The 474,660-nt window shown below is 50.3% G+C and overlaps 23 protein-coding genes and 1 long non-coding RNA gene across 58 annotated transcripts; 13 read left to right on the forward strand and 11 right to left on the reverse strand.

Annotated features, from left to right (window-relative positions):
* Positions 1-2,969: 2,969 nt before the first annotated feature.
* GC (GC vitamin D binding protein) lies at positions 2,970-7,541 on the reverse strand. Its single transcript, XM_038135563.1, has 12 exons — positions 7,399-7,541; positions 6,258-6,327; positions 5,686-5,818; positions 5,387-5,598; positions 5,077-5,209; positions 4,870-4,964; positions 4,480-4,609; positions 4,179-4,381; positions 3,771-3,903; positions 3,585-3,682; positions 3,284-3,416; positions 2,970-3,195 (listed from the first exon to the last, which is right to left on the reverse strand). Exons 1-12 carry the CDS (start codon positions 7,505-7,507, stop codon positions 3,142-3,144), a joined length of 1,503 nt encoding a protein of 500 aa, XP_037991491.1. The 5' UTR covers positions 7,508-7,541; the 3' UTR covers positions 2,970-3,141.
* On the forward strand, positions 5,721-8,659 carry LOC119700434. Its single transcript, XR_005256764.1, has 6 exons — positions 5,721-5,851; positions 6,214-6,353; positions 6,452-6,583; positions 6,953-7,107; positions 7,367-7,530; positions 7,652-8,659. It is a non-coding gene; the product is annotated as an uncharacterized LOC119700434 (long non-coding RNA).
* Positions 8,660-12,279: 3,620 nt separating this feature from the next.
* On the forward strand, positions 12,280-14,296 carry DCTN6 (dynactin subunit 6). Its single transcript, XM_038135455.1, has 7 exons — positions 12,280-12,373; positions 12,513-12,577; positions 12,655-12,760; positions 13,317-13,405; positions 13,610-13,657; positions 13,747-13,889; positions 13,968-14,296. The coding sequence occupies exons 1-7, from the start codon at positions 12,351-12,353 to the stop codon at positions 14,064-14,066; spliced, it is 573 nt and encodes a 190-aa protein (XP_037991383.1). The 5' UTR covers positions 12,280-12,350; the 3' UTR covers positions 14,067-14,296.
* On the reverse strand, positions 14,072-18,746 carry LOC119700376. 2 transcript variants are annotated; one of them, XM_038135454.1, is made up of 3 exons: positions 16,696-18,746; positions 14,909-15,048; positions 14,072-14,720 (listed from the first exon to the last, which is right to left on the reverse strand). In XM_038135454.1, the coding sequence occupies exons 1-3, from the start codon at positions 16,773-16,775 to the stop codon at positions 14,338-14,340; spliced, it is 603 nt and encodes a 200-aa protein (XP_037991382.1). In that variant the 5' UTR covers positions 16,776-18,746; the 3' UTR covers positions 14,072-14,337. The 2 variants fall into 2 exon arrangements, 1 of the variants encoding a protein (XP_037991382.1); XR_005256752.1 differs by lacking the exon at positions 16,696-18,746 and adding an exon at positions 15,126-15,975 and having other exon boundaries at positions 14,072-15,048.
* On the forward strand, positions 16,123-29,484 carry RBPMS (RNA binding protein, mRNA processing factor). 2 transcript variants are annotated; one of them, XR_005256751.1, is made up of 9 exons: positions 16,128-16,303; positions 22,063-22,140; positions 22,340-22,378; positions 22,487-22,549; positions 23,278-23,428; positions 23,993-24,123; positions 25,790-25,859; positions 27,164-27,269; positions 27,871-29,484. XR_005256751.1 is itself a non-coding variant. In XM_038135451.1 (8 exons), exons 1-7 carry the CDS (start codon positions 16,241-16,243, stop codon positions 25,850-25,852), a joined length of 588 nt encoding a protein of 195 aa, XP_037991379.1. In that variant the 5' UTR covers positions 16,123-16,240; the 3' UTR covers positions 25,853-25,859; positions 26,230-27,153. The 2 variants fall into 2 exon arrangements, 1 of the variants encoding a protein (XP_037991379.1); XM_038135451.1 differs by lacking the exons at positions 27,164-27,269; positions 27,871-29,484 and adding an exon at positions 26,230-27,153 and having other exon boundaries at positions 16,123-16,303.
* Positions 29,485-36,255: 6,771 nt separating this feature from the next.
* Positions 36,256-57,406, reverse strand: GTF2E2 (general transcription factor IIE subunit 2). Of its 2 annotated transcripts, none has more exons than XM_038135452.1 (8): positions 57,348-57,406; positions 56,604-56,770; positions 46,682-46,773; positions 46,182-46,289; positions 45,432-45,614; positions 44,890-44,983; positions 37,764-37,879; positions 36,256-37,115 (listed from the first exon to the last, which is right to left on the reverse strand). In XM_038135452.1, the coding sequence occupies exons 2-8, from the start codon at positions 56,764-56,766 to the stop codon at positions 36,996-36,998; spliced, it is 876 nt and encodes a 291-aa protein (XP_037991380.1). In that variant the 5' UTR covers positions 56,767-56,770; positions 57,348-57,406; the 3' UTR covers positions 36,256-36,995. The 2 variants fall into 2 exon arrangements, with proteins under 2 accessions (XP_037991380.1, XP_037991381.1); XM_038135453.1 differs by lacking the exon at positions 57,348-57,406 and adding an exon at positions 57,077-57,331.
* Positions 46,786-54,588, forward strand: SMIM18 (small integral membrane protein 18). 3 transcript variants are annotated; one of them, XR_005256753.1, is made up of 3 exons: positions 46,789-48,502; positions 51,951-52,727; positions 53,765-54,588. XR_005256753.1 is itself a non-coding variant. In XM_038135457.1 (2 exons), the coding sequence occupies exon 2, from the start codon at positions 51,996-51,998 to the stop codon at positions 52,290-52,292; it is 297 nt and encodes a 98-aa protein (XP_037991385.1). In that variant the 5' UTR covers positions 46,786-48,506; positions 51,951-51,995; the 3' UTR covers positions 52,293-54,588. The 3 variants fall into 3 exon arrangements, 2 of the variants coding, with proteins under 2 accessions (XP_037991385.1, XP_037991384.1); XM_038135457.1 differs by having other exon boundaries at positions 46,786-48,506; positions 51,951-54,588; XM_038135456.1 differs by having other exon boundaries at positions 51,951-54,588.
* Positions 57,407-57,585: 179 nt separating the features above from the next.
* Positions 57,586-86,123, reverse strand: WRN (WRN RecQ like helicase). Of its 6 annotated transcripts, XM_038134483.1 has the most exons (36): positions 85,952-86,123; positions 85,568-85,718; positions 85,043-85,158; positions 83,980-84,125; positions 80,558-80,706; positions 78,604-78,753; positions 76,973-77,045; positions 75,927-76,035; positions 75,270-75,669; positions 74,982-75,062; positions 74,504-74,642; positions 73,683-73,758; positions 73,187-73,254; positions 72,916-73,024; positions 71,329-71,397; positions 70,745-70,827; positions 70,163-70,269; positions 69,274-69,461; positions 68,992-69,169; positions 68,293-68,474; positions 67,459-67,560; positions 67,004-67,096; positions 65,569-65,710; positions 64,682-64,855; positions 64,507-64,601; positions 64,162-64,237; positions 63,934-64,007; positions 63,086-63,164; positions 62,702-62,814; positions 62,412-62,526; positions 61,715-61,840; positions 60,742-60,904; positions 60,059-60,273; positions 58,881-58,950; positions 58,509-58,657; positions 57,586-57,803 (listed from the first exon to the last, which is right to left on the reverse strand). In XM_038134483.1, the coding sequence occupies exons 2-36, from the start codon at positions 85,655-85,657 to the stop codon at positions 57,681-57,683; spliced, it is 4,422 nt and encodes a 1,473-aa protein (XP_037990411.1). In that variant the 5' UTR covers positions 85,658-85,718; positions 85,952-86,123; the 3' UTR covers positions 57,586-57,680. The 6 variants fall into 6 exon arrangements, with proteins under 6 accessions (XP_037990411.1, XP_037990407.1, XP_037990408.1 ...); XM_038134481.1 differs by lacking the exon at positions 57,586-57,803 and having other exon boundaries at positions 58,590-58,716; positions 58,778-58,950; positions 85,952-86,122; XM_038134479.1 differs by lacking the exon at positions 58,881-58,950 and having other exon boundaries at positions 57,586-58,649; positions 68,992-69,166; positions 85,952-86,122.
* A 301-nt stretch (positions 86,124-86,424) lies between these two features.
* On the forward strand, positions 86,425-104,382 carry PURG (purine rich element binding protein G). Of its 2 annotated transcripts, XM_038134489.1 has the most exons (3): positions 86,425-86,473; positions 87,390-88,239; positions 98,752-104,382. In XM_038134489.1, exons 2-3 carry the CDS (start codon positions 87,403-87,405, stop codon positions 98,848-98,850), a joined length of 936 nt encoding a protein of 311 aa, XP_037990417.1. In that variant the 5' UTR covers positions 86,425-86,473; positions 87,390-87,402; the 3' UTR covers positions 98,851-104,382. The 2 variants fall into 2 exon arrangements, with proteins under 2 accessions (XP_037990417.1, XP_037990416.1); XM_038134488.1 differs by lacking the exon at positions 98,752-104,382 and having other exon boundaries at positions 87,390-98,725.
* A 7,242-nt stretch (positions 104,383-111,624) lies between these two features.
* On the forward strand, positions 111,625-120,057 carry PPP2CB (protein phosphatase 2 catalytic subunit beta). The gene is made up of 7 exons (XM_038134490.1): positions 111,625-111,876; positions 116,177-116,386; positions 116,599-116,772; positions 116,985-117,074; positions 117,704-117,865; positions 118,677-118,795; positions 119,297-120,057. The coding sequence occupies exons 1-7, from the start codon at positions 111,775-111,777 to the stop codon at positions 119,367-119,369; spliced, it is 930 nt and encodes a 309-aa protein (XP_037990418.1). The 5' UTR covers positions 111,625-111,774; the 3' UTR covers positions 119,370-120,057.
* Positions 120,058-120,112: 55 nt separating this feature from the next.
* GSR (glutathione-disulfide reductase) lies at positions 120,113-124,572 on the forward strand. 2 transcript variants are annotated; one of them, XM_038134484.1, is made up of 13 exons: positions 120,113-120,276; positions 121,037-121,063; positions 121,300-121,388; positions 121,807-121,876; positions 122,013-122,160; positions 122,254-122,308; positions 122,386-122,485; positions 122,930-123,016; positions 123,203-123,364; positions 123,531-123,642; positions 123,718-123,849; positions 124,020-124,153; positions 124,264-124,572. In XM_038134484.1, exons 1-13 carry the CDS (start codon positions 120,148-120,150, stop codon positions 124,411-124,413), a joined length of 1,395 nt encoding a protein of 464 aa, XP_037990412.1. In that variant the 5' UTR covers positions 120,113-120,147; the 3' UTR covers positions 124,414-124,572. The 2 variants fall into 2 exon arrangements, with proteins under 2 accessions (XP_037990412.1, XP_037990413.1); XM_038134485.1 differs by lacking the exon at positions 120,113-120,276 and adding an exon at positions 120,331-120,626.
* A 3,967-nt stretch (positions 124,573-128,539) lies between these two features.
* Positions 128,540-135,869, forward strand: NPFFR2 (neuropeptide FF receptor 2). Of its 3 annotated transcripts, none has more exons than XM_038134493.1 (7): positions 128,540-130,171; positions 130,264-130,328; positions 130,937-131,391; positions 131,850-131,936; positions 133,426-133,772; positions 134,011-134,110; positions 134,321-135,868. In XM_038134493.1, exons 5-7 carry the CDS (start codon positions 133,451-133,453, stop codon positions 135,114-135,116), a joined length of 1,218 nt encoding a protein of 405 aa, XP_037990421.1. In that variant the 5' UTR covers positions 128,540-130,171; positions 130,264-130,328; positions 130,937-131,391; positions 131,850-131,936; positions 133,426-133,450; the 3' UTR covers positions 135,117-135,868. The 3 variants fall into 3 exon arrangements, with proteins under 3 accessions (XP_037990421.1, XP_037990420.1, XP_037990419.1); XM_038134492.1 differs by having other exon boundaries at positions 130,937-131,130; XM_038134491.1 differs by lacking the exons at positions 128,540-130,171; positions 130,264-130,328; positions 130,937-131,391; positions 131,850-131,936 and adding an exon at positions 132,246-132,514 and having other exon boundaries at positions 134,321-135,869.
* An 11,512-nt stretch (positions 135,870-147,381) lies between these two features.
* On the reverse strand, positions 147,382-299,978 carry SLC4A4 (solute carrier family 4 member 4). 10 transcript variants are annotated; one of them, XM_038136531.1, is made up of 28 exons: positions 299,869-299,978; positions 289,379-289,505; positions 246,445-246,518; positions 233,949-234,128; positions 201,644-201,779; positions 197,897-198,057; positions 195,315-195,494; positions 190,792-190,887; positions 188,574-188,650; positions 182,919-183,076; positions 178,336-178,423; positions 176,942-177,096; positions 176,531-176,644; positions 174,983-175,157; positions 173,106-173,239; positions 169,719-169,990; positions 167,501-167,571; positions 166,986-167,174; positions 165,477-165,590; positions 164,959-165,120; positions 163,014-163,192; positions 162,219-162,291; positions 158,741-158,809; positions 157,333-157,506; positions 155,324-155,485; positions 152,815-152,911; positions 150,909-150,988; positions 147,382-150,206 (listed from the first exon to the last, which is right to left on the reverse strand). In XM_038136531.1, exons 2-27 carry the CDS (start codon positions 289,387-289,389, stop codon positions 150,945-150,947), a joined length of 3,345 nt encoding a protein of 1,114 aa, XP_037992459.1. In that variant the 5' UTR covers positions 289,390-289,505; positions 299,869-299,978; the 3' UTR covers positions 147,382-150,206; positions 150,909-150,944. The 10 variants fall into 10 exon arrangements, with proteins under 10 accessions (XP_037992459.1, XP_037992460.1, XP_037992458.1 ...); XM_038136532.1 differs by lacking the exon at positions 299,869-299,978 and adding an exon at positions 295,556-295,704; XM_038136530.1 differs by lacking the exon at positions 299,869-299,978 and adding an exon at positions 293,772-294,097.
* Positions 299,979-300,792: 814 nt separating this feature from the next.
* DCK (deoxycytidine kinase) lies at positions 300,793-307,538 on the reverse strand. Its single transcript, XM_038136536.1, has 7 exons — positions 307,445-307,538; positions 306,524-306,642; positions 305,827-306,020; positions 305,030-305,177; positions 304,256-304,371; positions 303,686-303,785; positions 300,793-302,048 (listed from the first exon to the last, which is right to left on the reverse strand). Exons 1-7 carry the CDS (start codon positions 307,512-307,514, stop codon positions 302,022-302,024), a joined length of 774 nt encoding a protein of 257 aa, XP_037992464.1. The 5' UTR covers positions 307,515-307,538; the 3' UTR covers positions 300,793-302,021.
* Positions 307,539-308,656: 1,118 nt separating this feature from the next.
* Positions 308,657-332,336, reverse strand: MOB1B (MOB kinase activator 1B). The gene is made up of 6 exons (XM_038135809.1): positions 332,189-332,336; positions 317,821-317,987; positions 315,299-315,392; positions 314,140-314,273; positions 312,952-313,115; positions 308,657-312,661 (listed from the first exon to the last, which is right to left on the reverse strand). Exons 1-6 carry the CDS (start codon positions 332,200-332,202, stop codon positions 312,584-312,586), a joined length of 651 nt encoding a protein of 216 aa, XP_037991737.1. The 5' UTR covers positions 332,203-332,336; the 3' UTR covers positions 308,657-312,583.
* Positions 332,337-336,366: 4,030 nt separating this feature from the next.
* Positions 336,367-342,974, forward strand: GRSF1 (G-rich RNA sequence binding factor 1). The gene is made up of 10 exons (XM_038135337.1): positions 336,367-336,783; positions 336,880-337,024; positions 337,650-337,805; positions 338,083-338,223; positions 338,796-338,925; positions 340,621-340,781; positions 340,914-341,041; positions 341,583-341,718; positions 341,913-341,996; positions 342,735-342,974. The coding sequence occupies exons 1-9, from the start codon at positions 336,382-336,384 to the stop codon at positions 341,969-341,971; spliced, it is 1,458 nt and encodes a 485-aa protein (XP_037991265.1). The 5' UTR covers positions 336,367-336,381; the 3' UTR covers positions 341,972-341,996; positions 342,735-342,974.
* Positions 342,975-343,071: 97 nt separating this feature from the next.
* Positions 343,072-373,948, reverse strand: RUFY3 (RUN and FYVE domain containing 3). 10 transcript variants are annotated; one of them, XM_038135327.1, is made up of 19 exons: positions 373,639-373,948; positions 360,923-360,976; positions 357,359-357,532; positions 356,519-356,636; positions 355,007-355,108; positions 354,778-354,901; positions 354,519-354,580; positions 354,369-354,434; positions 354,198-354,267; positions 353,129-353,221; positions 352,656-352,736; positions 352,091-352,258; positions 351,283-351,380; positions 348,592-348,711; positions 347,378-347,480; positions 346,612-346,688; positions 345,571-345,598; positions 345,246-345,320; positions 343,072-344,934 (listed from the first exon to the last, which is right to left on the reverse strand). In XM_038135327.1, exons 1-19 carry the CDS (start codon positions 373,928-373,930, stop codon positions 344,791-344,793), a joined length of 2,049 nt encoding a protein of 682 aa, XP_037991255.1. In that variant the 5' UTR covers positions 373,931-373,948; the 3' UTR covers positions 343,072-344,790. The 10 variants fall into 10 exon arrangements, 8 of the variants coding, with proteins under 8 accessions (XP_037991255.1, XP_037991257.1, XP_037991256.1 ...); XM_038135329.1 differs by lacking the exon at positions 373,639-373,948 and adding an exon at positions 367,924-373,507; XM_038135328.1 differs by lacking the exon at positions 360,923-360,976.
* Positions 373,949-377,396: 3,448 nt separating this feature from the next.
* Positions 377,397-379,115, reverse strand: UTP3 (UTP3 small subunit processome component). Its single transcript, XM_038135336.1, has one exon. It carries the CDS (start codon positions 379,050-379,052, stop codon positions 377,460-377,462), a length of 1,593 nt encoding a protein of 530 aa, XP_037991264.1. The 5' UTR covers positions 379,053-379,115; the 3' UTR covers positions 377,397-377,459.
* Positions 379,116-382,902: 3,787 nt separating this feature from the next.
* JCHAIN (joining chain of multimeric IgA and IgM) lies at positions 382,903-388,751 on the forward strand. The gene is made up of 4 exons (XM_038136542.1): positions 382,903-383,060; positions 385,961-386,096; positions 387,345-387,425; positions 387,628-388,751. The coding sequence occupies exons 1-4, from the start codon at positions 382,997-382,999 to the stop codon at positions 387,827-387,829; spliced, it is 483 nt and encodes a 160-aa protein (XP_037992470.1). The 5' UTR covers positions 382,903-382,996; the 3' UTR covers positions 387,830-388,751.
* A 4,124-nt stretch (positions 388,752-392,875) lies between these two features.
* SDAD1 (SDA1 domain containing 1) lies at positions 392,876-405,304 on the forward strand. The gene is made up of 22 exons (XM_038135142.1): positions 392,876-393,078; positions 393,172-393,276; positions 393,451-393,549; positions 393,659-393,769; positions 394,286-394,357; positions 394,848-394,948; positions 395,219-395,276; positions 396,146-396,220; positions 396,588-396,689; positions 396,917-396,986; positions 397,386-397,489; positions 398,174-398,231; positions 398,760-398,818; positions 399,140-399,216; positions 399,521-399,618; positions 400,028-400,104; positions 400,461-400,593; positions 401,505-401,602; positions 402,067-402,263; positions 402,761-402,845; positions 403,235-403,396; positions 404,942-405,304. The coding sequence occupies exons 1-22, from the start codon at positions 392,989-392,991 to the stop codon at positions 404,990-404,992; spliced, it is 2,082 nt and encodes a 693-aa protein (XP_037991070.1). The 5' UTR covers positions 392,876-392,988; the 3' UTR covers positions 404,993-405,304.
* An 831-nt stretch (positions 405,305-406,135) lies between these two features.
* NAAA (N-acylethanolamine acid amidase) lies at positions 406,136-415,065 on the forward strand. The gene is made up of 11 exons (XM_038135148.1): positions 406,136-406,373; positions 406,460-406,624; positions 408,136-408,262; positions 408,996-409,086; positions 410,844-410,920; positions 411,388-411,560; positions 411,882-411,944; positions 412,498-412,564; positions 413,032-413,060; positions 413,931-414,012; positions 414,757-415,065. The coding sequence occupies exons 1-10, from the start codon at positions 406,204-406,206 to the stop codon at positions 414,004-414,006; spliced, it is 1,038 nt and encodes a 345-aa protein (XP_037991076.1). The 5' UTR covers positions 406,136-406,203; the 3' UTR covers positions 414,007-414,012; positions 414,757-415,065.
* Positions 415,066-416,732: 1,667 nt separating this feature from the next.
* On the forward strand, positions 416,733-434,861 carry PPEF2 (protein phosphatase with EF-hand domain 2). The gene is made up of 17 exons (XM_038135141.1): positions 416,733-417,402; positions 420,873-421,060; positions 424,075-424,202; positions 424,751-424,808; positions 425,274-425,449; positions 426,475-426,589; positions 427,403-427,449; positions 427,849-428,015; positions 428,099-428,135; positions 428,221-428,370; positions 429,020-429,355; positions 430,092-430,277; positions 430,900-431,042; positions 431,568-431,674; positions 432,323-432,486; positions 433,041-433,128; positions 433,361-434,861. Exons 2-17 carry the CDS (start codon positions 421,000-421,002, stop codon positions 433,540-433,542), a joined length of 2,145 nt encoding a protein of 714 aa, XP_037991069.1. The 5' UTR covers positions 416,733-417,402; positions 420,873-420,999; the 3' UTR covers positions 433,543-434,861.
* Positions 434,862-435,002: 141 nt separating this feature from the next.
* NUP54 (nucleoporin 54) lies at positions 435,003-448,488 on the reverse strand. 2 transcript variants are annotated; one of them, XM_038135143.1, is made up of 13 exons: positions 446,917-448,488; positions 445,209-445,370; positions 443,149-443,232; positions 442,893-443,039; positions 442,094-442,323; positions 439,769-439,956; positions 439,121-439,317; positions 438,303-438,357; positions 437,649-437,742; positions 437,071-437,178; positions 436,580-436,699; positions 436,152-436,262; positions 435,003-435,822 (listed from the first exon to the last, which is right to left on the reverse strand). In XM_038135143.1, exons 1-13 carry the CDS (start codon positions 447,272-447,274, stop codon positions 435,694-435,696), a joined length of 1,983 nt encoding a protein of 660 aa, XP_037991071.1. In that variant the 5' UTR covers positions 447,275-448,488; the 3' UTR covers positions 435,003-435,693. The 2 variants fall into 2 exon arrangements, with proteins under 2 accessions (XP_037991071.1, XP_037991072.1); XM_038135144.1 differs by lacking the exon at positions 445,209-445,370 and having other exon boundaries at positions 435,211-435,822.
* A 150-nt stretch (positions 448,489-448,638) lies between these two features.
* On the reverse strand, positions 448,639-465,399 carry SCARB2 (scavenger receptor class B member 2). Of its 2 annotated transcripts, XM_038135147.1 has the most exons (13): positions 465,208-465,399; positions 460,406-460,563; positions 456,647-456,794; positions 455,364-455,552; positions 454,668-454,759; positions 454,304-454,423; positions 453,348-453,526; positions 453,073-453,191; positions 452,358-452,431; positions 451,549-451,600; positions 450,809-450,967; positions 450,578-450,648; positions 448,639-449,509 (listed from the first exon to the last, which is right to left on the reverse strand). In XM_038135147.1, exons 1-12 carry the CDS (start codon positions 465,322-465,324, stop codon positions 450,619-450,621), a joined length of 1,437 nt encoding a protein of 478 aa, XP_037991075.1. In that variant the 5' UTR covers positions 465,325-465,399; the 3' UTR covers positions 448,639-449,509; positions 450,578-450,618. The 2 variants fall into 2 exon arrangements, with proteins under 2 accessions (XP_037991075.1, XP_037991073.1); XM_038135145.1 differs by lacking the exon at positions 450,578-450,648.
* Positions 465,400-474,660: the final 9,261 nt, after the last annotated feature.

Raw genomic sequence — 474,660 nt, forward strand, 5'->3', positions numbered from 1 at the left:
GAGAACCGGGGCAGAACTGGGCGAACCGGGCCCGTTGGCTGCCGTCGCCCCGCGCTGCGGGCTCCGGTGCCCGGAGCTGCGGTCGGGACGCTGCCCGGGCAGGCGCAGGGGATGGTTTCTTTCCCTCCCCTCGGTGCGGGACTCGCCGGGGTCCCCGTGTCCCTGGCAGGGGGTTTCGGCGCTGCCCCTCTGCGGGGGGGACAGCATCAGCATCCCGGGATGTGGCCGCGTGTCCCTGGGGTCATCCACGCCGTCCCGCAGCTCCCAATTCCCCGCACGGGACCGGCTCCCGCTCCAAGCGGGGCGTGGTGACCGGCCCCGGGGGCTCTGCAGCCCGCGTCCCCCCGGGACTGGGAGCGGCTGGGCTGGGGTGTCCCGGGAGAGCCGGTGACCCTCCCGCCCCCGGGCTCGGTTCTCCCGGCGCGGCAGCGGCGGGGTTCCTCTGCCCGAGCAGGACGGAGCCTCCGGCCTCGGCCGCCGGCAGGATGCGCTGCAGCTGGTGAGTGCGGGAGCAGCTGCTGGCCAAACTGGATGGCGCTGAGCTCCAGCCCTTTGCTCCTGCCCGGGCTCATCCCAGGAGGATGCTCAGGAGCCGGGGCTGGAGCTGGCAGCAGCAGGGTCTTGGGGGCGGCTCTGGGGCTGTGTACAGCCCTGCCGTGACTGGAAACCTTCTTTTTCAGCTCCGACCGCAGTGCCACGGTGAGAGCAGAGGCCACCCCAGGGATCTGCGCTGCTTCCTGCAGCCCCGTCGGTGATTCCAGCTGGACACAGGGGGCAATGGCCACCCCGGTGGTGCCCGTCCCTCGGGAGGTGTTGGTGCCCAAGCGGTGCCACGCGGCTGTGGAGGGCTCACCCCCGCGCCCAGGCAAGGAGCACGGCCCTGAGGTGCCAAGGGACATTTTTTTGGGCATCTACTCCAGCACGGTCCAGGGTGGGGAGGTGGATTCTCGATTCCCCGCAGCTGCTGGAAGCCCTGGTGTGAGCTGAGTGGCACCAGCAGCACCTGTGAGCCGATCCCCCCCTCTATAAATGGCTGTTGATCCCCAGGATTTGCTAGGCCTGCCCGGGGGGGAGCGAAGCCGAGAGGAAAAATGCTGGCTGCTGCTTTGGGAGCGTGCTGCACGCAGTCTGGGAGACAAATAAAGTGAGAAGGAGGTATGAGCCTTTTTGCTGGCTGTTTTTTGGCTGGTTGGAGTTGATGGCTGGGATGCTGCAGGGCCAAAAGGGCTGGGGAAAGCAGGCTCTGGGAAGTCAGCAGCCCTGCAGGTCTCAGAGGTGGATAAAAGGAACGCTTTCAGGGTTTTTATGACGCTCCACGGAGCACTGGCCGGGTGAACGCTGGAGCTCTTCTATTCAGTGCTTCAGGTAATCCTCACTGGGCTCTCCCCATGGCAGCCCCACCTTCCCTGCCCGTAAGGAAGTGATGCTTCCCCAGATGCCCCCCTGGAGTTCCTGCACTCCCGTGGAATTCCTGCCTTAACCCGAAGAGTTCCTGGGGAGCAGACAGACTGGACGGGAGGTGTTGTGCCGAGCACCAAGGCTGGGGATTTAAAAAACAAAAAGCCACACAGCCAAGGCAGGAACTTTGCTGCTTCCTTTACGTTTTTGGGAATGGGTCAGAGAGGCGCTGGGATGAAGAGGCAGGAGGTGAATCCACCTTGTGCGTGTCTCGGGGCTGAGGGCAGGAGGAATGGGAGCTGGAAAATAAAATTACTATTAAAAAAACCCAAATAAAAATCCCAGCTACAACAGAGAGTGGGAAAGCCAACTGCTTTACACCCAGCCTGGCAAGGACTGGATGGAATCCCTGGGGAGGTGATGCTGGCAGGCATCAGGCAGGAGCAGCCTGAACTTCCCAGGGAAATGTGGTGGTTGTGGTAGGAGGATTATGAATTGTGGTGTTTTGAACAGCAGTTGAGGATTTTTGGGTGGCTTTTCCCCCCCCCCCGTAAGCAGTGATGCTGTCACCTGGCAGAGATGTCCTTGGCTGGCTTGATGGCATTTCTCCAGTTTTCCTCGGAATCCCAGGAGGTCACTGGGGTTGTGCATCCCGGATGTGAAGGATGCAAACCTGAGCACAGGAATGAGCTGTGGGTCACTCACCCCAAGAGTGAAACCCAAGTTATTAATTTGAAAGAATCGGAAATAATTGGAATGATTGGAATAATGTTTTGGAAAATAAATGCCAAAGGCGGGCTGTGACATGAGGGTGGTGGGTGGATCCAGTGCCTTGGCATCAGCAGGTCCAGTCCCGGGTCAGTGGGATCCTTGGGGAAAACAATAAAAACTAAAACCAGACTAAAACCAGTTTCTCCTTTCTGTGCAGTTCTGCACCCCACAATAAGAGGAACTCCGGCAGGAGATGGACAGGGATGGTGCCAGCCCAACCCGTCTTGTTTGTCACACTCCAGGGAAACTCAGCAGCGATCCAGGGACTGCCAGTGCTCCCCAGAAAAGGGACAAGCTGCCTGGAACAGGGAGTTCTTCTCGGGTTTGGCTCTGTTTTATCGCTCTGGTTCATCTCTGCACACCCAGGTGTCCCCATGTGCTTCCCTCGCTGTGTTTGCTGTACACCAAGCCCCCTCATCTGAGCTCGGGGGGTTTCCCTGTTGTTTCCTGGGCTGGCTTTGCCATCTTCCTGCATCCCAACCCGAGGCTTCTTCACCTGCAGCACCCCCAAAGTGCTGGGGAGGGCTCACCTGGGCAGGTGGGGAGCTGGGGGTGCCCAGGGTGCCCCTCTCGGGTTGCTGTTGCTTCCAGGCAGCTGAACACCCCAACACCCACAGACTGCTGTCTTTGGGGGCATTTGATGAGCTCCTGATCCTGAGTTTCCCTGGTTTTGCTCAGTTTTTTTAGAGCTTTATCTCCCAGGATCAGGGCTGGGACCCCTTCCTGCCTGCGGAGGTGACGCTGCGCCCCTCTGCCACCCTCCCCAGTGGCCCCGGTGTGCAAAGCCTTTCCAGCAGCACTGCAGGGCGCTTTGCTCGTCTTTATTTCGGCTGCAGGAACACAAGGGTGGCCGTGGGCTCGGTGACAGCTCCCATCTGCCGGGCTGCTCCTCCAGCCCAGCTCTCCGATGTTCCCTTCCCATGTCCCCCGCGGTCCCGCTCCGTCCGTGTGCACCTGCCGAAGCGATCCTTGCTATCCCAGCAGGCAGGAATCCTTCTCGCACAATTCCCCCAGCTCCGAGCTCACCTGGGGAAGGAGGGAAGAGCCGAGGGGCAGCCCCGGAGCGGGTCGGGCCCCGCGGCAGGGCAGGGGGCTGGAGGGGCCGCGGCGGTACCTTGGAGGCGCAGAGGAGCGGCGGAGAGTCCGGCAGGCAGCAGGAGGAGGCGAAGGATGCTCGCTGCTCCAGGAGCTGCTCCAGCTGCGCCGGGCTGGGCTCGGGCTCGGCCTGTGCCAGGCTCTCCCGAAGCCTGCGGCGTGGGGAGCGCGGTTACGGCGGGAAGAGCACGGATCTTGGGGATTGGGGGGATGCGCGCGCGGCTGCATCCCACTCGGGCATCCTCAGCACGACGGAGGAATTCTGATGGCATCCGGCCATCCAGGTGGGTTTTTTTTGGGGGGGGTTGGGAAAGGCTTACCTCTTCTTGAACTCGAGGAAAGGCAGCTTGTTGTACTGCCCGCAGAGCTGGTCGGCCTTTTCCAGGAAGGGGAACAGCTCTGCTGCTATCCGCTGGCGCTGCGGGCAGAGGGGGAGAGTTACCAGGCTGGCATTTGGGGGGCCCTGGGATGAGGGGGAGCAGGATGAGCCCCCAGAGCCCCCACACCTTGGTGTCCCAGCAGGCGGAGGGGTCCTTGGAGGAGCAGCATTCCCCCCGGATTTTCCCGGAGGAGTCGTAGAGCTTGGCGAGGACGGCCTCAGGGAGGCTGGGGTGCCTCCGGGCCAGCTCAAACAGGAACCTGGAGCGGGACACGAGAGCTCAGGTGAGTCTTCATCATAGGTGCTGCCCAGAATGGGATGGGGCCCGCTTTGGGCATCTTGGTGCAGCCCCTGGGGCTGCGTGGTGGCACGAATTTCCCTGAGGGAATCAGGGATGTTCCTCTGGTTATCCCCATAATAACCTAAGCACGGAACAGGGTCAGGAACTGGTTGGACTCGATGATTTTAGGGTTTTTTTTCCAGCTTAAATGGTTCTATTCCATGACTGCCTCTGGCTGCCGTGGGTGCCACTCACCTGCTGGCATGCAGAGCCCCCTCCTTGGCACACAGCTCCTTGTTGGTCGGCTCCGGTGGCTCTGGCAGCTTGGCAGCCGGCGCTGGGGGCATGGCCAGGATGCAGAAATGGTTCTCCATCAGGTTTTTGCCCTCGCAGCAGCCGGCGAAGCGCCCGTCGCGGGCCGACAGCGCCGCGCACACTTTGGCCGTGTGCTCCAAGAGCTGCAGGGAGGGAGCGGGGCATGTGCAGGAGCCCTCGGCTCCCTGAGCTCCTGCTGGCACCCGGGAGCTGCTCCGGGCCGGGCTCCGGCCCTCCCTACCTTCTTCTGCATGCAGTCCTCGGCCATGGAGTCACAGCACTGGGAAGAGACCTCGGCGGCGTCCTCGGCCAGGGGGAGAAGGTCCTCGAAGGGAGCAGTGGGAATCTTCTGAGCCAGCGAGGCCAGGGAGCTGGGGAGCACGGAGGGGGGTGTGGGGCAGGAGCTTGGATCCCCTTCCCAGGAAACAGAGCCAGGGTGAGGGAAGGAGGGGATGGGGAGGGCAGGGCTCGCTCTGCGCCTGTGCTGCGCACGGGGCAACTGTGGGGATTCACAGCAGAATTCAAGCTGGTGTTCCTGGATGCTGCCTGCCAACAGGATCTGCAGCAGGAGAGAGGAGCCCTGCCCCAGCCCAGCCCTGTTCTGGGATGGAGAGGCCATTTCCCCCCGTACCTGAAGCTGAATTTGTCCTTGCCGTAGGCCGAGAAGCGGGAGCAGATCCGGTTTGACGTCAGGGTGAGTAGGGAGAGGGTTTTCCTCTCCAGTTTCTGCCACAAAAAGGGAATGGAAATGGAAACAGAAATGGAAATCAGCACAGTGCTTTCCTGGCTCCCTGGGGAGCGAGGATGGGGGCGAGCCCAGAGCTCCCAAGGGTCTCACCTCCTTCAGGAAGCAGGCAGTGGGTGCAGGGGAGATGCAGCAGGTGGAGACCATGGAGAGGAAGGTGGTGGTGGAGGCCAGGAGCACGGGCAGGGGAGCCTGGCTGTAGCTGCTGGCGTACTCGTAGAGAAACCTGCGGCAGAGATGGGATAAGGAGACCCAGCGCCTCGGGATCGGGAGCATAAGCGGGATTTGGGGGCGTTGAGGGGCTCCAGGGATGGGAGCCCTCTCTGGGCACCACCTCAGGCTGTCAGCCCACGGCGCCGGCCGCTGCCAGCGCCCAGCGGCTGCTGTGCCCAGGCTGGCTCACCTGTCGGCGAATTCCCGCGGGTCCAGGCGGAAGGCGTGGCACAGCTCCTTGTCGGAGGGCTGCAGGTAGCGGGGCAGGGGCTGGGGCGGGTGCCGCAGGGCGGCCAGGCACAGCTTCCTCTCCAGCCCCTCGTGGGAGCAGCACTCGGCCGTGCCGGGGTGCGCCGGGAAGGGAGAGCCCGCGCCGCAGGATTTCTCCGACAGCGCCGTGGACTGCGGGAGGGACAGGAGGTTACGGCCGCCCCATCCCTTCCCACCGCCCGTTTCTGGGGTCTGATCGGTGTTTGTGGTCAGGCTCACCCCGGCATCGTAGCAGGAGGGGTCAGCCCCGTGGGCGCAGCACGTCTCGGCCAGGGAGACCATTTCCCGGACGAGGTGGGCGATCTCCTCGAAGGTGCCGTTGGAATATTTCCGGCTGTTGGCAATGATGGTCCTGGGAGCAGGGAGCGAGGACAGCGAGAGCCAGGTGAGCCTTGATCTTCAACCAGAAATCACTTCAAAGGACTGTTCTGCCCAAATGGGTTTAACAGTGCTGGCTGGGGTGCAGGGAGAAATTACAGCATATTCCTTGGAAAACAGCCAGGAGAGAGCTGGAACAGCTTCCAGGCCGGGGGCTGCCACTTACAGGGGACTGTGTGTCAGCTCTGTGAGAATTCTTAATTACTTAGGTACTTAATTGGTTCTGAGGAATTCAACAATGAATCCAACTTTTCTCCTGCTAAAAGCAATCCGAGCCCAGGGGTTGAATGGCATCTCCCCTTTCTGAGGAATTGAATCCATCTGCCCTTTCCCAAGATTTTTATTTACTGCTGTCTGTTCTTGGCTCAGGTGTCAAGCCTCCTGGGAGGGCACCAGCGGCACGAGGTACCTACAGGGTTCTGAAGTTCTCCTTTCCCAGGATCTTGTACTCCTGGCAGACCTTCTCCCGGACATAAGCTTTCCCTGAAAGTGCGGGAGAAGGAGGAACTGTGAGTGGAGAAAAGGAACACTCTGCTACCACGGAACGCGCTGCTTTATTCACTTGGGGTTTGCTCATTTGTTTCACTCCATTACTTCTTTTTCCCAGCTGGATTTGGTGGTCCCCAGGGAGATGTTGGCACAGCCGGTCTGGGAGAAGCATCCCTGGTTATCCAGGCTGCTGCTGCAGCCAGGGAAAGGGGCAGGGAGAAAACCCTCTCTGGAGCCGGGAGAGCTACAGGTAAATCACTTTGGGAGTATGGAATATGTGGGGTTGGATTTTCTGGCAGGGCCTGGAAACCATCTGGGGCCAGCTCCACGGAGCAGCCAGGAGTGAAAACATTCCCAGCAGTGCTGCCATCCCTGGAAAAACGCGATCGATTCCTGTTACAGCCTCTGTGGGGCCAGACTTTGGCACCAGCAGGGTAAACACCGATCCCGGTGTTTCCTGGGATTACAGCGTGGGGCAGGGTCACCTCTCCAAAACCCAGGGCTCTGGGCCATGACCCTGAGGGTCACATCCCTCTGGCGGGAACAGAGGAGTAGGGTGAAGGCAGGGGGGTGCCAGAAAAGGGGAAGCCATGGAAAAAGCGGGCCTCTTTCCCAGCAGGAACGTCGGCTCCCGGTCCCAACTTGTGGCATTTCTGTTCACTTGTACAAAGCCATGCAGGAGAGGCAAGTTTTAGGTGGTTTTTGGCAGCTGGGGGATTCCCTGTGGAGCTGAGAAGGCAGCCAAGGGTGGCAGAGCATCGTCTCCACCAAGGGGTGCGTTTTGCACAGGAATGGTGCTTGCCAGGGGGTCAGGAAATCCCGTTTTCCTTCAGAAAGGGAAGGAGCCGATCCCTGCGGCTCTGTCCTCTCCCCATCCCACCTCCTCCCAAAGTGGCATCCTGGATCCCAACCCATCCTCCCAGCCCTTCCCTTTCCTCTCCGCTCCTGCCCAGCGGTTTGGCTGCAGGCTGGGAGAGGGGAGGCTCCGAAACCCGCTGGAGCTGAGCCCCCAGCCCCGTGCCCCTCATCCCAGGGCCGGCACAGCCCCGGGATCACCTCCCTCACCTCGGTGCAGCGCCTGGGCAGCGGCCAGCAGCGGCAGCAGGGCCAGAGCCGCCCTCATGGTGCAGCTGGCTCTCCTCCTCGCGCCGGGAAGCGGCGCCGGGAATGCCATCCCGGGGTTTTTATGGAGGCAGGGTGAGCAGCTTGGGAGAATGATTAATCCCAGAGGGCAAGCATCCTTGGCCTGCCCCCTGGGGGCCTGGGTGCCAGCGCCTCCGCGATCCAGCCGGTTTAAATCATTAACTTGGGAAAACAGGGATGGGTGGCCGTGGAACGTCGGGATCTGTGAGGGATGCTGGGAGCAACACGAAGGACAAGGGGAGAAAAAGCACTCAGTGCACCCCCTGAGTGGAACGCTCTGTGCGCCCGGGTCAGGATCTGATCCTGAGGAAGGAGACACACGGTTCTTTGGGATGTCAGCACACCAAAGGCGCTGGTGCTGCTGGGAAATGCCGGATGTTACCCTTGGAAGCTCAGCTCCAGGCTGCGCCTCAGGTTTCATTCCTGCCACTGCTGGGCTGGGGGCTCTGCTCTGCAGCCCCATCCCAGATTTCTGCTGGGAGTGCTGTAGAGCTCTGTGGGGTCTCCCTACAGTGCAGCTTTCCCTTCGTCCCTAGAAAAAGGACAATTCAGCATCTGATCATCCTCTAGGGTCCTAAGACAAGCCGAGGAAGAGGAGAAGATCCAGCTGAAGTGATCCTCACTGGTCCTGCCTGGGCAATTGATGAGGGGGAAGCAAAGAAGGAGGGATGGAGATCCAGCTGCTGCAGTGGGACCCCTGGCCCCCAAATCCACCCAGTGTTCCAGGGCATGCTGCGCTCCCCATGAGACCAAATGTTCCCACTCCGACCACACCCTGTGGGATGAAGACAGAGCTGGTTTTTACGGAAGATCCCAGCTTTTTCTCCCAGGGGTCTGCACTGACAGTGAGCTGCAGCTGCGGACCAGATGCTGCCGATGCAGGAGATAACCATGTCCTGTTCCTTTGGGGGTTCATGTCTGAAAGCTGAAAATAAATAATTCGGGACTCATGGAACGGCCTCCTCTCCTGGATGAACTCTTCCTGTCAGGCTTTCCTGTCACGGCCGGGGGAGGTGGGGGGCACACGGTGCCGGTCGGAGCCCCCGCGCCGGGCCCGCTCCTGCCCGCGGCTCCGCGTCTGCCCCGGGGAAGCGCCGCCGCTGCCCCAGCCCGGCCCCCGCCGCCGGGGCAGGAGCGGCGGCGTCACACTCGGCCCCACCGCCCGGCCCGGAGCGGCACCTCCCGCCCGAGCCCGATGCCCGATGCCAGTCCCGGCGAGCCCGATGCCCGATGCCAGTCCCGGCGCCGCCTCGATCCTCCCGATGGGGGGGAAAAGCGGCACAGGCGTGAGGGACGGGGCCACGGAGCGCGCGCGCGGGGCGCTGCGGCGGGGCCGCGACCGGGGCCGGGGCGGGGAGCGGAGCGCCGCCGGGGGCTGCCGGGGGGCCCGGGCGCGGCCCCTCTGCCCCGTCGGGCGGATCGAGGCGGCGCCGGGACCGGGCCCGGCCCCGGGATGGCCGCGGGGGGGCGCTGCCGGGGGGCCGGGACCCCGCAGGCGCCCTCTGGCGGACACGGAGCGCGCTGCGAGCGCGGCGCCCCCGCGCGGCCACGGGACAGCGGGGCGGGGGAGCCAAGGAGGGGCGGGGCCACAGGGGCGGGGCCGGCACTGGTGTGAGAGGTGGGACCACAGTGCGCGTGCGCAGCTCGGGACAGCAGGGCGCGTGCGCGGCGCGGGGCGGTCACAGGTGCGCGGGGCTCCAGGGCGCCTGCGCGGGGCGGGGCCGAGGGCATTTAAACTCCGGAAGCTGCCGCAGGAGCCATTGTGCCCCCAGCGCCGGGAGGTGCCGGACGGGGCTGCTGCGGGCTCCCCAGGCGGGGCCCAGGTGAGGTTCTCTCTATCCCTCTTTTCTCCTTCTGCTCCTACCTCTTACCCCTCTGCTTCCTAGATCCCCATTCCCTCCTCTCCCTGCCCCTCTATGCACTTCCACCCCCGACTCCTTTCCTTTCTCCTTTCCTTTCGTCTTGCCTTTATTTTCCTTTTTTCTTTCCTTTTTCCTTTCCTTTCCTTCACATTTTCCTGTCCGCTCCTCTCCTCTGCTTTCTTCTCCTTTCACTTCATTTCCACTTTCCTTTCTCCTTTCTTCTTTCTCCTCTCCTCTCCTCTCCTCTCCTCTCCTCTCCTCTCCTCTCCTCTCCTCTCCTCTCCTCTCTCCCTTCCCTTTCCCTTTCCCTCTCCCTTCCCCTGTCCTGTCCCCTTTCCTTCTCCCCTATCTCTCTCCTCCCCCTATCTTTGTCTCCCGTGTCCCCCCCTCTCTCTCTCTGCCCCCTCGCTGTGTCCCCGCAGCCGCGGGGTTCGGGGCGCCGCACAATAAAGCCCCGAGGGCCGGAGCCGGCGCCCCTTGGTTCAGAAGGGCCGGGGCCCGCTCTGCGGGTGCCCCCTTGCAGATGCCAACACCGCCCCACACTGCCGGGCTGCCGGCTGTCCCTGCATCACACCGGGGCCAGGGCGGGCCCTCCTCAGGAGGGGTCCCGGGCCGGGCGGGTTAGCGAGGGCGGGGGTTCCCGGGGGGTTGAGGATGGGCCCCCTCATTAGGAGGGGGTCCTGGGGGGGGGGGGGTTAGGATGGGAGGGAGGGAGGGAGGGCCCCCTCCGGAGGAGGGGGTCCTGGGGAGGGGGTTGGGGCGGGCCCCCTCCGGAGGAGGGGGTCCGGGGTGGGAGGGGCTGGGGGGGTTCGGCCCCCCCCCCTTGGTCCCTCCCACCTCGGGCCCTCTTCTCCGGACGGGGTCAGCCCCGGCCTCCTCCTCGGGACCCCCTCCTCCGGACAGGGGCCCCCCTGGGGTAGGGAGGGGTGGGTGGGAGGGGTAGCAGGAGGGGTCACGTCACTCTGAACCGTAATTACACGTTTGTGTCACACAGCAGCAGCCTCCCTCCCTCCTAACCCCCACCCACCCACCCCTCCCTCCCCCCCGGGGCCCCCTCCGGAGGAGGAGGTCCCGAGGAGGGGGCCGGGACAGGCCCCGTTCGGAGGAGAGGGTCCGAGGTGGGAGGGGCTGGGGGGGTCGGCCCCCTTTAGCCCCTCCCACCCCGGACCCCTCCTCCGGAGGGGCCCGCCCCCCGCCCCTCCCCAGGACCCCCTCCTCCGGAGAGGGCCCTCCCTAACCCACCCCCCACCCCCCGGACCCCCTCCTAGCGAGGGGGCCCTTCCTGAACCCCCTGCCCCGGACCCCCTCCTAGCGAGGGGGCCCGTGCGGGACCCCCCGCCCTCGCTAACCCGCCCGGCCCGGGACCCCTCCTGAGGAGGGCCCGCCCTGGCCCCGGTGTGATGCAGGGACAGCCGGCAGCCCGGCAGTGTGGGGCGGTGTTGGCATCTGCAAGGGGGCACCCGCAGAGCGGGCCCCGACCCTTTTGAACCAAGGGGCGCCGGCTCCGGCCCTCGGGGCTTTATTGTGCGGCGCCCCGAACCCCGCGGCTGCGGGGACAGGGACAGACAAGAGAGAGAGAGGGGGGGACACGGGACACAGAGGTAGGGGGAGAAGGGAGACAGGGGGATAAGGGAGAGAGGGGAAATAAGGGGCGACAAGGGGCACAGGGAGGGTACGAGGGAGCACAGGGGAGCAGGAGGGGAGGGTAAGTGGCAGCAGGGTCGGGATGGGCAGGGTGGGTGGAGGGAGAACGAGAAGGAAGAGCAGAGACAGGAGTCAGGGTTTGTAGGGGAGCAGTCGGGTACAGGGGGAGGGAGGTGAAGGAGGATTAGAGGGGGGTCGGGGTGGAAAACAGCGAAAGGAGGGGGAAGGACAGGAGAAAGGAAAGAGGAGAGGAGAGGAGAGGAGAGGAGAGGAGAGGAGAGGAGAGGAGAGGAGAAAGAAGAAAGGAGAAAGGAAAGTGGAAATGAAGTGAAAGGAGAAGAAAGCAGAGGAGAGGAGCGGACAGGAAAATGTAAAGGAAAGGAAAGGAAAAAGGAAAGAAAAAAGGAAAATAAAGGCAAGACGAAAGGAAAGGAGAAAGGAAAGGAGTCGGGGGTGGAAGTGCATAGAGGGGCAGGGAGAGGAGGGAATGGGGATCTAGGAAGCAGAGGGGTAAGAGGTAGGAGCAGAAGGAGAAAAGAGGGATAGAGAGAACCTCACCTGGGCCCCGCTTCGGGAGCCCGCAGCAGCCCCGTCCGGCACCTCCCGGCGCTGGGGGCACAATGGCGCCTGAGGCGGCTTCCGGGGTTTAAATGCCCTCGGCCCCGCCCCGCGCAGGCGCCCTGGAGCCCCGCGCACCTGTGCCAGCCGCCCTGCGCGCCCCGCGCACGCGCTCTGTGTGCCCACCCCTCACACCTGTGCCGGCCCCGCCCCCCTCCGCGCGCCCTGGCCCCGCCCCTTTCAGCCTCGCTCCGCCCCCGGGGTCACCCCCCCCCCCCCCCCCCCGTCACCACTCTGGGGTCCGCCCTGAGCCCCGAAACGCAGGATTTGGGCTCTGTGATCCAAGCCTGGATGAGCCTCCACTCGCACTCCCCAGACAGGGCTGGAGTCTGTGGCACTGCCCCGAGACTGCCCGGGTGGGGCTGGCTCCGAGCGCCAACAAAGCGGGACTTGGAACCCCCCCCCAACAAAAAACATGGAACTTGTCTCCATTTCTGAGGAGAAAAAAAATAAAAATAATTTTTAAAAAGCCTGATTTATTTATTTCAGTATCCTAAAGAGGGCCAAAAGAGCCTGGTGCCCCCAAACACAGGACTCGCTGTTTGTTTCTCAAGCACGAACACGCAGGCCGCTCTCTGAACCCCCAAACACGGCACTCGCTTTGTATTTCCCGGTGCCCGGCTCACCGGGGGCGGCCGGGGCCGGCCCCGCCCCTCCCGGGATCCCGGGGCACCGGGGGCAGCGAGCGGGGCCGGGACCGCCCGCGCAGCCCCGGAGCTCCGCCCCGCGCAGGCGCCGCCGGCCGCGGCCATGGCGGAGAAGGCGCAGAAGAGGTGAGTCCCGCTCCCCGCTCCATCCCTCCCGCTTCCCCCCGATCCCTGCCACGGGCACCCCGGGACGCGGCCTGCCCTCCCCGCGTCCCGGCGCGGTGCGTGGGCTGCCCCGCCGTGACCGGCCCGTGGCTCCCCGCAGCGTGAAGATCGCGCCGGGCGCCGTGGTGTGCGTGGAGAGCGAGATCCGCGGCGACGTGACCATCGGTAAGCGCCCCGGCCCCCGCCCCGGCCCCCCCCCGGCCCCGGTGCGGCCGCGGGGTGACGCCGGGCTGTCCCCGCAGGGCCCCGGACCGTGATCCACCCCAAGGCCCGCATCATCGCCGAGGCGGGGCCTATCGTCATCGGAGAGGGGAACCTGATCGAGGAGCAGGCGCTCATCATCAACGGGTCCGTGCGGCGCCGTGGGGTAGCTTAAAAACCCTGGGGAAGTGGGGTTTATTAAAAAAAAATCACCGGAGTTCGTGCTTTTGTGTATACGTGTGGCACTATGGCTTGGGGGGAAAAGCCATGGAATCACATGGCCTGTCCAGCCTGGCCTTGGACACTTCCAGGGTTGGGACAGCCAATATTGCCTTGGGCATCTTATTCTGATATCTCACCCCCATCACAGTAAAGATTTTCTCAGATATACCTAACCTTATTTTCCCCTCTTTACATCTGTGCCCATTACTCCTTGTTCTGTCACTCCAGATCCTGACAGAGAGCCCCTCTCCAGCTTCCTTGTAGGCTCCTTTCAGGTACTGGATGGTTGCTAAGTCCCCGTCTGAATCCTTCTCAAGCTGACAGAACATAATAATCCTAATCCTAAGCAGTCTCAGAATGCTGAAGTCCAGCTCAGTTGGGTGGGATACCTGTGATATCTGGGATATCTGTCACGAAGCTGACTGACAGAAGCACTGTCACTGTGATCTCAGACGTGGAAATCTGTTCTTCCCTCTTGCAGGTACCCAGAAAATATAACCCCAGAGAGCGAAGATGTGGAGCCCAAGCCCATGGTCATTGGCACCAACAATGTTTTTGAGGTTGGATGCTGTATCCTCGCTGTGCAGTGACAAACCACCCGGCGCATTGTGCTTCAGGATCTCTCCAGGGCGGGGGGAGGCATCTCTGGGGCTGTGTCAGGGTTCAGATAGCCCAGGGCTGCTTGGTGCTGGTTTGAAAATGGCATCAGTGTTTTTCACCTGATGGAAAAAAAAGCAAAGCGTTTTATAGTTTTTTCTTAACACAGACCTGTAGATTCCCAAGCGATGAAGGTGGGAGACAACAACGTCATCGAATCCAAAGGTAATTCTGGCCTTGGTGCCTTTCGCCCTGCTGTAAACGCTGTTGGGGACAGCCCTCACAGGGACTCCTCCCTCTGCTCTCCCTGGCAGCGTTTGTTGGCAGGAACGTGATCCTGACGAGCGGCTGCATCATCGGGGCCTGCTGCAACGTGAACACCTACGAGGTGATCCCCGAGAACACCGTCATCTACGGGGCCGACTGCCTGCGGCGCGTGCAGACCGAGCGGCCCCAGGTGCGTGCGTGCGTGTGCGTGGGGCACAGGGACACGCGCCACCTCCTGCTCCCTCACCTCCCCTGCCTCCCTTTCCAGCCCCAGACGCTGCAGCTGGATTTCCTGATGAAGATCCTGCCCAACTACCACCACCTGAAGAAGACCACGAAGGCCGCGTCCACCCCTGTCAAGAGCTGAGCGCCCACCTCATGCTTCCAGTGCTTGGTCCTGGGAAGCGCTACACACTCCGTGAGGAGTCCGGTCTCCACGTCCTTCCTTCCATCACACCATTCCTTCCTTGTTTGTGTCATTTATTTATCTTCCGCCGGGAATCTCGGACCTGCTTCGAGTCTGTTGCCTCTCACTCGTTAGCTCTATTGTTCGTGCTCCGTTTCGGGAATAAAATATCTCCTGCTCCGCTGCCCGAGGGAACCGCAGCCCTTTGAGTGTGCGGGGTGCGGTGCTCGGGTCACACGAGCGCTGTCGCGGCGGGGACAGCCCCGGTGCCACCCGTCCCGTCGCGCCGGCAGAGGGCGGTGTGACCCCGCGCTCCTCGGGGGTCCCGGCCCCGCATCCCGGATCCAGGCGGGCGCCGGGCTGGGAAAGGCTCCACGGACCCGGTGCCACACTCCGCCCCTTCCCCCGAAGGCTGCTCCTGCTCGGGTTCTCTCCCGGAGGAGCCAGAGCGGAGCTGAGCCTTGTCCACTCGTTCTACTGGAGCCTCGGGACTCGCCACGCTTCCCAGCCGTCCCGCCAGGGTCCCCGGCGGTACACAACTTCCCCTTCCATCGCTGTATGACACAGTCCAGCGTTGTGTCCCAGCACAGATGGAGATGGATGCAGCAAAAATTCCTGTAGGAAAGAGGGAGAGAGGGGAGAGGATCAGCAACTACCACGGAGGAGCCCAAATTTTGGTGGGACATGGGGCTTTGGGTTGGGACCAGAGGCTTCAAGGCAAGGAAGCGGTGCAATATCTGTTGGAGCAAATCTGTTGGTTTTCTCCCCGAGTGCAGCTTCATGGCTACAAAAAAAATGCGAACCTCTCCTTTTTCCAGTTTGCGATTCCAACCTGGGTTCCAGCGCTGCTGGGGAGCTGCAGCTCTTCCCCAAAGCTGAGTCCAAATAAGGGTTGTGAGCATTGTCCCACCCGCTGTCCAGCCAGAGCTTTTTGCACAGATGCCTGTGGAGGGGGAAAACAAAGGGAGTTTAACACATCTCTAAATGCTAATTCTCCTTCTCCCCTTGCTGAAAATCTACCTCAAAGGCCCGGGGCTCCAGCAGATTCGGGTGACTACATCAGTCCCTGTGCTCTGGATTCCCTCCGGGGTCAGCTGCCCTTGTAGCCAGACACTTCCCGCTGCCCCAAATCCATCTGGCGCAGCTCATCTCCACCTCCCTCCCGGCCCGAGAGCTTCTGCCCCGTGAATCGCTGCTGCGAGGAGATTGGAAACCTGCGGGTGTCCCGGGCAGCGTGTCCCCGGTGTCACCTCCCGCCCCGAGCAGGCAGCACCTGGGCTGGACACAGCCGCTGGTCCCCGCCCCGAGGGTCTCTGTCACGCTGCTGCGGGGGTAGCACAGCCCTGCGGGAGCACTGCCTCCTCCGCGGGGCTGTGCAGGGCTGCAAACACCCGACACCGAGCTCTAGAATGAAGTGTACACGATGCCAGGCCCAGCGCAGGCTCAGCAAAAGCCCAGCCCAGCCACGAAGCCTAAATGCAGCTCCCTGCGGGGCCGGGCAGGGAGGGGTTGAGCACCCAGGTGGGGCTGGTTGAGGTGATGAGCCCCCGCTGGCCCTTCCAACGCCCCCAGCCCTGCATTGTGTGTCGCCAGCACTGTCCCCTCCTCTGCCCCACAGCCCTGACGCATTCGTGTCCCTGGGACTGTGCTCCGTGTCCCCAGCCCGGTGTCCTGTATCCTTAACGTTGCATCCCGTGTCCCCAGGACTGTGTCCCCTCTGCCCAGCCCTGTCCTTTACCCTCAGCCCGTGTCCCATGTCCCTGAGACTGCGTCCATCTCCCCGTTCTTGTGCCCCGTGTCGCCAGCCTTGTATCTGGTACCCCCAACCCCATGTCCTAGAGTGTCTTCTACGCCTCCGATATCGTCCCGTATTCCCAACTCCGTGTCCCGTAGCCCCGGCGCCGCGTCCCACGTCCCCAGCCCTGCGTCCCGCGTTCCCATCGCCCACCTCCCGTATCCCCACGCTCCTCCCGCGGCCCCGCTCCGTCCCCGCCGCTCCGCCGCGCCCCCGCCCCGTCCCTCCCCGGCCGCGCCGCCCCGCCCCGGCCCCCCCGCCGCCGCCGGGACCAGCCCCCAGCGCCGCCCGCCCGGACGCGGCTGCCGCCGGCGGGACGAGGAGCCTGGCCGGTCGCACCATGAGCAGCGTCCCCGCCGACAGGGAGGGCGGCCCCGCCGACACCAGCCTGCCCGAGGAGGAGGTACCGGGGGGACACACGCACGAACCGGGGATTTGGGGCGAAGGGGGGTCCGGCTTCCCCCTCCCCACCCGCGGTCCCCGGGGTGCCCACGCAGCCCCGCGGGATGGGGGGGTCCGCGCCGCGGGGCTCCCGGTGCCCGGGGCTGCTGCGGGGGGGACAGGGACGAGCGGAGGGAGCGCATCCCCGCTTCCCGGGACGCTCCCATTCTCCGCCCGCATCCCCCTGGGGCTCGCCGCAAACGCCCCTCCGCCTCGCCGCAGGGAACCTGCGGGCGTGGGGAGCCCCGGGGGGCGTGGGGGGATAAACCAGGCTGCCCCCGGTCCCGCTGCCGCTGCCTGGTGCTGCCGGTAACCGCGAGTAGCGTGCATGCATCTCTTTCCCACGGGTCTCACCCCAAAAATGTCGGAAACGCTCCCATCCCCACGGGAGACCGACCCCACACCCCGCCACGGTGAGAGCTGGTTTTCTTCATTCCAGCCGCAAAGTTCCTGGTTTTGCCCGTGACCTTGAGATGGGAATTTGGACTTTGTGAGGGTGAGAGCGGGAAGATTCCGATCTGCGATCGCCTCCTCCTCCCTTACCCTCCACCGGCTGGGCTGCTCCAGCAGCTCCCTGCTGGGCTCCCTGCTTGGTGGCCAGCGCTGGGAACAATCACCTCAGTTCCGCCGCCCGCTGCCGCCTGCCTTCATTTGCTTATTCCAGAGGCGGCTCTGGCTTCAAACTTCCCAAAGTTTCCTTAAAAACGGGGAGTTTTTCCCCCTGGGGGTGGCCTTGCGGGGTGTGTGGGAGATGATGCTGCGGCTCTGTTGGGCACGGCAGTGGGTGACACCCACGGAGGCCTGTTGCCTTTTCCAAAAGCACGAGGAAAAGGCCTGTGCCGTGCCGGCAAAGGGCAGCCCTCGCTCGGCTCCATGCGGAGGGCGCTGCTGATCCTTGGGGACCCCCTGACGCGGTGATGCCGGACATGGGGAACACCCGGAGGGGACGGCCGGCAGGTGCCAGGGCCACACGAGGTGGGCGATGCCCGCTCCTGCCGGCAAAGCCGCGCTGCTCCGGTGCCAGGCAGGTATTTTCCCTGCAGGACTTGTTCCAGCCCAGGCTGGAGGAGCCGGTGCTGTTTGCTCAAGCGCAGGGAAAGGGGTTGCCCAGCTACTGTGCCTCGCCTCCCCCCTCGCAGGGCTTGCCTTCCCGTCTCCTGTTCCCTCCGAAGAGAAGGAGAGGCAGCCCCCGTCCCGGCGAGGTCACTCAGGGTGCTGCCAGGTGGGAAAAGCCCCCCCCTCACGCCGCCTGCTCCCGGCACCCGGTGGCTTCCCCGCCGCTCTCGCCTGTCCCCCCGGGCAGGACCCCCCCGTGCAGGGGAGCTGCGGGCCAGGGGCTTCCCCACGGAGGAGCCGGAACAATTTGGGAAGGCGGTCACGTCACTTGGGCCGGCGAGAACGGCATGTAAAAGGCTCGGCGGAGGCCTTATTTGGTAGCGGAGTGGCTGAGGAGAGCCCGGCTCGTGGCCCTCGTCCCCATCCCATGCCAGATCACTCATCCCGGGAGAACAGTGCCATGGGGAGGGGACCCCAGGGATGCTTCCTAGGGGGGATATGCCCAGCGAGTGGATAAAATCTGCCCCCGTGGCCCCTGTGCTGCATCCCCCCGTTCTCCTGCTTCCTTTCCTCCTTGACGCGCGGGGTCCGGAGGGTTTGGGAACAAGCTCCAGGCGGGACAGGGACGAGTGTGACCCGCGCCTGATCCCGCCGCTCCACCGCTCTGTTGCAATCCCCCATCTGCTCCCTTGGCTGCTCGCTGCCTTTTCCTCTGCCGCTTCCTCGTTCCAGCCCCGGCAGCTCCGGACTCGCTATTCCCCAAGGGCTGTTCCTCTCCTCCCGTCCTTCACCGGACGTGAGAGAGCCGCGATGTTCCAGCAGAGCGGCTGCGGGTGGCGAGGCCGGAGATCTGCGCCGGTCCTCCCGCGTCCCCCCGGCATCCCTCGGCCTCAGCCTTGTTTATGTCGGGGACTTTTGCGGGCTGAAGGCATGCGTACACACAGCCCGGGAATCTAAACCCAGCCGAGGAAGACGCTCCATTAGCCAAGAAGACTATTTATGCCAGGACTAATCCCGGCGGGGCGGGAATGCACCCCGCTTTGCCGGGAAAGGGAGGGGAAGCCCTGCTCGCCCGGCTGCACGGCTCGGTGGCAGCCCCGTGCCGTCGCCCTCCCGCTGCCGCCGGGATCCGGTGCCTCTCCGGCGGCGGGCAGTCAAGCGGATAATCGGCTGGTGGAGAATTAAAGCGAGCCCCGCTGCAAGGAAGGGGCGCACGGACGGACGGACGGACGAGGGACGGGAGCTGGGCTGAAGGAGGCGATTAAATGCCTCGTGGATGAATCACCCGGACGCCTCCCGCCTCCCCGCGGCCTGTTAACGTTTACCGGGGCTGGTTTGGGCAGGGCAGGGCAGGGGACCGCGACCGTGCTGGCAGGGCACCCTGGATCCCTCTGGGCACAGCCGTGTGATGGGGGTCCAAGCCAAGCAAATACCCCCCTGGTGCCTCCTTACCTGTGGGAGACAAACCCAGCTTGTGGCTTCATGTGAGGAAGAGTAGGAGGAGGGCTGCTGGTGCCCCATCACGGACCTCTCCATGCTGGGGTCATCCTTGATCCATGCTCTGGAGACCCCAGTCACCTCCTGGCCCAGATCTCTGCCTCTCCTTGCATGTCCCCAGCCCTGACCATCTCAGCAAACCTCCACAGATCCTTTCCAGCATCCCTTAAGCTGGGCCAAGATGAGATGCAGGATTTCAGAGACAACAGGCTGGGATGTGGGATGCAAAGGTGAGAGGGACAGGCCAGAAGTGGGATGGAGATGATTTCCAAGGAAGAGGAGAGAAGCGCAGATGAAGAGCAGACTTCCTGCAGGGAAAACAAAAAGCCAGGAGGGGACACACCAGGAGTGAGGCAACATAGGTAGGATCCAGCAGCCCTGGGAAATTTGGGAGCTGTGGCATGCAGCAGCAGCAGCAGAGGAGGCCTGTGGAAAGGGACTTGGAGCAGTCCCATAGCTGCCATCCCCATGGAAGGAAGTCAAGGTGGGCACCTTTGAGCTCCTCCTGATGCAAACATTGGCACGTCTTACTTTTAAAAAATCTTTGGTTTCACCCCAAATTTTAGGAAGAAGGAGAGACGCAGAAATGCTCCACCAAATAGAAACTGAAAGATGTTCATACAGCCAAACTGAAACAGCTCAGGCTGTCCAAAAAAACCTCTGGGGCTTAAGCTGGGGGAATCCCATGCTCCAGCGCCCTTTAATCCTTGCTCGAGAGCTGTCAGTCTGGCCCTGTCCCATGACATCCTTGGGAGCAGGCGCCGTGCCTGATCCACCTCTCTGAAGGAGTAATTCTTCCCTGTGGAAGAACAGATACGTGCCTGCTGCCTGGCAATTTCTCTGATAAGGCTTTTTTTTTTTTTTTCAGGGAAAGAAGGATTTTGCCCTAGGAGTGTTTCTGGTAGAGGATGGGGACTAAATCCCTGGGATCTCTGGGCACAAAAAAACCTGGAGCAGCTCCCTGCTCCCAAAGCTCTCCTTCCATTTAAGGGCAGGAGTAATATTTCTGTCTAGAACCTTTCCCTTGGCTAAAGGGTATCTGTGCAGCCTGCTGGGATGATCCCCAAGGATGCTCCCTTGCTGTGCCAGTCCCACCTGCTCATTACCCAGAGAAAGGATGCTGTTTGTGTAGGACCTGCTCCAACATCCCTGGGACTGGGGGCATTTGCGGGGTGCAGATGGGGAGCACCCAAGAGCTCGTATCCATCCCCTGCCCTAGGCCCCAAAAACCCTTTTGGGGCTGGAATCCAGCTGGGGGATCCTTTGGAGCCCTTCTCCCTCTCGCCGCTGTGTAATTTTACAGATTCAAACTTGGCCGACCCGCATTTGAACTTGCAAAGAAAACAAAGTCATTAGAGAAAAGAAGCCCTTCCTCTGTGGGGCTGAATTTTGGAGAGTTCCTCGGGATCTATCATCTCTGTCTCTCTCCCATGTGGCTTTGGGGACAAATGGTCTGGCAGGCTTGGGCACGCACGGTTTGGATTTCAGGGATGCAGCAAACTGGCAGCGGGTTCCCCACTCCCCCCAGTCCCTCCCACTGGTGCCCAGTGTTTCCTGAAGCTCCCCTGGGAGAGGAGAAGCAGGGATGGCTCCAGGGATGGGGGAGGCAGGGGACACCCTGCAGGGATGCTCAGGATGGAAACCCACCTGGGAGGGTGGACGTGTCTGGAGCGCCCATTCCCTGGACAGCAGCCGTGCTCAGGAGGACCTGTCTGCAAGCCAGTATTGTTTACCCTAGGAAAGGAAAATGTTGCTTTCTTTAGGCTGAATTTCATTGACACAAGGGGAGATCCTCCAGGTGAATCCCTCCCTAGCCCCTGCCAGGAGAAATTTGGGCAGTGTCTCCACTGGGGGACGGGGCAGCGGTGAACACTCTGGGATGCTCCGTCACTCCCTGGTCCCAGCAGACAGGCAGAGAGCTGGCAGGGGTCCCCTAAGGAGCTTGGGGGATGGTCCCAATCGAAGGGCACAGGCTACCAGGCTGTACCTGCTGTAGCCCTGGCTCAGGAAGGGGTGAGGACATCCCTTCTCTGCTGATCTCATCCAGCCTGGATGCTGGTACCCCAGGGATGATGATGATGATGGTGATGATAATGCTGGCACCCAGGATGGGTATCACCACCGGGGCTGTTGACACAAGGGCTGTGTGCAAACAGCTGAGTACCTTTTGTTATTTAATAGATATAGGTCAGCCAGAGGTTTTGTTCCACAAAGCAGGAATGTTTGCTGCTCCCAGGCTGGGAGATGGGGGAGATAGCTTATCTGCAAGAGAAAGAAGAAATGTCAGCAAAAGAATAGGCCTGGGCTGGCTGTTTCTGGCTGTTTCCCATGTCTCTTTCCCAGGGAATGGGGCAGGCAGGGTGCCTGGCCAAAAAAATTAAATAAAATACATCGAGGTTTTCCCCTTCTACAGCCCAAAGCGTTAGGATGAGATTTTGGAGATGAGGAGAGGAACAGCAGGTTCAGTTCCCCACACTGTCTCACGCTTACAAGCTGGTTGTAAAGCAAAACCATCCCAGCACAGGGTTTGCCCATCCTAGAGGAGCCCCACATCCCCCCTCAGGGTGGTGGGAGCGGAATTTCTGCCAAACACCCCAGCTTCGAGGATGCTGCTCCACGATAAACATTACATCCACCCAAAAAGGGTTAAAACCCCTTAAAAGGTGACTTAAAAACCAGGGACAAGCTGCTTAAATCCAGCCCCCTCTAAACCAGGGCCTTTCCTCCAGGAGGAAGAGTTGGTGTTTGCTTCTCCCAGTCCTTAATGAGCTGCTGCAATTAAACTGAGACAATAGGCATTGTCTGTGGAGTCCAGGATCTGCCGGGGATGACGGCAGAAATCCTGTTTGCCAGACTGGGGTAGGAAGGTGCTGGGATTTTGTGAGCTTTCTATCCTGGAGAGGCCTGCTGGGCTGAGGACAGGTCCCCATTACCTTTCCATGGTGCCTTAGCAGCTTCCTCCACGGCCACATGAATGATGGGGCCACCCCTCCCAAAAATTCAGCATCACTCTAGCGTGATGCAAAGCCAGCACATCAGCTTAAGGCTTTTATCTGCCCACGAGGCTCCCCTTGGGCTGGCATTGTCCCTCTGGCTACGGGGAGCGTGGTGCATCCCCAAGTTAGGGATGAGAGAGGGTCCCCAGGAAGCTCCTTTCTTCTTTTCCAGGTGAGGACACTCTTTGTCAGCGGGTTGCCTCTGGACATCAAGCCTCGGGAACTTTACCTGCTCTTCAGACCCTTTAAGGTATCACACTGGGGAGGGAAAGGGGGGCTGAAAGCATGGGGCTGGCCTCTGCCCCAGCCCCATGGCCCCAAACCACTTGGGAAACCACCATCCCACCACGTGGGAACCCACAGAAGTCTAACTCAGTCAGTTTATTTAGTTGCTATTATTTAATTGCGGGGATCTCCATCAAACATCCTTTTTAATCCTTTCCTTGCAGGGGTACGAAGGGTCTCTCATCAAACTCACCTCCAAGCAGGTAGGAGCTGCTCCAAATGGTGTAACCATCCCACCATTCCCTGGGCTGAGGGGCTCCCCTCTGTGCTCCCCAGGAGCCTGACTGATGACTCCCGTCCTTCCTCCACAGCCCGTGGGCTTCGTCAGCTTCGACAGCCGCTCCGAGGCGGAGGCAGCGAAGAACGCGCTGAACGTGAGTGTGCCTGGCTCAGCCGCTCCATTGCTCCATTTTCCCCTCGTTTCCCTGTCCCCAGAGGCTCTCTGAATTCCTCCATCCCTAAGATGTGTACCTGCCATGCCAGCCGGCCCCATGGCATCCCCATCCCTCCAGACAACCCTGTTTTCTCAGCTGCATCCCCCCTCCTGGGGGGCTGCGTCCCTCTCACCTTTCTCAGGGCCATCCAGGAGGGCTTGAACACTCAGGACTCAAGCTTTAGATGCAAGTGAGAAAGAACATTCCCTGTTCATTCAGCAGGAAAAATCCCAGCTAAGTCTGTAAAAGAAAAAAACTAAATTTCACTTTCTTTTAGCAACTCCTGAAGTTACCTGAAAATAGTCACAGGCAGAACTGTGTGGAGCCGGTTCTCCAATTCCTCCCCAGTTCTCCCCGCGTTTTGGTTCGGGGTTGTTTTTTTTCCTTCTCTTCATTTTCAACATAAAACTTTTTTTTTTTTTTTTGGCTCCACTAATCCCTCTGGATAAGAGCTCTGCCTTGCGGGATGCCGACTGCCAAATATGGTGCCGATGCTAAAGATGCCGGAGGAATGTGAGCCGCCCCGGGGCCCGGCAAATTAGCTCATTTCAGGGCTGCAAGTTGAAAAAACCCATAAATAACGGGGAGTTATTTTTGCTGCGGGGCCGGCACGCGGCGGTGCTCGCCCACCCGCCGCGCCTCCTTCCCTCCTTCCTTCCCTCCCACAGGGCATCCGCTTCGACCCCGAGATCCCCCAGACGCTGCGGCTGGAGTTTGCCAAGGCCAACACCAAGATGGCCAAGAACAAGCTGGTGGGCACCCCAAATCCCAGCACCCCTCTCCCCACCGCCGTACCTCAGTTCATCGCCCGGGAGCCCTGTGAGTACCCCCTGCACTGCCGGCGGGGTTTGGGCTTGGCAGGCACCAGGGGCTGGAAGGAGCGGGGACATTGGAAGCGTTGGTACCTGCTTGCTGCGTGGTGGCACGTGCTGGGGGCTCCCAAAGGAGAGGACCTGGGACAGGTGACAGCCAGCAGGATGAGGTCTCAGGAGAGACCTCGGCGATGCCCTGCCGTGAGCGCTCCGTGCCCGTTTCCGCTTCTGGAAGAGCTTCTCTGGCGCAGACGCCGGCTCCTCACCCTGCTGTTGCACACAGGCACGAGCTGCACGCTCCCCTCTGCTGAATCCCTGGGATTACTAAACCCCTTGGAGACAAGGAGCCCAACCCCAGCTCCCTGAGCAATGCCCCCGGCCCCATAGCATCGGTCACCCCGTGTTATCCCAGCGGGAGAATTCTGTGTTGGCTTTGTGAGTCAGCTCTCAGTGGCGGCATCTCACACTTTTCCAGGGCCAGCTCTGCTCCTGCATCAAGGGGAGAAGGAAGGATGCAGCGAGGGGCACAGCCCTTGGGTCACCGTTAACTCTCCCTCTTCTTCTCTTGCAGATGAGCTCACAGTGCCTGCACTTTACCCCAGTAGCCCTGAAGTGTGGGGGCCGTACCCTCTGTACCCAGCGGAATTAGCACCTGCTCTACCTCCTCCTGCTTTCACCTATCCCGCTTCGCTGCACGCCCAGGTAATTCCGACCCATCCGCCTCCACCGCTCACCCTCCCGCCCGCCCCCGGCCCCCTTCCCCATGGTGCTCGCCGCACCACTAACTCTGCCCGGCTCACAGGCACTCACTCCCCGCTCCTTGAGGGTTAGGGAAGGCTCCCAAACGGAGCTGAACGCTGGCAGGGGTCCTGTCTTTGCCCAGACTCCTCTCTCTGCCTTCCTACTTTCGCTGTGGTGGGGCAGGTGGTGAGGGAGGAGGGCGGACTGGGGATGGTCTCAGGGCCTGGACCATGCCCATCGCTCCTGGCACCGAACCGTCCGGCTGCCAGCGTGAGATGGGGGCTCCAGAACCCCTGGCTGCCCCTGCAGCATCGCCGGGAAGCGCTGTGCTGTTCATGGGGTGTGAAGCCAGGCAGCTCTCGCGGGGAGGAGAGGGAAGCGAAGCGCAAATGGAGGGTCCATCTTTTATTGACGAGGCGCTGCCTCCTCACAAGCGCTTTCTGCCGGCTGCCACTGGCCCCCGATGGCAGCATGGGCTGTTAAAAATTAACCATCCGCCTGGGAGAGGAGCGGGGGAAAGAGGAGGAGAAGTGGAAATGGTGGAGCAAGAGGATTTCTTTGCAGTGCCAGCCTTGCAGCATCATGGCAATGCTGGAAAAGGACCCCTGCCACAAGGGGGGAAAGGGCAGCTACCTCCTCAGCATCCATGCTGGACAGCACCCCGGCTTTTGCTCCTTGCTGCCAGCTACAAGCACATGGAAATAGATTTGCCAGATAAACTGCATCCAAAAGGCTTTTGGCCTTGGCCCGCCAGGATTGAGCCAGGTTATCCAGAGCCACCATCACTGAGAGCTGGAGCAGCCAGGGGCTGGTTTGAGCAGAAGGGTGAGGAAAAGAGCTCAGTGTGCAAACCATGTGCAGCCTTTGGATGAAACTCCAGCTTTCTGAGCCCTGCTGTTCATAGGAAGAGCGATGGTAAATATTATTGCAGCTACGTACTTGCCTTGTCAAATAACTGCTAACAGGCAGCACCTGCCCTGCTCAGGGAAGCGCACAGCCAAGGAAACAGAGGCGTACAGAAGCTCTGAGGGTCCCTCGGGAAAACCCAGGCTGAGATCTGATGTTAGACAGAGGCAATATTACCTGACGTGAAATATCATCCCGGTGGGGAGGGTGCTGGTTGCACCTTCCCATCCTCCTGAGCAGCTGCTGGGGTTGTGGGTTTGCTGGGTGGGGGCTGGAGACTGGTGCCACCATCCAAACTGGAGCTGCTTCGCTGGATCCTGCAGACAGCAGCGGGACCAGATCTGCAGGATGGATGGTGGGGCTGGCTTGGAGTTATCTGGCAGAGCACCGAGTGCCTGCATGCCAAATTTTGGCATCTGATGTTTTCCACCCTGCTTCAAGCGGGCTTTGCAGAAGCTGAGAAGGATGAGCTCACTCCTGCTCAGTGGGACCATGGTGCTGCTGTCCCAGCTCCATCCTGCTGGAAGCAGCCATGCCAAGGGCTGTGCTCAGCCTCAGTGTTGCTGTTGGAATTGGAGCTGGGATGGCTGTACTGTTGGTGTTCCAACCTCCCTCCGCCCTGTGCCTGGGAAAAGCCAGGAAAAGGCAGCCCAGCCGCAGCCCGATCCTGCCAGGGTGGGCAGCCACCCCTTCTCACCTTGTGTCCCCCTTGCCTTTGCAGATGCGCTGGCTCCCTCCCTCCGAGGCTGGTTCTCAGGGCTGGAAGTCCCGTCAGTTCTGCTGAATGCCGGGTGAGTGCCGCTCTCCCGCTCCCATCCTTCTGGGCCGCCTGGGGACCCCACCACCACCTCCACCCTGAGCTTCCCCACTGCATCTCCCGGGCTTTCCAGCAGCGCAGGGTGCGTGGCCACTTGTCAGCAGACACCCCAAGTCCAGTTGCCCTCCTTGTCCCCAGAAGGAGATGTCTGTGCCACCATTCACTTTCCCATGTGTCCTGGGGCAGGAGGGAAAGGCACCATGCCAGAGGGAGGTGTGATGGGAAAGGCAGCCCTGGCACCATCACCTCATTAAATCTTAAGGAAAGCTATCCCAGGCAGCCCGGGGTGGTGGGGGTGCCAAAACAAGAAGCACAGCCTTACTGAGCACCCGGCTGCCCAGCAGGAGGGAGGGACGGATCCCATTCCATCTGGGACCTCTTGGGATGGAAAAAGCCTTGCAAGATGCGCTCTGCAAATAACTTCAGCCTTTGTGGATAAATAAACAAAGGGGACTCGCATGGAAGAGGGAAAAGAGCCTTGGTGGACACTTAGCACTGCTTGCCCTGCAACCCCAGCCTGCCTGGAGCATCCTCGCCGGGAACAATCCCTGCTGGGAAGCCTCCTGCTTCCACACCCGCCTGCGGAGAAATGCCAGTGGATCCAAAGCTCTGGCATCAGCTGCCCATGCTCGCATGTGACTGCTCTGCCCATCTGCCTGGCATCTGCAGCCCTGTGCTGCGGCCACGAGGTCACTCAGCCGGGAGGGCACGAGGCCCAGCCCCGGCTGCAGCCAGCCCCAGACTTGGATCCGTAAAGAATTCACTGGCTATTTTAGGCCCAGCAGATAAAAATAGGGAGTAGTGAGGCTTTGGGAACCAATGGTTCTTCCAAAATATGCAACATGCCAATGCTTCCAGATAAAATGTGAGCAGAGACGCTTTTGGGAAGGGGAGATGAGCAAATCCCTTGAAACAGGTCCACCAGCCCAAGAGCCACAGTGGGTGGCAAGGATGGAGGAGGCTCAGGGACCTCCTGCTTTGCTTCCAGGCTCTTCCAGCTGGGAAGGGCACAGAGGGTCTGGCTGAAGGCCTGGCTCTCCTGCCTGCATCTGTCTGTATTTGCTGCCTGGAGCCCATCACGGTGGGGCTAATCCCACAATCAATTAGGTTGGAAAAGACATCTGAGACCATCAAGCGCCAACTTTGGCCCAACTAAGCTGCAAGCTGTCCCCTCGGGAAGTGCCAACTGTGGTCACTGCGAAACCACCCCTGCCCACGGCACACTGACCTCAGTCCCCAGTGCCAGCGTCCCTCACTCTGCGCTGTGTCCTCCCACAGGTCTCAGGTGTGTGATGGTGGCCTACAGTCAGTCTTGTGGGTATTAATGGAGTCTTCCAAGGTGGCTACTGGGTTGGTGTGCTCTCCACAGGACCTCAGTGTGCTGGTAAGGATGCCACCCTGCGGGCCTGGCTGCTTGGGGAAGGGGACAGAGGAGCGAGGAAGTCAACACAATGTCCCTGAGGGAACAGGCCCTGAGGTTGGCACGGCCCTGGGGCTGCTCCAGCTAGGCTCTGCAGAACCACGGCTCTGCCATTCCCTCCTTGATCGCTGTTATCTGGGGTGAGAGTTTCCACAGCCAAGGAATGCCTCTCGGCTTTGAATTACCCCTGCTAATCTCATCTCCCTCCTTGCTTCCTGCCTTGGATCAACAGAGACCGAATTCCTGTTAACTGCAAAACTCACACTTAACTCCCGGCTTCCCACTTCCAGCCCCGGGGACTGCAGCCAGGGGGAGGAACAAAGTGGGGTTCTTTGTGCCAGGGATGCTACGGTCTCTTCCTGCAGGCAGGTCCCACCTTGCCCTTTTCCCTGCTAAACAACTCTCCTTAGAGCACAGTCCTGACACAAATTTCCAAAACAAGCCTCCCTCTCCCCCCTACCTTGCTTCCTTCCTTCCACGAAGGAAGAGAGATTAACCACAGCCCTTTTTCCTCCATCACAGCTGCTCTTTTTTTTTTTTTTAACACCTCTCTTTGTTGTTTCAGGCTTGAAAAAAAACCTCACACAAGTATGGATTCCTCCAAGACTTTCCCACAGCCTCTATCACACATCTGCTCTCCTAGAAGAAAAAAGAAAAAACATACCTAGTAATAATATTTTCCTCTTTTACACTGTATATTTGTAAGGAAGAGTGTGTTACTCCCGAAAGCATGGTTTGACAGGCATTGTTGTAGTGTTTGAAAAAGCTTTTCAAATGGAACCATAGGAAAGCAGACTATTAAAAAAAAAAGAAGAAGAAAAAAAAGAAGAAAAAAAAAAGAAATAAACCAAAACAAGAGCAAGTATTTTTGTACCAAAGCTCCTCAAGAGGACAATCTTACACCGGACCACAGGTTTTGTGCTTGACTTTCGAGGTGTGTAAAGAAGAGTCTTATTATCCCCTGGCCCCGGCAGCTGCATGTGGAAGGCACCATGCTCCCAAGCGCGAGGATGTCGACACGCACGATGCGGGTTTGTAGGAACTATGCTCTGGCCGTGCTGGCAAGGCGTCTGCAGACACTACAGTATTACTGTTTTCTTCCCAGTTGCACCAACTGACGAGCAGGCAGGACGACCAGGAACTTCCTTCCCATGTTATTTTTACCTTGGGGCTGTGTTCATAGCTGCTGTGCAAAGCTTCCGTGGGGTACAGCAGCTCGGATCAGGGACGGGCAGGCAGCCCACACACGTAGCAAGGTGACAATTTGCCTCCTCCTCCTCCTCCTGCCATGACTGCTCCAAGCTGTTACAGGCAATGTAAACTGCTGTATGAAAAAGCATACCAACAAATCCTTGGTTTGCCAGCTTCCTCCAGGTCGGACATGAGTCCTGAGGGGCTTCCCGTTACGCTGAAGCGCTGGCCTGGCCTGGCCTGTGGTTTTAGCGCTGATGTTACGCTGGTCCAGCTGCTCCCTGCGTGGCATTCCCATGTTTAAAGATGAGAAGGGAAGCTGCCAACATCCTTTACAGAGATAAAGTACCAACAGAGAGACTGCTTGACTTACTAGTTCTCCTTCTCCTTGCTCCAGGAGGGATTCAGAAAAAGAAGAGAGCAAACTGACCCAAAACCTCCATCAGGCTGCGGTTTCTTGCAAAGGGAGGTGCAGAGCTTCTCCTTCCATTGCCTTTCCCCCATCTCCATTCCAGCTGCAGGGAACACTGTGCTCAGCTGCTGCCCAGGCCTCACCGTAGCCGGTTTTTCCCAGCTGTTTGTGGCCTCGTTAAACATCATCACCTTTTCCTTTCTCCTTCCTCTTGTCCTGTGGGTGGGCCGAAATAAGATGGCTGAGATTCTGGCCGTCGGGGTGGGACAGGGGGATGAAAAAATGGGGTTTTTCACCATCAGAAACTGTCCCGTTGGGGTCTTCTGTAAAAAATGGGCCTGATAAAAGTGATGTGAGAAGAAATCAAATCCAAGACAAACCTCAGAGCGGCTCCAAAAGGAACGATACCAGCGTTCCCAAGCGACGGACTAACTCTTTTAGCAAACTATTTCCTGTACTTTGTCTTGTGGAGAGGAGAGAAGCTTCCACATTGTCTACTCTGCTTTTGGAAATATGTTTAAAGGTACTTTTCTATTGTAATTTTTTAAAAATAAAACCGGTGATTATTGTAAGTTACGCGCAGAGCGTCGCTGTGTGCTGTGTATCCGGCAGGGAACAGGGAGAAGGATCCCAGCACACCCCTCAGGGCCTTGGCAAACATCAGCCTCCTTCCTCCCTCGGGAGCAGCTGAAAGCACTGTGAGGCTCCTGGGTGATTTTTCAGGGCAGATGCCATCGTCCTGTTTGGCTCTCTTGGATCTCTAGGAAAGCTCCAAAATCCAGGCTGGAAGGATCAGCAGGCTTTAAAGAAATGACTCCAAGTTTACAAAGATGTTATCGGTTAGTTTTTAAACCTACTAATCTTGGCAGGGAGCACAGGAGCTGGGATGCAATTTTCCATGAGCTCAGACTCGGCTGAGGCAAACGTAACCTAGAGACCAAGAGCCAGATTAGCTCTGTATTTTTTTTTTTTAACACGTTGGGAATTTTGAAAAACTCCAGTTTGCAAGCCCAACCTAGAAATTCCTCCTCCTTTCTTTGCTCTGCTCCCAACCCTGACAAATGTGACCAGCATCCCCAGGAGCTTCAGCCAACAGGCCAGGCTTCAAAAACAAAGTGCCAGGAGCAAGCTCCAGCTTAGCAAAGGCAGCCTGGAAAACGGGGTGTAAAGGACAGGATTAAAAAAGCTACATGCTCCAGGGTGGAAGGAAGAGGCACGGTTATTTGAAACCCCTGGCTGGCAGGGATGAGTTAAACCCTTCATGTTGGATGTTAATCCCGCTGTGGCCACCGCGAGTCACAGCTTTCACAGCTTTCCTTCCGAGCTGCATCCAGCGGAGAGGTTTGTTGGCAGGCACGGGGGAGGAAGGGAAGGGAGCCACAACACCGCTGCTCAGCCCAAGAGCTGCTCCGAGCAGCAACAACTGGCCAAAACCTCTGTCCCAGGCACCACTTTAAGAGACACACAGATGTTTTTGGGAGCGGATTCAGCAGCAAACATCCTGCAGCTAAGAGAGCCGTGAAACGTGCACACATCCCGGACTTTGCCTGGGCATTGCATCTGCTCCCAGATCTGCCCTGCGAAAGGAAGCGGGGCCTTGCCCAAAATATTTAACCTCCTGAACCATTTTTTTCCCCCCGATTTCCCCCATAAGCCAGCTTGTTTTTGTCTCTGTGCTGATGAGCATTGCCCTCATCAGCAAGGGGCGGGAGCAGCAGCCGCTGCTCGCCTGGCGTCCCCTTTGCCCGCGGTGACCTTTCCCCCTGCGGCCGGCCGGGGGAACATTCCTTCCCTGTGACCACTGGGGCACTTACAGGAAGGCCCAAGCTGCTGGCTGACACTGGAGAATTGCAAAACGGGATCAGGGACTCCCAGGCCAGAGCTGCCATCCGATACCAGGGAAAAGTCCTGGGGGATATGAACAGGCAGAGCTGGAAAAACCAAAGCGAGATTTTGCACTCTCATTGTTTCCGTTTTCCCAAGTCGGTTTGTTCCCATCCCCCTAGCGTAAGGCTAAGCTCAGGGAAGGGGGGATGCAGGCAGCTCCTTCCTGTGCATCCCTGCACAGGGGCTGGCTGACCGGCTGCAGGCTGGAAGCAGCCGCAAAGGCAGGGAACAGCTTGGCAGGGCCTGCGAGAGAAAACACAGCGCTGATTCCCCGCATCAGATGGGCACAAGTGAAGAGCAGAGAAATGGGAACAAGGTGGGAACGGGAGAGCCATATCTCTCCGAGGATTTGGGGTGGATGGTCAGGCAGCGGCAGAAGGGACAGGGGTCCTGCCACAGGAATGGAGATGCATGAGCCAGGCCAGGGAGAGCAAAGGGCAGACAGAGCTGGCGCCGAGGCCGGCAGCACCCGCAGCCCGGATGGGGCAGGGAGGAGGAGCAAGCCCAGCGCCGCTCCTGGGAGAGGGGGAGAAGGAACAACAAGGCTGGGAGAGGAGAGATGCTAGAGCACCAGGGCTTGGCCAGGCAGCTTGAAAGGCTGAGACACAGGCTGTGAGGAAAGCCAGTGGCTAGGAGCAAAGAGATGGGTGGCTTTGTGAGGATAGCTGGGGCCCGGCACAGCACTCAGCATGGATCTGTTCCCCGATTCCTGAAAGTGTCACCCTGCAAGGGTCACTGCACTGCCTGAGAGCTGCCAGGCAAGGCTCTGTTCTCCCTGCCAGCACAAAAAGGAGGACATTCCAACCCAGGGGCATCGGCTGGGTGCTGCAGATGTGATCTGCCCCGAGAGCCAGGCTCCGGCCAACACCTGAACACCGCTACCTGCCTCACTCAGGGTACAAACCAAGATGACAGTGGGGCTTAAAAAAGCAAAGCTGAGAAGTACCATTAGCAGGTCCCTGAAATGCTGTCTCTAAACCACTGGGAAGTCAACCATTAGCAGAGTCTGGACTTCATCTCTGCAGTCTCCATAATTAATAACCAGCTCAGGAGGGAATAGAGAACACAACCAAACTGATGGAGGCAGGAAGAAATCGCACAAGTACTTCAGGCCTTGGATGCAAGCCCAGAAGTGCAGGTATATAGTCAAAAAATTAACTTAATGGCAGGACAACCTCCTGCCTTAACCATCCTTTTCCCCTGCTGTGCTTGTACTCTGCACAATGTCCAACCCACGAGGCCGGAGCTGTTCGACACGTGAATCCCAGCCACAGAAGCACTGATGGGTTTTCAGAGTCATGGCTGTTTTTCCCGGGCTGTTGAGTAACACAGAGGCCACTGCAAGCCAAAGCAGCACAAAGCAAGCCGGGGGAAACAAAAACTGCTCTTACAGCATGCCAGGAGGCACCAAAGGAACCAGGGCTCGGAGCCACAGGTGGGTAGAAGGGGCTGCAGGGGGTCTCTGACCCAACCTCCCTCTCACAACAGGACGGTTGCTACCAATAGACCTGGGCAGCCTGGTCTTGTCTGGGCAATGCTTGAACCCTCCATGGATGGAGACATCTCCCCACCAGCTGTTTTCTTCCTAATATCCAAGCCAAACTTCCCACATTCCCCTATTATGTCATCTGCCATAGCTGCCAAAAGCATTTGACCACATCATCCTCCTAACTGCCCTTCACATTGCTGTACCTTGTGAGCAGATACACCCCCAGCCACCTGCTCAACACACTCAGCAGGCCCAGCTCCCCACGACTCCTCCCAGGCCCTCTGCTCCCAGCCCCGACCAGCCTGGGAGCTCCAACCAGCACCCCTGGGGATGGAGGGGCGACTGAATAGAGGGGGAGGCCTAAACTGGACACAATGCCCAGGTGGGAGCTCCCTGGTGCTGAGCAGAGAGCCAACTGCTTCCCTTGCTCTGCTGGCCCTTGCTGGAGCTGCAAAGGCTGTGGTCACCTCATTTGGGAAGGGAACAGCTACAGCTATGCGATGCCAGGGAACCCTGCTGTGTCCAGGCAAGCCCTCTCCTCTGGGGACATGCCAATCTTCCCGATCTGCTTGGCAGGGATGTGTCCAGAGAGCCTGAGCAGGGCTGACAACACCAACACGGCCAGAACACACCCACAGAGCTGAGGAACAGCGCCAGAGCAGACCCTCCCTCCCCCGGGAGGAGATCAAACCCCAGAGCACCTCCTTTGCCATATCCCTGACTTTGCCAGCAGAAGGAAGCCAGCACCAGCAGGCTGAGATCCAAACCCTGATGGCTGCCAGTGGTTAGCCTTGCCATTTTAAACCAGCTGGCACTGAGCACCGGCTCTCCTGGACATCCTTCCCCCAGAAGCAGGAGCTGCCAGAGGCCCCCGAGGCAGTAACACACAAAGGAATTTGGGCCCGGCACATTAGCAACGACCCGAAAGCGAGCAACGAAGCTGGAAATAATGGGATGTCGGCACCACCGCTGCTTCGAGTCATGTGCAAAGGCAGCCCCTCCCCAGCAGCAGGTAGCGGGAGCGCGGCTCTCCCTGGTGGCCCGGCACCGCCCGCCCGTGCTCATCGGAAGTGACAGCCCTGGCTGGCTGCAGCCACGTGCAGGGCCTCCCTACCCTTCCCAGGGCTCCCTGGCCTCGCTCTCCTCCGCTTCCTAAAAGCCTGGAGTGATCACGATGAATTATAGATGAGCTCTCGTACACATCGCCTCATGTCAGTTTTCTCATTCAACCATAGGCCACCCTGCTGTTTTCCATCCCCTTCCAGAATGATCATCGTAATGGAGGAGGTGGAATAACTCTGCAGTCAGAGCAACTTTTAGGAGAGAAGTTAGTCAGTAGAGATCCATGTGACACACCTGGGCTACTCAACTTGTCCCTTAAGAAAGGAAAACCTTGTTGGGATCAACCCACCAAATCCTGGAGCTGAGGGATTACAATGTCCTTGCTGGACAGGAGCCTCAGGAGAGTGGAAGAGGCAGGGACAGGTAAAGATAGCACTGAGATGGGTTTGCCAAAGAACCTTCCTGAAATGCACGAGACCAAGGTGCCTGCCAGAGACCACTTCCATCTGAGAAACTCTGCTCTGTGGTCTCAGCCCAAGCACCCTCATCTTCCTGGTTTGCAGCAGATGCTTCCAGGGAAGGAGGAGAAAAGTGGGATAATGGCCCAGGGCTGCCAGGACAGGACAGAACACGATGCCTCTCAGCAGCCCTCTGCAATGCCAGCCTGAGGGAAGAAGAAGGGTTTTGTCAAAATAAGGAAGCTGAGGGCATGGTGGTTTTGGCCACTGGGAGAGTCATTCTGCCACACACAGAACACACGAGAACATCCTGGAGGACTATGAAGGAGGTTTAAGTTTTTCACAGCTCAACTTCAGCAAAAAGCCTGATCGGGATATAGTGCTGTAAAGAGACTGAAATGGACTGGTACTAAAATGGTTTCAGCAAACAGACTCACGCTCAGACAGCCTGAGATGTTTTCTAGTTCCACCATTTGATTTTTAAGAGGTCTTGGGGGGGAAAAAAAGGAGCACTGGGAGAATCTTTGGGAAACAAAACCCAACTCCTGAAGTCTACGCAAAAGAGAGGAGCTCATGCTTCTCTTCTTTCTGACAGGCTTAGAAAATTGGGTCTGTTCACCCTGGAGGAGATTGTATGGAAACTTCACAGCCCTTTCCAGTACCTGGAGGGGCCTACAAGGAAGCCAGAGAGGGACTCTTCATCTGGGACTGTAGTGACAGGACAAGGGGGAATGGGTTCAAACTGAAAGAAAGGAAATTTAGCTTAGATACATGGAAGAAAGACTTCCCTGTGAGGGCACTGTGGTCCTGGCACAGATTACCCAGAGCTGTGGTTGCCCCATCCCTGAAAGCGTCCAAGGCTGGGTTAGGGTGGGTTTGGAGCAACCTGGTCTAGTGGAAGGTGTCCCTGCCCATGGCAGGGGGCTGCAATGGGATGGGGTTTTAGGTCCCTTCCAACCCAGACCAGTTTGGGACTCTACAATTCTGTGCTTACTGTCTGAACTTGTTTCCTCCACCACTGCTTTCTACAGTCCATGACACCACTAACAGGCCAACGTGAGCCCCCCTTCAGCTGCTTTTCAGATGTTACCCTAACGAGCTGCAAAACTTATTTATGCCCTTTCTGCTACTATTGCAGAGGAGAAGGCATCCACCAGTGAGGCAGAGCATCTAATTCAGTCTTTCCAACTGGACACCACCTGGACTCTTTTGTTCTTTGGAACACTGGAGCCTGACAAGGCCAGTGCAACACACAGAGCTCACAGTCACTTTCCCTTTCCTGCTCTCCTGTTTTTTGACCTAACGTATTTTTAATCTTTCAAGGTAGCTGGAGGCGTTTTCTTTCGACTCAGACTCTATTATCCTAATCACTTGAGCAGAGAAACAAAGCAGGTAGCCTACCTTGCAGCCAGCTTTGGTTCACAGAGAAAGGGCAGTGTTATGTAAGATAACTGGGAAGTTACTCCACGAGACTCCTCAAAGGCAGGAAAGGCAGTTCAGAGCTCTCCTGTTGTCCAAACACCACCACCAAAAAAAAACCACTGCTCAAAAATGCAGCAGATGGAAGGGAACCTTTTTTACCTTGAGTGAAGATGACAGAAGAGAGGTGAACAGTTTTACAAGTGTGCTGCAGGTACTTAAAGCAGAGCTGTAATACAAAACTAAAAAGCGCCAAGAGGAATTGTTTGTGCTGACCTGGAATATACAGGAAAGAAAAAGAGTTTCAAAACCATCTGGAGCAGCACACTTCTATATATACATATATTTAAAAAGCATGAAAAAAAAAATATATATTAAAAAAATATAGAAGAAACCTCCTAACAGCATTTGGCAGCTCCTTAAACAGGGCTGACATGTGCAAGGCTGGAAGCACTGCCTGTTTCTCAGATGAGCAGCCTTTCAAAGGCTGCACTTACAGAAGCACATTTCCCCAAGCTGACAGAACTTGTTCAGTGCCACAGCAACAAAGCCTCATTCTTCATCTGCTCACGTGGCCGCATCCGACGGCCTCTGCTCCGACCCCGGCTGCATCAAGCAAGACAGCGGCCTGAGCTCAGGCTCTGTCGGTGGGGAGCTGCAGGCACCTCTTTTATCTCTGATCCTAACCCTGGAAGAGCACAGAAACAGCTCCTCTCCTGCAGCGCCGTGCAAACAGGATCAGCATTGACCCGCTCTGGTTCGGAACATAAAAATAAGTTATCGAGAGGACACGATTTGGCCACGGTCCATGTAAGGCTGCGCTGCACAGAACACCAGGCATCCACAGGGAGCTTGCATTTAAGGTGGTTCCTCCCCTCTCCCCAGCCATCATTAAAGAGATGACAGCGTTAGCCTAGAACAGTAAGTCACTGAGAGGATAAAAATACAGCAACGATTCCTTTACCTCCACGACAAGGAAAACGCAACAAGCACACAAGTTGCCGACTCTCTCATTCTTTAAGGAAGCAACACTGGAAACCTGCATTGTAAATTTATTACTTAAAAGAAAAAAAAACCACTTCAGTATTACACTGTCGTTTTATTTCCCTCCTGTGCAAGGAGCAGAAGGTGCAACTTGTACCCACAACAGCGAGGAGACACCGCCGAGGGCAATTCCTAAGTACCATTAGGAAGCTCTGGCTGCATCCCATCCCACAGCCTGCTGGGATTTCAGGAGGGGGGGTTTTCTGAGTTTGAGTCTCAGATATCACCACCTTTCAGTAAAGCTCAGTCCCGCAAGGAAGAAGTATACAAACCGTGGGTGTATTTGACTGTGAAAGAAACTTTGCCTGCAGTGATTCTAGGAAAAGGTTTTCCTGAAACAGGTAGAACAAATGCTGTATTCAATCCCACTAGAAAGCCCCTTGTAAGTAATTCCAGGTAAATACCCATTAAGCACTGTAAAAGCAGAGTTAAGCACTGAGCAGGAATTCCTGCATTACATGCTGAGCACCATTTATCACCCTATGCCAACAGGCAACTAGTGAGAACCTCTTACTCAAAGACACGTTTCCCATTAGCTAATTAAATTAACCTCTAAATTTAGTAGCTCATACTTGCTCTTAAACTGACCTGTTTCACCTCTGGCACTTGCTGGGGTGGGGGAAACACATCACATTATTATATACAGTCAGTCCTTGTGTGAGCAGACACCGAGCCCCAGCAGCAGAAAGCCCGTCTAGAAACGCGCGTTTGCTCCAGAATTCAACCGCTCACTGCTTGCCAGGAACCACATCAGAGTAATCCTTTAATACTCCAACCAAGTGGTCATTGTGAGTCTTAAACCGGCGTTTCTTCTGAGAAGCAGGTTTCTTCCTCCTCTGAATGGGAGCCTGAAAGAAGAAACAAACATGACTCAGAAGACCTGCGACATCTGACCTGAAGTGGGACACCGTGCTGGTCACCAGTGCTGCGACAGATGAGCTCTGCCAGAACCAGGGGTGGGCAGGGAAGGGAATTGCTGGCTCCTGGAGAAGCAGCAGCATCCAATTCCAATGCAGGCAGGGAGATGACCCCGGGAACAGAGCAGAGCCACGGTATCCCAGGCACAGCAGTAAAGCTGGCATTCTTAAGTGCAGCTACAGAAGCGGGTACGTGCCCCACACTTCTGTCCACAATCCCATCAGGACTTGAAAGCTGCTCAGCAGAAAAGTTAAACCCTCCCCACCTTCCTCCCAAAATACTACTACTCTTGATGTATTGTACAGCTTCAAGCAGAATCTTCCACTGTGGAGCTCACGGGGATTCCTGGAGTTTGCCCTCCTTTGATGCTGCTCAGATTAATTATACCGGCTCTAACAAGTCATAAAAATCACTGACTGCTGGCTGCAGCACTTGGTTTTTCCCAGTTTTTAACACTGGTCACACTCCCCCAAGCTCCACAAAGCCGCGCATAGGCTCACCAACACATTTTGGAATTAACACTGCGGGATCAGGAAGGGAGGGATTTCCTAGGAAGATCTATAATTTGTATCTCTTACTATTTTCTTTGGTCCGGTTTCTTGCATGGAAGAAATACCCTGTCGTTTCAGATACTCTTCTATCTTCTCCTCATCCATAGAATCCACAGGAATGCTCCTCCACAGCTTCTGGAATTCTGAAACGACAAACCCGGTTTTATATCCCAGTGAGCAAACCCTGGGCAAAGACCCCACAGGAAGGGAAGGAGAGAGACTTGATTTCAAACACTCAAACATTCTGGCACGTCAGTCTGTCACCGCCAGCAGGCACTCACTCAGCGCAGCCTTCACCCGCTCCAAATGCTGACACGCACTGCCAAAAACACCCAAAACCCGAAAAGATGAAACTCCAACCAACAGAACAACAACAAAACACCCTCAAGCTAAACTGCACTCGAGCATCGGGAGCACCCGGAGGCAACCTGTGCTTTTCGTGTTCATTCGCCAGGGAGTCCCTTTTTGCCGGAGATCTCTCCAGAGCTGTGTAAGGCTGTGAATGAGTTTCAGGGATCCCGATGAAGGGCAATCACTAACCATAAACGGCAGCTTCATTTACACATCCTCAGCTGCCACTGACTTGGGAGACTCGTCATCCCATCGCCTAATTTACTGAAGGTTCAAGACATTTCCTTCAGCGGCTCTGAGCTCGTTTATCACCGCAATCCGATCCACACCGTGCTCTACAGATAACAAAGTACTAAAATTCCTCTGGTGTTAAAAAGAAGAGAGGCACCTTAAAAACCACAGCAGCACGAAAACAGACAGAGACAGTAAGTCTTAATTAGAGCAGCTGCCATCTGCCTGCACACTTTCTGCCTCACGTAAAGTTTCACAGAGCCTCTGGAATGCCTTCTCCAGGCAGCGGCTGGTACGATCCTACCTCCCTTCATTCCCCAGGCAGGGAGTTAAGATACATCCTGTCAGCAGGTCTGGCTAACAAACTATAAATAAAACACGAGGCACACATAGCAAGACAAGACTAAATTTTTCCTTTTATTTCCAGATAAATTTAGTATACAGTTGTCAAAACAACCACAACCTCTGCATGCTTAAGGATCTGTCCTGTGCAGCAGGGGATGAGATGCTCCAGCGCCTGCTTGCCACAGGTATCCCGGCTCTGGGCACACTGCAACCGAATGGGAGTGTACAAAACCAGCCCGGTTCCTGCCCTTGGAACAATTCCCTACCTAAAGCACCTTGTTTTTCTATGCAAATACATGCTTCGAGTCTCGGGCGTTCCTCTGCTTCCCGCTGCCAAGAGTAAGAGACTACCCCAGCTTTTCAGGAAACAAAAGAGAGGAATTTCACCAGTGGAGAATGACAGTGTTTGTTTTTGGTAATGCAGCGGTTTTGAAGAGATCCAAAACCTGTCAAAACACCACGTTTGGTTATAGGGAGATAGCTCACAGCCTGCTTCTCACAGAGGCTATCCAGCACCCTGGGATCAGTGTGCACATCCCTTAATGCAAGGACTGACACTGCAGTCAAGACATTCTCCATCTGCTTATCCATTTTGAGGGGGTTTCCAGGCTTTCAGCATGGCTAGCGGTGCCTGCTATCAGAGATCATCCCTCACCCCATCCAGCTGCAGCAGGTGGACAAGGTTTGTCCTCTTATTTATAATATCCTGCTGCAAACAAATGTGTCTCCTCATCAGAGTTCAGAATATATGGATAAATACGCCCCGGTGCAAAAAAAAAGGGGAAGCTGAGGATAGGTGCTTAAGGTTAAACCGGTCTACATTCTTCTGGGGAACAGAAGTGAAAAATTAAACACTAGAAAATAAATGGTCAGCTCTTCAGGGATCAGCATGCACAGAAGTGCAGATCACAGTTAATATCTAACTACAGTGGTCTGCATTTCTTGTAGTGCCACGGTTATAACATCACTCCAGCTTCACATCCTCCTTTTAAACTCGGCCAAGAAATACAAATGGAACAGGCACCAAGATCCAAAACTGCAGAGCTAGAATGGACTTTACATACAGACAATTTAATCCACTAATTGGCCCCACCAGAATCACCATATCATATTCTGCAGCTCCATTTAAAAACTCCTCCGTGAATCAGGCTGCTTTCAGCACCACTGCTTTGATTGCAGTAATTGCAAAAGAAACTTCTACCCATGCTGGAGCTCCATGTAGGGCTTTAAAATACTTCACAGTCCAGGAAAGAGGGAGTCACAACAACATGGAAACACTCCCTCTTGGAACTAAAAGTACAGGATAAAGGTGGAGAAGCACTGGGAGCTGCCACCCTTCAGTGAATACGAGCTGTCTGCACTTGGTGTGCCATCTAGAAGGAAAGGGAGATCCATCCGTCACTTCATCACAAAACTGACTTGGTGTAACACCAGACAATGGGCTAAGTGCAAGGTCTGAAGAAAGAGAGCAGCTGGATGGCTGGCACTGAACCATGTACACATTACCTGTCAAGCTTTTAAGTCTCCAAGGACTATGCCCCTATCTGCCAGGGAAAGTTTAGACCTTGGGAATACACTCTCTGAATTATTGTGACATCCTCTCTGAAATATGAGAACCTGTGGGAAAAGCTGGCAATAACTACAGCTCTCAAGAAACAACCATCTGCATTTGTAGCTGTGGTACTTCTGCACCTCAGGAAATACACCCTTGACCTGACACAGGGAAAGATTTTTCCCGGTTTCCTTGAGAAGAATCTGAAGCACTGTCACCCTGGCCTTGGCTGTGTGTCTGAAGAGCAGACAACAGCGGCAGAAGGCAGCTCCTAGGGCAGGCTTCAGTACACCAGATCCATTTTTCACCAGGTCTTGCTTTCACAGGGCACAAGGAGCTCAGTGCTGGAGCAGGAGGCTGCCCACATGCTGGCCTGCTCCAGCCAGCCATGGAGAACAGGTTGGGATGTATGCATTCCTGCCGTGCCTGCAGCCATTATGATGACAGAGCACATTCAATTTGCCTGTTCCGTGCCCTGCTCGCTGCTGGGTGGTCTTGACACCATCACAGCACAGAAAAGGTGAGACACTTCTCTCAGAGCCACTAAATTATTTGATCCATCAGCCAGGATGGAAGCAAAATAGCTGCAGGAGGATAAAAAGAGAGCAAGGCCTCACCTGACCGCAGCAGCAAGCTGACAATCTCTGCAGGGCTTAGGCTGCTTTGACAAGACAGAGCCCAGAAAAAATCCCCAGGGCAGAAATCTCCCAGGAGTTTGTGGTCAAAGCCATGCAGGTGCTTTGAGCCTCACAGAGATTTGCATTTTTCACAGAGCTTTCAAGTCCTGATTCCAGTGCAGATCTTCCTGAGAAGAGGCAGAAAGCTGTGATCCCAGTACTGAGGCAAGTGTCACGAACAAATCCTAAACACAGTATCTGGCAATCTGATCACTAAAACATGTGAACTCAGAAACTGGACAGAATCAACACTACTCACAGGCTGCTTCCTCGCTCCTCCAGAGAGCTAAATTCTGGTCTTTTGAGTTCTGAGAGGAGGAAATGAGACCAGGAGCTGGTGAAAAGCCAGTTTAGATGTTTGCTGACATCTCCAGCAACATGAAGTCAAAACTCAAAACAATGAGCTCTGGCCAGCAGGAACCAACACAGAGCTAAGCAGAGGGCAGCATAACAAAGATTTTGCAGACACCTTCTCTCTCTGAAACACCCAAGGGGTAAGGATGCACAGTTACCTTGATTTTACAGCATCACGAGGTGCCTCATAGATGAAAACAATTTGCACTGACATTCCCTGAGTGATTATACTCTAACACACTTCCTTTCTGTAAATGCTTACATTTGGGGAATGAAGTCATGGGTAAATGACTGCCTGGTGACTTTGGAGAGGCTTATCCAGCACTTCTGACTGCCTCACCTGCTCTTGCAGAAAGGTTGAGATGGTTGTGGAGATAAACTGATACATCACACAGGCAATAAAATCTGCCAGAGATTAAAAACAGCTTAAAAATCCTCAATGAGCCAAGCCAAAAGCTGAGCAAAGGACAAAACCAGACGATAGCAGTGCAGAAGGGAAGAAACAACAGTCCTAACAGTCCCAGGGAACGCAGCACTGGATTTTCACCAGAAGGAAAAGGTACTTGGTGCTAAATCTGTGCTGTCCCTGGACCACCACAGGCGTAAGTCAGCACTGATCCCAAGCAGTTTTTACAGCGTTCAAATTAAGAAGCTTTGGCTATTCTCTAAAGCCCTTCAAAGGCTTAGGAAGAATTTTAAAATAATTAAGTATCTGAATTTTTCAGCAAGAAAATACTTCCTATAGTGCATTCAGCCAGGGAAGATACCATCTCTAGCAGTCAGGCAATCGAACTGGCCTTTCAGCATTCAGCACAGGGGTGAAAGCCTTGTTCACATGCAAAGTGCTTCAGCCCCAGCACGAAAAGGCATCCTTGGCTGAAGCACCTGAAATCTGGCCCTGCTTTTATAAACACTTTCAGCTCCACACCACTGACAGCAGACTAATTAGCCAGGAAGTCCAGAAGGAACACATGCAATCTGAACCTTCCTCGGCTAATCACATAAAAGGAAGAACAAAAGCCGTTCCTTACTGCTAAAACCCTCTCCAGTGCCCCTGAGATCACGATATATAGGCAGCGCTCCGTTGCTGCGATACATTGGGATTTATTTTCACAGGGGGAGAAAGAAAAGCTTGTTCAGCCATCAAGGGCAGAGGCAGGCACTGCCAGAAAGGAGTTCCTCCCACTGCTCCAGGCAGTGAGCTCCAAATTGCCCTGGCTCAGGCAGCAGTGGGGAGGACACCCGACTCATCAAGGCTATCACCCTCAGCCAACACACGCTCTGAACTGGGATGTCATCCGGCAGCACCGTGCACTGAGGAGCACAGAGACCTTATTTCTGAGGATAAACATTAAACTAGAAACATATTTTGAACTGTCATCGGCTGCCAGATCAAAGAGGCTGCCAACACTTCAAGGCTTATTTTGCAGCCTTTTTAAAAACTTCATTTTAACGTTGCCAGAGATAATGAGCTGCAGTAGCATTGCTAAGGCAGAGACGTGTCATAACTCGTCCTGTGCACAGACAATTCTGCCAGTGACTCCCTAAGAGACACCCTTCTGCTGCTCTGGAAAGAATCCTAAAGCTAAGCCGCTCGGGAAGGGTGGGTTTCCTTCGTCACAGGATAACAGGGTTGCAAAAAGGACCTGCTCCAGCTGCAGTGAGTGAGTGAAGCTACTCAGGGATGTTTCCAGCACTGTGCCATACTCAGGTGGATCACGATATTCACAAAAGAGAAAATATTCTTGCCCCCTCTCGGAACAAAGCATCAAAAGGAAAACTAAAACCAGCAGGAACAGAGCAACAACAAAACATCACTTCTGGCTGGGATGGGAAGCTGCTGCCACCTGCGGATAAAAGGAAGCAGAGCCACCTTGAACTACAAACGCTGCACGCAGGATCCCTTCAGGACACACACTGCCACTTAAATGCCTTCCTTCAGCAGGAGGCTAGGCGTTTGAAGGAGTTTTTTTAACCTTTTCCTCGCTCTGGTAGCAACAGCTTGCTCCGAAGCAATCACGGGTGTGCTACAACATGGCTTGTGTAAGAGGAGCCCGGGATTTATCCTGGCTGCCTGATGCCTCTGTCTACATCCTAACAAAATGGGCTCTGTCACGAAATTTCACAGCTAATCCTGTAGTTAATAGCAACAGAGTAGAGACCTCCCTCTGATCACTCTTTTAGTATGGTTGGGTTCCTGCTATCTGGAAAAAATTGCACAAGAAAAAACATTAGTTTAGCAACACAACTATGATACAACCAGTGGCCGAAACTTAAAAGCTCTGTCTCAAAAGTTACTGCAAGAGCACTGATTTCTAAATGTTTTGGCCATGTTCAGGCCCCCAAAAACTGTGGGCTCATGGACTGAAGAGGCACTACTACCTCAAGAGAAGGACAGGGTTCAGGGTAAACTCCTAAACATTTGGAAACCAGAAATTCCCCAGTGAATCCATTCTGCATTTTGCATACAGTTTCACTGCCCCTACCAAGAAATGACAGAAATCGTGGTTCAAAAAGAAATTCACTTCAACCTTTTGAGGTATTTTTTATATTTTAAACGCTGTAGATGTCACCTCTACTTAATCACCTTTATGAAACAAAGCTATCATTACAGAGATTATTAGTGAGTACTCTCAGTACATAACAAACAGTTAGTGATACACTAACTGTTATTTAGTGATACACTAAATCTTCAGTTGCTAAATTCTATTGGAAATAAAGATTCCCTTGGAGGTAGGCAAAGAAAGAAAGATCTTTATGCATCCTCCTGTGGTCCTGTAAGTAGAGCAGTTCAAATCGTATCAAAACTCTTTTCTTTTACCATACATAACGTGATGCTGTGTGATGCAATGGCTTTATGTGTCATGTTACAAGAACAACACATTAAAAAAAGAAAGTGTTCAGTGTCACTGAGTCATTCAAAATAAGATCTTTTGACACAGATTGTCTTCCCCTTCCTGCATTTACAGACACCTGATGTTGGCATTTATGTCCTTACTAGAGCACACCCAGATTTCTGTAATTGATTTCTGTGCATAAAATGGCACCAGAGGATTTTACCACCACTTGTGACACAGCTGAACTTGTGAAGCCCCAAATCCACTCCAGCACTGCCCCAGGTCTGTGCTCTCCTCCCAGCTGTAACCACCCTCTTTTCAAGAATTTTGCTCACATCTCATGCCTCTGTGCTTCCTCCTTCTGTTCCATTTATGGCTTCTTGCTGCATTCACCAGTAAAAGGCATACGGTTCATAAACTGGGAAAAAAAACCCAACAAAAATCTTGCACCCACAAATCATTCTTTTGGGTTTTTTGGCTTCCCCTTAAGCAGCAAATTTCATGCCATTTCATTCACAGCGAGGTGGTTTTTAGTCTCTTCTGTACCACTGCTCTTGAAGACAGCTCTTGGATTCCTGGAGTCATGTTCCAGTGCAGCCATCATAAAGCAGAGGATATTACCACTGCACTCACTCGCTGGTCTCGTTAGCCTCGTGTTAATATGATCACTCCCCTCACATCTGGACACACCTAATATTTTATTATCACCCTAAAAGACTCCTCTACCTGAAGGCTGCTGATACACAGAGGTGCTTAAGGTGAATTCAGATCAACCGTCATGGAGACCCATGTGAAACAACACCTACCTTCATCCACAGCAAAGTGACAGCTCTTGTCATTGTAGAAAAGAATTTTCTTCTTATCAGGGCGATTAACAAAGATGATCTGGTCCCCTAAAGCCTCAAAAACAAATGCAAAACAACAACTCAAAATCACTTCGTTTCCAAGGTGAAGGTCTCCAGCCCCAACAGAGCCAGACCTTGTGCTAATAAAAGCAACAACAAACTGGAGAAGCTGCGAAGTAACTGGCCATGAAACACATGAGTACACTAATAAATCAAACATGAGATTCAGAGCACTGAGGTCAAGGTGTGAAAGCTGAACTAAATGCCTGCAGTTGGAACGTGGGAGATCAAGAGTCTTTTGTGAGAAAGAGCTCTGAGATCTGTGCTGAGACATCAGGGCAAATCTGAACATAAAGGATGAAACACAGAAAAGGCCACGATACCAGATCTGCTGGAATGGCTTCTGAGTTACCAAAAGAACAGAAACAGCTCATGAGAAAGCCCTTAGTGTCTCTCTTCCCTATGAGAAGTGAAGAGCTGAGCTGCAGACACATGTTCCTCACCTTTATGGCTTTCTGTGCATTGGGCAGCCCTTCCTCAATGTCTTCCAGAAGGATTCCTCCCAGCCCTCGCTGGTCGTGTTTGTCCAAGAGCCTGAGCAGAGCCTTTTTGTCTTTCAAGTTGTACTTGGGTTTGAAGGCATACTTCCCATCCACAACTTCTATTTTCGGGTTGTTGACTAGAGCCTGTAAGAGGGACAGAAATTTCAAACCTTGAAACAGTGCAGACACTTACTACTTTTTTTCCTGGTGTGCTTTTGAGCACATGAACCACACGTTGCAGCTGCCAGGCTGGAGCTTTGAGTTTAAACAGATTCTAAATCCTTGCATCCCAGATCCACTAGCCTAGGCATAACTCACCACGACGCAGAGCACCTCTAAGACAGAAGGGACCTAACTGTGGTGCTGAAGGGTATTTGTTTACCTCTTCCCATCTGGCAAAAGCTCAGTGATAATTTTATATACGCTTCTTGGAGGGGCTCTTCCATGCCATTCTGATATTCTGGATCATTATGGAAGAAGCCTGAAGCTAGCTTTTGGAAGACTTCAGCAAAGTCAAGCTTCCCTCACAACCAACACTGGCAGAGCAGAGGTTTCTGCTCCCCAGAATATTAGTGCTGCCAGCAAGGAATGATACAGCCTGACTTAGGAGCTTCTTCAAGGAGGGATTACGTATTTAATAAGTTAACAAATGTGTGTAATTCAGGTTGATCAGAATTCCTTAATGAAGATCTGAACACGTGTTATCTTTACCTCGCTCATTAACCATTGCTTCTGCTTGAGTCCAATATCCAAATGCTGTGTTTCATCCAATATCTCCTCCAGGGTCAATGGATGTGTGTCACCACGCTGGTGCCGCGTCTGCAAAAGCAAACAGGATCTCTTACAGCTCTGTACTCACTTTATTCAGCAACTCAATCAACAAAAAGTAACTGAGACTGGCACCAAATTACACCTTATTTTGATCACTAGCCCATGAATCCCCAAACCTGACGGCATCTTGAAATTCCTGCAAATAAACCCCATTATCTTGGTTGTAGACTGACCTGGGGTAATCTGGATTTCAGTTGTGGAACAATATGCTGACAATTTCATTTACTGACAGCACTTTGAATTTAATGAGGAGTTTCTTGAAATTCTCACTCTTGCAGTAAAAGAATTTCAGAGGTTGAAACATTCAGCATTTTCTAGCCACAGGACAAGAAACAATGAATTATTTAAAACCAGTATTATTTTACACCAAAACACCATACCTTCATATAATTCACTATTTTAGCAAGGACTCCAAACTTGTAGCCGGAGCCTCCTGAAAGGGCTTTCAAGTTAAATGATCCATTGCTGTGATCTACAAAGAAAGAAAACAAACAATTAGAGGGTGCTTTGAGAGCTTCCTGTTGGCTCTGAGCTCCATCACGTTCTCCCTCTACTTCCAGCAGCTTTTGAATCGACAGCTGTGGACAAAAACAGGAGTGGCAGAAGCAGCCACCCCCAGGTGAGTCCTTGCACACATCTTGATCCAGACCCAGGGACTCAGAGGACACAGCTCGGGAACACTTCTGAGCAGAACTCCACAAATAAAAAGTTAAGAAAGCAGCAAGTGACTGCAGAGTTACTGGCACGAGAAACACGTCTAATTTGGTGGCTTAACATCCCATAATCATTTACACTACATGAAGCCACGCTAAAATAATGCATGGCATTTGCTCCACCAATACTTTCCTGCTGCTGAGATGGGGGCACAAAGCTTCCCTTCTTCCCCAAAGGCACTCAATGGTTACACAGCAGGTAAAGGAAGGCTGTGATTTTTAAAAGAAATATTATTGTTTCAAGTAGCTCTAGTGGAGAATTTATTAAACAGAGCCATACAAATGCAAACAAATTCAACCTGGTGTGTTTCATCACCGGAACAACAACTCAGAGCCCCCTTGCTGTCAACTCCGGCTGTCTTTATCATGAGGTTTGCCATCATTTTGTTTCAAAAGTTCTTGCGAGGTTGTTAATGACCACTTCATTACCGTCAGCTCTTAGCACAGCACATTAAACACAAATATCCACGAACCACTATCACAAGCCACAGGCTCATTACCAGCACAACATTGCTCAAACCTAACGGCAACAGTTCTCTGGAATTTCAGCTACTCCAGAAAGAGAACACCATCTCTTTGTCACCGTGGGGATTGTTTAATCCTCTGGTGATTTTCTAAGCACATCTGACAGGACAACAGTTATCTCAGAGATACGGAGCTCCTGTTGTTTCTGTGGAAAAATCAGTGAAGCAAGAGAAAAGAACAGAATCGTGAAGCTGTCACATGACGTCGTCTTAAAGGCTTTACAGAGCACAACAATTCTAAAATTAACATAGAAATATCAGTGTAACTCCAGCTACAGAAGAATAATTTATTCTGGTTACTAAATTAAAAGAAGAAAAATCAAAAGCCAGCTCCCCCTGAAGATGTGGCCCGTAGGGATTTTCCCTTACAGGGTTCCCTTTCAAGATTAAAAATTGATGTCTATGTAGGACATTTTATAAATAAATAGAAAAATAATAGATGTAATGAGAGCTCTGAAATGACCAAAATAAATGCAGAGGTACAACAAACAGTTAAGACAACTTATCACGTTTTTGTTCTGTCAGGTTTGAATTGAATCAGGAAGATTATCTGGTTTAATCTGCCCGCTTGCAGCCTGCTACAGTCCACGACAAGAGAATCTAACAGCACGGTGAGGCTGGCAATCTGCAGATATTAACACTGCAAACGTCACGCTTTGACGGCTGATCCCGGCACAAAGCAGAGCGGGTCGTGGCTGATGAGAGCGCTCCCCCACTAACGAGCTCATCCCATCCCAAAAAACAAGAACAGGGAGGCGTTTGCTTCTCATTCCAGACAGCAAGAGCCACATTTATGAATGATTTACTCCTGGGGTTGAGGGCTCGATGCAAATGAGCACAAAGGAAGTTGTCAGCAGCATCGTGCTCTGGCCAATGGAAGGAAAGCTCCATCTTAGCTGTGCCATAGGCTGCACTAAAAAAAGGGACCAGAACGGCGCTCTCTCAGCATCCTTTCGCACAAGAGGTAGGTGTGTATCATTTTATAACATTCTCTGAGGTTTATCTTGATTACTGAAAGCAAATATGCCTGTAAGCTGAGAACCTGTAAAAGCTTCTTGGAATCAGAATGATTTTTTCTCTAGGCTGAGCAGGGCTGATCCTGCCGCTGAACGCGGAGGAGCTTGTCTTGCACGATCAGACAGGCACTTTCACCATCTGTGCACTAATGGAAAATTGATGACCACTCCATCTTAGAGCAGAGCTAACACAACAAGCCAAGATTCAGTAAACAAAATGGATTTCGTCCTTACAGGGGAGGTGGCTGCTTTCCTGCAGCCTCACGTTCCTGCTGATTGATTCTATGTGTTTTCACAGAAATGACAGCGAAAGGGTTTTCCTTAAAACAAAGACAGCTCCAGCTGAAATGTGAGCAGCGCTACCTCCCAGGGGGTATCCCCTAAATTAGGCTGCCTGAAAGAGATCTGTGTGTGTGGTGGAGAAACCTGTTCTAGAAACGTGGTATACACTGGGTAGGGAGAAAATCCCTCTGCCTGCTGTTACCTTTGGAAACACTGGAGCAGCCATCGTTTCAAGGCAAACAGCCGGGTTAGAATGCACCTGAGATTTGTAAATGCTCAGGGCTTTCTTAAACAGGGCTTCCTCAGAGCTGCATTAAAAGGATTTTCTGCCAGTCATTTCCCTCTGCTCCATGAACATGATTTCAAATAGAGCTGCTCCTCTGCAGTGCCCAAAGATGCTAATGCTTTTAAATTAAAACCTAGTGCATTAAATATTTACCTCATTCCATTTTGGATATGTACAACTGCTGACTTGATTGCAAATCAGACTAGCTGATGATACCAATCTGACCTGTGCTGTTACAAAATAAGTAAAATTGCAAGAAACCAGCCCATTTTTGACAGCTTTCAAAGACACGAACCTCATTAGTGCTGTTTTAATTCTGAACAGTCAGCTACAGCTACCTCAGCCTTGTACTTCAATAATTAGAAAAGAGGAGCTGATCTTTATCTGCCCCTCCCGGTTCAAACCTAAGGAGATCACCATCCTCCTCCTCAAGGAGCACTAAATTCCACCTCCTGGCACGAAGACAAACATCTCTCCACTGTGCAAACCGCTGCCCTACTGGTGGCTGTGGAGGGGGGAGGGAACGGCTGCCCTGATGGAGCCTGTGGAGCAGGAAGGGGCTGGCTGTGGAGTGGGGAGGGAATGGCTGCCCTGATGGAGCCTGTGGAGCCTGTAGAGTGGGAAGGGAATGGCTATGGAGTGGGGAGGGAATGGCTGTCCTGATGGAGCCTGTGGAGCAGGAAGGGAATGGCTGTGGAGTGGGAAGGGGCTGGCTGTGGAGTGGGAAGAGAATGGCTGCCCTGATGGAGCTTGTGGAGCGGGGAGGGAATGGCTGTGGAGTGGGAAGGGAATGGCTGCCCTGACAGAGCCTATGGGGTGGGAAGGGAATGGCTGTGGAGTGGGGAGGGAATGGCTGTGGAGTGGGGAGGGAATGGCTGTGGAGTGGGGAGGGAATGGCTGTGGAGCGGGGAGGGAATGGCTGCTGCACTGTTGCCTGACCCCGCTGTGCCCAAGGTGCTCCTCTCCTCTTGGGAACAGAGCTACTGCCTTGGCAGAGAGCTGTGCTGGCCAAGGGTCCGGGCTACACTGTGCAGATCTGACCAATCCCTCCAGCGGCCACAGATCTTGATCACTTTGAGCAATATAAATGAAAAAACCCCACCAAAAATGACTGAATTTCACATCACAGAAACAGTCTGGTTTCGTGCCTGGTGTTTACAGAGAGAGCAAACTTACGTGTAACAGATTCCAACAAAACCCTCAGTCCTAGAAATCGGTTTACAAAGTTCAAAACAAAACTCCTTTCTTTCCCAAAGGTATCCTCTTGCCATTTAAAATAAACAATTAAATCCTGCTTATTTTAATTACTCCTCAAAGGGGACTCCAAATCCTTTCATTCAGCTCCCCCCTCGCTCTCTGTATCACGGATTATTTTGAAATAAGTCTTGAAGCCACCCCTTCAAAAACCCTCATGACTTTTAGCCCCGTAACAGGTTGGCTGAGTTTCCTTCCAACACCGCGACCAAATCAAGCCACTCTCTTGAAGCCAGGACCTGACTCAAGGCAGGAGTATTTTTAGCTTGGATTTGCTCTGTAAACTTTTGTTTAAGGAAAAAAAAAAAAAAAACCACCAACAATTTAATTAATCCCATCCATCTCCGTCATACACTGTATATTCAATTACTAATTTGTGTACTCAGTTCCAGATTTAACAGAGGAAACAGTAAGTTACTGCAACTGCTCCAGTAAATGTCTGGCTGGAACGCTAATGCCAGGGACCTTCCCAACCACAAAGCTCTGTCGTTTCAATCTAAATCCACTGAAGAGAAAAGGATAAAGGACAAAATGTATAATATTAGGACAATAAAAATAAGACATAGATCACAGGCTGCTTTGGCAGCATGATCCTGGTTTTCACCATATCCTTTTCTTTAATAATTTCACAGAAATAAGGGCAGGTGCTCAGACTGTTTTAGTAGACACCATCACCACCACCATGTTCCACCTAAAAACTCCTTGCTGTTTCCTCAAGGAAATATGGAGACCTGACTTGATCTCCTCCTCCCACACCCAGTTCTAAATTGCCTGAGGGATTCAAAGGTTATTACGACATCCTACAGCCACAGCAGATAACCAGAAGTTACTGCAGCTCCTAGGAGAAATTTATTGCATTAGACTGCTGAGCAAAGGCAGATTTGCTGGAGTCAATTTCTTGCTTCATCTCCCCACCACAGAGCAGCCTCTTCCTCTGCTGGGTGCCAACCAGGCTTAGGCAGAGGTGAAAATGAGAAGTAAGAGCTCCTCAGAAAGGGTTGGGTTTTCCTTGTTATCCACCCCAATGACTACAACACCGCAAACAAGATTTCCAAACACTCCCAGTGCCACCTGGGCAGCCAAGTTTCTCCAGCACAAACTACTCAGCAGTGGAAGAGCAGGGCAAGGAACAGGAAATCCGCCCTCCTGAAGTCCAGAGGGTTTTGCAGGGGAACAAGTCTGTGCTGACAGGCAATTCCAAAATAATAATGCCTTTCACACCACAAGGCTGACGATGGACAGGTGGTTGAAACCACTGCACATCTTGAAAATCTAGTTTGTAAGCTTTCTGTTTTTGCATCTAACTGCAATAAAGCAGCAAAGCTCCCTCATTCCTGAATCACGTACACCACATGACACCTGCACGAATCAGGCAAAATAAAATGTTCCAGGTCTGTCACAAACTTACACACCTGGAGCGCGATATTTCAGTGAGCAAACATGAGGATGCAACAATCCAAGCTTCTAGAAACTTTGAGCACTTAGTCCGAGTTGAAGTAGCTCCAATTTGTGATAAACACCACAGCGTGTCCTTGATTGACAGAGTCCTCAACAGCTTTGTTTTTGTGTTTCAGCTCCCCAATCTGTGCCAGTGAGCAGACTCAGACAGCTCCTCAAGAATGGCAACCCTCAACAGCACCCACTGGAATGAGACTACTACATCCATCTCCCAGTATCTGGGCTTCCAAGTGCAAAAAATTTACCCTTTCCATGACAACTGGAACACTGCCTGCTTTGTCATCCTGATCATATTCATCTTCACTGTCGTTTCTCTGGTGGTGCTGGCTTTCCTGTACGAACTGCTGGACTGCTGCTGCTGCGTGAAAAACAAAACTGTGAAGGACTTGGAGAACGAGCCCAACCCCGTCAGAGCAATGCTGAACAGCTTCAGGAAGCGGGACACAGAGGTGGTGTAGGGAGCGCTGAGCGCCCGCACTTGGAGAACTTGGTGTGACACCTGGAATGAAGCCTCCTCTAGCTTACAAACGAGCAAGTCGTGTGCTTTTTTTCTTTTGGACTTAAATATCCACGGTGGCAATTTTATCTCTGGATGTGAGCTGGAATAATGGGCAAAGGCTTTCCAAGTGCTTAGCAGAAAGACAATCTCCTGCAGTGTTATGGGAGGGAAAAAGATGGCTGTTTTTTGATGAACTTTTGCTGTTTCTATTGAGTGACTAGCATAGAATTTTGTCTACCTGACAGAACAAATGCTGTCCAACATGCATAAAACTCTGTTGCTTAACTGAAGAAAACATTTATAAAATGTCCAACAGTCTGATCACATTCAGTGCAAAGACAGCAGTGTTGCCCCACCGAGTGAACCACACAGGGACAGGACAGACAGACAAGGGGTAAGAAAAAAGTTGGGGCAGGAGGGTTGAATGGCAGGAGACCCTTCAGGCACGAGAGGATTGGGTGCGTTCTAGCCTTTGGCAGCACTTTTTATTATGGGTTTCTTGCTTTTAGAAGAGAGGGTGGTGGGAGGAAGACTAAGCCAACAAGAAATGTATCCTCAAAATGGTCTTTTCTAGTCGTCCTGAGGGTAGTTTGACCCCTCCTCCCCCCACTTCTCCAGTTCCAGGGAGCTGTTCTCCCCTTACTTCAAATGCAGTCTGGCCAACAATTGGTGGGTGTTGACACCTGCATAACCCACTACCTTCAGAATATCTGACCCTTTCCAAAAATCCCGCTGGAAATGAACAGGGACGAACGATTCTGTGCCCCAAGGCTGCTGCTTCTGCGGCAACCACAACATCACAGGGAGTGGGACACGCTGGATCTATCATGCCTATCCCAGACTTTGAAAGCCAAACTGGAACTGGTGGAGCTCTTGCCAAGAACACAGGGAGATGGGCCACAGACCTCGCACACTGAAGAGGGGGATGGCACCCAGCCCAGGTGCAGCTTCCAGCGCTTCGCACAAGAGAACCTCACTTGACTTCTCTCACTTGACTTCATCTGCCTGCTGACACATCCCAGAGTTCACACTCACCCCTTCCTCACGTCCTGGCCACAGAACTCTCACACCTCTGGCTCACCAGCCCTTGGTGGCTGTGCTGTGCCGGTCATTTTTAAAACCATTCAAGATTTGCAGTTACAAGTGACAACTGTAATAACAGGGTCCAACAGTGCAGCCATCAGTAACTCCTGGCAAGCCCTTCACCCTCCTGAGCCCCCACAGAAATGTCCCAGAGCAAAGCTACATGTGGGACAAGTTATTTAACTGTATTAACTCCAGAAAACACTCCTGCCACGAAGGAAACAAAACCCACCTAAAGGGCCACAGCCACAAGGGACCTCACAGTCCATCCATGTCTGAAAAACCTTGGTGCTATGGGCAGTACCTATAACGATCTCTTTTTTGACATATATCCAATCCCCCTCGCAGGTTGAACACGACTAAGCTCCAGAAGATCTGGACTCAGTGGAAGACTTGCTAATTGACACGCGCTGCTCCTGGCTGGTGAGATGGAGTCACAAGACACCCCGGGCAGGATGAACTAGCACAGCTAGTGCAGAGATTCCCCTGGAGAAGCAAACTCCCTCCTGCAGTCACAAATCCCCAGAGACACACTTCTTACAGCCAAGTCTGGCAGAGAACGCTTCAAGCTCAAAATGGAAAGCACAACTGATGGAAGCCAATGCCCTGAGTACAAGATCATTCAGGACTCACTCTGAGATGGATGATGAAGATAACGGCAGTGGTGATCAGGATGACACGCCACCTTCTGCTCTGTGACAGCATCAGACTGGGAAGCCCTGCTCGAGAGGCCAGAGTAGCCATCAGGATGCACTGAATTAAATCCTGTCTCTCTCCTAGAAGGAAAGGCTCTGGACACTTGCAGCATTCCCACAAAACGCCCATCACGCTGCACACAAGAGGGCACTGTGTGAAGCACGCCAGCCTCTGCTGCTCTGGCAATGCCTTGGAGAAGCACATGGAATGACATACGCTGGGACTCATCCCAGCTTTTCATTTCACAGGTCTGCAGAGGGGAATGGGTGCGGGCACAAGGAGCAGAAGGCAACGGTGTCCCCTTGCACAGAACCAGAGAAGACTCAGGATGATTCTTTCCCACAAAACAGCCCCTGAAGATTCCGGCTCTTGACGGCTGCCGGCAGACACCACTGAGACAAAGGTCTTAAGACAAAGACCATGGCCGCAATTTACTATTGATTAATAAAATAAAACAAACAGATTGATCCATCTCATTTATTTTCTAGTTCCTGTTCTGACCTGAGTAAACCAGCTTTGAATTTTTTCAAATAACTGGTTGAAACAATGACAGTAGTGCCTGTATAATAATCCCTGTAGGAGCAGTGGGAAGCTTACAGCCAGACTTCACAGACAGGCCAGCTTCAGCTGTGCAGTCTTCTGAAGGTTAGCATGGTCTCCCATAGCTCTCCTCCCCCAAAAAGTTTCAAGGGCAGGCTCTCTGAGGCACAGAACCACAGTGAGGGAGGCACTACACGCCCAGGGACTATCAGTGCCAGCACACAAACACTGTGACTCCCTTCATCACCTCTGTGGCCACTGCAAAACCAAAGTGGGACTGACCACCCTAGCTTTTGTCTCTTTGGGACGGTGGGACAGGGGTTCCCCAACATCACCTTTTTACTCCACCTCCTGTCTCTGACACCCACACATCCTGACAGGCACCAGCCAGTCTGGCAAGGGAAATAAAAACCAGGGTTTGAGGCAGTGGATTTTGATTCTGCAGCACAAAAAGTGTTGCAGAAAGCCTGGAACCTCCCTGGTACTGCCTGGAATGCAGCCAGCAGCATAAAATATCGAGTTTATCTCCTCAGAGCCACATCGGGTCCCTGTTTGTGTAAGTGAATTGTCTGACAGCCACAAAAGCACTTAAAGAAACCCTCAGCCCACGGAAACCACAGAAACAAAATGAAACTTTCTTTATCTGCTCAAATCCTCCAGATGAGGCTCACATTTGTACCCCCTGCCCTCTTCCTGAGTCCCCATCCCTTCTTCCCAGCAAACCCTGCTCACCCCAGTGACGCAGCCTAGGATATTCCACGCAGAACTTTGTTTTATTTAGAGTGTGTAAAAAAGGGATGGATGGAAACCCGGCCTCCCTTGATTTATTTCAGAATGTCTGGCTGATACTTTATTTGGTGCCTGAGAAGCTGCAGCCACATACCCAAATTCCCAACTCTTCCCCTGGGACAGAAGATGCTTCCCTCCTCCCAAGCTCCCTGACGTTTTCCTCTGTTGTTTTGAGCTCTATTGTTTCTCCTGGAGTTTAGGAGAGAGCCACGTGTGGTATTATTCAAAATACGAGTGTGGCCTGAGCTTGCACAACAGGGTATTCTGTGGTTTAGTAACTCATGGCATTTGCTCTGACCTTTAAAGAGCGCTTGAGAACTGCCACTGCTTCGGGAGCAAATCCTCTCCCCGGCGCTGCACTCTCCACACACTCCCACTATTTTTGGTGCTGCTTTATTAATTGTTTATTTGATCCTAGGAGACTCATTATCACTGCCACCAACCCAGGGAAATGCCCCAGCTCCTCGGTAAAGCAGGCAGAAACCCGTGGAATGCCTGGTGCTCACGAGCAAAGCTTAGCTCCCAGGTGAAACGAGGACAGCTGCTAATTACAACACGCAGACCAAACAAGATACACCTGGCAAAAGCCCTAAAACAAAATCCCCAAACAAGACACACCTGGCAAAACCCATCTCAGGTACGAACACCCTCCAACTTAAGAGTTACCTGAATGTTTTAGGTGCTCTCTTGCCAGCAATAATCATGGAACAGCTTGGGAAGGAAGGGAGCCTAAAGCTCATCCAGGTCTAACCCCCTACCACGGGGACACGTTCCACTAGACCAGGTTGCTCCAGGCCCTACCCAACACGGCAAACACAGAGAAAATGAATGGCACTGCCTGTCCAGCAAGCATTGAAACTCACAGTTCCCAAAAGCACATCCGAAGCAGTTTCACATCAATAATTTTGGCAGCAGAGACTCCTCCAACAGAGCAACAGCAAAGGAGCCACGGGGATGAGGCTTAACACACATGCACAGCAGGGAATGGGTTTTTCACACCGTACCAGGGATTTTCTTAAGAGAAGTGGCGATTGAAAAGAAAGAATGACAACAGCCACCGGCAAAACTCGCAGACACAGCGTTATTCACAATAATGAACCACAGCTTAAAGGCAAACAGCAGGAAACACCAAGCGGCTGCCGGACAGGAGACCTGCACCCACCTGTGGTTTGCTTGGAGCTGGAGGAGCCCCCTTGTTCTACCTTGGCCTTCTTCTTCTTGGAAGCAGAGGAGTCGGAGGAGAGCGCTGGGCGCTTCTCTACGGCCGGCGTGGAGAGGGCTCGCTTTTTGAACAGCTCCCGCTCCCTCAGCAAGCTGGGGTCCATGATTCTGCCGAGGGGAAAAGGCGAGAAAAACGCGTCGGCGCCACCGAGCTACTCAGGAGCAGAAGCAAGGGCTGAGCACGGCATATGCCGAGCCCGATGGGGTCCCAGCACCGAGCCCAACTCTCAGCCCCACACAGGACACGCCAAGAGCCCCGCTCCGGGCCTGGCAGGGCTGTCCCAGCGCCCCGTGAGCTGCGGCAGGATTGCTGCTCCCCACATCCCTGGGGAGCGATTTATTCCTTGCGTGCTCCTCCTTATCCCCAATACAGACTTAAACAACACACTAAAGGCGTCAGCGCGCCACCGGCACCTTAAGGAGCGTGAAGGGGAATGCCGAACAGGGACAGGAGAGCCCTGCACCGGCTTGACGAGGCACCTCACGGCCACCAGCAGGACGGAACAAAGTGGCAGCGCGGCGGGCGGGCGACCGGAAACCACCGGCCGGGGGATGCCGGCGCCTCGCCGCCCCTATCCCCGCGCACGGAGCGGGGCGGCCGCTCCCGTGCGCCGCTCTCCGCTCCCGTCCCGGTGGCGATGCCGGGGGTGCCCCCGTCCCCTCAGGGCGGCCCGCGCCCGCTCACCCGCGCGCCGCCGCCGCCTAGCGAGCCATGCCGCTCCCGGCAGCCCCCGCGCCGCCGCCCCGCCCCGGAAGCGGCGCCATGGCAACGCGGCCTGGCCCGCCCGCCCTCAGCTCCCACACACATTCAAAAAAACCGACAGCTATTTATTCAAATGTTTTTATTAACATTTCACACAGTGAAAAAAGTCCTAAAAGTGCTGCTGGAGGAAGAGAGGAGGCAGCAGCAGGAATAAGGCAGAGCAGGGGCAATGACAAGCCCCTGTGAAGCAACAGTCTGTGCAGATAATGCTGGCAGTAATGGCAAAGACTATAAAAATCATCTTGATTTCCACATTCAACTGAAAATCCCTTTTCTGGTGTCTGTTTTGCATTTCTTGGTCTGGGTTGCAGCTCCAGCGGTTGCTGCTGAGGTTCCAAACCATTCTGGCACCCTCCTCTTAGCGGGGGGATGCGAGTTCTGGAAGGAAACAAAGGCACAAACGTGGAAGGACACGCACAGCCACAGCCTGCCTCACTGGCACAGCTCTGCTGCTCAAATTCATGCTCAGCTGGAGCCACAAACTGACCAAATTGTTCATGGAAGGCTTATGCCCCACTTAAACCAAACACCTTATTCAAGTACCTAAGGGATTAAGAAGTAAACCCTGAGAATCAAGGCTGACAAAGATGTGCACTCACAGCAATATCCAGCTTCAAACTGAAGCGAGGGGTTCAACAAATGGTGCTGGTCAGGGACTTGAGCTCCCTTTAATATAAGAACTCCTAATGTCTGCTCATACAGCTTGTGTTCCTATAGACACCAGTGCAAAAGCCCGAAATGTGATGGGCACAGCCCCACAGAACCCTGTACTTAAAAGGGAAAAAAGGAACTAAACATCCTCTTATAATGTTGGAAGGATGTCCCAAAACAGAGCAGACAAAATGTACTGGGAGAAAAGTTTCCTGTAGCAGTCTACTGCTGTCCGAGCGGGAGATTGGGACACAGCAAGGAAAACAAAAGCAACATGGCACCCCTGCCTCGGGGGTGCCAATGACAGGAAAGGGCTGGCAAGCCAGGCCAAGATTTTAGACACAGTCTGGGAGCCAGACAAGAGCTGAGAATTGGGCTGTTCAAGATGCCCACCCCAACGAGCAGGTCTGGGCTGTGCTCCTGCCTTCTCACCTTGGACTGACAGTCTGCAGAGAGCTTCTCCTCCTCCTTGGGATTCAGGGCAGGCTGATGGGAGGAGGCCAGGGTGATGGGCTTCGAAGGGTCTGCTGCCCCCCTGCTCCCTGCCTGGCTGGCATCCACGCTCCCTGCAGCCTTCCCAGGGGACAGAAACGAAGCACAAGGTTACCTGGGGCACAGGCCCTCATCAACAGAGTGCCAATACCTCTGCCTAGCGAGGGCACTGCCTATCGCTTTTTCATTTCACCACAAGAAAATCTGAGCAAGTGAAGTTGGTGCATCAGTGGCACATCCCTGTGTTACCAAAACCCTCACTGATGGCTGGTTTACCACATGCTCTATTAGAGTGAGAAGATCTGTTTACCCCAGCTGAAGGCACCACATGCAGATGAGTTTTCCCTGCTCCTTCCTTGGATGCTGGATTGATCCCACTCCCCTGTAAAAGCAGCAGCAGTGTCAGGCCATTCAAACCCAAGAACAGCCATTAAGAGATCTCAAATTGCTTGCTACAGAGAATTATTAGAACCAGGATGCCTTCTGAAGTAGTAAATGAAGACTGGATTAGCTTTTGGATTTGCAGTGTGTTCCTTTGGATTATATTAATTTGATTACTAGGAGCATGTCATTCCCACTATTAGCTACAGAAGCAGGGAGAAGTGTGATCAGAGCTCAGGCAATTGCACTGTCAGGAGGTCAACTGCAGGAAAAAGAAGGCTCTGACACAGATATTGTAGAAACAAAGCACTCAGGGAAGCAAGGAAAAATCCATTTGCCAAAATGGCAGCGCTTGAAAAATTGTCTGAGCCAGCGTTTAAGAAATTAGCCCCAAGCCCTGTAAGGAACAGACACAAAATCCCAGCGCAGGTAGCAGGATTTGGAATATGCTGTTTCTTTTCACCATTGCCACCAGGTGCCACTCAGTGCAGGCTGTCCTTTGTACCAGGTGCTGAACCGGGACATGGGGTCACTGGGGCCAGCAGAGGGCTCACTCAGACTATCCTGGATTTTCTCAAACAGCAGCAAACAGCTCCTTACTTCCCAAGATTTGTCCTCCAGGAGACACTTGTTATCAGGCTGTGCCCAGCACTTGCAAGCAATATAAAGACCCGAAGACCAAGACATTCCTGGCTGGAATTGCCTCTGGCTTTTTTATCCTCTTAACCTTCCTGCTTCCTGCATAGCAGGAGAATCTCTTTGCCCACATCCCAGTGCACAGAAAGAAAGCCAGGGCACAACCTGGATTTGATTCCTATGAAGGAACAAGCACATCCCAGTTTTCATTCTGGGAAGAACTTGTAATGGGTGTAACACATGACAGCTAAGCTGCACAGCTCTGACCTCTTCCTGGGTCAATACTTATCCCAAAAGAACCCTCAGTTTCTTCTCTGAGCCATCCTCTGAGGAGGAGGAGTCAGTTTTATTCAGGGATTGGGAACATGAGACACTGAGCACAGCTGGCAACACCAGCAACTTTCTGGTAGTCTGTTCCTAAAAAGAAAGGATGATTTTACAGAAGACCAGTTTTATACCCTCCTTTTACTAACCTGGTTTTTATTCCACAAGGCACCTTCCCTTTTTGCTTGATCCGCTCCTGTTTTGCCCTGCTGCCCTTCAGGCCACACCAACCTTCTTTTGATGCCTAAGCCATCCTGCGATTTATTTCCACCCTCCTTCTCCAGTAGTACAATCATCATCTTGATCAGATACAGCTCAATATGGGCAGGAGTACGTTTTCTAATTTCCTGAATTTTGGTAGTGTCTTGGAAAAAACAGAAATAACAAGTTAATTGTTTAAGCTTCTTGCCCCTGATTCTGTTTTCTTATATTGTACAATAGATTTGTTGCCCCTCATTAAAGCACAGGATGGATTAAGGCGTAGAAAAGGTAAGAAGATGAAAATGTATGGGCTTGACCTGTGAGATCATGTGATAAATTCCCAGTGTGTCTTCTGAAGATGCCAGTACTTACAGGAACACTTTGTCAGGTTTTTTTTTTCCCCAAAAAACATTTCAGTAAACACAGATTTAAGAGGAATGTCTCATTAATTTCCACACAACTGAGTCAAACCACTTGTAAAGGTCTGCCCCATTGCTATGGATCACGATGCAATTATTTTACAACGGAACCCTGACAGGAAAGCAGCGCACCTGGCAGTGCCCCGGCCTTCCAGGATTGATGGGGGGTGTACCTGGGCCCAGCAGCTGCAGGTGAGGTCAGCGATGCTCACCTGAGAGAACGGGAGGGCTGTGGATCACCTCTCGAATGACGCGCTGCACGGCAGGGGTCAGACCCGCCCGCTCCACGCTCACCGTGCGGCCCGCTGCCAGGGCCTGGCACAGGTGAGTGCCAACCACAGCCACGGGCAGAGACCTGCTCTCACTGATGGCCCTCTGGGGAAACAAAGGCACAGGGCATGCACAGGGCTTCAGCGTCATTCCCAAGAAACGATCCAGAGGCACCGGCACATGGCAGAGCAACAAAGCTCCCCAAAACACTGCTTGATTCCTAATATCTTATTTCTTATCCAGCATGTCAAGCGTGTTTCTCTCTCAAAACTTCACAGCTTGAGTGCAACACCTCACCTTGAACTTAGATGAGATGAAAAAGCTGTGGTGCACCTGACCTCTGAGGCACCCACGAACACCACAACAAATTCCCCCTCATTTTCACAGGTTGGATTAATCTGCAGCTTGATTGACCCAAACTTGTTTTTCTCAAGGACACATCTCCAACTGGAATCTGGTACTCTCCAAAAAAGCACGTTTCAAGTTTCTACTCATTTCCCCACAAGGAATACACACTCTGTGCATTTCACCAGGAGCAGTGGATAGAGAGCATCAAGCTGCCCATTAATAACTGTACAGCTATTTCTTGTTAATTCATCCTTAGGTACACTTGCTACTTGGGGACCACCTGCCCCATACTCTTGGGAGAGGCAAAGCAAAAGCCCAAGCAACTTAAGTTGCTTCCTGTGGAGTTAAAAACTCACTGTATTACACCTCAGTTTTCCACACCACTACTTCAGAGGTAAGTAAGAGGATCGGCCATATCCCAGGAAAAGTACTGCCCCAGAGGTTTAAAGCAACCTACCCAGCACTGTGCAGAGGGTTTAAGACAAGTTCCACATCCCCCTCCTCTAGACAAAGTCTCCCTACTGTCAGTTTTCAGCAAAGCAAAAGCCTCCACAGCCCAGAGCTTACCAGGGAGTAATTTTTCTCTTGGAACAGGATATACGTGACCTCCTCTGAGGGAGAAAGGGCTCTAGCACGCTTCCAGGGAGATGCTTCTTTCTGAACCTTGGATTCAGCAGTGGGGAATGCGTCGGTCTGAGCGAGACAAATCAGAATTAACTTAATTGTGTCCCACTGACAACCCACTGATCACCCTCCCGTTACCTGAACTTATCTGACAAAGCAACACTAACAGAACCATTCATCTCTCTGGAGGTTGGTTTTGACCCCAACTCCATGTTGTTAAAAAAAAGTAAGGAAGGGAGGGAAAACGAAAGCAAGGAGGGAGCCCAGATAGACACCCACATGTTGCCATCTTACTAAAACCAGCATGGCATCATCCAAAAAACTTGGAAAAGAAAACCAGCCAGAACAAAGCGCCCAGGCCAACGCATCATCTTAGGTATTCCTCATTCCATCTGAAACTATTTCATCAGACCAAACTGTGGCATTCAGTCTGCATGGGACACTTGTCCATTTGAGCTTGATTTTTTTTTTCAAAACAGACCCCCTGAAAACAACTAAAAAACTTGAAATGCTTTTGCTTCCCATTGTGAGATCCAAGTATTTTTTTTTGTGAAACAGAAAGACAACTCCACGGAGTCCAATAGCTGCAGAACCAATCCCATCCTTAAGGCTCCTGACAAGACACTTGAGTTCATCATACCTGCAAACCATTTGCTTGGCAGAAGTCCTTAATTTCAGCCAGGAGAGGCATCAACATGGTGGACTTGGCCTCAGACACACCATCAATTTTCTTCAGGTTCTCGATGTTCGTAGGCCTGGTTTAGGATGAAGAATGCAACAACATAACACAATCCCAAAGTATTGCTGCCTTTTAGTAGCTGGAGGTGGCACTTCAGATGCCTCCACCTGCCCAAGAGAAGCAGGAAAGGGATTTGTGGCTTGGCTTGCGAGCTGCCCGGTTTGTACAACACGTCTGCATGCTGGCCTTACCTTATCCGGGCCATCTCCACCAGGATCTTATTGGTTGCCAAGACAGCTGGAGGAATCTCCTTCTCATTAGCTACCTTCTGTCTAGCAGTCAGCAGCTTGCCATACAGAGCAGTCTGGGAAGGAAGGAGCCCAATTCTCAGGAAGCAGCTCTACATCACTCATAGGTATAATTGTTACAGGAGCAGAAGCTATCACCTCCCCGATCTTCCCAACAATACACAAAACCCTGCCATCCATTAACCCCTCCTAGTTTATTTCTGTCCTATTCTGGGACTCCTGTTCAAAACAACTCAGCAATTTTAAGAGCTGCCCAAACACAGAAGAGCTGTGGTTTGCAGGCTGACTGCAACTCAGAGATACCCTCCCAGTCCCAGCGAAGCTTACCTCAAGCTCTTTTTCTCGGGATGAAGCACCTGGTTCTTGGGGCTTCAAAGGAGATTTCAGCGCTGAACGCCCTGAAACACTAACAAAAAATCAAATGTGAAGCAAGCCTTGCTTTAGATCAGTTTATTCAGGGGTTTGGTTCAAGGCCCAGCTTATTTTGCCAGCTCTGCACCCAGGCAGGACTGGAGCTGGTTGGGGTACAAGCAGCAGTATCCAGATTCCCACTGAGTCCAGGAGCTCAGGGACATGAACCCTTGACTGGACTGCCATGATTACACCACAACATCTGTCAGCACACAGGTTGGACTAAGAGACTCCTGTCCTAAGCACAGTGCAAAATAACTTGATTTCAATTTTAACTGTCCCTAAAATAAGATGTCTTCACGTGGCTGCAGTGGCAACCATTGACCTAAGTGATACAGCCTCTTCCTGTCACCTGCCAGCACCAGAATGGTGGCCTGAAGGAAGAATCCACTCAGGAACACAAGGTGCATTTAATCTAGAGCAGCACGTGAGCCAGGAAAACAAATCACTTGGTCTGCTTTTTGCAAAGGGTTGATTTCTTTTGAAATTGAGCCTTGAGTTAGTCTCAGGCTTCTCCAGACCAGTGTGGAAAGGCAGAGCCCTCCACGCTCCCTGATGTTAACTGTGATATGTCATAAATACAATATATTTTGAAACATAATGCCATGTACAGCAAGTTTTAGGCACTTGGCTTTTTTTAATGCATTAAACATTTCCAAACCCATTGCACAGGAAAATGCTCATTTTAATGATCCCCCGACAAGCAGTATCCTCATGAACACAGTCAAAATTAGGTAAATCTGCTTTAATTTCTAATACTCTACCTGTTAACCATATTAGCACTTCTTGGAGGAGTTTGACCTTTTCTGTAACAGGAGAACATCTCATATAGAGATACCTAAAAAAATGAGAAGAACAAGACAAACGCCGATTTACCATCTTTTCACTGCGTTTGCTGCTGATAAAACATTAACTTGTGCTAAGTTGGGTTGGGTTTTTTTTAACATGAGCAAGGACGGCTCACGGAGCAGGAGGGTTGTACAGGTACAGACCTGCTTGCCTGGGGACTGTGCTGCTCCTTTTGTGCCTGGGGAGCGCTGCTTGGAGAGCAGAGGCGATCGCCTGCTGCTGCAATGCAATGAATTACAGCTTAACTCCATTGTACAGTGAACAAAAACAACATTCTGCTAAACAAACTGACTTAAAGTCAGTACAAGGATGTATTTGGCAAATTGAGTTATCGATTATTAGAATTGTTTTTTCACAATAAAAAAACCAGAACACTGAGGATCTCAAAGCCTCCTGCTGTTCAACCCTGCCTCCTCTAAAAGCAGGGCTCAGAGACAGATCTGATGTTAGCAAAGAAGCCTTCAAGAGAACACACGTGCTACCATTACCTGGCAGAAGGTCTCTGCAGATTAAGGTCTTCACTGGACTGTAACAGAAGGCTTGGATTTGAGGCAGATCCATCTTTGGACAGCCAATTCCTACCCTGTAGGAAATAAACCACACAGCTCAGCTGTGGGTTACTCAGGAGGAGCTCTCAGTGGGTCCTTGCACTACCAAAAGTACCTTTGGGGTGAGCCCACAAATGGTCGCAAACTTGTTGTTTGGGGCTGAGGCCTCTTTGAGGAACCCTTCCATGATCAGCTGCTGGCAGAGCTGTTTCCACCAGTTCTCTGGCCACTCTTTTCCACAGCCGAAGAGAGGGTGCCTGCGGTACCGCTCCGGCAAGCGCTGGGAGCACTGGAAGGTTTGAAAGATCCTGTCAGTAAACCCAAAGCTCAGTATGTGAGGGGCCTCCTCTGACCTATTCCACTCCTAATCTGCTTCCTGCCAAGGCCATGGCAAGTTCATTTTTCCCCTAGGCGCACTTGTGTGCCAACCAGCAACTTAACTGCAATAAAAGGTTAAATAAGGAACATAACTCACCCTAACCTTAACCCCTGTCTCCTCAGTGGTCAGCAGAGAAAATCTTTTGATCTTATCCTAACTTATTTCCAGTGACTTCTTTGATTTTAATTGTTTTGAAATAGTAAGCAAGGGTGTATGGAAACTAATTTAATCTTACTCTGGTACCCTACTTCAGTACTCCAAGTCAGACAGCAACACAAAGATACAGTGGAAGCCAACCTTTGCTTTATTCAAACATAAGCCAGCTAGTGGAGCCAAGATGTTTACCCTTAACTCTGAAAAGGCTGTTTCTTTCAAGATAATCAAAATGATGCATTTTCATAAAAAAATTAGAGGACAATCATCTTGCTTGTTGGATGGGGAGTGGAGCTGAGCAGCTTCCCAAAGTCAAGGCTGTCTACACAAACATCCATGTCTCCAAGAAAAGTGGTGCACACACGTGGACATGCATGGCTATCCCTGTTCTGACTGACAGATCAACTAAGAGGGACCCTGTCACAGCCCCTCCCCTCAGAACACCCACAGGGAGTTGCCCCATCACTTACAGACCCTCGAAGAAGCAGAATTGGCATCCTGGTCCCAAACTTCTCATCCAGGGCACTCACTGCAGACAGCAGCTGGTGGGCTTGCTTCCCAAAGTCCTGCAGTCCACCCTCAAAGTCACTGGGGACTGCAAGGCAGGAGCCACTGGGAGGCACAAAGGAAGCCAGGCTTAACACAAACAAACCAAGCCCCCTCTCCCTTGCTCCACATGTTGCCAACCCAGTGATTAATGAAATAATTCAGTGTAATAACCACAAGGGATTAGTTGAACTTGGTCTCTAATGTCAGCCCTAGCTCTACACATCTAAGCACCTCCAATTATCTGTATCAATGTAACTTCAAGACACATTTATATTTCTATCCATGTAACTTCTCAGACACCTGCCCAACCCAACAGGAAGTTGCCCACCACACCTGCTGTTAAGAACATGGTCTCAGCCATCTTTTGCATTCAGGGTTTACATATTTGCATTGGTTTGGGCATGCACAACATTTCTTTAACTGCACTTTAAAGCTTCCTCCTGTTTCTTTAGGAACAAAGGGAAAAAAAAAAAAGGAGTAAAGAGCAACCTCACTAAAGGCTACATAGTGTTTGTTCTGGCACAAACCACTTCTAAGGAGAAAAGCCAAAAGTTTTCTATTTCAAGTGATTTCAGTTCTGCAATACAAATTCACTACCTGGCTCTTCACTAGCACTGCAAGGTGACTGCAAAGAGGGCAATTATCATCTTTAAAATTCTTTTTTAACTCAGCTGTAAGTAGAGGCCAGGCAAAGCTGTCCTAATCCTTGACATACAGAAATTCAGTAGCTAAACTGGTAACACTTCTCCAGAAAGCACCACAGCCAAACACCTTGTGTGGGATCAGAAAGCATCGGGCTAACAGCCAGAGCAAGGAATGCTTCACTGTAACTCCAGGGAAAGCTTTATTGTAACTACAGAAGGAGGTGACAAAGGTGTCTCTGCCCATGCCTCCGTGACTATCAGCCTCCCGAGTCCCCCTCAGCACATCCATGAGATTATTAGCAAGGTTAAAAGAGCACATGTCAGCACAGGAGAACAGCTCCCTGGACACTGGGGCAATTTAGCCTTGGACACCTGGCACCACACACCATTTGTAAGTGTTGTCCTCTGGGATTAATTACCTAACAGGCCTTAAACTGATGAATAGCAGTGTTTTTCACTGAGCGTTGCTCTAATCCCCTTTTAGGAACTGTGATCCTGCTCTGCTTCCAGGCTTTGCCACAGCCTCACTTGGAGCTTATCACAGTTTGCTCGACTCACTGGAAAAAGGTTAGGGAGATGTTCAAAAATAAACCTCAGGCTGAACAGCTGCCAGATCAGATGTGTGAAAGCCAATTCTTGTAGATAATTTGCCTTCTAAGTCAGGCTGAGAGAACATAACCTCTAGGATCAGCCTTTAGGGAAGAAAGCTTACCTGGACCTGCAATTATCACAGCATTCTTCTGTGCCCATGATGCCAGAGGAAACCTTACGCAGTTGTCTGTCTTCGAAATGAGACAGGATGATTCTACCCGAAGGAACAAAAAGAATTCAGTAGAAGACCAGGAATTTACACATGAAATTTATTGCAGAAAATGGAGTCAAAATCAGCATCATTAATTAACTCACTGGGGAACCAATTATTTAGCCTTGATTCCTCTAAAGAAAAAGTTGGGTTTTTTTTAAAAGCAAACAAGGAAATGTATAAATGTGCTGAAGGATGTACTTTTGATACTGCTTATTAATACAGAATAGAATGTTCTGTGCTGGTGGAACACACTGTGAGCCTGAGCTGCCTTCTGGTTACAGCCCCCAGCTGTGTCCTAGTCCCAGCAGCTCTCAGCAAAGCTGCCTGCAGTGACAAAGCACTAAACAGCTTCCAGCACTCACTTCCTCCTGCAGCCACTGGACACCAGGTACTTCTCCATCTTGGCCAACATCTTCAGCTTGTACAGCCGGAACGCCTCGTTGCGGATCTCGTTCAGGAGGCGCCTGGGACAGGAGCAAAAAATGCACAGCCTGAAATGCTGACCACTGCCAACACACCAAAAATGAAATATGCCAGACAATGCCCTCCAATCCACCAGGAAGAGCTAGAAAAAAATACCCTGCTAAAACCAGGCTGCCTGCCTGCTTCTCCACCACGGGGCACACTCAGGAGAGCACTTCATTCATATTCTTCCCAACATTACCCCAAGAGGACATAAGAGCAGAGAGACACAGAGGTTCTTCCAGGCCCATGGGATACTGTCACAGTCATATTCTGAAAAAACCCTTCACCCAGGATTTTCTCCTGAGAAGCTGAGAAGCCTCAGAGAAAAAGGAAAACAAATTCTTATCTCATTTGCTTCTCCTGTGTTGTGCTCACATGTGGAACGTTTTTGGAGATGGTTTATCCAACTGGTGATTGTTTCATTGGTTTCATGTGAATTGTTTTGACTCACTGGCCAGAGTCGAGCTGTGTTGAGACTCTGGAAGGAGTCACCAGTTTTCTTTAGGATACTTACAGAAGGCTACAAAGATACCTGGTGTATTCTTTAGTATAGCATTCTCAAATACATTATAGTATCATAAAATAATAAATTAGCCTCCTAAGAACACGGAGTCAGATTCATCCTTCCTTCCCTTTTTGGGGCACCCCACAAATACAACAGGCTACTGAACTACAGCGAGCCATGTCCAAAGGCCCTGAGGAGGGAGGGCAGGCTGTGTGCAGGGCTGTACCTGTTGGAGGCCAGGTCAGTGGCAGCCCAGAGCACGTGGCAGGCGGCGGGAAGGCCGTCGCGCCCGGCCCTGCCCATCTCCTGGTAGTAGGACTCCATCTCCTTGGGGGCGCCGTAGTGGATCACCAGCCGGATGTCCGCCTTGTTGATGCCCATCCCGAAGGCCACCGTGGCCACGACGCACTGCAAAACAGTGGCCAGGGGCCAGAGAACAGGCCTGGGTGAGTGCACGCACGCTTGGTGGGAAGCTTCATCCTCAAAATCCAGCCTGAACTACAGCAGCTTCAGCCCCACGGTGCCGAGCTTGGCCAGGGCACAGCCGTAGGATCGTAACCATGAGAGGGATGATGTGCTCTGGCAAACCCAGGAGTGATTTCAAGGCACTAAACAGGGGATGAAAAGGAACACCAGGAGCTCCAGGATATCTCTGCCGCCCAGGAAAGAAGTAGCTCACAGAAGTTGGGCTCTTGTTCCAGCTACCACCACTTTCCCTGGATACCATGCATTTTTGAGGGAATTAGTACAGAAATCCAGAAGATAAGCCTGGAATCTTATCCCTGTCAGCACACACCAGCAATTTCTTCACCCAGAACTGCAGATGGAGGACATGGCTAACACAAGGTTGATATTCCAAAATCTTCTTCCACCAAAAACTCTGTAGTCCTAAACAGGACCCAAGAGACTTTTGCTTCCCACGTACCTGAATTTCATCCCTCATGAATTTGTGGTGAGTGTCCCTCCTCTGCTTGGTCCCCATCCCAGCATGGTAGGTACCGCAGGCCACGTTGAGTTGATTCAGTTCATGCACCACCTGCTCAGTGGCCTTTCTTGTAGGGCAGTAGATGATAGTGGGACCTTCAAACTCATACACAGAACTGCTGAAAGCAACAACAACAGCATCACATAAAAATACAGAACAAAAAGAGTCACCTGCCTGTAAAAAAATATAACTAAAGGATCAAAGCCAGGCTTAAATCCTTACCTTCCTTTCCTAGTTAGGAACTGCTTCAAATCCCTACAGATATCTCCACTCTGCTGTCCTACTTCCAGGTACAGGTTAGGTCTGTCAAAACTGGTGCAGGTGACCTGGGGATTCCTCAGGTCCAGGCATTTCACTATGTCCTCTCTGATCGATGGGCTCGCAGTTGCAGTCAAAGCAATAATGGGGATCTGCAAAGAGATGCAGAACAACATTTATGACCTCTCACTGAGCATTTTTCACACCAAAAACTTCCAGAGTCTACTGATACAGACCCTCAACAGGCACTTGAATGTGTTTATCATTGGATAAATCCAGTCATTTGAAAAAATATAGTTAATATGGAGCTTCTTGAACATTTTAGACTGAAGCTTTTGAGAAAGAAGACAGGAACACAACACTTGAAAGACAAACTTTTATTCTGAATGTATCTTCCACGAGACCACAGTAATTCACTGATGTGATTAGCTAAATTTAGGGACTATAGGATGACACTGACAATAAAAGCATGTCAAGTTCACGTCTAAATTTCTGAGCTTATGCAACAAGTGCTTGAGGAGGGTCTAGAAATCAGTGGCATGCTCCTACCAGCTACTCAGTCACAGAAGACAAAACCTTCCAATATTAAACCAGAAGCTTAGGGACATCATCTTCCTCAGCGTAGGGATCCAAAGCAATTTAAATTTCCCAAGTTTCTGGTAGTCCAAGTTCAGAACACCCTTTGTTTAAACATTGGGAAAAAACCTGCAAAGCCCACTCACCGGCAGGGATGCTCCAACTCCCAGCCAGCAAGGTCAGCACACCCAGAGCACGACATTAACAAGCTGATATTTCCAAACTACCACACGAAACCCTCTTCTTGTATCAAAAACCCCATACAGCCAAACCTCACCGAGGGCAGAGTCTTCTTTAACATGCCCAAACTTCTGAAGGAGCTCCTGAAGTCGTGGCCCCACTCGGAGATGCAGTGAGCTTCATCCACAGCTATGAGGGTGATACCTGGGGGACAAAGCACAGCACAGCAAGCTCCAGCTTTCCTGAGAAACCACCAGCAGCAGTGCTTTGGGTTTTGTTCCTGGGATGCTTTCTGCTGCACCACCTTTAGGGCCTCTTCCATAACAAAGGCCCAGGAGCTTTTACGGTTCCTCCCCCCACATCCAACATCCCTCATGTGGCCCAAAAACTCAATCTAGCCTCCAGCAGGACCTTTTCCCACTCACTGCTTCTCAATCACAGTCACCAGTAAGAATTCCAGATGTCCTTGGCTGTATTTCCTGGATTGTAACACAAAGTCTGATTGTCTCAGACAAACACATTTGATTTTTTTTATCTTCTGTGATGAATGGGAATAAATGGTGTCACGGCTCTCACCAAGAAATGGGTGAGAAGAAGTCTCCAATTACCAAAAAGGCTTAAGCATAATTATCAATTTAAGCTGCCTGGCAACTCACCCACAGTCTTACCTCCAACTTACCAACAGTTTGGTCAAGGTCCTGAAGTAACTCTAAGTTCCCTGAGCAAAACTCTGGAGTCATGTATATGACTTGGTACTGACCCCTGAAAGATCAAAAAAAAAATACACTGACACAGAAGAGAGGACCTCAGACAACTCAATTCAATAAAATCATGACTGCATTGAAAAACAATATGAGAACAACAGATTTCTGATGGCCAACAACAGGAATTGAGTGAAGACTAAAGAAAACATTCCAGAACCACAGGAAAGCGAGGCATTGCAGCAAAAGGAAAACCAGATTTGCCAGCCTTTGGAATAAGAAGGGAGTGTTGCGTTGCTGACAGATACAGGTCTAAAACCTGACTAAAATCAGAACACAGCTGAGTCACTGAGCTCCATCTCCCCAGCCAAAAGGCACAGGAGGGTGGCTGTAGCCTCCCACACACTCAGCCTGGGTGAATGCAAACAATATCCTGAGCACCAGGTCCCAGGGCTGGGCCAGAACCAGGAGTTTCAGTGGGGAGGGAGCAGGGAGACATCCTACCCCCCTCAGCAGCCCTTGGTCACAGCCCAGAGTAGCAGAAAGCTTGGCTCAAACTCACCCTCTGATGGAATCCTTGACCTGTTTTGACTGAGCTGAACCAAGGAAGCAAGCTGGAATCCCTGTCATTCTGCAGAAATAAAAAAGCACAGTCATGAACAGACTCGCTCTCCAAGCTTCAGCTTCCAGCCTGCGCCAGCATTTCTAAAGGAAGTTCAAGCTGTGAGGTCAGACACTGCTTGCTTCAAGGATCTTTGTGTGAAACACCTTTTGAGAAAGCAGCAGTGGTGCAGGGCTCTTCCTGCCACCCAAATGCTCTTGCGCTTCCCCTCCAGCTGTCTCCACAAGACGCACACCGGATTAGTAGGAATCAGAGCAAGCAAGACCATTTTCCTCGCACAAGTTCACAAGTAAAACATCGAAACGAATATGCTAAACGTATTTTCATGGACTATTCCCTGCAGCAGCTCCCCACATTTGGATGCAAGCCTTGCTAGCCCACAGTTTTTTTTACCTTGTTCCATCTTTTGTGAGCTACTGATGCTGCATCTGCTAGTTTTAAACCAGGTGGCTGGCTTTTCATGACACAATAATTACCAGCCCAACTGATGGATATTTTACCTCTTAGCTTGGTGGTTTGCTGCATTGTCTCAGAGCCCTTGGTTTCCACAGCTGCTCAGTGCAAAACTGCTGCAGTCTGTAGAAACTCAGTCTCCTTGGCCTTCAAAATGAACTACCCACTGGGAAGGGAGTGAATAAACCTCTTCCACTGAGGAAAACAGTGGAAAAGTCACAGAGACACCCTGCTAAGCAATAGTCAAGGGGCTTAGGCTGTCCAGCCATTCATCTGCACGCAGCCACGATGTGCAGCAGCAAACGCCACACGTCACTGATGTTCTTCACTTCAAAACATCTTCATATCCCTTCTTCCACAATAAACTCCTTCTTCCCAAGGTGCACAAAGCAGGAATGAAGCATACAACTCAGCATGAGTCCCACAGCTTCAGTGCAAGAGTGTCAGAAGTGAATAGCTCTTACAATAGGAGGTGAATACATGTGGAGGAAGCATTATCAGGCATTAAAAATCAAAGAGATTTATCTTGACAACACCTAAAACCACTCATGCCAGAGTGATTCAGTGTCACCCACCAGTTCCCCCCTCAGATCTCTGAAGAAGTGGGTAGGCCAGGTGTTAGGAGACCTACCACACTGTCCCTCTTGAAAGCCCCTGCCGCAGCTTTGATCTGGAGTGCCTACAGCTTCCAGCTATACCAGGTTCAGACGTCACTCCTCAGACCCAAAGCAAGCCCTACCAAACCTTGACACGAGTCTGACAGCCTCAAATAGCTCCCCCACCACTTTGGTCTGGACACAAAAGGCCTGTGAATCCAGAAATAAGTGCATTCAGAAACCTCTCACCAGCATCCACCCTTTGCAACCTCAGCCTCCGGTTCACCCACACGGCAAATCCAGGGATGTGAGATTGCTGACAGGGGCTGTGTGTGCTCCTGTGAGGAAACACACGCCCTGCAGCTGACACACCAACAGCCTGCTGCAAATGGGAGACAGCCAGCAAGGGCACAGGCAGGATCCACGTGTGCCCAGGGGGCATCCAGCAGCAGCCTGGCACTGCCATCACGTCACTCACGTCAGCTGCAGCACCTGGTCCTCCATCAGGGAGATCAGAGGGCAGATGACAACTCCTGTGCGGCCAGTGTAAACAGGAGGAAACTGGTAGCACAAGCTTTTTCCATAGCCTGAGAGGGGGAAAAAAAAAGCAGGAGTGAGACATCATGCTTTCTATGCAGCTACAACAGGCTATTCTAACACCCCAGAAAACCCAGCCATGTTTGTTGTGCTGCTGTCCCCCAAAAAAGGAATGACTTCCTATTGTTTCTTAGGATGCAGTGGTAACTCACCAGTTGCCATGACAACAAGATTATCTCTTCTGTCTTCCAGAAGAGAATTGATCACTTTCCACTGGACCCTTGAAATTAAACAGAGGGGAATATTTGATTTTGGCCACCAGTAAGCTGTATGACACTGCATATTCTCTTGGACTGTGGGTTAAAGGGACCCTTGGGGCTGCCTCAGAGTGCTGTCCTTGCACGCTGCAGCCACTCAGACACTCCAAGTACTGCAGGCAGGGCCACGAGTGCCAGAGTGGGCATCTCCAACAGGACTCAGGCAAGCAGCACTTGAGGCAGACACTCACAGGAGATCACAAATATCACCTGCAGCTTCCACAGCATTTGTGGATCAGTTATCTCCAACTCAAGAGAGGAGTGAACAAGACCTAGGTTTGTTTGTTGCCATTTTTTTTCCAAGTAAGCACTACTAAAAACACCATCCAGGTTGGAGGAAGGGCAGGAACACCTACCCCAGAGTGTCCATTTTAACAGCAAACATACTCACGGTTTAAATGAAGAATGCCCAAAATAGGTCTTCAGACACATGATGTGGCTTTCTTCAGGCTCTGGCAGCAGTGGATCTTGAATGGGAGAGAGGAGAAAGCACTCATTTGGGATTAATTAATTTTAGGAAGGTAAAGCACTCTCTCCACAAACAGTCTGCTCATGGTTTGTCTTGTCCAGGGGTTAGAATTTGGGCAATTCCAGTGAAAAGAGAGATATCAAACTCCAGACATTCTCAGGCAGAAAGAAGGATTCAAAAAGCAAAGAGGCTCCTCAGAGACCTTGCATGAGGAGGAGAACATATGGCTTGATTAATGAGATAAAGCAATAGGACTGCAGTGCATAACTGCATCATCTGGAACAGGATCATCCAAACAAGTCGAGGTGTGCTCCTGCTCACATTTCAGCTGCTTTTCCCCATTTCATTTGTCTCCACAGGGACAACCCCAAAGCAAGTCGAAATCACCCCCAAGGCACAACTTCTTCAGAATTCTGTCACTCAGCATCAACAGGAGAAGAGCACAGGCAGACAGGGGAGGGGTCACCTCCCCTGTGCTGTGTTCTGAGCAGTTCCCCACACCCCCACATCAGTTTTACTCCCAAGAAGCAGACATGAGCTGCTACCATGGCAGAACTTCACTCTCTCTTGCCAAGCACAACTTTTTATTTTCATCTTGACACAGCCCAAGCTCCCCTTAGAAATCCAGGTGAGATTGACCTTCCCGTTTTGAGAATCCCACCCCTCAAAGTCACCGTGCTTCCACAGACAGTGACTTTGAAAAATTTATTTCATCATGCACTAAGACTTGTAAAAAACCATACCCAAATATTCCTCCTCCTCTTCTTCAATGCCTTCATCTTCATCACCATCTGGTGCTACATCCACTTCAGGCGTTCTCCTGGCTTTACTGGACTCTCCTTCAGGTAAAACTCCCTCACCATCATCTACATCTTCTAGAGACTGAGCAATTAAGAAGAAAAAAGTTATTTTGGAGCATGGAAAGGTAGGTAAAATGCCTCTCTCAGGTAATATGATACAGGAACCAATTTTTAATCCAGTTAGAACAACTTTAATCTAGCAGGTGGATCAAGTCCAAGCTGGTGTAGTAAAGATGACACAGGAGGTCAATGATACTCCAGTCTAACCCCAGCAAATTGAATTCTTTAGGTATCCACGTGTTTATTTTGTCCCTCTTCTGTAAGCAGCACCTTTCTGCTTCATATTCCCTCCCCTTAACCGTGCTCCCAGAGCAGCATCATAAAAAAAAATAAATTGAAAAATGAACCCTTTGGCACTCACTTTGAGCATCTGCATTTCCAGCTCTTCATCACTCTCAATGACACAGGACACATTCTGTTCATTGTCCGTGGAACACGCCTCCTACAAAATCAACACGATTCTCTCAGCAGCAAACGCATTTCTGTTTCACCTCACTACCTCCCAGCCTTCTGCACCTCCCATCAGCCTCTTCTCTGTATGCTTCGACTTCTTCCCAAAGATCATCAGGCTCAACTTTCAGCTCTGAGGCCCGTCCATTAAAAACAAAACATCTGAAAGATACGTCAGCAGTTAACAAGCGCTCACTACCTCGGGTGCAGCCTCGCTGACCGATCCCTTGGCAGCCTGGCGTTCCAAGGCCTGGAGCTCTTGCTCAGTAATGTCCAGGGACATGAAGTCATCCCTGTCCTCTCTGTCTGTCAACCTGGCTGCCGGAGCCCCGTTCTCCAGAGCAGGGCTAGCTCTCTGTGCCTCCTCTCCACTCATTTCTTCCTCCCAGAGGACAGCCAGTGTAGCATCAGAGCAGATGTTGAGGTCACCTTCAGGTTGCTCAGCGCTTTCTGCTTTTTGGACGCTTGCTGACTTGGCTTCAAAATGTCTTCTGTTTGCACCACAGCTCCTCTCCAGCCCGGAAGGGGAACCTGAGCCCAGCAGGGTGGTTTTCAAGGCCCTGATGTTCCCTGATATCTCTGCTAGTATGTCCGTAGCCCTAGGAGGTAAAACCAAGGAAGGTAAAGCAAAATTAGTGGCAGTTACTACGCTACAGAACAAAACTCAGCCAACTTCAGGCTCAAATCCCTTGCAGTCAGACCAGTGAAAACACATATAAAAAAATACATTTCCCTGGAAAACAACAAAGAAGTAACAGATGCCTGTTCCAACACAAGTACTTTGCTGTGTGGGACCTGGGACACCAAAAGCAAAACACTGACTTTGGAGACAGAGACAAGTCAGCAGAAAACTGACCTCTGGAAGTTTTCCAGGTGTCCAGAAGAGTCAGGGATGTGAGAAGCCAGGTCTGTTATCTCTGCAGCCAGGGAAGCCAAGTGCTCCTTCACAGCCTCAGACCTGGCATCTGTAACAAGAGCAACGACTGGTTATTTTGTACTAATTGGGGTCTAACATCTCTATCTCAAGAACTTCTGTGATTGCCTCTCTACAACATTTACAGCTGGTAAAACAGCAGTTTGCAGGGCTTAAAAAAAAAAAAAAAATCAAGCACAGAGAATCAGGCCAAGCTTCTCAGTATGCCAGCACTGCATCTCTTCCATTACACAAGCTCAGGGAAAACAGGTACACAACGGGAACAAAGCAGTCCCTCCAGCTCCTGGAAAAGAGCTGCTAACACAGACGTGCTGACTAAACCAAGGCCAAACCCTGCACCTCGGATCAAGGGGACAGCACTGCCACTGCTGCTTTTGACAGGGAAGTGAAATTCAGCCAAAACAAAAAGGAAACAAATCCCTCACCACCTCTTTTTCAGCCTCAAGCTACCTGTAATTCTTCTTTATGAAACATAGAACTGAACAGAAACAAAGACTTGAAAATCTCCTCTGATGAAGTAAATAATGTTAAGCTGCTCTAAAACATTTGGGTCCTACTGATATGCCTCAATAAAAACACTGCTTCCTACCACGGTTTGTTTTGTGACCCTGTTTCATCTTAAATTAGTTATTTCTCCCTGCATCAGCAGCAGCACTGAAATTAACTCAATGAAGTGTTTCCATGAATGACAGAACAACAGAAGGAATTCTTCCCATCCCTGCGTACAGCAGAGACAAACACAAACACCCTGAGAGCACCTTCCTGCACCCCATGGAAAACAGCCACAGGGTATGGGTACCCTGGGCATCCAAGGCCTCTTCCTATCTGCTCCCTCTGCAAGTCATCTGCAATCACCAAGAAGCCAAACAAACCTGACACTATTTTAATATATATATATTTGCCTGCTGGGAAATGGAATACGCAATTGTACATGGAATAAATTCCTTATGTCTGGATGGACAACTTACCTTTGCTCGCACTAAGTAATTTTGGGTCACTCTCATTCATGTTTTTCAGTTTTTCATAAACAATGTAGCCAGCCTAGGAGGGAAAAGAAACAATCAGCGGTCTGTACTCCTGAAAGAAAAAATAATAACAAAAATAAATATTAATCAGGAGTTAATCAGGAAAATCATGGCAGCAATGCAGCGTGATCAGCAGAATTCCAAACCGGAACACAGCTCCCATCATAGCAATTACTGCCCTGACTCCACTGTCCATCAGGACCAGGTTCCATATTACAGAATGCTGCCCTGAGGGCTGAGTGCTGACTTGGGACTCCCTGGGGAATGGATCCTCTTACACAGGTCCCAGAGTGGGTCACCTCAGCAAGCTGGCTGCACACAGAAAGCTCCCAGTGCTTGGCTCCCGGTCCCACCATCTGCTCACCTCATTCAGATTTCATGCCCTGCTCCAGGAGAAGAGCTACAAACACCCCGAGATGGATTCGGTGTGTTTAGTATTTCCCTTGGTATGAATAATGAGGTCTAACAGAAAAACACAGCCTAAAGCCAGCAGTGTGCTAATTAGGCTACACGTGTTGAAAAAGAAACAAGTTACTCCCTCATGTTTGCCTGGGAGGCTCCAAAAGGCAAGCCAGGTGAACAGAGCAAAGTGGGAAAGATGCAGTGCCTGGAAAAAAAAAGGCTACAAAAGCTGAATCAGGCACAAAAAGAAATTTAAAATGTTTTCCAGATAGTTTTGGGTCTTCACAGGTGCTAAGCCCTCCATGGCTGAACTTCTAACTAAACTAGAAGTCAAAAAAAAAAAACACTGCCCCTTCCTCTAAGCCTAGAAATAAGAGACTGAAGGAATGATGTTCTCCCTGGAAGCAGGTGGCACCTGGTAGCAGATTGGTAAAACCCTTCACAGAACTGCAGATAAACCAAAATTGATCCAAAACACTGAAAAAACCAGGGACTTCTGGAGAAGCACAAAACTCATATGCAGCTGAACTTCTCCTGACAATCCATATTGTGGTTCTCCTGTATTAGCCACCAGGCTGTGTTTCTTCAAAGTTTTGAATTTCACATCCCATATTACATTTAACAAGGTTTGGGTTAAGCAGCAGCTACAAAGATGACAAAACCAGAAGGAAACACATCCCAAACTGGTACCAAGCTCCAGGGAACCCCTGCAGACAAGGGACTAAAGAAACACCCAGCAGCTGGGAGCACACTGGAGAAGGGATTCGCTCCCTTCTGAGGAGGCTGGAATGCTGATCCCCTGTGGTACATAAACAGGCATCTGTGGCTGCGTAGAGCTTCTGCTCCTCGGTGAGTGGAAACTTGTCCCAGCTGCTGCAACTCTCCCTGACAATCCATATTGTGGTTCTCCTGTATTAGCCACCAGTGAAGGCTGTGTTTCTCCCAAGCTGCTTTTAAATTTCACCTCCCACACTGCATTCAACAAGGTTTGGGTTAAGCAGCAGCTACAAAGACAACAAAACCAGAAGGAAACGCATCCCAAACTGGTACCAAGCTCCAGGGAACCCCTGCAGACAAGGGACTAAAGAAACACCCAGCAGCTGGGAGCACACTGGAGAAGGGATTCGCTCCCTTCTGAGGAGGCTGGAATGCTGATCCCCTGTGGTACATACATAGGCATCCGTGGCTGCGTAGAGCTTCTGCTCCTCGGTGAGTGGAAACTTGTCCCAGCTGCTGCAGCGGACGGACTGATCCTTCAACAGCTGCCTGCCAAAAAGGTGCTTCACCAAGCCATTCAGGCTCCACGTCTCCTTACACTTCAGCTGGGGGAAAGAACCCAAACAAAACAGCAAAAGCAGAGGATTTGATTAAAAAGGAAAGCATCTGCACCTCCCCAAAAAGAGCAAAGCGTACTCAATCCCTTGTTAGCAGCCAAGAGCTCTGGGTTAGTCAAGGCACTCTTGGTTTTTCAAAGCAGTAACTCTTCCCAGTGCTGCCACAGCATCAAAACTATGAAGCATCTGTACAAAACAACCTCTGGGTTGATAAAATAAAAGCCCTGGACTTAAACAGCACCCCCTCTCTCCTCCAGGATTCTCCTGTTATTTGCCTTTCTAATTAGAAAAACTCAGCATCCAGCACCAGGGATTTGCCTAATAAAACCACAGGAATATGAAAGCCTGCCTGCGTGTGTTGGACATCTTTTGTCAGGCTGAAGCCGAGCACAAAGCAAGGAACAGCACAGCTCTAGCCCAGAGCTCCCGAGCCTCCAAAAGCCACCCCAGCAGGCTGCTGCCTCCAGTTGCCTTTGCAGTCCCTTGTCAGCCACAGTGGCTGCACTCTGCTGTCCCCAGAGCCAGCCTGGGAAGCTTTCCTTCAGAGCCCAAGGATCCAGGCCTCACGGGCACAGCCCGCTGCTATTCCGGCTTGGAAAACGTGCCCAAGCATGGAGCTGAAAAGCAGCAGCGCAGCATTAGCAGCTCATTTCCTTGAGTCTGCTATTAAAAAAACCCTCCCAACTGTTCTTTTTAGGCTCCCCCAGCCCTTCCCCTCCCATTGTGCCATTATATATAACCCTCTTCTTTTGTTCTCTTTCAAGTTTATTTTTGGTTTGTTTTCTCTTCAGCAGAAGACTTTTAAGCTGCTATCAGAGATCACATTGCTCATCTTCATAACAAATTATCCCAAGAAACAGGATTTAAAAAAAAAAAAGGGGTGACTGAGGAAACTCCCAAGTTGGAGAAATAACAGCTCCTCTCGTTTCCTGAGAAAAAGAGTTAATTTGTTTAATTTCCAATCCAATAGGAAGCAAATCTCCACAGGGGCTCCTACGGGAAGCACTGTGCTGCATCACAGAAGGAATGAGAAACGTGTGGAGAGACCAAGCACAGGTAAGGTGCACACAGAAAGAAAAGCTTTAAGGGACCTGCTAGGAATCAGAAAGATTTGGAAAGCAATGAAACCTTTGGCTCCCTTCCCTAAAAAAAAGACAGCACAGGTGGCCCTGCATGCAACCATCTCTGACACAGAGCTGCAATTCAGGGCGTGCCAAAGGCAGCACAGCCTGTAAACAGCAGCTCAGCAGGGGCTGGAAGCAGCACCCACACCAGAGCCGAGGGAACACCAGCCTGAGAATTGTAGGGAATGCAGATATTCCAACAGAAAATCTATTTCCAGGCTGTGTGACAGAAACACCTCCGCAGGAAGGGCTTCAAGGAAGACCCTCCAGCAAGCCACGGCAGCAGGGCTGGCTCCTTGCAGCCTGTTTTTGAGGCTCAGCCATTGCTGGGACAATGCCAGCAGAACTACCTGGCCATTTCCATCACCAAGGATTAAAGGAAAAGCACCTGCAGCTGAATCCAAAAGGCACACCTCGCAAATACTTGAGGTGAACAGACCTGAGAGGGGACAGGTGTTGATTAAAAACTGGCTCACTGAAGGACAGTGCTTAGTTCTGCGGGCTGTGAGAGGTGTTTTTAAGCAGTTTCTAACTAAGTCACCACAGATCTCTGCTTTATTCCACAGAGCTACTGAAATGGAACTCCAGCCAAGAGAAGGAAGCCTCCTTTTGCACAGCAGCACCATAACAAGATTCCCTCCCACAACAAAAAGGTTGTAGAGTTTTACTTTCTCATTAGCAACGTCAGCCAGCTCCACAAAGCTCTTCAGTTTGATCTCAAAGTCACTCATCAGCTTCCATTGATCTCCCTCAATTCCTACGCCAACCTTTTTAATTGTTTCATCTTCCAGCAGCCTTTTGAGTCCCTTGGGAAAACCTAAAATAGATTAAGCCCAAAGATGAGAAACTAAATACTGGAAGATGCCAGAAAGTCTAATGGACATGACAAAACCCAAGCACAAAGGCCATCTGCAAAACCCCGGGCTTTTAAAGGAAAAGCCACCAAAGTTCCTCTGTTTATTTGATTTCCCTCTGGAAGGACTGAAAACTTGAACTGGTTGTGATGGGTCATCTGCAGACAAGCAAGAAGGAAATACTTGAAACACACAAATCAGCCTGCACCTACCTGGAAACAAACCAAGTGAAAAAAAAAGACAAAACCAAAACCTTATTTGACTTTCTGATTGTTAAATCACACAACAAAAAAAGGAAAAGACACTTTAATTCTCATAATGCAGTGACATTACATTAAATCAAATATTATTTTACTATTTTCCCCATAATTTCTTTACAGTTTTTGCTATTTCACATTTCTGGGCAGCAGTTGAAACCAGAAGCATGGGAAATCACCAGCAGCACAAACCTGGAACTAAGGCTGGGCTGCTCCAACAACAGCATTGGGAAAACAGAAGCCACCAACCGGATGCTGTGCCAAGCCCAAACATGCCAGTCTTGTCAGCAAGCAAAAACCCACAGTGCTCAGAGATGCTCACAGACACTCAGCTTTATATTTTGATTTCTCCCCAACGGATGGCACAGCAAACCTGGATCAAAGGCTATTCTCCAGCTTACAGGGCTGAATTAAAGCAGGCAGCTTTCTCATCTCATTTTCTACAGGAAGAACAGCCCCCGACGCTTCATCCTTGAACAATAACAGCCTTTCCCTCCCCCTGTGCGTTTGCTCCCATTTGAAATTCAGAGCATCTTATTTAAATCCACACCTTCAGCACCCCACAGCTGGATACCCTGAACTGGTCTCAAGCGCAAACCTAGTACCTGCAAAGACACAGAACCGCACCTGCCTGGGCTTCCATTCCAAGCAGCACCTTTTCCCAGCCCTGCAATATGCATTTATCCACTTCAACAAACACTTGGCACCACTGATTTCATTTGTGCACGACTGCCTCTGCCCTTTGCTGGCTGCCACTCCACAGGCACATCCGCAGCCACAGGCAGCTGTGGGAAACTGCAGATCCACCCCAAAGCTTGAAAAAAAGAACTTGGTAAAACCCCCCAAAACCTGGTTTGCCAAAACTTGGTAAAACCCCCCCAAAACTTTGTCTGCCCCTCGCAGCCTGGTGCTGTGGGGGGCAGACAAAGTGCAGCATTCCCAGAGCATGTGAGCCATAGGAAGAGATGGAAAATCCTCCACACGGAGAGAGGATTCAACCAAATAAAAGCCTGCACATGTGCAAGGGGTTTTCACCTAAGGGAATCATCAACCTCCCAGGATGGGCACTTCCCAGTGTCCCCTCTCCACCGCCTCACTGCTGGAAAAGTGACTAACAAAACCCAAAAAAGTCCAAATTGAAGACTGGGCGAAAGCTACAATCTGAGAAGCAGGTCACAATTGGAGAAATCTGCAGGGAAATTAAAAAAAAAAACCACCTAAAAATGGAAAATTATAAACAATCATCCCAATAAATAAAGGGAAGTGGTTGTGCCATTTACACACAGTCCAAGAAGGCCCAATTCCTCCTGCAGGAGAAAGCCTTTCTGCTAGGACCTGCTGCTTTTTATGGTGGTTTGGCCACATTTCTGCAGCTCACACGCACTGCCGTGAGAAGCAGAAACTGGCTCTGGTCCCTGCACGAGTCACTCAGATCAAAGTGCATCCTCCACCGGCAAGAGGAGGCACTTTGGAAAAGCCTCCCCAAGGAAACTCCCCCTCTTGCTGTAGCACAGCAGCCACACCAACCTCTCCCCCGCCAGAATCAGAAGCGTTCCAGGCTCTTTATGGCCCTGGCTCCCTCAGCTTCCTCTCCTCACATCATTTTCCTTTGTGCTCTCCAGCCTCCCTGATGGAATAGCCTCCAGCAATTAAATTTTCCACCCCATTTGCTCTAAATGACAAAGGATTGAACACCAACATGAAAATTATCACTATTATACCCCAGCATGAGCCCCCCCAGGGAAATCAGAAACCTCTCCCAGGCATAGTTTTAATCTAACACTTTAAACCAAAGGTTAGAAAATTGCCGTCTCCTTCCCTCATGCCTGTTTTCCCTATTTGGAAGCTTTTATTCACCTCCTCAAGGAATTCAGCCTCTGCTGAGCACACCCCCTTCTCTCCCCACATCTGAGTCACAACAGGTAGCCAGCACTCCCTCCCTGAGCTGATGTCACACAGGGCAGGAATTGGGAATAAAGAGCACAAGAGCCAGCGCTTCTGAGGCTTCTTGTTGAAGCCTGATTAAAAAAAGGGAAAAAAAGCACAAAAAATACAAAAGAAGGCCAACTAGACAAAAAAACCCCAAACAAAACCCCCCAAAAAAAACCCCAAACAAAAAAAAAAACCCCAAACAACAACCAAAAAAACCAAAAAACCCCAAACAACAACAACCAAAAAGAAAACCCCAAACCAAAAAAAAAACCACCCCAAAACAAAAAAAAAAAACCACCCCAAAACCAAAAAAAACCACCCCAAAACCAAAAAAAACCACCCCAAAACCAAAAAAAACACCCCAAAACAAAAAAAAAACCCCAAAACAAAAAAAAAACCCCAAAACCAAAAAAAACCCCAAAACCAAAAAAAACCCCCAAAAAAAAAAAAAACCCAAACCAAAAAAACCCCCCCCCAAAAAAAAAACCCAAAAAAACCCCAAAAAACAAACAAACCCAAACAAAAAAAAAAACAAAAAAAAAACAAAAAAACCCCCAAAGTATTTTAAAAACAACCAAAAAAACCCTCACAGCCTGCTCTACCTAGGTTCACTGTTTCTTTTGTCACCAAAGAGAAAACTCGTTATAGAAGCAGGGAAATAAATTTTTAAAACTGGAATAAAACATTCCCACCCCGACAGAAAAACAATCAGAACCCACAGCCTGTTTTCAAGCACACCTAAGATTGTCTTAACATATAGGCACCCCTGAAAGAACTATTTATTCAATATATAGGCACCCCTGAAAGAACTATTTATTCAATATATAGGCACCCCTCAAAGAACTATTTATTCAATATATAGGCACCCCTCAAAGAACTATTTATTCAATATATAGGCACCCCTCAAAGAACAAATCCCTTTATTTTAGGTGGGAAAGGGGGGAAAATGATGGGTTTTCACTGTGCCAGGGCTCAAGGCTTCAGCTCAAAGAGAACCAGGAGGAACAGTGAGCAGCTGATGCCCCCAAAGAAGAGGAAGCACGGTACCTGCCATGGAGGAGACGTGGAACAAGTAACACCTGTCCTCAGCCACGCACATCTGGATCACAGCTGTTCTGGCCACCTTGCCCCTGGTGTAGGACGGGGGCCACTCGATGTCAAAGCCCACGGCAGCGCCCTGTGGCAGGCTGTGCCTGGAAAGGAGCAGAGACGCCCAGGTTCACTCGCCGGGCGCTGGCAGCAGAGGCGCCCTGGCTGTGGGACTGTCCCCGTGTCACACCCGTGTCACACCCACGAGGCACGGCAAGCACCTCGCAGCTCAGGGCTCTGGCTGCTGCCCCCTGAAACGCTCCAAGGCCCTGCAGGTGCAAACACACGGTGTTTACGAACAGCTGCAGGTGGTGGGTGCGCAGAGGGACAGGCAGAGGGCACTCAGCAATCACCAGCACCTCACAACTGCACTGGTTCCCTGCCAGTCCCATCAGAGCAGGGCGACGGGAAACGAAACAAGCTCAGAACACCTTTGCCACACCACTCCCTTCTCCCCTGGGCTCCCAGATGGCCCACCTCCTCCCCCTCAGCACCACAGCAGGGACAGAACCCTTTAACCCCCACTACTAAAGCTTGGCCACACAGGCCTCAAGGACAGCCGAGGGAAAAAAAGGAAACGTTTTTATTCCTGTGGAAAGATCTCCTTGATTCACCCCAGGATCCCTCCAAACACAGTCCTGGATTTACCCCACGGCACTGGAAGGGCTGTACAGAAAGCTTTTCCCCCAGCAACATGAGCTGTGCGACACAAAAAAGGTAAAAACAATAACACACCACGGATTGACTGTATTTTCTTTAAATACACGCTCCCAGTGAGGGGATTAATTAGGAATTAACACCTCTCCATGAAGGCAGGGAAGCTCGTGGAATTGTCCCTGCTGTGAAAGGCACTCAGTCTGCACTGGGGTCCCCCCAGCCTCTGCTCTGAGGGACGGCAAGGCTCAGCAATGGCATCTCCCACCAACAGGGCCACATGGGAAACTATTCCCAGGCGCCCAGCCCCTCCCAAAAAGGCAGGAGCGCTCAAGGGAATGAAAGAAAAAACAGCATGAGCAGTTACCTGATGTCTTCTGAGAGAAGAGAACAGTCGTTGGCTTCGTAGCTGTAAACGACAGAGCCAGAGAACTCCAGGAAAGGCAGCCCATCCTCCAGAACACTCCTCTGGGCACCAGGCTTCTGAGAAACCAGATGTGGGAGAGACGGGTCACCCGGCACTCCTCTCCTCACCAGGGACACCCATCCCAGCCAGGCTCACACAGCCCCTTCAGGAGAACATTTGGGCTCCTGCCCCAGCTCCTCCAGTGAACTCTGAGCACTCAGTGAACAAAAAGTCAAAACCACCGCTGTTTTAGCTGATAACTTTGAATATCCAAGCCACAAACCGCTTCCTGAGCATCGCATTTACCCCCACTTGGAGGAATAAAAGCTGCTGAGCGGCACCCTCTGCTTTGCCCCTCCCTCATTAATTAATTACCTCACCCTTGAAGCTGTTGGTCCCTCCTCCTGGGCATTTTTATACTGAACATTTACACATTCTCCCGAGCTGGGTTGTTCTGCAAAGAGCCTGCAAAGAGGCAGGACCCACCTTTGTGTGGCTCAAGGAATCTTCCTCCTGGCTCTCTGTGAGCATCCACTGGGGATACTTATCCCGCAGGCCAGCAGCTACCTCGTCCATTTCTGGCACATTTCTGTGCTTGATGAAAAGACCAAAAAGAACTCACAACGGTCAGCAACTCCTGTGGACGTATGAAAATATTTTCATTTTTGACTGATTTTCACGGCCAAGCAGACTTCTCCCTTGCTGCGCAGCAGCACAACCAACAACCCCCTCCATTTCAACTCCAACAAGGATTTCGACACTAAAACACGCCAATAACCACGGCTAACACAGCAAAGAGCACCATCAGCACCGGCCAGGCTGCCGGGGCCCTTTGCGAGCGGCTGCCCTGCTGTCCCCCAGCGCCCTCACCGCTTCACCCGTTGTCCCCCAGCAGGCCTCGACGCGCTCCCTCCTCAGCCCAGAGCGCCGCACGGGAGCTCGGGGCCCGTTCCGCCGCCCCGGCCTCTCGGCGCCCGGCTCCCGGGAGCGCCCGGCCTCCCTCACGGAGCCCGCGCCGCGCGCCCATTGCGCGTCACGCCGCGTCGCGCCCTAAACGCGTCACGCATGGCGCCCCGCCTCCGCTCTGGGGGTTACCCGAGGTGACGCGCACGCGCGGCGCCGCGGCGGCCGCGGGGCACTGTGGGCGTTGTAGTCCCGCGGCCGTGAGGGCCGCGCACCCCCCGGCGCCCCCCGCGCTGCCGCCGCCGCCGCCGATCTCGGCCGGGCGGGGCCGGGGCGGGCCGGGGAGGGCCGGGGCGGGGCGGAGCGGGCGGCGGGGGAGCGCCAGCCCGTGGCTCTGCGCGGCGGGGGGGGGGGGGGGGCGGCGGGGCCGCCGGCTGCGGGCGGTGGCGGCGGCGGCTGAAGGGCAGCGGCGGCGATGGGCGCTGCGGGGTGAGTGACCGGGCGTGGGGGGCGCGGAGGGGCCGCGGGGCGACGGGGGGCGGCGACGGGGCGGGAGATTCTGTGCCGGGGGGCGCTGGGGGGCACTTTTGGGGCGCTGGGGGCAGCACTGGGAGCACCGGGGGGCAGCACCGGGAGCGCCGGGGGGCAGTTTTGGGGCACTGGGGGGCAAGGGGGGAAGTTGTGGGAGCGCTGGGGCAGTGATGGGGAGCACTGGGGGGGGCGGTCGTCGGGCGCTGGGGGCCAGGGGGCAGGGCTGGGGCAGCGGGGAGGGCAGGAGGGCGCTACCGGGGGCACCGGAGGGCAGTGGGGGCACCAGGGGCCGGTACCGGGGCGGTGAGGGGCCAGGGGGGCAGTGGAGCAGTAGTGAGGGGGGAAGGAACTGGAGCCTGGGGGCACTGGGGCAGGAGATGCAGCGGCGGGGGGAGGTCTGTGGGTAGCAGGGGGCAGGAGGGCAGTGCCGAGGGGAACCCCGGTGCCCCTCGCCGTGCCCTGGGAGGAAGAGCGGAGGCGGTGATGGAGGGGGAAGGCAGCGGTTCGGGGACAGACCCTGCAGAGGGGAGCCGCAGCCCTGCGAGAGGGGTGAGTGCCCCCCGAAACGGGGCACCCCCGTGGGGCAGCTGGAGGGTCTGTAGTAGCGCTGGGGCAGGACAGCGGGGCTGCAGGGCAGGGAGTGCTGCCGGGGAGTGCCGCTGGAATCGGGACTCCCTCGTCCGGGAGCCGGAGCACGGGAGGCGAAGAGCGCCCGGAATCCCTCGGGCTGCGATGCTGCGTGCCGGCGGCAGCGGGAGAGGGATGCAGGAGCCTTTGTAGGGAGAGCGGCGCCGAGCGGAGCCGCTGCCGAGGAGCTGAGCAGGCCCCTGGTGCTGATGTTGTCATCTGTGTCTCTGTTGTGTATTATTTCCAGCTGATTGGTAAAGATGGAAAGAGGGAGAGGAGGAGGAGGAGGAGGAGGAAGGAACCTGGGAGGCTCTGGCCTGCACAGGAACATTTATTCCCAGTCCCAGCAGCAGTACCACTACCCGGCCTCCTCCCAGGGGAGCTGCATGGAGATCCAGGAGCTGGCCTCCAAGAGGGTGGACATCCAGAAGAAGCGGTTTTATCTGGATGTGAAACAGAGCTCCCGCGGCCGCTTCCTGAAGATCGCCGAGGTCTGGATAGGAAGGGGCAGGCAGGACAACATCAGGAAGAGCAAGCTGACCCTCTCCTTGTCGGTGGCCGCCGAGCTGAAGGACTGCCTGGGGGACTTCATCGAGCACTACGCCCACCTGGGCCTGAAGGGCGGCCATGGCCACCGGCACGAGCACAGCAACGACAAGGAGCAGCACGCCCGGAGGCGGCCGCAGCACCCGCCGCCCTCGCCCCCGGCCTCGGTGGGCTCCGAAGAGCCCCCTCACAGCGTCCTCAAAACGGAGTACATCGAGAGGGACAACAGGAAGTACTACCTGGACCTGAAGGAGAACCAGCGCGGGCGCTTCCTGCGGATCAGGCAGACCATGAGCAGGGGACCTGGCATGATGGGCTACTTCGGCCACAGCTTGGGACAGGAGCAGACGATCGTCCTGCCGGCGCAAGGGATGATCGAGTTCAGGGATGCTTTGGTGCAGCTGATCGAAGAGTACGGCGAGGGGGACATAGAGGATCGCCGGGGGGGAGGCGACGAGCCCCCGGAGCTCCCCGAGGGCACCTCCTTCCGAGTGGACAACAAGCGCTTCTACTTCGACGTGGGATCCAACAGGTACGGCATCTTCCTGAAGGTAAGTGAGGTGAGGCCGCCCTACCGTAACACCATCACAGTTCCCTACAAAGCGTGGACACGGTTCGGGGAAAACTTTATCAAGTACGAAGAAGAGATGAGGAGAATTTACAACAGCCATAAAGAGAAAAGAATGGATGCCAGAGGGGACAGTGGTGAAGAGCAAGAGGGTCTGGAATAGAGTGCATTGGACGATTAACCAAACAAAGCAAGCAGAAATTGGTGAGAGGGACTGACCTATAGTAGTTCCAAGTTGCCCCAGTTTTTTGTAAAGCCCTTTTCTGGTAGTTCTTGCTAACTCCAGTACATAATGTTACAGGAGTCCGGTTATCACGTTAAACTATGCCCAAAACATCTCCGTGTGTCTTAGGAAAGGAGCAACCTCCCGAGTCCGTATGAGTCAGCTGCTTCGAGTGTTGGAGACTGTGGAAGTACGAGTATCAGCACAAACAAAATCCGGCACCCTGACCTTTAAATAGTCTAGAAAAGGCTTGTGTTGCACTTAAACACGATACAAAAGTACCCCCGCCCTGAACCTTACCATGAAATGTATCGGTTTCTGCTTGTCACCGGTTTTTCAGGACTGGCTTCTGCCCGTGCCCCGTCCAAAGGCCGAGCAGCGTTGCCGTAGAGCGTTTATGGTGAAAATCAGCTCCACGTGAATCTCTGGTCTGTGTGTGAGGAGGGAGAGAGGTTTAAAAGTTGGCATCTCCTGGTTATTGAGTTGGAAACAATAGTCTGTTCGTGGGTAAAGTCCCGGTAACCCGGCAGACCTCAGTCACGTGCTGGTGAAGGGCGGAAGACCTGTCCTGTCATCCCTCCCTAGTTTTGTGCTGACCAGATCACCTGAGTCTCCCAGGACAGCGGAGTGCTCAGCCTTCTGAATCAATGGCAGTCAATGATAACCCACTCCTCATCTCCATGTTCTGCCTGTGAGAGGCTGGTGATCTTTTTTTTTTTTTTTCTGATTTTTAATGCATTTTCCAAAAATTTCAGAAGGTATTTTTGTATTAGGCGTCCCAGCAGGCGGCTGTGGAGCGGGCGTTGGGAGGTGGAAGGAATGCCACGACCGAGGCTCCCGGCTCCTCTCCCAGATTGACGGGTTTCGGGATGTTACCTGTGTGAGGAAAGCCTTGGGGTGTTTTCCTCCTCCCGCCGTGGGGAGGACCTTTGGGGTGTTGGGTGCGCAGCTGGATTCGCGTGGAAAGGCACCCCCGCCATGCTCGCCCGTGGCGCGTTTCGGAAGCGGCTGTGGTGGATGCCCCGTTGGGTTTTCTGTTGCGCTGGTTGTGGGTGGTGTTGGGGAGACAACGCCCGTGCTCTGCCATCACCCCCTTCCCCCTCAGCTCGGAGCTGGAGCCGTCCTTGAGCGGCTCCAGTCCCCCATCTGGCCTGCCTGCCCCAAGGTTTCCGTGTCATCCTGGAGTCTTTGTGATGTAGATTTTAAACCTGGTGATGTTAACTCTCTGCCTGGAGGGAGAACGTGTGCAATTACCTGGTTGGGAGGTTGGTGAAAGATTCTGTGTTTCTTGAAACTGAATATTTATAACATGAGGGGCTCGTCCAGCCTTTGGGTGACCAGCTCCTCCTCCCTGAACCAGCGGGAGTTTGACTGAGCTCCAGGTACTTCTAGTAGCGCGTTGCTCACCTTGGAGATTGTTTTAAGCAGGCATTACCATGTCTGATCAGATATTTGTAATCACTCAAATTGTTTCATTACATTAGAGTGGCCTAGTGTGCACGTGGACCAGCTGTTTTTCCATGCAACCGTGACCTGTTTTATTTTTGAACCTTTTGAGGAACATCGTTATCTCCAGCCAGACCGTTCACCACCCTGAGTCTGGAGCCACCTGCACACTGCGTGGCCACGCTCAATCCGAATGCTGTTGCCTGTTAATGTCATAATGAGAAAGGTTGGGGAGACAGGGTTGGGAACCAAGAGGATAATCTGGATTTTAGTTTGGGTACTAAAACTAGTCAATCAGTTTTAACTTAAAAAAAAAAAGAAAAAAAAAAAGAAAAAATATAACAGCTTGCACCAAAGTCACCAAAGAACCTTTAGGAAAATGTTACAGTTGTGACAAGAAGTAAGAAAGTTAATTTCACTGTTTTAGGTGATTCCCCCTTTAAAACCACATATAGCAGTTACAGCAACCAAGCCTTTGGCTTAGTGTCAAAAACTCCCATCCCTTTCTCCATAGGTTGGTCTTTCAGGTCCCTTTTCAAACCTGGAAGAGATTTTCTCGCTCCATCACTCGAACAGCCAGTGGACCCTGATGAATCAGCGGGCTTTGTGCGGGGTCCTGGTTCATCGGCGCTCTTACGGCTTTCGTCCCAATGGTTTTAACAGGTCAATTAAAAAAACAAACAAACAAAACAAAACCACAAAACCCCACCTTAAAAGAACTCCACATCCCGGTGTGAAACCAGAATTTAGTGAATGAGTCGTTGATGCGCGTTAGCGTATCGCTGACTGCTGCTGCCCGTCACAGTGCCTGAGGTAAAAAATTCACTTCTAGTCCAACAAACCGGAGCTATGAATGTACGAACTTTTTACGCTCTCCTTCCCGTTTCTGTGTGTGCTCGGCATCTCCCATCCCCGCCCGCCTTTGCCTCAAGGGATCGTAAAAGCTCCTCGGTTGGAATTAGCCTGAGTGGCCGCGTGTGTTGTAAGTGCTCATGCCTTCCCTGTGTTCCTGTAGCGCTGGTGAGGAAATTACTCGTGATTGGAAAGGGATGTTTTCTTCACCGTTTCAAAAGATGCAAAAAAGGATGCAAAATTGCTTTCCTCATTGCTGCCCTTTTTTAAAAATCCCCTTTATCTTTCGTTAATGGATTGGCCTTCCAATGCCGTTAGTTTGTTGTAAATGTCACCCAGGAATCCAGCGACGGCCGGCTACCGGGCCGGCCTGGGTTCTGGCACGCAGGTATCCCGTAGGATCCGCTCATGCATTTACTCCCCTGGCACGGGATGCACCTTAGTATCCAAACCTGGCTCGGGATCTTCACGTTCGTTGCCGATCACTCGTGGGTAGACCAGCGGCCGCGGGTTTCCATCGCCACGGAAAGCACCGGCGCTGGCTTGGAGGAGGACGGCTTTCCACGCGGTGGGAAGCGGGCGCTGGGCTGGAGGGTAGTAGGGATGCACTCGGAGTGTAGCAATGCAAGACTTGAACGGTGAGATTCGGAAACGGGTTCCTTTGTATTTTTGGCAGCGCGTCTCCAGCTTCCCAGAGCGGTGACCACGCGGGCTGCTGGTGCCCAGGAGGGCCCAGCCAGACGCTCGGGAATGCTAAATTCCCTGATGTGTTTTAAATGTTCGTTGCTGACGCCCTGAAACTGCCATGTCCCTTAAACTTGAGAAAACACAAGCTTATTTGCACTAGAAAGAACGGCCAAAAACAATCCTTAGGAGGACAGGGTGAAGAGCACCGGTCTGAACCTCTTTTTCTCATGAGAGAATTTCCTATTCAAGCCCTCACCTCTGTTTCGAAATTGTATGGTCCCGGCAGAAAGTCTGTCAGTTGAATTATTAAATCCTAATGCACTTTATATTGTGTAAATAATGCTAGGAGCACATTTCTGCTCCCGCTCCGGTAAGGGGATGCTTTGGTAGCGTAGCCTAATGCCGAGAGAAGCCGTCTCCTGCATGCACATGTGTCTGTTAGAGACCTGTTGGTCCTGCTTGGTCCAGCTCCGCTCGTACGTTAGAGGAGGACAGGCGCTGTGTTGAGGATCCTCCCAAACCACCAAGAGTGGGATGATGATTTGGTTCTCTACATTGCAATGGTGCAGAGCTGCTGAGCGTCCTCAGCTCCGCCGCCGCAGCGGCTCCTCGCCCCTGCTGCGAGCTGGGCCCCCCGCGTTGCCGTCGAGGCTTAAAGCCGAGCTTTGCGCTCGTAGTCTTGAGAAAGCCGAGTCCAGCAGCTGCCTCGTACCTGGCTTTCCCCGCTGCTGGCGCAAAAGCCAGGGTGGTCCCTGAAAAGCTTGTCCCGGATGGAAGGGGCTGGGGGGCTTCCCCTGCCTTGCAGCTGGGGAGACGTTGTGTTGGGTCCGGCCCACGGAGCCGGCTTTCCTGGTAAAGTACAGAGCTACGGAAGGGTTGGGAAGCGTTTTGCACTGGTGTGGAGAGGGCGACCCGCCGGGAGCAGCGGGGGGACGGCGAAACCCTCCCTCTGGGGCTCCCTGCGTGCAGCCCGGACGGACGGTGGGCTTTACCCAGCGAGAAGCTGCAGCGGTTATTGGTATCTACTCGTCGTCGTAAGTGTTTCTTATCTGTATCCGATATATACCGATTCATATCCACGTATAGGCATTACTATATTTATGTGAGTATATTGTAGCCTGTAGTAGCTCGTAGCGAAATAACCTTATTTATCTGAAGCGCAGTCTGAGGAGGAGGGGACGTCTGCTCCCGCCACCGGTCTGGATAAACGCGTTATTCCACCCAGGGCTGGGTGCACGCTCCTGGCCGCAGCCCTCGGAAGAATCCCACGGGTTTTCAGCGGGGCTGCGAGGGAAAGCGTGGCTAAAAGAAGGCCAAGCTCTTTCTTGGAGGCGTCGTTGAGGCGAGGTGAGAGCTGTAAAGAGGCAGCTGCCGGCCACGTCATGTCTGCGTGCCATTTTACAACCCCTGGCTCTGCAAATCTGTACTGCCGTGTTCATAAAATCCCAAGCAGAAGTATTATAGTCGCGTCCTTTATACAAAAGAGAACCCCCGAGCAATTACCAAAATCAATGTCAGCACTTTTTTTTTTCCAGCTACAGATGTCCTAGTCTGATAATTGCATCATTTTTTTCCACTATGGCCTATTGAAGTGACCTAGACTCCCAGGGAAGGGAAGCTGCTGGTGGTGAGGAAGCCTTCTGCTTGCGTGACTTGCAGTCCTGTTTTCCAATTCTAGTAATTTTTATAGTAGAAAGGAGTTTATTACTGTGTATTTTTACTGGGCAGATTTTGCACCAGGTCAAAGATTATCTAATAAGCCTTTTCAGTTTCATGGCATTCCCACTTTTGCTGTACGTACACTAGATATATGCGATTTACGAAAGAATTCCTGAAGAAAATTAGACCTTCTGTTTAATTTTCTGTGCTGCTTACTCCAAAATTAAGTTGCCCTTTATTTTAATGACTTAATGTGTTGTGATGTCTAAAATTCACCTTTCCCCTCTCGCCCCTCCATTCCTTTCAACTAAAGGTTGTTCTTGAAATTAAGAGTTTATTCAAGAAGGAGTGGAATTAAAGGCTACACCACAAGCTACACCCAGGCGAGGCTGTCATGGCCACAGGAAAAGAGCCCCAGCTATGGGACAAGGTGCTTCTGGATTTGGGGGATTTGGAAAAAGCTAAAGCCAGATCTCTTGCTGTTCTGTTCCTCCAAAACCTGCGGAAGCCTTCATGGGCTGACATCAATTTTTCTTCCTAATGTTTTGTCAGCCTGCGTTCAGTTCCCCACCTGCACCTCAATAAAGGCAACAGTATATATAAAGCATCGAGGTGAAGTAAAATATCAAGAACTCCTGATAGATGACATGGATTAAAAATTGGTTTTCCAGAAATGTCAGAGCGTAAATTGAGGTTTTATAAGCCGGATGTCGTTTTGGCATTTCTGTGATGGATGTAATTAGATCGCTCCTTCCCCGCGCGGAGGGAGGCGTCACGCGGAACCCGAACCCGCAGCCTCGGGGCTCTCTCGTGTGCACCAACTTCTGGAAAGGTGCAGGTGCCTGCTGGCTTCTCATGTGTGGGGAATGTGGTTGTGTTCCTACCGGCCTAGCCTCCAGGGGCCTGGCTGCCCCCCCCCCCCCCCCAGTAAAACCGTCATTAACGACTCGCTAATTCATCTTCTTAATTGCTAGGCTGCACAGAAACGCTTGGAGTGGCACGTGGAAATTGCTAGCTCTGCACAGAGCCAAAACTTAAAAAGGCATATTCCGTCTTTTCGGGATTTTAGACCCATCCACCGCACCAGTGTTAATCTGGGAGGGGTCACGGCTCCTGCCCTGGAGGTGTTGGTTGGACACGCAGACAATCGGATGGATTTCTTGACCGCGGTGGGGGAAATCCGTCCGGCAGGCGGGAGTTTGCATCTGCTCTTGGTCCCGATCGTTTGCCACGCAGAGATTAATTGGAGGCAAAGATGGCCCTCGGTGGCGGCTGCTGGCAGCCGGAGAAAGCCGAGGCTTCGTGCCCAGCCCCACTGGCGCAACATCTGTGAATTCACAAATGAATGTGGGCACAAATGAACGCAGAGGCGAGGGAGAGAGGAATATTGGAGATTGATATGCACGGGCATATTGCAAATACTCGTTTCCCCCCCTGTTTCCAATAGGTCCTGCCCTTGGAGACATTAGAGCACTGTCTGTCTGTTCTGTTTCCCGTATCGGAGATGATCAGCGTGCAGTAGGAGCGAGATGGGCTTCGCGAGCAATATCAACATACTCTACTACTAACCTTAAATCTTTACACTGCAAAGCGCGTGCAACGGAATCTGCATTTCAAAACAGCAGAGAGTATGTGGGATAAAAGACACGGGTTAACCCCAGGCTCTTACAAGTATTCCCATCTGGTCCTTGTTGGGAGCACATGTTGTTGGCACAATGCAGAGGGAGAGGGGGAGTAAGAGCAGAGATAAGCACTTCCCACTGAGGCAGAGGAACGAAAAGGCAGGAGGGGGCGGAGGGAAGCGAGGACAGGATGCGTGCTCCAGGGAATCGTAGAGCACCGGGGATGGTTGGATCCGTAGTAGGAGGAATAGGCTGCGCCTTCAGCATTGGAGTCCCACAGAGCTGGGCAAGGAGACACAGAGCCTGGATCCTCATGCTCTACTCGGGGACCAGGGTGGTTCTCTTGGGGCTGCTTCTCCTTCCTCTTTGGGATCAGTAGCACGCTCTGCAAGTGTCTAACCTTGCCAGCAAACCCACCGGGGCCAAGCGAGGCCGATGGGTGAAGTTAGTGCTTTTACAGCTCGTTCTTGGAGGCTCACGTGGCTGGGCTCTTGCTGAGCGAGGAGGCTCGCCCAGGAATACAGGCAGAAGCTCAGAGGAGCACTCAGTTGTTGGTGACCTGTGAGGTTTGCTGGTGCCATCTCAACTTATGGATGCTTGCGTGTGCTTTTCACGCTGCATCGGCTGCCTCCCGCTCCAGGAATGACTGATGGAGTGTGGTGTGTATCAGTGGGGCAGCTGCTCTTTTCCATTGCCAAGGAAGGCTGGAGGGGATCAGAGGGGAAAGAAAGAGGGTTTCAAGAAGCAATCTCATGCCTTTGCAAAGGGGTTTGTGTGGTTTCTAACAAGACTCTGAGGATGATCACCACTTGTACCGCCTTTGCTTTCCTGGGCCTGCCACTCTGAGGTCTCAGGTGCAGCAGGGGTCGGTGTCAACAGCTGTTGAAAGCTGTGCTTTGAGCCAGTGAAGTGCTGGAGTAATTGCCTGGACTCTGGGAAAGCTGTCAGTGTGTGGAGCTGGGCCTCCTGATAAGGGAGATGGGATCGCTTTGGCTTTATCCCGCCTGTGCCTGTGTTCTCCACCACTAAAAGGGGGTGGGTGACACCTCCCTACCTCAAAGGAGTGCGAGAGTTCTTGTGATGGTCTGATGGTGGTCGATACTGATGGTATCTGAAAGCGAGACGGGGAGAAATTTGGGGTGGAATGTAGTGTTTGGGAGGTTTGGAACCTACCTGACTCTAAACTCGAATTTGCAAGTGCAAGGGTGCCTCTAATGGTGCGTTTCAGGGCCGGGTACAGAGCAAAAAGCGTCCATATTTTTCCCCAAGTTGAACAACCTGGACAAAATCTGCTCTTTCAAATCTCCCACGCTGGATATTCCCAGCTTCCCTCCCTAAGCTATTTCACCCTACTTCCTGTCAGATACTTTTCCTGCTGTCCAGTCCATGTGTCCCTTGCTTCCATCTAATTCTATTGCTCTTTGCCTTACAGGCCATGCTCTCCAGAGGAGTTATAAAAACGGGTTCGTTTCTTCCCTGCCGCAGCTCTTACGCATAATTAAAGGCTGTTGTCAGGTCTCTTCCGCATCCTTTCCAAAGGAAATACAAAACGTTCCACCAGGGATAATTGTTAGCCCTGGTCATGTTCTTGTTGCTTTCTGATGAGACTGTTCAAACACAAATGTAAGGAAAGCACAGTAGGTGACTATATAAGCTCCCTGTGCCAGCATGTTTGGAAATACAGGTTTTCCCTTACGTTCCTAAATCTCCCAGGATTGTATGTTGTCATCACATGAAGAGACACACAGTAACATTTTTAGGTCTGAGAGTTCTGTGCAGGTCCAAGGAAAGAGAAGGTCCTGCTGTCCCACAGTGTTTCACCACTGCACACATGAATCTATGATGTATATTCATCCCAACAGCTTCCAGAAGGGCACATGTGTCAGGCAGCTATTTCTTCCCTCCTCTTCTTGAGGAAAAGGCTGGGTGTGCCAATGCAGCCCTGGTATTTTGAACATAAATCAATTATCCCTGCTGTTCCATGTCCGAGGGGGATCTGGAGCACGGCATGTGCTGGCAGCAGCGGCCCCGCCGGCTTTGCAGCACGAGAGCAAAGCTCAGGGCTGGCTCCCAGGGAGCCCAGCCTGGCGTTGGCATCGCTCCCACCGCTTCCCTTGGCAACTGGTGCTGAGCAGGAGCTGCTTTGTCTCTGGAAGTTCCCCCTGGACCTGTGGCTGTTTTGCAAATTGTCATTTTTGCTTTGGGCACCGAGGAGGTTGCTGTGCTGCTGCCTGGTTGGGAGGTACCTGATGGAAAAAGAGAATCTCTCTCTTCTCTCCCAGGAAGCCGGCAGTGGGAATCTAAGGCTGGGCACCTTAGGCTCTGGGAGGGAGATGACAGAGCACTGCTGTGGAGTAAATGCAGCACAGGGTGCAGTCAACGGGTAGATGTGTTTTCTGTTTGGGTTGTCTTCACCACAGCTGCTTGTTCTTTCCCCCTGGATGTTGGAACACTCCTGATATCTCCGTAGGGCTGCCTAGAACGGGAATCTGTGAGGGAACTGAGCTGCCTCCAAGGACGGTCTCTCTCCTGAGACTCCAATAAACACGGCAAAGTGTTTGAAAAGCGGAGCATTGTGCTGGTGGCACTTTGGAAAGAGTTTTTCCCAGGTAGCTGTCACAGCAGGGGTGAGCAGAGGCTACTGGCACCCAAGAACAGAGGGCAAGGGTTTGATCTAGTTCTTGGCAATAGGATTTATGCTGGATTCAACAACTCAGTTAATGTGCACATCCCTGTAGTAAGTGATGAAGGCTTTTAATTTAAGCATTTTTAATAATCTCCCCCCCTCCTGGTAAAATTAGGCAAAGAGTTTTTTGGCTGCAATGTTTACCTGTAAGCTGAGAATAGGCACTGTGTTTCACAAGGTGAACCAAACCTCCATGCCTCTTTCCTCAGAGCATATCCTTTAAGCTGACATTATATTTCTTGCTCCATCTGGTTGCAAAACATCAAGGTCACTAAAGCAGCACAGGCAGAAACCCCTGTAGGTGTTGATATGGCTGAGTGCATGGGGACATTCTCCTCTCACTTTGCTGGCAGGGCCTGATCCTGCCAGTGTTGTTCCTTTTCCCCGTCGGATCACCAAGTTCGTGTCTCGTGCATGACCTGGCTTGAGGGCCCTAAACCTCTTTTTTTTTCTTACAAGTTCAGCATCTTTTTCTTAAGCTTTTGTTACAAATCCCTCTGGAAACGTTGTGCAAAGCCCGAATGTGCCTTGGTTCCCTCCCTCACCGTGCATTTGGTAACTGCTGCAGCCAATGTAGGACAAAAAGATGTGGAGCTGGTTGTGTTTTTCCCAGACAGTCGTTTTGCTCCGTGTCTGTTCTGGTGTGTTTCGGCCTCAGCCATTCCAGGGATCCTGCCTGCAGCTCTCGCGTGCTTCGGCAGCTGTTGCGTGGCTGGTGGGGCTCCGGCAGAGAGCAGGGCTGGGGGTACAGCTGGGGCACATTCTTGGGGTGAAGCTGCAGCAAAGCAGGAGTTACTGAACCCTGCAGTCCGCCACTCCCTGGGGGATGGCTCCCATGTGGAGTGGGCTGCAGGGAGCAGTTACCTGGGGCAGACCTGGTGCTGTGCTGGTGGCAGACTCGCCGCTTCCCCCGAGCAGCCGGCGCGCACCATCTCGCTCGTAGGCAATGTCTGACAGCTTCCCCGGGGATGAGCTTCGCTGCATCTGCTGCAAGTGCTGCTCTGAGCTCAGGCTCTTCCTTCCCACCACAGCTCAGTGGCATGCCTGGATCCTTTGTTATGTGTAACCTCAATTTGGTTTCTTTGAGCAGTGCCAGGATTTCATTCTCCCCGGGACATTTAAATGGGGTGCAGAGTAATTAGAGTCGCTTTTCTCTGCATGTGTAATAGCAAATGCTTCCAAATCAGTTTGGGAATCGACCCAGGGGTTTGATGTGGGTTTGTAAATTCAGGCACGTGGGAGGAGCGTGCCCACAGCAAAGCATGAAGATGTGGAGATAAGAGCTGTGCCTCTGCCAAGCTCCTGTCTACTCTCTTACAGTCCTGTACTGACTCCGGTTGCTGCGGTGGGACCCACCAGGACCAGGGACCACCAGAGCCTGCCCATAGGACCTGGGTCAAAGTGGCAGCAGACACCTGAGCTAGGCAAGGGACAGCCACCCACAGGTACTGTGTATCCCATTACAGCTCAGAGGGAAGGTGTCAACAGCTTGATCCTGGATACCACAGGAGCCCAGCTCTTTCTTCCTTCCTCTTCTGCCTCTGGGATTTCACCTCCTGCCTGGCGCATCCTCTCTGGAGAGCCTCGAGGCATGTCCGTCCTGGGATCAGCGTGTGCCAGCATGCAGTGTGCACGTAATCCTGCTGCATCCCGGCCCCGCTCCATAGCAGCATTTACTGCTGATGTCAGCACAGTCATCCCTCAGCGCTGCCAGGGGTAACCCTTGGAGCTAACCACTGATAAGTTCCTTCTAGCTGTCTTATTTTAAAAAAAGAAATAAAAAAAAGAGAGGGAGGTGCTGTAGTCACCTGATGAACATTTTCATGGATGCTGCCAGCTTTTTACCGTGAGTTACCTTGGTGAAGGCATATTACAGAGACTTTTCTTTTAAAGAGAGCTTAAAACTGTCTGCTTGGCAGTATGTGTTTTATGCTGATATGTGTGAAACCCCGAGAAAACCCCCAATCCAGAGTAGGAGGCAGAGGTGGTGCCCCCTTGACTCCTGCCTGTAGCATCAAGCTGCAGTTTAACCTGTTGCATTTCGCACCTCTTTCCCGTTCTCAGGAGGCGCCTTCTAAAGCTGGGATAACCTCCCTAGACCTCCCTCCTCAGGCTCTTCACAGAGGGAAGCTCACCCTCCTGCTCCCCTCTGCAGCCCTCGAGCTGTTGCAATAGCCCTTGAGGTGCTCTCTCTCCTCGTTCAAAACCCACGCCGGCCTCTTCCTCTCAGCGAGGCTGAGGATGCTGTGCAAAACAAGCAAGAGGGCACAATATGGGGATTTTTCACTTGCCTCAGCCTGAAAACCAGCCTCCTCCAGGCTCTCAGTCTTCCAAGAGCTTCCCACCTTTCTAGCCAAGCGGTTTGTTTGCTAGAAGAAAAATTGGTAGCTTTGTGCTAGCAATAACCGGAGTCCTCTTTCACTAGCGCAGGCATTTTCTCCTTTCAATTCCGTCTGAATGCAGAAACTATTGTGAAATAAGAGCGGTAATATCGGGAAAGGGGAAAGCAGAGTGCTCCTCTGGATAGGGTTTGATACAATTTGAAGCTGCTTGTGGAAGATTGGCTGGAAGGTAAACTGATTTGGGCTTAAAAAAGATGGTGCTGGTAAAGTGTGTTAGTGACTCTTCAGCAGATGGTCCAAAATAGCTTTTTTATGCTCCCTGACCTCCAGGAAAGATAACAGGATTTTTGATCTTAGATTGAAGGGGCAATTTCTGCTGGAAGAAACTTGTGTTCTTTAGAAACCATCCCAGGCTGGCATTTGCTGTCAAAAACGTTTCATGGGAGCGGACAGAAAACAAGCCAGAATCACACGGCTGAGTCAACCCCAGGCGAGCCTTGCGAGGCGCTGCGGCTGAGCTAGCCAGCCGCCCAGAATTCAGGGTAGGTCCCCGTTGTCACCCATCCTCCTGGTGGTCCACGGCCCCCAGAATTTCCCACGGACACCTGTGGGGGCGTGATGAGTCTGGAGCTCCTGGCTTTGTGGCGTTCTGGACTGTAGAGCTGTCGTGGCCCCAAGGAAAAGCGTTCCTCTCCGACATTCCCGCGCTGTGTGGGAGCTGCGGCGCCCGTACCGGGTGGTGCTTGCTGAGGTGGGTATTGAGTTACAGGGGTGCCTTTCCTGAGCAGTGCTTGGTCGCCAGCTGTTGTCCAGGACGCCGTGCCTTTTGGTGCAGCAGTAAAAAAAATAAACCTTTCTCTTTGAATTTCAAGTCAGGGGCCTGTTTTCTGCCAAGCTACCCCCCCGCACACCGTTTCAAATGTATTTTATTCTCCTTTTCTTTGCGCCGGTCCCGTTCCGCTCCGCTCAGCAGCTGCTGCGTTTAATCCCAGAAGCTGCAGTTGGTAGGGAGCAAAGTGATCTCCATATAACCTCTCTCTTACTCGTGAGCGTGCATTACGAAGCTTAACCGACGGTAATAAAATGTTTTGCTTTCAACGTGCTGTCCCTGCGGTCCAATGTTCCCGTCTTCAGGCTCCATCACTGCGGCGGGGCGACGGATCGGAGCTGTTCTGCTGCTCCCTGGGAACGTGCCTGGGAATACTGGATGTAGGCCTCGTGGATGCCCAGCGAGGAGGGACGGAGGAGGCGGAGCAGAGCCCTTTGCGTGGGTGGTGGCACGCCGGGGTGCAAGCAGCTCTTGGAGGAAGGTTGTGTCTTGGCAGTCGAGGCAAGAGGCGCTGGGGGTCGTGCTTGGCTGAGACCCAAGTGCAGGTTCCCGTCTCCCTGAGATTGTCTGGCACCGCAATCTGGTGCGAGAGCCTCTTCGGGGAGCGGGAACAGATTGCAGTCCTGCTGCTTGGTTGGGTTCTCTTCATCCCTTTCACAACCACTCTGCAGGTTCATGGCTTTATTTGGCTTCTTGTGTTGCCTGCATACTAAAAAAGGGCATTTTCATGCCATCCTGCAGGACGGATGTTTTTTGGCCGGGGGGGAAAAAGGATGTTTCTCATCCACATTTAAGTAACCGTACAAAATGTGGAAAGTCTGCTTTAGGAATTTCGGTTTTGTTTACACACCATTGATGCTTTTATTAAAAGCATCTTTTCACATATAAATAATTTAGGGCTCATATGATTTTCCTGCTCTAAACCGAAAGCAGCGATTTCAAAGCAGGGATCTCCAAGCATCATTTCTGTGTCACGGTGGGTTGCATTAGCCCTACAGCTGCCTTTTGTTGAACAGGATGGGGTTTTTCCATATTTGAGGTTTATAGCATCGGGTTTCAAAGAGGAATTTCCCAGACAGAGCCCCCCAGAAGGTATCAGAATATATGGCTTTGTCAGACAACGCTAACAGCTTTTTTCCTGGAGATTGCCATTTTGTAAATAAGCTTCTTCTCCAGCAGCACGGCTACAGCTAGGAAAGATGGATGATTATTTCTTCCCAGAATGGGTCTTCCGCTGCAGGATCTGGTTTTTATTGCGATAATTAGCATAGAATTAAAAATGGCCCCGCATCTTCAGCTTGCACTGTAGCGTCTCTGGCACCCAGCAGCCTGGGCTGGTGTTTTCCTCGGAAATAGGCTGTGTCTGGGAATCGCTTGATTCACCACTGAAAACCAGTGCACGGATATCTGCAGGCTTCAATGCAGCAAAAGCCTCCGCCTCCAAAAGTAAATTATTGCTCCTAATAAACTTCCAAATCAGTTGTTTTTTTGGAGACTGGGAAAGTTGCTGAGGATGTTTAGGTGAAAATCTAGAGCAGCGGCCGGAGCAGGATTTTATAAATGCCTTTAAATTCCAGAGCTCGGGTTAAAGGTGAGGTCACGGGCAAGCAGACAGCCTTTTCTCCTAAAAAAACCTCTAATAGCTTTTCTTTTTAAAAAATTTAACAGGGTTGCCACTCCAGGTGGAGGGAGAATTATAAGGAGCGTCACACACAATGACAGGAGAGGAGAAAGTAAATCGTAGGAGAAAGTAAAGCGGCAGAAATGCGGCACCACGCGTAAACTTCCTGGTGAGAGCTGTGCAGGAAATTACTGAGCAATTGGACGCGGTGTCCTAGCATTAGATTTATTATCCACTTCCAAATCATCTGCCAAAAATCCTTTCCATCGGAAGACAGGAAAGAACATGTTATAAAAAGACCTGGAAAAGGAGTCCTCTTGGCATGGGAGTTTTCAGGCTGGTAATTGTCCATGCCTCCTGTGTTTGGGTTTGGTCTCAACACTGAGGTCAACGCTACTTAAACCAAATGTGATCCCAGTGCCCACGTATGGCACATGGTGAGAAGTGCCACTCTTGCAGGATCAGTCCTGGAATACAGTCCTGGAAGATGCTTCTTTGCCCAGTCTATCGCTCAGCAATTGCTTTTAATCCCACAAGGCTCCAGCATCACTTAGGGAAGGTTGGCATGCTTTTCCCCCATGATGGACTTGTTCCTTGCTGGGAGGCAGGTTCGTGGCCACATCCACGTGCTTGTGTACATTCCCCTGGATATATCATTCCAAAAGTTTTTTGTCTGGATGGTGGACTGAGATGGTGGTGTTTCCCCACCTTGCACCTCGTTGCCCTCCTCACTGCGGGGCACTGCCCGTATCGCGCTGCACTTCTCCAGCTCCCACATCTTTTCATTTCTTGCCAGTTTTGTGCCTACATCCATATGCCCCGTATGCACGACCTTGCTCTTTGTGTGTTGAATCCAGCTCTTTCTGGCAGTAATGGAAATAAGTGGCGTGAGTTTGTAGCTCTGTTTTTACTCCTGGGATATTAGTGTTCCCTGCTGCTGGAAAACCATCTCCCTAGTGCTTGATCTCTGATGAGAAACATGTCTGCAGCTGTACCTGCAGCATCCTCAACAGATCCTGCCAGCTTCTGACTTTAAAAGAGCTTTCTCCATGAAAAAGATCCACTCCCACCTTGCACGCACCAGATGTTGCACAGCCAGATGTTGCCTTGTACAACACTTGGGGGAGAGTTGGTGGCAATGCATGCAGGGCCCGGGGAGCCACTTTGCTGTCCTGTGGCCATTTTTTTGGGGTGCTTGCTGAAACACAGTGAGAACTGGAGGTTCTGCTTTGTGTGAAGATCGGGCTGGGTGATGGGGCAGTTGGTGGGAAGTGTGCGTTTACCAAGAGGAAAGGGCATGCCTGTCATCTGTTGGGACGAATCCTCCTTTCCCAGCCTCTTCCCAGGAGCGTGCTGATCCCAAGTCCTTCTCCGGAGCTTTGTTCTTCGTGAAAACGAAGCCGTGAGTCACGTCAGCGTTTACCAGACCGCCTTCGTCGTCTCGTCCTTGCGTTCGTTGTCCTTTGGCAGGTAGGGTGGCTGAGAGAAACAAGCCAGCTTAATGCATGGTCAGAAAGCTGCAATGAACGAAGCAGACCACAAGTAAATAGGTAAATAGGCTAAGCTGTAAGATAGCGCGTAAGAGGAGGCAGCCTGCCTCCGCAAAGTGCATGATAAGCATCGGCCAAGCTTGTTGCAGGCACTGGGCAAGGCTGCTTTCGCTAGACTTTGAGTATCCTAGTTGCAAAGGCTCGTCAGTGTTCCTAAAGGCTCTTGGTTTTGGAGTGGGCTCGTCCTTTGTTTTCTGTGCGCCGTGACCACTTGCTTCCCGAGCGGGTTCATAGCGATGGAGTTAATGGAGCTGTTCTTTATAGTAGCCTAAAAGGTGTCAAGTCGTTTGCTCGTGTGTGTTCACAAGCTGAGCCGTGGCGTGATTTGAAGCACTTTTGGTGTGGCATGTGCAGTTGCAGTGCTGTCTGTTTTTAATTTGCCCCCGGGGTAGCCTCCCCGCCCTCCCCCCCGTGTTTCGGACACTGAACCAAACCGACGCTGGGACTAGCACTTTAAGTACTAGTAGTCACTTTGCTTCGGACTAAACTGAGCACTGCACTTTTGTACGTACTGTTAGCACTGAGTTTTGAACTCTCTTCTTTTCCCCAGCTATTTCCCCTCCTAGGCGCAGTGTTAATTACGTAGGGGCCATCAGAAGAAAATTTTGAGGTGTGCCTGATTTCCATTATGTATCCATTAGCCACCTGAGAGTAGGGAATTTACCCGTCCAAGCTTGTTTTACACGACAGCACCGACATCTGCGTCGCTGGCGTCCAGGCAGACGTGGTGGTGGTGGTTGTAAACTTCGAGGTCACCCGGAGACCCGAGGGCATGGCTTTTAAAAACACCAAAGATGCAGGAGAAGTCTCAATAGGGATTGGGGTGGCGCAAGATCATCTCCTTGACGCCCGGAATCGAGCAGGAGCAGGAGTCGCAGGGCGGGCAAGGCGCTCTTGTGTCTGGAGTGCACGGGACAGCCCAGCTCAAGCCAGCCCGAGAGCCTGCTACCAATAGAGGCTGTGCTCAAGCCATTGCAATAAAAGCCATCCTTGTGCCTGCACTGGAAGTGCTGTTGGGATTGGTCGTGGGCTTCAACTGCAAAAGGCATTTTGAAGTCAAAAAGATTTGCAGGCCATTTAGAAGATGGAGCACAATAACCCTGGGGTTCGCTGTTGAATTCGGAAAGCGCTGTTAGGAGTCGATCAGCTCTCGTGTTCAGAGGCAGGTCAGATGTGCTATTCCTGTTATATTGCTGTGGTATTCCAGGGATCAGAGCTCCCTTGCCAGCAGGAAAGCAGCGGGGAAGAGCTAGTAGGAAACATAGTCAGAAATCTCTAGGATTCGGAATGGTGATCCCTGGGATGCTGAATAATCTGGGTTTTGATGCCCCAAACCACCCACTCCCAACCACCTGGTGGGGTTCTGCTCCTTTAAAAGCCCCCGTGGGTTTTCCACGGCAGCAAATCAATCGTGGTGGGTGTGAGAGCCCCGTGTTCCCTTCATGCCAGGGTATCCACACTTGGGACTTCTGCTCATCATCGTTGACGAGCCCACAGTCAATCCAAATCCTTCCCTGGCAATCCTCCGTGATGGGAGTTTCTCCCCGGTGACACTTGATGGATAAACCCTGCCAGTACAGCATGATCAGTGGGAATGCAGAGAAGGGAATTAGGGCTTCTCCTTCACTGCTGCTAGCAGGGGGCCAGCGTGGAAATAACCTTGAGCAGCAAAAAGGGATGGCTGTGTTGGGCTTGCCTGTTGCAGCAGATGGAGGAGTTATCCTGAACAGCTCCAGTTTTAGTGGCTGGTGTTCTTGGCTTCCTTCTTCAGGGGCTTGGATATTCAGTGGGAACGCAAGGTGGTTAAAAACCCCAAATAAATCTTGAGCAACCCCAAGTATTATGCTCTTACGTCCTCTGTCACTGGATGTAAAAACAGAAACAGAATCCACATTTTGGGTTGGGTTGTTTTTTTTTTTTTCTTCCTCCCCCCCCCCCATCCCCAACCAAATTATCCCTGCAAATTTAGCTTTAAAAAAATAGCACCAGGCGATGCTGCTGCTCTATCCGAGCCCCCAAAATTGTAGTGGCTGAGGGAACAGCCTCTTCAGAAAGTACCTCGGTGACTCAGAGCCCACATCCCGCTCACTGTCACCAGGATAAAGGCAAACCATTTGGAAAAGTCCCCCCCCAGCAAGCCCACCAGTCTCACGGAGTCCGTGGAAACAAGCTTGGGAGAAAGGGGGATGTGGAACAGGTATTTTTGTCTTATTTTCCCCCTCAGGTGTAGTTTTTTTGTCCCTTGGAGATGGCATCTCAGCCTTTGGGAAGGCAGAATTCAGTGTTTTCTCCTGCCCGTCACATTTGAGGCCTGAATGCAAATCCTAGCACAGCACCCTTGGCTCTGGAAGGGCCTTTTAGGTGGAAAAAAGGGATTTTTAGTTGTGTTTGGGTTTTCAGATAGCTTGTGGGAAGCGCATTGTAACAGCAGACAGGCGATGCTTTACCGACCTTTTCTGTTCCTCCAAGAGAGACTTTTTAATTTGCTTCAGTAGTTTAGAGTTGGTTTCCTTGAAAGTCTTTTTGGACCCATGAAAATGCCCTTGAAATGAGTCAAGTTTATCAAAACAAAATTGTGCACACACCCATGCACCGGCCCGCGTGTTCGTGCTTGTCTCCCTGGGTGTGTATACACGTGGAGAAATAGATTATTTCCCAAAACATTCCTTTTTTAAATCTTTTTTTGTTGTTGTTTTTTGGGTTTTTTTGGGTTGGTTTGGTTTTTTTTGGGTTTGTTTTCCCCCACCCCCAGGATATTAACCAAAAGGTGTTTTAAAGTCATGGCATGAAAACTCCTAAGTGTAAATCTGAGTACCTTGTGATGCTAATTAACAGGTTTTTTCCTGAAACTTTATGTGATGCTTAATATTTTCCTTAGGAACTTTTGTTTAATGTTAGATCATTGTTCTGGAGGATGTTGGTCCTACTGGCATTAAACTAATGGAAATAAAATGCATGTGTTACAAGTGTAGAAACGGTGAAGAATTAAGTGTGAACTTACTGTACGATACTGATTCTGTTTTCAAACAATCTGTTTTGCTGTTCAATAGTTGACATATGGAAATGCCAATGTACTGTAATTTAGCACTTTTCCAATGGACCCTGTTCTCACTACGCCTGAGGGAAGAAGCAGGTTTGGCTCGAGGCTGGCTGAAGGCAGCCCCTGAACTCTTTTCCGTGTGTTTTGGCACCAGAGCTGGCCAGGTGGAGCTGGCATTAGGGGTTTTCTCATCGCTGGGGCGGCTCTTCCAGCTCTCTGGCCAAACCAGGACCGTTTTGCAGCTTGGTCTGGTGAAAGGGAGGGTGCAGTTAGGTGATCTTTGAGGTCCCCTCCGCTGTGGGATTCTAGGATTCCGTGATTTGGGCGGACGGGCTGGTGGCATTGCGCTCCACCGGCGCATCCCCCGGAGCCAGGCTGGGGTGGGGCCGCCCGAGCTGGGGTGGGAGAGCTGCCGAAGCAATCCACGATCCCTGAAATCCAGCACAGCTCACCAGCCACCCCTCTCCAGCCCGAGCCCTCCTCTCCTAGTGCTAACAGGGTGCAAAGTGTTACTTGTCATGTACTGTACTGAAAGGGTTAATTGATCAGTGACTGTATTGTACTGTATGAAAACTCATGAATTGCCTTGTATTGTTCCCAATGGACTGTTCCATGTGTCCCCACTGTTCCCCAAGGACGCGTGTGCTCAGTTGGGTGCTCCCAGCTCTCTGGTGCTAACTCCTCCGTATCCGATGGTGCTCCTGCGGACGCCAACTGACCACATGCCCGTCCCCAGCTTCAGTTCAGTCCACCACGTCTTTCTCGTCTGTTTGTATCAACTCACACACACATACACACACACACGTATGAGAAAAATTAAGGATAAACTTGAATTTGTTTCAAAGCCTCATTGACAATCTAATGTTTTCTATGTCTGCTTTTCTTTTGGGATGGTTTTTCTAGAAAGCAGCCCGCCAGCACCTTCGCCCCCGGGAGGGGATTTCGCCCTGTTCGCTCCTCTGGCATCCGAGGTGAGCTGCTCCCTCGCTGGCTCTTCAGGCTCAGCCACTGGAGGCTGATCCGTCGGGAGCCAGGGAGGAAGAGGAGGTGCAGGTGCCTTCAAAGATGCCCAGCCCTAAAAAGCACCCGGGACCAAACGTAGGTGGGTGGGCACTGAGGGTCACGGAGGGGATGAACCCGCCCCTTGCTCTGTGGCAAAAATTGGCTTTGAAGGAGAATGGAGGTGGAAACGTGGAGTCCCAAAGGCGCCTGCATCTCCTCCCAGCACCGCTCATCTCCGCTGGCAGAGGAGCCACCTGCCGAGCCTGAGGTTTTCCAGGTGACACCCAGCTCGGATGGCGTGGACAGGGCCACCCCCTCCAACCCCCCCCACCCCCCACCCCGATGCGAGCTGCTTTTTGGACAAAATGAAACCTGACTATATTTTATATCGATTTGAAAACGAAGTCTGATATTTACCCCTGTTCTCAACTGAATTTGCATATTGTTGTTTGCCACGATATTTGTTCTGTCTTCAAATAAATTTGCTTACTTGTGTAGTCTTAACTGTCTGCTCGGATTCTTACCACCAGATTTACCCCCCTCTCCAAGGCGCTCTCCTTTCAGCGCATCCCAGGGAGATGAGAAGGAAATTTTGCCGGGAGGGGGAACCATTTCAGGCTGTGAATGTTTTTCACTCCGTTATCTCCCATTCATCTCCCCGGGGCTTTTCAATTTGATGCCCTTTTCCCCCCACCCAGTCTTCCATCATCGGCTGCTCCTGTCCGGGTAAGTGCGTGGCAGGGGAGCGCCTGCGCCTCATCCCGCTTCGTTTGAGCGATTCAATTGTCGCTAACACATTTTTCCAGGATAGAGGCATTTCCGACGGCGGTGTTCTTGCATTCGGGAACGGAGGGATTTACGGCCGCGGGCTGCGGGCATCGGCGTCGGCATGCAGCGCCGGCTCTCGCTGCACATCGCATTAGCGACACGCTGGCATCAGTCAGCGGAGACGGCGCGGCGGAAGGCAGTGCCCTCCAAAGGCTGCAAAACCGATTTGCACATGCGTCTCCAGGCAAGTAATCAAATCAGCCGGCAGGTTCAATACGAGGAGTAGGCGAATAGTCCGGATTCGCGTGCGAACAAAACCTGTTGCCAGGCTCGCAGGTTTTGAGGTTCCTCCCCCTCCCCCCAAAAAACAGCTGTTTGGGGATTAAAATTGTTCTAGGCTGCTGCAGGAGGACATTTTTTATTCCCGGAAAGATGGAGCTGTGTCCGAGAGGAACATTTCGGGAGGATCCTTGCGAGGGTTTGGCCGCTCTCCTTCCTTTCGGAATCCATCCCTGTGCATGTGTTACGGTGACAGAGTCCGTTTTCAGAGATTGATCCCCCCTCTCTTTGCCTCTTCCCTCCCCTCTGACTTCTCCCTGGCTTTTGGTTCCCAGTTTATCAAGACGTTGTAATGTTTCCTGCTGCTCCTTGCAGTGCTGCCCATGGCGATAGATGCCACCACGGGAGACGAATCCCGTGGGGAAACCCTGGGAGAAAGAATCCAGGCTCCCACAGAGGCTGCTGCCAGGTAGGTCTGCCTCCCATCCACTGCACAAATGCCGTGTCTGCACCCTAAAATTTGTTTTAGGGATTCGTATCCTCATGTCCCTCGGTCTGGTGCTCCCCTGCACCCTCCCAGGGGGATCAGGTGTCCTTGGAGCAGCTCCCACTGGGTTTGTGCACCCTCAGCTGCTGGCAGAAGGAAGAACTGTACTGATTTATTTCATTTATTCACTGTGGGGTGGGCCTCTCTCCTCTCTAAAACACAGGAGTCCAGCACCCTTCGGGAAGCAGTGGATAAGCCCAGGCAATGCCTTCCATAGGCAGCGGTGGCCATGAGTAATTTTTTTCTGCTTCTATTTCTCCTGTGTTCTGTTTCACACCTCAGAAAGCCGAGTTTCAGTGGAAAAAGCACCAGAATAAGAAAGCGAGGTAAACCCCACGGGGGGTTTAATGTTACACAGCCAACAGTAATGTATTTTTTAATAAGGTGGCCTTTTATGCCACTTCACCAGCAGTGCCTTTTTAGAAGGTTCTAGCACAGAAATGATGAGATTTTACAGAAGGTGGTGGAAAACGCTGCCTTCATTAATTCCCTCTGGGTGAGGCTTGTCAGTTCCCCTGCCAGGGAGCCTGATGGATGTCCCCCACATCCGCAGGCTCCGTCCCTGCCGCTCCCTTGCAGGAAAATCCCCAGCTCGTCCCACGAGCTCCCTCTTTCCAGCAAACCACGTCCTGTTGCTCTGGGGATGCTCAGGCTGAGAGGCTCTGCCAGAGCTTTGCTGAGGACCTGCCCTCGGATCGATAGCCGAGAAACCTCTTTATTCCTGACCGGGAGCCAGGAGAAATAGCTCAGCTGCAGGTTTCCATTTAAGCTATTAGACATTTTAATGGTGGCAAGGAATCAGTAAACACAAACTTAGCACCAAAGCGTGCTCGTCCGTCTGCGCTTTGTTTCCTCGAGCGAAACCACGGGGGAACCTCCAGAAACTGAAAGATGGAATAAAAGCTGCTCAGCATTTGCTTTAAGGCTGGCCTCCTGAGGCTCAGGATGCCCTTTTTTGGGTCATTTTGGACAAGCCAGGGGTGGTTTTTATTGGGGGTGCTGCTCTCCTGTATGCTTGAGGCTGGGAAGATTTATTGTCCCCTGCCACGAGGCAGGATTTGCCTTATCCCACAGCTGTTCTCTGCTGTGGGGTCACAAACATGGTTAGAAATGATCTTCTGGAGAAAAAAAACAGCAAATCAAACATCCAGAGGAGTGTGGACAGTTCCTGGCAGCTATCTTTCCTGGGAACTGGAGGGGCGAGCAATTGTCATGCAGAACAGTAGCTACAAAGTTGTGTTTTACATAAATTGCTCTCTTTTACGTTGCTAGCTGTGTTTTTAGTTAGAAAATTCGATTCAGGGATGTGATGCTGTGAATCCTTTCATTTTCCCCCCCTCAGTTGAGGGTGAATTCCTCAAATCTGTCTGTTTTTCCCAGTGGAGATGAAGGGCACGGTGACCAACATCAGTGTTCCTGGTAGGACAGCCTGAGCAGCTCCTCAGCAGTCCTCAGCCTTCCCATCTGACATGAAGAAACACACCGCATGGACTTGATCTACTTTATCCTGCCGAAAATCCCAGGGAAGTTTCCCCTCAGGGGTCTCCCAAAATCCCAGTCCTTGCTGTCTGGGCTAGGCGCTCCAGCTTGTGGCAGTGTCACAGCCTCGGTTGTTGCATCTCTGTCACGGTATTACTGCTCCATTTGGCTACAGGAGAGACGGCAGGACGAGTCCGGAGGAGATAAATAAAGAGCACCGGGTAGGAATTCCTGCAGGTCTGTCACAGTTTAAAGCTGAGGGCAGGATGAGTGCCAGATTGCGAGCAAATGTTATTAATTTTTACTGCTTATATTCACCGATCATGTGTCATATTTGGTACACCGTCGTACGCGTGATGAAAAAAAAAACAACAAACTCCAGTTTTGAGTATTGCTCCGCAGTACTTCACGGGAATACAAAAGGAATTAATGCCGCGCATTTACCGAGAGGCAGACAGGGATTGTTACACTCCCGCGCCCTGCTGCCAACGCTTGCGACTCGACGCGCACAGCGGGCGCCAAACCGTGTGCTGTTATCCTATTTCAACACGCAGAAGGGAGCACTTTATTCCTTTTTTCCTTGGCCGAAGCAGCGCGGCCGCCACGGCCACACGCAGCCCTGAGGGGAGCGGGGGCGGGGCCGAGCTGAGGGGCGGGGTCAGGGGGAGAGGGGGCGTGGCTCTGAGGCCGCCTCGGCGCGCCGGAAGCGCCGGCGCGCGCCGCGCGCGGCCGTGGGCGTGGCCGGAAGTGCGCAGCAGCCGCGGCAGGCGGGGGGCGCCGCCATTACGCGGAGCGCAGCGGACCCGAGCGGGCCGCGCGTCCCCGGCCGCCGCCGGCACCCACAGGCGGGCCCGGGCCTTGGGGGGCCCGCCCGGCCCCCCTCGCCATGGAGGAGAAGGGCTTCGCCAAGGAGCTGGACCAGTGGATCGAGCAGCTGAACGAGTGCCGGCAGCTGAGCGAGAGCCAGGTCCGCAGCCTGTGCGAGAAGGTGAGTGCGGGGCCCGGACGTTGGCAGGGCGGGACGGTGCCCGTGGGGTGGCCGGCGTTGGAGACGGGCTAGCGGCCCGGGGCATATCGGGCTCCGGGAGGCGGGGTGCTGCCTGTGGAGTACCGGGCCGCGGTGCCTGCGGGATATCGGCCTTTGGGAGGCAGGGATGCGGCTGGCGGGATATCGGGCGCTGGGAGAGCGGGTGGTGCTCGTGGGGTGTTTGGCACTGGGAGAGCGGCTGGTGCCGGGGGGTTTGGGAGAGCGGGATGGTGCCTGTGGGATATCCGCCATTGGGGGTGGTTTCTGTGGGGTTGGACATGGGGTGGCCAGGTGGCTGCCTCTGGAGTGTCCAGCGCTGGCACAGCGGGGTGCTGCCGCTGTGGGGTACCCGGCGTCCTGGTGTGCTGCGCAACATGGAGGAGCCACGCGCTGAAAAACCAACCCCGGGTCAGTGAGGAAACCCGCTGACTTCCGAGGTGGGATCTCGGGAAGCAGAGGTGAGACCCCAAGAGGCTCCCAGGCCGCTGGGGGAACCAAAACAGAAAGAGGAATGGTTGGATAAAGGACGCTGGCTGCTATTCTGGACTGCCGTTTGGACAGGCCTTGACAAACCGTGCTGGGGTTTGTTTGGTGGGGGCTGGGAAAAGCCTTTTTTTTCCCATCAGGAGAAGGGTCTTCAGACCGGGGCTGCGTGTTGTCTGAACAGCCCCACAGCTCCTTGTGAGCACCCCCTCAACCCTGCAGTCTGTGACCAAGGGAAGTTTTTCCTTGCCATTCTGATCCTGACATCTCCCTAACCCCCAGACAGCTTCTGTTTTCTTCTCCTCCTTTTCATTTTTTCAGTCCCATGCTGGGGCTTTCCGTTTGTTTTGTGGCTCTTTTCTCCAGAACTCCATCAGTTGTGAGGGAGCTGTGGCTGTTTGGGAAGCTGGAGTTGTGGCTGCTGTGTTTTGGGAAGCAGATTGTGGCTGGACACACAGGAAACGGGGAGAAGCTGGACAGGACAGCTCAGCTGGAGGTGGGGAGGTTGTTTGTCCTTCAGGAGGCAGGTGACAGGGAGGTGTGTCATCTGTCACAGCACCTCGTTCTTCCAGGCTGCTGGAAACTGATGGAAACGAGTGGGGCATGAAGGAAACACTGTGCCCGGCACCGACTTGGCCTGTTTAAGTTTTGGGGAGTGGTTGTGTCACCCAGGAGAGGAGCTTACAAAAACCTCTGGGTGTGCGGCCCTGCCACAAAGCTGGTTTAGTTGGTTTCCTTGAAGTTCTATTTGGAGAAATCCTCTTCTCCAGAACACTTCCTAGCACTCTGGTGTTTGGGGCTGATTTCAGAGAGGCCCAGCCCAGTAGTGCCTTTTGCCCCAGGTTTTAATGTGCGGGATAACAGAGTACTAAAACAAAAAATCAAAATGAAGTGGGGGGGGGGGAAATCCAGAAAAATCCCAGAGTTATTTGTGTGGGTCATTCTTGGTTTTAAGTACTGGCACAGTGGGCAGTGATGAGGGAAGGGTTGGGCACAGCAGAGGTGAGCCTAGTGATTGTGCACTCTTAAAAGCTGTTGAAGTTTGCAGCTGTGGAAGGGCCTTGTGTCCTCACCTCGCCAGGCAGCTGCTCAGCCCCCTGTGGTTCCTGCAGGTGAGGGAGGGGCTGTTCCTCAGCGTGGTAACCTTGTTCCCATTCTCTTGGTGTTCAGAATGGAAGTTAGCTCAAACCCTGCAGAAACTCAGAGGCTGATAGAAGGATTCCTTCTGGTCACTGCTGGAGCATGCAGGTGAGGGAGTTGAGAGCCACCCTGCTCAATCCAGGTTTTTCACCAGGATGATGAAATGGGCTGTGGAAGAAGGCAAGGAAAAGGCTGTCTCCTGTGTTAAACAAGCAGCCATCCATGACCATCCCTCTCCCTGCAGCTTCTCTTTCCTCTCCTGGTTCTTTGGAGGTGTAAGAGAGTCCCGTTGCAGCAAATTCCCGGTGTTGTGTTGTGTCCTGGCTGGCAACGTTTTGTCTCTGCTGGGGGTGCTGGTTCAGGAGCCTCTGGGAGCACCTGGGCACCTTGGCAGAGGCTCTGGGTGTCCGCTGCTGCCTCATTCCTGAAGGGTGAGACAGCTCCATCCCTGCCATCCCTCTGGCACCCATCCCACTTGGCTGGTTCTCGTTCCAGCCGAGCTCCCTGAGCTTCAATATCCTCAGCCCACTTGGTGGTACAGTAGCTTGGTCTGTGGACATTGGTGGGATGGAGGTTCAGGTGAATTTTGATCCCAAACTCCGTGCCTGGCTTTGGATTCCCTGAGGACGAGCCTCTGTGGGTCAGACCGAGCTGAGGGAATGAATCTTCCAGAAGGAATGGAGTTTCTCCTCTCTCCCAGGCTCTTCAGAAGCACCCAAGGAGCTGAGGTGATGGGCAAGCTCACAGCCAGCAAATGGGCTGCTCCTCAGAGGCTCTTTGAGCACAGGCAGGCAGCCATTGGTTGGGTTTATTTAATACAAAGGAGGTTTATTTAATGAAAACACCGAAAAGCTGCTGCTTTTTGTCCTGACCTGGATATGGTTTTCATCCAGCGCAAGTGGGACAGATGCACAGGAAGCTGATACCATTAGTCACTGTTTTCTGCAACAAAGGTAGCTAAATTTTGACTTCCAAGTCATAGTTATTTATTAGCCTCCTGGATTAAGTAAGTGCTGATGATGCCAGGCAGCCTGCTTGCATCAGAGGTTTTTATTTTTGCTTTGTAATAGTGCTTTTTTATTTTAAGTCATTTGATTTCAGTGCTCGCACTGCGGGCAGATGCACTGGTTAGTCACTGCTTTTCTGGGGTGTTTTTATTGATGCTGAGCATTTTGAGAGGCTTGTTCCGCCTTGGAAAATCATCACACGGGGGCAAACCGGGGCTCCCGAGCCTGACGGGAACCAGCTCTGCAGAGGTCAGATGGCAGCCTGGATGTGCCCGCGTGCGCCCGTGAGCGTCCACAGGGAATGGGCTGCAGGGGAACGGCTGCTCGGCGGCGCCAGGAGCCACTCCTGTCACCTGCCAGCTCCTTCCTCATCGGGGGAAACTTCTGGATTCTCCTGGCACCAACATTTCAGTTCCCGGGCTGGCCCCCCTTCCCCGGGTGGGTTTGAAGGGAGCCTGTTCGCCCTGTTCCTGTGGAAAAGGAGCCCTGCTGAGCTCCAGCTTGGAACAAACCCCTGCCTGTTGCTTTGTGCAGCAGCCAGAACACAGGGAGCAGCTGTTTTGTGGGTTTATATTTGTCTCTCCCAGAGGGTGGGAGCTCTCCGAAGGCGCTATAAATGCTTTTAAAGACATGCGAGCAGGATTTGAGTGCTACTACTGCACTCACAGACAACGTTTCAGCAGTTCCCAGGCATGCCTCAAGTGCAAGGCAGAGCCCATCTCAGCCCATCCACGGGCAGGATGTGACTTTAGGGATCCCTCGGGTCAGGTTCTGTGCAGAGAGCATGCTGGATGCAGTCCAGACTGCTTGGGGTCTAGTTATTCCTTCCAAATAGATGTTTTTCCTAAAAGAGGCAAGGCAGCAAACATTGGGATGGGAATGCAGGCATCCTCAGAGGGTATCCTTGGGAAGCAGCTCCCTTCTGGCAGCACAGGGTGAGCCTTAGCTCATCCTGAGCTAAGGGATACGGCAGGGAATACCCAGATCATCACCTGCCTGTGACTGCTCAGTGCTGGTGATCTTCCAGCCCTTTTGTTTGAATCAGATGGAGCCATCCCGTGGGTGTTCCCTGTGCCTCAGAGGTGCCAGGAGCGCTGATCAGCATCAGCCAGTGAGCTGCAGGCAGCACAACAAACCTGGTATTTGATAAGGATAATGAGGTGGTGCAGATAGGCTACATGGCATGGTTGTAATTAGCAGAGGAACTGCTGGGTGTGGAAGAAGGGATGACTAAATCCAGGGATGCCATCCCTCCATCTGTGGTGGTTTTGTTGCCAGCTGGGTACAGCCAGGGAGGCTCGTTGTGGCTCCGTATGTTCCAATTGCCTCTGCCTTTACTTTCCAGTTGTATGTGACTTGCCCGTAGAAGTTGTGAACTGTTGTGCTTGGAAGAGGGGTGGAATTTTGGTGGGCAAGGGCATCTGGCCTCGCTGTAGTCAGTCTGCTCATCCCCTTGCACTGGGATTTGGGGAACACCCCTTGTCTGCGCTCACCCACCAAACTCTTTTTCCAGCGGTCAGCTTGGGCGGCGGGGATGAAGCTGGGTTTCCAGTGGGAATGCAGCAGAATAACATCACTTGCTTCTGGAGGAGCTTCCTCCCTTTGTGTCCTAAACGTGCTTTCCTCGGCAGGCTAAAGAAATCCTAACGAAGGAATCCAATGTGCAAGAGGTACGCTGCCCCGTCACCGTCTGTGGGGATGTCCACGGGCAGTTCCACGACCTCATGGAGCTCTTCAGGATCGGTGGGAAGTCTCCAGACACAAACTACCTGTTCATGGGAGACTACGTGGACAGAGGCTATTACTCTGTGGAGACAGTGACTCTGCTGGTGGCGTTGAAGGTATGGCTCGGGAGGCTGGGGATAAAACCTGGGAGCTGGGAGCCATTTTCTCCTCCCGGTGACGCTGCCGTTGGCTCGGGCGTAACGGGTGTAAATGGATCCGTGTCAGCGGCCACGTGCTGGGAGCAGCAGAGTGCTTGGCTGCTGTTGGTGATATTCCATCACTCCCTGTCTCCATGCCCGCGCTAAGGGAGCGTTGTGTCCTCCCCCAGGTGCGGTACCCGGAGCGCATCACGATACTGAGGGGCAACCACGAGAGCCGGCAAATCACCCAAGTCTACGGCTTCTACGACGAGTGCCTGCGCAAGTACGGCAACGCCAACGTCTGGAAGTACTTCACAGACCTGTTTGATTACCTTCCTCTCACAGCTCTCGTAGACGGCCAGGTGAGTGTGGCACGAGGAAAAGCCTCCCTTCCGTGGATTTCTGCAGGCTGTGTTGTCTGACATGCACAGGAGCAGTCCCAGACAAGCTCCTGTAACTTGTGATCCCAGGGCAAGAAGGCTGGGGTTGTGAATGGGTGGAAACAGAGCTAGACCCGGCTGGTTTGGAGGTCATTCCTCCCGCTTAATGGTTTGCTCTTTTCTTTCTGGAACAGATATTCTGCCTCCACGGTGGCCTCTCTCCATCCATAGATACACTGGATCATATCAGGGCTCTGGACCGCCTGCAGGAAGTTCCACACGAGGTAAAAGGAAAATAAATGCTTCAGAAACCCAGATATCTGCTGGTGGAAAGTGCAAATGTTTTCTCGCATTGCAGTCCATTAAAACACGTGGTTACGCATGGATCGTGGTCTTTCCAGGAGCTGGAGCAGATGAACATTTGGGCAAAACACACATAAGTCAGCGTGCTTTGGTTACAGCAGCCTACATAAGGAGAGCTGTGGGGGTTTCACAGCTGTTTTCCCCAGAATCGTGGGATTTTTGGGCTTTCAGTCTGAAGAGCAAGATTTGGCAGGGGAGGGTGTTTACTATCTCTTCATCCCCCTCACAGATGTGGTTGTGAACTGACAACCACCGTGTGAAGCCACAGTGTATCACCATCCTTCCTTCCCAGGCAGCCCAGCCTCCCTCCTGTGGTGTTGCATCTTGTTGCAGCTTCCTGAGGCCTGCAGTCTGGACTGAAATCCACACTTGGAACTCCTGGGGCGGCTGGAAGTTGTGTTGGGAGTGGCTGGGGCTCGCGGATGCGTGCTCAGTGAGCTCCTCATGTGCCTTACACCGGGCAGGGCGTGCTGGCAGTGCTGCTGCTGTAAATAAAATGTGTTTAAGCACCTTGCCAGTGGTCTAACACAGAGCTCCCCATCTTCCCCAGGGTCCCATGTGTGATCTGTTGTGGTCGGACCCGGATGACCGCGGCGGCTGGGGCATTTCCCCACGTGGTGCTGGCTACACCTTCGGGCAGGACATTTCGGAAACCTTTAACCACGCCAATGGTCTCACACTGGTCTCCCGCGCTCACCAGCTGGTCATGGAGGTAGGGCAAGCACCCTGCTAGCCAGGGCTAGCAAAACAGGGGCCCAGGGGGTCTCCTCTGGGACACCTGCCACTCACAGGTTTGTTGACACCTAACTTTTGCACAGGTCACTACCAAAGAGAGGCTTTAGTCGTGTGAAAACAACATCATTTAGGCTGCTTTGACCTGCAGCCTAAATAAGGGGATGTTCTGGCCTTTCCAAGCAAATTTCCCAATTGAATTGGCAAGGGGGCCATGTCACGCCCCGTTTGTGGCAGGAGTAATCTTTTTTTATGCTGGCTTGTTCTTGCTCTGAGCGCCACTGCCTGCCCCACAGTGCTTGGCAGTCAGATGTGACGGGGATTATGCCATTTTTGGCTCTCGACAGGCTATTCTCAGATGTCTTGCTGGAAAAATGCCAGGTGGGTCAATGGAGCAGATGCCTTTTCAAAATCTAGTGCAGGTAGATCCCTTAAGCAGAACCACGTGTCAGAAGTCACTGGCATTCAGCAGGCGAATTTCCTCCACTTGTGGAGGAAAGCCCAAGGCATCCCTAAAAATCCCAAGGCTCTTTAGTGGTACAATCCATAGTTTACAAGTGAGGAGTGGATGGTCTCCTGCAGGCTGCTTGAAGCTGGTTTTGCCAGGCACCTGCTGCTGCTTCTTGTGGTAAAGCACGTATTTTGAAATGAAGCTATTTCAGTTGGAAATACTTCAAGAACTGTGCAGTTTCACAAGTGCCTCAGAGGGTTTCAGGCCTGAAGAGGAACTTTGGAGGGGCTGAGGTTTAACAGAGCTGTTTTGTTTCTCTCTCTCTCTCTCCCCCTGGCAGGGTTATAACTGGTGCCACGACCGGAATGTGGTTACCATCTTCAGTGCCCCCAATTACTGCTACCGCTGTGGGAACCAGGCTGCTATCATGGAACTAGATGACACTTTAAAATATTCCTTGTGAGTATCCTTCCTGGGGCTGGGCTCTCTTTCTAGCCACTCTCTGAGGGGTGGCCGATCATTCCCAAAGGGGTTCTTCCATGAAAAGCCAGCTCAGACCACTCTGGAATTAACGTGTGCTCTGCCTTAAAATAAGCAGGGAGTTTAGCTCCTAAAAGCTCCTCTTCCTGGCTGGCTGAAGAGTTGGAGCTTTTGCACTTCAAGCCTAAGCTTGACAGAGAGAGTAAAAACTCACGGATTTATGTATTTGTTTTCACCTTTGGTAGCACTGAGCTTTGTAAGATGGGGAGAGGCTCTGAATTGTGCGTTCAGCTGCTCCCGTGACAAAGCATTACAAAGGCTGCTGGCTCACTCTGATGAGTTTTAACTCCCATGGGTTCTTGTTTTGGGGCTTGGGCTGTTTTATGTGCACTAGCAGCAGGAGAACAAGGCTGGTGTTTATTGTGGTAGTGGCAAATGGCTTGTGGAGGAGGGTAAGGGATCCCCTTTTGTTTCCTGCAGCCTCCAGTTTGACCCAGCACCTCGTCGTGGAGAGCCTCATGTTACCCGTCGTACCCCAGACTACTTCCTATAAACCTCTCCCAGCCTTTGTAGAAGGAAGTACACCTGGCATTTTAAAAAGAGCAACAATATTTACACGTTTCTGTAAGAAATCAGGGTTCGTCTCAACTCAAATCCCCATCATGGACCAAAATGTGCCATACAGAGGACGAAGAGCATTTAGCACAACTTGAGACTGAATTCCTTACGACACTCTCTCTGTCCCATGCCCATCAGCCCGAAAGTCAGTTTGCCTGCTGTGTTTGTAGTCATTGTTTTCCTTCTGGACTGTTCAGAGAGGAAAAGGTAACACTCTAACAACACTCATCTCCTCTGACGCTTCTTTGTACATTTTTAGTTCTAGTGTTTAACTGGCATGAATTAGAGTTTGTTTTCCAGGGAAGTGCACACTAACTTCATCCCCCACCACTCTTTATTTTATTGGAAAGACCGCTCAATTTAACTGGAGAAAGGAAGTGATTCCTGCTTGGGAGTACGTTGTCATAACCCAGATAAAAGTGTTCCCTTTTTAGCTCTATTCCCGTTCTGTGCTGATCCTAGCCCCCCCCCCTTTTTTTTTTTTTAATTGTTTTGGGGTATTTTGCTTATTTCGTTTTCTCTTTTGTTATTCCCCCCCTTCCCCTCTGTATATTTGTCCTGGAAGTGCTTGCAATCCTCCTCGCTGTACCTGAACCAATAAACTCGCCGTTGTCAGCCCCAAACACGTGGTGTCGTGCAGGGCCGGGCGGGACCGGGGCGGGACCGGGGGCGGTCCCGGGGCGGGGCGGCGGGGCCAGACCGAGCCCGGAGCGATGGCGGCGGCCGCCTACGAGCTGCTGGTGCTGGGCGGCGGCTCCGGGGGGCTGGCGGGGGCCCGCCGGGCTGCCGAGCTCGGCGCCCGGGTCGCGCTGGTGGAGCCGCAGCGCCTCGGCGGCACCTGCGTGAGTCCCGTGGGGGTGCACCCGCACCTGGGGAAGGGAGGGACGGGGAAGGGGACGTGCGTGCGGGGCCGGTGTCCCCTCGCTGACCCCGGTGACGCCGGGGTGGTGGCGGAATGGCCGGGGAGGGTCGCGGTGCGGGAAGTGGGAGAGGAGGAATCGCCCTCCCGGTGTGCGAGCGTTGTGCAAGGACCTGCCGCGTCAGGATGAAGCAGGACGGATCCAAATCCCCCATCTCCACCAGCTTCTTCCCGGCCGTTCCCGAGCCGTTTTCAGGCAGGTGGTAGGATGCCGATGGATCCTGGATCTGTGTAGCACAACTGCAAGGCGGTAAAGCAGAACTCAAGAGCATGGTGAGCTGGTAACCAGCCAAAAAACAAACTGGTTCCTCAAGCAAGTGAGGGACAGGCTCTAATTTTATGCCCTAAATGCATTCTGCTGGGAAAATTACCATATTCCCAGAAGTGCCGGCAAGGGAGGGCAAACACCTTCCTGCTAGTAAATAATTTTTACAGTATCAGTGGAAAAATACCCCTGTGTTTGAAGGCTCCACCTTCCATATTCTCTTTCAAGGAAGTGAAGGAAAACGGGCAAACCGCAATACCTTGAGCCTCCCAGGGCGGTTACACCCCTTCTTTTTCCAGGAACCCATAATCCTGCCTTTGTTTTCCTGAGCAGAGAGCTGGGGTGTGGGATGCTCTCCGGAGCACTGCCTTGGGAAAACTCTGGCCTTGACACTGAGACTTGTTCTTATTCCCTCCAGGTCAATGTTGGATGTGTGCCAAAGAAGGTGAGGCTGCTCTGCCGCCGGCTCCGGTGGCGTGGGATGGGTCTGCTGTGGGCGCCTGCCAAATTTTAGGGAGGTGCTGGCACAGGGTGTGGGGAGGAAGCAGGGCCTCGAAGGCTAGTGAGCCATCGGGCTGCCGTGGGCGCTCCGGGCAAAGGTTGAGGAATCGGGAAGCCTGGCAGGGGTTTTCCCAGAATGACGGCAACGCTCCTGAGCCAACCTGAGGTTTGCGTGGGCAGGTGATGTGGAACACGGCGGTCCACGCGGAGTTCGTCCACGATCACGCCGACTATGGCTTTGAAACAGCGGGTGTCAAGTTCAACTGGAGGTAGGAATGGGAAGGGCCAGGTGGGAACCAGCATCTTGCTGTGAGTGTCCCACTGCCCACTTCCAGGGGGTCCCTGCCCACTTGCAGGCTCCCGTGGCTTGTGCAGAGCTGTGTTTTGGAGAGCAGGGAGCCAACCTGGCTGTGGGAAGAGACTCTGGGAAAGACAAACGCAGGGAAGGCGGGCACAGAAATCTTGCTTTGGTGGGGAAAGGGTCACAGGGAGCCGCTTTATTTTGTGGCGTGGCTGCCACGTGCCACAGGGGTTGAGTTCACACAATCACGGTTGGAAAAGACCTCTGAGATCATCAAGTCTATAACCTTTGACTGACCACCAGCTTGTGAACTGGACCATGCAAGGCTCTTCCTGAGCTCTGGGGTTCATCTGCCGGCGGTGATGGCATTCCTTGCTCTGTTCCAGGACCATCAAGGAGAAGCGAGACGCGTACGTGCAGCGCCTCAATGACATCTACGAGAACAACGTGAAGAAGGTGAGCGCGGGATGTGTTTATCCTGCAGATCCCAGTGGCAGAAGTGATGGATTTTTGGGCACTTTTCCAGCCCTAAGCCCTGGCTCCATTAGCTGTCTCCTCATGCCGCTGTTACCCCACACCCGTTTCCCCTAAGGCTCGCATTGACATCATCCGGGGCTACGGCAAGTTCACCGCTGATCCCGAGCCAACCATCGAGGTGAATGGGAAAAAGTACACGGCTCCTCACATCCTTATAGCCACGGGAGGGCGCCCGGCTCTCCCTTCCGACCGCGAAATTCCTGGTGAGCCTGATGAAATCCCCTGGCCTCCCGGGCTGGGGAGAGGTCTGCCCAAGCAAAGCAGGCAAAGGGTGCGAAAGCATCTTTGCTTTGCAGGCGCCAGTTTGGGGATGACCAGCGACGGCTTCTTCGACCTGGAGGAGCTGCCCAGGTACAGTGGGACCCATGCCCCGCAGCCACCGGCGCCAGCTGCGGGTGGCTGCTCACGGCATCGTCACTTCTCCGCAGGCGCAGCGTCGTTGTCGGTGCCGGCTACATCGCGGTGGAGATGGTGGGGATCCTCTCCACGCTGGGCTCCAAGTCGTCGCTGCTCATCCGCCACGACACGGTACTGCCACCCCCCTACTGCCACCGCCCGTCCCCAGCTGCGCTTCCCGCCCCGCTGCCACGCCCCAGCCCTGGTGGTCAGGGCGATTTCTGGCTGTCACTTCCCGGTGAAGGAGGGTCTGAGTTGGCGCGGGAGTAGTGGTGCAGGGGATGGTGGCGTGGGAGCCATGGAGAGGGCAGAGGGGACGTGTTTTAGCAGCACTCTCCCACGTGCCCGGCGTTTCTGGAGCCGTGCGTGTCACCGCATGCATCCCCTTTGTTTCAAGTCACGACTTGATAAGAGGAAGGAAGGAAAAGAAAATAATGGAGAAACAAAGTTTTGTTAACCAGAAGCACCCCAAACCTCTTGGGTTCCAGGAGCAGGGAAATACCGCTGGAGGGGCTGCCAGGTGGTGCCTTTGCCTGCAGACCCTCATCTGACAGGGTTGGGGGGATCCTTGCGCAGGTGCTGCGAACCTTTGACTCCCTGATCAGCTCCAACTGCACCCAGGAGCTGGAGAACACCGGGGTGGATGTCTGGAAGCACACACAGGTGGGAAAGCACAGAGCAGCCCTTGTGGCTTGTCCCATCCCTCCTGCAGAGGCAGGGCTGGGGGAAAGCTGCCCTTTTGGGTGCTGCTTGCTGAGCCGTGCTTTTGGTGACATACCTGCTTCCGCAGCATGGCTGCCATCACCAAAAGCCATCTGCACCTTCTCCTGCTGCTCCTGTTCCCCTTAGGTCAAGAGGGTCTCCAGGTCTCCGTGTGGGCTGCTGGACGTGACGGTGGCCTCGGTGGTGCCCGGCCACAAGCCGAAGGAGGAGGTGATCCGGGACGTGGACTGCCTGCTGTGGGCCGTGGGGCGGGAGCCCAACTCCGACGGGCTGGGCCTGGACCGAGTGGTGAGATGGCTGCGCGTCCCCTCCGGGCTGCTGGGGGCGTGCCCGCGGGTCTCTGTGCATCCCACGGGTATTTGGGGTTCCATTGGGTCTCCAGAGCCTGTCACAGGCGCCCCATGAGCCGTCCCATCCCTGCTGGAGCGTATGTGGCTGCTGTTTCCCGTGGCAGGGCGTGCAGGTGGACCCCAAGGGCCACGTGGTGGTGGATGAGTACCAGAACACCACCAGGAGAGGGATCTACGCCGTCGGGGACGTCTGTGGGAGAGCCCTCCTCACGCCAGGTACTGCCGCCGTGCCCCCTCCCCTGCGTGGCCCCTCGGTGCCGCGTGGCTCAGGCTCGCTGTCCCTCCCCGCAGTGGCCATCGCAGCTGGCAGGAAGCTGGCCCACAGGCTCTTCGAGGGCAAGCAGGATTCCCGGCTGGACTACGAGAACATCCCCACGGTGGTTTTCAGCCACCCGCCCATCGGCACCGTGGGGCTCACCGAAGGTGGGGACGCACGGGGCCGAGGGGCTGGGGACGCTGGCTCGGAGCTGCTGCTTGGGTGCTGGAGATGCTTTCATCTCCAGCAAGTGAGCCTCGACCGAAGGGCTTTGCCTCCTCTTTTTGAATGCTCTGTGTGCATCCCTCTGACCCCCGTTCCGTGGCTTCTGCTGCAGAGGAGGCCGTGGCCACGCATGGGAAGGACAACGTGAAGATCTACAACACATCCTTCACTCCCCTGTACCACGCTGTCACCCAGAGGAAGGTGAAGTGTGTCATGAAGCTGGTGTGCGCTGGCAAGGAGGAGAAGGTGAGTGGGGGCCACAGCTGGCTGTCCTCGTGTCCAGCTCCCCCTTCCCCGAGCCCAAGAGCTCGCCCTGGATTCCGGGTCCCACCCGGCCTCTCGCTTCCTCTCCCAAGGTGGTGGGATTGCACATGCAAGGCCTGGGCTGTGACGAAATGCTGCAGGGCTTTGCCGTGGCCATCAAAATGGGGGCCACCAAGGCCGACCTGGACAACACCGTTGCCATTCACCCCACTTCTGCCGAGGAGCTGGTGACGCTGCGCTGAGCCTGAGGCCACCGACATCCCCCCCCGGGGAGGGTGGCAAAAATGTTCCCTGTGTTTGCAAAAGTGCCTTACTGCTGGGCGGGTGCCTGGAGGGGGTTGTGTGTGTGTGTAAGGTGGGTGTGGTTTGCTGTGCAGTGGGAAGTAAACTTGCTGATGCTGGCCAGTCTCTGCCTTTTGCTCTCTGGTGCCCGTCTCCCGCCATGCAGGGTGCTGGCATGGCCCATGGATGTGGTTTGGGAAAAGGCTGGCAGTGATCAGTTTCCTCCTCTGCGACCCCTGGCAGGACAGTGGGGTCCTCGGGGTGTTGGTGGGTGCTGGGGTATCCTGCATGGGCTCCGTCCTCCTCTTTATCTCATCTCCCAACACCACTGGCTCTCCAGCTGGTGTTGACACAACAAGGGGAGTGCAGTTGCGGGGCTCAGGGACCAAATTTCCCATTTCCAGCCCCATTTCCAGCAGCTGGAAGCTCCAGACCCAGCTGGGAAAGAAGAGGCCTGAGTCGTGTGGGGTTTTGGGGATCAGAATGGGGCACCCCACGGTGAGCCTGAGCCAGGCACCTTCATGTCCTGGAAACAGGGGCTGAGGCCTGTGTTCGGGGGGCACCAGGCTCATTTGGCCACTTTTAGGGTCCTGTAATAAATAAATAAATCAGGCATTTTCTTTGGCTCAGAAATGAGGCAAAGTCCCGCGTTGTGGGCGCTCGGAGCCAGCCCCACCCGGGCAGTCTCGGGGCAGCGCCACAGACTCCAGCCCTGTCTGGGGAGTGCGAGTGGAGGCTCATCCAGGCTTGGATCACAGAGCCCAAATCCTGCGTTTCAGGCTCAGGGCGGACCCCAGAGTGGTGAGAGGCGGCGGGAGCCGGGGGGTGGGCTCAGGTGTGCGGAGTGGGACCGGGAGCATTTGCGTCCCGGGAGTGGCTCCCCTTCCTTTCCCCTCCGTGCCCCTCTATGGCCCAGATGCTCTTTACAAGGAAAAAGAGAGATTATGGTGCGGATAAAAGCATTGACAGCAGAACTGAGGGCACCTGGGCAGTGTGAGCAGTCTGTGGAAGTCAAACCGGGGACCAGCCAGGGGGATTTAAAATCGGATACTTGCAGATTTCATTGCACAGGAACTCCAATTTATTTTTGGCGCCTCTGGCTTATATGCTTCCCTGTCGGAAGAGGTCAATTAGTCTTTTTAATGACCAGATTAGCCGACACAAGGAAAAACAAGCAGCATTTCCTGAACACCTCCATCGCTTCCATATCCATCTGCAATCAGGCGCCGATGGACAGCAGCCAGCCTGAACAGGCTCCGGGGTGGGACTGGATGACCCTTGAGCTCCAAACCAAACCACTCTGGGGTTCCGTGGATCCTTCCAGGAGCTCTCCTCGAGTTTATTTCGCATCGTGTCCTCCCCCCTGCTCCCAGCAGATGGTGCCGCCGGCCTTCCAAAGAGATGGAAGTGTCCTGGGACACGGATCGGCCCTGCCGCTCACGGAGCCGTTTTTAAAACTGAAAGGACAATATTCTGCCAGAAATCCGGGATGGAGAGTCCATGTCGATGTTCCACGGGGTGTGGGGGAGGCAGAGAGCGATTCCCTGCGCGTCTCAGTTCCCCTGCGTCGTGGATATTTTGTTGCTTCCACGAGTAACGCCTCTCCACCTGAAGCTCTTGGGATTCCAAAGTGAACTCGCCGCCTTTTTGGGCTTCCGGGCAGAGGGAATGTGAATGTGGGGAATTGATGGGGAGCAGAGAACTGCAGCTGTGTGTGTGTGTGTGTGTGTGTGTGTGTGTGTGCAGGGTGAGCTGGGGTAGGAATTCTAAACAAAATCCTCTTACCTGGATGCCGAGCCTTCAGGATCCTCTCTTGGTCAGAGGTTTCTCTGCCTGTGGCTTTCTTAGAGCATCCCGACTCTGGGCCCCCAGTCCAACACCCTGGATTCTGGAATTCCATCTGCTGCATCACACAGGGCAAAACTGCCCTCACTGCAATGTCTGTGTGTGTGGCTGGAGCTTCCCAGCACTCCATTTACAGCACGTGATGATTCCATGCAGAGTTGTTGTAATTCCACGCCGAGTTATGCTGGAAAGGCATTTGTTGGTTTCAGTTCACATTGGGACAATTATTTGTTCTCTCGAATTCAAGCGATTTGTTAAAGGATTAATTTTTAAACTATGCCAGGAATAAAAAGGGGAGTGTAAAAATAGAGAAATTATTATCATTAAAGAATGATGATACATCCATTGAATAATGAGCTGGAAGCCTGTTCTCCTAGCATCTGTCCTTGGGATGCTGTTTTTCTTTCCAGAAAAACCTGATGCAGAGGCAGGTAAGGCAGAACCTGCCATTTCAGCCACAAGAGCCACCTGGTTTCACCTGGGCCACACTGACCGGTGTTTTTTTTTCCCTGAGTTCCTGACATAAAAGCTGGGATCTCTGGAGAGCCTGGACCTAAATGTTGGAGCTCAGCAGGTAGGAGCAGAGTCCAGGAGATGCCACTGTGCTGGGAGCACTTGGATCTCCGTGGGAACCTGGACTCTAATGGATGGGGGGTGTCAGGGGTGGCACCTGCAAAGCTAACTGTGACTTCCTGACCCTTGGAATGAGCTTCCCAAGGCAAAGGGATGCTTCCAACACAGCAGAGCAGGGCGGCTCTGCGGTGGAACATAGCCCAGAAGCTCTTCCAACCGGGCACCCCCGAAATCCGACTTGGCGCCTGGCTTTGGGCTGGGCTCTCTTCTTCCTCCCTCCTTCCTCCTGTCCCTCCTCCCTGCCTGAGGCAGGAGCTGCAGGGCTCCGGGAGCAGGGGCTGCAGCCTCTCTCCTGCCTGCGCGGAGCCAGCGACTGCGGCGGAGCTGCGGCACCTGCAGGTTGGGATCGGGGTACCCCGGGGGGGAATTTGGGCCGGGGGGCTGCCTTCTCCCGGGGCTGGGCTGCTCCTGCCTCCCTGCTGCAGCCGGGAGCTGCGGGAAAACCGCGGGAGCGTAGAGAGCAACAGGTCTGTGGGTGTGTGAGAGAGAGAGAGCTGGAATGCTGCTTCCAGCGCCTGGAGGTGCCCTGGTTGAATGAGGGGCACAGCTCGGGGGTCCTGGTGATGCCAGGGACCTGCCGGCTGGGAACAACCCTCCTTGTGCTGCCCGGGGTGGGCACTGCTGGGATGGGGAGCGGTTTGGGCACTGGAGGGGACGGGGGTGGCAGCAGGTGCCCCTGAGCCTCTGCATTTGGAGCTCCAGCCCCCGTGTGTTGCAGGAGGATCTGGGCTGGGAGCTGGACCACTCTGCAGAGCTCCAGGATTGGGAGAAGAAGATCCTGGGGCTGGTTGTTTGTTTGTTTGTTTTCTTTCTCAGTGATTAAGACAAGTTCACATAATTTCATTTTGCTCTTCTATCAGTAGCAGGTACCTCCAGTAGGAGGAAAGTGTCCGGAGCTTGGAGTAGCCTTTAAATCTGAGCCACGCCGGGGGGCTGCAAAGTCTAAAGTGCAGTGAGATCAGTTTGGGGTGTTGTGCTGGGAAAAGGGGTGCAAAAAAGGGTAACTCTGAGCATTTGCTGAGGCTGGCAGGTAAGATAGGATCTGTGCTGCTGGGTTTTTTTTCCCAAGAAAATCCTAGCCAGGAAAACTTACTTGCAGTCCTTGCTGTTTGGACTGCTGTGGGTTGCGGGTGTCATTCACTGAGCAGAACTGGCTTCAACTGGAGGCCAACCAGGAGGTTTCCGAGGTAACCTCTCAGCGTGTCAGATTCCTGGCATCCATCAGAGGTACCCATCCACGTTGTCCAGGTAAGGCTTAGAATTTGGTGCTAATTAAAATTGAGTCACCGAGGCAGCAGCAAATGGAAATTCAAGAGCTCCGAAAGGATTCAAATCCTCAGAGGAGGTCAGAGGGAAAAAAAAAATAAATCAAAGAGTACCTAAAGTCCCTGTGTGGATGTGGATGGTGATGTAAAAGGGAGCAGTCAGAAGGCAGGAAGGTGCAGGGAGAGTTCAACCCTTCCACAGCCATCATCTTTCTGGAGAGGTGACGCTGCATTCAAGCCTCTGCTGTCACCTTCACAGCCAGCTCTTCTCCTGTGCAGTTATTTAAGACTAAAGGCATTGCCTCGGGGCAATTCCAGCATCGGGCTGAGGTTCAGGAGCGTTCAGGATCCAGCCCCACGGTGCTGCACAGGGAGCTCACCTGTTCTGCCCTTGGGCCAGGCAGGCTGCTCTGCCCGGTTTCTAGTGAATAATGCAACATTCTGCATGCCAGGAGCTTGGGTGGGGGGTAAAATGCTTTATATTGTGACAGGCTGGAAGTCACGATGCCCTGTGAGACCAGGTTGTCTGCTCTCATGACTGCCTCACACAAGGCAGTGGCACTTCTGTGCCAAAAGAGATGGAAATCAAACAATTCCGTGGCTGTGGCTGGTGCGAAGAACCCTTGTGGTGTGCTCTGAGCAGTGGGATTGGCTTGGGTTTTCCTGGTCTTTCACTTGGCAGTGATTACAGGATCTGCTGTGCCCCCCATTTTGGGGGGGGGACACAAACTACCTGCGGGCAGAGCTGTCTCCTGTCCCTGGTGAATTAGCCCTGCCTGGCTGACGGGCTCCTAAAACACTTCTTTTGTTTGCCAATTCCATCCTCCGCTCAGACTATCTCATGATTGTCCCACTTTCCAGGGTTGGGGTTTATTTTTACCTCTTTCTACCTGCTCCCCAATTACTCTGCTCAGTTTCAGCCCCAAACGACAGGGCTGTCAGGGAGTGACTCATGAGCAGAGGCTGAGCTGAAAGGTGCAATTCAGGAGGCTCATTTGTCCCATTTGTGGGGAATTTAGTGCTGCCAAGAGCCCGGCAGGGATCATTGATTTAGCTCTTCCGATGGACTAAACCCCAGCACTCACTGCTGAGCTGCTGGAGCACCTCTCCAGGGAAAAAGCTGTGGCCAGGCCAGATATTTGGTGGGGTCTCTTCCCAGTTTCCAGTGATGGATGGGAAACTGCTCCTTGGAGACTGGATCCCGGGAGAACTCGAGTGATTTCCTACTGAAAGCTTTGAAAACAGGGACTTGCTTCCAAGGTAAGGCAGCTAAAATCTTATTGCTTGCCAGGCTTCTCAATAAAGGGGTGGCATAAGTGTGCCTGGGCGTGGAAATCTTACTTTAACCTGATTTCACGGAGCAGTTGGCTGAGATTTTAGTTTAGATTTAAAACAGCCTGTGACACATCAAATAAATAAAAAAAATACTTAGAAGCTTAAACATTGTCTAAGCATGAAGTAAAAAAAAAATAAAATTATAATGACGAGGAACAGGTAAGCAGCCTTGGCTCTAATGATGCAGGGTGGAAATTATATATAAATATACTTATATATATATAAAAATACAGAGCCATAACCAACTTGCTGTGGATGCCTCACCTGCTGTTTGCATCTCGTGATTTACATCTACAATTTGGCTTTGGAGTGAAATGTTTTCTATCTTCTAAATGTTTTCTCTTCCCAGCTCAGGTGGATGAGTAATCTGCAGCTAAGTCGGGTGTTTATTCCAGTCATCCTGCTGATAGCCTCGTTCTCCAGCATTTGAAGTTTGCCATCTTTTAAAAAGAAATACCTCTTCTGAAAAGAAATACCTACAAACTATTTTCTTTGGCCCCAGCTCAGACTACGCAGATAAATGACTCTGAGGGGAGGATAAGCAGTTTAAGCCCATGGAGAGGGAGATGTGTGTGCAGCTCTGAGACTGGCACATCTGCCTGGGATTGCCCAATTCAAAACGAGAAATTTACTTCTCAAGGTGCACTTGTTTTTCTTTATGAAAGTGAACGTCAGTAAGAAAGAATGATTTGATTGCAGCTGGCTATTTTAAGGGTGTGTTTTCTTCCACAGCTCCTTTCTCCCTGCTGAAAGCCTACTGGGATATTTGGGCTTATTGGGAGATGAACCACTCTGAGGTATGTCATATAAAACATCGTGGAAATACTGATGGATGAAAAAGTTAAACACTTGAAGAGTAGGTTCTATTACCTAAATTCACAAATATCCCCAGAGGCCCCAGCTCGAGCCCTGCATGGCCCAGACCAAACGCCTCCTGCACCACTCCCTGTGGAACTGGGAATGGGGGCTTTGGGGTGGCTGCAGCTCCCCCTTGCTCTGAAAGAGAAGCCAAGATGAGCCCAGATTGCCCTGGGCTGTGCGTGGGGTCCCTGTGGAACAGCATTTCAGTTTTTTAGTCAGTGGTTCCCTTCCTGGGGCAGAGGATGATCCATAAATTTCTCTGTCCCTTATTTCTCAGACACTCACAGACCCATGTCCTGTTGTTTTTGCCATCCTTCAAGGGGCTGTGTTTTGCCCCTGGGACTTTCTCACTTGTCAGCAGGCCAGGGATCATTTTCCAAGGTGAGAACTGGGAACCCTGGGAAGTCTGCTTTTGTGCCATTACCGAGCCCAGGGCAAGGGAAGAGCAAATCTTTTAGCACTTAGCACACTGAATGTTCTTCATGTAGAACAACACGCTCCTGCCGTTCTTCCCATCTCTGCAGTTTCCTTCTTTTTGTTTCAGCCTCAGAGCATTCTGTGAGGGTACTCCACACATAGAAATGAAGACGTCAAGATGACAAATCCAGCGGGTTGTGCACAGGGGTGAAGCAGTGCTGGGATTTCTTCCACGTGCCCAACGTGAAAATAACGGCATCCCTTCACCATGGCTTGGAACTGCTGCTCTAACGAGGGAAAACTGAATTTCTCTACCCACAGGTACAGGATGGTCCTGGCCAGGCTGTGAGATGTTATGCTGTGTGTCTGTCTGTGGAGGCCGTGTCTGGGATTCCAGCAGGGAATGAGCCCCCTGTGTTTGGGAATCCACTGTGGGTTGGGGCAGGTTTGCACTCAGGGAGCCTCCCACGTTATTCCTGTGCAGATCTTCTCTGGTGTATTAAATGAAGAAGGGAGGCCTTGCTCTTATCAAGTTGCCACGTGGAAGCAAATTACTGTCGTTCATCATCTTGTAACAATTAGGTATTGCATAATTTTTTTTTTCCTTTTCTTAGATGATTTATGTTTCTGTCCTCAGTGCCTCTCTCAATTATTTATCACTGCTTGTTTCAGCAGGCAAGGCCCCTGTGAAAACACAAGGCACTGGCTTAATTTCTCCTTCCAGCCAATCCTCCTCCCCCTCAGCTTCAGAATAATAGAAATCCATGGAGCTTTTCCATTTCCTGTCATCTGCAGCGTTTGTGCAGCCACTTCCCTATGCCTGCCACAGCCAAAATTTCATTAGTGCAACTGGGATGAGACTCAGCCCCAGTTTTGCCTCAAGGCTGTTTACAACTTCTTGTTTACCAACCAAGGACAAAAACTATCCCAGAGATCATTACTGAAGAGATTAGAAGCTGCTCCCTCACAAGACAGTGTCAGAAACGGAGAGAAAACACAAAATATGTGTCCAAAATAACCATTATTCCTCCTGCTTTTAGTGTGATAAGGGACAGCCCTGTCATGGCATGACCAAGAACTTGTGCCTCAGAGCATCAGAGACCCCTGGAAAAGCCAAACTCCAGCAGGTAAGGAAGGAAAGGCACCTCTGGGGACAGCACAGGGACAGCTGGGCATGGGGTGGGAGCCAAAAGCCACCTTCCCTTGGCCACAGTGACTTCCTAGAGCAACTCCTCTGGGAAGCAAAAGATTATGGAAGAAAATTAGTGGATAATAATAATAATAATAATAATAATAATAATGCTGGCTTTTAATGGAGAGAGACAGCGTCTCCTGGGATTTATAAAGCCCAGCTCCAAGTCTGGGATTAAAGGAGCAGTGTGAACTGGTGGTGTCAAATATCTGTGGTGGCATTCTGTCTGAGTTCCCCACCTTGAGCCCAGGTTGGGGTGCAAGCGCACCAGTGCTGCTTCCTTGAGGGATCAGGAAAATGGGCATTCAAGCACTTCTCACAAGGCTGACTCTGAGCTCTGGCTGGGGAAAGCAGCTGGCACATCAGACAGCTCCATAAGATCGCTTCCAGTGATTTTGAAAGCATGTTGAGTATAAACTAACCAAGATAAATAAGCCTTTCTCTGTGAGGACAGCCCCACGGAATGGACGACTATTCCTACACTTGTTCAAACCTACAAGCAGCTGTTTTTTGGTGAGGCGTTCCACATTTTTGTCTCCCTACCTAGCTGTGCAGGCATTTAATAAGTATGTAAAATACAGACCCATTAAAACACTGCACTGCTGCTGATTTCTGAACAGGCACAAGAGACCAGAACTTGATGGGTTTTCACTGCTCTGCTTGTTCCAAACCTGAGGCACAGCAGAATAATTTCTATTTGTTTGTTTGTTTGTTTGTTTTTACTGCACTTGCTTCCTGAAAATAAAGCACTTGCAGAGGCTTTGCTGAGCTTTCATACAAGCTCATCTGGATTCAGATAACTTGTGCCTAAATTTAAATCCCATTTCTATCAAGGAATTGGAAGCATCCTAAAAGCACCTGCGCTCATACTTGAATTTCATGCCTGCTGCCACTAATTAATTTTGCCCCCTGCTTCTTTAGGCATCCTCATCTGGGAGACAAAACACACGTGGAAAAAGGTTGGGAATGCTGCCTCCAAGTCAAGTTAGCTGCTTGGAAATGAGCCCAGCTCTCTGGTAGCTCAGCATGTTTCAGACACAGTGTGGTCCTTCTTGATTGCAGGCTTGGAGTTAGGCAGCTCGTGAGCAGGGAATTTAAGCAACCAGCTGCACACAAAACCATCTCATGTCCATGAAATGGGGCTGGATTTGGACACGCGCAGGCAGAAGGGTTGTGCCACTTGAGAAAGCTTGAATCCCTGTTTTTCAGTGCTGGAGTTAGTGGCTTTTCAGTGATTGTTGCTCAGCCACCTCGCTGCTGCCGGGGTGGCACGTGAGCTTTGTGCTTATTTCAGCACGCAGTGCACCCAAAGCAGATAACAAGGATAATAATAATGATAATGATAATAGTAATAATAATATCATCACATTGCTTCAGAACAATGGCAAGCAGACTAAAATGACCTCTTTACAAATATCTTTTAGGGCACGTTGGAACACAAGGGGGAGAATGGACTCAAACTCTTCACGGGATTGGCCTCACTTGGATTTGCCGAATTACAACGGGACGTACAAGTACCTTTACTTGGAAGGAAATGTCTCCTACGTGGACTTCTACCTCCACCAGCCTTGGGTGGCTGCTGTCTTCATCACCTCCTACCTCCTCATCTTCCTCCTCTGCATGGTGGGCAACGGGGGGGTTTGTTTCATCGTCCTGTGGAGCAAGCACATGCGCACGGTCACCAACCTGTTCATCCTGAACCTGGCCGTCAGTGACTTGCTGGTGGGGCTCTTCTGCATGCCCACCACCCTCCTGGACAACATCATTGCAGGTGGGCTGGGTGCCCCTGGGGTGGGGACAGCCAGGGGCGCGTGTTCAGCGTTCTGAGTCAGTGGAAGGTGTCCCTGCCCATGGCACGGTGCTCCTGGCCATGGCTGGAACTCCATGATCTTCCTTTCCCCCCAAACCACTCCGTGAGTCTTTAGTTCTACTCAGGAAAGGCAAGATGACAGCAAATTATTTTAAGCATGTGAGATGGCAGCAGTTCCAAAACTCCTGTTTCCTTCCAGGGTGGCCCTTTGGGAGCCTGGTGTGCAAGATGAATGGGATGGTCCAAGGCATCTCTGTTTCTGCCTCTGTCTTCACTCTGGTTGCTATTGCCATGGACAGGTAAGGTGCTGCGGAGTCTGTAACCATCAGTGTCATCTCCCCTGGAACTGGTTTGTTCCTCAGCCATGAAGCTGGATAGCAGAGGTGTTCATACCTACACAGGCAGCGACTGGCAGGGAGGATGACAAACAGGCAGTTTGAAACGTGTGTGCGTCCTTGCCTGGGTAAGGAAGCGCTCCTCTCACGGCTTCTCCGCTGCCCTTGCCGCAGGTTCCGGTGCATCGTGCATCCCTTCAAGCAGAAGCTGACCGTCCCCGCCGCCGTGGCCACCATCGCGGTCATCTGGGCGCTGGCCGTGGCCATCATGTGTCCCTCGGCCGTGCTGCTGCAGGTGCGGGAGGAGAAGCGCTTCCGGCTGCTCCTGGGCGCGGGCAACGCCACGCGCCCGGTGTTCTGGTGCCGGGAGGAATGGCCGGAGCCGGCCATGAGGAAGATCTACACCACGGTTCTCTTTGCCAACATCTACCTGGCTCCGCTGTCGCTCATCGTGCTCATGTACGCCAGGATCGGCCTCTCCCTCTCCCACGCCGCCGCGCCTGGGGCGGGGAAGCGCGGCCGGGAGCAGCGGCACGGCGCGTGGAAGAGGAAGCGCAAAGCCATCCAGATGCTCGTCCTCGTCACCTTGCTTTTCGCCCTGTCCTGGCTTCCCCTGTGGACCCTGATGCTGCTGTCGGACTACGCCAGCCTGTCGGACCTCCAGCTGCAGCTGATCAACATCTACATCTATCCCTTGGCCCACTGGCTGGCCTTCTTCAACAGCAGCGTCAACCCCATCATCTACGGCTTCTGCAACGAGAACTTCCGCCGGGGCTTCCAGGCCGTGCTCAAGCTCCAGCTCTGCTCCAGCGCGGCCACTTCCCAGGCAGCCTCAGGCGCCGCCGTCCTGCCCGCTGCCCCCTGCCAGCTGCCCCAGCATCCCGCTCCCCAGACAGCTAAGAGAGGAAACTGGGTGAATAAGGAGCAGGATTTGCTCATGGAGGAGCTCAAGGGCAATGGGACGGAGTGAAAGGCGCTCTGACTCTGCCGATCTCTCGGAGCAGCTGGAACAGGGCTGCTTGAACCCTGTTTGTGGTCACATTTCATTCCTGTGAGGAATCCCTTGTCCCATAACATGCTGGCACGGTCTGGCGCCCAGCAGTCCCTGGACTTTCTCATGGTTGTGCTTCTCAGACATTGTGAACACTGGGTCCTGCTCCAACGACAAAATTTAACCTTTTCCCTCACCTTCCATTTATTCCCCTTTGTTGCAGTTATTTCTGTCCCGTCCATTGTTGTTGCAGCTAGAGAAACAAGGGGAAATGGGAATTTGAGAAATAAAGGAAAAAAAAATGGGTTTGCGCGGTGTGTTTTTTGGGGAGCTCGATTTTGCAGGGGGTAGGAGTCACCCAAAGAGGCTGAAATTTCACTATGAGCAGGAGAGAAAACACTTGAGAGCCCTTTGGATCAGGCAAACCTCAGCAGGGACAAGAGTGACACCGGAGGAATGGTGAGGAATGGGATTTGTGCAAGGACCAGCACAGGACCACAGAGCACTATGGCTTATTCTGTAAGGCCCTACAGGAGCCAAAGCCCAGGTAAAGCCATTCCCCAGGGCAGTCCTCCCTCAGATAAATAGGAGTGACTTCCACATTGTGACATTCCCTGCTGTTCACTGTCTCAGTGATCATTCTCTTCCCGACACATTACCTAAATTTTACCCTCAAACCTTTGCTTCCATGTGCGCTACTCAGTTCACCTCAAAATGTTCATTTTCCACACTGCAGCCTACCTCAAATTTGCTCCAAAAATTTTCACCCTCCGTCCCCTGCTTGCTAACTCATTTTCTCCTCAGAACGTCCATTTGCCCTAGGGAACAACTCAGACTTTGCACCCAGGAGGAGCGTTTCTCCCACATGCCAACACCTTCACTGACTCCACATCCGATTTGGGAAACCGAATCAGTGCTTGGCTCTGCCATAAAGGAGAGGAAAAGGGGGTTTTGCTGGGATTTGGGACACGGCGCCTGCCCGCCCCCACGCACCATCCCGGAGCTCGGCCGCGGCAGGCGGGAACGGGACAGGGCGAGGCGGGAGCGAGGCTCGCCTCCCGCTGCCCAATCAGCGCTGCGATCGCCTCACGGCGCCAGCCAATCCCGAGCCGCCCAAAGGTATATAAAAGCCGGCGGCTGAAGTGGCCTTTTCAATTTTCAGGTTCGGCGCTGCTCCGGCCTGCTTCGGTGAGGTAAAAATGCACTTTAAGGTATCTCTTGGTCATGTTTGGAAATTGGAGTGGTGTTTCGGTATGGGATGTGCTGCGGGGCAAGCACTCGGTGACCCCGAGTAAAGCCGTGTCACGGATGAGAACGTCTTGATCTCCGAGTTTGCCTTGGCATGCCGGCGCCTCTCCCCGTGCAGATTATGATGGGAATATTTTCTAAATTGGTCGTTTACTGATCTTTTTCGTGTTGAATTAATGCGTTTTGCTCATTTTCTGTCGTTTAAGCTTCAGGTGGCATTTTTTAGGCGGCATTTCCCGTGGGGCTGGTGGTGTGCTGAGGGTTGCTGTTGATGCTGGGAGAGGCAATCGCCCTGCAAAGCTCTTCTATAAAGCATAACGATATGAAATAATGGAGTTCCTATGATAAGAACAGGACTTAGGCTGTCAGTTGAGAACTGGGGTGTGTTGGGCAGGGGCTGGGAAGCATGCAGGTCTTTTCTGCGTTAATTTCTCCAACCATTGATTTCTGTCTGTTTGCAGAAGTAACTTCATCAAGTAGACCGGCATCACGGATGATATCCAAGCTCTTCTTTAGGACAGGGAGCAGGACCCGGGTTCAAGTGTGTTGGAACAATGCCAGGAAAACATAAATCTTTCAGAAAATTACATAAAACAATGCATTATAAATGCCTTTATCTCAGCCAAGTGCCTGCCGCTGTAGCGGGTGAATGTGCAGCTGTACTCACTCAGGTAACACACAGGTGATGCACTGACACTCCTGGATTAATGTGAATTGTTGCCAGATGTTTTTCCATTCGATTCAGTTGCAGTGGAGCTGTACTGAAAAGCTGGAGCCCTGGAGCACAAGGAGCTGTGCTGTCCACAGTGAGTGTTGTCTACTGAGGGTGCTGAGGTCCCTGAGCTTGTGCTGTGCTGTCACTAAGTCAGCTCACTCTTGTTTAAACTCTCTTGAAAAGTGCTGGAAGCACACATGGGAGTGTAGAACACAGGTGGGAAAGCTTTAGGGGTGTGCAGCTTCTGAACTACACAGGCATTTTAGGCTCCCCCAGCCCCTCCTGCTGTGGCAAGAGGAAAACCCACTTGGCTTTTCCATGCAGGGCTGCCTGAGGCTGTGAACTGCAATCCCCAGAGCATCCTCGGGCTCCTGGGAGTTAATTTTTCAGTTGCAGTGACTGGAGGAGTTCAACAGATGGGCTTCACTTCCATTCAGGCTTCTTAGTCCAGGTTTCTCCTTTGGTGAATTTCAGCAATTCACATTTCCTGGCTCAGCCTATCAAGCACCCGGCAATTCTCCAAACTACCCCCCAAAAGATACGTGTACTATCATTAGTCCACTTTCCTCAAAGGTGTGATGTAACTCCAAGTGTTGCTACCTTCTCCAGTCAGGAATTGCATCCCTGACCCTGAGGAGCTAGGAAGAGGGGCACAAAACTGCTTCCGTAACTGCCCTGTTGTTTTTGGTCGCTGCTTGTTTCTGCAGCAGGCAGAAGAGCCCAGGGCTGCTCGGCATTGCTGTGACCCGCCGCTGGTGTCACCTGCCCTGGGCACGGTCACCACAGCTGCCCAGAGCCAGGAGCACGCAGCTGCGGGATCCAGGAGGATGCAGCTCTTGTTCCCAAGGAGGTAAGAGTGCGGGATGTGGAAGGGGTTTTTTCCAGGCAGGGGAGAGTTCCAGCTGGCAGAAGCTGTGTCAGTGCTGCAAGGACGTGGCTCGGGTCAGTGCTGCAGGAGCTGCAGTTCCAGCGGGACCTCACAGACGGCTCGTGGTGCTCCCCAAAGGAGCATTTGTGCCTGCAGTGCCAGCGCCGTCCCGTGTGAGGAGCAAAGGTTGGCAGCAGCAGTCCGGAGCGCAGTTCCCTGGCACAGCCACTCCTCCCCAGCAGGGTGTGGGCTGTGAGGCACTGCTGACAGCAGCGAGGGGTCCCCGTTGTGCAGGGAGCAAAGTGCTGGACTGGCAATCCAGTCTGGGCACGCTGTGGCTGCCGAAGGAGCTCTGTGGCCACCAGACCAAGTGCTGCAAAAGAAGGAAAAGGAAGGCAGTAGCCTGGAATTGGATGCCCCAGGACCCTGCCAAGCACAGGGGCTGCTGCTTGGTGTTTTTTCTCCAAGTACTGTTCATTCAGGGCTCGTTCCTCACTGTTCCATGCAATAAAATACCTGGAGAAGGGCACTTACATATTCTATATGGCTGCCACCTCTCCTTTTTAAAATTAAAAACTCTGTAATAAGCAGTGATAACAAATATGTGACAGCCAGGAGCTTCTGACTTGCACAGCGGACTTAATTTTCCTTTTCTCCTCTCTTTCATGGCAGGAAAAATCATTTAATTCGCCCCAGCCCTGCCAGAACCTTTGGTTTTGGATGGGATTGAGCGGCCAAAGCCTGATGGCCTGCGCTGGAGGACAGCTGGTCCTGCACAGGCTGTGGGGTAAGGCAGAGGGCCACACTTCCCTTTTCCTGTCTGTTGGGATCAGCTCTCTGGGAAATGTCAGCACAGCTCTGGGTCGGAGAAGGAAGTGAAATTACATTTTATTATCTTACATTTTCCCAAACATAAAGTGGCATGTTGTCTTGCCACTCCCCAAACCACTCCAGGCACTTGGGAGTAGCTCAGAGCTGGCAGGGTTGCAATGGAATTTTAAGATAAACTGAGGGAGTCAGTACGGAACAAACAAGGAAAATTCTGGGGGTAAAACTTGAAATAACCTTTAGGGCAGAAAATGAACAGCTTTGAGGTAAAAACGAGGTAATCCCTAGTGGATGAGTAGGGAAATTTTTCAGAGCAAACTTGGGGTAGTCCCCCGGGCAGAGAATGGATAATTTGAAGTGAGCAGAGGCAATCAGGAGTGCACAGGTGGGACAATTTTGTCCGTAAAATCTGAGGTAACATCTAGGGGAGAGCAGGAACATTTTGAGGCCAGCTCAGAAAATCAGGAGTGTCCAGGTAGGGAAGTTTTTGGGTTTGCTCCCGAGCAAGGTACAAGGAATACTCTGGAGGTTAAACCCTTGGTAAAATCTCTGTTTGCAGGTATTCCCTGATATCGTTTCACCTGCCTGAATTCCTTGCAGCTCCCAGATGGGAAAGCCTGGCATAACTTAGATGGGACAGAGGTGACATTTTTGGCAGAGAGCTTGTGTAATTTAGAGGGGACCCAACCTGTGTTTGTGCAGGAAAATGTGAGGGGACGTGGAGGGGAGAGAGGTGGCATTTTCAGGGAATAGCTGTTGGGAGAGAATGCACATTTTGGGGTCAAAACGAGGAGATAAATAGTGTGCAGGGAAGACAATTTGGGAGGTAAAACATGGGGTAATTTATTGTAAAAAATGAGGTAATGAGTAACAAAGGGAAATTTATGGGGGAAAAGCTCGAGGTACTTTCTGGGGGAGAGAATATGAATATTTTGAGGGAGAGGTGATGTAATCAGGAGTGGCATGCAGGGAATAATTCGGGAGTAAACTTGAGGTACGCTGTATTGGCTGAAAATGGAGATTTTGAGGGGAAAAATGAGCTAGTCAGAAGTGGACAGAGAGGGAATATTCTGGGGGCAAAGCCTGGGGTAATCTCTAGGGGAAAAAAATTAGGTAAACTGAGGTAATAAGTAGTGCAAAGGTAGGGATATATTTGGGCTAAAACTTGGGATAGTCTCCAGGCTAGAGAATAAATATTTTGAGGCAAATCAGTAGTGGCCAGGTAGGGAAAATCTTGGTGAAATTCGTGATGACCTCTAGCAGAGTAAATGAAAATTTGGAGTTGAGAGTTAGGTAATCAGTAGCACACATTAGGGAAATATTTGTGCCTAAAAAGTGAAATAACCTCCAGGGCAGGAAATGAACATTTTGAGGAAAACCGATGGAATCAGCAGCGGACAGGCACAGAAAATTTTAGGGATAAAATTGAGGTAATGTTGGAGGAGAGAAAACAACACGTTGAGGTAAATATGAGGTTACACGTAGGGAAAATTTGAGGGGAAAAATGCTGAAGTAACCTACCGTGGATAGAATGAATATTTGGGATAGGATAGAGATAATTGGTGAGGGGTTTTGGTGGGAAAATTGAAGTAATCTACAGGGACAACATGAAGGTTTTGGAGTTCAAATGTGAGTTAACCTGTAGAGGAGGGATTGAAAATCCTGAGGTAAAAATTAGGTGGTCATTAGCAGATAGTTATGGAAAAATTTGGGATTAAAACTTGAGGTCATGTAGGGGAGAGAATGAGCATTGTGAGGTAAGGTGAGATGATTAATAGTAACAGGTAGGAAAAATCTTGGGTGGTGAGTCTGGAAAGAAAGAAAATGTTGAGGTGAACTGAGGTGATCAGTAGGGTACTGCTACAGTCAAGTTTTTGCTTTAAAATTTGACATAATCTGTAAGGGACAGAATGAATATTTTAGGGATTAGGTAGAGGTAAATAGTGGAGGGGTTTGGTGGTGAAATCCAAGTCATCCATAGGGGACGAGATTAACAGTTTGAGGGCAAAACTTGAGGTCATTTGTAATGGACTGAATGAACATTTTGAGGTAAAAAGGAGAGTGTCAGATTTGTCAGGATAATTTTTGGGGTAAAACTTGAGCTGCTCTGTGAGGTACAAGGAATATTTTGGGGGGAGAGTGTCAGGCCATCTGTAGAGGTTCCTGGGAATCCATTACATTGTTCTCACAGAATTGTTAACAGGTTTTGAGGCTTCTTATGACAACAATGCCTTTCTTCCTTTGGGTTATTCACTCTGTAGCATTTGGGGTTTTTTGGGGTTGCAACTCCCTCGTGGTGGCCCTGCTCAGGAGCTGGTAGGAAAAGCAGTTAACCTGCTGGAAGTGGAGAAGCAGAACCCCAAATCTCCACGCTGTGGGTGGGGTCATGGAATCCAAACCAGCACAAATGGATCCTCCAAAATGGACCAGGAGAGGACAGGACCAAATCAGGGTCATTGTCACTAAGGTAAGGCAGAAGGAATTGCACCTGTAGCCCAGAATTCCACGCTGAGGCTGGGATAGCCTCTCAGGGCCACATGGGGCACGGGTATTCCCATGCAGAGCTGCTGCTTTCACACCAGATTTGTCAGGAACCAGCAAGGGTTCTGAGGAACCTCAGCAGGATCAGGACATGGACAGGTCTGTATTCCATAGATTTTGCTCTTTGTAACCTTCTTGACAGTATTTTGTGTACTAAATATTTACTCTGAGGGCAGGTGACTCTTCCCTTTGCCCAAGATCAAATCTGGAGCTGGAATTAGATGCCGTGTCATGTGGATATTGAAGCTGCTCAACTGCTGTAGAGAAATTGTTGCTGTTATTCTTTAGAAGAAGGTTTTTTATCACAGGTCTCTCTCGTTTCTCAGTGGCCATCCAAGTTTCCTGTGCAGTGGCTGCTCCCCTGTAAGAAGTGCCCAGGCTGGAGCCGTTTAACGCTGCGAGGGGATCGGGGCCCCAAAGATACAATTGTGAGGCCATCCTGGCGGCCCAGGGGGGTCCCTCGGGGGAATAGGGGCGGCACTGGCCATCAGCAGAGGTTTCAGACGTGACAATAAAGCAAACCTTGGACATCCCGAGGCTTTCCCTGCTGTGACTCGGGTGCCAGCGTCGGGTTTTGGCATTTTTGTTTCCTCTTTTTTTAGCCCTTTCCATCCCAGGCAGGACCTTCCCCGACTGGAAATAAAGATTAAATATTTGAACGGGATTTTTAAAAACAGTTTTGCCATTGGCGAGTGTGATGTGCAGGGAAATTGAGGGAGAGGAAGGGGAGCATCTCATCTCACCTGGCAGCTGCCAGAGGAGCTGCACCCTACTGGTGGCAGGGAAAAGCCGCTGTTTGGAGCTCCCTGAGTTCCAGAGGCACGAAGGGCAGGAAGAGCTGAAGGCGGAGCTGGGACCGGCCCGTGCTGGCCCCACGGCACGGTCAGTGCCGCCTCCTCGGCCCGGTGTACCCGTGGCGCCGCCCGAGGACGGGCACATGAGGGACAGGCAGGCGGCCGCTCTGGCTTCCAGAACATCGGGGGCACCCGGAAAGCACCGCTGCCGCCGTTCTACCGGGCCCCGCAGAGCCCCGGCAGGGCCCCGGTCTGGGGGTCGGCACCGAGCCCGAGCCCCGGCGGGGGCGCCGCGCTCGCAGCGCGCTCCGTGTCCGCCAGAGGGCGCCTGGATCCCGGCACCGCCTCGATCCGCCCGACGGGGCAGAGGGGCCGCGCCCGGCAACCCCCGGCAGAGCCGGCAGGAGCCGCACGCCCCATCCCGGCTGCGGCTGTGGGCTCCATCACCCGCTTACGGCCAGCGTCGTCCCGCTATCGCAGCAGGAGCGGGCATCGAGTCCGGGCCGGGCTCTGCCCGCTCCTCACCCCGCTCTCAACCCCAGTGCGGCCGCGACCCGCGACCCGCCGGCCGGGCCGAGGCAGCGGCGCCCCGCGAGCGGACGGCGGCGGGACTCGGTGTCGCAGCGCCGTCCGTCCCCGGCCGCGGCGCCGCCGCAGCGCTCCGGGCTCCGAGCGGTCCCCGCGGGGAGCGGCCCCCGGGGCCGGGGCTCGCACAGCGCCGAGCGAGGCTCCCGGGACGGCGGGACGGGGGGCGCGGTGGCACCGAGGGGCGCTGCGGCGGGGCCGCGACCGGGGCCGGGGCGGGGAGCGGAGCGCCGCCGGGGGCTGCCGGGGGTCCCGGGCGCGGCCCCTCTGCCCCGTCGGGCGGATCGAGGCGGCGCCGGGACCGGGCCCGGCCCGGGATGGCCGCGGGGGGGCGCTGCCGGAGGGGGCCGGGACCCCGCAGGCGCCCTCTGGCGGACACGGAGCGCGCTGCGAGCGCGGCGCCCCCGCGCGGCCACGGGACAGCGGGGCGGGGGAGCCAAGGAGGGGCGGGGCCACACGGGCGGGGCCACGGGGCGCGTGCGCAGCTCGGGACAGCAGGGCGCGTGCGCGGTGCGGGGCCGGCACAGGTGTGAGCAGGGCGGGGCCGGCACAGGTGCGCGGGGCTCCAGGGCGCCTGCGCGGGGCGGGGCCGAGGGCATTTAAACCCCGGAAGCCGCCTCAGGTGCCATTTGGCCCCCAGCGCCGGGAGGTGCCGGATGGGGCTGGTGCGGGCTCCCCAGGCGGGGCCCAGGTGAGGTTCTCTCTATCCCTCTTTTCTCCTCCTCCTCCGACCTCTTACCCCTCTCCTCCCCAGCTCCCCATTCCCTCCTCTCCCTGCCCCTCTATGCACCTCCACCCCCGACTCCTTTCCTTTCTCCTTTCCTTTCGTCTTGCCTTTATTTTCCTTTTTTCTTTCCTTTTTCCTTTCCTTTCCTTTCCTTTACATTTTCCTGTCCGCTCCTCTCCTCTCTTCTCCTTTCACTTCATTTCCACTTTCCTTTCTCCTTTCCTTTCTCCTTTCTTCCCTCTCCTCTCCTCTCCCCCTTCCCCTGTTCTGTTCCCTTTCCTTCTCCCCTATCTCTCTCCCTTATCCCCATTGCTCTGCCTCCTCCCCCTATCTTTGTCTCCCGTGTCCCCCCCTCTCTCTCTCTGTCCCCTCTCCCTCTGCCTCCCTGTCTTCTCTCTCTCTGTCCCCTCACTGTTTGCCCGCAGCCGCGGGGTTCGGGGCGCCGCACAATAAAGCCCCGAGGGCCGGAGCCGGCGCCCCTGTTTTGGTTCAAAAGGGTCGGGGCCCGCTCTGCGGGTGCCCCCTTGCAGATGCCAACACCGCCCCACACTGCCGGGCTGCCGGCTGTCCCTGCATCACACCGGGGCCAGGGCGGGCCCTCCTCAGGAGGGGTCCCGGGCCGGGCGGGTTAGCGAGGGCGGGGGGTCCCGCACGGGCCCCCTCGCTAGGAGGGGGTCCGGGGCAGGGGGTTCAGGAAGGGCCCCCTCGCTAGGAGGGGGTCCGGGGGGTGGGAGGGAGGGAGGGCCCCCTCCAGAGGAGGGGGTCCTGGGGAGGGGCGGGGGGCGGGCCCCTCCGGAGGAGGGGTCCGGGGTGGGAGGGGCTGGGGGGTCGGCCCCCCCCCCCCCCCCCCCCTTGGTCCCTCCCACCTCGGGCCCTCTTCTCCGGACGGGGTCAGCCCCGGCCCCCTCCTCGGGACCGCCTCCTCCGGACAGGGGCCCCGAGGGGGGGGGGAGGGGTGGGTGGGAGGGGTAGCAGAAGGGGTCACGTCACTCTGAACCGTAATTACACGTTTGTGTCACACAGCAGCAGCCTCCCTCCTTCCTAACACCCCCCCCACCCACCCCTCCCTCCCCCAGGGGCCCCTGTCCGGAGGAGGGGGGTCCCGAGGAGGGGGCCGGGGCTGACCCCGTCCGGAGAAGAGGGCCCGAGGTGGGAGGGGCTAAAGGGGGGCCGACCCCCCCAACCCCTCCCACCCCGGACCCCTCCTCCGGAGGGGGCCCGCCCCCCGCCCCTCCCCAGGACCCCCTCCTCTGGAGGGGGCCCGCCCTCCCTCCCACCCCCCGGACCCCCTCCTAGCGAGGGGGCCCTTCCTGAACCCCCTGCCCCGGACCCCCTCCTAGCGAGGGGGCCCGTGCGGGACCCCCCCGCCCTCGCTAACCCGCCCGGCCCGGGACCCCTCCTGAGGAGGGCCCGCCCTGGCCCCGGTGTGATGCAGGGACAGCCGGCAGCCCGGCAGTGTGGGGCGGTGTTGGCATCTGCAAGGGGGCACCCGCAGAGCGGGCCCCGACCCTTTTGAACCAAAACGGGGCGCCGGCTCCGGCCCTCGGGGCTTTATTGTGCGGCGCCCCGAACCCCGCGGCTGCGGGGACAGGGACAGAGAGAGAGAGAGAAGGGGGGGACACGGGACACAGAGATGGGGAGAAAAAGGAAAGGAAAGGAAAGGAAAGGAAAGGAAAGGAAAGGAAAGGAAAGGAAAGGAAAGGAAAGGAAAAAGGGGAAAGGAGAAAAGAGAGAAGAAAAGAGAAAAGAAAGGAGAGAAGAAAGGAGAAGGAAACAGAAAGGAAAGGAGGAGACGAGAGGAAAGTAAAGAGGAGAGGAAAGGAGAAAGGAAAAGGAATGAAAAAGGAAAATACAGGGAAAGGAAAAGGAAAAGGAAAGGAAAGGAAAGGAATGGAAAGGAAAGGAGAAAGGAAAGGAAAGGAGAAAGGAAAGAAGAAAGGAAAGCGGAAAGATAATGACAGAAGAGGAGTGGGGGGCAGAGATGCATAGAGGGGCAGGGAGAGGAAGGAATGGGGAGCTGGGGAGGAGTGGAGTTAGGGAGGTAGGAGGAGGAGAAAAGAGGAATAGAGAGAACCTCACCTGGGCCCCCCTGCGGAGCCCGCACCAGCCCCGTCCGGCACCTCCCGGCGCTGGGGGCCAAATGGCGCCTGACGCGGCTTCCGGGGCTTAAATGCCCTCGGCCCCGCCCCGCGCAGGCGCCCTGGAGCCCCGCGCACCTGTGCCGGCCCCGCCCCGCGCGCCGTGTCCCCGCCCTGCTCACACCTGTGCCGGCCCCGCGCCGCGCACGCTCCCCGTGGCCCCGCCCCGCACACCGTGGCCCCGCCCCTGTAGCCCCGCCCCTCCTTGGCTCCCCCGCCCCGCTGTCCCGTGGCCGCGCGGGGGCGCCGCGCTCGCAGCGCGCTCCGTGTCCGCCAGAGGGCGCCTGCGGGGTCCCGGCCCCCTGGCAGCGCCCCCCCGCGGCCATCCCGGGCCGGGCCCGGTCCCGGCGCCGCCTCGATCCGCCCGACGGGGCAGAGGGGCCGCGCCCGGGACCCCCGGCAGCCCCCGGCGGCGCTCCGCTCCCCGCCCCGGCCCCGGTCGCGGCCCCGCCGCAGCGCCCCTCGGTGCCACCGCGCCCCCCGTCCCGCCGTCCCGGGAGCCTCGCTCGGCGCTGTGCGAGCCCCGGCCCCGGGGGCCGCTCCCCGCGGGGACCGCTCGGAGCCCGGAGCGCTGCGGCGGCGCCGCGGCCGGGGACGGACGGCGCTGCGACACCGAGTCCCGCCGCCGTCCGCTCGCGGGGCGCCGCTGCCTCGGCCCGGCCGGCGGGTCGCGGGTCGCGGCCGCACTGGGGTTGGGAGCGGGGTGAGGAGCGGGCAGAGCCCGGCCCGGACTCGATGCCCGCTCCTGCTGCGATAGCGGGACGACGTTGGCCGTAAGCGGGTGATGGAGCCCACAGCCGCAGCCGGGATGGGGCGTGCGGCTCCTGCCGGCTCTGCCGGGGGTCCCGGGCGCGGCCCCTCTGCCCCGTCGGGCGGATCGAGGCGGTGCCGGGACCGGGCCCGGCCCGGGATGGCCGCGGGGGGGCGCTGCCAGGGGGCCGGGACCCCGCCGGGGCCCTCTGGCGGACACGGAGCGCGCTGCGAGCGCGGCGCCCCCGCGCGGCCACGGGACAGCGAGGCGGGGGCGGGGCTTGCTCCAAAGCTTCCAGAGGCACCTGAGCTGAGCAGCAAGGAGCCGAGCGGCTGGGAGGTGGCTCTCCATGCCACCAGGTGAGCGGTACTGCCTTTGTGCAGGTTACCATCCCGAATAAAACCATTTGGATGGGAAAAGACCCCCCAAGCTTGATCCCGGTCAGTTCCTGACCCTTCCTTCTCCCCTTCGTTTGGTGATTTTGGAGATGGTCTTCAGTTGCCTCAGGGGCACCAATCCCAGGGGCTGCGCAGATCCCATAGGAGCCCAGCACTCCCCCGAGGTGCCTTCACCTCCAAGTGCTGCCCTGGTGAGCTCAGGGGTGGGAGAGGTGGGCAAGCAGGGATCCAGGGGACACACAGGTGTGTGTGCGCTCCTAACGCTGCTGGAGCCCGAGAGGCCCCGATGGCTGCTGTTTCCCTAAGTCCTCTCCTGGTGATTCCTGGCCAAGAAACACGTTCAGAAAGCAAGTTAGATGATGGCAAGTTTCAGCCCAGAAACCAGAGGGTTCATGGAGAAGCCCAGGCACACTGGCCTTATCCTCGCTGTGCACAGGTGACAGGAGCTGGACAGAGATGCTGTGATGCCACCCTCAGGCCTTCTGGCCACTCTCCACATCCAACCGCTCCCCCAGGTATCCCAAAATATGCTGCAGGGGGTCCAACTAGAGGGTCAGGGGGCCCCTTTTATCACCGAACTGATTCTGGGATCTCGATTCAATCAGACAAGACTTGGCACATCATGAGGGAAGACAGACACAAACTCTCCCATAAATGCATAAAGTTACTTTATTTTCAGTATACATTTATTTAATTTTGAAAAATATAAATGCTAAAATATCTCATCATCTTCATCTTTTGATTCCATAAAAGTCACAATAGAAAGCTTCATAAAACTGTAAAATACTATAATGTTATAAGGAATTTCATTTTTTATATTACTGGAAAAAAAAATCACTTTAATATGTTTGAAATGTTTTCTGCTTTTTTTTTTTTCCTTTTAGTTCCACCATCTGATCCACTTCATTTCATCCTAAGTCCTTGTTCCCTCCTCCAAAGAAAACACGGACTTGGGAGAACTAAGAACAAGAATAAAAGTATCTGAAAGTGCGACTCGATTCCAACAGGGACACGGAGGCGCATCGGCCCCGGGAGGGGCGGTGCGGGCCGGGGCTGGCACAGAGCTGCCCGTGCCCGGTGGCCACCGCGCGTGCCACCGCCAGCCGGGACCCCGCATTTGCTGGGGGAAGGTCATTTTTGACGGCTGCCTCTGACCTTGGAGGGCTTTGGGTCAGTCTCCACCCTCATTCCTGACACAATACCTAATCCGGGTTGAAGGGACGTTCTAGTTCTCTCCAAGGCAAGGGAACCTTTCCCTGCCGCCGGAGGTGGGCGCTCCTCACGCGAAGCCGCAGAACCCTCCGTCCCGTCGGCAGCGCTGCCCTCAGCACAACACAGGAAACACAACACAGAGAAAGATCTAGAACAGCAGTCAGGACACTCCAAGTGTATCTAACAGGGTCCAGAAGCGAAGAGCTCGTTTTTGGGGAGACAGGTCACCAGGCACCAGCAGCTGGAAGCTGTGCTCGTGGAAGTGACCGGGACAGCCCCTGTGATCCCCTGCTGGCACCTCTCCTCTGGGATTGCTGCACACCCACGGTCTGGGCAGGATGTGCAGCAATCCCACACGCAGCTCCTGTGTGCTCCACAGGCAAGGCTCCAGCCCGGGTCCCCACTGGGTGCCAGGACTGGTGTCCACCAAGGATGGAGAGCATTGGCTAAAGCTGGCACCACACTTCCCAAGTACCTGTCCTCCAGCAGCAGAAGGGATCCCAGAGCTGCTCCTCTTCAGGCCTTTCCCAGGTCTCCCCAGCAGGTTTCAGCCGGGTTCCTGGGATACCCAACACAAATTTCATGGAAACTGAAGGGGAGACCCCTCGAGAGGGAGCAGGGGCTGTAAGGAGGTGGTGGTTCCTGTGTGGGAGCAGATGCTAAAATTTGGCATTTAAGGTCTCAGCACCATCAGAAAATCTTCTTCACTTCACCAACCCAGACTTTGGTTTCACAAGGACCAAGCGGCAGCACGTGCCCATCCTCTGTGATGGGATTGTCTCCATCAGGGAATTCGCCTCGAGAGCTGGGGTACTTGTTCTTCTTGTTCTGCTTTTTGATTTTTGGACGAAGCTTTGAGCGTGTTCCCCGCGTCCCGGTGAAGCCCAGTTTCCCGAACGTGCCTTCAGATGCACACACCAGCATGAACGTGCCGCAGAGAGAAAAGCCTCTCTCCTGCCGTGATGTCCACTCGCTGGTTCCACCCCAAGCTCCTGGGATGCCCTCGCCCGGGCTGCTCAGTGCTGCCGCAGTGCCCGCGTGGGGCCGAGTGGCCGGGGTGCAGGGAGCACGCTGCAGGTGGTGGCACACAGGGCTGCCCTGCAGGAGGATGCAGGTGTTGGCAAATCCCAGTGTCAGGATGAACATCCCAGCAGGCCACCTTCATCTTCCTCCTCGAGCACCGTGCCTGAGGCACACCTCGGCTCTTCTCACTGCACACGCACCAGTGCGCCGAGAAAATCGTGGAGCCATCCCACGGCAGGAATCGACAGCAGGGACATGACCAGCAGCTGTCCATTTAGGCTCTTCTAAGACCACAAGAGATTTCAGTCTCTTTCACAGCAGGGATTGCTCATTAAAAAAAACTCCAAAACCCAACTTAACCCTAAGAAAAAGAGATGCTTCGGAGCAGAAGGTGTTAATGGAACCGATCCGGCCCTACGCCACGTCCTGGAGATTGTGGTGTGATGTCGTGGGGTTGTTTTTTTTTTGTAAAAATCACATTGTATACGGTACAATACATTTTTTACAGAAAGCCTGGCATCTAGAAATAAGAGGTAGAACTACTCATAACTATATGTTTCCTGCTGCAGGAAAAAAATTCATTTTTCTTTACAGTAATTAAAAAAAGGTTAAAAAAATTGTCAAAAAAAAAAAAAAGTCGCAGGTTAGGCCCCCATAATTTAAACAAAATAATCTAGGAAAATAACACTCTTCCATGTACCTGACGGATTAAGTCCATTAAAGTGTTTCTTTAAAAAAAATTGCATAGGAAAGGGACACTTCCAAACATGCTACAGCGATGGCAATGGTCTGTCTGTGCTGGGAGTGAAGTACCTTCTCTTGTATCTACAGGAGGGAGCAGGTGAGGGGTAGCAGCACGTTCCAGCATCTCGGGAGCAGACGCGGCTCAGCCCGGAGGTCAGCTCTGTTCTGCCCGGCTGGGGCAGAGCCCCTGGCGTTCCCGCAGGCCGAGGTGAGTCCGGAGCGCTCCTGCCCTGGCCGAGCAGGAGGCAGCCGAGTCCCGGAGAGCCCGGGGGCGTGGGCAGGGAGGGGCAGAGGGAGGGGGGCTCGGTTACCTTCGCACCGGGAGCAGGGAGCTTCTTAACATTTGGCTAGTGACAAAATGAATTCGTAAAAGATCGGACAGACAGACAAATTACAAAGTAGTTTCTGTTCCCTTGCTCCTCCAGAAATAACCATTGTCTTCAGGCTCAAGTTCTATTCTAATTTGAGGCACAACTTTTACTGGAGTTCGTGGAGGGCTGCAAAGAAGAAGACAGACGAGGTCAGAGCGGCGAAACGCCGGGCTTTGGGAACACACAGCCGGGTTTAAGGCAAGGCCCACACACAGATAATCTGAACGGGCTGGTTTGAACACCGCTTGGACACTTCCACGATGGGGCGTCCTGGTGCTGCACCCCAGGCTGTGACAACACTACCCTCAGCTGCCACTGAAATAGTCCAGGGCTGGATTTCAGTGCCTGTCTGACACCTGTAAGCACAGACACATCTTTGACGTTTCAGAGGAATCAACTTGCCTTGCTCCACTCACAGTCCTGCTGCCGGGAGGCCCGAGCTGGCCCCAGGGGACTGGACTCTGAGCAGTTATTACTTGCTGCACTTGAAGATTACTCTATTTTCCACCACAGATATGGAAAAACGAGTTTTTCCCATTTCCCCTTGGCAACAAGCCTCTGGGCTCCTCCCAGCAGCTCCACGTCTTTGTCCTGCTCTGATTCCCACAGCAGCCCTGAGTGCAGCAGCCGGGGGGCCAGGGGAGCCCTCAGGTCCCCCACAGGCTCTCGACTGCCCATCCCCAGCACTGCCGGGGCTGCACTAATGGAATCAACGATCACCTTGGGAAGCAGCAACCAGCGTAGGGAATGATCTCCTAGTGTTTTTTAGGAATGCCCTGGAGATGTGCTGTGTTCTGAGGGGGCAGAGGTGCCTTTCTGGGCGCTTACCTTGGCATGGCGTGTGGTTGAAGGAAGGGAATCGTATCAGCACGACGTGTGGCGTTCGAGGAATGTTGGTGATTTCTCTCCTGGGGGAAGAAAGCCTCGCTGTCACCGCTGCACACCCGCCGTGCCTCCAGCCCTGCCTCAGCCCCCCAGATCTAAGGGCCAGCCAGCTGCCGGATGGATTTACAGCTGGCTGAGCAAACACTCCATTCCCGTCTCTGCTCTGAGGCGAAACCCTCGGGGTGCCAGCAGCCCCATCCCCAGGAGCTCCCCCTGGTTTGGGACTGACACTTACCTGGGACCTGCCCCCCTCGCTTACCCCGCTCTCCCCCGTCACAGCCCAGGACCTTGAGGGAAACAGGGTGGCCGCTGTCTCCGGACCCCGTGGGAGCCACGTTCATGGCACTAACAGTCCTGCTGCTGCTCTTGCTGCAGGGAAGCTCATCCTAGTGCTACTGGCAGGAACATGCTCTGGATCACAGTTACACTCAAGCACGGTCCCACGGTGCTGCTGCATTCCAGCTTTCTTTTTGTTATTCCAGTGGCCTGGCAGGTTTTAGTTTTTATTTCCCATTGCTTTTAATTAGAAACCAGCAAATAAAATACTGGATTATAAATGTGTAAATACACAAATCAACTACAGCTCAGGCCATGGCTGATTTCCTCTGTTCATCACCAAGGGCATCCCAAGAACCAGGTTCAGGGCTCCACTACCTTTTCCTTAACTATTTTAGCCCTTAAGATGTTGGGAAAAAGGCGTCTGATCCTACAATCCCCAGTAACAATATTTAGGATGCAGTTTGTTTTCAGTATCAGGAGTGTACTAAGAACATGGAATGAGGAGGATATGAGGTTACCCGTGGCTGATTTTGGATGATGTGCTGACATCAGCCAAACACCGAGGCTATCCAAATAGCCAAGAAAATGCCTCCTTTCCGATGGTTTTATTTTATAACCCCAATCTCTGAGCGTTTCTGTATCTAAAAGCCACAGGGGAAGGTTTACCATTCCCTGAGGCCTCTCTATGCTACCAAAAGGAAGGAACCTGGCTCCCAGCTCCTAAGACCTGTGGACAATTTAAGGATCTGAAGATCTGGGGGGTTAGGTTAGATCTGCTCCTAGGAAGCACTAGCCATGCAGCGGCACTGATTTATTTAGTTTGTACTTCTCCCTTCCCACCTCAGAAGAAAAGGGCATATGACACCCTCAGTATGTTAAAAAGTCATCCCAAAGGCAAAACCACCAAGGTCAGCTGTGATTCCTCACTTAGAAGAGGAAAATGTAAAGTGGGAATGACTGAAAACCAAGATTAAATTCAACAATTACAGCTATCAACATCAGAAATGAAAACCTAAAAGAAGAGCACAAACCACCTAAGAAGGGAAATATGTTAATGGCCAACTGATCTCTGCCTGTGCAGCCTAATGACACGAATAAATAATTACTCTGTTAAAGGCTGATTTTTGCAACTGCTTGGCACCTAAGGGAACAAACAGGGACAGGACAGCGCTGCAAATCCAGAACACCAGGCTCAGTGGAAAAAAAAATAATAAATCCCACCATCAGCAGGTTAACACCAAGGGGGAGAGGGAGAGGAGAGGAAGAGAGAGTGGGTGGCCAGGAGACCTGTCAGGAGCTGGAGAAAAGCACTTAAACTGGAGGCACCAGAAGGAACAACATTGATTTTGTAACCAGCAAAGGAAAAAAAGCTCACAAAAGCAAAATCTGTCATAAAGCAGGGGCCTGGAAATTAAAAAGGAAAGGGGAAAAAAGAAAGAACAAGAGAATACTTCTGAAGTAAAAGGAAAGATGAAATATTTTTTTAAAAATCACTCTAAATAGACACAGATATATTTTTGTAGTGCCAAGTCAGAGTCAAGCAGGCATGCAAGAGCTTAGTTCTACTCACTGTCAGCAGGTTTGCTATCACTTAGGAAAGGCTCCTGCTCCATGATGTCCATTGGAATTTTAATACTTGGGACTTTTTCTGAGTAGGGGCAGTCAGACTGTGAAAGAAACGTGTAAAAGGTCTTAGAACATTCCCACTGCTCTCTCGCTCACTGTCTCCCACACATTACATTATCCTTCACATAGTTCTGTAGAAAAAGGTAAAAGAAAAGAAGGGGAAAGAGGAAAGCACCCTCCAGCTTAACTGCCAGATGGATTGCACTGGTTCCCCACGGCACCCCACTTCCCTTGATTACCCTCATACTCCAAAATTAAAAAACAGACTGAAAGAATCATCTTGTGGGATTGGAAATTGCAATACATCTCCTCCTTTCCCACCCCATCCTCTTAAAAGACACCATCCCATTGTGCCTGGAGTCAGCTGCAGGAAACAGAGATGGAAAATGCACTTGTGGGCAGACACAGCAGGGCCCTGGCTGCTGGAAAAGCTCCTCCAAACCCCTCATCCTGCTGGGATTCTTGTAAAAGCCCTTGCTTGTTCCCAATTGCTCCACAGGGCTTGGATGTGACATGGCAGAGGCTCCTTCCATCAGACTGGCTCTTTCATGCAAGTGGAGTCAAACCCAGTCTCAGCTACACCTCTGGCTCATCAACTGCAGAGCCCTTGGAAGCATTCTGGAACCCTGGCCCAGCCAGAGAAACAGCCAGCAGCTCGGGATGGGGCACAGGGGAAAGCCTGGGTCCCCCGGAGCTGGGGCACCGGCAGGATTTGACACCCCACTGCCTTCCATCACCCACCTGCTTCTGCCCAACAGGAGGTGCTTGGAATTGGCTTTTAAAAATGAAGGGAACTCCTCAGAGCCAAGGAAAGGCTGTTACTGCCTAGCTTGGCAAAGGCAGGACGGTGGGATTCGCCAGAAATGTCGGGACATCTTTGTTCCTGAAGAGAACCAGACCCACAAGAGCAGGGTGGAGGGAGGAGACCTTCCAGTCAGGGCAGGAAAACACTAAGGAGGCCAGAGACTGGCTCTCCCTGGATTATTATTCTTATTTTTGATTTATTTTTTAACATAACTGATATCCAGTGCCTTATTTCATGCTCCAACATCAAGATGTTTCCTCGGGACTATTTTTATGAAGCCGAGGGACAAGCGTAACTCAAATAAAGCACAAAGCAACACCCAAGAGTTCCCTTGGCTGAACCCAGATCCGTGCACTGCCCCCAGATCCCACAGGATTAACTCGGGGCGGATATTTCTGGAAGGGAAAGTGAAAATAATCCAATCAGTAATGCCCAGTGCTGTATGTTCAGGAAGCTGGTAAAAGCAAGAGCTGAAAAAAAACCAGCAGGAGTTAAGAAGCAATATTTTGCATACAATGTCTTACCCTCTAGATTAATTACTGTACCTGGAACTCAGGAAAAGCCTGGGAAGAGAGGAAATACCTTAAAACATTGAGGAGAGAGGGGAGCCATGGCTTGGGACACACTGCTGGATTCACACCAGTCAGGAGGAGGGGATGGAGTCAAACCTTTGCTGATTACTCTCATTTGGGTTTGCTGAAAGGTGCTAAAGAAAACCCTGGGAACTGGAGCAATGATGGGACAGGGCAGCTGGCTGGCTGAACGAAAAGCCAATCCTGCCAGCTGTTCTTCCTGCTGTGCTAAAAGGGGATTCTTTCCCAGCTTCAGGTGACCTTAGCTCTCCCTACAGCCCAGCAAAGGCCCTTCTTCATGGACATGAGCAGAAGAGGTGACAGCATGCTTAGAACTCACCACGGAGTGTGTTTAGCACTTCAACATAAATTTAAAGGATTTGAGTTAGACCTGAGCAGGAGAACATTTAAAGGCACCAAGACTACATTTCTTCTTCTTATATATAAGGAGGAAAGAGAACAGTCAAAGGCACATGAGTCAGGTCTAGCCAGGTCATTTTTCACTATTTAGGGCATGCTGCCACCTGAGGTAGGACCAGAGTGTACTGCAGAGGACACAGATGCTCAGGAACTCAGATAGGTGATGAGTTTTACCAACAACAAACAGTTTTTCCTGCAATATCACAAATCACATCTATTCTGTGCTTTCCAAAAGAGCCATTACAAAAATATTTTAAAAAGAAAAAAAAGAAAATCAGTAGGACCAGGGCTGCTGGTGAAAAGCATTCTCCTCCTAAAATGTAAGAGACAACGAAGGGGAGAAAGGCGTAGGAGGGAAGCTGGAGGAGGCAGGGTGATGAGAGGCATTCTAGCCAGGGGCATGACACCTCAGCAGGTGCTCTTGGAAAGTGTGATCTCACCCCTAGCAATGCACAAACCACCCACCACAGGCTGGAAAAGGGAAGGCAGCGTAGGAATGAAGTTTTCTTTGGGACCCGTTTGCTGCGGCAGCGGAAGACTGAGCTGTCAGCTCCACAAGTGGCCGGCCAATGCCCAGCCTCAGCACTGGGCGTGGAGTGTGCAGGGGGTTAGCTACCCGGGAAGGAGCAATGAGACAAGAGCAGGAAGCTCCTTACATCATCATTGTCACTGTCCATACTGCCCTTCTTCTTTTTCTTCTTCTTCTCATCCTCTTTCTTCTTCTTGTCCTTTTCTGGAATGACGTCGTCAAGAAAGCTTAAGTCATGCTGGGAAAAGAGGTAGTCCATGGCTTTTCTGACTGCCACCAGGGCCAAGATCTGCAAAGGCAGAGAGGGATTCCCAGTCACATTTTACCTCTCACTTGGCACACTGCATTCCTCTCAGTTCTGCTTCTAAGCCCACACTCTTGGATTCTGGCTGTAAATGAACATACAAAGAAGGTGGTGAACACCTGGGACATCTCTGTCAGTTTAAGAGGTGCTGTGACTGCCTCGTGTCAGAAAAAATCAGAAGCAGTGGATACTCCTGTATATAATACTCCTGTATTAGGAAATAAATAGGAAAAAAAAAAGAGCACATTCATTTACTTTTGGAGGCAGGTTCAGGACAGCCTGAGTAATAAAACCTTGGCTTATTTCTCACCATTTGAACTCAAGAAATCAGACAAGTGCCAATCCACACCCCCAGAGTTTGCAGAATAAAGTTTACTGGGATTGTGGCAGCAGGAAACTGGAGCAAAAGCTCGTTCTGTGCAAGAGTGCAACAAGAGCACTGGGAAAAAAGGAAGGGACGTGTCTGAAATGGGCACTTACAGGGACACTGGGTCTGACAGCCCCAGCAGAGGCCCCTGAGACCCCACACAGGCTTTGCCAGTGGGTACAGCAACAGGCTGGAAGCTGCAACCTATTCCCAACGGGCTGCCTTTAAGGACAACTTTGTCCCACGCCATCATGATCCACAGCACAAACAACTCCCAGGAAAAGATCTCCAGAGATCTCTGGCTGGCGTAACCTCAGCCGCGATTACGGACGCGAGGAATTGCTCAGGGGGGGAAAGATGGTCACGCAGACACCCGCGACCATCCCACTCCGAATTACTGTGTTGAAAATGCCTTTCCTCCAAATAAACAGGGAGTTGGCCACTGGCTGAATCCTCACAAAACTGAAGTTTGCAGGTTTTTGCTCACGAGTGCAGAAAATTGAGCTTTTGCCATGATATCCAGCTCCATCGAAGCTGTGGCTGTGCCTTCCCTGAGTCTGCAGCATTCTAACAAACTTTGTCAGCCTCAGGTTTCACTCAGATTCTAACATGGACAAAGAGATTTTAGATTCAGCTTCCAACATCACTGCAATACAGCCATGGAGTTACGATGGAACGCCACACAGTGGGAATTACTGATTTTTCACATCTTTTGCAGGAGCATGTGTCTCAGCAGGAACATTTGGAGGATTTTTTTAACTGGCATCATCTTTTCTCATGTCACCATCTTGTTCTTTACCTGGGTTCTGCCCTCCCTCCCTCTCTCCCTTAAATAAGCACTGCAGCTCCTACCTGCCCCCACAGCTCAGATTTTACTTGTCCATAAACCAGAAATTAGGTGACCTGGGGATCAAGATTTATTCAGGAGTTTCATAAGACTTTGCCTTTGCACAAGTCAGACCCATCTCCAAGCCAGAGTGCCTAGCTGTGTCTACAGCTCCAGTGATAACACCAATAATCACCCATAGGTGGTGAACAACATTAGTGTCTTTTTACCCGAGTCCAAGGAAAAGAGACATGCCCTTTCCCTCCCTATGGCACCTCTCTTGGCACTGAGCCTCCTTCTTGGTTCTGTCAATTTGTGCTGTTTAAAAGCCAGGGAGACGTTTTGCATCTGGTAGCTAGCGTGGGCTAAGCCAGAAAAACTGACTCTGCCCCTCTCTTTGGTTCACGCAGCTCAAGGAGAAACCACAGCAAATCTAACCTTGGCAGCCAGGAATGGTCAACACTAACTACACTTTCCTGGGAAAAAATTAACTTTCCAGGCTCGTTTTCCTCCAGAGGATTTATGGAAAGGCAGCCACTCGCCAGGGAGAGGCTGGATTTACAGATCTACAGGAGTGTACCAGCAGGGAAGGAGCAGGCTGTGGGGAAAGGGAGGGCTGTGAGGGACAGCATCACCTACCATGACAGGGAATATGATAGCAGCCACGGTGGATTTGAGGATCCAGAGGAGGGCCAGGCACACCACCTGCAGGAAGGTGAAGAGGTGGACCCTGCGCAGCGGGACGTGGCGCAGGTAGATGAAGTCAGGCTGGTGTTTTAGAGGCATCAAGAGCAGCTTCAGCCGATCCATGAACTGGAAATGAAAAAGAAGAGATCTTGAAATGAAAGCCAGGATGCACAAAAAAGAGAGAAAACAAGAAGAATGCCCAAACCAGGGCCAGCATCACACTCTGGGGCACTTTTGCTGTCCTCCCCTTCCCTGCTCCTTCCAAGGAAAGACATTCATCCTTTAGGAAGAGTGCTTTTGTTTTCCCCAAATAAATCAGGAGCAGAGGTCAACAGAGGCGAGGGCAGACATTGCCTTGCCAGCAAACAGAACAGCACCTCACCAAAGAGCAAGGAAGGACGGGCAGCTTTCCCAGCAGCGTCCCTCTGCCCTGTGCTGGACCGGATGGACTTGGAGTTAAACCAAAACGGGGATTTCTCAGCGAGTAAAAAACACTGTTGATGCCAGTCCCCCCACCACCTGGGCCGGGAGCAGGGGAAATCCCCTCCAGGAGAGCCGGCCCGGGGCAGCAGGACAATCCCCTCGTTGTCCCCTGCCGGAGCGAGGGCTGGCTGCCCACTGCCGGGACCAGACAGAACCGCACCAGTGAATGGGAGCTGGAGCTGTTTTACAGAACGCCTGAGGGAACTCTGGGGCTCACAGAACAGGCAGTCCCTTCCCCTCAGGCCACAACCCGGCACGAAAAAGAAAGGCCACAATTAACAGGGTGCCAGAAAGCAACAAAATCACTTCCAGCCTCCTTGGGCCAGCTACAGGCCCTGGGCATGAGAATGGCTCCTTATGTAAGATTTCCTCAATGACAAAGAGTGGGGAGTGGCTTCCCCTCCCTGGAGAACAATGTCCCTGCTCCTTAGCATTGAGGAACAACCCCACTACCGTAAATGACCCTCCTTCCTTGCCTTCAGTCTGTGGCACAGGACACAAACGACCCTGGGAGTGAGCCTGAGCTGGGGAAGAAGTCTGTAAAATCCTGGAATGGCTTAGGTTGGAGGGGATCCTAAGGGGTTCCTCTTGTCCCACCCCTCTGCCACGGGCAGGGACACTTTTCACTAACCAGGCTGCCCCAAGCCCCATCCTGGTTGCCAAAGATGGACCCAGGTCTTCACAAAGCACCCCCAGCACTTCCAGTGCCCACCTGGCCACTGTCTCTTGAAGTGCCATCTCAGGACACGCAGGCTTGTGGCAAAGTTTGCCAGCAGCTGCCACCCTTCACGGGCCTCTTGGCAAGGAAGAGGAGGCAGCGAGGAGAAGGGTAAAGCTGGAGGGCTGTGGAAGAAGCCTGTGCTGGTTGCTGACTCACCTGCACGCCGTTGAGGGATGCGACTCCCATGTAGAGGAAGACACCGTAGAGCACGGGCATGGGAATGAACTGCGGGACAAGAAGAGCAGGAGAGCCCAGGTGAGAACCTTCCCGCACACCACGCGCCCTTAACACACGCTGGGACAACATTCCCAGCCTGTCAGCAATCCAAGCTGCACCCACGGGTGGACAACACGGAGGAAACTAAAGCAAAATAAAGCTGAATAAACAATAAATCCTCCTGCTGTGTTCTGAGAGACACAAGGACATTTGTGCAACCACACTTCCCCTGCTTCACCAGGACTTGGACATCTTGTCAAGAACCAGAGGGAATGATGCCAGTCACTGTGGCCAAACGTGTTCCAAGGAGCTTCAAACTGCCTTTCACCTCTGATTTGTGGTGTGACTGGAAGCAGAAGGCAGAGGAGAAGAAGAAGAAGAAGAAGAAGAAGGAAAGGCAGCATGATCTTGTTGTTTGTGGTGTACCCTGTTTTCTCAGGTAACTCAAGTTGTGCCAGGGGAGGTTTAGGTAGGATATCGGGAAAACACATTCACAGAAAGCGTTGCCAAGCCCTGGCACAGGCTTTCCAGAGCAGTGCTGGAGCTGCTATCTCTAGAGGAATTTAAAAGCAGCACTTGGGGACATGGCTTAGCGGTGACTTTGGCAGTGCTGATGGAACCGGGTGATCTTAGAGAGCTTTTCCAGTTGAAACAATCCTGGGATTCCATGTCCAGTCCAGCTCAGTAAGCCATGCAAATCCATGCAGGAAGGATGTTCTCTGGAGTCCCACCTAAGCAACAACAGTCACGCCAACCCGATCTTTGACTGCTCTGTCTCTTGCACACATTAATCCAGAATTACTCCCAAATACAGGACTGACTTCCCTTCTGCATTGCCAGGAAATCCTTTCAAACACCACTTTGTGCTCCCTCGAAGTGCCGAGTGCTGCCCATACCTCCACATGGGGCCCATCTCCCTTTGGGAGTGAGGAAGGTGCAGGGGAGCAGCAGACAGGCTCCCTGGAATCCTGGAATGAGTCTCTGTCCCCCACTAGAGAAGCGGGCAGCCAGCCTGGCACGACAGGAACAGGGATGCTTGGAACAATCCATAAGGCAGTGGCTGAATAACAGCTTCTGTGGGATTCACTGGTGCCCAGGGAGGATGCAATGGGCTCCCAAGGATAGTCCTAGTGCAGTGCCAGGGGACTGCCACTGAATGGCAGCCACGGCCAGGCCACGGCACCCGCTGCTCCCAGCACTCCTGCGCTGGGAACCCTCCCCTTCCAACCCCTGCACTGAGCTCATTAGAGAGGCAAACAACACGGCAGCCATCCAGTGTTTCAGCATATTCCCCACCACCTTGCTCACTGCTTCCAGCAGGCATTTCCCTGGGGGCACATGAGCACCAAAGGCACCCAGCCACATGCTATCCAAAGCTCCCTGTTTGCATTTCTCCTTCCTTCCTGAGTCTCACTGCCTGTCCCCTCCTGCGAGCTTCTTAACTGCTAACTCGTCCTTCTCTGGGGTTTATTTGCTCCCTCGAGTGAGCCACACTGCCATTTCCCATCTGAAGGTCAATGCTTTTTCTGCAGCTTTTTCTGGGCTCTGCCAACACCTTTGCTGTGAGAGGGACAGGGTCCCGGTGGGGTGTTCACAAAGCTGTGGGTGACCGTGGGATTCGAAGCCCTCAGCGGATCTGAGGGATGACACATGACACAACAGTAGCTACAGTAAGCAAGAGCTGAGCTTGCCAGCTCATTTTCACTGCTCTCCTCTCCTGCCCTTCTGTTTATTTCCATGGGGTTTTTTATTAAAGTAAGAAAAATGTCTGAATATTATTTCAGCATTCCATGATGATGAATCCTGTAGATCATCCCGAGGTGAAACCTCAGTACCTGAGCCTGCAGAGCAGCAAGCGGTGCTGTCATTTTGGAAGGCTTTCTCTTGGCAAAGCATTCCCTAACAATGGGGGCGCTGGCTTCAGCACTCCAAGCAAAGCTGCTGCAGGCCAACAGGACTGAAACTGTATTTATAGGAAAGTGCCTGTCACCCTCCTAGCAGGGCCAAGGATGTTTCTGTGGGGATCTGCCTTGGCTGAGCAGAAACACCGCCACCATCCAAAACCAGCACAACCACCGCAAAGCCCTCGGCAAACAAAGCTGGGATTATTCTGTGGATTGCCTGGTTTATTAAATTTGGGATTGTCAGCGGTCAATTTGCCGCTGGCAGGAGAAGACTGAAATGTTCTGCAATGCATTTAGCAGCGCAGCTCTCTCCAGCAGGACCCTGCCACTGGAATTTGCTAAAGGTCCTGAAATCCTGCCAGGTCCTTCCCGCTGGCACGTGGGCCAGCAGCATGCTGACTTATCCTCAGGCGTCCTCCAGCGAGGATCTTCCCCACACATTGTCTGTGGGGAAGCACAGACAAATAATTAATGACTGAAGCAATAACAGGGGAAGTAACAGACCCCGGTGGGATAGAGGAAGAGGGATCTTGCAGGGAAAGGTCACATAAACTGAAAAACAGGATTATCACAATCAGGCACTACATTAAAGGCAGAGAAATGCCTGTTTGTGTGGAGGTGGAAACTGTTACCTGAGACACCAAAATTCGAGCCGCACAAACGGCCTTAGAAGTGAGTAACAGGAACACACTGGCGTGGAAAGCCACTGCCTCCACTCCCTCCACAGACAGAGTCACGGCTCCCTGCCTGCCTCCTCCCCCCAGGCTCACATCACACCGTGCCTCACTGCCCCTGCCGTCCCCAAAAACTGCTGTGCAGCCTCCAGAAACGCTCCTCTAGACACCCCTCTGCCCGGTGCCACGGTTACAACGCACAGCGCCACTGCTCTGACATTTTCTGCTCCCACCATCAGCCTATGGATCCATGGATAAGGTCTCCTGCAGCTGACTTCTCCCGTTGGACTGGATGTCCGTGCTTGGCACCTCTGCCATCACTATCCCCAGAGAAGGCAGCATCCTCCACAAGACAGGTTTTCCAGTTTCCTTCTACAAATCTGATGATCCACTAAGGATGCATTTCTCCATGGCTACACGCACCAAATCTCTGGTCTTGGAAAACAGCAACCTACCTAGATACAATGGTCCATCAGCAGCACATCTGTCCAGAGCCTTGGCTAAACTTACAGGAATAAAAAGGGTTCAGGAGACGAAGAAATGCCATTTAATTGCGCTGCTTCCTCCAGAAACATGTTTTCCATCCTCTGAGCTTTATCTAGAATATGTTTTCCATAAAACAAAGGCCCAGTAGAGGTATAAAAGAAATCATAAAAGAAATCATAAAAGAAAAGGGAGTTTAAGCAGACATGGAGAAATAACCTTAAAATGAAAAACACCATAGTGCCCAAGAACCCCAGCCCTGAACTTGGTCACTGTTCTAGCACACTACAACCATGTTGGTGTTTCCTTCCAAAAGGTTTGGATTTAAGCCTTCGAAGAACTGTGAACAGCCCTTACCTTCAGGATGGGAGCCATGAAGACAGACACCCCGGTGAGGATGAAAACGATGACACCAGTGACTCTCTGCTCCCTGAAACAACATCACTGAGTCAGGACCACAAGTACTGAACACCAACAGGAATCCCCAAAACTCATTTCTGCAGCCACATTTTTCATGCAGCAGCTCAGGTGGCTGGATCCTGAGCCAGACCTGTGTTTTAAACCCCCAGACGGTTTTGTTACACCATCGGCCCTCCACGCTGAGATCGGTGACACGGTGTCAGCCCTGCCCAGAGCACTGCGACAGCCGAATAAATCATCCAGACCTCCATGGGGTGCTCAACACGTGCCTTCAGCAGCACCCACACAGCTTCCCACTGCCAAAAATACCTGGGCCAGTAATATTTCAGAACGCTGAAAGCCAGGCCATAACATTCCCATCTATGTTACTTAAATAAGCTGCCTGATTTCCAGGAGTAATCCCACTGGAAGCACTTCAGACCACTTAATGAAGGCACCCAAACACATGAAAAAGATGCTTCATTGAGTAAAGCTGCCTGCACTAGGTGTGACAGGTTTCTATGTTTGACCATTACATTTGTTAAGGAGTTTGCTTCATTTCCCTGGATAGAAATTTATTTCTTTTAACAGAGGAACACAGTGTCTGACGTGGCCAAGTAAACTTTGGAGGAGCCACACTGGGGCTTGCCGAAGGAACTGGCTTTGGAAATAGGGAGAAGGCGGCACAAAATTCTTTGTACAACAGGATTTTGCAGGCAAACGAGGTAATTGAGCCTTCCTGGTCGGACATACCTCACTCCCAAAAACTTGGGCTGCTCTCCAGGGGCTGAAGTCTCCGTCTCCATCTTCAGGCTGTCAATGTGAGCGATGGAGATGACGGTAGCAGCCACGTACCAGGGCAGCCCCATAAAGGAGCAGACAATCATCAGAATGGCCACCCAGAACAAATCCAGATGATATCCAGCACCTTTCTGTGGAGGGAGACAAACAACCTTCAACTTAATTATTCCAAATGCCCCCGGAGGAGGGCAGAGGCACACCAGACAGGTAGCATTTCCTTCTGCAGCATCCTGGCCAACAGAGCCACACACCAGAAATACATCGGATCTTGTGAACAGCCTAAGGAAGCGTCTCCCTTGGGACACAACCCCAGGCTCCTTCAGGAGTGCAGCAAGAACAGCTGAAGCCTCCTTCCCTACCCAAAGGAGAAAGCTGCCCTCGTTCTTGACTCCTTTTCAAACACCTCTGATCCTCTATTTTAAAAATCCTTCATTGAAATAAAACAGGAATTCCAGCAGTCACAAGCGCCAAGAGAAGAAGAGAAGAAACAAAAGAGCCACCAAGAAAAGGGATCTTGAGAAAAACAGCAGACAAAGCTCTATGGTTTGCTATTTTAAAACAGATTAACCTTTTTAAAATCTCATTCAGTTTGATTTTATTGGAAAAAACAAACGATCCAGGCCTAGGATGACCCAGGAGGGAGGGCAATCCAGCTTCTCTTGAATAGTCCTCACTGTTTTCCTGACACGTGCGCTGCTTACCTTGGCTGGCTGGTGCCAGCAGGATGGGCACCCAGCAATACCCTGCCAACACTTCAGCAAGGGATGAGCAAAAACAAACACCTTGCTTTCTACAGCAGATCTTGTGTATAGAAGTGTTTTTTTGGTGTGGAACATCAAGATGGGGCTTGTGAAGCCTCAATTCCACAAAATACCATACTCACACCATAAAAAGGAAGCAGGGAATCATTTTTTACATCAAAAACCAGCACTTTGCTGGAGTGTTTATAACTTTGTTACTAAAATAGTACAGCCAGTGCTGACAGCAAAACCACATGCAGTGGTTCATAAGCTGCAGAGATGAGGGGCCTCTTCCTCATGAGGGAAGAACAGCAAATATTTTCTTACAGTGTTGAAGAAAATGCTATGTCTGCTTGGTTAGGTGCAAGAGACAGACTTAAAACTGTTTAGCCATCTCTGAGGAACACGAGGGCTGAGTACTGAGTTCATCTGTGCAGATCCAGATGCCAAACAAGCATGTTCTGAGAGTCTTTTTTTTAAACCATCAGCCAGCAGTCATCACTGTGCACAAGAAACCTTTCCCATTCCCTAGTACTTCAACTCTCTCCTCCAGGTTGGGCTCAGGATGGTCTTAAATTACACATTACTTGTCTAATGTTTACAGTGACCACATGAATTGAAGTCCTCCTGTTTTCCAAGCAGAAGCTCCCGTCCCACTTCCAGCAGCTCTCCCCATAACTGACAAAGCAGGTATCTAAATAAGGACCCAGCACTGCCTGTGTTTTAAGGGTGCCATTACTCCCACGGGTCAGACCACTTGAAACATGCCCTGTTAGCAGGAAGGGAGAATCTTCTTTCACAGGAATTTAATATTTTTCATCAGAACTGACCGTGCAGGGAAAGGAAAAAAACCCTACAGGCACGAAAAACTGCATATCACTGGTCTGGAAAGTTTGTTTTAAAAACATGACTACAGCTTAGCTGTTACATATCAGCTCTTCTTTAAATAACATCTACGTGGGGCTATGCCCTTGGTATGTCCCAAATCTCTCCAGCTTATTGCTGGTATTTGACAGCACCGTGCAGCTTTGGCCACAAAGCCACTTTCCCTACTCAGAAACGGCAGCCAGTGCCAGGGAACAGGCTCGTGTCCACGAGGGAGGAAGGTGGCAGGAGGAAAAGCCCCTGCACATGCTCCAGGCACAAGGCACACCCACCTTGAGCTTGTGCTCCTTCCTGTTGACGATGACGGCGGTGATCTGCTGGTCCATGAAGATGAGGATGGTCACCAGCAGGGCAGGGATGGCTGCTGCCAGGTACACCCACCAGGGGTTCCCTCCAAAAGGTGGGATGAACCAACCCCTCTCGGGACTGGTTGGCTTTGAAGGGCAAGGAAAAGAAAGCTTGTGTTAGAGGCGCAGTACAGGGGTGGTGACATCCCAAAGCCACGTTGGCTTCCAGCAATGGAGCTCCAGGGAGACGCTTCAGGTTTGTGGCAATTTCACCCATGAACACCAATCAAAGGCTCCAAGTATGGAGGCAGAATTTAGGAGATAAACCAGCCAATTAAAATGATGCTAACGAAAAGCATCCTACCCCTAACCCTCGAGTAAACAGGCCCTTTCCAGACCCCTGACTACATTCCCATTCTGAGGGCAAGTCACTCCGTGCAGGGCAGGTGCGAGGGAAAAGGAACCTCTTCCAAAAGCCAGCAAACAAGCTGACAACAACGTACCTTGAATTCGCTTGGCACAATTAGTTTTGGTGTGTCCACACCAACCAGGGCATCTATTCCACAGAAGATCAAGATGGACAGGATAATGGCAAAGTCACTGATGAGCTTCCGGGCCTGAAAGAGACACGGCACCATAACCACAGCAGTTTGCACCACGGAACACCGTTTCACCCACGCTTTAGTGTCCACATGACAAACCCCGGCAGGACAAGCTCGTCATTTCTTCTCCCGCAAATATGCCCACCATCATGTCCAGTGCATTTGCCACACATGTCTTGGTACTTTACTGTGTTCTCTGAAAGCCTAAATGGAAGCACAGAAACAGCACGAACTTCCACAAAGAGATACTCTGAAGGACTGGCAGAGATGACATTGTTTGCTGTTCAAGTAATAAGTGAAACTAAGCAGACAGGAAAACAAACCCGGTTCTTAGCTAAATCCCTAAGACTGCAGCTCTCCTGAAGCCACTGGAACACAACAAGTGAGAGCTACCAGTGATCAGAGCCCAGAACTTAACCAGACAGGAGCCACTGCACTAGCCTGGAACTGTGTGAGCTCCCCAGAGCTGCTGTTCCTTCCATGTAGTTATGATATTTGATGAAAATCCTTTTTGCTAGGATTTTCTTCTCCTGAGAAGCTGAGAGAGTCTCAGCTTCAGGTGTAAACAATTTGTTATCTGGTACTGTGGAATGCAGCAGGTGCTTTCTCGATTGGACAGTGTGGGATGTTTCTACTTGGTGGCCAATCGAGGAGGCAGCAGCTCTCGGACTCTCTGGGAGTCACAGAACTTTGTTATTCATTCCTTTCTATTCCTGTCTCGCCTCCTGATGAATCTTTCTCTCTGTTCTTTATAATATAGTTATAGTATAGTCTTCTTTAATATAATACATATCATAATATAATAAACCAACCTTCTGAAATAGAGTCAAGATCTCTCCTTCCCTTCACCAAATCCTAACTACCCTAAAAAACACCACATCACTTCCAGGTTTCCTGGGTTTGCATGGTTACAGATAAATTGAGCTGCATTCCAGCCCGGATGGAATTTGTTTCCCTTCTATTCAAAATAAGAGAGGATCAATTGTAACACAGTGGAACAGTAAACATCCATGCAGGATAAATCCCCGTGTGTCAGAATGCCAGAAACGGGGCAGTCTCAGAGAGAAATGGCTTTGGCTCACACGCCTGGCCTGGGAGGCCAAGGGACAGAACAAGCAGATGCACCCAAGATGTGCCTGCAAGCCTGGAAGGGTTGCCTTCAGCAGCTTTAAAATCCCTGCTACACTACCCAAACAGGTTATGGCTCCTCTCGCCTCTTCTGCTGCCTTACCCGTGCTCTCCAGATCCACTGGGAGCAATCCCAGGCATGCCTCGGATAACCAGATCCAACAACCAGCTGCACTTTTAGCCCAACTGCTCCCCTGCACAGCATCCCTCCCTGACAGCAGCTCCCAAAGGAAGGCTGACCTGTGCCCTCAGAAAGACTGATGGGGTGACAGGAGTACTTACAGTGGTGGGAAAGTAGCGACTGGTCTTGAATTTCTTCAGGGCCATGGAGCAGGTGTAAGTGCCAAAGAAGAGGATGAAAGACATGAGGGTGATGTCAGGGACATAGTCACAGTTGTTGCCCACAAGCTGACCCCCATACTTCAAGCAGTCCTTGGCTGTCAGAGCTGCCCAGTCAATGGTGGTGTTGGCCTGCAGGAAGAAAGGGAATGTTTCCATGTGGATGCTTGGCCCATGGTGGGACAGGAATGGTGACAGAGTATCTGAGAGGAACAGGGAGCATCACGCAGAAGTTAAAATCATGGAAGGACAGAATGGTTTGGGTGAGACCATTTTCCTGCTGGTGTTTGACTAAAAGGGGTTGTTACTCTGTGCCTCAACCTCCTTCCCCCACACACGGATAGGATGTGATCCATCAAGCTCCACTTCTTTCTCCTCACTATCCAGAGCTCGCCAGCAGAGTGGCACCACAAGACTCTGCAGGCCATGCGAGCCCTGCCTTCCCAAGGGGAACTCACCAGCTCAGAGGAGGGAGAGACCAGCTCATAGTCTGACAGCACCATTGTCCTGTTAAGTAATGAGCTATTAACTGCAAGAGAAAAGAAAAAAGGCAATATGGTGAGCGGGATGCAGGAAACAGTTGGGAAGGAGAGCCAATTCCAATTATTAAATAATTTCTTGACTCTGTCAAGCTGTTTGCCACCTCTTTGCTCCAGAAAAGTGAGTCACAAGTGTTTCAGAGAGACTCAAAAGCCTCAGTCATCAACCACTCACAAAACAGAAAAATAAAAGGTTAAGTGAAACATAACCCAAACCCAACTGGGATTATATTTTGAGTTGGTGGTAAAAAAACCCCACAAAAAACCAGACAGACAATATAATATTTCATAGCTTTCCCATATTTTCCTAATGATTTCTGGATTAAATTAAATACCCACAGAGCGCTCCTAATGATTAATTTCAAATGCAAGCACAACGCCAAAGATACCCAGAAAAGCAAAATGCAATTCAGTGTCCAGCATAAACACGGTTTTGAATTAAAAGAAAGAAAAAAGAGAGCAAGAAATTGAAATCAACAGGATGAGGATAATTTCTTTGAAAGAAGGAGCAGCATTCCCTGCGGCTTCTGAAGCATTAGGAATCATGAATTTGAAATTTCATTGAGATATGCGATCCTTCCTGCAAATGGGCTCGTGGCCCCTGTCCTCATGGCTGACTGAGGTTTTGCATAAATAAACTTTTTTCACTTGGATGTCTGGAGAGCCACAAGCGTTTCAACGGGAAGTGGAGACTTCCAATTTGGCATTGACCATTCCCATCGTCCTAGTTTCAAAAAGGAAATCACTCTGCTGTTCCAGCAGAGGCAGAACCAGACTGGCATCCCTGTGCTCACCAAGGTCCTGTGTTGAATAGGGAAGGCAGGCACCCAGCCCCCCGGGAAGCGGCTCCCGACACCTGCGAGGAGCAGCCAGCAGCTTTTCCTGTTGGACAGGTGTGCCCAGATAACCTGCCGTTTACTCTGGGCACAGATCAAGTTTCTTACTCACTCCCCATTGTTTGTGGGATCCTAGGAGTGGTCCCCGCTTCCCTAAAGGTACAGCCAGCGCCTCTCAGTTTGGATTTGGGTTTTGTAACCCTTTGCTCCCAGAGCCCTAGGTACACTGGCTCTATCTCCTGTGCGGCCCACATTCCAGAGATAGGCTGCCCTGGGGATACACTTCCCTTCTTGGAAGGGAAGGAATTGTTTGTGCTTTCCCTCTCATCCGCGCAGCCAGGAGGTGGGAACCGCCCACGTTTGGGTAACGCCTTGAATAAATCCAGCTCCTGAAACAGGAATGGCCTGAGCTCCATGGCAGTGACCTCAGCTGCACAGCAGTGACCTGGCCACCACTGCTGCCCCTTCACGGCATTCTCGAAGGAATGCCATTTGGAACAGGGATGCAAGGAGACAGGGGTGCAGAAACAGCTTCTCCACTGGTTGTGATGCTCCCTGGAGGAGTTCCAGCAAGGCCAGCTGTACTGTGACATGGAGGTGTAGAAGAAGGGACTACAGGTGACCTTGTACCTCAGAAGTCACAGCTGCACTAATGACCAAAGAACAGGAACAGCCTTGCCCTTCATGGGTCACAGCTGGGACTAATAAAGGTAAGTGTGACAGAAGGGGTGGGGTGGCTGCTCAGGGGTGGACCTTGAAGAGGAGGACCCCTGAGGAAGAAAAAACAACCCAGAAGAACTAGAGGATGGACAAAATAAGAAAGATGGTTGCTGCTGAACACGATCTGCGGTGAGGTTTGCGAGGGGCCTGCAGTGAGAGCCTGCAGTCATATTCCAGCAGGACCAGCCTGCAGAGTCTGCACACTAATACACGCAGTCGTAGTCGAGCAGGAATTAGCTGCAGTCAGAGTCCCCCAGGGAAGCCAACAGTGGGAGCTTGCAGTAGTCAGAGTCATGATGGCTCAGTTGTAGAGAAGAATCAACTGGCACCCTTTTCATGCTGTTGAACAAGAGTCTGTGTCTTGGCTCATTTCTACCCCTCACGAGAGGTCTGCTGCAACGCTGACATTCCACTCGGGGTGAAATTTACCTCTAAGCTTCCTGAGACCAAGACAGGATATCTGAAGGCAACCGATAAAGAAGGAATAAGCTACCCATTATCTGAGATTCCAGCACAAGGGAAAAGCAGAGCAAAGGCCACCTCCTGTCTACAAACTGGAGAGGTAATGAACACTCCCTTACCTGGATCTAGTGGTTTACAGGCACAAGAGTAATGAGTGATATAGTCCACCTTGAACTGGGAGTTGATGGGATAATGATCTGCCAGCTTGATCATCTTCTTGAAAGCATCATAAATGAAGATGAAGCTGATCAGGGAGGAAAACCCTTCTTCGGTGAAGCGGGTGAAGTACTTGACCAGGAAGCTGGCGTCGGTGGCCACGAGAATGAGACACTGGAAGGCTGACCAGAGGCCGATCCAGAGGCGGAACTCCAGGTAGTCAAAGTCATTGTCCCTGCAACAAGACAAGGGTGGCAAGAAAGGAAAACATCGGGTTAGATAAGATCAGGAAGTACAAAGCAGGTGTTACAGGGAATGAAACTGAGTCAGGGGTAGTTGAATCACAGAATGACCAGGTTGGAAGAGACCTTCAAGATCATCAAGTCCAACCCAGCCCCAACACCTCAGCTAGACCACAGCACCCAGTGCCACATCCAGACTTTGTTTAAACACATCCAGAGATGGTGACTCCACCACCTCCCTGGGCAAACCATTCCAGTACTTGATCATCCTTTCTGTAAAATACTTTTTCCTAATATCCCACCTGTATTTCCCTTGGTGTAGCTTAAATCCTCTCATTCTTTCAGTGCTGCCTGGTGAAAGAGCCCAAGCCCACCTGGCCACAGCCACCTTTCAGGGAGTTGTAGAGAGTTATAAGGTCATCTCAGAGCCTCCTTTTCTCCAGCCTGAGCACCCCCAGCTCCCTCAGTCATTCCTCACAGGACTTGTGTTCCCAGCCCCTCACCACCCCAGTTACCTCCTCTGGATGCTCTCCAGTGTCCCAACGTCCTTCCCAAACTGAGGGCCCAGAGCTGGACACAGCACTCGAGGTGTGGCCTCACCAGTGCTGAGCACAGGGGAAGAATGACCTCCCTGCTCCTGCTGGCCACACCATTCCTGACACAGGCCAGGAGCCATTGGCCTTCTTGGCCACCTAGGCCCACTGCTGGCTCATGTCCAGCTGGCTGTTGACCAGCACCCCCAGGTCTCTTTCTGCCTGGGCCCTGTCCAGCCACACCATCCCCAGCCTATAGCACTGCAGGGGGTTAGTGTGGCCAAAATGCAGGACTCGGCACTTGGATTTAGTAAACTTCATCTCATTGGATTCTGCCCATCCATCCAACCACTCCAGGTCTCTCTGCAGAGCCCTCCAACATTCCAACAGATCAACTGAGACTGGACATAAAGGACAGACCCTCCCCCAGAGAGTGGCTGGACACTGGAACAGTCTCGCCAGGGAAGCAGTCATGGCACCTAACCTGATGGAGTTCAAGGAACATCTGGACACTGCTCTTAGTCATATGGTTTAGTTTTGGGTAGTCTTTCCAGGTGCAGAGAGTTGGACTTATGGGTCCTTTCCAGCCTGGGATATTCTACGACAAACCCTGGTGCTGGGAATGGCAGAGGGTGGAGAACCATGCACCCAGCTACATAATTCCCTCCTGGGAACGATGGCACCCCTTGCTTGCTGCTTGAGGCCAAGGTGCTGTGCCAGCACAGAGTCCAAAGGTGGGTTTTTAGGAATGAAAAAGTGCCTAAAGGGAACACTGGAGCAGTTAAGGACCGGCCAGGAGGGCCACTGCCTGTTCTGGGGAAGGAAGCAAGAGGTGGTGGGACTGGCAGGCTCAGCCAGCTCTAAGTCTCTGGAAGCCAGAAGCCCTGACCTGGAAGAGGGCAAGGAGCAAGTAAGAAACAAAGTGATTTAGAAAAAGAGAAGGGAAAAAATAAAAATACAAGACCTGAGTGACAACTCTGAAATATCCGGTGTCAGCGCCTGAGGGGGCAGGAGGACCCATCCATGTGAATGCAGCTGGCAGAAACCCAGCCACACTGACTGCACACCACTGAAGAACTTCAAAAATGTTAAACTATATTGTTTTGGCTTTTACTCCTCAAATTCCTGCAGTGCTTCTGAAGCACCGTGTCCTGCAGGACTGGTCCTGGGTGCCAGCACTGCGGAGCACCTGAGGCCAGACACACGGCTGGGTCTGCAGGGCGTTCTCAGGGACCTTTTCAGACACACACACACAGAGTCACACTTGAAATGAGTCAGGAGATGGGAAGTTTTTCTACTTCTGCTCCTTGCAGGGAACAGCGTGTTGTGAAAATGAACAACCACAAATGCATTACTGAAAAATCAAAGTGCTCAGTTCCAATTTCCTTGTAAGAAAGGCCTCCTTTGAAAAGTCCTGCCTTTCTGCTCTGGCAGGTTGTTAGGACAATGGCTTTTACAACCTCCACCTCCTCCTCAGGTTAACAATAACCACCTCCTCCTTCCCAAAACAGTACAAAGTGCTTTTCCATCTTGCTTTTTTCCGGCTGCCTGCTGCACCTGGGCTTTGTCATGCTTGCCAGATACCAACAGGTGCAGTGTGTCCATTCCTGACTCTGTTCATTGATTCCAGATGAAGGAAGAAAAGAAAGATGCCCCCCTCTTGCTCCACTGTGCAACTCTCACCCTTTGGTAGCTTCCAGTTTCCCTCCTTGGGATAATCTAACTTTCCAGCCATTTTTTCTAGCCCCCATCCCTCCCTACAGGTAGGAACACAAGTCCTGCACAAGCTGCCATGCTGAGAACGCAGAGTACACGAGATTTGGGGTGTGTTCTGTGTAACCTAAAATGATGTCCTTGCAAAACACCAGCCATGGGGTCACCAGCCCCATGGGTGAAATCATCCACGACACTGCTGATTCCTTTGGGGATTTCAGTGCATCTTCCTTGTATTGCAGATGTGGGAATGGTAAATGAGCACACCTAACAAAATGGGCTCCCTTTAGCTCCGGGTGTCAGCTGTCAACAATGAGGAGGGAGCAGAACTTCTTCATACCAGTTAAATGGGAAAAAATGCAGACAATTTCCTTTATATGCAGGAAAGCTCCCTGGTAGAATTCTGGGGCCTGTTTCTACCACAGACACTTTTGCTTTCATAAATAATAATGATTATTTCAAATGACTACTGGACAAATTCTTGGCAACCTTGAGATCCATGGGATTTTGTTAGTGAAGAGCGGGATTCCTTTCCTCGCTCCTAAGGGAGTCAGAGAAGCAGTGATGGGGAGAAGCAGCACACTGCAAATAGAGCAAATTGCTCACGGGGGATTGGAGTGGCCAAGGCTGTTTTTTTTCAGGGGGCCCCACAGAGACAGGCAGCCACACACTGGGCAGCGCCCTGGGACACGCGTGCCGGGAAAATCCCTGATGTGATTGCACTGGATCTCAACAAGGAACGAGACGTTTCATTTTGTGCACTAAATCCCCTCCTTCCCCAGCAGCAGGCAGCTCATTCCCTGGCTGGGCTCTCCTTCGTGGGGGACATTGCCACCCCCACCCTCTGCTGCCACGTACTCACTTGCTGAAATTGAAGAGGAGCCTCTCGAAGACCAGGACGGGTCCCGTGCTGCTCAGAATGGTGAGGGGCTGGCCAGCCAGAAGGCAAAACACGGCGCCGGTGACAGCGGTGCCCAGGAAGCTCTCCAACACGCCCTGCGGGGACACAGGACAGGAGTCACCCTCTCTGAAGGACCAGTTCTGCTGTGACCGTGCGCTGCATGTCCCCGTGCCCACAACCAAGGGGACAGCATCCTCTGCCCCCCTGTAGCTGTCACGGAGATGTTGGTCCCACATAAGCCCGAGTTACTCGGGATAACCACACGTGCTGAGCAGCAATTAACGGCACGGGCTGATCCTCCCTTCCACCCAGGCTGCAGGGATGGGGCTGCAGCTCTCTCCTGACTTGTCAGGGGTACTGCAAGAATTGAAATCCAGTTTTGTGTCTCTCTTCCTTTAGAAGACACGGGTTAGTATCTACACTGAGGAAAGCAACAGGCTGGCTGCCTTTGGGGGACTTGTAAGGATGAGCCCAATAATCTCAGGGCAAGGAACAGCCTTCACACAGCTGATCCCCTCCACTCCTCTTGTATTACTCATGGAGAGGGCCCTCATGGCCAGAGCATCTGGAATCTCTTTTGCCTGCATTCTTCCACGTGTCTGTAGCTAAGAATAGTGTCTTTCCTTGGAAACAGAAAACTGAGGGGTGAGCTGTGAAGGCAGTGCTGGCTGGGGCAGCTGCCGGGCCAGGGAGCAGGGATGGGCCACGCTCAGTGCCTGCCCCAGCAGCAGCCACATCTCTGTTTACAACAAACAAGACACACAAACTGTGATGTAGTAGCCCCAAAAATGCTGCTCTCTGGGGGCTTTTTTGTTACTTGATAGTAAGTATGCTTGAGACTTCTGGCCACAATGAAGTGATTCTCAATTTGAACTAGATTTGGAATCAGGTAACATTTCCCCTTCCTCTTGTAATTTAAATACTGCACCTCGTGCAGAGCAGACAGGCTTTGCTCTGCTACCCCATGACAGTCCACTCCCTCACTGGTGGGACCTGGAGGCCTCTCCATTCCTGACTTCCATGAGCCTCAGAAAAGGCAAACTGTTTGTACAGGAGGGAAGGGAGCTGGGCACTGCACAGGCTGCTGGACCTTACTCTAGCCTGTAATTCATCACAGGGGAGTGCAGGGTTCCAGATAAGTGCCCTCACTTCCTATGTTTGACTTAATTAAACCTGCATAAATTAATAATTCAGTCATTATCATTATGAGCTTGATTATTGCTAGGAGATTTGACTAAACTGGACTGGCTGAACTGAATATATCTAAATACAACCTCCTCCTTTTCCTACTGTTCCACTAACACAAAGCACGTCCAGCACTGTTAATAGAGAATCCCTTCTCTTTAGCCTGAGCTAAGCCATTGATCCATCTTGTCCACAGATATGTGGCTAGTTCTCAGCTTGTGCCCTCCCACTACTACAAAATTCATCTTTCTAAAGACCTTTCTCTCCTGTGTTACTCATTTTCCTAATAATGTTGGCATTTTCTTTTCACCAGAGAGGCCAAGGCCCAGGTATTGTAGGAATCAGCCAGAGGATTCAGACTTAGCAAACTGAACTGGGACTAAAATGGTACAACTGAGAGCAGATCAGAGGAGCTTCTCTCCACAGAAGGAGACAAGACCTTCTCTGTCTCTTGGGCCTGCTTTTATTCACCATTTAAGGAACTGCTGTACAAGTTGTCAAAGGACAGCCAGGGCAGCAGAGAAAGCAGTGAAAACACAGAACACCCCCATTATTGTAGCAAGAATTCCAGCTTTGCCCGTGCCCAAACATTGCTCTGACTGGACAGCGAAAGGCAAATGCTGGATTTGTTGGCTCTGAAAGCTCCTGCCCACCTGCATGTTCTCCGTAGCATCCCCAAGCAATCCCCCGAAAGTGATGGCATTGGTGACAGTGGCCAGGTAGATGAAGAGGATGGCTGAGAGGGCCTGGATGTTCAAAGCGTCGTAGAAGTCGCTGGCGAAGAACGGTGCTTTCCTCTTGATGTCTTTGATCAAGCCCCCGCAGAATCTGCAGGGACAGGCAAGAGGAGACTCAGGAAGGATGTCTCACAGTGGAAGTCACCACGCTAAGCCATCAGAGACACTGGCAGCAGTGAAGGATTATCTCCAAGGAGTGAGATCACCACGTTACAAACAGTCTTATCACAGCCGTGGCGGTCCAGGGGTCTCAGAGAGAATGTTGTAAGGAAAGATACAATCCCAAACATGTGGCGCAGCTGGAAAGGGACAAACTGAAGGACTACAAGCCATGCTTCTGCTGAAACAGACCACCACAATTTGTATTTCAGGAAGCTCATCTGTTGGTTTTTTTCCCACAAATGTATTAGTTGATGAAGTAAAAAGATTAACTCTGGTCCAAGTCCCTGCCTGAATTTCTCCACATAGCAGACACCATGGCTGGGCGAGCCAAACCATCTGCTGCATGAAAAAATGCTTCCAATTAATAACCAGCAAAAGAACTAGAAGTAAAAACATAAGGGAAACACTCTTGGATGACAAAAGAACTCACTGGCACACATCCCTTTTTGTATGATCACAGACAAGACAGTACTTAAGTCTTACAAACTCCACGTGGCACTGACACTGCCAGCATGAAAAATGTTTGTTTAGCCTCTTGTTCCCCTGCTCACAGCTGCCCACCTCTGCCAGGACTGCAGACACACTGTGGCAGACAGGCACACGCCACCTTCTGACCCCAAATCAGGACACTCCACTGCCTTGTACACACCGATGCGGTGTGAAGACTTTCAGACTTTTCTCCTAGAATTTAGACTAGAACTAAAATTGAAAAACAAGATTCAGAGTGGGAGGAAGGGGCACAAAGCCACCATGAAGCCCTGTGCACTGATCTTGAAACACTGAGCTCGCTGTTTCGTGGCCACCTGAGCTGTATGCCCACTCCAGTGGACTTGAACGTGGCACAAAGCAGAGTAACAAAGCAGAGAGTAGAGCTTGGGGCACTGTTACCTTCTCTATTTCTGTCCCATAAAAGCCTTCAGCTGTGCAATCCAACTGCAACACTAATGTCCAGAAAAGGGAACATCTCTGCTTTTGGCCAAGGCACCCCTTCAGCAATCCAAACGGATCAACTGAGGCTTGTACCAGCCATGTTTATGTCCCCTACAGTTCATCTGACTTCACAGGCTCCCAACAGGCAGCACCTACCTGTGCCTCCTGTCCTTTCTACTGGCTCTTTATCATTTACTGAGCATCTGATCCACGACCTTTGCTGAAGCCGGACGTGCTGAACCCTTCACACAGCCTCACCCTGGGCACGAACAGCCCCCGGCACGCATCCTGGGCTCACACCTCAGCCTGGACAGGCAGCGCACTGGGCTGGGGATGTTTTGGCAAGGGAAGCGTCGCAGGGGTGTCACCGACCTGCCCGTGCGCTGCAGCTCCTCGCAGTCGCCGTGGCCGCCGCCGCCGTGGCCGCCGTCGTGGGGCGTGTCGCCGTTCATCTGCACGTTCTCCCCACCCGAGTACATGTTCTTCCTGGGCCAGGACACAGCACGTCACGAGGGCCCAGAGGAACCCCCGAGAGCCCAGCCAACCACCAGCTATGTTATTGCGCACCCACAACATCACCTCAAAAGGTACAGACTTTCAGGAACATCCTCCCTCCAGCTACTAAGGAAGGCTGGCAAGTATCTCCAGGACTTTCTAAACAGTGACAGCCAGGTGCAGGTCACTCCATACACCTGGCACAACCAGAACAGCGGCTCTTCCCATCCCCTTTCCACACCTCATGCCCAACTGTCCTTGGCCACAGAGCTCCTCTCCTGCTATTACCTCTTATCTGAAGAAGGGAGAGACTTGGGGGGCTCTATCCTAATGGCTGGATCCCATTCCCCAGGGGGGAGCACAATGACTTCATCCAGAAATTCATCGATGCCTGCGATCAGGTCCTGACGGTCCTTGGCTTTATAGGCAATGTCATGGAATACCTGCAAGGAAAAGAGACTCCCTGTGGGAAAGGCTTGCATTTTCTGTGGCCCTGACTCCAGAAGCAGCTGCTGAGTTCTACAAAATCACCTTAATTCATTCTCAGAAACCTCTGAAGAAGTATCAGGACATGTGGCACAAGGGGGTGTGTCCCTCAGAAAGCCCCTTCCCTTGCCTGGATAGCAACAGAGACTCCTTCCTTTTAGGCATATATCTAATTTTAAGGAAACCATCTATTTCCAACCTTTAAAAATGTTAGTAAAGCAATTATCTATATCTTTAGTGCAAAAAAGTTTTCCTCAATTACACTTTCCTTCAATTACACCTGGAGAAGACACTTTAACAAAGCCACCTACTTCAGTCTATCAAACCCAGCTGCTTTTTCAACCCTGTGACACTGAACTGATGACAGTATTTACTCAAAAACAACATCATAAACTGATTTTAGTGAAAGACCTGGTATTAATCATGGAGAACAAATGAGAAAAGGGCGGGGGGGGGGGGGGGAAAGCATTAATGCTGAATTTTATAGGAATCTTCCAGACTGTGTGGAGAGGAGGTGGAGCAGTGCATGTGACAGATGAGCTGGTGGCAGGAAGGGACTCTGGGGCTGTGGGAAGCAGACCACTGAGTGACAGGGAGCAGCAGAGCTGGGGAGGCTGAGCTGTGATGAAGGAGCTGTAGGAGCGTGAAGCAATGCCAAGAAGCAAAGCTGATGTGAAGGAACCCTGGCACGCAGGGCCCCAGGGACGCTGGATGAAGGAGCTGTAAATGAATCCTGAAAGGCCAGCCATGGCAGCGAGGAGGGGCCAGCTGCTCCTGGCTACACATGAACACTGCCAGTGCCCGGGACACAGTGCCACACATGGCACCACGGCCTGGGGGAAACGGTGCCACGGGCATCACCTGCATATCCCTGGCTGTGGGACTCTGGGATGGCAAAATGGGACACAAGGAATAAATTCAACACAATGGACTAAATTCAGCAATTAATTCACAGTTGATACGAAAGAGTGATGGCTAGCAGGAAAAGACACACAGCAGACAAACCTCTCCTAGAGTCACCCTTTTAACAAACACAAAGCCAGAAGCAGTAATTATGTCAACAGATGGAATTAGGAGGTAACACGGATATTTCAGCTTGATGTCAATGCTCCTTCCTGTTGACCAGGCTGGAGGGAAGGACATTGTTACCTGGGAGAAGCATTCCCCATTTCCCTGGGAGATGCCAAGACACCTACCTCATCCGACATCAGCGTGGCAATGGCTCGGCCGATCTCATGATAGGACTTGGCTTTGCCCTTTGGTCCCAGCAGAATGAAGAGAAATCTGACAAAACCAAGAGATTGCTCCTTCAGAATGGCAAAATGAGCTGCTTAGTACTCACACAACACCTAGACAGAAATGTGACTTTAGAAATTGTGGTCCTTGTCAGAGATCTGGAGGCTGCCGGTGGCCTCAAGCTACCTTTGGTTACACCCTGTGGCCCACCATGGCCTGTGCACCGTGAAAGCCTGTCCACCTCCATGGGGATTTGTTTCACAGAATCACAGAACAGTTTGTGTTGGAAAGGATGCTCAAGGCTATCTACACCTCTGCTAGCCAGGTTCCTCCAAACCCTGTCCAACCTGGCCTTGGACACTTCATTTTTCACATGATCTCTTTGGGCAGCAACTACATCCAAGTCACTGCTGAAGAGTTCAAAAAACACCATGATATGAAACCTTTGGAAATGCAAACATACAGATGAAATAACCTCACCAGAAGCACTTATCCCCTTCCAAGGGCTGGATTAAATATTATTTTATCTCCCTAACTCAAATATGATGAGGTACTAAGTTAAATGGCTTATGAGGAGTATTTTATCCAAACAAGCACTTTCTGCTCAAGAGAATCTAGAGCCCTAAAAGAAAAAAAGGCAGCAAGTTAGTAGGACAGGATCCATAAATACATATTGATTGGCATTGCTACATAACACCTCTTAATCGAGTCCTTCACGAGGCGTTTGAGTGTTTGACTTGAGGTTCACAGGGAGGTGAGTAAGCCACACACACCCAGGTCATGTCCTCTGCTCTCCTCCCACCTCCTGGAACTTTCCCTGCTTTACCAGTTCTTACAAAATAACACTCAAGAAAAACTGTTCCTCAGCCAACTCTTTCCAAACTCCAGGATGCAAATTAGCCAAACATTATTAATATAAAAAGAAAGAGGTTCATAACTTCAGGAGCTGCTGCTTGGCATTCTCCTGGTTTTCCAGGAGAACCAGGCACTTTCACAACTCTCTTCTGCAATAACCCCAACCAGCTGGCTCTTTTCCAGCGCAGAGCAGCAGCACCTGAATGCTCCTGCACTACTGAAACACTCCTGAAAACAAGGGGACTGTGGCATTTTCCAAATTCTTTGTCCTAATTCAGCTCAGATCTGCCTTCAGTGGGTAGAACAAGATCTTTTCACGGGCCAGACATTACAAACACAAGAACATTAATGCATTTCAGTGGCTGTAGCATTAATTTGCACACAGGACTCAGCTGCTTCATGCAGAAATGCTAAACCTTTATTGTATAGGTTATATTTTATAGGATGGTTATATTTTATAGGATTACCAGAAGGCACTGTGTCAGATCTTACTGGTGGACAGTATATTTACACTTAGTTTACTGGTTAGTACATGGTACTTTGCATGTCTATCAAACTTCTGTATTTATAGTCAGTTCACACGCTTTTTCTACTGATTCCCATGAGACAGTTCTTCTTGTTTATGCAGGTGCTAGTTGCTTTTCACCTAGGAATAAGTTATTGTGTTAACAAACCTTTCATACCTAAGATTGTTTTTGGATGGGAACTTGCAAATTACTCAGCTGCACTTAGAAGAAATGACAGGCTAGCTATTAATTTACCAGAGCAGGCCTGATTTGGTGAGGCCTTTCTTTTCTAATTCTTCTACCTGTCCACAGCAAGTGGCCTGAACTAGAGTATGTGTGCATAGATTCATAACCATTTAGTTATGAACGTTTCCAGCTACAAACGCCCTCACTCCATGCTGTGCCATACTCTTCCTCTGCTGAAGGCCACTCAAGAATTCCTTCCTCACTGCTGCACAAAACACATGCTGAGTTATCCAATGCCCATTTCTGACACCTAACATTGCTAATAATGCTGCAAGGCAGGGAATGGGAGGTTCTCCCAAGCTCAAAGTCTCTCAGAAGTAGTACCAAAATTCAATGTTTCTCTCAATGTATTGCTAGAACAGCAACTCCATAAAGGCTGAAGGCACCTCAACAAAGGAATCTCAGCCAAGTCCTGGAGGAAAAGTGCCTTTGGAGGCCAGGGAAGACCAGACTCCTGGATCTGCCCCTCGCTTCCCAAGTACCTTGGGCAAGTTACCTCACTTCATGTGAGAGCTGCAGACACCGGCCTTTTCCAGCTCTGCACACCAGACTGTGCAAGTCTGTGCAGCTTATCTCCAAAAACATCTTCTCCTGGCTCATTCATCATCTTTCTCCCCATCTTCATTGCATGAAACAGCAGCCTTGAACACACGATCGTGCATTGCTCTGATGAAAATACAAAGCCATTCCCAAGCCATGTTGCCAGCTCAGGGCTTCCCCAAATGAGGAGTCCCAAGTACTGTGGGATTAAATTTGACACGAGAAAACCAAAGGCCTTAAAGGCTTTTTCAATGTGACCAGTAAAAAGAAAACTCAGGAAAGGCTGGGATATCTCTGTTCCAACTGCATATCCCTGATGTTTCCATACTAGCCCCTGTGCTCTGAAGTCAGGCTGGGAGAGCTGGGGGTGATCGGCCTGGAGAAGAGAAAGCTCCAGGGAGAGCTCAGAGCCCCTTCCAGCACCTAAAAGGGCTCCAGGAGAGCTGGAGAGGGACTTGGGACAAGGACCTGGAGCGACAGGACACAGGGGAATGGTTTCCCACTGACACAGGTCAGGGTTACACTGGTTGTTAGGAGGAAATTCTTCTCTGTGACAGGGGTGAGGCCCTGGCACAGGCTGCCCAGAGAAGCTGCGGCTGTCCCATCCCTGGAGTGTCCAAATCCTGGCTGGACAGGGCCTGGAGCAACCTGGGATACTGGAAGGTGTCCCTGCCCATGGAAGGGGGTTGAAACAAGATGGGCTTTGAGCTCTCTTCCCTTCCAACCCAAACCATTCCCTCCTTCTCTATCTGCAGTTGCTTAAGAGCAGGAAATGTTCACCTAACACTGCACCCCAGACGGAGGGGCTGGACCAGCCCTGAGCCAAACCCTGAATGTTTAACCCCCTCCTGCCCTACATAAAACCTGTGGGAGAGGCACACAGGTCACACTGGCAGTACTGAGAGACCTGGCCCGTGCCAGTGCTGCAGCCCACAGCACCCACAGCTTTGGAAACCCCGGGAGGCTGCGCAGCGCCCAGCTGGGACCGAGTGACACCCGCAGTTTTCCCAGGGAATCAACAACTGAAGGGAATAAAAGGAGAGGCCCCGCAGGACAGAAGGCTGGGCATGCCAGAGGCTCCAGCATCCTGCAGTCTGCGGGCTTTAAGTGCAGGCCCACGGCAGGAATGCTGGCGGCACCGGAGATGTTCCATCACAGCTCCTCCTGGCCCTGAGGGGATTTCCTTGATTGAATTTCCTAGGATGCAGCCATGGCAAATGGCTCTTCATCACTCATGAAAGCCACCTAATGAGCCTTCCTGCTTTGATTAGGGCCAGTATTTGCTTTGGAGAACAGCAAATGGATAATACTATTTCCTGGGCAAAGTGCTGGCATGGAAGGACATACTGCCTTGATTACTGCTGCTGAGTAATGAGGCTGTCCAGCAATCCTGGATCGAACTTCCTGGCTCCCACCACCACGGCAAACAATACCTCATCTTACAACTGCTGAAAAGAATTTGGAGATATGTTTAAAAAATAGCCAGAGGGATTAGAGTGGGAAGCTGAAAGACTGAAGCACACAGTGGCCAGGAGAGCTGAGGAATGAATAACCTGCTGCAGAATGAAGGCACACCTGGGTCCCCAACACTCCTACCTGAATATCCAGAGTACTGACAGCTGGGGATGTGGCTGTAAGAAACCACTTGACGAAACCACTCCAAGAAACACAAACTGCTACCACCACTAAAGAGCAAAGCTAATGCTCCTTTCCCTTTGGTACACAGAAAGAGGCAAGGATTCCAACAGCCATCTAACTTCCACTCCATACAAGGGCTGGGATAGTCCCATGAATTCACACAGGGCAGCTTCGACAGGCAGCCATACTCAAGCAGTGACTTCAAATATTTAAGAACACAAGATATATTGCTATTTGTGAGACTGAGATTAATTTGCAACATGAGTCAATAAATGAAATATCTCTCTGACATTTTTCCTTGAGCCATCATGCATTACAAAGCAACAAGCCCCAGCAGAATTGTATGTCCAAGTTCACCTGACTTTTTTTTTGCCCCAGGAGGGCCAGAATTGAATTTTCCATTTGATCTGAGTTGAAGAGGCATAATATGCACAGCAAAAATGTGCAGAGGGAACCTGGGATCTGTACAGAAGGGGCAGGAAAAAAGCCCCAGGACTTAAATGCAACACTGACAGTGCTTTACTGCTGAGTTGTTAAGTCAGTGTGTTTGTGTAATGGTTTACTTATAACCAAACTCAGGAGCTGAAAATGATGAAGCAGCTTCAGTGAGTTTTGTTACTTTACACCACCAATCCTGACGGTTCTGCATGTCACGGCACGGAAGGCACGGAGAACATCTTCTGGCCTGTTGTTTTAACTCTCCCAGGTGGAAATGCAGGCTCCCTGGGTGGAGCCTGCCCGGGGCTGGGTTTCCTTACCGTGTGGGAACGGGGACCTCGGTGAGAGCTCCCAGCATGACCGCCTGCTGCAGCCGCACGAAGGCAATGAAGGGGCTCTCCAGGAAATCCACCTCCCCCACCAGCACGTTGGAGGCCTCAGCGTCACGGGGCAACTTCTTCATGAATTTATTCTTCAGCTGCAGCAGTGGAACAGGAAGGAAAAGAAAATTAAGTTGCGTTGGACACATTCCTCTCATCTCTGTACCTCTGGGCAGTAACTGTGCGTGCTGGTGGACCCTGCAGTGTGCACCCTGGGTCTGGATCCAGCCATGGAGAAATGTCATCACCAGGGAAAGGGAAAACACTGAGCAGCAGCAGCCTCTGGGTTCTAAAACTCAGCCTCCGCGAGACGCCTTTGTTTGAACTTCAGCAGCGGCAGAATGAATTTGGAATTGAAGGCTTTTGAAAACCCTGCCCTCAGCTGGTTCCCAATCTGCCCCCTCTGCCTGGGTGATCTCTGGAGATGCTCTGTGTGTGCCTGGCAAAGGGTGAATGGAGAGGGAGGATGTACTGCCAGGAGCAGCAGCGAGAGGGGGGCACTGAACTGGGCTACGAATCCCTAATGAGCTGCATGAGGTGACTCAAGGAAGGAGGAAAATGGAAAAAGTCCCCAGAAAATACATGAACTGACTGAACAGGAAGAAACCTGCTGGAACTATCCTACCCCTGCATGCTTCAATCAGGATTACCACCAGAAGAAACAGTAAATAAGCATCAAGGAGCACCGTGGAAGAAGTCTGGAAAAGCCCTACCAGTTCTTCCACAGACAGTATTTGAGAGCATGGTGGTGCTAAAACAATAATGGAAAGACAGCAAAAACACAACAAACATTTTATTTACCTCACCAGGCTGGCCGTGTGGCTGAACGAGGATCATTCAGCAACACCAGGGCTGGTTTGGGCGCCTGGCCCAAGCCCAGATAATTCTCTGAGCCAGAACTGACCTGCAAGGCTTCTTGTGCCCACACAGCTTCTGAGACCAAAGGCTCCAGCCCCTTCCCCCTGCCCAGACAGCAAACCACTGTTACTAATTTTGAAGAGCTGCCATTATAGTGGGTTTTTTAATCTCCAAATGAGTTTTGCAGCACCACTCATCACTTTCTTAAATCATTTATCAGACAGGTAATGAGTGCAGTCAGCACTTAAAATCCATTCTGAACCATCCCCCAAAGAAGCTTTGCAAAGATCTGACTCCTCAGCAGCATCCAGGAACAAGGGAGGGATGAGGGAACTTCACTTTTCCCTGCCAAATTGAACATCATTCTACCCCAACCACTAATGTTATGTTAAAAGCCACAGGTTTCCAGCACTGTACTTGCAAAAAGGCACAGCAACCTCAGAATCCCAATTCCCTTAAATGTACTGGAACACTCGGACCATCAACACCACTCTGGATTGACTGCCAATGAAAGCAGCTCCTGAGTACACACTCCAAAGTAGCACTTATGGAAGGTTAATTCCTCTGGAGCTTGAACGTGTCTCTGTCTGCTTTTCTGTATCTGCTCACACATAGGTTTAAGATCACCTCATCACCTTCCCACAGCCTATCCCCTGAACACCTGCCTCCAGGGGAACCTTCCAGACTCCAGGCTGCTCCATCACCCTAGGATGCTTTAGAGGACCGCTGTGGATATAGGGAGAAACCAGGCAGGCAAAACTGCTCTCTGCATCAAGAAAAACAGCAAAAGTGGAGGAAACTCCAGTTAACTAAACTTTCTAGAAGCTTCTCCTTTCCTCCGGAAGGGTGGTATTGACTGTGCTGGAAGACAGTCATTCCCACTGGAGCTCTGTGGAGTGAAAGTACATCACCCAGGCTGACAGACCTCAAAATTGGGAATGTCTGCTTGCAAGTGTGGAGATGAGAAGATGTTCCAGCAGGAAAAGCAGCAACCACACCCACAATCAATCACAGGACTGCATTCCCAAGGATGGGATCCAGCCAGCGCCTCCCTGTCCATGAGTCCCCAGGAAAGGCAGGAGGGCTTCTCTAAACAAGGCCAATTTCTTTTTTAACTCCAGCGCTGGCTTTGGCACGGATCCCCTGTTGACATGGAAACACTGGGTTGAATACACAGTGCCTACACCACAACAAATAAGAAGGGTTTTGTGCCTCCCTCTGACTGACCGTATTCATTCAGAGCCAGGCTCGTCCCACATCCAAGCCCTCTGGAAACACAGATAACACCAGGTCAGGAAACTCCCCTTATATCAACATACATTCCCGTGCTTTACGCTGTTGCATCAGCTCGGGAGTAGCAGGTCCCTGGGAAAACAGCTTTCCTTTCATGTCCCCTTTATTCTACATGTTGAGCACTGAAGGAGTCCTGGTGGTGCAGCCCCTCGGAGCTGCCAAGGACATTCTAACAGAGCACAGCCAAAGGATTTCTTGCAGGAGGAGGGACTGGAGTAAGAACAGCAGTAGAACTTCCCCAGCTTCCTGTGGTCTGCTGGCACTATGGCACCAGAGGGGCTGAGAAAACATCTACCTGACTCCTTTCAGTCACTCTCCTTCACACAAAAGCTGGGAAAAAGAGCTTAAAATGTTTTTTAGATATTAAGACGTGGCTGCCCCATCCCTGGAATTGCCCAAGGCCAGGCTGGACAGGGGTTGGAGCAGCCTGGTCCAGTGGAAAGTGGCCCTGCCCGTGGCAGGGGGTGGAATAGGATGATATTTAAGATCCCAATCCATTCTGAGATTCTGGGATTGCATAAATATGATGCTGGTGAAAAATCTGATCCAACAACTTGATGTTCAGGAGCTAGAGGAATTCTCCAGCTGTGAGAGGCCCTGGTTTTATGGACATAGCTCCAGCACCACTGGTGTGTCTGGCAACAGAGAGCTGGAAGCCCAGGAGAGGGCAGGAAGTCTAGATGATCATTTATTAATTGCTATACAGAAAAGAAGAATAAATTGTCCCCAAATGCCACTGCTTGTCTCTCCAGCTGCAAATGCCCAGGGCATTAACTGCAGCCAACACCTCCTGAAGTACGGCAAATGAAGGCAAATCCCTTCTCTGTGCTGCTACCTCAGGAGCAGTGCTCTGCCAAAGCAAGCACAATGAAAGGGAATTCACCTCCTCTTCCCTAACTACCTTTAGAAAATGCCAAGCAAGCCCAAAGCAAAGAACATGACAGAAGAGCCAACCCCAAATCTGGGCCCTTACTGAAGCTGTTTCTCATCCGAGCGGTTTGGGCCGGGGCCCCGGTGGCTTCGGCAGGATCCTGAGCCAGCCTCTTTGCCATCCCAGTGGATCCAGCCACCCTTCCCACGGCAGAGAGAGCTGGCTGGCGCACACTGCCTGCTTCAGCAGGCATAAGGAACACCCCTGAGCCAGGCAGAGCTGTCTGGGTGCCTGGCAGCAGGGATGAATCCAGGAGGATTCTCTGACAGCTCACATCCCTGACATGCAAACCAGAGAAAAGGAGCAGGAACGCTGCAGATTAGAGGAGTATGTTGGCTCTGAATTCCCTGGATTATTAGCTGCACCATTCTAAAAAGCACTAAAGGTTGCAGAACTGAATATTAAGGATGTAGGAAGACAGGAAAATCACTGAAGGTACGAGGAAGTTTGGTCAAAGCCTTTTTTTCCTCTGAAACATGGGCATGCAATTCTCTACCTGTGCAAAACCAGGCATTGATTAAGGATGCAGGAAGGCAGTCCTGCTCCACACAACTGCTACAGACTGACCTCACCCCTCACAGTTCTTACAGGCACACAAATAAATAAAAACTGGGATGTTCTGGGTCTCCAGCAGACTCCTCCCTGCCTGTATGGCCTCACGAACTGTCCAGCTTCCAGATGGGATGCCCAAATAACAACAGCCAGCCTCCCTGCTGCCAAGGCAAGTGAGCCTGCTCCCTTTGCAGCTCCTGTTGTGGTAACACGATGGAGTACTGCTGTGCCTCCTGCATGGCACGCTGAGTCCTGCTCAGGGAAGCTGCCAGGCACCACCACAATGCCACAAACTCAATCAAGGCAGGACTTTGAGTCGATCGGCCATGAAAACTGAGCTCTAAGGTGATGTCTCAAGGTGCAGGAGGACAAGGCTCCCACTTTGTCTAAAGCAGTTCATCAGCAGAACATGGGCTAATTAACTGAGAGGATTTTTGGAACTCTGCACTTAGCAAGAAACAGTTCTCACTACCAAGAGCCAGGCATTATGTACACTGGAAGTTAAGAAGTTGGGAGCCTGCTCCCAGCTGCATCTATTAACAGATTTCTCTATTAGTGCTACCAAAACATCTATTTTTATACTGAATTCTCCACAAAAGTCCATTATCTGGATTTCCAGAGACAGGAGGGGCAGTGGAGACTGTCTGCAGCGCTGAGAGCTGCAAAGCTGCAGCAATGCTCAGCCCCAGCTTTGGGCTTGTCTAGCACTAAAACCACAACTACAATGGGATCAAAAATATAACACAGGAGTTTGTCCAATGACAAAAAGCTATTTAACAATCCTCCTTCTTCCCCAGGTGTGGCTGTGTGTACTAAAGGAAACAGGTATTTTGCAAACACTACCAGTACAGGTGATGCTAGAACACAGTACAACACTGCATGACACTGAGGTCAGTGCAAAACACGCTGCTCCCCTTCTCTTTCCATGGAAAGTGTATTTCTTTAGGCAAATATACATTTCTTTTTAAAATGTTTTATTAGTCTGAACTCACTATTCTATCTCAGTTATGTTGCTGTGTCCCTTTCAGGACAAAAAGGCACTTAGAGAAGACTGTGACCAGCCATTGCAGAAGGATGGGAGTCATCCCCAACTGGCCAGCAACGCCGTGCTACCCAAACAGTTTTCCCAAGTGACTCTCATTTGCATTCAGAATTACCATGGGACTAGGGAATGCTGGAAGATGCAGACAAAAAAAAAGAGATTCTGCGAAAGAAACAGCCGGGCTTTGAGAATAACCCACTTTTTGAACCCAGACAAAGGTTTTTTGAAGCTTGCACAGAGACCTCATTGAGCCACCAGTTTTTCTAAGAGCTGGAATAAAGTTACTCTTACCCCTCAGAGCCGGCAGCCTTGGGAAAGGACGGAAGCTCACACAAAGGCAGCCCGTATGCCACACCACAAACATTTCCCTGGGCTAAGGAAGAGGTCAAGCCCATGGAGATTTGTCACTGGAGGCCAATTTTAACTTGATTACTGACTGCATTTTGGAGCTGCTCTCCCAGAGCACCTGTCAGCACAGCCACCTTCCTGCTGGGGAGGAAGGCAAGGGGAGGTGGCACCTTTGTTCCACCAGCTGCTGCAGAAGGGACACGTTTCCCTGAGTGCTCCTGCTCTACTCCATAGTTCCTGTGAACACTCAGCCCAGGGTGCTCCTCTGCAGACCCTTGTAACCCCTCAGCAAGAAGAGGATCCAAAATCCATCAATCCCAGGGTATTTCACCTCCTTTCTCATGGGGATCAGCAAGATGCCATCTATGTGGTGTCACTTGCTTCAGACCTTGTAAGAGATGAACCTGCTGTTTGCAAGGGTTGGTGCTTAAAGAGTGGAGGAACCAGTCACAGGACTCAAAAATACTCACTCATCTTTGTTACCAGGGTTAAGGAACAGAGGAGCCCTCTCCCCCAACATCCAGCTCCTCTCCAAACACATCCCTGAGAGAAGGCTGGGCCTGGATCTTACCTGGTCCTTCTCAGGCTTGTCCGAGATGTCGTTGAGGCTGGTGGAAGTCAGGTTTCGGTGAGCCATGGCCGGGCTGCCTGCAGGAACAACGTCAACACCAGTTAAAGCACCTGCTCGGATCCACTCAGAACACAGAGGCTCAGGCTATGGCAACACCTGTCCCTGGGAGGCTGATGTGGGCAATTCCAGGCCCTGACAAGCTGCTTTCTGGCACTTCACGTGGCACGGGGGGTGTCGAAGATGCTAACGCTTCGTCACCTCTGACCCACAGCAGTCCGGTGACTCCCAGGACAGCACAAGAGTCCAAGGACTTCCCACAATTCCTGCCTGATGGAGAAAAGCGACGCAGCACCACACTGCTGGCCAGCTCACCCAGGATCCACCAAAAACTCATCCCTCCACAGAGCTGGGACCTTCCAGGGTGCAAAGCCCTGGCATGTGTCCCCTCAGCATCCCAGACACTGCACACGGCGCAGGCAGAGAGGGAGGGTGGCAGCTCCTGCTCCTTTGAACACCTCCCTCACTCCAAGCAAGCTCATTAATTAAGCTCAGGAGCCACCAATTCCTGACACCAGATTCTCCAGAGAGGTGAAGAAACTCTCCAGAGACACAGCAGAATAATTCAATTTAAAACAACCCAAGACACAAACAAACAACAAACCAAGAGTAAACAAAGGCTTCTGGGACGGATACAGGATCAGAAATCATAGTGGTCAGTATGAACAGTATAAATTATCCTGAAATGTTCCCATTCCTTCTCATCCACGTTTGCAGGAACCTGAAACACAGCACCAGGAGCTTTTAGGCCAGAGTTTCTGACCATGAACTTCATTGGAAAGAGAGGAAATATTAAGGAAAAAAAAATGGCAAGGAGGCATCTCCCAACTGAGGCTGTGTTTTGAGACAAAATTTATTTGATATTATTATAAGGAATGTCCAAGTCCTCAGTGTTCATCAGCTCCCAGCACAAACAAGCTCAATAACAAATCAGCATAAGGAGCTGGGAATAAAACGGAGAGGGAATAAAAAACTCTGGACTCCCCAGAGCTGGGTTTTCTTTACAACATAAGTGGGGATAGATTGAAAGTAGCTGCATCTGCTGTGTGTTACTGCCACGTCCAGCAACCTCAGCACAGCCAAAGCTGAGCACAATTAGACAAACCATTTATTACAAAGGGGGATCCCCAGCTCCAACTCTTCCTGCTGTTATTTAAGACCCCACTTAGCTGCTATTTTTTCCAGATTACATCACTTGTTTTCTTTTGTTTATTGGATTTCAAGCTGACTGTTCCCTGGGATACAATGACCCTTCTCCCAAGAGGAGGAGGCTTTGTGCCTTTCTCTCCTCTTGCTAGCAGCCTGCTTCTCCTAGGGGGGTCAACATAGCCACACAAACTCAGAGCAGCTCCAAACAAACACGTGGAGTACAAATTTTGGCTGCTGAGATCCCTGTGGATCCTTCTGGCCCACGACACTCACCCTTATGGTGGCTGCTAACGAAGGATCATTTCCTGATCCAGGCCCAACTCCCATTCCTGTCTTTCTGGCAAAGGTGACCTGAGCCTGTCCATGGCCCTGCTCAGCCAAGGACTCGTGAGGGAAGTACGGCGGCAGTCCAAACCCCTCCATGCCATTCCCTCGTCCTACGAATCAGCTCCATAGCCATCTGACAACGGGAATACCCTGGAATTCCGACTTCGGTCACTTGTTGTGGTCACCAAAGAACACCTCCGTGCCACCACTGCCCTAAGCTGTGCCTTCCTGGGAGGAGCAGTGCGCTCCTCTGGGATCAGCAAGGCTCCCTGACACAGGGAATCAGACAGGAGCGGTGTCAAAGACCTGTGTGGCTCACCCCAGAGAGATCAAGCTGGCAGACTATTTCTGAGGATAATTTATAGGAAAATTACAATATTTAAGGCCCTTTAACAGCCAAAGGATACTTCAAGAGACAAAAAAAAAAGCGCCAGCAGCCATCCTAGATTACCCTTGGAAGGGGAGTATGGCCTGACCCACCTGCTTCATCCCAGATGAAGGAAAGAAGGAAAACAGAATGAAACAGAGCGACGGGGGATAACGGGAACAGCCAGAGCAGCATTCCCCCAGAAGGCATCCACGCTCTCCCCACGGTTAACGCAGCAGCAAGCATTAGAGCCTGGCTGGCGGCGTTCCCTTGCTCCGCTGGCCCAGCCCGCCCGCCCCGGGCGCTGCCGGCACTTACTGAGCCATCCCACGCTGGGGCTGCGCTGCACTCCCAGTTCATCGTCCAGCGTGCGCGTGGCCAGGCAGGGCACGGAGCTCTCCAGCGGGCTGCGTGCTTGTGCCGGGCAAGCGGGAGACGGCGGCGGCAGCAAAGAGCAGCGAGAGAGCAGAGGGGAAAAGTTAAAAGAAAAGAAAAGAAAATTATGGCAGAAAGAAAGGCACGGGGAAGCCGGGCAGGAGAGAAGGTCTGAGCTGCACAGTGCCGTCACCGAAGCCCACTCATTTAGATCCTGACGTCTCCTCCGTGGCTCCACCTCGCAGCGTCCACTTGGCAGGGCTGGACACAGCTTTCCACCCCTGGTGTCTCAAATTTAGGCATCTTTGAAGCAGATCTCATGGAAGTGAGTGAGCAGCTGCAGTGCTGGTGGCACTGAGCAGTTCCAGGCTGCAGCACCATCCGTAACAGGTTTTTGAAAACAAAGATCAGGTCGTGTCCCAGGAGCCAATTTTGAGCATCCTGACCCCATCCACACACACTCAGGCACACCAATCCAGACTTGGAAAGGCTCACCTTAGTGCTTCCAATGATGCCAATATACACACTGATAAGGGTTTTCCAAGCATTCCTCGGACACCACCTCGTTTCTGGTATTGTTCAGCTGATGCCACTGTTCAGCTGTAAAGGCACTGAAGTCCCAGTTCAAGTGAAAAGCACTGAACTGATTAATGCTGAACCAGAGGAGCCACGGCTGCCCCATCCCTGGAAGTGTCTGAGCAACAGGGCCTGGAGTCACCTGGGCTAGTGGAAGGTTTCCCTTCCAGTGGCAGGGAGCTGGAACAAGATGGTCTTTCAGCTCCCTTCCAACCCAAACTCCTCTAGGATTCTAAAGTAGAATAAAACCTTTCTCCCCCCGCAGCCAGGTACCCTCCTGTCTGTGCCTCAGCTGACACCTTGCCAACAGCCTGCTATTCCCACTCAACTCATGGTTTCCAAACCATGCTGCCAGCACGGTGTGAACAAACAGTGCTCAGGAGGTGTTTAGGCAGCACCCACGCGGTGATGGGACCGTGCCATTATTTATGGTGGTTAAACACACACACTTAAACACATCACAGTTTTCTACAGGCTCTGCCAGCTTGGGTTTAGCAGCATTTCATCATTTCTCACTTGCCAAAGGCTCCCACAGGTGTTAAATTATACAAAACGCTGGCAGGGTACAAAGCTCTGAAAGAAAAAATCTCAAAATGGAAAGCAAATGTCATCACAGAAGGCTGGTAAATACTGGTCAGTCCTCGGGCACCTGCAGAAGGGATGGGGACCACAGATCCCATGTTGTGGCATGGCAAAGCCCAAGGTGTGCCACCTGGAGAGCTGCTAGCACAGGTGTCATGTACTGCTCCAGGGCTCCAGGACAAGGGCTGTGCCAGGAAAGGATACAAAGAACTCTTCAAAAGCCATTCAACAAAACCAGACACACACAAAAAACCTGGCAAAAACCCATCAAAAACCCCTGCAGGAGCCTCATCAATATATAACACGGAAATATCCTTGCTGAACACTCCATACAGCTCACCCTTCCACCAAAGGAAGCAAGGAAAAGGGCTGTGTCTTCACAAGGTGACGTGGAGGGATTGCTTAGTCCAGCTTTGTACGCCCAGAATTTTGGCAGTCATCCTTTTCCTACTGAACAGACAGCAAAGGAGTGTTGTGATTTATCCTCCTCCACCCACAGCACACGAGGAACTACCCTCTTTTGCCCAATTCCTTTCCCAGAGCAAAGGGGTTCCTGACAAAACATCCTGCCACAGCATCACCTGTCAGCCTCTATGATGCAGTGATGGAGAGCAGGCGTCAGAGCACATCTTGGCCATGTCTCTGCCCATCTGATCACTACCTTACCTTCAAACAGAGCAGTGACATCAAAGATGGGGCTGAGGATGACCCACCCAGGGACCACAGAGCCACCTCCACCCCCAGGGAGGGCTGGGAAAGGAGAGATGCTCCAGGATCAGTTATGGCAGGGAGATGGGCAGAGACATCTCTCTTTCTTAGGTTCCTGAATTTCTAGAGGCATCTGGGATAACTGCATAGGGTTCATTCGTCTCAGAAGTTGAAAATAAGAACATTTTGGAGGCCCTAAGACTTCAGTTATTTAAGCGCTCCAACCCAAGTGAGATAGAGTCTCCTCAGGATTCTTTTGAGCCACAGCCCAGGGTATATTTCCAAATTTCAGATCTAGCAAACAGGTCCCAGCCCTGGAAGTGTTCAAGGGCAGGTTGGCTGGCTTGCAGGTTGGCTGGCTTGCAGGTATAGCTGCTCCCTGCAGAGCCAGTCAAGCAGGGGGCAGCTACACCAGCCTGTAAAGCTGTTGTGCAGAGGGCAGGCGGATGCTCAGACCTATTGGATGGATGTTTCACTGACACTGAAATGAAAACAAACACCTACCTGGAAAGAAACTCAAGGGAATTTTAGCAGTGCTTGGGGCTGGTGGCACAGCCATTAGGGTGATTAGCTATGCTAAGAGACAGCTGCACTCCCGTTGGCCTCATAAAATTTTTATCTGTCTAAAGGACACATGAGACACCGACTGAAAGCAAGGTAAAACCTGATCAAATACGTTCTGTAGTTACTTTTCCACTGAAGTGTAAATAATAAATAAATACCTGACTATTCATCAGGTATTTCCCCCATGTGTCAGTCTCGCCCTGCTAGAGTCTCAATGCACTTGCACTGTCATGAACAGAGTGTGTTACACATCCTCAGAGCACATCAATATCCCAGGTGGGAGACCAGAGACAGAGCAACATAAAAGGAGTGGCTGATGGCCAGACCAGGAAAGAATTCCTGGAGAATCAGTCCAACTGAGCCAGGACCTGCACGGCCCATTCAAACAAGAACAAGAAATGAATGAAATTGAAATCACTTAAAATCCAAGTAAAGAAGGCCTTTAGACGTGAAAAATGAGCAGGGGCTGAGGGAGAATGTGAGGAATGCCCTTTGTCAGCATCACTCTTCCTGGGATAAGCTCTGCCTACGTGCAGGAAGAGGGGTTTGCAGCTGAGAACTGAGGGTATCCCCTACAAAAGGTGACCGAAACACCTGAGCACCAGGAGCTGAAGACATGGCTGCTGTTCAGCCTCCCACACACTGTGGCCACAGGCCAGGGTGCTGCTCCCCTCAGCAAACCCGGCCATCAAAGGGCCAGAAAGGGTCGGTGTCACGGAGGTGGTAACAGAAAGCAGACGCCTTCCATCCCAACCGTGGGGAGCACGCCATGGGAAGGCATCCCAAAGGCCAGGCTGCCTGGGGCTCGTAGCAACGTGGTGCAGCAGAAGGAGTCCCTGCCCACGGCTCCTCCAGCTGTGGCACTCATCTGGCCGTGCTGAGCCCCTTCTCTAAAGCTGTCATTTCCTCCCAGAGCTCTCCCCAGAGTCCAGTCCCTCGCCTCTCCGCTGGCCTCCTGCAGGGATGTTCCCTGAGAAGGCTCCCTTGGTTCACCTTACTGCACCTTGCCTTACTCCCTCACTCACCACCTTATCAAGGCACTGGACACGACAAGAGGCATCACCCAGAGCAAGGAACAGTCTCCACACACACACACACACTCCTGCTGCAAAATGAAAGGATGATCCAAGGTAGGAAATATTAATGAAGTGTGAGAATAGGTTAGGAAGGAATGTTAGGGCGAGTTTTAGAAGCCAAACACAGCAAGCTAAGAGGCCTTTGGTGGAGCAAGAAGAAAATAATTTCTTCATTTGCCTTTATTTCTGGGTATTTTAAAATGGCAACTTTCAGCCCCATTTCCAGACTGCCACAGGAGACAGTCAAGAGAACTCCAAGGCATGACGAGAGGCATAAAGCTCCTCTTTTTTTTTTTTTATTACCATGAGCAAGAAGACCCCAAGTCTCCACCAAGGAGCAAGCACTGAGTCAGCGCCCAGGCCTCCGTAGCTGTCTGCATACACACACACACACATTTAGGGACATCACTACCAACATGGCACTACCTACTACACCTTTTCCAGAGAAAACAGGACACATATTCACAACACACGCCACAAAACTATTTTAGGATGAATAAAGCAAGATGGAAATCAGCTTTACCCCACTGGACAATGATTGTAGGCAATAAAATGCAAGCTAGGTGTTACTACCAGGTCATTTTTGATTCACAGTGCCACCGACACTGTTACAGACACGGAATGTGCACGGAAGCTTCGTCTGCCCAAATGTTTCAGGTGATCGGCCTTTTAAGGGTCAGGCCCCACCAAAGCTTTTGGCGAATCTCTCTTTCCTATCATAGCTCCTAAGCCATCTCCTAGACGCCAGCTGCCTGCCCCTGGAGTCCCTGCCAGTCCAGTGAAGGTGTGGTTAGAGCGCCGTGCCAGGGCCAAGCAGCCTGCAGAGCCCCCGCTGATGCGCCATCAGCACGGCCTCGCTACTCCTGGGGGTTAGGAAGCGGGGTCAGGGCCACGCAGTTAGTTCTGGGCGGGCGGGTGGCTGTGACAGAGAAGGCTATAGCCAGGTAGCCTCTGCATTACCATTATCGGGGTTGGAAAACATCCTACTTGCACTGGAGACGGTCTTTCCAATGTCAGCCAGCGAGCGCAGGTTGGATTTCTTGGTCTGGTGCCGGTGCTTCCTGAGCAGCGTGTAGGTGACCTTGTCCTTCAGGTCGGGTTTCAGCAGCCCCGTCTCGATCTGATTGTCAACGATCATCTCTGTGGGCACGGGAAGGGGGAGGGAGGGGAGAGCAAAATTAACCACAGAGCTCAAAACCGCTTCCAGGGAGAGCGGAGAGAGGGAGGGGCTGGAGGCATTTTCACCCTGCCTTCTTGAAGGCTTTCTTACCATCTCAAAGCCAGCTTTTATTTGTACGAAAATCTCTTTTAGACATTCCTCTTGAAACAGAACATGAGCATTTCCATCCAGCATGAGCCACTAACCCACACCTATTGCACTGAGACTCCCTTCTGCTATTTCCTACGTGCCACAGAGCCTATTCCAAAGACCAGGGTAAGCCGGTTCTTAGCTCAGAAAAGGAATCCCCTCTGAGCCCGGACTTTCTTGAAGATACTATTACTCTATTGCAAGTTCCATGATGCTCCCATAAAGCACACAGAAAATCTTCTATCAGATTCAGTAAGGCCTGAGTTCACCTCGCAGGCTCCCAGTAAAACCTAATCTAAAGATAGGAAGAAATCCTGGAGATGAGCCACTAATTAAATCATTCACTTGCAGGACTGAAGTGATGGCAACTACAAGTGGCAGAACTTGCTCCAGTTACCACAGGACGTATTATATGGCTTAACTTTTCATGGAGTGACCAGAAGAAAAGGCCCCCAGCACCCTCAGTGCCTGCTCACTTCCCATCAATTCCCCTCTTTCTCCTCCCTTATCCCAGAGGAAAAAGGCAAAAAGGTGGCCAGACTTATGAAGAATGTCCCCTGTGCAGTAAGTCTCGCATGAAGTTGTTCCCTTGGCGACTCGAGTTCATGCACTGTCCCCTGAGGGCAAGTGGCAGCTCATATTTGTCTGCTGGTAACTTTTATTTGTGCTAATAATAAAAGTTATGGCGAGGGGGAGGCAGGACACGCATCACATTTGCTAACTCAGTGAGTCAGAAAGTCATCCTCTACGTGCTGCTCAGAATTAAAGCCTCTTCCAATCCCCAAGGAAGCACCTAGCTCTTCCTCTCAAACTAAGACAGCGTGGGCATAGGCACGCAGGTACCCTCACACAACATGCTTGGCAAAAGGCTGACCTTTGCTAAGTGTTACTTTAATCCAAGCTTTTCCTGCTCAGGGTTGTGGGTTAGTGATTTTTGGAGTTTATCCTTCTCTACCTGGCACCTCCCTTCCCTGTTGCTGATAAAACGCAAGCAACAAAAAGAGTTTTTCTTTGGAGTTTTCCTTTCCTGTGTGTCACTACCAGACACCAGCCAAGTGATCATGATTAAATCATCCTGGAAATCCAGTCCTGGATATCCCTACCTGTCTGATTAAGGGTCTGGACCAGCAAAACCACCTCGATCAGGACACTGTCACAGTGTCACAGCAAGAGCAGCCACCGATGTGTAATTTAATCTCCTAGGAATTAGATTTAATTTGGGGGTTGAAGAAGGAGATTGAAGGTGACATCTCGAAGGGACTTCAAAAGAAAATTTAATGTTTGAGGGTTTAAGGTTTTGGACCATGAACACCAGCTTCTGAAGCAGGTTCACCTTCAGCAGAAAACTTGAGAGGTTCTTGGGGGGTTTATTTTGTTAAAACTTTGCAAAGTTGTGCATTTGGATACACAGACGCAAAAGCAATGGAAGATACATATCAACATAAGCACTTGCAAAACTAAGTTCAAAACTCTGTATTTAACACCAGAAACAGCTGGAATTCCAAGTCTTACAACCCAGTGTATGGGATAATTCCATGCCAGGATAATTTTGACCTTACTTGCTGAGATGATCATTCAAAGCACTGATTTTTGGCAGAGGAAGTGCTTAATTTTGCTCTTTTACATCTCCTCGTGTAATGGGTCTTAAACCCAGCATTTTGGTTCAAGTCCCTCCACTGGATGGCTCACTTGGAAAATTTATTTTCTCTAAATTCTCACACACCATGGGCAACATGATCCGGCTCTCACCATGTCACCAAGCGTCACCCCGGGCCACGGCTGATTTGACCGTACAAAACCTGCCCTCCCACTCTGCAGAGCAGAGCACCAGCTGGTGCTGGGGGCTGCTAAACACAGCCCCACCTGCCCTCAGTGGGCAGCTGAGCACCTCACCCAGGACCAGCTCCTGGCCCGAGTTGTTCTGCATGAACAGTACCTGATGGGTGTCTCTGCCCCCAGACACGTGGCCCGTTCACATGTCACCTTTTCCACAGTGAATATAAATTAAATGGATGTCTTTTCCTCTTCTTCCTGCACTGAGATGGACTCTTTTCATCCATCTGCTATCATTTTCCAGGTACTTTCTAGTTTTTCCCTCTTATTCCTTGCTCTTTCATTTTTTCCCCTCTTTTTTGGGAAAAGCAGCGCTTTTTCATTAAAACCACCCATAAAGCCATACCAGAGTTAATAAAAAATTTGTGGTGAGAGAAAGAGCCAAGACAGGTGTACTTACCCACCACCTGTGGGAGGGAAGAGGCCTCCATATCCAGCATGATGGAGCCCTTCTCTATGCAGGTCCTCAGCTCGAACAGGCTGTGCAGAGACAAGGTGGCCACGTGCGGTTTGCTCCATCGCTCCCCACCCTGCTCTACCTTCTCCTCAAACTTGATCCACCTGCAACAGGGCAGAGCAATGAGACGGGGTTAAGGCTGTTGCCTCCTTGCAGGGAAAATAAACCACGTGAATGCCTTCACTATCCGGGCAGCTCTGGGAATGGCTGGACTCTATTCTCCTGGAGGGCTGTTCCCAACTAAGTGATTCCGTGATTCAAAATCAGGCCATAAAATATGGAATCGGCCACTGCCAACATGGAGGCAGCATGGAGTACTGCTGGCCCATGCCCACAGGCTGACGCAGGGGAGAAGAGAGGAGCACATCCCAGCCACGCCTGAAGGTGCTCTTAGAGAACACGTGAGCCACCAAAGGAGAAGGCACAAATTAAGGAGCTCATTCTTTCCCTCCAGCTGCTGTTTAATGATTGAACCAAGCAGGTCTGAAAAACCCAGAAAACTTATCTCTAATGGAAGGTGAGAGCAAAGGGTAAATCCTGGTTCTGCAAAACACTCTTTACGCCCCTAAAACTACATCCCAAGGGCAGGGAAGCAGGAGGCTCCATGTCCCTGGGCTGCAGCCCACCCCCAGGTCCCCCTGCAGCCTTGACCCTGCCCTTGGCCCCGCTGCGCCCAGCCCGGGGCGCGCAGGGATGGAGCACAGGGCTCCTGTGAGCCTGGGGGATCTCAGCTGGCCCACACCTTCCTCCTCACCACGGCACCCTGCGAGGGCTCTGGTGTAAACTGGGGGTGCAAGAAAAGGTGGCTCAGTACGCCCTAATGGCAATGCAGAAACGCTTTTTAATCCCCTCTTGAGACACCATTTTAATATATGTGGAAAATGAAAATTCCAGTGACTAATATAAAGGGATTGTTAAGAAAAACCCCACACACATAAGGCAAGGAAGCTCATAAATTTGTTCAAAAGAATATTATTAACAGCAAGGGAAATTATCTTTAATCCTGAAAAATGTATTACTTGAGGATTAATCAATTATGCTTCACAATTGCAATAATCTCTTTCTGAGACTTTGTTTTTTTAAAGCTGCTTTTTAACTCAAGATAAAAGACTGATTTTCATCTCCAATTAATAAGGTCCTTTTAGTTCACAAAAACTAAGTGTTTCCTAGGACACCTGAGGGACCTGGGTAGCTGCAAATCTGGGCACTTCAGGGGCTTTGTGTGGAGTTACATTTACCCTGTTACAGCAGGAAGGCTGCAAATTGCCAGTGTTTGTCCTTCCAGAGAAAGTGATTACTCACAACTATCAATATTTGCTTTTTGTTTACTTTTCTCACCACAACCCACAGTCCCAACACAATACACCAAACATTAACTTGCAAACCTGGGTGAACAAATGCCTGCTGGATCGACACCATCAGAGAGTGGCGTGGGCTGGGAGGGACCTCGGAGCTCACCAAGCTCCAAACTGCTGCCATGGGCAGGGGCACCTTCACTCAGCAGCCTGCACTGCCAAGGGAATGCCAGCATTCCAGAAGTGGTCACAGGATACTGAGTGAAGCAGAAAAAGGAGAAGTCCTGCAGCAGCTGGAGGGCCCCAGCCTGTTGTGAGGAGCAATGAAGTATCTTTGGGGACCAAGACATGTCCACAATAGTGTGGGGACAGTCTCTCCATGAGGCAGAGAGATGGCAGGAAGGTGATGGGATTACAGAGAAAAGGAATGACAGCGCTGGACTGTGGGGTGGTGGATACGGGTTTTTTGAACTCCTGTTGTGATCTTCTTTGTTCTATAAGCTGTGCCAGGAATGACATTTTTCTCCTCCCCCCTTTTACACCTGATAATATCACCACAGCTTTCAGGGGGCTGCTGGGAGCGAGGTGCAGCAGACAGAAGGAATGTGTAGGTGTCAGAACAGAGCAGGAGGGAGATGAGGAAGGCAATCTGATTGTTTGCTCTCTCAAATACAAGGGCAGCCTTTAGCCCTGCACCAGCGTGCAGGCAGCAGTGCTCCCCCCGGCTGGGAGCTGGGCAGTTCTACACTGGGCCAGGGCAAGCATCAACCCCACGAGGTCTCTTCTGTCCTCTCCTCTCTCCTCCACCCACCCAGCCCTGCACTTCTTCCCGCGTTCAGTACCGGCTCATGCAACTTCCCAGTGGTGGGAAGAGAGCTGTTCTGCAGCAGCAGATGTAAAACAGCCCCAGAACAGCTGGCAGACCCTGTGCCCACTGAAGCACAGCACCAGCCAGCTCCGGATGCACCGGGAGATGCTCAGGAGCTCTCAGGAAGTTCTATGGTGTGACACTAAGTAATTTCAGCAATGTACTGAAAAATCCTGAACAATTAGACATTTTGTAAGATCACTACCCACAAAAGCAGGAGGCTGGGCAAATTTAGAAATTTAACAGCACTTCAACAGGGTGCTTTGTTACATTCTGTGTCATTTATACAAAGAATCATGGATCCATTCGGGTTGGCAAAGTCCTCTACTATCATCTAATCCAAACATTAATCCAGCAAAGACAAGGCCACCAGCAACCCATGTGCCCAAGCATCGCATCTACACATTTGTTACATCCCATGAGAGACGAGGACTCCACCACTATCCTGCACAGACAACCCTATGGGTGAAGAAATTTTTCCTAATATCCAACCTAAACCTCCCCTGGCACACCTTGAGGCTGTTTCCTCTTGTCCTGTGGTTTGCTACTTGGGAGAAGAACCCTGCAGAGAACCCCACACACAGCTCCATGCAGCACTCCTACCAAAGATGTGTAAAAACACCTAAATCAGAAATTGGTGAGCTCATGGTAAGAGGAAAGAACAGCAATAAAGGGAGAAAAAGGATGAGCAACAAGTCAGAAATTAGAGAAATTAAATCATAGGTAAAGAAGATTAAGGTGACCAAACAGGGGCTAACTTTGAACACAAACAGCGCCCTTAAAAGGGGGATGTGGGGAAAGAGCTTAGCCCAGGCACCATAAGGGAAAAGGAAAACCACCAGGCTCAGTGAGAGCAACTGGGAATAGGTCAGTGGTGTTCAGATATAAACTACATGTAGCTCGTAGCAGCCAGACCCCAAAAACACCCCAGCTTTTTTATCATGGCTTTTTGACCAAACTAACAGCAGCATCAAAGAATCCAGCCAAGGAACTCAAAGCAAGCGACTCCATCCAGCATTTAACATGCACCTTGAATAATTTCTTCAGAAGAAGACACCTTTAAGCTTTTTTTCCTATTTACAATGAATTCCATCGGTAACTCACGAGGACAGGGACAGCCTGTCTCTGTGAGGTGGGACCAGGCTCAAAAGCCACTTTGGGGCAACAGTACTGAAGCGGTTTTGACTCAGCCAAATTGGAACCGGCAACTTCTGCCAATTCCGGCTGAGACGCGTCCCCCTTTGCAAAGCACTACTGAGCCCATACTTTTCTCTCCACAGGCAAACTATTGCAATCCATCTGGCACTCTCTCGTTTTCCTAGTTTTGCTTTTGGAATATTTAAACAAACCCTAAAATTCTCTCATTGACCGAAGAATGGTAATTTGAACGACAGAGGCTCCTTTCTGCGGCTTCCCCGCGCGATCCCGCAGCACGGGTATTCCCCAGCGGAATGCTAGAACAGCCATCTCCCGTGGAAAGCACTGCTGGCTGCCCTTCCCTTTGGGGGTAAAGGAAAAGCAACCCACCTTGCAGTCTCCTTCCACTCCATCTCCTGTCCATCGACAGCCAGAAGCTCGTCCAGCTCGGTGAAGAGCTGCGGGGGCGCGGGGCTGTCATCTTCCTCTCCGAGGATGAAGCGGATGCGCTCGGCGGCGGGGGAGACTGCAGAGGTGAAAATACTGCGGTTAACGGCCTGCGCGATGACCAGCGACGTGCGGCTCCTCGCCTTGCCCTGCTCCCCAAGGCCATTCAGCTGCTTCTCCAGGCTGCCTCTGCCATCTGACATCCTCGGCGCTGCGGACGCAGGGGCGGGAGCGAGGGTGCCTCTATCTCCCTCTCTCCCCTTCCTTGCCTCTCGCTGAACTTCTTACAAGTTCAAGCTGGGAGTAAAGTTCAGGAAAACTTGTCTCTTCCTACAGACCTGAACTATGTTACAGCAATTCGCAGTCCTTGTGGAAAAAAAAAAGGCACTATGGAGCTCAGAACCAATGTGCTCTGTGGCGCTGCCCGAGGACCTGCCGCTCTCTGAGCAGCCCGGATCCTTCACCCCCTTTTTTATATGACCTAAAACCAGTTCCAGCCAAACCAATTGGGGGCTTGCTGGCACAGCATCCCACTGCTGGCTTTCCCCTCCCTCCCTGCCAGCCAGGTTTGGGCTGCCATTGGCCTGCAAGGCAGGCTGGAACCTCCCCAGCCCACCACTGGAAAACACAGGAATACTTAACAGAAGGGTTGTCTCCTCTATACATGAAGAATGCAACCCAATGCATTTAGTCAGGCACCAATGCACTGCAAAAAAACAACTGGTCCCGCTTGGAAAAGACTGCCTGTTTAGGCAAAAGAGCTACTACGTTCAACACACGGCACAAGCAAGGCCTGTTTGCACCGTAAGCTCGAGAAAAAGGACAGAAACCCTTTCCTGCTTAAGGGTTCAAAATTCAAACCTGAGAACATCACTGTCCCCATCATCTCAAGGCCCGAGGGCATCTCCTAAAGGTCCTCCTAAAGGAGGGCTCCTCGGGGTCTACAGCCTTTTTCTCAGCATATCACCTTAAAACAAAGGTGTGACCATGTGAAATTTTAAGACAGACATCCTTTCTGCTGGATGTTTATCAGCATTGGAGATACACAGTAGACTATGAACTTTGAACAGTTCTGCTAAAAACTCCTTTCTTTTCAAAAGATCAGCTGGTTGTCTCTTGCAAAATAATTAATTACATCAGGTGTCCAACCACATTGATTTTTCCAGAGTAAACAGACTCTCAATTTGCAGTGGGAAAAAAGAAACCAGTAAAAACCATGCCCTTTACTCCTTTTTCTTTTCCTTAAATAAACTTTGATAGCTTTCTTCCTAAATTACTCAGAGTGATGATGCTTCAGTGATATAGATTTCCTTTGGACTGAAAGTATATTTGCAATCATAAATGCCCTTGGAATCTCCTGGGAGCCAAGGACCTTGCCCTGCTGCTCCCAGGGCAGCCTGGAGCCTCCCCATCACGAGGCATTCAACTTCCTGCGGGCTTCAGGAGAGCTGGGGAGAGACTTCTGACACGGGCCTGGAGTGACAGGACAAGGGAGAATGGCTTCTACTGACACAGGGCAAGGGTTAGATGGGATATTGGAAAGAAATCCTTCCCTGTGAGGCTGATGAGGCCCTGGCACAGGTTGCCAAGAGAAGCTGTGGCTGCCCCATCCCGGGCAGCATCCAAGGCCAGGTTGGGTGGGGCTTGGGGAAACCTGGGATAGTGGAAGGTGTCCCTGCCCATGGCAGGGGGCTGGAGATGCCAGACTATCCATCCATATCATGCATGTTCCACTGTCCTCTCCCTTTACCCGCACCAATGGATCTCAATATACTTTTATATTCAAATGGAACTCAAATGCCACAGCTAGAAAACAAATAAAATACATGTCCATCTGACTGCTTCAAAAAGTAAGGTGGACCACAGAAGTGGCTGCCTCTTGGAGGAGGCTGTAAGAGAAGGGACTGCAGAGCTTCTTGAGCTGTTGAAGGCACCCACTGGAGCCCATGGGAACAGTCTCTCTTGAGTCACTCTGAGGTGGTTTTACTGTATGAAGCGTTACCCTGATACTCCCAGCCATAACATGATCACTCCACAATGCTTTGCACACTGAACCCGGGTGCCCGTGGTCCGTCACCCCCTCTCTGTTGCCTGCCTCCTCTCCCTGTTGCTGATTTCCCATTATCCGCACTTAGGGCCGATGGTAAGGCTCACAGTCCCATTAGGGCACTTGCTGGGTCACAGGTCCCGATGCCTGCCTGACCACATGTTCTTGATTGCCATTTTGTGGGTTAATGGGCCGTTTATGGGTTTTTATGGGTTGTTTATGCGCTCGTGTGCTCGGGGTGGGCAGCCGGCTGAGCCCCAGGCTCAGGGGCTGGGGAGTCATTAACCCGGGGGGTGACCCCTCAGCCCTCCGCCTGCCCGACCTCTGAGCACCACCTCGCCAGCCTGGCCCAGCCTTGGCCATCACCTTCGCTTCCAGCTCGGCCGTCCAGCTCGGGAGCTGCTGAAACCAGCACCGCTGACGCCTGCTCAATGCTGCTTTCCTTGCTGTCTTCTTCAAGACAACAACCTGATGGTCAGCAGGCATTGGCAGCAGAGAAAAGGCTAATCCACAAATGTAGATGGCTGGGGTTATATTTTTCCCCTGAATGGGAGAGGAATTAAGATATTAATTGCAGAGTGTTCCAACACAACACGGATACAGAGGCAATGCCATCCATGGGGGATGTCTCTCACTTGGCTCTCTTCCCTTTCCTGTTCCATTCAGCCACACGCAGCCCGTGAGGCAGCTTATAAAATGGTGACTTGCACAGAGCAAACACATCAGCAGTTTCTCCAAGTTCAGCTCAGGCCAGTTCTGAGCACAATGCATACCCTCGGGTTCCCAAAGGCAAAAATCAATCTCCATCAAGAGAGAGGAATCTCAGGGAGTTGGGAAATAGGGAGAGACATGTTCTAGCATTAACAACCTCAAATGGGGCATGGCTGAGCTTCCCAGCCCTCTCCAGCAATGGCTTTGGTGGCAGCTGTCCCTCACTGCCTGGTGTAATGGCACAGCCTCACATGGAAATGCCAGGGGGCTTGGTGGCACTGGCCCATGTCCTAAAGTCACCTCCTGCTTCTGTGCCGAGGGCCTGGCTGGTGGTGGGTGGAAGGCAGCTTCAGCCTGGCTCTCTGGGTGTACGAGGCTGCCTCAGGATGGAGGACAGGGGGTACCTGTGCTGATGCACAAGTTAAACAGCCTTTTCTCCACTCAGCCAACATGCTTCTCCTCCTGCTTTTTCAGCTGGCTGTTATCAGGGACACTTCTGAAGACCCTGGGGACCTGCACCTCCGTCAACTGCTTCCTCCATCCGAGGCCTAAGGGACCATCAGACACAAAGTTCTCTGTTACTTTTAAGTGTGTTGGCAGCTACAGAAACCCCCGAGAGACCCGGTGCAAATCCCTCCCCAGAGCCTGTGGAACCAGTATCAAGCAAAGCTGTTTGTCCAATGTGCTTTCCAGGCAGGCTTACTGACATAGGACACGACTGCACTCCCGTTCCTTTCTGGGGCTGCCCTCCCTCTGCCAAAGCCCGGGTCAAACCCATCTGCAGTCAGAGCAGTGACAGACTTGTGCAGACCCCTGTAACAGATCTGAACTTGTTTCCTTTCCAGTTCAGCTGACTTCTCTTCCAAAATTCTCCATCACCAAAACCAATTTTAACTGTGTGTCCTTGTCAACACAAGACACCAGCTAAAGGCATGTGGGGAGGCTTTGGTGGCCCACAGTCCCACCAGCTTCTTTTAAAGACAAACCTGAACGGAATGCCACCAAAAACGAGGAGATGCTGAAAACATTCACCTGGGACATCCAACACACTGGGCCAAGGCCACAGAGTAAGACAAGAGATGCTGTCCTGTTTTACCAGCAATACTGCCCAGCACCTGTGGAGCACACAGACCCTCCACGCCATTCCTGCACCGTTACAGGTAAGAACTGTTATTTCCTTTAGGGAAAGGAGAGCGATCACTTCAGGCAACACCAGTTCCTGCAGAACAGCCCGGGTGAGAACTGATTTCCTGACTGCCCACGTGCTCCACCGAGCACAAGCATCCCTGAGCACCAGCGAAGAAGCCGAGTGCACATGGATTTACACGGGACACCTGCTTCTGGAAAGACTGCTCCAAGTTTTTAGGAACACTGCTCCGAGGCCGCACAGCAGCCTTTCCCAGGGTCCCACAGAAGCAGCCCTGGGTGATCTGCTCCCCAGCTAATCACTCTAAGCAAGCGTGAGAATTTCTCCTCGCTTGTTTTGCGTCTTTGCTTATGAACGATTACTTTTTGACCCCGTGCTGGGGCAGGCTGGCTGTGAGGCAGATTAGACTTTCCACAGGCAGCACTTGGCAGCCGGGAGGGAACACTCCCCACAGCACCTGGATCCCACCCCAGGCCACTTCTTGCACAGCTGTGGGGTGCAGAGAATGCTACTTGAGGTGCTTGATCTATCTTGGAGCTAATCTACCTGATCCTTTGATAGTGCCCCTTCCCAGACATACGGAACAGCACTGCCTGCCTCTGGAATAATCCATTTTTTGCTGGACTTTTGGACTGCATGATAGTACATGTTTTGCTGTAAATTCCTCTGCAGCATGTGACATATATGAAGTGTTTGATCTGCAAAAAATCTTAGGTCTTGGACAAAGTCTTAGTAATACTGTGTTCTCTCAAGTGCCAGAAGAAGGGCAGCATTTACATAATGCCTTGCTGGGCATTCCCAGCTCACTCGGTCTTTGGTGCTGGGCCTACAGACACTTTGTTAAAACATTCCTTGGAGATGCAAGGAGAGAAAAAGGACCCTTTATCCAAAAATGTTTCACTTCAACTCATCTATGGATGCAATGTGGTCAATCAGTGTGGGAAACTTCTAAACAAACCCATCACTATCTCATGAAAACTTCGTGAGCCTTATCCTATAAGGCAGCTCCTGTAAGAGAAGGCAGCCTGCCAATTCTGTCCACACGGCTGTGATGGAGAGCCCACCACATGCTATATCCCAAGTCCCACGATGAGCTTTTTTCCAGCACTGCTCCACTCGAGGGAGACTCTGCCTTCCAAGACTGTTTTTCCCAGCTGCGGCCAAACCCAGTAATATCTACTCAACCTGCCAGAAGCAGAGGCAGCTGCAGAATCCCAAGGAAATGGGAACAGATAGCCTCCCACAGACACACAATGAGCCAGTTGAGCCACACGAAGCATTTTACCTATTAACAATGTGATTGAGGCTCTGCCTGCTCCCATCAATGCCAGGCTCCCCTGATTCCAAGGGTGCTGAATTGGGCATACATGGACCATGCAATTCCCCGTGGGTATGCCACAGCTAGATGCTAATCAGCAGTGACTGACTCCCAACTGACAGAAAAACAGGAAATTTGTCTTTCTATGCCACATTTTAAAATTTTTCTAGGTTCTCCAAGTGGCATTCTTAACTGCATTAAAGGCAGCAATGCCTATGACACTTACTTTTACAAACCAGCTCGCCCACAGTGACAAACCATACTGGTTATGAACCCCGATATAAACTACACCACAGGCAATTCATTGCAAAATATGGATAACAAAGGTATTTTTGGACCAGTCCTGGAGGTCAGCCATCGTACTTCCAGTTGTGTCGAACTGCTACAGCAGCACATTTTTAAGGAGATCTTCCCAAGCAGTTGCCAAGAAGACTTTAATAAAGAAAGAGCAGCACCTAGGGAAAGCCTGGCTCTCTCCAGAGCTCTGGAACATTTCCTGCTGTCACACAGACACAGGATGCTGTCTGGCATCACACCTCCACTGGATCTGAGCAACAGTCAAGTCCCCAGTGAAACAGCAGAGCAGTGGCTGCCACACAGAACTGAGTTCAAAAACCACGCCCTAATTCTCATCATTTTCCTTCTTTGGCTTTCCTTGGTTTCCCTTTTTAAAGCAGTGTGGCTTTCACAGTCTCCTTCCTGGAGAGACTGGTGCTGCCCACCTCTCTGGGATCCTGCTGGGTCCTGTCCTTGAACACTGTAAGCACACCACGACCACACACAGCTCCTCCCACACCTCCATCAGTATCACTGCACCATGTGGCCACAAAGCAACTGCTCATCATAAGCACAAGGGAAAACTCCTGCTCCTCTGGTGAACCAAAAAAAAAAAAAAAAAAATCCTTTTCTTCTCCAGCATTGAAATGCTGCTCCCCAAGGATGGTTTTAAAGCAGGTTTGATGTGCTGCAGTCCCTGTAAGCAGCATTGTTTCCTTTCATCAGCCACGAGCCCCCCTGCCAAACTATAACTCAGCCTACCACTGCTCATTTACCTCGTTTAGGTAACAGGAAGGGTACAGGGACACTTCTAAGGACACAGCCATAACAACTCTGGGCTCTTCTCTTGGGTTTTAAGTTTCCACGCAACGACAAGAGGAAACTTCCTCTGTGTGCTTCCCAACCAGCCCTCCGGCTGCAATAGCCAATTTTCTGCCTATTAAGCTCTTCTCACAAGCAGGGTTTCATCGCTGCCTATTTGTCCCGTTCAATCAATCTCCACAGCAGCCCTGAGTGTTTCAGCACTTCTGGAAGTCTCTTCAGCAGGGGCTCAGCAGGACAGAACCCAGTCACAGAGGGAGGAAACTACACACGTGTGGGTGAGGATTTTCCCTAGTTATTCCCACAGTTTCCGGGCACGCCGAGCCCTTTGCCCCGTGTCTCCGGCTGCAGTGGAGCCCACCTCTGTTGCCAGGCAGTTTTTCAAGGAGTACTGAATGTTTCTGGCATCCACACTTTTTGCTTTCGGCTCTTTTCATTCTGTTCCCTCTGTTTTCCGTGTCGCCAAACACCTCATCCATTCTGGGCACAGAGGGAGCTGTGCTTTATTATTCCTCACCATCCTTGCAGAGACCAACTGGTGCACGAGAGCTAAAGGCACGGGCTGGGGGCTTCTACAGGTTGTCATTCCTTCCTCATCACCTGTCCTGCTTCCAACTCCACGGCGTAAATATGTATTTTACAGAATCCCAGACTGGCTTCAGTTGAAAGAGACTTAAAGCTCATCTTGTTCCAAAACCCTCTGCCATGGGCAGGGCACCTTCCACTTAGCCCAGGTTGCCCCAGGTCCCATTCAACCTGGCCTTGGACACTTCCAGGGATGGGGCAGCCACAGTTTCTCTGGGCAACCTGAGCCAGGGCCTCAGTGCCCTAACGGGCAAGATTTTCTCCCTGATATCCCATCTAACGCTGCCTGTGTCAGTGGGGAGTCATTCCCCCTTGTCGCACACATAATTCCACACTAAAAGCACTGTCACAGAACTGTAGGACACCAGGTGGGAGAGACCTCAAGGATCATCTGCTCCAACCAGCTCAGAAGCCAGAGCTCAGGAGGCCACTTCACCTTGACTCACAGCAGGAGGAATGTGCCAACCTCCCCTGAGATGCTTTGAAAAAGGATTCTCTATTTTCCCACCACCTTCTGAACAGCTGTGCTCAGTGACAAACGGCCTTTTTGGCTCAGAACAGTTCAGAGCCGCTTATCTAAAAAGCTGCAAAGCCAGCCTGAGAATCCAGAAAATGCTTCCATTGACCAGGAGAGCACCAGGATTTGGCCTGACAGGGTGGTTGCAAAACCAGTTGGTTTCACATCTGGTTGCTGGTTCTCCTCACGTTTCCCTGCTGCTGCAAAGCAAGCTCCATCGGGTGGATCCACCCCGACAGCCCTGCCCCTTTGGGTGCCTGCATTCACTCTGTATGTTAAACGCTGATAAACACCCCTTCCCTCCCTTGGCATCCCTGGAGATGTTTGCACCATCCCGAGGGGACCGTCCCCACCAGTTAGCAGCAGTTAGCAGTGTGGCAAAGCAAAGCTCTGCGTGGGTAAATCACCTCTCTGAAGGCATTTTCTTTTTCTCTCTGGGTCAAGTCAAGGGAACTCAGAAAAGGGCTCTTGCAATGGCATTTGGGAGCAGAAAGACCCCATTGAGACAAAGACACAATAACCAGTTTGGGGCCTGCCTTTAAAAATTAACCACCATTAACTCCGGGCTCGGCAGGGCTCCAGGCTGCCAGCAGCACACTCCTTCCAAGCAGCTTCCCAGAAACTCGCCATTCAACTCCTTCTCAAAAGCCTGCTGACATTTGGGCAGCTCCTGCTCTTCACTGGTTTCCCCTTGCAACAGCGAGTGAAGTTCAAGCTTCTGCCTCCTTTTAACTCCAAGCTTCACAGACTCACCCCCACCTCCTACACAAGCTCCAAACCTCCAGGGAACGTGACTATGGGGGAAAAAACCAGTGGATTGGCTGGGGTCTCATCCATGCTGAAAGGTAGCTTTACAGCTTTGAGCAAATTTCTGTAATTCAATCAGGGAAACATAAGGATAAAATATTTCCACTTTCAGGAAAGGAACACGACCAGGATCTACACTAGGAAAACTGTGTACAAGCAAAATAAAAGGCCATTATCCAATGGATTTATCCAGGAAAATTAAGCACGGGTTGGCTTTCAGTAAGTGAATGCACTGAAACTAAGATCAATATACTCCAGAAAAGGCCACTGCCAAAATTGAAGAAGGAGGAAAGCAAGTTCAAACAAACCCAACTTGTTTTTTCACTGAAGAATGAGAAATCTGGTATCTAGAGACACATTTGGTGACTCCTCGTGGAATGCAACACGAGCCACGCACAGAGATACTTTTACCAAAAAAACAAAGAGGCTCTAAAGCAGCAGCGAAGCACAAATACACAGAATAAAGAGGCAAAGCCACACTTCAGCGCACCATTTAGGAACATCTGGGTCTGACACAAGCCCAGGTCAAAGGAAAGCTTCCAGAAATGAAAGATTCCACTCCACACTGGAGGATAAGTACGTGAGGCACACAAGGAAAATGAATTATTTAAGACCATTAGCGGCAGGAGCTTGAGAAGCAGTGGGTGACCTGGACCACCTTGGAGTGAGACGGCCAATTAAGGGGATTAAAAACTGTGCAGAAAAGCAAAGCAGCCTCTTCGTGTGAAACTGCAGCACACAGGTGGGTGCACAGGCGCTTAGCCTTTCCCAGAGGGTAACACGGGAGGAGGCAGGTGTCTGCAGCACAAAGGAGAGAGGATGGAAGTGAACCCAAGAGCAGTGAGTGGCCAGGCCCACTGCGCTCACACCTCACCACACCCTGCGCAGAGCCAAGGTTTCAGTCAGGTCTGGAATGTTTCACGCGGCCTGAACCCGAAGAAAACAACGATCGATCCCCAGAATTAGCTGGCACTGCTATCCAACGGGACACCATCGACCATACTTCTACCATTTCTTCCTAGACTCCAGGTCGTGCCCTTTGGAGGTTTTCCTTGCAGTTTCCAAAGGTGCACAAGGTTACTATGCCTTTATTTTTCTTACACAACTAAAACCACATGGAATCTCAACTGCCCCAGCCTGCTGGGACTTACCCAGACCGGGAGGGCTGCAGTTAAAAACAAAACCATTAGCAGAGTTTTCCCAAGCGCTACTTAAGCAGATTTTTTTTTTCTTTCTTTTAAGCTCCTAAATGCAACTTTAGCAATTATTGGTTTATGTAATTGCCTAACATTTAATGTTTAGGGCAACACTTTACAACTAATTTACATGCAGTTCACTAAATGCTTTAGGGTTAATTGGTCCTTTGCTGTGCATTAAGCAGTTTGCTAATGATTAGACAGCAGGGCAGAAAACATAAGTAGGAGGTCAGTTTGGGGATGGCTTGGACCAAGGGAATGGCTGGGGGGGATTTTGGCAGAAGCGCTGATCTTCCTAATGGTCAGGCCCCAGCCTAACCCCCAAGTGGCAGATATGGGGTCTTCTACAGGGTCACATCGTCCCCTTTGTGCTGCATGTGAGGAAAAGGATACAAGAGGATCAACCTACTGCAGTGAGGGGAGGATGAAACCACCGCAAAGGAGAGAGAGAAGATGCAATTCCTCGCACTTGACAAGAATAATATTGTACTGCCCGTGCTTAAAGGGCGCCCCAGGAGACCCAAGGACTCCCTGTCCTGAGCATCCAAAGGTGTGAGGATGCTTCCATGAGTAGGAAAAGTAACAGCGTGCCTCCCTGGGGCCCTGTGTCACTGCACTGCCATCTAAGGACAGAGTGCTACAGACACAATACCATAACTTAGAAAGCAAAGTTAATAACTTAATTACCAAGCTGGCCCTGCTTTGAGCAGAGGTTGGGACCCACTGATGGCACCTCCCAACCTCATTTATTCTATTTCATTAGTGAGCTTCCAAGACAGATGATCTTCACTCCAGCTACCCCATCTGCTGCCCAAACACGACCACTTTGCCAGGGCTTCAGAGAACTTTTAGTAATGAAGAGAGACTGGAAACCCCACGCTGGGTTTAATGATCTGCTTGGCATCCTGGCCTGCAGAATGAGAATAGAAAAGAGAGTAACAGAATGCCAGCTCTGGATCAGAAGATACTGACAGACTCTTTGGAAACAGCAAGGGCTGCACCAGCACAACCAAGACCAAACAGGAAAACAGCAAAACAAAGCTGAACTGCTTCCTTTGCATTTAGGGAATCGACTGTGACCAACCCAACAGGGAGTCAAACTCTACTTTTTAAATCCTTCCCCAAGCACAAAAACTGGCAGCGGCATCAAAAGCACTGAGCAGCCAGCTGGTCTTAAACACTGTCCAGGACCTGGGGGGGGAAAAAAAAAAAGGGAAAAAAAATAAGAGGGGAACAAATCAGCCAGGTACTACTGGTAATCTTTTAAACAACTTAGGATGGAAAGAGCAAAGCAGAAATGAGCAGTGTTTTCCAAACTGTATTCCATCAGAACAGCATTGCCTCCAATGTGAATCTCTTTACAAGCACTGATCTCCTTAGAGTCATTAAATGCCATCTTTGTTTCTTTTTAACTGGTCCCATTGCATTTTAAATTGCTTTTTAAAAGTATAGCTGGAGCATATAAACATGATGTGTTGAAACACAGAACTGTTAAAATACAGGAAATAAATTTGAAAAGTTTGTGGTTTTACTGGTACTCAAATTTTATTACCTAGAAATAAGGAATGTACTCATTTTAAAACAAAAAATATTTGACTATTAAGAAAGTCTCAGCGTCTGGCAAGTTTCTGCAGATGATTAACTATTACAACTCAGCAAGGGGTGCTGCTGCTTTCTTTCTGACCCTGCACACGCTCCAGGTGGGTTTAAGAATAGCAACAGCCAAACGTCACCTGTCCCCACTTTTTTTTGTCTTCCTGCTCCCAGCACTCCAGCCTCCTGCTCCCCCTTCCCTGCTGGGATCAGGACTCCAGGCTTGGACTAGTCTGTTTTGCTGATTCAGCTTAGAGCTGATGGACCAGCTGGATGGCCCTTAAACCAGTTACATGGCCATGAATGTCTTCACAAAGAGGGTGGAAAACCATGGGCACAGAGCAGTGGGGGATGCCCCATCCCTGGAAACATTCAGGGCCAGGTCGGATGGAGCTCTGAGCAACGTGGTCTAGAGGAAGGTGTCCCTGTCCGTGGCAGGGAGCTGGAACAAGATGACTTGGAAGGTTCCTTCCAACCCAAGCCATTCCGTGACCATTTTTACGATTCCATGGAATGAGTTAGATGGCTACAAAACCAGTTAGGTGGCCCCAACAGCGAGAGGAGGGAGGAACAAAGGAGTCGGGGTGAGGTGGGAGCCTCACACAGGAGATCTGCCCCTGACAAAAAGCTCAAGTTGGGGATAACCCCTCCGTGGAGCTGCCCAGAGCTCCCAGCCCAGCAGCTGGGCCAGGCTCAGCTAATGCTGAGGATATTCAAAGGGCCCTGTCGCCTTGCCAAGCACGCAGCTCCTATGACAAGGGTCGCTTTGTCTCGCGTCCCCTCCGCCTCCCAGCACATGGGAAACTTCAGAAATTCCCTTGCTGAGGAGAACAACTAAGCTGAGTAACTTGGAATTACAGGCTTTTAAGGTTAGTTTGCCGCTGGAGCCAAGACATATTTCCAGAGCTTCTCAGGACTGAAAACAACCTCCTACTTTTAATGACTTGCCTTTTATCTTTAATAAGGGATTAGGAGCTATTTTTCCAGCTAATACCTTAAAATCCAGATAATCATAAAAGCAATCAGTAATACCCAGTATATGTTAATTACTCATTTTCTTCTCGTCTCTGGCTGCCCTGCTGTCACTCAGGGCCATTAATTTGTCTGTAACAAGGCTGCAAACCAAAACCAACAAAAGGCTTCAGGTCCTCTGGGGAGTCACAGGTTCGGACTTGGGGGATTAACCACAGATTATATCTGCAACAACAGCAAGGAAAACAACATTATGGCCAAAGAGGTGGTGAACTATCCCACCAGCCATTTACCTATGCCTGGACCTGCTCGTTCCCACAGGAGTCAAGCAAAGCAAAAGACTGATTTAAAATCGGGTAACGAGGCACTGAACAAACTTGACAGCACTAAGGGGAGCTAAAGCTGCACTCACCAAGTCATGCCCAGTGAAACGTGACTCTAAAATAATTTTACTTTTCCACACTAAGCTACACTGGCCTTTCCAAAGGGAATTTAAAGGAATAGCAGGTGTAGAAGCTTTACGTTCAAGATCTGGTGCTGGAATAATGATGCTGATGGGCACATTGCTCAGACACGTAATACCTATGACTGCTCACAGAAGAGGAATTCACAGTTCCGTGGATGCCATGAATCTGAAGGATGCCTTGCATTTATCAGAATATCATTCAGGTGATAAGAAAAAGCTGAAGCAGGAGCAAAGATGGATGTACCTACTTGGAATTACATCCAGCATTTATGTTCTGCCCTCCCTGCACAGCCATTTCTTCCGAGTCCTGACGAGCTCTGCACGGCCCTGAAAGGAGTTTGATCACTCGTGCCTCAAACCCAAACTCTCCATCACATCCATTGCTGCACCCATAGGTTTCAGGATGATCTATTTGCAGTCCCAGCTCCCTTGCTAACACACGCATCCCGCACAGGTGACGTCCTGACACCCCAAACACCTTCCCCTAATCTCCGGAGTCACAGTCACGTAACACCAGCATCATCTGCTTCTCAGCTCTATTAATAGAGCCCCAGGGCTGCTCCTGGCTCACGTAACACCGGCCATGGCTCCTGTCTGCGCCGTGCCCCCTGTCTGTGCCATGGCTCCTGTCTGTGCCGTGCCCCCTGTCTGTGCCATGGCTCCTGTCTGTGCCATGGCTCCTGTCTGTGCCGTGCCCCCTGTCTGCGCCGTGCCCCCTGTCTGTGCTGTGCCCCCTGTCTGCGCCGTGCCCCCTGTCTGTGCCGTGCCCCCTGTCTGCGCCGTGCCCCCTGTCTGTGCCATGGCTCCTGTCTGTGCCATGGCTCCTGTCTGTGCCATGGCTCCTGTCTGTGCCATGGCTCCTGTCTGCGCCGTGCCCCCTGTCTGTGCCATGGCTCCTGTCTGTGCCATGGCTCCTGTCTGTGCCGTGGCTCCTGTCTGTGCCATGGCTCCTGTCTGTGCCGTGCCCGCCCTGCCCGGCCAGCACGGCAGCGTCCCGGGAGCGCTCCTGAGATGTCAGCACCCACCAGAGACAACAACCGAGGCTCTCACAGGAACACAGCTTGCCATCCCGGCTTTCCACCCCTGCAAGTGTCCAAGGGCAGGCTGCACCGGGCTTAGAGCTGCCGGCTCCACTGGAAGGTGTCCCTGCCCGTGGCAGGGGATGGAACTGGATGGGCTTTAAGTTCCCTTCCAGCCCAGACCATTCTGTGATGATTCTATCAACAGAGAGCGCAGAGTACACGTCTGATTCCGAAGACTTGGGCAGATCAAATCGCTTAATCAAAAGGAGATTCAAAAACTAGTCATTTCAGCCCAGACTACACAAATGTGCTAATCCAGTTGTTCACAGTGGCATCCTCTACAGGGCAGAGGGAATATTACTGTCGGTTTACATTATGGCATTATTCAGCTCATTAAAGAAATTAAATATGATGTGACAACAGGAGAGGTTGTTCATTTCTTCAGAATTCTCAGCTAAAAGGAAGGGGTGGGAAGATGGGATCTAAGGAGAAGAGGGAACTCAGCTAGCTCATTAGTTCGGATAACGCTCCCTTAATTCCTAAAGGGATTTCAACCGGGGAGAAAACCCGAACACCAAGCAATTGCATCATGACCAAAAAAGACAGCCTTCCCCTTGGATGTTTTTAATGCAATTTCAATTTCCATGCACAGGGAATTTGAAAAAGATGATCCAAAAGGAAGTCCTCTCCATCTCCAGGCGGATACCAGCATGAACATCTGGCTATCCAATGCACAAAACCCAGGATGCTGGACACCTGCACATCACCATGTCAAATTACACCAGGTATTACAGAGTGTGGCTTGGCTACCAAAAGGCAACAGCAGATTCAGGGTGAAAGAAATACTAACAGCAAGTCAAGGAGACCATGACAATGATATTACCTGATTAAATCCATTACATAAAATGAAGTTCCCCACATGAACACGATGTCTTGTACTCTCTTTTTTTTAAGGCAAACATGAAGAGCTGATCAAGTGTCTCATGCATTACTTCACCCACTGAGCTAAACTCTCCATAGTGAGGTGCACATTTTCATGGCTCCAGGGAAAGGAGAAGCCCAGTGAAGAAGGTACACAGCAGTCTGGAAGTGGGAGGCAGCACTGAATCACAGAATCCCCTAGGTTGGAAAAGACCTTTAAGAACTGGAAGCTGCAGTACGGAAAGGAATTCCCCACGAATGTGTAATACACAAGCCAATGCTCAGCCATTCTGGTTGGTGAATTGTAACTGATTTATTTGTGTACACACACCAAGAAGGGATTTTTGTATTTCTTCTCAAAGGCTTGGCTTAAAGCCTACTGAACTTGGGAAAAAAAAAGACAGGAATACTATGTTAAGAAATACATGGGTGATTTTCAAGGAAATTAAATTCCCCAACTTCTCCTGCCTCCCAGTTCCAAGTATTCTTTTAAAGCCCCAAGTTAAACCAAGATGCTGAACAGAGATCCATCTCCTCCTTCCCCAATCCTCCACCACAGAGCACCAGTTACACTTGGGCCAGGATGCAGCTGTGAACAACAGGAACACATGCTGCGAGAATCCCTTGTCCAGGATCCATCGTGCCCTGCTCTGTCACTACAGCAAAGAAGTTCTGAACAAGGAAAATGAACTTGAAAGGGAGCTCCATCTATTTCACAGCAAGAAACTCCATCATGTGGAATAGTAACCCCAGAAGAACCGGGCAAGGACAGTTTGCTACATACTTCCATTAAATGCATGAAAGAAAAGAAGACGTAGAAAAAAAGATTGGTTTTCCAGGTGTTTCTCAATTTTGTGGCACTGGAGAAGCCATGGCACAGAGAACAGCTCTTTCATATATAGCTGATCCCTCAACTACAACCCAAGCTCTTCTTCTTAATTTTGAGATGAAGTCAAACCTCTGCTTACAAAACCACATCGCAGACGAGAAGAGTACAATGCACTGATTTAGATAAAATAGCTTTCCTTCAGAACACTTTTGTTTTTTATCCCCCAAAGACACAGGAAATTGTGAGCAATAAACCTCAAGGATGCCTTTTCCAAGATTTGAAAGCTGTCCTCCAGTGGAGATTCCCATTTTAAGCACATGCTTTGCATAACTGAAAGAAAATACGTGACCTTGATAGTAAGCAGAATATTCCTCGCAAAACATTTACTCTTTTTCTTGATGTGCAAAATCTGTCTGCTCTCCCCAAATGAAGGACACCAAACCTCAGAAAAGCATCACACCAGATTTAATTGGAGGAGGGTGTTTTTACAACAAGTTTAGCACTGACCTTATGTTTCTGAAGCTGTTAGCTTCCAAGCAAAGAGCATTTTCCCCTCTGCAACATGTGCTGCCTGGCTGTGAGAGCTTTTCCAGAGCCACAAGGATGCTTTTCACAGATATCACCACTTCCACATCAAGGGCATCTGATGGAGCACCAAATACCACCTGACACTGTCCCTCATCACTAAAAACTTCTCAAGCACTCTTAAAAAGTGTATCCAGGGTCTTTCCTCTTACAACCTTAAGCTACAGGAAGAGCAGTGTCCCCATTATAGAAGCCCAAAATGGTTTGGGCTGTAAAGGACTTCAAAGTTCATTTCGTTCCAGCTCCCTGCCATGGGCAGGGACACTTTCCACTATCCCAGGCTGCTCCAAGCCCTGTCCAACCTGGCCTGGGACTCTTCCAGGGACGGGGCAGGCACAGTTTCTCTGGGCATCCAGTGCCAGGGCCTCACTGCCCTAACAGGGAAGAGGCTTTACCTGCTGCACCATCCAAGCCTGCCCTGTCAGCCTGAAGCCACGATGAGCCACCCTGCCAGGAACGAGTCACCAGTGGCAGTGGCTCCGACACACTCTGTGTCCACGTAGAGCTGACCTGGCAGAATCCTGCCTTGGCATTTCCCACAGGCACCGAGTTCAAACACCTGGAACACTCCACAGCACCGTCGTCGCTTCCAGACACCTCAGACAAGCAGAGGCAGCAGGAGGAACCGCTCACAATAAATGCTAGGCGCCTGACCCACAGAGACCAAAAAGATGCAAAACTCCAGCAGATTTCCCGAGGTGGCTGCACAGGCCAGATCACAGAAGTCACAGCCTTAGACAGTTGCCACTTCCAAAACTTTCCCCTTGCAAGCTCCTTTCCAGATGAAACCTCGGAGGAAATCCAAATCCTTATTTCCAAAAGGTGCTGAACACCAGCAGGCTGCAGCCAAATAGGAAATCAACTTTCCAAGTGTCCAAAACTCAGAGTAAATACTGTACTTCTTCATTTCAAGAAAATGAGTGAAAAGAAATAGAAATGCTTTTTTAGTCAGCCTCAGCCCCACAATCCTGAAGTTACTGTAACACAATCATTCCTACGGGGCTGAAAATAAAGAGCCACTGTCAGCATGTATCAATGGAAGTACTACACTGCATTCCTGCCATCCATGAACACCTACCTCTCTTCCCTCCCAGCCAGCAACCTTCCCTGTAGCCCTTACATCTCCATATTAATATTATTCTGCCTTTTCTGTCTATCTTCAAAGGCTTCCAAAGCAGCCACATTCCCTTTTGACAACAGGAATTAACAGGCTCTCCCCCAGAGCATCACACCTTCCATTTCTTTGCCCTGCTCACGCCTGTCCCAAATTCCTTGGCAAAACCAGCTATAAACATGGGAACTTTGATCAATAGGGTTTTTAGCACACTTATTAGAAGTGCGCAGTAACCACTGTGGAGGAATGAGGCAAATGTCCTGGTATCTTTCCATTTTTAGAAAAGCCCATAATTACGTTAACGAACAACAAAACTATGAGATTAGTCACAGCACTGCAGCAAAAAGAGCCAAGTCACCAACCTTGGATGAGCTGGAGATGTAATGAAGGCAGACTAAACCCAAAATAATGTCCAATTGAACTTGAAGGTGATCTATGGTCTTCAAAAGCGTTTGGAATTCGCCACAGAGAGAGAATTAATTGTCTATAAAAGGTCTGCTTTCAGCACAGAACGGCAGGTTTGGGAAATCTAAGGAAAGGATGCACCAGGCAATTTCTGACTGCAAACAATCTATCTCCTCTTGTGCAGAAGGGCAAAGAAAAGCCCCTTTCATTGTTCACAGGTACTGTATCTGCTTTGGGAAAGCAAAGGAAAGAAGACATCCCCAGCCTCCTAAATGCTACCAAGTCTCAGTTACAAGCCTACAGCTCCAGCTGCTGTGAAATATGGGGTGTCCTGAAAGCCAGCCCTTTCCACGGCTGGTACCAGCTGCGAGCTGTAACAGGATGCAAGTCATCTGCAGCACTTGGCTTCTCCATTAAGAATTCACTAGGATAAGGTTTGCTAAAACCTACTTTGCTCTAATGACTGAGGAAGGACATTAGGCAGAAGCTGGGGAACAAGACCTTCTTCATTCACAAACCTTACACAGCTGCCATCTTTTTCAGTTTCTTAATATTGAGCTCTCCTATAATTAAGAACACCATAAGCACAAAAAACACTCTATTCCACATGCACGGGTTTTTTGGACAAAAATCCACATGTGTTACCACTCTCACACAGGAAAAAAAAAAAAAGGTATTTTGAGACTGGAAATGAAACTTGAATGCAAAGAAAATGTTTCCTGCAGCAGGACAGACACAGCTGTCAAAGGCAGCTCCAGAAAAAAAAAGGTGAGCAGGTTGCTGTGACCACCAGCAGCAGCTCTTGACTGACACTTTCCACATGGGACATGTGTCAGTGCCTGACCCCTCACAACAGGTGGGAAGTGTGTCTCAGTTGTGATTCAAGGAGAAGGTGTGCAACTGAATCACTGCGTCCAAGGGGAACTCCGAAGGGAGCTGCTCATCTCCCTAACTCTGACTCGAGAAGGATCCCAACTCAAGGGAATGCCCCCTTTTTTAGGAGCCAATTTTTGCAACAGTTGGGAGAAACTATGAAAACACCTGGCAATTCATTTAGTGACAGCTGAGCTGGCATTAAAGCAAGCAAAAATAATTGGGAAAACGACAACGTTCCTCCTAAGTGCTGCTGGGGGAAGAAAGCTCTTTTACGTTACTCCGCTTCCAAAGGGACAGCAGGACATACAGAGCATGCTGGCTGCTTTCCCAAGAAGACTCGTCCTCCAGGGATCAGTTCACAATAAAGCTCAGCGAGGGGGACAGCCCGGAGCGGAGCCCCGCTTTGGGAAAGCCACACAGCGCCCGGGTCAGCCCGGACAGCGGGCAGGGAACCACCAGCCCAGCTCTAGTCCCCCGTGCTCCGACTCTCCCACCCGTGACCAAGAGAACAGACAGCAGGAATGGTCATCCCAGCACAGCAAGCAGCTGAGAGCACTCCCCGCAACGCTCCCAGGTTTCCCCACGTAGCCAGAGCAGCTCCAGTGCGGGTAGCTATTTATATCAGCAATCCGCCCGGCACTTCAGCAGATGCTCAGCTTTAAATATGGCTTTAAATCTTCTTGCGAGCAGCCAGGCTAAATATACGCTTTGGGTTAAATTTGTTCCTGGCGCTGTCCTGGGTCACGGCTCTCCTTCTGCCCGCGCTGTTCCTATAGATAGGGGCTGGCACAAGGTGTCCTGGCAGCCTGTCCCTGTCCCACGGAGGTCCCGCCCAGCCTTAGGCCAAAGCAGGACCCAACCTGCGGACAAGGTGATGCTGGAACATCCAGCAATCAAAACTTGCTCACGCTTAACCCCAAATGTGGTTTTGTCTGCAGCTGGAAGCTTCTTATTTATTGCCAAAGCCCTAAAGGAACCCACAAGACAAAGAGCGCTCTCATTCCAAAGGCAAACAATTCATTACAAAATACTGCCTGTTTTGCATATACACGCATATGTATTTTAAGCAGATGAGGCAAAAGATTTGGAAATCTTCCCTCTTCACCACGGAATTAAAGTCACATTGACACAGCCGGAACAAAGTACAAAGCCCCCAGCACCATTTTTCTGGGCGGATCCCAAGGCATGCTGCCCATCCCTAGACTTTCATCAGTTTCCTGTTCCCTCTTCCCATACCCACACAGGACGTGCATCATTGGGAGCTGCAACACGCTGTGAAACCCTTGGGCCAGGCCAAAGGAAAATCTAAATGACACCAGGATTAGTCTAAATTGGGAGTTTAGAGTGCTAGTTTGATATCTGAACTGCACAACAGACAAAATTTAACTCTAAAATAGCCCGTGTGAATAACTGTAATCAGCATGTTCTGTGGTTCCTGAGCTGCTTCCTTTGCTTCCAACCAGCAAATAGGATTCTACAAGCTGTGACAGTCACTTATCTAAAACAGTCCATCCTCAAACAACCCCCATTTCTTGCAGCAGACATGAAACAACTGCTCTGGATGACACTACTTTCCTGTCACTAGGAATGCAGAGCATGTTTCAAGCCTAGTTTTAATGCTGAGCCTAGACTAATCCCCACCAAGAGCTTTAGGTAGGCTTGGCCAAAGGAGCAGTTGTTGCCACTAAATGCATTTATACTGTTTGATGGTGAGCAGTTTATTCTGCAGAGTGAGCTCCCATTCCCACGACGAAATCCGTGCTGGAATGAAATCACTTGAGTGAAATTCTTTTTTTTTTTTTTTTGCTATAGACTCATCCTTCTGAAGTTTCCCATCCTTGGCAATTTACCTTGGAACAGGCTGGGACAAGAAAACCATGATACACAAAGTAGGCAGAACAAGTCCCACACAGATAAAGGGAAACCCAAATAAGAACAAGTCCAACAAAACGGGGTCAGGCATGTTCTCTAGGAATACCCAAAGCACAAGGAAGAGCCCGTGCCCAGCTGAGCAGCCAAGTCAGTACTCTGCCTGGAAGCAAGGAGCAGGCAGCAGCCTTTTCTTCAGTGTCTAGAGCCTGACAGCTTTGCAAGATGGCCCAGAAAGCTTTGTGAGGCCCAAGGACCAAACACCAAACATTGAAATTCTCCCACATCCATGAAACTCTTTCCTAGCCTCAAAGCTTCCATTGCTTTCTTGGACTTGAAACCAAGCAGTTTCAGGTGACTTCTGTAAGCACATTTCCTCATCAGGACCCCCCTGACCTACCCCCCGCCAAAGTGCCCCCAAATAACTCCAAAACTCCGTGGATCCATCACTTGCCGTATCCCCAGTTTGCTGTTTTGACACAGCCTGCTCCCCAGGCAGCATGGAGTGTTTGACTCTGAAATACATCCCACAGGACCTGGTCACCACCCTGCTACTGGGACAGTACCGGCACGCCACAGCCAGCCCATGGAACGAGAATGAAGGTGCCATGTCTCCACAAGGCCTTTCAGTCCGGCCCATCTGGAGCCTCACACAGGCAATACACAGGGCCTCATCTCTCCTGCAGAGAGACTCACTCATGTGGAGCACAGCCCATGGAATACCTTCCTTTACCTTCTCCCAGTCTGAGTGACACCCATCTCTGCCCAGATTTGGTGCAGGACACTTGCTAAGTGCCTTGATAGCGAAATCTTGTGGTTATCTACGCATTTCAGAATAACTTCCTTGCCCTCTCTGCACCAAGCACACCAAGTTTCACCACCTCCAGCCAGCTCTTCCTGCTCTTCTTCCCTGGGAGTGCTGCTCTTCAGTCGCGTCCTTCTCTCCTCACTGCCGATTCACATCCTAGGAGCTCCTCACGTGTCTGAAAGACACCCAGTGCCCCAGTGCCAGGAGCAGTCCCCAGCCAAGGCCCTGTGGCTGCAGCCCTGCCAGCTGCTGTCCTCACTCCCTGTGCCGGGCACACAGAGCTGATCCATCCTCAGTGCCATCCATCCCCTCCAACCCCCACCTGCCAGCTCCCACGGGGCCAGGCACCCTGAGCAGAGTCCTGTGCGTGGGTTTCCAAGCAGAAATGTCCACGTGGCTCAGGAGGAGCCAGCAGGCTCTGCCCTGGGCTGTGCAAATGGGATTTGACACCGACGCTGTCTGCCTCCTTCAGCCTCCCTGCTCCCCTCCACTCAGCGCTGCTTGCAGCCAGGCAAACGGGCTGGTTCAAGGAAGGAAAGCATGGATTTGAACTCCTGCATCGCTCCAACACGATGGAGCCAGGTTAGAGATGAGAGCCTGAAGGCCAAGCCTGGGCAGTCCCAGTGTTAGAGAACTGCCCTCGGAGCAGGAACGCAGAGGGTAGCTGCTGGAGGTCCCCACAGGTCAGGATGCTCAGAGCACCTCTCCTTTCCTGCCAGCCATGCAATTCTCAGGCTATTACACACCCTCAGCTCAGAGCTCAACCAAACACCCTTGCTCCATAGGATGAACTCGGTTCCCATTACTGTATTTAAATATCAAGGTCTCCACTTGGAAGCAAGACCTGAACACATCCCAATACCACATTCAGGCTGGGACTAGTCCATTCCTAGGCTTCCTCAGAAAGAGCAGGAAAGGCTCTGCTGATTTATGCATACTTTTATTTCCATGGAACTGCTGAGGCCTACAATGCCCTTCCAGGGGTATCCAAACACAAGGAAAAGGCGCCACAAGGGCTCTGCCTTTTCTGAGACACAAATCCATCCGTGCAAGTACAAACACATCTACGCAGAACCACTTATATTGCAGCTAACATCTGCTTTCCCCTTTAGCTTGCAGATGACCAAGTTCTTTCTACACGTAATTCTGATGTGCTTAATACCATTATTTTAAAGTTCACTCAGTGGGTAAGAAATCAGCAAATAAATCCAAGCAAAGACTCTCCCCTGCTTGAACAGATGTCAGATCAGGATTCAAAGCTGAGCAGAATAGCCCACAGCTCTCAAGGATTTTGTTTCAGATATCACACAGATTTATTTTAACAAATACACAATTTTTCTGGGAAATGGCTGACACTAACAAAGTGGAAAGCAAATGATTTACAATGGTCAAGTACTAGAGCTGAGGCTTCTCTGCCCTATCTTGTTTATTTTTCAGGTGTTTGACATGGGAATCTCAATTTCCATTTCCTTTCATGGCAGCCCTTTTAGCTGCCAGTCCCTTATATCACAGCTAAAAGAGCCAATTTTGGCTCATCAGGAAGTCAAAGAGATAAAAGTCAGAAGAGATAAAAGCAGGGCACCTCCTGCCTCCCAATAAGTTGCTGTTTCTTCAAGGCAGGAGCACATTCACAACACAGCATCTGCTCCAAACTTCAAAGTCAGATCACCAACATCACTTCCCCAGAAAGAGAAACCCTGGGGTAGGTCCTTGGACTCGACCCCCAGCAGCAGAAGAGACAGCCTGAACACAGGCCTTGCCTCAAGAGCATTTGCAAGGGCACACTGAGGCTTGGTGCTCCTGAACCACGACAAATGAATTTATTTCAGGGTTCACACTTACACAAAGCCCATGCTGGAGCCACGTCCACAGGGGTGCAGAGAGAGAGCCCTTTGCTATCAGCTCAGTATTCTGTACGGAACTGATGGATTTTTCCCCTTTTTGAACATCCCCATGTGGTCATTTTAGTCTGCTGACACTAGGGTACAGCAGGTTTTTGTCCTCAAGACCCTCTGGTTCCCCCTCCAAATGTTTCTTAAACATCTAATTCCCTAACAGCTTCCCTGTGCAATCAAAATCATGCGCGTTGTCATTGTGCCAGATCTGGAGGAGAAGATAAATTGGGGGAGCCAAGTGCAAAGGGGAAGGGCTCAGAGAGCACTGCTATCAGAGACAAGGGAGCAGCCCTGCACTGCTCTCCACCACCCTGCTGAGACCTCAGTCAATTCCACTCATTAGATCAGCATCTGCTGCCATCCCAGCGCTGCCATCTGTGCACTCATTTCCCAAACCCACAATCCCAACTGGAGGTTAGTAGGTCATGGACATAATTCTCTGCCCCTCCTGGGATGAGAGGAGACTCGGTTCCAAGCTGCAGGAAGCACTGAGAGCCCCCCCGTTACCCACCCTGACCCTCTAAGGCCTCTCCTGCCCCTGCCCCTTTCTGAGGGCAGAAGCAAGAAGTGACTGGCACACTGACCCCAGCTCTGCTGATGGGCAATTTACTGGTGAAAAAATAATAATTAAAAAATAGACACCAGCTTCAAGAGCAGCTAGACCAAGGATCAACATCTGAAACGGTCCCAACAGGAGAAGTCCAATGAGGCTCACAAGAGGCAACTGAAAACACAAAGAAGGGTTCAGAGACGAAAATCCATGTGTTGGTAATACTGACAGTAAAAGATAAACCCCTGTTTACACATTCAGAGATACGCAGAGCTTCAGCATGGCTTGTTCCCATACTGCAAACCCCACCACATCTGCATGGAGCGTAATCCAGAGAGGGCAGCTCTGCAGTGCCAACCATCACATCCCCAACTCGGCCCTTCTCAGCTGGAGAAACAGCTCTGGCTGCAAATCAAAATGTTTCTAAATGAGATTTTTTTTCCCTCCACATGGTAAATTCCTTGGACTTTTCTGTCCCTTAGCAGTTTCACGTGAACACAGGGAACAGAATTAGGCAAAGCATTAAGGTGGCTTAGGTAATTATAGTGGCACATGCTATCATCAGTTCAAGACACAAGATTAACACAGCAAGCTGCAGTTAAAGCAGGTCTTCCCCATACCAGGAAAGGAACCAGCCTCTTTTTTGCTCCCTCTAAAACATAAACAGCCTACCCTGACCAAGTGGGAATAAAGACCCCATAAAATCTTCTCAAAGGCATCTCTGCTGGTACTGAAACACAGAGGAAATTTCAAGCTGAAGCTGAAGAACCACTTTCAATACACCAAGTAGACAGTTACACACCCTGTGGCTTAAAATACCATGTCAAGGTTATATTGAATTATTTTCTTCTACATCTACATGACTAATTGTGTCCCCTTGGGCCAAGGGAGATTTCTAAGAGAATTGCCTGGTCAGGAAAAAAGCAGCGAAGACCATTCTCAATTAAGGAAGGCTTAGTCATAGATCTAAGAAAACATCCAGTTAATTGAGGCAGAAGTGACCAGCTAATGAAAATACTGGGTCACTTAGACCTACCCCAAAACCAAAGGATTCTGAGACTGAAGCTGCTTTGCAGGACATTTTCTCTGCTTTGCCCAGACCAAATTTGTCAAATAACTCTTGCTATTTTACCTCCAACTTTGCCAAAATTAATTTAATATTAACCAGTTGGGGTTTAGGGATTTAAGTCCTCTCCCAAGGAGAGGTTACAGCTACAGAAGAATCTTAACTTTGACTCACCCCAAAACTATTTGTATCAGTTCTTCAAACTGTAGAGAAAACTTAGAGGTGTGGCAGGAGGGTGGCAGCATTTGGGTGTGAGAGCCAAAAGGGCAGCAAGAAGTGTTTGTGCTTCTTATTCAAATTCTTTTTTTTACTTCAGGGCTGTGGATCTTGATCACTTCAACTTGACAACAACCTAAGTGGAATTGCTCAACAGCCCTGCTGTCTGTATTGGTGTCAATGCCATGGCAACTGCTGTGGTTGTTTTTAACGATGGAAGAGCGGAGGCAGGTTTTAAAAGCTCCATGATGAGCTGGCACTGTGCCTTTAAATACATTGCCCCCAGGAATAATCCTCACCAAAAGGCCATTATCATTTTGTCATTTCTCGATTTCATTGCCCCTTCCTCCCCCAGGGGCTGCTCCTTTCAGACACATCCAGACATCTCCGAAGAATTCAGACCTGAACAATTTCATCCCGGTCTCTGCTCAGGTGGAAAATACTCCCCTCTACAGCCACAATACTCCATGCCCAGGTGCTTGGGACAGTTTCACATGGCACATGACAGCAGACTCCCTTTCACTCCCCAGCACCACTCTGACATCATCACAGCCCAGGAACACTGAACTCCTAGGAATACAAGACTCTCTAGATCCTCCACGACACCTGAGGCACCCAGCAGCCTGGCTGCAGCTGGAGGTACTGACAAACACTGAGTGACACGAGCACTACTGGAAACACAGTGCACAAGGAACAAGTCAAGCTGGAGCAGGGAATTTCAGCCTACGCTACTGATTTCTTTTGAGGAACCACGCACGATGGCCAACATAGGCCTGGGCTGGTTTATGTGGTGAACAGTCCCTTCCAAAGGGCATCTGGTGGCACTTCAGAGCCTGGGGAAGGACAGAGAAGACAGAGAGCATGGAGAACACTGCTGCATTAGGGTGAGATGCATTTACACTCGCACGAGGCCCCTGACATAGCTGTCCCTCTGAAGACTTCCAAGACCAGCTCCCAGGACCAGCCAAAGGCAGCTGGTGCCAGGGGAAGCGCCGATGCCACATGCCACCTCCGAGCACGTCCGCACACGTGGGGCTCTGTCGCAGCATCTGCTGCAGCGTATGTCACAGCTGAGACGGCCACAATACACAGAGTGTCACCACACAATTACAGAAAGCTTCAAGCCATACAGAGTAACACCATACCTCATCAGAAGGTTTCAAGCATGAGCCCCTCTGGTTGTTTAGCCCAGCCTTGCATACCCCTCATGGCTCATGCACTGCACCTGGGTGCCCTCTGCTCCCTGTGGTGGCTGGTCAGTGCCCCTGGGCACTCCATGGCTCGTCACCTTCAACAATGCTCACCTGCTGCTCACAGCTGGAGCCCGCTGGGGATGAGGCTCAGCAGCCCCAATCCCAATTCCACAAACTGTGTGCCTACAGGTCCCTGAGCCATGCCCCAATTTAATCAGTCAGTGCACGTAACTCATCCAGGGACAACTGCTCCTGTTCCCCAACCCTCAAGCTGAAACACAACTTCAGAAAAATCCCAACTCCCAGACTTTTCTGGGCTGGAAAAGAATAAATCCCTGTACCTGAGGCACTCAGCATTTGTTTTAACAACCAGATAACTTGCTGGTTTTGTGTTTGGGAGCCTCAGGAGGGAGGAAGTTTAGCTCTACCTTTTATGATGCCCACCAGAAATCTGGGATTTGCCAGCAAATTAAAAAAACCAAACTTGACCTCCTTTCCAAGCTGTCATGAGCAGGAATGAAAGCTCCATGCTGTATGTTCTGCATTTACCTAAAGGAGATGGACGTTCAGTGTAAGGGAAGCGCAAAGGGTTTTAAACAAACAGAAGCGCTTTGTAACGAGCCCTGATATGACTGACACATGCACAAGTCAAAGTAAAAAGAAAAAAACTCACAGGTTCAGGCAAGGATTGTGGCAAAAAGAGCATTTTTTAAAATTAACTGTCCGAGTGAAAGCTGTACACTTGCCAAAAAGAAAGGGAAAGCCTTTGCCTAGGGTGACAGGTCACATCTAGACCCATCCTCATATCACCATGTCCCTTCATCCTGCCCAAGTGCCTCAGTGGGAGGTGGGGGCTTTGTAGTGAGGCCACAGGAACAAGAGAAATGCCGTCCTGACCCTCTCCTGGAAAAAGAACTGGAGTAAGCACGGGGTGAAGGCAGCCGGGTTTAGCTGCTGCTGGAACTCCAGCAGCAGAGTCTCTTCTCTGTCACTCCCACACCTCAGCAAGTCCTAACTGCCAACACCAGCATCCTCACAGCTTCACACTGCCACAGGGCAGGGTTAGATTAGATACCAGGGAGAAACTCTTCCCTGTGAGGGTGGTGAGACCCTGGCACAGGGTGCCCAGAGACACTGCAGACACCCAACCTCTGGAAATGGTTCAAGGCCAGGCCGAACAGAGCTTGGAGCAACCTGGCTAACGGAAGGTGTCCCTGCTCACGGCAGGGGCTGGCAGGAGGCGGGGTTTGAGGTCCCTTCCAAGCCAAACCACTCTGAGCCTGTGGCTCTCACGTCCCTGCCCACCGTGGAAGCAGGGTGGGCCGCAGGCAGCCAGGCACCAGCCCCACCAACGCCGGGATCGGCGTCTCTGGCGCGTTGCGCAAGCCTCCTCGGCACGGCGGGAGCGGCCGCACCGGCCTGTGTCAGCACCTCCTGGCCTGCCCTGCCCACAGCCCGCCTGCCCCGAGCACCTTCCCATGGCCTTTCCCATGGACACTGCCAGCTGCACCCCGCCAGGGCTCCCACGGGCCCCCAGCCACGCACAGGGCACGTCTGCAAGCCAAGCAGTAATTAGCTCTGCGCTTAACTCACCTCTGCACTTGCACTGCAGTGGACCCAAGCACGCTCCCTGCACTACAGGAAGGGCAGAAGAAGGCCTGTTTCAACTGACCCCAGCACCTGGGACCGGTCCAGAGCCTGCCGTGCAGTTCCCAAAGAGCGAAACAGCAAAATTCCCTTCTACTCACAGCAAAGTCTCCCTGACCGCTTTCCCATGCAAAATGCCAATTCAAAAACAGTTAAGCTTCGGCCACCCTGCCTGGTTTTTGTCAACTATTGTCAGTGCTCTCACTGAGGTGAGCTGAGGCTAAAGATTTTGGAAAATCCCACCCCATGTCTTCAGAAGTCAGGAAAGAAACTGGATGGCTGAAAAATCCAGTAACGAACAGAAAGAGAAGTCTTGGTACAGCACTGACTGTGCGCATCTGCTCTGCTAAGTAGGTTCATTTATTTCCATCCTGTAGCTCTCTCCTGCTATTTATAGCACCTGCTTCAATGAATTTTCAAGGTAGACACACAGCTTGAGCATTCCTGAAGAGATGTCTAAATATCCTCGTTGAATTCATTTGATCTTTTTATGAATGGACCCTTCCAGTCAGACTGGCACTCCTCAGAACCACAGAATGGTTTGGGTTGGAAGGAACCTTAAAGATCTGCTCATTCCAATCCCATGCCATGGACACCTTCAACTACCCCAAGTTGTTCCAAGCCCTGTCCAATCTGGCCTTGAACACTTCCAGGGGATAAGGTATCCACCACTTCTTTGGGCAACCTATCAAATGGGACATGGTCCACAATAAACTCCTCCTGCAAAGCAGGCACTCCAAGATGGGAAGCAGGACCAGAAATTTACCTGCTTCCAGTGCAAATCTGATCCATCCAGCCAAAACCTCACCTTCACTGGGAGAGATGCACCCCATGTGGAATGGCAGCACAAGCCTCAAACTGCACCTTAATGACTCCCTGCAAACAGGAGAAGTGCTCCTCCAAACCCACATCTGAGGGCTCAAAGAGAGGATTTTTATTAAAACCCTTAGGGACTATTGCTGGTGGGTGCAAGAGGAATTCTCTGAGCCAACTGGAAACCTTTAAAAAGGTCTGATATATCATCCTTCCCCTGTCTCTTTAGATGAGTCGTCTTATCCCTGCTTTTTTAGGTATTCCAAAATTAGGATTGTGCAGTTATATTTATCAACATGGCAATATTCTAACACCAGACAAAAATCAGGTTTTACTCTCTTCAGGGCTGCAAGCACTAAGAGAATTCTATTCCTTGGCAGGAAGAACTTCTCAGCTCACAAGGGGTTTTAAAAAGTCAGTAAAGTATTGCGGCACCTGGGTTTGGGCCAGGGAGGTGAGCCAAAGTGACTTGGAGGGCAACCAGACAATGAGAAAAAACCCCTCCCCAGATCAAGTGGAGATGCATTTCCTCATGGGAAAATCTCTGCGCGCCAGTAGTACAGAATGAGGAAGAGGGAAACGGGACGCAGAGAAACTTCATCTGCCTTCCTTGTTCCTCCCTTGTCTCATCCCTTGCAAGTAGCAGCAAACTACACCATCCTCTTTGTGCTGACACAAGCACCAGCTGACCCCATGAGGCAGAGCCTAAAAAGCCTTTCCTCCTGACTGGCCCTAAATGGAAACCAAGGCCAGGCTGGTTAAAGGAGGTGCTTTTAGGCCAGAGGTGCTGGGATGTTTCACCTGGAAGAGGGATTTGTCATCGTCTGCAGTCCTGCCTGAGAACCAGGGCGTGAATGCCAAAGTTCCCTGAGAGCAGAGACAGCCCCGCAGGCCTGGAATGTCCTGAAAGGGCTCTGCAGAGGGAACATTGCCTTCCTGCCTCCTCCTCAGTCTGTCAGAGTATCCCTGTCTGGATTTGTGAAGGAGGCATGGTTCCCAAGCAGTCGTTTCCTTAGGATAAAACGTCTCTGTACACGTTCCATCTGCCCAGCTCTCTCCAGATGGGAGAGCTGAAGGCTGCCTATAACTACCAGAGTTTGGCTTGTTTGGCTCAGCTGGACACAGGCTAAAAAAATATAAGGGCTGACACTTGCAGACTGCACCAATTCCCAAACACAGAGGCACAGCTAGACTGGTTTGGAACTGGAACAAAACTTTTCTAGGGAAGGTTTGCATTTCTGGAGCTGTTTATTCTCTTGCTGGTATCAATGGACATGTCCCAACGGGTTCGGTTGCTGTGGGCAGCCTGACCCAGTGAGTCAAACCCAGACTTGGTCAAAGTCTAATTGCAGAGTTTTCGTCCAAGAAGCTGAGAAATCATTTTCAGGTAAGATATTGAAGCTTAGGCTTGTGGTCCTTAAGGCAGATCAAGAATTCCAAGTGATGCGCCAAATCACAACTGGCTTAAGCTTTCTACTCAGGAAAAACAAAAGTCTGCATGTACAGGATAATCAAGTTGTCCCCTGAACTTCTACAAATTATTTTAACAACTACATTATTAAGATTTTGTAAATCAAGCTCTATATACTTGTCTTTGCATTAGAAGATAAACTAAATCACCACTTATATACCCAAGCTGAACTGACAGTGTCTAACACTGGCCAAGGTGATAACTGCAAAATCAACTAAGAGAAGGAGCTCTTGGTATAAATTAAGGATTTCTTAAACTGAGATATGTTGGACCAAAACTCACAGTGTTTGAGATTTCTTTGTGCCAGACCAGATTCTGCTTGTTTTAAACCACACAGCCCTCACACCTATTTCAGCTTCTGATATTCCACACTCTCTACTGACTGCCTTAAATACATGTAGCACAGCTCATGTCAGCTTTCTCCCAATGCCATTAAAATGCTGTGCAATATTTCCCAGCTCTTAGTTTCCAAAATTCTTTTGAAACTGAATTTGAGCCGTCCACCCCTCGATCAATGCCTATTATGGGATGAAGATTAAAATCCCAGGGCTCTAACTGAGGTTTCTTGCCAAGATTGCCAGCACTGGACACCAGCCTAAGCTGGTACATGCTGCCCAGAGAGAAATGGGCTTCTCTTGGACACACTTGTGTGACACAGCTCGTGGGGAGAAAAGAAAGGCATCTCAGAAAGCAAAAGAAAGGGTGGGAAACAAAAATTTCAGGTCAGCTCTGCAGACAAGAGGAAAAAACCCAGGGATATGAGGTAACTTGTAATTCAAGACAGTAATCTGAACTACCCCTCTCCTTTACAGAGCTCCAAGCTACATGAGCCAGCTCGTAAAAAGATCTGGCCACCAGCACGAAACAGCAGGTCCCTGCAAGGACCTGGAAAAGTATCCAGATACCTGAGATGGTGAACAACAGAGAAAAGGGCCCAGGGGTGGGGTATGAATGCTACTGCATGGGACACCTGGAATAGTTCTGCAATTCCACTCCAAAAATGTGCAGTGCAAAGAGGTCAAGGTGGAAAAGCCTATGGGAAAACGCCAGATGGAAAGTGATGGGAAAACTGCGTTTTTTTATTTGCAGGTGTAAGTGCAGATAAGAACATGCTACTGCATAGAAACAACAGAGGAGAGAACACACCACAAACCCCTCCTCAAATGACACAGACACAGTGATGGGCAAAATGAAAGGCAGGACATGAAAACCTGATGGAAGAAACGGGTTTTCAAACATAGGCCCACTTAGCCCATGGAAACAATTCCCCTAGGATATGATACATTCAGAGGCAAAAAAGGAATTTCTACAGGCCTGGTCACCCGCATGCTAAAGAACAGAGGTGTGAACATAAAAATTAAGTTTAAAACATTTGACTTCTTGAAGTAATTATGTTTTTTGGTATAAAACCAACTCCTGGTTTCTGAACACTGACAAAAAACCTTCTTTGGGACAACCAGGGAACAAGAGCTGGGAAGAGCCAACGGAATCTGTGACTTGCCTTCCTTTCCAGGTGCTGCTCTCTGAAGATGGTAACCAGGCTAAAGACATGACTGATCTGCCTGCCCCATGTTACTGTCTCTATCTACAGCAGCTACCCAGCAACATGACTTCAAAGTGAGAAATGAATGTATGTCTTCAATCCAATAGGCAGCTGTATGGATCTCTCACACAGGAAGCATTTTTCCACTTACAAATGAAGCTCCAGCCATCTGGAATTAGCCTCAATAATCCAAGCTGTATCACATCCTGGGCTGCTCTGCTATACTCAACCCCATCAGCCTACTCACCTCCCCCCTGCTCCCACCAAAGCAGCCATCGAGCTGTGCCCAGATTCCAGGACAAGCTTGCGGCCAACAGAGAATACAGCGAAGGGAATGCAACCCTGCGACAGCCTCTGCACAGTGATGGCCCCAGCTACAGGTCTCTGTCCTCTGCTTAACAGTTCTGGTGGGAATAGAGGCACAGGGCATCCAAAACAGACCTCACCTGCCTGTCAATATTTAGATATTCAATCCCTAAAGATACTCAAACGCACAGCAAAGCTCCATTTGAGTCTTCTTTTTGTTTTCAAAACCTAGAACTGGCTAACTACCAAAGGGAAAGAAGCTGTTAACACTGCAAGTTCGTGACACATGAGGCTGAAACCATGGGGTGCTGGAATTCCAGAGCGTGTGCACGTCCCAGAGCCAGGGCAGAAGCTGCAACAGATCTACCTAGGCACTACTCAGCCCCTGCCCTCGCTTGCTATCTCTTTACACACAGTGTCAAATTGCTTTTCAAACATTCAGCCTGTTCCTGCCTGGCATCCCTCAAGGGCCAACTCAGGTGATACAGAGGGATGAAATGTCTGCTCTGGCCTGTGCCTTTTCCAAGCCACAGCAGCTGGCCAAGACCACTCCAACCCTGCAACGCGAGACCATTGTTTTGGTGGGTCAAGTTTCGTCCTCCATGAGCAGATCCCTAGAGAACAGAACATTGTAAGGACTGACAACTGGAAGCAGTACTCACTGAGTGGTTTAAGGATGCTGCTGCTTGTCTCATCAGCGTTTTCTACGTCTGATTTGTCCGAGTAGTTCTCCGAGATTTTCTCCTTTTCTTTCTTTTCTTTGTGCCCAGCTCTTCTCCGGTGACGCCTCCTGCGCCTGTAGCTCTTCGGCACGTGGACCCCGATGTAAATCGTGTGGTGACCTGGGGAACACAAGCACACCAACATTAACTTCAGCACTGTGCAGTCGGGGCACCATGGGCCAGCACAGTTCATGCTGCATTTCCTTCAATCCCAAAACGGTTTGGATTGGAAGGGACTTAAAGATCATCTCATTCCAAAACCCTGCCATGGGCAGGGACGTCTTCCATTAGCCCAGGTTGCCCCAAGCCCTGTCCAACCCGGCCCTGGATACTTCCAGGGATGGGGCAGGCACAGCTTCTCTGGGCAACCTGAGCCAGGGCCTCACCGCCCTCACAAGGAAGGATTTCTTCCATATGCCTAACCTAAACTTCCCCTCCTTCAGTTCAAACTCATTACTCTTTGTCCTATCCCTGTTTCACTCCAGAAGGCAAGCAACTATCCCTCTTAGCTGGCCTAACATTAATTAGTCCTGTTTTTCTTGTCTCCAGATGTGGGCTTGGAGCTCTGTAGCTACCATTTGGAGAACTATTTTTATCCCATCACTTCTGAGAGCACGTGCCAGTGCAGACTCAGATAACTGTTGTCCTTGTGACTCATTTAAATACAAAAATAAACCCCACAGAAGGCCATCATACTCCTTTTGTAATAGCCAACAGAGCACTTTTCAAACACATTCTAATTTTTCCATTTGTTTTACCAAATGCACTGGCTGAACTTAACAACTACCTCGTGCCAAGTGATTCAGTTTAATTGAAGAGCTTAGACCAACAAAATCTACATCACTTGACTGTGCAGTCCACTGTATAACAAGTGTCAAAGTACCATTAGGTACCTTACACAGGTGCCACTATAGAGGTCCCACGCTCTAAGTACCATTAGGGTGTTGTTATAACACAGCAGAGGAGGAAGGGCTACTCACACAAGCTCCTAGCAACTCCTATTTGACACTTTCTAAAATAAAAATTATCAAGTAACAGAAGAAGTGCCAAATCTCATATGTTGGCTGTAAATCCCAAGGATGCCCTTGCACTGAGACTGGGGTTTCAAACTAAAGCACTTCAACTACATTTGCTAATGGTTGTGCCTATTTGTGTCTGATAAAAATGTTTTCTTTTCAGGGCTTTCTGCACTTCTGCCAGCTCGGGATGAATATCCTGTGCTTACAGAAAGCACTTAGATGTCGTCTTCTCTGCCCAGATCATTCAGCCATCTCACTGTAAGCTATAAAAGCAGCTCTTACAAAAGTAACTCCTGAGAAATGAGAGCTGGATTCTGTACTTTGGACCAAGTTTGGTTTCCCTGTTTCCATCCCAGAGTGGCCAAATGGAGAGTCTCAGATGAAGAGACTGAGTAAACAAATTCATCTGAATGAATGACCCACAAACTAAACATGTGTCTCTAATTCCTCTTCATGATAAATCCAGTCTTGGCGACTGAACGACTGAGAAATCAGGCACAAAATACTCCGTTTCTGTAACTAACTGATTTGCCAATGAAAAAAACCCTGCATTTGCCATTTCAAATTCCACACACTCCTGAGGCCAGCTGTGAGGCCTTTATTTTGCATGCTTCAAACTTTATTTTGCACATTTGCTCATCTTGTTCCAGCCCCTACCACGGGCAGGGACACCTTCCACTTCACCACTTTGCTCCAAGCCCCACCCAACCTGGCCTTGGACACTTGCAGAGATGGAACAAAGAGGATTCTGGAGCTGAGCAGGGCTCAAATTCAGGCAGTGGAACAGTGACAGAACAGGGTCGCGCGTCTGCTGCCGCTTGTCAGAATGGCCATCTCCAAGGAACGGGATCACAGTGCAGAGGGAAAGGGCAGAGCCACAGAGGCATCTGCAGCAAGACCTCCCAGACGGACACGTGAAGATCCAGTTCAGCTCTCGCGTGCCAAAGGAAACCCAGAAAGCTCTTCCAGCAACTGGAAACATCAGCTTTAACGTGGCAGATGGCCTGAGCAGCCCACAGGGACAGGGAAGGGGAGATCTTATCTGAGCACGAGCTGGAGCTGGAGGGTGGGGGTGACCCCAGACACACAGGGCAGCGGTAGCCCTTCCTAAGGGATTCTCACACCCAAAACTCCATCCAAAAGCCTGCTGCAAAAGCTATCTGTATTAAACAACATTCCCCTTTGAATCACTTGAATTCTGTGGTCAGCTTGATAACAGAAACACACCATAGTGAGCCTGCAGTCTTAATACTTTAATATGCTGCCAACAGAACTGGACAATCTCTTTAATCTTTGGACCACGTGTGTACAGCACAGATTTTGGTAATATGAAACTCACTTGTATATACGCAGGCAAACATCTGCATTACTTTGCTGCTTTCCCCTAGTCTGAAGGCAGAGACTTACTTAATGTTCCTTGCTGTGCCCCCACACCCCCCCTCGACTGTTCAGGGAGACCAAGCAAGACATTTTCCTTCTCCGTGTACTTGAAGTGCTTGGCATCTGTTTATATTGTTCCAAACGCTGAGATAATCTCCTAGGCTCCCTTCCCAAAGCGCCTGGGAGGAAACAATTGACACATACTCTCAATGCTCTGGGCTCCTGGGCCATTTCCGACTCACCGGGGGAAGCCAGCCTTTCCCATGAGAACCGCTGCCTGAGAAACACAACGTGACACACAGGCACCGCAAGGAGCCCGCAGCCTGGGCAGGACGGGAAGCACGCTGCTGAGCGCTAAGCTTCGGCTAGCCCAACCCTGTTCTCTTGCCCACCCAGCACAGCTCCTCCTGGGGGCTGCTGCCACGGCCCTCCCCAGGACGTGCAGGTCCCTCTGCGTGCCCCTCCTTACACCAGCGTCTGTTCCACGGCACCCAAACCCCACCTGTAGATGCACACGCAGAGCTGCAGGTCCCGGTGGCACCTGCTCCCTTCTCAGTGACAGTGGGGCTTCTTTGGACTTACACTGACTGTAGGGGAAGTCTTTGGCTTTTGTGACCACGGAGAATGTTTACTGTGCCCCAAGCTCGCAACAAAATTGCTTCATCTGATTATTACTGAAATAAAAAGCAGTCAGGATCAAGGAGGTTCTCCTGGAAAAACTCATTTGAAACCACATCTTTCGCCTTACTAAGAGCTACTGAATAAGAGTAGTTCATGATTCAGCACCCAGATTTGGAGTTTGGGCACAGGAGACTCCCTGAATCAGCTCTACTGATGAAAACCCACTTGTGCATCACCCAGCTGAGGTTCTGTGAAATGCAGCATTCCCTCCCTACCTGCAGGAATATCTGCTCATCATCATCAAGGCTGGCTTGGAGGGGGCTTGGAGCAACCCAGTCCAGTGGAAGGTGCTCCTGCCCATGGCAGAGGGCTGGAATAAGATATCCTCAAGGTCCCTCCCAACCACAACCATTCTGAGAGATCACTTTATTATGATCCTCTCCATTTTTAAGCACTAGCTCTTTTTAAGAAAGGGTACTAGGGAACGGTTTTTGCTCAGCAAAACCAAAACTCAGTCACTTGGAGACAGGAGCTGAAAGTTATGGGCTCAAAGGATAAAGCCTGCCTGCTGCATCTAAGAAGGAATCCTTTCCACATGACTAGATTCTTGAGACTCAGAGCGTGGTAAGACCAGCCTATAAAGAATCTCATGCTGGCACCTTAGAAGAAAACAAGATCAAAATCTAATATTCAAAATGTATAAAGCACTGAAAATAAGCTGAGCATTGGCAGTTTTCACCCAGCCCTTGCTTATCCCTTTAAAGACTCCTTTGCAAAGCACAGGGAGAGTCACATTAAACCTGGTCAGACTGCAACAGGCCCATGTGGTTACACTGGCCACAAAGCCAAAATCTTCCCCACCAGCTCTGGCCAGATATTTTGGGTCACCTGAAAAATGGGCTTTGCTCAGGATGCCCCAGCCATGTCACTCAGAGGCTTATGGCATGGGGTTGGAATGAGATGACCTTGAAGGTGTCTTCCAACCCAAACCACTCTGTGATTCCATGAATGGTGGGACCTTCCCAGCCCATTTTCACAGCCCAGCCATCAGTTTATTCCCAGGTGGAATGGAAAGCCTCAGGTAGCCCCCCCATGTAACATCTAGAGATGTGCTCTGCACCAAAGGGGCCATGCGCTTCATCAGCAGAAGACAGCATGGCTTTGTGCCCAAGGAGGTGTCAGCACTCAGCCAAGCCCACAGAGAGAGGTGGCACCAGCCAGGACATGACCAGGATCACAGCCAGGTCAGTGCGCTTTAGAGCACCCACTTTTCCACTTTCTTGGCGCAAAAGGTGCTTCTCATTTTGTGTGAGAATCAAAGAAAATGAACAATACAAAAAAAGCCCACGGCTCAGAAGGACAAATAAATCAGGGGGATGATCCATTTGAAAGGGGAGATACTAAAAGTAGCGCTAAGGAGGTCCCAAAGTAAGCCCTGCTTAGTTTCAAATCAGCTCAAGAAATAAGAACAAAAGGCCACGCCGTCACGTGCCGGGTGCCCTTAGCTCTACCTGGTTATAGAGGGCTTTGCAGGTGCTGGCAGCAGCAGAGGGGCAGCACCTGCACCCCAGCCAGCTCCATCTTCCAGGCCACAAGCTGTCCTGCACTCCCAGCGTGGGATGCACAGCCAGCAGGACACCCCACGCCGGAGAACTGTTCACACCTCGGTAGAAACAAGGAACGCAAGGACCTCCCCTGGCACTGCGCAAGAGCCACATGCTATTCCCATCCACGCACATGGACAGAGACACTGAGTCTCTGGGAAAACCCAACCGTCATCAGCCCTCTAGACAGGCTGCCCAGGCACAGTCCCCCCAGGCTCACCCACCATCCCCACAGGGTTTTCAAAGCAGGCTGGTATTCGAGTGACTGATTTTCCACGCAAGTAAAAATCCGTCAGTAAGGGAAAAGGCAGAAGGATTCATCGAGCGCTTTGTGGAAATCTGAACAAAACCGAATGCACTAGTGGAGACAGATCAAATCCAAATCCCTTCTCCTATGAAGAACAGTAGTTTGCAATTAACCAATTCTCCTGTGTTGTGGCAGTCTGCCAAGGAAAAGGGTCAGCACGAATCCATCGGGCGATGGGAACAACCATAAGGCTGAGCAGCAGGTTCACAGACCTGTGATAAATGCCTCCTGATAAATGCCATCAGGAGATGAGCCTGCCATGAGGGAGAGACAGGAAAGGGCAAAACATAAAACAGAGGCTTCAGGAGAGACAATCCTGAGCTACTATGCAATAGAAAAAGGAAAGAAGAAGGAACAAGATTAGAAACATCAGGGATCTCTTCCAGTCTGCCAGCTCCAACAGAAGAACCCCAGACTCATGGCTTAGATTCAAGTGAGGATCACCATCAGCAAGGAACATGCAGCTTAACCAAACAGGGAACTTGTGCAAAGATCATTTCATAGATGTGCATCACTGCCCTGCACCTCTTAACATGCAGCCGTTGACTGAAATGCCTGTGAGGGCAGGGAATGAGCTGTGCAGGGGAAGGCAGGGGGGAAACTGGAGACCTTTTTCTCTTCTTCTGTAACACCAGGCTCCTAGCACTTCAATCTCTTCAAAAAGTCAGCCTGGGATCTAAAGCATTCCCAGGGAACAAAGCTGTAGTTAGACAGAAGGGAAGTCTACCTAGCCATCTGCCTAAAGCTTGTGCTCCCTCTGTTCCAAACAGATGATCCATGACCCAGACTGGACCTGCCAGATTCCTAACAAGATTCAGAGGCCACTCCAGCAAAGCATCTGTAACAGGTGAGTTAGATCTGAGCAACAGGATGGCTGTAAAAGACAGAGCTCACATGAATTCAAATAAAAAATATTTAAACAGGAAAAAAAATTAAATTAAAATAAAATAAAAATAAAACAAAATAAAATAAGGTCTTCCATTTTCTTCCTGAAGATCCTAGAAGCCCTGCTTGTGTAGGTGGAACAAAGTCAGTCAGGGGGGTGGCAGTGAACAAAGGGGTGGGCATTGTTCAGACAGAACAATGAACATGTGGTGGGGGTATTCTCCCTGAGCTTTACATAAGCCACTGCGAGACTCTTACCCACAGCCCCGTAAGCTGCTTTTCTTTCTCTCTTCTTTGGAGCTGTGAGAGGTTATAAAAGCCACCAAACCTGTCCTGCTGTGATCTGATCTAATCTGGCCAGAAGTGCTTGGCTTCAATGGAAAGAAGAGCCGAAGAAAACTTGAGGAACAGAGGGCTCTGAGGAACAGGGCAGAGAAGGGGATCTGTGCCGGACTGCTGGATTTAGCTCTCGGGAAGCACGGCACCTTTGGATTGTCTGGCATCCTTTAGAATTATGTCCCCTTCCAAAATGCTCCAAATGACCACTCAAGAGAACTGATCTTGGCTAAAATCTTTTCCTATTTCCATCTCAATAATTACCAAGACTGAATGAGTACCAAGCTGTACTTGACACTCTCAGGCTCACAGGTGCAGGCAGGATTCAGACCCTGCGCCAAGAGAAGTAAGAGCTGTGGTATGATGACTAAGGCATCCCAAGCTGCCTCCATTCTCTGGGAAAAGCCTCAAACCAGCCCTCTGCAAGTGACCCTCGATTCCAAGGCTGTGGTTTTATTGAAACAGGAGTCTGACAGAAGGCCATGCTGCAAACAGAAAGGTGCCCACACAGAAGGGCTCACACAGAGGGGCCCCACGCCTCCCCAGCAGCACACGCTTCCTTCCGGGACTGCAGGAGTTCCCTGCTCCCCTTCTCAGTCTCTATTTCAGTCTGGTGTTCTGCCACCAGAGTAGGAACATCACCAGAAGGAAAGGAGGGGACAGGAAGGCTGGGAGGATCTCAAAGCAGCAAGCTACAGCCCTAGCACCAGTTTCCAGGTGAAGCCCAGCTTTGGCAGTTCTGGTATGAGAAGCACAGGTAGGAGAGGGAACAACACTCCTGGGTTACGTAGCCCCAGCTCAAGCAACATGACCAACACATTTTGGGTTACCTTTTAATTTTAAATGTCCTGGAAAAATCCAGGAAGGCTCACAAGCACATCTGGAACTCACATGTGACAAATGAGCAAAGGCTGTATCTGATTTTCCATCTCCATGCTGAACTGTTATATCCAGTGTATTGTACCTTAAAAAAGAGCTGGTGGGCAGAGGAAGACGGGAGCAGAGCAGACAGTCAAACAAGCCTAGACTTGAATCCTGACTGAAATGAGAGCAGGTGCTCCCATCCAAGGCTGCAAGGTGCCACGTGAGGGCCACCTTCCTAGCTGGCATGGGCCCCAACAAAACTAGTTTCATTGCCAGGTCAGAGAACTCATGATAGTTTCCAATCAGTTGGACTTGACGATCTTAAAGCTCTGTTCCAACTTCAGTGACTGTGTGATTCTAAACCGACTGGAGCTGGGAAAAAACGAGTCACTGTCAGAGTGGTATGGAAACATGCTCCTTCACCTCGTGCTCAGCACATGCTGGCACAAAACCTATCACCACTGCAAAGCAACCACCACCTTTCCTTCACCATGGGCAGACCATGCCAGCTATTGACTCAGCTGCTCTCAGAACGTTTTCTCCACTTCTCCTGCTGGCGCAGCCAGCTTATCGCTGCCTTACGTAAAGTCACTCATCAGCCTCTGAACTCAGACTGCAGCTTTTCTCACTGAGCATGGAGCGGGCAGGCATCAAAAACCTCCTCAGCCCACCCAGCACCCTCAGAGCCAATGCTGATTGCTGACAGCAGAGCAGGGACAGCGCCATGACCAGAACAATATTCCATGCAATGACCTGCTGGATGCTGCCAAGAGTAAGCACTGATGAAAAGTGCCATGGGGAATTAAAGCTGGAAAGGAAAGAATCTGAAAGACCTGAAATCTTTCATCAGGGTGTTTCAAAGCTGGGAAGATCTAAACCACCTGTCTTGTTTTTACTTTGCTGTGTGGGGCAGCCCTGGGTTCCAAACTCCACTTGCCATTCATAGAATCACAGAATGGTCAGAGTCAGAAGGGACCTTAAAGCTCATCCAGTTCCAGCCCCTGCCATGAGCAGAGACACCATCCACTATCCCAGGTTGCTCCAGGCCCTGTCCAACCTGGCCTTGGGCACATCCAAGGATGGGGCAGCCACAGCTTTTCTGGGTAACCTGTGCCAGGGCCTGGTGAGGGCTCACAGGGAAGTTGTGCCAGCTGCTGTTGGAAAGAGAGCAGAAAGGCCCTGCCTGAGTCCTTTGAGTTTGGCTTTTGCAGGAGTAAAGCCCGGTTCAGTTTTACTGAAGCAAAACACAGCCTGGTTCGCTCCTAACATATAAATTAAAGGTAGCAAAGAACATTAATGAGCACATTCTGTGATCAGATTTTACCTGATTAATGTTTTAATCACATTTCTTTCAGAAGCAGTTAAAGACTTTGATATGAACCAGGTCATCCGGTTACTCCTGAAAATGGAGGAGGGTCTGCCTACAGTCACGGATCAAAAACAGAGGGCAGGGATGAGAGGAGAAAAAGAAATCCAAGTATATGGGCAAATACAGCTCATTTCTCCCAGCGTCGGCCTGCTGTTAATACAGGTAAAGATGTTCACAGTTAGCTCTGCCCTTTTAACCTCTCTCCTCATTGATCCAACCATCGAGGACTAATCTTGGGCTTACGGCATCACACAGCTTTCTACCAGCAAAGTGCAATGACACAACCGGGTCGAGAATAGAAAGCAAGGAGGAGGAAAGTGCTAAAATGGAACAAGTAGTTATGGAACATTGTTACAAAATCCCTGGGTTAGCCTCTCTGCAGAGCACAACAGTAAATGCCACAATGCTAACAGGACCTGGGAAAAGCTGCCCCTAACAGCACATTCTCCTGAATTCACACCCACTCAAAACCTTTACTTTGCCCATCATTAGGAAGGCAGGACAGGTATGCTGCTCCCCATTTCCTAACGCACGGAGCCGGGGCGCTCCTCAGGCTTTGCAGCGGAGTCATCAGTCTTGAAATCCAGCATCCTCCACCCCACCAGAGAGTCAGGATGGCAGCGAGCCGGGGGAAGTTCCACTCAGAGAGCCAAGAATACCTTATCTCGCAGGATAAGGTGGAGCTTTACTTTTCCCCTCTTGCAAAATCGGTTATTAAGTAATCTGTTTATGTCACACATACCAGCACTCCTCACAGGGGCATTAGAGCAGCACAGCGTTACCCTCAAGGAAAGGAACGTGCAGTGCTCTAAATGAATGGGAAGGGTCCTCTCACACGGCTCAGGGCAGTGCCTCTTCCTGATTTCCCCCAGGAAAGCCAACTCGTCCTTGCTTTCCTTCATGCTCTGCCCTGGACCCGGGCAAATCCCCTGGCTCGCCAGGTCACGTTTCTGGGCACTTCCAGCCAAGCAACTCCTCCTAAGTAACATGCACCGAGCTCTCCACCGAGCCCTCTCGTGGATCCAGGCAGCAGGGAGGAGCTGGAGTGGAGTAATTTCCAAATGTCAACAGCTGATATCACAGCAACACATTCCAGTGTAGGACCAGGGTGAGGAGCCACCTGAGGGACGGACTAAACAATCCCTGGAGGCAGGCCCAAGGGACATACTTCTGTCAGGTATGTACAGTTTCTGTTAACACTACATTTACTCAGTGAGGGCACAAGGGACAATTGTCCCACCCTGAAAATGTCTCAATGCCTTCCTGACCAGAAATGCCCTTTTTTACCCCTCCTTAAAAAGACAAGTCCCTTCCTTCTCCCCTGCACCACTACATAACCGAGTTGGTGGGTGATGTGGTTGGAGTTGCTCTCTCCATCCCACAGACACAACCTGTGAGCATCACTGACAAAGTGAGCCACGCTCCTCTCTTTTCCCAAAGAACATGCCAAAGAGGGATGCCCAAACCAACCTTCAAAATTCTGTCTTCACCTCTTTAAACTCAAAGCAACTTACAAAGCAGCAAAAGCAGCCTGGTTCCAAGGCATATCATAATGATCTGCTGGACAGTTTTCCCATTCTCTCCAGAGAATCCCTGAGTTCTACTGCCCTATCTCTTCTGATAAAGGTTACAATTCCCCTTCCTCTCATAGAAGGAAAAGAAACAATCTCCTCTCTGCTCACTTTCAGTGAAATTAAGTCTCTTGACAGACACTCGCCTCCTTTAAAACACCCCACTGTAAGTGCAGGAATCTAACAGGGACTTAAAAGCATCTGCACTAAGCGCCAGCCAAAGGTCTGCAACCTGACATCTTAGCCCTTCCACTGGATCTTACACTGACGGAAGGCAGGGCTAGATTAGATTAGATTAGATACTGGGAGGAAATTCTTCCCTGTGAGGGTGGGGAGGCCCTGGCACGGGGTGCCCAGAGAAGCTGTGGCTGCCCCATTCCTGGAACTGTTGGACAGACCTTGGACCAACCAAGTGGAAGGTGTCCCTGCCCATGGCAGCGGGCTGGAATTGGAGATCAGTTCCAACCACGGGCACTCTGTGGGCATCCCGTTGATCCCACACAGGCAGACCATGACTGCACCTGGGGCGCGCATCGGATACACGCACGCGCTACGTCTCTGTGGAGAGACAGATGTAGCCGAGGACACACAGAGAGCTGCAGACTCATCGAGGCTGGAAACATGGAGACAAATAAGATCTCTCCCAAGTGCCAAAGCCTTTAATGCCTACAGGCAGCGCTGCAGTGCCCCAGATTGCCAGGCACGCCAAGAATTCCAGGCTGTCCCGCTGCGCAGAGCAGAGCAGCTGAGCAGCGGCTCCCCGGCCGACCCACCCGTGCCCCATACGTGCCCTGTGACCCTGACAGATTCCTCGGCCTCGGGCCCTTGGGAGAGTGAGCTGGGCTGCTCCCAGGAGCCTGGCAGGAATCACGGGCTGCCTCCAGCACCCCCGAGGGAATGAGCTGGCTGCACAGCTCCGGGGCTCTCCGGAGGCTCAGCCCAGCAGCTCCAGCTCCAGAGGCCTGTCGAGTACAATTAGAAGCACTTGTTTCACCTCCGCTCCTCATTCCCCAGCGAGATGAGCTGCAACCCATCTCTTAGCCCAGCTGAACCAAATGAGGATATCCACATCAGAGCAAAGGATACGAACATACCACAGCCACAAATATTACTTCAGGCAGCAACCACATCCCCTGCAGACACTCAGAAGGACCCTCCTGCGCTCATCACCAACCACCACTTGTATTATACTCCTGGAGCACCACACGTGGCCCTTGCACCTCCAAACAGCATGTAGCAACATTTAAGACAGCAAAACATTGAAAAAATCCTCTCTCTCTCCCTCCTCAAATGTTTCTGCTGTGCCAAAGTGTCAATTATTCCACAAGCAAAAGGCTAATACAAACCTGACCCTGCAGACAGCAAACAGCTTCATTAAACCCAATAGGATGATTTATAGCAGCTGAGCACAGATTACCTCATTCCAGACAGGAAGAAAATACAGGCTTTTTGGTGGAAAGGACTGGCTTGGTTTGCTGGAAGTGCTCTAACTCCTCTTTTTAAAGACCATTTCCTCTCTTACTGCTGGATCCTTTCCCGTCCATTACTGGTGACAATGACATGGCTGTAACTCTACACCTTTCAACACATTTTCAACTGAAAAGCCACAGGCATTTGTTTGCAAATAAAGAAGTTAGAAAAAAATTATATCCTGAAGTCAGCAGGGGAAGGATAGTTCTGCAAGGTGAAATTCTCTCCCTTCCAGGTGAAGTCCTACCCTATCCTGCTCTCCCTTCTTCTCCCCTACTAGTTTATCAAGCCCACAGACAACCAACCCTCAGAAAATGAGAATTTGCTGCCATCAACTCACTCCTATCAGCTTCATCATTTTCCAGGAAGAAACTTGAAGTAAACGCCTTTAAATTCCTTTAACCTTTGGGATTTCACAACATTTTTAGTTAGAGAGAAAACAAAAACACTTCCAGGGAGTCTACACTTTCCCTATAAAGTGAGGAAACTGTTCTCCCTGTTAAAAAGTTCTCCCTCAAGGGAAAACCGTTCTCTTTATGCCTCCCGAGCACAAAGGATAACCCAGGCAAATGTTCACTTCCCACCTAAAGTCCACCCTGACACTTGGTACAAATTCTGCTGGTTTTCCCACTCGGCTTCTCCACCTTTCCACGCTCACAACTATCACGCAGCGCTGACAGGCAAGCACTGCAAAACTCTGTTTGCAGAGGAAAGCAAAGCAAACAGCTCTGGTGCTTCCCAGCCGTTATGCAAGCACAGCAAACAGGACTTTGGGGGAAGTGGAAGCGTGCGCCGGCAGCACGCAACAACGTTCGCTCCCCAGCTGAAACAGGATTGTTCTAAAAAGTCACTTCCACCCCGACCAAGCCTACCCGTGTTTCAGTCAATTTTAGGATGAAGTACTGGGCAAACCAAAGGCACCCTGGTTCTCTGCCCTCTAGCTGTGCCCATCCTACACACAAACACCAAAGCAAAGGCACCCTTCCTCCCCAGCAGTCCAAATCTCTTACCTTCCACTTCTTCTTCATCACATACATGCTTAAGGAAGGAAGCCCCTCTATCCAGTACTGCCTCGTCCTCCATCCTATAGTAATAGAAAAGAAAAAAGGAATGCTCAGACTTCTCCTGGAGCGAGCTGTTTGAACCAGCCCAAGTCCTGGGCAGGTTAACTTGCAAGCTGTTGTTCATGTTCCTGTGGGCACTCCAGTCCTCCTTCCAGTGCCTGCTGTTCCTTCATAGAGCTCCTTTCACATGGCGTTCGCTTTAAGCTGGCCTCACGTAGCTCCGATTCTGACCTTGACAGGACATCAGTGGTGACAGGTGTGAACAAGGTAATCCCAGCTACAAGTCTTTGGGGGCTTTCCCGTTTCTTGCGTCTGGCTTTTCCCCCCTCCCTCCTCTTTTCTCCAAAAGGTACAGCCACACGGGCAGGCTTGGGCCGTCTACGCAACAGCCAAGAGTTGCTGGGGTCGCAGTTTGCCTCTGATGCCGCCCCAGCAGGCGCAGGGAGGGGAGCGGGCACACCCCACAGGGCCACGGGCTCCAAGCTCAGCCCCTAATACCAGCACAGCACACTTGTCTGCTGGGAGCCCGGCTTTGTGTCACATGTTGGCCTTACAGAAATCTGACATATGAGGATTATCCCGAGACCGAGCTACAGTAAGTCAGATCATCACAGCAGTCATTTATGTGTGTCACCCATTCATTCATCCATTTGGGGAAGGGTTTTAGTGGTTGCCGTCCTTGCCCTCCCCTTTTCTCTCCACCTCTGATCTGCCTCTGCGGACAGCAGAGACTCCTAATTCCACACTTCTGCCATCGCCGTGCTCCCGCAGAGCCGCCCAGGACTCCTGCTGCTGTGGCTCCCCACAAAATCAGACACTGCCTGCGTTCCGAGGGTACAGCTGCAAATCCACTCCCGACAAGCAAATGCAGAAATAATAAAATAATAATAAACAAAATTGGAACTGTGTTAAATAATCTCCTTAGAGGCTAAGTACACATTTGCTGCTCACTACTGGGCAGTCGCCATGGGAGCTTTCTATCCTAATACAGCTGAGACCAAGCTGGTCACTTGTTTTCATACCAAAAAATCAGGCATAAAACAACACCTTTTCCTTATATTCCCTCAGAGGAATAGGGACAAACCCGTTTCAGAGTGAGACAAGGCCTTCAAAACTTCTTCCCATCCAACTGCTTCCCTTCAAGATCCTCTGAGAGAAGCAGCAGCGAACACTTGCAGATTATCTTCATCGAATATTCAAATTCAGGAGGGTATAAATACTGAACAGATGAATACCAGGAGTTCAGAATGCCTCAGGGTGTCTACCTTGCATGCCAATGCCTGGCTACCTAACTAGAAAATAAAAAATAAGACTCAGCCACAAAAGGAAGAACCAGAGTCGCATTTCACAAAAGCAGTACCTCAGTAGCCACTCTCCCACTTCTGCCAAGTTTCCCTCCACTGCTTTAGCCAGCTCTTCCTTCACACAGGCTGCTTCTGCCTGGACTCCAGGAGCCAGAGGATTTGAAGCAGAAATTTCCCTGAGCTAGGAAAGGTGCCATTCCCCAAGCAGCTGCTGCTGGGTGCAGAGGGGTGGGACGTGCTCCTTGCCAGCACAGCACGCCAAGCCAGCACGCAGGCACACACCAGCCTCCCCTGAAAGCTGCAGCTCTTCATTAAATTATTTAAGGCTATTTACAGTCTTTTCTAATGCAACAGAAGGGAACATATCCCATGGCTACCCTTGCCTGTTCGCAACGATTGTAAAGGAGCAACCCCATATTTTTTAAATTATTTTTTTCCTACAAAGCAGCACAGTAGCTCCTTGCTATAAACTCAACTGGAAACATGTGGAACAGATGGGACTGGATTTCCAGACCAAACAGAGGAGCTTCATTCCCCTGTAAAGTCTGTACTTATCCTGGCATTCAGCTCCATTCCCCGGGCACCCACACATGTGCAGGTGTGTAACACACCTGTGTGTCTCACAGCTCTGCCCCAAGGCCAGCTCCTCCAGCCTAAGCAACACCAGCCCAGGCACGGAGCAAGTGAGAAGCCGCAGCACGGCAGAGCAGAGAAAGGCAAAAGAAGGGAGCAACTTCCACTGCCTGCAAGGGATACAGCGCTGAGAATTCACCAGCTGCCATCTCCCTGTGCAAATAGCTGCTCATCCTCCCCACGACAGCAGAGCATCCTCCCAAGCCTCACCACAGCAGTGGGAATGGCCCCCACCTTCCCAGGAACACCACCTTGCCAGCCTGGAATGGGTTTATCACATTTAACAGTCATGCTTTTTTAGTTCCAGAGGGCTGGAAAGCTGATCAGCAAGGCTGATGCTTTCCCTGAAACATGTATCTGAAGGAGCTGGGAGGTTTAAAGGGCCAGGAATAGAGCTTGGGTTGCCTTGGCACAGCGCCCCAGCTCTAATCCACAGGAGTTTAGTGATTAGACTCCAAGCACCACCTCCCTTGACTTGGTCTTTTCTGCCCTTCTCAGATTATCACAGGATTTCTGTGGGCCAAAAGCTAGCAAGAAAACATCCTTTACCAATTTGCACGGGGAAACTATTTCAGCCTCCTGGAATTTTTCAAATACCATGAAATGGGAGTTGCAGAAATTAAAAAGAAAAAAAAAAAAACAGTGATGTGGAACAACAAGTAAATCTTCCCTTGAATCTTCAGGGGAAAACTGGTGGACTCCTGTTGGTTAAGCACTGCAGCAAGACCACTATCCCACAGAAGACACACATAGACGGGAGAGACGAAAGCATGGAAAAAATGTTAGGGTCTCTGAAAAGAAATGTGCCTTCAGTTAAGCCTGGTTTACCAACTCCTCGTTGGAAGGTAAAGGGGTTTTCAGGCATTTCTTGTCTAGATCCACATCCTCGTGACTGCTGCTGCAACATTTTGGAAACAAACCTAAAAACAAATTTTAAAAAACACTGGGATTCTATTTTCAGGGTCTGACAGAATATGCTCCAGTGAAAAAACATGAACTGCTTGAGCAACTGGCCTCTCTGGGCCGATGATTAGATCAGCGCCAAACATTTTTAGAAATGATGTTACGTGTCAATAGCATTTGAACAAGAGTCACACACGGCCAGCACCAACTCCGCTCCGCCTGCAAAGCACCGGCAGATACAGCTCACAGAAATATTCTGCCCAGCTACCCAGCAAGAACAAGACCAATTTAGTACTAGCAGGGATCCCGGACTTGCTAATGGCTGCGCTCATCTGCCAGCATCTGTTCTGCTCATCACAACACGAACTCTTCCTGCGGCTCTCTGGCTGCAGCACCAAACCCTTGCACTGCATCTTCCAGGCAGCGCAAAGCAGCGTTTAAGCTCGGAGTTAGCGCTGCCCGAGCTACTCCCGGCAGCTCCCCCGGGAGATGGAGTGCTGCCACCGCCCGGCTGCTCCGCTCCAGAGCTGCCAAACTCGGAAGACTGAGGGCAGGAGAGAGGGAAAGTGGCGCTTGGCGTAAATAAAAAGGACTGATGTGGCAACACGAGATGTTGCGCGGAGTCGCAACTCGCCGGAGTGAATAAATGCCTAACAGAGCCGGGGAGCCAGAGGGGAGAGTTACTGCTCACTGATAAGCTTTTACGATTCTGCCCATGTCCAACGGCTTTTGCAATCAGGAAGAAACCCCAGCAAACCCTGAACTGCACAAGGAAGAAGAAACGGAGCCAGTTCCGTAACTGGAGCAGCGTAACGCAGAGCCGTGAGAAAGTCGCATTAAAGAGCAGCCCAGCGAGCTGGGGCGTGGAGTGGGTCAAGGGCTGCGGGAGGAGGGAGAGCTGCAGGGCACAGAGCAGCAGGGCTCCCGGAGGATGGCTCGGAGCTGGCAGCCCACGGCGGTGTGTGTGCGCCTCTCCACTCCCCTGGCAAAGGCAAGGGAAGAAAGATCCTCCTGAGAGTGCACTGTCAACCACGCTGCCTGCTTCACACAGCCCTGCACCAGTGACCGGTCAAAACTGTTTTCTGAGGAAAAGTACCGTGATCAAAGTGGAGTGGGAAGGCATGGATGGGGACGCTGCGGGAGAAAAGACAAACCCAAGCTTACGGTGCATGGGGCACCGCGGGCTGAGCTGCTTGGTAGGTCCCAAATGCCACAAAGTTTACCCCTGGATCTACCACATGCCGCTCCCCCACACCACGCACCTCTCAAACACTAAAGGAGACACCTGTTCTGTTAGGAAACATCCACAACCCCACGCTGCTCCCCACAGGTGTAAGCAACGCTACTTGTGACAACCAGCATTATCCCACCTTCAACCACAGATGGATCAACACAGATGGATCGGCCAGACCTGAAGGCTCCCACACACGGGACCTGGACCTGAGCAGAGAGAAGAGCCACCAAAGGCTTCCCTGCCAGTGACACCCAGTGCCCTCACCAAGCCACCCAGGTTAGACGGCAAGCGCAGGAATGAGTCAGCAAGCCAAACAGGCTGCTTCTGTCAGAGGGCTGGGGGGAGACAGAGATAACATTATTCCTTCTCCCAGCAACCTGTGAAGCATTCAGACACTGCAATTGTAGTGGCCAAGTAAACAGGAAACCAGGAAGGAGACTGGGTCCCAGCTGATGCTCTCGCAGCCCATATGCAAATGCGTGAATAAACAGACCTAATGTGACCGATTCCTTTTTTAGGCCCTGATGTGTTCTGGTTTTCTCACATACTTGCATATGGGCTCTATCACAGAGAAAAAAAGAGCTTCTGACTGTACTCAGCACAGCCTGGTTGATGCACTTTTGGAACACGTTGCCAAATTTATCCTGGATGCATTTTCCCCTGTCAGCTCTAAAGCAGCATTTATTTACAAGCTTTCTCAGCAAAAGGCTGTACTCACCCCGAGCAAAGCAGGACAGAAGCCTCTGCTTCGCACACAAAGAACTTGCACCGTAATATTTATAAACCAAATAAATTCCCAATTAAGTCACCTCATTAGGTGAGATGTTTCCCTCTATGGAGGTGTCCTCAGGGATTGAAATTAAGTCCCGTGACAGGATTTAAATAGGAGTCTCGGTTCTTGACTAAATCTTGTTCTCAAAAGCTCTTACAGACTGGAACGTCAGGAACTCTAAATGTTTTATCTCAACTCACAGGTGAAGTCTGTGAGAGCACCTTCCTGAAACCAAGGTAAGAACCACCTGAATTCACGATGGCAAAGTAAATTCTATCACCTGGATTTCAATTTTGATCTCCGACAACTTTGGAAGAACTCTTGAAGCTGGCTATGTTCCAAGAATGAAGTAACTGCTAGGAAAAGCAATTAGGAGTGAATGAAGTTCCAGCTTTCTTCTGCATGAACAATAAAGTCACACTATCAAAACACAGGGAAATACAAGGGGGACACTGCCACTGGATGCCGGGGCAGGTGGAACAGTTGAAGCCTTTGCTTCGTTGTGATTACATGACTTACCATAAAATGACACGACTATAAAAACTGAGAAAGTCAGCTGCCTCTTCAGCTGGGGACTCTGCAAGAACAAGGCTGCCTTGCACTCCAGCTGCATTTGAGAACTACAGGATCTCAGTGCAAGCCCCTCTCCAGGACAGGGTGAACCTCTGCTGCTGAGCACCTGGCTCCTGACACATCCCACATCCATCTGCTGTATTTCATGGAGCTACAGCCAGGAAAAGGTGCAGAGACACCCTGTAAGGGATTCGAGCTTGAGCTCTGGCAGGAGCTTTGGGGGATGGAATCAAATGAGATGAATCCACAGGAAGAAGCGATTCTGGACTGCAAATATTATGAATGTATCTGTTTGAGGATAACATAAACCAGACATTTTTGTAGCTTTGTTTTCTGGAACAGATGAAATAGAAATCACAAAAAAAGCTTTCCCTAGAGGCAGAGCGGCATCAGGTTTTAAACCCATAAGCAGTAGTGGACTTTTCCTAAAAACTATTATTTCAAGCCAGCCTGTGGCATCTGAACTATTTCTGGCTGTTTATTACCGTGACAATGTCACGTCCTGCAATATTTTTGTTACAATTTTATGCCTGAGAGGCAACTTCTTACTTGACCGTGTGTCTATTTGAAACCAATGCTGGTTTATGCAGTAGCTGCTCCTTGTTCCAGCCTCCTGTAAGAGCTCTTTTTGAGGAATCTGTGACTAAGTGTGCTCTGTCACACGCAGGAGCAGGTACCACGGGCTAAGAAGCAGAGCAATGTTTCAGGTGTGTATTTTACATCAGCTCAGCACACAGCTTCCGAAGTACAGAAGATCTGGATACACCAACAGAGAATCCTGGACAAAGAAACAGCAACTGCAGCAAACTCCCAGCATTTGCTGCAGATTGCTCACCTGGAACCTCCAAAAGCAAGGCGTGGGAAGCGTGATGCTGAGGCAAATTCCCAGCTATAAATGAGGACGTTAGAGTGGGCAGCCTGGTCCTGTGTGTAAAAGCAAAGAGTTATCTGGGCTGGGCAGTGCTGGGTTTAAGTCCATTTCCCACTGAGCAAAGGAACAGGCACTGTGTACAATGAGGGGTGGGGCAGCACACCACTGGCACCACTCACCCAGGGCTGCTTTTCTCCAGGGAAAACAACCCAGCCCGCTCAATCCTGGCTTCTCAGCAAGCAGCTAGCTCCTGCGCTCGTCCTCTCCTGTGACTGCTTTTGGGGGAGAAAGGTCTCCATAGCAATCACACCACACAAAAGGTGTAAGACCAGCTCACAGCTTAATTTCACCTCTGTAATTACAGTCTGAAGCTTCTCCCTTCCCTCAGGCTTCAGACCATCAAGTGCACAACTCCTAGAGCTCCATATTGTCCCACCAACCACCTCCAAGATGCTGAAGCCCCTCTAAAAGCATCACAAATCGCTGGACTGCTGATGGTAACATGGGTACAGAGCATGTGCTGGCTTCCTGCTGCAAGGAGGACAGGCAAGACCTGATCCAGCACAATCCAGACCTGAGCTCTGGCTGGCAGAGGCAGAAAACCTGGTTGTATAAAACATTTTGGACACATCTGAAGCAGCCAAGGGAGCTAATGCACTCTCAGCACTTCCCAGAGTGCAGGCGCAGCGTTTCTGATCCAGTTCTTGGCATTCTGAAGCGATACGTGGATTCACAATATGCTGGTTTCAAAAACATAATCCAGCATCAAGGATATTTTTAACATGGATCATTTTGGGAATCTGCTTAACCGCTCGCACGGCGTTACACAAGCTGGAACCCCTCAAAGTGCACTTATCCCCAAATTATGCAAACTCTACCTGGTTACCAGATGATGGTCTCTGTAAAACTGCAATTTTCCCACCTTGGAGCAGTTGCTCCAAAGTAAGAAGGGATGTGATACCGCTTGAGTTCACCTCCAAGGGAGTGTGGAGAGAGCACACAGCTGTAAAACTTAAACAGAAGGGCAAAGCCATCCAAACCAAATGTCAGCACACACAAGACTCAGGTAGAAGAAAGGATTCCAAAAATATTAGACAAGGAAAAAAAAAACCAGTGGGCTTTGGACCTCATCCTCACTTGAGACCCAACTGCTCATCCAAAAGACTTGATAGTGACCATTCCCAGGGGTGATGAGACAAAATCTCTGCTGAGGAAGGTCACTGGCATTGGTCCTGGTGCATGCATCAAATCCTAATTCAATAATAGTCACTCAAAACTAATGCAGACCCGAGAGCCAGAAACGCAAACAGCCAGATTTCAAACTAAATGCCTTTCTTGCCTTCGCTGGCTGCACTGGGAAGAAAAAAAAGAAGAAACCTAAACCCAGAGAAAAGAAAAAAAAAACAACAAACCAAAACAAAAACAAAAAAACACAAAAACACCCCAAAAAACACAAAACCACAAGTCAATGGAAGCTTAGTGAAGATAAAGAAATGCTTCCTGACAGAAGAGGAGAGAGGGGAGTGAAATGCAAAAGCAAGTTATAAAATAACTCCAGACTGAACTGAAAAAAAGAATTTCACCACTTCTACCAATTTAAGCTCCAGTCAGAAGAGAGTCTGTCACAGCCCAGAGCAGCACGAACCCAAGTAGCCATTCTGTCTCCCAAGAGTGCCAAGTGCTCAAGAAAACACTGATTAAACCAGCACAAGCCACAGAGACAGGAGGACACAGGTCCCTCACAAGCGGTACCCACGAGGATCACTAAGCAGAAACACAACCGCAAGTGACAATTCCCTTCCACACGGCCACAGACTGTGCTCCTGCTCCCAGGAAAGCATCTCCTGTGCCCTCTGGGGGCTGCGATCAGGCCGTTGGGAGAGCCATATGGGTGGTGCCTGGCTATCACTAACCAGTGATATTACATATTCTACCTACAGGCAGGAAAACTTCCCCTCCTCCAAATTTCAGGTGGTATCAGAGGGCCAGGTTGGTAGGAACCAACTGTTCAGAGCACTGGCAGCCACTGGGATATGACACGGTCTGGGAGAACCTCGCTGCCACGGCCACTAGCCCACAGAGAGCTCATCTACACAGCCACCACGCACTTGAGAGCGCCTACAGACAGCAAAGGGGCATTTTGTACCCTTCTAGGGAACGGGTCACCAGAGCACGGAGCAAAGCATCACCTTGGGGTGCCCCTTGCCCCTCGGCGCACGCAGCTCGCGACAGAGAGCAAGGCGTTGCGCTGACCCACTTGACACCTCAGCTGGGGCGCGTGACGGCAGCGAGGAGCGGCCGACCCGTGATCCTTGCACCCAGCCCTGCAGAGCAATTAGTCATTAATAAGAGCCTGGCCCAGGGCAGGCGGGGGCACATGACCGCGTTCTCACGGCATTAGTCAGCAGCGCGGCGGCACGGGCTCCTTCGGCAGGACACCAGCTGCGGCGGGACGAACATGATGCGGCATAAAAGCACGGCGCTATGAGAGGACAAGGCATGATCCTGCATAAAGGCCACCCGTTTAGCAATGTTCAACCCACCTCACCAGCAAAATGTGTTGGCTTCTGGACTGGCATTTTGCTCCACGGGAGAGTCAGGTTCTTCATTTGGTTATCGGTGCCCTAAAGCTGGGTTTACTGTATCCTCCAACCACGGCCAAGAGCGCAGAACCCAACTGCTGAGCAGGCAACTCCCAAGTTTTAACAAGACTGTCCTCTGCGTGACATCCATTTAAGGGCAGCTCAAAATAGACTTATTCATATCAGCCTAAAACAAGACTGTGAAGAAAACAACAACCCAAGCTGAAAAGGCACCTCTTGCCAGAAAGTACTCACAGCTACTTCTTCTGAACTCCCTCCTTGTGACCCATCAATGCTGTCCGGAAGAAGAACTTGCGGGACAAAACCAGTAGGAGCACAGCAATGCTGATAAGCAGCGCTGCTGCAGGACGTCCTGTGGCCTCCAAAGTAACCTAACCACCAGTATAATGACTGCAGAGCTTGGACAAAAAACCAAGCAGACTTCTGCAAGGCAAGAGAAAATGAGACTTTAGCTCAGTCTTTCTTTCAGGGATAAGGAAAACTTCAGGCTTCTCAGCCTCCTCTACCGCCACTTAGACAAGTTTGAAACTGCAATGAGCTCCTCTCTCCCTGCATGGCAGTTGGCTCCTTCTGACTCCAGATCATTAGTCCATCAACATGAACTTCCCAGGCATTCCTCAAATGTTCTCTTCAGATTTCCCACGTGCCTGTACAATTCAGCCCTTCACCCATCAGGGTTTCAAGCAATAGTGTCTTGACATGAGCAAGCACTATAAAAATATTTAATAGGACCCACATTGTCTCTCCTCTTCCTCCAGAACTCTGTATAAAGCAAGAGTTGCTACTTCTGTTTTAGGAACTGTAAACTCAAAGGCATCCTCAAGAACCACAGCAGATATAACAGCCTGTGCTGCTCTGCCTGGGGCACAGCTCATTTTCTTCTCTGTATCTAGTATGGGGCTACAGTTCGGGTTCGTGCTGGAAACACACAATTGACAAATGGGAATTGACCAATGTTGTAGTTACTGCCGTGGGAGCGAGCAAGCAGTGGTGCCATGCTTGGTGGCCGGCTGGGGTTAAATCAGGACAGTCCTTTTTGGCGTCCAGTACAGGGCACAAAGGGTTCAAAATAACGGCAGATTTGATTGGAATGTGCGAGGTGGAATTTACAGCTGTCAGAGCTGGATGGATGTTAATCAGAGGGCTCCTGCCTTGCCATGGGCACGCTTGCCTGGCTGCCTGTGGTGCCTAGAGGTCGCCAGGGGCAGCTTTTGCTTTCGGTGCTCACACCGTGGTGCTTATCAGGCTGCTCTGCTGGGCCTGGGAACGCTCTGATAACAGCAATGACGACGGTGTGCCCGGGCCGGCGGGGCCCAACGCGGGGGTACTGTGCTGCTGTCCCGGGGAGGCTGCAGCTCCAGTGGGAGCTTGGGCCAATGGGCTGTGACATGTGATGACGCCCCAAAAGATAACTCCAGGCTGGAGAAGGTACATCTCAAAGCATGTGGCCAGGCCCACGCTGCAGCAGGTACACCTCGAAGCATCAGTGGCCATGCATGAGGACACGTTGGAGTCCCTCACAGCTTGTGCCAATCACCCACCATCTGCTTTCATCCTCTTTTCCACATGCATCTGCCTAAAACACTGGGGGCAGCCGTTCCTTCAGAAGAAGCCTCAGGAAAACAACTTTCTGTAAGGGGCCTGAAGTGGTTTGCTTTGGTAAGAGATATTCATAAAAGCACAAGCAGCTTTTCCACTCCTTTTGTAAGCTGTCAGGGCCACCACGGCTGAACCCAGACACGGTCATCAGTCACACATTTCTTGGAGACACCTGTTAACAAAGAAGGGCTTTATGCCCAGCACCTAATTGCAACATGGCTGTTTAAAGGTAAACGGGAAATGGGCTACACTAATATTAAATCCCAGTTATCTGCATCCATTATCTCGCATTTTTTTATTGCTAAGTGGAATGACTGGTCTGGGAACGGAGCCAGAAAAGTTGGGCTGATACCACAGATCAAGACTTCAGAGATATTTCTGAGAATTACAAGTTAAGGGTCACATCCAGAACTCAACTGACTGCTCCACAAAAACCTACAGGTACCTTCACTGAGTCACAAGTCAAGCCTTTCCAGGAAAACAGTGCTGTTGGCAACCCAAGGCATTACTAGACCAGGAACACTTGCTGCAAAGGTGTCCTACTCACCACTTAGAATTAAAAAGGAAGAAGCAGGTTCGTTCAAGAAGCGTGGCCCCATTCGTAGAAAAGTTATTACAGAAACTTTTAGAGTTCACAGGAATCTTACACTCCCACATTTCTGAAGATTCAGGGGACATCCAGGTTACTTGCTGGGAGAGACATTGAGCTTACGTTGTTTTTTCAATGCTCTTTAACAAATTAAGTTGCATAGCTAATGTTAAGTGAACTCGGCTCTTTCAGCTTGATCTTTAATTCAAGTAATTATTTTAAAAGCTGGAGACACCATCTCCCTTCACTCAGTCTCTGGAGAGGATTCTGACACTGGAACACACAGTTGGGGTTTTTTCACAGGGCTGTTTTGCAGCATATTCCCTTTCAACAAAATTTATACACTGTATTCCTGGCAAAGGGAAGAGAGCCGTGATCCAAGCAAAACTTTGGAAATACGGAGGTCTTCCTTCGGCAGCAATTCCTGCCGTTTCACTCTTCTGTTCACAGGTTCAGAGCGTACATCCCGGGTTAAATTACAGTACAAGGATGGCAGCTACATGCCCGCTCCTCCAAGTTCTGCTGCAAACAGGAGCAAGCCAGGAAGCTGAGCGCTGAGAGCATCCTGGCTGGAGCTCCGTGCCCGCAACAGCCGAGCAAGGGCGCCTGGGCTTGCCTTGCCGACGAAGCGCGGGCCTAAGCCCACGCTCGAGCCCGGGCTTGCTCGCATTCCTTCCACGCTAGCAGGCTCTCAGGCTCAGCTTCAGAGCGCTGCCGAGGCGGCACACAGAGCCCGGCAGACCCAGAGATCAGCAAGGTGCCTCACACAAGCCAGAACCCTGCGGAGTGCCGCGCTGGAACCGCGCACCCGCCCCGTCAGGCACGGTGGAAAACCTCTTCCCCAGGCACGGGAAAGCCCAATGGATATAGAAGGTCTTCTCCAAGCTGGTATGACACAGGAGCTGTACATCATGGGAGACAGCCTGATTTTGCTTCTAGAGCCCAGCTTCTGTATGGAAATTGATCATTCACCAGTGGTTAAAAGGGAGAAACACACTCCTTTATCCCGAGTGAGAAGCACTCACAGAGTTACAGGGAATCATTGCATCCCGTCACATCCGGTAGAAGCAGTTCTTGCTCTTGGGCAACAATAATCTCCTTTCCATGCACATTCCAGTGATGTGCCAATAACACGACAGATACAAATGCACTCTGAAAGTGCATTTCAATATCCATTCAAGGTATCTTTTCCATAAGTTCACTGATGTCATCCGACAGGTGAACTGGGACTGAAAGGACAAGCTAGGCAGGTGGACAAATGGTGGTTTTAAGTTCATTCCAACTTGAAATCAATACTCTATTCTACAGCTTCTCTCTAACACCACCCTCCAAGTGCCTATCAAAGATGCACTCAAGACTTTGCACTGATCTATCACTGATTTCCAACCCCACCCTGCAAGCAGCTCATGGCTGCAATCCAGACTTTGTCCCTGCACCCCTCTGGCCCCACTTGAGGAATTCTCCCCACACACTGTCCTATCTCAGCACACATTTCTTCCGTTCATGCCGGTGGAACTACTCATGCGGGACTCACCCCAGCGCAGCACTTCAGCATGGCCTCAAAGGCCAATGAGTTGAGCTGCCTCAAGGCCAGAAGTCACCTCCACTCAAGAATTCTGTGGGACTGAGCCAACAGCTCCACATTTCCAACCGTTCTGGCTGCACTGATAGAGGCGTTACTGCACTGGCACTCCATCATCAGCCCTACTGCTCCCATGACACCCCACACGGACACTTCTTCTGGGACAGTACCACTCAAAGCCCGTCGCTGCTCACCTAAGAGATCATGAGACGTCCAACAATGGGTGTGGAACACTCCCACGGCACCACACGCTGGCTCGCTGTGCCATCGAGGCTCTGGAACCGAGCTTTGCTGGGGACACAGGAGAACAAAGCCCCATCTATTTTCCCCTGGGGATGATTGTTCCTGCCCAGAAGAACACACAGGCGGCTCTGTTGAGCAGGGCTGCTGGTCTTGAGCCGGGCTCTGTGTCTGCTGAATGCACAAAGTGTCAGCCAGGGAAGTGAGCTCAGACTAGACTAATTTAAGCAGAATTTAGGTAACATCTGCTTCGAGATGACCACAATTGCTAACTCTGAGACCTCAGCAAAATGTGCAGGTGCAATTCCCTGTCTGTAAGAAATACGCTTCAATTCCAGTGCAACAGACAGGTTTGATGTGCTTAAATGCCACCTTTCATTGAGCTACTGAGCAACTATTTCCCAGCTTCATTCTTATCAACCTCATATTTAGCAGCCTTGATGAAAAGACCTTTACGCTTACGTCGAAGGGCTGACAATGTGTCTGAAGTGTTATACAGCCACCGGTACAATAAAAGCAATTAACTTTTGCAACCTTCTGCTCAAGGTTAAGAGTTCAAATGAGTTCAGTAAACCTTCAAGATGCGATTAAAATGAAGTAAAAACCTATTAAAAAAAAGATTTAAGAGGAAAACACCATAATCTTCCAGTTGTACACACCATTAAAAAAGAGACCCAAGTTTTGTTTCTGCACCTAGTGTACAAAATAGAGAAAACTGAAAAATTTTAGTAAAGATGAGTAGCTGGCACGCAAGACTTCATCTGTCATCTTTGCCGTCAGATTACACATCTGCACAGTCATCAAAATCAAAGCGTTTGCATGTTTCGCTCAGAAAAACTAGCAGAAAAAGACAGAACACACCACAGGCACAACTCCTATTTGGGAAAAGCCAAAAATCTGCTGGGCATGCAAAGCCACCAGAACTTCTTGCATAATACCGGCTCATTGTAATAACTCTCAAAAGAAAGTAAAATTCAATCTCCCCTGGGGAACAATCACATCAAATATCAGCAACTTCACAGATGAGCAGCAGTCACCTCACAGGCGTCAAAAGCAGAGGTACTATAGCTCTGTATTATTTATAGATGATATATAAGTTTATTATTAATAATATATTACTAACTATAATTTGAATAATATGAAATAGCTTTTATAATCATCATTAATAACAGAATGAAGTTATCTGAGTAATCCTCAGTCTTAAAAGAAGTCATGGAACAATTCCCACCACCAAGTTCCTCAACTCACTTTGGGATGCCAGAAGTATGGATCAATACTCATTGAAAGGAAAATTAAAGCTTATTTCAAGACAGAATTAATACCGAGTATTTAGCAAGAAATAAACACATACTAGCAAAACAGAAATATGATCCTGTTCCCCCATAAAGGTAGTTATACAATACAGCTAGGATTTGAAACACTTGGAAAATTCTCTTTCCCCACTAAAAGAATTTCCTTAGGAGTAGAAAATATATAGATCAGCCATATTCTCTCTCTCCATACATATTTATATATATATATATATATATATATATATATAAATAATAAAGCTATTTTAAATCCACCCCTCAGTCTCTGTTTTACTTTGGCAGCGGAATGAACTTCCCTAAGAGCACACGTTTCTGGAATGCAGAAGCTGAAAGTTCATTTGCGGCGCAGATTCAAAGGATTCTGATATTGGTGACATGGAATCAACTCTTCTGGTTTTTCTGGTGAGAAAATTCAGACAAAACCAGGGCTGTCTGCAGCCTCCTCTGCTGAGCTCAGAAGGCTCAGCCATACTCCAACAGCATGGATCTACATGCCTACTGAATTTGGACAGAAACCCACTGTTCCAAATCAAACTGCACGCCAAGAACTGAGATGGAGCTTTCTCTGATTTTCACATTTCTCATAAATCTCCATGCAACTTCACCGCACTGCCAGTCCCTATGGCAAGTTCAAATGTGTTCCTTATGTGAAAGACTCATAATTGTGCATGTAATTCAAAGACATTTTTATCTCTTCAGTTAATGTAATTAAGCCATTGAAAAGCAAGAGCTCTGCAGCTTTTTACGTATGCTCCGCACTGTTTTATCACCCAATTATGGGTGCAGCCATTGTCTTTGACACTGTCCAACAGCAATAAAAACCATTCCTGCCACAAACTGCGCACAATCCCGAGCAAACTCAGGAGAAACGAGATGCTACAGCGACTCAAAGTTCAAGGGCAGGGAGGCAGCAGCCTTGCTTTGAGTGGCTGTGGGAATCCACTGCAACCTTGACCGTTTTATAGCTGTATTTCCATTTCAAGCCAGGCAGTGTGGGTTAAGAGAAAGACCTCTGCCTCCCCATCCTAGTCTTTATGTTTTGAGGGAGCACAAAAAGAGGAGCTTTCCTTCCACCAGACGCAGCACAATGGCACAGACACGCGCTCCTTTATCAATATTAACCATAAACTGCTATTACTGGGTTTTCAAAGAGCACTCCCCCCCTTGTGAGCCTTCTAAGTGGATTTGAAGCCGGAAGCACCTAATTGACTTGGAACGAGGAGTTATCAGGACCCTTTTAATTCGCACAAAGCAGGAGTTCAAATTCTAAACCTAATGCACACGGCAGATACGTGCGAGGCGGGCCGCTGGAGCGTGACAAGGATGCTCCTGCAGCGGGGCCATGAAGGCATCTCACCAGCACCCAGGGACCCAGCGGTGCTGCAGCGCCGGGAACGCTGCTGGCAGCAAGGCACCTTCAAAGCCTCCTTCCAAGCCCTCTGGTTCTCCCAGCCCAGGGCAGGAACTGGGGTGCAGACCAGTAAAAGCCACGCTGTTGTGAAAAGGACATGTATAACAACGTCATGACATAAAATCCAAAAGAATTAAAGAAGAGAATTCGATTTACAAGCAAACCCACACTAACAGATGGCATGTACACACACAGGAGCATCGCTTGCTGAACCCACACGGCCCATTTTTGGGCACCCACCTCCCAAAACAGCACATTTCCCCCAGTATTTCCTTTCTCAAAGCAACACCTTTCCCTTTATGACTGCATCTTTCTGGCAAGGCAGCACCTCCGACTGCAAATAGCTGTTCGCACACTTAGTGGCAGAAAAATAAGAACAGGTTTTTTTTCTTTAGCCTCTCACGCAGCTATTTTCCTCCCCAACCTTGTCCCAAACCCCTTCCAGCTTATTAATTACAGCTGTCCAGGGTGGCAGCATTAGACAACCTCCAGCCAGAGACACACTCAGCTCCTCCACCCTCTCTGATAAGCAGGTAGATCTGAAAACAAAAGGAGCTATAGATTTTTCCTTCTCACGGGGATGTTTTCCTTTGAACTGCACTTTGTGCATAAATTCAACCTTTCCTTATCAGCTTAAGACATCGGTAACCGAAGCATTTACCCTACACCCACTGCATTTTAAAAGCTCCTCTAAAAACCTGCTGCAAGTGATACCCCAAGACAGCACCGGTACATGAGGCTGTTTTCTGGCTGTGGAGAAGTTTCAAGACCTAAAACTGTGACATGGAAGTTTAAGGGAAAAACCTGCACAGTTCTGAGCTGCAGAAAATCCTGCCAGACCTTGCTGGGAGCAGACTGGATGAGTGCAGGGGGTTACCTTGCCAGGAATGCCCTGTGCACACAAATGAAAGCTTCATCTCTCCTCCCCAAAGCTGGAAAAAGAAAAGAAAAGCAAAAAAAAAAAAAAATCTGTAATTCCTTCTCACCCCACCACCACACCTTGCTCCCCACTCATCTGAGGTCAGCAGTCTACAGCTGAAATCTCGGGAATGCAGGTCCCTGAAGTCCAGAAGCTGCTTTTAAAAATGTGAAATTAACTTACCCTTCGCTCAGCAGAAACAAAGAGTAAGTTACAAACAAATCATCCTAGTTTTTTTGGAACTTGAAAGGCTGTGTTTCCTTCCTAGGAAACTGAAGAAGCATCCCTGCCAACTGCACTAGCATTTGCCCTTCCAATTCCACGGATCCTCAGCAGCAGGTGAAGTTGATGAGAGCTAAAATCACCAGCTGAAACCAGGCTTTGCAAAATTAACTCTTCCATCATCTAATCCAGGAGTCACCAGAAAAAGTCTTTGAGCCTGGAATGGCAGTGCAGGAAAGGACTAGGACAGATCAGCTTATGTACAATGCTCTGAGCAAACACAGTCCCGTTTAATTGCTTGGCACAGGACTGGAAACTGTGAGAACAAAATGAAGTCTCTCATTCAATAGTTGCTGGGGTTTGGGAGCCTGAAAGTTGCTTTGGTCAGGGGACCTCCGCACAATTTCCTACTCATCTCAAGCAGAATAAGAACTATGTGTATTCCTGCAGCCTATCACACCAGCACTTAGCAACATATTCTGTTCCACACACAGTATATACAACTCGGCACACTTTGTTAATCCAACTAGTGAAGCTTTTGTTGTTTGTTTTTTGGGTGGGTTTTTTTTCGGTTGGCTGGGTGGATTTTTACGTTGTTTTTGGTTTTTTTTAAACAGAAAGCACGTACATTATAGGAACAACCAGAACAAAGTCCCTAAGCAGCTGGGAGCACACGCACAGAGTCAAGTTCAGACGCACAGTAACTTCACCTCCGTGACACAAAAGGAGCGAGTACCTAAATATAGTACATGGAGCAGTTCCCCAAGGGAGCTGCTACTGCTCGCATCTGCCCCAGGGCCCGACCTTGCTCCTTAGGCGCCCAGCTTGACCAACAGCAGCAGCTTTGCGGAACGACTCCGCGGAGCTGCGGCCACGCGTCCCGAGCCCCGCTCTCCTGGGAGAGCCCGGTGCCCTCCTCCGTCGTGTCGTGGGAGCTCCCTGCACATCCGAGTGCTCCTCCTGAACGCGAGGGCTTCAAGGGACGCGCTCCGAACAAAAGACAAATCCGTTAGTAACTAATGTTGTAAAGAAAAAGGAGCGATCCTAAAGATGGTAAAATCCTCGTTTCCCCGTGTGCTCTCGCTATGGATGGCAGCGCTTCACAGGAAGCACAGAAAGGGCAAACAAACAGCGAAGAGCTGGTCTTGGATAAGAAAACACTCCATACAACCATATGCCAGGTGGATAACCGAAAACCTGGGAAAGACCGGGCAGCTTATTCAGCGGCTGCTAACAACTCATGGAAGATGAACCGGAACGGTAAAGAAAGTTTTCCGACACCACGAAGCGTTTTAAAAGTTGGCTCCAGCAGAGCCGGGCACCGAAAAAGACACCGAGGAGGGAGAGACGCAGCCCGGCGTTGGCACCCCCGCTCCCGCTCACTCACCTCCGGGGCTCGGGCTTGCGGCGCTCCTCCAGCTTGGCGGCGGACGGCGGCTGCGGGGCAGCCGGGGCGGCGGGCGGGCTGCGGGCGGGCTCAGTGGGGCATGGCGGGGGCCCTACACCTGCCCCTCCGTGTCCGTGCCCGTGTCCGTGCGGGGGAGCGCCCGCGGCAGCCCGAGCGAGCGGCGCGGCTGTGCTGGCGGCGCCGGCCCGGGCCCGCATTTAAAGCCGCCGGCGGGCTCGGCCGTCCCCTCACCCGCTCCCATCCCGGCCCGTCCCGTCCCATCCCATCCCCGGCCGCCGCTCGGCGTCACGGGGCCCGGGGCGGGGAGCCCGGAGGAGGAGTCTGAGGGCCGGGGCTGCGGTTCCCCGCCCCGAGCTGCGAGCGGCGGCGGGGCAGGTGCGGGCTTCCAGGGCTGGGGGGCGGCCGCGGGACCCCCCCGCCGGCTGCGAGTGGGGCTGGCAGCGGCCACCCTGTGCCTCGGGCCGGGAGATGCCATTCCCCCGAGCAGGGGGATGCGTGCCCGGGGGGGCACCGCCGGGATAGCCCGCGGCCGCTGGCAGCCTGTGGCACTCCCACGGCAGGTTCCCTGCCGCTGGAAACGCGCGGCCCACGGCGCTCCTGGGCCAAAAGCACGTAGCACTGGAAAAACCCCGACCAAACCGAATCCAACCTCAAAAACGTTAAAAACCCAGCAACAACAACAACAGCCGACCCAGGAAAAATATGGAAACCATAATTTAGTCAGTTCGTTATAATTTTCCACGGAAATAGTACCTTACGTGTTGCCTCTCCTTAACTTCGAGCATGGCAAGGCTCACCTTGCTTGCCAGCCCAGTCCTACTTCCTCCTCTCTCTCCTACACAGACGCTTCCATGGCCACTAATCGCCCTTCCGTAGGTTCCCTCCAGACTGCTGTTGGACAAGAGAAGCAGTGCCAGTATCCCACATGGTGTTCAGTCAGCTGTAGCTCCTGCACTCAGCTTGACTGTCCAGGCCAAGGTGATGAGATCCATAAAAGATTTTTAAACCACGGAGCTCTGCAAAAGGCTCACAAAGAACACGGCAGAACAGCAATCCATCATGGGAAGTACACGGGCTCTCAGGGGAACAAAGGAGGCTATTGTAGCTCCAAAGGGGGAAAACACCCCTTCTTCAGCAAGGTTTATGATTACCGCGCAGCAACTGCCCCTTCAGCTGCTCCTCAGCTACCAAGCTCCACCTCTGTCACCCATCCAAACTCTGTACTAGGGAATAATATGCAATCCATTGGCTGGGCAGAAAAAGCAGCAGCAACAGAAAGCACAGAACTCGCTGAGCAGACTGAGAGCCCTGCAGAAGGATCTCCCTGCCAAATTTCTCCTCTCCTTTCTGCTGCTGCCACTCCTGACACAGAGAACAGAAGATTGGCTTTAAGTCACTGTCCCCTCATGCTGTTCCATGTTTTCCTGGAAGACCTCAGAGCCACAGTCTGCATACGAATGGGTCAGGGCTTGGGCTCCTCTGTTCCCTTGAATAAAACCAGTTTTTTAAGAACCTGTTTTCCAACAGCCAGTGAGTTTCCAATGGGCACAGCGGTGTCCCCCATCACTTACAACTGTATTTCATTTCAATTCATGACAGTCCCTGTGTTAACAAAAGCAGAGCACTGCATCACTTGAGAAGCTTTGTGTGCTCAAGTCCTAACCCAAATAACTGTATATCTTCCCTCTTCCAAAGACTCCAAAGCAAGGACTGCTGTCTCCATGCCCTAAATCCTTAATGATGTGTAGTCCGTACCTTCACTTCACTTCATGTTTAAATAAACTAGGGAGCTTCTGAGGAAAAGACATGTTAGCTACTTGAGAAAATTGCTGTTGCTTTTTGCCACTTAAATAACTCGTGGGGGTTTTGGGATCCCCCCCAACCTTTGTGATCCCTCAATGAAAGCACCTCACGGATGCTTCTCGGCAGCCGGCTCTTAGCTTGGTGTTTCAGAAACAAATCTAATTAACCGTGCCAATTCCAGTTCCTGACAATTTACTGTAACTTCAAATACTGCCATTTTAAACCTGCACTTTGAATTTGCTGGTTAAAAAAATATGTTTTGTTACCAGGATGCATGATTCCAAGTCAGCCTTTAAATATCACACTGCTGCATTTAATCATCTAAAACGCTACCAGAGCCATTTCCAGAAGTCTTTGAATCAAGAGCCAGGGCAGTTGTCTCGACCAAGTTTAAAAACGAGTGCGCTCTCTGTGCAGAGAAACACCCAGTAAAGTGCACTAATGACTGTCTGTCACCATGAGTGACAAAGGAAAACCCGCTGGCTAGAGCGGGCTTGTCCGGCGCATGGATCTGTGTACCTTCTGGCACTGCTCACACCCCTCGGCTCGCACGTTCCCTTGCCAAACCTCCCCAGCCACTTCCAGGATTTTCCTCTGCTTCGTTTAATCACCGGAGAGGAGCTCGTCACTCAGCACAACAGCCCACTAGCTGTGCCCTCCCTGCACAGGCCACAGAGAAGCAGCTGGATTTGGGAAGACTTTGGCTGACTGTTTGAACCTGCCTTTCGAGCCCGCTGGCTTCGGTCCCGCTCACAAAGCTTTGGTGAGGAAAAGCTCTGCCGACGGCCTTCGCCAACATCCCGGCCAAGGCAACGCCTCAACAGGACACGGGACAGGACGCCACCTTCCCCCAAAAGCCTGCTGCTCTACAAGAATTACTGGCCTGCCTTCTCATCCAGCACACACACATTTTTCTCCCTCAGCTAACTAGGAACTCGTTTTCCAGCGAGGTCGCGCAAGGTATCGCTGTCATTGACAGTGTCTGACATGTGTATGGATAATGAGAACAGGCAAAGTTCTGATGGTAAAGATTAGAGAACACATACGCGCGCATGCTCGGTAGAACTGCTAGGGTAAAACTTTCCCTGTGGGCAGGTTATTCCATAAATATATCTTGCAGCATTTCTGGTAGATTCCTCGGAAGCCGCTCATGCTGACCACAGCATTGTCAGTCAGAGGCGATGCTGAATGAGATGGAAACTGGCAGCTCCTGCACTTCCAGGGCTTTGTGCACACTACCCAGTGATAAAATATCTGCGTTGGATTAAGTCACAAGTAATTCAACCTAAGTCAGGAAGTTTCAGAGGATAAAGATTGCAATGGAAGGATCTAGGTGCAGCGAGACCGCAGCCGTACTTATCACGGAGGCTCTCGCTATCTTTTCCTTGGCTGACAAACGTCAGTGCCAAGTCATCATGACAAAAGCGGCTCACCCTGAACACACCTGTGCGTGCAGCAAATCCTTTGTGCACCGACAAAACCCCTCGCACACGTTTTCAGGACTCAGTCCTCCATCACAGCTACCCCTTGTGACCTTGAGGTTTCACGGGCTTTTTGGTCTGTTTTACATAGACATGGGTACTGCAGCGTTTTAGCTGCTGAACTCAACAAATTCCTGCGCTGCATTCCTTAGTATTACAGCTGAATTAGTACAATAGCACTGATTTCCAAGGGAACCACAAAAAGCAACTCCGTAGCGCTCATATTTGCATTCAAGTCACCAAGAAACAGGGCTTGTCTGTCCTTTCCATCCACTTCCCAAGAAATCTAGACGGAACATGGCACCTCAGCAAGCACTCCCTGACAGCTGATTAGTAAAGGTCTAAGGTGACCAAACCCATTGCTTTTGGAAACTTTTCTAAGAGTGCTGCCTCAGTTAGCAGAGTAAACAACATGCAGTGGGGTGCTGGCTCTGTAAGAGTACCTGCTCAGCCCTGCCTGCCCATTGCCTGGGAAACCAGGGCCCTTGGAAGAGAAACTGCCAAATTCCCACTGACTTCCCTGCCCTGGCTCACTCATTTAGAAGAGGTAGAAACAGGAGGTGCTGAAAAACATTAAGCTGCGGTAAGACAGAGCAGAACACCGGAGGGTTGAGGGGGTTTTTGTGCAGTGCTTGATGTGCCTCTCATGAATAATGCACCATGTCTGCTTGAGAGCAATGAGCCATCCTGGAGCACTTGGAGAGCCACTCAGGTCACAGCACTTCCTTCATTCAGGGCACAAGAGCCATGGGGATTTCATCAGCTGGGGCTATTGCTTCTGGTACCTTACAATACTTCTGCTAGCTACTGAAAGCACGGCATGTTCGCCTGAAGGGCTTAAAAAACACAAGTTGTGTTCCACTCCTCTGGGAAGCAACACAGCTACGGGCTTTGCAGCCCCGTGAGCAAGCCTTGCCAGTCTCCTACCAACTTCCAGGACTGCATTCTCTAAAAAAACACCCCTTATCTTTCCAGCAAGAGCAGCTCCTCCACGAGCACACCGAACTGCCATACTCGGTGCATCCCTCTCTGCCAGGAGCCCTGGAGCTTCAGGGGCCAGGAGAGCGCTGGCCGGGAGCCGGCAGTGCTGCTCGAGGGCCCTCTGCTGGGAAGCCCCCTCGCTTCCCGAGGTCCGCAGGCAGCCCCAGGCACAGCCCCCCCGAGGGGGTGAGCTGCCAGTGCCCCCTCAGCAGTGAGCACAGGGGCAGCTCAATGCCCCGGCCCCAGGGAGAAAGCAGATTTCGTTCGCCTCAAGTCGTGTCCTGCTCTGTGCTACAGGGAACGAGGCCAAACCAGCCTTTGGTCAGGGCCAAAAACGCAGGGCTTTGTTAAAATACAGCAAGCGTGTTTGTTTCTACACCCACAATACCCACCGGAGTGTAGGACGCCGAAACACGCTTCCCGCCACCTCCAACTTCTGGGACACTGGGACAACAAATACTCCCCCTCTCTGGAAGAGAGGGCTTAGGAAGCAGCCCAGCTGACTGAAGAACTTCTGGGCTCTCAAACACATCACCTGCTCTCTGCTTCAGAGCGAGTTCAGACAGAAAGCAGGTCAGAAGGGACACAGATCCTTTCACTTCTCAGGGTAGGAGGGAAATGCAAGGCTGAAGTCAAACCCCTTGAGCACAAGGTCCACTGTATCCACATAAAAATGGGGTACAGACCTGATAGGGGTGATATGGATGGGCTGCAAATGGAACGAGCAGTTTTTACATCAGAAGGATTTCCTCTTTTCCCAGTTTGTCCCCAGCTGTCATTTTGATGAGTTTCTTTCTCTCTTTCTCTTCCTCATTCCTCAGCTATTGGCATCCTGTGCCAAAAAAAAAAAAAAAGCCACTAAGAAAGCTCAGAGGGTTGGGCCAACAAGCCCTTCAGCCCTTTTGTAGAGCACCTGTACTGTGACCCAGACCGATTCTTCTGAGCACCGAATCCTCACAGCGCAACAACCAACATGTTCATCAAGATCCACCTCACCTCCAGAGCACCAGCTCAGGAAGGCTTCTAATATTTTATCACTGTCTGGAAGGACGAGGAGGAATCTCACCCACTCTCAGTGGAAGGCCAAGTCCAACAACATGACCAGTACGGACAAAAAATACAACTTACTTGGATTTCTACTGTCAAAACACAGCAGCCCCCCAGGCAGCCTTCTTACCCTCTGGTTGGAGATAACTTCCCACAAGCAGATGGTGACAGGCATCAGGATTAGAAATGCTTTCCCCGATGTACACTGCTTCCTGCCTGCTTTTCTAAAATTGAATCCTTGCCTCTACAACACAGAGCATCTGCTCTTGAGCATCCACTATCCTGAAGGAAAGAGGAACTTGAATGGCAGGTCACTGTGATCCTCTGAATTTAGGACTACATCTTTTCCTGATGGTAAAAAATGCCATCTGGGATACCTCCACAGGGCTTTGGATATGCCAAATGTTAACTGCAGGAAATCTGAAATACACCATCAGTAACACCACAGATAAATCACCCATGTCTCTACCTCACCCAGCCATATACACAGCTGAGCAGCCTTCTCAGATGATGCCTTACAATGGATACTTGGGATAAGAGCTATCAAACTACCACCACAGGAAACTACACAGTAAATCCATGGACATCTATGTTGCTCAGCTCCAGACAACCTACCATCGATTGATTTACAGTGCCATTTAGGTTATTGTTTTTGGAACGCTGTTTTCCCCTCACGTTGCCAATTTAAACAACAGATACTCGTCTCAATGTTTCTTCTTTTTCTCAGTTCATCTCAGCTCTTGGCGTTTAACCATTTTCCTGTTGTGATAATAGAGACTCTATTCCCCGTGAAAAATGTGTTTCCACTGGTTAACTTTTCATGTCTTCCCTCTGCAGGCCCTCTTTTGATACGGAGAAAAAGGCTACCCAGGAGTGACTGGTACTTAAAATACATCCTATTTTCCCTTCTGTCACTTCATTTCTCAACTCCTGATAAATTTCAAGGACACAATTTGCGATGTCACACAACAAAAGTTTGGCTTGGTTTGTTGTTTTGGGTTTGTTTTTTTCCTTTGCCTAGGGCTTCAGCTTATTATCCCCATTGTCTATCCTGGGTCATCAGAAATGTTTTCTTTTCTTTTCAAATAATTAAACAGCAGCATCATTCACGGCTTTGGATTTTCACATCTCTTGTTCTGTCTTTCATCTTTTATATCAACATTTCCTAAACAAAATATTGAAAAACAAACATTGGCAGGTCACATTTAGCCAGAAATTTGTACTCTATAAATAAAGCTTTGAGGACTTAATGACTTTTAAATTATTTGTTAGGTAACTCCAGCAGAAACAGTCTAGTTTATAGCAAACAACAGTTCCCCGGGAGCACATGTAATTCCAAAAGGGCTTTGCCACTTTAGGGCTGTTTGAAGAGCAAAGCGTTCTAGGAAAAAAAAAAAAATCTGAGTGAAAGTGAAACTGGAGAAATGTGTTGTCCAAGCCAAAACAAGGCCAAAAAAATAAGGGAAAAGCACCCCTGAGAGCTGGCTGATCTTTCAATGCTCTTTGCAGCTCTGCAGCCTTCTGCTGCAGAAGCTCCTGGAAGTGCAGGCAGATGAGGAATACCCCGCACGTAGCCCCAGATATGTGGGATTCTTCCCGAAGAAAGGGAGAAGCAAGCTGAGCTGAAACCTTCCAGAAGCCACGCACTCCACTGGAAAACCTTTGGATAGATACCCCGTAGGTATGAAAACGTTGCCTGTCACATATCCAGCAACCTGGTCTAGTGGAAGGAGTCCCTGCCTATGGCAGGGGGTTAGCATGAGGCGATTTGTAAGGACCCTTCGAACGCAAACCACTCCATGATTCCATGATATTGAGAGTTGCTCCCTACATTCAGCAATCACTAAGCTGTGCATTTTATGTGAGGCAGCACCGGGAAGTTAGGATGAGAAACCTGCCCACAAGACCTGTTGCTGAAACCACCTATTTAAATACCTCTTGTGGTTACCTCCAGCAGCAGTCCCTAGTGAAGGCTGCAGCCAACAACCCACATCCAAGCTCCTCTCTGCAGGAAGGAGGCAATTTGGTGAGCAGGAGTTGGAGGCCAAGGAGCGCCTGGTGCTCCGGAAGCCCTGGGAAGGGCAGGCAGTGGAACCTCAGGAGCACCGACTTGCAAGTACAGCCACGAGGACCAAGCTGCCACATAGAAGAGATGAAATGTCCTGGCCTCAGCTTCTCCCGCCTTCCAGCAAGCAAAATAAATCCAAGGCATATCAGCTTAAGACTAACAGAAATTAAGGCACCGTATGAAATAAAAATGTGCAGAAACAATATCTTCTGCCTTGAAAACTAATAAACTCAGGCTTCACCTCAACATTTGTGTAGCAACAGGAGATGACTGCCCTGCGACAACATCCCGCTCTGCGTGCTTTAGGGCTCAGGCATGACGGAGGATCCACAGATATTTGGGACAGCATGTTCTGGTGGAGCGTTTTAACAAAATACGAGTGCTGTCAAAGGGCAGGCTTTCATTTTATGCTTGTACAACTCCAGAATAAAATATTGCCTTTGGAGAATCTCACATATCCTTTGATTAATACAAGCACATGAGGACTATCTCCATTTCTCAAAGCCTTGAACTTTTGGCTACGTTTTCCCCCACACGCATGGTTCCACCTCAAAGCTCCCAGTCACCAAGGGAGGGGACACGCTCAAGGCCCCTACCAGCCCATTCTCTGAGGCCAGAGCATTCTCCAACCAAGCTCTGCAATGGAGCAGGCAAGACCTCTCCAGGGCATGATGTCTTCAAGTACAGCTTTGCTTGTGGTGGAAAACACAGCCTGGGGCACTGGCATCCTTAGTTTCTCCCCTGCAGCAGAGGCAGCGTAATCCATGTTCAAGCCCTGGTGGTATCCCCTAGCCTGAATGTGTAACTATTCCAGGTGCCCTACCCATGATAGGGACAGAGGCAGTGAGGATACCAAGGCAGAAGAAGCTGAGGGATGCTGTATTCCCATCCCTTGAGACAACATCTTCTGGCCTTTTCTTTCTCCTTTCTCACCTACCTTACTTTGTGAGGGCAAATTCCAAGACTCCTCACTGAGTTGCTGGGGAGATTCCAAGGGTTATTAATTGCTGCTTGAAATGACTTCAAAGGACCTTCTTTCCGTCTCCTATTAACAGCCGGAATGAGGAAATTGGTTTGGATTTCATACCTACATCTGCTCCCCAAGTCTCCACGCATTTCAAAACCCCATCTTAACCCAGGCCTCCTGCTATTAAGGGCTCCTACTCCATACAGGCACTCACACCCATCCCTTTCCACTTCCCCACAGATCTACAGCCCTGCATTCCAATTGGCAGCCAGAGGTACCAGAAATAACCACAAGAAAGGCTGCCATGAAACCTCCAGCCAAGTTTTGAAAATCCAGGCACTTGACACAAGCCTCTGTGCTTAGAGGGCTTCAGCTGAAAGCAACCTGAACTCAGGCCCAAAAGGTTTGCGTACCAGGGATCAAATATCAAAAAAAATGTAAATGCAATTACCTTTTTTTCCCCCCATAAAAGCATGCAGGATAACAGTTGTTCTACAAGGCTGTTAGTGCATACTTGTAACAGTCTGCTGCTGCTCCTGCCCCTCCGGTACTAGCTAATGGCTGGTTTTCATTCCTAAGTGCTTCCCCCAGCCCCCCCGCCAAAGTCTATGCTACAGTGATTTTGGAAACTGGGTCAAAATGCAATTACTACATTCCCCTGCTTTGGGGTGGGGAAAGAAAATAAAAGCAGGAAGAATGGCAAGAAGCGATGGCACTGGCAGCGAGCCAGCGCTGTGCTCCCCACCCTCTCACCTGCGCCACAGCCCCCAGCGCTCCCACAGCCGCTCCTGTCTCCCAGCACAGGCGTCAGGGAAGTCCCGAGGCAGGCTCTCCTGGAGGGACCCTGGGCATCCCTGCCCTCAGGGCTGCGTAGGAGGTCGAGAGCAGGTGGAAGATGCGGCTGGGGGTAGGGAAAAGGCCCTGAGCTGGGCAGCAACCCCTGCAGATGACAAGCGGTCTCTGCCTTGTGATTCTTGGGGAAAGCTGCAGCACCCAGATCAGCTCTCCAAAGCTCTCCCCTCGAATGTCATTCCTGTCTTTTCCCTTACTGTGGCATAAGCAATATATCCCAGTACTCTGGTTCCCCCGCTCCACTGCAAACATTTTCCACGGGAGAAGGAAAATACTGTGTTTAGACATGCCCTTCCTATTGTCACACTTAGAGCACAATCTATCACACCTTATCAAATTGCACATCTTCAGCACGCACATGGTTTGCGACGACACGTTTACGAGGCTTTTCAGTAGGGAAAAGGAATGACTCAGACTCATTTATGCCACGTCTCCCCAAGTAGGTCTTTCTGGGAAACACAGAGCCCATTATACACGTCCCCTGCCTTCCTGTGTCCCTCATTGTCCCTTGTGCACACAGTTACCACAAACCAATTGCCTTTGCCGCTCCTCTCCTTGGCTTTGTTTTCCACAGTTCTCAGAATATCAGCTCCAACTCTGCAGCATTTGCTGGTTCTGCTCCCAATTAATAACTGCAGGTTAGAGTTGGGTCGTTATGGCTGCAGATTAATGCAGGAAAACATTCAACAGCTTCTGAGATACACAGAGAGACACACAACCTTTCTCTTCCTGACACGGAACGTGGTTTATCTTGCTATCCCAGTGTTCCAGGGAGATGTTATACCACTTATCTGAATGATTAAAACAGATCAAAAAGTTGGCTCCACAAGAGCCTCTGCTGCTGACAACAAGCCACAATGCTGATGTTATCCGAGAAGTAACCGTATATGCTAGCACAGGCTAGACAGATCGCACGTGGGATTAAAAAAAGGAATTTCCACGAAATCACTCAGTCTTCATCCACATACCAGCAATTAAACAAGCAGGAACACACAGTTGTGACAGGTTTCCACTGGATATCTGAATTCTTTCAGACTTGTGGCAAGGCACAGGACTGTGAAAACCCCAGAGCTGGCTTCCTGAGGACTCTCCAGTTCCTAAATTCTCTGGAAAGCTCTCCTGCTACAATAACAGAACTGATGCAAAAGACCTTGCACCTGAGAAGAGTCTTATACAGGTCATGACCCGTATCAACAGGAGAAACTTGGTGAAATACCAAGTCTGGCACAGAGAGAAAAGGCGGAGCTATGATTTCAGACCGGAGATCATTGTACCCCCTCCTGATCAACTCTGCCTCTCAGCGTCCCGTCCCAAACCAGGCTGCCCAGACCTACCTCCAGTCCCTCCACAGATCCAGCTGTCCCATGGGTTCCTTGAGCAGGAGAACCAAGGGCTCGCAGCAGCTCGCCTTCCACATTTGCTCCGGTTCCGAGAGGCAGAGCCCAGCAAACGCTGTCCCACTTGAACGGACGCTCCAGCTCCAGGCCTGTATGACATTTACTATAACCCACTTCTTCCCGCCCCTCTGCCCCCCCAGAGAAAGGGATCAAAATAGTTTCCCCCCTGTGACATTTTGCTTCATTTGCCCAGCAGGCTGTGGGAGCGTCTCCATTAAAGCCTCTGCAAGCCAAGCAAGAGCAGGAATACCTGCCACCCCCGAGCGGGAGACACCCCATGAACACCCAACCTTTCTGCTGCTGGCACAGAGGGCATGGGGTCCAGGACAAACTGCAGTATCCCTCTGCTACAATTTGCTCTGCAGATGCCACAGGTGAAAGGCGAGCTCTTAGCCCAGTGACGCTGTAAGTAATACGTGTTGGCTGCCTGTCTGTGGGCCAGACTGCCCATCTTGGGGCTGACCTGAGCACATGACCCTTCGCCCCGCTCACCTCGGCCCGTCCCTCCCCTCATGTGTTTTTCCTGGAAACACGGTGCCTCCACAAGGCAGCCCTGCGTCCTGCTGTGCGCCCTCCCCACACTGCTGCCGTGGGACCCCACCTCCGGGCAGCGAGCGTGGACCTGAGGACACGGCACAGCCACCATCTCGTGTTTCAGCTCCAGGCTGCCAACAAGCAGAAGCAATAACGAGAAGGGAAAGCTGCATCCCGTTCCAGATGAAGGCCAGATAACACCTGCCGCCCAAAGGGAAGCGCTGGCATTGGAAGCCAGCATGTACATTTTCTTGATGTACAGAAGCACTGAAGACACTGGAGACCTGTGGTTCAGCAATGGACTCCAGTGCTCCTCCCTTGTATCACTTGGGCTACTCTTCATTGCACATACACCTGTCCTCATCCTGGTTCTGAACCCAAAAGCAAGGGCTTGACTACTCATTCAAAATCCAAGATATGCCTCCAGAAAACCCTTCTCTCGGACACTGAGATGAGTAACATGTTCTAATTATATTCATTCTCCATAGCCAACTCTCTTGGAGCATAGAGCAACCCTTCCTTCCAGCTGTACCTAAACCCATCCCATTCCTTGTTCAGCAGCTGCAAGCAAACAGAGCACGTGCCTCCCTTTTCAAGGCAAGCATATGAGATAAAAGAGCAAACCCAAAAGCAATCCCTTTTCCCCTCCATCTCAGACGCTGCAAGTCTCTGGAAAGGCGTCAACTGGCAGCGTGAATCAGCTCAGGTCACGTCTGGCCGAAGCAGTGTTTTTTGCTTTCCCTTTGAAGCCCTGCAGCAGGCGTAGCTGCGGTAACGCCGGCGCGGCCGCGCTGTTTGGCCGCTCCTGCGCAGCGCTCGCCAGCACCCTGCTTTGCCCCGGAGCCTGCTGAGCTGCACAAAGAGCTCACAGCCTCTGCTCCCAAATGCTTAGGATGGAAGCGGACCAGGCACTCAGGGAGGTGCTCTCACCTGCGACGGACACGTACAAAGAGGAACGGACTTATTCATCTGCCATCTCCAGCATGGAAAAAACAAACCAGTTTAACCCCACTCCAGGGCCTTTCCCATTTCCTTCTCATTCCAATGCACCTCTAGGCAATGGAAACTCATTATTAGCCTCCAGTTAAGCCTCAGAAGAGATTTTCCTTCTGTAATTAACTCTTCAGAACACTCACTTTTTCCTGCTATCATTTTGCTAGGACTTTTGGGAAACAAGTCTGAGAACATGTTAAAACATGATTGATTTAAGGCATGGTATTGAGTGATAGAAATGAGCATGGAAATAAATTCTAGAAATAAGATTAAGACCAGCACATTAAGTGTGCACTGCAGGAAACTTAGCTGAGTTTGTGCCCCCTGAGTTATCCAAGGACGGTGTGCACAGGAAGATGTGTTCTGATGCATACTGGTTTAGGAAGCAGAAACATGGCAATGTTTTCATACCTGGTCCAAATGAAGTCAGTACTGCCAAGTTACCTGGGAACATACAAGTCTGGTACACCTGGACAGGTAATCACAGCCTGACAACTAGCCTGTCAGCTTATTCTATTTTGAGGGGGGGGAGGTTTTGTTTTGTTTTCCCTTTGGAAAGCTGGATTGTCACCCCCTTACATGAACTTGTGTTTGGGAATGAAACCAAAGCAATACTGCTCCTGCTCCAAGAACACCTAATGAAGAACTGAATCCTGTTCAATTCAAAGGCACAAGGCAGAAGAAAAAGAATGAAAAGACAGAAAAAGAACACAGCAGAGTATCCAGCAGTTATCTCCTTTTAAAGTCTTAAGGATTTCAGTACATTGGAAAGAACTTACTGTTGATGTCATTAAAACTCTGTTTGGAAGGGTCAATATTCCGAATTCAGGGTGCAGCCATTGTAGAAACCAGGAGAATTTTAAATTCTTCAGCTCCATGGAAATTAATACCAGGTAGGGGAGGGTGATTTATAACAAACCAAGCTATTTTTAACTGCCTCTTAAAATGGACATTGCTGGCTTCTACAGCTAGCACAGGTGTCAGACAAGTAACGGGTCATACTAAAACTCACTGTGGTACTGAGCGTTCCAGATGTGCCCTTGAAATTATGTTGCAGAAGGAGATGCAAAGGTTAAGTGAAAGCCAATTCCTCCTCTGGAGAGCCTGCTTCGAGCACAGGACATGCAAAACCTGCCCCTGCTCAGCAGGGCACACGCCAGGGAGCCAGTGCAGAGCTGCGACAGGAATGCACTCCAGAGGGGGCAGTTGATCACCAGGACCCTAAAATGGAGCTATGCCAGACTAACTCCTTGCTCCATGTCCCATTCCTCCTTTATCCAAAGCCCTCTTTGGAAAGAGGAGCCTGGCCCCATCCTTTTGACGCCCATCCTCCAGACACTTGTATGCACTAATTAGGTTCTCTCTCAGTTTGCACCACCCCGTGCTGCCAAGCCTCTGGACATCCTACCAGAGGGGTTTGGATCTCTTTCACAGGAATGATGGGCAAGTCACATGAATGACAAGTCACATCCTTGCTCAGGCCAGCTCAAACCCCAGCTTTCACCACTTGTCTGTAAGGCCCTCTAAATCCCTGCTGAAAACATGAAGAAGCAAAACATGCTCTTGGAAAATACACCGTTCAGTCCCAAACATGTTTGTTTAGAGGTGTTTCAGAAAGAAAACAAAATAAATCTCTTTTATCTGTTGGAGTTGTTGAGGCAGCACGGCAATCATCTTTAAAATGCACTATTCCATCCATTTGTTGGAAAATTAGTCATTTATATGGATCCTGTCCACAAGTTTGAATACTTGCACTGTGTCCTTGCTGAACATCTTTCTTTCATCTGGTTTTTGGCCAGTACTGAGGGAAGGCTCTCAAGAGGACTTCTTGCCACTTGTCCGGCACTTCAGGTCTCTCTCTCTCACGGTTCTGAGATTTAGCAATTCTGCATCTAACACTTACTTACTGTTACTTTCTGCCTGTTGCTGATCCTCTTGTTAGTAAACAGATTTTTTTTCACTTGAATCCACTTGTATGGGTTCCTTATTGGTGGAAAGGTATTGGTTAAACCTGTACAGAGAGTTCTCCTTAGATTGTCTTAAACCAAGAATGTCGTGGACAGGTAGAAGAATTAGAAAAGAAAGGACTCATAAACTCAGGCCTGCTCTAAATTAATAGCTAGCCTGTCACTTCTTCTAAGTGCAGCTGAGTAATTTGCAAGTTCCCATCCAAAAACAATCTTAATATGAAAGCTTGTTAACACAACAACTTATTCTTTAGTGAAAAACAACTAGCACCTGCATAAACAATAAAATCTGTCTCATGAAAATCAGTAGAAAAAGTGTGTGAACTGATTATAAATACAGAAGTTTGATAGACATGCAAAGTACCATGTACTAACCAATGAACTAAGTGTAAATATACTGTCCACCAGTAAGATCTGACACAGTGCCTTCTGGTAATCCTATAAAATATGACCTATACAATAAAGGTTTAGCATTTCTGCATGAAGAAACTGAGTCCTGTGTGCATATTAATGCTACAGCCACTAAAACACAATTATGTTTTTGTGTGTAATGTTTGCAACACAAGACAAGCCCCAAAATGAACACTGGATCCTAAAGAAAGATCCTAAAATCCTCTTTGAAAGCATTTTGAGAACCAAAGAAGAAAGAAATTAACTTCTTTCTGTTTTTAACTTGCCTCTTGGTTGATTTGCCAGTGGGACCAGGGTTTAAGACTCTGAATTGAATTTCAGAAAACACCAGTGACTCACCGAGAGCCCTGCTCGGGTTTCTTCAACTTCTCCGTGCTTTGATCTCCACACACGAGAAGCCAGGAGAGCTTCCTTCTCAGAGAGCCTGAAAACTGACAAGCACAACAGCCCTCCAAGTGGAGGGAGAGCACTCACAGCCCCCCATTTCAGCCATTCCAGAGGGAGTGCTGAGCTTAAAGGTCCGCGTTTATTTCCGGGAAAACTTGGCTCAACTGATCCATTTACAAGTTCAAGGCTTTCAAAATGAGGGCTCATTTTCATTTTAAGAGTTTTCCTGTTAACAACAACAAATCATCTGGTTCTTCAGTTACAAAATGATTCCTTTTAGCACTTCCTTTGTGACAGAGGAAATCACAGGAAGAAGAGACATGGGAGACTTACAGCTAACCACATGTCCATACATCCTGTCCAACACCTGCCTCAGGGGAATAACACCACTCTCTCCCCTTGCCAGTGCTGCAGGAGGCACGGAATGGACACATTGTTTAAGCAGGTAATTCTGCAAGACCTTTTATATAACAGTTTCCTAAGAACGATTCCACATTCAGGATACAGAGTGGGTATTTGAAATGGTTCCCACTCTTGTGTCACCAGGAGCTTAATCAAAAATTCCTGCTTTGTTAGCCACCTCACCAAGTTCCCAAATATCAGCAGAACACTTACAGGTCCATGTATTCCAACACTTCTTTGTGCTTTATGGTTTGGGGCCCGCACCTACACGCTGCAGACTCGTGTCCCTGCCCAGGGCAGGGGCTTGGAACAAGATGAGATTCAAGGTCCCCTCCAACCCAAACCATTCCAGGATTCTATGGTTTTGGCAAAGCAGCACTCATCTCACAGAGCGTGTGCATCGCTCGCTTAATATTTCTTGCAGGGGTTGCTGCAGGATCTAATTAAAAGTGATTATAATTAGCTCCGTAGTATTTCCCCTCACACTTTCGCATGAGTAATCAGCTGAAGACGCCAAAACTCAAAACACAAGGGGATTTATCTGGGATGCAAACACATGAAAAAGGCTCCTTCCTCTCAGAGCTGACGCCCCGTTGTCACATTCTTAGAACTGCCACCGGAAGCCTGTAAAATGTTACGTGCCATGAATGTCACGGGCTGAAGTAGCCCAGCCTCAGAAAATAGGGTTCGTTTGTCTGAAGCCAGGGAACTTGACCACTGCTTCTTTCTGTCCTGCTGTGCATTATTAAAAGGTCACCAGAAACAAGAGCTCTGAAATGGCCTCTGCAGTTCTTTTTAACAGGATCTTTCTCCTGCTTCCTGTATTGAAAAGCAGGGAAGTTTTTAGCTCAATTTAGTAAACATTACCTCCAATCCAGAGTTGGCACCCAGTGAAATCAGTGGGAGAATCCATTTCTCTGGAAATCACTTGAAATTCTTTGCTAACTCAGACAAACACCGAGTTGAAAAACCTGCTGAGGCTTTTTCTTACTCATCGACCAAAGAGTTGACATTACTCCATCCTCCTTCCCTTTAAGTGGTCAGACATATTCCATGGCCATTTACCAAATAACTTGCTGGAAAATCCCCCCATTTCTGCCAACCTGCCAGGTTCTCTCTCTGACGACCCTGAGAGCACAGAGCAAAGTTAAACTTTTTACCAGAGCCCTTTTCCTGGGTGGGATGGAGCAATGCGCCTCTGGAAAAAGAAGAATAGGCAGTTGGCCAACACAGGAATGCTGCTGCAGGCATGAGTGGTTTATCTTGTGTTTGATCTCTTCTGCTAAGGGATGACAAGAATGGACTTAATAAATCTGCATAAACACATGAAAGAAGCACAAGTCTGGGGTGATTTGGTAAGCAAAGACAACTCTGTGTTGTCAGCCTGGATGCTCTGGCACAGTGGAATATTCATGTTATAAAGAACATCGTTACAAAGACAGCAGTGATTCTTCTAGGATGAAGAAGCTCCTAACTAAGCAACAAGATGGAACAAAGAAAGAAAAATTATTTAATTTTTAAGTATTTCCCATTAATTTCTTGGTAGAAATATTTTCTGATTCCTTTGCATGAAAAGAAGAAGAAATCCTACTAAGATACCATGAGATCAGACTAAAGTACCAGGCACGGAGCTTCCTACAGGAACTTTCACCGGTGTTTTAACTAGGGTGTCTGTTCCTTCCTGCCGATGTGGCTTCAATGCTGTTTCCAGCCTCAGCTCTCGACCCCTCCCCAAGTCTCTACTAGTGCCACAATTACTTCCATCCCTTATCTCTACACCTTACTGGATCTCTTTGATGAGTTATGCAATGTTTATCCACCATTTGATCTTCTCAGATTGTTTCATAGCAACAGACAACAGTGTATGGTGGAAATTGTGCGAAAACTCTCCAGCAGAACGTGCCCACGAGTCCTGCTGGTTTCTTGGATAACGTTACGGTCTTGGGAACAATAATGCTGGCCAACAAATTATCTTAATTTTATGCTAAAATTAGAGCAGCTGAACATTATTTATTTCGAGTCCACTGGTTTTAGTGAATTCCAGGAAGCAGTGAGAATGTGCCCCATGCACTGCAAGCCACACAACCTCAACCATGACACTCATGCAATGGCACTTGCAAATCTGAGCAGAAAACACCGCACGGCAACTACATCAAGGAAAACTTCTACGTGCCCACCACATTCCTTGGACTGAATACCTTTAGTAAAAGGGAAACCCAAAACCTTGGGACTTGGATTCAAAAGAGCTCCTCAGAGTCATAAAGAAAACCATGTTCAAAGACCGCCGAGGTAGCATGGGAAAAGACAAAACAAAGTTCCTCCAGCTAAGTCCCAAAGTGCTGCAGTTTTGGCAGCTGCTGCCTGAGCTCCCTCCTGTCCCCCAGAACAGGAAGCCAGCAGAGCAATTCAGGCATTTCTTACCATACCATGCGGGCAAGTAAGAGGCTTAAGTGACGTTTAGCACCCACATTTACTCTGTGACCAAGCACTCCTGAAGTGTCAAAACAACAGCCTATCTTTGGTTTTATACGGAGAAATGCCTAAAAGTACTCAAGTGTCCAGACTCGGCAGTTTTCTAACCTTTCCTGATAAAGTCCCATCAACTGCTAAACAGCATATTCCCTCCCCCTCGGCAACTGAACCATGTCCTTCACAATCCTTGCACGAGCCTCTGCTTACAGAAGGGTCCCTGAGTCTTTCCTGTGGGCTCTAGGAGAGATCCTGAACATAGACTTTGTAATCCAGTGTCTATCTCACTCACTCTGTAAGGGCTTGCTTAAAGTCTGGCCTCTATTTATGATGTGTCTCCCCTAAGATCTTTTCCAAATTACACACCATCAGCCATTTTCTCATGTCCAACAAGAGAAGTGAAGGTTTTGCAATATAAGACTTCACCAGTATATTCAGATTTCCTGCTGCTACTTAATTTGACTTGCTTGAATAAGTCATTGACTTCTATATTTATATTGCCTGTATCACAAATGAAAATGCAGTGCTCTCAATTAATTTTCAAATTAGCTGCTAAGATTTTAAAACAGAAGGCCCCAAATATACAAAACAACCAGGCACAGTCACGTTCACCCATTTAGTTTTCCCAAGCACACTTGGTTCACAGGGTAACGCCACCCATGAGATTCCTGATTTGCTTTCTTCAATATGGATTGGCACACCAAGTAAGAAATGCACTCCCGGTCATCTTACAAATAATTTGAAAGATTTCTATGTCCACTGCATCATCGTGATACTTTATGAAGGAATAACCTCCCAAAACTAGATTTTACACTACCAATGTTTACAATTTAATTCCTTGCAAAGAAACAAAGGGTGAAACCGTTCTTTCTGGAAACAGTATAATCTCAGATAAGGAATATCCCATTCCCCTTCCATCTTCTGTTCTAAGATCTTATGCCATCAGCACACAAAGGGGAAGGAAAGGTACGAACTGTTCAGATACATAAACCCCTTCTTACGGGAGAAGCCCCGGAGCTTCTGACCGTGTAAATAAATACCTGACTGTTATAGAAGAGCAAGGACCAGAAACAGGTTCTCTGACACATTCCAAAAATAAACACGGCTGTTCCATCTCCATTATCAGACGTACCTGATCTGAGTCTCAGCGGGGGCCACTTGTCAGAGCAAGCAACATCACGTCTCAGGATGGCAGAGCTCTGGTGACCTTTATTGTTATTACTGTTATCAAGGACATCACAAAACGCTCTTCCTTGGAAGTGCAGTTCGGCTCTGATTTTCTGCTGGAGGAAGGATTCCATTTTTCCTTTTAATTGTTTATTGTTGTAGGGATCAGTGCTTTTAAGGTGTTTCAAGTTACAATTTTCCACACAGAAATAGATGCTGACTCACTGGAAGAAGACAAAAGCTGAGGAATCTGAGAACAGAGCACTTGGTGTTCCTAGCTACATCTCCACCACCACAGCCTACAGATGTGGAATTCTAAGCCCTGGAAAGACTTGGTTTTCATGTTAGGAAACCCTTGCTTTGCACTTAACAGTTACTCTGACCACATTCAGCCCTTCAAAGCAACAAATACAGGGAAACAAGGCGAACTTCCTTCTCCACTGGAAAGAGCAAACTTAATTCCAGTGCTAAGGATCTGTTGGCTGCTTTTCTCTCCCATTAGAAGGCTTCACTCTAAACTCCCAAAACAACTCTGAAGAGACACCTTCTCTAAACAAGAAAGCAATTTTTACAAGGGCAGGACAGGATTGACAAGACAAGGGGGAATGGCTTCAAATGGACACAGGGAAGGTTTAGATATCATGAATATTATTCATAATACTGATACTGTTCCCTGTGAGGGTGGTGAGGCCCTGGTTGCCCAGGGAAGCTGTGGCTGCTCCATCCCTTTAAGTGTCCAAGGCCAGGTTGGATGGGGCTTGGAGAAACCTGGGCTAGTGGAAGGTGTCCCTTTCTCTGAAGGACTGTGAACCATGAAACCAGAGACAGGCTGGGCTGGCTGAGGGAGGGTGTGTGGCCTCCCAGGTACCCCCAGTCTGGGGGGCTGCCCCCCTCTGCCGTTCAGCACGACCACTGCCCTGAGCCCCAGCTCAAGAATCAGGTCGGGGTCAGGTCAGGTGTTTGTGTGAAGCGTGTGCTAACAAATCCAACCCTGTAGGGAGCACCAAGCTCAGCTGCATTGCCTTGAAACCTTATTTCCCTTTTCCAGAAGTAACAGTGTCACGTATTCATTTGAAGCTATTCTCCCAGAATTTCTCTGAGTTATTTTCTATTAAATGGTACTGAAGGATGTGTTAAAGGTAGGATGGGATGTAATACGCCTTAAATATTTATGGCCTTTGTATTTATTACAGACCTCAGGCCTCTTATACAATATGTGCCAGCATCTCCATTCAATGCCAAACGCTGTCAACATTCCAACAGGAAGAGTTTATACCTATCTCAAGTTAATAAATCAAAATTACCACATTAGCCCACAGATTTCTTTCTAGTTTCAAGGGGCTTCAGAACACTGTGCAAGGAAGAGAAATTTCCTATTGCTAAGCTGGGGAGTTTATCTACTAAAATAGAGTCAGTAAATAGCACATTAGAGAGAGGCCATTCTGGAATGCAGTTGGCCAGAAATGAAACACCGCAATTAGCAGGAAATTCTAACGGTTTGGTGAGAGTGCTCTGCATCACACTTGCAGAAATAGACTTCAGCTTGCATTTAAATGCCAGCCTGATTCTCAAAACCAGGCACTGCTGATGTCCTCATCATGTAAGTAGATTCAAAGCTAACTCTGAGCAGAGTTAAAAACAGAAAGCAAAATTAGCCATTAGCATAGAAAGTCACTTTCACTGCTGTATTTTTATATTCTGTCTCTACATTTTTGGGCAGCAACTTCATATTGTAAGATATCAGCTGCTGAAAATCAAACTTCAGCACAGCACTCTGTTCTTCCTAAGCCCATCCTGCTGCTCATTCCCTGGAGAGCTTTCTCATGCGCTCTCTTCACTCTTCTTGCAGTCAAAGCTCAGCAAGCAAGCAGGAATTTGGGCAGAAGAATTTTCCTGCAGCTTACACAGCAGAAAGCCCCGCGTTGACCTTCCCGATGACCCTCCCACGCACCTAGGCAGGGCACGGTTACATTCTCAGCTATGTGACTTCTATTCACACTTTGCCCAAGCGTTGACTCATTTGGAAGCACGAGGCCAGCACTGGCAGAAGGAGAGGAACTGTTCTGGAGAGCCAGCAGGTCCGCTGACACCTGCCAGGCAAAAATCCCCGTCCCGCTCGGCTGCCATCTCCCCCCTTTTCCGACTTGGGATTAGCGCGCCGTTTGTCTGTGCACCAGCTCTTCCCACCCAGCATCTCCAGCAGCTGTCAGAGGCTCTTCCCAACCCACCAGGCAGATGGCTCTGCGGCTGGGATGCCTATCCAGTGCTAGGCACTGGCACTTGGCAAGTGGCTGGAATCCCTCAGCAGGACTATAATAAGCACAGGGCATGACTAAACCTGAAGTGGTGTTTACTTTTCCAGAGGCATCGTGCCATAATGCATAGAACTTGAAAAAAAATGTGACCCACATCCTCCTTCGATACCTTACCCTTTTCCCAGCAGCATCTCGTCACCCACAGCCAGCAACCCAAGCCCTGGGAAGCTGTTTGGGAGGCAGTTCCTGCTGGGACGGGGAGGCCGGTTTGTGGCCCACGACCAGCACACAACAGGGAACTAAGCCTTGTTCTGTCCAAACGGCACCAAGCGGGTAGAACGGCTGGGAGCACACTCTAAACAGCCTCAATAGAGTGACACCTTGCACCACGCCACTGTTTAGTTTCAGCTGTGCTATCAGCCCTCTGGCTACCACTGGCTCCCAAAAACTGTCCTAAAAGTCTTTGCACAGACATGAATAAGGAAGGCTTTGAATGGTCGGTCAGGAATTTTTAACAAGGATTGCCAGGACTGTGAGTTGGAAGGGCAGGGTTAGCTCTCCCCTGAAGGGCAGGGGGCAAACCAGCCGCACGTGACATCCTTGGCCATTTTGGCAGGCAGAGGAAACAAAGTGCTAGATGCACAACTGCACCTGAAATGGTCCATGTCAGGCAACCCTGAGCCACCCTCAAATTCCTGCAGTAAACACTTAATTGTCTTCGGAAACAAGTAATTTGCAAATATTATCCCAAACTGGTGAACAAAAATAAACAAAGGAGGCAAGTCACAGTCCTTAAAAAAAGGTATTCTGACAGGTGATTTTACAACCCAGAGATCCCACCAGCAGTATCCTAAACCTGTGCCCAAAGTCCTGATGCACATGTGTAGGCACACAGACACAGATCCAAACTCTTTATGAGAAGAGCAACCAAGTGAAAAGAAAGGAATTTTTCCTTTCTGAACTCAAGCACACTTTATTAAAACTGGATTTTGGAAGCATTCCAATTCTAATTCCTTCCTCTGAAAGAACTCCATGTCTTAAAAACACACAGTATGTCATAAGCACTATTTCACTTGTCCTTTTAACTCCTAACCAGGCAGGCAACTAGCAAAGGCCCTGTTTTAAATGCATGGTAAAAGGCAGATAAAATGACATTAAACGCCGTTACAGTTCAAGGAACCCCAACAGTGAAGTCAAACAATACATAATCTTTAAAAAAAAAAAAACAAAAAAAACCTTCAGTAGGTTTTGAAGAAGCGTCCTCCCCTTTTTCACTTCTAGAAAAAAGAAAAGGTCGACCCTTTACGCTATTTCAGACTGTGTGCCTGTAAGCACTAATCATATTAAAATCCCCTCTTGACCAACATCTTGGTCACAAAACTAGGGCAAACACCATTTGGAAATCTTTCTGCTAAAAGCACTTCCCTTCAGGACACAGCTTCAAACCATCACCTACAGCCAAATACAACCACATGACCTTCTCTGACCCCTCACTCCCTGCAATCCCCACTCCCAACAGTGTCAGCCTCAGCAATCCTGAGACTTGAACCTTGCAATTCTGCTCCTTCCAGCCAACAGCAGGAACGAAGCGGGACCACCCATCTCCATGGGAGGACAGGCTCATGTTTCTCTGAGATGCTTCAGTTTTGATGTCAGTAACTACATGAGCTGCACATACGTGTAGCTTTCTTTCTGGACTTATCATCCCTTATGTCTGGAAAACTGCTGATGTTCAGGTGAGCAGCTTATTTGCAACCACAAGCACTTGGCTCTGAAAGCTCAGAGCCACCAGTTTAGACCAAATCTTGACCTGGCACCTGTCAGACATGGGTTTTTCCCAGATTGGTGGTAGCCATACCTGTTTGCCCACCTTGATGAATGTGGTCTCCCGAATGCTCACAGCTAATCGCACTGCTTGAGCTTTCCCTTCTTGAGCAGGAGGTGTGGGTTTCTCATAAAGCAATGCAGCATTATCACATGTCACCACCGTGCCATCAGACCGGAATCCCAGCCCCTTACCTCATTCAAAGCCTGGATTTCTAGCGGAATTCCTCACCGGTACCGGTCATGCCTCTCAGGTAACCAGTGGTGGCCAACCACAGGACAAGAGCTCCATCCAGTGGCCCCTTCTCCAGCCAACACTTACCAGAGCCGTGAATCCATTTTGCATGTGCCCCTTCGGAGACTCTCAGAAACACCAAGGTGCTTCAGCTCCCCCAGTTTCCATCATGCAGGTAATTTCCCATTAGAAACTGGGACTTGGTACCAAAGGGGATAAACCCCAACATGGACACCCAAAAACGATGGCAATTTCTGAAATGTTACGAGTCTCCTGCTTTCAGACGGCATCGAGCTTGCTTCCCACAGATACCCATCCCTTGTGTATTCTCCTGAGCCCTTCAAACCGTTGCTAATACAGTTCATTGCAAGCAAAAATGCTGATGTGTTAGAACCAGCACACTTCCTCGGCAGCTCCAGAAACCACATTGGGAATGGACATGTTACACAGCAGTGTCACTTTTGGAGCTATCATTGTTTCTACCTCACTGTTTCTGGGACCTTTTTGCTCCAAAGTCTGGAGCAGTGGGATACCTCCTCCCTCCAGGAGGCAAGTCTGCTCTGAGGTCAGCCAGTCCTCTCCCTAGTGTACCCTCACATTGTTTCTGGGAAGAAGTAATGCCAGCTTGCTTCTGCTGTTCCACTTGCTCTAATTTACCTGGGACAAAGGGTTATGGCTCTGATCTTTCTGTGGATGATGTAACAACATGTTGAAGGAAGACGGTGTTAGACTGAATTCCTCCCGGGTGCCTTATAATTAGAAGGCACAGTCAGAACACTGTGGCAATAAGAGAGGTTGGCTTTTAGTAGCTGAGCCAAAAGACAATTTTAAAAAATGGCAGTTGTATAAAAAGCAGAAATAAATACTGTACACTCTTGTTATGGAAAGAACTGGCATGATCTCATCTCTCAAGGGATTTAGGTGCTAAATTGCCTCTGCAACCAATTCAAACACTCAAAAGTCCCGATCCTGTGAAGGTAAGTGCAGATTCAGTAATAAAATGTTCTTCACCTAAAAAAAAGGCTGTTTTAAAAGTCCACTGTAATTAATTGCTGACAGGTCTCCAAGTTAAACCCTTTGTAACAGCAGCACAGTGTCCCGTTGTTAACACCACATCTCGCACTCGGCAGGGACCGGTTTTCCTTTTCTTCTGTGGCATTACTCAGGCACGGAACAAGCCGAGAATCTAATCCCACTTTCCCTTGGGTTTGCAGGACCACAGAGGTTCTTCCCACAAGATATTTTCCCACCAGCCCAGGGCACGCTTGCTCGGCCCAATTCCAAAAACACTGGAGAATGTCTCTTTACTCTGACACCAGAGAACCAGTTGATATTTTTCCTCTCTTCCCGTCCTATAACCATAAACTACAAGTGCCCAAGTAAAATATTAAGTCACGTGTCCTGCTGAAGCGTACGCTGGGTGTGGATCAGGCACAAAGATCCACTGCAGCTGTAGCCCCCCGTTACCTGTGATGCATTTCTGCTCCTTCCTTGTGCTTCTGGAGCAAGTCCCTTTCCAGCTTCACAGCAATGCACAATGGAGGATTGGGAGAGTCTCAGATACTGCCAGCCATACCAGGAGCTGCAGGGGTGCCTAGAACGAACAAAGAAGATTAAATGTCTTGTGCCCAGATGCCTCTGAAAAGGCCAGGGCCACACTGCAACAAGAAGAGGACTGTTAGTTGCTGGGTGGAACAGTCGGCAGGGGGCTGAGCAAGGCTGGACCAGGCTCCAGCTTCCAACATCTCAATTAGCTGTGCAGCCCCTGAGGCTCTGCTGCAGGTGCATTCCCACCAGGACACCAGACCAGCTTGTTACCACAGAGCAACAAGGTTTTTTTTCTCTCTGTAGCCAAGGCAGGCAACTGTGGGACTTGAAGAAGGCACTTAGTTCTTTATTGTGTCACAAGCTTTCAGCTTTCTGCTCCTATCCCGCCTTGCTTATCCAGCAAACACCTTCGAGCGGCAGAGGTAGGAAGGACTCTCTAGGAGGTGGATAAAATCAGGTGGTTTGACCACTGAGGCTAAGGCTATTTTGGCCATCACTAAAGCATCAGATTAGCCAGTCCATTTCTAAACCACACTCACAGGAAAAAGGAAGAAGTCAAAGACAAGGCTGCAATAGGCAGTGGGAACAAGCAAACTGCCCCACAACACACAAACACGCCCTCAGAACTGTTTAACTTGTGGCCAAGGCTGCGAAATCCTGAAGCTGAGCACCACAGACAATTCTCAGAAGGACCAGCGTATCAGTACAGGAATGATTTTCAGGAGCTGGCAATGGCCTGGGTGTAGAGCCAGGCTTTTGCCACTACACTGGGTACTGTAAGGACCCCCCCTTCCAAATCTACACCATCAAACTGGCCTTACAGGGGCACTCTGACACCTGCTGGCCCTCAGCCATCTGGGCTGGCAGGCCAGCCTGTTAGAAAACCCACAAAGAATCTTCCTAGAGAAGAAAGCCAAATCCCAGATCCTGGGTGCTAAGAGATGACAGGACCAGCGACCGTGAGACAGCAAAAACCAAAACCATCATGAGCTGCAGGGATTGCTGAGCAGTAACTGTGCTGTGCGTGGTTACAGAGCAATACCCCGTGTTTGGAATCGCTGTGACTGCACACTCTGGCTAGATGCTGTGGGCGCTTTTTTTTCCCCAGACACTACTAAACCTAGAAGCTGCTACTAAAGCCTGCGCAGGATGTGGCAAAACCTGTGCAGGGTGTGTCAGGACTTTACAGGCCCCGCTCCTTTGCAAATCCAAGCAACACTGAGAAAACAGAGTGACAGTTCACAGAGAGAGGTGACAGAGTGAGGTGACGTCTCCTGATGACAGTGGGACATGGGATTAAGCCCCATCGCACACAGTCCTCTAGTGAGAGTCAAGAATGGTCCTGGCCAGGTTACACTGAGTCAGAGGGAGAAATGAAATGAAGCATGTCAACACAGGCTGCATTTTCCTTGTAGGGCAGATAAGGAGAGTGCTGGAGGGCTCTCAGCAGGGAAGGAGCACAGTTGGCTTCAAAAAGTTGTGAAATCTTTGCCTATTTCCAGCCAGTGCCTTAGTGATGGGAAAGAATGAGCAATCATTCCTGGACTGGGAGGAAAAAAATAATTAGCTTTCTCAAATCATTATGGAAAATAAACCCCATAGTAAGTCATACAAAACCACCATCTGCCTAGCAAACCTCAAATGGCACAGTAAACTTGGTGAGCATCTCGTGGAAGAAGGAAGCTCCGTTTGCTCCTTTCTAGCTAGTACCCAAACGGCTGGTGGAGTTACAGGTAAATCCCAGTTACACCAGTTCACCTATAAATATAAGGAAGAAAAGCCTATTGTGAGGAAGGGTTCAGTAAGTTGCTTGGCAGAGTCCACACTTGGGACCATCACACCATCACTATTTAGATAGAACTCCTTCACTCCCAGAAGCCAAACTCCACTGACATGTCAAGCTAAGCCACCAATGGAGAATAAGGAAAATGGAGAATAAGGAAATATAATATCATGGAGAATAAGGAAAATACTGGCAGTGGGCAGGTTTAGAAGAGATATCAGGAAGGAAGATCTTCCCTGTGGGACTGGGGAGGCCCTGGCACTAGCTGCCCAGAGAAGCTGTGGCTGCTCCATCCCTGGAAGCGTTCAAGGCCAGGCTAGACAAGGCTTGGAACAATCTGGGACAGTGGAAGGTGTCCCTACCCAGGGCAGGGGCTGAAAGAAGATGATCTTTAAGGTCCCTTCCAACTCACACCGTTCCTTGACTCCACGATTCGGGAGGATGGAGTTGCAGAAGAAGATTACAAAGGGTGCAGGCTGCCTTTGCGGCAAAAAAAAAAAAAAACAAGGAAATTTTTAATTTCTTACCAAATACAATTGTGTATGAATAATAAAATCTGTGCTACTAGCGTGTGGGAGACTCATTGACTCGAGCCAATCTGTGATCAGCCCCAAGCTCTACTAGAGACTGTTTTGATGTGGCCTGTTCTACCAAAAGAAATCCACAGTTCAGCAAAGCTACTTTCAAGTTCTTAAATAACCTTTTAATGACTCTCTACTGCCTCCCAACTTCTTCCAGCCACTCGGAAGTCGTGTATCACACATCCAGCTTCGAAAAAAACAAACAGATGAACACTGATGCCCAATTTAATCAGAACATTGCTGCCAATCCCTGGAGATGAGGTTGTGCAACATGCTGCCAGGGGCAAGGAGCGCACTGCTGTGGTAAGCAATTTGTAACAGCAGTCAGGACAAGTGAAGAAATCAGCACTGGGGCTGGAGTGGGCATTTTCAGCAGCCTCGAGAAACACTCCCTGCCCTACATGAATTATAACCAAATGCCTCCCTCACAAGGAAGTCATAAGGCCCTTTTCCTTTTCTTAGGTAATATCTAAACATGCCCTTACCGACAGCACATGAGCAAGGAGCTCTGGGGTGAAATGGATCTTAAATACTGCAGCAATGCCAGCTTCACAGAGGCCATTTTTCTCTGCATTATTTATATATGCAGTATGTTTTTCATCTTACTATCCCAACAATACTGGTTTTACATTCCTAATCTAGTTTTCTTGTTGTTTTTTTTTTTTCCAGAGCAGTAAAAGTCTCCTTGATGTCCCCTCCTGCCTGAGCAAAACCTGTCTGTGAGGGAAAATCAAGTTTCTCACAGAAAAGAAGTTCAGACGCACGCTCTTTTTGAGAAGGTGAAAGATACCTTAAACATCTCCTTTCTCCATCTCCCATCAGTGACTTGTCAAAAATGAATGCACTTGTGCTCTAAGCCAGCAGAATTCAGTTACCAAGAAGGGGAAAAGGAAGAGAAAAACCACACAACTCGTATCCAAAGGAAAACACAAGTATTTCAAATTTACGAGTGTCAGAGGAAACCACCGCCTTAACCCCTTTAATTAAACATTGACAGAGTGCTCATCTGCATATCTTAATCTCGAGCAAACAAACCCATGTTTGGAGTCAGGTGTGTTTAGCAGGATTAGAGATCACTCTCCCTCTCACCCCACCACATTTAGGGCATGAAACAGAGATGAGAAAACACCATCAGGTTTGGGACTGATGGCTCTCTCCCAAGCCCCTTCTCAGCATGTTTTCCTGACTGGGAGATGCTATTAAGGAAACAAACATAAAAACCACAGGCTAACTTGGTGGGTTCCTCTTTGACAACGTGCCGGGGGAAAAGAAAACAACAAACCCTCATTTCTCTTACAACATGTGCTTAGCTAAGCCCCAGTTCAAATAAACAGCTGTGCCCAGACCTTGGCTCCGGGGGCAAGCCTGAGCCATGAGCTCAGCACACCTCTACCTCGCCTGATGCCAGCAAAGGGCTCGCAGGGTGAGCACAGCCTTCCCTGCCGAAAACTAATTCTTGCTGCAAGAAATTATTCCAGCTTTTCCAGGCAAAACCTGCACCGCCAGAAAGAGCTTTTTAACCAAAGCAACTGTGCCAGCAGAAGACAAAAGAGGCTGCCAAGTTCGTAATGGCCTTATTTAGTTGTTAACCTGTTTACTTGGCAGAGAAAAACCATCAGCAGCAGATGCCCTTCAAAGCAGTTCTTATTCACTAGCTCCGTGGGGATGTAAAGGCATGACCCCAAAACCACCACTGGAGCGTCCGGGCACTCGCAAATGGCTTTTCCTCCACACTCGACCCTCGAGTGGCAGCACTGCCCTGCGTCTAGACAGGGAGCTGATGTGGCAGAGCATGACTGAATTCATCACCACAGGAGGCTCACAGTGAGCCCCAGCAGCCATCATCTGTGGAGAGCGAAACACCAAACACCTCCCTTGGCAAGTGGCTGGGACATACACGCCTTCTAGAGAGAAAAGCAACGATATTGAAATTCCTTGAGGGACTTACCCTTGCCTTTGTTCTCCCACTGTTGCTTCCTTACAAGTCCAGCAAGCAGGAGCCAGCACAGAGGTTTTGCTGTGTCACTGGCAAGGCAGGAACTCAGCACCCACCTGCTCTCTGAGTGCTGAAGCTTTGGCAATCGCTCAAGGTAACAGGTTAGCAGCATGGAACATTCCTAACCTCCACTCTGTCCCTCTTCCCTTCCATCAGATCTGGCTGGGAAACTCCACACACTGCAACAGCTCTTCAGGCAAGTCTTGAGGTGACATTCCCACCTCTCAGTATGATTGTCAGCTACAGAAAAACAGGTCAGTTTTTATCCTTCCCTCCTTTTAGAAGCAACAGAAACCCCTCACTGCTGAGCAGACCTTTCAGCACTGTACTTCCAAACCTGGAAGTAAAATTCCATCAATCAATTTATTCCTACTGTCTGTAAACCTGCTTGGTCTAGTCCCTGCTCACCTCACTCCCTCAGCACGTTATGTGACGTATTCTGCTTTATTCAGGTCACTGCCTGCTCCCACCCCTCACTTGGTCATTCCACTGAGAGACACGCTGTAGTTCAAAGCAAGAGCTCCATCCGAGCTAACTCCAAGGGCCAAAGGATTTGCAAAAGCTAACAGAGAAAGCTCTCAGGAAGCAGACATGAATTCCATAAAATCATCTCACTCCTGTGAAAATGGTCCAGTGCAACACTAAGAAATAGCAGCCCACAAGTTTCAAATTGGACAGTTAACCTGGGCCTCTAAAAAAAGCTGAGAACCCTCATTTTGACCACTGAGGGACTAAGAACCCCCTGCCGTGGATGGGAGTCTCCTCTCGTCGCTGTGCTAAGCAGAGGCACTGAGGCAACGCTGCTGTTGGATGACAGCCACGTCCCCAGCACACACTGCTGCAGGAGCAGAACCAGCGTTTGGGACCCTGCAGGAGCTAGCCGCTAGCCCGAGCTGTGTGTCCAAGCCACCCCAGCCTTCTGGCTCCTGGTGGATTGTGCACAACATATCTTCATGGATTCTACTTAGCAAGAGCCTACTTCAAAGGCAGCCTGCAAGCTCCTCAGCCTCACCCTAGATTACAGCTGTACTGCTTCCTGTAAGGACTCCAAGCTCCCCCATCTCTGTGATCTGTTTCTTGGTTTGATTTCTGTGGAGCTACTTTGAAAACGAAGCTTCAATAATGAACACGAGCCAAGGATTGAGTCCAAGGCATCTCATTCTCATATCCTGCCAGATGAGTAAAACTGTATGAGCATATCAGAAGAGAATCAGCTCTACCATATGAGCATCTCCCCGTCCAACATCTGCCTCATCGAGAAATCTATTCCCTTGACATCTATCTCAACCTCTGCTCTTTCAAAAACAGCAACTGACAATTTCCCTCTAGCTCCTGCCATCCTCCCCAACCACTTCCACAGCAGCTCCAAGGTTAAAAGCACAGCCTCAAGGCACACCGTGCTGCCAGCAGTACAGGTGCTGCTGCGACTCATGGCCACAACAGCAACATGTCCAAGACCTCACATTGTCAGGCAGCCACCATTGGAACCAAGGACTTGCGGTTACTGACAGTTTGGGTATTTCAGATCCAAGTTCATTTTGACAAACAGACCACAGTCCCCTCAAAAATAAAACCCCAGCAATAACAAAAACTTAAACCAAACTACATACTGTAATTTTTTAACCAGATCAGAGACGGCATTGAAAGGTCTTGGGTGTTGTACTGCCAAAAAAAACAAACAAAAGTCCCCAAACAAAACATCCTGAAACCAAGGAGAAGTGGAAATCAGTACTTACATGAAGAGGCCGAGAATTCTAGTGTCTACATTTAATTTCCAGACTTAAAGTGCTTCCTAGTGAAAGAAAAGAAAATTCAAGGGACATCCTATTCCAGCCAGCAGGAAACGTCGTAGGACAGATCTAATCCCCTACAGAAATGTCTTCCAGGACGTGAAGCAACTACAGTTACCCGAGACAAGGATCAGAATGGGAACAGCCAGTACTTGAGCCTGAATATCCAGGCTCAGAGCTGAGAAGGTGCAATGACAGCACAGTGCAGGGATCCCCATCCAACACACGTGCCCGTGTAGGAAATGAAATGCAAAGGCTCAGTCCACGGGCAGCGGCGTGACAGACCAGGAAGGAGAACTGGGTTATATCCCAGCACTAGAGACAAGCAGAGGAGAAGAGAGAAACAAAACCACCTCAAAGGCAGCGCAACAAATGCGGAGACAGAAAATTCACGACAAAAGTGGCTAAAAGGAGAGTTCCACAGAAGGGCTTTGAAAGATCCAGAGATCTCCAGCCTGTGCTGCACAACGGGGAAACACAATTGCTACGTCTCCAGCAATGCTTTCTGACCTCCTGCCAATATGATCCCAGCTGGATTGTACCGGCGATCCCAGAAGCAATGCTAACAGCAGTCTTTAAAGCCAACAGTGCAACCAGATGCTGGAGGTGTCCTCATCTGAGGGCAACTGGCAAGTGCAGACTGTCAATAAAACATAAAATGCAGATGCATTATCACTTTGAGTGTATCATGGGTGAGCAACCTTGGGAGAAAAGGAAATTTCCAGACAGGAAGAGCTAGTGACTCATCTCCGGCATGGACGAATTCCATCAGTCCCACTGCAGGCATAGGCTAAGTCTAAGTCACTAAGAGATCTCAAGAAAGGCCATTATTTACATACCTAAGTAACAGCAAGCGTGTATCACAGGAATTAAAGCGTGACGTACAGCCGTGACATTTGGCAAACACATGAACAATTCCTTCTAAGAGTGTACCGTGCCACAGCAACCCCAAAGCTCAGCCCCACCTATCCTAAAATGCTGAATGGGCTGGGAAGCCACCAGCAGCGACACAACCACTGTCACACTGTCCTTCCAGGAAGAGGCTAGTCCTGTGCACGAGCCGTGGCTATGTCAAAGGGGAAGAGTAAACCTCAGCAGGAAAGAGCTGAAACTGCGAGATCAATCTGTTCTCCACAGCTAAAGGGCTAAGAATAGCAGGGGCACTCATTAGCCATAAAAACCTGAGCGTAAGTGCACGTACAACAGCACGAGGAATGCTGACAATGGAGAGCCTGACGGCTCCCAGCCTCAGGCAATATCCCTTCACTCCTCAATAGCTCAGACTGCTCAGTTCCACAAAACAGAGCTATATCCCTGAACCAGACCGGTCAAAGCAGCACGAGCTGCGCCAAAACCCCCGCTGGAAAAAGCTCTTCAGTCAGTTGACATGAGCCCACTCTCTAGACTACGCAGCAGAGACAGCAAAGAAATTTGGGCAAGGACAAGCACGCCTGGAATACCTACACGACTACACTGGACCATTGCAGGAACCCTCGGGGATGCAGCAGCGCTGCAGATCAGCAATGACACCTACAGAGCCAAGCGCTGCTCTTTGTGACTGCGGGCGCTCTCCTCACGAGGCGCAGCACGGACGGGACACAGGTGACTGACCAACCAGCCAGTCAATGACCTGAGGCCACCGTGCTGGGCCGAGGGCTCGGGGTAAAGGCCACGAGCCGCAGCGAGGACAGCACCAAAGGTGCAGGGGAAGATCAACAGAGAACAGCAGCTATGGCTTCAGCAAAGCAGCGGAGGCAAATCTGAAGGGAACGATGAGTAAAGAGCACACGGTCAGCGTACATCCAGAGCTGGTGCTGAAACCAGGAGGAGCTAGGAAAAGCCCTGGCAAGCAGATGGGTTAACTCAGCAGAACTACGCAGAGAAGAGGACTAGAAAACCTGAGACGGCCAAGTGGAGCAGGGCAGAAGCCACAGGCTCAAGAAGGCTGTGTCCGAGTCAAACGCCGGAACACTGGCTTTAACTTGTCTGTTAAAACTTGCATGAGATCATGTTTCTAGCAGTTGTTAAAAGACAAGTCACAACCGCTTAGAAGGAAATTGGAGAGAAAAGCACAAAATACAACACAGGAGAAAGCACAGGATGTCCTCTGAAAGAGCTGCTGTGGCAACATTTTTGTAAATAACTCCCAGAAACCAGCAGCTTTTTTCCAAGCCAGGCAGCACTACGAGCCAGCAAACATCCATGGCGCAAGCTGGACAACCTTGACTTCCTGGAGATCATATATGGCATGTCCAAGCTGCCCAGGACATTGGGAAGAGCAGCCAGCAGAAATCCAAGAAACGAGCAATAGCCTGCAATCTCATTTAGCCTCCATCTTATTCACACAGCTCTCATATTCTCTACACCCATGGACTGAAACTCAGACCCAAGAAGACAAGTCACCTGCACACAAGAGCCTCCAGTTTGGGCTCTGAGCATTCCATTACACCCACCTGAGAGAAAATAAACCCCTGCACTGCTCACTGCCAGTGTGGAACCCACATTCCTTGTCACTACTGGATTTCAATCAGCGTCTGGAGATGCATCCCCAGTCCAGGTTGCTTGGGCACGGTAAGCACTGTGCATAGCCCCAGCTAGCAGAGCAGCTAGGTGTTGTACTTGGCAGCAGGCTGCTGCTCGGGGCTGAGCGCGGGCGAGAGCTCAGCCCTGAAGGCTGCCGTGGCTCACACCCAGCGGGATTAGCGTTATCCGTGTGCTAATGCTCACTCCCAGCACAGCAACAGCTGGTGGCTGCACGGAAGGCCTTCTGGTGACAAACCCCTGCCATTAGCTCAGCCTTCTCTGGTCATTCACTTAATCCAGTGGCGTTTGCTCTACTCCACTCCCTGCTGCCGGAGAGCAAGACTGATCTCATTCCGTGCACTATTTATCCTCTGGCCGAGCGAGGAAGTGACCTCTTCCTTCTTTACCTTTTCCACAGCCATTCACTGTTAAACCCCAATGCTGCTCCTGCAGCCAGCCCAGGGACTGCGACACGATGACCTCCAGTGGCAGATTCCTGCATGGATTTCTCCCCTTTATCACTAGGCTACAGGGACTGCAGCTCACTTTTGCCGTCAGTTTCTATTTCAAGACCAAACTTCTCCTAAGTTTCCTTTCCTCACTAATGGTCACAGCTTTCATTGTTCTAGGTGAACTAACACAGCTAACGTTGCACTGACGGCTTTTAATATCTTTTAAAGCAAATAAATAGACTTCCATTGGCCAGGAATCTGGGCCAGCGGCATCAGAACATCGCAGAGCAAAACCTAAAACCAAGGCTGCCTGCCTTTTCCATTATTTAACAGCACACTTCAGACCTACAAAACAGCACATCAATTTTAACAAATGCCTCTTCCCGGGCTCCTGGAGGCATGGGGAGACATCAATATTTTAAAGACAAAAACAGTGAAGCTAAGAGTGATTTATTTACTCACAGTCACGCAGAGAGTCTAAACGGGAGCTGGAAAAAACCACCTGGTGGCCCATACACTTGGTTATGCTGAAAGCTCTTGGCAAGAGCTCGTGCACACTGTGTTTTCCTAAGATATACCTCATCACTGCTGCATACGTGTACACTTCTCTGGTCTAAGCATAACAGTTCAGTCCGTTTCTCCTGGGTCATTTTTATTTCACAAAGAGATTCCCGACTATCTAATTACTAGAAAAAGAACAGAAGCAATTCAATACTTACCATATTTATATACAAGCCCATTATTACAAAGTCTGCTTAAATAAACAAAAAACAGTACTAGTAAGTAACTGGCACCAAATTACAGAAAATTAGGTTCTACCTACAAAACTGGTAGGTAGTTTGTTTTAAGAAGCATCTAGAGATGAGAATATGAACTTAAGTAAACTTAGAAGAGAACTGAAAATCCACTATATAGAAAACAGCTACAAGGACTGAGAATAAAATGAGGCAATATTAAGACCATTCCTCACACGGGTACTTGCATCACAATTAAAACTTCACTAATCAGTACTTCAGTCTGTTTTCTAACTGGAAAAAAAAACAGCATCCCAATTTTGTTTCCTGATCTTGATTAAAACAAGCAAGCATTCCTAGGCAATTCCATCAGAGTATCTCTTACCCAAGGGAAGAGAAAGGGACACAACACCCAAAGGCTGAAAAACAATCCTCACCAAACAGCAGACACCAGTTCAGAAACTTTTCGCATCTCTAAAAGGCAAAAGCCAACACAACAATCCTGGTTTGTGGTAGCCTGGGAATAGATGCAAGCAAAGGAAATACTGACAGGTTCTGAAGGCTGAGGCACTGCTGGAGCTGAGGTCTAAGGCGAGGCACAGGCAGACCAGTCTCAGGCCATCTCTGCTGCCGTCTGCGCTGCGCCTGTCCTACATACAAATAACTGCAGCTCCGTGTGCTCCAGGCCAGCCACTTGCAGATCCCCCAGGAGCTGGGGGGCCAGTGGGGTGTGTGTTTGGGGTTTGGTATTGTTTTCTTCTCTGCAGCAATTAAAAACATTCTTATAATTGGTCATGACTTTGCTTCTTCCAACCCAAACTTGGCAGGCAGAGATTTTGTAAAGCTTTCTGGAACGGGCTGCAGATAACCTGCCACAGAATTTCTGTGCGCTCTCTGTGATGGGTTTCAAAAGGAGTCTTTATTAGAACTCAGACATGTTTACTTCCTTGCAACGAGCACTGTCATTCCAATTCCTGTAATTAAATCCACAATTTTGACAGCTGAAACTGTAGAAATAATTGCACTGTTAGTCAAAATGAGTTGTTACTGTTCAGACTCTTGCCAAGAATGCTTTAAAAGCTTGTACTATGTGTTTCAAGTAAATCTGAAGTGAATCTTCGTCCATTCCACCTCACTTCCTTTCTGGAGCAAAGATCTTCAAAATCTTTCCTTTTACTGTGCAACCTTTCAGTCCTGCACAAGCTTTTCTGCCAGACTACTGCTACTTTCCATACCACAAAAATATTATCCAACGCTCTTGTATGAGCCCTGTCACACACACGGTGCACTTGATGTGTCCCTGTCCCACGAGTTCATTTCCCACACATCAAAAAAAAGTGAAGTCATCAGTTTCTCAGCAATCTTAGACCTATTTTACACCAAATACAACTATTGCACCAGTATTACCAACGAGCAATCCGCAGCATTACCTCTTTTATGAGACAAGAAGCCAACGCCATTGAGCACTAAAAAGTCTTTCCAACCACTTTTATTTTTCAGCCAATGGTTAGGGAATGCCAGCACAACTCCAGCCATAAAGGAAGAAATCTCATCTCCAGCAAGCAGGTAGCAGAAGCACCATGGTCGACAATGAAAAGCTTCACAATAAAATTTTGCCTTCAGAAGCCGACTGTGCACTCAAAATTGTTTAAAGCAGAACAAGGCAGCTCAATAAAACCCAGCACTGGAGATGGGTAACCTGAAGTTTGTTTTCTGCACCTGGAACAAGAGGCTCAGGCAGCAGCTACTCCACACAGGTATCCACGTCTTACTGCAAGCAGGTGAGACTGAAAAACCTACTTCCAACAGTGCAGGATCTGGGATAAGCACCCAGAAGGCTCAGTGAACACATGGAAGCAGCTGGAACAAAGGCAGGAAGCCACCTCTCACATCCCTAATGCGATTATGGGATGGTTTAGCAACACGTCATTTACAGATGGAGGCCATTTGCAAAATGCCCTTCTGCCCAGGGCAGTGCCTAGCAAACATATTCCTCTCCAGGAGAAGAGGACTGACCAGCAACAAACACAGCACTGTTTTTGGAAAAGCTAAAAAAAATTAGTAAAAACACCCCAAATATCCTGGTTCACAGTGCATAACAGAAGCAGATATAAAAATTCACTTGCTATATACGGAATTTCGGTCACATTTGGCTTTAATTCAGTGCATTCTACGAAGAACTTCTTCTATGAAAAGCATCAGAAAACAATTTTGTGCGCCTTAAACCAGAAAATTCCAGGTTATCATAAAATGCCCTCAGCAGAAAAAAACGGTTTTTCACCTTTTACTTCCTGGGAACAAGAAAACATCCATTACAAATCCACGCAGCTAAAAAAACAGTGAAGAGATCTAAAAACCAGCTACCTTCTTCAAAATTAAACAGCAGTTGGGCACAAAATAAATTAGAAACACCTATAAAATACTCTAGAATTCATTGGTCTGATCAAAAACTGGCACAGCATTTGGCAATGCTCAGAATCCTTGTCTCTTCAGAATCTGTGCATGTCGCTTCACATAATACTGAACAGACGTACCGATTTATTCAATAATTCCCCTATTCCCAAAGTTTATTTGCTCCTCACAACCAAATCACCGGGACTGAGTCGTGCCTCTCCAGAGGCCTCCCATAAAAGAAGGAAGAAGCTGCACTTGGATCACACAGAAGTTTGCAATGCTTTGACTCTGTCTGCACTTCAAAGAGGATTACAATGTGCTCAAAAATTCCTTGACCTGCAAGAGAAACAAATACTGTCAATCACACTAAGTGTTTATCAACCGAAATAGGCAGCAAGCATATTTACCCCTCCTCTGCTTTATGCTTTGCTACAACCTAAAGAAACAGGGAACCAGCAGCTCTGCCTCAGCCGTGCCATTACCTGTCCATCAAGAACATTTCCAGACGTGGTCCCTGTCATTTGGGAGAGACGCCATGGAATGATGCTCACCTCTCCTGCGGCCCTGAACTAGAGCCCTCTGTCACAAAGGACCGCATTGCAAGCAGGTGTCACCCAGACAGGAGGGGGATAATGGCCACCTCAGAAGAGCTGTCATTTGGACGCCACGGAGTCACGCCCACTGCCTGCACACCAGCTGGATGTAACAACCCCGGGCACCTAACCACGATGCCTCTTGGAACCTGAGCCTGGCAAAGAAACAACCAAGCACTACCTACCAAAACCACACTGCTCGGAGGAAATCCAATCCTGGAGATCAGTGTCAAGCTCACAACTCCTGCCTTTAAGTTTCAGGAACGTCCCTGGAACTAGGCTGTGATACAGCCTGAACTGGGAGCATTTTCCTCTGTCCACTCAAGCCAGGCTACTCCACAACACAAAAGGAACCGTTTATTAGAGGACATGATGTTATTCTTTTGGCAAAGGCTCTCCTACACAGATCCCATCTGTACACATGTTGTCCAAATTCTTGATGTGAAATGGAAACAGGTCTTGGATCACACTCTCCAACTGTGACCCTTCCCTTCCCAGGTCAGGGCTCAAAGAGGTGGGGAAAAAAAGAAGAGGTCAAATCCCTTCCTGTAGAGAAGGGAATACGTAAGTGTGCCAAGACTAACTTGAAAGGCACCACGAGAAAGCCAAGCTTCACTTCAGAGAGCAGCACCAGCAATCCTGCATGGAAAAGCCTGTCAGGATTTACACACTAGGCTCAGTTTAAGGATGAGCACCACAACAGAGGGAAGAAGAAAGGACACAGGGGCGTCCCCACAAAGCCCACTGTACCCAGCCTCATCAAGTGTACCTCTTCCCTGGCTCCATTCAGGAAATGCCAAAAAACAGGGCCAACACAGAGCATAGGTTGTTGCCAGGTAACCTGATGGCTACCCCAGAGAAAATTCCTGCAAAATCCACACTAAGTTGGCCGAGCTTGGCCTTATCTCATCTGGTGCAGCTGGGAAGCAGGCTCCCTCCACAGCTGCCATCTCCGGTCATCCCATCGATTAACAAGCTCAACCAGGAAGACTGGTTTTAATCAGGTGAACACTTCCACTCCTAGGTGGATCAAGGGAGATCAAAGAACAAAGCTGCTTTTCTGGTGAAGGAACACATGATTTCTGAAGAATGGAAAAACGTGTGCAAACCACTGCTGAGCTCTGTAAGTCATTGCAGCTACTCAGATCAAAGTCAAGTTGTCCTCGCTCGACTCCCACTGGGATTCAAGTATGGAATACCCGAGCAGTTAAATGATAAAGGTTTGGCCTAGCTTTAAAATATGTATTGCCATAGGCTGTAAAACTGGTCATTACCTGAATGGAACTCTGTGACTGACGTATTCTAGAAGGGTGACTAGAGTGTAAAGTGTATTTCTAGAGCAATGTGAATCACCAGTTTGTGCTGCTTGTCAAAGTTTACCTTTTCGATCATGTCATCATATTTGTCCTTTTTGCCTTTGAAGTCTTCGTTGACGTCGAGCGTTAAAATGGGAATTTCCTGCAGATAGTCAAAATCTGTTCTGTATTGGGAGAGGAACAAAGCAAATATTAGTAGCTGGAAATCAAGCAGAGAGCCGTCAAATCCCCGTCAGCGTTTTCATTGCTAAGAATCCCCCAAGAAAAAGTGCATAAGAGTCCCCCAAGAAACAGCCAGGAATTCTGAATTTACAGCGCGGCTCCTGGGACGCAGCAGTGATTCCCAGACACGGTGCTCCCCCAGCTCCTGATGGAATATCAGCACTCTGTGTGTTCAAGCCGGCTCAGCTGAAGCCTCTGCTGCTCAGAGCTCTGCGTGAAGAGAACTCGGAGCACGCTGCAATAATGAATGTGCTGGAAAGACACTACTCCTAAGGAAACACTGACAGCAATGTGCCTGCAGTTCAGATCTGCACATCATAAGAAAAGCTGAAGTTTCACGGGTAGAAGAAGCCCCACAGAACATCCCTGCAAAGATTTATCCATCCTCAAGGAACCACTCAACAAACCCTACCGCAGTGTCCTGTGCTGGAGCCAGCTTTCATGCTTGTAGTGAAGCTTCTCCAGATATTCAATGGGGATTTCTTGTTCTTCATCTCTTCCACGCAAGTAAATCCTATTCAAGCATTTCTAAAGGCAAGAGGCAGCAAATAAAAATAAGTAAACTGCTGTATTGCATGCCAAGAGCACAGAAATATCCCAATTTAAAATAAGCAAATGTTTAAAATCCTTTGTTGCCATCCCGAGCGCACCTAAAACCTCAGCAACAAGCCAAAACTGTTTTTAAGTGTTGTACTCTGTAATTTAAATACACGTTCTTTTCTTAAATACAAAACCAAAAAGCCCTCAGAGTTACTCCAGTGCGTTACATTCCACAGTTTTTTACAACCACAGCCAAACTGAAGGCACGGAAGCTGGAAGCAAAGAAATATCAAAGGGATCTCTAAGTTCATCAGAGCTCTTTTAACCTCCTGTTTTTCTCTTGTTCAAGCAGATTTCACACTCAAGGGAGGTATTTTTCTGTTCTCTCCTTTCAAGCAAATATTAGATGGCCCAAGATGAAAGCACGGTCATAAGGCCACATGCAGGGCGTGCTGTCACCTGGCTTATGTCCAGCGCCCCAGGTGTAGGGGCTTCACAGAGCACCCCCACATCAGCTCTACCATCATGGGAAACCTGTCTGCATTCCCTGTACAGCTACAATCCCACGACAGCTGTTTCCCAGAGGGATTTTGTGCTTCCCTGCGGTCGCTCGCTTTATTGGTGCCGTCACGTTGGTACCCCTCACCTCAGGAGTGGCTCGGAGATAAATGATCCCATCCAGAGCCAGCCTCGAGCCAAACTGTTTATTCATCCAGTCGTGCCAGTCCTGGTAAATGGTCCACTCGGTCTCGTTCATGCAGTCAGACTCGTACAAATTAGCAGCAAAGATGTACCTGCGGATGGACACGGAAGCGATGGAAACAACCTCTCTGGGACACAGGAATCCCTCGGCGCGCCTCAAATACAGTAACTAGAGAAGAAGCTGAGCGGGGACACTGCAGCATCTCTGAGGACCTCCTGGAGTGGAATAAACTGGTATTCTCCTCCTGGAGCTGTGTGCATGAAGACCACCACCATTTAGAGCTCAGGTGTGCAGGAATAACCCCCAGAACACAGCTCTGGCTCGTACCCAAGTGATTTATTTACAATAAATTAAAACACATGAATTTTTTGCACTACATTACAACAGGGGGAACACCTAAGGATTACGGGATGGGATTCAGTTATCAGGTCTCCCCTTCTGAATCCAGAAACGCAGGGCAGGCCATTTACTTAGACATTCTGCTGCTGGCCATCAACTAAAGCACGACGAGTTCCACCTCAACACGAGGGAGAACTTCTTCCCACGAGGGTGGCCAAGCAGCAGCACGGCTGCTTAGGGAGGCCACGGAGTCTCCCTCTGGAAGCATTTCAACCACCCGGACGCGCTCCTCCGCCACCTGCTCGGGGTCACCCTGCCTTGGCTGGGGGCTTGGACCGCAGAGCTCCCTTCTAGCCTCGGGAAGGGAGAATCCTGCCCTGGAGGGCTCCCTCCCCACGCACCTGTCGCTGTAGACGGAGCGCTCGAAGAACAGCACGGGGCTCTGCGCGCGGCCCGGCTCGGCGTCCAGGGCGCGGAGCTGCGCGCGGATCCTGCTGAGGCACGCGTACGTCTGGAAGGTGAAGGCCCAGCGCTCCGGCCGCTCGTACATCATGCGCAGCACGTTCCCGCCGCTCCTCTGCGACGTGCTCAGCTCCTGGGCCCAGGGGGAGAACAGACACGCTGCCTGGTCCTGGCCAAACGCGGCCGAGGGGAAGGCAGGAGCCGCGCGCGCCCGGTCAGCTTTACACCGGGTTAGCCAGAACGCACCGTGCTCTGTGCCGGGCCTAAAAAAATATCTCCAGTCCCTCAAAAGCCACCTGCACGGGAGGTGGCAGCTGGATTGCCAGTGGAATTACAGTAAAAAAATAAAAAATAACCCCACCAGTAACACCCAGTGAGCAGCAGCTCTCGGTTTGCTCAGACGCTTCAGAGCACACTTTCCACGGCACAGGAACAAGCCTCTGCACTCACCTGGTTAGTTCACAGTGCCTACAAAGTTACTCTTGACCACTTTCAGAAATTACGCCCAAGAGGAACTCAGACCTTGTGAAAGCAGTCATCAAAAGTGTTGCTATCACACAGAGTCCGAAAAACTTCCACTCAGCTGGATACACGCTGAAATCAGAGGTAGGTGTGACTTTTTCCCCCCTCTTTTACCTCACAATCATCTCCAGAGCTTTGCTGCACATTGCACCATCTAGCTACAGGCTCGGGAACCACTTCCCACTCCTCGCTGGCTTGTTTCAGGATATCCACAAAGGTGGATTTCCCTGCAGCTGTAGGAAAAGCATCCAGGAGCAACATCAGTGAGAAACCACCCACAGCAGTGCTATTTAACTGGAGCTCAACTCCGCCTCGCACCCCCCATAAACCACCCTCCCGCACCCACCGTGAGCCAGATCGATTAATGGAGCACCAGGGAGTTTTTGTTGCTCTGAATTTAAACACGCTGGACAATAGGCACCTTTGGATACTTTGAGGGGTGCTGCACAGGGCCAGGAGTGGGACTCGGAGATCCTTATGGAGCCCTCCCAGCTCGGGAAATTCCGTGATTCTGGGCGCTTTACACCACAAACGGGAAAGACTTATCCCGGATTTCCACACCAAACAGGTCAATCAGTTAGAAACTCTAATAGAAAGCTTTTTTTAATCTCGTAACTTTTACGGAGTCGGGATAAAGTCTCTGACATGACGGATTGGCTTTTGTTCGTGCCTCCGGCCCTGATTAAAAGCCTTTTACGGCGGGAAAACAGCCAGGAAAACCTTGTGGAAACATCCCTGCTGCTCCGCTCTGCCGTAGTGGGAAGAGCCCTCACACAGGCTAAAGGGGGGAAAGGGAAGAAGGGAAAAAGAGGGGGGAAAGGGCAAAGAGGGGAATGACAGATGGAAGGGGAGAGGTAAGGAAGAAGCGGAAGGGAGGAAAAACAATTAAAAAAAGGCAGGAGGGAGGCAGGCGGGCAGTGAAGAGCCCTCAGACGTGCCTCCCGCGGACGCGGCCGAAAGCACCGACCGCCGCGGAAGCCCCCCCTCCCTTCCCCCATCTCTTTTCCCCCGCCTAGGCGGGAGGCACCGACTCACCGATGTTGCCCTCCACGGCGACCTTCTTGAGGCGGCCGCCGGCCCGGCTGCGCTTGGGCGGGGTGGCCATGGCGGCCTCGGGGTGAGGGGGGGGTGGGGGGGGGGGGGCGCCTGAGGGGGCGCGCGCCGGACGCGGCCTGAGGGGGCTGGGGGGGGGGGGGGGGGGGGGGGGAAGGCGCGAGCCCGGCCCGGGCCCCGCGCGCGCCGCCTTCAAATTTTGGCGCGCGGCGGCGGCGGCGGGCCGCTGACGTCACCGGCTCGCGGTGCCCGCCGCAGGCGAGAGCAGCGGCGCGCGGAGCGCATCGATGGCGCCGGGGAGCGCCCCCCGCCCCGCCGGCAGCGCGGGGGGGAGGACAAAAGGGACACGGGAAAAGGGGGACAAAGCCAGCCACCCCCACCCCGGCGTGCCTTGGAAATTCCTCCGGGAACGGCCTGGCAGCGGCACGAGAGCCGGCTCCCAAGGAGATCGGCGGCACTTGAAGTTAGAGGGCTGCTGGTGAAAATCGTTGGGAAGACATGGCCAATTCTAGGAAGGAGTTCTTGGCTTCAGGAAGGAATTGCTCCCGGCCAGGGTGAGCAGGCCCTGGCAATGGGTGCCCAGAGAAGCTGTGCCTGCCCCTGGATCCCGGGCAGTGCCCAAGGCCAGGCTGGACATTGGGGCTTGGAGCAGCCTGGGATAGTGGGAGGCATCCCTGCCCATGGCAGGGGCTGGAATGGGATGGGCTCTAAGGTCCCTTCCAACCCAAACCAATGCGGGATTCTGTGAAAGCCTAAAAGCTCCCCAACAGAAACAAATTGAACGGGGAAAAATCCTGAGCCAAAGGGGACGGGCACCAGCAGCCAGGCAGTTACAGCCCCAGATTTGTGTAAAAAATCCCAGTAAAAGCTGAATTTTTAACCACCTTGTTCCGAAGTGCCCTCCAGCCACGTGTGAGAGCAACTTAGCACGGGGCAGGGCACTTCAGAACCCCTGGTGGATGGGAGGGCAGGAAACCTGGAGCGCTCCAGAGAAAGAAAAGCCTAAAAAAGTCACCAGTGCTGCGGGGCAGGGCCCAAAGGGGAGCCCGCTGCACCTCCTGTGGCACCGGCCAGCCAACAGCATCCTTGGCTGTGTCCCGGTCACACGTTTCCAATGCAGAGGGGAGGGGAAAAATCTATTTACCAGCAGGAGACCACTGAGGAGCCAGTCCAAGAAGGAAAGAAAGACAGTCATGGTCAAACATAGCTATTTATTTTCTCTTATAAACAGCCTTCAGTTTCTTATTGAAAAAAAAAAAAAACCAAAACAATAAAACCCTAGGATTTAAATATTTTGCCCCTTCACATACAACCATCTGTATACATTATTTACAACTCTCAAATAAACACGGTGCGGGTTTTCAGACATTCAACTTATTCTTGTTTAATCAAAAGCCGTTTTCGTTTAGAACTGAAATCTCCATCAGTGACTACGAACTGAAGCGGTATTGGCACAGTTAGCTCACAGTAAGGGTTCTCTCCTTGCATTTTACACATCACACTGAGTTTTGCCCCACATATTTCAGGATTCCCAAGGAGGAGGAAAGGTTAGTGTCGCTTTCAGAATTAATTTCTTTTTCTTTTTGCCTTCAAGAATGGCCTTCTACCGAAGCCTCGTTAATTTGTACTCAAACCTCGTCGGTTTTCACGGAAACCTTTTTATTGCATGCTTCTCTCTCTCTCTCCCAGGGCACAGCAGGGCACGTGCCCCTGCACCACACAAGCACAGCGTTCCCAAGCAGTCCGACAGCCACGACAACAAACGCTCCCTCCGCGACACGGCTCGGAAAAAATCGTCCCCAAGTTGCAAACGTACAAAAATAATGAGTATAGTTCAGTGGCTATAAAAAATTAATCTCCCCTAAAAATACAATATTCTATGAACAATCTGGGGAATCGGTTCTTCCGACAAAATAAGGTAATTGGGTATTTCCCTAGGCTGCAAACTGAACCTGGCAAGAGGAGAAGCGGGGGAAGAGGAAGGTTTAACACTGAAAATCACCAACGTTAGTCTCGTGTTAAAAGAGAAGATATCCAGGAAAAAACGATGGGCGTCCATAAAACTGCCAGTGGTTTAAGGAGCGAGGGATTGGAAAAGAGACCACTGCTGCCAGCAGTGAAGGAAACGAGATCCGGCGCAGAAGGGAAAACTTTAGTGGGGAAAAAGCAAGGAATCTCTGCTGGTGCTGCAGCTCCTCAGCTAATCCAACCAAAAGGGGGGTTATGTACAGGAACAGCACTCCGGCAGGCAGGAGAGGAGGAGAGGGCAGCAAGGAAAACCACAGCTGTCCAGAAGGATGGGATTTCATAGCAAAACTGTGTCTGGCGACCCGGGAGAAAGGAAGAGGGGTGAGAAAGAGAAAGGAACAATCTGAAAGGTGAGTTGAGTCCATAGCAGCAAATAGGTGTCCTTACCTGGTAACTGAGGGTCAGGGACACTGGGAGAGGGCTCAGTTCCCAAGGAATGAGTAAGGGCACTGCTCCTCTCCGTCTCCACGGAAAAGCAGAAGTTCAAAGCTCTACATTGCATAGTAAGCAGGAAAAGAAACGGGATGCTTGCAGATGGGCTGCCTGCCCCTCAGAACCTCTTCTGTCCCCTCAGCCACCTGCAGCAGCAGAGGGCGGTGGTTTGGTTCCTCCTTGCTGGAGTAACTTGCATCCCTGACTGGGACTGCAAAGCCTTGGACACACATCCTGTATCCATCCACCCCTGGCTGAGCTCCCTGGGGCCCCTTCCCAGCTCCAGGGAGGAGCCGCCACCCAAAGCCCCGACCAGATCCAACGTGCTGGTAGCAGCAGACCACCACAAACCACAGGAATTCGGGACCCCACCAGACTGGAAGGCCTGAGGCAGCACTGGAAGCACAGCCTGGTTCCAGCCCACTGGCACTTTCTGCTCCCCGTGACCAAAGCCGGGAGGTTGTGACCCCGAGCGCCCGTCACCCCTCAAAGTCCAAAGCGGGGGCCTGGAGCAGAGCAGGGTTTGCTCCTCTGGGGTTTATCTGGAGGGGCAGGGGGTGTCCCCCCCTTTTCCTCCCATAAATGCACTATTGTATAAACACATTCACTCGATCCAGATTCCTTTGAGTGGCATTTCCATGTGCCCTTACTCCGAGAGTGTAAACACACGTCAACTTCTGGTCCCACAGCGTTCGGAAGCAAAACAACAACGAAAAGCTGCAAAAAGAAACAGCACGGGGACCCCGAATCCCCACCGCTGCAAACACGTCCTCAATGATGTTATTTTCAAGTGTTGTGTAATCAAAGAATGTGTTCATCCAGCTGTCAGGCAAATCATGATCTCCAAGCTTTTATTACGTGCCTAGAAACTATAAGGTCAAAGACTCCCTACTGCCAGGTATCGAGTTGAAAAAACACACCATCCACATAGGACTCATTTTGATACATTCCAATTCTGATGGGCTGAACTGCAGCAGATGCCTCTGGATTTCTAGAACTGGCTGTTCAAAAGAAAAAAAACTGCAACAACAACAGCGACAACAAGAACTAAGCCCTGCCAGGGCACAAGCGTGCCAGGAACGTCAACCCCCGCACTGCCGTGTCCAAGCAAATCCTCGTTTCCACACCTTCATCCTTCCTGCTGCTTGCTGGCACAGGACACCAAACCAAGGAGTCACCCTGAACAGGGAGGCACCCCCTGTTTAGCACCTGGGAGCTCCTGCCTGGCTCTCTCTGTGTCCAAACCGAGCAGTTTGGATTTGGGAGACGGGCGGCTTCGGCGCTGTCGTGCGCATGGTGGCACAGGAAAAGCCAGAAGATCAGGATCCCTCACCGGAGCCCGGGAGCTCCCAGGGGAGTCACTTCTGCGCTCAGCTGTTCCCTGCTGCCCGTGCCAATGGCCACTCGCCTCTCCCGCAGGCTCCTGCATGCCAGCTCCAACTTGACTCGGCATTCTTGGTCGAGCCAAGGCGTGCGAAACAGAAGCTCAACTCCTCCTCCACGTGCTCACCTCGGCCTCCCCTGCTCCTGCTGCTTTTCCCAACAGCTGGAGCTCCCTGAAGACGGGCAGTGGTTTTAAACAGGGGAGAACACCACCACAGTAACGCGACTCCAAAGCAGCCCCAGAAACTACCTCCTCTCCAAGACACATTTCCTCCAACACTGGCCACCAGAGCCCCTCCTCAGAGCCAGGCTTGGCATTCCGAACTTCAAAACACCTTTCCAGCAGATCTTTTTCAAGCCAGGTTCTCCTTGTTATTATTACTACTATCCCAGTGCAATATTTTCCTAGGGAATACCTTCCCTAACCGTATTTGTGCAAACTACCTGTTCATTTGGCAACTGCTAGGGGAACTTAACAAGCTGGCTGACCCAACTGACGCTCTCCTGCTAAGAAAATAAAAGCAACTATGCCAAGTCCCATGGCAGCAGGCACGGAGCTGCTTGCTAAGCACAAGGCCTGTGTAGTTTTGACGCCACCTTCGCCGTCCCGCCTTAGCGAGCGCTTCGCTTTTCTTCCTAAGAAGTAATCTAGTTCTGAAAAATTCTATATTCATCTCTAAAAAAATAAGACAAGTATTTGTATTAAAAGCTGGAGATCATTGATTTCAGCAAGTTATGGCTTTTTTTTTTTTTTTAACCTAGTGTAAGCATAGATATATATTTTTAAAACAAGTTTCAGTAAGTGTCTGGGTGTTAGTACATATTTTCTGTTTCCAGCAATGTTCAGTATTGTATGTGCTTTGCACCTCAGAAGTGAGTCTGCCAAGGCACTTAAGAGAATGTAAGCAAGTCTTCCAGGGACTTCATGAGAATGGGCTACCACTGACACAACACAAGAACCCATCCACCAGCAGAGTCAATCCCCCAACCAAGCACGTTTCCTTAATAAACACTCAGCACCTGCTAGAAATTCCACAATGAATAAGAACAGTAAAATAATATTAATAATAATAAAAAAAAAGCTATTTACCACATGTCACTAACAGTGAAAAGATTTCCCCTAATAAAAGCACAGAAAAGTAGATCTCAGCTGTCACTGGTAACAGCACAGGGGGGTTGTTTTGTTGTTTTTTTTTAAAAAAACAAAAACAATTAACAAAAAACAAATACCACACACTCGTTTAAAGAAAAAAGTGACTCCAAGAAGTCCTCTTCCTTTTATCTGTCCTTGGAGGTGAGTTTTTCAATCAGTTCTTGAAGTGGTGCAAGTTCTCTTCTATCAATAAGATTGAATTCCTGTAACAGGGATGAGGAGAAAGACACACACATAGAGAGTTTTGTGGGTACAGCTGAGGTGAGAAGCCTCATTTAGCCAGAAGTCAGCTGGCAGTCAGCCCTCCAAGCCCAGGCTCAGCCACTACATCCTCCCCTGCCCATCTGCCACTCGCTGACCCCAAGTGTTGCACTGCCTGAAGCTTTTTCTCCCTCTTAAAGGAAGGGAACCTAGGAAGATGCTGTTTTTTTTCCCACAAGGGAAGGGGGATAACGTAGCTTGGAAGCGAGAACACCGTTTGCCACGTCCTTACCTGAACAAAAAATATAAAGTGCTTGAAAGAAGTGTTAAGGTGTGCCTCTTCCTGCAGCTGGATCACCGGGTCGAAGTGCTGGTGGTAGATGTGGGCGTAAACTCTGAAGAGACGCTTGAGAATTGTCTTGGCCACTGACATGAAGTTCTTTGGGAATGGTACGCCTGGGGAGAAGAAAACAGAGGGCTTATTCTCCAACTGCCAGGCCCTGTTGGTCTGTTGTGAAAATCAGGGCAGATGGAATCAGATTCAACAGCAGGCCTTTGTCACTGCACAGGTTTTACCGAAACCGGCTGGAAAACGGCAAGCGGCTCCTGGGAGCCCTGAACTCGTCAGCTGTCACTTCCCCAGGCTAAAAAAAGATACGTATCAACCCTCTGAGAAGAGGAAACCCGCCTAGCTCCTCCTCACCTACCGGTCTCCCCAGTCAGCTTAGCTCTTCTGCAGCCTTTCCCAGTGCCCAAGTCCTGCCTGAAGGCCAGAGGCTCTGGATGCTCTGAGGCCAGTCAGGACCTCAGCAATGCTCTCAGGTGCCACCATCAGTGTTCTCATGCTCCTGCTGCAGCCTGCCCTGCACACGTGTACGTGGCCTCAGAAACTATTTACAAAGTTAAGGCAACCAAGACATCTCCCCTGGTACCTTTCCCAAACTGTTGCCTGGTGATTATTTCTCTCCTGCTTTTCTGAAAGAAGCCTCTTTAAAAGATCTATTTTTTATCTTCACTTCAAAAAAACCAAGCAAAAAAAAAAAAATCATCAATTTAGGATCAAAGCTGCAACTCAGCTTCTTTGGAGATAAGGCCTGAAAGTTCCTCCAGAGGTGCCAGACATCTCTTCTGTGACAACAAGCTGCCAGTTACTGGTTATAAGGGTCTGAGACCCTCTGCTGTTATTTCTCAAGAAACAAGTCACTGCTCCAAATGAATGCAACACCAGACTTGATGAACAGAACCAGTTATTAGTGTACTTCCTGCACCCAGAATTGTGACAGGCGTTTATCAGGAGTACTAACACACGGATCAGAGTTCAAGCATGACAACAAACCTTCAAAGATAAGCGTGCGCAGACAGATAATGTAACCTTCCAAACCTGCCCCGCACATCAAGCACTGAGGAGACCTTTCACCCCTGCAGTGCTGCTGTGCAGGTGTCAGCCGAGTGCCCTGCTCAGCTGCAGTTGCCCCCTCACCTATTTTAGAAGGAAAGAGCGTTTCATCATCCAGCTGGTCCTGGACCCAGGTCATCAGGTAATCGATGTACTTTGGTGCGGAGCACTTGATGGGCTTCTTGATGTTGGTGCCATCTGCCCAGTGGTACTCGTACCTGGGGTGAGACAAGGCGGCCTTGAGCACCAGGGAGTCACTCCTGATGGGCCTGCCAGATGGTGGATCACCTTGCAGAGACAGTGCTGAAAAACCCCAAGCACACCCAGCACGGGGAGTCTGACAAGGCCAGCTCCCGGGTGAACCGCAGCGTCTGTATGCTGCAGATCGCACACGTGGCTTTATGCAAAGCTCAGCTGATAAATCTGTCCTCTCGATTTGTTTAGCAAATTCGGTTTGGTCAGAACAACTGCTGGGAGAGTATTTTCACCATAAACAAATTTGTGAGCAGCACCCTCATCAACGGGACAAAAAACCCCCCACATTTTTCTAACAGCAACAAATCACAGGGTCTGCAAGCATTTTAAAACTGTATCCAAGAACACACGCAGAAATTCCAGACACGCCAAATGGACCGTGTGTCTGGATTCATGAAAAAGCAGCATTGCTCACCGCCCAGTACTGCCCTAATAGCAAGATTTAAGTCGTATTCATGTAGGACAAATATCAACACTTAGCTGAGATCAGTCTGGTGCCAGAGCAAAACAACAAACTGCATCAGAGAGAAGGAAAAAGCACAAACACTGGATGTCTGAACAAAAGCATAAGCAAGAATCCCAGAAGGGCACAAGGACACTTATCCAGACATCTACTATTTCTACAATACCTACAAGGAACATTTTGGTGAGCCCCAATGGAATGCCTGCACATAAAACCTTTAAATCTTCATTTAAGAAGCCCTCATTAATGTTTCAGAAAAATAAAGACGGGGAAAAAATAATTCTGATAATTAGTTTACTTCCCAGGTTAAAGGAAAAAAAATAAACACCAACCAAATATGAGCACAGACCAAAAAATATCAACTTGCTATTCCCCACCCGCTTAACAGACATTCAAATCCTTCTTCTCTTTCACATCCCTGCCACCCAACTCTGGGCACTCCTCTCAGCTGGTCTCAAGCTTTGAAATGAGAAATCATCTCCAGAAGTGCACCCCGTCACCAGGGGGGGAGAAGCACGCTCTTACTTGGGGCCAGCAGACATGACGGGGCAGCTCTCCTCCGTGCAGAAGTCCGTGATGGTTCCGTAGAGCATGTTGATCTGGTTGAAGAAGTCGACAGCTGGAAAGCATGGAAAGCACTCGTTAGCACCCTGCAGCCCAGACTGTAAAGCACGGCTTCTGGAAAGGGTTTTGGGGAAAAAAAACTCCGTTCTTGTTGCTTTTTTAAGATCCATTATAGAAGAGATGCGGAATGCAACCACCGACTTTCTGGAACAGCCTCCAGCAAGAACTATTTAATTGTTCACTGCAGCAAAATCTTCAGTTGGAAGAAGACAAAGGAAGGAGAAAGCATAGTCATTTCCTTTGCTGAAAGTTTGGTGCATTGCATTACAATCCCAAATTCTACTGGCAAGTGTGGAATCCAAGAAAGATTTTCAGCATAAACTTTCCAACTAGAGGGAGCAGGTACTCGTTAGGTGACAGCGGCTTCCCCCAGGCTTTGTATTCCCAAGAACATCTCATACAATCCCAGACTGCTTTGGATGGGAAGGGAATTTAAGGACCACCTGGTTCCACCCCTGCCATGGGCAGGGATACCTCCTGCTATCTCAGGTGGCTCCAAGCCCAGTCCAAACTGGCCTTGGACACTTCCAGGGATTCAGGGGCAGCCACAGCTCCTGTGGGCACCCTGTGCCAGGGCCTGCCCACCCTCAGAGGGAAGGATCTCTTCCCAATAGCCCATCTAACCCTACTGTTATAGTTACTCTTCCAGTTAATGACTCCAAACGCTGAGAGAAGAAGGCTCTTTTTCATTCTGTCACAAGGAACTGTGGTCACTGCCATCAGCTTATACAACCCACTGCATCTGCAGGTACTTTTCAGAGGATAAACAGCCAAGATGAGGCAAATGTCACTGGAGCAAGTCACAGCTACTGCTCAGCAGATGTAGGACGGCAGTCCTCGCTTCTCCAGTGCCCACAGGAACTGTTAATTAAGTTTCCATTCCCTGCTCCCAGCAGAAACCACAGCCCACTGCTTGCTTCGAGGCAAGCATGCTCAGAAAACCCACACGGGCTCCCACAGAAAGCCTGATGACGGCAAATCCCACACGTGCAAGTCTCAAAATCCACCGGCCCATCAAGTCATTCCCTAAGACACTGGTCAGGCTGAAAGCAGAGCAAGAAGCAGCAGGGCAGAGCACGTTTGGCTTTGTGCTCTCAGGGTCGAGAAGGGCAAAAGCAATGACTTGAAGGAGACATTCTGTCTCCTGATGAGAGCTCTCTGCGAGCAGAAGGGGCTCACAGCTCCTGCTGGAGCTCGGCGTGGTGCGGGGATGCTGAGGGAAGGGAGCCCCTCACCAGCTCACTCTTGAATTACACAGCTACAATTGCACGCCAGCTAATTCAGCAGCCAGGTCACTCAGGAAGGGAAGGAACTGCCACGCAGGAAAGCAGACACGCAGAGTGCAGGAACCACCAGAAGGGAAGGATGCCAGCAACACATGAAGCATCTTAAGCAATGCTTACTCACAGCAGTGGGCTGGCTCTTTTCTCTAGTCTAGTTTTGCAACGCAGTGTGAGTTAACTTTTGCAAAGGATGGTGTCAGCAATTCCAGCCTGCCCTGGAAGCAGAGGCAAGCGGAGCACCAGAGCACTGCATGACTGCTTGGGAACAGGAAGGTGAGAGTCAGTGGGACGGTTTCACTTCCCAAACATGTCAAAGAGCAAGGAGAAAAAAGGCAGAACCACAGAAACAACTGGAGGACATTTAACTCAAGCAATCATTTCTACTGCAGTGCACAATAAGCCCCATAGGACCCCTGGAGCACACGAAGCCTGAGAGGCAAAAGACGAGCAAACACCCAGACAGGGCACAGAGCTGGTGGCAGCCAAAACTGCACAGTGCAAAGGCAGAATCCATTCTTTAGGAGCAGAGGGCAAAATCCGTGCAGCAGGGAGAGGGAGGAGGAGGAGACAAGGTCAGGCAATGAGAAAATGCTAATTTAGGCATCATTGTTTGGCCCGAAAGCAGAGAGTTTGGACAAACAGCTTTAGAGGAAGTTAAAAGAATGACATCAGAGACTAACCAGAGCAAAGGCTCAAAACTTGGTAGGAACTGAAGGAACTAACTTTAGGAAAATTACAAACCCCCTCAGAATCACAGAACCATTTTCAGGCTGCAAAAAGACCTCTGAGATCATCAAGTCCAACCTGTGGCTGATCCCCACCTTCTGACAGCCACATCTAGCTGTCCCCTGGACATCTCCAAGGACAGGGACTCCAACACAGCCAATGCTGGACAACGTTTTCCAGAAAGGAATTCTTGCTGACATCCAGCCTGAACCTTGAGGCTGTTTCCAGTCACCCTGCCCCTGTTCCCTGGGAGCAAAGCCTCACCTGGCTGCACCCTCCTGTCAGGAAGTTGTAGAGAGCGAGGTCCCCCAACTCCTCTTTTCTCCAGGAACAGAAAGGGACGCACAGCTGTCCTGCCCCACGTGTCAGCCCACCTCCAACAGCCCCGTGATGAAGAAAAAGCCAGTGACTCACTGTTAACTGCAACCCATTCGTTGAGGTCTTCCCCCTCCGGAAGCATCACGGCCATGCGCAGGTTGCCGCTTCCCAGCGTGGCCTCGGCATGTTTGAGCAGCTCGTACTGGTGAGACCCCTCAGGAATATTCTTCTTTGGTTTGAAGGTCTTGGAAGAGCGACTGCCACTGCAAGAGAGGGGGGAGATATTGAGAGACCTTTTGGAACAGGAAGCAAAAAGGAAACAAGCAGACCAGTCCCAGGCAGGGACAGGATTAACATTAAATACTTGACCCACTCACATATTTTCACATTCCAACAGGGTATTTACCAAAAACTGGGATGCTAAACTAGCAGGTGTTCTGCCTGGCTTTAAACCATTTTCTGACCTAATCACTTCCTTACCTAAAATTTTGTTTGGAAGAAGATGGACTGGTTTAGAAAAAGCGTTTGGACATTTGCATGTTAAAACATGGCAGTGCGCCTGGATGGCACACGAGCCCCTAACATGTCAGAAATATGACACACAGAATTAAATATTTGCAGGGAAGTGTCAAATGAGTCAGTATTCCTGAGTATTTCTGTGGATGAGCTGAGAGAAGAGTTCTGTCAGAATGGGCAGACTGAGCTCTGAATTCCAACGCAAGTGGGAAGCTGTGAAACCCAGACAGCAGAATTCTCAACGCAAACACTATCCAGATCTCATGGCTTTAGATAAAGACTCGGCCGAGGTTTCACCATCTCTCTGAGGACCAAACGGAATTTTTTATTGGTGGGGTGTTAAATGCTGTCTCTCTTTATTTGAGGCCCTGGCACAGGGTGCCCAGGGAAGCTGTGGCTGCCCCTGGATCCCTGGAAGTGTCCACGGCCAAGCTGGAGGGGACTTGGAGAAACCTGGGCTATGGGAAGGCGTCCCTACCTGTGGCAGGGATTTGGAATGAGATGGTCTTTGAGGTCACTTCTAACACAAACCACCCTGGGATTCTGTTCCCAGAGCTGCTCTGACTCTCTGGGGCTCTGAAGGGACAGCAGCATCCTCCCCTTCCCACAGGCCTCTGAAGGAATCCTGGGCGCTGTGAGGAAGGGCTTGGCTGGACTTCCAGGCATCCCGGGATGGTAGAGCTGCACAGCCGTGAGCTTTGCCACGGACAGCCGAGCAACACCGGCGCAGCCTGCTGCTAAATGCAACCAGGAGCCAGGAGGAGGAGGAGGAGGGAACATCCTGCTCCCGGCTGCTCTGTTACAGGACACTTGTAGCTGCTTCCAGCCATCTGCACCTCACCCTAGGCCAGGACAGCAGGCACAAATCCTGAATTAAATAATTGGCTCCCAGTGGGAGTGAGAAGCTTCTGTGGCTCAGGGAGCTGCCGTCACCTCCCACCCCTGCAGCCACCTGCACCTGGTGCCGGGCCAGACTCAAACCAGCTCTGAACAAAGAAGAGACTGAAAAAAACCCAAGGAACAAACGCCACAAATCTCTCCACTGACTACTTCACTTAAACCCAATTATTTTCTTTTCAGGAACACAGCCACTTTAGAGGCACTTTGCCAACATGAGGAGTGAAAATACGACCTGAAACATCTGGAGAGCAGAAGAGACTGGGATCACTATCTTTCCACATGTGTCAGCACAAGCAGAAGGAACCCAGCGCGAGCTAAACACAACCTGGAAAAAGGTTATGAAATAACTAACCCAAGCAATTATTGTTTGTATTTTAGCACTGAGTAAGCCCAACAAAGGCACGAGGGTTTGGGAATAGGGCACAGGAAAGCATGGTGAAGGAATTCCCTAGGTAAGTAGTTTGTTCTGAGAAACTCTGGGTGGGAACTCACCGTACCCAGCCCAGCTCGTGAGTCTGCCAGCCAACAAACCAAGTCACTGCAGATCTGCTGAACACCCTGCACAGATCCACGGTCAAGGAAGCAGAAAATGCAACATGTTGGAAAGAGCTTTAGGTAGCATTTAATCCTTGCTCCCCCTTCCCAGAAACAGGGGGGTTCTTCCCGTAAGCTGCCAAAGGCTGTAACAACAGAATGAAGTACTCCTCTAAGTGAGCTGTTCCATCTTTGCCTCCCAACACCTTTGTGATCCCTGCTTCTCCAACGCAGCACAGCCACCCTAAGCCAGCAGGAAACGGTCTCACACGCCAGGCAGGCAGGCATCCAAAAGGAAAAGCCATTAGGATAACTGCAGCCTGGTAGTCCTCGCACGCTATGGAAATACCTGCAATTTTGGCAATGAATTATCAGAATTCCATGCATTTATGCAGTTCAGCCAAGCCACTTAACGCAGTCCCTGACACACAGCTCAGAGACACCCTAATGCAGCCTCCATCTTTACAGGATGTGGTTTTTCTTGGAAAGTTTGGTTAAAAATATTGCATTACTAAACAGTACTCCAATTACCTTATTAGTCCAGAAGCTCTGCTATTATTTAACAAAAAAAAAAAAAAATTTACTTTTTCCTATCGTGCCGATCTGTTTCATGCGACAGATTCAGAAAGCTGTCTTGACCCAGGTCTATTTCCTCAACCCCCTTGAGCAATCACTGAAAAAAGCAACTTTTAAGAGCTCTGCCTGGTGTCCAACAACACACACTGTCGTCCACGCCTGGGTCACGTGGGACAGTCTATTTTCAGCTACATTCCATCATGGAACCGGCCGTTTCTGTCGAGGTTTTTAAATGCTTTAGGACAGAAAGGCAGCACCGGCCTTCTCCTGTCCAGACTCTCTGAGCTCTCCTTCATATGAACACAGAAGTGAGAGGGGACAGAGAAACCGGTGAAGATCCCGTTTTCCCCGGACACGAGGAGGCCATGAAACGTGGAGCAGGTCGCGCCGTGCCCACACCGTGCCACAGCCAATCCTCAGCCTCTCGAGGAGAAGGGACTCCTCAGGGAATTCCAAGGACGCTTTGCTCCCTTCCCTGCCACACGCGCCGTTCCCAGCAAATGATTTCTCCCTCCTATTTCTGCAGCTGGGCCCAGCACTGAATGAGGAACTGTGTGTGAGGCTGTGTGCAAGCCCTTCCCACCAGCAGGAGCCCACGCAGCCACGTCACAAGCAAGAACACCACATTTCCTCCAAAGCTGTCACTTGAGCCACTCGTCTGCTGGGCAGGGGGTGGGTTTTGCGATGCACCTCCTGCAGGCTGCTCCGTCTCAGGCTGGCAAGAGGATGTTTCCAGAAGAAAGGAAAAATGTGAGGTGTTCTCCTCAGCCCACGCCACCTCAAAGAGCTCATCTCAGCTTCAAAGGCAGCAGCACTGGCAGATGTTGCGTGCTCAAAGCAGCTTAAATATCCAGCCTCAGCTCTTGATAAAGTTCCCAGTAAGTGCTGCCAGGAGAAGCCCTTGGGCTGGCCTAGCTCAAACCTCCTCACTCCCAACCATTTGTCCAGAGACCCCTTCCGCAGGGACTTCTATCCATTTCCACCAAGTCTGCTGCAGATTTGGGGAAACCTCAATTAAACCAGGAAAGTTTAGGCTCTTTATCCATAAAAGCTACCCCTTCACAGCCTGCTCTCAGCACAGAACGAACCTCAGGCCCTGACCTGCTGTGCAGGGGCAGCACTTTCGGCACACACCTGCTACCTACATTCCTCCAATTGCTCCCTAGCGCTGAGGCCCCCTTCCCTGGGGTAAGGAGTGAGTGACTAACTCCTGGAAGCACAGCTCCACCACTCAGGGCATCCCCAAAGCCATCACCACCACGGCCAGGCTGAAATAAGCTCTTCCAAGTGTTTGCAGAGATCCCCAAAAAGTTGAACTCAAAACCGTACAGAACATTTACACAGGGCATGGAAACTTCTCCTGCTTTAACTCCAGCTTTTTCATCTTCAAGCGCCTTCAGAAGCATCAATTAATCCTCCCAAAGTACCTTTGAAGTAGGGATCACTAGTGTCTCATTACACAGGGAAACTGAGGCAGCAACTCACTGCCACAGGCACACGAGTGAGTTTATCAGAGCAGCCCCCAAGTTTGAGCTGTGCACTTCTTTGTCTCCCTTCTCCCGCTGTGCCTCTTTTTAAACACAGAAACACTAAGACAAGACCCAAATTCCAGAAAAGCAAACATTTCCAGCCTTTAAACAATAATCCAGGCCTTGAAATGGTAACATCCTGCTAAGAATAGAAACATCACAGTGAGAGCGGTTTGTTACCACCAGCCAACAGGTCAACACAGAAACCAAAATAAAAGCTTGAGCTACTTTCTGACAATGAAATCAATAGCTGCAGCCTTCAAACACCTTTTCCCTGTGAGAACCACAGCATCAGAAGGACGGCAGGTGAAATTAAGCTGAACATGTTCAAAATCTGCACTGATGAGACTGAACTTGAGCATTTCTATTTATAAAACTGAACAATCACAACATTTCTGTTCTGAAGAGAGACAGCGTGAGGGCAAAGCGTTGCTTCCTTCAGTTCTTACAGAACCAAAAAAATCAACTTTTTCCAATCCAATTCCCATTCATTGCAGGAAGCCTGTCTCAGACCAGCCACTTGAATCTGCAGGTAACAAAAGCAAGGCAAGAACTCAGGATGCATTCCATGCAGCAGCTCTGGGAAGCAGCGAGGAGCTGCCAACTCCTTACACAACACAGTTGCTCTCCCAGAAGGGTCAGGCAATGGTTTGAAAGCAAATCCAGGCCTAGAGCTTTTGTTTTGGTTTAAGGAGGAATCAGTGGCACTGAACTGAAAAACTTCCCCAGACTCACGGTCATTCCTATGGGAACAGAGTACATGGGGCTGGTTGCTTATTAGCTACACCACAGAGTAACTGGAATTCTCTGGAGGTTTTTGAACCTGAAGATGCTTCTCAAAAGGGGTATGCTATTTCCTCCTTCCACTGGAGTACTGACAGGGAAATCAGTGTTTCCATGAGATTTTTCATTCCCTACCCATCAAGATGGGGACTGAAATCTGGCCTCCCCTTCTAGGAAAAAAAGCTGTTTTCAAAAACTGTACATCCCTACAGGATGGCAGATGAAAAAGGCACAACCTCACGAACAGCTCTTAAAAAACACGGGTCCCATTATACGTTAAAAGGGCAGCCATTTATCAGATGATTCACATGCAGGAAAGAGAAAGTTATTTAAGGCAGCCTTAAGGAACAGTTTTGCTTTTGCTTGCCCCAGCCACCACCCCTCAGTGTCAAAGCCCACATAACCCTTACACATGCACATTCTTAAAATGCTTTTTTTGCTGCTGTGCACACACACTTTAGAGTCACTGACTTAGAGCCAATGTGGGATGGGTCCAGCACAACTCTTACAGGCACCAGAACACCCCTGAAGGGGAACCTTGGCTGGCTGAGCTCTGAGCAGGGGACAAGCTCAGGGTGTTTGGAGGGCGGTGGCTTTGCTGCGCCCTGCGCCCTCGGTCCCCCTGCAGCGGCACGCTGTGCCAAACCCACAAGGATGTTAGGTGGCCACAGCCTGTTTTCAAGCCAAGCCAGGCACCTACACTTCCCCCTGCCTCCGTTTTCCGTCTGCAGGCTGACAAAGTGCCTGTAAACAAGGGGGAGGTGTTGTGCTGCAGCGCTCCTGCCTGCTACAACTCCACCCAATGGTGTTCCTGCTGTTTACCCACTTGGATGCAACCCTTCCCCGAGCAACCGCAATTCCCAGTGCAAGGAACAAGCAAGCGTCCAGAACCCCATCCCATGACCGGGAAATCATCATCGGTTTGCTATGCTTACAACCAAAATAAATTCCCTTGTTTCATTTACAACACATTCATTTAATACACTTTCATCTCCTGGAAAATCCTCAAAATAAACAAAGCAAGTCACAGTTGCCCTCGCTGGATACTACCAGAGCCCCGTCTGCGCGCTCCAAACACAATTAAACTACTCCCAAGGCAGCCGATGGCTGCGGAAGTGACTCAACCTCTCCTGCCCTGTTCCCTGCAGGACTAACAGAGAGGGGCAGGCCAGAGCCACAAACAGCAGTGCCCACCACAGAAAAGCCTGGATCCAAGGTCTCCAGGCAATCGTGCCCTCCTGACTTGCAGGGACAGGCAGGCAGACACGGGGACAGCAGAGGAAACGGAACGTGTCCGTGTCACTAAACTGTGGATGCCACCGCACCTCCGCTCCCAAGTCTCCCACAGACTTTTTCCCAGAGCTTTAAGAACACCAAACTTGAAACACATTTTCACCGCAATTAGCAACAAAGAAGCTTGCAGCAGAGCCCCCAAGTACCTCCTCCGCAGGTTCTCCTCTTCCTGACAGCCATCTGAAATCCTGGGGCACCAGAGGAATCGAGATCACCCCAAACATTTGGTTGCACACTCCCAGGAATCCACTGACTACCCTGAGGCAAACACAACGCTGTCTTCAGCCACAAAATTTCAAGCTTACCACAAATAGACTTGATATTTTCAAGCGAGGTGAGCACTAGGCTTGGCTGTTCTGTTGAGCCCTTTCAATCCGACTGAGGTTCCTCATCTATTTCAGTATTAACATTTACTGAGTACATAAACACACACCCCTCGTGGAACTGTAAGCAACAATCCAAACTAGATATATTTCTTCTAATCTTCTTTCTAATATCCTAATACTCACTTGCCTAAAAGCACAGGCTGCTGGAGCTTTGAAGAAGGCAAACATCAAGTACTCCTTCTCCAACTCGAGGTGGAGTTCACTACGTTGGACATTTCAGCCCCTAATGAAGCTCCCTGCAATGTTCCTCTCTTTTCTCAGGGATCCCTAATTTCTGTCAGTTAGCATCGGCTCACTCGTAAGGGAGGGCACAGCATGAACTCCAGCTCAAGTCACGACTTCGCCCAGTAAGGTTTCCAAGTTCAGTTTCCACCAAGGATCAAACCTCTTTACTGCAGGACTGTGCCTAACAAACCATTCCAGTGGGCACAACCAGGCTTTTTTTTTTTTTTTTTAAACCTACCCTTCCCTGTATATAAACCTGAGCAATCCGTGAAAGAAACACAAGGAAATACGTGAGATACCTGTGATTCCTTCACTCCAGCGCTACTTCCATGTGATGGCCAGGGAGCAGCGTCCCACACAAAAGGTGTGTGCTGCTCCCGCCTCGCAGATTCCCTGAGCTCCAGCTGAACTATCCGTCTGCCCATGAGTAACGCCCTCTGCGTCCCAGGCTGCTGCTAACAGTCACACCCCGTAAATACATTGACAAGCAGGAAGCAGGGCTTTGCAGAAAGCCATCCACGACCCGCTGAGGGTGATAAATGGCAGTAATAAAAGCTTGGCTCTAGCATCAAATTAGATGATGTAGATGCTTACTTGTACACCAAATATAGTGTTTGGAGAACATGCCTCAGAACATGGATGGCTTCCCAAAATGCTGATCAGGGCTTTTGGAAGCCGATGCTTAATGAATGACTAAAGCAAATCTAGTCATACAACCTAAGAAATCGCATCAGGGCATTTCTAAAGGAACAAAAAAAAAAAAAAAAAGCTTCACTGAAGAGTTTAAGACAGTCTTCGATCCTTTTAAACACAATAAAAAGAACCATCCCGTAATGTGCTTAGGGAACGGGCAGTTAAAGGAGAAATTTAACTAAATTTTCATGGAGAAAGAGTCACTTTAACACTTTCTAAAAGGCCGCCCTTTACTGTAACCACCATGGAAAACAGGCTGAGGATAGGAACGTGGCAAAGGACAAATACTCGGCAACTCTCCAACAGAGAATCTCCTACAGAGACGGAAGGTTACACTTAGACTGGGATTAATGGGCAAAATAGGGTCTGCATCCAGGAACTAACACTCACTAGAGGCAAGAAATGACACAGAGAACAACAGGAAGGAGGGATGGACAGGAGGCAGCAATGAATAATCTAACAGCTTTCCAAAAATACACCGCATTATCTCAGCCCCAAGTATTCCTTACACAACCCCCACATTTAATAAAATCCTGTCTGTGCCACGGGTAACTATCTTCAGGAAAATTTGCCTATCTCTTCCAAAGTATCTTATCAGGAAAACCCACCGAGAGGGAATGACTGCTCCTACACAGACAGGAGCACATTTCTATTGAAGTTATTTAAGCTTAAGCATTTCACAGTTGAGCTCAAAGTCAGCTGAACCGTTCCATGAATTTTAAACATTCAGACTGCTCCTCTTTCGTTTTTTGCACTCCCATTGCAGCAAGGAATTTTAAGAAGAGCCGTCAACCACAAAAGTTAGTAACAGGACATTAGAGATGCTGTTTTTCCTGAAAGGTACATCTCAGCAATGGAAAAAGCAGTATTTTGTGGGCATAAAGACAGAGTGATGCCATTTTGATTCCTGGATCCAGAACGCTGAGCAAGTCCCTAAAACAATTAATCCATTCAAACAAAACTAGGCCTGTGCTACTGAAGGTGGGAAAACCACAATTAAAGTACCAGCTACCAAAACAAAATATAGGTTATTTCATTAAGGGCAAAATAGAGAACCCACTCAATCATGATTTGGGTTGAAACCATGTCCATATCAAAACTCAGTTGTCTCAATTTCCAGCAAAAGAGGAATTTACCAAAGCTTACCTAAGCTCATTTGCTCTCTTTGTCATAAAGAAAGGAATTAGACTTGTGATAAAGACAACAAATCCAGGCATCATGAGTCCTTATCCTCAAGGTGTTCTCCTTCAAGTGAGGAAGGGATTAAGATTTTGTACGTCAGCATCTCAAGGACACAAGCCATGAACTCCAGAGGGGAGTGACCACACTGAAAGATGAAGTGGTGCGAGGACAGACGACGACAAAAAAAACCACAAGCAAACCTCAACTGAAACATCACGGGCTGGATCTCTTCAGGTGTGTAAGAACACCAAAAGGAATGGATTCCTGCCAAAGATCAGCTGTGAACTGGAGAAGGAAGAGAGGGTGAACAAGGTAGAAGTGTCCTCACACACCAGAAAAAAAGCCAGAAGCAAGCTGGCACAAGAAGCTACAGTCACAGATGGATTTCAGGGGGGGGAAAAAGGACCCAAAAGATTGAGCGAATTCGCTTCCAAGGACTGCTTTCAGAAGCATCAAAGTACATTTGCAAGGCAAACACTACTGTTACCTTGATGAATTCTCAGGGTGGGACTGACACACAAAATTACCATCTCCTCCCGTGAACTGACTGACTGCTGACTCAGGCTACGGATTTGAAATGGGAAGCGAAGCCCTGAAGCAAACAGAGATGCACCACGCATTTTACCTAACCTCACTAAGAAATTACAAGTTATTTCAAACTTATTTTCCAGGAACCAATTTAAGCTGCACGGATACATGCAAATCCTCAGCTCTTGCTCCCTTCTTTCATATCTCCTCCTCAAAATGTCTACCCAAGCAGCAGGGCCCTGGGAAAGCATCTGGGAGACCTGTGTACACAGATGACAAAGCGAAGCACTGGATCCTCACGTCATGACATGTAAAAATTGTTCCAAGTCTGTGAAAAGTGATTGTTATACTTGGTTCGAGCTGAAAACAGAGTTAAAAGCAGCTGAATGTATGACCCAGTCTCCCTGCGTATTTAAAAGGAGTAGAAAACCCAAAAAAAAAGATCCCAAGCCAAGCAGCCAGTTCATTGTAGCTCAGCTCCAATAGGAAGTGGCTTAGTTTACAAATGCTAAAAGCATCGCTAAGCACACCCTGCGGTGGAGGCTGATTTGTGGGTCACAGGCTTATTGATAGCTCTGGCAGCAAGATCTGCCTTACTGCTTACGAGGGGAGACTTAAAGTGGCCAAATTTAATGCAGCTATTTACTCCTCCGAGAAAAACAAGCAGCTCGGCCCCGTCAGCCTCTCGCAACCCTCCAGCCACCCACGGCCTGGCGGACAAACGCTTCTAATGTTTCATCCTTTTTCAAACGGGCTAAAAACGACTGTGCGTGTCTCAGGACAGCAGCAGGGGCAACCGTGGCCACCAAGAGGCCCCAAACGCAAAGCCCTGTCTGAAAAGCAAAAAGGTGACCGAGGCATTGGATCAAGACGAAAATCCCAGCGGCTCTCCAGGACACAAATCGCCCCCAAAACTGATCCCCGTTCCAGTGCTCCTCCCGGCAAATAGCTAACGCCATTGGCTCACTCGCACAAAGAGGGAAGGACAAACGAGGGAAAACAATCCCGGCGTAAGAGCAAACAATTAGGAAGCAATTAAGACCGGACATCACTGCGATGTAGTAAACACAACTTTCACACTGAACAACGCCTTTCTTCCTAAGCTATTTTTTTCCATTACAAACGAATGCTTCTATCTGCGAAGGAGCTATCTAACAACATTTAGAAGAGACAATCACTCACTTCACCTACTACACGTTCCCAAAACACAGCAGTAGGGGCAAACGTAGTTTTTCCAAGTGCCAGGCCGAGCGCAGACCTCTCCCAGCCTGAACTGCTCTGCACAGCTCGGTGACTCCGAGGCAGACTCATTCTTGCAGAAACAAAAGCCAGGCAAGCAGCTTCCTTGCTCTCCACCTCCAAGCTCCCCGATAAGGCAGCAGCACTCCATTATGTGACACCCCAAACCCCACGTTTTACTCGGCTGTGAGCTGATTGTCAGAGTTGATTCCGTTTAAACCCCGCCACTACGGGACACTTCTGCTTTCCTCGAAACTCAAAATTACTGTTACCAAGGGCTTAAAAAAAAAAAAAAAAATTGGGAAGCTGGCTATAACTTTACAGTTCTCTCTCCAATTTACCTGTGGGAAAACTCGAGAGACTTCTCAATCCTGGTACTTAAAAGAAAAAAACAAAAAAACAAAAAAACAGGAACTGGACACAGCACTAATGGGTAGCAGTCAAGCAGCTGATTTTATGTTAACAGATCCCTGTGTGGAGTGCCTCTGCCCTCATCCCACAGTAGCCTCGCGCTCCTCAAGCAAAAAGTGAAGTAAAGATATACATTAAAACATAGCGGGGGGAAATAGCTGGATGTCCCCTGTATTTCCCACGTCTAACAGTCTGCAAATGCCTACACGCTGCTTTTTCCACGAGCAAATTCCAGTCTAGGAGTGCCTGCCGGTCCTGTGGGCGAGTCCTTGATGGAGAGGAGATAAACACATCTCCAAAAGCATGGAAGGAGCACTCAGCAAGCACTCAGCTGCTACACTGCCCGCGTTGCTACCTGGCACCTCGGGGAGCGGAGGAAGGGACAAAAACAAACAGCCCTGATGTTCTCCAAGAGCAGGAGGAATTGTGAAGGCCACACTGCTTGTCTATCTCAAAACAAACCCATCAGCTCTGATTTTGGTATTCATCTGCAAGAGATGTCAGGGGGGGAAAAAATCTATTACCTCACTACACCTTCTGCACATATATTTACACACAAATTACGTGTACTTTCAATTAAAAAAAAAAAAAACACAGCAAAACAACAAACCATGTGGAGCATCAGAAGCAGCTGCCAGGCTCCACTGTGCTGCAGAACAAGGCAGTGAAGGAAGAGGACACGTCACCCCAGTTTGGTTTGCAAGGTAACTCGGCCTTCACTCACCAACACACGCGCCCCCAACAACAGCCACTCACCCTCGCTCACCTCCAGCAGCTCCTCGTCCTTCCAAAGCTAATCAGAAAACAACTACCTAAACCAATCTCTTGATTAAAAAACCCTGTGCTGGGAACTTCAGAGAGGGATTCACTAATCCAAAGATAGGGGCTCTGTGGGGTTTTTTTTAAAGAAAAGACAGTTTCAGAACTTCAGTAATAAATCTGAATCTTTTCCTTTTATAAATAAATGGTTTTCATCTAGCTTCCTTTTTCATGTAAGTCTTGCCAGCAGAGGATAACACAAGCATGTTACCATATGGCACGCCCACCAGAACTATCTTTAATTTTTTTTCCTTGGAGATGTAAGCTGAAGTACCTGCAACTACGCTGTAATTTCCTTTTAGAAAGAACTCACCAAGCAGAGGTTTTTTGGAACTGGAGATATTTTCTAGTCCAAGCCCCATTTTTAAATAATTTTTAAAGACTCGGGATAACTTATTCAACTGCTGGAGAGGTTTACAAAGTCTTTTCAGAAAGGAAGACACGGATCAGAAGGAGAAAACCGCGGCTCTGAAAATAACAATTGCTGTCAAACCCCAGTTGTATTAATTCAGTGACTCGCCTCACAAGACAGCCTTTTTATAGTGTTCCCCATAAGCAGAGAAGACAATGGCTCCCCTTGATTTTATTTCCCCCCCCCCATGTAGCTTTATATATCACTGGCCCTAGCAACAGGGAAGAATAGCCACGGATTTGTCAGCGGACAAGGGGGGGCCCCACGGACGCTGCGTTATCCCAGCACAACCCCCCTGCTCTGGGACGGCAGGGAAGCCCGCGGGAGAGCCCAGCTTTTGGGTGTCAGACCGACAGGCTGCAGCCCGCTGCCCGAGCAGAAACCTGCGGCACAGGTTCGCTGCCACACAGGAAACCGTGCTGCTGCGCAAGGACAAGCCAGTCCTCACAGCCAGCCCACGGAAGGACAGCAGTGCCACCGAGGCAGGGACCACAAACACTGCTGGCACCTCCACGCCAGTGACAAAGGGGAGAGGAAGTACTGGGCGAGACTGTGCTACAAGTACCATGCAGAAAACACGGTGGGGGGAGTCGCAGCTCAGAATGCAAGCTGGCCTTATTAATAAAGCTGCAGACATCCACACTCTATCTTACAATAACTCTTATCAGGCCAAAACTCGAGTCTGACAAAAGGTCACGCTAACTTTCTGGCTTCTCCCCCCCCCCCAAAAAAAAAAAAAGCCAACCAACCAAAAAAACCCACCAAAACTCTGTGTCAGCATCACAGAAAGTTTCCCTGGTCACTTTGAGGCCTAGCAGGCATGTTTTCAACTTTTTTTTTTTTAAACCCGTTTCTAGACTGCAGATGAGCAAATTAGGGGCCATCTACAGCACTCTGCCAAACATTTCCAGCTTTGCTGCGCACTAACTCCAGCTTCCATCTCTATGTTTCATCCAGAAGGATCACTTGGAACAATGGAGGTGGGGGTAAAGGTTTCCTACCCTAGGCTTCAGAAAAAAAGGGTCTGAAAAAAGAAACCACCATCTCATTATTGCCCGTGACAGAGGGTGGAGGGTTTCATGCTTTTCCATTCCCAGTTAGCCAAATGCCACGGAGAGGGAGGCTCTCTAATTTGCAAACCAGACTCCCAGGACACTCAAAATCCTGTCCCCCCTTCTCCATCCACCGTGGCAGCTGAGAATTACGAAGGAGAGGGACAGCTGGGCTCCTCATTAGGCGCACCGCGCCTCCACGCACGGACAATCATCTGCACCCACCTCCCGCCGGTGCCTTTGGGAATCCCTCCGGGAGCACGGAGCACGGCAGGCCAGCGGGATGGGGACGGCAGAGTTAAAAGATAAACGCAAGGGAGGGACGGAGGAGGAAGCCAGCGCCAGGGTTATTTGTCTCCATGAGAACACAACTTACTAGGGCACTCCAGCTCTGAGATAAAGTCTCTTCTCTAAGCCCGGGCCACGTTTATATCTGCTGGTTATCAACCTAAGCCTCCAACAAGCGCCAGATATTCCGGCAGCGGTCGCAGGGAAGCGGGAGTGTGCGGGAACACTCAGCGGGGACAAGGCCCTAATGGAGCTTGGCTCTTCCGGGGTGCCTTTTCCAGCCGCCCCGATCGCCCTTCTTTCCCTAGAGCGCATCTTCGCCTTAATTAATAGGTCACTGAACCGGTTTATGTTAATTGTCACAAGTACCCCGTCTTTGTTTCCAAGGGGAGGGACCAAAGTTCATTCGCTCCTTGCCCACCGAGCAAAATTTCAAGAAGTGGGGCTCCGCTCGCACCTGAGCCGCCAGCGACTCCCGAGGGAGCTCTCTGCTGCCGCAGCGAAGCCGGGCCAGGTCCTCACCCGGGCTCCCCCAGCCCCATCCCCTGCACCGGGGCTCACCACGCCAGCTCCCGACCCAGCTGCGCCACACAAGGCTACGGCACCAGCCTCTGCCCGCCAGAAACCAGAAACCCGCACGAAAATATCACAAAACCTCGGCGAGACCCCTCGGGTGGGTGACGGACCCCGACCCCGCTCTCGCCTACCCAGCGACACCCCTCCGCCGGGGAGGTCCCCGGGGCTGGCGATCCGTGGCTGTTTTCAAACTCGTATCCGTAAGGGGAAGCCGCACGGGAAGGGGAAGCCCGGCTCGCTCGCTCGCTCGCTCGCCCGCCCTCCAAACGCCCTCACGGCGCGGCGGCCCCGCCGCTCCCTGCCGGCGGAGCGGGGCGGCTGCTCCCGGGGCCGCCGCGGGGGCCGGGGCACAAAGGGAGAGAGCGGGGAGCGGACGGAGCGGGCCCCAGGCCGGCGGGGAGCGGCGGGCAGCGGAGGACGGGCGGCGGCCGCGGCCGCTCGGCGGGCTGCGCTGCCCTGCCCTGCCCGACGGGACGGCGCGGAGCCAGAGGAAAGGACCCCCCAGAGCCCCCGGGTACTCACAACAAGAAGCTCATGGCGATGGCGGAAGAGCGGGACCGGCGGCTGCCTGGGCTCGGCGCGGCTCGGCTCCCAATGGCAGCAGCGGCGGCGGCGGAGGGCGGGCGGGAGCGGGGAGAGCGCCGCGGGGCGGGGACACGGCCCGCCCGGCCGCCATCGCCCCCAGCGGCCCCCGCGCCGCCGCCGCCTCCTCATCCCTCACGGCTGCGGCGCTCCGGCATGGCCGCGCTCTTCTCGCAGCCGCCGGGCTGCCCCTCAGCAGGCCTTGCGTGGCCCCGAGCACGGGCGTCCCCTCACAGCCATCCCCTCACAGCCATCCCCCGCGCTGGCCGCTCAGAGAAGCCCGTGTGAGTGGCCCCAGACACCTCCATGGAAACGGGCACCTCCTGCCCCTCCAGAGCCCCCCTGCTCCCCTCAGCCCTCAGGACAAAGGGGGCCAGGTAGCAGCCCACAGGTCACCACCAGCAGCAGCAGAAAAAGAACAAAAAGGTATTAAGGGCGTTGCTGCCCTCCTCATCGAGCCCCCTTTTTAGCAAAATGTGACAAGAGGGATTCTAATATTTCCTAATATTTGTGAGCAGTTTCTAACTGGGCTGGTGAGGGCAAGCGGTGAGCAAAGGAGGGGCACCCCGCGGGTGACGCTATGGGCGGCTGAGGTAAAAAAAGCTAAACTTCTGAGGTAAAAAAACTGCAGTTTTTTTAAGAAACCCTTGGCAGGCAGATACAGTCACATCCCAGTGCTCTTTATGGCAGAAATTGCAATCCCAGGGTATAATTTTCACGCCAAAATCTCGCTCTTTGTAGGTCAGTAAGAAGCCAGATTTTGGAGAGGGCGCAGGACAGGCAGCATGACCCCCAGGGATTCCCCCCTGCCGCAAGGGGAATTGGCCATCCCAGAAACCTCACGCTGCTGCAGGTGGGCCAGAAAAAAGCCTGATGACTTTCAGATTTATCCAGAAAATTCAGCACATCGAAACAGGCTACAGTCCCACACAACGCTGACTTTCCATCCAGCGCGTCAGGGGTTTCAGCTCTAACGCCTCAGGTGGCCACACTGACAGTCATCTGCTTCCCTCACATTTTTAAATGCTGAAACTGCATTTTCCACTCTCTGTCCTTCAGACTAAGTCAAAGTGCCAGGTCAGTGCATTTTTAAGTAAATTAAAATTACACTATTGTTTTTGGGACACCTTTAAAAGCCAGTGTTTTACTGGGCAGCAATGGTGTAATTAAAAAGCGTTTCACGGACGTTTGCAATTCTCCTCTCGGCTGCGTTAGCCGAAGCGCTGAATGGGTCTTGGAGCACTTTGTCACAGATGCCGTCAGACTTCAGTTGGGCACGTAAATCAAACAGAAACACATCACCGATCTTTCTGGCACATTCCTGTTGGCACACGAATAACCCCCGCTCCCACCCCTACACTTCCTCCTACCCACGGAACGTTTCATTTTTTAAGCGGCGAGTTAAAATTAGACCTCGGTTGCTGCAGTAGGAAGCTCTTGGCCAGGAGAGACGCTTATGTAACGTGCAGGCTTTATGTCTCACATCAAAATTGGGCTGGTGGGGATGGCTGAGGGTCACATCAAGGGCTCTCCTCGGCCGCCGCCGGCCCCGAGGGGCTGGCAGGGAGCTGCAGCCTTACGTAAGGGGGAGGCACGGCCGTGGCCTCACCTCTGTCATCTCCCTTTATCCACACAGCCTCAAGAATTCCTCCGGAAGGGCCCTCGGGCTGGCGAAGTGCTTCGGTCCTGGGCTGAAGTTCTCGGCTTTTCAGCACAGCTCTGCAAACACAGAGCATTCCAGCTGAAAGCGGCGTAAAAAAATGAGATGGCAAAACTGAGCATGTATATGGGATTGGGAATACAGAAAAAAAAAGGGAAACAGTGTTTTGTTTTGAAAAACAACACAGCGTATAAATAAATTTGGAAAACACTACAGGAGAGCAGAAGGTCAATTTTTCTCGTGGCCAGATTACACAGAGGGACAAGGAATGTTTCCCAGTATAAGCACTTGTCTTGGCATCGCATCCGATGATTTTCTGATCATCATTTTTAGTCTGATCAGGCTAAAGAACAGCTGGTACTGATTGTTCTTAACAACAGCCTGTTTAACATTCTTTAAGAAAAAGGCATCCTGCCAGGTAGATAAATTCTCCAAGGCAGATAAATTCTTGGTCCACAGCAGTGCGGAGGCATCTCCTGAGATTTGCTGTTTTTACAGGGACAGATTCCCTCTCCTAAGGCGACTTCATTCCCTAGCAGTTCCATCGAGTGACTAAATGCAAATTCTCTTGTCCTAGGATGACCTTTTATAGTCTCCCATAGGTGCAGAGGCTCTGGGCCGTCATGTAACCAGGGAAGCTCTGAGATTCCATGGAAACCTCGGTGCCAGCAGTTGCCCAACAACACGGTGCCCTCTAAAGGTAGCTCTCACAAACCTGACAAGCTGCCAGACAAGCAAGCAGCAGTGGGTGCTTTTTTTGCTCTACTTGGGAAGCAAGTAAATCAGAGGAAAAATGGGTGGAAGATGTGCATCCCTTCCAGAAATTTTTCCTTGCAGCCCGCTTGGGTCACAGGAGAAGAATGCCCCTAACATTCCCTCGGTCCCTGAGATTTAGGGATCTGCTTATTCAGGTAAACTGAAAGCACAAAAGCTAATCTAGATAGAGATAAGTGTTCAAGATGAATTCCTATGGTTATCTTTGTTTTTTTTTTTTCCTCCTATAACATTTGCCTGCTTATTTAAAGAAGGTGTTGAAGGGAAACCTGGCAAGTAGGCCGTGAAAGACTGGAATGCGAACCACTTGGGCACGGAGGTCAACATTCCTTGGAAGATGTGCACAAAACGTGATTTACCCTGAACACCCCGAAGGGCTGAGAGTGCTGCTGTCCAGAGGCTGTGCTGTTCTCAGGGTGAGAGTCTGTCACGTGAAAGGCTGTGGCAAGGAGCAGCTTACAGAAGCACCAGCCAGCAACAAGAAGGTGACTTGAAGTAGCTTGTTCGCATTTTCGAAATGGTGTTAAGACACGTTCGAGGCCTCTGATAAACGAGTCTGTTGGCAGCACAGCAAGATGAAAGACTTGTGCTGGAAAACCCAAGGTTGTATTTTGGGTCTGCAGCGGCTTGAAATTGCAACTCTTACCTGGCGACCCCCAGGCTACAGCTCCAGGGTGCTGGAAAAGAGAGGAGTATCCTGGCTGGCATGGCTCTCGTGGTCTTCCTGATCAAGCTGGGGTCCTGCTGGGCCTGGCCCATCCTCCTCCTGGATACCTGCCTCAATACCCTGGATCTGAGCCTCCACGTTCCCTCCCCGGGTTCCCCCACCTCTGGGGTTTGGGATTCCGGCTTGCCTTTTCCTACTCATTTTGCATCACGCTAAAAATTTTTTTCTGGGTTCAGCAGGACCTACCTTCCTCACATGTGCACTTAGGAGAAGCCAGTGCCAGCCCTTTCCCCCTTATCCCTCTGGGATGCAGCAATGACAGCAGGACTGTCTTCCCAGGCCTCCTGGAAGGGGAATATTCTTCACCAACAGGTCCTGCCTGTTGACACCTTCAAGCAGGGATGGGAGTGAGGGGCAGAAAATCACCTCTCCTGGAAAATCAGTCTCCAGGGAAGGGGTGTAAAGTGCTTGTCAGTGATGAAGCCCGACCTGAAACTTTTTTATTGCAAGAATCCATCTGTGCCTTGGGCTCATCCCCACAGTGTGGGCAGCAGGAGAGGGGGGGGATTCCTCCCCTCTGCCCTGCTCAGGTGAGACCCCACCTGGAATGCTGCATCCAGCCCTGGGGTCCTCAGCGCCGAGAGGACATGGACCTGTTGGCACAAGTCCAGAGTGGGCCACCGAGGTTAGCAGAGGGAGAGAGCACCTCTGCTGAGAGGGAAAGCTAGGAGAATTAGGATGTTTCCAGCCTGGAAAAGAAAAGCTGCAGGGTGACCCCATGGCGGGCTTCCAGTGCCTGAAGGGAGCCCGCAGGAAAGATGGAGACCACTTACAAGGGCCTGGAGTGACACGACAAGGGGGAATGGCTTCCCACTGACACAAGGCGGGGTTAGAGGGGCTATTGGGAAGAAACTCTTCCCTGGGAGGCCCTGGTTGCCCAGATAAACTGTGGCTGCCCGATCCCTGGAAGCGTTCATGTCCAGGATGGACGGGGCCTGGAGCAACCGGGTCTAGTGGTACTTCTCCCTGCCCATGCTCCTTGAGTTCCGTTCCAAGCTAAGCCAGGCTCTGCGGCAGGAGAACCCCGCGGTGACAGCCGCCCGCCCCGTCCCGTCCCGTCCCGGGGATCCGCAGCGCGGGCAGAGCGCCGGGCGGCGCCGAGCCCCGGGGGCAGCCGGCGGTGCCCGGGAAGCGCTTCCCGTGCAGCGCCTGCCGGGAGGGAAGGAAGGAAGGAAGGTCGGTCGTAGGGGCGGAGCCGCGATCCCCGGCATGGCCGTGGTCGCCGGCGCTCGCCGCGCTCTCTCCGCGCTGCTGCTGGGCCGGGGCCCGGCGCTGCCGCCCGCGCTGCGCCTGCCCCGGCCCCGGCCCCGGCCCGCCCCGCTCCCGGCCCCGCTCCCGGCCCCGCTCCCGGCCCCGCTCCGCGCATACAGCCAGGTAGGGCCGCGAAAATGGCGGGGCGGGCACCGAGCCCTGCGGGCAGCCGCGGCCTCCCGCCTCTCAGCCCGGGCTTCTCTCGTGTGTCCGCGCCAGGTCACGGATGCTCCGTCCCACGAAGGTCGCCTGGCAGAGCAGAAGCCCGCCTCGCCCAAGGCGGAGAGCGACGCTGTCCACCTCGTCAGGGCAGAGGGATTCCCGTTCTCGTGCACCGAGGAAGATGTCCTTACCTTCTTTGACAGTATGGGTGTTCATTTTCCTGACTAACTGTTCTGCATTAGTTCATGCCTGCTTAACAGAAGGAAAATATAAAGATCGTTAGCCAGAGAAAGATGAGGTCTTACTATTGCTGCAAAATTACTCACAACTGACAGATATAACGGGAATAATCCACATCCAGACTGCTGGACACTGCCTGGAAGCTCATCCTTATGGTCTCTTAAATTTAATTGGTCAAGTCTTTCCCTTCTTAATCAGTGTCTCCAGAGCAAAGGCAATGCCATACAAAGTGATGCTCTTATAGCCCATTATGGCTGGCCCAAACTCCTGTCTTTTTAAGAAACTGGAGGTTTTTACTAATTAGTTCAGACTGCAGTGTTGTTTTCTGATCCTCATTCATAGCTTTTCCTTACCTTTGTGGGGCTGATCCTCCCAGGGGCCAGATGCAAGTTTTTAAATTACTTGCTAGCCTGCCAAACTAAAGCGAGTCAGTGTGACGTTAGCCTTCGTGTTAGAAATGCACGTGTCCTGCCCTTGGTTCTGCAGTGCTGAGGGGACCAGCCCCCAGCCCTGCAGTCAGGACACAGAGATCCCCACGTCTGATGCAGCCCTGTGTGTTCCTGTGTTGTGTGTCCCTTGGTTTCCAGGCTGTAGAATTCGGAACGGTGAGAACGGGATACACTTCCTCTTAAACAGGGATGGGAGGCGCAGGGGGGATGCCTTGATCGAGCTGGAGTCCAAAGCAGACGTGCAGAGAGCCCTGGAAAAGCACCTGAGGTACATGGGCCCACGCTACGTGAAAGGTGCGTTTGGAGCAGCAGCAGCGGCGTGTCAGTGAAATTCCCCGGGGAATGAGAGCTCCTTGGGTAGTGCAGAGGCGCAGGGGTGGAGCCGAGCAGTGGAACAGCCACCAGTGGGACAAAATGTCCTGGGCTGGCCAGGGGAAGCAGAGGGGCAGGAGCACGGAGCATGGGCCGGGGGAGGAAACAGCAGGGAGCTGTGCAGGGCGGGAAAGCTGCCTTAGGAGAGGGAGTGCCTGCAGAGCGCTGTGGGAAAACGCTCCGTGGCCGTTCCTTGCAGTGTTTGAGGTGCACGACAGCGACGTGGAGGGCTTGCTGCGGAGCCTGCGGGACGAGTCGCAGGCCATGGGCGACGGAGTTGTGCTGCTCCGAGGCCTCCCCTTCACCTCCACCGAGGAGGACATTGCAGACTTCTTCCCAGGTAACTCAGCCCGGGCCATGCCCTTCCTCCACCAGGCATTCACTTCCTTAGGTTGATGCTGTTCTTCCTCAAGGGAAAAGGCAAAGCACGTGCAGCCTCAAGCACCTTAAACACCCCAGGGAGCTGCTGTTCCCCAGAAATCACACAGGCTTTCTGAGCACCCTGCAGAGTTTCCCAGCCCCTCTGAGCTCGTGTAGGTCTAACCCAGGATCAATACTTCCAGCACTCTGATTTGGGGCCGGGGGAAAGGAAGGAAAAGAACTACCATAATAGGAGAAAGTTTCAAGAACATTTGTGCTCTGGATCTGCTTGTTGTCCAGAAGCTGGACTCACTTACTTGAAACTTCAAACTGATTCTTTTTTAATTAAGTCCTCTGTTAAAATTGCCCTAAAGCAAAAAATTTGAGTTTAAAAAAGCTACTTAGGCCAGTACGAGCAGTTGTTTCAGAACTGTTTAGCTACCCAATTACCTTGTCAAAAACCAGAAAAACAAGGGGGAAAAAAAAGGCTTTCTGAGCTACAGCACAGGTTTCTGCTGCAGCCAATGCCTTTTTCTCCCCTGCCATCTCTAGGTTTGAAAATCACAGACATAGCTTTCATTTACCGGGGAGACAGAAGAACGGGAGAAGCTTTCGTGCAGTTTGCCACTCCGGACATGGCAGCTAAGGCCCTGCTACGGCACAGGGAATACATGGGGAGCAGGTAGGTGCTTCCCTGCGGTTCAGGGGGCAGGAGAACGGGGTGTGAAGCACCTGCGGGACTTGGAGCTTCCTGCCGGGTGAAACAGCGATTCGGGGGGGCAGAGGCACCTGCAGCGCTCATAATTCGGGGGACTTGGGGGCCTCCCAGATGTCTCCAGATTTTCAGGTATTCCTGAAGGCATTCTCATCCCAGTGAAAAGGAGTGACAGCCTCCAGAGTGGGGAACACTAGATAGACACAGTCTGGCCAAGCCCCATTGGGCAGGGATCCTGTGCCTCCTTCAGACACGTGATCCTGCCAGATGTGCAGCAGGTTGCTCCGTGCTGTGGGCAGTTTCGGCCGCTGCCCTTCAGCGCAGTGCCCGGCACAGCCAGTGCTTCCTCTCAGGGAGTGCCTGTTTGAAGCGCCTGGCTGGAGGCCATTGCCAGCTGGGACTGCTGGCCAGCCCCGCACCATCTCCCACCCCTTGGGTGACCACATCCCCTTGGGGAATTACACCATTTTATTCCACACCGTGCCACACACTTGCCTCACGAGAGTGTCTTTCCTTTCAAACAGAAGCACGAGGCCACCTTTTCCCAGAGTCATAATGTAATTTAGGTTAGGAAAGGCCTTTAAGATCATCATGTCCAGCTATTAACCTAAACACTGCCCAGCCCCAAACCCTCTCTGTAAGCACCACATCTACACAGCTTTTTAATGAGCTGTGCTCAGAAAAGAAAACCCAAACAACCAAGGCTGCTTTTCCCTGCAGAGTTTTATGACTTCAATAATCTATAAAACTTTATCTACACCTCACATAATAAAAGAGTTTTCCGAACCTTATCTCTCCTCCTGCACACCAGCTTCCTTCCTTTGCTTTCTTCCTGTTTCCAGATTGTATTTCCTTGTGTTTGTCAACCTCCCTGCTCATACTAAAAGCAAACAGCCGCTCCACAGGCAGAGTTTGATTAATTAATTAATTGAATTGATAGGACTTGCCTTCTCTTGAGTAGAGCCTAATTCCAAATCTACTGTCAATTTTTTTCTGTCAGAACAAGAGCTGGCCTGACTCATCCGTCTGGCTCTCACACCTCCATTTCCATGTGGCTAGCCAAGAAATGGAGGGGTTTTCAAAATTGCTGGCAGCTGGCTCCCTTTCATTATTCCTGCTTTTATCCAGCACTGGCCTCCAGCAGCACCCAGTGCTGAGTGGGGATTCGGGGAGGGGGCAAGCTCTCAGCCTGTACACAGGGTGACTGCCCTTACTCTGGCTGCTCCCTTCAGGAAGGGTGGAAGGCCCCTCTCCCTCGGATGTCCATATTTCCTTTCCATCACACTGTTCCTTCAGCGCTCTGGAAATTGCCTGATTTAACACTGCTGCTGAAATCCCATCCATTTCATAGGTATGTGGAAAATCTTAGGGCTCTGGTGCAGTGTTTCCTGTGACCCTGTGGGTCTGCCTGTTTTGGGGCTGGGTAGGGTGTTAGATTTGGGGTTTGTAGGAATCAGTGCAGTTTGCAGAAGTGCAGTGAGGGAGAAGCAGCCTCAAAGAGAACTGTGCCAGTGAAATGGGTTAATTTCTCAGTGCCTCAGGAGGGCTCTCGCCCCCAGTACCTGAGCAGAGGCCAGGCAGGACATAGCTGCAAGGTGCTTTCTCCAAGCCCTGAGCCCTGAGCGCCAGGTGTGCCATGTGCTCTCTCCCTTTGGGCTCCAGGTACATAGAGGTGTACGTGAGCAGAAAGCACCAGATGCAGAGGCACATGCCCTACGGCAGGCAGCTGACGGCCTACTCCAGGGCGAGAAGAGAGTATGAATCCATCTCTGAAGACAGGGGCTGGAGAGACGCTGCAGGCTCCCATGCCGAAGGAGAAAGCAGTGAGTCCCTCCCTCCCTCCATGTCCCGAGTGCTCCTCGAGGCCTCTTCGTGTCACCCCACGTGCGCACGGCTTTCACATGAGGGAGGGGGCACTGCAAGCACTAGCGATGGCTTTTCCCTCCATTCCACAGAACTGAGCAGGGAAGGAACAGAAAGCTCCAGGAACGTTTCCGAGTCTGAGACCTCCTCATCGCCACCACAGCACTTTGTCCACATGAGAGGTTTTCCTTCCCAAGCTAGTGCCCAGGACATAATCAATGTGAGTAGCAGGCTGCGGGTGGAGTGTGGCTCTGTCATTACCTGTGCAAACCCTCAGGGACTGTAGGCTCTTAATTATTTGGTGTCTGTTAGTGCTCAGTGCCATGTGGCTTTGGACAGCTGTGGCCTCGGGCACAGCACGGATCTGCTCCTCTCCGTGAATAAGAGGGAATTAAGGCTTGCTGGGATGTCTCAGTACCCGTCACTGGGCTCAAGGAGCCCTTGAGAATCTAAAGCAGATTTCAGAGTGGCTGACTGCACAGAAATGGAAACAGTGTACATGGAGCTGCACTGGTGTATACAGAGCATGGGTGCTGCGTGAGGATTTTTGTTCCCGGCAGGAGTTCCTATGCCAGGATCTTGCAGGGGTTGGGACAATGAGTGCCTCAGCTTTACCCAGATGGATCAGGGAGCCTTTTGCTGCTCAGGAGCTCAGTTACCCCCACAGGCTGCCGGGTTTTGAGAGTAAAAGCATTGACTTTCTGGGGAATAGGGTGCATTACTGTTGTTTCTTTCCCACTAAACTCTTCCCTGCTTTTTAGTTTTTTGCTCCGCTGAGGCCCACGAGGATCTTGGTGGAATATAACTCCCATGGAGATGCCACAGGAGAGGCAGATGTGCATTTCAAGAGCCATGAGGATGCAGTCGCAGCGATGGCCAAGGAGGGGTCACAGATGGGTGAGAAAAAGAGAGGGGGTCCTACAACACTGGGACTGAGATCACAGGGGATTTGGCACAGCTCATCCAGCTGTGCAAAGGGATCACTTGATTGTGGCTTTCCAAGTTGCCATGTGTGGTGGGCTTCGCAGAGAAAAAAAATACAATGTAACACATGCAAGTGTCTGACAGCCCACCTCTCTTGGGTTCCCCAGAGTGCAGTGCCATTGAATTGTTCCTGAACGAACATCCCAAGGGACAGGAGAACTGCTAGTGACCGCGGCACAGGCGCAGGTTTGGTGAGCACATCCCTCTCTGTCCTTCCTGCTCTCTTTGTTGCAGTGTGAGCCCCAGGCTCACAACCCTAAGGGTGAAACACAGAGGGGCTGAAGGGAACCAGCCCCAGCCCGACAGCAGCTGTCCAGTCCGGATCCCACAGCCTGCACCTCCAGATTCCATAGGTGCCACTCCTGCAGCAGGAAAAACTCCGATGGGATTATAGCGCCCGGCAAAGAAACGTGGTTCAGCACTTCCCAGAGTTGTGGCTTCCCAGCAATTAGTCTTTTGGATGGGGTGGGGCTTGATGGGACCATGAAAGATGGTGGACAGCTTGTTCTATGAATTCCCTTCAGAAAGTGAGGGCTGTTGGTCGCTGCTCCCCCAGCCCTGCTCCCTGCAGCAGGGAGGGCAGCCTACCCCTCCTGTGCTTGTAATCCAGGCCTGGGAGAAGCCCTTGGGGCAGGTGCAGGATGTGCAGCCCGACCTCGTTCCTGCACCCCACGCTTCCTTGGCAGCTCGCTCCTGTTGGTGCTTGTGCTGGGTGAATTCAACACCCCGACCCTGTGTGCCTGTGCTGTAGCACCACGTGAGCATGTCCCACCTGGAGTCCAGGGTATTTTACTATTCCCAAACTGCACTATGTCTTTCTAATGGAGGATTAGCTGGGAATAAAAGGCAGTGGGCATTGGAGAGAAAAAAAGTTAGGCATCCACACTGAGGGAGTGAATGATTTTATTTTTCCTCTCCCTTGTTTTTAGGCCAGGCGAACACATTCCGGGGACACGAGCGTGAAGATCAGGTCCAAGGGTCACCAGTCAGCGAGGAGGACAAGCTAAGATCAGTTCAGCTTTGTGTAAGAGCTTGTAATAAATGTGATGGGCTGTGGGGAGCTGCACCAGCAGCAGCTGCGGTGGGAATGGCCAAGGCTCCAGGGTGGAGCAGTCCAGGGCTCCAGGTGCATCAGGATGCATTAATAAAACACCAGGATTGCCAATTAACAGCTGAGTGATCTACGAGCCACGCTGTTGCTCTGAATCCTTTCATACCTCCAGCCCAAGAGGAATGGCATGGAAAGACCACTCAGGAGGCAGGATATCAATGATGAAGATTTTTTATTGCGTGGAACAAAATTTACATCACAAAACCTGTCCCCCCATTCCCAAGGTCCAGGTGTGAGCCCACGCTGGCATCACACAGAGTACCTGAGCACAGAGGGAGCTGGCAGCCAGCACAGGCCTGCTCCCACCTTCTAAAAGGCCAGGCCCATGGCAGCCACCAGTGCTGTGCTCTGGAGGGGCTCAGCCACCTCCCTGCTCCACGGAGTTTAATGCTCCATTTCCAGTTTCATGTCCCTCTGCATTGCCTGGGTCTTATTTTCTCCTTGGGGATGAGTCACACTGGGGCTGGGTGCAGGAGTTCACACTGCTGGATGTGTACAGTAAGTACTCCAAACTATGGACACTCAATTCAGTGTTTTCTCCATCCACCTCCTGTGTCTCACCCCTTCAGAGAACTCAGGAATTCACCTGAACTCTAGGCTTTTGGTATTTCAACACTGTTTACAACTCCTACCGTACTTAAGGGAGTATGAGCAAGGAAATGGGTCAGGAAGCTGCCTTGGGGGGCAGAAGAGCAGATAAGAGCAGAAGTTGGGTGGCTGACATGCCAAGTGCTAAAAGGATCGAGGAGAGATGATTCCTGGTACACAGCAGTAGCAACTGTGTCCGTACCTCAGCTCCTAGAGGCTTTTTCGTGTGGTTCCACCCAATGTCACGACTAGAAAATCCCCTCCAAGGAATGAACCACTACCCCCAACAACATCTAAACCCCAGTGCATTTGTCACACCAGCGCATCCCTCTTCTCTGAGCTACAGGACATCCTGTGGTCTCAGAGACTGCAGGAGGTGCCAGTAGGAAAAGGAGTAAACACTCAGTGACACGAGAAAGCCACCACCGCTTTTTGGACTAGCAAAATCCCCTGAGGGAACAGCAACAAAGAACGACGTGGCACAAACCACGAAACCTCTCTGAACTGTATGTGCAGTTACAATTTCTAACAGGTGAACAGTGTTCCCAATTAGTTTTGATCCAACAAAAAGTGAAATGCCAGGTTTATTGTAACAATGTTTCCATGTGTGCAAGGCGGAGAGGTGCATCCAGGTGGCCCTAAACCTCTGTGTCATGGGGATTGGGCCCAGCCCCTAAAGCACAGAGGGGGAACAGAACATTCACAGCTTGGTTTGGGGTGTCCTAGTGCAGACAGCCCCTGGTCAGAGCCCTGAGCCAAGGAAATGCAGGGAGGTTGTGTTCACTGCTGGCCCACCTACCCTGCTCACACCGCCGCCCGGGGTTCCCAGCATGAGCCAGCCTGTCCAGGGCAAACAAAAAAGGGGAAATGGGATTTCAAGTGCAGCCAGACATGAGGAATATCCGCACTCCTGCTGGGTTTTGGGGAGCCTGTGCTCAGCAGCAGCAGCACACACCCACGCCGCACACGTGAGGGTGAGAACGCTCCTGACTTCCACGTGCGGACAACAGCTCTGGTTTGGGCAGGGAGGGGCTCCCAGCGTCCTGAGACTGCTCAGGTGCACCTTGGAGCTGCCCCATGTGACATTGCCAATGGAATTCTCCACAGCACAGGCTGATTTAAGGGCTCAGACTGCTGCTTTAGTAACAGGAGATTCTAAACACCAAGAAGCTGCTTCCCATCTGACCTGCAAAGCACATGGGCAAGTGTCTGCACATTCCCGCTGAGCAACTCCAGAAACACCGTCAGCTGCAGCCGCTGTTTGTCACCTCCGTGCCAGCCGTTCCCTACAAGGGGCTGCTGGAATACTGCTGGATGAGCCGCTGGTGGCAGGGGTTGCAGACGCGCTCGGGGTTGATGCTGGACGGGAGGGGCAGCTCGTGCACCGAGCAGGCTTCGCAGAAGGTGCCCCCACAGTTCTTGCAGATGTTCTGCAATGCAGGAAAAGGACAGAGCAGTCAAGGAGAGGTCCAGGTCTTTGCAGATCAACTCAGGGAAGAATAAATACCGAGTTAAAGGGAAGAAGCTGCTAAGGGGGAGGAAAACCAAACCACTGAACAGGGCGGAGCAGGGAACCGTCACCCAATCAGCATTTAACAGAGTTCTGTTAAGGGCAGAGGGGCCTGCGAGGGCTCATTTCTTGGAACACCTCACCAGCAGCAATCCGCGATTCCACCACAAGAAGCAGAGGGAACTCGCAGTCACTGGCTGTGGGAGATGGCAGTTCCAGCCCAGGACTTGCCTTTCTTTGGCTCCGGCTGTCCTCTTCCTGGCAGAGCTGGCAGATCTCGGCGTGTCCAGGCCCCGACAGCTGCTCCTAAAGCCCAAGCCAAAACCAACACATTCTGCTTTACACTGCTTCTGTGGCAGAGCTCGGCAGCAACAAGGGGGGAACTAAACATGGTTTTCACTGGGAATGAGCTGGCAGCAGCAGAAATTCCCAGTGCAAGACAGCACAAGGCACCCCATGGCTCTCTGGGGGTCTGGCTGTGCACGGAGGAGGAGAGGATTTTGGTCCAGCTGATTGACAGGAAAAAAAGCAAAACCAGCGAGAGAGAATCACCCACCTGCTCTTCCTGCGTGCCGCTGGGTGACCTGCAAGGGAACAACAGCGTCGCTTGGAGCAGGCCTTCCCTCACCTGAGCCTTTAAATAAAACATCTGTGCTATCAGGGAATTCCCTCAACCCGTTCTTAAAACCCTCCCCAGATTTTTGAGTAGCACTCCTGGTTCAATGGGAAGAGCAGAAGAAAATGGCAAAATGCATTCAGGAGAGCAGAAGAGGGAGCATGAACACAGAAGAGACTGTGGAGGTGCTAGAGCAGAACGGTTTGGCTTCGAACACAGGCCTGCAGGTTTGATCCCTACCCCTGCTGTGAAATGCAGCAAGAAAGCACCACAAGGCCTGTAAACCATCAACCTGACCCTCACCTGCTTAAACACTCCAGGTGAAACGGGGGTAAAAACCATCTCAGGCCTGGAAGGTTTTTAATATCTGGCAAAGCAGATTTGAACTGCTTTATGCTATTTTAAGAGGATATTTTCCTGCTTAACTCACTGATTACCTCAATGGAGAGTGCCTCGAGGGCACAGCAGAGCCCTGACAGTCAGAGCACTTCCAATGGGCTGTTCCATCCCAAACCAAAGCCTCAGCACCGAGCTGTGCCCAGGGGCTTTGAAAACACCTTTTAACTCTAAAACCAAATACTCAAATCCTGCAGCAAGAATCCTCCTGCGTAATAATTCAGCTTGGAAACAAGGGACGTGAACCACAATTTTACACAGCCATCTTCTTAAAATCACACTTGAAGTTTTCTTTCCCCAACAGCTTCTCTTTAGGAGGTCCAAACACTCTTCTCCCTTCCCCCACCAAAGATACTTTGGAGCTTTTCCCATCTGAAAGCACTGATGGCAAACAACAGAACCTCTTCCTTCCCTTTGAGAGCTATGGAAAAGCAGGAGAGGACTCAACCAAGGGCATGAGGTTGGAAACCCTTCTTAAAAAGAGAAGTTGGACTACTCCAAGCTTCCCGTTGGCACAGAAATTGGAAAAGTCCAAGTAGGACTTGGGAAAGGAGAGGCAGAGATGAGATTTGTTTCCTTCCTTACCTGTGTGGCAGGACACTGTCCTCTCTCAGCGGCTGCTTCAGTTTAGCATTTTCTTCCTGGACTTTGAGCTTCCCATCCTGCCAAAAGCAAACACTCACCCATCAGCTGCACTAGAGGAGAACTCCAGTCTCCCTCCTGCCACACTGCAAGGGGAGAACTGGCACTGCTATTCTGGAATACTGCTCTGCCCCTCCTTGGCACGGAGGGGTATGTGGGTCCCCGTTTCCCCTGGGAGCAGCTCCCAGTGCTTTCTCTCTGCTGTGAGCAGAGGGAACGGTGCCTCTCAGAGGTGGGCAGGGGTCCCATGAGCTCCTGTTGCCAGGAGCCACAGCCACCAGTTCTAATTTGCAGAGCAGAGGCTGAGAAGGGAGATGGGCTGAAGAGGTTTAGTAAAAACTGACCAGAGACAAACGTTCCCATGCAGCAAAGAAAATAATCCTCCTTTGCTCCCCAACTGGGTCACAGCTGAGCCATGAGGCCTAAAGCACTTGACTGAAATTGTGTAATACTGGTCAAAAAAGACAAAACAGTCTGCACCATTCAAGCAGCCCAGAGAGAAACAAGGAACTGCAGAAGCCATCCCTGTTACTGCACAGTTCTCCCTGCAATTCCAACTGCCTGTTCAGAGCGCATAAACATCGTCCCAAAGCTGCTCTGGTTGTGACACATGAACAGCAACCAAGTACTGCCCGAGAAAGCTCAGTAAAAGCCAACAAGCCAAGGGAAAGCGTACCTCAAACCCGAGCCAAAACCCAAGTCACATTACCTGTCTGAGCCAATTCTTTGGGCCTTTTTTGCTTTCTTGGCTGCGCTGGTGACTGTGAGACCATCTGTCTCTTTCCCGCCTTAGCTCCAGCTCTAGGTGGCTCCTGGAATGCCAGGTGGAATTGTGAATAAAGGACAGTTCGGGGACACCTGGCATTGCCAACTGATGAGCTGTTTGACCCCTTCTTCACACCCCTAACTCAAGAGCTAGAGCTGCCTCTTGGAACCCAAGGCTGTCTCGCGGTGTGTTCAGCCATAACGTGTCAGGATGAGCAATCTCCCAAGTCCTTCATCTAATTCTGGCACCATTGAGCATCCCAGTGATGCAAAACCAGACCCATTTGCCCGTGTCCTCCTAAGCTCACCCATGCACACCCAGGACCTCACACCACTTGCTGACCAAAGCCATTTTCTGCTTGTCAGAGCAGCTTTTGGAAAAAAAGAAACAAAAAGCTGGGCCAGGAGGGGAAGAAGGGATAAAAACCTCCGTGCGTCCAGCAACGCTCCCACAGAGCTCATCCCAGTGACCTTGCAACAAGCCACAGACGGGTCAGGGCTGCAGGAGATGCTCTTCTCTTGTAAGGAAAGAGATTTGTCTGTGTCCCTGACACTGCTCAAGGGATGAGGCTGCAGGGGAAGACGTGATGGCTTTTGACAAGGTCTCTGGTTGAGTTCCAGCAAAACCAAGAGCAGTTCTAGCAGGGGAAAAATCCACATCCAAGTACTGCGTGTCAGATAAGACAACCGAAATCACTCCCCTTACTCCAGCACCTTCAGTGTTTGCTCCAGGCAGACACTTGGCTGCTCAATCCCAGCCCAGGAGCAGCCAATTGTTAATGTGAGCTTTGGATTCCGAATTATCAGGGCATCACAGAAGGTTTGAGATGCCAAGCACCTTACAGACTATCTTGTTCCACACTGTGCCATGGGCAGGGACACCTTCCACTGGATCAGACTGCTCCAAGCCCTGTCCAACCCGGCCCTGACCACTTCCAGGGATGGGGCATCCGGAACTACTCTGGGCAGCCTGTGCCGGTGTCAAGTGACGTTGTTACCAAGGACTTCCCTCCCTGGAGTTACACCTTGTGACATCTAACACAGGACTTGCCTCACTCCCTTCTCCACGCCCTGCTTCCCTCTGCCACCATCGCCCCTGCTGTCCCCTGGCCACAGCACCAACAGCCCAGAAAAGAGGGTGGAAAAGGGTCTCTTCACCGCTGCCTGGAGAGCTCTTCCACTTCCAGCTGGAGGCTGTTGATTTTGTCCCCAAACTCCTGCTTGAAGAGCCGGTTGTCCTGCAGGGCCAGCTGCCGCTCCTTCTCTGCCTGTCGCAATCTGGATGTGAGCCACATGAACTTGTGATAAAAAACAAAAGCCATGGTGGGGAGGAAGACTGAGTTTAACCAACAAATAAAAAACCCAGTGAAAAGGTAAAGCCAAAAAAAGAGAATGGTAAAAACAATGGAAAGGAGAAAAAAAAGTTCAAAGCAAAGCAAAATGCAGGTGAACCAGGCAGAAGCTCTCGTTTTCAAGAGTTTTTATTCTATCACTACAGTTTACAGCCATTAGATGAGAAACAGAAAACATCACTTTTATCCAGATTCGAAGCAAACCTCAAGTACACAGAATTTTAAGTCCAATTGGAGTTTAATGTACGTTACATTTCAGCTTTGCACGGGTAACTGGAACTTGCAACATAGGTTGTAGCTACTCTATTGAGAATTAGTGCACCTTCCTAGTCTCTCCCATGGAGGGACACTTGGGCTCAAGCCCCAGGCATCAGTACACAGCCACACTGCCACTCGAGGCCTGACATCAGAAGCAGGCAGATCCTTAAATCTGTCTGATTTCAGCACAGACCTCACCATCCAACCCCCTGTGCCTACAGCAGCACTGTGCCATGGGGCAGGGGCTTCCCGCCCTAACCAGCTGTTCACACACCTCGATCAAAGCTTGCACCTTTCCCTTAGGATTACTTTTTCTCCAGGGAGTTCGGTTGAGTTTCTAGTAGCAGCTTACTGAGGGGTGGGTTGATAGGTTCAGGCATGCGGCTGGGGCATGGCAGGGAGGCTCCCAGCAGGGCTGTGCTGGGAGCCTGGGGAACGAGCCCCACAGAGGCCCATGCTCACATCCACGGGGAACCAGGCTGAGCCCCCTGGAATTTTTAACACACCGAGGTGTTCCCTCCTGGGCTCGTCACATTCGCCACCCGCTGCCCCAAGGAGCACCGTCCCATAGGTCAAAGGGAGGACCGGCACCCAAGAATTACTACAGGCATCTCACCAGAGCAAAAAACCCTTATTTGACACAGAAACTCCCCAAATCCAACCTTCCCAAAGAAAAAATTACCTCGAGGAGCACTTACAAACCTAAAGCCTGCAAGAAGCCAGCAAAGGGACTTCAGTGATCAGAGAATGTTAGTTTACAATAGTTCAAGCTACAGTTACTTGGGATTTTGCACCTGGGTTTTGAACTGACAATTATTTTTCCTATTAAGAGGCATTTCCAAGCTTTAGCTCTTGTTCCATTAGCAAATTCCATTTGTTTTGAGCAAGGCAAACTCACAAGAAAATGCAAGAAGTGTAAAAGGCAACTCTTTTCAGCCACCAACTACTTGGACAAGTAAACGGCAAGGACCAGATTTCCATCTCCACTCCCCACTGCTGCACACTGGGTTCCTTCTCCTTTTTTTTAGTGTGTTTTTGCTTCCTTTAAACAAAGATCAGATTATTTTTTATAAAACCGCACGCTTCCCTTTCTGGGAAGGGGAGAGACCTCCCAAAACACCTCTCCTCCACTTCCTTGGGTCAGGAAGGACCACAGGCTACGTCTGGAGGGATTCCTGGCAGAGGTAGAAGCAATGCAAAGAGAAGGAGGTTTCCACTGAACTTACCACTCTATCGTGTTACTCTAAGACACCTACAGCTACTAATTCTGGACACATGAAGTTTAAAGGAATAAGGATAAGTCCCCACCCTCCCCCCAGGTCCCTAAGGCAGAATCCAGGCAGGCCGGTTACGGGAGGGCCGGCGTCCCCGGCGCCGGGCCAGCGTCGCGCCCGCCGGGCTCGGACTCGGGGCTGGACCCACAGAACAGAAGAGAACGGGCAACGGCTTGGGGCACGCACACAACTACTGTCAACGACTTCCAGGGATGCATTTCTCGTCTACTTCACAAAAGGGCAATACAGAGAAGGAGCTGACTGTCCCGGCCGAGCCGCGCGCGCGCCGAGGGCCGGGCACGGCCGCTCCTGACGCGCTCCCGGGCGCTCGGCGGCCAGCTCCTTGGTACTGGAACACGCTTTAAATGGCAGGGTTGGGGATCGTTATACCCGACTAAACCTCGGCAGCAAAACTCACTGCTTTTAAAAACTCGGCAAATTCCAAATCAACTTTAGGTGACAATTAACATTTGAACAGTTGCTTTTAGCAATTCTCAAGTTCTCCCCTCATAAATGAGTTCTGATGTCAGAGCTGTGAGGTGGCCAGACATAAAAACGTCTAATGATGCTTCTGGATCAGTTTGTTTGCTGCACTATTTAAGGTTTTTGCCTGTTTCACCAAATCCTTTTCACTGTGTAAGTAAGTCAGAATGAGGATGATGAGAAAACGGAAAAAAATAACAGCAAGAGAAAGAGAACACATCAATTAGCTGAGTAGGTATCATGAAACATTTTCAAATACAAACTTTTTCTCAAGAAAGCCACCCTGTCTACAGAAAGCCTAAAAGGAGAGCACCCAATGGAGTGCAATGCACTGCTCATTAACCAAGTCCCAGAGGTGCTGCTCCCCTCAAGGCAGCTCTGTCTGGCAGAGCACTGGGACTCTCCCCTGGCCCGTTCTGGATCCATGGGGCACTACACTAAAGGACACAGCAGTGGACCATGGCTCGAGTTTCCTGCCTTACCTTTGTTCCAGCTGTTTGATGGTGGCAGCCATCTGATTTGTTTTTTCTTCCAAGCGGCTGTTTAATTCACTCTTCTGTTTCACTCCCATGTCTGAACTCTGGGAAAAGGAGCAGTGGGGTTGGTGTAAGGAGCAGTAAATCCCAGATAAGCCCCCATACATCATTTGGCACACAAAACAACAGGGCAGAAGGAAAAGAGGCAGTAAAAAGTGCTGGAAAAGCAAATGCCAGGTCATTATTGAGAGGAAAAATGTCTTGCCGTAGAGGTGCAGGCTCCATCTGGACCCTGCAACAGGGCAATGCCAGCATCCATGAAGCTTCCTGCATATGGAAAACACAGGATGCAGTGCCTGCTAATATTCAATATCTTAATATAATCCAGCAGCTTTGAACAAAGCCATTGGCTCAAGGAGAGCAGAAGCAACTCTTTGCTGTTGGCAAGTTGATTTTGGGATCTATTCTGAGCACTGTGTTGCTGTTTTGGGAGTCTGCCTGTGTCACCACACAGGAGTTACACCAGACTGCGCTGGAACACAAGCGCCCATGGCTCTTTTCACACCACAAAACCACCCAAGATGCTTTCCCCTGTCTCACACACAAATTTCTGGACCACGATGGATTTTTGTTCAGAAGCAATTTCATTTGCCTTTACCCTCCACCACGTTCCCACGTTCTCAGAGCAGGACAGGAGTGCGCCGCACAGCCTGTGACCCTTCCACACCCAGCACCTCTCCAACAGGCAGGAGGAGGAAGTGCACAGCAGCTCTCACTTGCATCTGGAATTCCTTGCGTTTCCTTAGCTCCCTACCTGCAGCTTGAAAGACAGTTCATGCTTTAGAGCCCTGAGATCGTCCAGCTGCTGCCTGAGCGCCACCAGCGCGTCCTGCTTTTCACAGACATCCTTCTCCAGCATCTTCATGGCCAGCTCCATCTCCTGCCGCATCCCGATCTGCGCCTCCAGCTCCTTCTCCACATCCTGGAACACAAGGAGCCCTCAGCATTTGCAGGAGCTGCCCTCACGACCCAGGGGTAACCACCCTTCCCTTCTGCTCACGCAGTCCCTAGCCACGAGTGTGCTGCTGCCACTACTTCAGGGTCACATGTCTGACACATGCCTTAGGGAGAGTAACTCCCCAGTCCAGCATGACAGCCAGGTGTGCAGCATAGCTAGCAGAGAGTCAGGGAATTCTGCATGGGCCTGTCTTCAGGATGGAGGGGTCTAAGGAAAGATTTATTTCCTAAAGCAGAAGTTAATTCCTTAATACCTTCAGGTCAGGCATTCTTCTCCACACACATACATCAAACAAGAGCTCAGCACGGCCCTGACCCTCTGCAGCCCAGTGGGGTGAGCCCCGAGCCCCCCCAGTGCTCACCAGGCGCAGCTGAGTCTCCTCCTTCAGCTGCTTCCGTGCCTCAGTCAGTGCCTGTCCGTCAGCACTCCTGTCCTTGGTGGCCTGAGGAAACAGACACAGTTCACCTGGCATTGTGTACTGCCAGCCCTCACCTGACCTCGTTACTGGCTTTCCCCCAACACTTGGAATTCTGCAACGATTCAGGGCAAACCAGCACAACTCCTGCTTCCTGATTTGCCTGTCCCCCCTCTCCTGTCCCCTGACACCTTGCCCAGTGAGCCGTAAGCTGTGGGAGCTCCCGGCTCCGTCCCGACGGGCAGGCAGCATTCCCTGCGGCAGGGCCCGTCTGCTCCCTCTGCACAGGGCCCACCTGCCATTCCTCTAATCCCCTGGGGGGTTTGTGAGAGACAGACAAGGACAAGAGCTCTGCTCCAACCAAGGCATTCGGGCTGGCCTGCCCCAGGGCAATCATCCTCACACACACACACACCAACCTTACGGCTGGACTCCAGGATGTAGGAGCTTTCCTCCTTAACCCGCTCCATCTCTTCCTGCAGCGTAATGATCCTGTTGTTGGCAACTGCAAGCTGGGAACACAACACAACAGTTAATGCACCAAAAACATACTTGGACTGGTTTTTTTCTCTCTTGACCCCAGCAGATGAGGAAGATTTGGCTGGAAATGGAGGATGAGCAGCACACAGCACCCTTAGGGACGGGACACCTGGCCCAGAGGAGTTCCCCAGGATGACAGCACTGCAGACCAACAGATTAATCTAAGTGTTTGGTCAAAGGCAAAAGGAACTTCAGCAACTCCTTCTAGCTTTGTAACTCGCATAAGGCTCACGCACAGGAGCGGCTCAGAGACAATGCAAGGGATCAGCCGTGCTATCCTGTGACAAACCCACACACAACTCAAGGATGCGAAGGCGAGTCCTTGGCAGAGCTCAGGCCCGGCACACCCAGGGCTGCGACATGTGACACAGCTCCTCACCTGCCCCTGCCTGGCACAGCACACGCGCTGTCACCGCAGCCTCGCTCCGCACACGCTGCGGGCTTCCCTTGGCAGCTTCACTGCCAAACCCCAAAAACACGGCAGGCAGCACTGCCATTCACCTCCGGGTAGCACAGCACTGTGCAGGTAGTACAGCAAAAGGCACTCAGTGCCTCAGCTAAGACCTCCTGCCACCCGTTTGCCAGGGAACTGACCCCGGAGCATTTTATGACATTTATGCCATCAGTAATGACCTGCAGACCCATGTTAAAACACAGACTGCACCTGTGCCTCATGTACCTGCTGTTTCTCATGCTCAGGCTGGACACATCACTTATCATGACATATTTTCCTTTACTTTTTGCAAATTCTCATAAACATACAGTTGATTTTCCAGCTTGTGCTCAGTAGTGACAGGCAGTGAAATTCCTTGGCAGGTCAGCTATTCCAGTTGCAGCGTTTCACACCCCTCATTCTGTACACCAGACATCGGAAAGGAAACCCTCCTTCCCTGCTCAATCCCTAACTCCCGAAGGCCAGAGCATCCGGTGGTTTTCCACGACACTTACCTCCTCAGTCAGCTTTGTGTTGGATTTCTCCAAGGCATCCACCTTGGCCTGCAGGTTGTTTACTGTAGCACTGTTGAAGAGAAAAAACCCTACAGTAATTCCTTCACTTTTTGAAATCTTGCTTTGTCATTTTTCTACAAGATAATAAAGAGTCAAGAGAAACTGTGTTACCTCAGATGTCTGTTGAGCTCTTCCACATAGTTCTTCTGGTCCAAAATAGCAGTGATCTGACCATCTCTGAAAAAAGAAACAGGGCAGCCTGGAACACCTGAACACACATTGCCAAGAGGGGAGCAGCAAGACAGGTGTGCGTGCACCTACCCTTCGGTGCCTTTCGTGCTGTTCCCATCTTTCAAATACATGGAGAAATCAATAACTCCAACCTGGAGAAGGAAAATTTGCATTTTGCATTAAACACCTGGTTTCTAAGACCAACCCACTGTCACCAGGTGTGGAAGTTCAGAGTTAGAACACCAGCACCTGCTGCACTTCAGCAAGGGCTCATCAGTAAGCTATGCAAAACTAATGAATTTTCCAGCTTAAATGAGCAGAACAAACCCATCAAGTGAACATCCAGTACCTGCGAGTCCAGGTCCTCTCCCTTCATGCAGAAGTTGGCATCGATGACATTCAGACCTACGAGGAGGCCAGCAATGATGGCACCTTCCTCCTCCATCATCAGTGCATTGGGCTCGTAAAATTCACTGTGGGATGCAGGGCAAGAGATACAGAGCAGTGAGACGGGAAAGGTGATCAAGATCTTACAAGAGAGCAGAAGTGAACTAACTGAGAAAGAGTCCAGCACTCACCTGAGAAGATCCTTTCTGTTAATCAAGGCTTTCATGTACTCCGAAAGTTTCTTCTGCATCAGAGCCAGGCGAAGCCAAGCTCTTCCTCTGCCCACAGGTGTCCTGCAAAGGCCAGAAACAAACACTTCCAGACACCCGGCAAGGCACAGTCACCAACAGCTCTCATAAGCCCACCCTACTCAAGTTCCTGCACTTCCAAGGCAGAGCTGGCACCGGTGCAGAGAAACACAAGGTATGTAAGCACAAACGGGTGCAGACCAATTGGGCTGTCACTGTCTCTTAACTCGTGATGTTTTTGTTGCCATCCTAAAAAGTTTTCCCTGGTTTGATGCCTACTGGATGCTGCCAGACAGATCAGCTGCTTCAGCTCCTCACCTTCTGAGTCACAACCAGTTCTGCCCAAGTGACAGGAACGTGCACAAACCAGCACAGCTGCCCAACACCACTCCTTGGGGTGGGTGGGGCTGGATGGGAATGTGGCCAGACAGCTCAGAAACACCAACTCAGTTCTGTTCTCCTCAGGTGCTTTGCTCACAGGATGCCACGGGCTCGAGTGCCAGTGCTTGCCCTCTTGTCTCCCAGCCATGGCTCACTAACCCATGACTGACATGGCTCACTTGCCCACCCCTGACTCACTAACAGGAGCTGGCACTTCCCAAGGGTCACTGTGACCAGAGGGTTTAGAAATGCACCCTAAAACTGTTCTTTGCTTCCATTCATTTCCTATTACAACGCTCTACAACAGGAAGAGGTGCCAGGAGCTCTGGCACAGCACTGGTCCCGGCAGCTGCTGCAGGAGTCCTGCACACACCTCCAGCAAATGCACTTGTCTGTACATACCTGACTAAATACTAACACAAGAGCACTTGACTGGATTTATCCACCTATTCTTTCAGCAAAGATGACTCCATCCTTACTCCTGATCCTCAGACAAAAGCTTCCTTACCCACTTTTTCTATTCCAAGCTAAATGCTTCTTACAGTTTCTCTTACCATGAAAGAGGCAAGCCTGAATGTGATGTCTGAAATTCCTACAAAACTTTTACAAGTAACACATGCTTGCTGTGGCTTTTTGCCTCCCCTCTTGAACACAAACAACAATCTTCTCCAGCTTGGTGCCCAAGCTTTGCTCTCACGTACATTGTACCTGAAGTTATTTACAAGAAGAATTACCTACATCAGCCTCAAAACTATTTAAACTGCTATAACCTTCCTGTTAATTCCCTTCCTCTGGAGTCTGACTTCATAAATGCTCAGTCAAGGCTGTTCCCATGCCTGAGGCACAAGCAGTAAATGCACTGCTGCCCGTAAGTTTCCACGCTCTTAGCAGAGCAAGAATCAATCCTGTGCTGTCCTGCTGCAGATCCTTGATGAAGAGAGCAATGATCCATTTTTACCTGCAGAAGGTGACAGCTGCATTCCTGAAGGTTCTGTTCGCCCTTCTCTCTTCTTCAAGATCCCTCTCACAATAAAACCCATATTATGTACTCACGCAATCCAGGAGTGTACTTACTTCAGCCCTGGGAGATCCTTGACACTTGCTGTAATCTCCGCAGCCTCAGGAACAAGTTTTTCTACTAATTCTAGAGGTCCCCAAAATGATTTGTTTTGCCCAAGAAAAGTCTTTTTGGCTAAAAAACAAACAGAAATAAAAAATGAGCCCGTTAGACCTGTGCTGATATAACACATTCTCAAACAAGTGACAAAATTAGCCAAATCCTGCCAGAATGGTTCCTCTGGGGCTGCTGCTGGGCAGGCAGTTGGTGTCCTGGGATCTCAGGATGGTTTGGGTGGGAAGGACCCTCAAGACCACCCACTTCCACACCCCTCAGCTTCCCATCTCCAGCTACTACCACGCAAGGGCAGCACCTGAAGGCCAGTCCATACTCAGCCATTTGAGCTGTGAGTCAGGATTTCACAGGCAAGCACATGCTCTGCTTTAAAAGCAGCTCCCAGCCATGAGCTGCACACAGCCCAAACCCTCTGCTGAGACAGAGCTACTGAGAAAGGAGCTCTGGGGTTGCAGTTCCTCTTCCAGCAAGGGAATGCGCTGCTAAAGCACAAGGAAGTGCAGAAAGAGGTGTCACGAGCTTGCCAAAAGCCAACTGAGTCCCTGATCACCGAGTTACACCTGGCACAACTGAACACTGAACTTTTCAACACGGCAAGCGCCTGCCGCAGCTCAGCCTCACCCTCCAGCGGGTTCTGGGCCTTGCTTCGGCCTGCCCAGTGCCCGGGGTGACAGCAGTGACCGTGCTCAGCCTCTCCCGCGTCCCCGGCAGGCTGCAGGGCTCCGCTGTCAGCCCACACCGCTGCTCCCCAGGGCAGGCCATGCCCTGCCCAGGCCGGGTACCTTTGAGGCCGTGCTTGAGGCAGTGCTCCATGACCACGAAGAACTGCTGCAGGGGGGCGTAGTCCGAGTCCAGCGTGCGGCCCAGGTTCAGCGCCGACTCGATCAGCCCCTTGATGCTCAGCTTGGCCATGTTCATCAGGTTCATGCGCTCGTTAGCCATCAGGTAATTCGGGTCTGCAACAAAGCAAGGAAACTGCTGCTGAGCAACGACAGCTGCCTTTATTACGCTGAACAGCCCACCTCGCTCTTTGTTTTCCTCAGCTTTGAAGGCATTTTTGGGGCAGCGAGTTTCCCAGGAGGCACTCTGCAGGCTTTTTGTGGAGAAAAATCAACACCAACTAGCAGTTTTAGGGCCAAAGCCACAGTGGCATGGCAACAGACGATGAATCATACTGAGGGTGCCTTAATACTTGCAATAACTACAGGAGCTCCCTACTTTCCAGAAAGACATTTGGAGCCTGGCGTTCATCCTGTGCTGTGCACCTTGACAATGTATCTCTGACCAGCACTTGTTCCAACTCACATGCCCAGCTACCAACCAGTAAGAATCCTCCAGCTGTGGTTTGTTCTTCCATCTGAAGATCACCTTGGACCCCCTCACACTTAATCCAGCAACACATGTCTCTATCTGAACTTGCATCTCTCTTCCTCAAGACTGTTTTTTTAAGCTTAGATGTAGCATGGAGCCAACTCCCACTTCCCTCTCTTGGTTTTAGCAGTGCCACTGCTTTTCACCCGTGAGGAGCTGATCTTCATGGCTCTTAGCAGGCCATACTAAACCCCCAAACTCACAGACGTCCCAGGATTATCTTCTTCCTCTTGCACATTTTAAGCATCCAGACCTTTAGGCCTGCTACTCACACCCAAGTCTGGAGCTCCGGTTCCCAGGTGCAGGCAGTTTCATCCCTGTAAATCCCCCACTTATCCAGGGCTGCTGCCAACAGCCAGGGACCCTTGAACCCAGCTGCCACCTCGAGTTAATTAACTACTCCTGGCAGCAGAGACCTGACCTGAGGCTATCTCAGACTACAGATCTAAGCAAGAGGCACCCTGTCAGCACCCGCCAGCCAGAAAGAGAGCTGAGAGACCAGCTAATACACCCACACCCGAGTGCACGTCACTGTGGGCTGGGAAAATCCAGCACAGCGAGGGGGAAGAGCCAGGGCAGTGCCAGCATCCAAACCTGATAGCACAGCTCATTTGTTCAGTCCCTCCAAAAGCAGCTCAGGACAGCGTTTCTTCATTGCCCTTCTTCTTCAGAGGGAAGCAGCACCAGAAGTCTCCTTCTCTAAGTTTGTTTCCATAGTTTAGACAACTTCCAAGTACTCATTTAGCAGTGCAACGCTCAGAGCAGCACTGGACTGCAGAAAGGCTCAACTCTGTGAGGTGTTTTTACTGCCTTTCACGACTACTGCTGCCTGAAGGTGATGGGTCTGGCTGCTCTGGAGGTACCCTGAGCCCATGAGCTGCTCTGGATTTCCAATCCATCTCCTGAGCTGCAGGGCAGCTAACAGTCACCATCACTGGGAATGCAGACTCAGGAACGAGTCAGGCACAGGACTGCCAACACAGAGACCTCCTCCTCATCCTCTCTCATCCCATCTCCTCACTGGCCAAGGCCACTGCTCTGATGGGTAGCAAAGCGTCCACAGTGACTCTGCTTGGGGGCAAACCCATCCCTAACACAGAATTAAAGGAACTGTACAAGAGAGCCCCAAAGAAAATGCTCCTTTGGCCGTGGTTCTTGGCTCATTTCAACAGAAAAGTATTTTCACTGTATCACACTAATCCAAGGCTTCTGCTTCCTTAATCTGCTCTGAGCAATTGTTCTCTGCGTGTGCAGTTTATCCAAGATCCTCATCTTGCAAACCAGTTAGTTTATATAGCGTGAAACTGGATAAAATCCCCAAGGTTTATTCCAAAAATTAAGTGCCAAGTAATGGATACTCTTGCTCTCTGTACTGCACCAGGCACACCTTGGAATAAGGCAGGGTAGGCGGGCGAGGCTGACTTGTACACAGTAAAGCTGTAGGCTGGCTTTCAGCTGGGACAAGCTGGATCCTGGTGTGCTCCATCTGAGCCAGTACCTTCTCCAACCTCCTTCTGCAACTAACTGCAAAACCCCTGCCTGGGCCTTCCTACACAGCCCACATCATAAACCTTAAAGTAAACCCCCAGCTCTTGAACTTTGCTTTCCACAGGGTTTGGGTTTCAAGGAAGCAATGTCCTCTTAGGACATTTTGTTATTTCAATATTGCAGCTTCTACAGAAGACACACATCTTTTCAAACCAGCTGCTTCCATGAAGATGTTTCCAAAAGCATTCAAGAATCCTGTAATTTGTTTGAATGGTACAATCTGTACCCAGGAACCTGAAAGTCAACAAAGAGTCAATGCAGTACAGGATCTCAAAGGATTAAGCTGTGACTGCTCTTGGTACTCCTCATTTGGTGATAATAAATTTTATCACTCCTCACACTTACTCTAAAAGAAGGAAGAAGCAACTAAAATGAAGCTAAAACTTGGACCAAAGGCAGGGAATGATGAGACACTGGAGAAGTGAACAAACCCACTGTGAGCAATGCCAATTCATTAGCACTTCATCGTGGCTCTCCATCTTACATCAGGAGCAACAACTTAAAGTAAGCTGAAATTTAGCACAGCTGCTTCAGTGTGCCAGAGAAACACCTCTGACCTGACAAAATAAATGGAAAACAACTCCTGCAATATTTTATGATAAAAAGAAGACTCGGGCCTCTCTTTTTTTCCTAAATGCCTGCCTTGGAAAATGCCCTTCTTTGGGAAGCAGCGCGGGCTGCTGTGCCAGCAGAGGAGGGCACTGCCTGTGGCTGAGGAGGCTGCGGGCAGCACCGGGGCACAGAAGCAGCACAGCTCTTCAAGGCACCAGGGTGGAAGATGAGCAGCAAGGGCCACTGAGCTCGGAGCATGAGAACATCAGCCTTCCGTGCTGCAAGCACCTGAATCCCGTGCAGGAGCAGCTGATTCAATCATCCAAGTACCAAACTGATTAACCACTTGCTACGTTGGGGATTCAACTATTTCACATTTGCACAGTTTCTTAAAAACCAAGGAAGAAGTGCTATAAATAAGTTCGTCATTTAGTACTTTGCAAGTTTTAAAATAATTTTTGCCAAGCCTTGGCAAATACTGCCAGAAAATCTGAAGAATCTAGACAGAAATACTGCAGAAACCTAAAACTTCAGAGTGATTTCTGAAATATTTTTTCAAAATTCAGCTTCCATATGTTGCTGCAACCTCTTAAGCTGTGCTTCTGCCAGGCTCAGGAAACTACCACCTCTGAAAGCATTTAGGAGAAGGCAAATATAGCCCTGGTTCATCTAGTTCTTCTACCTCCACTGCAAGGCAACATAGTAAAAAAACCCGCCAACATGGATTTAAGCAACACCAAGAAAATGCAGGAAAGCCACAGCTACTGGCACTGGGAAGGGAAACTAACTGCATTTTGCACTCAGGCTCAAAATAATAGCGCGGAAGCCAACGATTAGCACAAACAAGAGCTGTGAGATGTGGGTGTGGAACGCACCTTCGGAATCATCGCGCAATTGCTCCACCACATCTGTCAAATCCTCCCAAGAGTCTTTGCAAACAGCAAAAGGAAAGGAAAAGAAAGAAAAACGTCATGCAAGCCGTGATCTAAAGGAAAGATTCAAAATCAAGGTGTAAGAAAAGCATAACTGAAAGGGAGATTTGCATCATACAAGACTTAATTCACAGTGGCAAAAGATCTGCAAGTCAAAAAGGTTCATTAGTCTGCACAAAGCAATAGAGCAAAGCATTTTTCTCCCAGAGTCAGACCGGGGCAGGCTTCAGAAAAGCTGCAGAAGTTTTGTTTCTGCATTAACACAAGCAACATTTTTGTAAAGCACATCCCAAAAAGAAAAGCAACAAAACCATTACTTTACTTATAAGATAAAAGCACTAAACTCGTGACATTTATGCAATGTCAGCTTTTCCTTCAATTCCCTCACATCCAGCCCCAAGAACAGCTGCTGGCAGGGACACAGCCACACGTGGGAAGCAGGCACGTTCAGGGAAAACACACACTGAGGGCATATTAAAGGTTCAGGAGAGGTTTAACTCTGTTGTGACCCTCACCCCAAATGACAGATCCCACAGAGGTGACCCAGCCGAGCCCTGCACGGGTCCCAGGCTGATGACGGCCCCCTGAGGACTCAGCCAGGGGAGCGCCTCTCTCCTTGGCGGGGCCAGGGAGGAATCCCGGGAGAGGAGCAGGCAGGACAAGGCGAACTGGTTTCAGCACACCCGCAAAGTCCCTGTTCCAAACCCAGCGAGCCGAGCCAGCCGAAAGCCCCGGACCCTGGGCACTGTTCGCTCCCTACCGACACCCGCGCTCCCCAGCGCTCACCCGCCATCGGCAGAACGTCCGAGGCACGGCAAAGCCTGCGGCCCTCTTCCCCAGCCAGCTGCGCCGGCGACCCGAGCAAAGTCCGGAGGCTGCCGGGCCCTCCTCCCTCCCACACGCCGCCCGCCTCCTGGCCCGGGAGCGGCAGAGCAGCCGGGAGCCCCGGAGCCGAGCCCCGCACGGCCCGTGCCCCGCAGCAGCGCTGCCCGCAGGCCCCCGGCCCGCCGCGCCGCCCTGGGGACAGCCCCGGGCCGAGCACTGCTGCGGCAGCTACAGGCACCCTCCCTGCAGCACACCCCCGGGGCTGACAGCCAAACCCTGGCGATGCTGTCCCCCGAGTGCCGCAGCCATGGCTTCTGGTCTCCCACGACAGGCGCTGCGGCTTGCCGAGGGCCAGGAGACTGAATCTCACTGCCGTGCACGGCGCTGTCCCTGACGCTGCCCGGGACCCGGGGCTCAGACCCCGATGCTGATCATCCCGGAATCCCTACCTGCACACAGTAAGGGAAGCCACACACCACCACCGCAAGGTCTAATACTGAGAGGGTGGATTTTTTCTCAACCCAAAGCATAAACGGGGAAGAACACAGATGAAATGAAGCCTGTCAGTTGTCTCTGTCCCTGTTACCCAGGTACTGCTAAATCTGGTTTTGGTTCTTTCTCGTTTATTTTTAACCCTTACCAAGTTACCCGTGTAAGGATCCCAGAGAAATATCCAGAGGGGTCATGAATACTTTCTTCTCTTCTACCCCTACAAGCCATAAACTCATCTTCCTACTAGCAGGAACTGCACGAATTTCAACTGGTGCTATGGCATTTGCATAGGTTTAGAGGCAAAAGCACTTTTTTTCTATTTTCATTCATTCTACATGCATCTATCTGCACTTGGCATAGAGGAGTTCATTTCTTCTTTTACCTTGTACATTTTCCCACTTGTCTGGCAATTCCACCAAGCAACAGCGGGGGGGAAACACCTTCCCACAGAACAATCACAAAGAGCTGAAACTCCTTAGTTTCCATGGTCCTTTTGGGGTGTGAAAAACTCAATACTTCTGATTATGATGCAAAGTATTTAACTCACTACGTAGGAAGTTTGGAAAACAGGATGACCGAGGCTTTTAAGTCAGCATAACATGATTAACTCATTCCAACGAGATTCCCAGGAAGATTAGTATTATGGAAATGAATATCCCACTGCAATGAACACTCAAGCCAGTTCTTCAGGAAGGGACTGGAGAACTTGCCTCTAATGTATTAATCATGAAAATCCTATCTGTTCCTTGGACACTGGAGGGGTTTGCCCGCTCTCCCGTGGCTGACACAGCAGCAGCATCTCACTGAAGGACAGGCAATACTTTCCCAGCCAAAGAAAGCTTTTACAAGTCAACCCTGGGAGAATGGAACAGCTTCAAAATTATTTCACGCTGCTTTCAACATTTACTTTGTTATTGAAGGTTGAAGTTATTAGGCTAAAATAGAGCTGGGAGTCTAAGCCTTCCTGGACCAATGAACATCATCTCACACACAGCATCTGGATATCAAGTTCCTCCAAAGACAGATGAAAGAGAATCACAGACTGCCTTGGGTTGGAAGGGACTCTGAAGTTCATCCCATTCAATCCCCTGTCTCTGTCCCCTGCATGGGCAGGGACATCTCGCCCTATCCCAGGTTGCTCTAAGCCCCAACCTGGCCTTGGACACTTCCTGGGATGGGGCAGCCACAGCTTCTCTGGGAAACCTGTGCCAGGGCCTCACCACCCTCACAGGGACCATCAAGAAGAAAAGGTCACAAGTTTTTAAATAGGTCAGGACTTTTAAAATTTTTTTAAGTACAGAAATTTTAAACTCGTAGGGAGAGGCCGAGCCATCAGTAAAATAACCTAAAAAAACCCAAGGCGTCAGTTTTGGGAAATGAAAACTGAACTTGATAAACAAAGTCCTGAGTGATGCTGCCAGGCCAGCCCTGCTGCTGGGAAAGGCTTGGCCCAAATCTGGACAAAAATTCTTTTATTACAAAAGGGGAACCTCTGGTAGCATTAGTACACTTTAAGTGCATTCTGATATTCCTTACCTTAGGAATACATTTAACAGCAAATAAAGAGGCCAAGGAAGAAAATTAGGTGGACGCTGTTCGTGTTATGGGAAGTACATAACTAATTCTTTCAGGTTAGGTTTGCCAACATAATGGATCACTAATTGTTGACAAAGAAAAGGGTTTCAGCATCATACTCTAACACCCTGCAAGCCCAAAATCAGGGAAACCACCAGGCAGTCTGCAGCCACGATGCCAGCTACCATCCACTCAGGACAAGAAACCATTTCTTTGAAAACCCCCTGCATAAAAATTCCATCTCTGAATATACACATACACAGAGAGCCATGCATACAGAAGAAAAGAGCTGCAAGAAACCAGAAAGAAATAAAAGGAAATAAAGAAGTACAGCCAAATTGCAAATTCCCAGCCCACTCTCCATTGCACCTATGGGACAAATAAACATCCATGTACATCCCATGAGGTTACAGTTTAATCCCACCCCAAGTCTCACTCCCATCCCCACATGATCACCATCAAATATCACCCTATTTCTCGGGGTTGCCACTGTGTGCAGCTACATGGAATGTTTCTGCACAACCAGCCTGTTTTCAGAGGGAAACACATGACTAACTGCTATGGGAAATGTCTCATCCTATTCACTCTTTGGCAGACACCAAGAAACTAAAAACCCAAACCCTTGGGTTTTCCCCCCCATCTTTCACTTCCCAGTTCAGTTGACACCCAAGTGGTTTCCCTGCAGCATTTGTCACTCACCACCTCTGAGGGATATAACCCTGCCCCAAGCTCCCCAGCTCTGACTTCGTTTAGACTGACACAGCTTAAAAGAGCAAAGAAAACAACTCTTGAGAGCGATTTCTGCATTGAAGCCTGGAGTACATGACCTAACTGCTATTCCCAAGATTGATGACCGTGAACACTCTGTAATTCATTTAATTCGCATTTACTGACTTCACATCTCTTCTATTCCATCAGGTCTCCAGCTCCATCAAACTTCTCATCTATTTTGGGGTTTCTATCACCAAATGTGTTTTAGGAGGCTTTTTGCAAATACAGAGTCACCTCATGTAGGTTTCTGTCCACACCTGAAAGGTCCCTGCCACTCTGAGTACAATTCAGATTTGTTTTCTAATGGGAAAGGCTCAAAGCACTGAAAAATTCTACCTCTCCCACGACTTCGCTGCTCCTATTCCACACTACTAGAGAAACCCTAAACCCAAGTTAAATGTTGCCTGTTTGCACAACAAAAGCATCATCAGTAAGGTTATGCCGCTTCCCTAAATCATTTTGAGGTACGGAAAACACTTGGATAGAAAATGGAGAGAAAAGATAAAATCTGGCTGATGATTCAATCATCACCGCAACAGATTAATGGGCAGGAGGTTTTAAGAGGAACATTTGCTTTTCCTGAAGAGGTCCACAACTCCTTGTCAGGGTATCCTACACAAGCACATGCCAGAAATGAAAACTTTACAATCACTGGTCCAAAAAGTAGAAAAAATCTGGCCTTAGCTTAAGCCCTATAGAAAAGATAATTTCATCTTTGCATATTATAAATTCTAATTCCAACTGCTGCTCTTAGCGCAAATGCAGGAGGATCAATAAAGACAGGAATATTGTAATTCCTCAAACTTCTCTCAAGTTAGCACATGTATTCCTTCTGGATGCTACTACAAGGTGATCCCATGAGGACAAAAATTTCCACGGCTCTCACTGTGAAGCTCCTCATGATTATTCAAGATGGAAATTTAACAGCCAGTTAAACAGCCTAAAAAAGGCCATTTTGTGTAACTCCTCCCCAGAGCTGAGACCAGTGTTCCATGCCATCCATACACACACTCTGTTCAACATTCAACAGACATATAATCCAGGTGGTTTCTACCTCCATCCCTAAACTTGCCTCCAAGACCAACACATGCACTGCAAGCCAAGTTAAGAACCACCAATGCCACATTGAATTCTGAGGGGCCTGCAGAGGACAGTAAGGTTCTGAGAGTCTTATTAAGATCACAGCCTGTTTAAAAAAATGAACTCTTTCTCTAATCCAAGCAGATTTACAGTAAGCAGCAGAATCTGCTTATTTTCATATGCACACAGAATTGCTCCCATCAACTGAAAAAGCTCATTAATTGCTTTCATTGTTAAATAGAGGGGCCATGCTACAGGTTATACGGAATATACGCAGTTGCAAGCAACTCAGTACCTGCTGCTTGTTTTTAATTTGAAGATAAGTTTTGCTTAGCTCTTCTCAAGCTCCAGCTCTGTGCAGGACTGGAATTGCTGTGACTGGCTCTGAAGGCAGGATGGCTGCTCGAGGGCTGGGGGCACAGCAGATCACAGGGTGAAGAGAGGCCAGGGACAAAACTCCCCAGAAGCAGCAAGAGCTGAGGGACAGCAAATGGAAGGCTTCAAATCTTAATCCAACGAGCTGTTGGATTTGGTACTTACTGCAACATATATTTCACATGTTGTGATTTCTAAGCAAAGAGCTGTTCCCCTTTGTCATGCCTTTGGAAGAATTCCACAGCTTTTTTTTCCTTCTTCATAATGCCTACCTTTGCACATCAGTTTTTTTTTTAATGGAGACACTGGCAGGGACACGAGCCCACGCTGCTGTCCCCCTGCCCCGTGCACACCCTGCAGACACAGCAGCAGTGCCGATGCAGTAGCAGCAGACCCAACACCGGGATACAGCTGTGTCAGCTTTTCTATTGTCAACGCTCTGCCTGACCTGCTGTGTTCAAAGCACAACTTGGATCCAAAAACACCCCCCAACCAAACAACCAGCAACCTTCATTTACCAGGAAGGCTGTTACCGTGCTGCTCTTTTTGCATTCCTTTTTGACATGTGAATTAAATATAGGGTAAAGAAATGAGCATATGCTGTTTTCTAACCCCCTTCTGGTATTCACCAAAGACTGACTGTAATTACACCTTGAAAAACTCGGGAGTAAGAGCAAGGAAAGTCTCTGTGTAACGCACAAGAACATGGGAACTGGAAGACAACTGAATTCCTGCTCACCCAGTACTCACCTCCCTCAACCCCTGGGACATGCTTCAGAGGGAATGCTAAATTTCTCCTTTTGAAACCTCTGTCTGGTATCCCACTGCGTGACTAAGTACTTGGCAAGCCAAATCCAAACCCAAGGGCTACTGTCACTGAAAGCAGCTGTCAAATGAAAACTAAATTATCCCTTGGAAATTTAGTTTAAAGCTTCAATCCCCACCACAATTTCACTTGCCTCATTCAGCAAGACAATGTAAGACACTGCCGACTTAACCAGGCAGCATCAAACGGGCCAAGCCAGACTGCTTGGTGGAGTGGCATTTCAGGAGTTACTGGAAAGGGGTCAGGCACGAGAAGCTGGGGCCTCCTCGCTCTAAAACCAAATGGTGCATCCAGCAAGGGCACTCTGAACCTCAGCATCTGCAAAAACTCATCACCTCTCCTTCTTCCCCACTTGCTTATTGGCAGAGCACTGCATAGATGTCGTCTCGTGCTTTTAGTACTCAGCATTCAATCCTTGTCCTGCTATTGAACTGTTCATCAACCCAAAACCCCAATCCCGTTCCAGGGGAAAGCAAGATGCGCTACAACCCCACGTTTCGGGCTTGCAAGCCATGACAAACAGCAGCAGGCTCATCAGAGGCGAGCTGGGGCACTGTGATGGCATCGTCACCTGACAATGGGCATGGCTGCGTAATCGCCGGGGCTTTGCAAAAACTCCCCACGGCCAGGCACACGCTGCGGCGCCGCCACTGCGCTCCGCCCGTCCCAGCTGGCTGCTCACTAACAGAGCCATCAGCCCCGCTTTAAGGGCAAAATCGGGTTACATGGTCTCACCGAGCACACATCACGGTTTCCTTCCCTCCTGACATACACAAACCTGATACAGCTGAAAAGAGAATTCATCGCCGGGCTGCCTTAAAGGGCTGGGTTACAAATTCGGAGGGCAACCTGAGGCAGCATTTGTCTTTCTGCCGTGCCCGCGGCTGTCCGGGCTCCGCAGGCAGGACACGAGCGTGTGGTCCCGGAGCCGCCCCCTCCCAAGCGGTGCAGCGCCGGAACAAAGCCGGCCCGGGGCTCCCGGGGCACAGCCGGACCGTACCTTCGTGGGTAGGCTCGGGGTCGGGTGTCAGCGAGATGTCATCCAGCTCGCGCAAGCACAGCCACTCTCCATCCATCGACACGCGGAATTTGCAAAGATAGATGGTCTCCATGGCAGCCTGAGTGATCTTGTCTGTGGTGGGGGTTGGCATGTCGCTTTGAGGCGTCAGAGCAGACATGATGACTCAGCTGGTACAACAACAACGGGGGCAAAATAAGGACTAAAAACAAAACCTTTCTGAAGAAGAAAATCAGAAATACCTTGCGATTAAAGGACAGATTGCTCGGGATCACAGAGGCTGCTCTGGCCTTTTCATAGATCGAGCAAGGTAAAAACGCTGCTCCTTCCCGCTTAGCTCTGCCTCCCTCCTTTCCAGCGACTGCCGTCGTCTCCAGCTATGCTAGAGGCTATTGATCCTCAGCATCCACAAAACCCTGGCTTCTCCACCAGAGGCAGCAGGGAAAAACAAGTCCAAAAATAAAAAGAAAAAAAAATGAAGAGGCAGCAAAAGCAAAAAAAAAATAGCGTCTTCCTCTGGTGATGACCCCAGAAAAAAACAAAGGACGAGCGGAGAGGCAGCGTCCCGGCGTGCCGAGCTGCGAGCGCGGCTCCCGTCTCCCGGCGCAGCCCGGGCAGCGAGTGCCGCCGGGATTGGCTGTGCGCAGGGAGCAGGGTGGCGACCAAAATGGCTGACTAATGAACTGAGCTGGAAAGCCGGGCTCATGTGATCGCCTGCGACTCCCAGGATGCTGCCGAGACGCCGCTGATGCGCGGCCGGCAGTCAGGCGCTCCCGGGCACGGCGGCTCCCGGCCGGGCTGTGCCGGCCCGCTGGGGAGCGAGCGGAGCAGCGCCGCACCCCCGGCCACCCAGCGCCCCCGGAATACAAAGGAGCAGCGCCCGCGATACAAAGCCGCGTTTGTATTCCGCTCACATCCCTGCGTGCCGCTACAGGAATTCAATCGGCACCTTTGTTTTCACGGGAGGTGCGCGAGGTGCAGTTTGGGGTTTACTCGCCGTGCCGTCTTCTCGGGGGCACCTTGGAGCTAGAATTTCCCATGTACAAAAAATGTTAGGATGGATTTATTGTCTCAGGGTAACAGGAAGGAAAAAAGGATCCGGCTCTAAGCACTCCAGTGACTGAGGATGAAGCTCTTTTAGCAGGGCACGTGGAAGGACAATAAAGGAGAACACCACAAACACCGTGACCCAATCTTATGCTTTAAAAATCTCCCCTGAAAATTGTGCTGCTCAGGTGAGGCTGACAAAGAAATATTGTTACTCAGCAGGAAGAGAAACAGGCTTCCAGGCTCTCAACAATAATATAATAACAGTATTTTATAATAACACCACCACATTCCCTGTCCGTTGCTGACTGGCTGAACCTCACCTGTGTCCCAACCCACAGGGTCCCGGTGCTGGGGGACAAGAGGTCCCAAGCCACCAGACAGGCTTCTCATTCCCAAGGTCGCTCTAGTGTCACCACCCACTTGAATAACGCTATCAGGCACCAATAAATGAGCTTATCCAACTTCATTCCTGTGTGGCTCCAATATATTTGAGGAGAGCAGATGTGCAACACCCACCTGAAATGGATGGAGAAGGCTGGAACCAGAACAATATATTGGTAACAACATGTGCCCAATGTATGGAACCGTGATTACTCTCCCTGCTTTTTGTTCCCCTAAGAAATACTCGGAGGGAAGTACGTGTTTCTTGGGGATGTCAAATGCCAAAACAGATTGCTGGATACACAATTCAGTATGCCAATGCAGACAGCTCTCAGAAAAAAATGGCACCATCATGTAGGAGCCTCATAAAGCTGGGCAAGAGGATTAAGAGCTGCTATTTCTGACCGGCAAGAGGAAGCAGTTACTTTTGGTGAAAACTTCCTGCTTAGTGCAGCACATTTTGACTCAGCAACTCTTTCCCCATTAGGCCAAACCCAAGCAAGCATCAGGCAGCCTGTTCTGACAGCGGCGCAAAGGGCAATTATTTCACAGAAAACAAGAATTACTATTGTTTCTCCTCCCCAAGAGAACAGAGCTCATAAAGCGTGCTGACAGCATCTTAACTGATATATTTATACACCCTTTCAGCAGTCACAGCCTCTAGCTGCAGCATCCACATCACACCACCCCAAATTCTAAACACAGCGACGGTGGCCATGTACCAAGTGCTACAGAACAGCTGCTGGCCCTGGCTAACCCTTGGACAGGGTCTAAACAAACGGCACACGCTCAAAACAAAGCCTTTAGAATCAACAAAACACCATAAGCTATTGCTCAAGCTATTATCCAACAGACCTCTCTACAGACAGTTTAATTTCTTTGTTTTCAAAGCAATTAGAAATATCAACAGCACTGGGTGTAACCCTGCAGCTCCCATTTCACAGCACGGCTCTTCAGCTGAACTCAGCACAGGCAAGTGCCCAGCACATCAGGATCACAGGGAAGGTCTGCTAAAAAATCAGGAACCGTTCAACTTCCATTGGTTTGCTTTTAACATGCAGAAGGAACATAAGCCAGTAATTCCCTTCCAGCTGAGTTCTATTTTCAGGCTCCTTTATGCAATGATCCTGCTGCAAGTACTCCACAGAGATATTTAAAGTACTAGGAAAATGTTCTTTAAGTTTGACTTATGTCCAAAAATGAAAAAAAACCCTAAAAAAAACCCAAACGGGAACTGCTTAACTTATGACTTGTTACCTTTTAATCACCACTGAAAACCACAAGACAAATCTTCCCCTATCCCCATCCTGTGCCCCAAAGTGATTAAAAGCAACAAAGCATCTCATAAAGAAACAAAAGAAAGGTATCAAACATGATGTTCTCATAAAATCTTTCATACAACTACCAGACGACTCAAGGGCACCTGATAAGGCTCCATCAGGGTTCCACAGCATGGGCACGGACACAGGAAAACCCCAATCACGGACAAATGCAGAGGAGGTTGTGCAGGATGAGCCACTTTCTCCATCTCAAACCAGTCAGGCAGCCTTGACTGGTCCTACAAACCCTCCTGTGAGCTACACTTTGGCACAAGCCCTTAGAGGCTTTGGCTAGATTGCAAAACACAGCAGGGGTCTGCCAAAACATTTTTAAGATTAAACAATCACACCCTGACTGCACTGGAATTTTAAGACCAACCACCTGAAGACCAAGCACTCCCTCAGCCACCAGTATTTGGGAGGTCAGCTGTACTGCCAAGTATTTGGAGCTTCAAAGCTGAAGGAATTAGAATAATCCACACAAAGAAACCCAAACAAATTGCCAAACCACCCTCAGGACTCCAGGGAGCATCTTTGGGTGCACTTTTATTTTCAGAGCCTGTGAGCAACCCGTGCTTCCATCATTAGGAGAAAGTCTTCCCCCTCACTGTGTAGAGATTGCAAAGCAAAAAGGACAAAGCCATCTCTGACAGGGAATGTAATCTACCAAGATAAAATTAGCAACACAGCATCTACATGGCAAAGTCTGCTTCTGACTCCTCTGCCAGGACAGATATGCACATAACCTCAAATACCAGCTACTCCCAACCCTAACACGCTCAAACAGGAACGGGCAAAAGGAGGTTTACCAACTCAAAAACCAGTAACCATTTCTTAATTAAGAGGCAACAAACAAATTTTTCTTCACCTACTGTGAAACACAGAGATATCATTTAAGGATTGAAGTAACTCTGATAATTGAAGGAAAGTCTACTTTCCGGGGAGGAAAAGTCTACTTCAAGTATCGTGGTATTGGGTAGGGTTTCAGAGAGAACAAGGAAAGGTCTGGGTTTGGTTTAGGGTTTTTTTAAGGACAGCCTAATCAAGTTGCTTGTGTTCTGTTCTAAGGTTTTGCTGCAGGTCAGCATGTTGAAGTACATCATCTTGTTCCTTCTGCCTGGAACCACCTGTAACAAGTAAGCAGGTGCTGCTGCCATGAAGAGCTTTTGCAGCCTCCTTTTCCCAAGCAGCTCTGGCCTTTGCCTGATGTTTGGAATCAAGTGAGAATACAACAAAATAGTTCAAGGATTGAGTTCTAGCAGGGGAAAAAAGACTTGAAATCAACCTCCAAAATATTGTGAAATACTTTTTGGTGTAGTGGCCACTGCCTCCCTGTAACAGCTAAGCCTTTGCAGCAGAACTCCTCCGGCTGCTCTATGGGAACAAATGAAAGATGCTCTTAGAAATGTGAGAACTGGAAAAAAACACAACAAGAAAAAAGAAATGGTGGGGAAAAGTGATTTACTGACAGGGTTTGCCCCAGAAGACAGAGTTCAAGACACCATGCAAATAGATGCTGATTCCTGCTCCCTCTAGACACTGCTACCACTGCATCAGTCAGCCCCTGAGCGAGCTGTGACACTCGATACTGCACAGGCAGCTCCTCCTCCACGGCTCACAAAAACAAGGGAACTTTTATATGCATCTTGTAAAGATTTTTCTCCAAGCTTACATGGACAATCTGTGCAGAATAAGGCTGACACGGGATAAAGCACTGCTCAACCACTGAGCTTCTCCACCAAGCCCCTGCGCACAAACCTGCTCATCTCAATGCTTCAGTTTCCCCACATCCAGATAAGAGCTCCTCACAAAGTTTGAACAGTTGCAATTACATATTTTTCTCTAAGTCTTCTATCAGAAGTAGCTCAAGCCCTTGTATACACATCACAGGGTTTACTATGGGTAAAGATCTCCTGATTAGGGAAAAATTATAAGTAAAACTGAAGGTTTTGAAAGGGGCCTGTCATTCCAAACAACAATTTAACATAGAGGGACTTTGGGCATAAGTTGGCAGTCACAGACAGTCCTTCCTAGAGATCAGAGCAAAGTCAGGGCATTTCACCTCCTCTTGGCATTACAGATACGGACTTCTTACCTCACTGGTTCTAGCTCTGCTGAGTAATGCCTTCAAGTACATCAGCTTCCAAAGGAAAAAAAACCCAGATTCGCGCTCCAAACAAATCAGCTCCTGAGTGAGTGAACGCTCACCTGGGACAGGAGGTGACAAAGCAAAGGCCAAAAGCTCAGTCACACACCCTCTGGCAGCGGCCCAGAGGATGAAGCTGCTGGTTATTTTTAGGATGGACGGAAAAGAGAAGATCTCTTCTATATGCACCCATGTGTGTACTTCTTAATTGATTTTAAAACACACCCAAGTACTTCAGAGTACTCCAGCTTCCACAAACACACCACAAGAACATCACACAGAATCTTACAAAGGAGAACGCTATTTGCCACCCAACACGCCCCACACAGCGATGCACTTCAGCCTCTTCAGGTCTCAAGCGCGCAGTGCCCTCGCCACGGATTCATCTTCCGCACCAACACCAGGAGGAAACCCGAGAGGGTGCTCCCCAGCCCCTAAACCACACCCCGCGTGTCCAGGACAGCCTGTTGGATTTCCAAGGGCGGCACGGATGCTCCTCAGAGGGCTCTCCGTGCGGCTGGTTTTGCTGAGCTGCTGGGCCAGCACGGCTCACGTGCCGCTCCCCCAAGCGCCTCCTTCCGAGCCCCGCCGCCGGGAGCAGCCGCGTCCCCCCGCAGCCCCGCGGGGCAGGGGCAGCTTTGGGGCGGCCGCCCCGAGCCCGGGCGCGCCCGTGGCCGCGAGAGCCGCACGCCGCCCGTCCGGAGCGCTCGGGGCGGGGAGCGGCGCCCAGCGACCCCCGGCCCGCCGCCCACCCCGCCTCGATGGACGCTCCCGGCCCGGGAGCAGCCCCGCGGTACTCACGGGCTCCGTCCGGCCCCGGGTAGCTCAGCACCAGCACGGGCAGCTCGGCCGCGCCGCGGGGCGCCGGGGGTCTCCACAGCCCGGGCGGCGCGGCCGCGGCGCCGCCTCCATGGCCGGGGTAGAGGAGGAAGAACGGCGGCGAGGCAGGGCGCGCCTCCTCCTCCTCCTCCGCCGCCGCCACCGCCTCCCCGGGCTCGGGCCGCCGCTCCATGCCGGGGGACAGCTCCGCTTCGGCCCCGTCCCGGGAACTTTCCGCCGGCGGCGGCAGCGCTGCCCGCTCCGCCTCCGCCATCGCCGCCCCAGCCCCCGCCCCGCCCCGGCCGGGAAGCGCCGCGGCCGCCCCAGCCTCCGCCCCCGGGGGCTCCCCCCGCAGCGCCGGCAGCGGCTCGCCGCCGCACCGGGGGAGCACGGCCGGTGACAGCCGCCCCCGGGACAGTGCAGGGGCTCTTACCCGTGAAGCGAAGCCGGGGCACCATCTCCTGCCTCCCCTTGGCTTTCCCCGGCGTGAGAGCTCATGGACAGCAGCGTTTGGAGGTCCTGGGACAAAAGGGGACAAAGACCAACTATATTCTTTAGTATTAAAACTGCCAAATACAGCGTAGTACTGGGAATTTCACTTGGGACAGTCTTTCAGAAGACAGGCAATCATGTGGATTGTGGTGCTGTCAGCAGGCAGGAAGTACATAAATCCGCCCCGTTTTTAAAGAACACCCTGCACTTGGGTTAAGCTGAAACACATTGCTGCTTTCTTTTTAAATCTCACATTAAAAATGCAAAAGCAAAGCTGTAAAGGCTACTTAATCATGGAGACTGATTTTTTTCAGCCCTGCCCCAAGTCATGCAACACTTTGCAAGTAAGTGAACAGATGCTTTAATCCACTTCACAAATTGCACAGCTGAACGTTTGAATTTCTACGTGCTAACAAGAGTAAAACAATACCCAGACTGTGTGTGGTGGCATATTATGGAACACAGCTATGAAAACCTTGACAAAATCTAAGGCAGCAGCAAATGCATTTCCATGTGAGTTCGTCAATATATTTTCCTTGCCCTGTATAAATAGAAATTTCAGGTTGTGATGCAGAAAATGTTGTCCCCCTCTCTGCCACTGTACTTTTCTGCCCAAGCTTCCAAAGGCAGCCAGGCTTACTCTGGGTGCTCACCACACCCCCAGGATTATGTCTTCCAGGTGCAGAAAAACCATAGCTCATACCTTGGAGCTTTCTATGCTTGGCCTGTGTCAGTTTAAATACCAATCATTTACGCGCCGGTGTGGCAGGACTGCCTGTCCTTTGCATTACTGCATCCAAGCCAGCGGGTGGAAAGGACCCAGGGCAGGTCCCTCCATTGCTGCGAGGGTGATGGAGGTGAGACAAAGCTGTCACCTGAGGTGAGTCCCACCTGCTTTAGGTGCTGCTGAGGCTGCCAGTCCTCTCCAAGCAGGACCCTGGCAAGGGCAAGTGCCGTCTCATGGCTGAAGCATTTCTTGGCAGTGTCAGCACCTTCCCCAAAAGCAGTACTGGAAAAGGGAAAAAGCAGCATTAACCAGGACTTTGATCCACTCCTTGCTTTTTTTCCTGATCACCTGTGGTCCTTGCCTGATTTCATGTGTCCATTTTCTCAGGGGTTTTCAAAACACATTCAGCACCAGGAACTTGCCTTCAGCACAAAACATGACTCCAAGTATCTCCTAGAGACACTGTGGGGATCGCCCCCTCCCACAGCATTAATAATCACAGCATTGCCATGATCAGCCACACGTAAAAGCATACGGGAATTATGTTTATGGCTTTGTCCAGTCTCTGAACTAATCAAGTGGACATAATGCCTGGTTAATCTTCATTAACCCAGGAGCTGCCATCTGCCGGCAGGCAGGGCTGGGCCACTGACACGCAGGGCTCTTGCCAGCCTTCAGCCTAATCCCAGGCTTTCTGGGGAACGTGTCCATAATGGCACACCCATTTGTTGTTTCCCTTAGTTGCTGCTCAGTAGAAGTCACCAGAATTTTGCTCAGAGCTTTCCAAGGAAGCCCAAAGCCACAAAAGACCGTTAGCCCTTCATTTTGGCATCAAGTGTGAAACGTGCACAAGCAGATTCTGTGGTAATGAGATCTGCTAGTTATTTTCCACACCCCGTGTGATGCCTGTTACACAATACCATCCCTCCCCAGAAAAAGCACCTAAGCTGCTTTTTTTGCCCAGATCTTACCCCTTACTGACCTCACAGCAGAGCCTCCAGGGCATAGCTCAGCATTATCAGCAGCGGTCTCCAACCATGATCCCAGATGGGAGTTAAAGGTGGGGGAATTCTGCTTCAGTCTCCAACCATGATCCCAGCTGGGAGTTAAAGGTGGGGAAATTCTGCTTCCCTCCTCAGCAAGGCTGAGCAGCAAGGCTGCTTCTTCTGCCAGGGAATGAGCAGCTGACACTGTTGCTCATAGTAAGGGCAGGTGAGTAAGCACCAATCTAAGGAGAAGACCTGTTGAGTGCACCTGAGACAGGACTGTTCCTATCTGTCCAGCTTGAGCTTATTGTTTTCTACCTCTCCCTTCAACAAGCAGCCTGGAAAATGACCAAAATATTCTCCAGCCAGCAGTGAACAGTGTGTTCCTAGCAGAAACAGGGCTGGGGTGCTAAGGTTGACACAGGAACCCCACAAAAGCACATTTCACTTTCCGAGCACAAGCAGAGCATCTACGTGCTTCTACTACAGAACCTGGCCTACCACTGGATCAAGGGCACACACTCATCTCTTGGCTTCCCCCAAGCCCATCACACACACAAAATAGCCCCATGATATGCAATTGCATTACTAAATAAAGCAATTATTCTCCTGAAATAATTTTGTATGAAAAACTAATACCTTTCAAATGGTATGGTACCCAAACCAAGGCATGGGCTCCCTGAAACCTGTCCCAGACACAGGTCCAGGTTCCACCTGAGACAGTTTTTGTTCAACTTCAGAAAAATTACCACTCACTCCTCCTTCACAGCCCAGACTGGAACTGAGCACTCAGCTCCTGGCAAGCCCTTCAGTGTGGGGTGAAAATGCATTTACCCACACCAAAAGGCATGGCAGAAATCACAACACCCTCAAAGTACACCCGCCCACTGAAGACATAACACCTTACCCGTCTGTAAGGTGGTCCTGCAGCAATGCTTAGTCCTGCAGCAGCAGACATGGAACATTTACAATAGGGGAAGTTAATATGGTTATCACATATAAGGTTGTAAAATCCAGGCAAGTCCCCAAGTCCTTGCTTTGCTTCTCATTTAATTCAGGAAGGGAAACAGTACTTCAGACCACATGGCACTAGGTAAATTAAAAACAGTGCTCATACTTTAAGTATTTAAGAGCTAACAAAGGCATCAATCAGAACAAAAACTAACTACTATTAACCACGTCTCTGCAGCTCAACACAGGAACAGGATGGACCAGAACTAGACAGCAAAACAGGCCAGTGACAGCGGCTGAACCCCTACCCCAACCCACCCTCCAGAGGTCCATCCACCCAATCCCATCTCCCCACACAGCCCAGTTAATTCCCTTGGCCTGATAACATTGCTTGCAAGCTCTCAAGGCTTCCTGTTTAGGGAAACTGAACAGCATCGCAACACAGGAAAGCACCTTCAGACATGGCTGAGGTGTGCAAAGGGCCCTGTGACACTTGGAGATGGCACCTTCTAGAAAGCCCCCTCTGAAAAACAAAAACCACATACTACCCCACCCCAGTTTCCTTAAGAATAAACCCCACAACATCGTGTATAAAATTTTTATTGGAGTCAGCACTGCTGCTTGCAGCTCTGACAAAAAGATGGCTATCACTTCAGCTTCCTGCTCTTCTTAACCCCGGCCCGAATGCCAGACAGCTCCCCGGCGTATCTGTGCAGCTCCCTGCGCACCTCGCGGACCTGGCCCTTGCGGCGGATTTTGGCTCGCCGGAATTTCTCCCGATGCTTGACCCGGGGGTTGCGGTCGATCTTCCTCCTCTTGGGCGTGAGGCCTTTGTTCTTGATCATCTGATAGGTCACCCCTCTCTTTTTACCGGGATCCTCTCCTTCTGACACCACTGTTTCTTCAGGCACGTCCTCGTCTCCACGTCTCTTCCTCTTGAGTGCCAGCTTCTCCTCCATCATCTTGTAGTATTTTAGGGCAGCCTCCTCATCCAGCTCCGACTCGTCCGACGACTCAGCAGCAGCAGCCTGGCCATTAACAGGCGCAGAGGCACGTTTCGGTTTGGTTTTGTTGCCATTCATTGTGAGAAACACTGAGAACTTGTTTTCCTTCCGTAGCTTCTCTTCTTTCTTGTCATAGTAGTTCCTGAGAAGCATACGGACCTGTGGGGAAAGCTTTTGGTCTACGACGGCGAGGTCGTTGATGATATTTCTGTACTCCACCAGCCGTTCGATGACTGGGTGACTATGAACCGGCACCCTCTTGGACTTCAGAACCAGATAGAAACTGATATTGGCACAGTAGTTCAGGTAGAGATGATACTTGGTCTGCAAATAGCGGCTGCCCTTCCCCTGGGGGATAGTGCCGTCTCTGACCATCTGCAGCAGCGGGTGCAACTCATCCTTGATCTCCATGAGCTTCACCTCAAAGTCCTCCATCAGCTGCAGGAGCTCTGGGGACTCCTGCTTCAGCAGCTTCAGCTGCTCCTTTTTGGAAAGGGCCTGCAGATTTTTATCAATTTTCTGCCCCTTGCTATCGTGGGTTTTCTGCTGCTTAGCCAGGTAGCCCTGGATCATGTCCAGACCATAATCATCCTCCCCCAAATCCCTCACCAACCGTCTCTGGATGACTTGAGCCTCCTGCTCCTCTTCCTCCTCCTCAGCGTCGATTTCTTGCTGGCTCCGCTTGCCCTTGGCCTGGGCATCACTCCCATAGTCCGTGTCATAGTAGAGCTGCTTGCGCTGGCCCCAGGAGAGCTCATGGGGGAGCTTGGCTTCGGGATGGCGCTCCTCCAAGTCGCTTTCCATGGACAAGTCCCCCTCTTCATCATCAACATCATTTTCATCTTCCTCACCTCCTTCCTCTTCTCCATCCTCAACATCATGTTCGTCTTCCTCACCTTCTTCTTCTCCTTCCTCAGCCTCCTCTGCGCTGTACTCCACAAAGGGATTCCGATCCTGCATCTCCTCCTCCTCATCCTCTTCGTCCTCCTCGCTGTCCTCGGGCAGCTGCAGACCCAGCACCTCCTCCTCCTCCTCCTCTTCCTCGCTGTCCCCGGCCTCGTCGCCGCTGTGCAGGGCGGCCATCACGGCGCGGAACCGCTCCTCGTGGAAGCGCTCCACATCGTCCGCCAGCTCCTCGGGGCCGGCGCGGCCGCCGGGCACCTCGGCGGGGTCATCGGCCAGCTCATCGGCGGGCTCGGCCCGCGGCCGCAGGACGGTGCCGCGCCGGGTCCGCATGGCTCCCGCTGCCAGCGCCGCGCTTCCCGTTCCGCCGCGTCCCTTCCGCTGCTCCCGAGCCCTTCCTGTTCCAGGGCCGCAGCGCGGTCACGCCCCCGGGGACGCGCGGCGTGCTCCGGGCTGCCCGAAGGTAGGTGGCGTTTCAGCCGTGGCAGCGCTCACCGAGCAATGATGCCACGTGGGGGGAAAAAAAAAAAAAAAGGAAAAAGCCTTGTGTTTCCTCCTCAGGGTTTTTTTTCTTCCTCTAGAAGTCCAGCCAGTACAGCTGCTGTCTGTGCGGTCATCTTACGGCAACGAGGAAAAAAACAGATGGAAAACACACCTGACACCTGTGCCCTTGTAACCAAAACTTGGTACTCCGTTCCCTACCACCAGATCAAACCCGGAGAGAAGCAGAAGTATTTGCAAACCTCCCCGGGCACCTCCGAGGTTTAGACATGACCTCTCCCGAGCCTCTCCCATCACCGAATCGCACTTGCACAGGGATACAGGCAGCTTCAGGCTGCACAGCTCAGCAGCTGCTGCTTCATCTCCTCTGCACTCCTTGACCCTATCCCCTTATGCCAAGAGATCCGTGCGTCCCAGAAAAAGAGCAATTCTGATTTTTCAACACCTGGGGATCCCTCCCTAGGAGGGCTTTTAATGCAGTCTGTACTTGCTCACCTGTGCATTGTCATCCTGTGTTTCTGTGCGTCTGTCAGCCGTGGCAGAGCACCGGCCCAGCCTCCCACCCTTCCCAAGGGAAAACGACATGAATACTGAGCCACAGGGAAGCAATCTGCTTTTATGAGCTGCAGGCAGCCCTGCCACAAGAACAGAGTAATGAGACACAGCAATTAGTGTAGTCCAAGCTGAGAAGCCCAGAGCCTGATAAATCAGGCATGCACACTTCCCAGCAAGGGCAGTTCTGCGTACGAGGGCAGGGGCTTTTTTCTCACCACAGAACAGGTGCAGGTGTATTTATAAATGCTCCCATCCACCTTTTTGTAGGAAAAAAAACTAGTCAAACAGATATTCAAATTAGCTGAAACAGAGTGGGGTGCTTTACTCACTTTCTGGTGATTCATTTGGATCCTGATCGATCTGCTGGCAAACAGGTCCCAGTTTTAACTTTCTGACACACTCAGCCTCTTCACATGGTCACCTCTGGATCAAAACTTCCTCGCACAAACACAGATTTTGCCTCAGACCGCTTTCCCAAATCAGTCCCGGCCAGTTTTCAGCCATCACCTCCCTGGATCCAGGCCTGTAGAACAAAGAGCAACAAGACTAACTTGGGTCTGGAGACACAGCAGCCACTACATTTGTTGGCTCTACCTCGGTGGAAATCCTCACTTGATACTTGGCCATCTGCAGCCAGATCCTGCCAGGCTAAAATTCCAGGTAACTTTTCCAGCTGTGACTTAGAAAAACCCAGGCCTTTCTCATGTCCCTCACCTCGAGAGCTTCCATCTTAAGTGCCCTAATTTTTTTCAAGTCTGCCCTTTCAAAAACCAGCACACTAAATTCCACTTGGACTCTCTTGGATTTACATGGAATTGACATGTCTCCCAACCCGAAGGTAATTCTCAAGAGCAAGAAACAATCTGTGTCCATTCAAACCTTCTCCAGGACTTAGTGAAAACATCAGCCACATCCAGGTGAAGCTGGAGATGATCTCCAGCATGAGTTAGCTGATCCAGTCAACCAGGAGCTGCTCAAGCCAATCCAGTTTGCTGTAAGCAGCATGGGATCCGTGCTACCAAGACTGCTGCTGGTCTGTTTAGATGCACCATTCTGTTGGCTTCCAAGTGAGAAAGGAGGAGCAAACAGAAGCCCAGGGGAGACTGCTCATGGATAGTGTGTTATGTGGAGAGAGAGGCCCTGAGCCTTGGTGCTGTTCAACTCCCCCAGCAGAGCAACAACAACTTCACCCCGCTTCACTCAGGCACCTGCCCAGCTTCTTACCTGGAAAATCCTAGTTCAGCATGTCCAAGGGCAGCTGGAAGCACAGGACATGGGAACAGAGACTGAAACCACGGGGCTGGTTCCCCTTTCTTTTCCAATTCTCAATTACTCCACCTCTAGCCTCTGCCCTGCAGGAAGATTGGGAGTCCAGGTCCCCATACAGCCCATTGCCAAACACCTGCTCGCCCAGAAAAAATTCCAGAAGGCATCCAGTAAAACAGGGGTAATCCATGCAAATAACAGTCCAGAATATAAACCTTCCTCTCAAGAGCTTGAGATCTAGCTAGAAATCCCCAGAGACATGCAGGTGGCTGAAGAGGCTGAAAATAGCTCCCGAGTCGTCATATCCAGACCAAGGGACTGCACACACGTGTCTACACACATGTAGATTTAGCAACCGAAATCCAGATACGCTGAGCGCCAGCGGCCAGGGACAACCACCAAAGTGAACAGAAAGACACAGAACTCTGCTCAGTCTCCGCCTTGACATTTGAAGATAGTCTCCTTGCATGTTCCCAGTGCCATGTTTTTGTTATTGCAGCTAGGCAAACAGATCAGCACCAGCCTCCCTTGCATGTTGTTTATCTGGTGCTGGCATCCTCCCTTCTTGTATAATTCTAGCAAAATTCTTACAAAAACCAGTGACCGAAACAAACAGTACTTTAGACAGACATCCCCACCGGCACTGGCGAGCCAGGGTTATTTTTTACCTCCTGCCAAAAAGGGGGCACAGGGAACATCTTGTCCCTGTCTCAGAGAGAGGGCTCCATAAAACTTAGCAACGCTTTCTGGGATGGGGAAATAACCCCACATCTTTTCTGTGCTGCAGACAGATCCCTAACGAGAACACAAGGTTTGTAAGAACTGTGCAAGGACCCAATGCCCTGCAAGGGGTTGGCTGTGACCCATCTTTCCCCCCCTCCCAACGTCCCACGCTCCCCTTGCACATGAGCACTGCTGATGTAATCTGAAAGCTCATTGCATCATGCAGCTGCAGGGTAAGGGGTTTGTGCTTGGGGACAAAGCTCAGGGCACACAACCAGGGACTTGGAGCTGTTCGGCCTTAGGGACCCAGCCAGCAGGGTCTGAAAAAAGGGAGATATCCTCCAAGGTGACAGGAACTAGGATGCTCGGCAGCATTGCCAGAAGAGTTCAGCTTCTTGAAGAAGCCTGGCAAGAGCAACCAGGCCCTTGCTAAGCTTGGGTTTCCCTTAAAAAGTGGCTTTTTCTGTACAAGACACATGCAAATGCTACAGAGACAGCTCTGGCCATTATAGGCTACATTTGCTCTTCAGAAGTTACACAAATGGTCCCAAATCAGGGACAAAAAAAAAAAAAAAAATCCCAGGCCCTCTCTAATACCACCCTTCAGGAAAAGTCTGCATGCCCAATACCCCAGGGTTTTCCTGGCACCTGACTCAGGAGCACTCGGAAACCACAAATCCCATGGAGTCCCTTTTCCATTCCCAAGAAGGGGAACTCCTCAATGCAGTGGGCAGAGCTGCAGTGGCTGTCCCTCTCTCAGCCCTGCCCTTTCACCTTTCCTGCTTTGACTGCAGGCTCTCTGGGGGCAGGTCCAGCCCTTAATTCAGGCTTGCACACAGCAGGTCCAAACAGAACTTGGATTTTGAAGCCTGAAGGGATTTTTTTTTATAGGACTCAAGGGATTTTTAAGTCTCATGTCTCAAAATTAGAAGCCAGAGCTGTGACCCTTGGACTTGGTTACCTTCCACCAGCCCTGATGGCAAGATATCTTTGTACTCAGCAGCTCTGTTGCTGTTGGTGAAGAACAGAAAAAAGCTCTATCAAAGTGCAACCCCATGCACCCTTCCCCTCCGAAAGCCAGAGGTCTTGGTGCATTAACACACCTGCTTTCAGTCCCCAGCCACATTTTCCAGTGTTGGCCAGGCTGTTTATTTTAGGAAACCGATTTGCACACGCCCTTATAGGCAGAGTCAGGCTCTCCACTGACATTCTTCAAAAGAAGGGAAGGCAAGATGAAGAGCACTTGGTCGCTGTGTGTTGCCTTGGCCATCTCCTTGGGGATCATCCTTGTGGCAGGTAGGTGAGCAATGGAAAAGGATAACTGGGATTAAGACATCAATGGCAGGTTTTGTGTCATTTACCCTGAATTATTCTAACGGTCAGGAGCCAAACCTCAAAGCCCACTCAAGCAGCCGTGCTTCAGTGGTGCTTGGACTCCTCAGGCAGCTTCTGCATCAGAGCAGTGGGGTTTTAATTGCTGCCAGGAGGTTGGAGTGATGACTAGCTCCAAATTTAAGACTCGATAATTGGGCATTTTTCTATCAGGTTCCTGAAAGCAATACCCCACAAATACGCATGCTTGTTTTTCTGCAGTCCTAGGGAGCTTACCTGCTAGATCTAAAGGCTTCCAAAATCTTTCTGGTAATCCTGCCACACAGCTACAGCCAACTTACTCTGATTAAACTGTAGCTTATCATGTAACTCCACTGAATTTCTCAGAAATGCTTGATTTCAACTGAGCTCAGCCTGTCCTCCCAGCACACTGCTCAGTGTGGGTCTCAGGTCTCTGGACAGTGTGAATCCATCCCGCTGCACCTGGTGGACCCGGCCTGCAGGATCGAGTCAGTGTGTAGTTATGATATTTTATGAAAATCCCTTTGCTAGGATTTTCTTCTCCTGAGAAGCTGAAGGGCCTCAGCTTCAAGTGTAAACAAATTGTTATCTGCTGCTGTGGAATGCAGCAGGTGCTTTCTCCATTGGTCGATGTGGGATGTTTCTACTTGCTGACCAATCAAGAGGGTAACAACTCTCGGACTCTCTGGGAGTCACAGAACTTTGTTATTCATTCCTTTCTATTCTTGTCCCGCCTCCTGATGAATCTTTCTCTCTGTTCTTTGTAGTATAGTTATAGTGTGGTCTTTTTTAATCTAATATATATCATAATATAATAAACCAGCCTTCTGAAATGGAGTCAAGATGTCCCCTTCACCAAGTCCTGACTGCCCTGAAAACCACTGCATGATCAGTGCTCAGGGACACCCATCCCAACAGCAGGCATAGCTGCATCCCTGCATTTCCTGCAGCTTTTGGAAGAGGGCATCTTACTGCTTACCCCAGGCAATTCTGTTAGCTTCACAATGTATCAAAGGACAGAGCAGTACTGAACGCTGAGAAATTTTGTCCAAAACACAGTCACCTAAGTACTGAGGAGGGAGGGAACAGCTCAGCGCAGTAACTCGGGCATCAGGAAATCCAACCTTAGGACATTTAGAACAGCATGAGCAAATTTTGCATTTAAATACCTTCTCCCCAAGAGACTTCACTGAGTGACACATGGAGGTACTGCAGATAAAATGACATTTTTTTAGCATTGTAATCTTAAATGAAAAATTGATGGAGCACCAGTAACTTTAACAGTGAAGCCAAGAGCATAACACGAGGAATAAAATCAGGACAGTATTTTTAGAGCAGTCAGAAAAACCTGCATATGCATAAGATTGTGTTAATCTAATTTTAGAATTAAAGCCTGCTCTGAGAGATTTTGGGACAACCCAAAAGCCAACAGGATCTGACTTGAACATTGGCTTTGGATGAAGAGTTTGGAAAGAACTGCACACAATGTTAAGTGGAATGCAGCACAGCCAGGAGAGGAGGAACTGTGTGATGGACAAAAAGCCAGAGACTTCCCTTGAGCCAAAAGAGAGGCCAAGACAAGGAGCCAGGGACTAGAGAGGCTTTTCTGGGAGGCTTCTGCATCAGATGGAAGAGCTCATGTGGAATGATGAGTTGGCAGAGAAAAAGCTTGGAGAACAAGCTAGCAAAGTGATTTCCTTCCCAAGCTAGAAACTCCATAGACAATCTTATCCAGCAGGTATACTGCTGCCAAAGGCCCAGAAACAGCACTTGGAACCACCAGGTGAACTCTAGGGTCTCTGAGGCATCATTTGACACAGTAGTGGGACCTTTTCCACAGTTAGGGTGCCTGTAACAATCTCAGAAATCCTGGAATGGAAGCAGATGAGACTAGGAAATGACAGAAGGAAGGACCAAAGCTTTTAAGTCCAAGTAACTTGAAAATCCTTCATAGACATGATTAACCCAGCTCTTTTCAGCCTGTTTCTTCTTTCTCTCTCTGATTAAACCAAGAGACAGGCAGAGCAGGCAAGAACTGAGATCCATTTGAGTCCAAAACAAACTGTCCCCATATGACAAAAATCACTGGGTCCCCTACTTCTAAGCAGGCTGAAGGTGCCGTAGCAAGAATGATGCAACATCAGGAACATCCCAAAAGCCTCTGAGTGACACCTGGTATGTTTCAGCCTGCTTGGACTGAGTTTCATATCGAGTTGCATGCTAGAAGCAGCAGTTTGGAGGGGTCAATCAGGACTGGAGTTTTCCCTGCAAACCGCAAGCATCATCAGGGCCACCTGGGGCTGCCTCCTCGCTGGCTCCTGCTGTGCTTTTTGGCAGCTGTTCCCCCAGGAACCTGAAGGACAGGATAGCACTCCAGGCAAACTGACACATCTGCCATATCGGCAAGGTCAGAGACATTTGTTTAGAGATCAGATGCAAACTGGGGTTTGGAGCGCTGGAGCCCTCTTGGTGCAGGACAGAGGAATTGTATAACCGATTCCCAGTAAAAGAGCACTGCATTCCCAGTTCAGTGGCTGGGACCTGCTTCCCATTTTACCAGCAATCCCTGCATGTTTGTCCCTCACCAGGCACAGTGTCCAGGTTCCTAATCTTGTCCTTGCCAGTCCCACCACCCCTACATACAGCAGCACACTGAGCTGAGCAGGAAGACAGCTGAACCCATCTTTGCTAAGAGACTCACTCGGACCTGCTGCAACCTCAGCTTAACCCAATCCACGTGCTGTAATGGTGCATTGCTGGCTTTTCCATCCCTTGGCTATCTGCTAGAGCAGCTTTCAAGGATTTTGCTATTGATTCTGGGATTGCCTATCCTGTGCTTGCAGGTTATCCAGTGGGTCCCAGCGATGAGGAGTACGTGCTGGTCAATAATAAGTGTCAGTGCGTAACAGTGACCTCAAAGTTTGTCCCCTCCAAAGAAAATCCTCAGGAAGAAGTCCTGGAAAGAAACATCCGCATCCTGTAAGTGGCAGCCATGTGTTTCATAGAGACGGTGAGCAGGAGATGCAGTGTTACACCAGTTTTCTTTGCATTGTTTCTTATGTCCCAGCCCTGGTGAAGTGAACAGCTTTTCCTGTGGGCTGCTTGCTGTGCTATCCTGAGTATTTCACTTTGTGAAGTGCTTTTCTGCCTTACATGAACCCTCTGGTGCTCGTCCCTTCAGACACAAAAAACATCTCTATGTTTTAGGCAGACCAGTCGTAACTTCACAAAATAGGCTGGGGAAGTAGATAATGGCCTGTCAAGAGTTGATCTAACCTGAAACCAGATTGGGCCCATGACACAGGATTGACTTTCTGACCTGACAGAAAGCCTGGGAAAATAGTTAATGCCTAAACTATCAGTTTAGACCTAAACTGACCAACGGTCAGTTAGAGCCTGAACTGTCTCTCATGAGACAGAGCGCAGTTCAAGAGCAGGACTTGGTCCTGTCCCCTCCTAAAGCATTTACAAGGTGACCCCGAGCAGGAAGAATGATGCATCTGAAGGCTAATTAATTACTTTATTATAGTAGAACTATTTTACACTGTATTACACTAACAAGAACTGTACTAAACTGAAGAACTCATGACTGTCTGCTGACCAAACAGTCAACACAGCTCGGACCTGATGGGCTAATTAACATAAACAATGTCCACCAGAATCCAATCAAGCAATCACCTTCAGGTTAATAATCTTCCAGTACATTCCCCATGTTCAAAAACACAGGAGCAGCAAATGAGACAATAATTGTTTTGATCATTTTTTCCTCTGCTTCTCTCTGTTCAGAGGGCATGTGAATACCACACTCTCCCCTCACACAAACCTAACAGAAGCATGGGTGTCTGGGAAACAAGGACCAGCTTCAGGCCCAGAGCTGCAGGAGTGCTGTAGAGCTCACAAGAGGAGAACCACTAATTCAACATCCCTGTCCATCAGACCATCAGCCTCAAGCATCTGCTAGCTCAGAGTTGAACAAAAACTAACCCTCTCAGCTCTCAGCCCTGCCACCTTGCTAGTGGCACTTAGATCAGTTGGTGCAGTCCTCTGGGGGGAAGGGGGGGGTGTTGTTGCCTTTGAGGGTGCAGAGGACCAAGATTTCCTGTTCCTGGGATTTGATTTGGAGAAGGGTCAGAATGCAAATAACCTGAAGAAGATGATGAAAGTGTAGAATTGCTCACAACAGAGGAGACTGTTTCCACATGAGTGACTCTCTCCCCACCTTTGCAGAGTTCCCCTGAAGGCTCGGGAGAACATCTCTGACCCCTTGTCCCCACTCAGGACCACTTTTGTCTACCGCTTGAGTGAACTGTAAGTAGCTTTATTTCCTAACTTCCCTTGCCAAGATTTAACCCACAGCAGCTCTAAAAGAGGCTTGAGGGCCAGATGTTCCCCTGGAACACCTACAAAGGGCACAGCACTCTCCTGGCTCTACGTGCAGATAAACAAGAAAGATTTGGAGTTCAGCAGGGGCATCTTTTCTCACACTTGTTCTGTTTTCCATCTCTTCCAGCTGCAAAAATTGTGAACCCGTGGAAATTGATCTGGGTGGGGCCATCCACCAGGCCCAGCAGGGCAACTCCTGCGAGGAACCTCAGACGTGCTACACCTATGACAGGAACGAGTGCTACAGCTCCCCTGTGCCCCTCCTGCACCACGGGGAGGTGATGCAGGTGCCAGCAGCTCTGACCCCAGACTCCTGCTTCGCCCAGTAGCTCGGCTCTCCGCTGTGCCAGAGCCTCGGAGCACCCCGTTCCTATCCCAAATGTATGTAGAGCACCACGGCTCCTGGATGGCAGCACCCCAAAAAGCTGGCTCCTGCAGCAGCCCAACTTGCCTCTTCCCATTTCCAACCTCAGACTAGTGCTATCTCCCAAGAGCAGCTCCTGGCTTTCAGCCTCCCTTCTCGTGTCCCTGGCAGGTACCTGCAATGCCTGCTGTCAGACCACACAGACCAGATCCCCAGCAGATATAGGGCAGTCATTCTCCTGAAGTCAAGGGAACTACACTGCTTTACAGCTCTGGGGAAGCTGTCCTTTTCAGCCTCCTGCGTGCCTCCCCAAACCTCAGCAGGAGTGTCTGTGCCCTTCCCTCCCTGAGCAATCTAAAGTGCCTCTGCACAGCCTTCACACGAGGCCTTTGATGACATTAGCAGCATTTATGCCCTTGGAAGTGAGCTGTGAAACCATAGTTGAGAGAAAAGATGAAGGACCCTTCTAGCATCTGGACATCTGCAAGCTTCCAGTTCTCCCAGATTAAGAGAAGATCAAAAGACGCCACTACCCTGAAGTGTTTTGCAAAGTTGCCAAGCCCTCAGCTGTGCCAGGAATACCCAGCTCTTCCGGGAGATGTTGGGCATTTTGCTTTCCCCACTGCTTTACTGTTACTGCTGCCTTCTTCCACCCCTGCTCCTGGTTCAAGTGGTGAAAAGAAAAAAAAATCAATTACACTCAAATTTCTTTAATTGTTCCTCATCTTGCATTTAAAACCTCAAAAATTTCCATGAACCCAACATAAATTGCTCGAGCCTTACCCTAGTTCAGTGTTCAGAATTGGAGTGATGAAACAGCAAAACCTTATCCCCACAACTGTAGTTTTGTTAGTCAAACATTCAATAAACATTTTTTCTGCAATCAAGCTGTGTGTTGTATTCAATTCAATAAGAAGGCATAAAAGGAAGCCAAACCTATAATCATATTCTTTTCTCTTTCACAATTAATCAAACTCTCCCTAAATAACTGTTTATATTTACAGGCACAGTCTCCCAAAATACCAGAACAGAAATATTTCCATGCACTTGCAGAACCTCTGACAGATTGAGGCTGCATCACTGAGCTGCTTTGATTCCCAAACAGTGCAGGATCGGAGTCTCAAAATCCAAACATCACCTAAATTAACTCTTGAAAGTGCAATCCACAGATCACAAGTTTGCATCACCCCTAAAAGAGTAGTTTAAAGACAGGTAATCTGGGGGATATTCATCCATGTGCAAGGTGCCTGTCCTAAAGAAAAAAAAACACATGGGGCCAAATTTTGAGAAGCGAAGATGTATTAAAAAAAAAAGATTGACACAAATGATTCTGATGTTATCTCAAAATTATGAAAAACAAACTTGCAAAAATACCATCTTCCCCCCTCCTTCATGCAAAAATAAGCCAATTCAAAGAAATGCCAAGAGCAAAGGGCCTCTCAGCACCCCAAGTACTGCAGTGAGTATGTAGAACTCTACCAAAATTTGTCTCAAAGACATTTTCATCTTTAAAACCCTTCCCCAGTCTAGAATGCTGTGATGTTACAAGTTATTAGATCACAGCTAAGAAGTAAAGCCTGAGAGAGAGAAATTCGAGTGCTTTTCCATGCCACCTCTTTTCTCCTCATAAAACATGAAAAGGCATTTATTCAAAATTAATATTTTGGGGGTACACAAGCAACCTTTAGGAAGCCAGTTTGTCATTTCAAACCAACCTTTGCCATTCAGTTACTCCTATACATGTGCTGAGTTCAACCTTTAAATAATGAGGTACAACAATTCCTTCCTTCAGAGGAAGAAACATTTGTGCTGCAGGCAAAGGAATGCCACAGCAAGCAGTGGTGAGGCTGGAAAGCCTCTGGTTCCACACAAATACCTCACATCAGCACCATCAGCCGGGCTGTGCTTCTCCCCCTGGAGCTCCAAGTGACTGGGCATTTCTCAGGCCATCACAGGAACACCCCCCTATTCCCTTGAACAGAACAACACAGCTCCAGTGTCTCAAATCTGCAAATAATTTATGAGTCGTGACCCAGAAATAAATATTACTGCTGGACTTAGAGATTAGATTTTTTTTTTTTAAAGGAAAAACAGCATTGACCCTGTTCTCAAACACAGAACTACAAATATTAATTCCAGAAAGACAAATTCCCTTCAGCCATTGAGGGCCAGGGAATGACATGGAACTTAAATTAAATGTTGGCAATCAAAAACGTTAAACATGTTCAAAAAAGGCCTCCCAAACACTGTAAAAACTCCAGCTCTACAGCTCTTGATGGGATAAAAAACTGGGGCCGATTGCAGCAAGAGCCAAAGAGAGCTAAGAGCTGCCCATCTCCAAATTCCCAGGCTAACAACATCTGCCATTCTACCCCATCCGTGAACTGTGCAGCCCCAGCTACTGCTTAACTAACTAAAAAAAACATAGAAATAGGACAGAGAAATACCTTAGTGCCTCAATAGCAACTTCAGTAAGAGCTCGCCCTTTTTCCTCTTCCCAATAGAGCCTCATTTACCTTAAGAACAAAACCCATTCTTTCAAGTTTGAGTGTGTTGGTTCTCTGTTTGGCTTCTTTTAGGGCACTTTTAGCCCACATATCAACTGTGCAACAAAAGGAAAACCTTCCAATACACTCTCACAGGAGTCCCTACAAAAAGCAATAATCCCATACAGGAAAGAAAATTCATTAACAATGAAGGAAAAACTCCAAACTTCTTCTCTATACTCCAAACAACAGACATACCCATGTTTAGAAGTTTTGAATAGAAACAAAAAAGGACGTCTTAAAGAAAAAAGCCAGCTCTTCTCATGCGCTTAACCATAAAAAACTCTGTCAGCTTATCCTCAGAAAAGAAAAAAAAAAATCAAGCTTAATAACCACACAGAAACCTCAAAAAATGCACCCCAAAAAACCTTACCTTATATTCCACACCACAACCAGCAGCCCTCCTTAAAAATTCCTCACTTAAAACAAGTCAGTTAAGTAAAAACACATAAAATGCATTACTTAATTCACAAGGCAAGAAAAGAAGGCAAAGTGAGAGGTTTTCCCTTAACATTAGCAAAACCAACCCCACCATCCCCAAAACAGGTGAATTTAAGCCTTCCTGGCCCATTTAGCAATGGAGATCAGCCCAATCAGTGTGCAGGAGATAACGGACTTGGGGCATAAATGCTCACACCAGGACCCCTTCTTTTTTTTTTAGGAGTAATAAAAATGGTGGTGTGGTAGTTTTTGGTGCAGTGTTTAATAAAAACTGTTTGTTTGCTCCTGTTTTTTTTTAAGATACTGGATGAAAATTAAATTCATTATGAAGGCTGTTTTTTTTAAATTAGTGTGTTGTACAAGAATGAGATGTTTATATTTGTAGGTTTTTCAGTTTTGTGGCTTTTTATATAAAAAACTTTGATGAAAGGCTTGTGAAGTTGGGTTTTTCATTTAAAGCAGTTTAGGGAATATTCTTTTATGAGCTAGTTGTGTAATCATGCATTTGTTGCTATATGATGAGGAGGAATTGTTTAGGAAGATGTTTTTATTTGTGCTCTATTTGTTAATAATGAAACTGAATTTGTTAGTTTGTCTAATCTTGTTAATTGTCTTTGTAGAAATCCCAGTAATAGCTTTGCTCCTGCAGAGATAATGAATATTTGGTGTTTCATTTTGGAGTGTGGGTAAGGCTCTTTTGCTTCCTGCCTTCCTTCAGCAGGGAACTATTAACTATTTCTCATTTTAACTGCCAATGTTATGCTGTAGTCAGCCAGTGACTTAACTTTGTTGGAGCAGTGGCGTGTGAGGCTCTCTAGGTTGATCTCTGCCTGTGGAGTGGTGTTTTGGTTTTACAGACTTCAAGCTATAGGTGCTGAGCTAAGGATGGCCCATGGAGTGTGTGGGTCAAGTGGGTTCCTTTGCTGGGTCATTTAAGGGCTGTGCTGGAGGGCTCAGTAAAGCAAAGCTACCTGAAAGTACAGGCTGAACATGTCAGAATGCTGATAAACCGAGTGAATCACTGGCAAGGTAAGTGTATTAAATGTGAATTTAACTGTTTTGGTGGCTTGCTGTTTTTCTGTGCACATGGTGACAGGTACACTCACTGTCATTTTGCTCTCCAAGTGATGCTAAACTTTTTTTATCTTTCGGTGGGCTGTGTAGGTATGTTGAAGGGGATGTGGTTTTTTGCATTAAAAGGTGTAGAAAAGCCCAAACTCACCTGAGCTGTTCTATAGTAGCAGGTATGTGCTTAGGTAGCTGCAGCTGGTTCTGAGATCCTGACCAACAGACTGAAAAGCCTTTCCGTGAGAGAAGCAGTGGTTATTTAAATGGGCAGTTGTGTTAATGGTTTTGGACTATGTCATGGTTAAGCCTTGGTGCTGTTTTGGTAGATGTTGTCTGGCTGAACCTAAGAGCATTTATTGGACAGAATTTATTTGCTACTGTTTACTAGGTAAACTGTGTCAAGGAATGACAATTATTCTACAGTGTAAATAAGTACTTGCCTAAAGAAGTATAAGCTATGCAAATGAAGAGGTCTGCTTTCTAGTCTCTCGATCAAAAGCTAAACTTAAAGAAAGATTAAGTAAGAACTAACCCTTTTTCCTCACTGTGCATTTCCTTCTAATGCTGACCACTTCTACAGTGACTCTTTGAGATGTCCTGAGAAGCGTTTTCTCTGCAGGCAGCTGGGAGGGGAGCAGAGCCAGCGCTGTGCCGGAGCGGCAAGGCCGAGGTGCTGCGGCTGACTGCCCGCGGAGGCTGCGGCGGGGCACTGCGCTGCGGGCCGTGCCCCGCTCCGTGTTTAACCCCGCGGGGCTGCCCCGGCCTCCGGCCCGAGGGAAGCGGGGCCGCCCGGGAGCCGCTTTTCTCCGCTGTTCCCGGCTCCGGCCCGAGGGAAGCGGGGCCGCCCGGGAGCCGCTTTTCTCCGCTGTTCCCGGCTCCGGCCCGAGGGAAGCGGGGCCGCCCGGGAGCCGCTTCTCCCCGCTGAGCGTTCCGCCACCAGGGAGCGCTTTGAAGGAGCGCGCCTCCCGCACAGGTTTGTCCCTCGGCGGCGGCCGTCGAGGGCGGGCTAAGATGGCGGCGGCCAGCTGAGGCCTCGTGTGCTGCGCTCCCGGTGCCGGTGCCCGCAGCCATGTCGGGCCGCCAGGGCAACAAACTACCCAGCAACCTGCCCCAGCTGCAGAACCTCATCAAGCGCGACCCCACCTCTTACACCGAGGAGGTGCGAAGTGGGGAACGGCCGGGGCGGGCTGTGGGACGGGCACGGGGGTGCGGGCGGGTGTTGCTCAGCTGCCTCTGTTCCCTGTGTGTGCAGTTCCTGCAGCAGTACCACCACTACCAGTCCCATGTGGAGATCTTCACCTTCCAGCCGGACAAGCCCAGTAAGGAGCTGGCCGAGCTGCTGATGTTCCTGGCGCAGGTGAGCCCCGGGCCCCAGCCTCGCAATAGCGGCTGTGACAGCTTGTGCTTGGTAGCGGCCTCAGTGACTATTACTGACAAATAAACAATTAAGCTTGCCCTTGCTGCCGCTTGCCAGGCCTGTGAGGTAAGCGCGGCTGTGCTCTAGAGCCCTCTCTTGCCTTGTCCCTTGCAGGTTGCCCACTGCTACCCCGAGCACATGGGCAGCTTCCCGCAGCAGCTGAAGGAGCTGCTCTCCTACCACCACACGGTCCTGGACCCCGACCTGCGCATGGTGAGACCGCCTTGGGCTCACCCTGCCCTGGGCGTGAGCTGAGAGCTCGGGGTTTGCTTGTCAATGAAGACAAGCTGGAGAGGGATGTGAAATTTGGGTTCTCTTGCAGACCTTCTGTAAGGCTCTGATCCTGTTGAGAAACAAGAACCTAATACATCCCACGAGTCTGCTGGAGCTCTTCTTTCAGCTGCTGCGGTGCCACGATAAACTGCTACGGAAGGTAACGTGTGCTGACAAAGATCTGCATCTCCGGTGGGTTTTGACCAACTTGCCAGGGGTAATGCCAGAATAGGCAGCTCTTCTCTGCTAGGTTGGCAAAGCAGAGTTGAAAATGGCTTAGCTGGTTGAGGAGTCATGCTGGAGGCAGGGCTCCAGCTCTGTGGTGCACTAATAACTGCATTTTGCTGCCGCAAACAGCTTGCTGTTGCAGGTTTGTAGGCTTGTCCTGTTTGGGTTTGAGCAGTTTGGTGGTATCTGCGGGTGGAAAACCTGGATGTTAGAAGAGGCCTGAATGAAGCAGGGGGAGGATTTGAAGCAGTATTTGATGCTGTTCATTGTCGTGCCTTGCTGTGCTGTCAATTCAGTACTGTTTTTAAATCCCTGAGTCTCCACAGGGTGCTTGCCTGTGCTTTTTCCTGCTGTCAGACAGCGGTGTTCTCAGAGGGTGATGTCAGTGCTTGGGTGCAGGGTGTGTGTTCCTCTGTGCGTGCTACCCCTGTCCTCTCTCCACTTGCAGACCTTGTACACTCACATTGTGACGGACATCAAGAACGTCAACGCTAAACACAAGAACAATAAAGTGAACACGGTAGGTGCCATGGCTTTCCTGTGCACTTTGATCTGAGCTCCTGCTATTGTGGAAGACCACTGAAGACATGTGTGTAGGTATGATATTTTATGAAAATCCTTTTTGCTAGGATTTTCTTCTCCTGAGAAGCTGAAGGGCCTCAGCTTCAAGTGTAAACAATTTGTTATCTGCTGCTGTGGAATGCAGCAGGTGCTTTCTCCATTGGTCAGTGTGGGATGTTTCTACTTGGTGGCCAATCCAGGAGGCAGCAGCTCTCGGACTCTCTGGGAGTCACAGAACTTTGTTATTCATTCCTTTCTATTCCTGTCTCACCTTCTGATGAATTTTTTTCTGTTGTTTTTAGTATAGTTATAGTGTGGTCTTTTAATATAATATATATCATAACATAATAAACCAGCCTTCTGAAACACAGAGTCAAGATTTCTCCTTGCCTTCACCAAGTCCTGGCTGCCCAGAATACTGCATCACATGTGTTCACCTTGTTTTGTAGGCACTGCAGAACTTCATGTACACCATGCTGAGAGACAGCAATCCCACTGCTGCCAAGATATCTCTGGATGTGATGATCGAGCTTTACAGGAGGAATATTTGGTGGGTCTGGCAGGCTTGTGTTGATGTGCCGTTTATTGTGGGGCACACGGGCATCTTTTGTGGCACATAGTACAAAACAATGCAGGGGACAGTGACTTAACTAGAGCTCCTGTCTGTGGCCCAGTGGAGTTGTAACTTGTACCAAGGAATACAGCTGAGAAGAAATAATGTCATGTGTGAAATGAGTTACTTCAATATTTGCTGAGAACTCATTTTCTGAGAAGGTGAAATAGCCAGACTTGAAATAAGATGTGGTTTGTTTTTTTGCAGGAATGATGCCAAAACAGTCAATGTCATCACAACTGCCTGCTTTTCCAAGGTGACCAAGGTGAGAACGGCAATCACTGATACACTGGATGTTACTTTGGCTACCTTCTTCATGTGGATGTAACTTAATATGCTGTGATAGCAAACGAACTTGACTGATTTGTCTGTTGCTTGTGTAATTCTCAGAATAACCCTCATGGGAGGAGGTGGAGCTTGGCAGCTTATGTTGAACAACTGTAGCCTGATGTGGGGAGTGTGGATGTTCTTTGCTCTTCAGAGCAGACTGTCAGGGTATCACCTTCTTAATATCAGCACTGTGAGCCTTTGACTAACTGAGGAGAGCAGCTGTCCTGCCTAGGGCCTGACTGAGTATTGGGCCTTCTGCGTTGGCTCTAGAGGCTTTAAAAACTTGTCCTATGGCTGGAGACAAGGTTTTACCCTGTGAAGGTCCAAAAGTGGTTCCATTCAATAACAGTCAGCCAACCAAAAGTACAAACCTAACCAGCATAATGGTCTGAATTAATGCAAGCTGAGAGTTCTGAGCATCACTTTGCTTCTTGCCTGTGTGGAGCCTCCTGGCAGCGTTGACATGGAGCAACTGTATTGAAATGATTTTGCAGGATGATAAAAAGTCAATTGGCACCTTTGAGTTTGGCATTGCGGCGACTCAGGAGCTCTTTGGTTCTGGTTGCCTCTGAGCAATGATGGGCTGCTATAATTGTCTGGGTTTGTAGAACACTTGTGGCTCTCAGGCTGTAACTTGGTTTATTTTCTGGTCCATGGTTTATTTACTGATCTTTACAGATCTTTATTTTCACATCTGTACCTATTAAAAAAAACAGGTTAAGTCTTTGTGTGGCTTAAGGTGTAGGTGTCAGGTGGCTGTAAATTCTGTCAGCTGCTCCCACATGATCTCACTTTACTTTTCAGGTGTTAGTTGCTAGTTTGAAGTTCTTCCTTGGAAAAGATGAGGAGGAGAAACAGGGCAGTGAGTCGGAGTCTGAGGTGGGTGTTGTTACCAAGTATTTCCCTTTGCTGGTTTTCAGACCTGTTACTGGTTCTGTCATCTTGGTGACTCTGGCTTGGCCAATCTGTCTGCCTCTGTGCTACTCAGTGTCCTGTCTAGCTGTGTCCAGATGTTTCTGTGGTTCACAAACAATTCCAGTGTCTGACATCTGGCCCCAGGATGTCTTTGTCTGTTATAAGAGAAATGCTAAGCTCTTTTCTTTTTAGATGCTGGCACCTATGTGTTCTGACACTTGGGAAGTGGGATAGTTTTCAGAGTGTGTAGTATTGAAAAATATTGGCAGTTTGTTTGTGCGCTTGCTGTTTGAAGCCTGGGTTTACCAGAAAGTTGTGTTCCTTCCCCAAGGATGATGGCCCCACGGCCAGGGATCTGATGATGCGCTATGCCACCAACAAGAAAACCACCAAGCGCAAGAAGAAACTGGAGAAAGCCATGAAGGTCCTCAAGGTGAGGAGAGAACTGTCTGGCTTGCCATCACCTTGGATTAATCCTTTTAGTACAGTCCTGTTGTTGCCCTGCTTGTTTGGCTGCAGATGGCAGATAGTGCTGTGTGGTTGAAAATGGGGATAGTTTTTAAAATCTTCGTGAAGAGGCAGCAATCTTTTGACAGCAACCTTGAAACTGAAGCACTCGACTCATAGAGAGAAATGTGTTTTACTCTTGTTTCCGTGCAGAAGCAGAAAAAGAAGAGCAAGCCAGAGGTGTTCAACTTTTCTGCCATTCACTTGATACATGATCCCCAAGGTGAGTGTGCAGTGAATTCTCACAGTGCAATTTGTGTTAGTCTAACAGCACTTGATTTGGTTGTCACCTGTTCCAGTGAACCTCTGGGGATGTAATTTCCTTAGATCAACTGAAAATGTATCTAAACATTCAGTTTGCAGTGCTGACCCAGTGCTCATGGTGTTGGGGAACATCTGCTGGTTCCCTCTGCTGAACCTGTGCACAGCAGGCCTTTTAGGCATGTGAGAAGTAAAATAACCCATTGGAATAAGTGCTTTGGTCACCTTGAATTTCTTCTGTGAAAGGGCACTGGGCCTTGAAAATAAGAACAAATCAAACTGCTTTTTCTGACTGTAATCCCTTTTGAGTTCTGTGTTGTGCTCATTCACTCTTGTTCAAAACCATTTTTGCTTCTTGCAGACTTTGCTGAGAAACTGCTGAAGCAGCTGGAGAACTGCAAAGAGCGATTTGAAGTGAAGATGATGCTCATGGACCTAATATCCAGGCTTGTTGGAATACATGAGGTATGTACTTGGATAATGTTATGGTGGTCTGTTGGTAGCCAGCCTGGTTTGGTTGTGGGTATGTTCTGGCCTTGTCCCTCTGGAAAATAAGGTTTAATTCTTTGTCTATCTCCAAAAGTGCATAGGGATGATTAGGGAGTTGCCAGTATGCCTCATGGAATTGCACAGTGGTACAGACCTTGTGGTACTAAGTGAACTCTCCTAAAGAAAAGGATTGGTCTGGAATAGAGGAGCTGAACCTAAAGAATAGAGGAGAACTTGGTGCTTCAAGACCTTCCTGGGAAGGTGCTCATGCTGTCCACAGAGTTGTCAGTCAGGTGGTGCTGAACAAGAGGGAAACGGGCAGCTCCTGCGCTTGGAGGGTCTTGTGCAGACTACTCAGTAATCAAGTATTTGCACTGGATTAAGTAAAGAGTTATCCAGACCAAGCTGGGCTGTTTCAGAGCGTATAAGGATTTAAGTGGTAAGGACTAGGTGCAAAGAGACTGCAGCTGGATTTATCTTGGTGCAGTTCATTGCCCTGTCCCACAGATACCAAACTCAACATGGGAGACAACATTTTGCTCTAAAATCTGAGACATTTGGGGAGCACATTAGAATGAGATGGTTTTACCATGTATCAGCTTATGATGGTGATCTCAAGTTCTAAGACAAGAAGATAATATGTTGCAATTTGCCTTGCAGCTTTTTCTTTTTAATTTCTACCCCTTTGTTCAGAGGTTCCTCCAGCCCCATCAGAGGGGTAAGTAGCTAGTCCAGCCTGCTGACCCCTCATGTCTCCTGTCCAGGCATTTGGTGCAAGTGGCAGTGGAAATGGACAGGTAGCAGTGCTTGGGTGGGACGTGGGAGTAGTCCAGTGTAGACAGAGGAAGTGCAAGTTCCTGACTGCCAGGAGTGCCAAGTGCTTTGGACTTCTGTGGGGGCTATGTGGACTCAGGGCTCCCTACCTGAGGATTTGAGAAGCACCAGGGATAAAAGGATTCTGATCCCTAATCCTGACCAGCTAAGCTAAGCATGGCTGCCTTAAGCTGCTTCCTTTTACTGAGGTTTGACTGCAGTTCTGGAGCATTTCCTTTTTGCTTCAGCTGGCCATTGTGGCTGGGTGGAGGCCACAGGAGTTGCTAATGCTTAGTGGGAGAGGAGAAACAGTTGTCCCAAAGAAGTTCAGGCTGAATGGTTTTGGGCCTGACTCAGCAGCTTGTTGAGTTGTAATGGATGTGTTTATTGGCTGGAGCAAGCTGCAGCAATATGTTTTGGCCTTTTCTTCCAGAAGTGACAAGGATTCTTCTGTTTGCTGCACAGGCTTCACATCAGCTGGTACCACCTGAGGTCAGTGTTCTACATGTGGTGGATATTAAATGAGCAGCAGGGCAGCATGGAAATGCAACTGAGTGTGTGTGGGGAGGGGGAAGGAGAATTGGTTAGATGGGTTGGAAAAGCTTATGGTCATTTTGCAAGTTCTGAGGCATTGTATCATAAAGGGGGGGAAAAAAGATGTTTTATTTTTTGCAAGAAAATGTGTGTTTAGAAAATACTTGTGGGCTGTATTGACGTGTCCCAATGTGAATTGCTGTGAAAAAGGATGTGTCTGTTAATAACATTTGAGTGTGTTAAGTTTTTTTTAATATGTAAGGGTTTTTTTATTTTCAGATTATCCAATCAGTGTTGATGACCATTGCCAACAACTTTGTCACAGACAAGAATTCTGGGGAGGTCATGACTGTAGGGTGGGTACATAATTGTATGAGTCATGTCAAACTGCAAATGTGGTAGAACACCTAGTTTATTTTAAACCGCTTGCAACTTTTTCCTGTTACTTGTGCTATGCTTTCAAGAAGCTGCTTGAGTTAAAAGTATGTGAGCTTCAATGTTCTGTATTTTTGCTGGGAGTATTTTATGATGGTTTTTCCTCTTACACTCTATGTTGTATGAATACTGTATAAGCTTCTTCAAGTCTCAGGTAATTCATTCTGTAAGTGACACACTCTCCTAACTGGTATTGAGAAAATAACTCATTTTCCCTGTTTTTAGAATCAACGCAATAAAAGAAATCACCGCGAGGTGTCCCTTGGCCATGACTGAGGATCTGCTCCAAGACCTTGTTCAGTACAAGACACATAAAAATAAAAGTAAATATTACATGGATACTACTTTAAACTCTTTTTTTTTCCTGTGTTGTGGTCTTCAGTTATAGCCTTCATGGTAGCACTGTCCTAGTTGGTTTTTACGGGCTGACGCCACTTTGAGTGTTTGCATTACATCTCTCTATTTGGAGGATGTGGCCATGGGAGACAAAACAGTCAAGGGTAGTTATGGCAGGGGAACTAATGGACTAAAATGAAGCAAGAAGAAGGGATTGTTAAGATGAGTTAGCCCTGAGGAAGTGCTGTGTTCTATACCAGAGAAATCAGAGGGAACCATAAGCTCAGAGAAGATGTGAGTCACCTGTGAAATCTCCATGCAGCTGGAGATCTGTGTGGGCTTTAGGTTTGCTCAGAGTTCTGTTTTTTTTTCCTGACTCTCTCATTTTCTGGGCAGATGTGATGATGTCTGCAAGAACTCTGATACACCTGTTCCGCTCTCTGAATCCAGAGATGCTGCAGAAGAAGTTCAGGGTAAGTGTTTCATGTGTTTTGCCCTCGCTAAAAACTGATGTGTTCAAAAATGATAAGAATTGGTCTCAGTATCCTTTTGAGAAGGTGGAGTCAAGTCTGTGTTGTCCCTCTGTCTGCTGCCTTTGGACATGGTGTGGTATCCACATTTTGTTAGTTCACATTCATCTAACTCAGGGTTAGGTCATGCTCCTGAAGTTCAGCTGTTTTCCGAGACACATTCAACATGAGTCATTAAACTCTGCCACATGAGGGAAAGGTCTTTAGAGCCACGCCCTCCTGGTCTTCCAGGTATTTTCATGGTTTGGTGGATATTTCAGTAGCAGCCTCCTCCATATGTGTGTTTTGTTAATGTACAGGGTAAGCCTACTGAGGCCTCAGTGGAAGCCAGGATTCACGAATATGGAGAACTGGATGCCAAAGACTACATTCCAGGAGCAGAAGTACTGGAGGTTGAGGATCAAAAGGAAAAGGGAGGAACCCAAGAGGAAGGTTGGCCTTTTTCCTTTAAAAATTCTGGTTTGGGCATCACCATCACTAAGATGTTATGTGGACATGGAACCTGGTGTTTGTGCATTTAATATCCTGCTGTGCCTTAGCTTGCACATGGGTATCCTTGAGTAAGTGCAGTTTGTCAGTGGGGTTTGGTACTGTTTAGTTTTTATCATACACACTGAGATGGGAAGCAGAGGGATGGACAGTACAGCTGTGAACTGTGTTCAGCTTCTCCTAAATAAAACCTTTTGAATATTGTAGAACACCAAAATAGTAGTTGGATTTAGTATTTGGCTTATTGAATTCAGTTCCTGTGTAAATGCTTTACACACCCTGGATCCCCCGCCTGAGTCGGAAAAGAGATGGAAGAGTCATTAAAAACAAGGCAGAGTTTGGTGAATGAAGTCTGAATGCCTTCAAGGTGCTGCACGAGCTGTGCTGGAGGAATGTAGGCCCTAACGGGAGAGGCTGTACAGTGATCACTGTAACACTGGGCTTGGCTGCTGCAGCTGCCAACTTCAGTACAGCAACCAGCACAGCAGTGAAGAGCCATGCTTTGACTGTCTTGAGTAACCCAGCTACAAATCACTGTACTTCCCGTGCTGGGCTGGCTTAGGTGGCTGGCAGTGGGGAGCACTACTGCTGATGAGGGTAGTCAGTGTCTGTTAACTCCTGTGGTGCTTCATGCTGTCCCAAATGTACCTTGTTTTCAGGAGCTTGCCCTGGAGATGAGGATTGAGCTTTGCAGAGCATAGTGTGGATTGTGTCCTGGGACAGAATGCAGTTAGGAGATGAGATAAATGAAAGGCAACGAGAGCAGACTGATAACTGGTGGCAGCATCAATTATTGCCAGTTTGGTCGTGAAGATGAATTTGTGCTAACAGCTCTGTTCTTGTTCTGTGAGCAGATGGCTGGGAAAGTGCTAGTCTGAGTGAGGAGGACGACAATGACGATGGAGAATGGATTGATGTGCATCACTCCTCAGATGAGGAGCAGCAACAAGTAGTGAGTTGCAAGTCTCTTCTATGCCAAATACATATGAGTCTTGTTAATCACAGAGCAGATCTTCTTGCTCTTCACCCTCACATAGCTGCTCTTAAGTACCTATCCAGGCCTTCGGAGCGAGCTGTCCTGAAGCAGTGAGGCTGAAGTGCTGTTCAGCAGTGCTGCTGAAGTACGCATGCTGTTAGGGTGGGAGGGGAGAAGGAGGAATTCCATCTCAGGGCTCAGTGCCTTCAGAGCTGTGGTCATCAGCTGACAGCTTGGACTCCTAAAATCTGGTGTGCATGCATTCCATTCAGACACTAGATGCTGGATAAGACATAAGGGAAAATGCTGATGTCTGGTTGCAGCATTTCCCAACAATATTGCCATTGCATGATGCGTATTTGGGAGGCAAGGATCATGGCTTGTGGCACTGGAGTGGGATGCAAAGCTCTGGTTCTTTTCTACCCTTTTCTTTTCCAAAGGCAGAAAAAGTGAAAAGCATGCCCATAGAGGAACGAAAAGCCAAAGCTGCAGCAGTCAGTACAAGCAGGCTGCTAACTCAGGAAGATTTCAAGAAAATACGTCTTGCCCAGCTTTCCAAAGAACTTAATTCTGCACCTGGCAAAGCTGCCAAGCGGAAATATATTGAAATAGATGATGAAGAGGAGGAGGAGGGCAGGTAGGATATGGGCTGTTGAGTGCTTTCTTTTTTACCTATCCTCTCCTGAGGCAGCTCTTCACTGCAGCAGGGCGCTGAGCTCTGCTGTTCATCAGTGTTCTTGGGTGACAGCCAGAGCCTAGAATGGATCCTGGGCTGGGGGTTTGCTTATACCTGGGAAAAACATCTTGAGGAGCTTGTGGAATGTCTGAGACTGTTTCTTTGACTTGTTCAGGTCAAGAGGCATGAGAGGGGGCGTTTTGTAGCAGTAGCTGCCTGGTTCTAGCTCCAGTATTCCTTAAATGTGGTGAAATAAGGACTTGAAAAATAAGTGCTGTGACTTTTGTAACGAATATCCCAAGCATGAGGAGCAGCCTGAAGGGAACAAAAGTGTTTGTGTCTAAACTGATGGTGAGACAGTGGCCTAGGATGGGTGAGAGACAAAGGGTGAAGAGAGCATCTTGTTTTCCTTGCCAGCTGAAGTTTCGTGTGGTGATGTTTATTGGATTTGTGTGTAGGGGGGAGTTGCTTTCACTGAGAGATATTGAACATCTGCATAAGAAGCCCAAGTCCGACAAGGAGACCAGATTGGCAACTGCAAAGGTGAGGAACTGCTGTGTTCTCTATCCTGTCCTTCTGGGCTTGGGTTTGTCTTGTGCAGGAGGAAATGCTGAGGCTGCATATCTAAGGTAGGTGCCCAGCTGCCATGTGGGTTTTGACATGTGATTTATTTGGTTCTTTGCTGTTGCATCTTGGCTGTAACAAATAAACAGTCTCCTGCTGGTCACATGTGACCATGAAAATGCAAACAGACCCAATTTTCACTGTGACTTGAGAAATACAGCCTGTATGGGAGAAGGCATGTATGAACACAGTCATGCTGAACTCAGAGTTGTTGTTACTGCTGTAAATCTGTTACCATCAGGCAGGTGATGTTGATAGTAGGTGAAGGAAAATGACCTCCTGTTGCTCTATCACACTGTCTCTTCTAGGCTGGAAAAACAGACAGAAAAGAATTTGTGAAAAAGAAAACCAAAATTAACCCATTTGCCAGCTCTTCCAACAAAGAAAAGCAAAAGAAGAAGAACTTCATGATGATGAGATACAGCCATAGTGTCCGGACCAAGAACAAGCGCTCCTTTAGGGAGAAACAGGTAATGTTTCATCTTGGAGATGGATGGGGCAGTGTGAGCAGTCATTTGTGGTGCAGGTGTGGTGCTGCCTACCCTCTGGTCAGAGGTGTTGCTGCTGTAACTCGGAGAGCCTGTGGCTTGGCTTGCCCAAGTCCTGCCCTGGAGGAAGAGCTGCTTTGCAGATTGTGGTTCAGTCTTGATAGTCTGACCTTTGTCTTGTTACTGTTCCATCACAAACTCATCTGTCCTGACTAGCCTCATCTGACCCATCTAATAGCTTTTCACAAATGTTCCTGAGGAATAGATGCAAATGCTATTTATTAGCTACTTGGAGCTGCTATTTAGACAAAGATTACTTCAGTTAAACAGTAGTTTGATACTAATGCTGCTCTCAGTGGTGAAGCCCCTGCCAGTCTAGGGTTTTACCAGGTGTTAGTAACTCAGTTCATCCAAATGCATTCAAGAAACTGGTAGAATAATCCAGTGGTCCAGTTGTTTTCTTCCCAGGTGGTGTTCTGGGCAAGTCTTTACATGCAGCTTGAACTTTGAGTTGTTTCTAGGATCATACACCTTATCCAAATGCTATTTGTCTGCAATTTGTTGCAGTAGGAAGGGCAAGACAGGAACTATTAGTAGACTCAGTAGAGAATATCTGAAGCTTTTCTGTTGATCAGGAGGATGTCGACTAGTACGCGTCCTTTGTACATGTTTATTTGGCATCGTTCTGCCTCACCTCAATTAAGGCTGACAACATTGAAACCAGCTCTCAAAATACACACAACAGGCTGCAAATGAACAATCCAGGCACTTGAAGCTGCTGTTTACAGTTATACTTGGCTCAGTTATTCTAAAAAATTACCTTGAAGGGTTTTGTCCTTACTAATGTTTTAAATTAAGATGTAGTGGCTAAACAGCATTTATTCATACTTTTTTTTCCCATGAAAGTTAGGCTACAGCATCGGTCTGTTAACCATAAAGGTTTTGAGTGGGTTGGAGGATCTTAGTTGTATGGTGTTGCATTCTGCTGCACTTCTGGTGAGAAGATAAAATGGCCTGCTTGCTGTAGTCCAGAGCTGGCTCCTCTACTAGGAGCTACTACTGCATGACAGTACCACTGTGTTTGAAGTACTAGATCACAGTACTATATGTTGTAAGCTGCTAATTACTCTACATAAAAGACATTCTGTCTCTTTGGGGTGATAATGGCACTTGTAACAATTCCTCCTTCCCACTTTACAAGCAATTTTGTAGTACTCCTTCATGAAACACGAATTTTACTTAGCGCTCAGCTCAACTGCAACTTTCTTGATCTCTTCTGTTTGGAGTGAGTCAGAGTAGTTTGTTCTAATCTTCCTCGTGTAGGATTTCGTAATGCCCAGCTTTTTAATTAGGTACATAACCCCAGTGTTTGTGCCACTCTGTTAGCATTTGCATTGCTCCCAGTTTGAGCTGAGGAGCTCCTAGTGTTTCCATCAGAGGTTAAAGAAATTGAAAGGAGTTGTGATGTGGTAGTGGTGCTTTATCAGTTCTGCTTACCTGAATATTCCCCTCTTGTTTTGTGGTTAGCTGGCTCTTAGAGATGCGCTTCTGAAAAAGAGAAAACAGCTGCTAAAGTAAATGCTGCAGAGAGCTTCATCACCCTTGGAGAAGTTGCCCTGGAGATGCCGATTTGCACCCACCATCACGCTGAGGGAAAGGAGGACTGTGGTGCCTTATGGATTTAGCTCTGATCTGTTGGGAAATGCAAATGGAACTGTTGCAAGCTGGTGGATACTGCATCAGTAGGACACAGGCCTTAATCCTGGGAGGATTTTAATTTGTTATTAAAGCATTTTAGGGAAGAAGGCAATGATATTTGTATTTCATGTAAATTACTTACAGTGGGTTTTATATGTGTAATTATTAAAATACACAACTGTATGGTAAAAATTCTACTTGAGGTATTTATTGACTAAGCAACAGAAAAAAAAAGAATATTTCGGTCAGTCTATAAAGCATATAGATATAGTGTCTGTGCCTTAGCTTAGCTATTTGTTGAACATATATTTGTATTAACTTTAATTCTTTCTTGTACGTATTTTGTTTTGTGGGTTTTGTTGTCACAGTGCTTCCTAGAGCAAAAAAACCTTAGAGAGCCTGAAGGGAGAGAAGGATGGAATAGGTTGTTTGGCTTTTTTTTACAGCTCTCTGTTTCATTCAATTTGTGTGTTCCTGCTGAGGGAAGGGCAGCGATTGGTACTCAGCAGCGCAGGGAGCTCTCCGGTGGAGCAACACGTGTAGCTGGGAGCCAGAGCGCTGTTGGGATGGAGAGTGGAGCAGGGGCTGGAGACAAAGGTTGGGGGAGGAGAAGGAAAGTACCATCTGTAAGCCGCAGTTGTACTGATGGGGGCATTTTTTCTGCTGACCAGTGTCTTTTCTTGTGCGTGTGTCCAGAAACTAATAACCTCTGACACTGAAAGAGAGCGGTAATTTTTTGCCCCCGCGGTTCAGGACAACGGTCGAGTCTCCTCATCCTGTTTGCCTTTTGTTTACAGCCCTGCTGTGTCAGCCAGCATACTGACAGCTCTGCCAAGCGTGGGTTTGTCTCCCCTGCTCTCGGTGTGAGAGCGACAGTGTTGGACGGGCTTCCATCGAAGTGGCGCAGCAGCAGCAGTGCCGGGGCAATGTACACGGTACCCGGTGCCATGTACTGCTGTGTTCGCTCGGTCCCGTGTCCCACGGGACGAAGCGGGCTGAGGGCGGGCGGGCCGTGACGCCTCGGGGCGGGCCCTGCGGCGCGGGGAAGGGCGGGCTGGCCCCGGGGCGCCGCTGCCGCTCCGTGCTGCGCCATGGGCTGCGGGCCGTGGGCGCTGCTGCTGCTGCTGTGCGGGGCGGCGGGGGCGGCGGCCCCCCTGCGCTGCAACGTGAGCCTGGACAGCCCGGCCGAGCAGCGCTGGCTGCCCGTGCTGCGGCACTTCGAGCCCGCCTTCCTGCGCGCCGCCGTCCAGCGGATCATCGAGTGCGTGCGGGGGGACGAGCGGGGCGGGGGTGCCGGGTGTGCGCCGCCGGCCCGCTCTCGGCTAACCCCTCGGGTGTGCCTTGCAGCGAGAGCGTACCGAAATGGGTTCACCAGGTCATCCAGCCCATAGCGGCCGAACTGGAGCTTTTCATGCCGCAGCCCTTCGCGGGAGAGATTGCGGGCATGTGCAAAGCCCTGGGAATCAATCTCGGAGATGGAATCCTGCTGAACTTCGCCTACGAATCCACTGCGTAAGTGCTGAGTACTTACAAGGTCTCGTACAGGTGAGCGCAGAGCTTCAGTTCAGTGTGGGAGAAGGCACGTGCTGGGTTACTTGCAGTGTTGGTGCTTGCAGTGTTGGTGCTGACACCGCTTCATCTGTTCAGCCGGAAGGTTTCCTTCTCTTTTGGCAGATGGGATGCTGAATGGAACGAGGAACAATCGTGTTTTCTATTGGGAAGTATGACTAATATCTGTCATATTTTTGTGTATGTACATACATATATAAATGTATTAAAATCCAACAGTCATTTTTGCTGGTAAGTCTTCTCCATCCAAAAGGAGAGATCGTTTATGTTTGAAAGTGATGTAATGTTCTCTGTCACTTAAAAATTGCCGAAAAGGAGGCTAGACTAATTAGTTGCTCTCTGATTTTTTCTGAGATAAAGTTGCTACTAAACTACTTTCTGCATGAAAGTTCACAATGACTGCTTAATATCACTTCCCAATTTGAACAGTGGAGAATGACTGTAGTATGTTTATGGCAGCAAACAAAATCTCAGTGAAAAAATACTGAGTTTCATTGTCTCTTTCTGCCCTGGAAACGTGGTGCAGGAGAACAATCAACACGTCGTGTTGCCTCTGGGGAGCTTAAAGTACTTCTCCATATACATTTTAGCTAATATCAAGGCATATGGCTCCTTGTTTGCATTTGGATCATTTTTTTTTCTTCATGTGTAGTACTCAGTGTATGTTTTTGGTTTTTTTTCTCATTAGGACTAATATTGAATATGATGTTTTGAACTGCTGGCTCTTTTAGTGTTTCATAGAGGATACTTGCCATACTTTGCCCTGAAAAGGCCCCTGAAGTTCATGTTCTTGGCTTGGATACTAGAAAACCCCCATCAACTGGGAATAGCTTACTGATGTGAAGAATTGTTTACCTTCATTGTTTTGAGAGGAGTTCTGCATCACTGAAATGACTAACTCAAAATTACAGAGAAAATAAATTAATCCCTTGCTAATGGAATATACTTCACCAAAAAAACTGTTTTAATGAAACTGAACTTGTTACACAAGGAGTTAGAGTACTCTTCCTGTTCTAGAGAATTGTGTGTTATTGAAATGGCTGATACATGAAGCAATTTTCTTCAGTTTTAGTGCTGGGACTTAATTTCAACTTATCTACTTGTGAATAAAATTATAGACAGTCCAAATGGAAAGGAAATAATCAGAATTAACTGCAGGAAATGTGACACTTTATGGATGCTTCGGGTGTTTGCTTTTCATTATGGCTTACAAAAGTGACATGAGATGAAATCATTTTGTTTGCCAAGTGGAAGTGCTGCTTTCTGCTTGCCCTGTAATTTCTGACCTGCTGTGGACTGTGGAGTGGTATTGGACTCCTCTTTGTATGGTAACATTAATAAAACGCTTGGCAGAGCATCAACTCAATGACTTGTGAGAAGCTGAGCTCCTGCAGCTAGAATATTGCAGGCAGTGCCAGAGCTGTGCCTCCCGTCATTGCCTGTTCTGTTTGCAGGTTCTGTACCAGCATTGTGGCTCAGGATGACAAAGGCAACATCTACCACGGTCGGAACCTGGATTACGATTTTGTCGATATATTGAGCAAGATCACACTGGATGTGCAGTTCATCAAAGGTGGGCAGGTATGCTCTGGGGTTGCTGTGGCTGGGTGGTGTTCCGTGAACAATGGGGTAGCCCCTTAGCTGCTTGGATGGGAGTTTAATGTAGGAATGGGGTTCCCATCCCAAATATACTGGGTTGTTAGGGCAGCACAGTTATGCTCCAGCAGCGTGGGATGAATGCTGATTTACTTTCCTTTCTGGACATCCAGTTTATGGTGATGGACTGGAAAAAGTAGAACAGCCTAATCTGGTATTGAAGGTATTATTTTTAAGAGATGCTGGAAAAGGAAATGTCAAGATGATCAAGAAGAGATATTAGGGAATATGGCAAAGAGATCAGTTTTGGTAGGAACCAATTCTAAGGTGCTTTTTTTTTTCTGTAGACCTTGTGAAATTCTTTGACCAGTATGTATTTAGACAAAGATTTCCAAAACAATTAGTTGCTAGTGCAGTTTTATGAGTCTGACTTGGTTTAAATATTCTTTAGTCCATTTTGTAAACAGAAAAGTTATTTGTTGTTTGGCAGTTTAACCTGAGCGGAAGTCTTGGAGCTGTCAGTGGTCACAAACGACTGAAATGCTCTGAGTTTGAGGCCTCAGAGTCACTTTACAATTTAGTTGGCATGTTTTCCTGTAACTGAAGGCACAGTGTGCTATAATAATGTAGGTATGGAAACTATAGGAAGAAGTACAGGCTGCAGGTTCCAGCCGTGTTCTGTTCTGGAATGCTCAACTGCTCTCCTTCCTGGTTTCAGGTTGCGTACCAAGGCACCACGTTTCTTGGTTACGTAGGCTTATGGACTGGGCAAAGTCCACACAAGTTCACCGTCTCTGGAGATGAACGAGGTAAAGGAAGCGGAAGCGTCTTCCACAGTAGATGCTGTCTGTTGTTTTTGTTGATGGTTGCCTGCCCTGCCCTTTATCTCCCAGAGAGAGCAACAAGAGGTTAAGGTTGCCAAAAAGGATCTGAAGCGGAATGCCTTGACTTGCCCCAGGGAGTGAAAGCACACATGCCTGGTTTTGGCTGCTGTGTAGAAGAAGGTATTTGTCAGCAGTGTCACCTGAGCTGAAAGTGTCAAAGAATGGGGAAAGTCTTGGCAATGCTGTAAAAGATGTGGTCTGGTCAAGAGACCCCATTGGAGGTGGCAGAAATGGGGGCTGAGATAGCAAGATGAAGTTTGGACAGTGAAGGAACAGCTCCTTTCCTGGTTCTGCTGTGTTCCATGGTTGCCTGGCCTTACAAAGCAGTTGGAAAGGGGGGGAAGATCTAGGGGAAAGGCAGCAGGCCTTGAGGCAAAGCCAGGAGACACTGGAAAGGCATTAAGCAAGATCAGGAGTAGAGCAGAGTTGAGAGCTGGCACTACCGAGAGCTAAAGCTTGCAGCGGTGGGGAAGGCAGGGGGAAGGTCAATGCCTTGTTCATCAGGACTTCCTTCAGTTGGACAAGTAATGACAGTTAGGTCCAACACAAAGCTTGGGAAGTTGTCTCCTCCATTTCCTTCCCCTTTATTCCTTTTAAGAAGCTGATACTGTGTTGTTCTCTATTAGGTGACTGCTAGAACTGGCAATAATGTAAACAACATCTAAAACATTTATTTTTCTCTTGTGGTGGTGATAAGAATTTTTCTTTTTAATCATGAACAATCTGTTTTTGAACTCCTTAGCTATGCAAACAATACTCCCTGTATGAGTTCCACCAGTACATTATCTCTGAGTAGGGATTCTGCTATGGAGCACTTGCACCTCTTGCTTCCTGTTTGCTTTGCTAATGCTGCCTCGTTGGATTCACTACATTGTTTCCATAGTTGACACGCACACTGCTTCTGATTCCAGAGTACTTAGTTAATGCTTTCAAAACTGGGGTGTCCCTGGCTGATACTTACTGGGGCCAAGTGCTTTTAGTTCAGCTTAAAGGCAAGTGTTAGGTGTTTATTAGGCTCTTGAAAGGCCTGATTGAGGAAAGCTTGTGTACCCAAGTCCTGTGTCTCTCCACATCCTATGTTCACTCTGCACATGCTGCAGTTCTGCCCATGTGCTGCTGCTGACTGCTTGCTGGTTTATCTGAAGTGCAAGCTGTTTTCAGTTCATTCCAACTGAACTGCAAATTGAGGGAAGTGAGCATGTGGCTCATGGGGAAGCAGGATGACTAAAGCAGGATCAGGGTCTATCAAGTGACAAGCAGACTGATGTATTTTTTTTTTTTTGTGCTTTGCAAAGTGTGTTTAAATAGTAACCAACTTGGCCTTCTGGTTTTTGCACTTTATTATTCCCAGTAACACAAACACTATTGCTACCTCTTTTTTTAGCTGTTCTATTATTTCTGTGAAATTATTCCTGTTCTAATATTTCAGTAAGATGAGTAATGAAGTGATTATTATCATTCCTGTCATGACAGGTCTGAGATGGTTTATGCAAAGCAGGAGTGTAAATCCAGCTGCTGTGGCTGACTGCCAGTTGGAATTACATAGTCTGTATATATTTCACCTGAAGGTTGTGCTCCTTGTTGGTGCTTCTCCTGTAAAATGTTGATACTTAGTGCTGATGGGCACCTACCCTGTCTCACTGTATGAAAATTACATATATAGTATTTTTTTTTCTCCCCAGATGGTGGTAGATGGTGGGAAAATGCTATAGCTGCTTTCTTTAACAGGAATTATCCGGTCAGCTGGCTTGTGCGAGATGTAAGTGCGCTGAGTTGATCTTACATTTCACTGTTGCGCCACATTTGTACTTAAACATCTAGTAAATGAAAAACAGTGGCACAGAAGACTTAGCAGCTTGATAAGCAAATGGATTTCTCAGGACAAAGTGTGGACCCTGTATCCAGTAATGAGGCCATTCTGGTCCTTTCAGAGGGCAGCCTCCAGTGCCAAAGGTCCTGGAGAAGCTGTGCCAAGGCTTCCTTCCTAGGGAGTGTTTCAACTAGCTGTGGCTTGTGTCATAACCAGTTAAGACAGCTGTACTCCTAGATGGTGAATTCCTGTGCTGGGGGTTATTTTATGCTATTTGTCATGTTGTTACATTAATATTTTCAAGTAGCACTTCAGAGTCAATTACCATTTTCAGAGAAGCTGGACCTTTATCTTTTGAAGATGTCCCAGTGCTTGTTTTTGTGCTTAACCTCACTGTCATCTCCTTTTTGTGTTAGACCCTGAGTGAAGCAGAGGATTTCCAGTCTGCTGTTCTCAGACTCGCTGACATTCCCATCATTGCTGAGGTTTACTATATTGTGGGAGGCGTCTCCCCCAAAGAAGGCATGGTCATAACGAGGAACAGAAGAGGGCCGGCAGATCTCTGGCCTCTCGATCCCTTAGGTGGAGCGTAAGTAGGATAAAAACTACTTGGTTTTTGCTTCTCGCGTTCGCTTCTGAGTGACTGGCTTAATGGCACAGCTTCCTTGAGAGATCTGGGGCACCTCCTGGTCATGGTTACAGCAGGGGATAAGAGGTCGCCCATCCCGTTCATGTGTTCCATAGTTCATGCTAAAGGCTGTTACAGCTACCAGCATGGGGCCCTAGGGCTTGCAGAAGTGGAGGGAGTTGCCTTTTGAGGGAGTTGTTTCCTTTTGGCAATATAGGGAAACTGACTGTTGGACTTTATGCATTACCTGCTGAGTCACCTTTGCTTACGTGCTTGTTGCAGGTGGTTCCGTGTGGAGACAAACTATGATCACTGGACTACCCCTCCTCCTTTTGATGATCGCAGGTAAATCAAAAATGGAAGCTCTGTGGGCAGAGAGCACGTATTTTCCAAGTGGCTAGAGGTATGGGCAGGTGTTTGCTCCTGGAGCAGGCAGCTCACTCAGCTCCTGTAGAGCCACGCTGAAGGGAGTGCACATGGCGTGGAGCAGTACTCCCAGATGGAAGGGTGTGAGACAGTGATTAGCGTAATGAGAAATTGCAAAGATAACGCTTAGACCAAAAACTTGCTTGGAAAGCAAAATGTAGTAGAAGGTAAATGACTTAGATCGACAGTGCCAAAGGATTGGATGGTACTAGGAAGGTGCTTACATGGGATTTTTAGGCTGTGTAGGTTGCAAAAAGGGATGGGTAGGTTGCTTCTTGGTATGTACTCAATGGAATAGTAACAGCAATCTCAACGCTGTGAGATGAGATCCAGTCATGCAACTTGGGGTTATTTTAGACCAAAGCAGGCATTTCAGTGTCAAGGCCTTTGTTAAGAAGGTGTTTGTGTTGGTGCTTTGTAGCCTTTGGAACAGACAAGTGTATTTAATGGATAATGTGTTGCTTTCCCACAGAACTGCAGCCATCAAAGCTCTCAATGCTACTGGTCAGCACAACATCAACTTTGATACGCTCTTTAAGGTATTTCCCAAATTCTTCCTTATGAGCTGCTCTTCAAGTTCTGGTTTTCTATCAGGGATGTGAAAGCTGTGCTTTATGGTGCAGAACAAGGTTTACTGCACAGCTGTCTCTAGGGGGGTTGAAAACTGAATGTTGTTCATAATGCTTCTGGACTCCTATTTAGGCATTTTTTAACAGTTGACCAATTCAGGTGCAAAGTGTGGGAGGCGAATCCCGTCATCTTTGTGCAGTTTCTTATTTCAAGCACAGGCACTTAGTGTTAGACATGGTGACCTTTGGGAATTGCAATGTAGTTCAGAGGGCTTTTTTGAGAGTACTTCTGTAAAATGGTCTGATGTTTAAAAAAGGTGGCAAGTCCTTGACTTTTTATTATTCTTTTCATAACTTCATCCTACTGCTGTTTCTAAATAGCCATTTACTTCCCTCTTTATCTCCCCAAATGACAACTCTTCCAACTTTCTGTACAGGTGTTGTCAGTGAAGCCAGTCTTAAACAAGTAAGTATTAGATTGAGAGATGTTCATCTGTGCTTCCTGCTGTGCCTGAGGCCACTTGAAAGTACACCACAAACTTCTTTAACATGATAAATGTCTGAGTCTTGTGGTTTCCCAGCTTAGATTTTGGCTCGTGCTCGTGACCCTCTACTTCCACAACACCATTCCTTTTGGGTCTGCCACTTCAGTTAGGGAACTGCACTTGTTTGGGCTCAGTCTGGTAATGGGAAATGGCTTTGGAGTAGTGAAACAAATGACTCCTTTGGAGGAGCAGCTGGATGTCACGCGGACTCCTTTGCCCACTTTTGCAAATTTTGGGTTTGTCTTAACACTGACAGTAGCTTTTCCTGCATGTTCTGATAGAGCCCCGATTAATTGGTAATAAAGGAAGTGGGATAAAGCTTTTAGGTACTGTTTACTGGGTTTCCAAGAGATGTATTTCAGTACACCACACTTCCACACTGCTCCTGAAATTGCACTTTTGCAAGTTGTCATGTTATGGTTTACTTTACATGGAGCTCGGTCTTATTCTGTGTCAGTTGTTGTCATTGGAGCTCGGCAATGGCTTCTTCTACCTCTCCTCTGCCTTGTCGATGTGAGGTAATGGGGAAAGGAAAAGGTTCATCTCAGCTGTGACATAGATGCAGTATCAGCTGTTTGATCCAGTTCCTCTTGTGTTGTGTGTGGTTGAAAGAACACTAAGAATTGATGCCCACGGTCTTTAATTTCATCAGTTTTTTTCCCTAATCCTTCTGTACCTAAGCAGAATATTTGTTTCCATAAATACTTGTCCTTCTGCCTTGCTAGCTAGATGGCTTCCCCCTCCTGCCTTCAGGATGTCACTCACTCGCTCTGTTGCTCTTTCCCTGCCAGTAACACAGTGTACACCACAGTCATGAGCGCGGCGCTGCCGGATCGGTACCGGACATGGATGAGAACTGGGGAATGAAGAGGTGTAAGTGGCATCTGTACCTACACAACCATTGCAGCTGCAGGGTCACTGAGGGACAAAGCATTGTGGTGGCATTCTGACCCAGTCTCAATTCCTGATGCTGCTTGTTTATTGCCCTTGGATAAATACCTTCCCTTGTTGTTATAGAGGGAGTTAAATACTGACTGTCCTAGTGAAACTCTTGGGGAATATCTTAGGGTTTTGATCAGAGAAGAAGGGATGGAAGCTGCAACCTAAAGCTAGAGGTTGCCTCTGGGAATCTTTTGCCTATTTTTACCAGCCCCACTATGGAGCTTGCTTGTCATAAGGTGGATGATAACAGGAAGCCCTGCCAGAGGGAACTGAATCCCAGCAGGAGGGGATGGTGCACTTAGAACTAAGAAAACTCAAACTGGGTTGGTAATGGTGGCTCACCAGTGACTGCATGTGAGCAGCATCCTTTGGGGGCTTTGTCCTATGAATGTACAGAATAAGTTTAAGTTCTTGAGCTCACAAGCTGCCTCATGGGACAGCTTCAGAGAGGTATTATGAGAATTTCTATGCCAAGAAACTGGTTGCATGGCCTTGGCAAGAGCACAAGAAGCTGTATTCCAGTTTAAAGAGGTTTTAAAGAATACCATTGCTATTATATTTGTAGCGGTTCTGTCAGATATGATTTTAACAAGAATAATTCTTTCTAGCTATTGTGTAGAACTTGTTTTCCACTTAGCTCTGGACAAATTTGTGCTCTCTTGCCTGTTTTCCTAGTTGAACACACTGAGTGAGAAGCTGAAGCTGTGCAAGACTAACATGTGCTTTTGAAATCACTCCTGGAAGCAGTACAGTGGCTTTCGTTCATGAACGATGTGACCCATTCAGGAAACAGTGATTTGTTAACTCTTCAAAGTGTTGCAGGTGATCCTGTTAATGACCTGTAATGCAAGTTTGAAATTTCTTGTAATTTAATTGATGCTGTAGTAGATACTGATGGGTAAAAATGGCTTGTATTATTTTTGGTATGAGTTGTGTAACTGCCATGTACTTCTGTGCTGACTAATAAATATGTTTTGTAAATTACATAGCCTGTGTGTCTGAAATAATGAAATAAAAATATCCAGCTGATAGCTTGATGTATGAAGGCTTGTGGGGTTACTTCTAGGTCATCCTCTGTCCTTTTCCCTCATATAGGAGGAGTTGTTGATCCTAGGCCTAGCAGGGGCAGATACAGCAGTCAGCTGCATACACAGTTGTAGATGACAGGTATTTTATTTATCAGAAATCAGGAGCTGTTTTAGGAATTGTGGTAATGCACTTTGCTCCATGGTAGATGAGAGGAGGTTGTGTTGGGTAACAGTGACGTTAAAAAAGGGTTGCATTTGTCTTTGTGCATTCAGATCAAGTTACCTGCAGTAAAAGTGAACATCTTGTTTTACAGTGCAGAGCCATGGGGCTTTTGTCAGGTTGTGCTGACTGTATACTGAGTTTAAACACTTCAGTGTACTCCAGAAATACTGAGGGATTTGAAGAGTCAAGGTCAGTGGATACCTTCAAGTAAAGCTGGAAAGCGCCCTTCTTCACTGGATAAAGTGTCACCTGCGTGAAGGTGACAGAGCGCCGCTTGCAGATCCATGCCTTGCTGGCTGTGGTGGGTGTGCACTGGTTATGCAAACTGCTCTGAGAGCACCTTCTGGAGCTGAGGGCCCTTTATCTCCTTGTGCTGAGTCTCATAACCTACTTACCTGCATCCTCTCCTCTTGCCTGGATAAGAGTGCTGCAAGCTTTGCCTTGACCCAGTTCAGACAGCGATGTACAGCAGCCAGATGATCAGTCTGAGGAAGCGTTCCTGGAGCAACATTGTAAAATGCTCACTATCTTAGAGATTCCGTAAAATGCCATTGCTGTTATTCACAGAGTAGGCATTGATTTGTAATCCCAGCAAGTTTTCTTTCAATAACAGCTGTGCACAGCTGCAGGATCCTTACAGGTGTGGCTTTGTGCAGTCATGCTGACCTCTGCAGCATTAGGCTGATGATCCTCTGGCAGAGGTGTGCCTAGATGCTCTGGTATAGAAATTTGGCCCAATGTTTGTTTCAATGAGTACAAACAATCTGGAACGTTTAAGTTGTTAGTACCTAGGAGTATTCAAGAAGCAATTTGCTTCCACTGTTGTGTTTGTGGCTTGGCAGCTGTTTGGGGTTATGAGATTTAAACAAGTGAGGAATACAGGTTTTGTTTTTCCCTCTACATTGCTTTCCAGAAAGCCTTGCATTTTCTGTGGTAACCAACACTCCAAGAGGCTTACTGCTAACAAAATAAAGCCTGTCTGCTGCCTTGAATGCTTTTCTGCTTACCCAAAGGATATATGACTTCCTGGTTTTAGTTTAATGGCAAGCTAAAAATACAGTTACTGATCAACTGCTGAGTGATATATCTTACAACTTAGGTGGTTTAGCCTGCAAGTAGCTATGGCACTTGTGATCAGAACTGAAGTTTGATAAAAATGCAGAGATGCGATTGTTAATACTTAAACCAAAACCATCTTAATGCTGGAAACAATAAAATGTACCAGTGATTGGGTTTTTTTGGTAGGTTTGGATGTTTTGTGGGAGTTTTGGCCAAGAAAGACTGGACCAAAACATCCTGAACAAACATCCAAAACATTCTGTTGCCTGGTATACTGTGACTTTTTTGACAATGCTTTTTCAAAAAAAAAAAAGAGGACTTTTAATAGCTTGCTGATCGTATTTCTGTGTGAGACTTGATCTGCTTTCTGTGTACGCTTATTAAAGACTGGAAAGAACAGTGATTTTCCTGCATTCTCGAGCCCTGGAATTGTCAAGCAATAAAATGAGGTAAATCATCCTTGCTTTTTCCGCATCCTTTCCTTTCTGTGCTAGAGATTCCCTAGCTACAAAGCACCAAATACTTTTTCAGCCCAACACAACTAAGGGGTGAAACCTGTAATTATTTTTCCTCTAGAAGCTTGCATTTAGCAGAGGGCAGCTTGCAAGTGTGTAGGAGCCGACTCCTAGGATGAGAGAGGCCAACACGCTGCATTTCTCATTCATAATCCCTTGAGTAATCCTAATCCAGTTGAGATCTGCAGCCTTTATTAAGTGTCACGTGGTAGAGGCTTCTTAAGTCTGTGCATAACTGGGCAGTAAATAAATCCAAGTGTCTGCGCCGGCTCTGGGTAGCACGTGCACAGAGACATGGCCTGTTGTGCTGCCTGCCCAAGGGAGCGGTTTACTTTACTATTTGGATTCTGAGGAGGAGATTTTGCATCTGTAACTAAAAAAATAGCATCAGAAATCAGCAGTCATTTGGATACTGAACACAATCAAGATTTATCAATTGGAGAGCTTCAGCTGTGTTTGTCTCAACAAATAAATCCATAAATTAGGACTTGGCAAGGTAAGTTGTGTTTCTCTTTTAATTCTTGGCAACAGGGTTTTACATTCAGAAATAGCCAAGGTGTATAAAAGTGCGTTTGGGAGTTTGGTATCTGTAATTCCCCTTTTTGGCACGGCAGTAACTGTGTGGTTGTGTGTTTGAAATAAAACACACTTCACCATCTTGCTTGCAGCTACGAGTGGTGCCGGGTCTGATGTGCACGTGGGCCGTACATAGGTATTTACTCTGAGGCAAGGTAGGATCATCACTTTCCCTAGTGCCAGCTAGCACTGTTATCCTTGGGAGAAGTATTTTATTGGCTTTTAAATAATCTGTAGCTCTTAAACTCTTACTGTTTTTCTTTTAGCAGAACTTAAAATTTGTTTCCCTCCAACATCTCTTTTGAGGTTTTTCCCTAGTAAACTTTTAGTCTGTTATGTCCTCCTGTTGCCTTTTGTTTTCTGGTCACCTGTTCCCTCCATTGCTGGAATGTCTATAAAACTGTCAGGTTAGTGGGTATCCTATTCATGATATGTGAAATGTCACCTTCCCTAGGAGCAGGCTTCACATTAGCTGAGTTATTTCTGGCAGGTCTTGTGGGATGAGCACCAAATTCTGTGAAGATCTGTGAGGTGCACAAGTTCCCAGTGTGTTGGATTTGGTTCAGAATGCTGTCCCTTTGGTTTTGGAGATATTACAATAATTAGCTAAGCCGGGAAATGTACCTAGGGTTTTGTTGTGTTTTGGGGTGATTGACTCAAGCGGATTTGTGCAAGGTTTCCTTGCCTGAATTTCATGGGGTACCAGATGGTGTTATTGAGCAAGTCCTCTGTTTGTGTTTGAAGAGTTGCAAGAACTGTGTTAGCCAGGGGCTCAGGAAGCGCATGGATTCGGGCTGCTCTGTCTCTCTGCTGCCGGTGGAACATTATCTCTTGCGGTCAGAGAACGTGTGTTTTCGCTATGTGTGTGTGGCCTTCTCTGGAGGCCCTGAACTTGGTGTTCCACTGGTTGTCTGTGTCCATGTGGAGCTCTCGAGTTCATGCCTTTTTAGTGGTGGTTGAAGTGTGTGCAGTGGCTTTTGTCACCTGGCTTTACAGAGTGTGGGTGTCTGCTGGCAGGTGCTCCGTGCCATGGCACGTACCAGGGACAGCCCTGTGTGAATGAGGTGTGAGGAAAACCTGTTGCAGAGGCCTTCTGATTGCACCAGAGGGAAGGAAGTATTTCTGCAGGAGAGGAGTGGCAGCCGAGAGCAAGACGAGGAAGGAGTGCTTGGTAGCTGGCTGTTTCCTGGATGGATCATGTTCCTCACCTGGAAGTTCATACAACCAGTACCTGAAGTGCTGCTGCTGCTCAGTTCATCCAGTCTTTGAGGCTGTGCCTTGATGGGTCTCTGTTGCTCTTCTGTTTCTTAAGTGCAGGAATTTAGGAAGGGAAGGGTGTCACTTGTTGGGTGGATGAGGAAGGATCCAAGGTGCTGAGCAGTTGGACTGGTTCTGTTTCTTCCACAGTGCTTCCAGCCTTGGAACAGATTTGATTCCATTGGAGCCTATTTACTCCTGTGCTCAGGTTGTAGCCCTGACAAAAATCTGAGGGCCACAAATGGAGGAAGTTCATGGCTCCAGCAACTGCTTGGGAGGGAATTGTTGATAAGCCTTTTGATGACATAATTGGGGCATGCTAACACTAGGCTATCCCTTGCTATGGATGGCAAAAATGTGTTTAAGGTAGGGCTGCCCAAATAAGAAATGCCTGTTTGTTTTGCAGGAAAAGAAGGACATAAGAGAAAAATTGTTGCCAAAGGTGACCTCAAATCCAAGGTCACGTTTTACCAAAGCAGGCAGGTGGTACTCCTGAACACATCCTCAGCAGGCAAAGTACTGAACACCATACTTGAGTGTTTGCTTCAACTTTGTTCTCCATTGTTTTAAAAGTAACCTAGAAGTGTTTTAGTTCCTGGGAAAGGGGCCAATGCAGAATTAATAATTTTTATCATTGCTTCTCTGGAAACCAAAAGCTTGTTAAAATCCTCAGAACTCTGTTATTAAGTGAAATTTTTCTTTGTATAGGCCAGATGGGCCTATGATCAGAAGGTCTGAAGTTCTTTCTGAACTCTGATTTCCCTGGTACAGAAGGTTACAAACAAGAGCTATAACTGGTGAGCTTTGTGTGCAATTGTCCCTTGGAGTAGTTAATAATCTGGAAAGCTGTCAGAGTCCCTGCATTGGTTGAGCACGAGGAAGGTAAGGCGCTAGGTAAAATTGAGTGTAATTTGGCAGTGATTTCAGTCAGTTTGTGCCATTGATAAGAAATGACACTGTTAGAATAAACGAGCATGTAGGTGTTTTGCTGAGAGCATTGTGGTGTGCCCTGTTGCGTCACCCACTCGTGGCATTGTGAGGATGCCGTTGTACAGCTGGGCATCCTGGGCAAGGCAGAGAGAGTTGCAGCCTTTGCTGTGCTTTAGAACCTCCCCGTGCTGCGGTGTGGCCGAGCAGGGCTCACCTTGCCGAGCCAACGTGGATCACTCACCTTACACAACACCGGACGCGCTCCTTCAATTAGCGTTTGTGCGGATCTGAGCTATTTTGAGAGGAAAGACGTGGGTTAGGTGCAAAGAGATTGAAGGAGGCAAAAGGATTGCAGGAAGTGAGCAAAGGAGGAAGACCTTTCCTTCTCCTGGGCAGTGGTGTCCCTTTAGTTACTCTGTCCTGACCCTTCAAAATACTTTGAGCTGTGTTTCCCTGCCAACACCAGTCTTAACACTTTTACTAGTGTTTATTACTTTCCCTCCATTTCTCAGCTTTGTCCTCTCTGAATTTCAGGGGAAAATAAAAATCTGTTGAATTCTTCAATGATACAGCCTGAGGCTGCTTTGGCAGTCACTCGTCATTTTCCAGAGGGAAAATGTCTATGAATGACCTCCTGGTTACCCTCGAAGTGAGAGACTTCAGAGTTTGACCTAATCTTGCATTAGGATCTGTTTACCCTGACCAGAGCTTCCACAGCAATGAGCTTACTAAAGTCGGGATGTCTCTCCTTTTATACTGGCAATTGATGGTATAATGCACTCCCACACTGGAGCAGATGCATGAGAATGAAGGCAAGCAGAATTTAACAAAGCTGGTTATTTTTTTCTGATGGCTAACTGCTATTTTAGACTTCCCTTCCTGCTACCTGTGGTTAGATTACATATCAGGTTTGTGTTCATCTCTCATAATACTACTACTGCTTAATGACTTTTTAATAGTTCTTGATCAGTACTGAAAAGCTTTTTATATGTTTGCCAAACAATCAAAGTACCTATTTTTATGCAAGTAGCTAAAGGTGCTGAACTGATTCCTGTTCATAAAGCTCACTTGAAATGTGAAGCAGTGAGACAGAAATCCTCATCTGAATGTCTGGGAGTAGCTGCAGAAACCTGGTAGTGGAAAATGGGGCATAAGAGAGGCCATCTGATCATTGATATTAAATGTTAATACATTTTATTTCAGATTCTTGGCACTGTGGGACATGTTGCAGCTGTTTTGATACTGACCAAATGGTCTTCCCTGCATCTGTTTTGTGGTTTTGGTGACCATCCTGGGCCATTCTGCAACGTTGGAGCATTGGCTGGAGAACATGGGATCTGGTAGTTCTGTCAATGTCCAGTACAAGTACTCCCTGCAGAAGTCTGAAAATGGTGAGTGATTCTTAGAAAAGTGATCTTATCCTGTTTCCTCCTGCATGTGCTGTTGGGAGGTTGCATTGAATGTGTTTCTCCTCTGGGTTTTCTTCATAGCATTGAAGTGAGGTTCTGTCTTTGAGTATCCTGTGGCAAGGATTCTCAGGTGTCAGACAGAAGACAACAGGCTTGAGGAAATAACAGCTATGTAGATGAGGAGTGGGTTAAAATCCACCCAAGGTACTGCACCAACACCAGCTGGATGCAACACTGGCTGGGTAATGCAGCTCTTGTGTCTGCTGACAGTGAGACAGATGTCACCCTGCTGCTTCCCCTGGATTATTTTCCAAGGCTCTTACTAGTGCAGCCAAAATAAATCCAATTACAAAGAAGGTGAGATGGTGTGGCTACGAAAAGCTGTCAAGCAAAAAGTATGCATTTTATCTAATTACATCAGCACACTGCTCTTAATCTCTGCTAATAATCCAGACTTGTCTGTGGCTCTCAAAGTTGTGGTGATTTATTTTTTGAAGCCCTCCATAATGGTACTAATTTTGTGGGTGTGTGCCTGTGTCTGCTGCAGAGCAAAGGGAGTTGATGAGGAAGACCTCAGATATAAGAGTTAAAAAGTAAATAAACAGTTTTGTTGCTGGAGTCATGCAGCCATGAGCACTGGCAGAACAGCAGGATGGGGCAAACTGTTTGCAAGTGTTTGGAGAAGAAAATAATGATTGAAAGTGGGGATAAGGTTGTGACTTCACACTTTTGTTTGCTACCATCCACTACTGAAAAACTCTTTTTATCTAAGTTAGACTTGCCTGTCAGGCTAGCACCAGAGGTCCATGGACTTTCCCAACAAATTCAGGGTTATTTTAAGATGAGCAAGTGTAACACAACACTAGTTACTTATTTGAGACCTTGTATTACATCTGATAGCTCAGCAACAGTTTTCCACTGCAGCAAAGCCTCTCTGAATTTCTAGCCTTTGGCTCTCAACACGCTTCAGATTTGGCCGTCTGCAGCAGGGCAGCTAGGACTTTCTGCCCAAATGCAGCGTGCCAGATGTCATCCTGTCCCCCTGACCAAGGTCTGAAGGCTGTTTTGAAAGGACAATATAGGAGCAAGCAGAGCTGTTCAACTGGCCCTGCCTTGGAGTGTAGTCTGGTTTGAGCGCTGCCCCTTTGCTATGCTTTCAGCAACTAATATAATACATGGTTTGGATCATCGTAAAATGTGAATTAATCTTTCTCTGATTTTTTTTTCCCCAAAATGATACAAACACTGCCAGATTTAACTCATCCAGGTAAACTGCTAAATTAGAATACCTGTCTCTTTCAGTTGCACAGTCAGTCTCCATAAAAGCAGAGTAAGACCAGTGCCTTGCCTATCTGGGGCTTAAATGCTGTTGATGGTGGTATTTATGTTACTGTGCACTTGATAACGTGTCTTACATTGGTCAAAGTTTTTACTGTTTCAAAGGTTTTGGTTTTCATTGGTAGGTGTGGAGTTATCACAAGGAATTTTTTCACAGCCCAGCAGATCAGTATTTTCTCAGCAAGAGAGAAGGGAAATAGAGAAGTTACTCTTGAGTTAAGGCTTGCCAAATCTTACCTTCTTGCCCACAACTTGAGGGTCTCTCACACCCCTGCAGCTGTAGATCTTCCTTTTTTGCGCTCTGCAATTCCCAGTGCTGAAAGAGAATTGTGATTTAAAAGGATTATTATTTTCAATATATAATCCGCTGAGATACCTTCTTTAGGGACAGGTCGCTGTTGCCTGCTGAAGTACCTGGAGGGCCATTTGTTGTGTAATTAATGCAAGCTGATTGAATTAATATGATCTCTTTAACTCTTGCCAGTGTATAGCCACCTTTGGGTAAGGGTGAGGGCCTAGTTTCCTACCTATGTTGTTTCCCTTGGATTTTGAAGCCAGCCTGTGGGTACAGCAGTCATCCCTTTCCCCCTCAGCTAAAGACAACAGAGAAGCAGTGTTAGAAGATCTTTTAAGTGTAGGGCTCACAGGTGGGGCTCCAGAAAGGAACAGGAAGGGATGCAGTGTAATCCAAAGAGATGCCAAGTAGCAGAGCTGGTCCAAGTGGGATCAAGGACAGCTAAGGAGGATGAGAGATTCTAGAGGTAAAATTTTGTGGCAGAACTTGAAAAACGAAATGTGAAACCGAACCAATGTACTTTACTTGAAATATGCACTCACCCCATCTGAAATAATTTTTGAAGGGAACGCACAGGGATTGGGAGAATTCAGAGGCTGTGTTTAAAAGATCAAAGGGCAGATATCCATAATTTGGTGGGAAGCATCTGGTGTCAGCACTGGCTGTGGCTTGTACCTCAGCAGGTACCTGGAAATTGTGGCATCTCCTTCATTCTGTGCCATTAATGGCTAAAGTTCTGCCTCCCTTTATTCTCTGTGGGTGTAGTTTTGTCTTTATTTAATTTTAAGGTAATGGTCTGTTGATATTTATGCTACTGTAGAGTCCTTCTAAAGTTTTTCCACAGCTGCAAAAGCTGAGGTATTTATTTGGCATAAAGAGAGGTAGAAACCCCCCATATTTTAAGGCTCTAGAAGGAAACTTGGTATGCTGTCTTCCCCCAACTCTTTGCATGGCCTCAGTTAAATTTCTGGTTTCCTGAAGACCCAGCACCTAGAGATGGGAAGAGGGACGTAAAAGTGATCAAGGTAGGTAGAAAGGGAGGATATTGTCGAATAATATGGAAGAACATGTTAGGGCTTACAGGCCCTAATAATTTGTTGTTAACGCTGGTGCTGAAGGTGCAGCAACAATGGTTGGAAGTGCTTCAGAGGTCTCTGGGCAGGCAGGGTCAGGTCAACCTCTTGCAAGAAAGAAGGCAAAAAGAACAGAGGTTTTTTTGCCCTTAGGCACAAGAATACAATTCCTGGGAACTTTTTCCTGAAAGGAAAGGTTCTCTTCTTTTTTCAGGGGTGGGGAAGGAGCTGTTGCACATGCCTCAGCTGCAGGCAGTGTCGCTCAGCAGCCGTTTGTTCTTGTCCCCTAGCTTTCAAGGCAGCTGTCTTGATCCAGCAGTGGTATCGGCGCCATGTGGCTCGGCTGGAAATGCGCCGCCGCTGCACCTGGAGAATCTTTCAATCCATTGAGTATTCCTGCGAGCAGGATCAGATCAAGGTATGGTGCTGAGGAAAAGAGCAGGTAGGGAAACACATGGGAAGGTGGTTTCTGGCCAGACTCTGCCTTTCTGGCTGCTGGCTGGTAACCCTCTAAGTGCTTCAGTGGGCCAGGGACTGGGTTTCCTGCCCCTTTTTAACCCACTGATTACCTGCCTGCATGTGTTGCATAAAACACAAAGTAAGAAGCCTCAAAAGCAAGCCCTAAGAGCGATTTAACAGAGCTTTTCTGGAGTCTGAACACAACAGGCAAGTCCATTTGGTTTGTCATGTTTTGACTTGGATTAAAATTCTCTTACGTGGCTGCTTTGCTCTCAGGGAGAGGAAGGGTTCATAGCGTACTTCTGCCTGTGGCTGAAGGTAAAGCCACTGTTTTGACTTCATCTCAAGAAAGTCAAAACTTAAATTGGTACAATGAGAGTTGCTGTACGTACCAGACAGTACGAGGAGGGCAGAGGTAAAACTTGCACAAAGATGATGATGATGATAGGTTGTTACTCTGTTGAATTTCATTCCGGGGTGAATGATGGGCTCTCCCTCTTTCTGCAGCTTCACAACTTCTTCAGTTACCTCATGGACCAGTTCACACCAAGCAGCAGCAAAGAGAGTAAGTTTGTGTGCTCTTTGTAGATGTGGCACCAGCAGCTCTGAGGGCTGCACCCTGTATACTTCATTGCCCAGCGCTGGGCAATCTTCGGGATGGCACTCTCAAGAGTGATGGTCCCAGGATTAGAGAGTGAATAGTCTGGAGACTGCGAGCTGTGTAAAGGATGCGGGGCAATTCCTGCTCTTAGGAGCTGGAAGGAGGCATGAAGGTTCAGTATGTTTTCACAGAATGACAGAACGGTGCGCACTGTGCATGGACATTTGTCTCTGCAGCCTTTCCCCCGCTGCTAGTTTTGTAGCAGTGCCAAGCAGTACTCAGCATCCATGGCTGCAATTGCTCCTGAGTGCCAGCCTAACTAAACAGCTCTTCTGTAGCAAATTACTAGGCTGGAACCTGGAGCCAATTAACTATTTTTTTGTCTGTTCCTCTTTTTTTTTTTTTTTAACCCACTAATCTGCTGTCCAGGGGATTTTATCAGTCGCATGTTCATAAGTGGGGAAAGTTACAAAGAGGCAGAGCTGGAAAAATACTGTGACTATGAATCCATAGAGGTGCCAGACTCCTACACCGGACCCCGACTCTCCTTCCCACTCCTCCCTGACCATGCCACGGCCTTGCTGGAAGCTTTCCAACAGAAACAAGTAAGGATCCCAAAAAGATACCATGCCCTCCCCTCCTCTGAACAGGGGTGTAGGATAGATCATTTGGTCTTAACTTTCTTACCAAGCTCAGTTGACTGGAGTATAACAAGCTGGCTGGCTGTTAAACAAATTGGGGTTGGAAACTATATGGTATTTCCTAATGCCATAGAAATGTTCTTCCTGAAAATATACTCCTGACAAAAAAACACTTTACGTAGGGGTCTACCAATATTAACCTGAATTTCATTTTTAAAGGGAAAAATTAGCAACAGCTCATGTTGAGACTTGTCATAGTTTTTTGTTCAAATTTCTCTATTTGTAAATAAGTATAGGATGGCCCAGAGGGAAACGGCCAATTACAATGTTTTGTGCTATGCAACTTGGACTCCAGTTTAAAATGTAAATTGTGGGTTTTTTTGATGAGGAAGCTGAGTACCACACAGATCTAACAAGACAAGCCTTCATACAACTGCAGTGTTCTGCTGCCATCAGATGGTTCAGCACATCAGCTCAGCTGATGTGCTGAACTGCAAAATAGGCCAAAACATCCCTTCTCCAAAGAGAACTTCTAACCAAAGGTGCCTCATGTCCCCACTGTATTAAATGCCTACACCCTGGCTTTGAGCACACCTATCACTGCAGGACACGTGGAAACTCGCAGACAGGTTCAATGTGGAAAAGCTAACAACGGTCTAGAGGAGCAACTTTCTTACCTGTGACATTGGGCCGCTCCTGGAGGTGGTGTAGCCTAGTGGGTATGGCTTTGTCCACAACGTGGACAGCTTTAGGGCTGCCTTGCCAGCCCTCTCAGTGCTGAGGCTGGGCTGCCTCGTGCAAGTGTCTGCCATCCTGCTGTTTGCCAATATTTCCCTCATCTTGTTTGTAAGCCCATTGGTCAGCACAGACTGCCATCCCAGGGAGAATTTCTACCATCCAGGCTATCCTGGTGGAGTCTTTACAGTCACAGTGGTGCTGCTCAGGGGCCACTGATTTCCTGCTTTAATCCCTTCACTTTCTCCTAGTAGCAGCTCCACGCTCGCTATGTCTTAAACCTCCTGCATGAGACCAGGAAGCACCTCAAGCAGTTGCCAAACATCAGCCATGTCTCCACCTGCTACAGCGAGGAGGTCACCGTGTGTGGTGGGTCCCTCGCAGCCTCGGGGGTGGAATGCTCCTATGGAAGGGTGGGGCAGAGAGAAAATGATAGTGAGAGTACAATGACCTGCTCTGTACTGAACGTGGAACACAAATGCTCTCTGTAAGCAAAGTGTGTGGTCCCTTGAGAGGCAGCTGGGTCTGTCTGAAATATCAGGTGGTCTTTTTTCTCTCACCGCACACGCGGAGTTGTTTTACTAAACCACAGACACCATATCCAGCTGAGGACTGGTCACAAAACTCAGTAGTGGTCTGGGATTATTTAAACAACAAAATCCTGGAGCTTGTCTCGGTGAACACCAGTGCGTGCATGCAGATCCAGAATGTCAATGCATCTTTGCATCCTATAAGTAAATCTGAGGCAAAGCTTTTTACTTTTTTCCTACTCTAATGTTAAAATGTTGAGAAATTTCTGAAAAATACGTAGTACAGACTTTTGCATGCAGTCAGTCTCTGGAAAACAAACCTCTGTCTCCAATATTATGTAAAATGAGTATTAGATAGTAATTTTGAATGCTAAGCTTTCTCCTGTATAATGACAATTTTATGCCATGTTGTGCCATCACAAGAGATAAATGAACAAAGCTTCTAAATCAGTCTTCAGCAGATGGTGTAGGTTTTTTTTCTCAGACTTCTGCTCGAGCCCTACATCATGTCCTTCTCCTCTAGGCTTGCACTTGCCAAAGTATTTCGGTGGTGATTAATTTATAAAGGACATAGTTCATAGCAAGTTATGTACTGGTGTTTTTGTAAAGTTCAAGGTGAACATATTGTGACTCGTCTCTTTGTGCCTGTCAGGAGACTTACATGGCCAGCTGGATGACCTGTTCCTCATCTTTTACAAGGTAGGCACCAAATTTGGAGAGGGAGACTGTCCAGGCATTGCAGTGGGTATCCCATGGGTCTCGCTGAGAAGTGTTTGCAAAATTGGGCCATTCCTGTGCAATTCCGCAAGTCAATTTGATTGGTTTTAAATAGCTTCACAAATCAGTAGCTAATTCCCTGGCTGACTAGAAAATCGGATACCCACGTCTGTTTTCTTACTGCCAATGGGTGTTTTCCTAGTGCTGATGCCAATGGCAACTCTTTGTGACTGCCACTTGCACTGCTGGGGCCCACAGGATAAAGATGAGCAGGGTCTGTTGTAAGCTGGGACAGGAGCGAGAGGCTGCAGCTGGGGGAGTGCATATGGACATCGTGGAGAGGCCTCTCCAGTGACATCCGTCTGCTCCTTGCTTTTACAGAATGGCCTTCCTTCCCCTTCCAAGTCCTATGTGTTCAATGGGGACTTTGTAGACAGAGGCAAGCAGTCCCTTGAGATCCTTGTTATCCTCTTTACCTTCCTGCTCATCTATCCCAAGGAGGTTCATCTCAACCGCGGGAACCACGAGGACCACATGGTGAACTTACGGTACGGCTTCTGTGCAGGGCTGAGCACCGTGTCGAGGGCCTTGTGCAAAATCCCACTGAGCTTCCTTTCTCCTGTTCCTTTAGCTATGGTTTCACCAAGGAAGTGATGCAGAAATACAAGGTAGGCCTATGTTTGTGTCTCCTTTACCATGTGTGATATGCCTTTGGAAGACCTGATAGTTCATCTCTTTTTTTCTTTCTCTCAGGTGCATGGGAAGAAAATCTTGAGGATGTTTCAGAATGTCTTCTGCTGGCTGCCCCTGGCCACCCTGATTGATCAGAAAGTCCTCATTATTCATGGGGGCATCTCTGACACCACTGACCTGGACATGCTTGAGAAAATCCAAAGGGACAAAGTAGGTTTTATTTCCCAGCTATTGCAAGAGACAACAGTGTTGCTGATTTGTGGTGAGAAGCTCATTCCTACATGCCATTTTAGCTGTTGACAAGACAAATCTAACAGATGGTCTTCCTAGACAAGGTTGTGTTTAGGTATAGGCTTTGGTTTGTTAGTGTGTGTGCAGGAGCTGTGAAGGGATGGAGCCCTGTTGGTTTCTGGAATGTGTGCTGGTGCTGAAGTAAAAATGCAGTGATGATGAGACATTGTCCCACAGTTCCTTAACCTGTTTTTACCCCCTAGGTTTCCAGAAGGAGTTTGATAAATCATTTAACTAGTATCTGCCTCACTCACCCAATTGGGAAATACCCCTTTCCTTCTGCAAATAAAATGACAACTCTTGCATTAGTCATTAATGCTCCCTTTGCTGTGCTGCATAGTTCCCATTGTGCAGCAAGTCAGTGAGGAAGAGTGAGATGTGATGGATGTGGATGGCTTGTCTAAGAGGATGGCACTAATAGTTCCCCACAGTCAAGGAGCAGTAGATGGGAAGAAGGGAGTGGGGCTTGGAGGCTTGGATCACTTGAAGTCTGCCAATGGAAGACGTTAGAGCTGGAGGTCTGGGTTTCATGCCGTGTTATCAGCTCCGTTTCTCTCATATCTTTCAGTTTATTTCTGTGTTAAGGCTGAAGAAAAGGAAGGAATCGAGTAGAAAACCACAAATAGAGGCCATAAATGGGGAGAGCGAATCAGGCACTGATGCAGCAGCGAATGAGGCAGCTCCCAGGTTATCTCTGCAGCCCCAGGCAGCCCAGGCTCCCAGCACAGCCAACAGGCTGGAGTTCTCCAGGTGGCTCCGGCAGACGGTGCAGGAGCAAATCGACACGTGCCGCCGGCTGGTGGACATCAGCGAGTCAGAGCCAGAGGAGCTCACCTATTCCAGCATGGTCTCCTTGAAGGATGCGGATGAGCCGTGCTGGACTCGCCAGGAGGAGTGGAAGCAGGTGAGGAGTCTTAGCAGGGTCCTGAGCTGGATGTGCTGAGGGTGCCTCCTGCAGCAGTTGGTCCTGCAGTGGTAGGTGGCCATGAAGGGCTGCTCTGTAAGGCTATGGGGATGTTTCGTTGAGTACCTTTGTTACCTCCTGCGAGGAGCAGCTGGGGACTTCCTTTCCTTGTTTTTCTGGCCTGGGAGTCTCTTCTGTGCCCTCTGAAACCACTGTTACTTAGTTGACATTACGCATGACCTTCCAGTGCTGCACACCTTTTCACTGTGGCGCTGTATACTGAAGTCAGGGTTAAAGGGATTAAGCCTTAATCCACACAGTGCTTACTGAGTTAGCACTTGTATTTCTGGAGGCTGCGGAAGGTCCTGGCTAGAGAACAAAGGCGTTTTATACTAAGCCTGCTAACGGCCTCAGGATCTGCTGTTTGTTCTTGCCCTGGGCCCTGTGTTTTGGGATGGAGGAAGACAGGCAAGGCTCTTGGACATCTTAATGCTAGCAAAGGCAAAGCTTGTATCAGGCCTGACTAATGTACATACCTCTCCCCACACACTTTGGATGTGCTTGTAGCTCATGGCCAACAATATTGCCAGTTCTGAGGTGGCCCAGGCCTGTGACAGTCTTCAGCTGAAATGCAGGAAAAAGATCTGTTCCCTTGCACTCTGGTTATAGCAGCAGTCTAGGGAGGGATTCCAAGACTGAGCTGTATTTGCTTAGTGAACTTTGCCAATCCTTTCAGGTTTTAGACATTCTCTGGAGCGACCCCATGCCTCAGGAGGGCTGCAGAGAAAATAAGGTGCGAGGTGGTGGCTGCTACTTTGGGCCTGATGTGACAGAGAAGTTCCTTGAGAAGTACAGCTTGCAGTTCCTGATCCGCTCTCACGAGTGCAAGCAGGAGGGCTACGAGTTCTGTCACAACCGCAAGGTCAGTTGTGGGTGGCGTGAAGGGCACTTGGGTTTCCATCCTGCCAGGGTGGGGTTTCTGGGGGGATGGCTTGTCTCAGTTCTGCATTTTTTCCAGTGGGGCTTTAAGCACATGCAAAATCCTTGAACAGGCTTATTGGGAGTTAACTGAAGTGTGGGGACCTGGCTGTGCAGGCAAACCGTGTCCTTGTGTGTGGCGCTGGAGAAAAGATCTGAACCCACTTGTGCCATGGCCCCCACTTAGTGCAGCTGTTCCTGCAGATGAGCTACAAAAGGGTGCTACTGAGCTGCTGCAGCCAAGTTCTGTTTTTAGAAGATGCACAGTCAGGTCAGCAGCTTCACCAGGGCCCTCGGACTCTGGAGAGTAGAACTGTTGGAAGAGAGCACATCAAAATTGCAGAAGCCCAGCATGTGGCCAGATGCACATGTGACCAGTCCCACCCCTGAGGAACCCACACCTGCAAGGCTTCCAGGCCAGCTGCCACCTGACTCTCCCTCTTCTCCATATAACATGGATGCTTTCACAGTCTGTGGACTCTGCAGGGGATCGGGTGTATTGTTTACATGTGTATCAACATGACAGGATGTTTGTACTGACTGCAAATGCCTTTTTTTGGGATTAGGTGCTGACCATCTTTTCAGCCTCAAACTACTATGAGATTGGCAGCAACAGGGGAGCCTATGTGAAGCTGGGACCAGACCTCATCCCCCACTTTGTTCAGTACCAAGCAAACAAGACAGCCCATTTACTCACTATGACCCAAAGGCAAGGCTTTCTAGTTGCTCTTTTTGCCAAGTCAAAATTTCCAAAGGGAAAACTTGGTGAGCTTTTAGAAAGTTAAGACTCTGGGGATGAACTTTCACAGCTTGATTTTTCAAAGAATAACTCTACAGGAGGGGATTAAGCTTTGTACTTGAAGTTACCGAGGAAAGCTCAAGGGTTGAGAAGAGATTGTTAACAAAATCTCTAGGGGATTTTTCTAAAGCTTGCTGATTTTTTCAGCTCCTCCTTTCCACATCAGGTTTTAACTTTTGACCTTTGCTGAGGTTCTCTTTTGCGTTGTTACTTCACAAATGAACGGACTCGTGGCATCAGCTGCAGGGAACTGTGCCCTGGGCATGCAGTGCCTAGTCACAAGCACTGAGATGCAGCTGTAGCTGTGCAGAGCAGTTGTGTGAGGCTCTGGGCAGTCCATGGACAAGCCAGGTAGAGCACTGGGAGGGAAGGTGCAGTTTTTCTTGTGATGCATGGCAAGTCCTTCAAGTGCTTCTCTCTATTCTGCATCTCCAGAATCAGCAGAGTAGAGGAGTCAGCCTTTCGAGCCTTGCGGGAAAAGCTCTTTGCGCACACCTCAGCCCTCATCAGTGCCTTCAAGTCCTACGATGGGGACAATACAGGTGACTCAGAGCTGAGGGGCGTGCGCGTTCATTGCCTGGTCGGATAGGCCTCAAGGGACTAAGCTGAGTTTGTGGCTGGCTGGGAGACTGCTCACTGACAGTTGTCACCAGCTGTGATGGGGAGGCTGTATCAAACTTTGTTAGAGGTCATTTGCTGTTACTCAGTCTCTGTGGATGCCTTGGAATGACACCATAAAGTGGGGGTGCTGAAAAAGTAGGATGTCATTAGCCTGAGGTGCAGTAATTGAGGCTGGTCCTAGAAGAACTCCTCACAGCTGGAGTACTGATGAAGCCTTGGGAAAGATGACCTGGAACATGTCAGTTGTGTCACTTGGAAGGGCTGGGTGGTCTCTAGAGCCCCTGCATCCCTGAAGTTGAAAATCACTGGGAAGAGGAAAGCGAGGGATGTCTTCAATTGCAGTTGTCTTTGTCAGAGCCTTAAGGAAGGAGCTGAGAGTTCTTACCTCTGTGGCAGATGGGAGTGCTGTGCTGGTGCAGTGACCAAGAGGTGTTGCTGACAACTGTCCATTGGTGGGCTGGGGGAGAAAAGGGATATGCTAGACTGTGTGTCGCTGCTTTAGGCTTTGTCTTTGCCTTCACGTGCTTTCCGCTGCCTGTGTCCCAGAGGTGTCTCCCTTTTGTGTGCAGGAAAGATCACTCTGAGCAACTGGGCGACAGCAGTGGAGTCAGTGCTGCGGCTGGGACTGCCCTGGCGAATGCTGAGGCCGCAGCTGGTGCGCAGCACTGAGGACGGCATGCTGGAGTACAAATCCTGGCTGGATGACCTGGCCATGGAGCAGAGGAGCCAAGAGGTAAGCACTCAGCCCCTTCCATCAAAGCATGATGTGAGCCGCTGCTCACCAGATCCCCAGCACGTTCCAGTCAACTGTAGTACAAAAGGACAGTGCATGGTTCCTCCATAACCCAAAAACACACTGAAGTTGATAGGAAGTTTTACCTGAGCTCAAATAGTCCTGAGGCACCCAGCCCATTTTTATTAAGAGATGATGGATGTGAAATCAAAATTTAGAGGTAGTTTTGGATGCAGGCTTGTGAGTAGGAAAACAGTACCTCACTCTCCAAGTAGCAGTTTCTTAATGACGCCCAGCAAATGCAGCTCTGCAGTGGTTAGAAAATGCAGCCTGGCTCACTCCTAGCCCAGAAGAGCACCGATGGGAAGGGACAAGTCGCTGATGGTCTGCTCTGCAGCTGCACAGAGGGCCCAGTCATCACACACCTGGTTGATAAGGCACTGCTGGCAAGTTCTTGAGAGCCAAAAATATTCTTGCTTGTGGAGACATCTGCAGTAACAACTTGGAGACAGGAGAGGTGTTGTCAGGATAAAAACTGTGATCATATCTTTCAGCACATCCAGTCGAGCTTGCTGGAAGTCATTTATCGAAACAGATCCAACTTAGAGACCATATTCCGGATCATAGACAGAGACCATTCAGGTAAGCAGGTGTGCAGGGGCTGTTGATCACTGCCTTCTGTGATCCCTTCTGCTTTGGAGGTTCCTTTAGTATGTAAAGAGGTGTTTTTATCCTGGCTTGGGTCCTCCTGTTCCCTCCCACGCTTCTGCAATGTCCATTTGTATTATGCTTCTTTGCTGCTTTAAGCTGTGTTTTAGCCAGTGTCCCCCACATCAGGAGATCTAGCTACAGCATGTAAAACGCTCCTGTGCAGGTCTCATCTCCTTTGAGGAATTCCAGCAAACCTGGAAGCTGTTCAGCTCCCACATGAACATTGACCTCACGGATGATGGCATTAACGACTTGGTTCGCAGCATTGACTTCAACAAGGATGGCAACATTGACTTCAACGAGTTCCTGGAAGCCTTCCGCCTGGTCAAACAGTGCCCGTTGTGAGAACCTGCCGAGCTGCCGCGTCCCATGCCTTGATTTCTACCAAGCCAGGACTGTCCCGCCTAACCTAGTGTGCCTGCAGATGCAAGCAGGGAAAGGGAAGGCAGGTGCCCAGAACAGACATCACTGCAGGTGATAGCTGTGACCCATCTAGGGAAGCTAACAGGTGAAATAGATGAATTGCACTTCAATTCAGACTGCTTTTAAAAGAAGCTGTGTTTTAAATAGTTTCCTGCTCCAAGGGAAGATGCAACTTAGCTTCTCTTGTCAATGTGAGAGAATGTTACAGGTGTATTCAAGAGCAGTAAAGTGCAAGTTAATGTAATACTTGTAGGCAGTGTTTTAAGGAGGTAGCACCTTTTTGATTGCAACTTTCCTTTTAATAAACCATTTTTTCCAGACTGCTGTTGCTTGGCTGTTTATTTCTTCTCTAGTAAACTCTGTGAGCAGCAGTGCTGTTCCAGTCATGACACCTACTTCCCTGCTGGTGTTCCTCTGCTGTGGTAAGCTTGTTCTGGAAGTTTGGAGCTACTAAGTACACGTAGTAGAGCAGAATGTTGGAAAAAATACCTCAAACGTGCAACACTGTCTCTAGCAGGGGGACTTGTTTAAAAAACCTATTATCTCAATTATCTATTGAGACAATTTCATTTTCAAGTAGCCCCTGCTAGGGGAGCCTACGCTGCAGGTTTGTTATTTTCAAAGCCTGGTAGGACTCCAGCTTGTGAAGTGGGGTGGAATGTGAAAAGTTTGCAAAACAAGAAACTGTGTGGTTCTCAAATACAAGCAGCACAGTCTAGCAGGGGCCCCATGGTGGAAGACTTAAGACTGCTACCCCAGCCCCCAAAACGAGAATTCTAGCCTCACTCAATTTCTTACAGAGCTCACTGCCCAGTGCAGACAGTTTATTAACTGGAACTACGCTTCCAAAAGGAAACTAATCCTGTTCCCCCTTACCCGGAGTTCCACATAAGCTTTTTCATAGGCAATGGAATCATGCTTCCACAAACACTCTCAAATGCACAATAGGGGTCCCAGCATGTTGCAGCTGTATTTGTTTTTCCATCCTTCAAATTGAATGAATGGAATTACTTTTAAAGGATAATGAATACACTGATTTTTGCCCCTTCCCTGTTTGTTTCTGCTGTACACACTTCTACTGCAGAGAACATGGGTTCTAGGTTCAGTTATTTTCAGTGACTTTGGTACTGAGGGGAAGAGCAGGTCTCTCTCCATGGCATGGGGTGAGTAGGTACCTGCTCTGCAGCGCTTGCTGCCTGGTAGGATCTCGGGGCCACACCTTTCATTTTGGTTTGGGGACTGAGGCTGCCAAGCAGCTCTGTGACACTGGGTTTGACAGCCTGCCGCCTTGCAGTGCCTGGAGTGAACTGCGCTTAGCTGGAGCTGGGAGCAGCGTCACTGCTTTGCTGATGTCACCGAGAGCCAACACCACACACCACTCATTACAAAGTCAGACTGAATTTATTACTCTTGGGCAATTTAAAAAAAGGCAGAAGACAACGTCCGGACATACTGTTACTTAGAGGGGCAGCAAAGCTTTGTATAATTCATATACGTAAAGTGATCCAAACGTAACCCTCAGATCCTTGCAGTCCAACGGAAGGACAGGAACTGGAAACATGAACTTTCAGCAGCTTGCCCCAGTAATCGACTGGTATTGCAGAGAACAACAAAGTTACAGTAACAAACATCTCTGTAATGATTTAAGTTAGCTGTTTACACAATGGTGCTACTTGATTGTTCTGACAGAAACATGGAAGCAGGCTAAGCTTTCCACAAACCGAGTCATTAGTGAAACAATCCCCTCAGCACTGCATTTTTTAGGACAATGCTGTTGTAAAAAAAGAAGAAAAAAGGAAAAAAATGTACAATAGTACATATACTTTTATAGTAAAATGGTATCTGAACAGATTCAGTTTTCCTTGTTTTGTTAAAGCATATACAGCTTTAAAAAATATAAACCTTCCAAAGGTCAATTTTAAAAGCTTAGAAGAGGCTTTGCTAATTCTAAAAGTAACAGACAAAATACCATTTTGCTCCTACAAGATGTGTGTTTTATTTTACCTCAACAGTTTTAGCCTTGGAAGGTGAGCCATGAACTCCACTACCATGTTCTGTGTAAACCTCCACCAGTCAACTGAAGACTCCCCCTCGGATGGGAATGCTCTCGTTCAGCCCGTGTTCTATTAGCTTGATGTCCTCCAAATCATCTTTGATGATGCTGATGAGGTGACTCAGCCCTTCTTGCTGCTGCTTCAGGTGCTGCAGATAGTTCAGAAACCAGTGTGAGTATTGTCCACCTTCACAGACTTATTGGGTAATATTTCTCACAAGTGTCATGACTGGTGGCATTGGCACATTGATAATCCTGGCATCATTCCTTTGAGGAAGGAATAACAGCATTTTCTGTACTAACAGCCGATCTCCACAGAGTGGTTTTGTACATTAGCCGGGTGCCCTAGCACTGAGACCAATTAAAAGGATGACTTTATCAAACGAGGCAGCATGACATTCTAGATCCAGTCAGTGTGTGTCTGGCTTAAATGATCGAGCTCAAAGAGCAGGCCAGGGTTCTACCCAGTAACACTTACTTGCTTGATTTCCCTTAAGAGGTCTGCATCTATGTAATAGCGCTCTTCAGCCCGCACCGCTCCAAAGTGGTTCTGCATCCTGATCTGGGACATGAGCTCATTCAGTCTGCCCTGGGAAGAGAAACAGGCTTAAATCGAACGCAACTCATTTACAGCTGCCACAGCTCCAGCATCTACCATTCCTTGAGTCTCCAGGGCTGGAAGTATGTTCTGGAAGACATGCCAAGGGTAAGCGACTCCATGTTTTTCAAGAACTCAGAACTACTGGAATACCTACTGGCTATTCAGCAAGGAGCATGATGCCACCACCTATCACACTGACAGACTGAAAGCCTTCCGCAACTAATATACACATGTGCTTTGGAAAACTGACGTGCTTTCAGCGAGGAAACCCCAGAGGTGTTAGCCAAATGCTGCCAGCCACTCACCTTGAACTGTGTGGGTGCGTTAAGCTCACACTGAATTGTATCCAACTGTACACGAAGCTGCTCCTCATCTGCTTGAATGGCATAACCACTTTTCCTTTGGATTTCCTGCTTTATTAGCACCTACAAAAGAAGCCTTTGACGTTCATTAGAGAACACTTGGCCCATCCTTTAGCCCACCAGCCCATCTCTACATCTTTTTGCCCTTCCTCCAGCCTGTTTCTCACTAGATTTTTTGTGTCATTTTGTCTGCTGCTCTAAGACCTCAGGGCAGTCCTGTGGCTTTGGGTTCCCAAGAGAGAGAAGGTTCCCAAGTACGGCAGACCTGAGCTTTCCCTGACAGCTCTGCCTGGTACTTAAATGAACACCTGTTAGCTGAAGTCAGAATAATTTTCAGCACTGGCCTGCACAAGATGGAACAGGTTCTTCTTCCCTCTGAGACTGCTTGTGGTGCTAGAGCGTGTCAAAGGACTTATTTCGATTATCCCTGTTACCTGCAAGGTTCTGTGCGAAAGCGCCATCAGTTTCCTTTTGTATTGTGCGATTTTTGCCATAGTTGTCGTTTGGTTTTTCTGCAGCTCACTGATATCTTCTGATATTATCTGCAGAGGAGATGGGAGTCAATTGGAAGCCAGAGAAGTTTTTGACAACAGAACAAGGTAGGCCTGATTTAAAACTGGGAGCTTTGTGACACTACACCACCCAGCAACTTGGTGTCCTTAACCCCAGATGATTTTAGAAAGCTTTCTTCTACCTCTACTGTTCTCCTTTGTGTTTATTTTCATACACAACTGGGATTTTCAGAAGGCACTGGAAAATTGGTTGCCCAAAGTCAAAAGTCTGTGCCAATGGACTTAATGGGGCTGGTGTGGATTAGCCTGTAACAAAGCAGTAAGCTTGAACCTGAAACAAATGAAAGCCCAACCACTCTGCTCAGTTTTTGGGCACAGATCTATTTAAGGGATATATTAGGAACATGGTTCACGTGTCTATTTTGAACACACAGGGGCAGGTGCATTTAATAACGCATCCTTTGTCAAAAGCAGGTAGTGATAAAGATGAGCAACCTTACATCTAATCGGGTTTGATGCTGTTTGGTCATCTGATCCTGGACCTTCAATCTTCTCAGCAGCTCCTTGAAACCCACCATTGGCACAGGAATAAGCCTAGGAGAACACAAGTATTTCTTACAACATGTTTCTGTACTGGACACATGGTAAGGATTAATAATTATGAAGAGAATCTAATATAGAGCCACAGATTATGTTGACCTTTTATAAATTAATATATAACCATATCTTCTTTTGCTAAGTTTTAGAATCTTCACTAGTCCCAACAACCTGTTTCTTTTCCATAAAGAAACCAGCCCAATTTATCTGTAACCACTGGAGGGTACAGGGTGCAACACCTTCAGCAAGAAAGAGAAAAACCATAAGGGTTGCAAAAAATAATAGTCACAATAACTAATCCATGTAATGGAGGACACCACTCCTCCAAGGAAGCCAAGTAAGACTCTTTACCCTGACAGCTCCTAAGCGGGTAAAGGGATTAAGACAGGCACTTCCAGTAATCTTTACTGCTTTCAAGAGGATCAGCACTTGGCCAAGTTGTACTCGAGTAACTTTCTCACAAGTTACCTGAAGGGTACTATGCAATTTTTATCTCTTTCTCCCCTGTCCAAGCCTTGTTGCAATATTTCAATACTTGGACAGACTATTTGACTTACTTATCAGGATCAGGATTATCAACTTTGGCTTGTTCCCATATAATAGGATCAACACCTAAAAAAAAAAAAAGATTTTTAGTATGGCTATCTGAGAGATGTTACAGCTGCTAACCAGAGAAAATTCTGTGCAATACACAAACTCTATGAACTATGCTAACCTGAATGCCTGTTGCACAAATTAAGGTTAATTAAAGTAGGGTAGTTCTTTAAAAGTCCTGGTCCTGAGCAGGGACAGTAAATTCAGACCCAAGGGCTGTCAAGCACTGGTTTGAAAGCAGGGGAAAGGAATAACCCATAGGTGCTCCCATTGGATAATCCATACTTTAAAGGCAGAAATTCCTAGTGCTCCCAGTATATGCCACACTTGGGTCATCTGTCCTTTTGAAAATGCTTTTGTGTGAAACAAATAAATATTAAAAAATCAGTAACTAAGTGATCAAAGTACCAAATCAATTGGTAATCCCGTAGGACTTAGCTCGGACTTTTCTGCAAGACTAGGCCCAGTGCCTTTTCCAATCCAGATTTCATAACCTTTCGTATCCTAAAAATGGACATATATAAAAGCTATAGATATAAAGGTAAGCCATCTAATCAAATTACATGAAAAGCCCTTAACTACTCTAAAACAAAGCTATATGTGCAAAGCTGTCTGTGGCCACATAGGCAAGCTAAGAGAGCCATCTGAAAATTAGCAAGTGAGTACAGGACATGATTATTCTGATTTTTAACTTTTCCTTTTTTCTTATTCTTTTCACAGGTGTTTCCCAGCCGACACCACCTTTTTTTCCCAGAGAGCCCAAAAGGCCCGGCCCACGCACCGGCAGGAGGGTTCTGCAGGAGCTGCTTGACTTGTGCCGGGGACAGCTCTGTCCTGGCCATGGACAGGCTGACCCCCAGCTGCTGCAGGGATGATTTGATGTTGGCTTGCTCAAAGTGGGCGTAGAGGGTCGTTGCGGGGACTCTCCTCGAGGTGCCGTTGGGTGAGCGCTCCACAATGTAAATGATCACTTCTGTCCTGAGAGAGGCAAAACGAGGAACATCAGGGGAAGGTCAGAAGCACGAAGGAGCTAACACAATACACAACCACCCAAAATCCAAGCTATCCCTTCTCCCAGCTGACTCTTAAGTTCCTTTAGCTAAGTGAGATGTAAAGTACCAGCAGCTGCATGGTTTAACGCAGCAAGGGAGAGAGAGAAAAGCTGTAAATACCATTACATTCTCTGCTCTCCCCAGTTTTACCAACCATATCCTATGGTAATACTAGTACTACATTAAGAATAACCTAAAATCTCTGGAAAGGTACTGGACTTAATGCCGAAAGAAAAACTATATGAAGGAATAAGGGATACAAATCAAACTCAGGATGAAGAGATCTAAAATCAAGGAGAAGAAGAGACAGCAGACTTAGGCACCAACCCTTCCTAACACGCAATATAAACGGGCAACGTGGTGGGAATTGCACGTACTGGTCATCGGGCATCGTTTTAACACCTTCGACATTGACCGTGAGGGTCTGGTTTCCTCCCAGAATTTTGTGTAGTGATTCTACGAGCTGCTGCTGCTGGCTTCGAATATCTGCTTCTTTTCTGTTAAACACCAGGACCACGAGGCCATCTTCATCTTTGTTGTTGGGCATTAAACTGTAACCCACAGCCTGCCAAGGAACAAACAAAAAATGAAGGTATGTTACTTAGCAAATGCATATCCTTGTGGCATGAAGGGAAGGGGCTAAATACCTCCATTTTTAGAGCAACTGGTTCAAAATTTAACTCACAATGTATTCAGAGCTGCACAAACATAAAATCAATCCCCTTTTAAATCAATCTCTCACACAGCCATCAGAACAGCAGCTTTTGAAACAGTTTGGATTTCAACAAAAAGTTCCTAAGTATCCTTTTTCCATCAGGGGAGTTGCCAACACAGCAGAGCCGACAGCAATCAGGAACATTTTGCAAAGTGACCCTTTTTCCAAATTGCAAACTTAACCAGAGGATCAGACTTTATTACAAGCAAAGCAGAGAGGCAGCTTTCACCTCCTCTTGCCAATCAGCTCTCACCCCAAGCTGGCACTGGTGACAGGGTGGAGAGCAAGGGCTTTGTGAGGCCCTGAACTGCACACGGGTGGGTGACCTGCACCTTTCCCCTCGTGCAAGTTCAGCTGAAGAGAGAAATGAGTTGGGGACGTGCCCAGGAGCTCGGTTTTGTCACCGAGGGTAATCCCCTGCCATGGTGAGCCTCGCAGAACCAGCCCTCCTGCCATGGAGCACAACAGCAATAGCTAAGGAAGAATTAGTTTTTAAGCCCATGACACCGCCTGTATTTCTGTTTTAAATAAATAACTCTTCCATGATCTCTTTATGCAACACAGCATTTTCAAATTAGAAAAGATGTATTTTAGATGTATTTTACTTCACTGTGGTCCTTCAAACAAGAGTCTGTAACACGTACCTTAGCAGCATTGATATTTCTTGGTCTGGAGCTGCATGCTTCTCATGTGTACTAGAGCTGGAATTGTGTACAAGTGGAACCCTTCATGTAATGCTTCTTTCTTATCTGATGCCGGGTGTTTGCAGAGGCAATAACCAAAATAGCCAAATAACTGATAATTTAACCAAATACCTGATGCTCTGTTCCTATCCCTGTGCTACCTTCTCCTCTATTTTTTGCAGGCATCTTCCACTGGTGGCACAGATGGAACTTGTCAGTATTTCACTTAAGGCACGTGAATTCATGGCATCAGAAACGCTCCAGTCACAGGGACAGGAGTAAACATAGTATGTGGTACTGTCTAACCTGAAGACTCTTTTTTTTAGTAAACGCAACTCTAAAATAACCAATTTTGCATCACACAACTTATAATGGGCAATTTATCAAAGCTCAGAAACTGTGAAAGCAATTTCAGACAACAACTTACAAGAAAACACGCTTTCAGGTACATTGCCAATAAAATGTTCACGGTAACACTGAAAAAGGTGATGCAACGAAACCAAACATTTCTTTGTTAGGCAGGCACAATTGCTGCAGAAATGTTACAGAAGTCTCATAATGTAACTAATCCACACTAGACTTAATTCAGCATTAACCTACATTCAGGACACAAAGTTCGCACTCCAAAGGATCAGCTCAGGGAAGGAGGGTATCACCACGCCTGCCCCCAATCCCCTTACAAGCCTGAGGCTTAGCAAGACAGTCAGCAGGTGCAGGATTTGCGGAGGATGGAGAGCCACGAATTCTTTGTCAACATGAGAGGCAAGATCTGGAACTGCTGACGAGTCCCCACAGGGAATGGAGTCAGCATGAACACTGCCAAGGATAAAGGCTGGTGGATTTTAAACCTGGCACAGGCCAGGTTCATAGAGGGCTATTTTAATCTAGACAAAGCAAGGAAGAAACACTCCGAAGTTCTTATTCCAAATGTTCACAGTTTCTTTCCGACAAGAAGGTTATTTTTAATTGTTTCTGTCTTATTGTAACATACACAGACACACGTTAACATTAATTTCCATAGATCTGTTCCAAGTGCGCACACACTGACCTGAATGTTAGCACATGAAATTGTTACTTTCATGCTCCACATCTGCGCTCATTATCTAGTCCCTCCACACCACCCCGATTTCCAGCATCTTCGAACCTTTTAATGAGTATGCATCAGAACTGTGCAGATTACCTGGAAAAATACTGCTTCAGAATACTCTTCCCAGCGACAAACGCCGGTTTAACACCCACGAGCCGCTCAGACTCAGCAGAGTAAGGGATCGGCGCCCCCTGTGGGCAGCTGAACCGTGCCGTACCTTAAACCGGCAGAAGGGGTTCTCCTGCGTGAACTCCACCGGAGCGATGTTGTTGTTGAAGTACCCTTTGCCCGTGCCCCAGAAGGCCTGCAGCTGGTTCCACTTGGCCAGAATGGCGTCCCTCTCATCTCCCAGCAGCGTCGGGGCCGAGAGGGCGCTGGCTGTGTTGATGAGCTGGTTGGACTGAGCGGGTGTCTGGGCAGGCTGGTTGAACAAGCCGGTGCCTAACGCTGGGTGGGATGAAGAGAAACAAATGAAGCCCTTGACCAACCGTGCCCAGGCTATCACCTACAACCTGCCTATCACTAGCACCACTTCTTATCAGATTCTGAGAAGCAAAGTAAAACCACCGAACAAATAAATGAATTAAAATCGGATCATGTTTTTTTTTTTAACGAGACACCTGTATTGATCCATGTCACCATCTGGCACCCTCCATACCTAAATCTGAGAGGCAGGCTGGCTGTTACAAATTCAGTGGACTCAGAGCCTGAAGCTGCTTATTATCCAGCTCCCATTTAAATTATCCTCAATGCCTTCCCCCCCCCCCGCTTCTTGTAATGCTGTGACTGCAACATCAATTCTCTAACTACATTCTACCAGCATTAAACCAAAGGGGTAAATACTGTTGGAAGCTCAAGGGTGAAGCTCAGGGACTTGCTTGAGCTCTAGTTTAAGAGCTGAAGCGTTAGACAGCCTCCTGTTACAATACACTTCTGTCCCACTAGCCCAGCAACCGACGATGGCAGTCTAGTGCTTTCACTGCTAAGGGCTGGGTAAATCCAAAGGCCGTACTCACTGGTCTGCTGCTGCTGCTGCTGCTGCTGGGTTCCAAAGCCTCCGAAGCCTAGCCCAGTTCCCAACCCACTACCCAAGCCAGTTCCAGTTCCTGTGCCAAAACTGGTACCAAATCCAAAGCCTTTGTTCTGGGTACCACCAAAGAGTCCTGGGGAAACAAGTACAAGATCATTGAGAAGAAGAGCACAGCAGCCCTGTAACCCAAAGCACTTCGGGGGGGGTTTGCCCTGCAGGCAGCCAGTCCCTCAGTCCCTTACCGCCGGTGCCGGTGTTGGTGGGAGCAGAGAAGCTGAACGCCGGTGCCGCGCTGGTGGTGGTGGTCCCAAAGCCTCCGAAGGCACCTGCCAAACACAGGCTGCGGTCAGGCAGCGCACGCGGCCCCGGAGCTGGGCACAGCACGACAACCGACCGCGCGCCGCGGGGTTATGGGAACAGGGGCTGACAGACGGATGGCACGTGGCACGAGCATGTAGTTCACACTGAGCATGGCGACCGAGCTCATCGTCCAAGGAAATGGGGGAGAAAACACGGACCACAGAGCCACAACTTGTACGGTGTGTCGAGAAAGCAAACAAAAAGGCAGCACTCAACTGACATCTTGCTACTTTACCACAGGGATGTGCTTTCCCTCGTGGCAGACACAACTAACAGTACTTCTTCTTACATTCTTTCTCAGGAATACTTCTGGTCAATGTCACTGCTAAGTGTTTAATAAACAACTTGATCTTTTGTGATCTTTACAAACAGTCCTAACCTCAGGAAACCAACCAAAGCCTGAGGCCAGATACACAGAGTCGCTGTGCTTACAGGCAAAATTTACAGGTAAAATTCTACAGGGTCCTTTTTTTTCAAAGCCTTGTTTCCCAGTGATCATCCCCACCGCCCCTCATTTGGAGGTTCAACCACCAGTATAGGCAGACGGATGCAAAAGCAATCGGCCTTCCAGATTTTCAGGAAAAGCAGTCACTGGCCAGCAGGAGAGCACCTAAGTGAGCGCCTGAGCTCCAGTGGTGCCAATGGCACTGGCCCGAGGCGCAGCCTGCGGATCGCTGACCTGCCTGGGAAACCAAGGTCTCTGCGTCTCATGCTGCTTTTACACGTGCTCAAACGACAAAAGACAGTCTGCTGCAAAGGATTTGTCACAAAGGTGCTGCCTCTCCTCACTCACACGTCAATAGCAAAAAAAAAGGTTCTTTGGAACTGTAACACTCACAGTCCTCCTGTCCACAAACCCAATGAAAAGCATGAATCAAAGCTGAGATGCAAGTGCATGTTATTTCCATTCAGCCAACACCTTGATGTGAGCGGGCACAAGAAACTGTTCCCTGTGACACCCATGTTTCTGTCCTGCCAGCGGGCGGGACACCGGGGCAGGAGCACCAGCAGATGACATCCTTTCTTGAGAAGGGACCTGGGAGTACCAATTCAATTCCAAAGAATCAAGTTAAACATCAAATGGACTATCCAGGGTCTCCTCTGGAGCAGCTGAAATGAAGGCAGTGCAGAGTGTTCACAGCAAATGAACACAGTGGGACCGCTGCAGTGCACAGAACAGATGATCACGAGGTGCTGACACAGAGCGATGACACGGTGGGATGGACGGACGGAATTCCTATACGAGCAGCAGCAACGGGACCCCCCGGGCTAACTCCACACCTACACCGGCATCAGAAACCCCTCCAGTCCGGAGTGTTCATAGGGAATGGGAAACACTAGAGGTGAAATGACATCAGCCGATGGATCAGATCTGACGGATGCCCGTACGAAGGGCTTCCTTGGCCACCCCCCAGTGCCCCCATCCCACGCGGGCCTCCCTGGAGCACGAGTGCCCCCGCAGAGCTGGGGCAGGGCGGCTTCGGGACACCTGGTGGCTTTGGGGGACAGGTCACAGCTGGCTCTGCCTTTGTGCCGGTCGTATACAATTCGTTTCTGCACAGAAACTACCGAGGCGGGGCGCGTTCATGACAGCCAACGCAAGGCCGATGAGGAGACACGGGGGAAGATGAAAACATGACTGCAGTAGTCCAAGAATCTCATGTCAGGAAACGTGGCACGGGGGCCAGCTCTGGCATTGCTCGGGATCGCCCGGATTCATTCCCGTTCCAGAGACTTTTGCCTACGGGGTTATTTTTCCTCAACAGCTGTTCCTGGAGAATTTAACAGGCAAAACCCCTCCCATTCCCTTTCCAGAGCTTTTACGGCCAGCCTTCGCTGGATATGAGGATTAGCAGTGGACACGGACCCCCGGTGAGGGACGTAATTCTTGGACCCCTGCCGGTAACATTTAGCACACAACACGTACTTCCGCATTATCTACCTGCGCTTGCCAGACTGTTACCAAAATTGAAAGGCGGAGTTGAGGTAGTGGAAACACCGAAATTCCCAATATTAAAATTCACCGCGGGATTAGCGGCTAGTCCGAAACCCCCAAAATTAAACCCACTGGCAGTGGAGTTTGCGGCTTCGAGCCCACCAAATCCTGACGAGCGGGAAGCAGAAAAAGAGCAAGGCGACATTAGTTCTGAGCGAAAGGCAGGACCCTGAAGCATTCTTCCACCCCCACGGGCAACACAGGCATAGTTAGACACAAGAGTAAAAGGGATTAACTGGCATTAAACATTATTCATTGCACACAAGGAGGACAGTTAAAAGCTCCACACACTGCTGCAGTAAGGACATAATTTTTTCAATTATACCGTGCATAAAGCAGCGGCATTTCCCCGCCTTATTTCACAGCCTTATCTCTGTGATTCAATATTCACATTAACAGTCGTTTTTAACAGCCTAAGACTGCTCAACACAGCTTCATCTATGTTAAGTGTAACAGATAATATCAAAATTATTTCACAAACTATCAGGAAGGCAAGAGTAAATCATCTTCACACAGATAACGCACTCAGATAGATGACAGCAGAATAACCATGAAACTCAGCTCCAGCAGCCGAGGCACCACACAAGCCTCAGCTACTCCAGGGCAGACTTATGCAAGTTCTATTGCCAAAATCTGCCCACCTCAGCCTTGCTGGATTTATTGATGCAGCCAGCTCCCCTGGGATGCAGCTGAACCGGGTTCATGCTGGACAGACAACAGCAAGTCGTGAGGTGTGATCCCGGACTTCCCTCTGACATTGGTGTGTGAGTGTCACAAACCTTGCCACGGTGTACAGGCAGCACAAGGTGATGTTTTACTTTCAGATGGGGCCACAAGGAGTGTGTGTAAAAGAGACAGTAAAATTCAGGTTAACTACAGCAAAGATGAGTCCTGTCCAAAGGACTTGTTCGGAGCCAACAATTAATTATTTTACTAAGTGAGGGCAAGGAAAGCTCTGTCTTACACTTCACCATGCCTGACAGTGACAAAAGCAGAGGGGAAAAAGTCTTCTCTTTACAAGTTAACCCCCGTCTTTTACCTTGCTCAAAAATGAACTTCCAATGGCATCTCGCCCAAACGCGGAATTTACTGCAAGCAAAGTGCTGATCCCAGGGACCTGCACCACCTCATCACAAGCGCCCCAAGAGCGACTCCCGGACCCGCCGAGGGGCGGGCGGGGCGCGGGACGGCGCCTCTGAGGCGGCCGCGGCTCCCATTGGCCGAGGGGCACGCGCTGCCGGCCACCGCCGCTCCCATTGGCCGCAGGGCACGCGCGGGCCGCCGCCGCCGTCGTTCTCATTGGCGGGGGGGCACGCGCGGGCCGCTGAGGGGGCCGCGATTCCCATTGGTGGGGGGGCACGCGCGGGTCCCTGAGGCGGCCGTGATTCCCATTGGCCGCAGGGCACGCGCTGCCGGCCGCCGCAGTTCTCATTGGCGGGGTGGGGCACGCGCGGGCCGCTGAGGGGGGCCGCACTCCCCATTGGCCGGGGGGAACGCGCGGGTCCCTGAGGCGGCCGCCGTTCTCATTGGCGGGGGGGCACGCGCCGCCGGCCGCCGCGGCTCTCATTGGCCAGGAGAGGGCGGGGGGCACGCGCTGCCCGCCGCTCGGCTCCCCCCGCCCCGCCCCTCCGCGCCCCGCTCCCCCCGCGCTCACCGGTCGGGTTGGCGGCCCCGGCTCCCGCCGTGGCGCTGAAGTTGAAGGCCATGGGTCCGATCGTGGGACGGCGAGCGGAGGCCCCCGCGGGAGGCGCGTACGAGCCCCCGCGGCGGGTCCAGCCACAAACAAAACCAGCCGCACGCGCCGCTTTTCCGCCGCCGCCGCCGCCAAAGCGCTTCCGGGTGGCGCGGGCGACGCGCCGTGACGCAATCGGGGCGCGCCGGCGGGCTGTACCACTGCGGGCGGCGGGCGGGGGCGCCGGGAGAGGCTTACTGTCCCAAGGGACACAGGGAACTAAATAAAGGAGAATGAAGCCGAGCAGCTCTTCCCTGAGGATCGCGGGCATTCCCGGCATTCCACAGCCCTGGCACCGCAGTGCCGCCCTTCCTCTGGGTGTCCCCACTGTAGGGGCAGGCGGGAAGGGACATCACGCAGCTGCTTCCCATGATGGCCCCCACAGGCAGCCGCATCCATGGGGAACAGCTCCCTTCCGTGAGGGAACAGCTGCCCGCGGAGGCGGCCGAGTCTCCCTCTCTGGCGCACTCCTGCGGCAGCTGCGCCCCAAGCATCCCGCGGTGCTGGGAAAAGCAGGGCACAGCCAGGCCTCAGCGTTTTCCCAGGGTCATTCCCAGAAAACAAGACTGGGGGGACAGGGCTACCACACAATGCCAGGAGGGCTTGGCTTGGTCTGGAAGGCACCTTCAAGCCCATCTTGCCCCGCTCCCTGCCATGTGTGGAAAATGACCAGATAATACTGGCTTTTGCATTTATGTATTAGCCTACGCGTGGTGTGGTTACAAATATTTAGAAAAAGTGTCAATGACAACTCTTTGCAGCTGCATGTTAATATAATGTAACCTATCAGCTCAGGCGTGCATTGTGATGCTTATAGTGGAGTAATCAATGTGATAGCTGTGTATCACTCATGGAAATAACAGTGAGATGGATGTACTGTGTTACAGACCTTAGCAAAGCATCAAATGTTAAAAAAAAAAAGAAAAATAAAAAGAGGCTTTTGTGTAACTAAAACCAGTGTACGGCCCTGCACTGACGAACCTGCCCAAGCGATAAGATAATGCTGACACAAACCAGAGCACGGGAGGACAATTAGAGAATACCACGTTAAATGTAAGGAGGAGATAGGAAATCCTTATCAGGGGACGCGAAACAGCAGCATGGAGACACAAGAAGAAATAAAATACATTGGCCTGACACCCAGGACGCCATGCAGATAATGCTGGATGGTGAAGTCAAACAAAGAAGTTCCGAAACCATGCCGAAGTTCAGAAGAATGTTTGCATATGCATGAAACACATGAATATGCATCGATGTAACAGTATAAACACAACACTGTCTGTACACACGGGGTGTTCTTTGGCTCTGGGCCAGGAGCACCCCAGCCCTGGAAATACTGTCCTTTTTTATCCTATTATTATTAAACCTCGCAAAATTCTAAGCAGTGGATTCTGTTTTTCACACACGGGCAGGGACACCTTCCACCATCCCAGGCTGCTCCGAGCGCTGTCCAGCCTGGCCTTGGACACTTGAAGGGATCCAGGGCTCTGCAGAATCCGTTCAAGGGCCTCGCCACCGTCACAGGGAAGAAACCAAGGCAGCGGCCAGGAACAAGACCCCAAACCAAGCCCAAGCAATGCCAACCTCTTCAGAAGACACTTACACGCTTGGAACACACATTTCACTGCCCCACGGAAACACCCCTCGATGAGAATATTCTTTTAATTGGCAAGGCGGGGAGGAACCTCGGTCACTTTCAACACAAGTTTCTGCTTGACAAGTAAAAAAGTGTCAGGAGTTCTCAGGAGCCTGTCGGTGCCACGGAGGGGTGCTCTCATCCCACGCATGCCAAGTCCGCATTCCCAGCACGCCCCCGCAGCAGCGCCCACCGGCCGCGTCCCCTCCAGCCCGGGGGTGCCTCAAGCTGCACAACAAAGCCCGCACCCCAAGGATAAAAGCCTGGCTAGCAAGCAGAGCGGGAGCACCCCGGCGGTGCGCCTGGAGAGGCGCTTCCAGCCGCTGGCTCGGTCCCACGCGGAGCTGCAGCTCCGGGGAGAGTCCGCCGCACGCCGTGCTGTGACGGGAGCAAGGACATCGGTGACAAACGCTCAGAGCGTGCCGCAGTGAGGACACGGCACGGACACGACAGCGCCGGGCTCGCAGCCCGTGTGTCCCTGTCCCAGGGCCGTCCAGGAGCCCGCTGCGTTCCCAGGGGGCCGTCGGCAACGCCACCCGCGTCGCTCCCGCAGGGAACCGGGCTGGCTCGTGGTGCTGATCCTCTGTGGCTGCCAGTGCGGGTACAGACAGAGGGCAGGGCTGAGAAAAGCAGGATCCAGAGCGGTTTGCAAGTGGAGTTTGAAAGTTGTGACGTAGCTGAGAGAAAAGTCTCCTCCCCGGCTGACAGCGCAGACTCCCTTCCACCTCTGTCCCACCAAAAGTGACGCTGGACACGAGCGTGGCTCCACAGGGGACAGCTGGTGTTAGGTCAGCTCTAATCGTTTACTCTCCAAGCTCACAGGGGGAATAAAATCTACTAAGACGTCCTGATGAGCGGGGACCTCTCTTCTTCCGTGCTCTGCAAGAACAAAACCACAGCAAGTGAAACGCAGCCAGGAGAGACCTTCCGCCATGGGAAGACTCCAAGCAGCAAAGGAAAAGCTCCTACTCCTAAGGACAAATCCCTCCAAGAGAGCCAGGGTGCACTCAGGAAGCACCAGAGGGTGGGTGGCAGCTTGGGCAGGGCGCTGCTGCAGCCCCTGACACGGGAGGGAAGGCCAGAACCAGCCAGGGAGCACAAGAAGAGCTGCAGCCTGCTGCATTACCTCTGCTTGCGGGAAAAGCAACAAAAAGCAAAGCAGGAAAAGCACGGAATGCAGGCGGCACTTGGTCCCCTGCAGAGTGTGCCAGCACATCCAAGAGAGCCGGTTTGAAGCTGTGCATGTAGAGTGGGCTGGGAATTCCCGGGACAGGCTTTGGGACACCCTGGCTGAGCTGCTGACAGCACAGGCAGGCTCAGAAGGAAAGGAAAGGAAAAAGGACCAGTCTCTCCTGCACAGGAAACTGAAGCGCAGCCCCATGGGGATGACATGGCAGTGGGACCCACTGATCCAGAGGGGTTCCCCGGGCACAGAGGGAAGCTGTAAGACAGCATTTAGGGAACATCAAACACACGAGACCACAGCAAGCCCACAGCAACTATGAGGAGAAAACAGCCTCCTAGAGAACCCAGGCTATTCCTCTAACCAAAGGCTCCACACTCGGTGCCGTCTGATCCCTGTTATGGTGAAATGTTGGCATCAGCTTTCGCCCTGACGGGCACCTTACTGCCAGCGTGTCATCTTGGGACAGAACTGCTCATAAATAGATTTACAGGCTGTCTTGTAAATAGGCAATACTGGAGAATACTTCCTGCTGCTGCTGTCTGTGCAGTTCATCTTTCTTTGGCCTCAAATTTGCATGGCGATTCTGGAAAATAACCCACTGGCACAAGGCAGTTCTTCTGCTGAGAACACTGACACCAACTAAATCTGTCCTCAGACATGGTGGAGTTTTTGCATCTTATGCTTCAGGGTCCTCTAGACAGGCTGATTTATTTCACTACTGTTGGCAAGGGAACTGGGCACAGAGACAGCACCTGCCTTACCAGGCTTCTCGGATTAACTCCGCTCCTTTGCTTTGGCGCGTTTATTCTGAGTCTATTAAAACTTCCCCTCCCTAGAAAGGTCATTCCCAACAAAAACAATATAAAAACACGTGCAGAGAGACACCAAAAGGTAAAATCAACCACAAAAAAAAAAAGAAGAAAAAAAAAAAAAAGAAAAATCAAATGCAGGCAGAGGGACAGCAAGCAAAGTCAAATCCAAGTGCTGCTTACCTCTTCAGTTATCCTCTGGGACCTGCACGCCAGCACAATGAAAACAATCCCAAACACAATCCCCAGAGCCATGATTACAAAGGGGATCCCAGTCACAACACTGGCTTCCAGCAGGACGTGCCTGAGCTTGCTGGCAGATGCTTCATCAATCAGAACACTCTGGAGCAGAAAAAGATAAAGAGGAAATTTAAAAAAAAAAAAAAAAGTTTATTTATTTCTGTACTTTCTGTAAAATCACTTTTGTGAAGGGCAGGGAAACAACACTTCCACAACTCTCCACCACTGCTCCCCAACATATTTTCCCCCTAAAATTCTTCCAGGGGGCAGAGGGATCACCTAGTCTGTATTTCAAGGGAAAACAGGGATTTTTAACTTTTGGTTTAGGAATCGACTGACACCAATTGATTCGCTGATCCAATTACAGCACAGGAATATTCACAGCAGATGACTCAGGAAAAGGTGTGACCTCCTGAAGTCCTGCCTCTGTGTGAGCACCCCTTTTCCTCATGGCCAACTCCTTTGAGTTTAAAAGGAGAGTCTGACTGAGAGTGTTTGGCAGGGCTGAAACTAACACTACAACAAGCAGCAGGAGGGTGTCACTGAACAAACAGCAACATCTTCCTAGCTATTGCTGTACAAGCAACAAGAAAATCAGCATTTTCTTTTCTGGCTGGCTCAGAGGGTATTTCTGTAAGCATTAACATGCCACAGTGCTGGAAAGGCACAGCAGAACTATTTACCTCATTTATATACATCACTGGGAAAATCAGCGTTCGGATGTTGCCGGTTTCACTGCATGGAGAAAAAAAATTATGAATTTGGAACTTTTCCACCTGAGGGTTGTGAAGACAGATTATACAAGAACAATGAAGGAGGAAAGTGTCCCTAAAAAACCTCTGGGCTGTTCCTCTTTGCTGTGGATTTTCACCTCCCTGCTGGAGTAGGACAATCTCAATGTCACGGATAAATTCTGGTTTGGGAGCAGGGCGTATTTTGGGGCTTGGTGGGCAGATCCATCCAGGGCTCATTAGTGACTGAGTGACAGATTTGTGCCAGGCAGCAGGAATTGAGCTAAGCTGATGTTGAAGGTTACTCCTACTTGTAAAACACAGGAGCTATTGTCCAAGCAACATGGGCACAGCAGCAAAAATTCCCCAACGGTTGGCACATGTGGAATCCCAGCTCAGGCAGGAGCTGTGTTCCTGTGACAGCTCCTGGGCACTGGGAAACAAGCCTGAAGAACACCACTGTGTCTCCCAAGGGGACTGGGCAGATAAAATACTTGTGGCTGTAGTTATTACAGCCAAGCTGTACCAGTAAACATCAGGAGGAGTAGCTGCCATACAGCATTCTTTACTCTGCAGGTGGAACTACAGAATCTGCTAGATCTGTGAGAGGGGAGCATACTGCCCCTTAGAAGTGAGATTCGACTGGACTTCTCTCTCACACGTGCTCTCTCCATCCCATATTCCATCAGAACACTGCAGAAGAAATCATGCTGAACATCAGCTTAGAGATGAGACTCCACCCAGCAGCAGAGAACACTCACAAAAATTCAGGTAATTTTCGGACGTGAACGTTGACCTGCATCCGCTTGGCTGCCTGCAAGACGAGCCCTGTCAGCTGGGGAATAAAAGAGATCAGTGTTAAAAAACCAGTGAAGGTGAAAGAATGAGAACTGTGAGAAAGCAGGAAGAAGCCGGTACACACCACACAGCAGGATCTGCAGCGGACCTTAGGAGAGCAGCTGTGGAATTTCCTCCCGCTTTAGCTGCACATAACAGCCCGGTGAGTCAGAGCACTGTTTCTGTAAACCAGGCAGGTGGTGACTGTGCTCTTTTCCTTGACCCACATTTGTCTGTGGGGGTGTAGAGATCACTGCTGTACTGGTTTTAGCTGGGAGAGAATTGCTTTTCTCCACAGCAGCTGGCATCAGGCTGTGTTTTGGAGCCGTGATGAAAACAGCGTGGGTAACGCCGGGATGTTCCAGTGATTGCTGAGCAGCGCTTGCACAGCTCCAGGCCTTTTCTGTTTCACTGCCCTGCCAGTGAGCGAGGGCGTGGGGTGTGTGAGACACTGGCAGGGGACAGGGACAGGACAGCTAACCCTAAGGGATCTCCCATTCCATCCAGCACCACGGAACTACCACAGATTCCTTGAGGTCAGTGGGACTACGCCGACACCCACCACGCAAGGAGGTGACCTAAACCCAGGTGCTTGCATCCATTCACCTACAGAACCCTTGGAAAAAAGGCTGCACTTACGGGATTGATGTCCAGAAACGTCTCATGGTATTCTTTTCTGGGATGCATGCCCTCTATGTCCTCTACAAACTTCGGATCTGCCTGGTAAAAATGCGGGGCTGACAGAAATATTGGAGCACCTGCAACGCGAGAACACCGAGTCACCACCGCAACAAACGGCACTCGGGGAAGCCTTGGAGGACCCCGCAGCTCCGAGCTGTTCCCAGAGAGGGGGAGGGCCCCTTGTGGAGCCCCCGAGCCCCAGTGGCCGCGGGACAGCCGCGGCTGGGCCGTACCCTGCTTGCAGACGCTGACGTTGAGCACGCCGGTGCCGGGGCAGTTGCCGGCGGGCACGCAGAAGCCGGCGTTGGCCGGGTTCACCGAGGTGTTGGCAAACACCATGGAGGAGGGCACGAAGCGGAACGTGGGCACCCCGGCCACGGCTCCCGAGCTGTCGTACACCAGGAACAGGGACCTGCGGGGAAGCAGAGCGGGGCCGCGCGTGTCAGGCCGCAGCAGCACCGAGCACCCGCCCCGGTGACGCCCCCCGGTTTGCAGTCCCACCACGTTCTGACCAGCAGACACACATCCCAGCATCCTGCTGCTGCACAGAACAGACAGCCTCCACAGCACTGCTGCACGAGGTGGGAGTGCTGGTACCTCTGCTGGGAGGGACCAGGAAAGGAGCACGGTCACGGCAGACAGAACAATCTGGCAGGTCCCGAGTTTAGCCTAACACATGTCGGTATTGATTTAAAAAATTCCGGGTTGGTTTTGTTCTTCATGCATTGGGAAATCAGCAAGAGGGGACACAAGGTGTTACATAAGGAAGGAAAGGCCAAGATTTCCTTGGTACGTTTCAGGCAGCATCATGTAAAGTCATGAATCTCTGAAGAGGGCAACCTGGCTTCTCTGAAAAAGCACAGCACAGAGGAAGACTTTGGAGCAAAGAAGCTTAAGGAAAGCTCCTCTAAATCTTTCCATTCCCCTCGTTACTAGCCTTGCAGTCCAATCCGTCCTTGCAGTTTTCTTCCAAATTCTCACCTCACAAATCTTCATTTTCAAATAACACACCCTTAACTGCAGATTAGGAGGTTTTCTGTAACTCTCATGTTCCCACCATGAATAAATGCAACACTGTGAGTGCTAAATGAAACCACAGGAGGAGAAGCCCCAGCCTAACATGACACCTCCAGAGGAATGGATGTAAACGCTCTGCTGTGAAGCCTGAGTGCCACTGTCTTCTCCTTACCTGCAGAAATCTGAAGAAAAGATGTAAATGTTCTCATCTTTGCTGATCAGCGGGTGAAAGGACGTCCCATCTGTGCCATTGATCATGTTACACGCTTCTGTTGTCCACCAGCTCAAGGACCTGAGGAAAGGGAAGCAAAGACAGCAAGGGCTAAAAGATGTCTGGGCAGCAGTCAGGCCATGGCAGCTCCTGGCCTAGGCAAACGGGAATCACACCCGCACAGAGCAGATCCCTCCTGCCTCAGCTCTGCTACCGAGAAAAGGGATTGAAATGGGTTAAAGCTGCCCTTGCATTCTCTTTAAACTGGAACCAGGCAAGCAGGGGGCAGATCGTGACAGAGGCAACAGCACACAGAGAGACTTACTCTTTTCCCTTCCACTCCACAATCCTGGAGAAGTTCAGGTAGTTCGTTTCCCCACTCAGGAAAACATATTCTCCATCATCAGTTCCGTTCATCTGCAAACAGAAGCAGGAGCTCTCAGTGGCTCCACTCATCCTGTGGCACCCGGCTGGTCACTGCAATGGGGTGGCAGGACTTGAAGCTGTCACCACTCCAAATGCACCCCAGGAGTGATGGACTGCCTCTGAGAGCTGTGCAGTTCATTGAACTCCACCCTGAACAGGAGTGAGGAGGAAGTGAAAGATCCTTACACCTCCCAAAGGCAGGAAATAAAACACCAGATGAGCCTTTTCTCCCTTTGAGAGCTGCCCCTGAATAAAGGGCCCTCGGGAAGAAAATAACCCCACAGAAATAACCTCAGCACTGCAGACATCCCCATGAAGCAAGGACTCCCCCCAGACCAAAACGACATGCAATGACCAGAAACAGTGTGCAAGCCAGGAACGGCTCCAGCACAGAGTTAACATCCAATTTCAGTCAATTACTAAGGAAACCAGGACATTTTTCTGGCAGTTTGCACACCTGGCCCCACAAAGGCCACGTTATTCGAGCGAGCACAGGCCACAGTGGAGGCTGCTATCCTTGGAAAGCTTAAGCATCCCTCCCATGCAGTGCCATCATCCCCCAGGGACAGCAGCAGCAGGCACGGCCATCGGTCACCTTGCTGAAGAGCCCAAAGACGGGGTCGATCTCGGGGTGCAGGACGTGGATGGTGGACAGCAGCCTGTCCTTGTAGCCCCAGAGCAGCTCGTGCACGCTGCGCACGGTGAACAGCGACTCCTGGTACAGCAGCAGCAGCACCTCCGTGGCAAACCGCAGAGGGGTCGACCGGGTCCACTCCATGGCAGTCTGCCAGGGCATTGGAAAGAGGGAGCAAGGGTCAGATTTGCTGGGCAATAAACCATCAGCTGCACCCAGGCGCAGACGCTTTCCTCCGCTGCACACTCATCTCCCCACAATTCCAACATTGACTTCCATTCCAGCTGACAACAGGCCTCTAAAGAGGTCATAACAAAAGGAGGGCATTTCTTTGGGCTAACCAACCTGTGGGTCTTCTCACACTGCCTGCTACAGAACATCACAGCCCAAAATCTGAAGGAGAGATAATCCTTACCACACGAAATGCCCGGGAGGAATTGAAAACACAGGGTCTGTACTGTCTGCAAGTTTCAGTAAGCTGAGTCCTATCTACTACTATATACAGGGCATTTCTGGACTCATTCATAAAATCAGGCATTTTTGGAAATGCTGGGGACAAAGTTGAAATGAAGGTACCCTGCAGCTGAAACTAAAGCAGGATGGAGAGCAAAGGCTGAATGGCACCCCCAAGTATGTGAGTACAGACTGAGTGCCTCCGGAAGCTGTGACAGCTTGGGATCTGCTTGTTCTCATGCTATCCCTGTAGAAGTCCAAAATAATGGTCTGCCTGTGATCACCATGAGACTCTCTTTCACCTAGTGCAGTCTGGGGGTGCATTTTTGACTTTAATTTCATTCAGCTCTGTCTGGAACTGCTCTACTGTAGTTTGTTTCTGGTTTGCGAAGCAGACTCGGAGGCAGCTTCTCCAAAATTGACAAAATAACCCCAAGCATTCCCAACTCCCTCACGCAGAAGCCAGAGTTCCTCCTAGGCATTTGACACCACTGATTCCCTGGTTTCACTGACTCCTGGAAGCTCAGCAAGCCTGATTTCCCTTTGTCCCTGGAGAGTGTGTGATCTCGTAGCACCAGGGGAAGGCACTGCAGAGGTGTGAGGAGAGGGAGGAACAAAATAAGGCCCCCACAACAGTCCAGCCCCAAAGTGAGACCAGCATCTGCCCAGGACACGAGCTGCCTCTCTTGCTCTTCCATCACATTGATCCACCACAAAGGGAGAGTCAGGATGAAGCAACACACTGCTTTTTCTGAAGGATGAACTCCAAGCAGGAATGAAAGAGAACTCACCACTGCAGGGATATTTACTGTCCTGATCAGGTCCACTTCAGGGTCTCCCACTGACTTCTCAGGTTCAAATACATAAGTCTTTGGGTTTAGAGCAGACACTTTGGTTCCATTGTCCAAAAACTGGATGTGCACTCTTGGCCTGTATTCCCTGAAAGACAAGAGTTTGTCTCTAATTGAGTTAAACAAGGAGACACAGCATTAATCACAATCAACTTATGCCTGTTCTACTGCTTTAGGCACGTAAAGGGTGGCGTTCTCAGTTCTTTGGAAGCAGATTCCCCCACTGACACAAACTCCCTGCCCTGTCTGCGTGAGCTGAGTCAGACCTCACAGGGCGTTTCCAAAAATGCCCCCCTGCGTGTTAATTGCACTTTGTCTTTTTGCCTCATCTTTAAAAACCTCAAAGGAAGGACAACAATTTCAGAAGGATTTAGAGGCGCTGTATATGAGATTGCCCTGAAGTCCAGTTTGAAAATGAAACTTTTGCCTCCGCTGCAGGCAAAATCCATTCCCAGAAAGATGCAGGCTGAGTGTGTGTCACGGACCTGACCTAAGAACCCACCAGAATCCTTCTGCTGCCTTCAGAGCACGTGGCACTAGGGCTTACACGTGGCACGACCACAGAACAAGCCTCATTTTAGTTCTTCTGCTTTAATTCTCGAGCAGGAATCCTGGGCACGACAGAAATGCAAGTGAACTTTCGCTGCTCACTACCCATGGCCTGGGAGGCTGCTGCTGTTCCTGTCTAAGCACTCAGACAGCAGGATGAAACTCAGGATTGCTGACAGACCAGTCCAATTGGCAGGGAACATCAAATGCTACCTGCCGGCCCGACCAGAAAGTCAGATCCTGATTACCCTGACGCACAAGTCAGGAGCACCAGTCGATTTCCATTGCCATTAGCACCCCACCAGCCAGGATCCTGCAGTTGTGCAGAGCAGGCTGACACACACGTGGCTCCAGCAAACCCCAAAAGGGAAATGGCAGCGGGCTGCTCACCGCCTGGCACACACACAGGAGGTGAAACTCCTCCTGTTTCCTCAGCCTGCAGTGACTCAGGAGCCCGCTGACTTTCACATTTGCCTGGGCAAACGTCAAGTCACAAGACGCGAGGGAGAACTGTTCTGCCAGATGTGGTGCTCTGATGTTCTGCATTCAGTTTGGATGGAGATTCTGCCCAGGCTGCACTGGATCCAGCAGTGCAGCTTCACAACAGGCTGCATTACTCTGGCTCAGCTTTCACATCTCAACCGGAAAGGCCTGTGGAACAACTGCTATTAGAAACCAGCCACTTCCCATCTTCCTTACCCTAACAGTGTCTCGACCACTACCCAGCATCCCTGCCACCCAGGAACATTTTGGTTTGGCAGCACTTCCAGCTTGCCTTGGCAAGAGCCTCTTGGACAGCACTCTATTTTATACCCCAGGGCTGGAACGGAGGGGATGGAAATGGACAGCTGTGAAATGCTTCCTAAAATAGGCCAGGAGTAACCTGAGACATGTCTCCAGCTCTGGAGAGGAAAATAATACTCCCTGATGAGGGATATGAGTAGGAGGTTACTAAGGCTCCAAGATGTTGAAGTTAAAAAGTTGTAAATGTGTGCAGGAACAGACAATATTCCAGTATGCTTTGGGACTCAGCAGGCTTGGGCAGATAGGCACCCTGAACTTTCTAATTACTTATTTTATGTGCTGCCAGCTCAGCTTCCAGGATTTAAAAGCACCAGCACTACTATGTTTTTGTTACAAAATCTGCCTGAAGTGCTTTACAATATACGCTGGGGTAAAGTCTGAGCTGCAGGATGAGACTCTCTGGAGCCCTCCCTGTCACTGCCTGGATTTTTTTTTCCTTCTGCTTGTCCAGCCCAGTTCAGTCCCAGCCTTTCCCCAAACCCCCTCTTTTATAAAAACACAGAGCTGTGTGCTTCACGTTAGGGCATTTTGGGTGTTCTGCCACGTGCTAAGGCCAAATGAGGCTTCAGTGCTTTGCCACACAGGGCCTGTGGAACCAGCTGGAGCTTTCCTCCCTGGCTGGAGCGTGCAGTGTGGCTGGAGCAGCTCTCCCTGTGATCCCACACCCTCCTCTCCTCCCCACCCAGTGCTGACAGCCCGCTGCAGCCACAGCCAGGCCAGGGTTACAGAACCTGCTGCAAGAGAGCTCTCCACTTCCTAACTTCTCCTTCTTCCTCTATGGAGGAAGAGCAGGGCACAGGGGAATCCTGTCCAGACAAGCCAGAATGAGGCCAAGCAAACCAGCCAGAAGCAGCTGGAATGTGCAGCCTCTTTCCTTCCCTCCCTGTCCCCGCCAAGAACACGCTTGCAGGCAGCCCTCGGGGTGGGATGCAGGGAAAGGCTCTCCCAGCAAACCAGCAGCACAGGCTGGGCTCCCCTGGGGCAGGGACCAGCCCAGCCACTACAGCACCAGCCCCATCCAGCCTGCTGAGCTCCTCCATGGACAAGGTGCAGCTTCCCAAACCAGGCTGCGTGGGACACCCGGGAGAGACTCAGAGCTAAGGAAAGGGAAAGAAGAAGCTGGCAAAGAGGACTGAGTGCCAGCCTGTGTGGTGCCCTGCAGCTCTGTGAACCCTGGAGCTGGTCCTGTTGATCTTCCTGACACTGCGTGATGAGTGTTCTGTGCCCTGACTAATGCCCAGCGTTACGCTACACACACCTGAAGGAAAGCTTGGGAACTGGAGAGCTCGTGGATCATCTTTTCTCCAGCTCTACTGGCTCCTGTAATAGCAGGGATTTTGCCAAAGTACCACGTGGAGTTTGCCAGGACTAAACAGACACAGGACCAGAACGCAGAGGAGACAGAGGAAGGGATTGTTGGCAGGGGGAGAAGGGAAGCTGAGGTGTGGGAAGAAAGAAGCTGAAAGGGCAAGAGATAATGCAGAAATCGAGGCTACCACAAAGGCCTCTGCTTTCATTCCAGCACTTTTTCAAGTACCAAAAGATTCTAATAACTTTGCAGCTTAGGTAAAGACAGTTCCTTGTGGCACTGAGCCCGTGCCCAGCCTGGATGGGCCTGTGTGACCAGAAGCGAGGCTGACAGTCAGGAACCCCTCCTTGCTGTGGTGAGGAGTTCCCCATAACAGCAGGACTCCCAGGACCACAGGCCTGGTCCTGGCTGACACAGCTGCAGGCAGCTGAGCACAACACAGCTCTAAAGGAAAACTCCTTTGTAAGGGGACTTTCAAAGCTCCCCACGCCACACAGGACAGCTCCAGGAGCTGGACAGTATTTAACATTGCACACGGCCTTAGTAAATCCAGCAGTAAAAATGAGGCACGGGTTTAAAAGCTAAGCAGGGTTTCCAGTGAGGCTTGGATCAGGAAGACCCTTTGAGTACCACTCTCAGTGTCTTTCTGGCCACATTTTACCCATGTGGATGGTGCAACTCCAGCTAGGAACCAATTCCTGAGCGAGCACGAGTCACACTTTTGTGCAACACTCCTCTCTCCCCGGCCTCCCAAACATCCCCCAGGCCACAAGACAGCAGGCCAGGGTGCATCAACTTCCTCCGTGTTCAGCAGTGAAGAACGGCCAAGCACACAAAATCTGACAGAAGTCACTGGCCTCATCTGAAAGCAGCCACAAGTGTCAGTGCTGCCTGTGCGGGCTGCGACCACGCTCCCCTGGATAAACCTCCCCTCACACATTAACACCGAGGTTTTCTCCCAGAATGGGGTCCCAGGCCTTCTGGATTCCTCCCACAGCAGAGTTCTTGTGGAGCGTGGAACTCCTGAGAGGTCCTACCTGTAGGTGTACGGTCCTATTTCCTCCACGAGAGGAGTGGCGCCTTGGAGCACTTCCAAAGGATTTGTCACGTTGAAGAAGTAGAACTGCATGTACACTGGGGGGGGAGGGTCCTCCCAGGCCTCAAAGGTTTCTGTGCCATTCTTCAAGACCGTTCCCTGAAACAAGAGAAAGATCACTCAACATCAGCCAAGCCAGGCACCTGCAGTCCTGGCCACAGGCCAGGGGCAGCACTGCTTGGTTTGTAGCTCCGCTCCTCCCCACAGACAATTGTGCCTGGCATTTTTCAGAAGGGAGACTGATCAGCTACTACTCAGCAATCCTGTCTCCCTTCCTGCATCAGTAAAAACCTCCACGTAGTGCAAGACACCACGGAACATGCTGGCATTACAGATAAAAGTACAGCTAAATGCTGGGAGGCCAACAGAGTCCTGGCCTCGATGATTTCTTTGCCCAAGAAAGACAGATTCCAACACAGCTGTGAGATTCTGTATCCTAAGCAACCAGACTTTGTTTTTCAGGGGCCTGTGAGAAAAACTGAATGACAACTTGCTTTCACGTAGGCACTCTAGGATTTGTGCCTTTCCAAGGTCTTAGAAGAGGAGAAAGATTGTTCTCCCTCAGTCTTTAATTTCTTTCCTACAGCCATGTCAGCACCTGCATCTCCAGACCCACGGTGTGTCAGTCTGTTTGGTACCCAAGCTCTAAGCCATTATTTTATAACAGAAGCCCTTAGGAAATGAAACACTAATTCCCTTACCTCAGTGATACCCCTCATCGGGATATACACCTTATATGCAAAGTCACAAGCACACCTGGCATGTAGAGCTCTGCAACAGAGGTCTCCATCTCTCCCTTTATCACTGTCCCATTTTGGATAAAATTCACCCCACCTATAAAGCATCCCCACCACCAAAACCAAGGCTTTTCATGTAGTTGTAACTCTGGAACTGCTGCAGTGGTCACACAGAGAAATCTGGCTCCTAGAGTGAATATTGAGGAATAAACACAAAGAAAACTCTATCTTTGAAAACCACATCACCTGTAGGCGGAAAAAAGGGAGGAGGGGAATGATTTGCAATTAAATGGGTCTCATCCACACTCATTCTTCTTTTCCTTCCGAGAAAACAAGTGGAATATTGTCAGTGGAAGCTCAGAAGCAGGGCAGGCTGGACAGCTGCCAGCTCGTGGTCAATGTTCACGGGGTCTTATCAGCCACACTTGCCTCAGGACTCATTCTTGGCCTTCCCACTTAAGGAGGCGTTTTCTCTCCATGCAGACTTTAATTTTGAAGGGTGAGATAAAGAGAAGACTGTTTCAAAGACAAACTCGTTGGCAGGAGCTTGGCATGGCAGCAGTAGTGCTGAATGGCAGCGAGACCAGCTCAGCTGGCGGCACTTTGCACTTGCAGCCTGCTTTCCCTATAGGATTAAATCCCATTTATTCTGTGCACGCCTCAAAAATGGACGTGTTTCAGACACGCTCAAGGAGCTTGGAGCACTTTCCTGGAACTGCCTCACGTGCAATTGGACAGCTGTCTTGCAACTACCTCATATACCTTGTATATACAATTTCTTACACAGCCTGATGCTTTTGATCCTGTTTTCTAATGATTTATGCCAAGGAGACTCCTCTCAGTATTCCCTAGTATTCACTGGTGATATTCATTCCAGATTTATTTCTTGGATTGCATGGCACAATTTGCATCTCCCACAGAAATTAAGTGTCTCTTATAGCTCTGTGCAGTGCCACCAAACTCGCGAGATGGATTCAGAGAGATTCCCAAAAACTGTCAAATAATGAAACATGGTAAGCTCTTGTCTTCTGATTTTCACCAAATGTTACCAGGGATATTTCAGCCTATCACAGGATATTACAAGGACATCAGGGCTTCTCCTTTCCAAGTGGAGTCCACGCTCATTTCCAGGGTTGCAAAGCATCCTTCCTGCTGACTCTATTTATCAGCCAGCCCTGGACCCACAGCTCTCTCATTTGCTGCCGTTTCCTTGCCTTTCCTTGCCTTCCTTTACACACAGGAAATAAATAGGGAGCTTTCCCTCCCAAATATAACAGCTGCTGGCAGTGATGGTGGGAGTGGGAAATGGTATTGAACATTCCTGAAACCTACACAGAAAATTTAATTCCTTTTGAAATTTTATTTCGTGGAACCCCTAAATGTTTTAATTCAAAGACGCACTTTTATGGGTGCATCATCTATGAGAGAGTTTAACTGCAACTTGTTACAGTGGGGGGGTAAGTGTTCAGAGCAGCATGAACAGACCTCTCTACTCCTGCCCCAAAGGAGCATCCCAACGGATCCTTCAGCTAGGCCTTCATACTAAACTCCCCTGAGAGCTCCAGTATTTTGCATTAAACAACACAGCAAAAAATGATCAGTACATCAACTAAAACAAAGGAGAAAACATCTTCCTTGTCCTTTTGGGCCTGAAACATTCCAGCCAACTCAGCTTGAGAGATGGCTGCTGACAAGTGCAGCGGAATTTCAAGGGGTTTGAAGAGTGTTTTCTGAAATTCTCAGCCTAAGGGATGTTGTGTGAAGGAAACAACCAGGCCAAAGGACTGACTGACTTCCAAGTTTGAAATGAGGAGTGAGCACACAACAAGGCTGATTGTGTGTGTGTATATACATATAAAAAAGATCAGCTTGTATTCACAACCTGCACACCTATGGCAACAAATCCACAAGCATCTCCCCATCAGAGAGCCCAAAGCAACGCCACGGGCAGCTGGAATGCCTTTCTCCTGGGGAATATTCATCCCTGTTCATTACAGATTTTTTCTCCCTACTCTCTCCAGAGTTTCAGGTGCTAGGCCCTGATAACAAACAGGTTTTGGAATTCTGCTTGGGACGGCACGCTTAGTTCACAGAAATTTTAAAAAATAGCAAATAAAGAATAAGTTGATGAGATTTGAATGCCTTCTGGGAAAAGCGCTGCCAGTGTTGTTGTCACAACACACCTGCCCACCAATTTCTAAGGGGATGTGAAGTCTGACAGCAGGTTGGATTCCCACTCTTCCCACACCCTCTCTGCATCCCAGACCCTGCCTTTGGCTGGAAAGGCTGGTGCACACAACCCCCAGTGAAAGCAGGGCCATCCTCAGCTGTTCACAGGTGCTGGCTTTGGAGACACAGGTGCTTCAGCTGCTCCAAAACAGGGCTCACCACTCCAGCTGCACTTGAGACTGCAAAGACAGCCCCTCACCGCGAGGCAGCTCTGCTCCAGGATGCCTGGAAAGCCCTCAAAGGAAAAGGGACTCTTAGCAAAAGCTCGGGTCTTACCCCATTCCAAAGGCAAATGGAGATTTGTGTATTTGCACAAGATTTTCCAAGCTACACACGCTGTTACACAAGAGACAGCAGCTTTCCCGACTACACACAAACGAGGGGAAGCTCACGTGGGGTAAAGCAAATGTGGAAAGCAGCCAGCTCAGCAGAGTGCCTGGGAGCAGCCCGCTTTGGGGCTGAAGCCGTGCTTCCCCAGCCTGGCGGGTGTGGCCGCTGCAGAAGGCGCTCCGGGAGCCGGCAGCCCTGGCAGGGAGCCGGGCACCGCATTCCCCGCAATCCAGATGTGTGCCAGCACCAGCTGGAGAGAGCGGGCAGCAGAGGCCTGAGCTCTGGAAACTTTATCCTGCATGAGTGCAAGGCCTGCTGAGCGAACAGCGAGGCGCTCTTACATAAGTTGCTCCGGGGCCGGAGATAATGCGCGTAAGGAGGATCACGCCTAATTCCCGACAGTCCTGCTCCAGAGCACCGCTCCCACCCCGCTGCTCTGCTAACAGCAGGAAGAACGCTTGGAAGCAGAACTCCTGGGATGCAGGGGAGGGCAGACTCCTTCCCAGGGAGAGCCAAGATCAGAGGGATGGAGCTGCACTTCCAAGCGGCACAACCTGCTGGAAGCTCACTGCCAGCCTAACACTGCGAACCGATTGGAGACGATGCAGTTTCCATGGTAGGAAATGCTCCCTGTCAACAGCCCGGAGGAAAGAACAGTAGGTTAGGAGATCACAGATAATCTGGTCACCAGTTAGACACCAGCACTGGTCAAATCCCTTCATTGGTCAGCGTTCCTGGCTTCTCTGTCAGAATAAGAACTAAGATGATATTCCTCAGATAGAGAGAAACATAATTGTTCAGTACAAAGCCATTCCAAGAGAGTTACTAACACTGCTGACCCTTCCTACCGGGCCACTGCATAAACGCACAGAGCCACTGTGGGAGAGAAACAAAAGCTTAGGCAGGGCAGGAGCAGTGCAGGCCTCAGCATCGCCAGGATGGGTGTCCCCACGCGTGGAACAACCTGGTGAAATGGCTGGCTGCCATCACCCAGCGTGCGGAACCAGCAGACACCGCATGCTCCAGCCCACAGCACCTCTGGCCCTGCTCCAGAGGCACCAGCAAATGGAGCAGCACGACAAGTATGAGAGCTGCGAGCAATTTATGACAGAGATGGCAAAAATAATGGGTGCTTTAGGTGCTCCCCTGCTCCTCTCAGGTGCTGCTGCTGCCCCACAGCCAGCAAAGCTCAAGAAGAGGCATTTTTACCCATCCTCACCTGATTTTTACCCAGCCCAGGAACCAGTGCAGCCTGAGCTCCATTCTGAGCCCCAGCCCAGCCGGGTGGTGCTGGGCAGGGGGGGTTCACGGCCCAGGTTTGCTCCTGCCCACTCACCCACCGCCGCTGCAAGGAGGCAGCCAGCCCCCTCCCTCCCTCCCTGGGCTATTTCCACAAGGAATAAACCGGCAAACGAGGACCGAGCCGGCAACGCGGCAATGCTTTTACCTGCTTCACCTGCAGATCCACCACCGTCTGGAAGACGTGCGCGACCAGCAGGGAGATGCTGGCGATGAGCAGCGTCATGGCCAGGACCCCCACGGTGACCAGACACAGCGACTTCATGGCTGCTGCCGCCGCCGCCGAGCAGGGACCGCCGGGGCTCGGCCGGGCTCGGGCTCCGGGGGCGGGCGCACCGCGGGCCCCGCCCGCCACGCCGGGAGGAGCCGCCGCTCCCCGCCCTCGGCGCCGCTCCGCCGGGGATGCTCTGCCGTCCCGGGGGATGCCCTCCCGTATCCCAGAGGAGCGCTGCCCGCAAGGATCGCTGGCGCGGCCGGAAGGCTCCTGCCCGCCGGGGATGGCGCTGCCGGAGCGCCTCGCTCGGTGCGGCGGGCGGCGCCCAAGGGCGCGCCGGGAAACAAGCGGAGCGATTGCACAGCGGGATGACTGCGGGAAGGCTCGGAGGGAGCTCTAGGCTGAGTTAGGCAGGGCAGGGAGCGGATTCTGCCGCACTTCAGTGCAGCTCAGCTGCCGCTAACACAGTTCAACCGCTCTTGAGAAAAAAATCAATCGCATCACTGTTCCTGCTTTTCCGAAAGCCAGTGGGATGTTGTGCTCCGCTTCCCCACCCAGCACCGCCAGCAGGAGGGAAAGACACCTGCAACAGGGGCTTCCCAGCGGTGGATGTCGTGCCGGCCCCTGTCCCCCACGGCCTTCCTGTGGCACAAGAGGAAGGCAAGCCCTGCGACACGGCCCTGCCATCGCACGTCCCCGCGGCAGCAGCAGTGCTCCCCAAGTCACGAGTCAGCTCCCTCTCCAAACCACGGGGCTGGCAGCTCCCAGCTGCAGCCTGATCCAAGCAATGCCTTCCCGAGCAAGAGGGCAAGCGGCCTATCAGGTGGATTTCCTGCTAGGATGGACTGAAGCAGCTTCCCTTACAAATACTGCTTCCTGTAATTGTGATTGCAGCAACAGTGTTATGTTACTGTGTGCCCTTTTGGATATTTTTGCCTATGAAAAGTTCTTAGGTCACGTGTCACAGCTGTTTGGAAAAACAGAATTTTTGTGGTTCCACCCATGCAGGGTTTTTTGGTTTTTTTGTTTTTTTTTTTTTTGTTTTTTTTTTTTGGTGTTTTTTTAAGGGAGGAAAAAAAAAGGTTGTTCTGGCAGCTTTCTTTCATTTAGATTCTCATTCCAGAGTGGTGTTCTCAGCCCTGTTTCATCACCATTTCTCCAAAAACCAAGAACCAGAGTACATTATGAGAATCTGGTTTTGAAGGCTAATTTAAGCACAGCAATAAAACCCTCCCCTTAGAATTCTCACACAAGAATCTTTCTCTGCAACCATAAACTTTCCCTTCCACTGTAAAATCTTTTAGCTGAACCCTGGCACAGATATTTATAGATCAAGCAAAGATTCCTACAGAATTTTGGGTTTGGTTAACTCAGCTTTTTGGTTCTTTTCCATAAAAATCTACCCATGTGATGCACAGAATCACGTTGTTTCTCCATACCGAATTTCTAGATTCTCAGTGTGAACTCTTTTCTTTATTTTGACAAATCATCTCACCTTTGGAAGCCAGGGAAGTGCTCAGCAGCCATGACACACTGCACACAGTCCCGTGAGGAGGGGCTGCAGCTCTGGAGCGCAGCCTGGGAATGCAGTGGGTGCGCTGCTGGCTCAAGGCACAGTTGTGTGTCGTAATTACAGATCCCTGAAACAAGCAGGGGCACATCCTCCCTTCCCAGCACCATGACGATGCTACTGAGACAAGAGGCAGACAAGGCCCGTTCTGGAAAGCATGGACACAGTGAAATCGTCCTGTCCCATGCACTGGGAATACCTTGAATAAACATAAAAAGACAGATTTCCTGAGGTTGTGATGTGGCTCCTTCGGTGTGTGCAACACCAGGTGCTCGGCTCCTTGGAGTCTATGCAAAGCAGGAAAAGCTTGTAAGGGAAGGAATTGGGAAATCCCACAGCACAGTGTCAGCCCAATCAGACCAGATCCCAGAAAGCCTTAATCCTCCTCCTGTGGGTTACTAGCTGTCAGCCGTTTCTCCAGTGGCTGTCTGATGCTGCCCACAGCAGGGCTGGAACAGCACTCTGGAGGGTGGGGTACTGCTCCTTGTCTCTCTGTGTGCATCCCTGGCACTTCACAGATCTCGGGACTTTGACACCCGAGATAGGAATCGTGCTTGCCCTTACTTCATCACCTGCCACTGCTGACAGGCCTGTCCACACCCTGTCTGACTGCTTCGCACCCAGGCCCTGCACTGCTTCCTCAGGAGCTGTGCCCCCAGGGCACACAGACACACCAAACAGCCTCTCCCGGACCCAGAGTAGTTTCACCTCAACGCTGAAAACGCAGCTCTAACTAGCAAAGTGCTTCACCTGATCAACACTCTGCCGGTTCCTGTCTCATCTCCGGTTTGGGTAGGCTTGAACACTCATCTCCTGCCGTTGCACGATGCTCGCGGTCCGCTCCCCTCTGCGGATCTGCGGTACCCGGCTGCCCGGCTCACCCACATGACACAAAACAGGGAACCTGCAGGTCCTTCCCGCTCCCAGTTTGCCGACAAACTGAGCCTGTGCTGGCTGCAGGTCCACAGCAAGGGCCAAGAAGGACAGCAGTACAAGCCTCACACGCAGGGCACGCTCCCAGCCCTGGAGGAGCAGCTCTTGGGAAACACCCAAGTGCATCAGTAACACACGAGGAAAAGCTTTCCAGAGGCTTTGCCCTTCTGCTTTCCCTGCACAGCTCACACATGTCCTTGCCACCAGACAACTCACACACACTGTGGCTATCTAGTGCTCTATGCTTAACTAATAAATCAGCATAATAATAATAATAATAATAATAATAATAATAATAATAATAATAATAATAATTTAACCTAATTATAAGATCCTGATTTCAGCTGAGAGTTGAGACATTTCTGAAAGGTTTGAAAGTGGGTAGTGATCACATTTCCCTGTCTCAAGCTTCAATTTCTTCTTCCCACAGAGGCAAATTAATTGCTGGCAGGAAAGCAGTTCACTGTAGGGCAAGCTATGCCGCAGTTACTGGGTCCGTCGGCGACCTTGGAAAGGCCTGGGAGTAAAGCTGGTGCTTTTTGTAAGAGCAACCTTTGCTCTTGGGTTAGAACACTGCTTGATTTCCAGATCTGGGACAGTGACCTCCTAGAAAATGAGATATTTGCCTGCAATAGCACTTGATTTAGCTTCTGAGGAAATTATTACTTTTAACTGTTATGAGATTAGCAGCAAAAGTGGTTTTCCCTCTGAAATCTGGGCCTGACCCTCCTATTTTTGGCACTCCCCAGCTAAATAACCGCAGCCCTCGTGGATTGTAAGCCGTTCACACACCTGCATGTGGTTAATTGTGATATAGGCACATTCTATAATCACACACGCACACAAACATATTCCTCCTAACTTCAGCTGCACCAAAAAGAGCAGCGCAGCCACTCACACCCCTCAGCCCCTTCTGGCTGGGGCTGCTGCTCCCCTGACTCATCTGCCCGTGACTCAGGGGTGCCAAGCTGTGCTGCCAGCGTGGGACTGAGCGTCGCTCCAGGCCACCTCTTCCTCTCCAGCCACATCACTGCCCTCCTTTTCCAAAGCTGAATCCCTCATTCCAAACACCTCCTTCCCAGCACTGGCACACAGCAGTGCTGGAGCCCTCCCTGCTGAAGCAGGAAATGCCTTCTGGGATGGGAGGATGTCACCAGTGGGAGAGACCTTGCTGGGAAAGGAAGGCAAGGATGGATGGGAGGCTCTGGCAAGTGGCACTGTCTGGGCACCTCACACAGGCTGGCTTGCAGGGCCAAGCCCATCTCATCAGTGAAGCTCCCCCTGTCAGAGTTTTACTACCTTCATTCAGGTTTTAGCTTCTGCAATGCAGATTGCAACAGGAAGAACGCTGTCTTTTCAAGTGCTTGATCTGATACTCTTGCCCACAGAGACTGACACACTTTTCCAAGCCCTCAGTTTTCTGTACAGCCCTTGAGGCAGCTCCAGGATGAACCAGGTTTACTTGTTCTGCTGCTGCTGAGTGCTGCAAACAGCCCTGGACTACTGGGAACATGCTCTGCACACCAAGGGATAAACACAGGTGTGGGAGCAGCCAGGGAGGACCCAAAAACACAGCTGATATGAGAGCCTGTGCTGTTCCCAGCAGTAAACCAAAGGAGAACCAGACAAAAAAAAAGCCCGGAGAAATGCAAAACCAGACCAGGATTGTGCTCACTCTGGCCTTACAAACAAGCAGACAACAAAGCCTGAATCACCATAAAAATGTGTCTCCGTTTGTGTTTTAGGGGGCGCTCTAAGAAGTGGGCAAGGTTTCTGACACACGAGGCTAACAGAGTCAGGTTAGTCATGCAGGCCAGGTACTTGGTCCGTCACACACTGCCCCATCGATATCTGACACTGCGGAGCAAAGACCTGAGCCTCCAGCCCTGAAAACCTCTCCTGGACATGACACACATCATAAAGAACCTCTCACTCAGACAGAATGCACAGTGAGCATGCACTTTTCCCCCTATAGTATGGTATGCATGAAGATAGCTGGAAGATAGCTAGATACCCTCCCTAAAAAGGGGAGGATTCCAGCCTACAACCCCCAGGGATGGACACCCCAGCCCCTGGCCCAGACCTTCCCGAAGGGAGGGGGCAGAGAGAGACAGCTGTTACATTTATTTGTAAATAAATGGGGACAATAATTCGGGACTTGGGGTTTCAACCTGCACCTAGTTTTAGGGGAACTGCATGCAGTAGGGAGGGTACATTTAAAAGGGGCAAACCTATGGCACAAGTTTCCCTCATCTGAGAGGCCTGTCCCACCTAAGTGCCACTCTGACATACAGAGGTGAGGGAAGCTCCACAGCAGAAACTCTAGGAGTCTCATTCTCATCTTTTTGTAGCCTATTCTCAACTGCTTTTCCATCTGAAAGAGTTCAAGAGCAGACTCCAGCCCTCAGAGGGTCTGCTGCTGCACTAAAACCTGGATGCACACAACTTCACACACTACCTGTGCACACAACTTCACTGAGGAAAAGGGCAGGCCTTGCACGGAGAGCCAGGGGTTTGCACGGGCTCTGCTGACTGCATTTGAGAGAGGCTGCAAACCTACAATCAGACTCTGCTTTGCTCTGAGCCTGTCTTATGCCACAGCCTGAGATCTTCCCCCGTTCCCGAAGTAAACACAGGGATGGAAGGCTGCAATTAGATAATCTTGTAGCCTGCATCACATTGTGATTTACTCAGGCGATCAACTCACTCTAATTAGAATTCTGCAGTGTAAGTATCTTCTAGCTAGCAGCACCAGTGGCTCCAGAGCAGCACAGCCGGGCTCTCTGGAGCCTTCCCACGCACAAAAGCTGGGGCGGCTGTTCTTCAGGTGCACCAAACTCGCTGCCACAGATGAGGAAAGGCCAAAAACTCACATTGGAAGTCTCCCCCTGACTGCCAGTGTCCACTGCACTGAAATGCACACTTGGTAGGCCTGGAATGAGTCACCCTTTACTCTGCAGCCACTGGAAAACAAATGCTTTCTATGTCAGCCTGGATACAAACAGCTCCTGTCTGCCAGCTCGGACAACGGGGCTGTGTGTGGGACAGCCCTCAGCTCCCGTCCCTGGCCAGGGCAGCACTGCCCGAGGGCATGACAGCCACCAGCTTCCCTGGAAACGTGCCAAAGGCTCAGCTCTCAAGGGACATGTCGGGGGAGGATGAGGGAGATGCTCTGCAAAAGGTTAAAGGAACCAAAGGGATCCTAGAGGTCTAATCCTGGTAGGGAGGCTAGGCCATCTCCTCCCTTGGGATCTGTTTTCCCGTACCCCCCAGCCCCTGAGGGCAGTGCAGAGCCAGGCTGCAGCGCGTGGCTCCGAATCCCTGCGGAAGGCAGAGCTCCGGCCCCGCGATGTGGGTGTTATCCCGGCGCAGTAAACAAAATCCCGGGACTGTTTGGGTGGGCGGGACGCCAGGCTCCCTCCAGGACAGCTGCTCACAGCTGCTGACTGCAAAGCTGCCCTCAGCTGTTCGCATCATCTGCTCAGCACAGAGGGGCACTGAGGAACACACACTGAGGGGAAGGGGAACGGTGCCTGGCAGCAAAGCCAAGCAACCCAGCACCCTTGGGCTATTTATAAGTCTGTGCTTCCTCCAGAACCCAGCTCCTCTGCCCCCATTCCTTGCCAGATCCCAGGCTCCAGCCCCAGTGCCCTGTTGCACTTGGGTGCCTGCCAGCCTCAATTCTGAGCATTTAATACCTTAAATACAGGCCAAGAGCAGAGCTGGGCCCTAGGATGGGAGCCTCTAGGCTTCAGCACGGTCTGCAATACCTTGCGTAGGTAAGCTGCGTTCCTTGGCACCAAAGACAACACTTTGGGGAAGCACAAAAGTGTCCCTGCCACGGTTCTAGCATGTGACCCGGGCCTTGGGACGGAGCCACCGCATCAGGCGCTGGCTCAGGGCCTCCCCTGCCCTCTGACAAGACTGTGTGGGACAGGACTTCTTGCTTTCCCCTGTCACCAGACCCAGGCAGCACATGACTCAGTGACCAGTGACATCCCCCTCACACACTGAACCCAGCAAAGAGGAACTTGAGGGGACAGATTCAGAACAGGACCCGCAGATTGGACGGCAGCAGAACTGCACCTCAGGGCATACTGAAAATCCCTGCTGCAGCCTTCTTGTATACCCCTGGCTTTTTATTCCTGGCAGGAAAAACATGTACCACCAGTGAAGGCAGCTCCCTGCAACTCCGTGATGCCAGACCTGCAATCAAACTCATTCAGGCCATGAAAACAAGCACTACCATCAGAGCTTCCAAACCATTTGGTAGAGTCCTTTCCCAAGAATCCCCACAGGGTAAGCAGCCAGGCAACACAGGAAACAACAGAAAAGAAACCTCACCCCCATTTTGAATTAAGTCATGCGATTTATAAAACAATACAACTTTCTTACAGCTTGCAGGAAAGTAGCACCTAAAATATGGGGGCATCAACGTCCATATTCAGAATTTCTAAAAAGGTTTAGCCTAAGTCAAAGAAAGAGTGTGAAATAATACCACACTTCACCTGTCTTTCATGCTACATTTCCTATGGGCCTGACGACGTAAAGCGTCCACATGGAAGTCAAAGCGCAATGTCTCCAGGATGTGAGACAACCATGAGAGGCTGTCAGCAGGATTCTGCTGGGAAAGCTCATTTATGATTGAATTTCTAAGAGCTGCTGAGTACCACAACTTCACTGACGTCTGAGATGAGCTTGAGACAATTTAGCCAAATACATGATACTTGGGTTTATGCCTGGGAGGAGGGGAAAAGACACAGGCACCAACCATGAAAGGGCACCTGGAATGTGCAGCCGTACCAGCTGGGGAAATGGAGAATGAAGAACAGCAAAATAGAAAGTGACACTTGCACAGACTGACTAATGAACTGAAAAAGCTGGCACATAATGGCTCATGGGAAACAAACCGAGGAGGAAAAGGGATGTAGGGAAAGCTGTCATTGACACTACTGTCACAGCACAGAAATCCACAGAAAGCACAGGAAATGCAGCAAGAGTCTGGCAGGGCAAGCAATAAGCTCTGCCTCAAACCCAAGAAGGAATTTCAAGGTAGATTACTATGGGTAAGCAGGAAAGAATGGCTTTGGACCTCTGAGATGTTTTGAGTCAGCTAAGCAAGCATGAAACCCATTCTAACAGGGAAAAAAAGCAGAGCAAACTCAGAATCACAACCCATGTCCTTAAAAATAGATGGAAAGCCTGCGTGCCCTGTGCTTCTCAGCCTGGGTAAGACCTTTGGGGTGACATCTCTGTCCAGGCTGGGTCACTGTTCTTAAAGAAGAATGGCCCACAGTGGACTCCTGAGGTCCCTTTTAGCTGCCTTCCAGAATCTCATGGCTCATAATGGAAAGCAAGCCTGCATCTGGGGTGTCCTCATTACTAATCAAGCACTTCTCAAGAAGTTAATAGCAACTGAGAGAAAGCATCTCCTCTTCTTCCTCAAAGGGAAGAGCTTTTCCTGCCAGCCATACTCCTCCTGTGCCACCTGCTGACTGCAGTGCAATGCTGCACAACAGTGTCCAGTGTTCACAGCTGGGACACTCCAAATAAAATGGGAGAGGGATGGGGCAGAATGCCAGTCAGGGTCATGGTTTCCTCTAAAGTACATTAATACTTGGCTCTTCCCATTTTTCTACCTGCTTGGGTGGGGATCCAACACAGAAAGTGTCAAACAAATGCCCGGAAAACCTCCATGGCATCACTCTCGAATTTTAGATTTTAACCTGGCTCCCAGGGAGGCTACTTCAGCCTAAGCTCTGGGGGTTATGGTTAAGATGGGAAAAGGAGATATGACATTGCTCCTTTTAAGACCTGACTATTTCCAGTTAAACTAGAGGAGGAATTCTTCACACTGAAGCAGTCAGCAGTGCTGAACATGGCTGTACCGTGCAACCACCGAAAGGACTAACTCCCAAAGCACACTGCTGCAGCACGGGCACTTGGCATCTGTTCCAGCTGCCTGTGGCACTTCCAGATGAGCCACAGCACAACCACAGGGACTAACAGGGCTCCCAGATTTGAATTTCTTATTTCCCGACTCACCTTTCTGTTCTGTTGCAGAACTGGAGGAAGCACCGTACACGCACAAGGCTTTAAGAGCATTCTCTCCCCGGGATCAGAGAGTGGCCAGCCTCACAGGAGCTCCCCAAATACATGCCCAAGTGCCTTGACAGAGCCAGGATAGCGGGGCAGGAGCACAGGGATCTGGCTGAGCAGGCGCTCCGTTTCTCACTGGAGATGCCCTGTCACCACGCTAGGTGGCACAGCTGACAGAGGAACAGAGCTCCGGTGAGACACTGCCCTTCCCAACTCCACCTCTGGCGGCTGCCTTGCTCACAGGGCTGCGAGAGTAAATACCTGCCCTCCTCTTTCGGTTTTGGTTCTGAAACGTGGAAAGGCTTGAGGCTCCTGCTCTCGGGCCAGCCGGCTGGGAATTCCACAAAGTCACGTGTGCCTTTTCCAAATACTCTCCTGCTTTCCCAAGGCTCTCCCCCTTGCTGAGCAAACAATGGTGCAACGGAGCCTCGATCACAGAACTCTGCTCTCCAAAGTAAAGCTACATCAGCAATGACTGAGAGAGCAAATGAAGTCTTGAGTTGATTAGAAACAGAATTATGGCCCTGAGACTCTGAGAATTTGTTTCCTTGTCCCTCTGTTGAACAGACACCCTGATGATTCTGATGAAAGCTTTAAAAAAAAAAAAAAAAAAAACAAAAAAAACCCCCTCAGTTGCATTTTGGAGCATTTCTGTTTATCTGCTTTGGAAATCCTCTAAGGAGACAGAGGTTTCCAAGTTGTACATGATATGAGCACTTGAAGAATTCCTAGAGGGGAGGGAACCAAAGCCTTCGAAGGGATAAGTTACTGTCTGCAATGAGCTG

Source organism: Motacilla alba, chromosome 4 (assembly GCF_015832195.1).
Source record: "Motacilla alba alba isolate MOTALB_02 chromosome 4, Motacilla_alba_V1.0_pri, whole genome shotgun sequence".
Lineage (NCBI taxonomy): Eukaryota > Metazoa > Chordata > Aves > Passeriformes > Motacillidae > Motacilla > Motacilla alba.

Excerpts from the sequence above, each read along its gene's own strand:
- GC (XM_038135563.1), bottom strand. The coding sequence starts at position 7,507 with ATGGCATTCCCGGCGCCGCTTCCCGGCGCGAGGAGGAGAGCCAGCTGC. Across the intron at positions 4,610-4,869 it reads AAGGACAAATTCAGCTTCAG|CTCCCTGGCCTCGCTGGCTC; the intron begins GTACGGGGGGAA and ends CGTGCTCCCCAG. Across the intron at positions 4,382-4,479 it reads AGGACTGCATGCAGAAGAAG|CTCTTGGAGCACACGGCCAA; the intron begins GTAGGGAGGGCC and ends CCCTCCCTGCAG.
- DCTN6 (XM_038135455.1), top strand. The coding sequence starts at position 12,351 with ATGGCGGAGAAGGCGCAGAAGAG. Across the intron at positions 12,578-12,654 it reads CCGCGGCGACGTGACCATCG|GGCCCCGGACCGTGATCCAC; the intron begins GTAAGCGCCCCG and ends CTGTCCCCGCAG. Across the intron at positions 13,890-13,967 it reads TGCAGACCGAGCGGCCCCAG|CCCCAGACGCTGCAGCTGGA; the intron begins GTGCGTGCGTGC and ends CTCCCTTTCCAG.
- RBPMS (XM_038135451.1), top strand. The coding sequence starts at position 16,241 with ATGAGCAGCGTCCCCGCCGACAGGGAGGGCGGCCCCGCCGACACCAGC. Across the intron at positions 22,550-23,277 it reads CAGCGAAGAACGCGCTGAAC|GGCATCCGCTTCGACCCCGA; the intron begins GTGAGTGTGCCT and ends TCCCTCCCACAG. Across the intron at positions 24,124-25,789 it reads CCGCTTCGCTGCACGCCCAG|ATGCGCTGGCTCCCTCCCTC; the intron begins GTAATTCCGACC and ends TTGCCTTTGCAG.
- LOC119700376 (XM_038135454.1), bottom strand. The coding sequence starts at position 16,775 with ATGAAGAAAACCAGCTCTCACCGTGGCGGGGTGTGGGGTCGGTCTCCC. Across the intron at positions 15,049-16,695 it reads GCGTTTCCGACATTTTTGGG|GCATCTGTGCAAAAAGCTCT; the intron begins GTGAGACCCGTG and ends CCCCCTCCACAG. Across the intron at positions 14,721-14,908 it reads GCAAACTGGAAAAAGGAGAG|GAATTTTTGCTGCATCCATC; the intron begins GTTCGCATTTTT and ends TCTTTCCTACAG.
- SMIM18 (XM_038135457.1), top strand. The coding sequence starts at position 51,996 with ATGGCAACCCTCAACAGCACCCACTGGAATGAGACTACTACATCCATC.
- GTF2E2 (XM_038135452.1), bottom strand. The coding sequence starts at position 56,766 with ATGGACCCCAGCTTGCTGAGGGAGCGGGAGCTGTTCAAAAAGCGAGCC. Across the intron at positions 45,615-46,181 it reads AGCAATGGTTAATGAGCGAG|GCTCTAGTCAACAACCCGAA; the intron begins GTAAAGATAACA and ends TCCCTCTTACAG. Across the intron at positions 37,880-44,889 it reads TCACTTTGCTGTGGATGAAG|AATTCCAGAAGCTGTGGAGG; the intron begins GTAGGTGTTGTT and ends TTGTCGTTTCAG.
- WRN (XM_038134478.1), bottom strand. The coding sequence starts at position 85,657 with ATGGACGAGGTAGCTGCTGGCCTGCGGGATAAGTATCCCCAGTGGATG. Across the intron at positions 85,159-85,567 it reads ATTCCTTGAGCCACACAAAG|AAGCCTGGTGCCCAGAGGAG; the intron begins GTGGGTCCTGCC and ends CTGGTTTCTCAG. Across the intron at positions 64,602-64,681 it reads TTTGTGGGCTCACCCCAAAG|GGTAGGAATTGGCTGTCCAA; the intron begins GTACTTTTGGTA and ends TATTTCCTACAG.
- PURG (XM_038134488.1), top strand. The coding sequence starts at position 87,403 with ATGGAAAGAGGGAGAGGAGGAGGAGGAGGAGGAGGAAGGAACCTGGGA.
- PPP2CB (XM_038134490.1), top strand. The coding sequence starts at position 111,775 with ATGGAGGAGAAGGGCTTCGCCAAGGAGCTGGACCAGTGGATCGAGCAG. Across the intron at positions 111,877-116,176 it reads TCCGCAGCCTGTGCGAGAAG|GCTAAAGAAATCCTAACGAA; the intron begins GTGAGTGCGGGG and ends TTTCCTCGGCAG. Across the intron at positions 118,796-119,296 it reads GACACTTTAAAATATTCCTT|CCTCCAGTTTGACCCAGCAC; the intron begins GTGAGTATCCTT and ends TGTTTCCTGCAG.
- GSR (XM_038134484.1), top strand. The coding sequence starts at position 120,148 with ATGGCGGCGGCCGCCTACGAGCTGCTGGTGCTGGGCGGCGGCTCCGGG. Across the intron at positions 121,389-121,806 it reads GGTGTCAAGTTCAACTGGAG|GACCATCAAGGAGAAGCGAG; the intron begins GTAGGAATGGGA and ends GCTCTGTTCCAG. Across the intron at positions 124,154-124,263 it reads GCGCTGGCAAGGAGGAGAAG|GTGGTGGGATTGCACATGCA; the intron begins GTGAGTGGGGGC and ends TCCTCTCCCAAG.
- NPFFR2 (XM_038134491.1), top strand. The coding sequence starts at position 132,465 with ATGGACGACTATTCCTACACTTGTTCAAACCTACAAGCAGCTGTTTTT. Across the intron at positions 133,773-134,010 it reads CCTGGACAACATCATTGCAG|GGTGGCCCTTTGGGAGCCTG; the intron begins GTGGGCTGGGTG and ends GTTTCCTTCCAG. Across the intron at positions 134,111-134,320 it reads GTTGCTATTGCCATGGACAG|GTTCCGGTGCATCGTGCATC; the intron begins GTAAGGTGCTGC and ends CCCTTGCCGCAG.
- SLC4A4 (XM_038136527.1), bottom strand. The coding sequence starts at position 246,622 with ATGAACAACAGCTTGCAAGTTAACCTGCCCAGGACTTGGGCTGGTTCA. Across the intron at positions 188,651-190,791 it reads CCCCAGCGTGGGATGGCTCA|GCAGCCCGGCCATGGCTCAC; the intron begins GTAAGTGCCGGC and ends TTGTTCCTGCAG. Across the intron at positions 173,240-174,982 it reads ATGCTACGGAGAACATGCAG|GGCGTGTTGGAGAGCTTCCT; the intron begins GTGGGCAGGAGC and ends GTGTCCCCGCAG.
- DCK (XM_038136536.1), bottom strand. The coding sequence starts at position 307,514 with ATGGCCACCCCGCCCAAGCGCAGCCGGGCCGGCGGCCGCCTCAAGAAG. Across the intron at positions 306,021-306,523 it reads GCTCTGGAGATGATTGTGAG|GAGCTGAGCACGTCGCAGAG; the intron begins GTAAAAGAGGGG and ends CCCTGGGCCCAG. Across the intron at positions 302,049-303,685 it reads ATGATGACATGATCGAAAAG|GTCAAGGAATTTTTGAGCAC; the intron begins GTAAACTTTGAC and ends TTTCTCTTGCAG.
- MOB1B (XM_038135809.1), bottom strand. Across the intron at positions 315,393-317,820 it reads CGAATGGGTTGCAGTTAACA|CTGTCGACTTCTTCAACCAG; the intron begins GTGAGTCACTGG and ends CATGCTTTCCAG. Across the intron at positions 312,662-312,951 it reads ACTTTATATTTTTTGTTCAG|GAATTCAATCTTATTGATAG; the intron begins GTAAGGACGTGG and ends TCCCTGTTACAG.
- GRSF1 (XM_038135337.1), top strand. The coding sequence starts at position 336,382 with ATGCTCCTTGAGTTCCGTTCCAAGCTAAGCCAGGCTCTGCGGCAGGAG. Across the intron at positions 337,806-338,082 it reads GGGCCCACGCTACGTGAAAG|TGTTTGAGGTGCACGACAGC; the intron begins GTGCGTTTGGAG and ends CGTTCCTTGCAG. Across the intron at positions 340,782-340,913 it reads CCATGCCGAAGGAGAAAGCA|AACTGAGCAGGGAAGGAACA; the intron begins GTGAGTCCCTCC and ends TCCATTCCACAG.
- RUFY3 (XM_038135327.1), bottom strand. The coding sequence starts at position 373,930 with ATGGCGGAGGCGGAGCGGGCAGCGCTGCCGCCGCCGGCGGAAAGTTCC. Across the intron at positions 354,268-354,368 it reads GAGCTCAACAGACATCTGAG|TGCTACAGTAAACAACCTGC; the intron begins GTAACACAGTTT and ends TCTCTTCAACAG. Across the intron at positions 345,599-346,611 it reads GACAGTGTCCTGCCACACAG|GTCACCCAGCGGCACGCAGG; the intron begins GTAAGGAAGGAA and ends GTTCCCTTGCAG.
- UTP3 (XM_038135336.1), bottom strand. The coding sequence starts at position 379,052 with ATGCGGACCCGGCGCGGCACCGTCCTGCGGCCGCGGGCCGAGCCCGCC.
- JCHAIN (XM_038136542.1), top strand. The coding sequence starts at position 382,997 with ATGAAGAGCACTTGGTCGCTGTGTGTTGCCTTGGCCATCTCCTTGGGG. Across the intron at positions 383,061-385,960 it reads GGGGATCATCCTTGTGGCAG|GTTATCCAGTGGGTCCCAGC; the intron begins GTAGGTGAGCAA and ends CTGTGCTTGCAG. Across the intron at positions 386,097-387,344 it reads GAAAGAAACATCCGCATCCT|AGTTCCCCTGAAGGCTCGGG; the intron begins GTAAGTGGCAGC and ends CCACCTTTGCAG.
- SDAD1 (XM_038135142.1), top strand. The coding sequence starts at position 392,989 with ATGTCGGGCCGCCAGGGCAACAAACTACCCAGCAACCTGCCCCAGCTG. Across the intron at positions 394,358-394,847 it reads AGAACAATAAAGTGAACACG|GCACTGCAGAACTTCATGTA; the intron begins GTAGGTGCCATG and ends CTTGTTTTGTAG. Across the intron at positions 395,277-396,145 it reads GCTTTTCCAAGGTGACCAAG|GTGTTAGTTGCTAGTTTGAA; the intron begins GTGAGAACGGCA and ends TTTACTTTTCAG.
- NAAA (XM_038135148.1), top strand. The coding sequence starts at position 406,204 with ATGGGCTGCGGGCCGTGGGCGCTGCTGCTGCTGCTGTGCGGGGCGGCG. Across the intron at positions 406,625-408,135 it reads TTCGCCTACGAATCCACTGC|GTTCTGTACCAGCATTGTGG; the intron begins GTAAGTGCTGAG and ends TTCTGTTTGCAG. Across the intron at positions 412,565-413,031 it reads ACTTTGATACGCTCTTTAAG|GTGTTGTCAGTGAAGCCAGT; the intron begins GTATTTCCCAAA and ends CTTTCTGTACAG.
- PPEF2 (XM_038135141.1), top strand. The coding sequence starts at position 421,000 with ATGGGATCTGGTAGTTCTGTCAATGTCCAGTACAAGTACTCCCTGCAG. Across the intron at positions 428,016-428,098 it reads GACCACATGGTGAACTTACG|CTATGGTTTCACCAAGGAAG; the intron begins GTACGGCTTCTG and ends CTGTTCCTTTAG. Across the intron at positions 432,487-433,040 it reads TGGAGCAGAGGAGCCAAGAG|CACATCCAGTCGAGCTTGCT; the intron begins GTAAGCACTCAG and ends CATATCTTTCAG.
- NUP54 (XM_038135143.1), bottom strand. The coding sequence starts at position 447,274 with ATGCCGGGAATGCCCGCGATCCTCAGGGAAGAGCTGCTCGGCTTCATT. Across the intron at positions 437,743-438,302 it reads GATAATCCTGATCCTGATAA|GCTTATTCCTGTGCCAATGG; the intron begins GTAAGTCAAATA and ends GTGTTCTCCTAG. Across the intron at positions 435,823-436,151 it reads TCTTAAGGGAAATCAAGCAA|CACCTGAAGCAGCAGCAAGA; the intron begins GTAAGTGTTACT and ends AACTATCTGCAG.
- SCARB2 (XM_038135145.1), bottom strand. The coding sequence starts at position 465,324 with ATGAAGTCGCTGTGTCTGGTCACCGTGGGGGTCCTGGCCATGACGCTG. Across the intron at positions 455,553-456,646 it reads CAGTAAATATCCCTGCAGTG|ACTGCCATGGAGTGGACCCG; the intron begins GTGAGTTCTCTT and ends ATGCCCTGGCAG. Across the intron at positions 453,527-454,303 it reads TTTTCTTCAGATTTCTGCAG|GTCCCTGTTCCTGGTGTACG; the intron begins GTAAGGAGAAGA and ends GCTTCCCCGCAG.